A 510,268-nucleotide genomic window follows, 5' to 3' on the forward strand; every position below is an offset into this window, starting at 1 on the left:
ACACACATGTAAAAAAAAAAACCTGCGGCGCAGCATCTTCTCTGTCTGCAGCCTCCCCTGTGCCCCTGGCCCCTGGCGCAGTCAGCCTGTGCCACAGCAAAACCCACAGCAAACCCACGCTCCACTCACCAAAAACCCCCGTCAGAATCCGCGAAATCCAGCCGGGCTTTGGGAACAAAAGCGAGATCAATACACCGCTAGTGAACCATCTGTCCCGAACGAGCGCAGCAGGCTAATTGCATCGACCGAAGCTGTTGCTACATCACAACAATGAATGCAACACCAAACCCCCCCTCCCTCACCTTACCCACATGCGGGTTATAAATACGCGCACTGGTGCATTTTATGAGCATTTCGCCCAGTGGAAATGCGTGAAAACAAAAGATCCGCTGCGCCCCTGCCCTGCCCGAGCTGCTGCAGTGATGCCCACCTGCAAAAACAAGCTGGCACAGACAACGGGGTAAATAAAAGATTGAGTGGGCTAGCATGAAGCAATCACAGCCGCAGCGATTGAATGAGAAAGGCTAGCGTTATAAGCTACGCAAACCACGTAAAGCTAGATCCGAGTGCAGTGATTCACCGACGCGTAATGCTACACAGATATGGCCCGTTTAAATTACGCATCCACGCGTAATGGAGACACATGAGTACGCAGAAACATCGCCATTTAAAGATATTGAGGAGTGTGTGTGTTTAGAGGAGGGATATGACTTACATGCGGCGTGGAGATTTAAAAAAGAGGAGCGAGGGCTGTCAGCAAAGTGAGGCGCAGAGGAGAAAGCGACCCATTGTCGGGGCGAGGATCCTCCGCCAGCGAAGAAGAAGAAGGAGGAGAAGGAGTCCCCCCCCACACCAAAACACACGCTGAATCCTGGCTGAGGGAGCGGGACAAGGGCAGGGTCTGTCTGGATCTGGGCCGCCTGTGCCCGGGGAGGAGGAGGAGGAGGAGAGGAGAGAGGAGTCGGGAAAGCAGACACAAGGGAAAGGAGGAGGAGAGAGAGAGCTCACGGTGCTAGGCTAGGTGGTTCAACCGTTGCCGCGGCGAGAGTGGCGGCCATCTTGTGCTGGTCCGGTTAGCCAAGTACTAACTGAAGCTAGCTTAATGTTGACAGAGGGGCAGACATTTACACAAATTAAGATTAAAAAATGAATTAATAAATGAATAGTCCTGCTCACAAGTAAAAAGAAAAATCATATATTTCTCAATGACTTTTCGAAAAATGTAAATATTAAAGTAGAGCTAAGTAACTTGTTTACCTTAATAAATCCTTTCTGTGGTCCCTCTGGGGGTAATGCAAGTGTTGTCCAGATGATTGGGGGGTCTTTCATCTCCCCTGGTGTCTCTGTCCAGGAAACCCCCCTTGCAACTTTCCTGACTCCGGGTCAGAGTCACCAATACACACTAATAGAATCATAAAGAAGAAGCTAACAGGCTAACGGACAAAACTAGCTGCGGGCTAGCGCCACTTTAGCAGTGTTTACATCCAAGTTTGAGTGAAAAAATATTTCCATTGTGTAATTGGAGGAACAATATCCCTCTCTCCCTTTGTCTTTTCTGTCAGCGTAGTATTTACTCTCACGGACAATTAATGAGTAAAAAAAACACAACATGCTACGACACCTGCAGTGGCACTTGTGGCCTCTAGGGGCACGAGCTACTTAGTTTAAATGTACGGCCCAGGCTAATCAGCTATGTGCTAAGTTAACTAGTGATCAATGTGCAGATATTTTACTAGAAAGAAAACACTAAAATACTTTAAAGAAAATATGACGATTTTATACTTTTTCCGTTTACACATTTTTAGTCACATCTCTAATTTATTTACTTCTGGCAACCAGCACTGTGCGTCAATGCACTGTTTGGATATTTTAAGATATTTTTCATTCATTCAATCTTCATTAAGGACACAAGTGAGAACACATGATCCATATTTATGTAAAAAAAAAAAAAAAAGATGATAGAAAAATATTAAAATACTGCAAATAATAGCAGCAACAAAACAAGGTACCAGCAACTCTCTAGCTGCCACTCACATAAAGACACGAGCGCCAATGATTCCACATATTCCACATACATTGAACCATTGGATGTTTAACTAGTTAATTAGACAGATAAATGTCAAATCACTTAGAGAATTTTTATCATTTTATTGGTTTTATCTGTTCTTTACAAGTTTTATTGGTTATGTATCAACTTGCTTTTTATAGCATGTATTTCTTTTTGTTTCATATAAATTGATGCACTGCATATATTTATCTTTCAAAAAGTCTCCTATTAGTTTTGCATGAGTTCTTGAGTAAAGACAGTCACAATATGGCCGCCAGAGCTGGACATTACTTCCCATGGATCACTATAGCAACGTGCTATCTAGAGTCATATCTATGTGAGCGAGAGCGCGGGTCAGGTGGTCCGCCCAGGAGCCAATGAGCGCGCAGAGATCGCAGGGCGAGCCCGATTTCTCAACAAATGTCTCCTCAACAAGCGAGAAAATTAAAGCTTTATAATCAGAATATAATCAGTTTGCGTCAGTAAAATAGTACTTGTCAAGTTTTGTATTTAATTGTGTAGCTTGAGCTTCAAATGGCAAATATAAATACAAACAAATAGGAAAATCACTTTAGAAATATACAGTACTCCAAAGCATTCAACATTTATGAAGAAAAGTTTGGGAGGGGCGGAATAGAATTTTTAATGTTATTGTAAGCCACTTAACAGGTGCGCATTATCTTAATAAAACATTTATGACAGAAACAACCTCGCCCAAGGATTGTTGTTAAAAGTCTCCCTCATCTATCGTTTTGGAACCATAGGCTTTATTTAAAAAGGCCAGTTCATTATTGTTTTTTAATGATTGTGTTTTCATGCTTTAAATAATTTCCCCAGTGCTTTACGCAGCAGAGTAATCGAGGAAATCCCTTCTCAGGAGAGGAATGGGATGCACCCGGAGAGCGCGAGCTGTCAACTGTGGTGCAAAGGGGTGTGGCTTCGTCTCCACGGCCCCGCCCCCCGTCCCCAATGAGGACAAAGGATGCGGCTCATTTGAGTAAATGTTGGTTTGAGGGAGTGGCTTATGCAAAAATGGATATGGGTTTATTACGAGGGTGTTTGTTGATGATATTATTAGTTTTAAAGAAACATCTGTAAAAATTTAAATTTCACCTTTGTTGGGGGTTTCAAAGCAGGAACCCCAAACAGTAAATCAAGCAGGAATTAGGCTAGATACAGTATTAACCTCTTAACCCCCACCTGAACCAAGAACATTCTCTCCAATTCAGCTTTATCCAAATCTAAAAGCTTTCTGACTGGAGAGCAACAGTGTAAATTTGAAAGCTGAGACCTACAAAAGTGATCATAACTTTGTGGTCACATTGTTGCCATGTCTGTTTTGTCACTTTTTTCTTGCATTTTTGCGGCGTTTTCATCACTTTTTCATCACTCTTTTGTTACTTTTTCACCGCTATCTTCACATTTTTTCCAAGAAGCTTTTAGATTTGGGTAAAGCCAAACTGGATAACATGTGCTCGGTTCAGGTGGGGGTTAAGAGGTTAAAAAAATGCCACTGGAAATTTATTTAGGTATAAAAGACTGGAAAGTTTGGAGTTTGTGAAGCTACTACAGATGTCAGAAATTGCCCATATATGGTCACTTTTGAAAACAGTTCAGGGGGAAAACAATTTGGAGAAAAAATCGAAACTTTCTCTAATTATTCAAAACTACTTTAACAAATGCTGAATTATGAATATAGTTTCTACTAAATAAAGATACAAAGACATGGGGAGGAGCAAAGTGGTTCAACCACCCATAAATGCATAAATAATGGAGAATGCTAACACAATGCTTCATGTTGGCATCATGCTAATGCTAACGGCTAGCTAGCACTAGCTACGACTGCCGTTTTTTCACTTCTACTGAACAATCTGCGGTGAGAAGTTATACATATGGACCCGATTTACACTTGACTTTATTTGAGTGTGATAAATAAGTTCATATTCCACCAGAAAATGGCAAAAACGAGTGGAAAATTGTATTTCCCGGAAGGTCATAATATAAAAGTTAAAAGTTAGTAGTTTTTAACCAAAAGTCCAAATGAATGAGCTTCAAACTTGAATTTATTTGTTTCGTATACTAGATGTTCAAGGCTGTATTTACAAGTAGTCTAAATAAGGCCTTAAAAGATATTCAAAATTCTGGTATCTTGTTCACCTTTTGTATGTGGGGTTGCTATGGTGACGCCGTTGTGGAGCCAAGATGGCCGCCGATGGAGTGTTTGCAGCAGCAGCGACGGCAGAGCCTCCCTTTCAAAATGAGTTTCAGCTTACAAAAAACACTTTATTTTCTGTTTTAAACATTGTGCAAAAACAGTACAGTACATCTTATAATAAATGCCACGCAAAAAAACAATACGCAAACGTCTGGAATATTATTAAATAACGCAATTATAAATATAAAGACTTTATGCAATTATAGAAAACGGCACCAAAGAATTGTCAGTCTGGGTTAGGACTTAAGTTAACTATGTAAACTTAGTAAAACTATGGCCAGAATAATGAAAACAGGTGTGATTTCTGGAAGTAGTTTTACCAGTATTACAAGTAGTATTGAAAAGTAGTGTCACATGTAGAAGTAGCAGGAGCAAACTGTGTTACTCATAAACCAGAGTAACCTTTTGTGTAAATTCCTACAAGAGTTTTCTATCATACAAAGGCTTTCGAGTCGTGTTGAATGAGAGACAAAACATCTTCAATTTACAAACAGACCAGTACAGATGTGGACTTGTTGGGAGTTGAAAACCTTTCTCTGATAGACCGAGCGTCATAGTGAGCCCTCTACTGCCATCTGGTGGGAAACGATTGTAAAGTGACATTTCCAGCTCAATATTTTACACTTTTCCATCTACACCATAATACATTGATAAGTACAGTAAGTTAAGAAGCATTTGATTTTACTTTGTTTTGTACAGGTGGCAGCAACTCAAATGTAAGGCTTTTCAAAACTTAATAATACATTTTCAATAGGGCCCGACTGACACCGATATGAAGGGGTTGGCATGGCCGATATTTTAAGTAATAGTTGAGGTTGTTTTCTTTTTAAATCTCTCAAATAGCCTAAAGTGAAGGATTTATTACTATAGTAAAGGTTTCAAGCATAAAAATATATATAAATATTGGTCGACTGATGTGGGGATTACAGATTAGGGCTGCACGATTTTGAAGTGACTTGCGATATGCGATACTGCTGTGCAATATCGCGATAACGGTATAATTGCGATATTTCACTAAACACGATATGTTCCATTTTTTCAGCAAATTGTGTCAAAAGAAGACTTAAAAAACACCCCATCAGGACCAAAACAAGGGTAGAATTTAACAAAGCTAGTAAATGTTAAACTAAAACTGAACTTTTACACATGACTTGCAAAAAAAATGGGTCAATCTCAGTCAGATGAAGGCTATGGTGATGTTGCGATATATTGTGGCTTCTCGCGATACGGATATTGCATCAGCTAATATCGCGATACGATATTTTTCGCGATATATTGTGCAGCCCTATTACAGATGTAAATTAGCATAGCGCTAAATCTGGTGCAGGATCTTTTTAATGTAACTGCACACTGTCCTTTCATTAAACTAAACTAAACTAAACTAAACTAAATGATTCTGGGGTATTTTGATTGGCCGATGCCGGTTTGCATCACTGATATTTTTGGCCAAATTTTAGAACTGTCTATAATCCTGTGCATGAAGCTTCTAATTATGTTTAGTAGTGACTTCAGAGGGAGCTTGTTTGAAAGACAAAAATCAGTAGATTCCAAAACAAAAAAGGTAAGTCTCGATCGCTCATGGTTCTGAAATTACACACAAAAGTTTATAAACTAAAATATGCAAAATAGGTGTAGAAATGTTTCTCTGCCCGGAGGCCTAGGAAGTTGTGGGAGGGTTCATTTTAAAGCTCTGACTGAGCTCTTTCCACTGTTGAAGTTAAGTCTCTTTCACTTTCGGGCCCTTTTAATCGATATCGGCCTTTTAATCGTCCGATAGCCGTTATCGAAAATATCCTAATATTGGCACAAATGTAAAAACTTGCCATATTTTATTTCGCAAGATTTGTAAACATTCAATCAAACAGGGGAATGAGGGAAATGTGGGTATTTAAAACCAAATCGGACACAGTGTGCTACTTATGAGCAAAAGATTGTGTTAAATTTCTGTCAAAACTTCAGCTGAATTTGATTTAGACCAGAGTTTTTGTATTTCTTGATTAAAAATAGTTGAGCAATGTGTTGGTTCTGTCTCCAAGAAATTTAGATTTAAAGGAACAGGCCACCGTTTATCCATACTGAAATATGTTCTTACCTGAGCTTAGACGAGTTGATGTGTACCTGTCTGGTCTTTGTGTGTCCTCAGTCACGCAAAACAACTAAAGATGTTGTTAGCATTTGGCCTCTCCCAATGTATTCCTATGGCTCCAAACGGGGGTGAAGTTTGAAGCGACCAAGCTCTTCCACGGGCACCGGTAAGAACATATCTCAGTATGGCCTGTTCCTTTAATCCCAGTGTAAATCCAGTTTAATGCTTTTTAATGACTTTCAAGGCCTTGATGTTGACATAATTCATAAAACGACTTCGCGGAAACCCTGCACATTATTGAATAAAGTGTCAAAACTGTTCCACCTCCTCTGCCTCTTTCAGCACATACTAAAATCTCCCTTTGCACCTCCTGCCTGCAAACTCCACATTCAACATCCTTCCACCAACATACTCTCCCCTCTGTACCTTCATCCTTCCTGCGCAGTTAAAGTTCAATCGTCAGCTGCCAAAGATAAGCAAGATGAGCTTCGTAATGGAGGCAACTTTATGTTCTTGAGGGATCAGAAAGAGTCCGGTTTCCTACACACTCGAGTCACTGCTTTTCCGAGCCGTCTCCTTCGCGGTCGGAAATTGAAACCGTTTTAAAAAGTTAAACAAGAGTCCGGTGGGTTCCGTTTTCATTTTGCCGCTTTTAGGAGGAACGTTCTCGTCCTGCTCCACGGCCTTGGACTCCTGGTTCTCATCGTGTAGCGCGTCCTCCGTCAAAGTCAAAGGTTTCGATTTGCTTTCCTCTTCGCCCGTTCCATTCTGAGGCGAATCCGAATCGTCCGTCTTTGGCGTTCGAGGCGGCGACGTGAAGGCATCCTCGCTCTCTTCCGTTTTTGGGACCTTGCTGGGCAGAGTGTGGCGTCTCCCGAGGTTCCTCTTCGTTGGCGATGACGGAGGATCGGCGAGAAACGCCTCTAAGTCCTCGCCGCTGGGGTTGCCCGTGTCGCTCTGAAGGTCCTCGTCGATGGTGCGTTGGCGGTGAAGGGATCTGGGTCTCTCCGGGTCGCTGTCCATGGACGACATGCTGCCCCGGCTGTTCTGGAATCTCAAAACCTTTTTCGACGCCTCGCGGAGCTTCTGCGCTTCTTCCGCGGAGTTGTCCTTGAAATCCTCACTTTCAACCGTCGATGGCGGTCGGGACGCTGAAGGTTTTTTCGAAAAATCTGCTTTTACGTCCTCTTTGAATGGAAAACTGTCTTTGTCATTGTCTAAAGTCATCGGTTGACCGTGACTTCGAAGATCCGCCGCTGAATTCCACTCCTTCTTGCTCATTTGCTTGACTTTGAGGCATGGACTCCTGTTGGGGCTGGTGTTGGGGACGTTGTTTCTCGAGCTGATCTCCACCAGGCTGCCGGTTAAGGGGCTGCCGTTGGGGGGGGTGCCGTGAGTGGAGAACGGTCGCCCCGTTTTCCTCCGGGAGCCCCGTCGACCGACGAAGCTCTGCAGGACGGACTCCAGCGAGACCCCGTCCAGTTCCTTGTCCCGGGTGGAGCAGGAGGCGATGGACTTGCGCTTCAGGGCGGTCTGCAGCCTCTCCGCGTGGCGCCGCTTCACCTCGGACACCTCCCGCGCTTTGTTCTCCTGAAAAAGACGAGCTGGTGTTGACGATTTTTTGCACAACTGCTGCCCACTGCTTCTATGTAAAGTATATACACTACCACTCACAAGTCTGGGGTCACTTAACCTCTTAACTCCCGCCTGAACCGAGAGGAGCTTTTTCCTCACGTCATCAGATTTTTTTTCCATCATTTTTTTGTTGGGTATTCAACTCATTTTTGTCACATTTTGGTCATTTTTTGTAAGATTTTTATCACATTTTTGTCACATTTTTTGGTATTTTTTGGGTATTTTTTTTGGTAATTTTTGGTAATTTTTTGTCAGATTTTTTCCATTTTTTTGTCAAATTTTTTTTTAAATCATTTTTTTGCTACATTTTGGTCATTTTTTTTTAAATCATTTTTTTTCATTTTTTCATCAATTTTTAGTCATTTTTTTGGTCCGATTTTTTTCATTTTTTTTGGTCAATTTTTAATCCATTTTTTGTTACATTTTTGTAATTTTTTTGTCACAGTTTTGTCATTTTTTCGTAAATTTTTTGTCAATTTCTTGTGACATTTTTGCCACATTTTCATCAATTTTTCCTCACTTATTTGTCAATGTTTTCTCACTTTTTTGTCACATTTCCATCATTGTTTTCGCCTCAGTTTTGTTGCTATTTTCACAGCTTTTTTCCAGAAGCTTTTGGACTGGGGTAAAGCCAAACTGGAGAAAATGTGCTCGATTCAGGTGGGAGTTAAGGGGTTAAAATGTCCTTATTTTTGAAAGAAAAGCACAGATAATTTAATGAGTACAATATTGAATTAATCAGAAATACAGTCTAGACCAGGGGTGCCCAAACTTTCTGTGTCCAAGGTCCAAAATGAAAAAGTGCTAGTGGGTCACGGGCCAAACACGGCGATGTCAAGCGTGAAACACATATAAGTGCAAATAATAATAGTTACGTTATTTTATTTTTCGGTATACAATTGCATATGACTGTCTATGCAAACAAGATGCTACATTAAAACAAATGTTAATTATAGAAAATGCCATATAAGATCATTTAGAAAGTGTCAGCTCAGCATCAAATCTTTTATATTTCCATTTTTTACACATTCCTTTGTTCATGTCAACAACCTTTGCAATAAAAGTTGGGAAACTGGGAGTTGATGCAACAACGCTCTGTGATTAATAAACACCAAGACCAGTGTTTCCTTAACTTTGCTAAAGGAGTGAAACAGCGCCCCCAATTTGACGCTGGTGGCCAAACAGTGTACTGCATCCATATTTACCATTGAGAATGAATGGGAGAGAGTTGGTATTAATCATATGCGCTGTAAAAGTAGGTCACTCTATGGCGGGCCAATGAAATTGTTCTGGCCCGCGGGCCCCACTTTGGGCATCCCTGGTCTAAACATTGTTAATGTTGTGAATACCTATTTTAGCTGGAAACGGGTGATTTTTTTTTTTGAACTTCAAGTTTATTTAAATGAAGTATCAATGTTATGTCTAAATACAACTTTGACAGAGGGTTTTGCATTCACATTTTCAAATAGTGTGTCACTGGGGTCCATCTTTGTGAAAACAACTCCATTTCAACTGGAGTTTTGCAGTCAGCTGTTCCATTATGCAGACTTGTTTAAGTCTCTGTGTTCATTCTGTCTTTGTTGGAGGAGAAGGTTTCCTCCAATTAACAGTGATCATCTCCCACACGATCAGCAAAAGGATGCGGAGTATGTACTGTTGGTCTTTATCATGGATATTTTCAGGTATAACTCCAAGGACCCAATGTTCTTTCTTCTTGGAATTATACCTCAAACGGGTGATTTTTAATGGAATACCTACAGAGATGTGCAGAGGCGCATTTCTATCAACCATCACCACCATAGTACATTGTGTTAAATAATTGTAACTGACGATTAGAAAACCTTCATGCAATTATGCTAGAATTACTGAAAACTGTTGAGAAAAGCTTTAGAAGTGGATTGGATGACCCCAAAGTTTTGAGCGGCATTGTGTATATATATATTTTCCTCACCAAATTGCACTTCCCTCAGTGCATTATTAAAGCCAACCCTAAGCTCTGTGACTGAATTCTTGGAGCTTTAAAATGTGGTACAGCGAGTCCACATAACCCAGGCTGAGACTCACCTGTATGGCTCGCATGAACCTCTCACAGAAGGAGTGGAATATGGCGCAGCACTCCTCCAGTTTGAAGGAGCTGGGATCCTCGCAGAAGTACTCGGCCACAGAGTCACTGAGAGAGTTCAGCTCCTGGAGATCTGCCTCCGTGTCCCGCAGGCTCACCTCGGCCTCCTGCACGCACAAATACACACGGTCACTTTCACTCAAGTACAGTCAAAATGAGTTCATGCAGAAATTTGGACCACATTTAAATTAACCTCTGTTTACCTTTTGATCCACTTCCCACCTGATACTAAATGCAGTAATAAAATGAACAAAATACTAATAGGCCTAAATCAATATGCCCCTATCGCTATGGCTACAAAAGCAGAAAGTCCAGTCACCTCCAGGAAATCCTCCATCTGCTCCTTCAGATCCTGCCGCTTCACTGCGTCCTTTTTCGCAGTATCGACTTTTTTAACCTGCCGGGTGAACTCCGCTTCGACGTCCGCTTTGCTCATCCTGCAAATCAAACAGTGTGAATGTCTGTTATCCTGACGTAAAAGCAGAAGAGTGTGAGAAGAGTGTAATGATGAAGACGTCCCGAACCATCACTAACTAACGACTCAGAACCCAAAGCTCATCCCACTCTCATCTACTCTTGTGGGCCTGATCTAGAGTAGAGGTTAGATTTTAGGCCCGAGCCCGAGCCCGGCCCGAGCCCGACCCGACATTCGGGCCGGGCCGGGCCGAGATTTCCCGCATGAGAGTCGGGTTCGGGTCGGGTCGGGCTCAAGTTTTTTTTTTTTTTTTCCTTTTTTTTTTTTATTAATGTCATTATAATTATAATCTCTAATAAAAATCTATGCAATAGGCGGAGTCTATTGGATACTAAATGTGGCAATACGCAATATAAAATAGAGGAGTCCGGGAGGGAGGTGGTGCAGGTGCGGGGGGCGGGCGCACGTGCTGCTGTTTTGTCACGTTTAAGCAGCATGGTCAGGCTGTGATACCGGCGCCACACAGAGAACATCACTCTTCACTCTTTCTCTCAGGACAGCGTTTCAGTAACAGTGGATAAATAAGCAGTTTGGTTCCTGTTACTGCGTAAAAAGTAGCTTTTAGAGCGCGATGTTTATGAAACATGAAGGAGGAGAGAGAGATACGGAAAAGAGGAGACAGACACATTGAGCTGCGGCGCTGGCTGCTCCGCGCCGCGTGCTGCGTGCACGTGTGCCGTGCGCGTAGCCGCGTACCTCGCAAACATGGTGCTGCTGTGCAGATGCACCTATCTGAGCCTTAAATAAATCATTATTTATGTCGGGTTTGTTTCGGGTTCGGGCTGACAATTCACGTTAATTGCTCGGGTCGGGTCGGGTCGGGCTTTATAACCGCGGGCTCGGGTCGGGTCGGGCTTGATTTTTTGGGCCCGATCTAATCTCTAATCTAGAGTCACCCAAACTCCTGCTCAGAGCTGTCGTTTACCTCGATGCTGCCTCGATGTGCTGGAGCTGCTCGGGGAATTTGAGGAGCGCTGCGTCGACCTTCTGCGCTTGCTGCGGAGAAGAGATGAATGTTAATGAGTTAAATCCTCAATGTGTTCAATGTGGCTAAAGGGACTATCTCACCGGCCTGGAGACTAGATGGAGGCTCGAGTTGGAAATGTTTCTGAGACATTCCCTGGAGATCAGCCGAGTCTCCAGGGAGTCTCAGTGAAAACAAACAGGTTCGATTCAACGGAGAATCAATGGAGACTTGGGAAAGTCTTCATGTGGAGTCTCCACGTGGTCTCCATGTGGTCTCTACATGGTCTCCAAAAGGTCTACGTGGACTCGAGCAGTTGTCTTGCGAATACTATTTGTTGTCCTCAACCTGTGAGACGTTCCTGCGATGTCCCTGCAATGTTTTCAAGATGTATCGAATACCAAAAGATTCTCCATATGACTCTTCGAGAGCTCCTTGGTGTCCGACAGGTCTCTGAGACATCACAGGGACGTCACAGGTTGAGGACAACAAATAGTGTCTGCAACGTTGCCACAGAGACCGCATAGACCTCTCAGAGACTCCGCTGAAATCAAACCTGTTCATTTTTTACAACTACCAGGAGACTCGCCTTATTGTCAGGGGATGGATCAGAGACATCTCCGTGACCAGCGGTGACTCTGGTCTCCAGTCTCCAGGCCAGTGAGATAGGCCCTTTATTGCTGGGTCTCAGGCGATATCACAGCGTTCTAATAGCCTGGCTAACACCAGACTAAAAATCACAAGTGATATTTAGTCTGGGAACACCAATTAATTTTCTCGTAGGAGAGGTGTGGTTTACGATCGCCCATAGTCGTTCACTGGGCGATATGAAAAGGGAAAAAAAAAGTGTATCATGCGTCTGCACGTGGCCACAGCCAATCGTATCATCGTATCAGATGACGTATGACGTACCCGCTGTAAACTTTTGAGCTAAACTATTTAGAAACAGGGTCTAAAGCTTGATCGAAAAATACCATCGTGTCTGCTGCTGTCATGTTGGATCCGTAAATAAACATTTATTTTTAAATCCGTAAATAAACTACAAGCTTCCGTATATCGAATAGCTCGTCATCATCTTGCCGTCCCTCCTCGCTCTGTGATTGGTTCCCAAATCCATGCGAAAATTTCAGCCATGGTCCCCAGGCTGCTGTGCAGTTCGAAATGAGCGCACACAGCAGCATGGCGTTAGCCAGGTTAGCGTTCTAAAGGCCTATATTATTATATAGAGGTAAAATAATTTTGTTTTTGAGGACATTTTTGGTCTTGAACAGAGAGATCATGGACCCAGTGGCTGATATTAATGATCATTTTTGTAATTCAGAATTTTTCTTTTTAGATATGACTTGTGAAAGTGTAATGCTGTTAATAAAATCTGGAAAATCTGGCTCCTGCCCAAACTGGTCCTGTGACATCATCATATTCTAGAACCTGCAACCCAGCAATAAATTATCCATGCAATCAGTCTCCGCAACTCTCTTTGGTGAGATAGGCCCTTTAGTCGTGGGTAATTTGAGCGCTGTTCATAACAAGTCTGTGCTTCATCTTCATAGAGATCTTATGTCATATGTGGTAACATGGTTAAAACGTCCAAAAAGTCTAGTTAATGATGAATGTTTAAAGCCAAGCTGTGAAAACCGGATATTCATTTGAAGGGAAACGTGACACTTACAATGACGACATAATGCATGAGATTCATCCCCGGTTTGTTGGCCTTTGTGTCCACGAGCTTCAGCAGCGACCTCATCCTGAAGCCGACTGCGCTGCCAGCATAGCCTCCCTGTGTCACAACAATCACAGTTACAGGAAAACGCTTAATCTTGAATGTCAAACCCTTGTAGATGTATTTTGAAGACACTCACTGCGTTCATGTAATTCCCCGTCTTCAGCACCAGCCGGATGACCGAGTGGAGCTGGTCAGACTCCAACAGCTCTGTGAAAAGAAGAAAACTTTGAAACTCTCCTCTGTGAAAAACAAGTGTCACGTTTTCATTATCGGAGTAAAAACAACACCTTTTCCCGCAGTTATTAAAGTTCTAATGAATCCTTTCTGTTCATCCATGAGTGGGAAAAACTCCTCTTTTAGCACCAGGTTGTTGAGACGATCCTCGTAGCTGCAAAAAGAGAGAGTTATTTCAAGTCTGACAAAGGCGGTAGTTGAACTTTGACCCTCAAAACATGTCAGGTAATCGGCTAACAGCTAACGTAAATAATATAATCTATACTGCTTTATATACTCTATACTATATTTTCTAGCATTTACACATTTACTGCAAACACCAAAGCTGAGATTGATAAATTCGCTCACCTCGGGATCTTGATGAGCATCAGCATGAACAGATCTGCCTCAGGAAGAACGAGACGATCTCCTTTGAAGTTCTTCAAATTTTTCAACTGCAAAAAAGCATATTTAATCAATTGGTCCATTCACTCCTTGCAGAAACAAATGGCTTCAAATTAGGGATGTGCCGATCCGATATTCAGCATCGTTATCGGTAGCCTATCCGGGCATTTTGAGAGTATCAAAAGTATTTGATGACTGGGAAGGTCCGCTACTAGATGGCCGTGAATCTGCAGGTTTGCCACACCACAGGTTTATCGCAGAATAGGGTTGTGCCACGCCCCCTCCTGTCAGAAACACGCACTTGGTCTTCTGTGGGCCTTGTAAACCTTCAAACTGTGCAGGGATTGCACTGTAAATTCAATCACGGATATAACTAATATGCGCACTAGTTTCAGTATCCTGCCAGCAGCCATGATGTGTTAGCCGTAATTATTAAAGTAAAGACGCAGCTGCTGACGTGCGGAGCTCTCTCTCTCTCTCTCTCTCTCTCTCTGCAGCTCAAAGTTTAACAGCGCGTGGTTTTGCTTTGCTTTGCTTCGTACAGAAACTTAAACTGTTTTAAAATGACGAGATGGCGCTCACATCGGAGCTAGCTGAGCGCGCATGGGTTTAGATTATTCTCACGAAGGACCAAGAGAGGAGAGAAAGAGGCGGTGCAGGAGGTACGAAGTTACGAGCTCACGGACCGGGCGGCGCGTGGAGCGGCTTCAAAAACGTAGCTACGACGCAAACATGTAAATATTGTCCCGTTCACCCACTGTTTGTTAAACATTACGTTAAAATTGAGCAAATGCAAATAATAAGCTCCGATTTACATTTATATTAGTGTGATAAGAGCCTTGGTATTGAGGAGTTCACGCTCTGAATAAGTCGTTCTCCTTTCAGACTTTACGCACGAGTTTTAACACATTTCTTTTGCTAAAGTCGTGTTCCATGACTCTGTTCAGATCATGTTTAGTTTAGATCCATTTATCCTGCAATCTCACATTTTCCTAACATACATAGTAATATGCAGCATAAATATAGGCTTTGTAAATGTCTTTGAAAAATGCTTATAATGAGAAATGGACGATATCATCGTCCATCACGATGGTTCACTGTAAACATCGTCAACGGCCAATTAAGGGAACATCGCCCAACCCTATCGCAGAACCGTGGTAAACCTGCAGACTGGAGCCGCTGCAGATTCACCTTCATGCTATCGCTAAGCCAGGATACTGATTTGATTTATTTGATTTGATTTAATCTCATTATTGTGTCTTCAGAGGCTGCCAAAATAAAATCACAGAAACTATAAATCATAACAGAACAAGGAGAGTATAAATTAATTTGTCTACTATCGTTAACCTGCCGCTAACACCTGCTTCTGAAAAACGTTCTTATTCAAAGTTCAAAGGTAAAGCCAAAACCACTTACTTACATGTTTATAAAAAATATATATTATATAAAATACAATAATAGAAAAAGACTGTATTGGATCGGATCAGTATCGGCCAGATGAAGTGTCAAAATATCGGATCGGATCAGGAGCTCAAAAAAGCGGATCGGTACATCCCTACTTCAAAACGGTCTGTAAAAGTCTGAAATCGTTGTTGTTTTAAGTCATTTTAAAAACTGAAGTACAAACATACCACACAGTCACGTACCTCATCTTTATCTGGCAGCAGTTTGCAGAGCTCTCTCAGTTTCCCGGTTCCAAAACTGAGGTAATTGCCCACTTTAATGTCCTGGATCATCTCTGCAACAGGCCTGCATGTGAAGAACACGGGTTACCATGTGTTTGTTTGTTTGCATGAGCTGACGGTACATAATGATCTGCTCCAGTTAAAGAAGGTGTTCCTGAATGTTTGGAGAACTCTCGCCGCACGTCTGCAAGTCCACACGTGCTCACATAGCAGCCAGAGACCTTCCCTTACTCACGTTTGTTTTTGGGGAGGGTGGAATCCCAGGTGACTGTGCAGTGTGGACGTTTCATTTTCAGATATGGTCAAAACTCAGGATTCAGATAAGTGGAGGAATAACCCAGAAAACCCCAGAGGTGATTTACATGATCACGCAGGTGCACACGCTGTAAACATGAGGTAAACATGTGCCAGCTCATCACGTGTGGAGGAACTGTTTTGAGGAACTGTTTGCTCGGTCCTTCCTTCAAACAGAGAAACCTGCAGCGCTGAGTGGAACTGACTGATGTTGATTATATGTGTGGGAAAAGTATATTTGTCCATGTGTTTTGTTGATTTTAAAAGTCTTATAATGAACACACACACACAATTGTACTTTCTACTTTCAAATACATACTTTCTATATCAAATACTTAATAATAATTTACCTGAGACGTTTGTATTGGAGTAATATCTTACCAATAGGAGCATAGACTGTAGAATAACGATGGACTAAGTGAGTGTCCAGCGCGGGCTAACTGAAGCCCGTTCATGCTAGCACTTTGGCTGGGTTTTTGAGGCCAGTATAGGATTAAAATGCAAATAAGACAGAGCTGTGCCTGTGGAGGTAAGAATCACAATCCTGTTTGTAATGATGACCTAAGGAGGAACAAAAAGGTTTAAACGGAAGTCTATTACAGCCACACCAGCTCCGGAACAAACTGACTGAGGGAGTATTTGTTTCAAAAGGTGCAACTATTCTCTGTCACGATAATTACTATATCGACTTGTCTTTCAATAAATGACTCATAAACGTTAAATTTTTGGGCTCGATATTTATCGTCTGTACATTTATTAGCATTTCCCCCTATTTTTTCTTTGTAAAACTTTGATTTCTCACTGAAGCAAATTGAGTTTCATTATATTTCATGTTTTTGTGGTATTTTAGGATATGATTAAAGGAGCTATCCTTGATTTTTTCTACTTTCTGTATTGGAATAAAATTGGTTTTGTCCTTTAGTATATGGTAAAAACAGACATTCATCCAAAAAACACTGGTTTTAAAGCCTTTTTAACATTTTAACAAGTCATAAAATGTCAGGCCAGTCGGCATTTTTCACAGTGAAGTGACAGTTTTCCTCCTGAAAGTTGTGAAACCTGGTTTAAACTCAGTCCCTGTGACGAATGTTGATGTTGTAAATGCATTAAGAAAGTTTGAGATGAGTTTGGACCAGAAAATAGCATTTTGAAATTTGAGTGACCCCGTTTCTTTGTACAGTCAGGTATATCTCCTTTAAGGGTTAAGGTATACTTTATTAATCCCAGTAGGGAAATTAATTCTCTGCATTTTACCCATCCTCAATGCTGCTGGGGCAACCTGCAGGAGCAGTGACCTCCTGATGATGCACTTTTAGAACAAAGTCCTACAGTCATTTTTATGCCTGAGCGTTGACTGTATCTAGTATCATTAGAGTCAATAATATTGTTTATCGCGATACTTTCCTACCTCAATATATCGAACTTCAAATTTGTTATCCTGACAGGCCTAATTCTCGCTTTTAAAATACATTGTGATGCCACTAAAACGGAGGGTGCAAACATTTCAAAATGAGGTTGCAATGCACCCCTGTAGATCCGGGCCTGCATTACAGCAATGACCTTCTGGAGCCTGCCCTTGTTTCCTTTTAGGCTTCAGCAGCTAACTCAACAGCAACATCCATGTTTTCACAGTCTATGGTCTATACACTGCGTTCCAAATTATTATGCAAATTGGATTTTTGTGTCAAAAAGGTAAAAAAAAAAAAAATAATAATGAAACCCATGGATGGTATTGTGTTTTGGGGCTCTATGAATCACTGACATTAATCTCAGAGACCTGGGATGATTAGTTTTCAGGTTAAGCTCAGTTAAGGGAAAAACTACTGAAAAAGGGTGTTCCACTTTATTATGCAGATCATCATTTTCAAGCAATATGGTAAAGAAAAAGGGTCTTTCTGCTGATGAAAAGCCTGACCTCCCCTGACTTTAACCCTATTGAGAACCTTTGGAGCCTCAACAAAAAAACTTCTATGAGGGTGGGAGGCAGTTTTCATCCAAACGGCAGCTCTGGGAGGTTATTCTGACATCCTGCAAAGAAATCCAAGCAGAAACTCTACAAAAACTCACAAGTTTAATGGATTTAAGAATTTTGAAGCTGCGATCACACAAGGGCTCCTTTGGTAAAATATAACTTGACCTGTTAACATTTTTTTGATTGAAATATCTTTTGATTTCAGTAAGTATGACCTCCTAATGCTACAAATACAACAAATGACCATTTTCAGTTTACAAGCTTTAAAATGTATTGAAACGATGAGTTGCATAATAATTTGGAAGAGCGGATTTTGAGGTTTTTACTGTGTTTATTTTTGAAAAAAATACTGTTATCACTAGGACATTTTTTCCACCACATTTAATTGATCCTCCACCAGTTAAAGACTTGAAAATTATGCTGACTCTCATTTGAGTTGACAATTTAGAAAATCTTAGAAAAATGTCATTTGCATAATAATTTGGAACGCAGTGTAGAAGCACATCCACATTCTGAGCCAGCTTGAAGATTAGCCAACAGTGCATGTTCTCAGTGGCCGTTTTTCATATGGGTCACATGATGATGGCAGCATTTTGACTCATTTTTGACTCATTTTGAACGGTTTAACTTGGAAACAGACGTAAAGAGTCGCCTATAAGCTCTTTACGTGAAATAGATGACACATTTTCCTGGGACCTTACTGCTATATTTTGAAAATTTCCACCTTATTCATCAGCTGCGTCAGAGTATTTCTAAGACTCGCACTTGTGAACCGGGCGGACGGCGAGCGCCCCGGGGCGACACATTCACTGTACGAAGCATTCCACTGTTTCCTAAGAGAAGTGTAAGCGCTGTAGCTGCCAGCAGTTTTACGAGGCCTGTCTGGACACGTCGCTGTGATCGGGAGCGTGTCGTAAACTCGTCGGGCCGCCTCAGCGTTTGTTGTAAATCATTGAGTAAACCAGAACAGGAACCGCAGGAGGTAATCAGCCAAACCCAGCGCCAGAGTTCAATTCCATGACTATTTCTTTTCAGTTCATTTTGGAAGAGTTTAGACAATATTTAGTCCCATTTGCTCTTGAATATAATTTTTTTATGCTGACATCCAAAAGCATTAACCTCTTACCACCCGCCTAAACCAAATGCATTCTGTCCTCTTTTGGCTGTGTAACACCTCATTTGAAAGCTAAGACCCACAAAACTGACCTTTTTCCTCGCGTTGTTGCTGTGTTGTGTTTTGTATGTTCTTTTTTTCCCTTTTTTTCCCCTTTTTTGTGGCATTTTTGTTGAATTTTGTCACTTTTTGTTGAATTTTTGTTGAATTTTTGTTGAATGTTTGTTGAATTTTTGTCACATTTTTGTTGAATTTTTGTCGCATTTTTGTCGCATTTTTCACATTTTGTTGAATTTTTGTCACATTTTTGTTGAATTTTTGTCACATTTTTGTCGCATTTTTGTTGAATTTTTGTCACATTTTTGTTGAATTTTTGTCACATTTTTGTTGAATTTTTGTCACATTTTTGTCACATTTTTGTTGATTTTTTGTTGATTTTTTGTTGAATTTTTATCACATTTTTGTTGAATTTTTGTCACATTTTTGTTGAATTTTTGTCACATTTTTGTTGAATTTTTGTCACATTTTTGTTGAATTTTTGTCAAATTTTTGTCACACTTTTGTTGAATTTTTGTCACATTTTTGTTGAATTTTTGTTGAATTTTTGTTGATTTTTTGTTGAATTTTTGTCACATTTTTGTTGAATTTTTGTCACATTTTTGTTGAATTTTTTCACATTTTTGTTGAATTTTTGTCACATTTTTGTTGAATTTTTGTCACATTTTTGTTGAATTTTTGTCACATTTTTGTCACATTTTTGTCGCATTTTTGTTACATTTTTATCACATTTTGTTGAATTTTTGTCACATTTTTGTCACAATTTGTCACATTTTTGTCACATTTTTGTACATTTTTATCACATTTTGTTGAATTTTTGTCACATTTTTGTCACAATTTGTCACATTTTTGTCACATTTTTGTACATTTTTGTTGAATTTTTGTCGCATTTTTGTCACATTTTTGTAGAATTTTTGTCACATTTTTGTGGAGTTTTTGTGACATTTTTGTTGAATTTTTGTCGCATTTTTATCACATTCTGTTGAATTTTTGTTGAATTTTTGTTACATTTTTGTTGAGTTTTTTTACATTTTTGTTGAGTTTTTGTCACATTTTTTGGTGCTTTTTCCCCAAGAATCCTTTTGATTAGGGTAAAGCCAAACTGGAGAAAATGGGATCCGTTCAGGTGGGAGTTAAGAGGTTAAACATGACACGCCTGTACAAACCCTGGCTTAAATCTCTGCTCATTCAGCTTCACATGGTGGATTTCGTGGCCTCGTGTTTCGTTGTTTTCTGTGCGTAGGTCGAGTTTAGGAAAAGCAGGAGATTATCCGCCAAACCCAGATCGCTCTGACTCACCGCTTGAACTGCTTCAGGAAGATCCCGACGTTCATGCTTCTCTTCGAGTTCAGGACGGAAACCTGTGGAGGAAGAACATTCAAATCTGGATTGGAGCTGCACAATTAGGACTGGTTTTCTTAGATAATATTTTATGCAAACCAGTGTTACTTTTATAGCAAGACATTTTAATTTCCTCTTTAGTTCAAGGTCAAATAATCACTTTCAGTTTTAGTCTGACATCATGAAATGGCACCGTTTCATGGACTTTATCCCACATGAATAAAGCAATAAACGTGTTCCTTCGGCTTCTCTTTCGAACTGAGTCAATGGAAGTTTTGATGCATTTACTGTTTAGTCCCTGAATGAAAAGATCTGATGTCGGTCATAGTTTTAGTCTCATGAAGTACTTTTGAATTAGTGGTCTTGTTTTAGGCAAAAATATGACTTTTACTCAAATCTGGAGGAAATACTATAGTCAACAAAATGAACACGGCTGCGAACAACAAGAAAACATCCTATGACAGAAATTTTGTCACATTTTTGTCGCATTTTTGTCACATTTTTGTTGATTTTTTGTCACATTTTTGTTGAATTTTTGTCACATTTTTGTTGCATTTTTGTCACATTTTTGTCGCATTTTTGTCACATTTTTGTCGCATTTTTGTCACATTTTTGTCACATTTTTGTCGCATTTTTGTCACATTTTTGTCACATTTTTGTTGAAATTTTGTCACATTTTTGTTGAAATTTTGTCACATTTTTGTCGCATTTTTGTCACATTTTTGTTGAAATTTTGTACATTTTTGTTGATTTTTTGTCACATTTTTGTTGAATTTTTGTACATTTTTGTTGCATTTTTGTCACATTTTTGTCACAGTTTTGTCACATTTTTGTCACAGTTTTGTTGATTTTTTGTCACATTTTTGTTGCATTTTTGTTGAATTTTTGTCACATTTTTGTCACATTTTTGTCGCATTTTTGTCACATTATTGTTGAATTTTTGTACATTTTTGTTGAATTTTTGTACATTTTTGTTGATTTTTTGTCACATTTTTGTTGCATTTTTGTCACATTTTTGTCACATTTTTGTTGAATTTTTGTCACATTTTTGTCACATTTTTGTCACATTTTTGTTGAAATTTTGTCACATTTTTGTTGAATTTTTGTTGATTTTTTGTACATTTTTGTCACATTTTTGTTGATTTTTTGTCACATTTGTGTTGCATTTTTGTCACATTTTTGTTGAATTTTTGACACATTTTTGTTGCATTTTTGTCACATTTTTGTCGCATTTTTATCGCATTTTTGTCACATTTTCAGTTCAAGAAAACATCCTCTGACACTGTTAGTACATCGAGAAAGGCTTGAAAGGGAATCCCGTGCTTCCATCCACAACTCCACAGGTCTCTCTGTGAGCGTGATTCATGAATGAGGCAATAACACCGAGCCTTACGCAAACAGAGTGCGGTCGATACGGCGGCTCCACCCGTGACCCGTGTATTGATTCGAGACATTACATAGTGACTTTGATATTTACAGTACAAGTACAAACAATAATATTTTCATGCTCCCACATGCACAGTAAAGCAGCGTCCTCCGCATTCTGCCCGAGTGCTTCTCGTCATCGAAATGAAACTATAGCCCAGGTCATATCGAGGACAGTTCAGTTTGGAGGGCGTGGAAGGAGAAATGATACTTCCAACACCAACACTACGAGGCCTGCTTCAAAGGATAGGCTTGCAGATTTGGTAGGAAACTTAATTGCAGTGAAAAAGTGAGTGGTCTTTGCAAAATAAGTGGGAAAACAAGGATTATAAGCTGAAAAATGCCTCCCCTGGTTATTTGAAGGGTAAGGGGACGACTGAGAGCTGGGTGATGTGATCTAAACCTGTTGACAGTCTTGTTTTTGCTTTTCCATATCATGATTCAGTGGTTCTTCTGTGTTTACTGAATCTCTATCTGTTGAATTTTTGTACATTTTTGTCGCATTTATGTCACATTTTTGTAGAATTTTTTTACATTTTTGTTAAATTTTTTGTCACATTTTTGTTGAAATTTTGTCACATTTTAGTCACATTTTTGTCAAAGTTTTGTTGACTTTTTGTCACATTTTTGTCGCATTTTTGTCACATTTTTGTTGAAATTTTGTCACAATTGTTGCATTTTTGTACATTTTTGTTGAATTTTTGTACATTTTTGTTGAATTTTTGTACATTTTTGTTGAATTTTTGTCACAATTTAGTCACATTTTTGTCAAGGTTTTGTTGATTTTTTGTCACATTTTTGTTGAATTTTTGTACATTTTTTTTCCATATCATGATTCAGTGGTTCTTCTGTGTTTAGTGAATCTCTATGCTCAAACGCAGACAGTTTTCCCCACTCCTGGGTCTAATCGCACTTTCAGAACAAGCAGGCGGCTTTAGTTCCCCCAAAAAAGGCAATGTAGAATTATTTATTCTCCAAAAGCCTTGGTCGACCCGCTGAGAAATGCATCCCCCTGGGCAATTCACTAAACTTAAATGGAAAAACATTCAACAACAGATCACTGGACTCTCTTGAGGCTATAGGTTACATGCTGTCCGTAAAAAATGTTGAGCAACGTCATCACTTTCCAATAAATCTAGATTTAATGCCAGTTTAAATCTAATTTAATGCTTTTTAATGACTTTTAAGGCCTTATTTTTGGCATTATTCATTTAAACCTCTAAACCCCCGCCTGATGCAGTTCAGCTTTACCCAGATCTAAAAGGTTACAGTCCAGTGTAACGCCTCATTTGAACGCTAAGACTTACAAAACTGATTTAGAAGGATCTTGTTCCTCGCCTTGTCACTTTTTCGTCATGTTTTTGTCACTTTTTGTCACAATTTTGTCACTTTTTCATCATGTTTTTGTCACATTTTCAACACTTTTTTTTTTCTTTTACAATTTTTTGTCATTTTTTCATCACTTTTTCATTACTTTTTCTTGTCACTTTTTGTTCAGGCGGGGGTTAAGAGGCTAAGGACTTTTAAAGGTGCATTATGCAACTTTTCATGTGGGAAAAAAAAAGTAATTATTTGTGCGTGTATGACTTTTCAGTGACTCGGCTGCCTTTATATCACTTTTACTTTCCATCACAGTTGCCTCTATGATGCTCCAGGATCAATTGCTTTTCGAGTTTTTGGTAGGTTTTCATGTGGACGGACCCTCCCACCGGAAAACCTGCAACACAATTGATCCTGGAGCCTCTGTGATGAAAAGTGAAGGCGCCATGATGCATATTGCACCTTTAATGCGTATTAAAGGAGCAACACCTGACTATCTTTTTCTTTATGGAGGGTAAAACATTTTTTTGCCTTATAAAAGTACAGGTGCTCACAATGTAATTAGAATATCATGAAAGAGTTTATTTATTTCTGTAATTCAACTTAAAATGTGAAACTAATATATGATATAGACCAATGACATGCAAAGTGTCAAGCCTTTATTTGTTATAATTTTGATGATTACGTCTTTTAGTCCATTTTATATTATTCTATTTTTATAAGATTTATGATTTAGGGTTTTTACAAGCTGAGCCATAATAATAAAAATTATAACAAATAATGGCTGTACATACTGTGTGTCACTTTGCATGTAATGAGTCTATGTTTCACAGATTAAGTTGTGAAACTAAAGGACGGCCGTGACGGTAAAAACACCCATTTTGTCACATTTTGGCTAAAAAGGTTCAAAATTAGGTATAGTCCCTTTAATGCCCTGTGGAAACCATAAACCAGGGGTAGGCAACGTCAGGCCCGGGGGCCAAATCCGGCCCTTCTGCTAAGAACCTGTGGCCCTCAGGGTGTTTTTAATGATTTTGAAGATGATATTATGACACAAATGAGAGATCAAATGCCTGTGAATACTATAAAAATGAGTAGAATACAGTCAATTCTTTATAAAATCTTCAAACAGAACCTGAATGATACTTCATTTCGATACCTATAGATACAGACGGCATCTCGTCATAGAAGGGGGCGTGGCCTCGCTAAGGGGGAAAATAGAATCTTTAGAGAAACAACATTTTTCACTCTTTTTTGCCATTTTCTGGCGAAATATACACTTATTTATCACATACAAATAAAGTCAAGCATAAATCGGGTCCATATGGATAGTTTCTCACAGCAGATTGTTCAGTAGAAGTGAAAAACGGCAGTTGTAGCTAGCACTAGCTAACCGTTAGCATTAGCCCGATGCAAACATGTAGCATCATGTTAGCATTCTCCGTTTTTTTTATGTATTTATGGGCTGTTGAACCACTTTGCTCCTCTCCATGTCTTTGTATCTTTATTTAGTAGAAACTATATTCATAATTCAACGTTTGTTACAGTAGTTTTTGAATAATTAGAGAAAATTTACATTTTTTCAATATTGTTTTCCCCCTTAACTGTTTAAAAAAATGACCATATATGGGCGACTCCAGAGATGCCGCCTGTGTCTATATCTGTCGTTTAGAAACAGAAAACGGAACAGTAATGTTTGGAAGATTTGCAAATTTACAATATCGGGTTCATCTCCAATGGCAAGAAATGTGTGAAAAATTCGGAATAATTTGGGGGAAAATGTGGCTCAAAAAAGGAAAAATTGTGTGAAGAAATGGGACAAAAATAAATGGGGAATAAAACATATTGTAATAAAAAATTGGGGAAACAACCAAATCACTTCCTTTAATGCTGTCCCTTGACCAACAACATCAAAACAGTATTTTTTGAGGAAAATCGTCCCTCCACCAAGCAAACTTGCCTACCCCTGCCATAAACAAACAAAACACTACCCACTACGTTTTTCCTTTTGACGAGGACAAACGTAGTTAAAAGCTCAAAAAAGAGGATTCTACAGGACGCGTCTGGTTTTCCGGTTCCTACTCACCACCTCGGCCCCGGAGTTGGGCAGCCCCCTGACGCTCTGGCGGCTGAAGCTCTTGACCTGCTCCTGCTTCTTACTGAACAGCTCCTCCATGTGCTCCGTGTCCAGCTCGTACTCCCCGGAGTCCGGACGGTCCGCGGTCCAGATGTTGTGTTTGCCCAGGACTGAGTGCTTCGGCAGCGTGTCCCAGTTGAAGTTCCTCATCTTGGAGCGCCGCAGGGTGGAGCCCAGGTGGGGACCCAGGCCGGGGGGAGGCGGTGGGGGAGGGATGCCCGGAGGAGGAGGAGGGGGAGGGGGAGGAGGAGGAGGGGGAGGAGGAGGCGGTGGTGGGGGTGGCGGCGGAGGAGGAGGGGCAGGGGGACCTTCTGGCTGCATCTCAGGACACAAAGTTTCAGCAAACTCCCAGAACACCCATTTTGGGAGAAAGGCTGAAATACATGAGAAAAAAAAACATGAATCATAAAGCAGATATACTTTCTGAGGTCACTGTACTTAGTGAAGTAGTTTTATCATACAGTACTTACAGCTTGAGTAATTATAATGCAATATCTGTACTAGGGCTGAATGATATGGACACAATTTAATTTCTTGATATTTATGCCAGATATCTCAATATCAATGCAATATGATATAACAACAGGTTCAATCAATCAATCAAATTTTATTTATAGAGCCCTTTACAACACTCAAGGCGACCAAAGTGCTTTACAATAAAACCACATAAAATCCATTAAAAACATTCATACAACCAAACAATAAAACAGATCAAATGTACTAAAAGTGTCGCCGTGCTACTTAGTGTTAAAAGCCAGTCTAAATAAATGCGTCTTGAGCCTGGATTTAAAAAGGCCAAAATCAGCGATGGTGCATATCAGGGGGCGGCTTATTCCAGAGTCTGGGTCCAGCTGCTGAAAAGGACCGATCACCCCAGTGCTTGTACTCGGTCCTGGGCACTTCCAGCAAGAGCTGGTTTGACGACCTCAAGAATCTGCACGAACAGTTAAAAGTTCAGACAAGTATGAAGGGGCAAGACCATTGGGGGCTTTAAAAACAAAAACAAGGATTTTAAAATCAACTCTAAAAGAAACTGGAAGCCAATGCAGCGAAAAAAGGACTGGGGTGATGTGCTGATGTGAAAACCAAGCGTTTTTCAGAAAAATAAAACATCATATACAAAAGAGTGCAGTTTTACTGATGAGAATCCATATCTTTCATATCTTTCTTTTTCAATATGAATATCTTGAATGTTCATATCTCGATATCGATACGATAACAGTATATCTTTCAGCCCTAATCTGAACTATACTTGAGTAAAGAAAATAGTTAATCGCTCCACTGTGAGTAAATCTTTTAAAAGCAGAAGTTTCATGTGAGATAAAATAGAGGTAGTTTGTGCTACATGTACTTTATTCTACACAATAATTACTGCTTAAATATTTGTTATGAAACATCAAGACGTTTTGTCGCTTTCATGTTTTAACTCTTACTTGAGTAATTATTTGGGTCACTACTTCAACTAAAGGAGCATGAATCTTACTTGATTACATATTTTGGAAACTCCACCCACCGCTAGTTAAGTACTTTGCAGTCTTGACAAACTTCTGAAATGTTACACATGGTGATTTCGCTTCCGTCAGTCTATCCCAGGGCAGCTGTGGCTACAATAGTAGCTTACCATCACCAAGTATGGAGTGAATGAATAGTGCAAGCGTCTTTGAGTGCCAAACCAAAGCATTATTAGTATTAGTATTAGTATTAGTATTATGGCCACAGCTGCCCTGGAGTATCCTGACAGACCAACAGAAGGGAGGCTTCCTTTCTCTGCCATCGGCCACTACGACCACCAACAACTACTCACACACCAGATACTTTTGTAACACATTGCGAGACGAGATAAGACTGGCCGTGATCCAAATAGTCCGATGAAAAGGTCAGACTGAAGTGTGAGGGTTTACAAGTATAACTGATGACACACATTAATGACTGTGCAGTAAATTCATTCAGAGTTCTTGATAAGTTCTGACCCCTGGCACGAGATTTCAGTTCATGTGAGTCATGCAAATTAGAGTAGTTTAAATCAAAGGTGCAGCCAGAGAGATATTCGGAGATATTTAGCCTGTAGCTAAATTTTAAAGCAGACTACACATCTACAGCCAAAGTAATGACATGTGCACAGAAGCAAATATTATATCTTATTCATGTTTATTTGACAGGGACAGAACAGGAAGCATTGTACAGGTAACTGATGCCATGTTGTTCATAGGCCATAAAGCTAACAGCTAATTCGCAGACCTGGTCCCTGTTCAGGCCTCCTAAAGCTTACTGAACTAATGTCTAATGATGATGATTATTATTTGAAACTTTTATTGTAATTAATCACATTTATATAAGGCCTTTCTACCTGCTTTAGGCACTCAAAGCGCTTTACACCAAGGAACCAGTCGCCCATTCACTCTCTCATTCACTCGCCAATGTACAGAGACACTGGAGGTAAAGGTGAAGTGTCTTGCCCAAGGACACAACAACAACGGTGTGCACCTGCGGGATTCGAACCACCAAACCTTCACAAGACGACTCGCTCTACTCTCTGCGCCACTGCCGCAGCAAATAATAATAATAATAATAATAATAACATGTTTTGTCCATAGCTGCCTGATTTGTGAAAGCAGACATTTGGGGGTGAAATAGACGCTGTTATAAAGCTCTGTAAAGCACTTTTTAACCTCTTAACCCCCGCCTGAACCGAGAAGATCTTTTTCCTCACGTCATCAGATTTTTTGTCACATTTTTGTCATTTCTTCGTCAATTTTTTTAATCACATTTTTGTCTTTTTTTTGTAATTTGATGTCAATTTTTTGTCTTTTTTTGCCACATTTTTGTCTTTTTTGTCATTTTTTGTCATTGTCACATTTTTGTCATTTTTTTGTCCATTTTTTATCACTTTTTGCCACATTTTTGTCAATTTTTTTTGTCATTTTTTGTCCATTTTTTATTACATTTTGTCATTTTTTGTCTATTTTTTGGTCACATTTTTTGTCCATTTTTTGTCATTTTTTATCAATTTTTTCTCTATTTTTTTGGTCATTTTTTGTCCATTTTTTATTACATTTTTGTCATTTTTTGTCAATTTTTTGTCAATTTTTTGTCATTTTTTGTCACATTTTTGTCAATTTTTTATCACATTTTTGTCATTTTTTTATCACATTTTTGTCAATTTTTTTGGTCATTTTTTGTCCATTTTTATCACATTTTTGTCATTTTTTATCACATTTTTGTCATTTTTTTGGGTCATTTTTTGTCCATTTTTTATTACATTTTGTCATTTTTTGGTCACATTTTTGTCATTTTTTTTGTAAAATTTTCATCAAATTTTGTTTCACATTTTTGTCAATTTCTTGTGACATTTTTGCCACTTTTTCATCAATTTTTCGTCTCTTTTTCATCAATGTTTTCTCACTTTTTTGTCACATTTCCATCATTGTTTTCGTCTCAGTTTTGTTGCTATTTTCACAGCTTGTTTCCAGAAGCTTTTGGACTGGGGTAAAGCCAAACTGGAGAAAATGTGCTCGGTTCAGGTGGGAGTTAAGGGGTTAAGTGAACTTCAGGAAAAGTCACTGTTACCATGGAGACCTGCCATGTTTGCTGGTGCTAGCATGCATTTCCCATAAACTAATACTAGCTAAAAACAGAATAAAAATGGAGAAACAGCCGTGGAACAACTCCGTTAGCTGTTGAGTCACTACTGTTAAATCCGTCTAACTCACTGTAGTATTTTGAAGGCAAGAAAGTACATTTTTTGGCCAAGACTACATTTTGTTTAGAGCTACTATTGCACCTAAAACTATATGACTTACATTAGATTCAATTGTAGTTTCTCAGTAGTTTCAAAGTGTGATGCTGAGACATTTCCCCTGCTAATCTCAAACCATTATGCTAATACAGCGAAACAATGGCTGACAGGGGTGAAACTTTCTTGATTTTAATACTTTTACAGAATGCCAAGGCAGTGGAAAAGAAAGACTGACAGAGGAGTGCCTTCAAATGTTTTTAAAATGTATCTGATGAGGTCACAAATAAGGGCAAGTCAGTCAGATCAGTTGCAAAGGCACATGGGATCTGCTGTAACACTGAGCAGATACTGTGAAACTCTGCAGAAGCTCAGAGAACATGGGCCCAGTGATCTTGTAGGTTATTGGAGCATCAATAAATCATTGAGTTTTCTCTGAGGTGCAGGAGGAAGTGTTGGCTGACTATTTGACTTAGGCAGCAGGACCTGGATTATGGACTGACTCCACCTGAGGCTAAGCATAGAGAGGAGAGGAGGGTGAGCAGATCTTCCAACTTAACCTCTTAACTCCCGCCTGAACCGAGAGGATCTTTTTACTCACGTCATCAGATTTTTTTTCCATAATTTTTTGGGGGGGTATTGAACTCATTTTTGTAACTTTTTTGTCATTTTTTGTCACATTTTTGTCATTTTTTGGTCAATTTTTTTGTCACATTTTTGTGATTTTTTGGTCAAATTGGTCAATTTTTTATCAATTTTTTGTCGTTTTTTTGTCAAATTTTTTACACATTTTTGTCATTTTTTGGTCAAATTTTTGTCATTTTTTGGTCAAATTTTTGTCAAATTTTTGTCATTTTTTGGTCAATTTTTATGTCACATTTTTGTCATTTTTTGGTCATTTTTTGTCAAATTTTTGTCATTTTTTGGTCAAATTTTTGTCAAATTTTTGTCATTTTTTGGTCAATTTTTTTGTCACATTTTTGTCATTTTTTTATCAAATTTTTGTCAAATTTTTGTCATTTTTTGGTCAATTTTTTTATCAATTTTTTGTCGTTTTTTTGTCCAATTTTTTACACATTTTTGTCATTTTTTTGTCACATTTTTGTCATTTTTTCGTCATTTTTTGTCACATTTTTGTTATTTTTTGGTCAAATTTTGGTCAAATTTTTGTCATTTGTTTGTCTATTTTTCATCAAATATTTGTCATTTTTTGTCACATTTTGTCACATTTTTGTCATTTTTTTTGTCAAATTTTAGTCTTTTTTTGTCACATTTTTGTCATTTTTTTGTCACATTTCTGTCATTTTTTCGTCCATTTTTTTTTATCAAAGATTTGTCATTTTTTTGGTCACATTTTGTCACATTTTTGTCATTTTTTTGTCACATTTTTGTCACATTTTTTGTCATTTTTTCGACAATTTTTGTCAATTTGTTGTCACATTTCCATCATTGTTTTTGTCTCAGCTTTGTTGCCATTTTCACAGCTTTTTTCCAGAAGCTTTTGGACTGGGGTAAAGCCAAACTGGAAAAGCTGTGCTCGGTTCAGGTGGGAGTTAAGGGGTAAAAACTGAGACACAATTGGGGACTCCTGAACGTCTTTTCCCACACTTAATGGTAAAACTATATGTCATAACATGCACCGATTCACATTGAGAAGATGCAAGAATTATTTGTTATTTTTATGGATTTATTCTTAGTAACTGATACTCACGTGGACCAAAAACATTCATTTTCAAGTGAAGTTTGTTTCTTCGGAGACTGTATTGGCCAGAAACCAGGACAAGTGGGACGGAGACTGAGTAAAACAGGGTCAAATCAAGGGTTTTTGGAGAAATCTACTGGGACGTGGGACTCAAAAGTGGGACTGTCCTGGGTAAACTGGGACATCTGGTCGCCCTAAGAGAGAGACATTGTTCTGCATTGTGTTTTAATTTCAATAAACCTCTTTTGGAAGCGTATCACATGGCGTTGCCTCTGTTTTTTGCTTCTTTTGTTGAACTGTTACCCCATCATGTGTTACAACCAAACATATGACCACCATGTGTTTCCCATCACCTCATGAGGTCTGTGATTTTCTATCTGTGGTTAACAAACGCGGGTCCTTTTGTATCCAAATCTGAGAACTCTAGCTAAAAAAAAATCAGTGCTGAAGCAAAAAGTGTCACAACGATACCCGGTCTCCCCTACTTGTACTGCCCACCTACGTTGCTCCCGGAAAGTTGCGCAATGTGAAGGGGTTTAGTTCTGACTCACAGTACTCAAGCAGCGAGTACTTTTTTATATTTTAGTAATTATTTGGGTCACTACTTTTTTACTGCTACTTGAGTAAAACTATTTTAAAGTAGCCTATTGTCTAAAAAAATAATTAAAAAAAAAAAAAGAACTGGGGTGTTGAGTTCAGGAAAAATTAAACATTACGCACTCCCTCTTTCACTACTACATACAAGACAAATTACGATAGCCTTTAACCTACATTTTATTGCCCAAATATTCACAGTCTTTCTATTCTTTATTAGCTTAATTAACTTCGTCCAAAGGAAAACCTTATCCTATTATTAAAACATTAATCTCATCAAGTCCCGTGATTTGGTGAAATAAACGTTGGGCTAACGACATTTGAACTGACAATGAGCGCGTGATCCAGTTACAGTTAGCGTCAACGTTCGCGCCTCGCCCATGGGAAACAAAGACAAACTCACCTTTTTAAAATGATATTTCCTCTGGTAAAAGTTCCTTTCGCGGATGTCGTGTCGTTTCCCCTCCGTCTCCCAGGCAGGCCGGAGCTGTACTGACCGGGATGAGCGAGAAGGAAAAGTGTCGAAACCTTTTTTTCGAAACCCGCCCATACATGCCCACTGTAGTGTTTACCTCATGCACCTCCGCATCCCGCGCCTCCAGCCGCACGCGCACGGGAAAACAAGTTATTTTAGTCATAAACTTATTTAGTAGTTTAAATAATTTGTGCTGTGTTTGGTTTGCAAGCGCTAAAAGTCCCAAGTCCTACTTCCATGGACAATATTTTACTAGATAAGGACACGAGCGATAAAGGAATTGATCAGCTCAAACGTTGGAAAGACTACAAAGATGGCGGACGGGTCTTGATCACGTGATGTTGATCAATATAGAATACATGTTCGAGTCTATGGTACTGACGCCGCAAAGACTTTAACTTCTTAACCAAGTGCTTTTTCTCCAGTTCAGCTTTACCCAAATCTAAAACGTTGCAGACTATAGGCCAGAGTAGCACCTCATTTGAAAGCTAAGACCTACAAAGCTGATATAAAAGGATATTTTTCCTTGCGTTGTTGCTGTGTTGTCGTTCATTTTTTGACTGTTTTTTTTGTACATTTTTTGCCACGTTTTTTATGCGTTTTTGTCACATTTTCATAATATTTTTGTTGCATTTTCGTGGCTTTTTCATCCTCGTTTTCATCTCTATATTGACGTCATTGAAGTCATTTGACATTTTAGATTAAGGTAAAGCCAAACTGGAGAAAAGAATAGTTTTATCACACTTTTCACACATTTGCGTCATTTTTAAGTAGGTCCTAACAGTTTTGAGTAACACTCTCTCCACTGTGAATGACAAAAGCTTCATTTGACATATGAAAATAGAATCGAAGTATGGATAATATAAACCTTAATTCATTTTCTTTCTTCTATTCTATTCTCTTGTCTTTTCGACTTGACTCTTAATACGTATTCTTTAAAGTATCAGGATTTTTTGCATTATTTTACATTTGTCACATTACAACTATTGGCCTAAGTAAAAACATATTTTAGACTTCTACACTCTTAAAAGAACTATACTGAACTGATACCTGACACTATTACATCCAGCAAACTTTATTGTAAATGCAGAACAAGACGAGAACAGAAAACTTAAAACATGTCCTGGAAAAAAATGTCATGATAAAGTTATGGAAACTCATGATGTTACTGACATTCTCTGGAAAAACTAAAACAAATATATCACATGTCGTCGATCGATCATTTAAGTTAAAAACAGAGGTGGGTAGAAATCAATTTACTGGATTACTTTGTGCTGAAAAATGAGAGAAATCTATGCATTTATCATTTCAGAAGATTTGTATCCATTCCAGTAATCAGAGGAATGTATTTTAAGAGATATTTAAACACACAATTCAACTCAAATGTTACTCAGTGTGGCTTTAATTCTACTTCAACTGAAAAATATAATTTCATGGTGATGCCGCTCCTGCTTGAGTAAATACTTTGTCAAATGATCTACCCACCTCCTGAAAAAAAAGTGCCCGCTCAATGTCCTGATTAATGTTGCACACTGCTGCCCCCTACTGGACTTCATGCTCCGTCAAAAAAGCCCCACAGTTTGTTTCCACACAACAAATCTCCAAATATCTCCACAACTTAAAGGGATGTTTCAGGATTTTTGACATAGGGGCTCATTTCCTTGTTGTTGTTGATATATGGAGAATTTTTTTATTTTTTTTTATTCATGCAATCCTTTTAGTTGAAGAGTTTAGTGCTAGGCTAGTGCTAGGCTAGTGGATGTCTATGGTAACTAGTAGCCTGCAATAAAAACAGTCTGACCCAAGCACAGTGCACCTGAGGCAAATCACTTATAACACCAGACTAACCATATAAATGTCTGTGTCAACTGAATAATGTTTGAAATATAACTATTTTGCATTTAAAAGAACTTATATATGAGCAGCATCAGCTTCCTGGTTGTAGCTACGCAGCAGCGGAGTGATATGCTAGCTTACCGGATCTACATTAGTTTGTTTATCTGCGGCCGGTAGCTATTACTTTATACAAATCAGATATGGCGACGTTTGGAGGACGACCCCATGATTTTGAAGAGGTTTTGAATGCAGGCTATTGCGTACCATAGACATGCACTAGCCTAGCACTAGCCTAGCATCGCTAAATGCTTCAAATATAAGGACAGCATGAATTCAAATTAAAAAAAATCTCCAGAAATCAACAACACTCTGGATAACAAGAAAAGGTGGCCCTATGTCAAAAATTCTGAAATATCCCTTTAAGTGTCAAATCATTTCTTTCTTTAGTTTCTATTGCTACCACTGGGCACGCGTCTCTAAGCGTGACAACATGGGCGTTTATAAAATACAAATAAATAAAGTAATTTAAGAAAGTAATAGAGCCATGACGCTGAAGGACAAGTGCATTTGACAGGTTTGAATGGAACTTATAGAACCTTAGATTATGTTTGTTTTAATTAGAGATTGGAAGCAGAGGTGAGGTCAAAGTACTGGATTTCATTTGAGTAAACACTTCATATTACTCCCCCCAAAAAAGTCAAATTACTAAGTGAAAGTACTGAAGTATTTGCTGGAGAAAATACTTCAGTAGTGGAAGTGCAAATGATCTAAGTGTGAAGAATAATAGCTTTGAACATGAAGATTGTGCCCAAGTCAATTAAAGAAAACTGACTATATTCTCGAGTCGTTGGCATTGACAGCACATGGGCACAGCGCCAACTACTGTTCAGAAGCGTGCATTACAAGGCTTCGAATGGGATACAATATATAGCATGTATGTGGCCTACTGTAATGTTTTACTTAATGTCATGAACGCAAAACTCTCGGTATATTTAATTTCTTAAGCCTCAAACAGAGGAATGAAGGGAAATATCCGTGCAAGTAACTTTTGCGCAAAGTTGAACGTGTCATGGAGCAACATTTTTTGTAATTCCGAGAAACTTATGCGGTAAAAACGTTGAGCAACGTCATTACTTTCAAAGAAATGTATCTACATATAATGCCTGAGGGATATACTAAGCCTCTGTATTCATCTACATATATCTGCGTCAGCCACATGTGTAGTAGAAGTTACAACACGATGAGGCTACTTTGTCAAATCCTTCCCTCCGCAGAGTTTGGGTGACAAAGCGGAGGATTCCAATTGAATGCTTTTTAATGTAGTAGAAATACAGCGGAGTAAAAAGTAATAAGTTCTAGGGGTGCAACGGATCAGAAAACTCACAGTTCGGATCGTTCCTCGGATCAGAGTCACGGATCGGATCATTTTTCGGATCAGCAAAAGGCATATCATCTCCTTCATTTAAACATGGACCAATGGCCATTAATAAAAATAAACTCTACTATTAATAATATTAAATGTATCACAGACTATTTAACAGATTATAAACCTAAACTGTGTAGTCAGTGTTATTTCAATAACAAGCAATATGCCTTTAGGATTGTACCTGTATTCTCAGGTTGATGCTTAATGTGGCTGTGGGACAGAAGCCAAAGTGAAAATGAATTTTGTTAAATGAATAAAGCCCAACCGCACACACTCTGATCAAGCTGCCAGCACACCCCCACATTCACACCCCCACATACACACCCCCATGCCCGCTGCTTCGTGGTGAAGGACTTGTTTTTAGAAAATGTTTTGAACAAAGGGGAGCGCGTCCATCCACACAGTCTCTTTCAATCCTTCAGCTCCAGTGTCTGAGAGTAAAACGCACATTTCCAACAGTCGACGCGACGTCTTTCCCACGGACTTCGCTGCTTTGTTGTAAAATACAGACTAGCTCACACCTGTCACTGCCTTTGCTCCATCCCGCGCATAGATGGCCCGACATGGAGGACTCTCAGAGCGGGGATGAACAGGGACGGTGGCGTTGACCGGAGACGCTGAGCTGATGAGGACCGTTAATAAGCCTCTATCATTATCAGCTTTTCTCAGGGTTTTGTTTTGTGCCCAAACACTGGAGCCAAAATGTTCCCATTTAACCTCTTAACTCCCGCCTGAACCGAGAGGATCTTTTTCCTCACGTTATCAGATTTTTTTCCATCATTTTTTTGTTGGGTATTCAACTCATTTTTCTCACATTTTTGTCTTTTTTTTGGTCGAATTTTTGTAATTTTTTTTGTCAGATTTTAATCACATTTTTTTTGTTAAATTTTAGTAATTTTTTTTGTCAGATTTTAATCACATTTTTGTCAATTTTTTATCAAATTTTTGACTTTTTTTTGGGTCACATTTTTGTCATTTTTCTGGTCAAATTTGTATCAAATTTTTGTGACATTTTTGTATTTTTTGTCATATTTTGTCATATTTTCGTAAATTTTTTGTCAATTTCTTGTGACATTTTTGCCACTTTTTCATCCATTTTTCGTCACATTTTTTGTCAATGTTTTCTCACTATTTTGTCACATTTCCATCATTGTTTTCATCTCAGTTTTGTTGCTTTTTTCCAGCTTTTTTCCAGAAGCTTTTGGACCGGGGTAAAGCCAAACTGGAGAAAATGTGCGGTTCAGGCGGGAGGTAAGGGGTTAAATGCCTCGGGGTGTCCAAGCTCCTCCATGACTGCGCTGTGTGTGGACTGACCAAACATTGATCCGTTGCACCACCAAGAAGTTCTCAACAAGTCTCAAATAAAGTACAGATCCACAAAAATGCTACTTAAGAGCTAGCATTTGACCAGATCTGCTTCGAAGGTTTCACGAGATGGTATTTTGTTGTGAAAACCACCGGTACTTGCCATTATGTCATTGTCCCTGTCATATGCACTTAAAATATCCAGAGAATAGTCACTGACTGCATTATAAAAAGCAAAAACAAAACAGATATGTGAGCTCTATGTCTGCAAACTGTCGTAGCAATTATGTCCTGGAAACAGTGGAGCTCGGCCCGTTAGGAAAATAGATTCCCTTTGTAGATTTGTGATATACATGATTAAGCAGAGATGCCTTGAACGCAAAACGACAGCGACAAAGGAAAAAAAAGTATGTACAAACTTGTCAAAGATATATTCACAACAGCGGCTAAGGAGTGGCGACTGTACATGGGGGGAAAAGGTGATAGAAATGACGATTGTGCCGCCTGTAGGTGAAGGAAAGAAGGTTCTAATAATTGACGGGAAACGTAAAAACAAATAAAAGTGTTGTCCACTGCGTCCTTTACAGCAGGTGATAGATAAGACTTATCCAAACGTGACACATGTGGATTCAGGAAGTTTTCATATCTCCGTTCGTTACTATGTTGAAGTCTGATGCTAAAACCCATTCTTTTAAAATATGACCTTTCTGTGTCGTGGAGAATAAGAGGAATTTATCTTTATGTATATGTTCAAAAACAGCACGACTGTGACTGTGAGCAATGGACTGGAGGTGATGTAACTGCTCGTAATGCTTTAGTCACACGGACATACGATTTTGGAAGTATTTTCCTCGATTCCTGAGAGCCACTGCTCTGATGATGCAAAACGACCTCTTTCCCCTGTGTCGCTGGAAGAGTAGCTCTGATTGCCCTGGGTTTGATGGTTTATTATTCAAAATAGGGCTTTTTGTAAAGGAAGAAGCTGCTTTACAAGGACAAAGAGCACGGTTAGAACCAGGAGAGAGATTTTTTCATCCACAAATAAACTTAAAAAGCCGTTAATGTTAAGTAAATGTTAAGAATAAAAATGCTGTAAGTGCAGACTAAGAATAACTTTATACTGTATAATTTCAGCATCAGACAGCTACATAATAAAATCCAATAATGAACTGAGGTTTGAAAACTTTCTGGCCCCTGTGTGTTCTCGGTCACTCTCCTATGATGCTCCTCAGCGTATCTGCCTCCTCCTCGTCCTCCTCCTCCTCTTCGTCCTACTGCTCCTCCAGCCAGGACGGCTTGTCGGAGCCCGGCGGCTTTAGTTTCACGTTGAACTGTATAAGAGTTTGTTCCAGCTGCTGCTGGTTTCCAGCAAAGTACGCGGAGATGGCGTTGTGGAAGAGGAGCAGCTGCTTGTGCATCACCTTCACCTGTGGGGGTGAGAAGAGAGAGATGATCAAACAGGCCTCTCTCTGACAAAAACCAACTGCCCATCTGGACTGCGCATGCGTGGGTCAATCAGGCTCTTAATACAAGATTTAAACTGTAAAGACTGAAAGATGTAAATTGTGAGAAAGTATGGAATTAATCTGAGTGAAAATTACCAATAAGAAAAAATACCTTTTGTGTTTAAAATAGGGAAAAAAAACACTTCTCGTTCTAGTAACTATCTCATTTCATTTCACTAACGAAGTTCAAGATAAACTTTCTTAATTCAATCAATTTCTCCTATTGATCTGATAAAAGGTAGTTCTGTGTCGTGGTTGGCTCATGAACATGATGTAATTAATCAATCACAGAGGCAGGCAGTTCGTCTGGTCAGTGAAAGGACTTTGAGACATTAAAGACACAACACCTGATTTGTCCTCCTTCAGTATCCTGTACTAAACTCAGGCATTTGTGGGAAAAACACTGCATCTAATTTTGAAGCGTTTTTATCAATTACACAAACTTGCAGTCGAGTTTTCATGCATTTCTGTGAAACTGACCCTGGAAAGAGACTCTGCAAGGTATGAAATGTGCTGATAAATTCATCCCAGTGAAGAATTCAGGCGTTCTCCTCTCCCAAAATTTCATCCTTCCTTCCAACTTCCTATTGCTGCATACTGCATTCAGACCAAACGCGATGGAGACTTTTCTGTTCTGTTTTATTGCCTTAATGTTCGGTGCAGCCCTGTGAGGCGACTCCTGTTGTGATATTGGGCTTTACAAAACCACTGATTGAGACGTCAGTGATTTTAAATGTGTTCTGAAGGGTAGGAAGGAGCTCTGGGCTGAGAAATAACGGATGTTTTAGTTCTAACTAGTCCCTTTTTGTTACTGCCATGTCCTACAGATCTTTAACTATAGCTATACACACGATCTACGCCAGGATCTCCCCTGTATTTAAGCACATATCCAGCCCATATGTCCGAATAAAGGACTATTATTTGTGCCAGTGGACAATGGTTACTCCAGGTTAGCTTGTTACAATCGTCTACAGCTCATTGTTCATGAAAAGTCCACAATAAAACCACAAATGCATCAAGCCCGGCTCAGTGTGTGATCATCTCAAAGCCTGCTTTATATAGTTACCGACTTTATTGACGTTATTAGTTTCACCGGATGTATATGTGCTCGCCTAGAGCTCGGCTACGGACTTATTTGACATGGCTGATGTTCTCCCGTTGAAAACACAGACATGATAAAGTTGTATTGGGCAGAGAGAGATAATCAGAGGCTGTCAGTGCTTATGAAATGGCAGATTTTTACTATAGTCTCCCAGGGACAGCTCAGACACCGGGGGCAGCGGTTAGCTATAACCCAACACCAAACAAAAACGAAGCCAAACCTTGTTTTCCTCGAGGAACTTGAGTTTGATGGTGACGTCGCTGCGCAGACGCTCGTACTTGTCCCTGTAGAACTGATATTCCTGCTGCGCCATCTCGATGCGGACCATGGAGGCGGCGTCCCGAGGGCCCATACTCAGCTCCTCCAGGTCCGAGCGGTACGCGTCGAACTCCAGCCTGAGAGGAAACAACAGAAGGACCTTCATGAGGCTGCTTTTAAACAGAGCAGGTGTTTAGATGGACGGGGCCATTCAAGGGGAAATCAAATCCTTCAGTGAATCAGGGCCAAAAGGACTGATGCGACTCGGTTTGAAGCATCGCCGCCGCTCGCTCACCTGGCGTTCTCGTACAGCTTGATGGTCAGGAGCGTGTCCTCCATCGTCTTGTTGACCAAAGTGTCCACGCTCGACACGAAGAAGCTGATGGCTCCGAGCAGCGACTCTCCGTTCTTACACAAAAGCTTCTGCGTCTCTGCGTTGTACCCAAATTCATCCTGACAATAACAGATAGACATAGACCCTGAAATTCTGTCTGTGTGCGGGAAATGGAGTGAGAGAATGGACTTGTCAGGATTACTAACTGGCCTGGAGCGCTCTCTGCAGGCAGCAGTGGAAACGACACCAGATAAAACCATGAATACAAGCTTTCATTTCACATAGTTTATACAAAGAGCACCAAGTCAAATTGAATAGTGTTTGATGCTCAACTTCTATATTTTTAATTTCACAAACATTAATTTGCAAACATCACAACTGAAGAGGAAATAAATGTACATTCTGATATTCAAAAGCAAAACAGTGAGTACAATTTCAGACAAAGCTGCAGTTTTGGACCACATTTTATGTTTTTATAAACTTGCACAGTAAATATAGTTGAGCATTTACATTATTTTCAGTTTACGGTTCATTTCCAATTTAATACATTTTTTTTATTACAAATATTTGGCCTTTAAATGGCTCAGTTGACTGGATGACGTTTAATGCTGTTTAGTGCCTTGCAGAGGTTACATTAACCAAAAATTCTCATTTACGGAATATTGTTAGCTTTTTCAGATATTTTTGATGGCCATCTTTTTTTTTTTTGACGGATTGAAAATCAAGGCGTAATTAAAGCTCTCTGATCTCTGAGCCTCTGGGCTCTCACTAAAGTGCAGTTACATCACTGTGGAACAACACATGATTTTGCATTTTGCATTTTCCTGCCGCGTGATGCACCAGGAAGGTAAGACCAAGCGCGTGGAGCGCAGGCTTCAAAGGTGAACCGCTAAATATTTTCCGGCGAATAGTTCGTCCGATGTGTGTCTTAAACACTAAACTGAAATTGAGGACATGCAAATACTAAGCTCTAATTTGCATTTGTAATAGTGATGAGCTGATGCTCTGAATAAGTCGTCCTCTTTTGAGACTTTAAGACATTTTTGTTGCAAAATTTGAAATCATATTCTGTTCAGATCATGTTTAGTTTATCCTACAATATTTCCAAACAAATATTAGGTACTTATCTCATCAAACACCTAAAAATGCATATAATGAGAGATAAATCAATGACGGATAAAAAAAAAAGCTCATGATGGTTTTTTTACGACCCTGTCCGTCAAAATGCCGGAGTGAAATTATTCCGAGCGCTTTAACATTAAAAGAAGGAGTGACAGGTGGGAAGCTGTGTTTTTGATCCACGTCATATGATTGTGTTTCCACGGTCTGCAGTTCTCGATCGTTGCTCACCTGCAGCTCGGGCGACTTCTGGCTGAGGTCTGTGAAGGTGTCGCCGAGCGCCTGCTGGGTCTCCACCATGCTCTGGAAGTGTGTGGTGAGCGCCGTGGCTAATCTCAGGATGTTCTCGTACTTCAGCTTCGTGTCCCGTAACAAGTCGATCTGCGCCTCCAGCTCCAGGTCCACCGTCCGCGAGCCCCGGCCGAACCGCTCCGAGAACATCTGTTTGGTGCACTGTGTCCACGGCAAAAACAGAAAACACACTGCATGATGATGATGAAGCATAAAGTCGCACGTTACTAAGAACATTCAACACTCCCAAAGCTACACCTTACTCACAAGTCTCATGTGTTTCACCAACGGTAAAAGACTAGGATTATACAATTATAAACCGTTATGGAGAGATTTGCAGTCTTTGTGATTTGCTAATTGTGATTAATTGTGCAGCTCGAAACAAGCTGTACTAGATATATTAAGACTTATTCATTTATTTGTTAGACTGTGGTTTTACTGCAGCTCATTCACAGAACGGAGCAGATCTAGCCCATTGTTATAGATGCTATTTTATAAAATCATTTTCTGCTCAGCATTTGCTTCAAACTCTGCCTGATTGTTGCCGATCAACCCAATAGTAAGTGAGAGAAGTTCTTTAGTGTATCATTAGTAGTTTCTGAAATCTTTAGGTTTCAAAAAGTGGTTGTGACAAAATTGGATCTCAAGTAACCTTTTCCAACTTAAATTGAGGTATGAGACCATCTACTAGAAAAAACACTTTATTGGTTGGTTGGTTGGTTGGTTGGTGGGATGGATGGATGGATGGATGGATGGATGGATGGATGGATGGATGGATGGATGGATGGATGGATGGATGGATGGATGGATGGATGGATGGATGGATGGATGGATGGATGGATGGATGGATGGATGGATGGATGGAATGGATGGAATGGATGGAATGGATGGAATGGATGGATGGATGGATGGATTAATGGATGGATGGATGGATGGATGGATGGAATGTGTGGATGGATGGATGACTGGATGTTTGGAAGGATGGATGGATGGAATGGATGGAATGGATGGAATGGATGGAATGGATGGAATGGATGGATGTTTGGAAGGATGTTTGAAAGGATGGATGGACGGATGGATGCATATTTGGATGGATGGATGGATGGAATGTGTGGATGGATGGATGGATGGATGGATGACTGGATGTTTGGAAGGATGGATGGGTGGAATGGATGGATGGATGTTTGAAAGGATGGATGGACGGATGGATGGATGGATGGATGGACGGATGGATGGATGGATGGATGGATGGATGGATGGATGGATGGATGGATGGATGGATGGATGGATGGATGGATGGATGGATGGATGGATGGATGGATGGATGGATGTTTGGATGGATGGATGGATGGATGGATGGATGTTTGGATGGATGGATGCATATTTGGATGGATGTTTGGAAGGAATGATGGATGGATGGATGGATGGATGGATGTTTGGAAAGATGGATGGATGGATGGATGGATGGATGGATGGATGGATGGATGGATGGATGCATATTTGGATGGATGTTTGGAAGGAATGATGGATGGATGGATGGATGGATGGATGGATGTTTGGAAAGATGGATGGATGGATGGATGGATGGATGGATGGATGGATGGATGTTTGGAAAGATGGATGGATGGATGGATGGATGGATGGATGGATGGATGTTTGGATGGATGTATGTATGTTTGGATGGATGGATGGATGGATGGATGGATGGATGGATGGATGTTTGGATGGATGGATGGATGGATGGATGGATGGATGTTTGGATGGATGGATGCATATTTGGATGGATGTTTGGAAGGAATGATGGATGGATGGATGGATGGATGGATGGATGGATGGATGGATGGATGGATGGATGGATGTTTGGAAAGATGGATGGATGGATGGATGGATGGTTGGATAGTTATATGGATGGTTGGATGGGCTTTGTTACACTAAGCTTGATACCTTGTATGTGTTTATGCCCCATTTCTTCACACTGTCCAGCTTCTCCACCGCGACCCCTCTGGTCAACTCCTCTTGGGAATTGCCCGAGTTATGGTTCGAAGATCCTGAAAAGAAAGACCAAACTGTTTTCATTTGCAAAAGACCAGACCGCGCTCCACAGAAAATAGCACGATCAGCTCCTCAGACAGTTTAATGAGCGTGAAAAAGATGTGGCGTAGCGTGAGGAGATGAGATGAAAATGGCGGTACCTGGATGGGGCTCTGTGTGGTGAGCTATCCGACCTGCAGACTGGCTGTTGGGAATGCTAGCCCCCCTGGACTTCATGCGGATGTCTGGAATGAGGATGACCGTGACAAAAAGCAATAGAAAATATATGGCAGTGAGAATTAAACAAAAGCTTTAGATGGAAAACAAAATAAATCAAATATCTGACAATGCTTTGAGTATAAAATAAAATGAGTGCATGTTAATCCAGCATGCAGCCTGGTCATGCGGAGTGAGATGAAGGTCAATATGAAATAGTTACTGAAATGGTAGATGGGAATATTGAGAATCAAAGAGCCGTGAGTGACATTTTGAATATTTTACAGGAGAAGCTTGAAATCGTTGCGATGTGTATCAGTGTGTCAAAGCGGCTCATTGGCTCAGAGCGTTTCAGTGTGTCGCCTTGACAGCTTTGAGCAGCGAGGCGCTAAACCACGGATGGTTTCTAGTCAATGTAAACCTTAAGTGATATGTAAATGTGCACATTTCCCCTGTTTCTAATTTAACTGCGATTTAAAGCAAATAGTTAAATTAGCTAAGTTAGCTCTGGTTGAGTGAATTAACCTCTTACCACCCGCCTGAACCAAATGCATTCTGTCCTCTTTGGCTATTATATAGGTCTGTGTAACACCTCATTTGAAAGCTAAGATCCACAAAACTGATCTGTTTCCTCGCATTGTTGCTGTGTTCTGTCACCTTTTGTATGTTTTTTTTTTTATTTCTTTTTTTTTTTCATTTTTGTCACTTTTTGGTTGAGTTTTTGTCACTTTTTGTTGAATTTTTGTCACTTTTGGTTGAATTTTTGTCACATTTTTGTTGAATTTTTGTCACTTTTTGGTTGAGTTTTTTGTCACTTTTTGTTGAATTTTTGTCACTTTTTGGTTGAGTTTTTGTCACATTTTTGTTGAATTTTTGTCACATTTTTGTTGAATTTTTGTCACTTTTTGGTTGAGTTTTTTGTCACTTTTTGTTGATTTTTTGTCATTTTTTGGTTGAATTTTTGTCACATTTTTGTTGAATTTTTGTCACATTTTTGTTGAATTTTTGTCACTTTTTGGTTGAGTTTTTTGTCACTTTTTGTTGAATTTTTGTCACATTTTTGTTGAATTTTTGTCACTTTTTGGTTGAGTTTTTGTCACATTTTTGTTGAATTTTTGTCACATTTTTGTTGAATTTTTGTCACTTTTTGGTTGAGTTTTTTGTCACTTTTTGTTGATTTTTTGTCATTTTTTTGTTGAATTTTTGTCACATTTTTGTTGAATTTTTGTCACATTTTTGTTGAATTTTTGTCACTTTTTGTTGAATTTTTGTCTTTTTTTTGTTGAATTTTTGTCCCATTTTTGTTGAATTTTTGTCACTTTTTGATGAATTATTGTCACATTTTTGTTGATTTTTTGTCACATTTTTGTTGAATTTTTGTCACATTTTTGTTGAATTTTTGTCACATTTTTTGTTGCGTTTACATCCTTGTTTTCTTCTCATTTTTTGTGGCTATTTTGGTGCTTTTTTCCCCAAGAAGCTTTTTGATTAGGGTAAAGCCAAACTGGAGAAAATGGGATCCGTTCCGGTGGGAGTTAAGAGGTTAAGAAGATCTCGCATTGATGTCCTGACTCGGAGCTGCAGAGCGACAGGTGACTGAGGCGGCCCCGCCCACTAAAAAGAAAAAAATACTCTTATTTATTGGCCTGAATGGTCTGTTCATTCAAGCTTTAATATGAGGTTGTTTGGGAAACTATGAAAACACCTCACGCCTGGTTTACAGTTTGACACAGCTCAGACCACCACTTTCTTTCTTTTTTGCATGTTTACTTTGGCTTTGTCTATTTTTCTTTAAACCTCTTAACTCCCGAGAGCATTTTCTCCAGTTCAGCTTCTCCCCAAATCCTGTAGGCCAGTGTAACGCCTCATTTGAAAGCTAAGATCTACAAAACTCATCTAAATCCATCTTTTTCCTCAAATCATCATTTTTTTCTCCATCATTTTTTTGGTATTCAAGTCATTTTTGTAACTTTTTTGTAATTTTTTTCTTCATTTTTTTTCACTTTTTGTCATTTTTTTGTCATTTTTTTGTCATTTTTGTCAAATTTCTGTCAAATTTCTTTCAAATTTTTTCTTCATTTTTTGTCCTTTTTTGTCAATTTTTTAATCAAATTGTTATCATTTTTTCATAATTTTTTCATAATTTTTTCATCAATTTTTTTGTCATTTTTATCATTTTTTGTCACATTTTTGTCATTTTTTGTCACATTTTTGTCATTTTTTGTCATTTTTTGTCAAATTTCTGTCAAATTTCTTTCAAATTTCTGTCCATTTTTTTCTTAATTATTTTGTCATTTTTTGTCAATTTTTTTGATCAATTTTTTGTCATTTTTTCATCGTTTTTTTTTTGTCATTTTTTTGTCCATTTTTGTCATTTTTTGTCATTTTTTGTCAAATTTCTGTCAAATTTCTGTCAAATTTCTGTCCATTTTTTTCTTAATTATTTTGTCATTTTTTGTCAATTTTTTTGATCAATTTTTTGTCATTTTTTCATCGGTTTTTTTTGGTCATTTTTTTGTCCATTTTTGTCATTTTTTGTCACATTTTTGTCATTTTTTGTCACATTTTTGTCATTTTTTGTCACATTTTTGTCATTTTTTGTCACATTTTTTGTCAAATTTCTGTCAATTTTTTGTCAATTTTTTGTCAATTTTATTCTTAATTATTTGTCAGTTTTTGTCATTTTTTAATCAATTTTTTGTCATTTTTTCATCGTTTTTTTTTTGTCCATTTTTTGTCAAATTTCTGTCAAATTTTTTCTTAATTTTTTCTTCATTATTTGTCAATTTTTTATCAATTTTTTTGTAATTTTTTTGGTCATTTTTTCGTCAATTTTTTGTCATTTTTATCATTTTTTGTCACATTTTTATCATTTTTTCATAAATTTTTCGTCACTTTTTTGTCAATGTTTTCTCACTTCTTTGTCACATTTCCATCATTGTTTTCGTCTCAGTTCGGTCGCTATTTTCACACTTTTTCACATTTTTAGTAGAATTCACCTAAACATATGCTAAAAGCCCCTCAGCTGAAACATAAATAACCATCCAGGCTTCCCAAAATGTCACTTTTGTCCTTTTGATTCTCCGTATCAAAACAGCGATGTGCATTTCAAACACAGAAAAGTGTTAGGGACATGTTTAACTGTACAGTCAAAGTGCAGAATATCCAGATTAGTGCATTCCTCCTCTATCTGAGCCAAACAGTTTGGTCAAAAGCTAGAACTTCCAAAAGTATTACGAGCCAAACGCATCCATCGTTGAAGCCAAAGCAAAAGAGCCTTTTTTACCAAAGCCGTTACATTAGTCACATCTGTCATAATCCACCTGGTCCAGGAGCAGGGCCCCGCCTCCTGTCAAAATACTCGGGATTGTAGTGAACTGCAGGCCCTAGAAATACGGAGGTTTGGGATGTGAAATTAAAACTTGGAGAGCACTTTATTTCCAATGTGAAACACTCTCAGAGGAACACTGTCAGAGCAGACGGCGGCGAACAGATGGACAGATGGAGTTTTGGAAAAGAGCAGGGGAAACTAAATTCAAATGTTGTTTCTATTTTTTGCTTGCATGTACGTTTAAGACCTGAAGTTCTTCCATTACGCCTTATGTTTGATGTCATACGTATCTATTAGTGTCGCATTGTTCCAGTCTTGCTTCTATTTTTATGACTCTAGCCTCTGCTGTCCACTACGATGTCGTCTGCTGAGCCCCGGGCAGGACGAGAAGAGACTGAGCAGGCGGGTCAGGAGGGTCAGCGTTGTCCTGGGCTGATCCCTGGAGCAGGAGGATGTTAGCCAAGCTCTCATCCAGAATCAGGGTTTATATACAGGCAGAAGCAAGTCAAATGTTATGCTTTTTAATGACCCAATACGATCATTTAATGCCACGAATGCAGATTAAAAATGCCACACGATTCGTTTCTTAAGATTTGCAAACATTTCATCAAACAGAGGAAAGGGAAGTGGACAAAACAGGAAACTTCGGAGCAACAAAGTAAAGTGGTCATCATGTTGGTATTTTCGATAAACCCCTTAACTCCCACCTGAACCGAGCACAGTTTCTATCCAAAAGCTTCTGGAAAAAAAGGTGTGAAAATAGCAACAAAACTGAGACGAAAACGAGGATGAAAATGTGAAAAAAGTGAGAAAAATTTGACGAAAAAGTGACAAAAAATGTACAAAAATTTGACAAAAAAGTGAGAAAAATTTGACAAAAAATAGAGAAAAAATTGAAGAAAAAGTGATAACAATTTGACCAAAAAAATGCTAATAATGTGACGAAAAAGTGACCAAAAAATGGACCAAAAAAAATCAAAAGAATTGATGAAAAAAAATCTGATGATGTGAGGAAAAAGATCAATTTAGTTTTGTAGGTCTTAGCTTTCAAATGAGGCGTTACACTGGCCTACAGGATTTGGGGTAAAGCTGAACTGGAGAAAATGCTCTCGGTTCAGGCGGGAGTTAAGAGGTTAACTTAAAGAGTAAAAAAACACAGCAACAGGGCAGGGCGATATGGCCTCAAATGTATATCACGTCATAAAAAAACAAATATCACGATAGCGATATATTTGACGATATAATTAACAGCGGACAAATTACTTGAATACTATTTTTGCTAACGGCATACTAATTTCCTCGCAAATATGATCTTAGGGCTGCTCGATTATTGAAAAAATAATAATCACGATTATTTTTGTCATAATTGAAATCACGATTATTCAAACGATTATTTGTTGCCTTTAAAAAAAAGTCTATCTTTAGTTTATTTATTTATTAATCAAAACACTATGATGATGTTTTATGTTTTCTGGACAGTCATAAAAGTACAAATGATTTCAAGTACGCCTTGATTAAAGAGAGGTCCCTGTTTCACACCTGCCCCCTGCTGGCCAGCCCTCACACCTGCGCAAGCAAACTGAGCAGCGAGGCCTGATGACATCATCACACAGCGCCGTTTGTTATTATGTCAGACAAAAGCATGAGCCATGGCACGTGAAAAGCGAAGGGAAAATAATCCCAGCGCCGTGAAATAAGGCAAGTCTGCTTTGCAAAAAAAAAAAAGATTTAAAAAAAAAAATTGAGAAAAAAAAAAAAAGTGAAAAAGAATTGAAAAAAAATTATAATCGATTTTTTGCGATTATGCTAATTTTGTAATTGTTAACTGTTGTAATCGAAATCGTAATCGAATTTCGATTAATTGCACAGCCCTATATGATCTACCAGAGTTTACATCCTTCATTTCATTTCACTTCTTTAGCAGTGTTTATGTTGCTGTGATGGAGCCGAGCGTGACACAAATTATATCGTGTCCACAGCGATAACAAACCGATATCAAAAAATGATATCGCGATAACAATATGCGATACAATATGGCCCACCCCCATAGAGCGATGTCACAATCTTCCAAGAAATGTAGATTTAATGCCAGCTTGAGTCCAATTTAATGCTTTTAAACCCTGATAATGGACAACACGTCTCAGCAGCTCCTTCAGTGGAAGACTGAGACAAAGCGCTGCCTTCATCCCCACTGCTCTCAGACTGTGCAACACTACAATAAAGTAACTCATGTACAATCATTTCTATGCAAAACTCTGTGCAACAACCTTTGTATTTGCAAGTGTCGCTTTATCAATCACCTGCACCATTTTCATATTTTGTTCTTATTTGATTATTAGACACGTTCTTTAATTATAACTCATAGTAATATCTTTGCATCCCTGTCCACACACAGCCCCGTGTGGCCAGTGGAGCCTGTGGCCCCCGTAGAGGCTGTACCTTTGATGCTGCTGGTGGGCATGATGCCCCCTGCTGGTCCTCCGTAGCCTCCCGACACGATGCTGGTTTCGTTCAGGTTGGGCCCTGACACCATCACCTGCTGCAGGTCCTGGGAACAGGACACAGCACTTTAGAGATGTCCATGCAGACGCTTTACTAAAATGATGAGGGATGTGAAGATGTTCCCAAACTGCATGAATGTTTCTCACAAAGAGGAGCACAAAAGCAAATCCAAGGGAAGGTTTGGGTCTGGGTTTCCCACGGTTACGATACGATGCGATAGCTGATACATTGTACAAAAATAACCTCCATCTCAATGATAAAATACTATATGTGGTCAATTCCAGCCAAAACTGCTACTGAAAATGTTTTAGACCATCATTTTGGTATTTATGATGAATTTATGAGGTATAATGTTGAGCAATGTCATAATTTTCCAATAAAGTCAGATTGAATCCCAGTTTGGATCCAATTTGATGCTTTGTAATGACATTTAAAGGAACAGGTCACCGTTTTTCCATACTGAGATATGTTTTTACCTGCGCTTAGACGAGTTGATACGTACCTGTCTGGTCTTTGTGTGTCACGCAAAACGCCCAAAGATGTTTTTAGCATTTGGCCTCTTTAAATGTATTCCTATGGCTCCAAACAGGGGTGAAGTTAGATGCGACCACGCTCTTCCACGGGCACAAAGACCAGACAGGTACGTATCAACTCGTCTAAGCTCAGGTAAGAATATATCTCAGTCTGGAAAAACGGTGGCCTGTTCCTTTAACCCCTTAACTCCCATCTGAACCGAGCACATTTTCTCCAGTTTGGCTTTACCCCAGTCCAAAAGCTTCTGGAAAAAAGCTGTGAAAAAGCAACAAAACTGAGACAAAAACAATGATGGAAATGTGACAAAAAAGTGAGAAAACATTGACAAAAAAGTGACGAAAAATTGATGAAAAAAGTGGCAAAAATGTCACAAAATTGTCACAAGAAATTGACAAAAAATTTAAGAAAAAATGACGAAAATGTGACTAAAAAAATGACCAAAAAAGACAAAAATGTGACAAAAAAAAAAAAATGTGACAAAAAAATTACAAAAATGTGACAAAAAAATTACAAACATGTGACAAAGAAAGCACAAAAATGTGATTAAAATTTGACAAAAAAATGACAAAAATGTGATTAAAAAAAATGACAAAAATGTGACAAAAAATGTGACCAAAAAATGACAAAAATGTGACAAAATGTGACAAAAACATGACAAAAAATTGCTTAAAAAATTACGAAAAAATGACAAAAATGTGACAAAAAAGGACAAAAATGTGATTAAAATTTGACCAAAAAAATGACAAAAATTTGACAAAAAAAAATAAAAAATAAAAAATATGAAAAAAATGTGAGAAAAAATGACAAAAAGAAAAGAAAAAAAAGATACAAAAATGAGTCTAATACCCAACCAAAAAATGGGAAAAAAAATCTGATAACGTGTCAGGAAAAACATCCTCTCGGTTCAGGCGGGAGTTAAGAGGTTAAGTCCTTGATTTTGGCACATTTCTTTGTTTTTGAATATCCCACAGAAACCCTGTATGAAAAATACATTTGTGTGACAGTGTTTGCTCCTATTACTTCAAATTGTAGCGCTGCCCTTATGTTCTGACTAGATTCTTGATCATTATTGGCCTCTAGTGAAAGCATTAGAGCACTGCTACCTCATTAATATGCATGACATCATCTAAAGTCAAATCGATTACAGAATAACTGCCACACTCATTTCTTATCATGCTATTTTGTGTTTTATGACTTTACAAGATTCAAACTGGAAGATCAAATTGACTTAAAGATGGCTGCTTTATTTTATAGCATTATTTTATACAGATTCCTTCTAAAAGCTGCCTGAGCGAGGCCATATGAACTTATATAATCTTTAATCGCATTCTATCGAATCACGAAGTCCTGGTGTGTGGAGAAATGTCAGTACTTTCGTATTTAATGCAGCTCTATTCTCAAAAAACAGACCCGTAACGTCTATTCTCGCTCCCATTCGTCACAATTAACCAATAAACTTGTGGTTTTGTTTCTTTTAACATATCACGAACACCTACACAGACTCAAACATCGTAAGACTAAAGGTTTAAAGTGCTAATTTTATCATTGGTTCTCATAAGTTTAGGCTGAGCGCATGCACACACACACTCTTTCCAAACGCAGACACACCCTTGTTAATTTAGTCATGGCCTCAGGGAGTTTAAAACCGACTCCTCCTAACAGTTTATTTGCTTTTTTCACTTCTGTGGTGAACTAACGTTGTAATATAATGCAGTCATAATCACTGGTGCCTGGGTAAATAGAAAAAGTGGCTTCATTAAAACATTCCGGTGGCTAAACTGGATTGCGCCGGCGTCTTGGTGCCACATTTGTGCAAAAGTAATAGAATTTTTGAAGGAGATATCGCGTATCCGCTTGATTCCCATCCCCCTTGTGAGTTTTGAATTACATCTGCTGCAGTATGAGACAATCGGAGCTTTCCAAACGGATCTCATGTGAATTTCTTTCCTCTTCGGGTTTTCTGCACTGAATGAAGACATGAGAAAGGGCTGAAACAACTAATCGATTACTGGAGTAGTTGGTGTTAGAGAATTAACAATGGTGTTCGAGAGGATAGATGTCTCCGGGTCCCGCACCGATGGTAAATAAACATCTCCTGTATAAGACATCCAGACTTGCTGCCTATTTATCCTCTTGAACAACAATGTTAAAGGCACTTAATGGAGTTAAAATTACATATTTTCCTCCCCCTACATGTTCTAGCCACGTCCTAATATTAGGACATAAGCTCAGACCTGTAAAATCCTGCACTGTCACTCAAAAAGGTGTTACTTCGTGTCCGAATTGCCATCATGGACGAGCTTAAAATAGAAGGTGCAGTTACACGCAAGACCTGAGGTGGCAGTAGTGAGTATAAAATGGCCAACTTGCATCTAGCCCCTTTAATTCTCCAACAGTTGGCAACTATTTCAGTAATTGATTTATCGTTTTAAGGTTCACACAGACTCAAACAGAACAAAAAATGACATGGAACTTGAGTATTTTTGATGGAAAACTCCTTTTGTTTTAAAAGGTAGACACTTGGGCTGAACGATATGAAAATTTCATATCTCGATATCGATACGATATAACTATGGATTAGATGAAAACCAAGCATTTTTCAGAAAAATAAAAACATAATACAAAAGAGTAGAGCAGTTTTATTGATGAAAATCTATATCGTTTATATCTTGCTGTTTCAATTTTAATGTTTTGAATGTTCATTTAGAGGTTTTTATTGTATGTTTTTTGTCTGTGTTGATCTGGACCACGAGTCTGTAATAAATCTATCTATCTATCTATCTATCTATCTATCTATCTATCTATCTATCTATCTATCTACAGTATCTATCTACAGTATCTATCTACAGTATCTATCTACAGTATCTATCTATCTATCTATCTGATAACGATATATCTTTCAGCCCTACCATCACCAGCTGCAGGTCCTGGGACTAGAATACAGCTCTTAAATAGTGTGTGCTTTGTACTTTGTAAATTTCATAAATATCTATTTGTGTTTCAGGACACAAATCCCATTAGCACCAAGAGAATCCTACAAACATTCACTTTAAATTTACTCCATCAACATGTCCTCAAGGGTGTCACTTAATCCACAGTTTTTCCATCCTGAGATATGTTCTTACCTGAGCTTAGACGAGTTGATGCGTAACTGTCTGGTCTTTGTGTGTGCGCTCAGTCACGGAAAAAGACCAAAGATGTTGATAGCATTTGGCCTCTCCCAGTGTATTCCTATAGCTCCAAACGGGGATGAAGTTAGAAGCGACCAAGCTCAAACTTCTTCGTCTAAGCTCAGGTAAGAACATATCTCAGTATGGAAAAACCCAGCTTAACAGCAGAACAAAAGACAATGCGTTTCTCACTAAAAATCATTTAGCTTTGAAGTTTGCAGCCTATTTTCACAACACTATAGGCACTTATTCCCAAAGTAAGTGGCCTGCTGATGGATTTTAATGAAAATGCTTCCATTGCTTTGAAAATTCCTTAGGTAAAAGTCATCACTCTGGCTTCCAACAATATAAAACTTATCTCTTGAGCGGCTATTTTGTATGAGCCGGTGACAAAGATTCAGCTTTCACAAAAGAGCCGTGAATCCCATCACTCTTTTCTGCAGGTAGTTGCTTTGTGCCTGCCTTTAAACGCAGGCCTGGGCTTGTCACTTGACAGCTGGCATCCACGAGTCAACCACGTATCAGATTAAACACCACAAAACCTCGATAACTCCTCACTTTACAACGCAATGCAGTGACAAAAAGGTGTAACAACGACCAGCCACTGACCTGCTCCAAGCTGTCATCCTCTGGCAGGCTCCCAGTGTCTCCATTGCTGTTAATGGGGATCTCCATAGTGGCAGCTTTGCTCATGATGCTGTCTGCCATGATGGAGAGTCTGAAACAAGGCATATGTTAGCACACACGTAAAACAAAAGCATGTAACTGCCATCTGTCATGAAAAACGCTGAAATGTGTGTTACGTGAAGATACGGCGCTAACCTGGCTTTGCTAATGTGGTCCTTGCTGATGTGGCCGCCGCTCGGTGACAGCTAGCCCCGTATCCCCCCGGTCCGTTAAGACAATCAAACCGCTTCTGTCAACGTGAAAACGGACAAGGATAACGGCTAGTGCACCGGTTCTGCTGATTCAACGCGCTCCAGGGCTCGGTCCATGGTTAGGAAAGCGAAAAGCATCCACGTTTTGTGTTTTTCTTCCATAGAAAAGAAAAAAAAATCGCTCTGAAAATCCCTGCATCCATCCAGCCTAGAGCTTAGAGTATCCCTTCAAAATAAGAGCGCGCGTTGCGTTTTAAAGCGGTTGAAATGAAATACAGCCAACAACATGTGTGGGAAATGATTTGTAGTGAGATTTAAATATAATATTTTTGGATTCCGATGGATAAAAAGCGGTGGTGTCGGATTTTGTGTTTGGTGATTCTTTTATTGTGAAGCGTAATGCTCCGCTCAGTCCTCCACGTCGTGCAGTGGTGACGTAGACACTACATAAACAATAAAGCCGCTCTCCCGCGGCTGTCCGCAAGATGGCGCCATCTGCTCATGTATTCAAACAAAAACAGAGCTCTACGATGCTCCATCAGTCAAAAAGTTTATTGATTTAATTTGTTCCGTATTATGAGCTATTCAGTATTATGAGCTGTTAGTGTGTTTTATTATTATTTTAGTTCAGACGGCATTTTACATGTTATTATCCGCATAATGACATGGCAATAGGATAATGTCACACTTTTTAAACTCTTAACCCCTCATTCAAGTGCATTTTCTCCTGTTCAGCTTTACCCAAATCTAAAAGCTCACAGCCTATAAAAGGCCAATGTTATGCCTTATTTGAAAGCTAAGGCCTACAAACTCATCTATATTAATGTTGTCCTTGCATTGTTGCCGCGTTGTTGTCACTTTTTTGTCACTTTTTCATCACTATTTCATCACTATTTCATCGCTTTGTTGTCACTTTTTCATAATTTTTTGTCACTTTTTCAGTGATTTTTTCGTCACTTTTTCATTGTTTTTTTTGTAACTTTTTTCGTAACTTTTTCATTGTTTATTGTCACTTTTTCATCATTTTTTCATGGCTATTTCAATGCTATTTTTGTCACTTTTTCGTACATTTTTTGTCATGTTTTCATTGCTTTTTTATCACTTTTTCGTCACTTTTTCATCACTTTTTAAACTTTTTTTGCACTTTTTTGTTACTTTTTCATAATTTTTTGTCACTTTTTCATTGATTTTCTTGTAACTTTTTCATAACTTTTTCATTGTTTTTTCATCACTATTTCAATGCTTTTTTGTCACTTTTTCATACATTTTTTGTCACGTTTTCATTGCTTTTTTAACACTTTTTTATCACTTTTTTGTCACTTTTTCATCGCTTTTTTCATCACTATTTCAATGCTTTTTTGGCACTTTTTCATACATTTTTTGTCACGTTTTCATTGCTTTTTTATCACTTTTTCATCACTTTTTTATCACTTTTTCGTCACTTTTTCATCACTTTTGAAACTTTTTTTGCACTTTTTTGTTACTTTTTCATAATTTTTTGTCACTTTTTCATTGATTTTCTTGTAACTTTTTCATAACTTTTTCATTGTTTTTTCATCACTATTTCAATGCTTTTTTGTCACTTTTTCATACATTTTTTGTCACGTTTTCATTGCTTTTTTATCACTTTTTCATCACTTTTTTGTCACTTTTTCATCGCTTTTTTCATCACTATTTCAATGCTTTTTTGGCACTTTTTCATACATTTTTTGTCACGTTTTCATTGCTTTTTTATCACTTTTTCATCACTTTTTCATCACTTTTTTGTCACTTTTTCATCGCTTTTTGCACTTTTTTAATTGTTTTTTTGTCACTTTTTCATACATTTTATTTCTCAAATTTTCATCACTCTTTTGATGGATTTTTCCAATAAGCTTTTCAATTTGGGTAAAGCCAAACAGGAGAAAATGTGCTCGGTTCAGACGGGGCTTAAGAGGTTAATGCCATTTTACACCCATATACAACCTATTTAATGCCACAAAAATTCTCACATTCGCTCAAACAAAGCTATGAGTGCAAAACGTGGATGTTCCAAAGCAAATGGGAAACAACAAGCAACTTTTTTTAGAGCAAATCTGACAGCAAAATCCGCAGTTGGATCATATTTTTTGGTATTTTTGGATAAAATTATGGAGTATGTGGCGGCAGATAAAAAGAGACAAGAAACTGCACATTTGAGTCTCTCCACGTCACAGCAAACTCAACGGCCCGGGTTATAATGATGACGGCTTACATTTGTGAGAGAGATCACATGAGGAGCGTCGCCGCAGGGTAATGAAAATGCTTTCACTAAATGAGATTTATGCTAATTAATTGGGCTGTTTGTACATTTCAGTTGGGTGAAAACCTGCATTCTCTATTTCCACGGCAACAGAATTAAGCAAACAGATGGTAAAACTGGCTGTGTTAGAAATCTAATCATGGACTCAGACCTGAAGATCAGAGGAGCAGTGTCGAAACCAGACTTAGAGAGAATTATCCTGCGTTTGTCTCCAGCAGGTCAGACTGTAACGGCTGCAGAACATCCAGAACCAGGAAATACGACCATATTAGTCCAGTGCTCAGGTCTCTGCACTGGCTTCCTGTCACTCAGAGAATTGAATTTAAAGGACCTATATCATGGAAGTGCCCGACTGCCCCTGCCGAGAAAAACAAACGCACCCCTGAGCGTCTGAACAGATGTTTGCACTGAAAGCTGTGAAGAAGGAGGTCTTTCTAACCTACTCTGGACACGCCTGTTCTTTTTTCCTCCCTAACGATAATGTCACGGAGAACAGCGCTTCTGGCTGCGAGAGGTTCAGGACTTTATTCAACCTTCCTAAAGAAGAGGCCACTCGCCAGGAGTTGGAATGTTTGGTGAACTTTGCCACAATCACAGTGGATTAACTTTAATAACCAACGTGAGTCCCATAATGTAAACACCCGATGGAACGGCCTGGACAGAGCGGTGAGTCAATCAAAACGTGTGTTAGCTTGTGTGTTAGCATGTGTGTTAGCGTGTGTGTGTTAGCGTGTGTGTTAGCATGTGTGTGTTAGCTTGTGTGTTAGCGTGTGTGTTAGCGTGTGTGTGCTAGCTTGTGTGTTAGCGTGTGTGTTAGCTTGTGTGTTGGCGTGTGTGTGTGTGTGTGTGTGTGTTAGCATGTGTTAGCGTGTGTGTTAGCGTGTGTGTGTTAGCATGTGTTAGCATGTGTGCTAGCGTGTGTTATTGTGTGTGTTAGCGTGTGTGTTAGCCATTTATGAAGCTGTGTTGCAGATGTCAACTCCTTTTAATTGCATTATGAAGTAACTTCACCTATTGCTGTGATATATATATATTTATTTTACTGCTATTGTTGCATCGGCAGATTAGAGAGAGGGGGCGGTGTTAACTGAATTGAAGTCTTCCGAGTTTGCAAAATGCCCCCAGAAAATACTTGTATTCCTCACAAAAAATAATACTCCATAGTGGTAGAGGTACAATATATCATATAAATGCCTATAGTTTACTTTGGGATGTCTAAAATAGCAGGATACAGATCCTTCAAAAAAGTTAGAAGTCTTGGCATGGCCTAGCGCCAAAGTCCATCTCTTACAGCCGTATGAACCATCTCGGGCCCTGAGAACTTCAGGGAGGAGGTCCCAGAGTCAGGACTAAACACAGCGAGGCTGCACTCTTTGCTTTCACTTTTATGTTGTTGTTTTATGGATTGATTTGATTTGTTTTCTTGTAATGTGATGCAACAGTGAAGCACTTAGAATTGCCTTGTGCTCATTGTTGTGAAGCGGAGAGAAACCTTATTCATATGGACCTGTGTGCGAGCAGAAGTAGAGAAATATCGTTAAAAAAAAGGCTGTGTATTCTGTAGGTTTAAGGTTTTCATGAGCATTAGGCAAAATGTATGGAATATTCTAGTGCCTTTAATAATCAAGCAAAAAGAAAGCTACAATACTTCTAATAAAATCTCAATAATTTATCCCAGCGTTCGCACATTTTGTCTTTTCGTTCGATTTTTAATCAAACGCACCAATTTGCTCGGGAAACGGGAATCTGTGAGCGCTCGTCCCATTATTGGGCTCATTTGTTTCAATCAGAGCCGCTCGCCCGGCGCACATGTTCGCCAAATGGTCACTTTCTTTCTGTAATTACTCAATAAAACGTTCGCCTGCGGTCACTGCGCTAAAGACCGTCCGTCTGGAGCTACAGGCAGCTGCCACTGGAGGATTGTAGCGCAAATGCTACGACATTGTTCGGTGTCGTTTCCCGAATAAGTGTTTGTTTAAATGTTACATGTTATATATTAGTTACTAAGGCTGGGATGATGCACTTTTGTCACGATCTGATATTTATCACGATACTCAGGGGCCCATCTGATATGTACTGCCATATATTAAGTCTTTATAAAAAGCACCGGTATTATGTTTACCATAACCTCTTATCTCCCACCTGAACATGTTTTCTCCAAATTCTCCAAATCTAAAAGCTTCCTCAAAACAGAGGCAAAAAACGAGAAGAAAATGAGGATGTAAATGCAACAAAAAAAGCTAAAAAATGACCAAAAGAAGCGACAAAAATGACAAAAACTCAACAAATACGTGACAAAAATCCAGCAAAAGAAGACAAAAATCCAGCAGAAAAAATGACAAATCCAGCAGAAAAAGACAAAAATCCAACAAAAAATGACAAAAATCCAGCAAAAAAAGACAAAAATCCAGCAAAAAAAAAGACAAAAATCCAGCAAAAAAATGAAAAAATCCAGCAGAAAAAAGACAAAAATCCAGCAAAAAAATGAAAAAAATCCAGCAGAAAAAAAGACAAAAATCCAGCAAAAAAAAGACAAAAATCCAGCAGAAAAAGTGAAAATAATCCAGCAAAAAAGACTAAAATCCAGCAAAAAAAAGACTAAAATCCAGCAAAAAAATGACAAAAATCCAGCAAAAAAAATGACAAAAATCCAGCAAAAAAAAAGTGACAATAATCCAGCAAAAAAGTGACAGAAGAGCAGCAAAAAAGTAATAAAAAAGTGACAAAAACACATAAGGGAAATAAAAAGTGACGACAATGGCATAGAGGAGAGAATGGATTTGGTTTTGGCGGGTGGTAAGAGGTTAAAATGTGTAAAAAGTGTTAAAGCAGTACTAAGTAACTCATGCCCCCTGTCTAAAAAACAGAAAAAACAGGTAAAAAATAAATAAAAACTGACAAAAAATTGTCCAAAAAAGCAACTAAAACCCAACAGAAAAGCTGCAAAAATGTGAAATAAATAGAGCAAAAAAAGTGACACCATGGGGAAAGCTGAACATGGAGAAAATGTGCTCGGTTAAAGCGGGAGTTCCGAGGTTAAGTGGCGCTAGCCCGCAGTCAGCTTTGCCCGTTAGCCTGTTAGCTTCTTCTTCGTGATTCCATTAGTGTGTGTTGGTGACTCCGACCCGGTGGCAGTCAAGTTGAAATTGTAGTTTTCTGACCAGAAACACCAGGGGGAGATGAAAGACCCCCCAGTCATCCCATTAACACTTGTATTACCCCCAGAGGGACTACGGAGAGGATTTATTAAGGTAAACACGTTACTTACTTTAAGATTGTAAAGTAAAGAACAACACAAAATGTCAATTGCTGTTACTGGAAAACAAAGGAGTGCATGTCCTGTACGACTGAGAGCCAGCACAGACAAAGGAGTGGGTGATAAAAATGCCTCCAATCGAAAGTACAAGGTCAGTTATATTCCAAAAATGATTCTTTGGACACAGACATTTATATGGTTAGTCTGGTGTTATAAGTGATTTGCCTCAGGTGCTCTGTGGAGCGGGTCAGACTGTTTTTAATGCAGGCTAGCTGATACCATAGAAATGCCAGAAATCAGCAACACTCTGGATTACTAGGAAATGAGGCCCTATGTCAAAAATCCTGAAATATCCCTTTAAGTTTTGCATGTTGAAAAGGAATTGCCATATTTGGATTATAGAATCATCTCAATCGCCTTTTGTGCTACACATAGACACCAAACATGTCAATAGTTGAATGGATTAACACGGGAAAGACAAGCCCATTTTAAAATCAATGCAGAGGCAAACAAATGAATGTGTTCAAGCCTCGATTAAGCATAAAATGTCACCTTGAAATAGAACTTAAACATAATCTCCAAATGGGATCCTGTGCGCTAAATCCTTTTGAAATGACGATGTTTTCTTACCTCACATGAATACCTTTGGATCCTGTCATTCCGCGCAACACGGAATAAACAGGCCACATGTTGAAATTGGCTGCAGTTTCTCAGCGAAAGGTTGAGGGGGAAAAGCGGGCTGACAGGTCAATGAGGCAAAGCTAATGCGTGTGAGGAAACGTCAGCGAGGAATTGCGTGTTTTGACGCTTGATGCTAAAGGCGAACACGGAAATAAAAAAGGAGGTCGTTGCAGTTAGCGTGATGTAAGCCCAAAATGAATCAAAATACATCACAGTGTTTTTTTAAATTATAAATAAAGATGTAGCTGTGAAGAACATTTTCTCTGCAGTTTGCCCGTCCTTAAGGGGGGCAGGAGCAGGGCCCCGTCTCCAGATGTTCAACAAGGAGGACCCAGCTGGAGCATAAAGAGCTGTCAAAGTTATATATGACACATTACACACAAGTATACACGTTATATTTAAGATTTTGCTAAATTTTTACCTAGTTACTTTTAGTTTGGTAACTTTTGTGATGTTTATAGTTTCACTTCCTTATTGGACACCTACAGGAAGTGACATAGAAGGTAAACGACTTTAAACTGTTGCCATGCCGACCATGTTAAGTCAATGGGAAATGAATGAGTCAAACTGCAATAGATACTGTAGATAGATAGATGTCAATGAGATAGATATATATATAGATAGATAGATAGATAGACAGACAGACAGACAGACAGACACTAGCAACTAACTCCTAAACCTTTCATGGGGTCGACTGTTAGATCTCTATGCAGTCATTGAACTAGAGCTTCAGCAGCATTTTGAACAATCCGTCCATCCTTAAACAGGGGAAAGGGAAGTGACATCACCAACAGCTGTTTTTCTTCTTCTTTAAAGTTATTCTTGGAGTGCAGGCCAAACAAAAGTGCATGTCGCCCCCTAGTGTCCAACAACAATATAGTGTCCAAACAAAGACATTTAAGGAGAAAAAAAATCCAATGATCCATACATTTCCCTTTAGTGTTATTTTATCTCAACAGCTGTTTCATAAAGCTACTGTGGCAAATGATCCATGTGGCTTAAGTTTCTACTAAATGAAAACAAAAGCACAAACTGCCTTCATTTAATCAGTTTCCTGAGGCGGCTCTTTAACATTGACATGTGACTGAGCTGTGGTGACGACAACATGGATTTTGTCACTTTTATAAAGTTTGGCTTGGGCAGAATCTTATTTTTTATTATTAAATGTGCACCTGTCAATCAGCAGTGGTTGCGCATGAATCACTGGAGGGTGGGGGCGAGGAGGGGGGATGGGGGGATTGGTGCAGTGGTTTATAGCTCCTAATCACTGGTTAGTTAGCACCAATCCCTATGCTAAAGTAGCTATGATAGTTAGCATCGAGGCTCCTTTTCCTAACTACTTCCTAACTGACAGCCCAATTCGGAAGCATCTTGTCATGGCGGACGCAGCATGTGTTGCAGATGTCAACTCCTTATAACTGCATTGATTGCTGTGCTAATGTTGCATGGGCGGATTAGGATTAGGAGAGAGGGGGCGGAGTTAGCTGAATCGGAGCGTCGTGTCTTCCGGGTTTGCAAAATACCCCAAGAAAATACTTCATACATATATATCTCACAAAAATGAGTGCTCCATAGAGGTAGAGGTACAATATATCATATAAATGCCTATACTTTACTGCTATGGGATGGCTAAAATAGCATGATACAGATCCTTTAATGATCATAATTATACTAAAACTGTGTGGGCAATGGAGGCACAAAAACTCAATCTCAATCCGGCCCTGGGAGTGGGGACGATGAAGGAGACACATTTCCTGCTTTGAGACAACAAAGTGTAAATACAAGTCTGAACAAAAACCCTTTTGCGTCTGCACGAGATGCTCCACAGCGTTTGTTTCGACGGCTGACTCGGCGCTCACTTGCGGCCGAAGAGTTCCCACAAATGTGACGCCGCCGCCCGTAAATTTCAGAACGGAGTGGAAATAAAGTTTAACAGTTCCAGGCAGCGGGGCATATCCTCCGCCGGGTGCAACATGCGTGTCACCGAACGGTCGCACGCACGTGAAGGAGGGAGCGTGAGACCCGAGCCGCCGCGCCTTCATAAGACAATACTTGATCCTCTTTAATCGGCGCCGAGCAGGCTTCCAGATGCGCCGGAGAGGAACGACCAGCCGAAACACAAGCAGACGCGTGTTCTCCGCAAAATCTCAACAACCGAGCCAAATAACACGGTCATTACATTAGAATCACTCACTCACACACACACTCGTTTAAAGACGGGAGACGTCAGGGATGTGATGCTCGTGAATCGGCTCTGATGTCATGATGAGTTTTTTTCTTTTTTTAAAGTAACAAAAGAAACAGCACAAAAGCACAATGTTCTGGTAAAGACAGTTTCAGCCTCTTTTCTTTAATAGGTTGGGCTCACGTGAAGTCGCAAAATTGTAAACAGCTGATAATGTGAAATGGAGTCGGTGCAGCGAGATGTCTCTTACGGTAACTATGGCAACTGTCAAAATGCAGAATTTTCCACTTGGTTTATGGTTTATATCAGAGAAATAAAAAGTCGTTTTCAGCTGTTGTCAACCATCAAGGTCCAGCCTCATTAGAAATCATTCATAAATGCACAGACCTTTTGAGATTTTACTTTGGAGGCGAAATTAGCGTCTAACACACACGATCAGATACCTCTCGCTTTAACCGAGTGAATCTTCTTCCCGTTCAATTTTTTCGACTGGAGGTCACAGCTCAAAGGCCAGAGTGACGCCTCATTTGAAAGCTAAGACACAACTAACTTTTTTTTGTTGTGTTGTCGCCGCTCTTTTGTCGTGTTTTTATAGTTTTTTTTCACGCATTTTGGTCACATGTGCATTGCAGTTTTGTTACTTTTTTGTGCTTGTTCATCACTCCTGAGTCGTGGTTTTGTCATATTTTGGAAGTGTTTTTGTTGTGTTTTCGACTGCCAGACTGCCTTAGACTTAACTTTATTTTAGTGTGATAAAAAAGCTCATATTCCACCAGTAAATGGCTAAAAAGGGTGGGAAATTGTGTTTCCCAAAAGATTCTCTTTTCCCCCTTGGCGAAGCCATGACCCCTTCTATGACGAGCTGCCGTCTGTATCCATCCATCCATCCATCCATCCATCCATCCATCCATCCATCCATCCATCCATCCATCCATCCATCCAATTTCTTCCACTTGTCCGTTGCCAGGTCATGGGGGCAACCGATCGAGTTGCCCAAATCACACTGCACCAGCCCCTTATGGCTCAACCTGCAGGTGGCGGGTCCACAGAAGGACGGCCTCATGGTTCTAACCGGGCCTGTTGGTCTCTCATAATGGGCTTCTGAACCACTCTTTGTCTGACCCGTCACCTAGGACCAGTTTGCCCTGGGAGACCCTATTAGGGGCATGATGCCCCCGACAACAGAGCTCCTAGGATCATTCGGGCACTCAAACTCCTCCACCACGTTAAGGTGGCAGTTCCAGGAGGGGGGTGGCAGTTATTTCCCCCTTTAACATCAATAACAGCTTGGAGTCTTTTGTGGTTGTTGTGGGGGAGGTTCTGTTTATAATCTAAAGCGGCCCATTCTTCATGTTCCTGTAGATTCCTGGGCTGTTTTCCACATGAAACAAAAACTGTGACAAAGTCCAGCATCTAAAGTCTAAAGTCACATGACTGTATTGTAAAGGCGTCCAAAAGTGGATGCAATATTCTAAAATTCTGCGCTTGAGATAAGATAAACTTTATGGTCAGCTACAGGCCAACATCTATTTCAGTTCCCAGGTATTTGAAGGACTGCACCTGATCCACCGCCTGACCTTGGAGACAGAGCGGTTGGTTGGGGGCAGGTGGGAGCTTTCCTCTCAGCCCACAGCACAGCTCTGTGTGATGTTCAGCTCCAGTGAGCTTTCAGCAAACACCTGGACTCAGGTGCTCACCTCCTGCTGATACTGGGACAGAGCTTCAGCATCCACCACACGCGGGACAGGGAAGTCCTGTTTTTAAAACTAGTGTGCTTGATTTAAAGCCAATAAAAAACACCTGTTGTGGTCTGTCCAATAATAACTGTCTAGTCCAGGGGTGTCCAAACTTTTTGTCTCCGTGGGCCAAAATTAAAAAGTGCCTGTGGGTCGCGGGCCAAACACGGCGATGCCAAGCGTGAAACACATATAACCGCAAATAATCATAGTTACTTTATTACATTTTTTGGTAGCCTTTACATTTGCATTTGATTCTATCTATGCAAAATAACATGCTACATTAAAGCAAGCGTTAACTGTTGCAAAAGCCTAGTTTTAGTAAAACAAAATCAACTATTGTAGCAAAATAGAGCAAAATGTAAGCAACTGTATCTACAGAACCTACAGTGACTTTACCTCATTCATTTGTTAACTCAAAGAAAAAGCAACTTTAGATCAAAGTGTCAGTTCAGCATCAATTCTTTTATGCGTCAATTTTTAACAAGACTTTGCGATAAAAGTTGGAAAACTTGGAAATTTGATGCTACAATGGTCTGATAAACACCAAGACACCACAAGTGTTTCCTTAAATTTGCGAAAGGAGCGAAACAGCGGCCCCAATTTGAAGCTGGTGGCAAAAAAGTGTACTGCATCCATATTTACCATTGAGAATGAATGGGAGAGTTAGTATTAAAGAGGGGGTGTTATGCTTTTTTCACTCACACAGCACCAGTCTATATCACACTACAATGATGACGAAACCTTCTGTTGGTCTGTCAATGCAGTAAATTAGAATAACTGCCTTGTATAAAATTGCTCTCTCAAAATGGCTGTAGTGAATGTCTTGAAATAGGCCTCTGTCTCTTTAAGAACCCCTGACCCTTTCGGACACGCCCCCTCCACACGCTGTCTGTGGCATCAGTGGGGAGGGGGTTCTGCTGAGGAGCAGTGGTTGGTTACTCGGCTGGTGATGAAAGCTCGGAGGCGTCTCCAGGAGGTGGGGGCGTTCCTAGGAGGACTCAGGCAAACCTATCCCTAAAATGGCCGCCATCAGAGTTTTTACAGATTACTCAAAAATACGTGAATGTGCCGAGGCAACACTTCAGGCATGTTTTTAATGAGGGAATGACATAATAACACAATGTAAAGCTTGAAAAAGTCGATTTTGCATAATACCCCCCTTTAACCACACAGAGCGCAGAAGTAGGTCACTCTCTGGCGGGCCAACAGAATTGTTTTGGGCACCCCTGGTCTAATCCATGATGGAAGGACTTTCCACCATTAAATGAACACGGCAGGTTTGTTTATCCCGTCACTTCCAAATAACGATCAGAGAAAACATTTGGACATTTCTTTCCCAAACTGTGTCTCGTTGAGTTGTATCGACCTTCAACTGAAATTATGACATGACAATCAAGAATGTTGCGAATGCACAGCGCACTCCTTGAAAAATCTCCTTAAAAATGAGTCAGCCTTTTCATAAAATTCGACTCATAAGATCACATTATATATTTAGACCAAAGCTGTAGTTTCTATCACTTTCCGTTCCAAAGATAAAACCAAAAGTCTGCGCTGAGTGACTTCAGTATCTACAGTATCCTGATAACACAGTTTGAAACTCTCCTGCACCTGTATATTGTTTTGATGATAACCCACTCCTAAACTCAGATATTGCGTTGACATTTTTCATAATAATAATAACATTTCGTGAGTGACGGATTTTGAAATGCCTCACTCGGGGCATAAACACGGCTGCACTCTCTCACTGCCAGGGCTGCTTTAGACGTAAACACAGGAATTCTCAGGAGGATGTGTTTGAAAGTCCAAAACAAGTCCGGAGAAGGTAAACACGCTGCGGGTGTGATTGAGCTAAGTGTGTCAGCGCAGTTACAGAGAGAGTGGCGTGAGACGGGGAAGCCTCTAATCAAACGCCACTGGTCCAAAACGAGCCAAACCAGAGCTTTTATCCAAGAGAAGAACATCAGTGAATACAAATCAGAACGCATTTCCTTTTAAACATGCTCAGACATTCCCTATAAGTAATATTCATGCATTTAACTTTTATTTAATATTCAAAGATACAAATTATGACAATAATAAGCCAAAATGTCTGAGTGTATAAAGCAGGGGTGTCCAAAGTGCGGTCCGGGGGCCAAATGCGGCCTTCGACCAATTTTTGGTGGCCCTCTGCCTTCTTGCTGAATCGGTACATCATCAGAGATGGTCTTTTTTATTTTAAATGTAATAATTCTACACAATTCTAAACAAATTAGAATTGTGTAGAATTACATTTTATTGTGAGACAGAGCTGGCATGAAGGTTTAAAGGGACTATAAGGAGTTAAAAAATGTTAAAATTAAGTATTTTCCAACAATGTCATGATGTGTAGAATGAGCTCAGACCTGTTCACCACAACTGCCTCTAAAATCCTGCACTGTCACTCAGAAAGGTGTTATTTCGGGTCTGAGGTGCCGTCATGCACGAGCTTAATATAGAAGCTGCAGTTTCGAGTATGGCCTGAGGTGGCAGTTGTGAGTATAAAATGACCAACTTGCATCTAGTAGGGTTGTGCCGATCGTCCATCATGATGGCTGAGCAACATCCCGATGTAGAGCCACCATCGTGATGCCACGCCCCCTCCTGTCAGAAACACACACTGGTCTTCTGTTTGCCTTGTAAATCTGCAAACTTTGCAGGGATTGCACTGTAAATTAAATCACGGATATAACTAATATGCGCACTAGTTTCAGTATCCTGCCAGCAGCCATGATGTGTTAGCTGTAATTATGATGTGTGGAGCTCTCTCTCTCTCTGCAGCTCAGAGTTTAACAGCGCACGGTTTTGTTTTGCTTTGCTTCGTACGGAAACTTAAACCATTTTAAAATGACGAGATGGCGCTCACATCGGAGCGAGCTGAGCGCGCATGGGTTTGGATTTTCTCACAAAGGACCGAGAGAGGAAAGAGAGAGGAGAGAAAAAGGCAGTTCAGGAGGTACGAGGTTACAAGCGGCTTCAAAAACGTAGCTATGACGCAAACTTCTAAATATTGTCCCATTCACCCACTGTTTCTTAAACATTACGTTAAAATTGAGCAAATGCAAATAATAAGCTCCGATTTACATTTGTATTAGTGTGATAAGAGCCTTGGTATTGAGGAGTTCACGCTCTGAATAAGTCGTTCTCCTCTCAGACTTTACGCACGAGTTTTAACACATTTCTGTTGCAAAATTCGTGTTCCATGACTCTGTTCAGATCATGTTTAGTTTAGATCCATTTATCCTGCAATCTCACATTTTCCTAAAAAATAGTAATATGCAGCATATATATCCATCCATCCAACCATCCATTTTCTTCCACTTGTCCGTTTCCGGGTCGTGGGGGCAGCTGGTGGAGCTGCCCAAATCACATTGCACCAGCCCCTTATGGCTCCTCCTGCAGGTGGTGGGTCCACAGAAGGACGGCCTCATGGTTCTAACCGGGCCTGTTGGTCTCTCATAAGGGGCTTCTGAACCACTCTTTTTCTGACCCGTCACCTAGGACCAGTTTGTCATGGGAGACCCTACCAGGGGCACCAAGCCCCCGACAATATAGCTCCGAGGATCATTCGGGTGCTCAAACCCCTCCACCACGTTAAGGTGGCGGTTCCAGGAGGGGTACAGCATATATATAGGCTATGTAAAGGTCTTTAAAAAAAAATGCTTATAATGAGAGATGGACGATATCATTGTGTATCACGATGGTTCACTGTAAACATCGTCAACGACCGATTAAGGGGACATCGCCCAACCCTAATCTAGTCTCTTTAAGGTAAACATATAACAAAAAGGTGTTATTATCATTATTACTTACTACTATACCAATACGTGTTGGATCGAAGTCACTGCTACGTCTCTTAAACATCTCCTTTGTATCCGACAGGTCTCAGAGACAATACACGGACGTCACAGAAGTGTCTCACAGGTTGCAGACGACATATAGTGTCGCGGAGACTGGTCACCAACCAACTAGTCTCCAGGCTGGTGAGTTAGGCCTTAAACGAGAGATCGAGAGGTGAGGAAAACATTTGCTTGATACGAAGGACGTCAGGAGGAGCTTTTTGTGCTCAGCCACTGAGGAAGATTCAAAGATGTCTGAAAGATTGGAGAGATTAGAGAACGACACTGTGACATCTCTCTTCTAAAAATGTGATAATAAATCTCATTTCACTTCAGTCTTCGTGAGGCTGTGAGACAAGAAACATCAACATCTTTTGTTGATGTTTTATGGACTGATTTTATCTGCTTTCTAGTCATTTTATGTAACTGTAAAGGCTTTAACCCCTTACCCCCCACCTGAACCGAGGGCATTTTCTCCAGTTATACTACCTTCTCGACTGGAGAGCAATTTGAAAGCTAAGACCTACAAAAGTCACTTTTGTCGCTGAGTCACTTTAGTCACATTTTTCAAGCGTTTTTTTTTGTCATGCTTTCGTCTCTTTTTATTGCTTTTTCTTTGTTTTTTTTGTTGCCTTTTGTCATGTTTTCACTTTTTGTTGCTTTTCCACCGTGTTTTTGTCTCTATTTGATGCTTTTTTGTTGTTGTTGAAGCTTTTAGATTTGGGCAAAGCCAAACAGGAGAAAATGTGCTTGGTTCAGGTAGGGGCTAAGATGTTGCCTTGTGTATGAATCGTGCTCTACAAATAAACTTGCCTTCACATAAGGAAAGAAAACTTTCCTTAACAGATTTCTTCAAATTCCGGTAAAATATTCTTAATTGCAGAAGCCTCATTTGAATCAGGTTCTGTTTTGTTTTGCGTTCTCCCATAAGGACGCACAGATTGCAGCTGAACCCAGTGAGTTATTTCCTCCCGCTCCGGTCTCGGGTGTTTGGCTGTTTTGGTGGATGTTTTTATGAGCGCGCTGGTTCTCATGCGCTGCCCGTCGATGCTGCGGTGGAGATCGGCACGCCACGTTTGTTTCTTAATCCGGTCGACAAGAGCTTCTCATGCCATCCGTGCGCCGCCGACATTCTCAGTTGCACTTGTTTAGAAGTTGGCTGAATGTGTTGCTGCGCTTTATCGCCTTAAGAGGTAACTTTGTCTGATCTGCCGCAGAAAAAATGGTCGAACGGGCCTCGGCAAGATGATTGTTGTTAGAGGGAAAGGTGCATTTAGTTGAGCACAAATTGAACACAAGGCTCCCAGTGCTTCCCAGTTACAGAGAATTACAAAAAGGCAGACAAATCGATCCATAAAACATAAATATTATCATTCAATAAAACATAAACATGGCTAAAAATAACTGTTTTCAATCTGGATTTCAATATTGTTAGGGTTGAAAAGCCTGTTGCAGATTTTAACGACGTGAAACTGAAACACAGCTTCACCGTGTTTAGTCCTGACTCTGGGAAAGAGCAGGAGGCCCATCCCTCAGGTTCTCAGTAGAACAGTGATGTGACATTTTGCACTTCTGTGACATGAAAAGGGTCAAAACAGCTCTCAAACATGAAAAGAAGCCGATTTGTTTTGTCTCTTTTCCATCCATCCATCCATCCATCCATCCATCCGTCAATCCATCCATCCATCCATCCATCCATCCATCCATCCATCCATCCATCCATCCATCCATCGAATCCATCCATCCATCAATCAAATCCATCAATCAAATCCATCAATCAAATCCATCAATCAAATCCATCCATCCATCCGTCCATCCATCCATCCATCCATCAAATCCATCCATCCATCCATCCATCCATCCATCCATCAATCAAATCCATCCATCCATCCATCCATCCATCCATCCATCAATCAAATCCATCAATCAAATCCATCCATCCATCCATCCATCCATCCATCCATCCATCAAATCCATCCATCCATCCATCCATCCATCCATCCATCCATCCATCCATCCATCAATCAAATCCATCAATCAAATCCATCAATCAAATCCATCCATCCATCAAATCCATCCATCCATCCATCCATCCATCCATCCATCCATCCATCTATCCATCCATCCATCAATCAAATCCATCCATCAAATCCATCCATCCATCCGTCCATCCATCCATCCATCAAATCCATCCATCCATCAATCAAATCCATCCATCCATCCATCCATCCATCCATCCATCCATCCATCCATCCATCCATCCATCAAATCCATCCATCCATCCATCCATCCATCCAATCCATCCATCCATCCATCCATCCATCCATCCATCCATCCATCCATCAAATCCATCCATCCATCCAATCCATCCGTCCATCCATCCGTCCATCCATCCATCCATCCATCCATCCATCAAATCCATCCATCCGTCCATCCATCCATCAAATCCATCCGTCCATCCATCCATCCATCCATCCATCAATCAAATCCATCTATCCGTCCGTCCGTCCGTCCATTCATCCATCCATCCATCCATCCGTCAATCCATCCGTCCATCCATCCATCCATCAAATCCATCCGTCCGTCCATCCATCCATCCATCCATCCATCGAATCCATCCATCCATCAAATCCATCCATCCATCCATTTTCTTCCGCTTAATCCGGGGAGTCTCAGCAGAGATGCCCAAACTTCCCGATCCACACACACCTCCTCCAGCTGTTCTGACCCCGAGGCGACACCAGGCCAGCTCGGAGACATAGTCCCACCAGCGTGTCCTGGGTCTTCCACGAGGCCTTGTCCCACTAGGACATGCCTGGAACACCAGGAGGCATCGGAAACAGATGCCCGAGCCACCTCAGCTGCTCCTTTCGACGTGAAGGAGCAGCGACTCTACTCCGAGCTCCTCCCGGGTAAATGAGCTCCTCACTCGATCTCGAAGGGTGCGCCCAGCCACCCTGCGAAGGAAACTAATTTCGGCTGCTTGTATTCAGCCATTCATCGCCCAGGATCCTCTCTTTAAGCTTCCTCGTCCATCGTTTCCCATCTGTGCTGCGACCCTCCTCCGCCCCTCCCCAGCCTGGCCTCTTTTTCTTGGTCAAAACTCTCTTCTCCGTGAGTCTTTTCAGATTGAAATAACGTTTGGTATGAGTTGCCTCCCTTTTTTACCAAGCCGCTATAGTTTACCCGTGTTGTCACTTTTCCGAAGTCGGACATGACGACGATGCTCACCCATGTTCTCACCTATCAAATCAAACAATCCAGCAAAATGGTGAATTATTGTTGCGTTCTCGGCTGTCACAATAGATCAGACAGAGAAACTACTTTGCAGTGTCACCGTTTACCCAGAGTTGAGCAAAATAAGGGAGAGCAGAACAATTATCTACATAAAGGAGATGATCATGGGTTTCAAGCCTCAATCCGAATGGGAAAAGTCTGGATAACATCAGAATTTGCGCAGCTCATTTTGTAGCCGGTACGTGGGTCTTGCAAAAAACTATAACATTGTTTTACAATGAATTAACAGGGTTAGGCCTATGTGTAAAAAGTTAACACAACATTTTCAATTAGCAAGGTTAAAGCCGTACTAAGTGACGTGTTTACCTTAATAAATCCTTTTCGTAGTCCCTGTGGGGGTAATACAAGTGTTTATGGGATGATTGGGGGTCTTTCATCTCCCCCGGTGTCTCTAGCCAGAAAACCCTGTTTGCAACTTGACTGAAACCGGTCCGGAGCAAGCAACACACACTACCCAGGTAGCAGTCGTGTCTGAGCCAGTTCTGGCTTTCTTGTGGCACAGCTGGCTGACGGACGACCCGACAGTTATTATCTGGCCCAGTAACGAGCCATACGCAATAAATCGAATGTCAGTTATCAGGCAGTTAAACCACTTGTGGGCCACAAGTGGACACGCTGTGTATGCCCCATAACAATCAAAGCGGATGCAGGCCATAGCATTCGGACATGCCCTGGCGCATACATGCTGTGCCGACTGCTGGCCCAGTAACACACAAACAATGAGTGAGCCAATAGATACTTGGTTTGTCTTGCCTTGACAAACAAGAGGGGCGGGGATTACCCTCGACGAAACCTGTTGCTCGAAATAAAATAAAAAATTCGGTATTATTATCAACGCTGTCATCCTAACATTTGTGAATGTCAATTGGGATACCTTCAGATAAGTCAAAATGGAGAATTAATTTGCTGGTTGAAAATGACCCCGCCCGCCCGGTCAACTCTGATGTTTATCAACAAATATACCATAAACATCAGACGTCAGCAGTTTACGTCGTTCAACACCAGCTGAGTCGTTCAACACCAGAGACGCGTAGTGGAGACGAGCGCCCCAGCTGATGGAAGCGATGATCTAAACTGAGCTGTAAGTGGAAAATTCTTTTTATTTTCTCTGTTTGGTTGTCATTAGTATCTTAAACTAAAGGCCTATTTAGTGTCGACGACATATTTAAACGTGCTTTGCTTAAGACTTATCTACAGTTAACGTTAACGGTTCTGTCACCGTGCAACAGTTGGTCTTAGGTTTTTAACGTCTATGTAACTTGCGTGGTTAGTTAAATTGGTCGCTTACAAAACAAAACGCAATTTAGTTTGAAGCATGTAATTAAGCCTGTACATTTTGTTACATTCCGTGTGCTTTTTCTGCGTTTTGTAAGTAGGTATTGTTACGTATTCAGGGGGAAAATGCAATGGGCACGAGCCAGCCGTTACAACAACCGTCAGGCTCGTGAAGCTCCAAGATCTCTGAGGCTAAGCAGGGAAAGGCCTGGCTGGTTCTTGGGTGGGATACCGTTTTGGTAACACCATGGACGTCTGAGTGAATTTAGTGATTGAGTGACTGGTGAGGGGCCAATGGCGTAGCCTCGCTTCCGTCAGTCTACTCCAGGGCAGCTGTGGCTTTATGTTTCCGTTACAGAGGAGCCTATGTATGGCGCGAATGAATAGTACTTTGAGAATCTCTAACATGTCCTCCAAATCCATACGACACAAGTGTCCCAGATAGCAGTCCCAGGTCTTCAGCCCTGCCACACCTGTGGAGGAACTGAACGTCTAGCGGTGCCAAAGGCTCTCCAAGCGCGCTCTGCGCCATTGCGCTTCACACCTCCCCAACCGCACCGTCACAGTTCACCGCTCTTATCATATTATATGGATAGGCTCGGTTATCACCATTTTACACACACAACAGCGATACCAAAGCATTACATACCATTGATGCCTTCGTGAGTCCATCTTGGAGAAGAAGGACTCACGAAGACATCAATTGTTGTGTTGTTGTGAGTAAAATGGCGTTAACCGAGCCTACATACCCTAATATAATATGAGAGCGGTGGATTGTGGCTGCTGCTGCGGTTGGTCCTTTAGTGGTTTACAATGTCTTAATCTTTTTCTCCTCTCTGTTTGTAGAGCAAGCAGTTTTGTGCAACGCCACACACTTATTTGGTGAGTCTACATTTTCTTACATATTGCTTGGATAAAAAGGATATATGTGTTATTCAAAATCATGATGAACCACACAGTATGGGTTGCCAAATCATTAATTAAAACCCAGTTTTGTGGGTTGTGATTATATATGATATTACATTACATTCTATTTACACACATACGTTTAGTGTTTTCAATGCTATTATTGTGTTGTCCTGTTTTGCAGGTGCAGTGAATTCCACTCTTCAGTCAATAGTCTACATTTAGCTGAGGTATAACAAAAACAAAAAATGGATAGAAAAAATGTAAGACAGCGTGCGGTAAAACGAGTAGGAGAGATGATGGCTTCTTTTATTGAGAAAAGGAGTTGTCAAGCTTTGGGAGACGCCCCTATAATCCTTGATAATCACAACCAAAGTCAGGGCCCAATTGTGTCAGATTTGATTGGGGGTGAGGATGAAGGTGAAGGTGAAGATGAAGATGAAGAGTTAGACTCTGATGAACAGCTAGAACCAGATCTGAACTCAGATTATTGTGAAAACAGTGATATGAATTTAGAGTCCTCCTTGGCTGAATGGGCTGCGAGATTTAATATTTCATTGAGTGCAACAAGTAGTCTTCTTACGCTGTTAAAACACTACCACCCATCTTTGCCCAGAGATGCACGCACATTGCTCAAAACAGCAACAACCTACAGCGTGCAACCTCTTGGCGGAGGAAAATATATCTATTTTGGTGTGTTAAACTCACTTAGGAATACAATAGAAAAGGCATCTGCAAAACTCCCAGACAGTTTCAAATTTTCACTGCAGTTGAATATTGACGGTTTGCCCCTTTTTAAGAGCTCCAATCTGCAGTTTTGGCCTGTGTTAGGACTTTTGCAGTCACATACAAAAGAACCAGTCATCCTTGCCCTTTTCTGTGGCAACTCAAAGCCCTCCTCTCTACAGGAGTTCTTAAAAGATTTAACATCTGAACTCAAAGATCTTGGCAGAGGATTCAATATTCAGGGGAAGCAGTTTTTTTTGTATGTTTCATCTGTTATTTGTGATGCTCCCGCCAGAGCTTTTGTTAAAGCCATAAAATCACACACAGGATACTCTGGATGTGACAAATGCATTCAGACTGGGGTTTGGAACAGTCATAGAATGACTTTTCCAGAGATCAACAGCCCTAGAAGAACTGATGCATCTTTTAAGAGTTTATCTGATGAGGACCACCATTTAGCAGTATCCCCCTTCAGCAGTCTTGAGATGGGAATGGTGTCGTGTTTTCCCCATGATTACATGCATTTGGTTTGCCTTGGTGTCATGAGGAAACTGTTAGATCTTTGGCACCATTCTGGACCTGTGCGCTGCAGAATATCCTCTGCTCAAAGTGAAACCATTTCAAAGGCATTATTGGCCTTGAAACCATTTGTTCCATCAGATTTTGCTCGTAAGCCTAGGACACTATCAGAGAGACACAGGTGGAAGGCAACAGAGTTCAGACAGTTTTTATTGTACACTGGCCCTGTTGTTTTGCGTGATACTCTTCCAAGTCCCATCTACCAGAATTTCATGCTGCTCTCTGCGTCTGTGTTCATTTTGTCAAGTCCTAATCTGTGTCAAGTGCTGAATGACTTTGCTCAAGAACTATTAGAGTCATTTGTCCAACATTTTAGTAAACTGTATGGAGCTGAGCATGTTGTTTACAATGTGCATGGGTTGTTGCATCTGTGTGACGATGTGAGGCTTCATGGAAACTTGGACCTATTTTCAGCCTTCCCATTTGAGAATTTTTTGGGCCAGATTAAGAAAATGGTAAGAACAGCCAATAACCCTTTAGCCCAAGTAATCCGCAGGGTCTCAGAACAAAAATGTACAGCAATAGACAAAAGTAATGACAAAATGGCTTTACACAAAGAACACAATGATGGACCTCTCCCACAGGATTTTTGTTTGAAGAAAGTTAGTCAGTTTCAACGGGCACTTGTTGGGAATGCAGAAATAAATATCTCATCTGCACGGGACAGCTGTGTTAAAATAGTAGATAAAATAGCTGTTGTGGTTAACATCATTTTGTGTGAAGGTAAATCCTATGTAGTTTATCGTGAATATACAAACCATCAATCATTTTTTGAATATCCAATCATGTCATCCCAAATGGGAATTTTTGTAGTCAGTGATTTGTCTGATATTAAAGCAACTCCTTTAGAAGATTGTAGGATTGTTAAATGTGTTAGATTTCCATTTAAAGGAAAACATGTAGTTTTTCCTTTTTCCCATTGTTGCTAAATCAGTATGGCATATTTGAGAAGTTTGACCTTTTAATGTTTTTGTTTTTTGACTGTTCTTTTTAATTATGTAATTCTTACTGCTGTGTTCAGCAGGACTTAGGTCGATGTAGTTGTTTTTAAAGTTGGATTGGATCAATTTCAACTTTTGTGGTTTTATTAGTCTGCACTATAGGTTGGGTTCAAGTGACATCAGAACAATATGTGGTATTTTGGACCAGTTCTAGCATGACAGGAATGTTCAATTATTTGACTATGTGGAAAGTCCTAATTTGTCCACTTCTTCTAATGAGCAGCTAAAAAGTCTCTAATTTGCCTTTAATGCAATGCCAAAAGTGCATTTCATGTTCTAAATGTCATGAACACAACCTATTTACCCTGTTCATCCACAGTATGTACAATATAGTGGAATTCACTGATACCCATGAAGTGGAGTTGGTCCCAGCTTCATGGGTAATTGAGGATGAGTGTTTCTGGCCCCCGTTGAAGGGAAAACATCTTAAGGTATCCATTATAAAAAAGGAAACACCCAGCATGGACTGGGAATCATGGAGGATCCGTGTTTTGTACACAGCTGGTATGTATTTAAAATGTAATGTTTTAACATATATTTGTATTTATAGTTTTTTTATATCTTGTGCTTAACAGATTCCTATGAGAAGGCCCGGCAGAAGCTTTCTGAAGCTGAGGAGTTTTCAGATCTTCAATCAGATGCTGAAAACATGAAGCAGAGGAGAAGAATGTGAGTAAAATTTGTAGATATACACATGAAAAATATTGTACGTAGCCAGGGCTGGACTGGCAGAAAAAATCGGCCCAGGACTTTTGGGTCAAGACCGGCCCTCTAAAAAAAAAAAAGTAATATTCAATGCAATAGCTGAGGTGATGAGCAAAACAATAAGCCCTGGGCTTGAACTAAAACAGTATAAGCTACGAATCAAAGACAATAGCAACAGGTTGTTTCTGCCAAATTCCAGCTAACACCTCATAGCACTCAACACTTTAATCTTGTCATTTATAACTTGAAAGAACTTTTGTAAAATTACTTAACAACCTTAAAATGTGCGTTCCGTTAATGAAGTTCCACTCACGACTGCAACACACATAAACTCATCAAACCAACCAAATGATCCCACTGTAGATTGAAGAGGTGTGTAGTGAAAATAGAAGTCCTAAAAAAGGCCAAACATTGTAAATCCTTTTAATGGAAACTTGAAGATTCACAAACTGTGCACACTGACGACGAGGAGCAAGACAGAGTCACCTGACAACTCCCAGCATGCACTTCTTTGCAAACATTTGTCTAAAATGTATAAAAATAGAGGTCTAAGGTTCTCTGGGTCCTGGAGGGAGTTACAATAAACGATTTCCTCTTATATTCGCAATGTGAGGGGCATGCGTGTTATGTCCCAGAGGCCCATCGCTCATTATATGAGATTATCTGTGAACCATAACTCAAGAAAGCGTGCCACCAGAAGGGTATTTAAGGCGTCACATCCCTCTAATGGAGCAGTTGTGTAATTACATCAGTGTAATGATAGAGATTCTAATGGCTTTTCCCACTAATTGTGGGCTTGTGAAAGGTATTAATTAATATATATGCTGTTCTTTTACGCCTTTATTTGTTTTAATTTTTTTCAGACCAAGTAGTCGCCTGCAGGACTTGCCTTCCGACAGTGATGAGACCACCATTGATGAAAGCCTGTTGCCTCCAGCTCCAGACATTAGCCCGCCACTTTTTACAGATGACCTTCCAAGTTCTCAATGGCGTAGGTTTTTGGGATGTAAGTGGTTTAAGTTTCTTTTTCCTCATCTGTGTCATGATTAATTAAAAAAATCTTACTAATGAAATTATAATAGCTTTCTTTATCGTAGTTGAATTTGCATTTTACCTGTAAAATCCTGACCAATGGTAATGTCCGTCTCTGTAGCTACCTACTCCCTTTAAACAAGAAACTGGCTTGAAGTTTAATGTCTTCATTGCCTGCACAATTTTGTGTTCACGTGACAGCACAATATTCTAAAGAGCTGATGGATCTGTCTTAAACTTACTCACTTATTATGTGAGGTGACAGTATTCAAATGAATGTGTGTGATGTTGGTCAGCAGAAAGGCCCTGTAGCCATAGAATAATTTGCCGGGTTTGTGAATCCAATCACAACAAAATAATGATCATTAACAACATTTGTCTATTTTCCATTTAGAAAATTATTTTGAAACTGTATCTTTCCAATAGAGTTGTATTGGGCCCTGCCCTCCATCTGAGATTATGACGTCATAAAATTTTAGAACATGCTATGGAGCCAGTGCGAAATATTTTCCTCACTATTTCAGTGGAAAATTATGACATTATTAAATCCACACAATAGTCAAAATCAGCCTTCTCCTCCTTGCTCTTGAAGAAAAAGCATCAGTTCGTGTATGTCTTCATTCAGAAATTACCATCTTTTTTAGATTTTAAATATTTTACGGACTGTTTTTGTGAGGCGTTAAAACAATTCACCTATTATTGATTCTTAGATCCTGCCAGTCAATCAGTTCAACATGCTTCAAACAGTGCAGGGCCCAGTGTTACAACTCAGCATGCTGCAGGCAGAGAAGGGTCTCTTCATTCAGCTCATCCACCTTCAATCGGCCCAGGGTCTCTTCATTCAGCTCATCCACCTTCAATCAGGGCAGGGTCTCTTCATTCAGCTCATCCACCTTCAATCAGGGCAGGGTCTCTTCATTCAGCTCATCCACCTTCAATCGGCGCAGGGTCTCTTCATTCAGCTCATCCACCTTCAATCGGCGCAGGGTCTCTTCATTCAGCTCATCCACCTTCAATCGGCGCAGGGTCCCTTCATTCAGCTCATCTAGCTCATTTTATGCAGCATTCACTCAACACGGCCTCCAATCAATTTACACAACATTTGGTCAACACAGCATTCAACACTGAGCCCAGTTCTACAGTTCAAAAATCAGGTGAGTTATTTTTGCTTTTCAATAATCTCACATTATTAATGGTAGAGCCAATATCTTAAATTTTTCTTCCAGTATCTCCACCGACACCCTCCGAGTCAAGTGACTGTCTAATGTGTATGTTTGTTTATGCTTAAAAAAAGTGTTACATTTCATTATATATGTCTTGATTTGCTGTTTTTGTTTGTTTGTATTTTAGCACTAATGCAGGAAATGCTCACAAAACAAGAAATGATTCTGGACCTACAGTCAAGACTACTGAACACCTTCATGTCACATCAAATGCGTCCAGAGTCATCTCTTGACATTGACCTGCACCTCCCACTTCAAGACAGAGAAGCACTCGTTAAATTTGAAGAAGAGCTTCAGAATGCGGAATTCAAAAATAAAGTTGTAGGTTTATTTTATGATTTATTTTAGTAAATGTTTATATGTTGTGTGTACATTGATTAATTGATTGGATTAATTATTTAATTTGTTTGACTGTTTTCCAGATTACCCAACTTGGAATGATTGGGGGTAGCGACGCAAGGGACACAGTGTGGAGAATTTTAAAAAAAACCCTCTCCCATTCTCTGGCCACCCAAACTAACTGGAGGGGTTTGAATGGGAAAAATAGATTTTCCACCCTGCAGCTCCGAGATGTCGTCATTCGTAATTATACACACTTTCACTCACAACAACAAGAATTTATGGTATTTGAAAAAAGTAAAAAGCTTCAACTGTTAGACATTACAGAGAGTTTGCAAATACATTCTACTCAGAAAACTCAATGTCAGTGTTCTGTTAAGTATCAAAAGCAAATAACGTAGGACTACGTTAAAATGGTGTTAAAACAATCTTGTTCAAAATCTATCTTTTTATTTTAATGTTCTAAATATTGGTTTCACAGTTCAAGTTGAATAACAGCAGTAAACGCACTTTTTCATGATATTCTAATTATGTGACGAGCACCTGTAATTTATGTTACAGTGTCACTTTTTGATGTGTCCCATAAAAAGTCCACATCAAACAATATGCTGTAATAGATTTTAATTGATCCCCAGTTTTGTTTTGTTTGTATCTTAACAGGCGCTGTTCGAAAGAACCCACTATGTCCAACTGCCTCTTCATTTGAGATCGAGAATTCTATTAAGAAGTGGCTAAATTTAGCCAATGACCGGGAAGGAGGGAGAAGAAGGCGAGCGAGGAACACCGAGACACACATTTAGTGTCTTTGCAGGGTTAGGGTTAGGGTAGATAGATAAATTGACAGAGAAAAACTGACACATGAACAAACAAAAGAAAAAAGAAAACGAAAAAAAAAAAAATATATATATATATATATATATTCTTTTTGGCTGCAGTGAGGCCTTTGTTCTAGGTAGTACACCACTTTCCCCCAGAGCTCCTAAACTCCTGGGCATTAACATAAAGAAGCAAAATAGAGCATTTGATTCATTTATTGTCCATCATATTTATTGAAATTATTTATTTATCGTAAATACTTTTTGTAACACAGTGTGAAAAATAAAAATGCACTGAGGACTGTTAAAGTCCACAGCTGTTTGATTTAGTAATTTCAGTATCTTTTGTTATTTTGCTTGCTGTTTAATGAATTAACAGTATATTGATTGCCAGTGTTTGGTGCAAAACCTATTTCTTTAGCTATATGAGTACAGGTTGAGGCCAATACTTGTGTGAGACCGTCATTGGTTTTGCACACCTGATGACCAAGTGACCACTGCATTGTACAGGTTTAGACATCTGCAGAAGAGTCACATGCGGTGAGTTAACGCCAGGCAAAGGGTGGGTACAATTGCAGAATCAGTTATTCCTCCCATTGGCAGACTGTTTTCTTATTGCAGGATCAATGTAGATGGCAAACAAGTAGAGGAACTGGGCCTATCCATCACAACGTCAAGTGAAACATTTTAGCGGAATGCTGCTATGGTCCAGAGTTGGTAAGTGAGGAATTTCGCTGATGGTCAATTTTTCTAGTGCTTTACGTAGGGCTGGGCGATTTCGATTCGATTTTTTTTTTTAATAATACATTAAATACATCTTGCTGATTCATAACATTTAGATACATCTTTTATTCAAACCTCAGCTCTAACAGATACTTTCCTCCAGTTTCATTTAACACACAAAAGTCTTCCATTGTCTCTTCCAAACTCCCAAACTAAGTATTATTTGCGCCACAGAAATGTAAACCTGTCGATTATTAAGTTCTATGACGATAATTGAGAGTTTGCGATTTCGATTAAATTCTGATTAATTGCAGAGCCCTAACTTTACGTACTTAACATCAACACCGAACCACTTACCCATTCACACTCTCATTCATACGCCAATGTACACCGACAATTAGAGGCAGACACCGGTGTCTTGCCCAAGGACACAACAATATCTGCATCTGATTCTGCGGGAGATGCAATTCGAACCGCCGACCTTCCGATTATGAGACGACCTGCTCTGTCTGTCGCTGTAATTGTTGACAGTGTCACACTATTCTATAATTCTATATATTTCTGTTGACTTATAAAAATGACGAATCATATCACCAGATTTGAGTTAAACATATTCAAATGCCTCTACTTGGAACAATTTCAATATAGATTTAAAGGCTAAGTAATAGCCTACTTTTACAGACATTTGGCCCCGTCTGCAGAGAGACGTAAAGTTCAGGTAAACAATGTCCAACAAAGGTGATGTCCAAATAAGCATTAGCAGCAGGTGGTGATGAGCCACATGGGTGTCCCCAGTCCTTCCACTGCAAGGAAAAAACTCAAAAACCCAGTGAGAGAAAAGAGACACTTCGGGGGGAAACCAGTAAAGGGGCTGATGGGAGTTGTCTTGTTGACTGTTTTGTTTCATTGTCTTAATGTTTGTGTGGTCCTGTGAGACAACTCTTGTGATATTAGGCAATAGTTTATTGGTTTATTTGGTAGTGACAGTGCATGTTAATGAACAAGCCACACTGGAGCCTTGGACTAATTTCCATCCGTTGTCCCCCATGCGTACTCTCAAACACTCTCATTCATCTTGGCCTAACGTACATGTTTTTCACCGCTGTACTACCGTGCCGCAATACAGAATGATTTACAATGATTTACGTTTCACCACAGGTACAGCTCCCCTGCTCTTGATTAGGGTAGCTCCTGTTTTTTAAAGCCCTGTCAAATACTGAGTCAATGTAAAGTTTTGAGCTTTGTGTATTCCAGTTGTCTGCATCCAACATTTTCTAAATAACATACACTACTAACAGTTCTTTTATGATTCAATCAATACAGGTGCTGTCAGAAAAAAAGTACACCATCTGCAAGGATATTTGAAAGGTTAATCAAACAATGGACACATGTCGCCAATGACCAGAGTGAATGTAGCAGACAAGCCAGCAAGAGCACCGTCTGATTTGTAATTACCCAGGAGCAGTTTGTTAATCTATAGTTTCTTGAGAGCCTCTGGACTGGACTGGAACATGGACATTTCAGTGTAACAAATGTTGCCTCTTACTGTACTGAGTGGTATGTATGTGAAATTACAGAATCAGCACATTCAATGCGTTGTAAATTCTAAATGTTGATGCTGCTTTTCTATTTAAAATAGCATTTTGTAGATAATAAATTTCGTTCTGAGAGCTTGAAGCCTTGTTTTATTCTGTTATGTAGATGTTAAGATGGATAATGTGTTAGTGATTGCAACTTGTGCTCTTTTGTGCTAATCCTTTGTAGCCACTTGCAGCCTTGTTTGTTTCTCTTATACATAGAGTTTGCAGATATCACCATATGCATTTAGAAACAGCTCTGTTGACATTTTGATAACTGGGCCAGAACACATTCTAAACTTCATTAGATTTGAAGTGTATGAACCAGTACTGGGCCAGAACACATTCTAAACTTCATTAGATTTGAAGTGTATGAACCAGTACTGGGCCAGAACACATTCTAAACTTCATTAGATTTGAAGTGTATGAACCAGTACTGGGCCAGAACACATTCTAAACTTCATTAGATTTGAAGTGTATGAACCAGTACTGGGCCAGAACACATTCTAAACTTCATTAGATTTGAAACGTATGAACCAGTAACGGGCCAGAAGAGAACTCTCGCTAGTTATGCCTTTACGGAGCGTGTGGCCCACTAGTGCGCCGGCAGCTGTGAATCGATAAGACACGCAGCCTATGGCCCAGCAAAGGGCCGCGGAAAAAGCCAACTGTCAGCCAGAAGAAACGTAAGGTTGTAGGCCAGTTCTGGCCCAAGAGAAATTTGCTAGCTGGGTAATGGAATCACGAAGAAGCTAACATGCTAGCGGGCAAAGCTAACTGCGGGCTAACGTCACTTTAAACAGTATTTACAGCCAAGTTTGAGTGAAAAAAATGATTCCCATTGTATAATTGGATGTACAATATCCCTCTGTCCCTTTGCCTTTTCTGTCAGCGTAGGATTTACTCTCCAAGACAATTAATAAGTAAAAAAAATCGTAACTTGCTACGACACCTGCAGTTGCGCTTGTTACTTAGTACTACTTTAAAGGAACAGGCCACCGTTTTTACATACTGAGACATGTGCGTTCAGCCATGCACAACTCCCAGTATATTCCTATAGCTCCAAATGGGGGTGAAGCTACCACGCTCTTCCACAGGCACAAAGACCAGACAGGTACGTATCAACTCGTCTAAGCTCAGGTAAGAGCATATCTCAGTATGGAAAAACGGTGGCCTGTTCCTTTAAGTCCAACATCATCTCTAGTTGGAGGTGGGAAATGTACCCCCAAAAATGATTACACACATTCCTAAGACTTTCGTGTATTGAGCAGGATATCAAATATTCATGAGAAAATGGATTCACTATGCAAGATTGCGAGATCACCACTGAACAAACTGGCATTCGTTTTTGTACTTTTGCATTCAGTCTTTCCTTGTACAACTGGTCATCTGTGTGAGAAGTTTTGGGGTCCGATCTCGAAAAAAGAAATGTATAATCTGAAATCATTGGTGTGAAGAACGACTCGAGACCCTTAACGTGGAGAATATTTACTGGGTGAAGAGTATAGGACAAGTTCACAACGAACAACGATAGACATGGGGTTTTTATCCTAGTATGCAAAGATGATAGGCTGGCCCAAATTCTAAGTAAAAGTTGTTATTCTCGGTGAGGTTAGTTGAGACGGACCGTCTGTCTGTGAGGCCCCGTATCAGTCACTGTCATGGTGACTGGACAGCTATACATGTGAGGCCTTAAGATAGAAAAACACATTCCTTGTCCTATAGGTTACCATTACTTTCCACTAGTGTAGGTATAATACACGTTGCACACTCATAACTCAAGACACTGCTTATTCATTTATAATATAATTTGAACATAGTAATATTAAAATTTTGATTTCATAATCCGTCTCGTTCATTGCTGTGAGCTGCATCTCCAACTAGGGCTGCTCGATTATTGAAAAAATAATAATCACGATTATTTTTGTCATAATTGAAATCACGATTATTCAAACGATTATTTGTTGCCTTTAAAAAAATCCATCAAAAAAAATGACAAAAAAACATCAAAAAAATGACAAAAATCCATCAAAAAAGTGACAAAAATCCATCAAAAAAGTGACAAAAATCCAGCAAAAAATGACAAAAATCCATCAAAAAGTGACAAAAATCCAGCAAAAAATGACAAAAAAACATCAAAAAAATGACCAAAAAAATGACAAAAATCCATCAAAAAAAGACAAAAATCCAGCAAAAAATTGACAAAAATCCCCAAATTAAGAAAAAAAAATTGAAAATAAAAAAAATTGAAAAAAATAAATAAAAATTTGAAAAAAAAAATTATAATCGTTTTTTTGCGATTATGCTAATTTTGTAATCGTTTATTGTTGTAATCGAAATCGTTATCGAATTTCGATTAATTGCACAGCCCTATCTCCAACATAGCGGCACTTCCACTTCTGGACCAGATTTGTGACAGACTGACTGACTGATGGAAACAAGGCCCCTCCGATCACCACAAACCAGCCACTCATAAACTAAAGATGGGTAAAAGTCTGACCCACTGTTCATTTACATTTATCTTGTGTGACCAGAGCTGGGACCTGAGTGCTGGACTGAAGAGCTCCAAACACGACGCACAACGGCCTCCATGAGCAGCCAGACTCCGACGTCTCTGCTGTTTTCTGCCATACCACTCGTATCTGATGAAATGTCTGAACCATCCCGGTCTGAAGGATCTGAAGCACTTTGTTTACTTGAAACCAAACTAAGTGCTTGAGAGTTTCATCAAGCACTTTGTTTATGTTAAAACATGTAGGTAACTCGGATTTAGCAAAATCGAAACAGCACAAAATACATGGCAGAAGCTTCCAGTCGCACAAAACCACACGAGCGAAGTCTGTAACAATGCAGATCAGGTAAAAGTGAGGTGAAAAAGTGAACATGTCCAACAGCTCAGGCCTTCAGAAGTCCAGACCGGAGCTGTGTCTTTAAAAAGTCATGAGGCACGTTGTACTGGTGAATACTAACTCTCTCTTTGAAGTTTCTCATCAGCGCGAGCCTCTCCGGAGTGAAAGGAGCTGCTTCAGAAGGTTCAGCCCCGGCACTTTCTCATAACTCACAGAGAGAGAGCGTTTGGGCCTCGTCGTTTGGTCACAAAGGCGTCGCTGCTACGCCGGGGTCAGGGCAGTTACAGTCGCACGATTAAAGTGATGATTTTAACCGGCCCGCCAGGCGACCCCGGGAGGTTTAGCTCACCTCGTGCAGCGTCAGCGTCCATCATTAGAGGTCGTAGGATCGGTTCCAAAACGTTCTTTTCACAAGTGTCCAGATTACACATACATAATCTGGACCTGACATTACTCCACTGTCAGCTTTGAGTTATGAGAAAAATGTTTCCTGTTGTTAATGCACTTTTTCTTTACATTGGTCACTGTCTCTTTCTTTCTTTCTTTCTTTCTTTCTTTCTTTCTTTCTTTCTTTCTTTCTCACTTACTTTCTTTCTTTCGTTCTTTCTTTCTCTCTCTCTCTTTCTTTCTCTCCTCTCTCTCCTCACTTTCTTTCTTTCTCTCTCTCTCTCTTTCTTTCTCTCCTCACTTTCTTTCTCCTTTCTCTCCTTCTTTCTCTCACTTTCTCTTTCTTTCTTTCTCTCCTCTCCTCTCTCTCCTTCTCACTTTCTTTCCTTCTCTCTTTCTCTCCCATTCTCTCTTTTCTCCTTCTTTCTCTCTCTCATTCTTTCTCTCTCATTTTGCTCTTTCTCTCTCTTATTTTTCTTTCTCCTTCTTTCTCTCTCTCTCCTTTCCTTCTCTTTTTTCTTGCCTCTCTTTCTCCTTTCTCTCCTTCTTTCTTGCCTTTTCTCTCTCTCTCCTCTCCTTCTTTCTCTTTTACAAAACTGTATGTGCACTCTATTTGTTGTAATTTGTTGTAATTAGCACGAGGTGTGAACGTGAACATGGAAGCCATTTTTTTTCTGACAGACTAAATAAAGATTTGGTTAAAAATCAATCTCTCTCTTTCTCTCCTTTCTTACTTTCCCTCTCCTTTTCTTTCTCCTTCTTTCACCTTTTTGTCTCTTCCTTTCTCTCTTATTTCGCTTGATGTTCAGCTCCGGCACTTTCTCATAACTCACAGAGAGAGAGCGTTTGGGCCTCGTCGTTTGGTCACAAAGGCTTCGCTGCAACGCCGGCGTCATAGGATCGGTTCCAAAACGTTCTTTTCACAAGTGTCCAGATTACACAGATAATCTGGACCTGACATTACTCCACTGTCAGCTTTGAGTTATGAGAAAAATGTTGCCTGTTATTAATGCACTTTTTCTTTATATTGGTCACTGTCCCTTTCTTTCTTTCTTTCTTTCTTTCTTTCTTTCTTTCTTTCTTTCTTTCTTTCTTTCTTTCTTTCTTTCTTTCTTTCTTTCTTTCTATCTCTTTCTCTTTTTCTTTCTTTCTTTCTTTCTTTCTTTTTCTTTCTCTTTTTCTTTCTTTTTCTTTCTCTTTTTCTTTCTTTCTTTCTTTCTTTTTCTTTCTTTTTCTTTCTTTTTCTTTCTCTTTTTCTTTCTTTCTTTCTTTCTCTCTTTCTTTCTCTTTCTTTCTTTCTTTCTTTCTTTCTTTCTCTCCTCACTTTCTCACTTTCTTTCTCCTTTCTCTCCTTCTTTCTTGCCTTTCTTTCTCCTTTCTCTCTTTTCTCATTCTTTCTCTCTTTCTCTCTCTCCATTTTGCTCTCCTTTCTCTCTCCTCTTTCTCTCTCCTTTTTTCTCTTTTTTCTTGCCTTTCTTTCTCCTTTCTCTCTTTCTCTCCTTCTTTCTTGCCTTTTTCTCTCTCTCCTCTCCTTCTTTCTCTTTTACAAAACTGTATGTTCACTCTCTATTTGTTGTAATTTGTTGTAATTAGCACGAGGTGTGAATGTGAAAATGGAAGCCTTTTTTTTTCTGACAGACTAAATAAAGATTTGGTTAAAAATCAATCTCTCTCTTTCTCTCCTTTCTTACTTTCCCTCTCCTTTTCTTTCTCCTTCTTTCACCTTTTTGTCTCTTCCTTTCTCTCTTATTTCGCTTGATGAAGTCTCTCTTCTCTCTTTCTCTCTCACCTTCTTTCTTTCTTTCTTTCTTTCTTTCTCACCTGCAAAGGTTTTCAAAAGGTAGTCATCTGTAATTAGTTGCTTTGATTTGACTCTTCAGCTCGCCATGAGTCCTTTCCAACTTTTTTTTTACACTTTTTGCTTTTGTCAGAACAAGCTTTAACATAACAATTTCAAAAGGGGGAAAAAATTCAAATTGATTGAAAAGTTGCCACAGACTCGAACAGTGATCCTGAGACACAAACGACTCTCACTCCCGGGTTCTGGGTCGAGCGAATGTTATGCCTGTTATTTATGCACTTTTTTTTTTACATTGGTCACTGTACCTTACCTTACCTTACCTTACTTTACTTTCTCTCTGTTTCTTTCTCTCCCTTTCTCTCTTTTCTCCTTCTTTTTCTCTCTCCATTTTACTCTCCTTTCTCTCTTCTTTCTCTCCTTTTCTCTCTTTCTCTCCTTCTTTCTCTCTCTTTCTTTCTCTTTTTTTCTTGCCTGTCTTTCTCCTTTCTCTCCTTCTTTCTCTCTCTTTCTCTCCTTCTTTCTCTCTCTCCATTTTAGTCTCCTTTCTCTCCTTTTCTCTCTTTCTCTCCTTTCTCTTTTTTCTTGCCTTTCTTTCTCCTTTCTCTCTTTCTTTCTCTCCTTCTTTCTCTGTCTCCATCGTTTTTCTCCCTTTCTCTCCTTTCTCTCTTTCTTTCTCTTTTTCTCTCCTTTCTTGCCTCTCTTTCTCCTTCTTTCTCTCTCTCCTTTCTCTCCTTTTTTGTCTTTTACAAAAAGACTGTGTATGTACTCTCTATTTGTTGTATTTTTTTGAAAGACTAAATACAGATTTGGTTACTTTCCCTCTCCTTTTCTTTCTCTTTTCACCTTTTTGTCTCTTTCTTTCTCTCTTATTTCGCTTGATGAAGTCTCTCTTCTCTGTTTCTCTCTCACCTCTTTCTTTCTTTCTTTCTTTCTTTCTTTCTTTCTTTCTTTCTTTCTTTCTTTCTTTCTTTCTTTCCTGCAAAGGTTTTCAAAAGGTAGTCAACTCGCCATGAGTCCTTTCCAACTTATTATTTTTTTTTTTTACACTTTTTGCTTTTGGCAGAACAATCTTTATCAACGAATCTCTAGGATTTTTTGAAAACAATTTCAAAAGGGGGAAAAAACTCAAATTGATTGAAAAGTTGCCACAGACTCGAACAGTGATCCTGAGACACAAACGGCTCTCACTCCCGGGTTCTGGATCGGGCGAATGTTATGCCTGTTATTTATGCACTTTTTTTTACAATGGTCACTGTACCTTACCTTACCTTACTTTACTTTCTCTCTCTTTCTTTCTCTCCCTTTCTCTCTTTTCTCCTTCTTTTTCTCTCTCCATTTTACTCTCCTTTCTCTCTCTTCTCTCTCTCCTTTTCTCTCTTTCTCTCCTTCTTTCTCTCTCCTTTCTTTCTCTTTTTTTCTTGCCTTTCTTTCTCCTTTCTCTCTTTCTTTCTCTCTCCTTTCTTTCTCTTTTTTTCTTGCCTGTCTTTCTCCTTTCTCTCCTTCTTTCTCTCTCTTTCTCTCCTTCTTTCTCTCTCTCCATTTTACTCTCTTTTCTCTCCTTTTGTCTCTTTCTCTCCTTTCTCTCTCCTTTCTTTCTCCTTTCTCTCTTTCTTTCTCTCTCTCCATCATTTTTCTCCCTTTCTCTCCTTCTTTCTCTCTCTCCTCTCTCTCCTTTTTTCTCTTTTACAAAACTGTGTATGTACTCTGTTGTATGTTTTTGAAAGACTAAATAAAGATTTGGTTAAAAATCAATCCCTCTCTTTCTCTCCTTTCTTACTTTCACCTTTTTGTCTCTTTCTTTCTCTCTTGTTTCGCTTGATGAAGTATCTCTTCTCTCTTTCTCTCTCACCTTCTTTCTTTCTTTCTTTCTCACCTGCAAAGGTTTTCAAAAGGTAGTCATCTGTAATTAGTTGCTTTGATTTGACTCTTCACTTTCAACTCGCCATGAGTCCTTTCCAACTTTTTTTAATTTTTTTTTTACACTTTTTGCTTTTGTCAGAACAATCTTTATCAATGAATCTCTAGGATTTTTCTTGACAATTTCAAAAGGGGAAAAAAATTCAAATTGATTGAAAAGTTGCCACAGACTCGAACAGTGATCCTGAGACACAAACGGCTCTCACTCCCGGGTTCTGGGTCGAGCGAATGTTATGCCTGTTATTTATGCACTTTTTTTTTTACATTGGTCACTGTACCTTACCTTACTTTACTTTCTCTCTCTTTCTCTCTTTTCTCCTTCTTTTTATCTCTCCATTTTACTCTCCTTTTCTCTCTTTCTCTCCTTCTTTCTCTCTCCTTTCTTTCTCTTTTTTCTTGCCTTTCTTTTTCCTTTCTCTCCTTCTTTCTCTCTCTCCATTTTACTCTCCTTTCTCTCCTTTTCTCTCTTTCTCTCCTTCTTTCTCTTTTTTCTTGCCTTTCTTTCGCTCTTTCTTTCTTACTCTCCATTGTTTTTCTCCCTTTCTCTCTTTCTTTCTCTCTTTCTTTCTCTCTTTCTCTCCTTTCTTGCCTCTCTGTCTCCTTCTTTCTCTCTCTCCTTTCTCTCCTTTTTTGTCTTTTACAAAACTGTGTATGTACTCTCTATTTGTTGTATTTTTTTGAAAGACTAAATAAAGATTTGGTTAAAAATCAATCCCTCTCTTTCTCTCCTTTCTTACTTTCACCTTTTTGTCTCTTTCTTTCTCTCTTGTTTCGCTTGATGAAGTCTCTCTTCTCTCTTTCTCTCTCACCTTCCTTCTTTCTTTCTTTCTCACCTGCAAAGGTTTTCAGAAGGTAGTCATCTGTAATTAGTTGCTTTGATTTCTTGCCACAGACTCGAACAGTGATCCTGAGACACAAGCGGCTCTCACTCCTGGACTCTGGGTCGAGCGCCTCGGTCCGTCTGTTCTCTGGGTGCGCCCTTGACTGGAGCGGGACGGTGTAAATCAGCGCGTTCCCAGGGACGGCGATGATTGCGCTGAAGAGCCAAATCCATGTGAACTCCACGTCTTGGACCGCGCCCAGCTACCGACGGCTACACTTCACATGGAAACTATTCAGGACTACAATGCTTTCTCATCTGCTTTCACTTCAGCCACAGGGAGAAACGTCCGCCAGGTTTAAACCATTTTCTGCGATTGGAGCAGACACAAAATCATACAAAACGTGTCGAGTAAAAGATTGAAAACTGTGGCGTCTGTAGGTGCTACTGTAAGTCCTACACAGTGTGAGTTTGGTTACAATTTCCCAGTGTGATGCTCAAAGTACTTGATTTTGTTACTTGAGAAAAAGTAACGCCACTATTTTCTCCAATAAAAGAAAAAGTAGCTCAGTCGAGACTTTTCTTCAGTGAAAGTAAAAATCCATTTAAATAAGGTTTAGGAAAAAATATTTTGCAGCAAACTTTTCAGGCCATGACCCCCAAATCACTCGACTAACCACTCAGGACCCCCCAAGGTAAAAGGCTTTTGTCCCAGATCCAGAATTTTGTCCAGACTGTCCCGAAAATGACCCTTTAGTCTTGGATCAGCAGCCGTAACTGTCAGATTAAAGACCAATATGGACTAAACGCCCCTAAAGGCCATGAGCGCCACTGCAGGTGTTGTAGCATGTTAAGTTTTTTACTCATTAATTGTCTGTGTGAGTAAATACTACGCTGACAGAAAAGACAAAGGGACAGAGGGATATTGTTCATCCAATTACACAATGGAGATCATTTTTTTCACTCAAACTTGGCTGTAAATACTGTTTAAGTGGCACTAGCCTGCAGCTAGCTTTGCCCGTTAGCCTATTAGCTTCTTCTTCATGATTCCATTAGTGTGTATTGGTGACTCCGATCCGGTGGCAGCGAAGTTGCAAATGTGGTTTTCTGGCCAGAGACACCAGGGGGAGATGAAAGACCCTCCAATCATCCCATAAACACTTGTATTACCCCCAGAGGGAGGATTTATTAAGGTAAACAAGTTACTTAGTACTGCTTTAAAGCCTTAAAAAGAACCGTGACACATATAGACACCAGTGATGCACGGGTCAATGTATAAACAACCCACACCCAAGTGACGTTTTTAACTAACCCGCCCGCAGCTCGGACCGCAAATAGTTTCCAAAAGTTTGCGTGTTGCTTGGCAACTTCACGAGCGACTCCCCCAACTTCTCTCGCAGGGAGTGATATGAAAGACCTGTATTACAAGCACAGACTCCGTTGCCATTGACATTGGTCATTATTTTTTTCAGAGGTCCTCTATAGATACAGACGGCATCTCTGGAGTCACCCATATATGGTCATGTTTGAAAACAGTTTAGGGGGAAAACAATTTTGAGAAAAATCTAAACTTTCTCTAATTATTCAAAAACTGCTTTACCAAATGCTGAATTATGAATACAGTTTTCTACTAAATAATGCTATAAAGACATGGGGAGAAGCAAAGTGGTTCATCAGCCCATATACATAAAAAAACAAACAGAGAATGCTAACATGATGCTACATGTTAGCACCGTGCTAATGCTATCACTAGCTAGCGCTTGCTACGACTGCCGCTTTTTTACTTCTACTGAACAATCTGCTGTGAATAAATATCCATATGGGCCCGATTTACACTTGACTTTACTTGTATGTGATAAATAAGTTCATATTCCACCAGAAAATGGCTAAAAAGAGTGAAAAATTGTGTTTCCCAAAAGATTCTACGCCCCCTTCTATGACGAGATGCCGTCTGTATCTATCAGAAAAAAATGACCGGTAGAACGTTGGAAAATCCCATTCAAGTCAATGGAGTGTTATACTTGCGTTGTGAAAAGCCGTATAAAAAGTGAAGGTAATTATCACCACTGATTTTCACAAAATGGCCCTTGAAGTTATATAAATAAATCTATGGAGAAACATTGAATGAGTGCAAAAATGAAACACTTTACTGTGAAAAGTTTGTATGTTGAGAGAGTGAAACTAGAAAATTAAATATCGAGCTCGGTCTGCAGCGCCTCCCCTTAAGAGGTATTGATCCTTCATCCCGTTACACAAATGTAGCTGACAGTAATTAGTTTTGCTTTGAAAAGTCTCCCCCGGCTCCGGAGCGGGTGATTCAGCGAAGGGAAACCCGTCCAGTCCAGTCCCACCACAGCGCCTTCCTCCTGCCCCCGGCTCCGGCAACAAGCGGCTGCACCATCTCCCCGTGAAGCCACATAATTACAGCCGCGAAGATTAGCTGTCAGACGCCGGACTTAAAAGTCTCTCATCCGCCATTACCTCATCACCTCACGGAGAGAATCGCGGAGTTTCCCCGCGATTAGAGTCAGACATCAAACGGCGGCGCGAAGGGGAGACGCTTGGAAAAGGATCTCGGTTTGTGCAAAGCTAAAATAAAACACTGACTTGAAGGTAATAAATGGTCTGTATTAGTAAAGTGCAGAGGATCGTGAACATGAGCTGGAGGATCACGGCCTATAAGAGGAGCTCCTGGGAAAAGAACGCCGTGCACCTCATAAATGACCCTTCCCGTCCGCTAAACAGTGAGTTTAACCTCTTAGCTCCCGCCTGAACCAAGAGCATTTTCTCCAGTTCAGCTTTACCCAAATCCTGTAGGCCAGTGTAACGCCTCATTTGAAAGCTAAGATGTACAAAACTCATCTAAATGGATCTTTTTCCTCATGTCATCAGATTTTTTTCCCATCATTTTTTGGGGGGGTTTTCAACAAATTTTTGTAACTTTTTGGTAATTTTTTTGTCAAATAGTAAATTTTTTGTCACTTTTTGTCACATGTTCATAATTTTTTCATTTTTTTGTGTCTATTTTTTGTCATTTCTTGTCAATTGTTTGTGACATTTTTGCCACTTTTTCATCATTTTTTCGTCAATTTTTTGTAAATTTTTCATCATTTTTTTGTCAATTTTTTGTGACATTTTTGCCACTTTTTCATCATTTTTTGGTCAATATTTTGTAATTTTTTAGTTATTTTTTTGTCAATTTTTTTGTCACATTTTTGTCACATTTCTGTCATTTTTTTGTCATTTTTTGTGACATTTTTGTCAATTTTTAGTCAGTTTTTGTCTAAGTTTTCTCACTTTTTTGTCACATTTTTGTCATTTTTTGTGACATTTTTGCCACTTTTTCATCATTATTTTGTCATTTTTTTTTACATTTTTCGTCATTTTTTCGTCATTTTTCGTCATTTTTTTTGTCATTTTTTGGGTCATTTTTTGTAAAAAAAAAGTGTCCTTTTTTGTCAATTGTTTGTGACATTTTTGCCACTTTTTCATCATTTTTTTTGTCAATATTTTGTAATTTTTTAGTTATTTTTTTGTCATTTTTTGTCAATTTTTTTGTCACATTTTTGTCACATTTCTGTCATGTTTTAGTCATATTTTGTGACATTTTTGTCACACTGTAAGAAATTGCTGTAAATTTACAGCCAATTTTCAACACTAAAATACCGTTTTCATGTTTAACAGGGTAGTACTGTAGTTTGCAATGCATTGTGGGTTGCTTAACTTAAAGAAACAGGACAGATGCCATTAACAGTATGATGATGCTAAAATTACGGGACACTACAGTATTTTTTGAAAAAATGCGTGCTGACGTGGGTATTTGGAGCATGGACAGAACAGAAGCCAGACGTCGTTCAAACTGAAGCTAGCCTACTGCTTTTGGTCAAAAATATAGGTACAACACAGAAATAATTTGCCATCAACATCTGGAGGGATCATCATTCATGAACCATCATTTGGATCAGAATTTCCAGGAGGACTTTGTATGCCATGTGCTACACATCAGCGTGTGTTCTTCAACAACATCCATTGGGTCTTGCATCTACAAATTAAACGGTAATTAAACTCTTAATGATATTAATGTTTGATATGAAACTGGTGGTCAGGAGTTTGCTTTCTAGTGATTTAAATATGCCATATCAGTGAGGCTTGGATTTAAATTAGGATTGGATTTTCATATTTTTTGTTTAATTCCACTAACATTAGCCTGTGCATCGGAGGAACAGCACTTGTTAGCGAGGTACTTTTACCAGGGTATTTGTTTTACTCTAGTGTCAGTACTTAAATGAAGTCATGTCAAAATTTGATATCTCTGCATGAAATGGACCTACTATCAGGTAGTAACAAAATGTTCCTGTCAGATCTGTTGTTATAACTGTGCAACCATAGTGGCATATGTTATTCACATGAGAATACATACAAAATATGCCTGACTTGACTTGTAAGTGTGTTTTACCAGATTGCAGTTGGACTTTTCAAAAGTTTTTAACATTTAAGCGTCACACTCACAGACATGACAATCGTATAGTTTAGCCCTACTTTGCCTTAAAAATAGACTGGTTGCACTTTCAATTTTGCATGCCAAATCTGTTTAGCAGTTTGACTCATATGCTCTATCTGTTGACTAATTTTGACCTTTTCATATTTTTTTCTTGTTAAAAACATTGTAATGTATTTGTACTCTGCAGGTGTTCACCGCTGCATTTGACGTTGAGACAACTCTCAGTCTTGCTCCAAGTCCTCGTCTATTACTGCCAGGTAAAGTATATATTTCATTTAGATTAATTGATAGACACATTATTTATCATATTGGCCATTCGTTGTCAGGTAACATACATTCCCTTGTTGCCATGACTTGAAGTCTCAGGTGCAACAGGACAAGTTACATTTAGAGGTTAGATGATCACCCTGGAGGCCTGCGTAATCTGTGAGGATCACACCAACATTTGCAACTGGACTTGCTGCTGTGTTCGCAATCCACTACATATTCAACCTGCAGCATCAGGAAGAGGCAGCCTGCACGCTGGAATTCATTCAGAGGTAAAACACCTTCTTTGGATATACAATTAAATTAGTTTGGAGTGTACATTGAGCATTGCTGATTGAATAGTGTATTTATTGTAATGATTATGATTGTTGTTGTTTGACAGTGGAAACACTGGAATAACGCTGCAGAGAGGAACAGCGGCTACCAAAGTGAGTGAACAAGAAGACGTGAAAGTACAAGTCTACCTCACTGGACTATTTTTCAGAAGTAAAACACATGCCAGTACCTCACAGGACATTATAAGAGGTAAGCTGCAAGTCTAGCTCGCAGTGGCACACCTTACAGTTTCATCTATACATGTTTTATGCTTATTGATGCATAGAGTCAAAATGTTCTACTCTACTACCATAGTTTCAAAGTAGTCTTGTTGCACAACACATGTTGAACATTTTGTGCTGTTAGCTGTTCTTAAGGCTTCTCCCTCAACATCTTCATGTCTGTATAAAAATTACAAAATTTACCCTGCAAGATGCCTATTTTATGATGTCTTGTCCGAGAGGGAGCTTGAGGTAATTGGAAGTAATGTGTCCTGCACAAGGGGCTCAAGATGATGCTACATATAATCCAAATATGATATTTTCTCTGGGAGACATTTGCTACAAAAGATTGGGGAAAAGACTTTCAATATTTTAATTTTTTTCAGAGGGATTTTTTAATATCTAAATCCCAGTCTTATTTATTGAGTTTTGAATCCCCAAAACAAGATTTTGTCACTGAAAATAAAGACAATTGTGACCATTTTATTAATAAAATATATAATATAAGAACACTTTCAAAACCTTTTTTCCTCATATTTATGTCAGTAATGTTCAGCAATTTTTTTTTTCCTATTCACATATAGCGTCTCGCCTTAAGTTTGTTTTTCAAATTTTGACAATATTTTAACTAATGTTCAAAACGTAATAATGAATGCATATCTTCATGTACAGCAGAGAAAGAGAATACCTTGCAGATTACATTATATGAATCTTAAATGTTTATTTTTTAAGTTAACTCTTTAAGAGGACATTTTAATCAGAGTGTTCTAAGACAAAACCACTGAGCCTGTGGGCATTTTTTTTTTAAAATCATTTCATCAGTTTATTGCCATGGTCTAAAGCAGTGGTTCTCAACTGGGATGCTGTCAGGACCCACCATAATCCTAGTGACCCAAATAATAATACAACATTTTGAATATATAATGAGTGGTGAATAAACGTTAAATAAAACAAAACAACAGATTCAGATGTTTCTACACCCACTAAAAATGTTTTTTGGGTCCCGACACACCAAGTGAGAACCACTGTCTAAAGCAGACGTTTGAAGGTTGTTTCTGTGCGACTAGAAAGTCAGTCTAATCAGCATCACCCAACAGGGTTTACTTTCTGTTTTTTCTTTTCTTTTGTTCTTTTTTTCCCTAAAAAAGCAATATTGTTAAAAACTCAACATTGTACTTTGAAATAAAGGATTCTATTTTTTATTGATGTTTTTGTTGCTTATTTTGCTTGATTAGACTGTGATCGATCAGTGATTTACAGAATACTACTGTAAAGTAACTTTACCGATGAATACCGTAAAATAACGGTATACTGCTGGCGTCCGAGCTGCCAGCTCTTTACTGTAAATTGTAGTAATACAGAAATATACCGTTTTTGTTGTTAACAGACTACTACCGTAAAGTCATTGTACGTTCCAATACCGTAAAAATAACAATAAAGAGCTGGCAACCCTGCTGCCAGCTCTTTACTGTTATTTTACAGGAAAATTATTTACAGTGCAATTTTTAGTCAGTTTTTTGTCTAAGTTTTCTCACTTTTTTGTCACATCTTCGTCATTGTTTTCGTCTCAGTTCTGTCGCTATTTTCTCACCTTTTTTCCAGAAGCTTTTGGATTGGAGTAAAGCCAAACTAGAGAAAATGTGCTTCGTTCAGGTGGGAGTTAAGGGGTTAAACGTCTGCCCTCGGGAAGGAGATACGGAGTCCAAAAAATATCTGCAAGAACTCCTTCCCAGAGCACTGAAAGCTGCTTTCTTTTAATCTGCCAGAGAAGTTGTTGTAGCTTAGGGGGTCGTTTATCGAGACAGGTGCCAAAGAGTGAGCTGCTGTAAAATATATAGCAGTTTGTGGGCATGTTGCACTTAATTTACCGCAGCATTAGGGCCCCCAAAACTGATATGTAAATGAGATAATGCTGCGTGAATAAAAAGTGCATAAATGACTCTGCTGCTGACATGAACAAACCCCCACAGTGCACAATCTATTCTACACGGACTAAACAAGAATGAAGTGACCACCTGGATTTAACTAACTGATCTGAGTTTGTGGTGTTTAATTTGTAAATGAGTGGTCTCAGGAACAAGGAGGAGGAGAGGCCATGAAGGTTCGTAAGGTAAAAGCAGTTCTGAAAGATAAAAGGACCAAGACCATCTATATCACACTACAATGATGACGAAACCTTCTCTTCGTCTGTAAATGCAGTAAATTAGAATAACTGCCTTGTATAAAATTGCTCTCTCAAAATGGCTGTAGTGAATGTCTTGAAATAGGCCTCTGTCTCTTTAAGAACCTCTGACTCTTTCCGACACGCCCCCTCCACACGCTGTCTGTGGCATCAGGGGGGAGGGGGTTCTGCTGAGGAGCAGTGGTTGGTTACTCGGCTGGTGACGAAAGCTCGGAGGCGTCTCCAGGAGGTGGGGGCGTTCCTAGGAGGACTCAGGCAAACCTATCCCTAAAATGGCTGCCATCAGAGTTTTTACAGATTACTCAAAAATACGTGAATGTGCCAAGGCAACACTTCAGGCATGTCTTTAATGAGGGAATGACATAATAACATGATGTAAAGCTTGAAAAAATCTATTTTGCATAACACCCCCCCATTAAAAGAACTTTAAAGTTGATGAAACACGGGGAGCCAATGCAGCGATTCTAAAACTGGTGTAATGTGGTCCCGCCTCCTGGTCTTCGTCAGGACACGAGCTGCTGAATTTTGTAAAAGTTGTATAGGAAGACCAGAAAGCAGGGCATTACAGTAGTCGATACGATACAGTAGTGGATTCCCTACTTTGCACAGTGGTCACACTCTCCCGTCAAGTCCCGACACTGGATCTTTTGTCATTGAAAAAGCGAAACAATGCTGCCCCAAACCTGATCTGTAAATGAGAGAATTCTGCGACAATTAGTCTCAAAGTTTCCGACAAATCACATCCAATACTTCTCATTTGCAAGAAGTGTACTCGTAAAATGGTCACCGTGTATTTGTTTGTGTGAGAGACAATCCAAGGGCCTGAAAGAGTCACACGTCGTTTTTGTGCACGGAGCCCATTAACTGCGAGGATCATTTGCAGTCGTCGCTGATGCCGCTGTGTGTTTTGGTCACTGAACATATTTCTGTGTTTTCCAGCGTTCGCGTCGTCACGGCTTTGTTTTGAACGCTTTAATGCTACGGATAAAAGCGTGTGTTGTGTAAATGTTGTGTTGAATTTACTGCTGGAGCGTAAGTAAAACCAGCGGAGGACACGCAGTATTCCCACGCGCCCCACACATCATCTGTTACGATTCACAACCACCAAACCCATTCAGCCGAAAAAATACCACTCTTTGTGATCTGTTCTAGCTCCGGAATGTGGATCATTTGCTTAAGAATCGCTGCATTTCAATGAGAGAAAATGAAGCTCCAAGAACGACATCTCTGCTTACAATAGATACAAGGATTTCTAAGACAGATGGATCTTCTTGAGTGTTTGGTTACGGAGAGAAATGAAGGCCTTTACATGACATTACAAATAATTCAATTAAATCTATACATCCATTTCCTTCGGCTTTATCCGGGTTGATCAGATGAACCCGCCTACAGGGATTGGACAAGAAGATCTGAAGCTGAGGGACTCCCATCAGCCCTGGGTCGATCTACAGCCTGTCCGTCCATGGGAGTGGATCTCTCTTTTCTCCCACTGGGCTCTTGAGTGTTTTTCTTCGCCGTGTGGGAGAGTCTAAGGACATGGGGACGGATGGATCGACAAAGCTCTTGGGCTGGGCGACACAAAGCTCAATAATTTGGGGGATTTTTTTCAATAACAATAGAATGGAATGGAATTATTATTTTCTGTATAAAGCGCTTTTCACGCAAAGAGCTTCTGTCAACAATGATGGAGTGATATGTTTGCAAACCATCAGAAAAATGTGCTGAACACTCGACTACAAAACAACAGAACAAAACGATTTCCCTCGTTTTTTTCCCCAAAATTTGCCCCGAGGGAGAAATTCGACTTGGAGGAGTCAGTTGCAAACATAAACACATTACAAAAAGACAGACGCCCACAGTGGCCCGGCTTAACACAGTCACATAGTATTAGTTGTTCTCATTAAAGGGACTATACAGAGTTTATAAATGTTAAAACTAAGTATTTTCCTCCCCCAACATGTTCCAGCCATGTCCTAATGTGTAGAATGAGCTCAGACCTGTTCACCACAACTGCCTCTAAAATCCTGCGCTGCCACTCAAAAGTTGTTACTTCGGGTCTGAAGTGCCGTCATGCACGAGCTTAAAGGAACAGGTCACTGTTTTTCCATACTGAGATATGTCCCAGTATATCCCTGTGGCTCCAAAGGGGATGAAGTTGGAAGCGACCAAGCTCTTCCATGGGCACAAAGACCAGACAGGTACGCATCAACTCGTCTAAGCTCAGGTAAGAACAAATCTCAGTATGGAAAAACGGTGGCCTGTTCCTTTATATAGAGACTGCAGTTACGCGTAAGACCTGAGGTGGCAGTAGTGAGCAAAAAATGACCAACTTGCATCTCGTCTCTTTAATGACTTTGATGCCGTGTGGTACAAAGGTTTACAAAAGTTTAAATAGCGGTTGTGTGAACAATTGGTTTGCTAATTTTTTATGCACTTTTATTTCCTCTTCCTTTTCCCCAAATTTTACCCTCATTCTTTCCCCCAATTTATCCAAAATTTCTTGACATTGGAGATGATCTCGACATTGTAAATTTGCATATCTTCCAAACAGCATTTTCGATATTGTAGACCAGTGGTTTCCCCAGGGGGCCCCAGAGGCACTGCAGGGGGGCCCTCAAAGCTCGTCTACATTGTCTTCCATTGTGATTGGAAAAACACATTTATTTGGACGAATGTACCAGTTTAAACCAGTATTTAGCCTACTGTCATTGCTAGATGTTACTTTACATGCCCTTTTAGCTGTGAAATAATAAGAAATTCCTTTGAATGAGTAAATTATTATGATTTGTGGGGCCCCGAGATTTTTTTTATCAATAAGGGGGGCGTGATGTCCCGGCCTTTGGGAATTACTGTTGTAGACGATACATTGGCCACCTTCCCTGAGCTTCTCACCCTGTCTCTAAATACAGATTTGTATGTATTTTAAAAACAAATTTACCATAAATTGCACAAGAAATGGGTGTTAATTGACAGTAATAAACCGCATAAAAACAGCTGGAATTATTTTCTACTGTAATTGTCCTGTATTTTTTATGGTAAAAAACTGGCAGCTGTGGTCGCCAGTTTTTTGCTGTAAAATTTAGAGATTTATTTTTTCTAAAATACAGATTTTTATGTATTTTAAAAGTTTTTACCGTAAATTGCACAAGAAATGGGTGTTAAATTGACAGCAGTAAACTGTAGTAAAAACAAATGAGACAGTGCTTAACTGTAAATTGAATAACAAGGATCCTGTATTTTTTACAGTAAAAAAATGGCAACCACAGCTGCCAGGTTTTCACCGTACAATGTACAGATTTTTTTTTACAGTGATAGGGTGAGGGGCTAATATCAGCCGCCTGTATCCATGACCTCGTCCTTTCGGTCGCTACCCAGATCTCATGACCATAGGTGAGGGTAAGAACATAGATCGACCGGTTATATATCGAGAGCTTTGCCCCCGACTCACCTCCCTCTTCACAACAGTCCGATACGGCGACCACATCACAGCCACCGCCCCGATCAAAAAAAAATACAGTATCTGGGCATTAAAAAGCAATATTAGACTTGCTGCTTCCCATGCAAACCCAATTTTTGTATTCAAAGCTCAATAAATCAGGCTGTGAGGAACTAGATATCAACAAATGGTGAGAGAGAAATGCATTTTGAGGAAATCACTTCTCCAGTGCAACAATAAAACCCCTTCTTGTGTTTTGAAGAGGCAGCATCTTATTCTCCATGACCCCAAAAATCTGAAAAGTTGAAGTGAAAGGGAGAGTTTTTCCCTGCGGCGTGTCCCCGGTGATCACGCCACGAGCGGGAGGGAGACGAAAAGTTTTAAAACGGCTCCGAACAAATGAAAACACAGTAACGCGAGCAGATGGCCCCGTAATGGGAAGCAGCTTGCAACGGTTGCTAAGTGACAACAGCGAGGTCCGGAGTTTTTTGGGCTGAAGGATTACAGGGGGGAAAAAAAGGAAAAAAAAAGGAAAAACACTTTGTAATCTTTTTTGTTTTTTTCCCCCTCCTTCAAAAGATCCTGTGGTAGTAGCAGTGACGCTGGCGGGGCAGAGCAGGGAGGCCGGCCTTTAACCCAAATGAGAAACAGACCTCCTTCACCCCGTGGCTCCCCTTTTTCTCTTCGGTGACACACACACACAAAAAAGGGCCGCTCTTAAAATAGATCGAGGGCTCGCGTGCCAGTGAGTTTGCGAAGCGCTTTTTCTTTTTTCCGCGCGGCGCTAGTCACGCAAAGTAAGCCTGGCAGGACCTTGAAGAGACGGAGAGGAGGAAAACAAGAGGCCGGGAGAAGAGACGTCGGAGGGAGGAGCGAGAGGTTTCCAGGATCTTTTCTGATGACACATCGCAAAGCTGCTCGTTTGGCAGATTCTGACACATTTCTCAAGACAGAAACATTCGCAGAACAGGCTCACGCAAATCCTGGATCCGGTTTCATCTCCTCAAAACCAGATATCATTCTTCCAGCCCTCAAACTGTTCACAAGTGCTTTATTCTGACGGGATTAGTTTTACCTATACGTGTGTTTCCAGTGACATCACACGTAGTTCCGGCGGCCATTTTGAATACCGAAGTAGCAACACTACAATCATTGCTCAAGAAGATAACAGTTTAAAAAAGGACCCAGAGACGCACGTTTATGTGACACAGCTCTGTCTGTGGAGCTACAGAAGGATTTACTAAGGATCCGCTTCAGTCTGAGTCAGTGTTTAAGCTGCTCAAGACGTTAGCATGCTACCGGTTAGCAACTGTCAATGTTGCCAGTTTTTTACTGTAAAATGTAGAGATTTATTTTTTCAAAAATACAGATTTTTATGTATTTTAAAAGTTTTTACCGTAAAATGCACAAGAAATGTGCGTTAAATTGACAGCAGTAAACTGAAATAAAAACAAATGAGACAGTGCTTAACTGTAAATTGAATAATAAGGATCCTGTATTTTTTACAGTAAAAAAATGGCAACCACAGCTGCCAGTTTTTTACCGTAAAATTTACAGATTTTTTTTTACAGTCATAGGGTGAGGGGCTAATTTCAGCCGCCTGTATCCACGACCTCGTCCTTTCGGTCATTACCCAGATCTCATGACCATAGGTGAGGGTAAGAACATAGATCGACCGGTTATATATCGAGAGCTTTGCCCCCGACTGACACATTGCTCAAGACAGAAACATTCGCAGAACAGGCTCACGCAAATCCTGGATCCGGTTTCATCTCCTCAAAACCAGATATCAACCAGCCCTCAAACTGTTCTCAAGTGCTTCAGTCTGAGTCAGTGTTTAAGCTGCTCAAGACGTTAGCATGCTACCGGTTAGCAACTGTCAGTGGCTTCAACGCAATAAACACATGTGTGGCTCAGCTCTGACCCCTGTCACATGTTTCATCCAAGGCTAGATGTTTGGAGTTTGGTTCAGGGCTTTCTCTTGGAGAGGTCAGAGCTGAGCTGTTCGTTATATGTACGCTATATGCTAACCGGTAGCATGCTAACATCTCGAGCAGCTTCTCAAAACCAGATATCATTCTTCCATCCCTCAACTGTTCTCAAGTGCTTTATTCTGACGGGATTAGTTTTACCTATACGTGTGTTTCCAGTGACATCACACATAGTTCCGGCGGCCATTTTGAATACCGAAGTAGCATTTGGCAGTACCACAACCATTGCTCAAGAAGATAACAGTTTAAAAAAAGAACCCAGAGACGCACGTTTATGTGATATAACCAGCAAATGAGACACAGCTCTGTCTGTGGAGCTACAGCAGGATTTACCAAGGATCTGCTTCAGTCTGAGTCAGTGTTTAACCTGCTCAAGACGTTAGCATGCTACCGGTTAGCAACTGTCAGTGGCTTCAACGCAATAAACACATGTGTGGCTCAGCTCTGACCTCTGTCACATGTTGTATCCAAGGCTAGATGTTTGGAGTTTGGTTCAGGGCTTTCTCTTGGAGAGGTCAGAGCTGAGCTGTACGCTATATGCTAACCGGTAGCATGCTGACATCTCGCGCAGCTTAAACACTGACTTACTTCACATAAACGTGTGTCTCTGGGGCAGCGTTTTTACTGTTTTCTTCATGAGCAATGATTACAAGCCACTGTCAATCAGTTTTCATCCTGTGTAGAGATATTGTTACATGTTGTAGTACTGCATAATTCTACTTCGGTATTCAAAATGGCCGCCATAACGACAAAAGTCACATGACTGAAAAGCATGTATAAGGACATCATGCGATTTGCAGGTTTCCGCGGGGCATTAAAAGCCAGGAATTTGCCCAAAAGGCCTTAAATGTCATTAAAAATCATTCAATTGGATTCGGACTGGCATTAAATCTAAATTTCTTGGAAAATTATGACATTGCTCAATCATTTTTACTGCATAAGTTCATTCAGTTTCAGTTTGGGCTGAAATTCACCATATTTTTTTCTCTCAAAAGTTTCCCATTTGGTCCAATTCTCTTTCCTTTGTTGCAAATGTTAAGAAATGAATGCTGCGCGAATGTCTTCTCCGTCTGAAGCGTCAACATGTAGTGTTTGAGCATAAAAAAGCATAGAATTTGACTTTTTGTCTGTTTGTAGCCTAAGGTTAGCGCTGACACCGAGCCGTAACCTGAAAAGCAGTGGCGTGGGGTAAGAGCTGGATTAATTGACAAAAATAACAGCCTTTAGTTGCTATTTGCCGCCACACAGAGCCCAGTGACAGCAGGACTGAAAGCTGCTTCATGCCGGTTTCGTGTTTTATGAAATGACTAAAACACGTTGCAGTGATGCGGTGATGAGCAGGGCGAGTGTGACACAAGGTTTATTTTTAGATCAAGCAAAACTGTCGGCATGTTCACCTCGTTAGTCCGTGACTATGAGGCCGATTGACAAGAAACGAAGAACGTTTTGAAGCATAAGATACAGAGATCGATGTTCTGTAAGAGCTGCCTCCCACTCCCTTTGAGCGCCATGCTGGGCATAGAAAACACACGATGGACTAACGAGGGACATGCTCATTTCGGCTGATAGGGCTTATAACAGCAGAACCATAAGGACCAAGGGAAAGCTTTGGATTCACAAATTATGATACAAATAAATAATAAAAAGTATGGAGAGATGAGTGCACTTGGGGGAATGGAGCAAAAGGGCGGTACTGGTTCAAGTCCTACCTCGAGGACAGGACGTACTTTGTCGAAATTGGCAACTGACACAATTGCCATGACCTGTGGAGTCCCCCAGGGGTCAATCTTGGGACCTCTCTTAATCAACATGTACATGCTTCTGTCACTCTCTGTCACTGATACAGGTGAACATGGGCCTGTAGATACTCTCTGTCACTGATACAGGTGAACATGGGTCTGTAGATACTCTCTGTCAATGATACAGGTGAACATGGGTCTGTAGATACTCTCTGTCAATGATACAGGTGAACATGGGCCTGTAGATACTCTCTGTCACTGCTGCCAACAGATCAGTTTGTGGATGCAAAACAACTTTCTCCAACTAACTGTTTTTGGCCCACTGACACAAAGACAAAGTGTTATCAGTCACCTTGAGTCTCTCTCTCTAAAACCAAAAAATCAGGTTTGAAATCTAGGAGTAATCATGGACTCAGACCTGAACTTAAACAGCCACATCAGAGCAATAACAACAGCAGCATAGGATCAGAGGAATAGTGTCAAAACCAGACTTAGAGAGACTCATCCATGCATTTGTCTAGGGCTGGGTACCATTAAACGGTACCTACTTGGTACCGACCGAAAAGCTCCGGTAGGGGGCGGTATCAAAAAACTTTTTTTTTTCGGTGCTAATTTTCTGTACTTTTTCTCTCCAAACGTCAATAAATGATTCACAGTGAGTCTAGAAAAGCCTGAACTCATGAGCAGCTTCAGCGCAAATGCAGAAGCTATAACTTACTCACACTTCAGTCATTATCAGAGATGGCAGAGCCGCGGACTGAGCCAGGACTAAACCAGGACTTACAAAAAACTGGTTAAAAACCAGGACTGAATAAGAAACTAGACTCTTAGACAAAGTGAAAAGCAGTGACAACAAGAAACACATGGGCTTTAGCTTTAGCTTTAGCCCCAGAGCCTGAAGTTACTGCTGTTGTTTACAACTCCAGCTGCACCGGAGCATTTGGGATCAAAGATTGTCTCTGGAAAAGGTGAGCGCTCACTCTGCATTAGTCATGTTTGGAACAGTTATGGTGCATTGTTAGTGACAGAGTGAGCGCTCTCACTATGTAACAGATCTGTGACGGTTGAGGTGCTTTCACTGTCGAACAGCGCAGTGAGTTTAGAAAAGTTTATCTGAAAGAAAACAGTACCTGATGTGGATCTGTCTCTGCAGGTCAGAAGGTAATAATGTCCTTTCTCTCTTTTTATCACGGCTTTAGTGGGAATTCTGCTCAAAAAATGAAGTTACAGGTGACGCTGCTGCTCCTGTTTTCTGATGTGCCGTGTTTGTGCCGCTGTGCTGTTTGTTCCCCTGAACGATACTTTTTATACACATTATTTTAACTCAATTAAAATAACAAAGGTATCGGAAAAAGCACAGTTAAGGCACCGGTACCGAAAAGCAGGTATCGTTAAAGTAGTGGTATCGGGGGGAAAAACGGTGCCCTGCCCTACATTTGTCTCCAGCAGGTTAGACGACTGTAATGGCTGCAGAACATCCAGAACCAGGAAATACGACCATGTTAGTCCAGTGCTCCAGTCTCTGCACTGGCTTCCTGTCACTCAGAGAATAGACTTTAAAACAGCTCTGCTTGTTACAAGTCTTTTCATGGTTTATCACCAAAGTCCATCTCTGACATGTTACAGCCGTATGAACCATCTCAGGGAGGGGTCTCCTGGTGGTTCCCAGAGTCAATAATAAACACGGTGAGGCTGCGTTTCAGTTTCATGCAGCTAAAATCTGGAACCGTCTTCATGAGGATGTGAGACAGGCCTAAACTCTGACAAGGTTCAAATCCAGGCTGAAAACAGTTCTTTTTGCCCGTGAATATGACACTGAAAGTATTTGATCTGCACTCTTTGCTTTCACTTTTATGTTGTTGTTTGATGGATTGATTTGATCTGCTTTTCTTGTCATTTTATGCAACTGTGAAGCACTTTGAATTGCCTTGTGTGTGAATTGTGCTCTACAAATAAACTTGCCTTGCCCTCTGCACATGCCCGCTCTTGGCAAATGGCAAGACACACTCAGTCCTGAAGGTCCACGAGCAGCAGCAGCAGCAGCAGCAGCAGTGATGAGAGGGTTAGGCCTAATCCGAGCGCGGAGAATGTGGCTTTGGCCTGGACACGTTTCTGTGGACAGATCATCCACAAGAAAGACTCTTCAAACAGAGAAGAGGCTCACTCTTTTTGTCAACAACAGAAATGACGTGTGTCCGAACATCCGCACTATAGAAACATTTTGTAGCGATGTCTGAAAGTCTGTCCTCAATTTCCAAAACCGTGCTTCTCTATTTACCCAAAAGGACATTAAATCATTTGTTGCACAAGAGAGAATACATAGATACAGAGGAGTTGTTTTCACCGAATCTAAGCTTCTGTAGAAATGTAAAAAAAAAACGACTAAAATGGTGGTTCATGAGACTAAAACGACTAAATAACAATGAAAAGAAGAGACTAAAAGCATCAAAATTTCCAATGAGTTTGAAAGAGCCTCACATTTAAATTCACGGCCAAAGGACCTTCATTAATCATGATTAATGCAAAAAATGAACTCTGTGTCAGTGTATTTGATTCAAAAGGTCCCAACGTTCAATTTTCCAAACCAGACCTTTGGTTCGGACTGAGACCACTTTTATGATCAAATCCGGGACTTCAGATCAAATCAAATGGAAAGACTGGAGGGTGAAACAAAGAGGAACTACTCTTTCACCTTTACGCCTTACAATACAGTTCCCCTTTTGTCCTACTTAGAAAATCGACGTGTTTAATTTTGTGTAACTAGACTTGGATCGTGTAACTTTTCACTGTATTTAAATAGGAAAACATGGAACAGCTTGGTAGCTTCTAACTTCACCCCCGTTTGGAGCTGATACCGATGCTGGGAGAGGCTGAACGCTAACAACACAAAGACCAGACAGGTACGCATCAACTCGTCTAAGCTCAGGTAAGAACATATCTCAGTGTGGAAAAACGGTGGCCTGTTCCTTTAAAAGTCCAACAGTGAAAATTAGGCTTGAAGGAATAGACCACTGTTTTTCCATACTGAGATATGTTCATACCTGAGCTTAGACGAGTTCACTTGTACCTGTCTGGTCTTCATGAGGCCCTCAGTCACGTAAACACAGCACAGACGGCGTTAGCATTTAGCCTCTCCTCCTCTACACCAGTGGTTCTCAACCTTTTGGAGTCACGACCCCCATTATAACAGTTAAAGGGGTTCGTGACCCCTGCTCGCGTCACACAGTGAGAAATAGGGACATTAGCCTATATAAATCTTAAAACACAAAGACAAAAATAAAATGGCTAAAATAAAATGAATCAAATTAAGAACAAATAATGGCTCTCTGGTGAAATAGGACACACATCATACAGTGAAATATTATTTTATATGTTAATAAAATATACATTTTTTATCTGCAAGATCTGGCGACCCCCCAAATTTGTCTCGTGACCCCCTTGGGGAACCACTGCTCTACACTATAGCTTCAAACGAGGTGAAGATAGAAGCTACCGAGCTCTTCCATGTTTTCCTATTTAAATATGGTTACGGCATCCGCACAGTAAAGTGAAGATATTACTGTGCGAATGTCAAAGTACTCCTGGTATTATTACGCTGTACAATATAGTTCCCCTTTTTATCCGCAAAGAAAATCCACATTGTTTACTTTTGTGTGACTATACTTGGATCCTGTAATACTTCACGTAACCATATTTAAATAAAGAAAACGTGGAAGAGCTTGGTAGCTTCTATCTTCACCTCGTTTGGAGCTATACCGATGCCGGCAGATGCTAAGCGCTAGCAACATTAGCGTGACTGAGCGCGCGCACAAAGACCAGACAGGTACAAGTGAACTCGTCGAAGCTAAGGTGAGAACACATCTATGGAAAACGTGGAAGAGCTCGGTAGCTTCTATCTTCACCTCGTTTGGAGCTATAGAGGAGGAGAGGCTAAATGCTAACGCCGTCTGTGCTGTGTTTACGTGACTGAGGGCAAGCGTGAATACCAGACAGGTACAAGTGAACTCGTCTAAGCTCAGGTAAGAACATATCTCATCTCATCTTCCTTTAACACTGACGTTTAAGACTTGAGGTGACTTGTGGCTAAAGCAAGACTCGACTTGACAAAAGCTATGACTTGGACTTGACTGGAGACTTGCATTTAGCGACTCATTAAACAGAGTGAGAAAACAATGATCTCCATAATGTTCTCCCCGTATGACATCTGTTGCAAAGGTCTGTAATATGAATAATAGCCTATGACCTTGAGGAAAATGGAAAGACACCGTGTCCCCAGAGGAGACTCAGTGTGAGATTTGAGCATAAAATTCGTTCCGGGGGAGCTCTCGAACCGCCGCAGTCCACACACAAATGTGAAACATGGCGTCCCATCAGAACACAGCTCGTTGTGGCTTTGAATAAAACTATAAACATTTGCTGTCGGCATTTCTCTGGCAAACTCCGAGAACGACAACACGAGAAACATCTCCCGAAACTCGTGCTCCCGAGGCACTTCACGCCGCACGAACAAAACATTTCCCTTCTCCCATTGTGCAGCAAGAAAATGACAATATTGCCCCCGAAAATCCGCAGAGCTGCTCCGGGTTACGAAAGGAAATCCCGCCAACAACGCATGAAACGAGGTGATTAACCCGCCTTTGATCAGGGAGCTGTCGATGGGAATAACACCTTTTGTTCTTCGGGTTCTTGAACGAAACGCTTCCTTTGTCAGGCATTTCCGTGAAGAATGAACAATGTCGTGACTTTCCCCGAATTCTGCGGTTTGCCAAAAAAAAAAAAAGAAGCAGGCTCTTGTTCTTGAGGAGCTAATGGCAGGCTCGACGTGAGTGCTGAACAACTGGACGCACATTAAAGATGGCCGAGGCGGATTTCGATGTTACTTGTTTGTGGTCAGCCGGGTCAGGTGTCAGGGACAATAAAGCAGTCTTAAAGGTGCATTATGCAATATTTTAATGCGGGAAAAAAAGTTGATTTGTAGTAAGTGGCTTAGAATGGAGTGAATGCAAAATTCCTTCCTTCCTTCCTTCCTTCCATCTTTCCTTCCATCCATCCTTCCTTCCATCCATCCCTCTTTCCTTCCTTCCTTCCTTCCTTCCTATCCATCCCTCTTTCCTTCCTTCCATCTTTCCTTCCATCCTTCCTTCCTTCCTTCCTTCCTTCCATCCATCCTCTTTCCATCCTTCCTTCCCTCCATTCATCCATCCCTCTTTCTTTCCTTCCTTCTTTCCTTCCTTCCTTCCTTCCATCCATCCCTCTTTCCTTCCTTCCTTCCTTCCTTCCTTCCTTCCTATCCATCCCTCTTTCCTTCCTTCCATCTTTCCTTCCATCTTTCCTTCCATCCATCCCTCTTTCCATCCCTCTTTCCTTCTTTCCTTCCTTCCTTCCTTCCATCCATCCTCTTTCCATCCTTCCTTCCCTCCATTCATCCATCCCTCTTTCCTTCCTTCTTTCCTTCCTTCCTTCCTTCCATCCATCCCTCTTTCCTTTCTCCCTTCCTTCCATCTTTCCTTCCATCCATCCCTCTTTCCATCCATCCTTCCTTCCCTCCATTCATCCTTCTTTCCTTCCATCCATTCTTCCTTCCTTCCTTCCTTCCATCCATCCATTCTTCCTTCCTTCCTTCCTTCCTTCCTTCCTTCCTTCCTTCCTTCCTTCCTTCCTTCCTTCCTTCCTTCCTTCCTTCCTTCCTTCCTTCCTTCCTTCCTTCCTCCCTGTGCCTTTTATCGATAAAGTCTTAATAACTGGTGCAAATAAAGAGTAATATCCACAAATTTGTGTCAGGTGTCAGCGCCGTGAGGGAGATTTCATAAGAGCTGGTTAATTGGGGATGAAATCTGTGGACAAAGTGCTGCTTTAAGACAAAAACAGGATTTCCAGATGAGCTGCAGTATTAAAGCGACGCACAAATCGACTGTTTAAACTTTCGACCTGGTTAGATAATGTGTTTCGCACGGTAGATTAATCCTCCAGCCAGGTGATTCTGACCATCAGCCTCATCAGCTCCACATCTGGAGAGGGGCCCCCTGGAGCTGCTGGACTGTGGTCGCTCACTGCTGCAAAGGACAAATATTCCTACAGGGACAATAAAGTACACCTTAGTCTTAAAGGTGCGTTATGCAACATTTTATACAGGAAAAAAAGTTGATATTTGTGTGAGTAAGTGGGTTAGAATGGAGTGAATGTAAAATTGTCACTTTGTGACCATGTCAGTAAAAGGCTCTATATCAAGGGTGTCCAAACCTTTTTCATGGGGGGCCGCATACTGAAGCGTACACAGGGTGAAGGGCCATAGATCGGTAGTTAGTGCCGCAAAACCTTTGACTAGCAGAGGTTTAAATTGCGCCTCACACCTTTTTTTATGCTTAAAACCTTCATGCCAGCTCTGTCTCACAGTAAAAGGTTAGTTGTTAGGTTAGAATTGTGTAGAATTATTACATTTCAAATAAAAAGGACTATCTCTGATGATGTGTCCCGATTCAGCAAGAAGGCAGAGGGCCACCAAAAATTGGTCTGAGGGCCACATTTGGCCCCCGGGCCGCACTTTGGACACCCCTGCTCTATACAAATAAAGTCCTTCCTTTCTTCCATCCATCCAAGGCAAGGCAAGGCAAGTTTATTTATATGGCACATTTCATGTACATGACAACTCAATGTGCCTCACAGTAACACCACACATAGTAAAAATAGAATAAAAAGCATTAAAAACACAATGAAAATCAAGAAAAAAATTAGTTACAATTACATTTAAAAAAAAGTTTCAATCTCCATAGGCTGCAGTAAAAAGGTGTCCTTTCAGCCTGGACTTAAAAATGCTCAGGGTTGAGGCCTGTCTCAGATCCTCATTGAGGCTGTTCCAGACTTTTGCTGCATAAACCTGAAATGCAGCCTGACCATGTTTATTATTGACTCTGGGAACCACCAGGAGGCCCCTCCCTGACGATCTCAGGGCCCGAGGAGGTTCATCCAGTTGTAACATGTCAGAGATGTACTTTGGTGCTTGACAATGAAGGGACTTATACACAAGCAGGGCTGTTTTAAACTCTATACTCTGAGCAACAGGAAGCCAGTGCAGAGACCGGAGCACTGGACTAATGTGGTCGTATTTCCTGCTTTTGGTCAAGACTCGAGCCGCAGCATTTTGGATGTACTGCAGTTGTCTAACAGCTCGTTTAGAGAGGCCAGTGAACAGGCCATTACAATAGTCTAACCGGCTAGAGACAAAAGCATGAATTAGTCTCTCCAAGTCTGGTTTGGACACTATGTTTTTTATTTTGGCAAAGTTTTTCAGGTGGTACTAGGCCGCTGATGTAATGGACTTAATATGACTGTTCAAATCCATCCATCTTTTGTTTCTTCCTTCCTTCCTTCCTTCCTTCCTTCCTTCCTTCCTTCCTTCCTTCCTTCTTTCCTTCTTTCCTTCCTTCTTTCTTTCCTTCCTTCTTTCCTTCCTTCCTTCCTTCTTTTCTTTCCTTCCTTCCTTCCTTCTTTCTTTCCTTCCTTCTTTCCTTCCTTCCTTCCTTCTTTTCTTTCCTTCCTTCCTTCCTTCTTTCCTTCCTTCCTTCCTTCCTTCCTTCCTTCCTTCTTTCCTTCCTTCTTTCCTTCCTTCCTTCTTTCTTTCCTTCCTTCTTTCCTTCCTTCCTTCCTTCTTTTCTTTCCTTCCTTCCTTCCTTCCTTCTTTCCTTCTTTCCTTCCTTCTTTCCTTCCTTCTTTCCTTCTTTCCTTCCTTCTTTCTTTCCTTCCTTCCTTCCTTCTTTTCTTTCCTTCCTTCCTTCTTTTCTTTCCTTCCTTCCTTCCTTCCTTCCTTCTTTCCTTCCTTCCTAGACTTCTTTCCTTCTTTCCTTCCTTCTTTCCTTCCTTCTTTCCTTCCTTCCTTCCTTCTTTCCTTCTTTCCTTCCTTCCTTCTTTCCTTCCTTCCTTCCTTCTTTCCTTCCTTCTTTCCTTCCTTCCTTCCTTCCTTCCTTCTTTCCTTCTTTCCTTCCTTCTTTCCTTCCTTCCTTCTTTCCTTCCTTCTTTCCTTCCTTCTTTCCTTCCTTCCTTCTTTCCTTCTTTCCTTCCTTCTTTCCTTCCTTCCTTCTTTCCTTCCTTCCTTCCTTCCTTCCTTCCTTCCTTCCTTCCTTCCTTCCTTCTTTCCTTCTTTCCTTCCTTCTTTCCTTCTTTCCTTCTTTCCTTCCTTCTTTCCTTCCTTCCTTCTTTCCTTCCTTCTTTCCTTCCTTCCTTCTTTCCTTCCTTCCTTCCTTCCTTCTTTCCTTCCTTCTCTCCTTTCTTCTTTCCTTCCTTCCTTCCTTCTTTCCTTCCTTCCTTCTTTCCTTCCTTCCTTCCTTCCTTCTTTCCTTCCTTCCTCCCTTCTTCCTTCCTTCCTTCCTTCCTTCCGTCCTTCCTTCCTTCCTTCCTTCCTTCCTTCCTTCCGTCCTTCCTTCGCCTTTATCAATGAAGTCTTAGTTTTCTGCTTGGCATTAATAACTGGTGCCAATTTAGTGCAAATACAGTCATAATTGTAGAAGCTATTAAAGAGTAATATCCACAAATGTGCATATATTGACATACATTTCAAAATAAAGGCTGTAGTAAGTTGCTAGTATGATAATTGGTAGCTGGTCTAAATTTGGTGCTACTACAGTAAAAAATGTAGAAGCTATTGAAGATTATACATACATTGTCATATCTGAAATGTATATAAATATATGATATATATGATTTTCAAAATAAAGGTCCAGATCCAAAAAATAAAGGTTGTAGTAATAGTGTAATAGCTAATGTGATAATTGGTAACTGGTGTACATTTAGTGTCACTACCTTGAAAACTGTAGAAGCTATTGAAGAGTAATATCCATAAATTGTTAAATTTTGGCATGGATTTCAAAATAAAGGCTCAGACCTGGAAAACAAAGGTTGTAGTAAGTTGCTAGTCTGATAATTGGTAACTAACTAGTGTAAATTTTGCCACTACAGTAAAAAAAAAAGTAGAACCTATTAAAGAGTAATATCCATTAATTGTTAGATTTTCTTTGTATGGATTTCAAAATAAAAGCTCAGACCTGGAAAAGGAAGGTTGTAGTAAGTTTCTGTTATAATAATTAAAAAGAGCCAGTCTTTTTCAAACGCCCCGTTGAAAGACTTCCAGTAAAGAACCGTAAATCCCATCACTCCACGGAAACTCGGAGGATGTAATTTCCACTTTTACCTGAAGTCTCCGGGTAATTCTAATCCTGTGCGAATAGGGCTTAAACTGCTCCTCTCTCATCCCCCAAAGCCTTTGATTTTTGACGTGGCAGGTACCACCTCGAGGTCTGCGGCTTCGCTCCGGGGTAATTCCCTGCTTCAGAGTGAATCGGTGACCTCATGCGGCGGCGGGACGGGAGCAGGTCAGCGACTGAAGTGGACTGAAGGTACAGACAGAGCAGCCTCCTGTCTCCAAAATCACCGCTCTGTCGTGGTTTCAGACGCAGGCCTCTAATTTCGCCTGAGTAATGACTTCTGAGCTCGCGCCGCGGCTCGGCTGTTGTGTACACACGAGCGGCAGATACCAAATTGGCGGTTTCGGCGGCAGCGCTCGTCTCATGGTCGCGGCGTAATAGGGATAATTGGCACGGGCTCTGTTGTGATTTTGGAGTTCTCCTTTGAAATTTGTTATCGGCGGCGGAAAATAGAGAAAAGGATTCCGTCCCCTTTTTTTGCATCAAGTGCCATCTCGGAAAATATCTGCCTCGGAGCCCCACGTGGAACGAACCGCGGTGACGGGACGGGGCCACGGCCGGACCAAATGAGGTCAATGCCGATCTGTCGTACTCAGACTCTTCTCTTTGTGTCACTGCCTCAATGCCATTTTACTACTCGCAAAACAAGAAAATGAAAGTCAATTAACCTTTTGCAAAACCATGGCAACCCCTTAACTCCCACATGAACCGAGCACATTTTCTCCAGTTTGGCTTTACCCCAGTCCAAAAGCTTCTGGAAAAAAGGTGTGAAAATAGCAACAAAACTGAGACGAAAACAATGATGAAAATGTCACAAAAATGTCACAAGAAATTGACAAAAATGTGACGAAAAAATGACAAAAATGTGACAAAATGTGACAAAAAAGTGAGAAAACATTGACAAAAAAGTGATGAAAAATGTATGAAAAAGTGGCAAAAATGTCACAAAAATGTCACAAGAAATTGACGAAAAAATGACAAAATGTGACAAAAAAATTACAAAAATATGAAAAAAAATTGATAAAAATTTAACAAAAAAATTACAAAAATATGAAAAAAATAATAATAAAAAATTAACAAGAAATGGACAAAAATGTGACAAAATGTGACAAAAATGTGATAAAAAATTGACGAAAAAAATGACAAAAAAGTAAAAAAAAAATTAGTTGAATAACCAACAAAAAAATGATCCAAAAAAAATCTGATGGCGTAAGGAAAAAGATCTTCTCACTTCAGGCGGGAGTTAAGAGGTTAAACTTTCTGATGCTGGAGTGACTCGTGTTAGTGACTTCCAGATCGAGGCACATGGATTGTTATTATTATTATTATGGGTTATCTGCAGCAGGGGGATATATTTAAAGCAGGGATCTCCAACCAGTAGCTCGCCAAAGACTTTCTACATCTCTACACGCTTGATAACTCAGATTTTAGATGTATTTTCTGATTGTTCTGAACATGCTGAACGCAATGTGTGAACATTTTGGTCAATATTGTAAAGTATGAGGACTAAACGCAAGTCATTTTCTTTGAAATACCAATTCTCCAGGGTGAAGTCCATCTGTTGCATTTTATACAAGTGTTTTTGAAGCAAAAGTAGCTCTCCGACGTTCTTGTTGTTTAAAAGCAGCTCGCCGGGTAAAAAAGGTTGGAGACCCCCGATTTAAAGTATTAAACTATCTAACGAAGGGGTGAGTACAGAGGGATATATTCAGGATATCAAACTATCTAACAAAGGGTAAAGAACATCTATTGAGAAACCTCATGATCTGTTCCTGAAATGCAACAGCACAGCTTTGTGGACCAGTCGTGCTGATGTTGTGTTTTGCAAACGTCGTCAAAACAAATCAAAGAGAGAATGGGGAGAGCGAAGGAAAAGAAAATTATCACCATTTTCAGTTTATCAGTATCACTTTATTTTACAGTACTTTGATACATTGTACCTAAACTACATTTAGTTCAATGTAATGTGCTCTGTCTGTAATTACTTGTACCTGTGGGTCACATACACAATGGAATAACTCGTAATCGTACTTTGTAGGTGCATAATGTAATACGACACAAAACCCTTAGGGTTAGGGCTTAAGGTTGGAGTTATGCCGTATTACATTATGTCTCTACAAACTACAAATAGATATATTCCATTCCATTCCATCGCGGGGTCTCGAGTGACTCGAGCCACTGTGAGAGGTGACTGTGAATTGGCATTTAAGCGGACTGCCTTTTCACAGGACGTCCTGTCATATCAGGGAGTGAGCTTCTGGAAGAGTATTCCACTGTCAGTGAGGGAAAGCACAAGTCTCCCTAAATGTTGTCCACTCTTGTTATTGTTATTTGTTTTAACATGATGTGATCACTGTTCTCATCCCTGTCTCTCTGTACATAGTCTGTATATAGTGTCTCTGTATGTTTTTACTAACTCGTGTGTAACATCAACCTGCCAGGGGTCTGCAGATGGAAATTAGCCAAAGGCTATAATCTGGCATATTTACATTTGTAAAAATGTTCATTAATATGTATTGTCCCTCCTTTTCAAATAAATAAATAAATTGTGTGTCTAACCCATAGGCCGGACACCGCCACCTTAACGTGGTGGAGGGGTTTGAGCACCCGAATGATCCTGGAGAGAGACCTACAGGCTCGGTTAATCGTGAGGCCTTCCTCCCGTGAGGCCGGAGGCCGTCCTCCGCGAGGCCGTCCTCCCGCGAGGCCGTCCTCCCGTGGACCCACCACCTGCAGGGTGGCATAAGGGGCTGGTGCAGCGTGATTTGGGCAACTTCAACAGCTGCCCCACGACCTGGCAACGGACAAGTGGAGGAAAATGGATGGATGGATGGATGTAACCCATACGTACAAGTTATTACAGACGGAGCACATTACATTGACAATGTATCAAGGGTAAATGGTCTCAACTTATATAGTGCTTTTCCACCTACATTAGGCACTCAAAGCGCTTTACAGCAAGGATCCACTCACCCATTCATACTCTCATTCATACACCAATGTAATGTCAAAGTAATGTAAGACAGCTACATCTCTGAAACAGTAACTACTAATTTTGTGAAAGAAAACCAGACTCGGACCTGCTGTGTGTGTGTGTGAGCGTGCGTGCGTGTGTGTGCGTGTGTGTGTGCGTGGGTGTTTTGATCAATTTCCTTAAAAGTATGTTTTTAAAATCCAAGCTTTTTATTGTGTACAGCACTTTGGTCAACTTTGGTTGCTGTTTGGTTGCTTTAGAAATACATTTTAAATAAATTAGTGAGTCTAAATTAAGTGCAGTGGTTAGTGCTGAAACATCTAATGAACAAATTAACTTGAACAATGGGAATGGAAACGAGGGCCATGTTTGGGCAGCAGCTCAAAGATTTAACACAACAGTTATTTAAAGTGTATCTTTACCCTCCTCAAATCCCTCTGCTCAGGCCGTATGAACCACACATCAGTGAGAGAAGTTACAACAGATCAGCAAAGAGCGTACTGCTGATGTTTAAGAATATTATTTCATGTGTTTGTCATTAACATCCATGTCCTCGCTTAATAAAGCCATTCAAAGTTACACGAGTTGAAATTAAAGCGACCGAAAGTGTAATGAGTGAAACTGATTGGTTTCCAGTTTTCTCGCTGGTGGAAATGCTGTGTCTGCTGAGAGTTTAGTTTGACAAATTGGGGTCGCAGCGTAATTTATTTAATGGACGAACTTAAAATGAAAAGTGCTTTGACCCTGGCAGCTGATGCGAGTGATGCTGCCGATGCCAGGGATGGAGAAGATGATGGATTTGTTAGAGACACTGGTGATGAGGGGGAGGTCGTGGAGGCTGCTGGTTCTGCTGCTGTTATTAGAGATCGCCTGTAAACCCACGGCTCGAGACTTTCTCACAGCAACAGAAGTTAGAAACAAGGTCGGGATCACTCTGGATGCTTCATTTTATGATCTTAACTAAATTCAGCTCTCACAAAATATAGCAATGTTAGCTTTGAACTGCTCCACGAGAGATCAAGTGATGAAGACTGCCCTGGCTGACAGTGGAGCAGAGAATGGCCTGTGAACTGGCTCAGGTTATTAAAAAGCTCTCATTGATTTAAGACCCCGTGTGCCTTTATAATCAGGTTATTCTGGATCTAATAGAATAGAATGGGTACAAGACAAGCAGTTCTGATGCATTACTCACTACTACCACTGTACCAAAAGCTAATGTCAGCCAGTGATGAATAGAGCTGTATCAGTGCTGGACTCTGTGTCCGATCCATGTATGAAAATTTCACAATGCGTTTACAAGGGCTTGAAATTCCCGGTTATCAGAAATATTCCAGTTATGGCAGTTTTCCGGTTATGGTGTTTATATGACACTGAGAAATCTGGAAACTCAAATCCCCAAATCAAAGTTATATCCTCGTTACTGACGGAAAATCCCAGCTAGAAAATCCGGGTTTCTCAAAATTGGGAAACTGTGTTTATTTGATCAAAGACAAAACTAGAATATTAAAAACTCCCGCAAGTAGAGCTCCACAGTCCCGCCTCCTCTCCGGTCCGGAAGTAAAATCCCCCTTGCTTTGAGACCGTATGGATTTGGAATAAAGTCTTTAACTCCGTAACTACGTCAGCTTGGGCTGAATCCAGCTCTGTGGTTATAAAGCGACCGCAAAGTCAGACGCAGGTGAAAAAAGCACGTGTGAGATCCATCTAGTTTACAAAAAAATACAGTTTAACTGCGCGCCTTCGTCCTAGAACTACATTACCCAGGATGCTCGGGAGTCCCATGATCTACTACGAGGCTTTTGATTGGTGGAGCTTCACGTTCCCTTAGTATTTATTTATTGTAATGTAGAAAACATATTATAAACAATGTATTCAAACATAATGCAGGCAGATAGTGGACGTTTTATCCATATCTAACACTGATAGTAAGAAAAACGTCAGATGGATCAAAAAATGTTCCCAACGATCCAATTAAACAAACCACTGATCATTTTTATTCAAATGAGTAGGATTCAGATTGTTTAATCTATAATAGAAAACGCAATCTCAATGGCCACCGCCTGGGCGCCGCCATGTTTATTTCCCATACCGACTTTGAAGCTAAGCAGGGACGGGCCTGGTTAGGACTGGGATGGGAGACCGTTTGGGAACACCAGGAAGCCTGGCGACAGTACTGAGTGTGTGCGTGGTTGGTGTTGGGGGCTGATGTGCGCAGACTGGTTGCCTGTCCATGAATAATGCACCAAATTGTTAGGCAACTTTGAGCGTCTGGAAACGCGCTATTATTACTCTTATTATTATTATTACATCCGCGGCCGGCCCCCACGTGACGGTCCCACCGGCCGCGTGCATTGGCCACGGGTCCATATGGACCGCGGTGCTGCTGTCCGAGGACAACCCGCTGTCACACAAACGCGAGTGCACGAGATCTGACTGCCGTGCGTGCGCGCGCATCCAAACAGGGCGATGTGTGTGTGCGTGTGCGTGTGCGTGTGCGTGCGTGCCCAAAACCTGCTCAAACACGAGCCTCTAATCAAACGCGCTGCTCCGACTGATTTCTCCTCCGTGTGAGTAAAAGCGAAAATGAAACGACCACTTAACGAGCGCATGGCCTGCACTGCGTAGTTTTTTTCTTTTTTTTTTACCTTGCTGCTGCACCATTTGTTTTCTATTTTGCTTTCACGTATTGTGAGCCCAGAGGTACATTTGATTCTAAAGCAGCTTTGAACGCATTGCCAATTTTATTGTAAGGTTATAAATACTGTCTAAAACGATCATTAGGCTATTTCAGTTCAAAACCTACTCATTATTTTTTTGATTGTACACTACCGTGATGGACCAAACCACGGGTCCTGCACCGTGAACCAAACCGTTAGAGCTGAACCCCTAATATTTATCCATAATTATTCCACTATCTCTTGAATCCTGTTCCCCGAGTTTAGCGAAAATATTGTCGTTGTAGTTTATAAGAAAGGAGTGCGGGTGCATCAAACACTCCAATTGCAGTTTGTTTGAAATTATTTTTAGCCTTCATTCTTTTACACATTTGTAATGGCCATAGTTTTTGGAATGGGTTGGGAACCACTGGTCTACAGCTGAACTGTGTGACGGGTTGGACATTTCTTTGTAATCACTCACAATCTCAGAATATCAAATGTGGAGACTAGCGAGGCTAGTAGTGAAATAATGTAGAACTTTTGTCTGCAAAGTAAAAGAAACTCGCCGTGTTTGCTGAAAACCTCGTTGCCTTGACCAGCGGGCGCGATGTCGCAATGGTTCTTGGGATACGGAGTTTCTATAGTCAGGAAGTGAATTATGTCACAGCCTTTTACCTTTGCCTTTTCTTCAACATTATGTCTTCTTTTTGGATTGAAATGAAACATTTCATGGTCACGAATTGCTACATAGCTGAACTCTTAATATTTGAATTTTTGGAAAATCGACGGTCGTGTAGATGGGGATTTTTTGCTTCCGGACCGGAGCAACAAGACCGCAAGGGGCGGGACTGTGGAGCTCTATAACCGGGAAATTCGAGACTTTGTAATCGCACTCGAATATGCTCGTGTCATCAGGGAAGAAGAAATGTTCAGGTGATCTTATTATGTTGCTGAACCTAAGCCTGACCAACTGCAGCGACACCAGATCAGCTGCGGTAAAAGCTAATCTGTAAAAAAGATAAAAAGTAAATATTGGTAAAGAAATGCCAAACCTTCTCTTAAAGCTGCTTGTGTCTCCGTGAGAGCAGCCTGTTCTCTCCACAGGCTGTGGCCACAGACGGGGCATGACCTTCGCAGACACAGACGACTTTCCCGTCGTTTCATCAGGCTGTCCTCATCCCGTCCTGGAGCAGTTCGGACCCCAGAGGCCGACGCGAGCACTTCCCTGTTCCTGAACACAGATGAGGTAATCCCATTTGTGTTCGTGTGAGCGACGGCCGTGCCTTTGTGAAGAAACATGATATATAGAAGAGAGAGGAGAACCAAAACTTTTCAGGCTGTGACTCCCAAAGTTAAACAATCCACCTGATACCTTTGCCTTACCTTAACCTCTTAACTCCCGCCTGAACCGAGAGCGTTTTCTCCAGTTCAGCTTTACCCAAATCCTGTAGGCCAGTGTAACGCCTCATTTGAAAGACCTACAAAACTAAATTGATCTTTTTCCTCACATCAGATTTTTTTGTTAGGCAGTCATCTCATTTTTGTCAAATTTTCGTGACTTTTTTGTCACTTTTTCGTTAAATTCTTATCACTTTTTCGTCCATTTTTTCTAAATTTTTCGTCAAATTTTTTCTCACTTTTTTTGTCCATTTTTGTCATTTTTTTGTACATTTTTTGTCACTTTTTCGTCCATTTTTTCTCCATTTTTCATAAATTTTTTATCAATGTTTTGTCACTTTTTGGTCATTTTTGTGTCAATTTTTTTGTCAATTATTTGGTCAATTTATTTGTCATTTTTTGTCAATTTCTTGTGACATTTTTGCCACTTTTTCATCCATTTTTCGTCACTTTTTTGTCAATGTTTTCTCACTTTTTTGTCACATTCCCATCATTGTTTTCGTCCCAGTTTTGTTGCTGTTTTCACACCTTTTTTTCCTGAAGCTTTTGGATTGGGGTAAAGCTGGAGAAAATGTGCTCGGTTCAGGAGGGAGTTAAGGGGTTAATATTGCCTGCAGTTCACAAACTATCCACCAGGGGGGTGCTGCAGCGCCCTCAGCACCCTGGGTTCCCACGGCCTTGGTTGCTCGGCCTGTCACGATAACAAATTTGAATTCCAATATATTGAGGCAGGAAAGTATCGCTATAAACGAGATTATTGACTCTATTGCTAGATACGGTCAACTCTCAGGCATAAAAATGACAGTAAAACTTTGTTCTAAAAGTGCAACATCATATCCTAAAATCCCACACAAGCTGAAAGATAATGAAATATAATGAAACTTAATTCACTTCAGTTAGAAATCAAAGTCCAATAGGGGTGGAATGCTAATAAATTTACAGGCGAAAAATATCGAGCCCAAAAATGCATCGTTTATCTGTTCTCTATTGAACGATAAGTCGATCGTGACAGCTCTATGTGTCGCGAATACTATTTGTTGTCCTCAACCTGTGAGACGTTTCTGTGACGTCCCCGCAATGTCGGATTCCAAGGAGATCTCAAAGAGTCGTGTGGAGTCTCTTTGAGATCTCGGAGACCTCTCATGTCATGCCAAGACTCGGCAGAAACTATGACTATTTAAACAGAGATCGAGGGAAAATATTCTCCGCTCAAATCTGATGTTCAGAAAATGTCCAATGCTCATTTGCACCGACATGTCAACTCTGCACCGTTTCCCTGCGCGGCTTTGTTTTCATGTAGTGACTGATTTTATGTGGACTCCTCCAGTCCCATGTGAACAGATAGGAGAAAAGGGGCGGGCACAATTAATGGCGTCCAGCTCGTCTCCATGGAGATGTAACTAAAGGCAGCAGAATTTGAGATTTAGGCAAGGCAAGTTTATTTGTGGAGCACAATTCATACACAAGGCAATTCAAAGTGCTTCACAGTTAAGGCAGCACAACATAGATACAGACGGCATCTCTGGAATCGCCCATATATGGTCATTTTTGAAAACAGTTAAGGGGGAAAACAATTTTGAAAAAATGTAAATTTTCTCCAATTATTCAAAAACTACTGTAACAAATGCTGAAATATGAACATAGTTTCTACTAAATAATGATACGAAGACATGGGGAGGAGCAAAGTGGTTCAACAGCCCATAAATACATGAATAACGGGGAATGCTAACTTGATACTACATGTTAGCATCGGGCTAATGCTAACGGTTAGCTAGCGCTTGCTACAACTGCCGTTTTTCCACTTCTACTGAACAATCTGCTGTGAGAAAATATCCACATGGACCTGATTTAGACTTGACTTTATTTATGTGTGATAAATAAGTTCATATTCCACCAGAAAATGGCAAAAAAGAGTGAAAAATTGTGTTTCTCCAAAGATTCTATTTTCCCCCTGGGAGGGAAACGACGCCCTTCAATGACGAGATGCCTTCTGTATCTATAGGAAAAACAAATACAATCAATAAAAACATCAACATAAAGAGCGTAGATAAAATACTTTCAGTTATATGCATTTTTAAGTCTTGTTTTGACTCGCTCTGTCTTGAGCACGGTGTATTCCGACCACAAAAAGTCCTTTGCTCCGCTTGTCTGTTCCGGATCAGAAGCGGACTTTTTTCATTTGGTGCGGTTTGTATTCAGACTGTACTTTTTGCAAGAGAACTATATTTTGTAAACACATACACATGTGCGTGACGATCGATGCTCCCATTGGACAGCAATGACCACAACAAATGAAATAGATGCTTACTATAATAATAAAAGAAACGTGAGAGACTAAACCACTTTGACCTTTAACCTCAGCTTCACCGGAGCAGCTGGAGGAGGAGGAGTTTAGTGCGGATGAAGGGTCGTCTGCTGAGCTGTTTGTTTCGATTATGTCCACGGGAAAAACTGTTGGTCTTGTTCCTCCACTCGTCTTTCGTCGTCTTACGTCTGGTACTTTCATTCAAGTTTGAAGTTTTCTCCACTTTGACGACGCGGCTGTTTAGGAAACCGCTCGAAGTCCCTCTGCTTCATTTTCTCGCTAAACCTGCTGAATTTCTGTTTGTCTCTTCTAGCAGTTGTGTTAGTGCATCGAGGCTCAGTGTCTCCTCGAGGCTTCAGGTCTGTCCACGGCTCATTGTTCGTAGCATCAATCCAGTATTAGCATTAGCAGCAGCGAGGGGCTAATTTTTCCCACGATGCCTTGCTACGGTGGCTTAAAGGGACTATACGGAGTTTAAAAATGTTAAAACTAAGTATTTTCATGCACGAGCTTAACCTCTTAACTCCCGCCTGAACCGAGAGGAACTTTTTCCTCACGTCATCAGATTTTTTTTCCCATCATTTTTTTGTTGGGTATTCAACTCATTTTTGTAACTTTATTTGTCATTTTTTTTGGTCATTTTTTGTCACATTTTTGTCATTTTTTCGCCAATTTTTTATCACATTTTGGTCACATTTTTTTGGTCAAATTTTTGTAGTTTTTTCGTCAATTTTTCATCAATTTTTTGTCATTTTTTGGTCACATTTTTGTAATTTTTTTGTCAATTTTTTATCACATTTTTGTCATATTTTTGTAATTTTTTTGTCATTTTTTTGGGTCATTTTTTGTCAATTTCTTGTGACATTTTTGTGACATTTTTGCCTCTTTTTCATCAATTTTTCATCACTTTTTTATCAATGTTTTCTCCCTTTTTTGTCACATTTCCGTCATTGTTTTCGTCTCAGTTTTGTTGCTATTCTTCCAGAAGCTTTTGGACTGGGGTAAAGCCAAACTGGAGAAAAAGGTGCTCGGTTCAGGTGGGAGTTAAGTGGTTAATATAGAAGGTGCAGTTACACATACGACCTGATGTGGCAGTAGTGAGCATAAAATGACTAACTTGCATCTAGCCCCTTTAAGCCCAAAAAGGCGCATGTATCCCGCAGTTGTTTCGGATCAGCAGTGGTTTATATTCACACCTGAAGCGAACTGGACCAGAGTCCGTTTGGAAGTGGACCGAGACCATCTGACAAAAGTGGGTCTTGGTCCAGTTCTTTGATCCGCACCAGGATATGTTTGTTGTATTCACACTTGTATAAAAGATCCGGGACCAGTGATAGAAACGAGCCCCTGGTCCGTTTAAAGTGGACCAAACAGTGCAGGTCTGATGCACTCCATGAGACTTGCCTTATCTCCAGGGGACGTCTCAGAGACATCTCCATGACCATCCACGACTTGAGTCTCCGACTAGTCTCCAGGCTGGTGAGATAGTCCCTTTTTATGCACGCAATCCATCCGAGTCTCTCTCCTCTGGTGTCTTAGGCCCTGTATTAACAAGCATTTAGATTGTTTACAACAGCTCACACACATATGCTTTTCAGGCCACACTCTTCAAATCTTCAAGGCGTGTTTCCTCCGGCCCTGCGCTGGGGTTGGTTCAGTTCACTTTGGTGCGGCGCTTCAATGGAGGAGAATATTTCAGAGACTTCAGACCCTGGAGACCAGAATCGCCTTCTACACAGACATCACAAGCACAAGCATTCATATAAACAATACACAAAAAATCCCCTTAAAACTGTGATTTTCCACCATAACGGCAAAGTCAGTCATGAACAAAAAGGACGTTTGGTCATTCCTGGTTCGTAGCGCCGAGAGGCAGGGGTCAAGCTGTGGTAAACTTTCATTATTTTGACCCCTTTGAGCTTACTTTTCAGCGTCTCTGCTTCACCGTGCTCCATTTTAACAACTCCTAGTGCCGGGAAAGATGGTTTCTAAACTAAACATAAATGAATAAAAGCTTTGACAGATGAAAGTTCCTCGTAGCTCTGCAACTTTTCCTAAAACGAGGACATCACAGGGCCAGACCGTGGTTGTTGTTTACAGTATTTTTTACATTTCTGACTGTGAAATTAAGCCAAATATCAAGACACAGTATCCAAACTAACATCAGATTTGAAATGTTTTGCATCTTAAATTATGAAAAATGCTCATTATATTTGACAGAATGGTAGTTGTTGGGGGTCATGGACTGAAAATCATCCATAGAAACCCGGCATTTTCGGGGTCTGTAAACGAACATTTTCCAAACCAGGTCTCAGAGTGGAGAGATCTCAAAACGCCGTTTACGTGGCTCCGTTGTTAAAGTCTCCACAACTGTTACTGAATTATGACATCACAGTTCAATCCGTTATCCATTATCTACCGACCTTCAGTGATTTGCCGTCAGGGCCAGTGTAACAGTAAAATTATTGTATTCCACTTGATACTGGTGTTAATCGTGGGGCAGCGCCCTCTAGTGGCGGCAAACTCTATAAATAGTGGGGGCGACGTGAGCTCGGCACCATTCTGTCAATGCGCAGCCGAGGTAAGGTCACGGTTGTTGGGGTGTCTGTTTAAGTTGTATTTCTACATTTAATTATCATTTGTATGAGTGTCGTATGATAGTAGAATTATTAAGGACATGTTTTAGTTATATAATTTCTACATTTTTATTTGATTATTTGTTAAACCACCACTAACGGTTTATAACGTGTACCCCCCCCCCACTAGCTGCTATGAGTGTTGGTGTTCCAGGTTCAAGGCTGACCAGCCGTTTTTGTCTGTTGCACAGGTACATTTATTTATTTTTACATTTATTGTATTTATTTTAACCATTCTGTCAATGCGCAGCCGAGCTGCTATGAGTGTTGGTGTTCCAGGTTCAAGGCTGACCAGCCGTTTTTGTCTGTTGCACAGATAAAGAACCCTTGTAAAACAACCCCGTCTCCTGGCCGTTACTAAATAACACAACGCAGAGTCATCCACGTTACACTGGTGCCGTGACCGTTTTCTGTGACAACATCGAGCGGAGGTTAGCCTGTGGACACCGCGACGCAAAAGCCGCCCGGCAGTTACATCCAGGATCCAGCGGGACTTGCCAGCGCCAACTGCCCGCCCTCCAAGCATCAACTCGGGGCCGCTCGGGCTGCTCGCTTCGGCCAACGTCTGGATCGTGCGTCAACTGGAGCGCGCGCCCTCGGAGCTACGCAGTACGCACCCGCCCTCTACGCATCAACCCGGTGCCGCTCGCGCTGCTCGCTTCGGCCAACGTCTGGGCCGCGCGTCAACTGGAGCCAACTGGAGCGCGCGCCCACGGAGCTACGCAGTACGCACGGACTCGTTGCAGCTCAGAGGAGGTGTCAGTGATCTGCATCGGTCCTTGATGCTCTCAGGTTTTACCATTGATGAGGTTAAATGGTATTTGCGCTAATACTGAATGAGTTTATTTTATATGTGGCTTTGATGCAATGAACTTTTTTTTCCCTTCTCCCCTACAATTCTGAGTGTGATTTGGGACAATTTTGACAACTATTTTAGTTTCACCTCAAGTTTTGTTTTGTGAAGTTTTATATTGAATCATGGAGAGTACTCCTGTTGGAAGAGGGAGGGGCCTTCCAGTCTTCACCTCTAAGCCTTTAGCTAGTCTAGGCAGAGGTGCTCTTTTATTTTATCCAGAAGCATCCACACCAAAGCTGAGATATGGTTTAAAACAACCTGGCAATGTTTCTTCTGTGAACCCAAACTGTAATGTGCGCCCTGATGCACAAGGAAATGAGGGTGTAAGTGAAAAGCTGCTAACTGATATAGCATCACACATTGGGCTTTCAATTGGTGAGAGTATTGCATCCTGCATTGAGTCACGTCTGAGCACTGCGCCTAGTGCAGTTGGGGCATCGTTAAATGACCCTTCCCTATTGAATGTCATTGTGCGCCAGGACGTTAAAGAGCCTGTGAGTTTTAAAGGGGATGGTAATGACACATGTTCTGTTCAGGAGTGGGAGGTTATGATGCTGTCATATATGAAGAAAAGGGGCATCCCTGTGTCAGATCAAGCGGATGAGGTGCTGTTGAAGCTCACGGGGAGGGCGCGTGAAGTGGTTAAAGTGGGCATACGTTGTAAGCGTGTGTTGACCCTGACTGACGGCCCAGAGCCCATTTTTGAGATGTTAAAGCAGCACTTCAGTGACACACTGACCTCTAGTTTACCACTAGCTGACTTTTATGCGACAAAACCCCACTCTGGTGAACAACCCCTTGACTACTGGCTAAGACTAAACAGAGCCCTAGAGGTGACTGAGGACTCTTTGAAAAGACAGAATAAAACATTGGACTATCTCTCACGTGATTTGGCAGCCATGTTCATTCAGAACTGTCCTGATACTGAACTGTCACTCATTTTCAAGTGCAGACCACTGCAAGAATGGACTGTCGCTGATATTCATGATAAGTTGGTTGAGCACTGCAGAGACCATAAGCAGGCATCTAAGCAGAAAATAAACACTGTCTTGTGTTCGCAGCGCCAGGAGGTTGCTGCTCCTGCCCAGAGTGCAAATCCCACTAATGCAAAACCATCACAAGCTGCTGTTGTGTCGCCGCCGTCTGCACAGCAGGCAGAGGGTTCACCTGACCGCCTGGACAGAGTACTTGCCCTGCTCGAACGTGTACTTGCTCAACAATCACAGCAGCCCAGATATGTCAGTAAGTACAATGCACGCGGCCAGCCCTCCAAAGTCAAGCCCCTAGCGCCCTGTGCCGTGTGCAGTGATAATGGCCACACTACTCAGTATCACTGCAGGTCCGAACGTCTGTGCTTCACCTGTTTTGCACCTGACCACACGCGCGCGGAGTGCCCAAATGCTGTCAGTAAGCCCGGTGTTGTTAAGTCCACAGCGCAGCAACAGGAAAACTAGCTGGCCTGCATGTGGGAGGGGCAAGTGTTAGGCCTAAAAATGATTCCCCTAATGTTAATGTGAGTGATGAAGAGGAGTTTATCTATCAAAGTATTTGCAAAGAAAGAGAAATGGGACGCACACCCATAGTTCAAAATGTTCAGAGACTTCAGCAGCATGATCAACTATTCTATGAGAATGTAACACTGAGCGGGAAAGTAAAAGTCTCTGCTTTACTAGACAGCGGTTCGATGGCCTGTACTCTAAGTGCTAGTCTAGTCCCCCAGTTGCTGCAGCAAGGTGTTATAGACCCCACCCTTGGTGAAACGGACGCTGTATTAATTGGATGTGGCGGGTCCAGAACTCTACCTGTGGGTGTGTGTGATCTCACAATGGAAATCTATGGCTGCAGTGTAATTGTCCCGACTCTTGTTGTCAATGGCCAGAGCGAAGATCTGATTGTTGGCAGTAACCTGTTACGGTACGTGATCAGTAGACTGAAAAGGGATTTCCAGAGCCAATGCCCTTCAGTGCTCACCTGCGGGAGTGATGTAGAACGGAGACTGTTGAGTTTAATGGCAGGAGTGGAAACTGAGAATGTCTCGGATGTGATCGGAACTCTCAAACTCAGGAAAGCTGTTACTCTGGAACCTATGACAGAGCACCTAGTGTGGGCAAAGCTGCAGTACGTGGACAAACAGTTGGCTGGTAGTGAAGTTATTGTTGAGCCAACAAGTGCTAAATCCAGTCCGAGAACAGTCATAGTCGGTAGAGCTGTTGCACTTTTAAGAGCTGATGGCTGGCTGCCTCTCAAAGTAATAAACCCGTCCCACAAATATGTCACTCTCAAACGTAATGCTAAGATAGCTGACGTCTCTTTGTGTGAATCAGTGGAGAAGTTTGGTGCTCAGTCTGTTCAGCAACAGGTACAGATTCAAAGTGCTAGATCAAATGTGCCCAGTCTTGTTTCAGATACCTCCACTTTACCGGACTGTCCCCAATTTAAGTCGCCGTGTCCTGACTCTAGTTCTCTCCAGTCTAAGTTAAGTGAGCTGGGTCTGTCAGACATTGATGTTGAGTCATGTCAAGTTTCCCCTGAGTACAAAGCTAAGCTTGCTGAGCTCATTGTGGAGTACGAGTCAATTTTCTCCAGAGACAAACTAGACTGTGGCAAGGCTACTGGTTATCTGCATCGTATCAGAGTCCTAGATGAAAAGCCTTTTCGGCTCCCATGCAGGCGCATACCACCAACGCAGTATGAAAAACTACGGCAGGCCTTGGATGAAATGGAGGAGCGTGAGATTATAAGAAAGTCCAGCAGTGAATTCGCGTCACCCCTCGTGCTAGTCTCAAAGAGATCAGGAGACTTGAGAATATGCAATGATTTCCGCTGGCTCAATGCGCGCACAGTAAAGGATGCGCATCCGCTCCCTCACCCCGCCGATGCCCTAGCCGCTCTAGGTGGTAATGCCTTCTTCTCAACTATGGACTTGACCTCAGGATACTACAATGTGGAAGTGCATGAGGAGGACAAGAAATATACAGCTTTTTCATCACCATTCGGATTGTACGAGTACAATAGGATGCCGCAGGGCCTTTGCAATAGTCCGGCAACGTTCATGAGGATGATGTTGAGCATCTTTGGCGACCAGAACTTTATGAGTCTTTTATGCTATCTGGATGATGTTTTAGTGTTCGCCCCAAATGAAGATCTGGCCCTCGAACGTTTGCAAATGGTGTTTGATAGGCTCCAGTCCCACAACCTTAAACTCGCACCAAAGAAATGCAACTTCCTGCGACGCTCAGTTAAGTTCCTTGGTCATATCATTAGTGCCAATGGTATCCAGTCTGACCATGATAAAGTTGCTGCCATAACCTCCTTAAAAGAGTCACACCTTATGGAGGATGGCACTTCAGTCCCCTCACAGCGTAAAGTCCGCTCCTTTCTTGGTATGGTTGTATATTACCAGCAGTTTATTGAGAATTGTTCAGCCATAGCCAAGCCGCTGTTCCGACTCACGTCAGGGTCCAAAGGTCCACGTGGAGCTGGTAGAAAACGCCACCGGACTCGTCAAAAGTTACGAACTGACGACTGGACTGATGAATGTAAGCTGGCTTTTCACAAACTGAAACAGGCCTTATTAGACCAAGTAGTTCTGGCCCATCCGAACTTTAACGACCACTTTTTGCTCTCAGTTGACGCCTCCACAGATGGGTTAGGTGCTGTCTTGTCGCAAGTTCCTCCTGGTGGCACAACAGCAAGGCCAATCGCATTCGCAAGTAAATCCCTCACTTACGCCCAGTCAAAGTATCCTGCGCACAGATTGGAGTTTTTCGCATTAAAGTGGGCAGTGTGCGATAAATTCCACCACTGGCTGAGAGGTCATAAGTTTACCGTGTGGACGGACAATAATCCATTGACATACATTTTGTCCAAAGCTCGTCTAGATGCGTGTGAGCAGCGGTGGATTGCTAAACTTGCGCCTTTCCAGTTCGATATAAAATACATCCCTGGCCCCCGAAATGTAGTAGCTGACGCCTTAAGCAGAGAGCCGTTCGTACAGTCCAGTGCATCCCACCGTTTAACAAGGGTACCGTATAATGAGTTACTTGCTGAGGCTGCTGCTGTCGGTGCTAATGGCGTTCAAGATGCTTTTCGGTGGTCTGCTAACCCACCTGACATGACATCCGAGTGTGGCCAACCTGTTGTTCAAGGTGTGGCAGTTGCTAGGTCTGGCTCGTTATCATCGCTAGAGGTCGCTGCTGTGCTTAATGAACTTAAAAGCCGCGATTCAGACTTGTGCCCACACGCGTTGCTCCTGCCCCAGTTCACGCAGTCAGTCCTGTTGCCCCCACAAATTGACTCTCAGGTTCTCTCCCACAATGAATTAAAGGACAAACAGAGAAATGATACAGATCTGAGCAAAGTCATTTTCTATGTGGAAAGAGGAAGGAGACCATCAAGGAGGGAACGTGCAAAGGAATCTGCTGGTGCAAACAAAATATTGCGGGACTGGGAGAAACTAACTATGAGAGATGGAGTACTATACCGTGTGACAAAGGATCCAGTCAATAAAAGAAAAACATACCTGTTTGTTGTCCCCCTCTCATTACGCCACAAAGTGCTAAAAGGTGTTCATGATGAGGCTGGCCACCAGGGGCAGCAAAGGACTTTGTACTTAACAAGACAGAGGTTTCACTGGCTAGGGCTCTCTCGGGATGTTATGGACTATGTTAAACACTGCAGGCGCTGTGTAGTAAGCAAAACCCCTGAGCCTGAAGCCAGAGCGCCTTTAGAAAATATTAGAACCTCTGAGCCTCTTGAACTTGTCAGTATTGATTTCTGGACAGCTGAAGATTCTGCTAATAGGTCCCTTGATGTGCTTGTTGCAACAGACCATTTCACTAAAATGGCGCACGCCTTCTTGTGTCCTAACCAGTCAGCCAAAGCAGTCGCCCATCAGCTGTGGAACAACTACTTCAGTGTCTATGGATTTCCAAAACGTTTGCATTCTGATCAGGGAGCCAATTTCGAGAGTGCTCTGATAGCGGAATTACTACATGTTGCAGGCGTGCAAAAATCGCACACTACTCCCTATCACCCAATGGGTAACGGCTCGTGTGAAAGGATGAACCGTACTATTGGCAACATGATTCGAGCACTTCCACCAAGAGCAAAACATCGTTGGCCCCAAGCTCTAAAATCACTGACGTTTGCATACAACTGTACTATACACGAGACAACTGGCTATGCCCCATTCCTGCTCATGTTTGGGAGAGTACCGCGCCTTCCAGTGGACGTTATGTTTGGCTCAGTGCTCAATGATCCGGAGGTTGTGGACTATGACCGCTATGTTGAATCCTTGCGTCAAAACATGAGAGAGGCTATGGCAGTAGCACAGTCCACAGCAACAAAACAACTTCAGCGCCACACTGAACTGTACAATAAGAAAGTGCGCGGTGCTCCTGTTGAAGTGGATGATCGTGTGTTATTGGCCAACAAAGGTGAACGTGGCAAAAGAAAGCTCGCTGATCGCTGGGAGAATAAAATCTATGTGGTGGTGGAGAAAAATGATGAGAGCCACACATTTAAGATTCAAAACCCAACAAATGGACAGATGAAAGTCGTACATCGCAACCTGATAATGCCAGTGAACTTTTTGCCCTTACCCGAAACCGAACTAAATAACCAAGAGGAACAAATATTGTCCCCCGTGTCGAGTTCAGTGGACCTCAGTAGGTCTACAGTCACTGATGCATCCTCAGAATCGGCAGAGTTTAGAACCAGAGCATGGGTGTCGGAGTTACCATCAAATACGGGCAGTGTGACAAATGTGGAGGATGCTGTCCCGGACAATGTCCCTTTGAATGAGCCAGAGAGTGGTTCTGTGGACTCTAGCCTTGCACAAACCCCTGTCCCACACCCTGACCCAGAGACTACTGTGACCCCTGACTCTGACATGCCAATCGTCCCCACTGTGACTTCAGCTAACGCAGTAACTGACCATAGATCTAGAGCTGGACGTTTACTGAGACCAGTGACTCGACTTATTCAGATGATGCACCAAAAATCTGTTTCAGTCCTGTAAAAAAAATTTCCGGACTCCAGTACCCATTTTTTGGGGGAGAGTTTTGCAACATTTTGGTGATGTTGGCATTTTGAGTTTGTACTGTTTGTTGTACAAGCGTGATTTTTGTTTTATGTACTTTGAGGTGTACCTGCAGTTACATTTACAGAATATGTAAGTGGGCATATTCTATTTACCCTATGTGTGTAGATGGGTTTTGGCCATTCCGGTCTCGCACTGATCCCTCGGGGATAGTTTTTCGCTGGGTTTTGTAGCTGTGTCAGGTGCTCGACATAACCTCGCTAGTATAGTTGGGAACTAGAGTGCTTTATATGTTTCCTGTACACATAAGTATGGATGTTACACGCTGTATTTTTTTTGTACCCTGTGCAGTGCTGGTCTATTTTGTTTTTTTTTGTTATGGGTCAAGTGGAATTCAGCAGAGGGGAATGTAACAGTAAAATTATTGTATTCCACTTGATACTGGTGTTAATCGTGGGGCAGCGCCCTCTAGTGGCGGCAAACTCTATAAATAGTGGGGGCGACGTGAGCTCGGCACCATTCTGTCAATGCGCAGCCGAGGTAAGGTCACGGTTGTTGGGGTGTCTGTTTAAGTTGTATTTCTACATTTAATTATCATTTGTATGAGTGTCGTATGATAGTAGAATTATTAAGGACATGTTTTAGTTATATAATTTCTACATTTTTATTTGATTATTTGTTAAACCACCACTAACGGTTTATAACGTGTACCCCCCCCCCCACTAGCTGCTATGAGTGTTGGTGTTCCAGGTTCAAGGCTGACCAGCCGTTTTTGTCTGTTGCACAGGTACATTTATTTATTTTTACATTTATTGTATTTATTTTAACCATTCTGTCAATGCGCAGCCGAGCTGCTATGAGTGTTGGTGTTCCAGGTTCAAGGCTGACCAGCCGTTTTTGTCTGTTGCACAGATAAAGAACCCTTGTAAAACAACCCCGTCTCCTGGCCGTTACTAAATAACACAACGCAGAGTCATCCACGTTACACCAGCAGGGCCTTCTCTGCTAGCCCTGACCAAATGAAGAAAAAAAAAGTGTAAAATGTCTCATTAGTATATTTGATTCAATATATTTTTTAAATTTGTTGATGTGTAACTGTAATTTCCAACTCAAAAGGTGCCATAAACAGCTCCTCCTCAGAGCTGCTCCACAGATTCTGCTGGCCCTGTGTTGTCAGGCCACAAAGAGGAGCAGAGTAAAACCATCATAGATCCATGAGTAAAACTCATTATAAGGTCAGTAGATTATGGATCACAGACTCCACTCTGGAGCTGTGATGTCATCGTTTTAGTAAAAGCTGCAGAAACGTCGTAACAACGGAGCCACGTAAACGGTGTTTTGAGATCTTTCCTCTGGGAGCTAGTTTGGAAAATGTTCATTCACAGACCCCCAAAATGCCGGCTTGTATGGACGATACACTGGACTGATAAAATATCTTTACGCTTGGTCCTCAGCTTGACTTCGTGTGGACAGGGCATTAGAGACAAGCTACGACTGTCATTGATGTGTGTCCACATGGAAAATGTAACAAAATGCATCACACCATTGAAAACCAAAATGAGAAATGGGTGTAGCTATACAAAAAAAATCTGATGTTTGTAAAGTTGTTCAATGTCTTTGTAGCATCCAAGTGGGATGAAAAGCAGTGGTTGTGCCGATTAAAAAGTAACCAATTTGTAAATGAAAGCAGAGATTTAAATTGTCTGTGGTTATCAGAGTTGTACAACATTTTCTGACAGCGAAGATTGTTGAGAATGAGCTTTAATTCGGGCAGTCTGGGGAGTTGATTTTGAAAAAGGGGACTGGCCGGCAAAGAGTTAAGGCCGTTCTTTCTCATCGATTACATTTGTACTCTTGCTTTAGTAATTATCTGGGTCATTACTCTTCACTTCTTCTATGTAAGAGATTTTCTCTTACATGACAAAACAACCCACCTTTGTTAATCCCCCATTAGAGGCCGGGACCCATCGAGAAACTCAAGCTCAGTCTGCGGCCGCCACTTTAGGACATTAGCGCTTTTATTCTGATCAAAACCATTACTCTCCCAGACTGTTTCATAACTCTCAGATTTTCGGTGTTTTCAGTCTCTCCGAGCCTCCCGTTGCATCAGCCACAGACGTCAGAGCTGAAAGGCTGTCGTTTGTGGATGTTTCCTTGAGATGATGAATGGTCACCGTGCACTCTTTCATTGTGGCGCCGGTAAAAGCACCACTTCAGGGAGAGGGACGGATTCAAAGGCTGCAGTGGATTAGTAAAGAGTTAAATATTGTCTTCTTATAGATCGTTTTTACACTGGTGGTGAATGTACTTGATGTCATTCCAGCAGTATCCAAAGTAGAAAGTACAAACCAGAGTAAGTAAGTTCTGTAGATAATAACAGGGTTTCCACAGGTGGTCAAATTTAATGACATTTAGCGACATCTAAAAAAATTATGTTTTTTGGCACAATACAGCGGAAACAGTAAAAATATAAACATTATTTTAACGCGGTGGCTTATTTCGGGGGTTATTCTGTTTTGTTTTGTTCAGTTTTGTTTATTTGAGCTGTTCACATTCATGTTAAAATGACAGTAATGGAAGCTCAGTAATGTGCCTCTCAGTATTCGTGCATTTCACATTTGTATTCCCATTAGGAACTCAACTAACAACAACTGCATCTAACAAAGGTTACCATAAAATATACAAAATTCAAATAGGGGAGACCGGGTAAGGTTGTAACATATAAACCTATATTATCCCACTCATGGGTAAGATAGGAGTCAAGAGTTTACTCACTTCCTCCCTGATCCCACATGGTGATTGTCAAGGTTATAAACAGGTTCATGCAGATTCTATATATATTAAAAAAAAATGGAGGTAAGAAAGTACTTTTTTTGACCAAGACTATATTTTGTTTAGAGCTTATACTATTGCCCCTAAAACTATATGACTTACCTTAGATTAAATTGTAGTTTCTCAGGCAAAATGTGATGCACTTTTCCCCTGCTAATCTCAACCCATTATGCTAATACAGCTAAAAAATGGCTGACAGGGGTGGGGTGGGTTGTAAAGTTGAAAATAATCAACTTGCAAAAATAGTGGGCTGATATAAAGGTATTGACAGAAAATTTCGATACTAATACCTTTAATTAGTAAAGCACTTTACATGGAAATCTCAAAGTGCTACAATCACTGCAATCAGAGCAATGATAATGTTGTTGGTGATGAATTTCCTTTGCTCTCGTAAACTGAGATATGAGTTTTCTGGTTTCACGGACGTTTGTAAACATCATGTCCAGAACACTGTCATAACCAGGATATGCTGGAATAACCAGGTTACTCAAGCGCATGTGAACACAATCACATTGGGAAAGTTCATTTATACGACCAAAGACAAAACCGCAATATTAAAAAACTCCTGATCATAACAAGGAAACTCGAGTTCATGTAAACACACTCAGTGTTTCTTACGTTTTCAGAATAAATGTTGTTTTTGTGTCGATATGTCCATTACGTTCCTGTTAGCTTTTATTGTCTACAGTGAGTATTTAAGAGTTATTTAGTATTTCTCTTTGTCTGAAAGAAAGGCCAATCTGCTCAAACTTAAAGGGATATTTCAGGAATTTTGACATAGGGCCTCATTTCCTAGTTATCCAGAGTGTTGCTGATTTCTGGAGGTATTTTTTTTGTAATTCATGCAGTTCTTATATTTGAAGAGCTTCGTGGCGCTATGCTAATGCAAGGCTAGCGCATTTCTATGGTATCAGCTAGCCTGCATTAAAAACAGTCTGACCCGCTCCACAGAGCACCTGAGGCAAATCACTTATAACACCTGACTAACCATATAAATGTCTGTGTCCATAGAATCATAGAATATATCATGGAATATAACTGACCTTGCACCACATGAATGATTGCATTTTGAGGGACTATTTTCTAGCAGATCACTCCGCCGCTGCGTAGCTTATACAGCCACGAAGCTGATGCTGCTCAAATATAACTTATTTTAAATGCAACATGGTTAAAATTATTCAACACAGACATTTATATGGTTAGTCTGGTGTTATAAGTGATTTTTCTCAGGTGTTCTGTGGAGCGGGTCAGACTGTTTTTAATGCAGGCTAGCTGATACCATAGCAATACGCTAGCCTTGAACTAGCCTAGCACCACGAAACTCTTCAAATATAAGAACTGCATGAATTACAAAGAAATATCTCCAAAAATCAGCAACACTCTGGATTACTAGGAAATGAGGCCCTATGTCAAAAATCCTGAAATATCCCTTTAATGCACAAATCCCAAAGTGGATTAACACTGAGACAAACAAAGCACACGTTGTCGACATGAGTACTTTATTTAGGCACTTTGCTCCAAAAACAAATTTACAATGAATGGCATTTCTCAAACAGCACCTTTAAATGCTCTTTTCAGACAAACGTAAAACATTAAGACACAAGGTAAAAGTACATACAGAACCAAACAGCGACACCCGGTAAATAATTTAGCGGTTATCCATAGCTTATAAATTAGCACGGGGGGGAAGGAGATTAGTGTTACGCAACGATCCTCCGCGATAAATGAGGGGGAAAAAAACAACAATGTGGGAACATATTACGGGCTTGGCGAGGTGGCTGCATTTGCAAACTGATTAATTATTCAACTTAGAAACGGCTGCCAAAATGAAATTATGATCAAGAGAGTCAGCGAGGCAAGGAGCCCGGAATAACGTTATGTAAATTATGAACGGCGCGATTTCCATTCAAGCCGCGTGGAACAATTGACGGAGCTTTTTTTGTTCCCGCTCGATACAGGTGTAAACTTTGTGGAGCTTTTTCGCTGCAAATTCTTGTGCTGGAACGCTTGTTATGTAGTTAATGCGTTTTCGCTGCCAATGTCTATTGTAATGTTCAAAGCGGCGTAAAGAACACCAGCTGTGGGCAGGGTTACAAAATATTGCAATTGAAGCATCTGTGAGTGAAACAAGGCACAAAATGAAAATATAGTCAATCAAGTTTTAATCTTAAAGGGATATTTCAGGATTTTTGGCATAGGGCCTCATTTCCTAGTTATCCAGAGTGTTGCTGATTTCTGGAGATATTTTTTTTTGTAATTCATGCAGTTCTTATATTTGAAAAGTTTCGTGGCGCTAGGCTAGTGCAAGGCTAGTACATTTCTATGGTATCAGCTAGCCTGCATTAAAAACAGTGTGACCCGCTCCACAGAGCACCTGATGCTAATCACTTATAACACCAGACTAACCATAGATACAGACGGCATCTCTGGAATTGCCCATATATTATATATATATGGTCATGTTTGACAACAGTTATGGGGGAAAACAATTTGGAGAAAAATCTAAACTTTCTCTAATTATTCAAAAACTACTTTTACAAATGCTGAATTATGAATATAGTTTTATACTAAATAAAGATACAAAGACATGAGGAGGAGCAAAGTGGTTCAACAGCCCATAAATACATAAATAACAGAGAATGCTAACATGATGCTACATGTTAGCATCGGGCTAATGCTAACGGTTGGCTAGCACTAGCTACAACTGCCGTTTTTTCACTTCTACTGAACAATTTGCTGTGAGAAAATATCCATATGGACCTGATTTAAACGTGACTTTATTTATGTGATAAAGAAGTTCATATTTTACCAGAAAATGACTAAAAAGAGTGAAAAAATGTGTTTCTCTAAAGATTCTATTTTCCCCCTTGGCAAAGCCACGCCCCCTTCTATGACAAGTTGCCGTCTGTATCTATATAAACGTCTGTGTCAATAGAATCATTTTTGGAATATAACTGACCTGCATCACATGAATGATCGCATTTTGAGGGACTATTTTCTAGCCGATCACTCCGCCGCTGTGTAGCTTATACAACCACGAAGCTGATGCTGCTCAAATATAAGTTTTCTTTAAAATGCAAAATGGTTAAAATTATTCTATGGACACAGACATTTATATGGTTAGTCTGGTGTTATAAGTGATTTGCCTCATGTGCACTGTGGAGCGGGTCAGACTGTTTTTAATGCAGGCTAGCTGATACCATAGAAATGCACTAGCCTTGCATTAGCCTAGCGCCACGAAACTCTTCAAATATAAGAACTGCATGAAGTACAAAAAAAAATATCTCCAGAAATCAGCAACACTGGAAAACTAGGAAATGAGGCCCTATGTCAAAAATCCTGAAATATCCCTTTAATCTCATATACAGTATTCTTCAGGTTTCATATTATGGGCCAGTTTTTAGGTCGTGATTCACTGTAAAAGCAGGTGCTAAATTGCGGCAATTTTAAACACACCTGATTTGCCATTTGGAACTGAGAAGTTTAGATTAAATCTACCTGGAGACTCATTGCCAGGGGACGTATCTGAGACGTCTCCATGACCAGCGTGGACTCGACTCTCCAACTAGTCTCTACAGGCCGGTGCAATAGGCCTTTTGTATGAGCGCAATCAGTCTGATTGCGTCTCCGACACTCTCTCCGGTGATATAGGCTCTTAACGGACTGAAAAGCTGCGAGCCGACTTGCGAACTGACCGCATATGTTATAGGATTGAAAGCTGCTTCTTCTTTTTATGACTATGGTAAACAGCCACATGTGTTTCCAATGACATCATGCATAGTTCCGGCAGCCATTTTGAATACCTAAGTAGAATTATGCAGTACTACAACATGTAACAATATCTCTACTCAGGATGAAAATGAAAGACGACTAATTGACAGTGACATTTTTACGTATTCATAATCATTATTCAAGAGTAAAAGTAAAAACACGACCCCAGAGACGCACGTTAATGTGATATAACCAGCAAAAGTGGCACAGACGTAGTAGCTCTGTCTGTGGAGCTACAGCAGGATTTATTAAAGATCCAGTTCACTCTACTAAACACATCAAAGAGGAAGCAGAAAACCTTCCTGTGATTTTTACAGTTTGTCATTTCAACAGAGTCTCAGTCTGAGTCAGTGTTTAAGCTGCTCAAGACGTTAGCATGCTACCGGTTAGCAACTGTCAACCGTTGACAGTCAACCTGTCAACACGATAAACACATATCTGACTCACATCTATGAACTCTGAGGAAATACTTCAGTAACAGCTCTGACCTCTGTCACATGTTGTATCCAAGGCTAGCTGTTTGGAGTGTGTTCAGGTCTTTCTCTTGGAGAGGTCAGACCTGAACTGTTTAAGCAAAATGCTAACCGGTAGCATGCTAACGTCTTGAGCAGTTTAAACACTTGTCTTTCATTTTCATCCTGAGTAGAGATGTTGCTACATGTTGTAGTACTGCGTAATTCTACTTTCAAAATGGCCACCCTAGCAACAAAAGTCACATGACTGAAAGGCATGTATAATACGTTTGTTCAGTGATGACATCATCGCTCCACTTCCGCCCTTTTCACAATCCTGGGATTTTGCTGATTTTAACCAGCTGACTACTAGGCTTGTTCGATACCAGGGGTGTCCAAAGTGCGGCCCGCTGCTTGCTGAATCGGTTCACATCATCAGAGATGGTCCTTTTTATTTAATATGTAATAATTCTACACAATTCTAACCTAACAACTAGCATTTTATTGTGAGACAGAGCTGGCATTAAGGTTTTAACCATAAATAAAGGCATGAGGCCCAATTTAAACCTCTGCTACTCGAAGGTTTCGTGGAACTAACCACCGACCCATGGCCCTTTACCCCGTGTACGTTCCAATATGTGGCCCCCCATGAAAAAAGTTTGGACACCCCTGTTCTATACACAATGATGGCTTTTTTTAAATACAAAAACATCTTTTTTTGCCTGGAGAAATGGTGACATATATTATTCTAATTAGGTGCAGAACATTTTCTGGCCTTTTATCTTGAGATTCAGATAAATAAAGTTTGGACTCAGAAATAGCTTATCACTGTGTGTGTGATGTCACACTTAACATATAATTAAAGCAGAACTAAGTAACTCATGCCCCTAGAGGCCATAAGCGCCACTGCAGGTGTCGTAGCATGTTGCGTTTTTTTACTCATTAATTGTCCGTGAGAGTAAATACTACGCAGACAGAGAAGACAAAGGGGATATTTTACATTGTGCCACAACTCAATAACACAATGGAGATACATTTTTCCACTCATACATGGCTGTAAATACTGTTTAAGTGGCACTAGCCCGCAGTTAGCTTTGGCCGTTAGCCTGTTAGCTTCTTCGTGATTCCATTAGTGTGTATTGGTGACTCCGACTCCGAAAAGTTGCACTTGTGGTTTTCTGGCCAGAGACACCAGGGGGAGATGAAAGACCCCCCAATCATTCCATTAACACTTGTTTAGAAACAGACGGCATCTCGTCAAAGAAGGGGGCGTGGCCTCGCCGAGGGAGAAAATAGAGTTTGGGAAATTCCACAGTCACCGCGTAGAGCCGCCATCTTTGTAGCTGTTAGCATTGCATTTCCATGACTAACATTAGCTAAAAACAGCATAATGTTTAAAATGTTTAAATGTTTAAAATCTCCATTAGTTTACAACTGCTGCTTATCCCATAATGCTTAGCGATATGACGTCACATTCCTGAACTCTATAGAATCTTTTACTAAACACAGTTTTTCACTCTTTTTAGCCTTTATTTTCTGGTGAAATATAAACTTATTTATCACATACAAATAAAGTCAAGTCTAAATGGGGTCCATATGGATGTTTATTCACAGCAGATTGTTCAGTAGAAGCAAAAAAAACGACCGTCATAGCAAGCACTAGGTAGCGTTAGCATTCACACAATGCTAACACGTAGCATCATGTTAGCATTCTACTTTTTTTTAAATGTATTTATGGGCTGTTGAACCACTTTGCTCCTCTCCATGTCTTTGTATCTTTATTTAGTAGAAAACTATATTCATAATTCAGCGTTTGTTAAAGTTGTTTTTGAATAACTGGAGAAAGTTTAGATTTTTCTAGAAATTGTTTTCCCCCTTAAATGTTTTGAAACATGACCATATATGGGTGACTCCAGAGATGCCGTCTGTATCTATAACCCCCACAAGGACTATGAAAATGTAAACAAGTTACTTCTTTCAAAGTGGAGTTGGAGCAGTTGAGAAATCTACTGTGGTAACTATGGCAACGTTCAAAAAGCTGAATTTTGGGCATGCTTTATTATTGATATCTCTGTATCTCTCTCCCATTGAGTTCAATTGAGTTCAAATTCGATAGAAATATAGTGTCCAGAGCCCACACAACTTTCAGGTTTCTCCCTATTTTACAAAGGCATGATCCGCAGAAGCTGAATTAGTTTTGCCGGTTTTTATTTAAGAACAAAGTAGAAACCAAACAATGCAGTGGATTCCAAAAGCAGCAGCCCGACGCATGACAAGCGCGTTATGTGGGAACTCTAAGGTCGGGGCGCCTGAAGGACGGATCCGCGGATGCCTCCCCTCATTTTCTCCGCGTCTGAAAATGAATCCGTGAGAACTAAGACGGGATTTCACATTCACGACGATCTTTTTGAAGTCAGATCAAACAGCGCCCAGATAGAGCCCCGTCGCACAATACGTGAGTCCTCCCGCCGCTCCATTTGCTCGAATAAAAGTGTGTCTCCTACTATAAATATTTACAACCGTCCCGCAAGAAAATCCCACTTCATGAAGCGTTAATGCAACAACCTTCATTTCGAAAAAAAAACTGAATGAAATACAACCAGCGTATGGCACAGAACAAGCTACAAATATACAGACATAAAAATATCTCATGACAAGTTAATGCCATTTTGTGTCATTAAACATAAGTAAGTATAAAAATATAGACAATGATTTTGTACAAAATATTGACATCATGACCGAGTCCCCGTCTGAATGTGCAAATAAACTCAACAGGAGAAAAGTCCCACAGGAAACATGAAGGTCCGGTCTGTGGTCTCGCAGGTGTGGAGGCTTCTCAAACGCACACGTTAAGTTAACAATGAGAAACAGCTGGATATTTATAACAAAAAAACCTTTCGAAAATGTGTCATGGCTCGACTTTTTGAGCTCAATCCTAATCTTGATTGGAAAAAGGAATTTGGGGGGATTTCTAATTAAGTTTTTTGTCTGTTCTGACTTGTTTTAAAAAAAAATCCAAGTGTATGTGAATTAACAAATGACTTATTTTAGGTTTGGTCTAATCAAGTGGTTCTCAACGGGTGCAGCTTCAGGACGCACCATCCATTTATCATGTCTTACTTTACAATTGAAGAATATAGAATGTCATTAATATGAAAATGCATTATTCATTTACTAAGTTCTGTTGGTTCAAACCTCGATAATAAGACGATATTGAAATAATTAATCAACAAACATTTTTGGCCAAGGCTCACAATCCACTTAGCCTCTTTACCTCCGCCGTAACTGAGCACATTTTCTCCAATTCAGCGTTACCCAAATGTAAAAGCTTCTCGACGGGAGCTTACAGACTATATTCCTCATTTGAAAGCCTAGAAAGACCTAACCTGGCACACGGCAGACTGATCCTCCATTTTCAGAGATACAGTCTGGAATTGTGCCATTTGAATGGTGACTACGGCAAAACCAGGCAGAGCCAATCACAGCACAGGAGGCGGGAGTTAACGGTGCGTCATCTTCACCCAAAACAGTGAAGATGGCGGCCGCGACATAACGATCTATTACCAGTGCCCTTTATTCTGTTTTAAATGGGCTGGACTTGTCCTTAAAGCCACAGCAAGAAACAAACAATCATGGCGATCGTTAGCCCCGCCTCCAGTCTCGATTTAGAATTTGCGTCCTATTACCACAATTCCAGACTGTCTTTATATGTATTTATAAATACATATATAAAGACCTACAAAAGTGATCCAACATTTTTACTCACATAGTCGCCACTTTTTTGTTGCTTTTTTGTCATGTTTTTGATGACGCCTGTTTTCTAACCGTTTGGTTGCGTTTTCAGTCTTTTTTTCCACCCATTTTGATGCGTGTTTGTTGCTATTTCTATGCTTTTTTAAACTGGTGATAATATGGTTGTTTAAGAGGTTACAGCTGAGATACCTGACTTTTTGTTTTAAAGTACATTTTGTTGCAAACTCAGCCAAACACAGACCTTGCTGCATTGTCTTCACCTAAAGTTCCATTGAGTGATGGATGATAGACGTAGAACTGAAATTGAAATGGTCCCACCTGCGTCACTTTGCCACCGCTCAATCATTCTTAGTGGGATTGGGAACAATATTTATCCACTGAGAAAGTTTAGAAACACCACATGAGTTTGGTAAAATTATAGTAATCAGGTTGATTTCCATGATTTCTGCTTTTTAGGTGAATGTAATATTTATTCAACAATAATTTGCGTTGAAAATACTGTATTTTACATTATATCTACATTCAATTCTTTGGGTCACTGCTTGTTATGGTGCCTTGGAGCAGTGTTTCCCAACCAGGGGTACTTAAGCACTGGGCAGGGTACTAGATTAAAAAAGAAGAGTAAACTTTCATTTTTAATTGCAAATGAAAGATAGTTTTAATTATGTTTTTTCAGTAAAAAGTTAGATTTTGAGAGTATGCAGTAATATTGGCAAGATCCTCAAGGTAGGGGGTACTCGGAGTATAAATGAACAAGTCAAGGGGAATGTGAGGAACTAGTGCCTTAGAGTAACAAAGTACAAAAAGACTACCTGGATTGGTTAGAACTCTTGCTGAGTGCTTTTGATGACGATTATTCAGCTTTATAGGCTCATAAGCTTTATTTAACTATAAATGTGTGGAACAGTACTGTCTTTAACATCATACATAAGAAATTGTTTTATTTTTATGGTCATTGCTTGTCATTTTAAGGTGATGGTGGTGAGTTCCGACACAGCACCAGTTGAGAACCACTGCCTTGGAAAGTATTTACTTTCATACTTTTTTCCTAAAGAGATCCATCAGCGTTTCGGATTGAGCATCAAAAACAAATGTGCATCTGCGTACCCTCTATGATAAGAAAGTTCCTCAAAATGTCACTTGATAGTTTCCGTAACACATGAGTAGAAGAGTGCTTCCATTTTGGACTGAACAACTACGGGGCAAGAGAGTTCAAGTTCCTTCAAATCCTCAGCTCCACTTCCTCACCGTGCTGCTCAAGATGGTGGTCGTTTGTGCTTATGATGGACGCGGTGGGGCCTTGCGAGACGTTGAATGGCGTCACGGCGGGAGAGCGCGCCCCCAGCGGAGACAGCGACGGGGAGAAGCTTGGCGACATCGCGGCTGACGAGATCGATCCCTGGTCGCTTAAGGGGGACCTCCGGAAGGACCCCAGGTGCGGGTAAGTCCTTCCGACGGCGGGCTTGGGTGGCACCGTTTTAGCCCCCGGGTGGGCCACGGAGGTTATGAGCGGCGGCGGGTCGATGCGGGACTCCGTGACCTTCGCCTTGTGGTGAAAGTGCCGTCGCGAATGATGCGGGGTGGTTTCGTCCTTCAACCGCGCGATTTCGGTGAAGACGCTGGCGAGCGGCTGGAACTGCGGACACCAGTTCAGAAGGTAGTCCCAGTTGTAGCTTCCTCTTAGCTCCTCGTCGGTGGCCACGATGGCTGTCAGTGACCCGTCGACTGCCGGCTTTCCATCCGCGGGGAAGGTGTAGTCTTTTGGGTGTGAGATGTTAAGCCCTCTCCCGACGCTGACATAGCTACTGCCGTCGTCTCTGTACGTCTGGCCCGACATGATTGACCCATTCAGACTGCCGTTTTTCTTCCTCTTGAACCACGAGCTCGCGTCTATGGACGGTTCGCAGGACACGTCGGACAGCTGGTCGGCGTCTTGCTGTATTCCGGAATCGGGACCTCTTGCCGATATCCGTTCCTGCATCGACGAAGATATGCTGGAAACCCTCGGGTATTCGTTGATCATTCGGATTTCGTCGTCCTCCGCCGCTTCCGCCTCGGCCGATCCGCGCCCGCTCGAATGGGAAGGGTCCAAAGATCCCCCGCGGGTGAACGGACCCGCGTTAGTGCTACTTTCAGTGGTGTATCCCGGCAGGGCTTGGTGGTAGATGATTTCATTTGCGGCGATTTTTGTCTCCTCAAACCTGTGCATCATCGTGCTAGATCCCGATTTACGCCCGTGCCCCTTGTGGTACTTCCTTTGCCGCCGTAGTTTGACGAAACATAAAGCTACGGCGATTAATATTAGGATGACTATAGTGCCAAGAGATACCGCGATGACACTAACAAGCACCGTGTTCATGTCCGTCGGAATGCCAAAAGCTGTATGGGTCACATCTATCGTGACTTTGGCCATTCCTACCCGGGATGTCTCCAAAGGGCTGTGCGCCGTCACCTCGAGAGCCATTTGGCGAAGCTCTCTTTTAGAACGACTGACTTGTCTATTGTAGCTGTCCATCTTCAGCGAAATCTCCCCTGTGGACTTGTTGACTTCGAAATACGGGGATGTGTCCAGCAAGGAATAGAGGACAACACCGTCAACACCTCCGTCCTCATCTTTGGCTTGGACTTTGCCAATGACCTGGCCTTTCCTCGCCCCGTCAGGCACTTCGAACAAAAACTCAGGAGAAGAGAAAACGGGGTCGTATTCGTCCAATCCAGTGACGTAAACCTGGACCGTCACGGTTGCCGAGTAGTTCCCGGCGTCCACCGCGGCAACGGCGAAACTAAAAGTGCTGACCTTTTCGAAATCAAAACTCGAGCGGGTGCGTATTTCTCCTGTGGTTTGGTTGATCAGAAAAGCGTTCTTGCCCTCCATCGCATTGTCCAGCATGAGATATTTCAGCTGTCCGTACACTCCTCTGTCATGGTCGATGGCGTGCAAAATAGTAACTAAGGCATTCTTGGGTTGGTTCTCCCTGATGCTCGCCGTAACTTGCTTGAGCGGGAAGAACGGGCGGTTATCGTTGATGTCTTTGACCTCGATCGTCACTGGGGCGAACGCGTAGTGGCCGTGCCCGTCCGTGGCTTGGACTACAATCATGTGCGACGATTGGCTTTCGGTGTTCAGGGCTTTCCGGAGTTTCAGCGCTCCTGTCCACGTGTCCATCTGAAAGAGTTCGCTTTCGTCTCCCGAGCTTATGGAGTACTGCACCTCTCCGTTGGGCGCCGAATCCGGATCGATGGCAGAAAGGTGTAAGATTTCCGTCCCGGCCGACGCACTTTCGCTCAAGACGATGTTATACTCCGCTCGGCTGAAGGCTGGGGGATTGTCGTTGGCGTCGGTAATGCTTATAACTATAGGCACGCTGGAGCTGCGTTGAGGTATCCCCCGATCGGACACCACTACGGTCAGGTTATACTTAGGCACGGCTTCGAAATCCAACTCCTCCACCAGAATGACGCTGCCGACTGTCTGGAACCCCTTCCCCTCCAAGAAACGCACGCTGCTTTCGATTTGGAAGGCGTTTCCCGAGTTGCCGCTGGCGATGGCGAAGTCGAACCCGCAGTTTTCCCGGGACAGGTCCCCGTCCATGGCTTCCAGGGTGAGGACGGTGGACCCCGGGAGGTTGTCTTCGGACAGGGTGGCCCGGTACTCCGACTGGTGGAAGATGGGCGCGTTGTCGTTGACGTCGGACACTTGCACTTGGACAGTCGCCACGGAGGAAAGAGGCGGCGTCCCGTGGTCTCGGGCCTCGACCAGGACCAGGACGGAGGGGTTTTCGAAGTCAAACTCGGTCTTTTGTTTGACAAAGAGAGTACCTGGAAGGAAAGGACAGTAACAGTCAAAGAGAGGCACTTAAATATGAGACAATCAATCTATCCATCAGTCCATCAGTCCATCAGTCCATCCATCCATCCATCCATCCGTCAATCAATCCACCCACCCACCCATCCACCCATCCATTCACCCAACCATCCATCCATCCATCCATCCATCCATCCATCCATCCATCCATCCATCCATCCATCCATCCATCCATCCATCCATCCATCCATCCATCCATCCATCCATCCATCCATCCATCCATCCATCGTTCATGTCCAAATGCTCTTATAAAAAGGCATATTTAATTTCTTAAATGACCAATACCTGACTTTTTTTTTACTTTTTCGTTTTGTAGGGTTACATCCTTTTTACCTCATTAAAGTATGTTGTAAAAGTAGTCATTTGAATGAGGGGAATGTCTATATTCAAAAGCCAACTGGATGCTCCATCTGTGTTGTATTTTTGATTAACTTATGCAGTGAAATATGTCAGAAAATGTCAGTATTATTAAGAAATTTGGGCACCAATGGAGATATGGTTCAAGTTAGGGCTAGGAACAGGGTCAGGTGACGTCTATCAGCCAATCAGCAATAAGCTGTGCTTCGGCTGTGTTTTTGAATGATCGTCCCAAGCCCACTTTCGAGACCAGATTTCCCTCACCATTGTTGGGGTCGACGTAGAAGGCGCCTCTCGACGAAGACATGACGCGGTAGGTGATCTGCGCGTTGTCCCCGGAGTCTCTATCCGTGGCAGTTACCGTGACAACCGCGCTGCCCGCCAGGAGATGCTCAGAGACTGTCACCTGTAGGCGGACAACATGTAATTAACGACTATAATCAACAACAATAGGCAACAGTGGGGATGTAGTGAGGTCCTACAGCTGTGTGGTTTGGAAAGTCAGGAATAACAGGACTGTGGAAACATAACGAAAGGAGTTTGAGGCAGGATTGAAAGCTTAAACCACTGGCTCATTTTTTGTTTTGCCTAAAAACTGTATCATGGACTCTCACCTACAGCTGTGGACTCTTCCAGTCCCACACAGAGAGTATTGCCCTGTCATGTGCAACGGCCAACCTGTGCAATGCCAGATGGGACGTTGCCTGCAGCTGGAGTGATGCAAAGGTCATGTCTCTTTCTGGCTGCACAGGCACTCAACTCCCTGGACAATTCCTGTCAGTCTGGGTGAATTTAAGGGGTGTCTGGCTACATGGCTCGATGATGAGCTGTTTCAAACTTGACTTTTAAATACCGCTTTTTTATTTTATTCCTTCCAACTAAGCATATTAACCACCACCTGCCTAAACCAAATGCATCCTGTCCTCTTTTGGCTGTGTAAAACCTCATTTGAAAGCTAAGACCCACAAAACTGACCTTTTTCCTCGCGGTGTTGCTGTGTTGTGTCACCTTTTGCATGTTTTTTTTTTGAGTTTTTGGCACATTTTTGTCACATTTTTGTTGATTTATTGTTGAATTTTTGTTGCATTTTTGTCACATTTTTGTTGAATTCTGTCACTTTTTGTTGAATTTTTGCAACTTTTTGGTTGAGCTTTTTGTCACATTTTGTCACATTTTTGTCAATTTTTTGTCACATTTTTGTCGCATTTTTGCTGAATTTTTGTCACATTTTTGTTGAGTTTTTGTCACATTTTTCTCACATTTTTGTTGAGTTTTTGTCACATTTTTGTTGCATTTTTGTTGCATTTTTGTCACATTTCGTTGCATTTTTGTCGCATTTTTGTCACATTTTTGTCACTCTTGGGTTGAGTTTTTGTCACATTTCTGTTGAATTTTTGTCACATTTTTGCCCTTTTTCCCCAAGAATCTTTTTGATTAGGGTAAAGCCAAACTGGAGAAAATGGGATCCGTTCAGGTGGGAGTTAAGAGGTTAAAGGGGATCCATTGTTTTGTAGGTTTTCTGGTGGGAAAACCTACAAAAAAACGACTCAGGAGTCTTCACCTGATACAGCTCCTGCGTGAACACGGGGCAGTTGTCGTTGACGTCCTCCACCAGCACCGTCAGGTTGGCCTCGCTGTGGTGTTTGGAGTCGGAGGCGTGGATGGTCAGGGTGTACCAGGACCTCTTCTCGTAGTCCAGGGGCGCGGTCAGAGCCACCCCGCCCCCGAAGCGGTGGATCCCGAACAGGCCCTCGCTGTCCGGGCCCAGGTGCAGGGTGTAGGACAGGGCCGGGCCGGAGTCCACGTCGTTCCCCGTCACCTGGGTGATGATGGTCCCGATCATGGTGTCTGCGTGAGGGGGAGGGGGGGAGATGTTGAAATTTATGATAAAAATCTCTATATCTCGGAACTTAAGGCAGCGTATTGAGTCATTGAATGAATTTTGCTAAAATCAAGGCCTAAATCGTTATCAAAAAGCTTTACATTTTAAAAATACTGGCATTGATGAACTTTTATTTTATTCTATTTTAGCTCCACTTTCAGATGGATGTAAAAAATGCCCAAAAAAATGGTCCAAAATGCTTTCATCTGCTGAGAATTTCCATAAAAAGTCACTGTCAGTTCACAACACCATAACTGAGCACGCACTACACGATTTCTTGAGTCTTAAGAGATTGTGTCCGCACTACACGACTCAATTTAGCTGCAGTACAAGTTCTGTCAAACGGCTGATGCAGCGGCTGTGTCTCTGTCCTCACTCCAGCTCGATTTCTCTCTTTGGAGAAAAAAAAACTGACCCCAGATCAGCAAAGACACGCGACTGTTTGCAAATGAGAGAAACACATCAACAAAGTCCTGTGATCGCTGTCGGCAGAACACAGTTCAGCGCTGCAGGGATGAGTCTTCCTGAACTTGATTAAAGATCTCTCAAATGGAAATTAACAGTCGGCGACACAAATAAGCGGGACGTATTTCCTGTGGATTTAATAAGTAGAGGAGGCGGACAGACATCAGCCCCGTGAAGGAGGAGAGAAGCAGCTGCAGTGTCCGAACACAGCATGGAAGTGAGTGATGCTAATCTCTGTTTGTGGTTGAAATGTGGCTGGAAAAAAAATGGTCCTTGTGAACTATTGGTGATATAATGTTATATATACAATGATATAATGTTGTCCTGTTTAACGTGCTCTGCATGAGTCTTACTGTGGCCATTGCTTTGTTATTTGTGCCACTGATATGATAGAAAAACTTGCGACTGCTTATTGCTGGTGGTGGGATTGTTGTTTTTTTGTGACCGATGTGTTGTTACATCAGACCATCTTGTAAATGTTTCTTTTTTTTTTTGGAGAAAGGGGCACATAATATAAGTTTGTCTTCTTTGTGTTCCTTTTCAATTGTCTGAGGATTATCAGCATTATTTATTTTTTGTAAAAATGAAAATATTCAGAACAATTGAAATAAATAAAAAATGAAATGAAATTAAATGAAATGAAAAATGAAAAGGAAGGTAGCTACGGTTTTATACTGGCTTAAAATTCAAACATGTTTAATTTCTTGTGACTGGGGTTAAAGGGCTTATCTCACAGGCCTGGAGACTAGTTGGAGACTTACTGATTCATTCGGAGTACCAGGGTTACTGTAAGTAACTGTGCTCATGAAAACCCTGTGGATTCGACTCCTCTTTGAGACAAAAAGACCACGGACAACAGCTTTACTCTCATCTATTCGCCAAACTACTGTACTGATTCTCCGCTAGAGACAATAAGAAGAGAGTTTAAATGAGTGTGTGGCCGATGTCCCGAGTCCGAGCAGAGAAACATGAGAGCAGCGCCCGGGACTCGAGTGACAAGCAGCCGGGCATGAGGCGAAACAAGCCCTGGGAGCCAGACAGCCGAGCGGGGACACGAGCGGAGAAGCACCTTGGAAGTGACGGGGGGAAGGCGGTCGGTCTCTCCTGCTCATTCACTTCAGCAGACTGTGTGATATGTGGCAAAGTAGGCGGAAAGTGAGTGCGCGCTGTCATTGATAAATCAGTGAAACAACACCATAGTTTGACTGAGATGCGGCTGCAGGGGCCCTTCACTTTTTAAAGTCTCCATGTGGGCCCCGAGAGGTCTATGCGGTCTCAAGCAGTGGTATCACCTCATCTCCAGCGGATGTCTCTGAGACATCTCCGTGACCAGAGGCAACATGAGTCTCCAACTAGTCTGAAGGTCGTGATATAGACCCTTTGTGTGCGTGCAATGATGTAAGAGCTGCGGAGATGTTGCGGAGACTGGCAGTCACGGCAGTCTTGAATCCCCCCACCCTACGAGACACGACTCTCTGCGACTCGTCACGACTCGAGAAAACTCACTGCGACTGAGAATTATTGCAAAATCGGGCAAAACAATCATGTAGTGATTACTCAGCTAAAACATCCCAGTACAGATGACAGCTTTGAGAAACTTTGTCTACAATATGATCAGGCAAATGCCCTGTGGGTCCAAAAGTTTATGACTCTTTGTCAAGAACAAATCATAGACAGAAATGTTTTTTGTCGTTATGTGTAAAGCTGTTACTTTACAACTTTGAACTTAAAAGCGCTTTAGGACATTAAGGCTTGAAAATGGTTTAAGAATCGTGTGCCTGAAGTCATGTTGAAATAAGGAAAGGTTTAAGACATGACAGAGTTTTGAGTGAGTCTGGATTGTGGACAGTTCCTTTGAAAGTGTCTGACAGGAAAAGCGCAGAGGAACTTGGCAGTGGTCTGGTAATGGGGTCAGGCCGCCCGCTGCGCCGCCGCGAGCCGTCTCCTACAGAATAAAAGCTCCTTCAAAGTAAGAGCGTCTCACCCTCGGGCACCCGGAGCTCCCGCGGCACCGGGATCATGGGGCTGTTGTCGTTCAGGTCCACGATGATCACAGTCAGAGTGGCGGATCCGGCCAGCCGCGGCGTGCCCCGGTCGGTCGCCGTCACCACCAGTCTGTGCAGAAATAACGACCATGAGATCCTGCTCAGTAAAAGAGTTAAAAACCTTTTCCTTTATTGTTCGATGAAGGGCTCGAGTCTGAACTTGTGGTGCAGTAAGAATAAAACATCACTGAGCCAATGCAGTTGTGCAGATTCTACTTTTGGATCCTTTGTGAGAAACACTGTAACAAAAACTGTGTGTAATAATAATATCATGTACACCAGCGTTTACACTTTTGAAAAGGTTGAGGCTGTCTGGTGTTGAGGAAAAGGTCAAACTAACTTTATGCAGAGCCTGCATTGCATCAATTATTCAGTACAGTTTGCAGAGGTGGTCAGTAACTGTAAATTTAAGGAAATGTATGACTTTTACTCCACTTCATTTGGAAGACAAATATAATACTTTCTGCTCCACTACATTTCTATAAAGGTTCCAAAGTAAAAACTACATTTGTCCATGTGTTTTGGTCATTTTAACACATTGAGGCTGAGCTGTTTTGGGGATTTAGCTGTAGATGCCAACAATCCAGACCATTTTTCATCATATATGTAGCACCACAGTGTGTTCTATGTTATAGCTATGGACACATGCTATGGCTCGTTTGAAAGGGGAGACTCTAAGCTCTCTATAGGTTCTAGATTCTGAGATAATGTGTGTTTTATGAAACTCTCTCCTTCTGATTAACTCCTCCTCTCCTCTTCCATCCTCTCTGAACAGACACTAAAGTTATGGCAAATGCCTAAATATCTGTTTCAAGTCAATTTTCAAGGACAACATTGTTGACACGTATTGAACCACCGCGTGTTATCGATCGCTTTTTATGGCGTGTGCATTTAAACAGCCTGGTTCTCGGATTGAACAACAAGAAAAGAAACACAATAATATGTATGAAATGTCCAGATGTGACTTTTCATAAGTTCTTGATCGTCGTTTTTTTCACTTCTGTTCACCACAGAGCTACCAAAATCACACATAAGGTGTATTAGATCAGCTTTGGACACATCAGGACACATCGATACCCTGGGATGAGCAGGTCGTTAGAGACACTCTACTTCAAAGGTGTTTACTCACAGGTGAGAGTACCGGTAGTTTCTGGGGAAGGAGCCGGGCCTACCCCAACCCCTCCCCCTTTTGGTCTTTATCTAGGCTGCGGACTGAACGGAACCTTAGTTCGCTGACGAAGCCTTTTGGATGAGAGGCGAAACGTTCGAGACTCCAACCACTGAGTACAGAAGACGACTCAATGGCACTCACTGTGTTAAAAGCCTTAAAATGCACATGTTTTTGAAGCTGCAAAGTTATTTTTCTGAGTCATACTTGACCAGAAGTATCTGTACTTTTGCTCTGAGCACCACTGCTGGGTTGTTTATTTGAAAGTTGAGCTAAAATCACTGCTCCTAAACTTGATATGGAGAACAGGGAAACCATTGGGTCGCCTCTACTCTGTTCTCTGCAGGAGATGTTGGAGGAGACAGTTACGAAACAGAAAACAGCAGCTGACACCAGTCACATCCTGCATGGTAAACCTCTATTGCAGTAGTTTTATATGTAGCAGGTCTTTCTGCTGTCTACATAAGGAGACAATATATTGTATATAATCTAATCTTGGCTCGGTTTATCGTATTCAAAGGTTGAGCAGCTCTCAGGGGGTAAAAGGTTGTTGGCTTAAAATAACAGATTATCACTAATACAAGAGTCCAGGACTCACTTGGTCTGCGTCCAGATCTCGCGGTCCATGATGGCGGCCGTGCTGATGCTGCCGGTCACGGGGTCGATCTTGAACAGGGCGCTCATGGAGGACGAGCGCAGGGAGTAGGTCAGCTGAGCGTTCTGCCCCTGGTCCGAGTCCTCTGCAGAAACCTGGAGGAAAACACACGACGGCGTCTTTTAGAGCAGTGTTTCTCTCAACAACAGGACTCTCAACACACCAGATTGAAAACAGCCCGAGGACAGGACGGTAACAGAACTAAACTAGAGCTAAAGGAATGCTCACAGGTGCTTGTTCACTTGTCCAATTGGTTCATCCGGATCAGTGAATGTTCTGAATCGCTTCACAGGGACAGAAACATAACCTGTCAAAAGCTGAATTCATTAGCATAGCAAAATCAAACGAGAAAAGCTCCAGTTTAAATCGGTGTTTTCACGGCAACACCGCCACTCCATTGGTCTGAAACACCCGGGGATTCGAGACGATCGTTGTGGGTGTTCAACAGAAACAGCCCAAGCAAAAAGAGGACAGTTTTATATAGTTGATAGAAAGATGGAAACACAGATGACGTTGTTGATCTATGTCAAAGGCTGGTGAAACATTATTTTAGGTGCTTATCATTGGCATTTTACAATTTATAATGTGAAATAATAACACACAGGTGCCAAGGCTGGTGAAGATTCCGCCTGTAGCTCCCTCTGCAGGCAGCCGAGGGAATAAAAATACTAAATTTCAACATAAAATGTGGTTAGGGTGGCGTGATGAACACACTTTGAGCACAGAACTGTTCAGACCCGATTGGATTATGGGCTTTAAAGCAGCACTAAGTAACTTGTTTACCTTAAATAAATAAATAAATCCTTTCCGTCGTCCCTCTGGGAGTAATACAAGTGTTCATGGGATGACTGGGGGGTCTTTCATCTCCCCCTGGTGTCTTTGGCCAGAAAACCACAATTGCAACTTGACTGCCACCGGGTCGGAGACACCAATACACACTAATGGAATCACGAAGAAGAAGCTAACAGGCTAACGGGCGAAGCTAACTGTGGGCTAGCGCCACTTAAACAGTATTTATAGCCAAGTTTGAGCAAAAATGTATTTCCATTGTGTATTTGGATGTACAGTATTTATAGTATAGTATTTACTCTCACGGACAATTAATAAGTTAAAAAATCGCAACATGCTGCGACACCTGCAGTTGCGCTTATGGCCTCTAGGGGAAAGAGTTACTTAGTACTGCTTTAAAAATGTGTGTGACGCAATGTAACCCAAGTACAGATGGGAGTGTCAGCAGTAGAAGAAGAAACTGAACTGGAAGGACACTGAAAACTGGGTGAATTAAGTTCTGTTTTTGACACACACAAAAAAAACAATACAACTAGAGGTCGACCAATATGGGTTTTTCTTTGGCCAATGCCGATATGCACGGTCGATATTTTTGGCCGATTTTTCCAAACGTCTCGTCTATAATGCTGTGTATGTTGAAATGTGACAGCAGGGGGCGCTTTATTCAGGACATTCATGTTTAGTAGAAACTTCAGAGAGCTCGATTCCAAAACTAAAAACTGGTAAGTCTCTACCTCTTGTGATTCCGATAACTATAAGCGAAAGTCAGCAGCATGAAATATATGAAATTCCGAGGCTGAGGAAGTTGTGGGAGGCTCATTTCTCTATCACTTTCGGCTCCATTAGACCGGCTGATATTGTAAAATACCCAAACATCAACACAATATATTGGCGAAACCTTTAACCCCTTAACTCCCACCTGAACCGAGCACATTTTCTCCAGTTTGGCTTTACCCCAGTCCAAAAGCTTCTGGAAGAAAGCTGTGAAAATAGCAACAAAACTGAGACGAAAACAGTGATGGAAACGTGACAAAAAAAGTGAGAAAACATTGACAAAAAAGTGACAAAAAATTGATGAAAAAGTGGCAAAAATGTCACAAGAAATTGACAAAAAAAATGACCAAAATGTGACAAAAAAATGACACAAATTTGATAAAAAATGGACAAAAAAATGACAAAAAATGACAAAAAATTGACAAAAAAAATTGACGAAAAATTAGAAAAATTGAAAAAAAAAAAAGACAAAAATGTGACAAAAATATGATTAAAAAAGTTACAAAAATGAGTTGAATACCCAACAAAAAAAATGATGGATAAAAAATCTGATGACGTGAGGAAAAAAGATCCTCTTGGTTCAGGCGGGGGTTAGGAGGTTAATTACAACACGGTTTAAAGCTCCAGAAAGTTGATTCTATATTGATGGATGTATTGGCAGCTCTGATACACGTGTTGCACCTGTCGCCGTTACATAATACAGGCCCTTTAAACCATTGCACCATCTCCCTGTAATGATCACATTATTATTCTTATGGCTCGATGATAATGAGGATTGTCCTGTGCATCTGAACTACTTTAGGTTACGGTGCACAGCATTTTAATAAGCCACAGTTTTTTATATGATAATGCTGTGTCAGGGGTGAGATGTAAACCACAAATCAATAAAACTGTGGGAATAAAGCCAAAGCATGTACATATTTATTCAGTATTCAGGACACTCCGCTCTGCCAGTATGTAAATGGTGTGTGAGAGAACAGAGCCGAGGGGAGCAGCCAAAGGGAAAGAAGCACATGGGCGATTAGATTTGGCTGCACACGTGGAGTTGACAGTTTTGCAGGTGCATTTCGCTGCCAAAGAAAAACGGATCCGCTCTTTGAGTTCATCGAGCTTGCGTCAGCGCGAAGACGTAAAGGACGAAGGGGAAACCGGTCATTGTTTCGGTGTGACGCCTTTGCACATTGAAGACACTGAAAATGTGCATATGAGTGAGTTTACAGGCACTTGAGTTTTTAATAATCCGGTTTTGTCTTTGGTCGTATAAGTGCAGTTTCCAGATTATAGAAACCTGAAAACACCGGTTTCCCGGTAATGAGAAACAAGGAATATCCAGCTGGGATTCTCCAACTGCCCCTCCTGGAACCGCCACCTTAACGTGCACTGAATATCAAGCATCGGCTTAAATGTCTTGAATTGAGGAAATGTTTCTTGTTTAAAGCAGTTTTATCTCATTTAGCCTTTTTTCCTGATCTGACCAAGTTTTTTTTTTGCTCTTTTGAGGACGTTTGTGACCAGTTCTAAGGTAAATCTCACTTGAAATAAGAAAGTAAAACTGCCAATGAGATAAGATCAATGTTCTTGCCCCATTGGCGAAGAAAATTACTTGAAATAAGGACAAAATGTATTGAAACGAGTCAGAAACGTCTCAAAACAAGTGAAATAATCTGGGTTCAGGAGCCCACCTACACCTTTCATTGTCGAAACATCTCAAATTCGGATTATTATGCTCAAATTGAGACTTTTATACTAATCTACTTCATTACTTTTTGCAGTGTGGTGGAGGGGTTTGAGCGCCCCAATGATCCCAGGAGCTCTGCTGTCGGGGCTTCGTGCCCCCAATAGGGTCTCCCAGGGCAAACAGGTCCTAAGTGACGGGTCAGACAAAGAGCGGTTCAGAAGCCCCTTATGAGAGACCAACAGGCCCGGTTTATCGTGAGGCCGTCCTTCTGTGGACCCACCACCTGCAGGGGGAGCCATAAGGGGCTGGTGCAGTGTGATTTGGGCAGCTCGGACCCGGAAACGGACAAGTGGAAGAAAATGGATGGATTCTCCAACAGTAACCGGGACATAGCGGCATGTACACGTTATTTCCCGGTTATACAGAACTTCCCACTTCTTGCGTGTGTGCAGTTAATCGTAAGAATGTGCCTTTAATCAAACTAACATGGCGGTAGTGAGTCCGAAGAGCTCCTGTTTCTGAAGTAACTAAAGATATTGAATATTTTAGATCAGGTGTGCCATCTCATTTTGGGTCGCGGGCCGAAATTCAGCTCCCACGGCGGGTCGCGGGCCGCATATAGTAGAGATTTTGTTTAATATGTATCTATATAAATGAAAAATATAAATATTATCATAAACGAATAATAATAAGACGTGATTTGGCGGCTTACAGTTGTACTGCCCTTTACAAGCCTGTATCACAAGTTTCTTCATAGTCATTATTCATTCACTCCACACTCGGTGGTGGTGGTGGTGGTAATCGAATTTGCACAGCCCTACATTACAAGTCAAAGATTGCAGATGACTCTGAGCACCACATGAAGAAGCCAAAGAACCGCTGGTATCGCACGTAATAAAAACAGATCTGGAGGTGTAGATGGGCACCTGGATGATGGGGGAGTCGTGTCCCTGGGCCTCGCGGATATAAGCCACGTAGTTCTGCAGGTGGAAGCGCGGCAGGTTGTCGTTGACGTCTTGCAGTATCAGGTTCACCGCCATGTACGAGCTGGAGGACGCGGTCTCGGCTTTCACCACCAGGCGGAGTCTGGGGCTCTCCTCGAAGTCCAGGCCCTCGGATCTCTGCACCCAGATCTCTCCTGGGAAGAAAGTCGACGGGTCAGCACAACAGGGACTGACCTCAAACGAACGGCAAACTAAGAATACTAAGAAGAGAGATTTGATCCAATCCTCTTGAGTGAAGGATGACGAAAAGGATCAGGTTTTCAAACGTTACCCGTGATGGTGTTGATCCCGAACGAGCTCAGTCTGTTGCCGCTGAAGATGCTGTAGCTGATGCCGTTTTGGGAGCCGTCGGGATACTGGGCCTGAGTCTGGGTCACGACTGTGCCTAGAATAAACAAAACATTATGATGAAGCTGTGTTTAAGGCGAAACACTGGAGACAATACATTTATTTTTCTTTATTTTCAACATTATTTCCATTGTGTGATTCTCATGGAAGACACTGAACAATGAAAGACCACATGGGATTATAGAGGAAACAAAAAAGGGGTGAAATAACTCAAAATATGTTTTATATTTATAGCTTTTCAAAATTTGCCGCCCTTTATTCTTGGTATTTTCTCAGTGAGCTTCATAAGTCGTCCCTGAAATGGTTTGAACAGTCGGTGAAGTCAAAACCATTTCTGTGCCGACATCGTGAAGCTCATGGAGAAAATGTCAGAAATGTAAAGCAGAAATTAAAACAAAAGGCAGCTATTTTGAAGGATTGATTTACTTTTTCTTTTCTTTACATGATTCCATGTGTTTATTCATAAACAAACACCTTCAGTGAAAATCTAAAATGTAAATGGTCTTGAAATAAAAGAAAAACAAAAACACTTCCAAACATTTGACTTTAAATGTGCAGCATCAAAATCTAAATAGTGGAAAGAGCCAGGTTTACATTTATGAGATTATTTTGTTGACATATTAGATACACAGATTTGTTGTTTGTTTTGGATTTGTTTAGTTTTCAAATAATAATAATAATAGCATAATATTTTTTGTTGGTGAAAAAAGGTGTCTTGTCTAAGGGCTTTTAAACTCAACAAATCATGCTAGGCGTAATTTATGTTATTTTGAAGATCAGCTAAATCAATTGTTCCCAGGAGAGAGTTCATATGTTAAAGCAGTGTTTCCCAACCAGGGGTACGTGGACCCCAGGGTGTCCTTGGAATGAATTGAGGTCAAAAAGAAGACAAAACTGAATTGCATTTTAAAGAAAAGTGAATTTCACTGATATTTTGAAGTCAAGACACGACTAAATACTACAAAATCTCAGTTTAATTTGTCTTTCTATAAATAATTGGAGGTACAGTAAGTAAAAATGAGAGACTCGCGGGGTACGCAAGACAAAAAAGGTTGGGAACCACTGTGTTAAAGGAACAGGCCACCATTTTTCCACACTGAGATATGTTCTTGCCTGAGTTTAAACCAGTGTTAATTTCGTCGACTAAAATATTTAGTCTTAATTTTAATCAAAGTGATATTTTTGACGACTAAAATTGGACTAAAACTAAATTAAAAGTTTCTCATGAGACTAAAACTATGACTAAAATGTCCAGATATTTTAGTCGACTAAAATAAGACTAAATAAAAATAAAAATGAGAGAGTAAAATCATCCAAACTTCAATTGACAGTTTGAAAGAACCTCAGATCATGTAAATCCTCTGCCAAAGGATCAGCTCTGAGCTTTGTTCATGTGGAAACAGCTCCATGAAGCAGAGGAACAAGATTAAATATGATTATAATGAATATTACAAATGCATAGTCGACTAAATTAGTCTTAAGTTTAGTCGACTAAATTTACATGCAATTTTAGTCAACTCAAACTAGACTAAAATTGAGACGATTTATTTGACTAAATCTCGACTAAAATTAAATTCCATTTCAGTCAAAAGACTAAGACTAAAACTAAATTAAAATATGTTGTCAAAATTAACACTGGTTCAGACGAGTTAATGAGTACCTGTCTGTTTTTTGTGCGTGCCCTCATTCATGCAAAACGACCAAAGATGTTGCTAGCATTTTGCCTCTCCCAGTATATTCCAATAGCTCCAAACGGGCACAAAGACCAGACAGGTACAACTCGTCTAAGCTCAGGTAAGAACATATGTCATAATGGAAAAACGGTGGCCTGTTCCTTTAAGTGCAACCTGGAACAAAATCTGGAAACGGACCTACAAATGCAACATTTTCAACCGAAATTAAACTGAAAAAACCCTCTTTGGTGATTCTTAGAAAGAAGAAGTCCAAACCTTGCGCCGCGTTCTCCTGCAGACTCACATCCCGGGCGTTCCTGGAGAACTTTATCCCCTGGTACTCCTGCTCCCGGACGTAGACGACCACCACCCCCAAAGACGACTGCGCCGGGTTCCCCTGATCCATGGCCTGCACGATCAGCGTCCTCTGGCTCTGCGTCAGCCCCTGCAGCTTCTCCGTCGCCTGGATGTCCCCGGTCAGCGAGTTGATGGTGAACCCTCTCACCGGATGGGCGAAGCGGTAAAACACCGACCCGTTGGCGCCGAAATCCTTATCCTCCGCCTTCATCGTGGCCAGGACTCTCCGGCTGGACACGCTGCTCACCGAGATGTTCAGAACGAGCGGGTCCTGGATGAAGTGCGGCGCGTTGTCGTTCACGTCCTGGATGTAAACCGTGACCCGCGCGGTGGAGTTGCGCGGGTCGTCCGGCGAAGAGTCGACGGCGAAGACATCGAAGGTGTAGGAGGCGACTTTCTCTCGGTCCAGGGGCGCGGCGGTGATGATGCGACCCGCGCTCTGGTCGATGATGAACATGCTTTTGGACCCTTGGCTCAGGAAGTACACGATCTGCCCGTTGGCGCCTTGGTCCAGGTCGTTGGCCTTGACGTCCACGACCAAGGAGCCGATGGGCACGTCTTCGGAGATGTCGGCCGTGTAGGACGGGCTCTCGAACTGGGGGCGGTGGTCGTTGATGTCCAGGACGGTGATTTCGACGGAGACGGTGGAGCTGAGGGGGGGGGAGCCCTGGTCGGTGGCCCGCACGGTGAGGGTGTAGCCGGCCCTGCGCTCGCGGTCCAAGGGGCGAGAGGTGGACAGGACGCCGGAGTGGAGGTCCAGGTGGAAGTCTCCGGACGGGTCGCCAGCTAATGGAGGAATCAGAAGAGAAACAAACAAGTTAAGACTATGGATTTCCTTGGTAGCAGGGAAACACTTCGTCCATGGTACTTACAGTGATAATTACTAGTAATGACAGTGGTACTTATTGTGGTACTTACAGTGGATAATTACAGTGGTAATTCTAGGTACTTATTGTGGTACTAAAAGTGGTATTTACCAATAATTAGGGTTAGGGGTTAGGATTAGGGTCAGTTAGACACAGAGTTATCACTGTATCTCTCATTACTAAGAGATACAGTCGTAACTCTTAGTAATGAAGGTTATACTTCTATTTACTTTGGTACTTTGAGTGATAGTTTCTAATACTTACAGTGATACATCTATGGTACTTATTGGTAATTCAAGGATACTACAGCAGCAATTCATTGGTAATAAATGTGGTACTTCTACAAACAGAAGTAATTTCTAGGATTGGGTGACTATAAAACAATATAAAGCGGCATTAGGGAAAACAAGAAGTACAACCTTCATTACTAAGAGTTACCACTGTATCTAGAAGTATCACAGTACATACCTTGTAATTCTCACTATAGTATCCGTTAAGTACCACAATAAGTATCTAGAATTACCACTGTAAGTACCATGCACTTACCGGCCCGTAATGGAAAGTGTTACCGGTAGCAGTAGATGGAAAAAGAAAAGACCTTCCAGGTAATAGAGATCAAATGGATAATTGATCAGATTAATATGACAGTGAAATAAACATTAAAATAGTTTGCTTGTATCAAGGCCACCTTATTTTAGCCAATCACAACAGTTTCAAAATGTAAAACCAAACAAGTAAAGATAATTGTGTTTGCAAATCTGAAGCATCACTTTCCCCCCATCGTCGCGGTGTTGTTATTATCAGTAAGAGGCTAAACTTTAACCTGTTACTTGCCGTCCCTGATCCTGATGTAGGGATAGTTATAGGGTCAGGTCTATGGTTTTGATTAGGGTTAGGAACGACAAATGTGATGTAAGTTGTGTTTCACTCACACAGATCTTACACATAGAAACTAGAAGGTCTTGGCTTTATATATATAATATTCTCTTCCGTCAATACACTTTGATATTTGGATATTCATAATTGCTAAACCTAACCCTAAACTGGCAGATAACAGTTGAACCTATTACCTGTCATCTTAGTGTTAGAGGTAGGGTTAGAAATTGTGCATATCCAAATCTCAAAGCGTATTGCCATGAGAAAGTGCAGCCTATATGCCAGTGTCACACCTCATTTTGAAAGCCAAGACCTTCTAGTTTCTAAAACTATGTGTAAGATCTGTGTGAGTGAAACACAACTTACATCACATTAGCCGTTCCTAACCCTTACCCGAGCCCCCAGATACGGCAAGTAACAGTTTAACACCGCTCTGCTTGAGTACAAGTCTCTTCATGGTTTAGCATCAGTCCATCTCTGACATGTAAGAGCACGTGTGTCAAGGCCCTTAATGTGGCCCTTAGAGGAGCATGAAATCCTGAGCATGTAAAAAAAAACGCAAGTCTCTAGTTCACTTCACAGTTGCATAAAATTACAATAAAACAGACAAAATCAATAAAACATCAACATAAAAATGAATCAATTGCAGTAAAAGGCAAGAGTGCTTTCAGTCTCACATGCACGGGTAAAAATAACTGTTTTCAGCCTGGATTTGAACATTGTCAGAGTCGAGGCCTGTCTCACATCCTCGTGAAGACTGCTCCAGATTTTAGCTGCATGGAACTCTGACTCTGGGAACCACCAGGAGACCCCTCCCTGAAGTTCTCAGGGCCCGAGATGGTTCATACGGCTGTAACATGTCAGAGATGGACTTTGGTGCTAAACCATTAAAAGACTTGTATAAAATTGCTCTCTCAAAATGGCTGTAGTGAATGTCTTGAAATAGGCCTCTGTCTCTTTAAGAACCTCTGACCCTTTCCGACACGCCCCCTCCACACGCTGTCTCTGGCATCAGTGGGGAGGGGGTTCTGCTGAGGAGCAGTGGTTGGTTACTCGGCTGGTGACGAAAGCTCGGAGGCGTCTCCAGGAGGTGGGGGCGTTTCTAGGAGGACTCAGGCAAACCTATCCCTAAAATGGCCGCCATCAGAGTTTTTACAGATTACTCAAAAATACGTGAATGTGGCAAGGCAACACTTCAGGCATGTTTTTAATGAGGGAATGACTTAATAACATGAAAAAAGCTTGAAAAAGTCAATTTTGCATAATACCCCCCTTTAAATTCTATTCTCTGAGTGACAGGAAGCCAGTGCAGAGACCGGAGCACTGGACTAATATGGTCGTATTTCCTGGTTCTTGTCAGGACTGGATGTACTGCAGCTCTGACAGCTCGTTTCGAGAGGCCAGTGAGCAGCCGTTACAGTCGTCTAACCTGCTGGAGACACCGTGCGGCTGAGTTTCCTTTTTACGGATCTAAAATCTACATAGAACAGTTATGAAGATGTGAGACAGGCCTCAACTCTGACAATGTTCAAATCCAGGCTGAAAACTGTTCTTTTGGTCCGAAACACTAGTGGATTGAACAATTATGATGATGAATTTAAAACATTCCACACCAAAACAAGAATAATTACACTCGAATTGAGCCTGCTGGGTTTCCTTGACATAAATCCCAGCGCTTCACCCAAAACATTCCCCTGCAAAGGCTGAGTTCGAGACACATGAACGTGCCCAGGTGTTTGAAAATCTCCTCAGTCACAAAAGCAATCGCTGCCGTCAAGTTAGAAACTGCTTTGTTACGAGATTCAAACACCTGAGCACGGCCGCTGGCATTATACGGTTGGACGCTCTGCCCCGGCTGAGTGAGCTTTATTTCTGATGGATGAAATGTCAATCTGATGAGCTCGTAAACCGAAATGTCAAACGACGGGGACAATTTTCTCAATCAAACTAAGATTGTTAAAGGTCGCAATTAGCAGATCGCCAAAAAATGTCACCTGGAAATGACAAAATGATCCACCTGCTTTGGAAAAACCCCGTAGTTTCGACTCGGGCGTGATTCCTGGGGACCCTCACCTATGACGCGGCAGCTGACGTCCCCGCTCGGGCCGGCGTCCTGGTCCGTGGCCCTGAGGGTGAACAGCGGCTGCGGCTCCATGTTCTCCGGGACCTCGATGCTGTAGAAGAGACGGCCGAACACGGGGGCGTGGTCGTTCTCGTCCAGCACGCGGATCTTCACCGTGGTCTTGGCGGAGTTCGGGGGCAGGCCGCCGTCTTTGGCATAAACTGTGGGGACAAAGACAGTTTCCGGTCAATCGCAGGGTAAATTTGTCGACATCTACTTAATATTTGATGATGGAAGAAGCTTTGTGTTGAAGTTTCTGATCACAAGACCTAAATAAGATAAGATGAGCCTTTATTGATCTCACAATGGAGGAATTTACTTGTTACTTTACAGTCTTGTTGTTCAGTCTGACAGCAGTGGGGATGAAGGACCTGCTTCTTCTTGCACTGAGGGTGTCTCAGTCTGCCACTGAAAGAGCTGCTCAGCTCCTCTGCAGACCCGTGCAGTGGGTGGGAGGTGTTGTCCATGATGGAGGTGAGCTTGGTTAACACCCTCCTGTCCCTCACCTCCTCCACAGAGTCAAGGGGGCCCAGGACGGAGCTCCTGACCAGCTTGTTCAGCCTGTTCTTGTCCCGCTCTGTGCTGCCCGGGGCCCAGCACACGGCAGGTAGTGGAGAGCAGAGGCTAGTAGGGCTGCAACTAACTTATTTTATTTATTTTGTAATCGATTAATGTATCGATTATTTTTACAGTTAATCGATTAATTGCTTGGCTGTGAATGGTGTAGGAAAATTGCATTTTTTTCAATTTTTTGTTATCACATATAGCTTAAAGGGGCTAGATGCAAGTTTGCCATTTAATGCTCACTACTGCCACCTCAGGCCATACGTGTAACTGCACCTTCTGTATTAAGCTCGTGCATGACGGCACTTGAATTAACACCTTTCTGAGTGACAGTGCAGGATTTTAGAGGCAGTTGTGGTGAACAGGTCTGGGCTCATTCTACACATTAGGACATGGCTGGAACATGCAGGGGGAGGAAAATACAGAATTTTAACATTTTTAAACTCTGTATAGTCTCCTTAAGTGGCACTGCTTGATGATGTGTTGATGGAGTAAACTAAAGGGACATGTCAAGTACAAAATGTACACAGACCCGAACTATATAAACAAAGTAGGTTTTCATCAAAAATACTAAATTTGTAATGTAATTTTTGCTCCGATTAATCGGCGATTAATCGATTAGTCGTTTCAGCCCTAGAGGCTTCTACAGAGTCATAAAAGGTCCTGGGCAGAGGCCTGCTCACTCCGAAGGACCTCAGTCTCCTCAGGAGGTGGAGGCGACTTTGGCCCTTCTTGGTGTTGTGGGACCAGTCCAGTTTACAGATAAAACTTGCACTAATGTCTTCTCTTCGAAACAATTAAATCACTTTGCTCAGTTTTGGGTCTGTGGCCGTACCGGTCAGGGTATGGACTTCCTGCTTCTCTCTGTCCAGCGTCTTGGTGGTGCTGATGGCTCCGGTCGCTGCGTTGATGCTGAAGAAGTCCTCAGAAATGAGCCCATACGTCACGTCTGCGTTGGTGCCTTCAGAAGAACAAAACAAGGCATGAACTTCAACTCAGTCCCACAGTTTTTACTGCTTTCATTGACTCTAAACACTTTGTAATTTGCCTTTCACAAATAAACAGGAGTTTCTGCTCTTTTAAAGCCACAACATTTCAGCCTGAGGCAATGGAACGTGCTGGATTTTTCCTCCATTTTTTAACATAACTTTTAATGATTCATGTTTCAAATTCAAGTGATTTTATTGCTTTCAAGTGAAATTAGTTCTGTAGAGCACTTTGAACTGCTCTGTGCATGAAGTGTGCACAAGCTACAACTGTTTCCCAACCGGGGGGTACAAGAGCACTGGCGTAGCAGGGGGTCCTTATGGAAATATGGCAGATCTAAAGAGAAGATGAAACTCAACAGGACTTTACCCAAGACTGAAAGCTCAAATAAAAGGGCCATAATAGCAACAAAAGAGCATTGAAAACATAAGGAAAAAAAGCAATGAAAAAGTGACAAAAAGGCCTGAAAAGAGCAACAGAAAACTGATGAAAAAGTGACAAAAACGAGCAAAAAGTGAGAGCTGGAGAAAATGCATTTGGTTAAGGCAGGGGTTTGAACACAAAACACAACTAAATACCAATAAAAATGGGGTTTCGTGGATAATTTGCTAAATAATTGGCTGCACATTAGAGTTTACGGGAGCTTTGAGTAGAAATGGACTCAAAGGTTCCGCCAGACACTTTTCTGTTGCTCTTTTGTGGTGTTTTCGTCACACATGTTGTCACTTTCTCATCACTTTCTTTATGTTAAGTTTTTGTCACTCTTTTGTTGCATTTTCATCCCCGTTTTCGTCTCATCTTTGACACTATATTTCAACACTTTTTGAGAAGCTTTCAGGCCTGGGTGAAGCCAAACTGGAGAGAATGTGCTCGGTTCAGGTGTGGGTTAAGAGTTTAAGCCTTGCCACGGGTGAAAAAATCTGTCTGTGTCTTTGCCGCTCTGTTTTCTGTAGCGATGGCCAAAAAACTCGGCAGATGCTGCGAAACACTGGAGCCTCTTTCAGTAACATCTGGTCACGTGACTGTCTCGAAAACGGCTTCATTCTGTGAGTTGTGTGTCGTGTTTTAAAGCGCCATCGGTTCAGAGCGTCTCACTGAGCTGAGGCGCTAAACAACGGATGTTTCCTCGTCCATATAGTGATGTAAATCATTAGCCATAGATAAATAAATGTGCTGTATTTGCCCCATTTCCCATTTCCCAAGTGTCTGTGAGCCAGAATACATTTTGTATTTTCTTATTCTTTACAAAGTCTTGAACAGATACTAAAGCAGGCATGGAGCTGATCAGGCGAGGGAAAAGTAAGGAGCTCCATCTACAGCAGGGGTGTCAAAGTCATTTTGGGTCCCGGGCTGAATTTCAGCTCCCACGGCGGGTCGTGGGCCGCATATACTGTAATTGAGAACAATTTTCCAATACATATAATAATAAGCCGTGATTTGGTCAAAGCCCCAACTTGACTGTAGCTTCATAAAAAACAACGGCTTATACTTGTAATACACTTTACAAGCCTGTGTCCTACATAGTACTACATAGTCATTATTCATTCACTCCACACTCAGTGGTGGTAAGCTGTTATTGAAGCCACAGCCGCCCTGGGACAGACTGTTCCTTTACCACGTGGCTATATAATGTGTTGTTCATATCCTGAGCTCTTATTATGTCAGTGCCCTCTGCTGGACACGTGTGGAACTCTTTCCTTTTTTTTTAAAATTTAATGCCCCCTAGTGGCTAGACTGAGCATTTTGGTTATTCTGTAAAAATGCATAACTCCGCACAGGAATGGGGAGACTTATTTTTTTTTTCCTACTCACTCTGGAACTTATGCTCTACAGGGCAGGGGCCGGATTAAATCATCTCGCGGGCCGGATAAGCCCCGCGGGCCGTATGTTTGACACCCCTGATCTACAGCAAATAGTGCCAAAATGACCTCTGACTGAATGAAGTTAAAAGATCCCGCATTGCTGCCGCAGGTGACTGAGCTCCGCCCACTGGAGCTCCGCCCACAGACCCACGTTACAAATAAAATGACTCTAATTCATCGGCCTGTGATTGATTTGATCAAACCTCAATATCAGGTTGCAAATAATAAAACTGCCACACGTCTGTTTGAAACTTCTCTTCCACATGATCGTGTCGGTGCTTCAGTCGTGTGTATGAGAAGTCGCGATAATAAAGTTTGTCCACAAGAGGTCAGTGTTCAGACAGAATGAAACGGCTCAGAGACTTCGAAGCTACAACACTTCTTTTCTGGGAAAGCCTCAAAGTGTTACAAGGCTTGTATCACTAATTTTCTGTGTAAAATAAGCCACTTTTTTGGCTTATTCTTGATTTCGAATGACAGTAGGAGAGGGGGGAAGGGGAGCACATGGGCTTTGTAAACAAGTGTCGGATTTTGGGGCAGTTTTTTTTAGACATATTGGGGCGGGTTCCGCTGATGAGACCTGGCAAACCCTGACTGTGACTGGAGAAGTTGTTGAACGTGGATCCAAAAGTGGGTGACAGAATCTTTTTCTGTGGGTCGCGATCCTTCTCCAGGGAACACTTCTTTCAATATTGATCAGAAAAAGTATCAAAGCACTTCCTGTTCCTGCTAAAGTGGCCGGTGCTGAGCTTCAAGTGGGGAAATTGCAGTATTTTAAATTTAGTTGAAAAGATTCGAACTCCAAAGTGTTTTCTGGTTTGGGATAAATAATCCTCCATCTCTTTTAAATAATATCAAGCACGAACATTCCCTAATCATAATTCCTTTCACCTTTTCCATCTCGCCCCTGATCCAACGACGCGCACGTTTAACTGTCTCGAAATCCCCTAATCCCGTCGTTTAATGTGGAAATACTCAGATAGCTCCGGGTCCTGTTGTATCACGGCGGTCTGAGTTTCCTTCCCGGGGGCGAGGGGTACGTAGGCAGGTCTCCCGTGGAGAAACCGCCGTGGCTTTGGCAGAGCCGGGGACGTTCCTGTGCCAAAGTGCGCGCCGCTAATACGAAACACAACGCGGCCTGGCAGCCTCACCTGTTTACTGCGCTAATTGTCTTTGAAGGGAAAAGAGGAAAAAACTCAAATCCTTGGGTTTTATTTGGTGCTTAGTGAGATCTGTGGAATGTGGGGTTAGTGTGCCATCGCAGGAGCTCTCGTTTCCGTGATGCAGCACCAAGAACCCACACATGAATGGACGTGCGATATGTCTTTAACCCTAAGTGACTCCTTCCAAAGTTAAGACCTTTCTCTTTTTTCGTCAGAAGGGCTAAAAGAGGAAAGCATTAGCGCGCCGTGCCAAGGGTTGGATGTGATTATAGAATTAGCATAAAAAGATCAAATGAAGGTCAATGACAGCAGGTCTAAGATTGAATATGCTAAATATGCACCGTTTAGGAGGATTATGTTAGGCCCCTCACAAAAACGTCGACTTATGGTACAATAAATGAATGAAGAACAATATATTTTGGGCTCTTTTGTTCAACAATAAACAGGTCTAGCCCACTATGGGAGTGACCAACGAGGCAATGTGGAAGGAAAGCATCTTTGGTCCAGGGCGACCCCAAAAGACCCTTTGGAAACTGGATTCAAATGAAGACTTTACACCTCCCCAGCATTGCATAACAGCCTGGCTCCAAAAAGTGCATTTTTTGCTAAAGATCGCTACGACCCACGTGACAACGCTGGGCTGGGAATCATATTTGTAACAACAATGCTTTTTTTTTTTTAAAAGCCTGAGTCTTTGATTGACAAGCTCTGGAGCTCTGTGGAGGCTGGGAGCTGGTCTGCCCACCTTTTTGCCATTTTAAAGAGACTAGATGCAAGTTGGTCATTTTTAAACTCACTACTGTCACCTTAGGTCTTATGTGTAACTGCAGATTCTATATTAAGCTCGTGCATGACGGCACTTCTGACCCAAAGTAACAGCTTTTTGAGTGACAGTGCAGGATTTTAGAGGCAATTGTGGTGAACAGGTCTGAGCTCATTCTACACATTAGGACATGGCTGGAACATGAAGGGGGAGGAAAATACTTAGTTTTAACATTTTTAAACTCCGTGTAGTCCCTTTAAGGAACAGGCTCTGTAGGAGGAGAGTCATCATGTTATTTTCACAGACAACATCGCCTCATTACCACGAAGGGGCTGCATTGCTAACCATCCATCTCTTCTATATCTATTGTCAAAGTTGATAGGGAAGTGCTCCCTGTTTATCGCCAACTCTTCATATTAATTTCACCTTTGTGCCCCACTGTACCACAGTTTAACAACCCACCATACAATGGAATGGCTCTATAAATGTTTACCAAACAAGAGATTCATCGTTTGCATCCTTGCTAATGTGCTAGCTTTGTTTTAGTTAGATGGATGGGTCTGGATAGATAGACTCAGGCTTTTAAGTTGTTTTTGACACGTGTAAAGTCCACACAGGCTTCCATATTACAGTGAGCTTTCTGGAGTCGCCATTGGCCACTAGGGGGTGGTATCGCAGCAATATCAGCACCACACCATGAGGATCAAAAAGGAGAGGCGCCTCGACCCTCGTTTGACCATTGAGTGTTTCAGTTTAAACATTCGATACACCTGCAAAACAATCCAAACAAATATGACTACTATTCACATCAATGTCACTGCAGGTTTCTGTTTCGTTTTTACCGCCGACCGGATTATTTGTTGTCATCTTGTGTAAAGGCGAGTTTAGACGGAGCGTTTGTGTTTGTGATCGATCATGAGACTGACCCGAGAGAAGACGAGACGCTCGCGCTGATCGGAGGAGTTATTTTGAGGCGTGGGACTGACCTGCACACGGAGCAGCTGGACGTGCTTTGAAGACGCGATGGTGACTTTATTAAAACCCTCGAGGGTCACACAACATTTGTTGCGTACCCAGTTTCCAAATATAGTCACAGGAGGTTTGAAAAGTGGCTAAATCTGTGTCAAAGTTACGCTCGGATCAGCTCCTCCGCAGCGTCCCCATCGGCCCGGGTTCCCGTTTGTTACTTCCTGCACGTGAGTTTTCATTTACACCAGTATGAGACAAATTCCTAACATGGGGAATATTTCTACCGCTATAGTTTCTAATAAAAGCCCCGGCCTGTTTTAGAGACCGGCTTTAATTTGCCTCCACCAGCCGCGAACCCGGCCTCTGTTAGAGACCCGGCCGCTAATGGAATACAGGCCAGTATTAGAGAATTTACGGTATACTTGATCCTTACAAATCCAAGAGCCCGGCTTCGACGTGCTCTTACCCAGGTCGAGGTCTGCGGCGGACACGGTCAGAACGCTGGTGCCCGGCCGCCGGTTTTCCGAGACCTCAGCTTCGTAGAGATTGTCTTCGAACCAGGGCGCCTCGTCGTTTACATCGATCACGTGCACACACAGCGTCTGCGAGGAGCGGCGTGGAGGCGTCCCATGATCCTCCGCCGTCACGGTCAGGTTAAACACGTCCTGCTCCTCCCGGTCCAGGGGTTTGGAGATGGACAGGGAACCTACGAACACACGGGGGAAGAAGAACGATTATTTAAGGGGATTTAAAATGAAGGGAGAGATGTTTTCTTTGCAGAGCCCTATATCACAACAGCAGCCGCCTTGCATTTCTATCTATTTATTCATCTGAAATGGTAAAGTCCGAGTTTAAATTTTTAGGAAACATTCACAGTCACGCACACACGAACACCACTGACCCCAGAGTCGATGGCCATGGGGTTATTTACAATCACAACCTCACTATATTCTCACCAAATCTCACAGTCTAATGCAGTGAAACTCCCACGCTCATCTCTGCAGTAAACGAAAATAAGGATTAATTTGAGCTGGTTCGAGCTGATACTTTCAAGGGCAAATCCACTGTGTGTCAGTGTTGTCGCGAGGTTTTAGATCAACTGATACTAATTTACAGCTTGGAAATGGCCTTTTGACATAGGGCCTCATTTCCTAGTTTTCCAGAGTGTTGTTGATTTTTGGAGAGTTTTATTTCTTTTAATTCATGTAAACAAACAACTGTAGATCCGGTAACTGAGCAGATCACTCCGCCGCTGCGTAGCTACAACCAGGAAGCTGATGCTTAAATGCAAAATGTTTTTATTCCTATGTCAAAAATCCTGAAATATCCCTTTAAAAGAACACTCTATGAACAGTAGGAGGCGCTGTAGAGGTGTTCTGTCAATGTCACTGACTCACAATGAGTTATTTTCCCTCACACTTATTTTACTTTCACTTAACCTCCACATGAACGAGGATAAACAAGGATGAAAATTCAACAAAAGAGCGACAAAACCTGACAAAAAATATGAAAGACTGACAAAAATGTGTGACAAAACGCAACAAAAAAGCCAAAAAAGAGCAACAGACAAGTGACGACAAGGCAACAACAACGTGAGGAAAAAGATCCCTTTAGATGAGCTTCGTAGGTCTTAGCTTTCAAATGAGACGTTACACTGGCCTATGACTGGGAGCTCTGTTGTCGGGGCTTCATCTCCCATGGCAAACAGGTCCAATGGTGATGGGTCTGACAAAGAGCGGTTCAGAAGCTCCTTATGAGAGACCAACAGGCCTGGTTAGAACCATAGAGCTTCTGTGGACCCACCACCTGCAGGAGGAGCCATAGGGGGCTGGTGCAATGTGGGAAGGAAGGAAGGAAAGGGAAGGAAGGAAGGAAGGAAGGAAGGAAGGAAGGAAGGAAGGAAGGAAGGAAGGAAGGAAGGAAGGAAGGAAGTATGGATGGAAGTATGGATGGATGGATGGATGGATGGATGGAAGGAAAGGGAAGGAAGGAAGGAAGGAAGGAAGGAAGGAAGGAAGGAAGTATGGATGGAAGTATGGATGGAAGGAAAGGGAAGGAAGGAAGGAAGGAAGGAAGGAAGGAAGTATGGATGGAAGTATGGATGGATGGATGGATGGATGGATGGAAGGAAAGGGAAGGAAGGAAGGAAGGAAGGAAGGAAGGAAGGAAGTATGGATGGAAGTATGGATGGATGGATGGATGGATGGATGGATGGAAGGAAGGAAGGAAGGAAGGAAGGAAAGAAGGAAGGAAGGAAAGAAGGAAGGAAGGAAGGAAGGAAGGAAGTATGGATGGATGGATGGATGGAAGGAAAGGGAAGGAAGGAAGGAAGGAAGGAAGGAAGGAAGTATGGATGGAAGTATGGATGGATGGATGGATGGATGGATGGAAGGAAGGAAGGAAGGAAGGAAGGAAAGAAGGAAGGAAGGAAAGAAGGAAGGAAGGAAGGAAGGAAGGAAGGAAGGAAGTATGGATGGATGGATGGATGGACTTTCCATCACAGTGGTCTCTACAACGCTCCAGGATCAATGTTTTGTAGATTTTCCGTTGAGAGGCTCCGTCAGCAGAGAAAACCTTCCAAACTATTGATCCAGAGAGTAATGTGATGGAAAGTAAAGGCGCCTTACATCCGCTGGGCCACTACAAGGTCAAATATGCACAAATATCAACGTTTTTCCCCCACATAAAAAGACCAGTAGTATCTGAACTCTTTCTCAAGTGATGAAAGCAAGTAATTTACCACTGATTATTTCAACCAGCAGCAAACAATTCGAACTGGAGCCTTTCCAGTATGATTTCACTGAGCTATCATTTGTGCTGCCATGTTAATCTGGCTGATGGCTTGTTTTGCCTTTCTCCAGTGGTGTTTTTTTTATGTCAAAATGTGTTCTTTTCCCCCGTCTTTTCTCATTCCTTAGTTTCAAATTGCCGTCTTACAGTTCTGGCCAAATCAGGGCTTCCCCAAAGGCTTCCAAAAAGCTGGCATCAAGTCTAAGCTTCTTGGAAAACGATGGCATTGCTCAACTATTTTACTGCGCGAGTTTGTGAAACGTTCGAAAAATGATGGTCCAAAATATGTTCAACAACGGCCAGAAAAATCATTCTCGTGCCATTGGCAATAAGTCCAAAACGTACTTAAAAAACAAGCACGAAATCAAAAGCACTTTTTAAGCCACTTTTGAAACTCCCACGCTCATCACCCAAACGCTACAAGTGCTACCTGCCTCTCTGCTGCTGCAAAACCCGCCACGGTTTACGAGACTTTCCACAAACTCTTTCACCGAAGGAAAGAAAAAAAGAAAAAAAAAGGATCCCTAAACACAAGCTGGAGACACGCAACCTTCCGTGCGCCCTCCAAATGAAAGCCGCCTTGGCCTTTTCATTATCCCGCGCCGCGTTCGCCCTGTTCCAATTTCATGCTTTTTTCAAACGAGATGCAACCGGGGAAACAGGGAGGCGGTCAGTCGGTTTTGAACTCTGAGAGAAGGAGAGTGAGTTTGGAGAATTAAGAGAAGAACTTGCCTCAAAGCTTTTAATCTGCGCAGAGTTATGGGCTCCTGTGTGATTCCGACCAGGGACAAGTTACCAACAACATGTGGGCAGAGAGGGACAGAAGGATAGAGATATTTAGGCGACGGCGGTGGAAGACGTGCTTTACTTCTTCTCTTCATTGAGACTTTTTCCAATAGTTTGATGACAGTTCAGGCGAGTTCTCAGGTAATCTTGCTTGAAATAAGAAAGTAAAACTGCCAATGAGATAAAACCAATTTTTTTCTTAACCCGTCGGCAAAGAAAATTACCTGAAATAAAGACAAATTGTATTGAAACAAGTCAAAAACTTTGCAGAACAAGTGAAATGCCCAACTAAATTGAGACATTCAAATTAAACTAGTTAATTACTTTTTGATGCAGAGGTAATTATTCACTTGACACATTGATGCTGCGCTGTTTTGGGGATTTAGCTGTAGAGTGCCAACAACCCAGACCATTTTCAGGATATTTGTAGCACCACAGTGTATTCCGTGTTATAGTTATGGACACATGTCTGTGGCTTGATTGAAAGACAAGACTCTAAGCTCTCCGTAGGTGAAAACAGTTTAATTCTATGTGCCCCAGTTCCTGAGAAATCCAAAGCTAAACAGAGGCTACTTTTGATCAAAATCACAGATTTTTTTCTAGATTCGGAGATAATGCGTCTTTTATGAAACTCTCTCCTTCCTGATTAACTCCTCTCTGGACGGACACTAACGTTTTGTAAAGAGGCCTAAATATAGCCTAAATATATTTGTTTCAAGTCAACTTTCAAGAACAACATTATTGACATGTTTTGAAACACCGCGTGTTCTCGATCTCTTTTTAAGTCGTGTGCCTTTAAACAGACTGGTTCTCGGATTGAAGACTTTAACAGGATGTTTCTCAGCCGTCCTTGGACCGATTTTAACCATTTACTCAGAGAAAAGTTAAAATCTCAACTGTTCCGATCTTTCCGTGGGAAGCCGCTCTGCTTTGTCAAACGCTCCAGAGAGCGATAAAATGGGGCCGGCTTTACAGCTTCGCTACTCAACACCACGCCCCCTCAGACTAAAAAAGAAAGAAAAGAAACACAATGATATATATAAAATGTCCAGATGTGACTTTTCACAAGTTTTTCATCGTCATTTATTTCACTTTTGTTCATCACAGAGCTCCCAAAATCACACATAAGGTGCATTAGTGTCTAGTAATTTAAGTACTTCAGACTAACTGACAGCCCAATTCGGAGACTTCTTATCATGGCGGACACTGACGCACATCCGGTTTGGTGTGAGACCTCTCACCAGGGCCCGAGGGCTGTGGCAGCAGCTCGTTGCACATCCCACACACTACTGAATGGGAACGGCCCCGACCACGAGCACCGCGAGTGCTACTGCCACGCGATTGGTTGGCCGTGGTCATGTGATAGGCGTAAGGTCATGACCTAAGTGACGCATAGACGCTCATACAGACAAGATATTATGTATTTATTAATAAACATCTGATTTTTACCCCGGTTAAAATCTGCAATCTCATCCTTTCGGTCATGACCCAGGTCTCATGCCCGAAGGTGAGGGGGGGATCGATCGACCGGTCACTGAGAGCTTCGCCCCCTGACTCAGCTCCTTTTTCACCACAACAGTCCGACACAGCGACCGCATCACTGCAGATATATTATGTTTCTATTGGCACAAAACAGATATAGTAAATGGGTTTGCTCCGTGACCTTTTAGCGTTTATGAAAAACAAGAATCTTTACAGCCGCTGCCTTTTGCACCACTTAAGCCCAAACTCTCGCGCTCTGAGGTGCTCGTGTTTTCCTCTCATTATTCTGATGTTTCTGATCAGAACGACTTTGTGAAGAAGCTGTAGATACGTTTCTAGCAGTGCCAGCCCTGCCATATCAAAGGCCACCGATCTTCAAAAAGCAAGTCCTCACGCCATTATGATGCAATGGTTTGTATCCATGTGTTTCTGGGTACGGTGCCCTGAGAGGGACAAACAGGAGGTGAGCCGAGTCGGGCCGCGGGGACAACACCATCGTCCATCAACATTTGTTTTCAACTTCCAACGCTTTGCTTTTCATCAACAAACCGGGTTAAGCAGCTAAGCCCAAACGACACTCCAGATGTGGATCAAAACAAAACAGATTTTACAACATGCGAGTGGTGGACGGTCACGTAAGGCAGCGCCACGTCCAGCCACGGGCAAAACCAGGGCTCATCACGCAGGACTGTGGAATGTTAGCATCGTTCTGGGGCTGGGGAAAGTTATATTTGTTTACTTCAACCATGCTTTGGTTTTCAGTATCGATACCTGAACGATACCTTTACCTTTGAAATATGTATCATCTAGAAACATAAAACTGTTAATGTCTTCCTTTCCCCTCCATTTAATGTGTTTTACATTTGTATCATTTATTTGAGGTGAAACAACCAAGAAACTTATTGTAGTTACTAAAGGGCAAAACATGTTTCCTTTGTATTTCTATTTGTAACTTTGTGTAGCACTTTGTGATCTTTTTTGCTTTTCCCAAAAATGGCCTCCAATTTTTCCACTTTCCCCCATTCTTCTCTATAATTTTTCCCAATTTTACCCCCAAATGTTTCCACTTTTTCACAATTTTCTGCCATGTTTTTCTCCATTCCCCCATGTCTGTTTTTCCCCAATTTTTTCTCCAAAATGTCCTTTTTTTTTTTTTACTTTTCCCTCATATTTTTCCCCAAATTACCCCAATTTTACCACTTCTTTCTCCCAGGTTTTCCACTTTTCCTCCCAATCTTGTCTGGTTTTTTTTTTCAATTTTTTCCCAAATGTGCTCCCACATTTTCCTAATTTCCCCCAAAATTTCCCATCACATTTTTCCACCTTTTCCTCATTTTTTGACCAACCGCATCAAAACATGATTCTAAATATCTATATATTTTTTTCTGTACCTGTTTTTGATACTTTTATTTCTTCCATACATTTTTCGTACCTAAACCTTTTTCCGATAACGGCACTTAAAGCCTGTATTAATCAGGTTTGATGCCTTTTAAAGGGGCTAGATGCAAGTTTGCCATTTTATACTCACTACTGCCACCTCAGGCCATACGTGTAGCTGCACCTTCTATATTAAGCTCGTGCATGACGGCACTTCGGACCCGAATTAAAACCTTTTTGAGTGACAGTGCAGGATTTTAGAGGCATTTGTGGTGAACAGGTCTGAGCTCATTCTACACATTAGGACATGGACACTGGAACAAGTAGGGGGAGGAAAATACTTTTTTTTTTTACATTTTTAAACTCCATATAGTCCATTTAAGCTCTTACCCATGCCTTAACAGATTCTCCAGTTTGGCTTTACCTGCAAGAGTGTAATGCCTCATTTAAAAGCTAAGGCCTACAAGAGTTATCTTTACTTTGTCACATTTTTGTCGTGTTCTTGTAGTTTTTTTGTGTGTTTTTGTTGCCTTTTCATCATTTTTGGTTTTGTCACGTTTTTAGTCACTTTTTTGCATTTTCATCCTCGATTTCGACACTATTTTGATGCTTTTTTCAAGAAGCTTTTAGTTTCGGGCAAAGCCAAACTAGAGGAAACAGCTGGGCTCAGGTGGGGGTTAAGAGGCTAAAGAACTGCAGCCTTTGTGATTCTCAATCAATCACAATGAATTTCGCAGACCTTCTGTGGCACATTCATTATAAGTCTCGGCGTGACACTTGAGTCGACTTTGAGCCATAAAACCAAAGCTAAACATTTCTTGCTGCAGGACATTGATCTTTAACTCTATAACCTGGCAGTTCGGAGGCAGTGCTGGTGCTGGGGGTTAAGCACTCGCCCACTCGCCATTTTTCCTTCTTTCTTTAACCTTAGCTCACGACCGAGTGCATCATTTTGACCCATTGACAAAAACTTCCAGGTCAGGAATCACCTCTGACCTTTGGCTCTGCGGTTAAACTTTTCACTGTGGAGAAACTTGAGCTGTTTTGAGAAAACGTAAAACTTTTACAAAATGTATTTTGTTAGAAGGTTAGAGGTGCACAGTGGAGTCCAACAGTCTGACTTTGAAAAACATTCTGTTTCTGGGTAAGAGTGCATTTTATTCCTTTATTAATAGATTAGTGGCAAATTTAGAAAAAAATAATAAAATGCGAGGATGTAAGTGATGTGGAAGTGAATGAAAGTAAACACTGAAGTCTTGCCGAAACAGCTGTCGTCTCCTCATAAACAGGACACAAACCATTAACGAACAGCCTGACAGTCAGCAGCAGCTCACATGGTTTCAAACTAAAGATTCTTGTGATTTTTCCTGTTTAAGTGAACTTTTTTTTAATCACAATGTCTTGCAGAACAAGATCAAATTGGTCAGCCACACAAGACATCATTTTCACACATGGATCGGCCGCTGAGAGAATCTTTGGGATGTGCTGGTGGAAACAAAACACTTTTGATATTGCAGAAGCTGATTGAAAACCCCACAGCGAGCCAGACTGATCCTTCATGTTCATCAGTCCATGTAGATACAGTCTGAAATTGTGTGATTTGAATCTCGCTGACACCGGCAAAACCAAGAAGAGCCAATCAGAGTACAGGAGGCGGGAGTTAACGGTGCGTCATCTTCAAGCTAGGATTTCCCACAAAACACACCAGCGCTCTTCTCGTAACCAAAAGAGTGAAGCTGACGGCGGCGACACAGTGATCTTTTACCAGTGCCCTTTCTTCTGTTTTAAATGAGCTGGACTTGTCCTTAAAGCCACAGCAGAAGCTGCTCTGAGGACTTTCACCGGCACATTTACTCGGCTGCACGTGTGGATACAAACAATCATGGCGGAGGATGTGAACGTGAAGCGTAGGTCGCTATAGCTGTCGTTCCACATAGCACGACCTGACCGCATCGACCCTGCACACCTTTCTGTTTCCACCACACACACCCGCATCTGTTGTGGGCACCGCCCCCACAGAGGAGCACGCTGTACAGATCGTCATTTAAGGTTTTGCAACCCGCGAGGAATGTGGACAAATGCTGCCCTCTGGTGGGAGTTATGGAATCATTCAGAGGAGCCAAGCTGTATTAAAACAGAAAAGAAACCGCTACACACACAACACAACTATGAAGGTAAGCTACATGCAAATATTATGCTAACATCAGCTAAAGCAGCGCTAACCGCAGCTAAATGCTAATATCAGCAAAATCAACAGCTGTGTCAATAGTGAGGGCTGTTCACTCTCTCGCTGCCAATCAGAGGCCAGAGTCTGTTCATGGGTCAGCGCTTCGGCCACAGCGAGAGTTCGGTCCCTAAACCTATACCTGGTCAGACCAGTTTGGCCCTGGCCTTTGTTATGGAAAAGATCGACAAAGCGGGTGAAACAACCATTCGACTGACAAGCGCCTGCATGTGGAAAACCACCTTTTGTGTTTGATTGGTTCGCTCTCTCTAAAGCTGCGATCGTTAGCCCCGCCTCGATTTGGAAATCGCGTCCTATTACCACAATTCCAGACAAAAGAGCACTTTTTATTATTTTTTGGGGGAAAATTGCTACTTTTTATTTTGTTCGGACAGTGTATCATAGAGCCGGGCAATTATTTGAAATTTTATCTAAATCACAATCTTAGTAATCGTCATGGGACTTTATAATCGACAGGTTCTTTGGCAGAAACAGCTCCTAGTTTGGACGAGACAATGGAAGATTCATGTGTGTTTAATGACACTGGAGGAGAGTTTTCGTTTTGTTTGAGCTGAGGTTTGTGGAAAAGATGTCTAAGTTCATGAATAGTCAAAAATGGAGATTGCCCCTCCTTTAAAAATCTCGACCCCCACGTTGCCCCCCCCCCCCCCCCCCTCACTGGTCTCTGTAGCTTCTGCCCAAAACTCGCATGGAGAAACTTTCTTACCCGGCGCCGACACGTGTCTCCCACACCACAACAAAGCCCAGTGGACCCAACACACACACGGAGCAGGGAGGCGTAACCGATCCCGTGCTAATGGTTCCCAGAAGGCCGAGCGAGCGGGAGGTTCTTTCACGGGGAGTACGGTCCACAATAACAGATGCGACCCACGGCGTGTGCGTGTCGGGGATCTGGCAGGCGCTCCGTCTGTCTGCCCGGCGAGGGAGGAGGAAAAAGTCAGGAAAGGTGAAGCTCCAAGTTTGTTTATTCCGTCTGTATTCAGAGTTTTTCAGTTCCAGGCGAGACACGACAGGTGAAGAGGAGGAAAGCTGAAATTTCTAACTTTCAAATGGATTATGAACAAAAGTATGAGTTTACTTTCATGTTTGACTTGGACTAACACTTCAGAAAACTGCCTCCCGCCCTCATAGATGTTTTGCTTGAGGCTCCAAAGGTTCTCAATAGGGTTGAGGTCAGGGGAGGAGGGGGTCCACATCATGAGTTTCTCTCCTTTTATGCCCATAGCAGCCAGTGATGCAGAGGTATTCTTTACAGCAGGACATGGGGCGTTGTCATGCATGAAGAGGATCTTGTTAGGGAAAGCACGGCTCTTCTTTTTGTAGCATAGAAGTCAGTGGTCAGTCAGAAACTCCACATATTTTTCAAAGGTCACTTTCACACGTTCATGGATCCTAAAGGGGCCGACCAGCTCTCTCTTCATGATTCTGGCCCAAAACATGACTCCGCCCCCTCCTAACTGACACCACAGCCTTGTTGGGACATGGTGGCCATTCACCAACCATCCACTACTCCATTGATTTGACCATCCAGGGTTACACGGCCTCATCAGTGAACAAGACTGTTTGAAAATGAGTCTTCATGTATTTCTGAGCCACTGCAGTCGTTTCTGTTCTTCAGCTTCAATGAACAGTTTAGGGGAGGCCCGGATATAAGGTTTATGCACAACTGCAGCCTCTGGAGGGTCCTACACCTTGATGTTCGAGAGACAGCTTCTAATACCTGTTTTGTAGCAGCTGTTCTCTTAATCTGATGTGATTGTCTGGCAGAAACCGTCCTCATTCTGCCTTTATCTGCACAAACCCGTGTGTGCTCTGAATCATCCACAAATCTCTTAACAGTACGATTATTACGCTTTCGTGAAATATCGAAGGTTTTCATACCTAGACCAAGGCATTCAACTATTTCACGCTTTTCATCAGCAGAGAGATCCTTTTTCTTTCCCATTTTGCTTGAAAATGATGATCTGCTTAATAATGTGGAACGTCCTTTTTCAGTAGTTTTTCCCTTAACTGGGCTTAACCTGACAACAGTGATTCAAAGGTCCCTGAGACACAATACAATCAATGAGATTCACTGAAAAACTTTTTTGTTTTTTCCTTTTTGACACTGAAATACAATTTGCATAGTAATTCAGAACGCGGTGTACAGCGATGTCAGAGGACTTTTCTTTTCTTGTGACCTTGTTTTCCCCCCCAATTAAACACTGTAGCTGCATGAACACAGGAAACATGTTGACATAAAAAAAAACATCTCGAAGCGATGATCAGAGGAAGAGGAGAGCGGCCGCTGTCGGAGAAGGCACATTCATAATGATAATTCTGCCTATTATGTCATCTCTCTGTCAAAGGCTTGATACGATCTGTCAAGCTTCATCTCAGTTCAACATCAGCCTAAATTAATATGTTGAAATGCTGAAAAATACATCAGAAATTACATCTGCGCTGTTTCTCGTCGATTTTTGAGCGTTATTTCCAGATATCTTTGGGCAAACCTTAACTTAATCCAGGCTCTTAATAAGGCGTAATGTAGGAGGACCCCCGAGGAGCAGAAAACCGAAGCTGGCACAGAACAACATCCCGGTAAATAACTGTTTCACGCGCGCCGTTAGCTGGAAGCGTCAGATACGTCGATGTCAGTGCATCACCCGCTCAGATTAAAAACTCAAGTGGGTCGTGTTCGGTCCAAATCCATAAAAAGGCTCATAAGTGGGAGCGTAATTGGTCTCGGAGAAAACTGAGCATCGATTGGAGGATCTGAATGGAGACGGAACATGACGAGGTTTATGAACTGCAGAGGCGTCGGTGGCACATGAGACTTTTCGGATTTGATTTAGTGTGGGAGGAAAAATAAGAAAATACACAAGGGGGCCCTGAATGGAAATGTATCTTTATTTATCATATCGCAATATTAGGTGAAAGAAAGAGTCCTTGAGTCCTTGCCTCAAGTGGAGGAGTTCAAGTATCTCGGGGTCTTGTTCACGAGTGAGGGTCGGATGAAGCGTGAGACTGTTGCAGTGAAGAGGGAGCTGAGTCGGGGGCAAAGCTCTCGATTTACCGATCGATCTAAGTTCCCACCTTCACCAATGGTCATGGGATTTGGGGAATGACCGAAATGACGAGATCACGGATCCAAGCAGCCCAAATGAGTTTCTTTCGCAGGGTGGCTGGGCGCACCCTTCGAGATCGGGTGAGGAGCTCAGTTATCCGGGAGGAGCTCGGAGTAGAAAGGAGCCAGCTGAGGTGACTAGGGCATCTGTTTCGGAGCCTCCTGGCTGCTGTTCCAGGCAAGACCCAGGAAGACCCAGGGCACACTGGTGGGACTATGTCTCCGAGCTGGCCTGGTGTCGCCTCGGGGTCCCCCCAGACCAGCTGGAGGAGGTGAGCGTGGATCGGGAAGTCTGGGCATCTCTGCTGAGACTGCTGCCCCCGCGACTTGGTTCTACCTGGGAGGAGTTCGGAGTAGAGTCGCTGCTCCTTCACGTCAAAAGTAGCAGCTGAGGTGGCTAGGGCATCTGTTTCGGATGCCTCCTGTTCCAGGCATGTCCTAGTGGGAAGAGGCCTTGTGGAAGACCCAGGACACGCTGGTGGGACTATGTCTCTATGGCCTGGTGTCGCCTCGGGGTCAGAACAGCTGGAGGAGGTGTGTGTGGATCGGGAAGTCTGGGCATCTCTGCTGAGACTGCTGCCCCCGCGACCCGGTTCATTTGCATATTGTAACTGTAAATTCCTCAGGTGCACATGAACGCAGCATAACACCGTGTAAAAACAGTGTAAAAAGTGTAGAAAAAACGCTGTGGAATAACTCTGTTTGCTGCTGAGTCACAACCGGTAATGATCTAACACACTGTGGTGTCCAAAAGTTTTGAGGCAAACAATAACTCTGGTATTGTACATTTCAAAAAGTCCATTAGTTTATTATTGCTGTAAATCCCATGATGCTTAGCGATGTGACATCATGATCCTGAACTCTATTCCCAACATCATATATTTTCCCAGTATCGGATCGATGCATCCCTAGTTATCGCAATATTGCACACATTGCATGCCGGGTGTTTTTTCCATATCGTGCAGCTCTAGAGTCACTGAATCCTTCACCAAAATCACACAATCTCCACATCACGAAGGCCTCGCTCGGTCCCAGCCGGTCTCAGCGCCTCTGAATTCAAAATCCCGGCCTGCCTTCCTGATTTACATGATGAGATTAGGTGCTCTCGGTGCTTCACTTCTTATTATGTTGCCACTGCTCTTGCGTTGCCAGATTGCGAGTTGGAGCCAGGAACATATTGGCTGCTCATATGGGGCATGTTTTCACAGGGAGCGGATTGTTGTCTGCATGATTGTGAGTCTGAAAATAACTCCATGGTGCAACTTTTTACCAAATGATGCTGATCTAGGCGGGAGGGAGTTTAGCTGTTTATGTTTACGGCCAGAAGATTGAGCTTGCAGCGTGAAAACAGATTTGACTCGGCTGAAAAACAAAAAGGCTTGGCAACGGGAACAGTAAGTTATCTTCTTTTGACAGATTGGAGTCAGGGGTGGGGCCGAGACACAAATGCCACAAGCTTAGACAAGATTAAGTAAACATATATATATATATACAGCATCTTGTTCTTATGTTGCCATTATACAAGGCCGTTTTCACACATGTTGGAGCCTTGTGGGTCGACCCGAGTCCGCCCTAGTACATTTAGTCCGTGTTCACAGTCGAGGAGCTTTTAGATTTAGGTAAAGCCGCACTAAAGTGGGGGTAAAGAGAGGTTGATTCAGAGGTTAAGTGACTACTTTGGCAACATATTTTTATTGGACAAAAACGCTGCAACCCAACAAAAAGAAAAACAAAGTCGGGCATTGGGGCTTTAACTAAACATTCTTTCAAGCACCTGCGTCAGAAGTAAAAACATATAACCGAACAAAAAAAATCCAAATCCAAGGTTAGAAATGTTGAAGTCCGTGCAATTTATGTGGTGATATTGCTGCACCAACGTGAGGAAATTCACTTTGAGATCACAATATTTGATAAATCTATGGAGAAACAGTGAATCAATGCAATAATTAAACATGTTGTTGTGAGGATTAGCTATTTTTTTGGCTTCCAGGTGAAAGTTGATACGTTGAGAGACCCATGTGCCTGTAGGGGGAGAGCCCTATGACACTCAAACAATGAGTATTAAAGGACATCCACCAACCATTATTGACCTTTATTTAATCAGATAGTCCCACTGAGATTACACAGACACGGGGAGAACATGCAAACTACACACTGGAAGGCCTCGTCCTGGTGGGAATCAAACCCGGACCTTCGAGCTGTGAAGCACGAGCGCTAACCACTGTGCCACCGTGCCGCCCTGCAGGTTTCAGCGCGTCTCTGTGTGGATGGACTCACCGGTGCTGGGGTTGAGGCTGAACGTCCCTCCAGCGTTGCCGTCCTGGATGCTGTAGCTCACCCGGCCGTTCTCCCCCTGGTCCGGGTCCCTCGCCATCACGTAGAGCGCCACGAAGCCCACGGGCTGGTCCTCCATCACGCTGACCGCGGTCGGGGAGCTAAACCTCGGCGCGTTGTCGTTCTCGTCCGTAACGTAGATCCTCACGGTCGCCGAGCCCCACCTTTAAATGAAGGGAAAGAAATGTAATCGAATCGTAAATCGTAAAACCCTAGAGACCATAAGCACCACTGCAGGTGTCGTAGCATGTAGCATTTTTTACTCATTATTTGTCCGTGAGAGTAAATACTACGCTGACAGAAAAGACAAAGGGACAGAGGGATATTGTTCATCCAATTACCCAATGGAGATCATTTTTTTCACTCAAACTTGGCTGTAAATACTGATAAAGTGGCGCTAGCCCGTAGTTAGCTTTGCCCGTTAGCCTGCTAGATTCTTCTTCGTGATTCCATTAGTGTGTATTGGTGACTCAGACCCGGTGGCAGTCAAGTTGCAATTGTGGTTTTCTGGCCAGAGACACCAGGGGGAGATGAAAGACCCCCCCAGTCATCCCATTAACACTTGTATTACCCCCACAGGGACTACGGAAAAGATTTATTAAGGTAAAGTTATTTAGTTCTGCTTTAAAGTTGATGACTTTGAGACATTTGCGGCTCTACTCACCTCCTTTGCGTGACGTCCGTGGCCTGGTCCGTCGCTTTGACCACCAACACCAAATTGGAAGTGGCTTCTCGGTCGAGCTCCTGCCCGAGGCGGAGAACGCCCGTGTCCGGCTCCAGCTCGAGTAAACCGGGAGTGTTCGGCCACTGCTGAACGATGGAGTAGCTGAGCTCGCTGTTCGGGCCGCTCCCGTCTTTGTCAACCGCCTGGAACGTAAACACCGACGCTCCCGCTTTGGCGTTCTCCGACACCACGATGGTGATGGGGTCTTCGGGAAACTTGGGCGCGTGGTCGTTGCTGTCCTGAACCTCGATGTCCAGGTGGACCATGGCGCTGGAGGGGGGGCTCTGGGAGAAGTCGTCCACCTCGATCTGCAGGCTGTAGCGCGGGTCCTGTTCGTAGTCCAGGGGCCGAGCCAGGTAGACGTCTCCCGTGAGGCGGTCCAGCACGAAGGTCCCGCGCTGGTCCGTGCCCCCCACCAGGGTGTAGGTGACCTCGCCCTGCAGCGGAGCGTCCCGGTCGGGCAGGCGGACCGTGCCGATGACCGAGCCCGGTTTGGTCTCCTCCACGGAGTTGAAGGTTAAGGAGAAGGAGTTGGTTCTCAGCGAAGGGCGGTTGGCGCTCAGGACCTGAAGAGACAAGGAAAAGAACAGTTTGTCAAAGACTAAGTTGAGACATTAGAGGTGATTAGGGAAGAAAGAAATATTTCGAGCAGGGGTGCCCAACGTGCTGCCTGGGGACCAAATGCAGCCCTCAGAATGATTTTGTTGAATTTGCGCAGACCTGGGCAAAATAGATGATTCAGTCCAGCCCAGAACTTGTAGAGCATAAATTCATAAGTACCGTAAATGCTCTAATATAGGCAGGGGCCTTTATTTACTCAAGGGCATCTAGGACCAGGCCTTTATTGGAACCAGGCCACAATTATGGACAGGCCTTTATTTCTATTTGAGCAAAACGGACGACCAGGAAAACAAAGAAAAAATAGATTTGTGTCCATTTGCACCTAAAATATTAGGTTCATTTATTAATTAACATTGCAAACCCTCTCCCAGCGGCTGGAACATTGACGCCTTTTATTTTGTCGGGACAGGAAGTGTTTCGTTGCTGTTAGCGGAACATTGACTTCAATTACACTGCAGGTTTCTGTTTAGTTTTTACCGCAGACCGGATTATTTGTTGTTATCTTGTGTAAAAGGCAGGTTTAGACGGAGCGTTTGTGTTTGTGATCGATCATGAGACTGACCCGAGAGAAGACGAGACGCTCGCGCTGATCGGAGGAGTTCTTTTGAGGCGTGGGACTGACCTGCACACGGAGCAGCTGGACGTGCTTTGAAGACGCGATGGAGACTTTATTAAAACCCTGGAGGGTCACTCTGCAGCGCCCCCATCGGCCCGGGTTCCCGTTTGTTTACTTCCTGCACGTGAGTTTTCATTTACACGAGTATGAGACAAATTCCTAACATGGGGAATATTTCTACCGCTATAGTTTCTAATAAAAGCCCCGGCCTGTTTTAGAGACCGGCTTTAATTTGCCTCCGCCAGCCGCGAACCCGGCCACTGTTAGACCCGGCCACTAATGGAATACAGGCCAGTGTTAGAGAATTTACGGTAAGTCTCTAGCCCATTCCTGTGCGGAGTTATGATTTTTTTTTAATTACCAGAATGCTCACTCCAGCCACTAGGGGGCAGATTAAATAAAAGTTTAAAAAAAAGAACCTGCTCTGGTCTGTGTCCACAAACTCCTTCTGCCTGATGATTTAGCTCCTGTTATTCTCTCACTGCCCTTTTCACCCAGCCCACGCTTTATGCAACGTTCTGTCGGGTAATTACAATGATTATCAAAAACAATGGACAAAGGAAAAGCCTCCAAAACTAATAAGACAGAAATGAAAAGTAAATTACCGTTGTGTGTGAGTGTGTAATGACTAATAGTGATTGGTCTTTCAGTGTAGGCCTAGAAAACACGATGTCCAGTAACTAAGGGCAAAGTTATGGAGGAAGTTTGTCGTTTGCGTTATGTCGTAGAGCAGTGGTTCTCAACTGGTGCTCTAAACCCACTGAAACCCACTGTTGTGGAGGAAATGCTGCCCTTAAACACGGTCGACTCGCTTTCGATTCGTGCCATAATAAACGAGATCCACACTATGCTATCACCGCCTCACAGAGCGTCCTTTTCTTCTTACCTGAAGACGGAGAATACGGAGGTTGAGAGAAATCTGAATGCCACGCTGAATGAGGTCGACTTTGTGTCAACTGCGGCGGATATTAGAACTGAACAACACGCGCTGTACAGGAGAAAGTGGATCAGCAGGTCCACATTAGAGCACGTAAAGGCTGTGTTTGCTTTTAGGAGACTTCGGGTCTACGAGCTACTTTAACACAATAAAAAATGTCGAAGAACTACTCACAGTATGCTACAAAGACACTTGAGTAAAATGTGGCAATGGAAGAGTTCACCCAGGAGAATTAGTAGACAAGATGATATTTCAAAGAAAACCAAATGACTTTTATACTTAAACTTGACTATGTTGGTTCAAATTGTAAGGATTGTAACGAAACCTGAACTAGCAACTGTCAACGGAGGCTTGGACTTCACTCCTTCTCTTTTTCTGATGTCACTTAGACTGCTTTGTAACTAGGAACAACGGCAATAGAAGCCTTTTCTTTGAGACAACTTCTATCTCCAGTGTCTGCTTTGGCTATTTCCAAATATCTGTTCTCACGTGATACAAAAGAGCCATGTCCTAACAAAAACATAAGCAAATTCTTTTTTTTACATTCATTATGTCTTCCTGAATAACACATTTTAGTTTTTGGGTTCTTGTTGAAAGGCACTAGGTAAAAACAAACAAAGCTGTTCAAATACCTTTTGTTCAAATACCTTAGCAAATTCTGTTGAGCAGAAAATGCATCCGAATGTGAGTCATGAAGCGTATGTAGAAATGTAGAAAGTCTTTGGTGAGAGATCTAAAACGAGCGACTGATGACTGGTTGGAGATCCCTGTTGTTGGAATCTTGCGTACAAACAGCTACGTGTTTGCCGGTCGCCTGAGGGCATCATTTCGAGACAAAAAGGGTCCGGCTGAGGCGTGGTGTGCTACGAACAGCATCTTCTTTACATTAGCATCGTGAACAGCCTCGTGCATCTTATCAAGCGCTCGCAGGACAAGCTACAAACGATCTCTCTCACTGTGAGTTAAACACTGGCCATGTCCCAAATATATCGATGGTTCCAGACAAAACGGAGCCAAGATTTTTCCTTGCGTTGTTGACATTTTTTCATCGTGTTTTTGTTGCTTTTTCCTCTCTTTTTTGTCACTTGTTTATTGCATTTTTGTTGCGTTTGTCGTCACTCTTTTGCTGCTTATGTTTGCTGCATTTTCATCCTCATTTACAGCACGTTTTTGTCGCTATTTTGACACTTTTCTCAAGAAGCCTTTAGGTTTGGTTAAAGTCAAACTGATCAGTAATCAGATTGTTTTTTTCAAGGTAACTGCTCGGGATCGGCACCGAACCCCGGTATCAGTCGGTAACGGTCTTGTTAACGAGGCTGTTGCGTTTGCTCAAATAATCAGACTAAAGGGCTCTCTTCGCTCTCACTGACGCATTCCCTGCCTATTTGCGTGTTTCTAAGAGCTGAATGTAACAAGTCTACATTGTGAGATCAGTAAAGGCGACCTTATCTTATCTTATCTTATCTTATCTTCCTCCTTCTGCAGCTGTGTTCAGTAAAGACACGCGGTGCTAGACTTTCAAAACTTGCTTATTATACTCAGAAGCCCCTTGAGCTGCTGCCGCTAACCCGCTGTGAAAAGCAAAACAAAACAACCTTGTAGACGAGCCTCGCAAACTTTTCTTCAGTCACAAACACCTGAACTAAAGAGTGTGTTGAGTATGACTTTCCGCATACGGCGGCACGAACGCACCCACGCATGCACACGGGGGTCAGCGCGAGCCGGCGTTAACCCACTGGACACAAGCTGAGGGTGACAACGAGGATATAAGGGACATATCTGAGCTCAGTTACAGCCAAATCTAACAAACAGCCTGTGTTTAGCAAAACACTCATGAGACTTAAAGGATTATGGCTACGTAAAGCTTCAACGAATCAGGACCTTGAGCTGCTCTGGGGCGGTTTGCAGCCGAGTGTGTAGCAGCCGGGATGAGGATCAGCACCTCCGAATCTGAGGCCATGGTTCTCCACCGGAAAATGGTGCTTCCCTTCTACAGGTCGGTTGGGAGTCCTTGCCTCAAGTGGAGTTTAAGTATTTCGGGGTCTTGTTCACGAGTGAGTGACGGATGGAGCGTGAGATCGATAGACGGATCGATATCGGACTGTTGTGAAGAGGGAGCTGAGTCGGGGCAAAGCTCTCGATTTACCGATCGATCTACGTTCCCACCCTCACCTATGGTCATGAGATTTGGGTAATGACCGAAAGGACAAGATCGCGAATACAAGCGGCCGAAATGAGTTTCCTTCGCAGGGTGTCTGGGCGCACCCTCCGAGATCGGGTGAGGAGCTCAGAGTAGAGTCGCTGCTCCTTCACGTCGAAAGGAGCAGCTGAGGTGGCTCGGGCATCTGTTCCGGATGCCTCCTGGTCGCCTCCCGCGGGAGGTGTTCCAGGCATGTCCTAGTGGGACAAGGCCTCGTGGAAGACCCAGGACACGCTGGTGGACTATGTCTCCGAGCTGGCCTGGTGTCGCCTCTTCTTCTCCTTTTTTTTTTAACTCTTCTAAAGTACTGCTGCCACCTCAGGTCATACATGTAACTGCAGTCTCTATATTAAGCTCGTGCATGACGGAAAATTCAGACCCGAATTAACACCTTTCTGAGTGACAGGATTTTAGAGGCAGTTGTGGTGAACAGGTCTGAGCTCATTCTACACATTAGGACATGGCTGGAACATGTAGGGGGAGGAAATACTTAGTTTGAACATTTTTAAACTCTGTATAGTCCCTTTAAAGTACTGGATTGATAAGGAGTAGCAGTATCGATAAATCTGCGTGATGCCTAATGCTTTTTTTAAAAATTAAATTTCCATTTATTTTTAAGCATTTTTCCCCAAAGTTTTTCACCGGGAAAACAGAAAACAAAGTCGCATTTTTCATTGCAGGAATCCTCGACACATCCTTAACTCATCTTCTATTTAATCTATGGCTTTACATTTGCAGCTTGTCACTCATTAACCGCGCCTTCCTGCGCAGGGGAGTAATCACTTTCTGAAAAAAAAAAAAGACGCCGCGATTGTTGCCGAAAATCAAACTCAACAAGCTCTAAATTGGTTCCACATTAGCGGAAAATGAAGTGTTCCAGAAATACATCGATACAGCCTCATCCTATCACTGATGGCTTTGGTAAATGGGCCGGAAAGGATGATTATGAAAACGCGTCGGCTGCAGTTACACAGCCCACAACCCGAGACGCTCAACACTGTTTATGTGCGAGCTTTACGTGACAGCAAACCTCCGATTATGCCATATATATATAGTATATATACACATATATACTGAACAGCAATACACTGGTCTCGTGTTGCAGATTAAGAAGCCCATGTGGCGAAGAAAGTCTGCAAAGAGTTGTCAAGTAAAGCTCACAATCAAAATAAACCTAATTGCAGTGTTTGTTTATCAGTTCTTGGGTACGAGAGTGAATGGAAAGTTTGGCAATTTTGTGTTTAAACGGAAAAGAAATCTGTTTTTGCGAAGTTAACACAAAAGGAGCAGCTTTTCCATTTGCGCTGTTGTGAAATTGTCACTTCGCGCCAGTAAAAGACAATGGCGGCGCTTAAAATGCCTCTTGTCTTGTGAGAATTTGCATAAAAAGTACGATTTTGTAACTTTCTGCAACCCATCCGAACATCCCATTCGCTAAAATCATTCAAATGTGGTGATTATAAAAAACAAATGAATGTTTTTGATGAGGAAACTCACTGCGATATGGTTTTGCATGATAGAAAGTTAAGCTAGTCCATGTTATGAATTAAAAAGAACGAATGAACTTAAAGGGATATTTCAGGATTTTCAGACATTTATATGGTTAGTCTGGTGTTTTAACTGATTTGCCTCAGGTGCACTGTGCTTGGGTCAGGCTGTTTTTAATGCAGGCTACTAGTTACCATAGACATGCGCTAGCCTAACACTAGCCTAGCACCACTAAACTCTTCAGATATAGGGACCGCATGAGTAAAAATATATATCTCCAGAAATTAACAACACTCGGGATAACTAGGAAATGAGGCCCTAAAAATCTGAAAGAAAAGACAAATATAAAGAGAGGGATATTGTTCATCCAATTACACAATGGAGATCATTTTTTTCACTCAAACTTGGCTGTAAATACTGTTTAAGTGGTGCTAGACCGCAGTTAGCTTTGCCCGTTAGCCTGTTAGCTTCTTCTTTGTGATTCCATTAGTGTGTATTGGGGCCTCCGACCCGTAGGCAGCGAAGTTGCAATTGTGGTTTTCTGGCCAGAGACACCAGGGGGAGATGAAAGACCCTCCAATCATCCCATTAACACTTGTATTACTCCCACAGGGACTACTAAAGGTAAACAAGTTACTTAGTACTGCTTTAGCCGCAGTGAGAATCTTTTTGATGTGCTGGAGGAGGCTTTGCGCGGTGGTCACACTCTCCCATCATCAATACAAGATCTTAGTGAAAAATGAACGCTGGATCTGTTGACATTGCAGAAGCTTTTTGAAACAACGTCACAGCGAATGTGCTGGAACCAAAGTATTAGAGCGTGTGACCTTTCTTGTTGTTGTTGAAACTTTATTTTGTTTGGCCAGGCAGTGCATCTTAACACAGTGATTTGGAGTAGATGCTCTCTTCATTGCGAGCATTTATTAGCCTGACTTGTTTTTGAAAGAGCAGCAACAACTGGCCGCTCTCCAAGCTTCTGTCCACAATAACAAAAGCTGTTTATTCTCTGAAAAATGCGTTTGGGATGGATTTGCCAGTAATCTACTTCTTCTCCACTCTCTCTACGGAAACAAATACACACCTCACTTTTCTTACCTGGCGTGAACATTTTCAACTCGAGGGACATTTACTTTAACATTTACAGTTCATTTCTCTGATCGTTTGTATCGCCTTTTGGCAGCAGTTTCCTTTTTTTTGACTCTCAGCCCACGTCCTCGGGGCTGCAGGGACTCACGGATCATTAGTTGTTTGTTCGTCACCGTCGTCCCTAATGTGTAAACAACTCTGGGCAAACACTGCTGTCAGACAGAGCCGTGGGGCGTGAGGTTTCAATGTTTCGGTCGTTATTAGTTACTTCTCGACGGGTTTTAGCCACTGAAATGTGTGACCCATCACTAGAACCAGGGACACAAGTCGGCAGCCCAAGTTTAGAATAAAAAACACATTTATTTTTGCAGAATCGTTCAGTTGAAGCCACGAAGAAGCTAGTAGAATTGGTATATTTAAAAGCGTAAACTTCTAGGTTCAAACCGGCTTGTTTAGGGAGATTTGGGAGCGTGTAATCGGGGCGTGACTTTGTCTGTGTGTATTTACATACTGGGTAAACACCGGGCTGTGTTTAGCCTGGTCCATACCAGACCCTGCCGTGCAGGAGAGTCTAAGGACGGGGGACGCCCGCGCCGCTCGTCGCCACCTGCTGCCGACGCTTATTGGACATTATATTTGCCTGGATACTTCATTCACTTGAACTTTAAATTGTTGTGAATCTGTTGTGATATCGGGCAGTACAAAACCATTAAACTTCAACTTCAACTTCAACTTAAACTCATACTCATTTAGTTTCGTACAGAGGGTCTGGATCTTCACAATTGAGCTCCGTTATCAGGTGGGAGGGGTGAACTCCTTTGAAACGATTGGATCTGATGTTCGCTAGCGTTTGGTCGTGACGTATATAATGTGCCTGAATGAGTGAAGTAAACTATCATAACTCTATTATAACTCTTGGGGACATTCCTTGCACATTCCAAGGCTTCAATTTCTGGATATTTAGAGCCGAGCCAGGACGGATTGAAGAGCTTCCATTACTTTCGTATCCGCCGCCATTGCCAAACTACAACCAGCAAATGAAACGCAGTCACTGAGATCAGACCCAGACGTACATGTAAGAAAATGATAATTGACCGGCTTTATGTAAATGAGATGTAAATGAGCCCTATTGTCACTCCCAGAGAGGTGAGAACAGCCCAAAAGTTTAGAGGCCGATTCCTCTCTTTGACATATTTCCAGTTCCTAAATTCAACTTGCGACAAATATGATCAGATTTCCATGTGCTACATATTGCTGGAACCTTTGGAGACGACACTTTCACAAGCTCCGTCCCGCTCACAATGCCCCAAAACTGAGATGTGGTCCCTCATGATGGGTCACATGACAACACATTGGTCTAAAAGCTTCTACAACACTGCGTTTGTTTCAGACGAGCAGCTCTTGGACGTGTCTGTGTCCCGGTGCCCCCGCTGGGACGTCCCGCGTGAGGGACTCCACAGAGAACCCCCTTGTGCGTCTGTGTCTGATGCGCTCGAGAAGAACCGCTACTGTTTACGAAAGCGTTGAAGTCGTGGAGTCTGCAGCTGGCCCTCATCACAGAACAGCTGGGAGTATTTGAATCGGCCCCACTTTTTCCATCGCACTCTTTTTTTTTTTTTGTTGAAAAGGCACCGGGGGAAAGTGAAAGGGGAGTGCGTCTTGTCAGGACGTGTGTGTGCGCGAGTCTTTGATTTGAGTCTGAACGAGGCGAGAGGCGCGGGGTGTTTATGCTGGCAGCGCGAGAGTGATCTGTCATTCACGGCCGAACTGGGTTTTTTGGACTGTTCTTTAAAGCGAATGGGGGGGGGGGGGGGGGTATGTTGGGGGGGGATTGTGCTTCATTTCACGCACATCTTGATCTTACATTGTGTTGATTAGAAATGGCTACACAGAACAGTTTGAACAGATACCGCTTAAATGTCTATAAAAAGCATTAAATTCAACATCAATTCCCAAATATTGACATCGTTCAAGTGTTTTTTACTGCATAAGTTCAGCAAATAAAAAAAAAATAGTTCGAGCATGTCTAATTGCAGTTTTGGGTTTTACACCTTTATTTGCTCAAATGTTTCTAATTGTTTCCAATTTTTCACTTGAATATTGAAATTCTCCCTCATTTCTCAGTTTTAGACCCCGATTAGTACTTTCATATTATGTTTAGTTAAGTCTGATGAGTATGAGTACCTTGAATCTTAAATGTCCTTTAATGTTTCAGTATTTTTGACATAGGGCCTCATTTCCTAGTTATCCAGAGTGTTGCTGATTTCCGCTGATATTTTTGTAATTCATGCAGTTCTTATATTTGAAGAGTTTCGTGGCGCTAGGCTAGTGCCAGGCTAGCGCATTTCTATGGTATCAGCTAGCCTGCATTAAAAACAGTCTGACCCGCTTCACAGAGCACCTGAGGCAAATCACTTATAACACCAGACTAACCATATAAATGTCTGTGTCCATAGAATAATTTTAACCATTTTGTATTTAAAATAACTTATATTTGAGCAGCATCAGCTTCGTGGCTGTATAAGCTACACTGCGGCGGAGTGATCTGCGAGAAAATAGTCCCTCAAAATGCAATTGTTCATGTGATGCAAGGTCAGTTATATTCCAAAAATTACTCTTACTCTACTATTTATATGGTTAGTCTGGTGTTATAAGTGATTTGCTTCAGGTGCACTGTGGAGCGGGTCAGACTGTTTTTAATGCAGGCTAGCTGATACCATAGAAATGCGCTAGCCTTGCATTAGCCTAGCGCCACGTAGCTCTTCAAACATAAGAACTGCATGAATTACAACAACAAAAAATATTTCCAGAAATCAGCAACACTCTAGATAACTAGGAAATGAGGCCCTATGTCAAAAATCCTGAAATATCCCTTTAAATGTCTATAAAAAGCATTAAATTCAACATCAATTCCCAAATATTGACATTGTTCAAGTATTTTTTTACTGCATAAGTTCGGCAAACTCAAAAAATATAGTTACAAACATATCTAATTGCAGTTTTGGGTAGGGCGACAGTAACAGTAAACGATTACAAAATTAGCATAATCGCAAGAAATCGATTATAATTATTTTTTTTCATTTATTTTTTTTCCAATTTTTTTTTTTTTCTAATTTTTAATTTAGGGATTTTGGTCTTTTTCTGCTGGATTTTTGTAATTTTTTTTGATGGATTTTTGTCACTTTTTTCCTGGATTTTTGTCTTTTTCTGATGGATTTTTGTCACTTTTTTGATGGATTTTTGTCTTTTTCTGATGGATTTTTGTCACTTTTTTGATGGATTTTTTTAAAGGCATAATAATCATTTGAATAATCGTGATTTCAATTATGACAAAAATAATCGTGATTATTATTTTTTCAATAATCGAGCAGCCCTAGTTTTGGGTGAAGTTTTACACCTTTTTTTGCTCAAAAGTTTCCTGTTGTTTCCAATTTTTCACTTGAATATTGAAACTCTCCCTCGTTTCTCAGTTTTAGACCCCGATTAGTGATTGTTGATGTACGGGGATGAAAATACTGAATTTTAACACTTTTAAACTCTGTATAGTCCCTTTAATGAAGATTTTTTTTAAGCTGCTGACAGGACGTGACATAGATAGAGATAAAGTTCAACAGCAGTTTGACTCATGGTGTCCAATAAGGAAGGGAAACTAGAGGGTTTTTTAGTCACTGGGTTAGTTTTACAGATGCAGTAAGTCCCTGAGCATAAACCCATAAGAATCGCCAGAGCCGTTAGCATAGTTAGCATAGTTAGCATCATTAGCGGCTGGCCTTGTAAACACTGCAGACCCATTTGATTTGATTGTGAGCGACAGTTTTGTTGTTGCTGACCTGGATGAGGAGGGGGCAGGAGGAGCTCAGGGCCGGGTTCCCTCGGTCTGTGACGGTGACGGTCAGGCTGTACTCGGGACGGTCCGAGTGGAGCAGCGGAGACGAGGAACGCAGCTCGCCCGAGGACGGGTGCAGAGAGAAACGCTCCGCTCGGGGACCTAAAACAGACAACGGTGCACAAGGGAAAAGGTTTAAACACAGAGCCGCGGGAAGATATTTTAGTTAGAGGGCGCTGAGGGAAAAAAATGGACCCCCAAAATACTTTTTCTGTGCATAAATCCTATTTATTAACCTCTTAACTCCCGCCTGAACCGAGAGCATTTTCTCCAGTTCAGCTTTACCCAAATCCTGTAGGCCAGTGTAACGCCTCATTTGAAACACCTGCAAAACTAAATTGATCTTTTTCCTCACATCAGATTTTTTTTCAGCACTTTTTTGTTGGGCAGTCATCTCATTTTTGTCAAATTTTCGTGACTTTTTTGTCACTTTTTTGTCAAATTATTCACATTTTTTTGGCAAATTCTTATCACTTTTTTGGCATTTTTTTCTAAATTTTTTGTCAAAAATTTCTCACTTTTTTGTAAATTTTTTGTCAATTTTTGTCATTTTTTGTAAATTTTTTGTCACTTTTTCGTCAATGTTTTCTCACTTTTGTCACATTTTCATCGTTTTCGTCTCAGTTTTGTTGCTATTTTCACACCTTTTTTCCAGAAGCTTTTGGATTGGGGTAAAGCTGGAGAAAATGTGCTCGGTTCGGGTGGGAGTTAAGAGGTTAATTCTTCGTAGCGAATGTCTTGAAATAGGCCTCTGTCTCTTTAAGAACCTATGAGCCTTTCCGACACGCCCCCTCCACACGCTGTCTGTGGCATCAGTGGGGAGGGGGTTCTGCTGAGGAGCAGTGGTTGGTTACTCGGCTGGTGACGAAAGCTCGGAGGCGTCTCCAGGAGGTGGGGGCGTTCCTAGGAGGACTCAGGCAAACCTATCCCTAAAATGGCCGCCATCAGAGTTTTTACAGATTACTCAAAAATACGTGAATGTGCCAAGGCAACACTTCAGGCATGTTTTTAATGAGGAAATGACATAATAACATGATGTAAAGCTTGAAAAAGTCAATTTGGCATATCACCCCCACTTTAATTAAATCAGTAGTGTAGGCATAGGAGCCTGTCCATGTACGGCTCAACATAAGCACCAACGTTCTAAACTGAACCCGATACACAACAGGTGTAATGTGAGCTGAGACGGATGAGGAGGCTGTTGCAGTGAGTCTAATCACGAGGACACAAACACATTAATCATCATTTCGAGCTTGTTGCTAGACACCATTGGCCTGAACATAGCAATGCAGTGCAGCTGGAAGAAGCAGTTTTTAACCAGCTGCCTGGAGTCGTGTTCGGAAAGACATGGCTTCGTCTTCCGATCACTCCACGACTCGTACGTTTGGTTTTAGCTGCGAGGCTTACTTTTTAAACCACATTGTGTAATAAAACCACATTTTGGAAAGAACTCTCCCCGTAACTACACACTATTAAGCCAGGACCCGGTCGGCGCCTTTACCACAGGGCCAGAGCATTACCTGACAGGGAGTAGAAGACGGTGCCGTTCTCTCCTTCATCGGGGTCTTTGGCCTGGAGCGTGCTCAGCAAACTTCCAGACGCTTGTCCCTCCAGAACCTGCACGACGAGGCTCTTCCCTGACGGGCCGTGAGTGAAGGACGGGGCGTTGTCGTTCTCGTCCAGGACGGTGATGAAGACGGTCCCGGTGGCGCTGCGGGACGGGGAGCCGCCATCTTGGACCAGAACCATGAGCTGGAAACTGGACTGCAGCTCCCTGTCCAGGCTGCTGCGGGTGCTCAGCTCACCTGAGGAGAGAGGAGAGTCTACGTGAAGGAAACTGGACAAGCCACACAACAACAGGCACTAACACAGAATCTTTACACTTAATGCAGAACTAAACACCAACTCTGCTTGCATTTGCAGTTCCGAAAAGCTGCTGATGTTTGCACCGAAGACCCCAAGGGAAAGAGAATGGGGGCAAGAAAGGGCAGAGTCAGTGCCGAGAGAAACAGATAAACACTGAGAGCCTGATCTTGTGTTTCTAAACACAAAGTGTAGACTATAGACTTTGGTGCTGACGAGGTGCACTCACTGAAATCTAACTTGGCTGGACCTGGGTTTCAATATGTTGGGGGGGACTACTCAATGTAGCGACGTGTTAATTTAAAGATGAGGAGAAGCTGCGAAGGAGAAGCAGCAGCTTTAGTGTTCGCTGCACACCACAGTCGACACCTTTTTCTAATTGACGCCCTCAGGCCACTGGCCACAGGCGCCGACGCAGCATTTGTTTAACACGACACAAGTCTCTCGCCGGGACCAACACTGTTGTTATGCCATGAGGCAGATCGGGCCCACAAAGATCTCGGTACACGGCAGTCTGTGGAGGTCGGTGAAGGCAGTTTTGGCTGATTGTCAAATAGTCGTCTCCCATAGTCTCCCTGTCACCGCAGGAGGAGGGCTGTGATTGGCTGAGTGTTACGGGCTGGTCGGCAAATCAGCTGGAATTCACTTTTAGTCTGATGTGATGGATTCGGGGAACAGGCCAAAACATTTTCAAGAACACTCTCATTAAACACCATTAATGGCGGGCGACAGGGGCGCAGATGGCAGAGCAGGTCGTCTCATCGGAAGCTGCAGGAACCAGGATTCGGTTCTGCGTTGGGTCCTTGGGCAAGACACTTCACTCAATGCCTATGTGTGACTGGTTGGTGGTGGTCGGAGGAACCGTTGGCGCTGTAATGTATCTTACCAGCAGCATAGAGTGAATGAACCCCCTCCTTTCATGTGTGAATCGCTTTGGGTGTGACTTGTGTCATATGAAAAGCGCTTTACAAATAAGCCCTTCCCTTCAAATCTTTGCCGGATCCTCCTAAATATTTCCCGGATCCTTTACCCTGGCAATCTGAAAATTGGGGTAATGCGTTCCCCCAAACGGGAGATCAAATGAAGCACTGGTGTTTTGTAGCTCCTGTTGACACAAAATCAAGATCTCTACAAACTTAAACTAATCCATGAATGTCGTCAGTGCATCCCGAGCTTTCAGCCGCTTCTTATTTAAGACAGATCCGCTTCATATGTTTGGTTTTATGGTTTGGTTGCGCCGGGTTTGTGGAGGGAAAACAATGCGATAACGCGTGGAGCGGCGATACGACGCAATGTCGACCTTTTCCTCTCATGTGTATGTGCGCATTACAAGCGTAGTACAGGAGTCCTGGCTTAAGCTATAACTTCAGTAATCTCTCTCTCTCACGGAGACGGAGCCGACACTGGCATTTATTCAGTCGTTTGCTTACATTGTAACAAGACACAACGTTGCAAAGGCTATGTTGAGAAAGTTGATGTATTGCGCAACAATTCGGAGATGGGGAGAACCCAGGATATTGACGGGTATTTCGCACACTGGTGTAAATCCTCAGTTCGTGAAGCCAAATTCGACTACAATTTCGATCATTACACTAAACGATTACAAAATTAGCATAATCGGGGGGAAAAAGGGTTGTTGTTTTTTTCTTTCGAATTTTTTTTCCATTTTTTTTCCCATTTTATTTCTTTTTGCAAAGCAGACGTTAATTATTTCTTGGCGCTGGGATTATTTTCCCTTCACATTTCACGTGCCATGGCTCATGCTTTTGCCTCACATAAAAGCAACCGGCGCTGTGTGATGATGTCATCAGGCCGCGCTGCTCAGTTTGCTTGCGCAGGTGTGAGGGCTGGCCAGCAGGGGGCAGGTGTGAAACAGAGACCTCTCCTTAATCGAGGCAAACTTGAAATTGTTTGTACTTCTATGACCGTTCAGAAAACAGAAAATATTCAGCATAGTTTTTTTTTAATGAATATACATAGAAATAAAAGATCATGATTTCAATTATTACTAAAATAATCGTGATTTTTATTTTTCCAATAATCGAGCAGCCCTATTTAGACCACAAAGGAGCCAATTACTATAGTTTGCACAATGGCCACAGCCTGAGAACAGTTGACAATACTCTAGCTCTAAATAAATGGGCCTCATGACACCGGGGCCGGCATATCATCCTGACTCCTGAAACTCTTCTCCTTTTCCTTTTTTTTGGATCTATTCCCAGCCCTGTCTCAGTCCGGTGATGGTAACCGGCGGCGACTCACGCTCCGCCGGGGGAGATGTACCTGGCGCCCGTGGCCTTTGATCAGCGCCTCCGCTCGCCGTCGCACAGTCAATCACACGTTATCAAAGTCACATCACAGCCGACGAGCAGACGCCGCGGGGGCCGAGGACTGATCAGCCTGATACACGAGCGAAGCCCCGCCCACCGCTCTGATCTCCGGCGGGGCCATTAGAGCGTGACGCCGAGCTCGCACGTCTTTATCTTTTGATTAGTACACGAACACGAGACGAGATCTGGGGCAATTCAGCACTAATTACTGATCGGGAGTGACACTGACGGACAAATTCATCTGAAAACTGTGAGATCTTTGTCGTATTTGTCGTTGATTATGAAGAATCCGTGTACTGGGTCAGATGTGAGTGAATTGGTTCCACAGGGAGGGACGTTTGTGGAACGCGGCGTCGCTCGGTCGCCGATCCTTTCTCCTCGTCTCAGACAAACACTCTCTTCAAATAATATTTTTCCTTTAGATGCTCAGGACGCGGCACACATTACTGTCACTGTTCCATCTGAATCCAAAGGCGTATGAAAAATGTGATTTATTTTGGAGAATACGGCATGTGGTCTATATATTGCGTTGCCCTTGTGGTTTAACATATGTGGGAAAAACCATAAGAAAATTACAACAAAGAATAAGCGAGCATAAAAGCTTGTTTTGAATGTTTTTTTAATAGAGATTCCAGTGTCATGCCATGTTCATAGGCTGCGTCTACTTCCTTGTCCATTATGTCCATATGTCCATTTCCCATATGTATTGCATGTGCCACTAAAAAGTTATTACTGTATATATATTTTTACTGTATATATGTATATTTTTGACTGCTTTATTCACTATATCCTGGCTTTGTGATTGGATGTATGTTGTATAAATATGCTGCCTATGTTTAGCCATAGGCCGTTATGACAGCTTCCTGTGATGCAGCAGGCCACGCCCTATTTAAGGTTGGCTTCTCATTCACAAAAAAAGATTTTGCCTGACGAAGGCCACTGGCCGAAACGTTGCATTAATAAAAGAACACTGGTGTTGCAAGTATACAGTGTGCGAGAGATTTTTCCTTTTCTACGTTTGGAGAATATAATAATGCAATACAAAAAAAAAAAAAAAACTTTAATTACCCGAAATGAATACTGAGCTTTCAGGGGGAAAAACATCATAGCTCTATTATCATTATGTTTTATTCATGAAATCTGGCCTTGAGAAGTGGTTTTATATTGGGGACCTCTCGTCCCTGGCTCCAGTTTTGAATCTTCAGTCCACCAGAACATTAAATTTAATGACTGTGACCATAATTTTATCACATACACCAAAAGAAATAGTTATTTTTGTTTAAATATATAAATTGTTGGTAAAAAAAAAAAAAATATATATATATATATCAGGGTCATTTCCATCACATGCTAGAAACTGTAACTTTATGAGTTTGTTTAACACGTAAAGGGGCAATATGCAAGTTGGCCATTGTATACTCACTACTGCCACCTCAGGCCATACGTGCAACTGCATGACGGCAAATCTGACCTGAAGCAACACCTTTTTGAGAGACGGTGCAGGATTTTAGAGGCATTTGTGGTGAACAGGTCTGAGCTCATTCTACACATTAGGACATGGCTGGAACATGAAGGGTGAGGAAAATACTTAATTTTAACATTTTTAAACTCTAAATAGTCAGTTTAAATTGGCAATATGCAACTTTCTGTGTGAAAAAAAAAGGTTATATTGTGTGTATTTGACCTCGTAGTGGCCCAGCGGCTGTGTGAGTGGTCAGCATGGCCTCTATTTTCCATCACATTGGTCTTTATGACGCTCCGGGATCAATTGTGTGGAAGGTTTTCATGCTGACGGAGCCTCTCACCAGAAAAACCTACAAAACAAGTGATCCTGGAGCGTTGTAGAGACCACTGTGATGGAAATAAAAGCGCCATGCAGACCACTCACTACAGCCGCTGGGTCACTACACCTTTGAAGTGCCTTTTCTTTTTTTGTTCATGTGAGTCGTGAGAGAAAACAAGGGGTCGACTCACACGGACAAAAAAAGAAAAGGGCAGAACAGGAGAATTTGAAATCAGCTATTCCAGACCTCTGCGAGAGAAATAATCACATCATGGACTGGGACGAGGCTCGGGTCATTGTGATATTTCTCATGATGGCCTGCAGTTGGCGGCTGAAACATGTAAACTTTAAAGGGGCTAGATGCAAGTTAGCCATTTTATACTCACTACTGCCACCTCAGGTCATACGTGTAACTGCAGCTTCTATATTAAGCTTGTGCATGACGGCAATTCGGTCTGAGCTCATTCTACACATTAGGACATGACTGGAACATGTAGGGGGAGGAAAATACACAATTTTAACATTTTTAAACTCTGTATAGTCGCTTTAAGGTAAAGATTTCAGCCTCTCTAGCCCTAGTGTCTGACAAAATGAACCCTGAAAGTGATGTGTTGCCATGGAGCAGAAACAAAACCAAGAAAAAAGTTCTGGCTCTTCATTTCCAAATGGCTTTTGAGTACACAGATAATTGGTGTATTGTGAGTACAGATGTTTAAAGCTACAGCTCAGCTCAGCTTGTCAACACATTGGGAGATTTTCAAATAAATGTGATGTTTGTAATGACAGTAACTCATGATAATATTACTCAAGCAGAAAGTTCCATATGATAAAACTACTCTACAGTTAAGAAAGTAAAATGTAAACTTGATAAACTTATGTGAACATTTGGATAAGTTTCTTTGCAACATAATATAAAAGTTTGTTTTATTGGCAGCAGCAGCAATGAAACTGTTGCTGAAGCGGCGTCCGAACAAAAGCGTCTGTTTGTTTGACTGTAACGATATGTCATCTGCACAAGGATGTTTCCTTTGAACGGAATGAAGTTTTAGAGCTAAAAAGGTGATTATTCTATTCAGCGTCAGGTAATTAACAGAATTAACAGATCACCTCAGTCTGTGTGATGAAAGGCTGTGTGTGGCGAGGCTTTCAGTAACTGCTGATGTGACGTCCGTACAAGTTCTTCTGCTTTGGGATTGAATTGATTCTTTGAAATCCATTCACTGCAGCCCAAGACTAAAACCAGGAAGTGCGACCATATTAGTCCAGCGCTCAGGTCTTTCAGCCAATTTGGTCTCTAAACATTCACTTGGAGACAAAAAATCCTTAATCTTAAAAATAACATGTTTAATTATTGCACTGATTCAATGTTTCTCCGTAGATTTATATGGAATATTGTCATTTCATGGGCCATTTTGGGTCACGGGCCACATAAAATGTAAACAGGAAAATACTATAGTGAACATTTTTCCAATAAATGAATAACAATAATGAGCTGTGATTTGGTCAAAGCCCCAACTTGACTCTTGCCTAATCCAATGGTTCCCAAAGTGGGGGTCGGGACCCCTCTGGGGGCCGCGAGGCCTTGGGTGGGCGTCCCCAGATGATTTCAAGATGTAATGAAGTGAAAATTGCTCCTGTTTAGTATATTTATGAGTGTATAACAGCATATCATTTGTGAAAACCATTCAAATGCTTAAACAAACGGTTTAAATACATATTAACTTGATATTAAAATGTGTTTTCTGCCTTTAAAGGAGCTAGGCCATTTTATACTCACTACTGCCACCTCAGGCCATACGTGTAACTGCAGTTTCTATATTAAGCTCGTGCATGACGGCACTTCAGACCCAAAGTAACACCTTTTTGAGTGACATTGCAGGATTTTAGAGGCATTGAGTTGCCTTGTGTACGAAATGCGCGGTATAAATAAAGTTGCCTTGCCTTGCCTTGCCTAGAGGCAGTTGTGGTGAACAGGTCTGAGCTCATTCTACACATTAGGACATGGCTGGAACATATAGGGGGAGGAAAATACATAATTTTAACATTTTTAAACTCCGTATAGTCCCTTTAAGTAGCATACAACGCAATAACTTTATACTATGGCGCCCCGAGGTCCCAGCCAAAAAAGTTTGGGAACCCCTGACCTTCAATAACAACGACTTACACTTGTATTGCATTTTACAAGCTTCTGTCACAATTATTCATTGACTCCACTCTCGGTGGTGGTGATAAACTGTTATTGTTATTAGGGCAGACTGTCCTTTCACCACGTGGCTGGAATGTGTTGTTCTTATCAGCGCCCTCTGCTGGACACGTGTGAAAATCATTCTGTTTTATCAATTTCAGATGCCCCCTTGTGGCTGGAATGAGCTTTCTGGATATTCTTTAAAAAATCATAACTGTGCACAGGAATGTTTTTTTTTAATTTACATACTCTGGAATTCATGCTCTACAAGGCAGGGGCCAGATTAAATCATCTCACGGGCCGGATCTGGCCCGCGGGCCGCATGACACTCCTGATCTACAAGCGTCCAATTTTCCAGCCTTGAACTTAAGAAGAGGTATTTTTGAGGTTTAACTCCTAGTCAGAATTATTGAGTTTGAATTTCATTTTTTTTTTTTTTTTTTTTTTTACAGATTTCTCCACTAAAAAAAAGCTTATTCAAAAGATATAATAGATATCCAAAATCCCCTCTGAAAAGTCTGTAACTAATACATCAACGAAATAAAACTGTACATTTAAACCTGGCTCGATCCATTATTCAGATTCAAAACAGAAAACCTGCCATATACATTTAGTTTTTCATTTATCCCAGTAATCTACAGCAAAAGTTTCACATTGATATTCCAACATTTAAAAAGTTTTCCCTGTTTAAAGCTTGGATGGTTTTCTGTATTTGTGCTTCTGACTGCGATCTGGCAACGGAGAAGAGGAAGATGATGGATGGAAAGACGGTTTTGGCCTCTTCTAATAAATCAATACAGAGAATGAGCCAGTGATTTCAGAGGCTCGTTGAACTGAACAGATACTAAAGGTTTGGTGATTTGCCAAAACACTGTGAAAATCAAGTCGAAGTGAAAAAACAGCGCTTGAGGCTAGCCTGAAGCTATCCATTAGCATGAAGCAAAGACAACAGTATTATGGTTCACTCTCTGTGTTTATGGGCTGTTAGAAAATACGTGTAATAATTCAGGATTTGTTAAAGTAGTGGAGGAGCGGTCAGTGAAAGAGTCGTACTTTTTTTTTTTTCCATCTCAAGCAGCTTCGAATGTGACTATTTATTTGCTTGTCCTGTTCTAAACCAGGACCTTTGCAAACAGCCAATCACATCCCGAAGAGTTTTATACCCATCCAATCACAGACCAAGGTGTCACGACAGGAACCAAATAAACCACAAGTAAAATATTTTCTTTAATGTACTTAATAAGAATATACCTGTTCATCTGGTGCCGTCTAGGAAAAGTTTTTTCATCCCACTCCAAATGTACAATAATAAAATTCTCCTACATTTAACCTCTTAACCACCATGAACAGAGCACTTTATCTCCGGCATGGCTCTACCTAAATTTAAAATATTTTTGGGAAAAAAGCAACAAAAACGAAGTAAACAAGGATGAAAACGCAGTATTCAAAAGTATCAACACTGCAGCAAAAATGTGACAAATATTCAACTAGAAAAGTGGCAAAAGTGAGATGAAAAATTATGTGAAAAAGCTGACGACAACATGGAAAAAGATTAGTTTAGATCAGTTTTGTAGGTCTTAGCTTTCGGTAAAGGCGGGTGGTAACAGGTTAATATCTGAACCGAGTTGCACAATTTGAAGAAATGACGCCTGATCCCAGATACATGTCTTTGTAAAGCACACGTGTCAAACACAAGATGCGGCCCACGAGATGATTTAATGTGGCCCTTTGTGGAGCAGGAATTTCTGTCTCCAGCCCATTTCTGTGCTGAGTTAAAGGGATATTTCAGGATTTTTGACATAGGGCCTCATTTCCTAGTTATCCAGAGTGTTGCTGATTTCTGGAGATGTTTTTTTTTGTAATTTATGCAGTTCTTCTATTTGAAGAATTTCGTGGTGCTAGGCCAATGCAAGGCTAGCGCATTTCTATGGTATCAGCTAGCCTGCATTAAAAACAGTCTGACCCGCTCCACAGAGCACCTGAGACAAATCACTTATAACGCCAGAGTAACTTGCATTTAAATGAACTTATATTTCAGCAGCATCAGCTCCGTGGTTGTTTAAGCTACGCAGCGGCGGAGTGATCTGCGAGAAAATAGTCCATCAAAATGCGATCATTCATGTGATGCAAGGTCAGTTATATTCCCAAAATTATTATATGGACACAGACATTTTTATGGTTAGTCTGGTGTTATAAGTGATTTGCCTCAGGTGCTCTGTGGAGCGGGTCACACTGTTGTTAATGCAGGCTAACTGATACCATAGAAATGCGCTAGCCTTGCACTAGCCTAGCGCCACGAAACTCTTCAAATATAAGAACTGGATGAAGTACAAAAAAAAATATCTCCAGAAATCAGCAACACTCTGGATAACTAGGAAATTAGGCCCTATGTCAAAAATCCTAAAATATCCCTTTAAGATTTTTTAAAGAAATAGCCAGAATGCTCACTTCAGCCACTAGGGGGCAGCTTAAATTATAAACAAAAAGCAAAGAATTCCACACGTGTCCGGCAGAGGGAATTGACATACTAAGAGATCAGGATATAAACAGCACATTATAGCCATGTGGTAAATGGTCAGTCTGCCCCAGGGCGTTTGTGGCTACAATAGTAACTCACTGTACTAAAATAACGCTGCACTGACCTGTGTGTGGGTTGATCTGGAAGTGCCGGTCCGGGTGCACGAGGCGGTAACTCAGGCGCCCGTTGGCCCCGCTGTCCCGGTCCGCCGCAGTCACGTGACCGAACCCGGTCCCCGGCGGCAGATTCTCCCTCACCGCCATGAAAGCCCTCTCCTCCGTGAACTTGGGCGAGTTATCGTTCTCGTCCACCACCGCGATCCTCACCGTGGCGCTGCCCGTCTTCTTCATCTGCCCGTGCCCCGCGCTCGCCAGCACCGTCAGCAGGTACATGTCCTTCACCTCCCTGTCCACCGCGCTCTTCACGAACAGCCACCCGCTGTCCGCCGCGATCCCGAACCCGGCCGCGTCCCCGTCGGGCCGCAGGTGGTACGACAGCGGGCCGTAGAACCCGGAGCCAGGACTTTCCCGGTTCAGCGCCCGGACTTGTAAGAACCGGGTGTTGATCGGCGTTCCCTCTTTCAGCTCGACGCGGTAAGTCAGCGTATCGAAAACCGGGCCGTTGTCGTTTTCCGCCTGCACGTGGACCATCAGCGTGAAGGTGGCGCTGAGCTGGGGCACGCCGCTGTCCCTGGCGACCACTTGAAGATCGTACCGCGGGACGTTCTCGAAGCTCAGGCTCCCGACCAAACGGATGTCGCCGCTTCCTCGGTCCAAGGTGAACGTCCTCTGTATCCCGGCGGGCGACGCCAGCTCGAACGTGACGTGCCCGTTCGCCCCGGAGTCCGAGTCCTCGGCCTGGACGCGGTACACCACCGACCCCACCTCGGCGTGCTCGGGCAGGAGCAAGGACTCGGAGGAGGACGGGTGGAAGGCGGGGGGGTTGTCGTTGACGTCGGAGATGGTGACGTGGACCCGCGTCTGTCCGAAGGCCGGGGGGTTCCCGCTGCGCGCCTGAACCTCCAGGTCCAGGGACGGCTGCGCCTCGTGGTCCAGGGAGCGGTTGGTCCTCAAGGCGCCGGTGTCGGGGTCCACCGTGAAGTAACCGGATGGGTCTCCGCTGCTGATGGTGTAGGACACGTCTCTGGAGGCGCCTGCAAAGACAGCAAAGCCTTATGATGCGTTCAAAGGGAAAGGAAATCTCATTATTCCTTTGAGACACACACATTTATCAGCAGGATAAGTAAAATATGTAGCAGAGTAAACATTTTGTGATTTACATTTTTTTTGCTACATTGCAACTTCCATGTAAGTCTGTGTTTTTTGGCCTTTAGATCATAATTGTTCCATTTAGAGCCAACTTTAAAGTGCAGAGGTTTTTTTTCCCACAACCCACGAACGCCTCCCTCCACTTCCCAATAGTGCCTGCTTTATAAAGACATTGGATTATAAACCTCTTAACCCCCACCTGAACTGAGCACATTTTCTCCAGTTTGGCATCACCCAAATCTAAAAGCTTAAAGGGACTGTTAAAATGAAAACATTTCCTCCCCCTACATGTTCCAGCCATGTCCTAAGGTTTAGAATGAGCTGCATTCACCACAACTGCCTCTATAGTCCTGCACTGTCACTCAAAAAGTTGTTACTTTGGATTCGAAGTGCCGTCATGCACAAGCTTAATATAGAACCTGCAGTTACATGTATGACCTGAGGTGGCAGTAGTGAGTGTAAAATGACCAACTAGCATCTGGACCCTTTAAGAAAAAAAAGCATTAAAGGAATATTTCTGGATTTTTGACATAGGGCCTCATTTCCTAGTTATCCAGAGTGTTGCTGATTTCTGGAGATATTTTTTTTTGTAATTCATGCAGTTCTTATATTTAAAGAGTTACGTGGCGCTAGGCTAACGATATAAATGTCTGTGTCAATAGAATAATCTTTGGAATATAACTGACCTTGCATCACATGAATGATAGCATTTTCTAGCAGATCACTCCGCTGCTGCGTAGCTTATACAACCACGAAGCTGATGCTGCTCAAATATAAGTTATTTCAAATGCAAATTGGTTCAAATTACTCTATCAACACAGACATTTATATGGTTAGTCTGGTGTTATAAGTGATTTGCCTCAGGTGCTCTGTGGAGCGGGTCAGACTATTTTTAATGCAGGCTAGCTGATACCATAGAAATGCGCTAGCCTTGTATTAGCCTAGCGTCACGAAACTCTTCAAATATAAGAACTGCATGAATTACAAAAAAAAAATCTCTGAATAACTAGGAAATGAGGCCCTATATCAAAAATCCTGAAATATCCCTTGGAATGGTGAAACTCAGCCCAGGACAGATCATGAGGCAGATCTGAGAGTGCTGTTTTTTGTTTTCTTTTTAAATATTATATTGTATTGCATTTTACTAGATTGTGTTATGTTTATAATTGTACTTTTATTCCCTTAAGGAGGACACATAACAACTGTCCAGGGACTGCAGATGAAAAACAGCCCTTAGGCTAATTCTGGCATATTTACATGTATAATGTATATTAAAGGGACTATAAGGAGTTTAAACATGTTAAAACTAAGTATTTTCCTCCCCCTACATGTTCCAGCCATGTCCTAATGTGTAGAATGAGCTCAGACCTGTTCACCACAACTGCCTCTAAAATCCTGCACTGTTACTTCGGGTCTGAAGTACAAGCTTAATATTGAAGCTGCAGTTACACATAAGACCTGCGGTGGCAGTAGTAAGTATAAAATGGCTAACTTGCGTCTCGCCCCTTTAATATGCACTGTCCCTAAAATAAATAAAAACAAAAAGAAGGTAATTAGCACTGATCAGCTGAGAGTAGGGTCGTTCAGACTGGACTTATAACTACAAAGATGTTTGCCGACAGGTGAGAGTCGGGGGAGACTTAGCCAAGCTAAACTCCTCCCTGTAGTCTTTCTTTATCTGGGCTGCGGGCTGAGCTGAAACTTTAGTGTCGCTGATGAAGCCTTTTGGATGAAGAGGCGAAACGTTCTACACTTCAACTACAGAGTACAGAAGATGATTCAAGAACCTTCATTGAAGCTTTGCATAAAAAGTTGCTTAATGCACCTTTAAAGAAAACAAAAACTGATGAATATCTGTCTGTAAAAGGTTGAAATTCCGTAACTAAACCAAACTGCCCTAACTGTTGGTAGCGACGATTATCCTCTAAAGATTCTGCCGTGGATCCATTGTCTTCGTACACTCGGGCATGAGTTGGTGAGAGAACAGGGAAAAATACTTTGAGCACCCGGAAGACGTACAAAGACAGTCTCTTCCTACATCTGCACACTCCGTTTCATTCCAAAAACCACTAAAAGCCCGTCTCCTTATTTCAACTCGTGAAAACTGCTTTGAGACCAATATTTGAAAGTAAAATACAGCGCACTCCGGCTTTAAACATATCAGGAGGACGAGAAACCGCAATATAAGCTGTTACCAAGTCGTGACCATAATTTATATTTCAATAAAAGTCAAATTTGAGAATGTAAACATGGCCGCGGAGTGGAATGGAGTTTGTAATGGCAGCGTTTGAGAGCGATCTGTGTATAGTGGCGCGCTGCCTATTTGTACAAGTGCTGCTACGAGGAGAAGAAATCCGCGTTTTACTACGATCCGGTGTGACTGATTAATGCACTCTCAGCTATTTGGCGCGGGCAGGTTTCCAGCGCCGGCGCTCGGAGGATCAGGCTCTTACAGAAAAACCGAGATGGGATTTTGTCTCTTCATTTTGAGCAATCTGCTTTTCGATTCCTATTAGTTTGTGCGAGTTTTCTGGCGACCGCGAGCGGAGCGGGATATTAATAATGTGGTCGTGTTTCGACGTCTGGCTCCGACGGAGAATGAATCAAAACGCTAAAGAGGGAAGGCTAACGGAATCGTTTCTGTGGGGAATCACGGTATTAGCCGCGAAGTATGACTTATTTACGATATTTGGGGCATATAAAAACTATTTTCCAAGCTTTTTATTCTCATTTTCAAACAGTCTATGTCTGCTGTTGTATACGGTATCGTGTAAGATAAAGTACTTTTACTAACAAAGCTCAACATTCCTCCTCTAAACCCCATTCCTTTTCCTCTCAGACTAAAGGCCATAAGCGCCACTGCAGGTGTTCTGTTTTCTTACTCATTAATTGTCCGTGAGAGTAAATACTACGCTGACAGAAAAGACAAAGGGAGAGAAGGATATTGTACTAACAATTACACTGCGTTCCAAATTATTATGCAAATTGGATTTTTGTGTCAAAAAGGTAAAAAAAAAAAGCAATAATAATGAAACTCATGGATGGTATCGTGTCTTGGGGCTTTATGAATCACTGACATAAATCTCAGAGACCTGGGATGATTAGTTGTCGGGTTAAGCCCAGTTAAGGGAAAAACTACTGAAAAAGGGTGTTCCACTTTATTATGCAGATCATCATTTTCAAGCATTATGGGAAAGAAAAAGGGACTTTATGCTGATGAAAAGTGTGAAATAGTTGAATGCCTTGGTCTAGGTATGAAAACCTTCGATATTTTATGAAAGATTAAGTGTAATCATCGTACTGATAAGAGATTTGTGGATGATTCAGAGCACACTCCGTTTTGTGCCGATAAAGGCACAATATGGACGGTTTCTGCCAGACAAACACATCAGGTTAGGAGAACAGATGCTACAAAGCAGCATACAGGTATTTGAAGCTGCTGGTGCCTCTGGAGTCCCCCAAACATCAAGGTGTAGGACCCTCCAGAGGCTGCAGTTGTGCATAAACCTTCTATCCGGGCCTCCCCTAAAGGGTTAATTGAATGCTGATGAACAGAAACGGCTGCAGTGGCTCAGAAATACATGAGGACTCATTTTCAAACAGTCTTGTTCACTGATGAGCGCCGTGTAACCCTGGATGGTCAACTCAATGGAGTAGTGAATGGTTGGTGAATGACCACAATGTCCCAACAAGGCTGTGACGTCAGTAAGGAGGTGGTGGAGTCATGTTTTGGGCCAGAATCATGGTGAGAGAGCTGGTCGGCCCCTTTAGGCCCTTTTAGGCTCCCTGAAGGTGTGAAAATGACCTTTGAAAAATATGTGGAGTTTCTGACTGACCACTGTCTTCTATGCTACAAAAAGAAGAGCCGTGCTTTCCCGAACAAAATCCTCTTCATGCATGACAACGCACCATGTCCTGCTGTAAAGAAAACCTCTGCATCACTGGCTACTATGGGCATAAAAGGAGAGAAACTCATGATGTGGACCCCCTCCTTTCCTGACCTCAACCCTATTGAGAACCTTTGGAGCCTCAACAAAAAAAACTTCTATGAGGGTGAGAGGCAGTTTTCATCCAAACAGCAGCTCTGGGAGGCTATTCTAACATCCTGCAAAGAAATCCAAGCAGAAACTGTCCAAAAACGTACAATTTTAATGGATATAAGAATTTTGAAGCTGCTATCACACAAGGGCTCCTATGGTCAAATATAACTTGACCTGTTAATATTTTTTTGATTGAAATAGCTTTTGATTTCAGTAAATATGACCTCCTAATGCTACAAATACAACAAAAGACCATTTTCAGTTAATTACAAGCTTTAAAATGTATTGAAACGATGAGTTGCATAATAACTTGGAACAGTGGATTTTGAGGTTTATTATTATTTTTGAAAAAAATACTGTTATCACTAGGAAATTTTTTCCACCACATTTAAATGATCTCCTACCAGTTAAAGACTTAAAAATTATGCTGACTCTCATTTGAGTTGACAATTTAGAAAATCTTAGAAAAATGTCATTTGCATAATAATTTGGAACGCAGTGTACACAATGGAGACCATTTTATTCACTCAAACTTGGCTGTAAATACTGTTTAAGTGGCGCTAGCCCGCACTTAGCTTTGCCAGCTAGCTGTTAGCATCTTCTTCATGATTCTATTAGTGTGTATTGGTGGCCTGACCCGGTGGAAGGAAAGTTGCAATTGTGGTTTTCTGGCCAGAGACACCAGAGGGAGATGAAAGACCCCTCCCATCATCCCATTAACACTTGTATTACCCCCAGAGGGACTTTATTGAGGTAGAGAAGTTGCTTAGTACGGCTTTAAGACAAAATGAAAGTCTTTTATTAGCCGCCAGCATGAGAATCAATCAATGGCAGCCTGAGTGAGTGCAGAATTGTTGAAAGTAAAGTCCAAATGATTTAAATTGTGACACTTCCGCATTTATCTGTCCAGGAAATACAAATTTTCGAAACAGCTTTTTTTTTTTAAACAATTATGTCATATAATAATCAATAATAATCCTTCTCTCTCTGCACTTTGCTGTGTTTTTGTGAGGTTCGGGTGAATAATTTACTACAGAGAGTCCATACTAACTATGAAGGGCCCAACTTTTAAAAAGTAAACAAACAGCTAGCTAGTATGAGCTAAAGACATTTCAGACCGAAACATTTCCTCTGCTGAAACACTGAAGAGGCACCAAGAACCCCCACACCTGCAGCACAGTGGAGGAGTCACAAGAGGAGCTACAGGAAACAAAAAACGGACAAACGAGGAGGTTTCTGGGCAAGACTCACAGCTAAGCCACACAAGCCTAATCCCTATACTATTGTTCTGACAAATGGACGTTCACTGGAGAATAAAATGGATTATATCACGCTTTTCCCAGATGATGGTGATTTTCTGTTGTGGAGCAGAGGGAGTGGAGGGAGCTGGAGAAGGAGGAAGAGCTGAGCAGTGCAGGACACCACGCTCTGAAACAGGGACCATCCCAGGAGGCGCCGCACTGTTTCAGAGGAGACGGAAGGCTGTACTCCGGTTTCCCCGTTGCTGCCCAGGTTGACCTAAAGCGGCTCAGGACTAACTCAACCTGAACGACTTGACCAGCCTGCTGCTAAAAGAGCACGTGTAGCTGACGAAGCCTGCAGAGGAAGTACGGCTCAAATGCTTTTGTCAAGAGAGTAAACAGGGCTTCTCCAAACATGGTGCAGGTGTGATTTGGGCGAGTGTGTGCAGCTGTGAGGATGAGTGACACTCGAAAAGGCTGCGAGTGACGGCAGTTTACTTTCATTAATGGCATCACAGTAAACCTGCAGGCAAACCGACAGGCAATTATTCTATTCATGAACTCATATTAGTTATTGTTTAGTTACTTTTTGAACATTTATGTGGCTGTTTCTTCCGAATCTGTGAGGTGTGTTTGCCGGGACTGGCAATTTTAAGATTTGGCATTCTCAAATCTGAAAGGTGCGGTTTAATTACGCAATTTTTTTGTGTGTTTCTCTTTGGACGGGATTTTTGTTTTCCCTGCAGCTCTGAGCTCATGGATTTAGTTTGAAGTTTTTCAAATGTCATGGATAAAAAAAAAGGACTGACAGACGGATATAGATGACATGTGATTATGAGCTGCAGAAAATTGTACATTAATACACACAACCTAAAATGAAAATGTATAGTAACTTACACAAGTTTTTGTCATGGTTTTCCTATTATACTGTAGTTCAGTTTCAGCCTCGTTTCTGTCGGAAATCAAACTTGTTTTCACACAATTTATGCAAAAAAGTAACTTTCTTCAGCTTTATTGTACCAAATTGTGCTGAAATGGCTTTGTATTCGCTTTCCTCTTTATCTTGTATAGTGGATAGGAGTGTTTAGTGGTTTAGCTGCAGTTGTAGTATCGTCATGTCCGCTGTTTCAAAGGTTTAAACAGGAAAAAGAAAGTACAATACAATACAATATCTTTTGTGACGCCTCCGCTGTGCTGCAGCTGCGGTTCTTAGAACCTCTTCAGTGTTTCAGAAGAAGACATCTGTAGGTCTCTAATGAAATCTATAGTGTTACACGATAAATATAGTTACACAATATTAAACAATGTTGATTTTCTAGGCAGATAAAAAGGGGAGCTATATTTTAAGGTGTAAAAATACCAGGAATACTTCGGCGTCCATACAGTAAAGTGAAGATATTACTACGCAGATGTCGAGCTACTCCTGGTATTATTGCGCCTTATAATTATATTTATTATATAATAATAATAATAACCTGTGCCGTGTTTACGAGACTGAGGGCACGCGTGAAGACCAGACAGGTACAAGTGAACTCGTCTAAGCTCAGGTAAGAACATATCTCAGTATGTAAAAACGGTGGCCTGTTCCTTTAACCCTGACCCTGCCCGAGACACTAACTAGTGGGCTTAAAACATCAATGTTCCCCCACTTCTATTACCCCCTCATAAGCAGTGTTGGAGGTAATATAACATGTTACTTAAACAAAATGCGGGAATATATTAGTCATTACATTTCATGTAACTCGAGTTACAAGAGCCATTTAAATGTATGAACGAAAAAATGCCATAAAAACTCCCTCCATATAAAACGCAGCACCAAATCAAGTTGGACTTGGTGTGTAAGTTCTGCAGTCTGTCGCTAACGTCCTCAAAACGAAACACAGGAGAATGGGCAACGGGAAGTAAAAGGAAATATCTGACTGCACCTTTTGCCCGGTGGCTTTATTACTCCTCAGTTTGCCAAAAGTAATTAAAAGTAGTGTAAATCAGCTACATTTTTCAAACAGGAATATGTAATGCAAAGATACTGCATTAGAGTTGTGATCACTAATATAGAATATATTACAATGTTTAACCCTTATGTCATCCTGTGTACATTTTTGTACACTAGGGTGGCAAATGTAAGAAAATTTAAAGATGACACAAGTGTTAAGAAACTTGCCCAACACTGCTCATAAGCCGCTGTTTGTTTACTTTTTTAAGCCTCCTTCTTCAAGACCTTTATGGACTCTCTGCAGTAAAAACAAATCCACTGAATCCCACAAAAACACAGCAAGACGTACAAAACCATCCAGTAAAACAGTGTGGAGCACAGAAACCACAAATGCAGTTCACAGAAAAGGTAAAAAACGCAGCTGTACCAAGAAAGAGGGAAGCTGGTTCTAAAATATCTTACTTTACTACACGAAATGACAAAATAAACTTGCAATGCATTTTTGTCTCATATTTATGTCAGTAAGCTACAGTAAATGTTTCAAATTGCTATCTCTAAATGTAAAAAGATTTCCTATTCAGAGTTTCCTTGTGATTCAGGGCGAGATTTTAACACCTTATTGCCATGATTGAGACATTTCTTCTTCTACACACCTGTCTTGGCGCTGGCCTGCACCGTCCCGACCGCCGTCCCACGCAGCACGTCCTCGGACACGCTGAAGTAGTACTGCGCCTGCTCGAAGACAGGGGGCGCCACCAGGCCGGCCACCACGCTGATGTTGACCCGCGCGTGCACGGGGGCCAGCAGACCCCCTCCGTCCTGGGCGGAGACGACCATGGGGATGACGGTGTTGGCCTTCCCGTAGACGGAGCGCGACAGCGAGATGACGCCTGCAAACATAAAACACGAGCGAGAGGGGGGTTTTACCTTGGCCTGTCCATAAAGGCGGGGTTCGGGACAGGCGAGGAGAGGCCAGGACAACTATGGAAGGATTGTTTTTATTTCCTACCTTGATCTACAAAGTTAGTCTCTGCACGGTCAGGGTTTACACAGGCAGCAGTCAGTCAAAATGTGTGCTTTATATTCCCATTTTACTATCATATAATTGTAGCAAAACTCCAGCTGAATGTGTTTTTGGACAGTAATATTCATATTTTAATGAGCCTATGTAGTAAAATGAGCAGCTACATTTAAAATCTTAACTTTTTGCTGTGGGCGTTCATCCCACTGAAACAACACCCTTCTTTGAACAACACATTAATGGGAAAAAAAATGGTTGTTCAGTTCATGGAGGACATTATATCACAGAAATCACAGAAATGCCTTCACCTATCTGAGCCTGTTCCTGCAAATGCGCACATTTTGTTACCCGTCGGATCCCGGACCCGACTGAACGCTCCATCATCCATACAAATGAATGAACTAACGTTTTGCCCTTTTCATGGCGTTTATAACATTTCTGTGGTTCCTTTATCATTAACATATTATAAGATGATGTTTAGTGGTCACTGGATGTGAATCTGACCCACAAAAAGCAGAAATTTAACTGAATTTGAGTGAACATTTAGCTCAGAGGACACTTTTATATGCTAATTTGTATCTAAAAGCAGGCGTGTGGAACTCGTTTGGGACGAGGGCCGAAATTCAGCCCCCACGTCAGGTATTATATTTTGGTAAAGAGACTATACAGAGTTTAAAAATGTTAAAATTATGTATTTTCCTCCCCCTACATGTTGCAGCCATGTCCTAATGTGTAGAATGAGCTCAGACCTGTTCACCACAACTGCCTCTAAAATCCTGCACTGTCACTCAAAAAGGAGTGCTGTCATGCATGAGCTTAATATAGAAGCTGCAGTTACACATATGACCTGGGGTGGCAGTAGTGAGTATAAAATGACGAACTTGCACCTAGCCCCTTTAAGGACTGTGGCCTCATAAATAACAACATCTTACACTTATTGTGCTTCATGAACCTGTGTCAAATGTTTCTCAAAAGATGAAGTCATTATTCATTCACTACACACTCGATGGCAGTAAGTTACTATTGTAGGCACAGCCGCCCTGGGGCAGACTGACCATTTACCACGTGACTGTAATATGCTGTATAAGATACAGACGGCATATCTGGATTCACCCATATATGGTCATGTTAAGGGGGGAAACAATTTGGAGACAATTTTAAACTTTCTCTAATTATTCAAAAACTACTTTAAAGGGGCTGGACACAAGTTCGCCGTTTTATACTCACTACTGCCACCTCAGGTCATATGTGTAACTGCACCTTCTATATCAAGCTTGTGCATGACGGCACTTCAGACCCGAATTAACACCGTTTTTAGTGACAGTGCAGGATTTTAGAGGCAGTTGTGGTGAACAGTCATTCTACACATGAGGACATTGTTGGGACATGAGGGGGAGGAAAATACATAATCTTAATCTTTAAACTCTGTATAGTCCCTTTAACAAACCTTGAATTATGAATATAGTTTCCTACTAAATAAAGACATGGGGAGGAGCAAAGAGGTAAAACAGCCCATAAATACATAAAAAACCGAGAATGCTAACAGGATGCTACATGGTAGCATCGTGCTAATGCTAACGGCTAGATAGTACTGGCTACGACTGCCGTTTTTTCACTTCTACTGAACAATCTGCTGTGAGAAATTATCCATATGGGCCCGATTTACACTTGACTTTACTTATGTGAGAAATAAGTTCATGTTTCACCAGAAAATGGCTAAAAAGAGTGAAAAATTGTGTTTCCCCAAAGATTCTATTTTCCCCCTTGGCGAAGCCACGCCCCCTTCTATGACACGATGCCGTCTGTTTATATCCTGATCTCTTATCATGTCAGTGCCCTCTGCTGGACACATGTGGAATTCTTTCCTTTTTTCATTTAAGCTGGCCCCCTAGTGGCTGGAGTGAGCAAACTGGTTATTTAGTTAAAAATCCATAACTCTGTACAGGAATGGGCCAGAGACTTACTTTTTTGTTGACATGCTCAGGAATTCATGCTCGATGGGTTGACAACAGCTGAAAACTCCTGGGTCATTCAGAAATAGCTTGTTTGAAGCTAATGCTAACGGACTCTGCGTACTAGCCTACTTGCTAACTCTCTGCACACATTATGATCAAACACCGCTTCTCTTTTTTATTTCTAGGCATTTTATAAAATACAAAAGAGCCAAGAACTAAGCCTGAAAACTGCATATCATTTGGGAATGAAGTCTTTACTTTTGACAGAAATTTGTATTTTGGTCACGATTCGGCCAAATTTTTAGCTTTGGTGTCGTTTTAGTTGGCATAAATGTTTTTTAAATTTAGTCGACTAACAAAGCACAGACCTGTTCCTCTGACAGCCTTTTCATTTCCATCCAGTATTTATTCCTCGACAAAAATATCTGGATATTCTAGTCCAAGTTTCAGTCATTATCGACGACTTCTTATTTCGTTTTTGTCTAGTTTTCGTCACCAAGGATATTACTTTGCATGAATCTGACAACGTATATCTCCTTTAGTCTTTGAGTGAATTATTAGATACTACTGAAGAAAATGCCTTGCTTCTCGGGGGATTTAAAGCTGAATAGATCAAGCAAGGAATTTCTCACTTTACCCGCTAAACTAAGACAGAATAAAACCAATTTGAAGAACATTCTGGCATGATTTGAAAGTTTTAAACAGACGCTTTCAGACAGAGGCACTTTAAGTTATCTCCCATGGCATTACCTAAACACAAATGGCTTCTGAGATTACTTTTGAGAATAGATTTGACTTTTGAGCACCTATAACTAGACTAGAAACATTATAGCCATTCAACATCGTCGGTGTAATGTAAGGCAATCAGAGAAGAAGCGAGAGGCGTTTAAAGGCACTGCTCGAAAAAGGAAAATTACTCTTTTTCTAAACCATTTTCTCAGTTCAGGCTCCCCGCTGCAGAATCACTGTAAGTAATTAAACATTTGTTCAGATTTTGTTTTTGAAGTTATAATTGGGAGCGTTTTTCTTTCGGAGAGGCGTGCACTCTGCTAATCAAAGTGCACAGACCAAACTGAATGATGTGGAGGAAAGTAGAAAACAAATATCTAAACTCTCGAGCTGGATGACTGTATAAAAGGGACAGTTTTACATTGACCGCTCTGCTCTTTATAATCCGTCATTCCATTCAAAAAGTAAACATTAGTGGAGTTTTAAAGAGCTTTCAACTCAGTCATGATCAGTCTGACATTGAGACTGAAATAAAAGCGTTCATTTTGACTTCATATCATTAAATATCTAACAGGGTATAAACGATCATGGTTGTCAAATTGCTTTATTTCATTAGTTGAACATAAGCACAGATGCCCTTGATCAGATATTTCAAGTGAAAGACAAATCATTTTAATAGAGCTCAACAGTCGAGGTGTCTTTGAGCCAGAAGGAAAAATCCCTTTCAAATGTCTATAGATCTTTTTTGAATGACTTTATTCGGACCTTGAAAAACATCATTTTACATCCATTATGCCAATGCACAAAAAGAAATGAAGAGGAAATACAAATGGAAGTGGGAAGAAGTAGGTACTTGTATAATCCCACAAAACTAGCTCTCGTGAGCCTTCAATGTTTAGCTCTCATCTTTATCGCTTGATCGGCTTTCTAATGACCACAGCGCAGGTGAATACAACATACTTCAAAATGCGTTTCTTTTTGGTTTGTAAAGTTTTAGGTAAATCTTAAATTGTGTGTTTTATGTCCGTGAGATACCTCAGGCTATAGCTGCGATCGTTTCATCAAACCCGTCATATTATTTATTAACTCCTGGCTTGGCCTTTGTCATTTTTTCGTCATTTTTTTGCCACTTTTTCCGTCATTTTTTGTCACTTTCTGTCATTTTTTTGTATTGCGATAAACAATATGTCACTCTATTCAGCCCTTCTTTTGTTCCTTCCTTCCTGTTCTCTCATCAAACTGCCCTGGAGCTGTGATTGGAGCCACTCGTTGAGCTTTGAGCAATCTTTGAATCTTCGATCTGGCCCACCAAACAATCTGGTCTGGCCCAGTGGCGATATCCCATAACAAATAAATAATTCACCTTATTCTGCCCCACCCACTTTGCCTCTTTTTGCTTTGTCTCTGCACTTCTTCTTGACACTTCCGGTAGAGCACGAAGCCCGTTCATTTAAAAGAGGAACGAGGGAAAATGTTCGCCACTAAAATCTAATGTTCATTTGCACCAACAAGTCATCCCTGCACCGTTTCTCTGTGCGGCCCAAAAACGGCTTTGTTTTTGTGTAGAAACTGATTTTATCTGGACTTCTATGTCCTATGTAAACAGATAGGAGAAAAGGGGCGGCACAATTCATGGCGAACTTCCGGAATAAGGTGATAAGCTACTGAGGCTACCGCTGCTACCTGATACCGCTGCTACCTGCTACCACTGCTACCTGCTACCGCTGCTACCGCTGCTACCGCTGCTACCGCTGCTACCGCTGCTACCTGCTGCTACCTGCTGCTACCTGCTGCTACCGCTGCTACCGCTGATACCTGCTGCTACCGTTGCTACCTGCTGCTACCGCTGCTACCGCTGATACCTCTGCTACCACCACCACGACGTCTACAACCATAGAAATATAAAGGAGAAGCGGAATTTGATCCTAATCTATACGGACAGTTAGCAAGTCGGCTAGTCCAGGAGACTTTTCAGAGTCCGTTAGCTTTAGCTTGATCAATGTATCATCTCCATTATGAAAGATTCAGACGTTTTCAGCTATTGTCATCAGTCGACCACATTTAGGTCAAAGCCTGGTTAGAAATCATTTATGAATGTACAGACCTTTTTGAGATTTTACTCTGGATACAAATTAGCGTATAAGAGTGTCCTCCGAGCTAAATGCTAACTCAAATTCAGTTTTTGCTTTTTGTGGAGTCGAATACACATCCAATATGAAGTTTTCTGTTCTTTAAAGCACCTTACCTACATTATCAGAAAATATTACATAAAACATAGCTCAGATTTACCTGTGTCCTTATTTAGGGTGAAGTAGGGCGACGCCCCTCCAGGAGCCGTTTTGTAGGTGACGCGCCCGTTCTCTCCCGAGTCGGGGTCGTGCGCCGTCACCCGGACGACCGAGGTCCCCGGGGCGCTCTGGGTGCTCAGGCTGACCGCGTACGTCAGCGGGTAGAAGCTGGGCGCGTTGTCGTTGACGTCGACCACGTCTATCCGCACGTACGCCGCCGAACTCAGGCCGCCCTGCAACCACGGAGAGAGACGTCGTTAGGTCAGCGGATATAAAACATGTTACTGCCGAAATACAGGCATGACGGGGCAGCGGGGCGAGGGTTTATAGACAAAGGAAAACCCGTCAGCCAGGATTTTATATTAAAAAAAACACTCACAGACGGTTTATAATTTGGAACAGGTGGCCAAAGCAGTGATGTGGGACGCAGAATGTTAAAGAGACAGATGTTTTCGCACTTTTTATTGGAGTTCTATGAGGTTTTTGGATAATACAATATTACTTTTGTCAGATAACTGGTTTGGAGTCATAGGTCTTCATCTCACTCTCGCATGGCAGCTTTACTTTCCCTCACAGTGGATGGAGAATCAATTGTTTTGAGAGTTTCTGGTGGGTTTTCACTCCTGACGGGTCCTCTCACCACAAAATCCTCAAAAACATTGATTCTGGAGAGGTGTTTGGAGGAGCTAGAAGGTCCCAGGTTCGATTCCCAACTGGACGATGGTCTTTCTGTGTGGAGTTTGCATGTTCTCCCTGTGTCTGTGTAGGTTTCCTCCGTGTACTACCCCAGGGGAAACTGAAACACCACCGAGTCTGGGGGGAAATTGTTTCATGTAAAGTGTTTGTGACTATGTTTGTGAAAGGCGCCATATGAATAAAGTTCTTCTTCTTCTTTTAGAGTACTTTAACACATATCTCTGATGGGGTCGCCCCATTAGTCCGACATCTCGTTAGTCCGAAAATGTCCCATTGAGTAGGGGTTAAAAAACAAACAAAAAAAGGTTCAGGCAAGAGTCCACTGACCTTAAGGTTGGTTGTATGTGGCTCTTTAATCCACAACACCACTGGGTTAGAGAGATGTGGGATTAATGGCACCTCTGCTCAGTGGGACATTTTCCGGACTAATGACACGTCGCACTAACGGCATGGCATCGTCTCTGATTTGTGAAATAATATTACTCAAAATCATCTTTCGTTGCTGGAGGGAATATCGAAGTATTTTAAATACGACGCTGACAGGAAAGGCGAAGGGAGAGAGGGTTACTGTGCACCCAATTATACAATGGAAATATTTTTTTTCTCTCAAATTTGGCTGTAAATACTGTTTAAAGTGACGTTAGCCCGCAGTTAGCTTTGCCCGTTAGCCTGTTAGCTTCTTCTTCGTGATTACATTAGTGTGTATTGCTTTCTCCGGACCGGTGGCAGTCAAGTTGCAAACATGGTTTTCTGTCCAGAGACACCAGGGGGAGATGAAAGACCCTCCAATCATCCCATAAACACTTGTATTACACCCACAGGGGCTACGAAAAGGATTTATTAAGGTAGACACGTTACTTAGTACTGCTTTAAAGTGACGTCAGCTTGTTTCATGACTATGGACAAAACACAATGTTAAATGTTCATGGATTACATATATTTATACTGTAAGGATGTGTATGTCACTTTTTTTATTCCTTTTCCTCAATCTTAAAGAGACTAGATTCAAGTTGGCCATTTTATACTCACTACTGCCATCTCAGGTCATACGTGTAACTGCACCTTCTATATTAAGCTCGTGCATGACGCAAATTCGGACCCGAAGTAACAACTTTCTGAGTGACAGTGCAGGATTTTAGAGGCAGTTGTGGTGAACAGGTCTGAGCTCATTCTACACATTAGGACATGGCTGGAACATGTATAGGGGGAGGAAAATACTTACTTTATATTGCATTGTTGTGTAGGACTATAGGCAGATACTTTCTATTTCTATATGGTTACACAGAGCTTGTACATATGGCTATATTTGGTTTAGCAGGGCTGATTGAAGTGTGTATATTTTTGTTTGATCAGAATGAAAGAGAGATGTGCCTTGGTTTATGTCTTAAGTACCATATGGTGTATTTATTTTGTACGACTGTAAATGATAAAACCCTTTATGACATTTCTACGATCATAAATATATTAATACCTAAGCACAGACTCATGCATCGGTTTCTTGCATGACCTTACACTGCAAAAAGTAAATATCAAGCATTGGCTTAAATGACTTGAATTGAGGAAATGCCTCCAGTTTTTGTCGGTTTTCACTCATTTAGACACTTTTCCTGATCGGACCAAGTTTACTTTGCTTGTTTGAGGACATTTCAGACCAGTTCTAAGGTAAATCTCGCTTGAAATAAGAAAGTAAAATTGCCAATGAGATGAGACCAATTTTCTTACCCCATTGGCAAAGAAAATGACCTGAAATACGGATGAAATGTATCGAAACGAGTCAGAAACATCTCAGAACAAGTGAAATAATCTAGGACAAATGCCCAAGAACTTCTTAACTAGTCAAAACAACTAAAATTTGGATTATTGTGCTCAAATTGAGATGTTTATACTGATCTAGTTCATTACTTTTTGCAGTGTAGCTGAAGGTTTATGTGATGATTACTTGAATGAGAGAAAAGGGTTAGGTTTATTATTCTTCCTCCTTCTTTTGAGCCCAAACTCTTTTTCTTTGCTCTTCTTCTGTAAAAATGTTTGAAATACTTTTCTGCTCAAATGAATAAATAAATGAATGAAATGAAACGGAAAATGAGAGATTGAGGTTGCGATAACAACCTTTGGGCTATTTTTGTCCCAAACTTAATCAACTTTTTAAAAAGGGTTAATTTGGTTGAGCCCAAGCTTTTCTTGACTCAGCTTTAAGACTCAGAAAGACCAGGAGCTAAAGGATGAGCAGCAGGAGGGGGTTGATGTTTTGATGTTAAAACTGCCTGGAGGGAGAATTCTTTTGTGGAAAACACTTTTAAAAGCTTGAATAAAATGTGATATAGTTCCTTAAAGGTTTTTCTCCCACACGAGCGTTTATTCTATTCTTGTGTCCTTGGCACAAACAGCTTTGCCTTCGCATGACTGAGGGTGCGGGGAAAGTGTTTTGCAGAATGTTCTGTTACAAATAAAGCCAAACACACGTGAATAAAGCAGAAAAAAAATTGGCAACAACATTCTGAAGACCGAGCAGGCCCCGCAGGATTTCACAGTCCATCTCTTACTGCTGTCAGTTTCTTCATTTTCTAACTCGTGGAATTATTGAAGAAACTGAATATTTGGAGGCACAAAGTGAACAAACCTTGCAGCTAGTCTTTGGCTGGTGTTCAAGCCGCCATGTGAAGGGCACGGGTCAATATCGCTCTGTGTGAAGCAGAAATATCCAAAAGGAAAACCTGCAATTACTGAACTTGACCCTTTATTATTCCTATGTAATTGTCCAGCCACAAATAAAATGAAACCTGTAATAAAGTCCATTTAAACTGTGTTATTTAAGATAACGCTCGTTAATCACATCATTCTTTACATGTGACACAAATGATTTTTCTCTCTTAAAAATGAATCATAATAGAAAGTTCATGATCATTTTACAAAAGCATTTCAGCCAGGAGAGAAATAAAGCGAACTGAACTGAAATACACCGCCTGGACCTGGATTTAACTGTTCTGTCAGGTTTAGGTTCAGCAACACTATGAGATCAGCTGACATTTTCGGACTAATGACACGTCGCACTAATGGCATGGCACCATCTCTGATTTGTGAAATAATATTACTCAAAATCATCTTTCGTTGCTGGAGGGAATATCGAAGTATTATAAAGAAAGTTAAATAAAGCGAACTGAACTGAAATACACCGCCTGAACAGACAAAGTGCCACCTGGATTGAACTGTTCTGATCTGGAGTTGCTGCAGTTTGTCAGGTTTAGGTTCAGCAACACTATGAGATCAGCTGAACATCCTGAATAACCAGGTTATTCCTTCCTCCCTCACGGCACAGACAAATTCCAAAACATCAGTGCCAGGATTCGTGGGGCTCACATTGTCAAAGAGGTTCAGGGAGCTCTGAACCCACTGAGAGTCGTGGGATGGGCTGGAGGAGGCTTCGTGCAGTGGGGGAAAATGAAAGCAGCACTGGATCTTTCGACAGAAGCTTGTTGAAACAAAGCCACCGTGAATGGTGCTGTAATCAAAGATAAAGGTGGAACAACCACATATTAGAGCCCTCGTTCTGAACTGGTCCACCGTCGGGACCTTTCATTACACTGGGATAACGAGCCCGGCCCAAATAAGACTAAATACTACAATACATTATGTTCCTCACAAACTATTGTTAATACGCATGAACCGGTCACTTGCTCGCTGAGGTTAGGGTTAGGTTAAGGGTCAGAGTTAGGGTTATCTCAAAGAGTATTAACAGTTTACAGCCAATATACCAGTGTGGTATCTCATTTGAAAGCCAAGGCCTTCCAGTTTCTAAAACTATGAGTGCGTTTATAAGGGCTCGAATCTTCCGGTGTTTATCGGGAGTTTTTAATATCCTGGTTTTGTCACATATTTTCCTGATTATAAAACCCCGAAAATAGCAGTTTCCTGGTTTTGAGAAGCCTGGATTTTCTAGCTGGGATTTTCCGTCAGTAACTGAGATATAACTTCATGTTTACGCTATTTTCCGCAGTTAATCGTAAACAAACATGGCGGCGTCATGTCCGAAGAGCTCCTGTTTCTGAAGTGAAGAGGAGACGGAGTTTTTTATTGTAACCATGAAAGAACTAAAAGCAGTGAATATTTAAGATGGAGAGAAGCTTCGTAATATCATATAAACCATAATGTCATATAAACCATAACCAGAAAACTGCCAAAACCGGAATACTTCTGATAACCGGGAATTTCGAGCCCTTGGAAACGCACTCTATGAAATCATGAACAAAACAACCTGGTAACTGGAATTTTTAGACTCAGAATCTCAAGTAATTGTTTTCTGGGAACGGCTCATGACTTGGGCTTCACGACACGCTACGTTTCCCGATACAGAGTTCACGATATGTTACGTATCGCGATTCCAGTGTATCACGATAGAGTGTCCATAATTCTAGATATAATCCAAATTTAAGACATAAAGATGATGTAGGTGCACAAAGCGTGTAATTTAAGCCTTTCTTAAGTTCGAGAAGACGTTGTTAAACTTTCTAAATAAAGATTACTATTAGAGAAACATATTTAGAAATAGAAAGAGGTAAAACTTTCTTGTCGACCATGCACAATGATGGCAGAAATGTGCCTTGGACTCGCTCACACATACAATACATTTGCCCAGCAATTCAACAAAAATACATAATACATTAAAGTCCATTATAAAATCAGTTTGTTGCAGACGCAGCAGCAGCAGATTCACTACATCGAAAGAAAAGGAAAAAGGAACAGACTCACTGAACGACATTAACAGTTACAACTTATTCAGCTCCTTGATGGCAAAGGGAACAAAAGAATTCCTGTCCACGTTTCTCTTGGCACAAGGAAGTCTGTATCTCTGCTGTGATGGAAGGAGCTCAAAGTAATGGGACAGTGGATGGATATCGTCATCTGTGATCTTATAACAGACACCACTGCTTTATTGTAATGCGATATGCGTATCACGATACAGAGGCCTCGATATTGTCATTTGTTTGTTTGTTTGTATACTTTATTGTCCCCGTAGGGAAATTTGTCCTCTGCACCACATATGGATGTACTTTTGGGTCCCCTGTATTAGAGCATGTGACCTTCCTTTTCTTGGGGTCAGATAGTGATATTTATTAACTTAATGACTTGCTAAAAACCTTCGCCATTGTACAAGTCATGTCGGTAACGCTTTAGAACACAGCCGGCGTTCCAGCTGTAAGTACAGAGTAACAAGAAAGTAATTACACATGTAAGTACAGGTACATGTGTAACAAGGGAGAACGATGTGTAACAAGGCAGTACAAAGTGTAACAACGTGTCAAGATGTAGTATTATTCAAAGAGAAATTAATGGTGCTGAGCTATCACATAGTTGTGGCAAAAGGGAATGTGGTTTTATAAATTGTGCATTAATTTTAATGTTGCAGGACAACAGTATTACTGTTGTGAAAGTGAAGACATGACTCCAGGCATTTTTATTGATTGTTATTTATTTTCTATAGTGAGACACTGTTGATTGTAACAAGCAGAAACAAGAGTGATCAGAGAAAAAATAAGCAGAGCAAGTCTTCAAAAATGATCACACTATCAAAGTGCATGTACACCATAAGTACATGTGATATGATTATGCCGTGGTTCGCGCTTTTGCTTCACAGCTAGAAGGTCCGGGGTTCAATTCCTAAGTCAGACGGAGCCTTTCTGTGCAGATGTGCATGTTTTTCCCGTGCCAACATAAGTTTCCTCCCGTTTCCCAGACAACTACAAACAACAACTACAACTACAAACTGACTTAGAAATGATGATTAAGCGTGATCATTTTTGGACAATTTTTCTCTGTTCACTCTTGCTTCTGCTTGTTACAGTCACATGTAAGAGTACCTGTACTTACATGTGAAACTACTTTCACTATAAAAAATAAATAAACAACAATCAATAAACATGCCTGGGGTCATGTCTTCATTTTGTCCTGCAACATTAAAATGTATGCACATAATACCACACCTTGACACGAAGTTACACGTTGTTACATGCATGTACTACCTTGTTACACATCGTTCCCCCTTGTTACACATGTAAGAGTACCTGTACCTACATGTGGAATTACTTTCTTGTTAGCCGTACTTACACCTGGAACGCGGGCTGTATTCTAAAGCGTTACCGTCATATCCAGTGAGGGAGATACTGCACGTACTGTAGTAGTGGTTGTAATAGTGATGGTGAGAAAAGCAGCAGCGACATCATCAGTCATTCTGAGGCCTTACCCCGTCCAGCGCGGTGACGGTCAGGTCGTAGCTGCCGGGCCCCTGGTCTCGGTCCAGCGGCGCCGTCGTGCAGATCTGACCACTCTGCTTGTGGATGCTGAAGAGGGCGGGGCCGGAGCCGCTGATCCCGGAGCCCAGAGAGTAGGAGAGGGCGCCGAAGGACCCGGCGTCGGCGTCTGTGGCCGTCACCTGCACAGACACCAGATGGAAGAAGAACGTTAAGTAACAGCTCAAAGTCATGCACTGGTCACACAATCCTGAAGTTCAGCAGGTACAAGGTTATAAACGCAGGTCGATGCTGGATACTCTCTGACAGAAGGGGTTTGATGTCAGACTAGAACAGCGATGGGGAAATGGAGGTTCAGGCTCCTTCAATCCTGCTCACAAAACATGTATGTGACGTTCAGGATCTGCTCTTTTGTTCAACTTATCAATCAATGTTTATTTCTGTAGCACTTTACACCAGGACGACCAAAGTGCTTCACAGAAAGATAAAACTGTCTAAAAACACAAACTTAGTGCATCCTAGTCATAATTTAGAGCATTCAAGGTGTTATTAGCCAATTTGAAGAGATGAGTCTTTAATCATGAGCTTTTAATGTCTGGAAGAGGGGATTTTTATGTGATCAAATAAAAACGGTCTTTTATCACTGATTAGCGCTTAACTGAGCTAACCTTAGAATTTGGCGTTAGCATCTCAAAAGCTAAACGTGTCAAGGTCACATGCGGCCCACGAGATGATTTAATGTGATTCTTTGAGGAGCATTAATTCCTGAGCATGTCAAAAGTCAGTCTCTCGCCCATTCCTGTGCGGAGTTATGGATTTTTGACTAAATAACCAGTTTGGTCGCTCCAGCCACTAGGGGGCAGCTTAAATTTATGAGGATATAAACAGCACATTATAGCCATGTGGTAAATGGTCAGTTTGCCCCAGGGCGGCTGTTGCTACGGTAGTGAAATACTGCCATCAAGTGTGGAGTGAACAATGGGCGAGGGCCGCTCTTCTCTATGGTCCTTATGGTGGGGAGCTGACATTGCTGTAATACCACCCCCTTGTGGCCAGGAGCGAGTCCAAGAAACACTTTGGAGCATTGATATAATGGGCCTTCAAGTGTCCCAAGACCGGATTAAAAGCCTGGCTCCAAAGAGCTTTTCTTTTTCCAAAAAAACGCTATGACCCATGTGACCGCGCTGGGGGGGCTAACCAGGCTAGTTTTTGTTAATCAGCCCGAAATTTGGAAGCATTTTCAGTGCATTGCCTGGATCCAGAGCCTGTCAATCAAGCTCTGGAGCTCTGTGGAGGCTCCGCCCACTCCACAACTGCAGAGCTTCCCGCCTTTTTGCCCTTTTAAGGAACCGGCTGCGTAGGAGGAGATAGAGCGGCCATTACGGTTCACACAGGAAACCTTTTTCAATGAATGGGGCTTAACGGGACCCACTCATCTTTATTATATTATATCTATGGGGGTGAATGAATCATGACTTTATGTAGCACTTTGAGAAACACGTGACAACTTTGGTTTGTTAATTTCATAAAATATCACGTGAATTTTCTTTTTGCTGGCATTAATGTCAGGCCTTTCTCTCTTATGTTACTCCAAGGACGACGGTTCACACTAAACTCAAGAACGCTGCCCCGGGTTTCCCAGTTGTTTCCCTGTTGAGCGAGCATTCATGTGCATTTTGAAACCAGATGAACCCCAAACAAACTGTAGTCACGGATCTGCACAACGTCACAGCTGAAAAGTGCCATGTAATCTTAGACAAATGACTCGATATGTGCTCTGATTTTGAGGAGGTTTGTACTGTCTTCAAATAAGAGTGTCAATGAAACACAAAAGTCAAAGGCAAGAAAAATCACTCTTGTTCCATTGGTGATAATAAAGTCCAAACTCACTCAAAATCTGGCACAAATACCAATAATTCAGGCACTTTTCAGTCATTTTTCCCGAAGATAAGATAGCATTTTTCCCATTGAGGCAACACAAAAGAACTCTCTTTGCTAAGCCGAAGCCTCTTCTCACTAATCGTGGCACATCATTTCATTCACTTTCTCGCTTTTCAAAGAGTTTAAATCAGTCCCAGTGAACCGGTCTCAGATCTTTGGAGCGATCTGGCTGGTGTCAAGTCTTTTGAAATGAAAAGAAATGGTCGGATCCCAGTAAAGAGCCATGAATAAAAACACAAGCAAACTCTGACTAAATGGTCAACAACAACAATGTTTCCACTGGCATGAAGAAAGGTAATGCCACTAACGGCTGCTATTTATGAGAGGAATCCACTTTACAAGACTTGGAATGAGACAAATGAGTCAAAGGCAAGAAACAAGCCGGCAATCTATTTAAAGATGGTTCAAATCTCCTCACAATCAGCATAAATTCACACACTTTAATTAATTTCTCTTCCAAGACAATTCTTCCATTGCTACTTGTTAAACCTTAGTCTTGCAGTAAAAAGCTCTTTCCTCAAACGCTCATAGTATGAAATCCAACGAATCCAAACAGGATGGCTCAAAACTATGTGAATGACTTGTAAAATACTCCTCCAGACGTGTTTTGGACGAGGGAACAATGTTAAGGCCTGGTTAAAAGCTGAAAAGGGTCGGTTTTGCATGATATATCTCCGCTAAATCAATAGAAAAGCCAGAAACAAATAATGTCTGACACAGGGCACTGTCAGTGAGGGGATGAAACTCACACAGCTGGTTCTGAAAGCTTCTCTGGACCAGGCCGGTGTTTATCAGACAGTATCAGTCTCCTGGCACTGCACACGAGGCCAAGGGGAAGACTGAGGGAAGGTGAGGTCCAGCCTGAAGAGTGGCGTCCATATGTATCAGGCCTGGCCCACAAACTTGACTTTTTAGCCCTTTGTTGTGTGTCTGTTTCGTGATACTGAATAAAAGAGCAGATGCTGCATGTCTGAGCAGAGACACCGGCAATAAATAATCTTTGTGAAGCCCTTTGTGACTTCTGTCTGTGAAAGTTGCTACTGTATATGAAGAAATGTTACTTATTTATAATCCTGAAGCTACACAGTGAATGTCAATACTCATTTTACATGGATTGATATGGATTGTGTACAAACTTTACACACCCAATACGACCACCAAGAAAAAACTGATTGTCTGAGTGTAATAGCTCGGATTATGCCAGATTTTAGCCAGGACTAAACCGGTGGTTCTCAACTGGGGGGTCGGGACCCAAAAGTGGATGGCTTGAACCATTTTCAATGGGTGGCGAGAAGGGCTACGTGCAGGTACTTTTTTTTTTCCTGATACAGGCACTTAAACGATACTTGCCAGTCCGATACCTGAACAATACTTTTTTCGATACCTATACGAAAATATTTGTTACAGAGAATCAGAAAATAGAACAATAATGCTCATTCATTCCGTAAAAAGACCATTTCTTTTAAATTTGTAGATTTTCTTTCAATACACATCTTCTATAAAAGTGTCTACATCTGAATCTGTAACTAATACTGTTGTTTTGATCATAGTTTCAGCTTTATTTTATGTTTATTCAACATGATATATGGGACCACCAATCTCTCGTAGGAGAGGTGTGGTTTACGATCGTCCATAGCCGTTTATTGGGCTGAAGGTCTATCATATGTGTCTGAACGTAGCCACAGCCAATCATATCAGATGATGCATGACATACCTGTAAACTTTTGAGTTAAACTATTTAGAACATGGTCTAAAGCTTGATCTAAAGATGGCGTTGCGTCTGCTGCTGCTGTCATGTTGGATCCGTAAATAAACTTTTTCTTTATTTTTTTATCCATAACAAACTACCTGTGGGAAAGCTGGCCACAGGTGGTTGAAATGGGCCGGCAGACTGAGCAAAGTTCTTACCCGGCATTTATCTTTCACACAAAGGACCTTCTCAGTGACAAACATCACATGCATGAACAAAATGGCCTCCTGTGACTACAGCTTTATACCTCTCCTCATGGGAAAGGACCTCCCACCGGTAAGTCCCATTAGCGTGATGGATAAGTTCCAAATACAAGTTTAGCAAGTTTTCACATTGTACATAAAATGAATAAGTTGGGAGTCCAAAATGACAAGTGTTCAAATCGAATGAATAAAGACAAGATACAAACCAAAAAACAAATACAAAAAGGAAACTCAAAGCTTTCCCCCCGGCCACATGGTTCAGCCTGAGATTTTAAAATGGCCGACAAAGACCACGCCTCCCCTTTGCTCCCACCATGTGGTACAGGTAAGTTTGTAAACTAAAAGTAATTATTATAATTACAAACCATTCGACTTCTTTACTTGTTTATGAAGTTTCTCGTCTGTCTGGTTGTTTGCTGAGACCTGGATTGAATGTTCTTCTTCAACAGGTGCTGATTCTTGTGATTCATTTTGTAATTCCGAACCTCTTTCCTCCTCAAGTTTATTTTTCCCTCATTTAATTTGCCCAAATAACATCTCTCAAGACTTGAAACTCTGACCAGACAAGGCTCCAGGGCCCCCTTGCAGTCCTGCCTCTGCTTTAGTGGATCAGGATGTAAAGTCAAAGCTCTCCATAGTTTTTATTTCATCAAAGTGGCTTCAGGCTGTGACCCGTGCTGTAAACACCATCATAAATATCTGTGAGTCCCGCTTGTCATTTACATTTGTTCATCCCGTTCATTCATTTAAAGCAGCTGAACCTCGCTGAACTCTCTCTACATCGCCGCGAGCTAGAGCGCCATCCGTTTCCATGGAGACCGAACGCCATGGTGCCCTGACACTTTCTAATAACAACCTCAGTTCCAAGCGTCGTTTTCCCTCCGATTACTTCTGTCTTACAACACAGTCAGGACAGGAACGTTCTCACCCGCTTGCGAGGTTCACCCGGCGTTAATCGTCCCGGGGCCCGCGGGGGCTCGGCGTGATTGGTGGGACGGGAGCGCTGTGATTGGTGGCTGCGTCCGGGGAGATGTTGTAGTAATTGAGTGCGGTCCCAGCTGAAGGAGCCGCTTCGTATTAAACGCAGGTCGGATAAAGGAGCACTGGGGTAAACTGTCCAGCAGGAGGCAGAGACTGAAATCATATTCTGCCAAACAGACGTGTGTCATATTCTATTATCAGGGTGTTTAATACAAAACTAAGTGGTGGATGATTAAGACTAAATCCATTATCCAATCCATTTAGTTTCATAATTTAGTGATTTGGCTGTTTCTCAGCTTAGATATTCTTAAAAAAAAAAAAAAAATCCAATCACAATCAAGGAGATTTGGGGAAGCTAATGGTTAATCGTTTGCCAAGATTTGAAACACTGAGGCCAGCCCTAAAGAAGACAACGGCCAGCTTTTTACCCACACATGAGTAATGGTGGCTCAGTGGTTAGAGAATTTGGTCTGCGGTTCGTGTGTTCGTGTGTCGGTATCGTTGTGTCTTTGGGCAGAACACTTTGCTGTACAAACTGTATTACGTTTGCTAAATAGTGTCTGAATGAGGAAGTGCTTGATGAAAAAGAGATTGCAGATTGGCAGCCATGCTTCAGTCAGAAGTAAATTTACTTAACGGGACTATATGGAGTTTAAAAATGTTAAAGCTGTGTATTTCCCAGACCTGTTCACCACAACTGCCTCTAAAATCCCGCACTGTCACTCAGAAACGTGTTACTTATGTCTGAAGTGCCGTCATGCACGAGCTTAATATAGAAGCTGCAGTTACAAGTATGACCTGAGGTGGCAGTCGTGAGTATAACATGGTGAACTTGCATCTAGCCCCCTTAAAGGCACTATACATTATTTTGTTTTTTTTCTAGTGGTGGAACGAAATAAGTTTTGTCCTCCTTTATTTAACTCAGGCATACATGGGGAAAAGCACTATGCCTTTATTTTTTAAAGCATTTGTATCAGTTTCATAAACTCGTTTTCTAGCTCTGTCCCTATAAGAATTGGGATTTTACAATTATGTTCAGAAAGTTAGCAATGAGTTTGGAGCATAACTAATATTTTATTTCATTTCATTGTTTGCTATAAAAAATTAAAAAAAATCTAGATGCATAGGTATAGTTTTAGGACATCTATACTTCATTTTTTCCTTTTTTTTCCATTTCATTTTATTTATTTATTTCATTCAAAAGTGATGTTATGCAATCACAATAAAACCGCCAAGCCAACACAGTATGAATGAAGTAGTATGAATACTTTACTTGAGTACTGTTTCTGTTGAGAACTCAAGAGGCTACGACACTTGCACTGAAGAGGCACCAAGAGCCCCCCCACACCTGCAGCACAGTGGAGGCGTCACAAGAGGAGCTACAGGAAACAAGGGAGGGACAAACGAGGAGGTATCCGGGCGAGACCCACAGCTAAGCCACACATGCCTAATGGATGTTCACTGGAGAACAAAACTGATGAACTGCTAAGCTCTTCCCAGGAGACGGTGAAAGACTATTGTGGAGCGGAGGGAGCTGTGCAGGAGGAAGAGGAAGGAGGAGGAGCTGGCCAGTGCAGGACACCACGCTCTGAAATAGGGACAAACCCAGAATGTGGTGCACTCTTTCAGAGAAGGCTAAAGGCAGCGGCTCAGGACTAACACCTGAACACTATTGTACAATGACAAATAAAGCACTTACTTAGTTTACTTTGAGGCGCATTGAGTTGCCTTGTGTACAAAATGGCGGGAATAAATAAACATGCCTTGCCTTGCTTGAATATTCTAATATTTTCTACTGCAAATACTCCAATACTTTCAATTAAGCAAAGATGTTGACTGGACTAACATGTGACCAGTACAGAATATCTGTGGCTCTCAACAAACCAAGTGCAAGTGAGTGAATACAAGCTTGTAAAGAGACATGTTGATACCTATGTGCTTTAAATAAAGTTTAAATAAGATGTTCCCTTAGGTAGAAATGTTGCTTTTAATCATAAGTTTTAACAAGTTTTGAATCGTCATTCAAATTTTCCAAGAAACTTTTCTTTTTTTTTTTTTTAGAAGCCATTAATTCCAAAGTTACATTAAGTTGAACTCATTAGCATTTCCCTTCATGCATAAGCTCCTCTTTCATGCTAACGCTAAATGAGCTCGAACAGCAGCCGGGGCCGCGCTGAGCTGCGGGGGGGCCCTCGTGGTTCCCGGAGTGTGACGCACAAATGATTACAGCCGAGTCAAATGAGGCGACCCGTGTTTATCATCATCAGCCGCTGGTTCTCCTCCGCTGAGATGGAATCAGTCACTTGGCGTGGCGCTGAAAGCTAAGCTAACGCGAGCGAGTAAACAGAAGGTGGCAGGCGGCAATTCATTCAGACAAGGAGGACGGAGAAAAAACAGGAGCAAATTTGACCAGGCTACGATCAAATCACTGAACTAGATTGATGTTTAATGTGTGATGGGCTAAAATGAAGCGCTATTGATCCAATCAGCAGCATAGGTCATGGCAAAAGTTTGTCCTCTCCTCAAATAATAAAAGCTGGAGCAACGTCAGAGCCAATTTTCGTAATCAATCTGATTCTGAAATCCACCAAAATTGAAAAACATAATGTTTAAACTGGGTGTAAACCATGTCCAAACTAGAAGAATGCCAAACTTAAATGCAGAACTTTGATATTATATCGGATAGAGTTCGGGAATGTGATGTCATATTGCTAAGCATCATGGGATTAGCAGCAATTGTAAACTAATGAGATTTTAAAACACTGGTGTTATTGTTCACATTAAAGCACTTGGACACCACAGTGAGTTAAATGTATTTACCAGCAGTAACTCAGCAGCTAGCGGAGCTGTTCCACGGCTTTTTTCTCCACTTTTTATACTGTTTTTTAGCTAATGTTAGTCAATGGAAATGTATGCTAACAGCTGCAAAGATGGCAGATCTCGTTTGTTATGTGGTGACGTCACAGCTCTACTTCCGGGTCCCGAGATGTGCGAGAAACTACAAAAAAACTCTTTATTCCACAATCAATGTTTCTGAAGCTGAACGGAGAGTTACTGAACATACTTATTTATCAGACCCATTAGCCAAAAATACTGTACCTACTCCTATAAAAGTAATAATCGGCACTCGGATCGATGCTAACGGCGCAGCAGCTATGCTAACCCAGGAAGTAATGACTTTAGTAAATATTATTTTTTTAGCAGTTGGTTCGGCATTTTTGGCTAATGAGTCTGAGAAATAAGTATGTTCAGTAACTCTCTGTTGAGTTTCAGAAACATTGATTGCTGTATTAAAGAGTTTTTAATGGTTTTTTTCTCGCATATTTGCCGGTGTACAATCAAAACAGAAGGCTTGTCGAGTTGTACTACTTCTCGTTGTAGTGCATGATTTCCTAAATTTTACTGTCGAATTAGGCAGTCTATTCTACATGTAGATGTTTTCAGCTGTCAACCATCGACCACTTTTAGGTCAAAGAAATCATTAATGAATGTACAGACCTTTAGAGATTTTACTTAAGATACAAATTAGTGTATAAAAGCATAATAAGCTAAATGCTAACTCAAATACAGTTAAGTTTCTGCTTTTTCTGGTATCGGATACACATCCAATGGCCATTAAACATAATTTTATAATATGTTAATGATAAAGGTTCAGATAGCTAAAGGCATTTCTGTGATTTCTATGTGTTACACTTTTTATGTATTTCCTATAACTGTTAGCATTTAGCTATCAAACAGCAAATTATCAAAGATCCAGCTAGCTTCATCCACAATAAGGTCACATTCTAGCGGGGAAACAAGGAGCAAAAAGAAAAAACACACGCTGAATTATGGATGCGCTTTCTAGTAAAAAAAAATTCAGAGACACGGAAAAGGAACAATGCAGTTCACAGCCCAAATATTGCTACGCTTAGCTTCATGCTAATGCTAGCTGCTTGTGTCGAGCGCCAGTTTATTCACTTCTATCGGACAAATTGCTGTAAAAAAAAAACACTCATAATGCCCCGATTTTGACTTGACTTTATTTGTGTGTGCTAAATATGCTTATAGTCCGCCAGAAATTGTCTAAAAAGAGTGAAAATTAGTCATACGTTGCCGTCTTAGCTGTGGAGCTAAGACTGTTACTGCGGTAACTATGGCAACCATCAAAACGCTGAATTTTCGACTTGTTTAATGGGTAATATCTCTTTAACGGCTGGACCTATCCACGTGAAACAAAAACTGTCATGAAGTTCAACGTCTTGTCTTTCAGCACGTGTGAACTAAGGTTATATTCTTATGTGATAAAGGTGTCCAAAAGTGGAGACAAAGATGAATGTGGCAGGTTTGTGAATCCTTCCAAATAAAGCTCAGGGAAAACATTAGGAGATTTTCTGTTTGGACATTTCTTTCCAAAACTAATGTCTCAACATATATTTAATTCCCCTCCGGACTTAGTGAAGGTTGTCCTTGGCCCTCAGCTCTGGCCTCTCTGTGCTTGTTTTACCCAGAGCCCAGTCGACCATTGGCTCCCCCCCCCCTCTTGAAGAGCCGGCTCCCGTCAGGCCTCACTCATCCCCTGAGTGTGGGGCGAGCGCTGCTGGCTGCCGCTCCGCCGAGATTACCCCCGCCTCAAGTTTGAACTGCGAAATCCTCCAGACATGCGAGGTTTGTGTAAGGCCCGGCGTGACAGCGGGGGCGCTCCAGATCCAACCGAGATACAACAAAGCGAACCCCCCGCGGACGCTAATCTTAACACGTACGTCTGGACTGGGTTAGATCACTTAGCTGGGTAAGCGCGCTTGTTTTGCCTGACGATTGGAGGTATGCTCATGCGGCGGCTAAAGTAAACGGGGACCTCTTTCCCACGTGTCCTCGAGAGTGAGTGAATTCAAGAGGAAAAACACTAAGGGGAGACGCGACATGTACAGGCAAAACTCTTTTTTTTTAAGTTTTGGGCCAAATCTCTATGAACTTTCACCTGGAAACAAAACAGAAACACCTAATCTTCACTGTTTAATTATTGCACTGATTCAATGTTTTGGGAAATTGTCAATTTAAGGGCCATTTTTTACTCAAAATGCATTTTTCTCACATTGTTGGGACAGTCTCTCCATGAAATTCAGTAGCATCTAAAGACTTCAAACTTTCCAGCCTTTGGAAAGTGTATTTTTGAACGTTTTTCAGAGGGTTTCATTGAGTTTCAAATGTCAAAAAACAAGGTGAAATTTCCATTTTTACACTAACAAGAAATCCAAAATCCCCCTGAAAAAGTCTTTGATACTTGAAACTTGTCAACAAAATAAAACCATAAATTTAAACCTGGCTCGATCCATTCTTTAAAAAAACCCAACTTGTTTACCATAATACTGTAAATCCTTTTTGTCATCCCTCTGGGGGTCTTTCATCTCCCCCTGGTGTTTCTGGCCAGAAACCGGGTCGGAGCCACCAATACACACTAATGTAATCATGAAGAAGAAGCAGGCTAACGGGCAAAGCTAACTGCGGGCTAGCACCACTTAAACAGTATTTACAGCCAAGTTTGAGTGAAAAATATGATTGTGTAATTGGATGTACAATATCCCTCTGTCCCTTGGTCTTTTCTGTCAGTGCAGTATTTACTCTCACGGACAATTAATGAGTCAAAAATCATATCAGAGCATCGTATCGTGCTATGACACCCGCAGTGGCGCTTATGGCCTTTAGGGGCATGAGTTACTTAGTACTGCTTTAAGGGTTTGTGGCCAAAAACAGAAAATTTGGGGCATATGAAAACATAAAATGAGAAAAAACTTGCAATGCAGCTTCTCATATTTATGTCTGTAATCTACAACAAAAGTTTCAAAATGATATCTCTAAATGTAAAAGTTTCCCTATTCACCTGCCTTAATGTCAAAGTAAAAAAAAAAAGTCCTTTAGATCAACAATGCAGAAAGTTAAAAAGCCGCTCGTATACTTTTACTCCACAACATTTGAAAGAAATAATACTTTCTAAGGGTCCAAAGTAAAACGTATATGTTTGTTTTGTTCATTTTAAAAGCCTATAGCCTCCAGAACAGTAGGTGGCGCTGCAGGAGGTGGATTTTCATGTTTTTGAAGCCTTAAAGTTACTTTTCACACCACTAATTTAAGCTGATTTGTACTTTCTACCTTGAATACTTAACTTGAGTAATAATTTGATGGAGTAACGTAAACTTTTATTGGACTTGAGAACTGACTGTTGTTTTCAGATGAAGTGAATATGTCTTTCTATGAGCTGGTGTTAATGAAGAAAACGTTTGTCTCTACATCGGAGCGTTTCCAGATTGTGCAAGTCGCCGCCTCACGGTGACACGATTTGGCACGAGGGGGGGGTGGATCATGAAAATATTCCGTCGCGCCCATGAAATATGAATTGGACTCACTCCGGGTTATGGATTGTTCTTATTCTGTGTGAGAAACAACGAGGAGAAGCTTCAGAATCACATCCACATGTCTCTGAAAGATTGATTTATTAGATTAACTGTCAGATGTTGATACTTTTAGTGACGGACTGTGGTTGGAAAGCCACTTTTCCAATCTGGCCTTTAAGTTCTATAGACTCCAGCTCAGCCTCAGCTTTGACTTCTTCTAACCGCTATAGCTGCCGGGCGACCGCGCTTTCCATAGATTGATCATAGTGGGTGAGAAATGTGCGGCAAAACGCTGAGGCCAATGACAGGTTCAGCTTCAGTTCTTATTCTTTCCATGTCTTTCACTGGCAGGTCACATTACTGCAGTTTCTCAATGGCAAAGGTCTTGGGCACTGCAGGTGAAAAAGGGAAAGATGAAAAGGAAATGTACTGCAAGATTTCTGTCATTTTTGAGAAAAAAATATATCTAATCTAAGATGAAAATGACTGAAAAGTGCTTGAATTTGTGCTCATTTTGAGTTGGTTTGGACCCTAATGGAAATGGAACAGGGCTGATTTTTCTTGCCTTGGACTTTTTATCTTATTTCAAGGGTAAAGTAAATTTCTCTTATTTTAAGCAAATGAATGCCTGTTCCATTGGCTCTCATTTCAGGACAGTCCAAACCTTTTATTGTCCTAATTCAAGCACATTTCAAGACATTTACCCAAGAAGATGCCGTTTTTTGCATAAAAATGGCCGGTACGGTGGCACAGTGGTTAGCGCCTGCATCACAGGTCCCAGGTTCGATTCCCACCTGGACGGGGCATTTCTGTGTGGAGTTTGCCTGTTCTCCCTGTGTCTGCGTAGGTTTCCTCCAGGTACTCCGGTTTCCCCTCTAGAAACATGTACAATAGGTTCCCCTCTGGGGCCAGGACTCCCCTGGAAATGAGATTCCTAATCTCAATGAGACTTTCCTGGTCAAACAAAGATTAAAGGGACTAGATGCAAGTTGGTTATTTCATGCTCACTACTGCCATCTCAGGTGTTATGCGTAACTGCAGGTTCTATATTAATCAATCAATCAATCAATCAATCAATGGTTTTGTATAGCCCAATATCACAATAGGAGTCTCACAGGGCGGCACCGAACATTAAAGCAATAAAACAGAGCAATAAAAATATAACCCACAGGGAAAAAAAGAGAAACCTCGAGGAGAACCACAGAAGGAGAGATTCAGGCTATAGATCCAGGGCCGATGGGAGCAGTGTTAATTTCGTCGACTAAAATATTTAGTCTTAATTTTAGTCAAAGTGATATTTTTGACGACTAAAATTGGACTAAAACTAAATGAAAAGTTTCTCATGAGACTAAAACTATGACTAAAATGTCCAGATATTTCAGTCGACTAAAATAAGACTAAATAAAAATGAAAGGGAGAGACTAAAATCATCCAAACTTCTATTGACCGTCTGAAAGAGCCTCAGATCATGGAAATTCACTGCCAAAGGAGCAGCTCTGAGCTTTGTTCATGTGGAAGCAGCTCCATGAAGCAGAAGAGCTTTATTAAATATGATTATAATGAATATTATCAATGCAAAGTAAACAAAATTAGACTAAAATCGAATTACATTTTCGTCAAAAGACTAAGACTAAAACTAAATTAAAATATGTTGTCAAAATTAACACTGGATGGGAGTGCCTGAGCAGATGGGCCAAGATCTAAAAGTGACAGTCTGTAAGTTTAAATGTTTTGCAAATTTAATATATTGTGAATAATTGACCATCTGGGTCTGTAATTTGAGGAAACATAAGTAAAATCAAAAAATAAAGTCCCTAATCAGAAACCCCGGGACACCACTTTGACCAATGAGACGAGCTTTTCCTGTGAAGCAGCCTGTCAGGTCCAATCAGGAGAGAGGGGGAGGAGCTTGATCCTTTACATTTGAAAATTCTGTCCTGCCTCATTTTTCAAACTAGGAGTTGCTTTCTGGTCCAAGAGGGAAAGAATTTGATCGTTTGCTTTCACTCTTTCTCTCCTCACTTTGCAAACTTACAGACTATCACTTTAAGCTCGTGCATGGCGGCACTTCAGACCCGAATTAACACCTTTTTGAGTGACCGCAGGATTTTAGGGGCAGTTGTGGTGAACAGGTCTGAGCTCATTCTACACATTAGGACATGGCTGGAACATGTAGGGAGAGGAAAATACTTAGTTTAAACATTCTTAAACTCTGTATAGTCCAGTTTTCCATGTTTTGCAATCAGCACTGAACGCTATTATATTGAAATACCAATACCACGCACCTAAAAGTACTTTCAATTGCAAATAGAGCGTTAAATACAGTAGAAACTCTGAACTCGGGCCACTTTTGTGCGGTTGGAAGATGACACTGATATGCTGTAATTAACCTCTGAATGAGCTCGGTTTGATTGCTGGAGTCGTCTTCCTTTACTTCTCCTCACATATGGACGCCGTTCACGTAAATGCCAGGGAGGCGGGACATCGTGCGAGCGGCGGCGGCGGCGGCTTCTCGAGCTGAGGGAGAAGAGCTGTAATTATTCGGCGCATGGATCCTGCTCATGGAAATTAAAAGCACAGACCAAATCCGCGGTCCCAGGACGGAGAGTCGGCGCCGGTATCTCCTCCGACACATGTCCCGCCGCTTTTTAAGCTCTCGTGAAACTCGACGTGTAATGTGTTCAGCGCAGGTTTGATAGAATGAAGAGACTTTCGCCGCAAAGAGCTTCACTTTAAACGCGGCATCAAAACGGTTTATTTTGATATCTTGTTTTAATGTCAGAGTAAAAAATAGACCTGACTCACCCTAATGCTTATTCTTTCATAATTACTGACATGTTTGGTATCCACCTGACGCACAGAATCCCCCTGACAACAATCTGTAATCCAAATATGGTCATTTCCTTAGTGAAAGACGCCACCCGCAATAATCTGTAATAATCTTACAAGAACATCTCCACCTCTGCAGCTCCTTCAGACTCCAGGGGTACGGGAACCCCTTGGGGCACTCGAGGACTTCTCAGGGGGTACTTGGAACTATTTCAGATTTAAAAAGAAAGTGAAACTGGACATTATTTTGAAAGGATATGCTGTATAGATACAGACGGCATCTCTGGAATCGCCCATATATGGTCATTTTTGAAAACAGTTAAGGGGGAAAACAATGTTGAAAAAAAACTAAACTTTCTCTAATTATTCAAAAACTACTTTAACAAATGCTGAAATATGAATATAGTTTCTACTAAATAAAGATACAAAGACATGGGGAGGAGCAAAGTGGTTCAACAGCCCATAAATACATGAATAACGGAGAATGCTAACTTCATGCTACATGTTAGCATCGGGCTAATGCTAACGGTTAGCTAGCGCTTGCTACAACTGCCGTTTTTTCACTTCTACTGAACAATCTGCTGTGAGAAAATATCCATATGGGCCCGATTTACACTTGACTTTATTTATGTGATAAATAAGTTGATATTCCACCAGAAAATGGCTAAAAAGAGGGAAAATTGTGTTTCTCTAAAGATTCTATTTTCCCCCTCGGCGAAGCCACGCCCTCTTCTATGACGAGATGCCGTCTGTATCTATTTTTGCAGTAAATTGGACACTGACAGGAAGTGACATAGATAGAGGCATTTGTAAACTGTTGCCATGCCAACCATGTTATGTTAATGGCAAATGAGTCAAACTGCTATGACCTTTACCTCTATCTATGTCACTTCCTGTCAGTAGCTTAAACATTTCAGTAAGGGATAATGTGTAGAACGCTGGTCATTATCGGGAGAATAATAAAGTACCGACAGGGCGAAGGTTTTGTTTTGCCCTGAAGGTTATTTATTATACGGCCATTAGTCAACTGAACACACACAAAATACACTTCATGCACTTTTATGAAGACCGAAAGGCTACTGGCCTATACGTAGTTGAAGGTGCAGTTGGAGGAATGGTGGTGGGTCTCGGGGTAAATTGAAACTTGGGACTCCTGTTAACCCCTTAACTCCCACCTGAACCGAGCACATTTTCTCCAGTTTGGCTTTACCCCAGTCCAAAAGCTTCTGGAAAAAAGCTGTGAAAATAGCAACAAAACTGAGACGAAGACCATGATGGAAATGTGACAAAAAAGTGAGAAGACATTGACAAAAAAGAGACGAAAAATTTATGGAAAAGTGGCAAAAATGTCACAAAAATGTCACAAGAAATTGACGAAAAAAAGACAAAAATGTGGCAAAAAAATGACCAAAAAATTGATAAAAATTGACGGAAAAAAATGACAGAAAAGTGATAAAAATTTGACCAACAAATGACCAAAAAAATGACCAAAGAGTTACAAAAATGAGTTGAATACCCAACAAAAAATTGATGGAAAAGTGGCAAAAATGTCACAAAAATGTCACAAAAATGTCACAAGAAATTGACAAAAAATGGACAAAAAAAGACAAAAATGTGGCAAATAAATGACAAAAAAAAAATGACAAAAATTTGATAAAAATTTACGAAAAAAATGACAGAAAAGTGATACAAATTTGACCAAAAAATGACCCAAAAAATGACCAAAAAGTTACAAAAATGAGTTGAACACCCAACAAAAAAATGATGGAAAAAAAATCTGATGACGTGAGGAAAAAGATCCTCTCGGTTCAGGCGGGAGTTAAGAGGTTAACTTCACGAGCGATTCACACGACTTCTCTCACAGGGACGGAGACAGAGACAGTGTCCTCGACGACTGGAGTGATATGAAAGACCTGTATTACAAGCACGAAATCTGTTGCCATTGGCAGCGGTCATGATTTTCTGAAAAAGGACCTCTGAAAAAAATAAACTACCAATGGGAGAACGTTAATGTACCCATTGGCCCCGGGGCTTAAACAGAATTGTAGGCCCCCACCCCTGCTCGGCACAAACCCTAGCCCTAAATCCCACAAAAACCCTACCCCTGCTACTCCTACATGTATCCCTCTGGGCCAGGCAGGGCGGGCCTACTCCAGGTACACACAGGAGCTTAGCACAATCATCTCAGACGGTCACTCAGTCATCACCTTTTCCTTTTTTTCCCTTAACTCTGATAGGCCCTTGATTATGGTCGGCCCCTGAGCTCCAGCCCCTGCCGGCCCGTTGGCAAAGGCGGCTCTGCATTCGAGTCAGTGGAGCGTTCGACTTGCGTTGTGAAGAGCCGTATAATAAATAAAACTTTTCTGCCCAACTTCTCTACATCAGATTTGTTGCTTCACTGAAATAAAATGATGATAATTATTACTTACGACAGATGGATCCATCTCGCTGGCAGCTTCTTAGCCTGATCTACTGAGCTTTGAACCCCAAAAAACAAGGTGGAACTTTTATTTCCTTTCACTATTAATTAAAAAAACAAGAATCCCTTCACAAAACATCTTTGTAACAAATATATCGACAAAATAAACCATAACGTTAAACCTGCAGCCGCAATATCCATCATTAATGCGTGATCGTCGATTCTGGCATGTTCTCCAAATAACCTTATTTTTTATATGAAAACATAAAAAGACTCGTTCTTTTCCACTAGTGTTTCCGGATTCACCCTGCACTTCTGTAACTCATCCCGCTGACCTCGCTCGACTCCTGGACGTCTAAACGCGCTCCGACCCGGGACGTTCCGAGTGCACCGTCGCCCCTCGGGCCAAACAGTTGTAGACGATTAACTACTGCGGTTTCCTATTCCCTTGTTTTCCTCATAATTTCTCTGACTCGATGAAACCCTAATTGCCGATTCCGCTGCTGCTTTTTCCATTGCGTCTCCGTGAAGCGGCGCGTGAGTGAGCGAGGGGTGCGTCGTATCGGTTTGATCCGTGTTCTGGGGCGGATCGACCGGTGCCCAGTCAAACAAATGAGTCTCACGTACAGTAGGGGCAGGAGCCAATCTCCGGAGCCACGATTCTGCCAATACAAATGATGGATACCCGGGGGGAGAGCGTGCCAGCCCACAGGTCGGCCTGGAAAAATCAGTCCAGCTCCACTGTTTATAGAAGCAACAGCATTGAGAGAATTACTATGGGTCAAATTAGTGCAAGCGAGACAGCCGTAGTGGAACATTTTAACCAAGCGTTCGATCATTAGGTTACATTTCTCTGACAAAGACAAGGGGCCAGATGGTCTTGGTCGAAGGCGAAGCGGCCATCTTACAAACACAACCTCGTGCTAGTGCTTTTGCTGGTCGCCTGAGGGCATCGTGAGGAAAGGTACCTCACCTTGCCTTGGTCTGAAGTGGGTGTTAAGGTTGCTTATGGTTAAGGTTACTTTATTAATCCCCGTAGGGAAATTCATTCTCTGCATTTGACCCATCCTCAAAGCCGCTGGGGTGACCTGTAGGAGCAGTGGCTGCCAGCTTTGGCCGGCGCTCGGGGACCCATCTCCATGATGTGTAACCAGGCTGGTGGTCAGAAACACCTGGCTGGAGGATTCACCTATTGTACATGTTTTTTAGTGGTAGGGGAAACCAGAGTACCCAGAGGAAACCTACGCAGACACGGGGAGAACATGCACAAAGAAAGGCCCCGTGCAGGTGGGAATTGAACCCGGACCTTCTAGCTGTGAAGCACGAGCGCTATCCACTGCCGTGTTGTTAAAGCACTTAAATTTGACTTTTGAGGAAAAAATACAAACTTTAATGCTCTGCGGCCAGTGTTCATTTCAGTTGCAAAAAAAGCAAGTCTGTTTTTAGTCAATAACAGAAAAGTCCCCTCCATGAATCGCCACCTTAACGTGGTGAAGGGTTTGAGCACCTGAACGATCCTGGAGCTCTGCTGTTGGGGCTTCGTGCCCCTGGCAGGGTCTCCCAGGGCAAACAGGTCCTCAGTGACGGGTCAGACTAAGAGTGGTTCAGAAGCCCCTTATGAGAGACCAACAGGTTAGAACCATGAGGCCGTCCTTCTGTGGACCCACCACCTGCAGGAGGAGCCATAGGGGCTGGTGCAGTGTGATTTAGGCAGCTCCAGCTCTGACATTCTTCAAACATAAAATTATTTTGTTTGGCCGCAGAATCTGTTTACATGTTCATCCAGGGAAGACCACAGTTATTGTTTTTTTCTTCTTCTTTTGAACAAAAAAATCGAATCCAAATTCCAAACTCGCCCAGCCCTACTAATGTGTCAATAAAATAAAACCATACATTTAAATCAGGATCCATCCTATTTCGCTTTTGTTGCTGAAAATATAGGCAATTTTGGCCTTTTTCATGCACAAAATGCCTTATTTTTACATGAAAACATAAAATGACAGAAAAATTGCAATATTTTTCTCTACATTTATTGCCACCCCCCCTCCCCCAGCTCACCTCCAGTGTCTTGCCTTAACCCCCACTTTAACAGAGCACATTTTCTCCATTTCGACTTGGCCCAAATCTAAAAGCTCCATGAAAAAAAGCACCCAAATAGCGACATGTGACAAAAACAAGACACAAGTGAGGATGAAAACGCCACAAAAAAGCATCAAAAACACGACAAAAGCAGATCCTCAGAAACTCTATGTAAATGCAGTACTGAAGTAAATGTAGAGAGACATTTCATCACTGAACCGCTCTTTAAAGGTAATGTATCCAGAATATTTCCCCTGTCTCTGCGCCGTGAGCGAAACCACAGTAAACAATTACATGATTCATGACAAACCGCGTGAACTTATACGACCGCGAGTGTGAAGGAAAAGCAGCAAAACCTCAGCGTAAACATTTGGACCGAAAAACTCTCAGCGCTCCCCCTTATAGGTGCGAACGTAAACAAACCCGCAGCAGCGTCTGACGGATCGTCCAGCCGCGGCCTCGGCTCAACCCCCGACACATTCCCCTCGCGGCGGCAGGAACGGTGCTGGATGTCCACCGTGTCCAAGCCGCTCCTCGCTCGTGACCAATGCCCGGCTGGACTCAGAACTGAGGGATTTGGAGGAGGCTTTGGCTTCAGGGATGAGAGCGTGGAGGGAGAGCAGGCCGGTCAGGTGGAAATACCTCGAAAAGTGATTGTTAGTTTAGTTTTACATTACACTGTAGGGATGTGGCGTTCATGAGCGAGCGGCTTCAAGGTGAACTCAATTGTTAAACGAGACAGAAATCCCCTGAACGAACACAAGAATCAGCTCAATGATGGAGCAAGCCTCACAAGTGAAAGCTTTTTGCACTGAAGTCAAAGCTAAATGCACTAGAAATGATTTGTCAGACAGTTACAGCCTCTTTTAAAGGGACTATACGGAGTTTAAAAATGTTAAAAGTAAGTATTTTCCTCCCCCTACATGTTCCAGCCATGTCGTGTAGAATGAGCTCAGACCTGTTCACCACAACTGCCTCTAAAATCCTGCACTGTCACTCAAAAAGCTGCTAATCTGAAGCTTAATATAAAAGCTGCAGTTACGCGAAAGACCTGAGGTGGCAGTAGTGAGTATAAAATGACCAACTTGCATGCAAATTAGCGTCACTGGACTATATTTTGTAAATTTCCCCCCAGTATATGTTAAAATTTCAAATTGGTGAAGTTTATTGTGTAAGCCCCAGTTAGAACGTCAGCCTGACGGCCGCTTTCTGCCCCACTCAGTCACGGAGCTTTAAAGGGATATTTCAGGATTTTTGACATAGGGCCTCATTTCCTAGTTATCCAGAGTGTTGCTGATTTCTGGAGATATTTCTTTTTTGTAATTCAAGCAGTTCTTATGTTTGAAGAGTTTCGTGGCGCTAGGCTAGTGCAAGGCTAGTGCATGTCTATGGTATCAGCTAGCCTGCATTAAAAACAGTGTGACCCGCTCCACAGAGCACCTGAGGCAAATCACTTATAACACCAGACTAACCATATAAATGTCTGTGTCGATAAAATAATTTTAACCATTTTGCATTTAAAATAACTTATATTTGAGCAGCATCAGCTTCGTGGTTGAATAAGCTACGCAGCGGCGGAGTGATCTGCTAGAAAATGGTCCCTCAAAATGTGATCATTCATGTGATGCAGGTCAGTTATATTCCAGAAACTATTCTATGGACACAGACATTTATATGGTTAGTCTGGTGTTATAAGTGATTTGCCTCAGGTGCTCTGTGGAGCGGGTCAGTCTGTTTTTAGTGCAGGCTAGCTGATACCATAGACATGCGCTAGCCTTGCATTAGCCTAGCACCACGAAACTCTTCAAATATAAGAACTGCGTGAAATACAAAAAAATCTCCAGAAATCAGCAACTCTCTGGATAACAAGGAAATGAAATATCCCTTTAAGTGTTTTTTATTTATTCTTTGTCCTGTACAGACCCTTGATTGCAGTTGTCCCCTCCTTGATGGACCTTTGTAAAAAAAAATTGTGTTTAAGATCCCAGTAAAGAAACCATGGTAACCAGTCCTGAGTCCGTGGCCTCTCACTACCCTCCTCTGATCCTCTGAAACGGTGCAGCGCCTCCTGGGTTTTGTCCCTGTTTCAGAGCGTTTTTCTCGTCTTTTTTCCCGCCTGTTTTGCTGCGTTTTCATCCTCTTTTATGTCTCGCTTTTGTCGCTATTTCAACGTTTTTTCCCCAAGAAGCTTTTAAACTTGAACTGGCGGTTCAGAACTGGGGGTTACGAGGTTAAAACATGGCTCACGACTTGCTTTGTTGAGCCAATACTCACGTTTTTATGCTTTCACCATGAGTTTGATTTACTGAAGGATATTAGTACCAAACATAAATGGAGGTAATAATGTCCTTTCTGTCTTTTTATCGCCGCTAAAGTGGAAATTCTGGCCTGTGTTGCTTTCTATTGTGCTGTTTCAGGACGTCCTGAATGATACTTTTTATACTCATGTTATTTTAGCTTAATTAAAATAACATAGGTATCGAAAAAAAGTCTTGTTAAGTAACTTTAAACTCCGAGGGTTAATCTCTCCAGCTTCTTAAATCTTCTGCCCTTCTACAATCTCTTGTCCCGGGACAGCGCGGCCCCTGACAGTTCGCGGCAGTGACGGCTGGATCAAACGCAGAGCGCGGTCGTCGTCTCTGCCTGGACTCATGTGAGAAGTGAAGTGAAGTTTAGAGGAAGTTTCCAAAGCTGAATTAAACATCGACAGCGCTCTCTGTAACCTCATTTCTCGCGCACATCTGTTGCCGTCGACTCGAACTGGCACCGACGCACTTATTATTTATGCGAGCGACTCCACAAGCTGCTGCAGGACGCGGCTCCTCCCAAACAATCAGATCCACTCTTCAAGTCCCTCCGCAGAACAGATGACCGAGAAACCACGTCGTGCTCACGGTCCTTCAAACCTTCATATACGCGAGCATGTGCAGACTTCAGGTCAGTTTATCAAGTGAGGTTTTCTTTCTTCAGGAGCTCCCACACACGCCACGCACTCCTGTCTTGTACAAAACAATATTTTCAAGGTGTTTAAAGCTCATTTCTACCTGATTTTCTGCCTGATTTACTGAGCTTTGAATCGCAAAAAAGGCAGAATCACCGTCTTGGAATCATTTTGATTTACAAAAAGGTGAAATTGATACTTTTCTGTAAAAGGTTTGAATTTGAGACCATTTGAGCAAGAATGTAGATTTATTTTGAACACATCACTCTATAATCATTAATAAATGAGTTCAATTGTGGACATTTTGGCAGGATCCTGGAGGCAGGGGGTACATAGAGTATAGTCTCCTCCTTCTGAGGGGACTGAGGTCCTTCGGAGTGAGCAGGACGGCAAATGGTCTCAACTTATATAACACTTCTCCACCTACATTAGGCACTCAAAGCGCTTTACAGCAAGGATCCACTCACCCATTCACATGCTCATTCACACTGCAGACACTGGAGGCAAGGTGGGTGAAGTGCCCAAGGACACAACGACAGTGTGCACCATCAGGAGGCGGGATTCAAACCCCTGACCTTCCGATCATGAGACGACCCGCCCTACCAATGATTCTGTGGTGACTTTGCTCTCCACTACGCTGCCGTGTGCTGGGCCCCGGGACAATAACAGGCTTAACAAGCTGGTCAGGAGGGCCAGCGCTGGACTCTGTGGAGGAGGTGAGGGACAGGAGGGTATTAGCCAAGCTCACCTCCATCATGGACAACACCTCCCCACCCACTGCACGGGACTGCAGAGGAGCTGAGCAGCTCTTTCAGTGGCAGACTGAGACACCCTCAGTGCAAGAAGGAGCAGGTCCTTCATCCCCACTGCTGTCAGACCGAACAACAAGACTGTAAAGTAACATGTGCAGTAACCCCTTTGCAGAAATACGTGCAGTAATCCCTGTATTTACATCACTTTATCAACCACTTGCTCTATGATGTAAACCTGCACTAACACTGTTATAGTCTGTTTAGTTATTATTTACTGTTTGTACTTTTTGTCCCCACAAAGTCCTTGGAAGTCATTGTATATAAGATACTACTATTTACTCACATTTCTTGCCTATTTGCTCACCCTGAGTGTTCCTAAGAGCTGAATGTACCAAGTAAATTTCTCCATTGTGAGATCAATAAAGGCTTATCTTATCTTAAATGACTGACTCAAAGGGTAAGTGAGACAAAGAAAATTAATAACAGACTAAACAAGATCCCAAAAAAAAAATCTGAAAAAAATCAACAACAAAACAAACCCATAAATATAAACCCAGTTTGTTCCATAATTTAGATTTCGCTGCTGAAAGTCTCAGTGACTTTGGACATTTCCATTTTATATAGAAACATAAAATGACAGAATTTTTTTTTTTTCCTGCGGCAAACGTTTCAAATTGATTTCTCTGAATGTATTTTCTCTATTCACCTGCAGCCTCTCGCTTTAACAAAAATCTGACCGACTCTTTTGTGTCAAACTCTGCACGTTTTGACCTCGCGTCCCTGCACCGAGTCCCGTTTCCACAGCGGCTCTTTTGTTGCTCGTCGCACACGTTTTGTTCAAAGCGTCTCGTATGAACCTGCCTCTTCTCACGCCTCCAAGCACGTTCTCCAAACACGTTCTCCAAACACGTTCTCCAAACACGTTCTCCAAACACGTTCTCCAAACACGTTCTCCAAACACGTTCTCCGGGAGTTTCTCTGCTGAAATCATTAACGCCGCCGCCACATTTGCAACTCGTTTTCGTGTCGTAAGATGAGAAAGTGTTAAACCAATATGTGCTCCCTGCCAAAGACGAGCCGTAAATCAATGATTATATTTACTGAGGACATGATATTACGGGAGAAATGACAGCTTTCAGAGCAGCAGTCGTGTGAATATCGTCGTGTCAGAACTGACTCTACTCAGAGAGGAACCGAGTCATTACCCAAACATGAGGAAAAGAATGATTCAGTCTCACTTATGTTCATCGACAGACAACATGACACAGAACAGGATTTCATCACAAGACTTGAGATGTTAGGAATGGAAGAAGTTTAAACCATCATAACCATCATTTGTGAGGAACATCACACTGGAAAAATGACCGTCATAAAGGAGATGTTGTTTGAATCGAGGCACTTTGTGTTGAATTTGAGTCGTGAACTAATCTAAGATCCTGGTCGCCTCCAATATGTCCTATTGGGACGAGGCCTCGTGGAAGGCCCAGGACACGCTGGTGGGACTATGTATCCGAGCTGGCCTGGTGTCGCCTCGGGGACCCCCCAGAACAGCTGGAGGAGGTACGTCTGGGAATCTCTGCTGAGACTGCTGCCCCCGCGACCCGGCCCCAGATAAAGTGGAAGAAAATGGATGGATGGATGGATGGATGGAAGGATGGAAGGATGGAAGGATGGATGGATGGATGGATGGATGGATGGATGGATGGATGGATGGATGGAAGGATGGAAGGATGGATGGATGGATGGATGGATGGATGGATGGATGGAAGGAAGGATGGAAGGATGGATGGATGGATGGATGGATGGAAGGATGGATGGATGGAAGGATGGATGGATGGATGGATGGATGGATGGAAGGATGGAAGGATGGATGGATGGATGGAAGGATGGAAGGATGGATGGATGGATGGATGGATGGATGGAAGGATGGATGGATGGAAGGATGGAAGGATGGATGGATGGATGGATGGATGGATGGATGGATGGATGGATGGATGGATGGAAATAAGACAAAAATGCTAATGCCAATCTGGAACAAGCATGAATCCCACTTGAAATCAGGCAAATTAATATATATTTGGATAGGGCTGGGATGATCTCAATTAATGATAATTTTTTTTAAGTTTACAACAAAAAAACGTTCAACGTGGTCTTTCCTGGACGAGCATGTAAACAGATGCTGCGGCCAAACTGAAAACTGCAGCAAAGTCATCAGCAAAAATAAACTCTACACTTCTCGCCTCACAGTACAACATCCCCTCACAACAACACACAAACATCTGCAAAGGAGACACACAAAAGTGTAATGTTTGAAGAATGTCAGAAGCACAAAACGAGCTCATAAAGACATGAGTAAACCGCGTATTTATTAGTAAAAAAAGTCGATCAAACTTACAATTCACTGTTAGTCCAGCTAATCCACGGCTGCAGCTTCAAAACAAACCCACATGGTCCAAATAGAGATCGTTTTTCCTCTTCGAAGGTAAACTCTTCATCCCTGTGAGCGTCCTGGTCTCTGAGGCTCCTCACGTGCTTCTTTGAAGCTGATTTTACACTTAAAGTCACCAGGTCCTCTCCTCTTTGTGCCGCATGTATCGTCCGGTACTTCCTGTTTGTTTGGGCCGAGTGTTTCCCTGGGATTGACCTGACAGGCGTTGCAGCATTACGCCGCCCATGTTCTTTTCCAGACTGAGACAGGACTGGCCAATTTTCCTCGATTAAAATGCACCACGCGATATCAAGATCGACCTTTATCAAAATCACGATTAGAGTAGAATTCAAATCATTGCCCAGCCTTTTATATTGGAAAATGGCGTCATCTCGGTCGCCTTTCGTGCTACAAGTGGATAAAAAACTTAAAATTAAACTTAAAACTAGGATGTTATGGAGAAGACTTTTAAAAACTGTCATGTTTTCACTGCTGTGTCTGTGAGTGAAGGCCATTCAGCAAGGGAGGAAAAGGCGACTCAACAAATCAGAATTCTGGCTAAAAAGCTGCTCATGAATGGCTCGAAACACATTTGGCGGGTTAAAAGTATCAACAGCTTGAAGCGAATCTCCAATGTCGGGAGTTTTTCTGACACGACACAAAGACGTATGCATTTCTAAACCAACAGCGGTTCCCAGAAGAGAGTCTTTTCATCTCCACAGGCCTGACAGCCGCCTCACCCACTGACCCAGAGTCGGCCCGACGCTCACCCGGACTCGAGCCGAGAGAGAGTCCCGCTGCGGGGAAGGAGGGTGGGGTGGGTGGGGGTGCTCAGACACTGGAGGTCGCTCATGAAGGAGGAAAACACAAAAACGGCCACTGCTGCTCTCAGGCACGAACACAGAGCGAGGCTGAGTCTGGCTCTCGATCACGCTCCGCAGGTCAGAGAGAACCAGACTCGAGTTTTCAGCCCGTCGGAGCCCACAAGTAAGTCACAACGAGGGTCACACGATTTCATGTTTTGTACAACAGCCTTTAGCTTTGATTACAGAACATTCACTGTGGTGTTGTTTTGAAAAACTTCTGCAAAAGATCCAGTGTTGAATTCACTTTTCACCGAGATCTTGCATTAATGATGGAACTGTGGAAATGATCTCCCTGACCAGACCGTCTGAATCCTAATGAAGGAACCTGGAAGTGTTGATGACTATTAGCCCATTTCCACCAAGCTGCTGCCGGTGCTGGTTCTGGGCCAGTTCCAGTTTCAGAACCGTTTTTTTTTTTCGTTTTCCACTGAAAAAACGCTGGCTCTTGGTTCCAAAATCTGGTGCCGGTTGGGAACCAATTAAAAGCTGGATCAAGAAACGAGCACCAGTGATGTCAGCAGCTGGGGGCGTGGCTCTCTCCTCCAACAAACAATCAACATTAGTTAGTTTGTGCTTAGAACTTCCTGGAGAAGCCAAAACAGTCTCTGTGGAGGAAACTGTTGTTTTGCTTTATGCTCTTTAGCTAAAACAAGAGTTAGAAAGAAGAAATCAAAATGCTAACGGCTGCTGTGACAGAAACATATTACTTACAACGTATTTTTCTGTATTTTATAACCAGAAGTGGCTGTAGTAAGATGTTACTATCCATTTTTGGTGTTGACTTCCCAAAGCGTTGCTATGACAATAGGCACAGCTCTCATTTTGGTGGAAAACCAAGTCAGTATGGAACCAACCCGGCACCAGAACCAGCCCAAAACCAGCCCAGAACCAACACCTTGGTGGAAAAGCCCTATTAGAAACCAATAGTTTGAAAATTTGAATTACCATTAAAGGAACAGGCCACTGTTTCGTACCTGTCTGGTCTTCACGCGTGCCCTCAGTCACACGAACACTTATCTTCACTTTACTGTGCGGAACTGCTCCTTGTATTATTACGCCTTACAATATAGTTCCCCTTTTTATCCGCTTAGAAAATCCACATTTTTTTAATTTTGTCTAATTGTACTTTTGTTCATGTAACCATATTTAAATCGGGAAAACGTGGAAGAGCTTGGTAGCTTCTATCTTGACCTCGTTTGGAGATATAGAGGAGGAGAGGCTAAATGCTAACGCCGTCTGTGCTGCGTTTACGTGACTGAGGACACGCGTGAAGACCAGACAGGTACAAGTGAACTCGTCTAAGCTAAGGTAAGAACAGATCTCCGTATGGAAAAACGGTGGCCTATTCCTTTAACCGAGCACATTTTCTCCAGTTTGGCTTTACCCAAATCTCTTGACCTGAGAGCTCACAGCCTATAGGCCAGTGTAACGGCTCATTCGAAATCTAAGACCTACAAAACTGATCGTACGTTGTTTTTGGATTGTTGCCACCGTTTTGTCACATTTTTGAAGCTGTTTGTTGTTGTTTCCTCTCTGTTTTCCTTATGTTTTTTTTTTTTTATGACAAATGCCCAACAACAACTTAACTAGTCAAAACAACTAAAATTTGGATTATTATGCTCAAATTGAGATGTTTATACTGATCTAGTGCCACGATCTGCCTGACTGTTGTTTAACCTACATCCCGCTTTTGAGACACAAAAACATTTTAATTCATCTTCATCTTCCATTAGTGTCAGTTAGCAACAAAAAACATTGTTTATCGCAATTTTTTCGTGACTGAAAATATTGCACTTTGATGTTCACTCCTTCATCAGTCGCTCCACTGTTGGGTTCCACAGCTGTGAATGTTTGTGCGCGGCTCCTCCCTCACACGTCCGTCACCGGAGCAGGAAAAACACAGTCACAACAGCGGGCTGATGCACACAGACAGAGGGCAAAGGTCGGACGGGAAGGAGCCCCCCTCGCCTCTCCCCCCCTCCCTCGGTATAACGTGCTTCAAAGACTCAGGGATAGACGCCCCATTGTAGCTGGATACGGGACGGTGAGGGCTGAGAGTGACACTGGGCTCACAACACTCTGACATCCCTTCACTTTTTTCACTTCTAGTCTCTCATGTGTCAGCCTGTTTCTAAAATCAAGTTTAATTGCACTCAGAGTATTGATTATTCATTGATAAACTTTAGATCTGATACAGAAAGTTGCCTCCATAGTTTCAGAGTCAGGCCTTAACATGATTTGGAATAAATAAGTGTCAATTTCATCATTATTTTAGTCAAAGTAACATCTCTGCTGACACAAAATGAGACTAAAACTAGCTTAAAAGTAGTTCATGAGCAAAACTACTGTGTCTAAAATCTCAGGTAAGTTCACGGAAGAAGCTCCACGAAGCTCTGTGAAATAATATAAATGTAGAGTGGGCAAAAGGTGTTTTTATTTGGCCAAATGTTGACTAAAACTAAATGACATTTTCACTCAAATACTAGGACTAAGCTGATATTAAAGGGTGGAATTATGCTAAACTAACTTTTTCCTGAACTTTGTCGCCGTGTTTCGATGTTCTCTCATCAAAAGCAGACCTGGAGCATGTGTTTTGAGCCACTAGCGCCTCTTTGAGTAATCTTTGAAATCTTCCTCTGTGGCTATTATTACCCAGCTCCTCCTGTGGTCCTGGAAATGCTTTCCTCACCTCTCGATCTCTTGCTGAGTTTAAAGTGATATTCTCAAAGATTGCAAAATGAGGGTAAAATTTGAAAGTTAACAATCTTTTTGGAAGTTCCTCTCCTCCCAGACTGTTTTTAATGCAGGCTAGCTGATACCATAGAAATGCGCTAGCCTAGCACAAGCCTAGCGCCACGAAACTCTTCAAACATATGAACTGCATATCCCTTTAAAGTGAAGGTATACTCTGCATTTGACCCATCCTTCAAGGCTGCCTTTGTTAGATCAGTGTGGACTTTTTTAACCTATACAAAGTCTACGTTAGTGATAAAAATGTGTTTGGCATCATTACCAAATACCTACAAAGCTCCTAAAACCAAAGATCAAATTATATTCACTTTTATGTAAAGCGTGGGGTCATAAGAGATGAGCTGGAAGAGCAAACAGCAGGTGGTGAATGTATTGTTTGCTTTCGTAGCATTTTTTATTTCCAATAACATCGTCCGAAACTCTGGAATCCTCCTAAACCAGCCTCATTTTAGAAGGGTGGTTTATTTGGGACGGTTCTAAAGTTTTAATGAAGCTCTAGGAGACCAACATCCTGTCGGGCGCGTTAAAGCAGGGCATCAAAACATGGAACGGTGTGGAAATTTCAGAATCAAATTATCTTTTCACGACTGCCCCGAGCCGCTTCCAAAAGCAGCCCACGCTTTTTAACTTTTCAACAAACTTGTCAGAAAAGAGGCCAAGGTTTTTCCTCAATGTGGGGGAAAGATTATCGTCATGACGGAGAAATGGCAGATTTTTGGATTGGTTTTAGACTTTTGGTCCAAAATATCTGTCACTCCCCATTTAAAATCATTTACCTGATCTGGCAATCCATCAGCCTTACTATATTTTCATTACTTTACTTTGAAAGGGTTAAATAAGTTGGTAAAGCGCATTAAAGCAAAGCAAGAAGCACGTCAAGGGTGTAGATTGTCCCTTCATGTGTTACCGTAGCAATGCTGGAAACGACGGAAATATCTAAAATATATATATATAAAATTACAGTCACAGTTTTAGTCTCATACACAACTTTTAATTTAGTTTTAGTCTAATTTTAGTCAGGGAAAAACAAGACTGACTGAAATTATGACAAAATATTTAATGCCGACACTGTTGGGGAGCGACAAGGTCCATTTTAGACTGTTTTTAGAAACAGAAAAGGCCCCTCACAGTTCAGGAACCAAACTGTGGCCTTCTCAATGGAAGTGCAAATCACTCTCACCGTTTCTGCCTTAACCGAGAGCTTTTTTTTTTTTTTTCCAGTTTGGCTTTACCCAAATCTAAAAGCTCCTTGAGTGGAGCTTACAGCCTCTGGGCCAGTTTACGTCTCATGTTATTGTTGCTTTTCCAGCACGTTTTCTTCCTTGTTTTTGTTGCCATTTTGCCATTTTTTTCAAGAAGCTTTTAGATTTGGGTAATGCCAAATTTGGTTCAGGTGGAGGTTAAAGGCCTCATGGAAGACCCAGGACACGGTGGTGGGACTATATCTCCGAGCTGGCCTGGTGTCGCCTCGGGGTCCCCCCAGAACAGCTGGAGGAGGTGTGTGTGGATCGGGAAGTCTGGGCATCTCTGCTGAGACTGCTGCCCCCGCGACCCGGCCCTGGATAAAGCGGAAGAAAATGGATGGATGGATGGATGGATGGAGGTTAAAGCAAATACAAGACCAAACTCACTCTTTATGATGCTTATTTTATGAAGTTTTCTCCACTCGCCTGCCATAGTTTTTCAGGTAACATGTCTCTCGTCTTTCCCGCACGTCTTCACTCACAAATACTGTCCTGTTTGGCATCTACGTGTAGCAAGAAAGGCGACAGAGATGACGCTGTAATCCAGATATCCTTTCTGTGAGACCGAAGTAGCAAAGGATGGCAGAAACTAGACAATCTAATACACCTTATGTGTGATTTTGGCAGCTCTGTGATAAACAGAAGTGAAATAAATGACAATCAAAAACTTGTGAAGAGTCACATCTGGACATTTTCTATATATTATTGCGTTTCTTTTCTCATTTTTTTTTTTTGTCTGAGCGTATCGAACAGCTGTAAACCCTCTCTCTTTCTGGAATACGTTTGACAAAGCAGAGCAGCTTCCCAAAGACCGACACTTTTGAGATTTTAACGTTTACGTTAAAATCGGTCCGGGGGCGACTGAGAAACATCCTGTTAAAGTCTTCAATCCGAGAACCAGGCTGTTTAAATGCACACGCAATCGATAACACACAGTGTTTCAAAACATGTCAACAATGTTAATGAGATATTTAGGCATTTGCCTCTTACCATAACATTAGTGTCTGTCCAGAGAGGAGAGAGGAGGAGAGAGGAGTTAATCAGAAAGGAGAGAGTTTCATAAAACTCTTGTTTTCTCCGTTTCTAGAAAAAAATCTGTGATTTTGATCAAAACTAGCCTCTGTTTAGCTTAGATTTCTCAGGAATCGAGGCATGTAGATTCAAACTGTTTTCACCTACGGAGAGCTTAGAGTCTCACCTTTCAAACGAGCCACAGCATGTGTCCATAGCTATAACATATAATATGCTGTGGTGCTACAAACATCATGAAAAATGGTCTGGATTGTTGGCACTCAATGTATTAAAATACATTGTGGTGTTACTAAAACTTAAGGTGCAAACATCTTCTAATGAGGTTGCAATGCACCCTTTTGCACCCCTGTAGATCCGGACCTGGATAAACAGGCCACATGCTACAAAACTTTAGGACCTGTTTTCTCAAAATAGGTTTTCCTTACACGATATCTCCAAACTTTCCCATCTTGTGCTGAAGAATATAATGGGTTTTCTCCCAAAAAACAAGGCAATTTCACTGTATAGTAGCTTATTTTGGATATCTAAAGAAGAGTACAAGAAGAAAACATAAATCATACATTCAAACCGGCTCGATCCATTATATAGATTTTGTCGCTGAAAATATTGGCAATTTTCATGCTTACTTGAAAACCTAAAATGACAGAAAACATCAGTAACCTACAACAAAAGTTTCATCTGTATCTGATGTTCAGCAAAGAAAACGCCACAAACTTTTAATGGTATATACGCCAGCTCGAAGTCAGAGGAACCTCCATTACTTTCTCACTTTCCCATGTTTTATCTTTTCCTTTTTCTGCCGTGGAAGCCGGTTCTTCTTTCATCTCGGCGTGTGCATCTGGAAGTGATTAGGCCCGAGACTGTGAGAGCGGCGGAGGCCAAACGAGAAGAGGGAGAGCTATTTTTTACGGCCGAAGTTAAAAGCTGCAGAGGCGCGGGGAGCGGAGAGGGCGTTAAAGAACATGTGTCGCCTCGGACCCGGGCAAGACGACACCGATGTGACGCCTTTGTGCGTACGGGAGAGCGGCTAACGGGAGCAGGGCGGGGGAAGTCGGAGGATTAAGGACCAGGAATAGAGCACTGCAGAGGCAAGGCAGCCCGGATCAAAATGTCTATTAATGTGAACAATACAGCAAGGGGAAGATGAAACAGCCCCAAATATCGCAGCTTTCAATGCTTTTCTCGGCAGCCACAGAGCTTCAATCATGTGTGGCAGAGAGGGGTGATACTTTATAGTTTGTTAAAATAAATTGGATGTTGCCACAACGCCACCGAGTATAACTGGGAAAATAACTGTAGCAATGGTTCTAAGGCACACAGGTACGTTAAAAGGACCGGGCAGAGGCAAACGATTTGCAAAAAGATGCTTTGTTTAATTCTAAGTTAAGTGTGGTTTCTTAAAAGTTCATTTCATGTTTTGCTAGGTTTAAAAGTTCAGTCCAGCGGATACAGTAAACAAGAGCATACATGTACAGGGTAGGGATGGGCGATACCACATTTTTTGGAATCGATACGGTACCGATACTTTTGGGGTCTTTTTTGTCGATACCGATGCCGATACCGATACTGGTCATTTCATATGGGTGAATGTATTTCAATCAATATACATTTCTAAAACTGGTTGTTTTATATAATTAATTGGTCAATTAAAATTATATTACTTTAACTGGTTAATTAAACAATGTTAATGTGTAAATAAATTAAATACATAAACAACATTTTAAATTAATACTTAAATGACAAACAGAACCTAAACCAGAATGATATGACTTGCTCAGTTCAATCCTTTGCTGTTGTGACTGTTTCGGCTCTGAACAAAGAAATAAATCATCCTTTTGTGTTCATAATTGCTGCCCCGCCATCCTTTTACATATGTAAATTAGTATCGATGCTTTTTGCCCAATATCGATACTTAAAAAGTAGCCGTTTGGTATCGATATATCGATACTTTGGTATCGATCCGCCCATCCCTAGTACAGGGCGCAAAACAACACAACAAGAGCCTACCAGGTGGGCAAAATGAGCCCGCAGACCCCGGACCTTGGACCAGGTCTAACTATACGTCACCACTCGGACCGGCATCAGCGCTATGTGAACAGTACACTGCAGAAAGTGGATTCTAGTAAGAAGTAAAAAATGTCTTACTTTAAGAAATAAGTTTGTACTAAAAAGTAATAATGTCTTGCCAAGCAAATCTTGCTTGAGAAAAAGATTCTTATTTTAGGAAATTAATCTAGCTATTTCTTGTTCAGATATATTACCGAAAAAACATGCACATTTTTCTTGTAACAAGAAAGAAAAACCTTTTGAATCTTCTTCAGCTTTAGACAAAGAATATTTTTCTTATTTTAAGAAAAAATAAGATCACAACAACTCTTAATTTAAGAGCTGATTCTCACAGATAGATAATACATTCCATTCTTTAAAGTGGGCAGCACGGTAGCACAGCAGTTAGAGCCTCAGCTTCGAAGCCTCAGCTTGAAGGTACTGGGTTTGATTCCCACCAGCCTTTCTGTGTGGAGTTTACATGTTCTCCCCGTGTCTGCATACACTTCCTCAACCACTAAAAACATGTGCAATAGGTGAATCCTTCCGCCAGGTGATTCTGACCATCAGCCTGGCTCCACATCATGGAGACGGGTCCCCGGGCGAGGGCAATATTTTCCTTAAATATTAGTATTTATTAACAACATTTTGCTCAAAAATGTGTGTAATTTAGAAGATTTTACTTAAATCAAGCAACATTTTAAGTAAAATACCCCACCATTTTTCACTAAATAAGAATGTTTTCCTTAAATTATTCCATTTTCTGAGGACATTTTGCTTAATTCTAGCTATTTATTTGCTTTAATTTAGTGTTTCTTTCTTGTTTTATGATGAGAAAAATATTCTTCCTAATATACTTTTGCATCTCACTGCAGAACATCATGGCCTAAATTAGCAACGGTCAAAGTCAAGAGTCAAATTTTGCCAAACTGCTGTTTTCTGGGACATGCTGTACTTTTATTGACTGGAGTTTTTCTATAACCTCAGATTTTTGGTTTGTGAAGTAAATTCTTGGCCCATAACATCAATTTTGTTCATAAAATCTGGCATCTATATCTCTCATTGTGATTAAAATCAACCTCCAACAGCAGAATCAATCACATGATCATTTTTATTAACATTTTCGAACCAGGATCCCTAGAAACTAATGTGATTCCTGACCCGACCCTGATGCGTTTGCCCCAAAGAGTCGTGAATTCTTCTTCCTTAATGTTCAGGTCGTCCCGCAGCCCCAAGAGCAGGACAAACCGAGCTGCTGGATCCGATTTATTCACAGCAGGAATGAGCTAAATCAAATCTTCCACTCTCTGCAGTTTGGTTCCAGCAGTGCACTGGGCGAAGGTGAAGCACCGTCCACAGACACACCTTGACCTGCAGGTCTTTCAAAAGGACAACATGAAGCTGCAGCAAAACATTTTGCTCCCGCCTTTTGCCACTCAGGAGAAGAGTGTGAAAGGAAAAACAATCTTCTCTTCTCTTCTCTTTCTCTCCTCTCGCCTCTCTCCTCTTCTCTACTCCCCTCTTCTTTTCCCCTCTCCTCTCCTCTATTCTCCTCTCTTCCTCTCCTCCCCTCTTCTCTTCTCTTCCCCTCTCCTCCCCTCCTCTCTTCTCCTCCCCTCCTCTCTTCTCCTCTCTTCTCCTCCTCTCCTCCCCTCCCCTCTCCTCCCCTCTCCTCCCCTCCCCTCCTCTCTTCCTCTCCTCCCCTCTTCTCTTCTCTTCCCCTCTCCTCCCCTCCTCTCTTCTCCTCTCTTCTCCTCTCCCCTCCCCTCCTCTCCTCCTCTCCTCCTCTCCTCCTCTCCTCCCCTCCCCTCTCCTCCCCTCTCCTCTCCTCCCCTCCCCTCTCCCCTCTCCTCCCCTCCCCTCCTCTCCTCCTCTCCTCCCCTTCCCTCCCCTCTCCTCCCCTCTCCTCTCCTCCCCTCTCCCCTCCCCTCCCCTCTCCTCCCCTCTCCCCTCTCCTCCTCTCTCCTCCCCTCCTCTCTTCTCCTCCCCTCCTCTCTTCTCCTCTCTTCTCCTCTCCCCTCCCCTCCTCTCCTCCTCTCCTCTCCTCCCCTCCTCTCCTCCCCTCTCCCCTCTCCTCCCCTCCCCTCCTCTCCTCCTCTCCTCCCCTCCCCTCTCCTCCCCTCTCCTCTCTTCTCCTCCCCTCCTCTCTTCTCCTCTCTTCTCCTCTCCCCTCCCCTCCTCTCCTCCCCTCCCCTCCTCCCCTCCTCTCCTCCCCTCTCCCCTCTCCTCCCCTCCCCTCCTCTCCTCCTCTCCTCCCCTCCCCTCTCCTCCCCTCTCCTCTCCTCTCCTCCCCTCTCCCCTCCCCTCCCCTCTCCTCCCCTCTCCCCTCTCCTCCTCTCTCCTCCCCTCCTCTCCCCTCCTCCCCTCCTCTCTTCTCCTCTCTTCTCTTCTCCCCTCCCCTCCTCTCCTCCTCTCCTCCCCTCCCCTCTCCTCCCCTCTCCTCCCCTCCCCTCCTCTCCTCCTCTCCTCCCCTCCCCTCTCCTCCCCTCCCCTCTCCTCCCCTCCCCTCTCCTCCCCTCTCCTCCCCTCCTCCCCTCTCCTCCTCTCTCCTCCCCTCTCCCCTCTCCTCCCCTCTCCTCCCCTCCTCCCCTCTCCTCCCCTCCCCTCCCCTCCTCTCCTCCTCTCCTCCCCTCCTCTCCTCCTCTCCTCCCCTCCCCTCTCCTCCCCTCTCCTCCCCTCCCCTCCTCTCCTCCTCTCCTCCCCTCCCCTCTCCTCCCCTCCCCTCTCCTCCCCTCTCCTCCCCTCCTCCCCTCTCCTCCTCTCTCCTCCCCTCTCCTCTCCTCCCCTCTCCCCTCTCCTCCCCTCCTCCCCTCTCCTCCCCTCTCCTCTCCTCTCCTCCCCTCTCCTCTCCCCTCCCCTCTCCTCTCCTCTCCTCCCCTCTCCTCTCCTCCTCTCCTCCCCTCTCCTCTCTTCTCCTCCCCTCTCCTCTCCTCCTCTCTCCTCCCCTCTCCTCCTAATCGTCTACTCATGTTTCAATAAAGTTAGTTCGTAGTTAGTTACTTTTACCATTTTAGCATCAAATTAACGTTAGCCTGTCGCTGCAAGGCTGAGCCACTTAAGTGTCCTCCAGTGAAGTGTTTACACCTCCAGTAAAAGGTTTAACTTGTAAGTAATTATCCCACTGCTGCATGTTTTCAGGCTCGATGTTTATTTATTTCAGCGAGACGAGGCTAACTCCCGAATAAAATAAAAACAACAGGCAGGAAACGGCCGTAACCCGAGGAAGTTTGCATCATGTTACTATATACAATATTCTGTGCACAGAGCCTATTGCAGCCATTTAAATATATTTTGTATTTTTCATAAACTTGCTGTAGCTGCTGTTTTTATTGTGTCGTGTCAAGTTTTCCCCTCATTTGTCTCTTTGATTGAATGAAATAGCAAGAAATTCAATATACTGATTTGTGTTTGTATCACTGGAAAAGGCGCCGCTGTTTTATTAACGCAGTTGTCAAAAAACAGCCTCATATTGAGTGAGAACAATGAGGACGAGGAGTAAAAAGAAGCCTACAACAAGAACCTACAACAATCATCTGCAAGCAGAAGTTCAGAAGCTCCTGACGGCGCTCACAGGTCAGTGAAAGATCTCAGATGGAGGCCACCGCGGGTTCTGGAGGACCTCCAAACTCAATTGTGAATTATGATTTCATTTCTACAGTTCATTTTGGTGTAGTTCAGCTTTACCTAAATCTAAAAGTTTACAGCTGGAGGACGCGGGAGTGGATGAACATCTCACTGCATGGACCATCGACTACCTCACTGACCGACCCCAGTACGTAGCTGTGAGTCTGAGGTGGTCGTCTGCAGCACCGGGGCCCCTCAGGGCACCGTCCTCTCACCGCTTCTCTTCACCATCAACACATCAGACTTCACATACAACAGCTGTATCTGCAGAAGTTCTCTGACGACTCCACCATCGTGTCTGAGGGGAACGACCTGGAGAACCGGTCAGTCATCATGGACTTTGTGGACTGGTGTGAGCAGCAACCACCTGTGCTTGAACATCAGTAAGACGAATGAGATGGTGATCGACTTCACGAGGAAGCCACTACGGCACACACCGCTGAACATCCAGGGGGAGGACATTGAGGAGGTGGACAGTTTCAAGTACCTGGGTGTTCACCTCAACAATATACTGGACTGGTCCCACAACACCAACGCCCTGTACAAGAAGGGCCAAAGTCGCCTCCACCTTCTGAGGAGACTGAGGTCCTTCAGAGTGAGCAGGCCTCTGCTCAGGACTCTTTATGACTCTGTGGTCGCTTCTGCTCTCCTACACTGCCCTGACAAGAACAGATTGAACAAGCTGGTCAGGAGGGCCAGCTATATGTCCTGGGCTGCCCCCTGGACTCTGTGGAGGAGGTGAGGTTCTAATTTTTATTCTATTTTTATTTTATTCGTATTTCCTTATTGCTATAATTCCGCCCCTTAAGATTTTTTCTTTTACTTTTACAAAAGATACCTCTTTTTTTACTATTTAACTGATGCTGATTGTAACAAGTGAATTTCTCCGTTGTGAGATCAATAAAGGATTATCTTATCTTTATGTGCCAGTGTAACGCCTTTGTGATATTTCTTTACATCAGCTGTCAAGTGTCCCGTTTTGGCCGGCAAACTACCGTATTTTGCCCCTCATCCGTCTCACCCGCAAAGCCACACTGCAAAAAGTATTTAACTAGATCAGTATAAACATCTCAATTTGAGCATAATAATCCAAATTTGAGTTGTTTTGACTAGTTAAGAAGTTGTTGGGCATTTGTCCGAGATTATTTCACTTGTTCTGAGATGTTTCTGACTCGTTTCAATACATTTCGTCCTCATTTCAGGTCATTTTCTTTGCCAATGGGGTAAGAAAATTGGTCTTATCTCATTGGCAATTTTACTTTCTTATTTCAAGCGAGATTTACCCTAGAACTGGTCACAAACATCAACATCGTCAAGGACCCTTCGCACCCATCACACACTCGTTCTCGTCTCATATTTGTCGCTATGTTGACACTTTTTTCCAGAAGCTTTTCGATTTGTGTAATGCCAAACTGGAGGGTTAAGAGATCAATAAGCTATACCCTCTTGCGCCGCTCTTTTTTCCTATGGGGGGTGGGGTGGGGGCACTGCCAAACACTTCTGCTTAGGGCAGCTGGCAGCGGCCCCGGTTTGGAACATTAAAACCGCATTAAAAGGTTCTGTCATGTGACCGGCTGCTGCTGCATAAACCCTGGAGTGAGTTTTATCTCCTCTTTCAGTCTCTCCAGGTCAAAACAACACGACTGACTCTGACTCACCTCGAGCTCCGGCCTCCGCTTTCGGCCCTAATTCTGCAGGAAGGCTTCACTTTGCAAAAACAAACGCGCTCAGGCTCCCCCGGGGGGCGACTAAGTGCCCCCCCCCCCCCCCTCCTGAGCACCTGGAAACCCCGCGCCACACTTCTCCGCTTGTTTGTTTTTCCAAAGGCGATAGCGAGCGCCTCCTGTTTCCCCACGCGCGCCTGATTGTTGACGACGCTAAAGAAGGTAAAGCGGGATAATAAGGATCTTTAATTTAGCGCGCCGCGGCACCCGGGTCGCCGATTCAAAGAGGCGGAGGAGCGGCTGGTGGAGGAGCGGCGTGTAAGTGGGAGCTGTCAGTCACGGAGCGGAGACGGCGGTGGGAGCAGAAGACCTGCAAGAAGAAGAAGGAGAAGAAGAAGAAGGAGGAGAAGAAGAAGAAGAAGAAGAAGAAGGAGAAGAAGAAGAGGAAGAAGAGGAAGAAGAAGAAGGGGAAGAAGAAGAGGAAAAAGAGGAAGAAGAAGAAGGAGGAGAAGAAGAAGAAGAAGAAGAAGAACAAGGAGGAGGAGAAGAAGAAGGAGAAGAAGAAGGAGGAGAAGGACGAGGAGGTGGAGGAAAAGGAGGAGTAGAAGAAGAACAACAACAACAAGGAGGAGAAGAAGGAGAAGAAGAAGGAGGAGGAGAAGAAGAAGGAGAAGAAGAAGGAGAAGAAGAAGAAGAAGGAGTAGGAGAAGAAGAAGAAGGACGAGGAGGTGGAGGAAAAGGAGGAGTAGAAGAAGAAGAACAAGGAGGAGAAGAAGGAGGAGAAGGAGAAGAAGGAGGAGGAGGAGAAGGAAGAGAAGGAGGAGGAGAAGAAGAGGAAGAAGAAGAAGAAGAAGAAGAAGGAGGAGGAGGTGGAGGAAAAGGAGGAGGAGTAGAAGAAGAAGAACAAGGAGGAGAAGGAGGAGAAGAAGGAGAAGAAGGAGTAGAAGAACAAGGAGGAGAAGGACGAGAAGGAGGAGGAAAAGAAGGAGAAGGAGGAGAAGAAGGGCCCCGGGCCGCACAGAGCGGGACAAGAACAGATTGAACAAGCTGGTCAGGAGGGCCAGCTATACGTCCAGGACTACCCCCTGGACTCTGTGGAGGAGGTGAGGAGGTCTAATTTTTAGAAGGTAAAGCGGGATAATAAGGATCTTTAATTTAGCGCGCAGCAGCACCCGGTCGTCGATTCAAAGAGGCGGAGGAGCGGCTGGTGGAGGAGCGGCGTGTAACTGGGAGCTGTCAGTCACGGAGCGGAGACGGCGGTGGGTTCGGTTTATTGGAGGCGGCAGAGTTAGTGAATCTGATGGTGAAGACAATCGTTTCAATAAATAAAACGAGGCAAAGTCACAGGTTGTGCAAACTTGCATTATTTTGTTTCAAATTGGTTCAAATGAGATAATGCTAGACTATGTTAAAGCGAGAAATGAAGCTTTAAAATGGTGATACTGTGGTGCTAGTGGAGGGGAATATATTGGCAGACTGTGAGACTTGAGAAACTTGTTAACGCATGTATTTGAGACGTACAAATCCACAGATTCCTCTTCTGAAGCACTGAAGAGGCACCAAGAGCCCCCCACACAGGAGGAGGAGGAGAAGAAGAAGAAGAAGAAGAAGAAAGAGAAGAAGAGGAGGAGGAGGAGGAGGAGGAGAAGAGGAAGAAGAGGAAGAGGAAGAAGGAGAAGAAGAAGGAGGAGGAGAAGAAGGATGAGGAGATGGAGGAAAAGGAGGAGTAGAAGAAGAAGAAGAACAAGGTGGAGAAGAAGAAGGAGAAGGACGAGGAGGTGGAGGAAAAGGAGGAGTAGAAGAAGAAGAACAAGGAGGAGAAGGAGGAGAAGGAGAAGGAAGAGAAGGAGGAGGAGAAGAGGAAGACGAGGAAGAGGAAGAAGAAGCAGAAGGAGAAGAAGAAGGAGGAGGAGGTGGAGGAAAAGGAGGAGGAGTAGAAGAAGAAGGAGAAGAAGAAGGAGGAGACGGAAGAGAAGGAGGAGAAGGAAGAGACGGAGGAGAGGAAGAGGAAGAAGAAGAAGAGGAAGAAGAAGAAGAAGAAGAAGAAGAAGAAGAAGAAGAAGAAGAAGAAGAAGAAGAAGAAGAAGAAGAAGAAGAAGAAGAAGAAGAAGAAGAAGAAGAAGAAGACAAGGAGTAGTTTTGAGAGTTTTGGAACCGCTGATTTAAAACTGACTGAAACCTGCACCTGACAGAAAGCCAGAGAGAAGTAAACATATTTATACTTGTAAAAAGAGGGGTCGGGAGGGCTTCACTGGGTCAACAAACAGGTGCTCCTCCAGGATGAAGCAAAAACATGGAGTTATAACAGACCTGCCTTGGGTTGTGGAGTGAGTGTGGCAAAAGGAAGATTAATGTCCTTTATTGACTGATGGGACGCGCCTAACCATATGTACATTTATATATTAACACTGAGAATTAGCCTGACGGTAATTCGTTTTAGACTGTGCACATTCGGAGAACTAGAGTTACTAAAGGTAACTTGCGGCGCCCATGAGAGCCAGTGGATTTATCTCACCTTTGAAGGAATTGCAGTTTGCAAAGTAATCATGAGTCGAATAATGTTCTCGTTTTTGCTTGATGAAACTCACTTACTCACCTAATAAAAATAAAATCAAGCCTAAAATCTAACGTTATTTGACAGATATTCGAAAACCCGCTTAATGCATTAGAAGGTCGCGTTTCGAGGAAAACCTTTGCGATCAGAAAACACGGCGTTATTAGCATTCGCCGCCTCGAGCGCATCGGTTAAAGTGGGCTACATTATTAACGCTGGACTGTTGTTAATAATGCATGTGTGTCTAAAATACAAGCAGAAAAACTGACAGGAGCTTTAAATGGGTGATAATGAAATGCTAATGGGGCAAACTATACCGACCTATGGCGGGCGGAGAAGGGGATCGACCACTTTCGGAGGTCCGCTTCACAAACAGCCACGAGCCTCAGGGGTGTTTGGAGAATGAATTATTTATGCATTGACAAGTATGTGCTGACCTTCTAGTTTGGCCAGGAGGCAAGTGCCTGGGTTTAGTGAGAAAACATCGCAAAAGTGAACGGCGTTTTTATGTGTTGTTTAGTTTTGAGTCACCGGGGTCAAATAATGGAAACGCGCTCGGTGGTGTTTAACAAGAAAGTGCCGAAAAATCCCTGAGTTTGAGTGATGTTATTAGACTGGTTATTAGAGGGAGGGAGGACGTCCAGATGCATGGCACCGGCCCGGCCAGCTCGTCCTCCACAGCGGTGCAGGGGAAGAGAAGCACACCCTGACCGCGATAACCGAGGAGAGAACTGAAAATAAGACTGAAAATAAGACCTCCTCTGGACTGGGGTCGGAGCAACTCTCTCGCTTTAGCTGCAAATCTAATCACTGACTCACTATGACGCCGGACACGACTTGGGGAGGGTTATGCCAAATTGACACTCTAGATCAGGGGTGCCCAAACTTTGTGTCTCCGAGGGGCCAAAATGAAAAAGTGCCTGTGGGTCAAACACGGCGATGTCAAGCATGAAACACATATAACTGCAAATAATAATAGTTACTTTATTTTAGTTTCCGGTTAACATTTGCTGTTCATTCTATCTATCAAATAACAAATGCTACATTTAAACAAATGTTAACTATGGCAAAAGCCTAGTTTTAGTAGAACAAAATCAACAATTGTTGCAATATAGCGCAAATCTACAGGACCTATAGTGACTTTACCTCATTCATTTGTTAACTCAAAGAAAATGCCACATTAGATCATTTCGAAACCATTTTGAAAGACTTTTGTTGAGGTCAACAACCTTTGCAATAAAAGTTGGAAAAGTGGGAAATTTGATGCTACAACGTTCTGAGATGAACACCAAGACACAACAGTGTTTCGTTAACTTTGCGAAAGGAGTGAAACAGCGCCCCCCATTTGACGATGATGGCCAAACAGTGTACTGCATCCAATTTTACCATTGAGAATGAATGGGAGAGTTAGTATTAACCACACTCAGCGCAAAAGTAGGTCACTCTTTTGCGGGCCAACAGAATTCTTTCGGTGGGCCAAATTTGGGCACCCCTGCTCTAGATTTTTCTATGTTAGTCCCTCATCATTAAAACTCTTAAATCTCTTTTTCACTATCATCTCTTACAAAAAAAAAACTTACAAAACTATACCCATCTGCACTTATCCCCAGGCCAAGGTGTCCTGAAACCATTACTAAGTGTTATATTTGTCATTATACAAATCTGTCCTCTGCGCTTGATCCATCCTTCAACGCCATTGGGGCATCCTGCCAGAAGCAGTGGGCGACTTAGAATCCAGATGTAGAGCCAGGCTAATGGTCAGAATCTTTGTTGTGCATTTTGGAGTGATGGAGGAAACCAGACCCAGCGGCATTGAAGGGACAATAAAGTATACAAACAAACAAACAAACAAACAAACAAACAAACAAACAAACAAACAAACAAACAAACAAACAAACAAACAAACCCAGACACGGGGAGAACATGCTCATGGAAATTGACCTTCAAGACCAGGGGTTTCCAAATGTACCTTGCAATATCAATGTGAACAACTGGAGGAGGTGGTGGAGGAAAAAGAGAAGCAGGAGGAGGAGGAGGAGGGGAAGAAGAAGGAGAAGAAGAAGAAGGAGAAGAAGGAGAAGGAGAAGGAAGAGAAGGAGGAGGAGGAGAAGGAGGAGAAGAAGGACGAGGAGGAGGTGGTGGAGGAAAAGGAGAAGGAGGAGAAGGAGGGGAAGAAGAAGAAGAAGAAGAAGAAGAAGAAGAAGAAGAAGAAGAAGAAGAAGAAGAAGAAGGAAGAGAAGAAGGAGGAGAAGAAGGAGGAGGAGGAGGAGGAGGAGGAGGAGGAGGAGGAGGAGGAGGAGGAGGAGAAGAAGAAGAAGAAGAAGAAGAAGAAGAAGAAGAAGAAGGAACAAGAACAAGAAGAAGGAACAAGAACAAGAACAAGAACAAGAACAAGAACAAGAACAAGAACAAGAACAAGAACAAGACAAGGAGTAGTTTTGAGAGTTTGGGAACCGCTGATTTAAAACTGACCTGACAGAAAGAAGAGAGAAGTAACCATATTTATACTTGCAAAAATATGGTTACTTCTAAGTATACAAACAAACAAACACACCCAGACACGGGGAGAACATGCTCATGGAAATTGACCTTCAAGACCAGGGGTTTCCAAATGTACCTTGCAATATCAATGTGAACAACTGGGGTAAAACGCTCAAAACATTTGGAATCGTATATGGTCTGGTGGTTTGAGTTGTTACTTGATGTAATGCACTTAGGCAGACTGTATAAAACAACAAAAAACACTTAGTTTTAAAACACAAGTTTTATGATGGTTGAAAATTATACCCTGACCCTCAATTTTAAGAACCACTGTTACAGCTGTGGGTCCAGAGCTCCAACCACCCGGTCACAGGGTGAAACTGAGTGAAAAGGAGTTAGGAAAAGTATCTCCAATAAACTAGACACTGATATAACCATTATAAATGAGCAAAAGATGAATCACATTCAATTCAACAAATTTGATTAAAGGAACAGGCCACCGTTTTTCCATACTGAGATATGTTCTTACCTGAGCTTAGACGAGTTGATGTGTAACTCTCTTGTCTTTACGCATGCCCTCAGTCACACACAACGACCAAAGATGTTGTTAGCATTTAGCCTCTCCTCTATGGAGGGTGAAGTTAGAAGCGACTAAAGCTCTTCCACGTTTTCCCTATTTAGATGTGGTTACATAAGGAGTTACACGATCCAACTATAGTCAAACATGCCCCTGTATGAAGACTTCTCTTACGGTGATAAAATAGTTATGAAACGAACAGACAGACAGAAGAAACACACAACAAAAAAACAAAGCAAAAACATGAAGCATGAAGACTTGTCTAAGCTCAGGTAAGAACATATCTCAGTATGGAAAAACGGTGGCCTGTTCCTTTTAAACAAACAACAAAACAAATGAATATACCAGTATTCAGGCACAGAGACCGACACTGGCTCCAGGATGAAAAGCTGATATTTTGGCAGCAATCCGCCATCACTAATGTAGAGCGAGGACAGAGTGTCTGAACACGGATGTAACAATCTGTTCTGATCTGGGGCTGTTGCAGATGATCAGGTCGAGGTTCAGCAACACTATGAGCCCGAAGAAGGACATCAGCTGAAAGATCACATTATTCCATCAATTGGATTTCTTCTTCCCTAATGGTACGAGTATATTCAAAGATCACATTGTGAAAGAGAAGTTCAGGAGCGTGAGATATCGTTTTCACGAGCCCAGATCTGAACCCCATTGAGACTCTTTGGGATGTGCTGGAGAAGGCTTTGCACAGTGGTGACGCTCTTCCATCGCCAATACCAGAACGTACACTTTGGACGGCGAAGAAGCTTTTTGAAACAATGCACTGATCTTTTCCTCTGGGTCAGGCCGTGTATTTACAATACAAAAAAGTCGAGTGGCCCTTTGTATGAGCCGTTATGTATCAGCAACACACTTTCCCACCGACAAAATGAACAAGACATGTTTGAATTGATCTCCAGACACCCTACCTATTCCACTTAAAGTTACATAAGGTGCGCACTCAGACAATGACAGGTCGGTCTTGAGCTTGAGTGGAGCGTGTTTATGGCGGCGGCCTGTAATTTCGCCGAGACGCTGATTAAAATGGACGTGAGAGACAACAGTGCGAAGCCGTCTGGTGTTGCGCGATTTTATAGAAATAAACACGAAAAAAACATTGTGGAAAGTTTGACAAATCCACTCGGGCCGTGATGGATGAGGTGTTTAAACCCGTGCTTACGTTATTGGAGTGCACGACAGCTGCAGTAAATACGGCTTATAAAGGTTCAGGGTGACAGTTAGCGCAGTCGTGGAGCGTGGATGAATATTTCATTCTGTTTTCTTGGCTTCGTGCCCTGAGCAAATTAGCGCCCCGTGATATGATGGTGTTAATGATGTGACCCTGAGTTCATCAATTTAGACAGATGATGGTATTTCAACCCACAGCAGGCCAAAGGGAAAGACGAGTCATACTGGATGTCCAGACCAGGAAGTGTTGTCTTAATTCTGTCATTTTCGGAAGACGACCTACTAGGCTTTCATCCATCCATCCATCCATTGTGTTCACCATAACTGCCTCTAAAATCCAGCACTGTCACTGAACAAGTTGTTAATTCGGGTCCGAAGTGCCGTCATGCACGAGCTTAATATAGAAGCTGCAGTTACACGTATGACCTGAGGTGGCAGTAGTGAGTATAAAATGGCCAACTTGCATCCAGCCAAGTAACCAGTTTTAGAACAGGTCTGAGCTCATTCTACACATTAGGACATGGCTGGAACATGTAGGGGGAGGAAAATACATAATTTTAACATTTTTAAACTCTGTATTGTCCCTTTAATGCTTTAATTGTCACAAAAGCTATTCTGATTCTGAAACAGACTCAAGCAATGGTTCGATACTTTTTCTATACATTAATATTTAAAGAAATGTTTTCTGGGAAAGGCTCCCGACCCACCTTTGGGTCCTGACCCACCAGTTGGGAACCACTGGTCTAGGGCAGTGTTTCCCAACCAGGGGTACGGGGACCCTTGGGGGTACTCGAGGACCTAGCAGGGGGTACTTGGAACTATTTCAGATTGAAAAAAGGGGAAAATGTAACATCATTTTTTATAGGAAAAGCTATATTTTTCAGTCAAATGTGTTGAATGTGTTGCTTTGGGAGGTTTATTTGGACTGCAACATTGTCCTTTTTCTTACAAATACACTTTTAAGTAACTACTTTTTAAAGAAACTAACACCCTTGAGGTAGGGGGTACACGGATGACCAATGAAAGGCCAAAGGGGTACGAAAGACAAAAAACGTTGGGAACCAGTGGTCTAGGGTATAGTGGCTCCGCAGGGAGAGTCTTTGAACTAAACACAACACAAATTAATGAACGAGGAGGGACGGCAAAACGATGACGAGCTATTCGATATACGAAAGCTTGTAGTTTATTTACTGATTAAAAAAAAAAAAAAAAGTGTATTTACGGATCCAACATGACAGGAGCAGACGCGACGCTATTTTTCGATCAAGCTGTAGACCGTGTTCTAGATAGTTTAGCTCGAAAGTTTACAGCGGGTACGTCATGCGTCATCTCATACAAGGATACGATTGGCTGTGGCTACGTTCAGACGCATGATAGACATTCAGCCCAATAAACGACTATGGATGATCGTAAACCACACCAATATCACTTGTGATTTTAGTCTGGCGTTAGCCCGGCTACATCAATAATGCACTTAAACCTAAATCGTTACGGTGAAAAGCCGCTAACGTTGGGCGGCTGACCTTTAGCTTGACCTGTTAAAGGATCGATAGCTTCCGCTCTCGGACAAAAAGGCAATAATCCAAGCAGCTTTCATGTCAAATCCATGTGAAATAAAACGTATCCGACTAATATTGATCCACAGATATTAAACTGTCTCTTGCCTTTTGTTGTATTTTGTTCTTTTCTTTTGCAAAAATAGACTATTTCCCAAGTTTAGCGAGCATTATAGTGCATAGATGTAATCACGACCTTCTCCACGTCGCCGTACATGAACCTGAACGTGACCTGCTGTGAGGAGAAACCAGTGTCCAAGTATAAAGCCCTGATGTATTTAAACCTTTCTCTACAACACTTAACGTGATGTTCACAGTGCGGCTGAATCTGCTGGACTTTGTGAAAGGAATCTCTAATTAGAATGCTTTTGCAGTACCTGCCCAGAGAAAAATTTAATCAATTTTGTTTAATGAAGTCATATTGTGAAGACCTAATCAATCCTGCCTTTGTAATTCACTAATTCCAACGTTTTAATTTGCAATTTCTCTTGACTATTATCATCCAGCACCGTGCGACAGGTTCACTGCGGCGGCCGACCCTTAATGAATAAGCGACACGTTTTCTCTCTTTTGACACTGTGCTAATGTCATTATTTTCCGTTAAATGTTTTCAGTTTCGGGGTCAGCACAAGCTCACGCTCCATTGTGCCGGCCTGAGGTTATGTTTTAATCACTTTGATTTCGCTGCCAACCAAATAAAGTTCAAAATATAAGTATGATTCAGTCCTCACTGTGCTTAAAGTTCTCACAATATGAAGTAAATGTTTGCAAGTAGAAATGGCTGGTTTCATAATTTAGAATCAGTCTTGAAGCTGCTCCAGACCATAAGACGAATGTTCAATGACTATGTCCGGTCGTTCCAGTCACTGTGGGTGAATACGGTTCTATCCACACAAAGACAAAATGAATATAATGTCTGAAACTTTCTTTGTAAACAAGGAGCCTGCTCAGTAAATGGGGCCTGGATCTGACATGGGTCGACTCAGGTCTGTGAAAACGGCGCAGTTCCTCTTCCAGGCCTGTGTGAGGCGCTGTGACGCTAACACAGACAATAGAACAGTGAAAATGAAACTGATTGAAGGATTTAGGATCTACAGAAGAGACGAGGAGGAGAGTTTATTCTTCAGACATAACGGGACTAAAGCAGAAAAACCTGTCAGTGACTTTTACTGTCAGTCCAAAAACACAGACTGACTCGTGTTTTTCTACTTGTCACCTGTGGCTTGTGGACTGCAGTGGAGCAAAGAGGAGCGGAGTCAAACCATCATCGATCCATGAGGAAATCTCATTAGAAGGTCAGTAGATTATGGATCACAGACTCTGGACCTGTGATGTCATTGTTGCGGAGACGTCACGTAAACGGCGTTTTGAGATCTTTCCACTCTGGGACCTGGTTTGGAAAATGTTTATTCACAGACCCCCAAAACGCCGGGCTCGTATGGACGATACACTGGATTGATGAAATATCTTTGTGTTTGGTCCTCAGTTTGACTTTGTATGGACAGGGCCTAATATTAATCTTCAAATACCATTAAAAAAAAAAAATCCAATTCCACTAAATCAAACCTTAAAGGGGCTAGATGCAAGTTTGTCATTTTATACTCACTACTGCCACCTCAGGTCTTTTGCGTAACTGCACCTCCTATATTAAGCTTGTGCATGACGGCACTTCAGACCCGAATTAACACCTTTTTGAGTGACAGTGCAGGATTTTAGTGGCAGTTGTGGTGAACAGGTCTGAGCTCATTCTACACATTAGGACATTGTTGGAACATGTAGAAGAAGAAGAAGAAGAAGAGGAAAGGAAGGGGAGGAAAATACTTACTACTACATTTTTAAACTCCGTATAGTCCCTTTAAGGAACTTGTTTCCCCCTACATGTTCCAACAATGTCCTAATGTGTAGAATGAGCTCAGACCTGTTCACCACAACTGCCTCTAAAATCCTGCACTGTCACTCAGAAAGGTGTGAATTCGGGTCTGAAGTGCCGTCATGCACGAGCTTAATATAGAAGGTGCAGTTACACGTAAGACCTGAGGTGGCAGTAGTGAGTATAAAATGGCTAACTGGCATCTAGCCCCTCTAAGAAAATCTGTACCTTTTTATCTATTGATTTTGAAAAGTCAATCAGGAAAACAGCTCTCGTTAACCTCGTGTGCAGAGCTTTGTAGTTCAGGATTACGTTTTATTACGATTGTTGGAGCAATTACGAGCACAGCCGAAGTTGTTTTTCATCATTGTTTGGCTGGAGCTTCACTCACACTCAAAGGCCTCCAGGTCGTAGCCACCCCCTCCAAGGCGCCAAGCATCATGTGCAAGTACTGAATTGATAAAATATCTTTGCATTCCAGTCCTGAGCTTCGTGTGGGGCCTGAATGAATGAAAACATGACGCAGAGGAAACAAATCACCTCCGCAGGTTTGTTCTGGATGAGGATTTAACACGTTTAAAACCTTCTCCTGAACGTTCGCCCCACATGGAGACGTCTAACGAACCCCGGCCTCAGTTTACATCACAATCAAGCGCTCTTAACACACACACACACACACACACACAAACAGGCCCTTCACATCCATCACACCAGCATTAATACAGCTACAGTGCAGAGCGGGGACGGAGGAGACGGATGTGGGCCACCCCTGAGGACAGCAGTGCGCCCCGTCCCGTACGCAGACAGGTATAATCAGGGCTGGGAGCTGGAAACAGGGACGTAAACATCGCAGTGTCAGGGAGCGGTAAATAGTGGGGACGGATGAAGAGTTTGGCTACAGGAAGTCTGCGTATCCAAAGAGCGGGACAGTCCGGACGGTCATCCTTCAGGGCCTGGTGAAAAATGCATGAGGGAGAGAGAGAGAGGGGGGGGGAGAACACTGAGGCTTTTTGGAATAAATCTGAGCTGGGTGCAAATCCAAACACAAAAGTCTCCTCTAACTTTGTCAGACGTTCTTGTATAACTTTGAGCTCGAGTGACATCAGGTTAATCGATCTGGAATGGCTCCCGTTGAAGTAGTTCGTGAAGAGGACAGACTTTCAGAGGGATAATTTGTTTGTGTGCACCTGTTTGAGCGAATCGCAGCCAAACCTTCAAACTCAGCCAAACCGACGGCTCATTAAATCAATTAAATGTCACTTAAAAGCGTATAATCTGATTTTAGCAGGCTTCAGATCTACATTCACTTGAAAGTAATGACATTTCTCTAGTTTTACACCAGAAGTTCCTCAAAAATAATAGAATATTGGTGTCAAATAAAACTTTATATCCAATAGTCTTTCATTCCTCAATTAATCTATAGAGGTACCGCATAGAAAGAAGGTCCTGAGTTCGATTCCCACCTAGACAGGGCCTTTCTGATTGGAGTTTGCATGTTCTCCCCGTGTAGGTTTCCTCTGTGTACTCTGGTTTCCCTAACAAAAAACATGTACAATTGGCCTGGGTGAGGGAGAATGTATTTGAGAGTGTGATTGTGAGACAATGGATGGAATGTAGCCCTACGATCACTAACTAAAAAAAACAAAAAATAACTATTTATGTATGAATTTGTGGCATAAAGAATGTATGCTGCATTCATGTGGACTGAGGAGCTCGTTTTGTGTTTTTTATGTGGGAAAGTGGAGATTTTGATGTCATCAGATAAAAACAGTCTTTTGTCACTGATCAGCTAACATGGATCCCTCAGAGGATCACGAATGATGCTGGAACTCTGTTGTCGGGGGCTTCGTGCCCCTGGTAGGGTCTCCCATGGCAAACAGGTCCTTGGTGATGGGTCAGACAAAGAGCGGCTCAGAAGCCCCTCATGAGAGGATGGATGGATGGATGGATGGATGGATGGATGGATGGATGGATGGATGGATGGATGGATGGATGGATGGATGGATGGATGGATGGATTTGATGGATGGCTTTGATGGATGGATGGATGGATGAATTTGATGGATGGATGGATGGATGGATGGATGGATGGATGGATGGATGGATTTGATGGATGGATGGATGGATGGATGGATTTGATGGATGGATGGATGGATGGATGGATTTGATGGATGGATGGATGGATGGATGGATGGATGGATGGATGGATGGATGGATGGATGGATGGAAGGTTGGAAGGATGGAAGGATGGATGGAAGGACGGACAGATGGATGGATGGATGGATGGATGGATGGATTTGATGGATGGATGGATGGATGGATGGATGGATGGATTTGATGGATGGATGGATGGATGGATGGATGGATTTGATGGATGGATGGATTTGATGGATGGCTTTGATGGATGGATGGATGAATTTGATGGATGGATGGATGGATGGATGGATGGATTAGCTAATCATTTAAATGTGTTGTTAGCGTCCCAAAAGTTTGTGAGTGTACTAAATTTACTTTTTGCCAGCATTGATGTCGGGCATTTCACTCGCAATTTCGTTTCTCCGAGGATGACGACAGCTCTCACTAAACTCAAAAAAGTAGCAGTGTTTAACTAAAAAGCTCACATAGTCAGGTGCAGAAGTCAGGAAGTTCGTTTTGACCTGAGCCCCAGTTGTTTTCCCCAGTTGAGCAAGCGTTCACGTGCATTTCCCAGCACTTCCAGATGACCACATGAACACAGTAACAGTATATGGGCCATAGACTGTAAATTAAAGGAACAGGCCACCGTTTTTAGTGAGATATGTTCTTACCTGAGCTACTGTAAGATGTTGCTAGCATTTGGCCTCTCCCTGTGTATTCCTAAAGCTCCAAATGGGGGTGAAGTTAGAAGCGACCACACTCTTTCACGGGCACAAAGACCAGACAGGTAAGTATCAACTCGTCTAAGCTCAGGAAAGAACATATAACAATATGGAAAAACGGTGGCCTGTTCCTTTAAGAATGGACTGAGTGAGAGTGTATTCCACAAGAGCTAAAGTGTGAAAAAGTGAATGAATACTTCCTGGATGATAGAAATGCTTAATTGTCTTTGTCGGGAATGAGATTTTTGTAAAAGGGAGCAGAAATAATATGAATATATGGTGATTTTAAGGCTCTTTTTTGGAGTGTACACTGTGTGATAGATTAGGGTCTTCAAAGGGTGCAAGATTGAAGGATCACACCATCACTCACAGACACTAGGGCAAGATCTAAATCACCTTGATGGAGGATTAACCCAGAGGTTTCGAAACCTTTGCACCTTGAAGCCCCCCCTGCAAACGCTGTCGCCATCTCCGCTGTCAGCTCCAAGTTATGGAGATGAAAAACATATTATCAACCACCATTATCAAAGCTTGAGGGATGTTCTACTTCTGAGTTAGTCGTTTGACAGATTTACATGACGAAAACTTTATTTATGTCTAAAACAGCGGCCCAGTTAAAGCCTTTTGGCCTGTAATAGCACAATTGTGGGGAGTCTGTTATTAATAGTTTTCTTTTCTTCCCGACTGCCCAAAAGCACCGGATTGTCTTACAAAAATCCGCGGAGCAAGTCGGGCAAAAAAAACCCCATTGTTTTTCAACTCCACTCCCCCCCAAAAACGCAGCTGTTTACGTCTCCTCCCTTTGTCTCTCAGTTTTACGTCACTAAATTTCCATATTTAATTCTCTGCGGTCAAAGCGAAACGCACTGAGCGTAACGTAACCCCGCACGCCGTCCCTTTAAGACAGATCTCCGCTCCTTTTATCTCCGTGGAAAAGTTTCACAAAGCAGTCGATTTCATTCTCACATTCCCACACGGCGCTCGGCCATGCGGGGTTTACAGTTTTTCGAAGCCCGACCCCGGATTCATTTCCTCGCCAGAGTATTTATTTGGTTTTGGGCATAATATTTACGCGGCGGGATAATTATATTGTATCTTGTGTACATGTCGGCGGCCCTCCTCCCGGTGACTCACTCCAAACAGTCCCGGCGGAGTGTACATAAGGTAGTCGGCCGACGCTGGAGGTTGTTCCTTTCGGGGGTTGGAAGCGTTTTGGACGAGGTTTTTTTCTTTTTCCCCGGCGGTAAACACGGCTCCGCACTCACGCGAGATCTTTGGAAGTGTGGATTAAACACGTCTGATCTGTGGGGGAGACATGTTTGGGTTACGCGGCCGCGGTCTGGGCCGAGGTGAACTCTTGCTCGGCCGTTCAGGGCGAGACGCAGAGGTCACGTCGGAGTCGGGACAGCGTGTGACGTGATGTCGGAGTAAACATGTTGGCGGACAATGTGTTTTGTTGTTTTCAAGTCCAGGCCTGTAAACAAGGCGCAGTAGAACCCCCACACACACGCCGTCAGGCAGGAGATACTGTGCCCAGGACAGGACAGGTGTCAAAGTATGGAAATTCTAGGCTGCTGCTCTCTATTTTGATGTATGGGAGAGTGAGGTAAAGTAAGTCAAATTCAACCCTCCTAAATATATTGGAAATGTACATTTTCACTGTCTGTGGGGTGGGTCTCCATAATATTTGCCTTTATACTGTATATACAAGGGGTGTCAAACATCCGGCCCGCGAGATGATTTAATCCGGCCCCTGCCCTGTAGAGCATAAATTTCAGAGTATGTAAAAAAAAAAGTAAGCCCATTCCTGTGCAGAGTTATGAATTTTTAAAGAATAACCAGAATGCTCATTCTAGCCACTAGGGGGGAATTAAATAAAAAAAAAGGATAGAGTTCCACACGTGTCCAGCAGAGGGCACTGACATAATAAGAGCTCAGGATATGAACAACACATTATATAGTCATGTGGTAAATGGACAGTCTGCCCCGGGGCGGCTGTGGCTTCAATAACAGTTTACCACCACCAAGTGAATGAATAATGACTACTGCACTTTCAGGAACTTGTGACACAGGCTTGTAAAGTGCAATACAAGTGTAAGCCGTTGTCATTGATGAAGCTACAGTCAAGTTGGGGCTTTGATCAAATCACAGCTTATTATTATTCATTTAATGGAAACATTTTCTCTATTATATGTGGCCCGCGACCCGCCGTGGGAGTTGAATTTCGGCCCGCAATCCAAAATGAGTTTGACACCCCTGGTATATACAGTTGTGCTCAAAAGTTTACATACCCTCGCAGAATGTTTGATTTGTTGGCCATTTTTCAGAGAGATATGAATGATAACACAAAAACCTTTTTTTTCTCCACTCATAGTTAGTGGTTGTATGAAGCCATTTATGATCAGTGGCAGTGCATTCCACAAGCCACAGGTGACAAGTAGAAAAAAACGAGTCAGTCTGTGTTTTTGGACTGACAGTAAAAGTCACCGACAGGTTTTTCTGCTTTAGTCCCGTTTCGTCTGAAGAATAAACTCTCCTCCTCGTCTCTTCTGTAGATCCTAACCCTTGAATCAGTTTCATTTTCACTGTTTACATTCCACTAAAGTTTACTTAGCGTCACAGCGCCTCACACAGGCCTGGAAGATGAATCGCACCGTTTTTCACAGACCTGAGTCGACCCATGTGGACGCACACATTTACTAAACTGACTTCGGGCTTATAAAGAAAGTTTCTGAAAACATAAGCGTTTTGTCTTCGTGTGGATATAGTCTATATGTAGATAAGTTTGTCATCTTAAGGGAGCAGGATACGCCCTTTTTTGGTCTCGTCATATGCGTCTATGCTACTATATACTATATACTATATAGTAGCATAGCATGGAGGAGAGACTGAGGAGAGGGACTCCCAGTGCCTCTCCTCAGTCTCTCCTCCATCAAACCTGTGAAGCATGACACTAACAAAAACATACATTACCCTTTCCGGTAATACTTTACATTACGGGCCGATAAGTCCTTGGTACTTACAGTGGTAATTCTAGGTGCTTATGGTGGTACTTAAAGTGGAAATTCTAGGTACTTATTGTGGTACTTATTGTGGTAAGTACACTGATAAATACTAGTAATAATAGTGGTGCTTCTAGGTACTTATCGTAGTTCTTAAAGGATACTGTAGTGAGAATTACAAGGTATGTACTTCTAGACAGTGGTAACTCTTAAAGTAGTGAAGGTTGTACTTTCCCTAATGCTGTTTTATGTTGTTTGTAGAAGTACCTCATTTACTACCTATGAAGTGCTGCTGTAGCATCCTTGAATTACCAATAAGTACCTTAGATATATCATTGTAACTACTAGAAACTATCACTTAAAATACCAAAGTAAATAGAAGTACTTCATTACTAAGAGTTACAACTGTATCTCTTGAGAGATACGGTGGTAGCTCTGTGACTCCCTAACCTTAACCCCAATTAACCACTTTTAGTACCACAATAAGTACCACTGTCATTACTAGTAATTAACACTGTAAGTACCACGGACTTACCGGCCCGTAATGTAAAGTGTTACCCATTTTCCATTTCCTCCTTTTATGAAATCGCTGATTTGAATTGTTGTCAGCTAAACCTGGTTCAATGTTTGAGCAATGGGACAACTTTCTCTACCACCATGTTCCAGAATATTATCACAGACGCAAACAGAAAATATCCTAAACATAAGTACTCTATGCTGTTTTTGCATAATGAAGCAAGTGTGTAGATTGTAGTATACGTTTCCACCTTTTCCTCGGACCTCGATGTGAAAACCAGCTGTGGGGCTTCCTTCATTCTTCACATGCAGTAAAACTCCTGGACTCGTCTGCCTGAGCGTTTTTCACACCGTCGCCGTATCTGGCCACGAGGAGCACGTTTTTACAGCCGTATTTTGTTAATTCCATCAGACACGGCGTCGCGAACACGGCTGTAGTTCTTCACGTCGCTTCTGCAGCTGCGGGGCCGCTTTGGACGCACTTTTGTGGCTGAAAAACACTGAGCGCTTTCGCAGCCGGGATCCATAAACGTTTTATGATATGCGTATATTATTTTAATGTCGATGCGTCGAACACCTCGGGGCTGAGCGTCCGCCCACTCACAAACACACGGCCTGTTCAGAAGACACAACCATCTATAGGTCAGAAGTTTTTCATACAGTAACTTCGATAACAGCTTTTTATCATGTTCAAAATGTTCACAAACAGACCTGAAGCTGAGTCTGAGCCACCTCTTAAGCTTAATCCTTTCTTTCTTTTTAAACCCCGTATAGTCCCTTTAACTGAGTACATCTTCACCCAAATCTAAAAACTTCTTAACTGGAGCTCGTAGAGTACAGGCCAGAGCGATGCCTCAATTGAAAGCTTCAAAATTGATCATAATTCATTTCATCACTGCGTTTTTCTCACATTATGAAGCTGCTTTGTTGCTTTTTCATCACTGTCTGGTCGTATTTTTGTCACTTTATTCATTATGTTTTTGTTGCTTTTCCAGCACACTTTTGTTGCGTTTTTTTCCTTGTTTTTTGTCTCTATTTTGACACTTTTTTCAGGAAGCTTTTAGATTTGGGTAATGTCAAACTGGAGACTGGTTAAAGCAGAACTAAGTAACTTGTTTACCCGTAGTCCCTGTGGGGGTAATACAAGTGTTAAAGGGATGATTGGAGGGTCTTTCATCTGACTGCCACCGGGTCGGAGTCACCAATACACACTAATGGAATCATGAAGAAGAAGCTAACAGGCTAACGGGCACAGCTAACTGCGGGCTAGCACCACTTTAAACAGTATTTGCAGCCAAGTTTCATCTCCATAGTGTAGTTGGATTTACAATATCTCTCTGTCCCTTTGTCTTTTGTGTCAGTGTAGTATTTACTCTCACGGACAATTAATAAGTAAAAAAAATTGCAACATGCTCCGACACCTGCAGTGGCGCTTATGGCCTCTAGGGGCATGAGTCGCTTAGTACTGCTTTAAATAAGTTACAGATATTTTTGCAATGGATTAAAATGTACTCTGAGTTTCACAGGTGACCCTCAGGTGAAGAATGGAATCAGAGCAGAGGAGGAAGAGGAAGGAGGAGGAGGAGCTGCCCAGTGCAGGACACCACGCTCTGAAACAGGGACAACCCCAGGAGGCGGGTTTCCTTTCAGGTGCTCTGTTGTCACCCACTCGCACTCTCACTCAACCTGGCCTATTGTACATGTTTTTAATGGACACCAGAGCTGAGCCGCCTTACAGAAACTATTGGATATTGCGTTTCAGCAGATCAATTTCACATTTTCTAACCAACACAGAGTAAGATAGTGATGTGCTTGAGATTAAGGCCAAATACCTGCAAAAAAAACAACATAAAACCAACTCTGTACAAAAGAAATAACTTCTTTAAGTCACGATGTTTTTCACTCAAGGCTGTTGCGTCTCAGATAAAAGACACGTTCTCCTGTTCTATACATCAAAGTGCCAGAGAGTGGGACTGACAAACTTAGCAACAAGAAAAACTTTTGTCCTTGGAGGCTTTTCGTAAACAGCAAATCGTTTTCCAACACATTCAACTTCACCTTCTACCTTAAGTTTGCAGAAGTTTGGCGAAGACAAAACCTTGGCCTCTTCCTTTTATCAGTCCTTCTTTACTGTACACAAGCTTTTCTCCATTGGTCAGCCATTAAACTCTCTATATGAGTTTTATTGTGATAGTCCAGTGTTCGGGGGGCGAGCCGCTCGTCTAATTAAAGTCACTCACCCACGGGTCAGTGCAGTGAAAGCTCAGGGGTCAGAGTGAGGTCCGGATGGCCCCGCGACCCCAGACCCCCTGACCCCTGGGCCGGGTCTTTCATGTGGCAGCAGCAGCCTCCTGTTTGTCAGCGCACCGTCAGGAACGACACCGCCCCCGGATGAGATACATCACCCGCAATGACAGGCGACATGAAAATACCACGTTCTGACTTCCTGGGTCCTGAAGTAAACTTATTTATTTATTACAATTGTTCAAATGAAGGGGAAATAGAGAAAAAAGTGACATCATTTAAATATGGGGAAAAACGTTGGCTATACTGCAAGTTTTCTTTCTTTATTTGACCAGGACAGTCCCACAGAGATTAAAAATCTCTTTAACAGGTCCCAGAGGGAAACTTATTGTACATGTTTTTAGTGGTAGGGGAAACAGGAGTACCCGGAGGAAACCTACGCACGAGGAGAACATGCAAACTCCACACAGAAATGCCCTGTCCAGGTGGGAATCGAACCCATGACCTTCTTGCTGTGAAGCACGAGCTCCAACCACCCAACACAAATAACACCAACAATACACCAACACAAAAAAAAAAAAAAGTTAAATAATGGATTGAGCCAGGTTTCATTTCATGGTTTTATATACATTTTTAAATGAGCAAATGATAAAGTAAAAATCTCTAAAAATGTAAATGTCACCTTGTTTTGGGGGGTTTAAAGCTCAATAAATCAGGCAGGAATTAGAAATTCAAAAAAATCCACCTGAAAAAACTTCAAAATAAAATATTGTTCAATGCAAGATTGTAAAGAAGAGGAAGGAGGAGGTGGAGCTGACCAGTGCAGGACACCATGCTCTGAAACTGGGACAAACCCAGGAGATGCACCGTTTCAGAGGAGACTGAAGGCAGTACTCTGGTTTCCTGGGTCAGGACTAACACCTGAACGCAATTTTGTTGAAGAATTGTACAATGACTTAAAGGGACTATACAGAGTTTAAAGGGATTATGTGCAAGTTAGTCATTTTTATACTCACTACTGCCACCTCAGGTCTTACGCGTCACAGCAACAGCAGTTGTGGTGAACAGAGCTCATTCTACACATTAGGACATGGCTGGAACATGTAGGGGGAGGAAAATACTTAATTTTAACATTTTTAAACTCTGTAAAGTCCCTTTAAAAATGTTAAAAATTAAGTATTTTCCTCCCCCTACATGTTCCAGCCATGTCCTAATGTGTAGAATGAGCTCAGACCTGTTCACCACAACTGCCTCTAAAATCCTGCACTGTCACTCAGAAAGTTGTTATTTCGGATCCGAAGTGCCGTCATGCACGAGCTTATTATAGAAGCTGCAGTTACACGTATGACCTGAGGTGGCAGTAGTGAGTATAAAATGGCCAACTTGCATCTAGTCTCTTAAAGGTTTGGAGTCACTTTGGCATGACTCTTTCAGTAGAGCGGGAAGTCCGCCCATTAAGCGGAGAACGAGGGAAAATGAGATGATATTTAGATGACACTGTCTCCCAGAAAGGAAATTACAACATGAATTAGTCGCCTTACTACTCCGAATATGTAATATCTATCTAGTATTTGTGAATGAATACAGAAGTACTTGATAGCATCGTGGGTGGCATTGAAGCACAGCGTTGTTGTTCGTATTGAGATCGTCGTCCCTCAGAGCCGAAATAGACTCTTGGACTCACCGAACGCAGCCGCAACGCCGCTGTGACAGAAAATGACAGAGCGAGCTTTGACCTGCACCTTTAAGAGCACGAGCGCATTAGCCAAAAGCCTGTCTCACGACGACCTCTTTAATACCCGGCCTATACTCTGTGGCCTATTTGAAGTTCATCAATGTCTGGGAGAAGCCTGTAATACACTTCCAGACTCTCCAATTAGTTCTCTCCAGGACGCGCACTTGGAACAACACAAAAGTCTTCTCCGATATATTTTTAATGCATTGTAATTGACTTGTCAGCGTGACGGAGCCAGGACGATGACTTTAAAGTTATGATTAAGTATTACGGAAAGGGAAACTGTTTGGCTTTTGTGAAACGAAGTCAGAGAATGAATACAGCGTCGCAAATGAGCAAGAGTGTTTAGACTGGACGGGGGATTTTGGAATAAACTTTGCATAATATTATGGCTTTTGTCAAGTTTCGAAGGTAGAATACTTGAATGGGACGGAGAACAGTTTATATGATGGATAAACGGCTGAGGAGGAAATTATTTTGTTCAATGACTCTTGTGCATATATAGGGATAATGTGCGAGTAAACAATGAAATGACCCTGTGGGTGGTTTGGGAATTATGTTTTTGTGCGGGTAATGGTCATGTGAATGACTTTTGGCTGTGGCGTCGCCGAGGGGAAGAAAACTCTCATGGGAATCACAATTTTTCACCGTTTTCTGGCAGACCGTAGACATATTCATCTCACACAAATAAAGTCAAGCTAAAATCCAGTCCATGTGGATGTTTTTTCACAGCAAATTGTTCAGTAGAAGCAAAAAACGGCACTTGTTTCTAACGTTAGAGTATGTAGCATTTAATAAAACTCACATAAAAAGCACATGTTCACCCCACACAACCACTCTCCTGGACGCAGAGTCGATCTGGTTGGAGGAAAATTTGTGTCTCCACCCACTTAAATGCGCTAAGTCTGGAGTGGCAAGATCACAAAGTGCGCTCCTACTGAGCGCAAAATGTCACGCTATCGTCTCCGTTTTGATGCACAAGATCGGGCCCATAGTCCCACCAGCGTGTCCTGGGTCTTCCACGAGGCCTGGTCCCAATAGGACATGCCTGGAACACCTCCCGAGGGGGGCGGCCAGGAGGCATCCCATAACAGATGCTGTAGCCACCTCAGCTGTCTCCTTTTGACGTGAAGGAGCAGCGACTCCATTCCGAACTCCTCCCCGGATAATGTCCATATATAATGTCCTCCTGTCCATAGTAATAAGTTAAAACGAATGGCAATTCTGGCGGCCATCTTGTAACTCGCCCTTCTAACCCCTTTCTATTTATATTAGATATAACACTAGTTTCTTATTTCAAAACCGTATTTCTCTACTTTTTAACGCGACATGATCCAAATTTGAGTGCAGTGAATGCAAACCGAACGAATGGAGAAAACAATGATAATACGGCAAAACAACACAACACAAAAACAAGACATTTCCAAATACATTACATCCTGACTGAGATACCTCGACTCAGAAGTAATAAACCAAAAACAAACAATGAGTGTGTCTCACATTCTTCCATTGGATCAATAAAAATGTTGCTCCTGGTTTTGCATTGGTTGAAATAGGGTTAGCCTCGGTGGCCAGTCGCAAGATGGCCGCCACATTTGCCACGTCAACGAGTGTCATGTCCTATCTTTCACTTCGACTGAACAATGTGCTGTGAAAATTAGTAAAGTAAAGTGAAAATGTGTAATTCGTGATAACATCTGTATCTATGAATCCATTCCGGTCCTTCAGGGTAAAGATCAAGCACGTCCAAAGCACTCGCTATGACGCTCCTCTGGCCAGGAAAACATATCCATTGAGGTCAGTCTATATTAAAATTTCATATTCCAGCCGTGATGTCATCTATTATGAATCTCGAGTCCGATCTTTCATGCTTATCTCCAGCCTTCAACAAGTGCGCTGCGAATCCTGGCTGGAAATCGTTATCCGCAACAGGAAAAATAATCAAAAAAAAAAAAAAAAGGGCCCGTGTTTCATTTCAAACCCTCATGCCAGCTCAGAGCGTTTGCTTCGCGGACTCGGACGTACCTCCAGACCTGAGCCGAAGCCGCTGAGGTCAGAGCCGCTCTCCACCCCCCCCACACGCAGCGTTTCATCTGAAATCTGTAAGATCTCCCAGAACGAGTTTCAAAGTGAGTGTTTTTTCTTTTCAACATGCAGGGCCTTAAAGTCAGCAGATATTGTTCAAATAACTGACAGGCGAAGTGAGCTGCCGTTGAGTCCGCTTCGAGCAAAAACCTCTCCCCCGCACCAGTCTTTTAATTCATCTCTTTACTGATGATTGATGGGAACACCGCATTAAGGAATCTAACATCTCCCGACATGGGCTTACGATGTGTGAGCTCGGGCTTTATTAAAAATTATAGCGAGCTGAAAAACTGCACCGACGCCTTACCACTTAAGGTAAGGTTGTTTATGTTGACAAAATATGTTTTCCTTGTTTCTGTGAGAGTAGACGAACAACTGATTCGATGAAATAAGTAAATGGTTTGAGTGAGTTCAAGAAATCTGTCCACGAGGCAAGTTTTTTTTACACTTAAAATAAGATGACGTACTTTTTTTCTTAATAATGCAACTTATTTCTCGATTGCTTTTTGCAGAGAATTCCGCGGAGCTCTTGCAAAGGAATCATTGGTGCAAGAACAGCGTTGAAGAAGAGAGATCGACTGAAGTACTTCTTTTCCTCCTTTACATTGCACTGCCTCGTGTACTTCATTCAGCTACATTCTTTTTAAAGCAGAACTAAGTAACTTGTTCATCTTAATAAATCATTTCCGTAGTCCCTCTGGGGGTAATACAAGTGTTAATGTGGTGATTGGAGGGTCTTTCATCTCCCCCTGGTGTCTCTGGCCAGAAAACTACACTTGCAAATTCCCTGCCTCCTGAATCACGAAGAAGAAGCTAACAGGCTAACGGGCAAAGCTAACTGCGGGCTAGCACCTCTTAAACAGTATTTACAGCCAAGTTTGAGTGAAAAAAATGATCTCCATTGTGTTACTGGATGTACAATATCCCTCTGTCCCTTTGTCTTTTCTGTCAGCGTAGTATTTACTCTCACGGACAGTTAATGAGTAAAAAAACGTAACATGCTACGACACCTGCAGTGGCGCTTATGGCATCTAGGGGCATGAGTTACTTAGTTCTGCTTTAAGGCTCGTTCAAACTTCACAAGACACAAGAACTTCTGCTTCTTGCACCCTGAGCTGCAAAACAAAATGAAGTCAATTTTGCCTTGTAGCCATGGAACTGTCGTCAGTTACAAAATGTTTCCAGTTCTTGCTTGTGAAGCATGAATGAGCCTTTAAGCTCTCACAGGATAGATCGCAAACTTTATTTATCCCCGTCTAAACTCGCCTTTTACACAAGATAACAACAAATAATCCAGTCCGTGGTAAAAACGAAACAGAACCTGCAGTGACATTGATGTCAATGTTCCGCTAACAGCAATGAAACACTTCCTGTTGTCCCGACAAAATAAAAGGCATCAATGTTCCAGTGTTTGCAATGCTAATTAATAACTAAACCTAATATTTTAGGTGCAAATGGACACAAATCTATTTTTTCTTCGTTTTCCTGGTCGTCCGTTTTGCTCAAATAGAAATAAAGGCCTGTCTCTAATTGTGGCCTGGTTCCAATAAAGGCCTGGTCCTGGATGCCCTTGAGTAAATAAAGGCCCCGGCCTATATTAGAGCATTTACGCTATTTTCCAATACAAAATAGTTCCCTTCTCTGATCACTGGCTTATATCGTATCCCCAGATCGAGAAATGACCTCCTGATTTCCTATACCTGCCTCCATATTTATTCTCCTTTTGCTCTACCTGTACAGTAACAGAAAAAAGAGGGTAAAGAATCCCCTTAGTTACCGAAAGGTCACTAACCATTATCGCCCTGAATATAGGAGCCCTTTTAGCAGGTGCACAATGGTCCCTCTGACGGGTAAAAGGCCGATCCGTCTGAGTTAACGCTGCTCTACGGCACTTTGCTTTGTACGGCTTTAGCACCCGACGTATCCGTCTTTCACCCCGAGACATTACGGGTAAACAAAGTGCCTCATTACAAGCGGTGCTGGGACCGTGAATGGGTTAATGCATCACAGCCTGCTGGGACGCCCCCCCCACCTCCCTCCCGCTCACCTCTTTCTCTCAGCGGGGGACAATGGCGCAGATAAATCAGCCGCAAGTTTGTTCTGCGAGATTTACGGGACAGTGGAATGCGAGGTCCTTTCGGGCGACCAGACGTTTGCGGTCAGAGGTCGGCGTTCGTCTTCATCACAACAAACCAGCAGTTTAAAGGTGGGGCGGAGGATGTTTTCCGTGACTTAACCAAGATCAAACTGGTCCTTCTAATTACGATCGTTCCTTTAAACAGAGAAATTACTGGAGTTTCGGACCATATTTTTGTACTTTTGGCCTTTGGGGTTGCTACGTAATAAGTATAAAAGGTCAAGCCTGTCTTCGCTCTGCCTCTGGTCTTTGTTCCCCCGGGGGGTCCTCCTGTGTTTCGTGTCTCTAGCCTATCCGAAGCCACTGTGCGTTGGGTGTTGAGGTCCCGAAGGTCTGGTGCCAGACCCAATGTTGGCGGAAACACCTCTGAGAGCGGTCCTGCTGTTATCATGAGCTGACCAGCGCATTAGATCAACTGCCATCTTGTCTGCATTGAAACGTTTGCTCAATCAAAAGGTCTATTTATTGGTTTATTTGTCGGGACAGTGCGTGTTAATGGACATACATGGGATCAGCCCTTCTTCATGTCTGACGGCCAGAACGTCACTTCATGGACCAGATAAGGTGTGTGGATCTCTTTGCCTTTTTTGTCCTACTGTATCTGCTTCACTTTTGCATTGAACGCACATGGGACTCATGCATGTAAACACGCAACGCCGGATGGTTTCCATGATGGTTTCCATGCTCTAATTTCCATCCAATGTCCCACACTCACTCTCTCTCTCTCATCGCGGTCTATTGCACATGATTTTCGTGGTTGGGGAAACCAGAGTACGCGGAGGGAATCTGTGGAGAACATGCAAACTCCACACAGAAAGGCCCCGTCAAGAGATTGTGAACCCAGGACTTTCTAACAGTGAAGCAGGAGAACCAACCCCCGGCTCACATTAACTCTGGTCCAAGTTCGGTCCTGATCCAGTCCAGGTTTGCTCCAAACTACCACTCACAGTGAGTCCGGCTGACGCTGTGGCTCCGCCGGACGAACAGAAGTGCACTTGGGTTTCCCTCTTGGTGCGAGTTCACGTGATAAGCAGCTCCCATATATAGGTCCATCCATCCATCCATTTTCTTCCACTTGTCCATTTCCGGGTAGTGGGGCCATCTGTTGGAGCTGCCCAAATCTCATTGGACCAGCTCCTATGGCTCCTCCTGCAGGTGGTGGGTCCATAGGAGGACGGCCTCACGATTCTCAGGCCTGTTGGTCTCTCATAAGGGGCTTCTGAACCGCTCTTTGTCCGACCCGTCACCTAGGACCTGCTTGCCCTGGGAGACCCTACCAGGGGCATGAAGCAGAGCTCCAGGATCATTTGGGCACTCAAACCCTCCACCATGTTAAGGTAGCGGTTCCAGTTGAGGCCATATATAGGTAGTTTTTGTAAACAAAAGCCGTATTTGCCAGTATAACGACTCTCCCCAGTGAAGTGGATGCTTTAACGCACTAGTGCCCCTGTGTCACTGGTAATGGAGGATTGTTTACATTTCTGTCGTTATGCCAGTGTACAGGTGGTAAACGAGACCAGATAAGTAGCGAGCAGACTGATTTCCTGTTTGGCTCGCTTGACCCGCGAGGCTCCGAAATAGACTTCTTGCGGATTCTTTCCGATTTTGCGGAGCAGTGTGGTTGGTTTGAATGACTTCCTACATTCGCGGAGGCCGTACCGGACCTTAAGCGGATTCATCGTGTGAAAATGCTGTTCCACCTAAAACGTCTTGTTCCTGCTAATCTAAGATAATCCTTTATTGATCTCTCAGTGGAGCGCCGTCCCGCACCGTTTGGCACAAGTGGGGTTGCTTTTGGACTGACGCAAGTTCTGTTTTACAACAACTGCAACAAACGATGGACTTAACATCTATTGCAAACCACACTGAAACCACAGAAAGAGAAAATAAAAAGAAGAGACAAAGAAAGGAACCTGCCTCTGTGAGCTTGCAGGGTTAACAGGGAAAGGTTAAAGCTAAAAATGAAAACCACCCCAGGCTAAGTAATGACGTTTCTCCAGAAGATAAAAGTTAAAAGGGATATTTCAGAATTTTTTGACATAGGGCCTCATTTCCTAGTTATCCAGACTGTTGCTGGTACCTGGAGATATTTTTTTGTAATTCATGCAGTTCTTACTTCAGACATTTATATGGTGAGTCTGGTGTTATAAGTGATTTGCCTCAGGTGCTCTGTGGAGCGGGTCACACTGTTTTTTAGGCTAGCTGATACCATAGAAATGCGCTAGCCTTGCATTAGCCTAGCGCCACGAAACTCTTCAAACAAAAGAACTGCATGAATTACAAAAAAAAATATCTCCAGAAATCAGCAACACTCTGGATAACTAGGAAATGAGGCCCTATGTCAAAAATCCTGAAACATCCCTTTAAGGCTAGTTTGAATCCAAATCTCATTCTTTTCAACAACATTTAAGGCTCTATGTTTGGCACAGTGTAAAGTAGTTATAGTGTGTTTATTTCACTTCACGCCTTAGTCTGAGTCTTGACTGAAATGGGCGTCAAATTAACTCACGAGAACGATCAGGGCGAGCTGGAGGAGCTAGAAATCACATGTTGTAGCACCTTTTATAAAACCACTGAGTCATATTTCCAATTCTTCACCCGCTGCTTCCCGTCTCTCCCTTTCGGCTTCCAATTCTGATAAAACCTTCATTCCCACAACAGCTCCTTTAAGTAATTAACCGTCCCCCGTTTGGACGTGTCATTTTAATTGTCGGAGTCTTAAACACCTTCAGTCTCTTTTTCTCTTTTCACTCGCAGGTGTCTCGTTTTCCGAAGGAGACAAACTTTTAATTGCATCAGAAACATGTCTTTAGTTGCCATGACGACTGACAGAAGGAAAAAAAAGAAAAAAGCCACATTTTGACTGGAGGATGTCAAGAGCTGTCTTCAAACGTTTAGACCGGCTTTGATTCACAAAACGCGTCTGGAGTTTGAGGGTTTTATTTAAAGGGGATGTTTGCGCAGCTCCCATTGTGCACTTGATCATTTCCGATAACATCTCGGCGCGATGTTGCTTGTTTGTTGCTCCGAATTCGTTCACCCGGACTCGACCCCGTCCCCGGACTCCGCGGTGACCCCGGCCCGACCTTTGTGTTCATCGGAGCGTTTCTTTCTCTCTCCAGGACCTTCTGACATCAACACCAACAGCCCGACAACTTCACGAGAAATGCTGATTCGATCAAACGAGAAACAGCTCGGGAAGAAACAAAGAAACAGATGCACTGATTGAGCTCATGACCTTTTTTATGGCAACTTTTATTTTGGTCCGGCAGTTTATCAAAAAGTGAAGCCCAAGAAGAACACAACATGTTCACAGTATATAGGACATGGACAGCAGGTAACATTAAAGGGACTATACGGAGTTTAAAAATGTTAAAACTAAGTATTTTCCTCTCCCTACATCAGGGGTAGGCAACGTCAGGCCCGGGAGCCAAATCCGGCCCTTCAGCACAGAACCTCTGGCCCTTAAGATGATTTTGAGAAACATTATTACACAAATCAGAGAGTACTTTAAACATTATTTGAGTTAAACGGGAGAAAAAAAGGAAAGAAATACTGTCAATGGCATTTGAAAGAAGTGCACTGGACAAACAATAATGGTTTTAAGGAAGAAATGACATAAATCTACTTGAATTAAGAGATTAAATCTAAGGTTTGAGTAGATTTGGTTTGGTCTTAGACGAGATTAAACCTCTAGTAGTAGTTATTCTCTTAATTCAGATAATTTTGTGTCATTTCATGTGAAAAACAATTATTTGTCTTATTTCAAGTGGGTTTTATTCTTGTTCCATTGGCGCTATAGCGTTTGTATCTTGGATTAGTTCAAACAGACTCAAATTCAACATGGAAGAACTTTAATTCAAGCAATTTTAAGTCATTTATCTCATTTAAGATGGTAATTTTTCCAGTGTTGTGCTTTACTTTGGGCAAATAATCAGCGGCTTCGCCCTCGGTGTATTTTCAATAAAGAAAATTGGCCCCCCACCAAGACCTGCCCTACATGTTCCAACCATGTCCTAATGAAGCATGAGCTCAGACCTGTTCACCACAACTGCCTCTAAAATCCTGCACTGTCACTCAAAAAGGTGTTAATTCGGGTCCGAAGTGCCGTCATGCACGAGCTTAATATAGAAGCTGCAGTTACACGTATGACCTGAGGTGGCAGTAGTGAGTTCAAAATGACTAACTCGCATCTAGCCCCTTTAAATTAATTTTAGTTCATATTTTAGAAACAAAGACGTTGAACCCCTTACCACCCCGTGCCCAAAAAAGCATGACTAAACTGAAAGATGGACCAGGTGAGTCAGACCAAACTCAAACTAAACACGAGGTCTCAGGTTGAACTGCTGTGAGGCCGAGACACACGTCCAAACTGAGCAAAAACACCCAGAACTGAACAAAACAAAAACAGCCGGTCTCACCCGGCCAAAGCTGACTCTTACCCACAAGAGTCAGAGTGAGCAAGAGGCTATTTAACTACAACACTGAGGATAAAAAAACAAAATCCATAAACAGGGGCGATTTTAGAGTTTCAGCTTTAGACGAGGGGGTTCTCGCTCAGAAAACTTGTAATTTGATGCATTTTAGATGAACTAATCTCATTGCAACATAATTGTAAAATAATATTCTCAATGAGACATTTTGATTTAGAACAATTTATAAGATCCCCTCCAAGAACCACAGGGGTTTGAGCGCCCGAATGATCCTGGAGCTCTGTTGTCGGGGGCTTCGTGCCCCTGGTAGGGTCTCCCCGGATAAACAGGTCCTATAGGTGACGGATCAGACGAAGAGCGGTTCAGAAGCCCCTTATGAGAGACCAACAGGCCCGGTTAGAACCATGAGGCCGTCCTTCTGTGGACCCACCACCTGCAGGAGGAGTCATTAGGGGCTGGAGCAATGACCCAGGAACGGAAAAGTGGAAGAAAATGGATGGATGGATGGACAATTTACAAGATGCTAATCAGATTGTGACATAATTCTATTTCTAGAGCATGTGACAGTTATACTATTTATTTTTGTTTTCCTCTTGTGCAGAAGTGTCATGAGTGAGTTGGAGCTGTATGAATTTCTCCCTATCCTTGTGTCACAGATGAAACAAATGAAATCAGCTTTTGTTTCATACAAATATAATATGATCAAATCAATCATTAGGAATAATAGAAACCTGTCATATGCACTTTAGGCTCATGTGTTAGTGGTTCTCAGTGGAGGCCCCGCCCCTGGTCCTCTGTCCTCTCACTGACACAGGGCTGTGACTAAAGTCTGAAACCTCTATCAGGACTCGGAGCCCGGATTCTCAAAAATGATGGATGTGGAGAGCCTCTCTATAACATCTACAGTCACTATTTACTCCTTATGTGCTGTTGAAGACCAGCCCCAAAGTTTAAACTGCTTGAGCAGCCCTAAAATAGGCCTTAGCCTCACACCTGCTCATAAATAATGCAAAACTGAAAGAGACGATTATATAAAAACAAGGGAAGAAAAGGGAAAAAGCTAAAATGTGCCAGGGGGATGACAGACAATGAAGGAGACAAATCTTCCAAATAGCAATTTCATATCATCTTGTAGACTGTATATTGGATAGTTGTTCTCGGGCATCTTCAGCACTTAGACCCTCTAACCCAGGGGTGGGCAGGTTTGCTCGGTCGGGGGCCAATTTTCTTCATTGGAAAAAGACCAAGGGCCGAACCTGACAGTTTTAGCCAAAAGTAAAGCTCACAAATGCAAGTGCTGTGCATATGACCTCATTTGGTGTTCTGTTTGGAATTTTTAAAGTAATTGACAGTATTTTTCATATTTTTCTAATAGTTAACCCCTTAAGCGAACACATTTTCTCCAGTTCGATCTTTCCCAAATCTTAAAAGCTTCTTGGAAAAAAATGAATCAAAAGATCGACAAAAACCTAGCAACAAACGCAACAAAAAAAGTGAAGACAACGCAGCGGCAACCTGAGGAAAAATCGTAGGCTTTTTAGATTTGGATGAAGGAAAACTGGAGAAAATGTGCTCGGTTAAGGCAGGGGTTAAGAAGTTAAACTCTACAACGGGAAAAGTACCTCTGATTTGTATGAAGTTATTTCTCAAAATCATCTTGAGGGCCAAAGGTTCCATGCTGGAGGGCCGGATTTGGCCCCCGGGCCTAACGTTGCCCACCCCTGCTCTAGTAGAACCACCAAAGGAGAAAACCATAGATATAATAATGAGAGATGGATGATAACCTACTCAGCCCCGTTCATAGTAAAGATCCGGAGTCGTCTGTTCCTTAAAAGGGCAATAGTTTTCATAGCATAGTTTTTGTTTTCAAATGGTTCAGAGATTTTTTGGGAGATTAGAATCCTGTTTACCAGGTGTCTTTTGGAGTCGCCCCTGACCACAAGGGGGTGGTATTACTCGCCTATTGGAGAAAACCAACAACGGAGGAAAGCTGAAATGTTTGGCACCTCCCAAACTGCTGCAAAAGGTTCAACAATAAGTCGTGATAAAGTATCCAGTGGTTGGCCCAGTTAGCCGCTGAATACAGCTAAATATAACTGAACAGAAAATTAAATGCTGAAAACATTACATTAACCTGAAAAAGTGGAGAATCAGGACGTTAGGGATTCTGAAAGGAAAGTTCGGCATCTTTTGTTGGTTTGAAAATGGTGCCTTTGACGTAAGGATCCAGACATGAGTTTGTGAGTTCCTCTGACTTCCTTGTTTAAACCGGGGAGTCGGGTCTGTTTTCACAGCCGGAGTGTGACATCACCTCATCTGAAGCACCTCATAAACACAGTGTGGTCAGCTCAGTCTGGACCCGCTCTGCTCCTCTGTCAGCTCAGGGAATCCTCCATAAGATAACTCCGAATGCACCTCCACTGAGTCCTGCCTGTGACAGACGCCCATAATGCACTGGAGGTTTGTGGGACCAGGCTGGAGCTCTGCTAATAACACCATACCTGCTCGGTGTCTGGATTGAAGATAAAAAACAAAAAGACTGATCTTTATCGTCGATCCCAGCGGAGACAAGTCTTTAACACGGCATCGCTCATACATTAAAACACACATTTTCAGATTTTAGGCCAGTTTGCTTGTTTCACCTAGATACAAACTGATGACCAACTTTCCACCAAAAATGTTTCATTCTCAGTGTTATGCATCACAAAAAAGCAACAAGTGACAAAAATATATGACTTTTTTCAGTAACTATAAGAAACTATAGCACTAACAAAGAAATATTACATATTACTTAAAGGGGCAAGATGCAAGTTGGCCATTTTATGCTCACTACTGCCACCTCAGGTCATACATGTAACTGCGGGCTCTATATTAAGCTCGTGCATGATGGCACTTCGGACCCAAAGTACTAACTTTCTGAGTGACTTGGGGCTCATTCTACACCTTAGGACATGGCTGGAACATGTAAGGGGAGGAAAATATATAATTTTAACAATTTTAAACTCTGTATCGTCCCTTTAAGGAAAATACAGGAATATAATATTGTTACTACAATTTAAGTAACTGGAGTCACAAGTGCATTTAAATGGTTTGTATACATGTATGAAAGAAAAAATGGCATTAAAGCAGAACTATGTAACTCATGCCCCTAGAGGCCATAAGCGCCACTGCAGGTGTCGTAGCAAGTTACGTTTTTTTACTCATTAATTGTCCGTGAGAGTAAATACTACGCTGACAGAAAAGGCAAAGGGACAGAGGGATATTGTACAAACAATTACTCAATGGAGATCATTTTTTTCACTCAAACTTGTCTGTAAATACTGTTTAAGCAGCACTAGCCCGCAGCTAGCTTTGCCCGTTAGCCTGTTAGCCTCTTCTTCGGGATTCCACTAGTGTGTATTGGGGCCTCCTACCCGGTGGCAATTGTGGTTTTCTGGCCAGAGATGCCAGGGGGAGATGAAAGACCCCCCAATCATCCCACACTTGTATTACCCCCAGGGAGACTACGGAAAGGATTTATTAAGGCAAACAAGTTACTTAGTTCTGCTTTAAATCTCAATTTCTTGGAAAATGTTGACGTTGTTCAACAATATTTACTGCATCTGTTCATCAAAAATACCAAAATTATGGCCTGTTACGTTCCATTTACTTTCCTCTGTTTTGATTTAGCTTCTTCCTGTATAAACCCTGATATATTTTCCTTATTCACCTGCAGTTTCTCAAGTCAACCCCACAGCTTCAAGCGGTGTATTTCCCGCCACATTACTGTCGATTGCGAGTCCGGCTTCGTTGCCTTGGTGGAAGTCTGTACTTAATTCTTACATCAGATCACAGAGTCTTTAGTGGTGGCTGCACAAACATTCTAAAAAAGTAAAGTAATGAGCTGACTGGGAGTTGATGCAGTGTCATATCTTGTTCTCAGTGTCCATTCCAACACTTCCACGTCTTGGCGCGTTTCAGCTCAGGCCACACAGCTCGCACGACAACTCGCGTCTGCCCGTGTCTGTGCCGCTTTGATCTGCCAGGCGAAGGTTTTGGCGAAGGCAGCGTCTCACCACAAAGGCAGCCTAATAGGTCTGAAAAAAGGCGCTTTATTGGCACGGCGCTTATTGTGCGCACATGTTGCCGTTTGTTTGCAGGAGTCCGGGGCAGATACGAGGCCGGGGGAGGAATAACATGCGTCACTGCCGAGCTATGAGGCGCGAGTGAGTCAAGTTCGGGACTTTAGTTACATCGCGTTTTTGGTTCGGGAGACGTTGAATTGAACGGATTTCAATATTAGGTGAATCGAGTGAAGAAAAGGGTATTAGAAAGTTAGTGATAGAGTTGAGAGGTGCAGAGAGCTGAATACTGAGCGGACTTTGGCGCTTTGATCCCAGCAGGTAGAAGCTCAGCGAGGCAGTAATGGGAGAATTTTATTTGTTAGGTTGAGAGGGAGAGGCTTTGGAGGCTGGAGGATGTGCTGCTGCGGAGGGAGAGGGTGTGGAGATCTGTAGATGTTTGTGCACGGCTTCTTTTGTAAATATTCTTCATCTTGAACCACAGTGCATGTGTTCAAAGATGAAAAAAATGATCTGATGAAGGCTAATGCCGAAATGAAAATAAAAAAATAAAAAAAGGACATGCGCTACATGAGTGTGCAAGGCTGTTTTTTTTATTTATGAAAAATTTCCTCAACATCTGCAACGCTGAGACGACTTCTGGTGTGCGCTGCTTCTCTTTTCTCATGTGGGAATACAACCATTCCGGTCCAGCAAAACGGAGCAGCTAAAAACATGTACAATAGGCCAGACAGAGTGTGTGTGTTTGTTCTTGTAATTACGAGGACCACAGAGGGTTAGGGGCTTAGGGTTTAGGGTTAGGGTCTGGGTAATACATTATGTCTTTGAGTGTCCTCACTAAGATAGCATTACAAACGTTTGTGTGTGTGTGTTTTCTTGTAATTACGACATTGTGAGGACCACAGAGGATTAGGGGCTTAGGGTTCAGGGTTAGGGTCTGGGTAATACATTATGTCTTTGAGTGTCCTCACTAAGAAAGCATTACAATAGTGCGCGTGTGTGTGTGTGTTCTTGTAATTGGGACATTGCGAGGACCAGTTTGAGTTTTTAACCAACAGATTGAGGAATTTTTTTGGAAAATGGGGACATTTTGGGTGGTTTTAGGGTTAGGGTTAGAATTGGGTCATGGTTTGGATTAAGGTTAGAGTCTGGGTAATACATTTTGTCTATGAGTGTCCTCACTAAGATAGCATTACAGTGCTAGTGTGTGAGTGAGTGGTTGGTAGTGGTCGGAGGGGGCGAAGGTGCAGACTGGCAGCCTACCTAGTCTACCCCAGGGGACAGCTGTGACTACAACATGCGCTTACCACCACCAAGTGTGAAGTGAATGGATAATGACTACATCATGTAAGCCATTATTATTATTATTATTAACTACTTACAGCAGGGCAGCTTCAAGCCCTAACCCTGAGGGTCTTGTATCTTATTGCATCATGTATCTCCAAAGAATTAATGCACATTATTCCATTGTGTATAACATGGGTACAAGTTATTACAGATTGATACAAAGCACATTACATTGTACTAAATTTAGTTCAGGTTACTGTTTCAAGGTAGTGTAAAAATAAAGTGTATTTTATTTATGTTTTGTGTGAAAAGGCCTAATTCCACAGGATTTCCACTGACCTGGCAACTGTGAAGTACTTTTCCTCCTGATATTTGGGTTTCCCCATCAAACTAAAACTGATCCGCTACATTTCCCTGACCATGACCAAGTATCCCCCAGCACTTCGACCGTCCCAGTTACATAGAGGTCAAAAAGTCTCATTTGTCACGGTTTCCTAACTTGACTTGGATTTGCCGACATCGTCCACATCCGCACTTTTCTCACATTTTATTCTATTCGAGATCTGGTGGTTTGAATTCTGCTGAAGATGTTATTGCACATTTATGAGTTTTGTCCCTGAAAGGTGATCCATCTCCGAGGACATTTCTAATATAATCTTCCATTGTGCACCTGGCCTCGCTGCACCCTGGGGTTCCCTGTGTAGTAATCTGCTTATCAATGGGTTACGCTCTTTTCCTCCCCCTTCCATCATGTGACAGCTGAATCTTAAACTCCGCAAATGAGCTTAAGTTCCGCCGCTGCAGCAAACTCGCCGCCATCCCATGACCGGCCGCTAATCTCGACCTATTTTCCTGAACTACAATGTGTTTTCTTTGTGCCGTCCGGTCTTTCCGTGCCGTTGTCGAAGAGCGAGCTCAGGCTTTGGGTTCGCGCGAGTCGCTCTGATCCGTTTTTAGCCCGTATCGAGTTGTTTTTCAAGCTTGCGATGAGTTCCACGCAATTAGAAGTGTGAGAAGTTCCCGAACTGACAGGGAAGTGCTGCTGATATAATTGAACTGAAACAACATAGGTGTTATGCCAGATGCCTTTCCCAAATCAAAGGGCACTGTAGTGTGGAGGAAATAATGATAATTGCTACACAGATCGGCTTGTGGAATGATGTGTCTGCAAACCTGAAGTTAGTGAAGGCCAGAGTTTTACTTCCTGTTCCTTTATGGAGATGAGCTTACAGGACAAGAAATATTAAAACTATAGACAAGACGATTAGTTCTTATCTGGCAACATAGTCTGACACACATGTGGCCTAAAGGGTCCTCACCTACAGCTGTGTATGTAAGACCAGTGCTCATTCAAATGGATGAATGTTGACAACATCACATAAAATGGGTTCGAATCCCTGCACACTGTGTCCTTGGGCAAGACACTTCACCCTCCTTGCCTCCAGTGTCTGCGCACACTGGTGTATGAAGAGAGAGAATGGGTGAGTGGTTCCTTACTGCAAAGCACTTTGGCCCTGATAAAGGTAGAAAAGCACGATGTAAGTTGAGTCCAATCGCCATGACTTGAGTTTCGTCCTCGTAAATGACTTGAGGCAAGGTGGGTGAAGTGTCTTGCCCAAGGACGCAACAACAGTGTGAACACGGAGGAGCCGGGATTCAAACCTCTGCCCAACCGATCTACCATCTGCGCCACTATTGCTCCATATGTACTTTCTAATCATTCCTAGCCTGAACTATTGAGCTTTGAACTGCAAAAACAAGGCAAAGTCTGAATGTTAAGAGAATTTTTCATTTATAATAAGTGTTTTCTCCTCCTCCAGACAAAATATCACAAGTTATATTTATTTGATCAAACTACAAGCTTCCGTATGTGGAACAGCGCGTCATCATCGTACCGTCCCTCCTCATTCTGTGATTGGTCCCAAATCCATGTGAAAATTTCGGCCATGTTCCCCAGGCTGTTTGTGAAGTTCGAAATGATTCGAGCGCACACAGGAGCACGGGGATTCCCAGGCTAGAAAGTAAAGGCAATTTCGGCCATTTTTTAGCATTTTCTCATATTTATGTCAGTGATCTACAGCAAATGTTTCAAATATCTCTACATTTCTTCTCTTCCCTGTTCATCTGCAGCGTCTCACCTTAAAAGGAACAGGCTACCGTTTTTACACACTGAGATATGTTCACACCTGAGCTTAGACGAGTTGATGCGTACCTGTCTGGTCTTTGTGGATGCGCTCAGTCACGCTAATGTTGTTAGCATTTAGCCTCTCTCGGCAAAGGTATAGCTCCAAACTGGGGTGAAGTTAGAAGCGACCAAGCTCTTCCACGTTTTCGTTTTCCCCACTTAAGCACATTTACGTGAAAAGTTACACGATCCAAGTCTAGTAAAGGCTATATTGTGACTATATTGTGAGGCGTAAAAATACCTGAGGAGCACTTCCATGTCCGCACAGTAACATCGAAGTGCTCCTAAGGTAAGAACATATCTCAGTATGTAAAAACGCTGGCCTGTTCCTTTAAGGCCCACTCTCATCCGCATGTTCCGTATTGTTTCCCACTTTTGAATTGGAGGTGGCCTGAAATAAAGCATGAAAGCCCCGTCTCCGCCGCTCTCTCCGCTCTTTGTGATCCTCAAATGCACGAGAAGCAGCGCCTCGTCGTCCTCAATGACACTCAGATTCCTCCGGCTCGAGGCTTTTAGCGGCTCTCATAAACATGGACGTGTCGGGTCGATTCAAAAGCTGTTTTTTTTTTCACCCGAACGTGCTAATGTAAATCGGATGCACGTGTTTCCCCTTGGTTTCCATTCTGAAGTGTTATCGACAGACAGCGGTAAATGTTTACTTTGAGCTATTGATTCAGAAAGCTCAAAGTAAACATTTACAGAAACGTGACAAAAATGTCAGTTGCGAGGCTTTTAGATTTGGGAAAAGCCAAACTGGAGAAAATGCAGTTTAGGCAGGGGTTAAGCGGTTAAAGGTGCATTATTTGCCATCACGGTGATCTGGATGACGATTGTGTGTGCCCTCAGTCACACGAAAAGACCAAAGATGTTGCTAGCATTTGGCCTCTCCCAGTATATTCCTATAGCTCCAAAAGGGGTGAAGTTAGAAGCGACCACGCTCTTCCACGGGCACAAAGACTAGACAGGTGCAACTCGTCTAAGCTGAGGTAAGAACATATCTCAGTTTGGAAAAAGGCTGGCCTGTTCCTTCAAGGTGGGGGTTAAAGCAGCACTAAGCAACTTGTTTACCATAATAAATCCTTTCCGTAGTCCCTCTGGAGAAATACTAGTGTTAATGGGATGATTGGAGGATCTTTCATCTCCCCTCTGGTGTCTCTGGCCAGAAAACCACAATTGCAAATTCGCTGCCTCCGGGTCGGAGTCACCAATACACACTAATGGAATCACAAAGAAGAAGCTAACGGGCTAACGGGCAACGCTAACTCAATGGGCGCTGGCTGCTCTGCTTTATGACCACGACACTGGGGGCCGCCATTGCTGTAGTACCTCCATATCGCCACTAGCCCCCCATTGAAAAGCATTGGAGTTTAGACACCTTAAAAACAACTTTAACGCCTGGTTTCAATTTTTTCAACACTAGACTAGGCTAGATATTCCTCCTGAGGTAACGCAGGGTTAATCACAATATACGAAACCAGGCTGGTTTTCGTAAAAAGAATTTTTGAAATCTCGTACTTAATGAGGCTCGGACTGTTAGCATTGGAGCAGCGCGAGCTACACGTCACGCAAGGGCCGAGTCTACAGTGAAAATCCCGCCCTTATGCCCTTTTTAGGAACATGCTTCGTCAGAGCTGGGGAGGAGGAGTCTGCAAATCCGCCATGAATTCCCCCACGACCGTGGTCATTATGGTAAACGGGGAGAAGTGAGCATAAGACGTCCATTATTTTTTACAGTCTATGCGCTAACTGTGGGCTAGCGCAACTTAAACAGTATTTACAGCCAAGTTTGAGTGAAAAAAAAAGATCTCCATTGTGTAATTGGATGCATAATATCCCTCTGTCCCTTTGTCTTTTCTGTCGGCGTAGTATTTACTCTCACGGACAATTAATGAGTAAAAAACACAACATGCTACGACACCTGCAGTTGCGCCTATGGCCTCTAGGGGCAAGAGTCACTTAGTTCAGCTTTAAAAAGATGTATTTTCCTCTTCTGAATCAGTGTAAAAGAAAAACGGCAACACGAAGGGGACAAATCTTCTTACTTGTTGTGATGGATTGGCTTTGGCAGCACATCTGCACAGCGCCACCAGCTGATTAAGGATTCAAATTAGATTAAAAATATGCCAGACTTTTTACTTTCGGCATTGGGGCCTTTTTAGAAATGTAGTGTTATATTCATCTGTCAAATGTAAAATCACTGAGATCTAAAACAAAATGTATGTTCATGTTTTGTCATGATTCACCTCATTCAGCTCAATTATAGTCTGGTTTGGATATAGTCTTAGTCTTAATATCTCCATAAATGTTTTCTTGCAGTAGTTAAGACAGTCATCGAATGCTGTGGCTCGTTTATTATTCATTACCGATGTGTCCACTTCCATCTCCATCCACTTCCCTGAACTTTCCCATCCCACTTTTCTAACGCCGTTTCATTTTCCCACCAAAGCTCCCGCGGCTCCCCCGGCAGCAGGAGCCGCGCTCTGCTATCGCGGCCCGGACATCTTGCTTCCATCATCCTCCCTCTTTCTGCCGTAAGTCCACATGAAACACGGTTAGTCTTTCATTTCCTCCCCCGATTAGATTTGGCCAGAAGCGCTTTTCCCCTTTTTCGGTTTCGCCTGCAGCAGGTGAGCAGATTCCCGGCTTCTAATCCCGCACCAAAGTCCAGGGAAATGTGCAGAGAAAACTCGAAATCCCGCGCAGGTTTTTTTTATGTGTGAGGCGGCGGCGTGAGGAGGAGGAGGAGAGTGTGGAGGGGCCGTTTGAGGCGCTACAATCTTCGGGAAAAAAGTTCAATGTCTTATTTCACATTTATGGATCTTATAAATAATCCACTTGAGGGGAGCACCTTGTTATTTGCTTCACTCGATGCAGCTTTGAGTAATAGTTGTTTCATTTTTTTTGTTTATTCTACTGCTGAAGCAATCCCATCTGCATTCCATGGATGTCCTAAACATTTTAAATCTTTATAATACATCTTATAATACTGGACTTGTTCTGTGCTCAAAGTATGTTCACTGAGAGCACTGAATGAGCGAGAAGCCATTAACAGAACACAATGTTTTACCCACAGCAACAAATAGGGAGATAGTTATGTTTTTTTAATAAGAAAAAGTCTAAGATGATGTTTAGTGACCATTTGATGTGAATCCAACCCATGTTGTTAGCATTTAGCCAGACAGAGGCCTATTTCAAGACATTCACTACGGCCATTTTGAGAGAGCAATTTTATACAAGGCAGTTATGCCTAATTTACTGCATTTACAGACCAACAGAAGGTTTCGTCATCATGTGCTATAGACTGGTGCTATGTGATTGAAAAAAGCATAATACCCCCTCTTTAAGCAAAATTTCAAAAGGTCTGTAATTCAGGATTTCTAACTCAGCTTTGACCTAAATGTGGTCGATGGTTGACAACGGCTGAAAACATCAGAGGCTCACGGACTCTGAAAAGTCTCCCGGACTCGCCAGCCCAGGATAGGATCGAACACCGCTTCTCCTTTTCATTTCTATAGGTTAGACACAGCCAGTTTCTTAATCAATACTGGTCTTTAAGTACTATTTCTACTTGACACAAAACGCTTTACATGGGACAATTTTACATTCTCTCCATTCTCGGTGGTGCAACTTCCGTTTACCCTGGGGTAGACTGACACTGTACATGTTTTTAGTGGTTGGGGAAACCGGAGTACCTGGAGGAAACCTACACAGACACGAGGAGAACAACAATATCAATGCTGAGGTGCCCAAAATAATGATGCAAGTCTCAATTATGCCTGGTGTCCATTATTATGAGCAGAAGTGGTCAGAAACAATGTGAAATGACTGAAGTACTTTCACTTAAGTAGCAACATTTACTATTATGGGAATAATATTTGACTTTTACTAATGAAATCTAGTACCAGTGGTTCTAGTGAAGTGAAAAGCTGAGGGCCTTTCTTCGGGGGGGGGTTATATAACGTGTCTGCCCGGCCTGTTTCTGCCCAGAGCCGGCCCTGTGAGTGGAGGAGCACATGCTAACCTCATCAGGGCTGGAGCTGCCGCGAGTTGGACACTGACTACACGCTGCCGTAAGTTCCTCTTATGAGATCCAGGTGCTGACGCCGGGAGAGCGAGCGGCGCGTGTCCAATTCTGTCAAGATGGAGGCGGTGAACAGGTCCAGTCCTCAGAGGGAAACAGTCAGAACGGCGACGTGCGAGAACTTTGATGTGACCATTTGTAAAGCTAAGCTGGTATTCACGAAGCATCTACAATAACAGAACATTAACAAAAAAGTTGCCCATCCAGAAAATCAGCTTTAATTACTTTCTTTTTCAGGCACTGAAGTTACATCAGCTTGGTTTTCCTGATTACTGTTTGTTTTTTGCAACATTGTGTATTTTCAGAACACGGATTGTCAGAGGTTCAATATGCATCAAAAGTTTGGAAACACTTTTTATGTGTCGGCTTTTCTTTATTTTCAGCACTTTAACCTTGTGTGATTCTCATTGAAGACATTAAATGGCCTCTCTCACGGGCCTGGAGACCGCTGGTCACGGAGATGTCTCTAATACGTCCCCTGGTCATACCTCTGGAGACTTGAAAATGTCTGCATGGAGATGTTTTCAAGTCTCCATGCTGAAATCGAACAGATGTGGTCTCCTCATGATCCCAAGCAGTTGTGTTGCAAACATTCTTTGTTGTCCTCAACCTGCGAGACGTTTCTGTGACGTCCCTGCAAAGTCTCAGAGATCTGTCGGATACCAAGGAGATTTCAAAGAGTCGTCTGGAGTCTCTTTGAAATCTCTTTGAAATCTCCTTGGTATCCAACAGGTCTCGGAGACTTTGCGGGGACATCATGGAAACGTCTCACAGGTGAAGGACAACAAAGAATGTTCGCGACACAACTGCTTGAGATCGCGTAGACCAATCAGAGACAATGCGGAGACCTCTCGGAGACGCCACTGAAATCGAATCCGTTCGTTTTAATCTGCCAAGAGATTCGCTTTATTGCAAGGGGAACGTCTTGGAGACATCTCCGTGACAACACTGCAAAAAGTAATTTACTAGATTAGTTTAGATGTCTCAGTTTGAGCAGAATAATCCACATTTCAGTTGTTTTGACAAGTTAATGTTTAGTTGGGCATTTGACCGATATTATTTCACTTGTTCTGAGAGGTTTCTGACTCGTTTCAATACATTTCGCCTTTATTTTAAGTAAGTTTCTCTGTCAATGGGGAAAGAAAAATGGTCTTCTCCCATTGGCAGTTTTACTTTCTTATTTTAAGAGAGATTTACCATAGAACCATCTGAAATCTCCTCAAACTAGCAAAATAATCTTGGTCAGATCAGGAAAAAGGTCTAAATGAGTGAAAACCCCTCAAAACAAGACACATTTCCTCAATTCAAGTCATTTAAGCCTCCAACTAATCCAACTGGTATTCTAAAAAAGAAAAATGTGTCCCAATTTTCTAGATTTTATTACTTGTTCTGAGATGTTTGTTTCAATACATTTATTTCCTTATTTCAGGTAATTTCTTTGCCAATAGATACAGACGGCATCTCGTCATAGAAGGGGGCGTGGCCTCGCCAAGGGGGAAAATAGAATCTTTTGGGAAACACAATCTTTCACTCTTTTTAGCCATTTTCTGGTGGAATATGAACTTATTTATCACATACAAATAAAGTCAAGTGTAAATCGGGCCCATATGGATATTTTCTCACGGCAGATTGTTCTGTAGAAGTGAAAAAACGGCAGTCATAGCAAGCGCTAGCTAGCGTTAACATTAGCACGATGCTAACATGTAGCATCATGTTAGCGTTCTCCGTTTTTTTAAATGTATTTATGGGTTGTTGACCCACTTTGCTCCTCTCCATGTCTTTGTATTTTTATTTAGTAGGAAACTATATTCATAAATCAGCATTTGTTGAAGTAGTTTTTGGATAATTAGAGAAAGTTTAGATTTTTTCTCAAAATAGTTTTCTCCCTTGACTGTTTTAAAAAATGACCATATATGGGCAATTCCAGAGATGCCGTCTGTATCTATGGGGTAAGAAAATTGGTCTTATCCCATTGGCAGCTTTAATTTCTTATTTCAGGCGAGATTTGCCTTATAACCAGTCTGAAATGTCCTCAAACTAGCAAAAAACAACAACTTCAGATCAGTAAAAAAAAAAAAAACGCTCAAAACAAGATACAATTCCACAACTCATGAAACCAATGCTTGATATTTATTTTTTGCAGGTTCGATATAACCTGGCAGACGATATATTGCCCCCCTCCAGACACTACGAATGACTCCACCCACAATCTCTTCAGAGTCCTTCAGTCCACCCGGCTGACAGAGCAGAGCCGTGTGGGCCGGTCCTGACGAGGCCCGGTCCGTGGGGAAGGTCTGCGCTGTCAGAGGACGTTAGCCGTGATTGAGACGTGAGCGGAGCGTGTGTGGCCGAGTCCGTCCGGCCGTGGATCTCCGAGCGGGAGGTGAAATACTGAGCGCGTCGAGAGCGGCTCAGAAAGTTTAATTCCGCGCGCGTAAATCAGACGGCAAAAGGAAATATGTGCGGCGCGAGGGAGAATTTATGTCTCCTTCGTGGGTGGGAAAAGGGGTTTCGCTGAGGTTTTAACTCAAGAGGGTCGAGATAAAGTGTGGCTTCCACATATTTCAACGTTGATTAAGAATTGACTCCGATATTTTTTATTTCTGCCTTGGTTTTTATTTATATTGTCATCATTTCTAAGACCAGTGCAATAAAACTGAGTTGCATCTGAGAGGAATTACAATTTTAACTTGACGGGTTAGCCAAATGAAGAAGGACAAAGTCAGAATTTCAAGCATGATTGTGGCTTTCAATCTTATTCCTGTGTTTAGAAACTGCACTACTTATCAGCAAGGACTGTGTTGAGTGCCCTCTACAGGTGGCAGTGGGAATGGCAAGCGTTTAAAAGTGAATAAGCATTTACTTTTAGCTAAAGGCTTCCAGAGAGATGCTGTTGAGCTTTGAAAATGAGAAGATTTCCTTGTTCCATCTAATATGGAAATACAAATAAAGGGATGAAGGATTTTCTGCAGTAGAAGAAGAAATGACCAAAGTAACCATGATAAATGAAACCTGTGAATGAAGCGAAATACGACAATGCGTGACCAAAGTAAAAGTGTCCACCTGGATGGAACAAACTGCTGTGATCTGGGGTTGCTGTAGTTGGTCTATTTATTTAAAGAACGAGATCAGCCGACGACCTGAACAGCCACAATGACCAATATCGGTCAATATAATCAATGGGTTTCTCCTTCCCAGGGATAATCCAAGATGACAACGCCAGGATTCATGGGACTGACATTGTGAAAGAGTGGTTCAGCATGAGCATGAGATGCCCACCAGAGTCCAAATCTCAACACAGGGGTCCCCAAAGTTCAGCCCGGGGGCAATATGCGGTCCACAGAGGCTTGCTGCTCCTCCACGAGCAGGAGGAGGTGTGAGTGAATGGGGAAGACCGGGCATCTCTGCTCTGACCGCTGCCTCTGAGACCTGACCCCGAGACCTGACCCCGAGAGAAGTGGAAATAAATGGATCGATCGCTCTGATGGATTTTGCACTGTGGTGGCAGGTTCAAGGTTTCTTTATTGGCAGAAGTAGAAAAACTCATCCTTATTTACCGAAATTTCCAGACTACAACCTTGCAGCTTTTAAAACAATGTGGCCAATTGATAGATTTTAATGGTCATACAGAAAATGTGTCAGAAACACGCAATAACAGCTCCAAATCCAAACATAAAGTTATGGAGATGACGGAGAGCTCACGAGGCTCCTTGCCCCCCTCAGCAGAGCCCAAAAACACTTTTCTGTGCATGTTTCCTATTTACTCATTTTACCATTCATTCATTCATTCTATTCATTTTGATGCAGCGCCCTCAGCACCCTGGGTTCCCCACGACCTTGGCCCTCAGGCTTCTTGTTGAATTGGCACACATTGCAAGAGATGGTACTTTTCTTTTACGAGAAGTTTCAAATAGTTATAACCTCATAAACGAACACGAGCTGTTTTTAAGGTTCCAAGTCTAAATAAAGGTGTGGGGTCAGTTGAAACTTTCACTGCACTGACCTCTGATCTGTGACCCTCCCCACCATATACACTTCAATATCCAGCCCTCAATGAAAAGAGTTTGCACACGCCGGTCTGAACCCCATTGAGAACCTTTGGGATGTGCTGGAGGAGGCTTTGTGCAGTGGTCACAATCTCCTATCATCAATACAAGATATTGCTGAAAAATGAATGCAACACTGGATCTTTGGACGCCACATCGAATGCAGCTGTAATCAAAGCTAAAGGCGTTCAAAGAAATATTAGAGAGTGTGACTTTCTTCTGGTCAGGCATGACGGGAAAACGACAAAAAATGTCAATGGATCATAACAAAAAAAGACCGTTTCACATCAGAACCCTTGAGCGTTTATCATCGCCTTTGAACTTACATTTAATTTGCAACTCATCAAAGATGCAACATGGCGAAACTCTCGGGAGCTTCGGCGGCGGCGGGACTAATTGTGAGGAAAAACAGTGCGCGCGGTCGCCATGGGAACAGGAGAAGGCGGGAGTCGTGTGACGGACCCTTCGCGGAGAACGGCAGCGAGGCTTTGATTCGGGATGATTCCAGGTAATTGTTTCCAGAGGCTGTTCGGGCTGCGCGGAATGTGGAGCGAACGGACGACCGTGTGTGAAGATCTGCAGAGGTCACAGCGCCCCGAAACGTCCCGTAACATCCCGTAACATCCCATAACCCGTCATTTACTTGTGGAAAAGATGCCCTGGGTCTCCGTCTCCGTCAGTCATCCCCGGAGCGACTGAAATAAAGACGTCTAAACTAGATAGATCGAAGTTTTCAGCTCATATAGTTTTATTGTAGAAGTTTGGAGGATGTAACAGTGAAGCACATTGGGTTTATGTTGATGAGAGATGGGGGTGGCATTAAATAAGTTCACCTTCCCACTCCATTTAGACAGAATTGATGCTCTATTTGAGTTCCTGCATGTTAAAAAATCGACTTTTTCAAGCTTTACATCATGCTGTTATGTCATTCCCTCATTAAAAACATGCCTGAAGTGTTGCCTTGGCACATTCACATATTTTTAAGTAATCTGTAGAAACTCTGATGGCGGCCATTTTAGGGATAGGTTTGCCTGAGTCCTCCTAGGAACGCCCCCACCTCCTGGAGACGCCTCCGAGCTTTCGTCACCAGCCGAGTAACCAACCACTGCTCCTCAGCAGAACCCCCTCCCCACTGATGCCACAGACAGCGTGTGGAGGGGGCGTGTCGGAAAGGCTCAGAGGTTCTTAAAGAGACAGAGGCCTATTTCAAGACATTCACTACAGCCATTTTGAGAGAGCAATGTTATACAAGGCAGTTATTCTAATTTACTGCATTTACAGACCAACAGAAGGTTTGGTCATCATTGTAGTGTGATATAGACTGGTGCTATGTGTTTGAAAAAAGCATAATACCCCCTCTTTAAGTAGTTACTGCTGTTGGTACAACATGACACAAACCGTGTAATTGCTTTGTCTCACTTGTGCTCCATTATCAAGTGCTATTTAAAGGAACAGGCCTCCTCCTCGCTCCTCTGGACGGCTGTGTTCCACCTCGGCTCCACACGGACTCATCATTCTTTAGTTAACTTTTCCTATGTTAGCCTTTGCCTTGGTTTGTTAAGTTATTTGACCTTTTCTGTTTTCTTCTACCCGGTCTCGTCTCCACCGCTAGTAGTACTAAATCTGCTGTCTGTAATGTTGCATGGTTTGACTATCTGTATGTGACTGACAGCATAATGTGCTGTGGCCATTAATAAGTGATTCTGATCTCTGCTCTGAGACCTGACCCCGGATAAAGTCGAAATAAACGGATCGATCGCTCTAATGTATTTTGCATTGTGGTGCAGCAATTTGCATTCAGCTCAGTGGCAGGTTCAAGGTTCAAGGTTTGTTTATTGATAGAAGCACAAAAAGTGAAAAAATTAACCTTAGGGCGGCTCTAAACACGGCCATGAGGAGGAGGAGTCGCTGTGCGGGCAATGTTTATTTATTTATTTTGTATAAACTTAGTTGATGCGGCTTTCATTCAGGTGCAATCAATAGTCCGACGGTGCTTTAGCAGCAACGGCTCATTGTTTGGGGAGGATTCTGGATTTAATGTTGTGCTAAACTGTGCTGCAGTGCTATTCATTTGTTTTCTAAGCCTGTGGTTCTCGACAGTGAGGGCGAGCCTTATCCCTGAGAACATTTAATTTAATGTTTATCTCCTGAAAAAGTTTGGTAACACCATCTGAGTGTGTTTAAATAAGTGGTATCAGCCTGTTTTCATCATTATCTTAAAGGTCCTATATCATGAAAAATTTTGGAGCTTTTAGCCATGTTGTTATGCTATTTCCTTATCAAACACCCCCAGAGTGGTTTTTGGCTTCATTCACACAGTTCTCAGTAATCCTCCTGAATCCTGCTCTCTGAGCAGCTGCTCCGCCCTCTGCTGGAAGAATTGTGACACTCTGAAGTTTGAACAGATGTCATGTTTGCACTGAAAGTTGTGAAGGAGGAGCTCTTTCTAACCTACTCTGGACACACCTCTTTTTTCTTACCTAACGCTAATGTCATGGAGAAAAGCGCTTTTGGCTACGAGGACAGGACTTTATTCAACCTCCCTAAAGAAGAAGACACTCGCCAGAAGTTGGAATTTCTTTCCAGGATTCAGCGACTATCACCAAAACGCAATCACCCGATGGAGCGGCCAGGACAGAGTGGTGAGTCAATCAAAACACATGTTAGCGTGTGTGTTAGCGTGTGTGTTAGCCATTTATAAAGCTGTGTTGCAAATGTCAACTCCCTATTGTGAAATAACTTCACTTATTGCTGAGATATTTATATTTCTTTTACTGCTAATGCTGCATGGGCGGATTAGCTCAGAGAGAGGGGGCGGGGTTAACTGAATTGAAGGATCGTGTCTTCCGGGTTTGCAAAATCCCCCAGACAATACTTCTCACAAAAAATAGTACTCCATAGCGGTAGAGGTACAATATATCATATAAATGCCTATACTTTACTTTGGGATGGCTAAAATAGCATGATGCATCCTTTAACTTATATAATAATCATTAACTACAATTTGTGGGGAAAATACAATATTTTGCGTTATAAAACATAAATCCATTCTCTGCTTGGAGCCATATCAGTTGAGAACCACTGGTCTGAGCTGAAGTTTACTTTGAAACATCTATCTCCTGAACCGCATTAGTAAAAGCCGAAGCAACGTGAAAGGGACAGAGAAATATTTTTGGCCACATCACTCAGACCTGTCCAATTTGTCCTTTTTTAGGACCTGCTGCAGACCTATCCATCCCCAAACCAAGTGCTCCCCCCTTTTCAATCAGGCTCCGGAGCTGCGGCCAACATCCCAATCACTCGGCTTCTATTGAAATTACGGCGACTGTTGACACTGCGCTGACAATGGCCTCGCTCTCAGCTCCCTGGCTCTGTCCCATTAACCGGCCATCGCGCTGCACAGGACCTATTGCAATCGCCGCCACGAGAACAAGAAACGCTCCGGAGGAAGGAAGAAGAAATTGCCCGCCGCTGGAACAGAAACCGAGAAGCACAGACGCAAAATAAAACTCGAGATGTGGTCAGTAATGGCAAGTTCTCATTGGCTGGATTTTGATTGGAAGTAAAGCACAAAGAGGGATACAAAACATTACAAGGAAGATATAAATATGACATTTCCTGTTTTCATATAAAGATAAGAGATGACCAATTCCCTATATTTTCAGTGACAACAACTGAAATAATGGATGGACTCAGATTTACATGCATGGTTTAAATATGTTTTCAGAGGAGATTTCTGAGCTTATTAACTTTTTGAATACAATAAAATTTGTAAACATGAAGATTTCACCTTGTTTTGGAGTTCAAAGCTCAATAACTCAGGCAGGAATTAGATTCAGTGCCAAGAAAAAGTGAGTACACCATCTGAAATTTCTCACATTTCTGCCTAAATTGGTCGCTAAATGTGGTCAGATCTTCATCAAAACCACAGGAATGATTAAACAGCATCTGTCTGTGAACTAATACCACCCAAACATTTACATTTGATCATGTTTTTATGGGTCATAACATGTAAACATTCACAGGAGAGCGTGGAATGGTCCAAGATTCATCCTGGTTTTAACTGTGTCTCACAACTTCAGTTAGAATTGGAAGCTTAATGCAGCTCTGTCTCTCAGAAAAAATATGTTTTGGAGGCTGTTAAAGCAGTACTAAGTAACTCATGCCCCTAGAGGCCATAAGCACAACTGCAGGTGTCGTAGCAAGTTGCGATTTTTTTTATTTATTAATGTGAGCCTATGAGAGTAAATACTACGCTAACAGAAAAGACAAAGGGACAGAGGGATATTGTTCATCCAATTACACAATGGAAATATTTTTTTTCACTAAAACTTGGCTGTAAATACTATTTAAAGTGATAGTCTGGAAGTCTAAATGTATCACAAATTTTATAAAAGGTGCACAACTGATCACCTGGTCTTTTTGATGATAAGTGACAATATATACATGTTATTTTTTGTAAAGCCCCTCCTTCCCGGATCTCAGCAACTAATCAGAGTCTAGTATCCTCCCGTGTTGACCAATGAGACGAGCTTTTCCTGTGAACCAGCCTGTCAGGTCCAATCAGAAGAGGTGGGGGAGGAGCTTGATAGTATACTTTTGAAAATTCTGTTCCTGCTCTCCACATGAAGAAGAGCTTTCTGGTTGATTGTTGTTGTCATACAGACTATCACTTTAAGTGGCACTAGCCCACAGCTAGCTTTGCCCATTAGCATGTTAGCTCCAGGGACCCTCCAATCATCCCATTAACACTTGTATTACCCCCAGAGGGACTACGGAAAGGATTTATTTAAAGGTAAACAAGTTACTTAGTACTGCTTTAAGTTTGCAATAAAAAAATACCGTCAAATTCAACCAAAGATTGGTCCGAGGGCCGTATTTGGACCCTAGGCCGCACTTTGGGCACCACTGTGTTAAAAGAAAATGTATCTTTTCACCGTCAGTCTGGATTTGTCTGATGTAGTTAAATTTTCACCTTGTTTTTGAGGATGATTTCATAATTCTCTGCCTTTTTCTTTGATAGTATTTGATGATAAAACAGATTTAATGGATTGCTCTGTGTTGAAACGTTTTTAAAAATGTCACAATAATAGTCTGACTCTACTGCAATGTTCAAAACAGTTCTGCGAGTTTCTCCCATGCAGTGCAGCTCCACCGCATCCGCTGCTTTATCCATCAGCCGAAACCATCGCTCTTCCCTTTGTTTTCCCGCGTGCTTCATTTAGCCGCGCACGAACGGTCCCGACTTTAACTTTAAACCGTTCAAACCGCCGGAGCTTTGGGTCCGCGCCGGGGCCCAAATCCAGCGGATCCACAAACGCAGGTGCCATCGAGCTTCGCATGTGAACGCTTTACGCCCCAGAACCTCCCCCCGGTCCAGGCTACAAAGAGGCAGAGGCCGTAAACTATAAGCACGTCTCGTTTTTTTAAAAATAAGCTTCTGGAGCGGGCGACCGAGGAGGAAGCAGTGAAGGCGAAAGCTGGCAAAGGCATTGACGGCGTCTCGAGGGACGGAAAACACGTCCAGATGATTCTAGCAGGAAGGACGGACAGGCACGGGGCACCGGAGGGCGGGGAAACAAGGAAAACAGTCAATTCACATGGAAATCATATTAGTTTATTATGTAATCGAGGTGCAATGAATGATAATGGTCGCCAGGGAGGGAACAAAGCGGCTGAATTTGGGTAAAACGGTTTCAAAAGAGTCTTGAGAGAATGAGTTGTGATGCAACGTTTTATTTTGAAGTGAGATTTACTTTAAAGGGCTTACATTAACTTTTGAAATACTTTTGGGCTTTTGTTGCGTTAGTATTTCGCATTTAAGGAGGTCCCAAAGTCAGATAAATGTGCTTTTTGAGCTTTTAAACAAGTCGTTTCCTCATAATAGCTTTTAAAACATACCTGGAGTAGAGTTTCATGCAAAGACTGTAAATTAACACATTGAGCGCTGTTTTGGGGATTTAGCTGTAGAGTGCCAACAATCCAGACCATTTTTCATGATATTTGTAGCACCACAGTGTATTCTATGTTATAGCTATGGACACATGCTATGGCTCGTTTGAAAGGTGAGACTCTAAGCTCTCTGTAGGTGAAAACAGTTTAATTCTACGTGCCTTGCTTCCTGAGAAATCTAATCAAAATCACAGATTTTGCATGTTTTATGAAACACTCTCCTTTCCGATTAACTCTCCTCCTCTCTGGACGGACACTAACATTATGTGAAGAGGCAAATGCCTAAATATTTTTCAAGTCCATTTTCAACGACAACATTGTTGACACGTTTTGAAACACTGCGTGTTCTCGAGCTTTTTGTATCACGTGTGCATTTAAACAGCCTGATTCTCGAATTGAAGACTTTAACAGGATGTTTCTCAGTCATCCTTGGGACGATTTTAACCATTTAAAAACTCAGATATACAGTATGCTCAAATCTCAACTGTTTTGATCAGTCTATGGGAAGCCGCTCTGCTTTGTCAAACGCTAAGGTTAAAGGGACACTGCGTAACATTTTGGACTATACTATACAGTATAAAACATACTCCTATGACCAGCTCAACACAGTGGGTAATCAAAGAATGGATGTGGATGAGGACCGAACTTGTTTAAATCTTCAATTCTGCTGACTTTAGTCGACATCTCCATGGCAACGAGCTGGAGACGAACCCACCCCCAGGAAAGTTACAGTCATGTCTTTGGAGAGGTGAGCCGCTCACAGCAAAAGCACAGGTTTGTTTGTTCATTTTTGAAGTGTATTATGAAAATATCTGTCATGAAATAAATGTGTGTATTGCAATGTTATTTATTGGGTAAAATTCTACGCGGTGTGGCTTTAAATACTAAGGTTAAAGTACTTTGAAGAGCCAGGATAATGCTTAATGTTAGACATGTAGTCACCTTATTCCAGAAGTTTGCGTGGTCGCTGCAATGAATTGTGCCCGCCCCTTTTCTCCTATCTGTTAACATGGGACTGGAGAAGTCCAGATACTACACGAAAACAAAGCCGTTTTTTTGTGGCCGCGCTGAGAAAACGGTGCAGTGTTGACTTGTTGGTGCAAATGAACATTGGCCATTTTACACAAATCAATCGACTAAACATCAGATTTGAGCGGAGACAAAGCAAAAAGTGGCAAAGTGGGCGGGGCAGAATAAGATGAATAGTGTGTCCACATAGTAAGTGGAGATATCCTGCACGATCAAGGCTGAAAATCATTGTTATATGAACCCCTAGCTTTAATATCTTATGTTTTATCATTTGAAACAATGTTAATATGAGGATATGTGTCTATGAAACACAGAAGCCAGAGCTGGGGAGGAGTTTGCCTGGAGCTCCCTCTTCAGGCTGCAGTGGAAATGACTTAAATAAAACAAAAGTATGTAATAGCTCACGTTGAGGTTAACAACTTCAACTGCTGAGAACCGATCCAGTGTTGGATTATGGGCTTTAGAAATGTGGAGGTAAGTTTGGTGCTTCAACACACGATTACAATCCAAGAAGTACAGATCGGAGCTTCAGCAGCAGAAGACGAAACAACCAAAGTGAAGAGGAGTTAACAAAACCATGTTAAGAAAGTTTATGATGAAAGTTGAAACCGTGGGAGTGAAGGTTATTTTGCATTTATCCATTTGAAAATAGTGCACATTAATAAACATCTCAAACTATGGAAATGTGCCAGAGTTCAGAGCAAAGTTCATATAGGAACATTAATATTTATTGCTTATTTTTTCCGGCCTTTACTCTTGTCGTAACTGTATTTTTTTGTCGTTGTTCGGTCTTTCACTGATGCGTTCACCTCGCCTCATGCAGATGTCACCCCCGCCGCTCCCTGCCCCACTTGTAATCCCTTTTTGCTCGACATTTTTTCTTCTTTTGCAAACCACTTTCCGGGAAGTTCTCCAAGTCTGCACAAAACTTTCGGCGAGTCTCTCATATCTTTTCTCTCGCTTTTTTTTCCTCCCCACTCCTGCCAAGGTTCACTGGCTACATCCGAGGGCCCGTTCTCTTCCCGCGATGCCTTTGTCCAGGGCGGCTGCAACAAAACTACGAAAACACGGCAAAAAAGGTACGAGCGGTTTTGTAGCTTTCAAATGAGGCGTGGCGCTGGTCTACAGGCGTCCAGCTCCAGTCCAGAAGCTTTTAGATTTGGGTAAAGCAGGACTGGACAAAATGTGCTCGGCTGGGGCGGGGTTTAAGAGGTTAAAGCAGGTCTACATAAAGTGCAGAATTATTATGCAGCCATGTTCCCTCATCAAAATGGGAAGGGAAAACATCAGAAAAAGTCAAGGGGAAAAAAACCCTCCTATAATACAGTATATAAAAATATTGGGATGTATAAAGCTGATAAATGCCACTATTTACAAACACATTTAGATTTAATTCCTGCTTTACGATCCCTGTAGTTCACCAAAAGCTCCAAATCCTTCGTCAAAGAACTTGATTTTGTTGCTGGAGTAAAAGTACAGACACTACTGGCCAAATATTACTCCAAAAAAAGTAGCTGTAGAAATAACTTAAGTGTTTTAAAGGGACTACATAGAGTTTAAAAATGGTAAAGTTATCTTATTTCCTCCCCCTAAATGTTCCAACAATGTCCTAATGTGTAGAATGAGCTCAGACCCGCCTCTAAAATCCTGCACTGTCACTCAAAAAGGTGTCACTTCGGGTCCGAATTGCCGTCATGCACCAGCTTAATATAAAAGGTGCAGTTACACGTATGACCTGAGGTGGCAGTAGTGAGTATAAAATGGTTAACTTGCATCTAGCCCCTTTAAGTAGAAAGCACAAATCAGTTCACAGAAGGAATATGACTTTGTAGCTTCAAAAACACACAAAAAAAGCACCTGAATTCACCCTCTGCACAAAAACAGGACGGGGACAAAGCTTGTTCCTTGTGGTAAATCAGTGGCATTTGACGGTACATCTGCACGGCGCCACCTACTGTTCTGGAGTGTGCTTCGTTTGGCTTTTAACATCAATACACACATGGACAAATGTGCTTTTTACGAGCCTTTATAGAAATGCAGTGTCAAAAGTATTATATTGGTCTTTTAAATGTAGAGGAGTAAAAGTACTAAGTTGTCAACAAGAAGCACAGATCCTCAGAACTCTACTTCAGTACTAAAGTAAATGTACTTCATTACCGACCACCTCCGCTCAGAACACTTGAGTCTCCTCTGCCCCGGTCTTAACCCGACAGTTGTCCAAACACAGGCTTCTCCCTCCCCTTAAACCCGAGCGTGTATTGTCCGGGGTTTTTTTTGAGGGGGGGGGGGGGGAGTTCGGGGGGGTCGGGGGGTCCTGCAGTTGTCTGTGCGGCTGATTGGAAACGAGCGCACGCCTCATCACCGCTGTCGCCCCGAATAACATTCCTGGGATATGACGGGCTCGGAGCTCGCGGACGCTGCTGCAGATGTGGCCCGTTTGACCGGAGCGTTCCTGACACGGCGCCGCCGTCCAAACACGGACCGAGCAGAGGATACAAGCCAGAGGAGGGCAGTACTTTTACTTTATACAGTCTATGAGGATCTGTACTTTTACTACATCTACTCCACTTCACTTCTCAAGGCTCCGAAGTAAAAAGTGAATTTGTCAATGTGTTTTGCCCATTTTAAAAAGCCTAATTATACATGTTCCAGAACAGTAGGGGGCGCTTTGCATTTTTCATACATTTTTCTACTTTGAAAACTTACTTTCACTGAAGTAATATTTGACTGAGCAACTTCAGACTCACTCTGATCTCATCAGTACATAAAACCTTTGAAAGATCTGTCTTTGGATCATTTCTGACCCAGTCTTGACATGTTAGCCTGTGTGTCTTGATTAGAAAACTGGGAAAATTTGGGGTGAAATTGAGAAAAAAAAAAAAAAAGAAAAAAATTGAAAAATGGGGGGGGGGGGGGATGGAAGAATTGAGGTAAATTTAGGATCATTATATATTTTTTTATTTTTATTTTTTTTATGGGGGGGGGAGGGATAAAGGGGGAAAACGTGATAAAAATGATTAAAAATTGGGGAAATAAGAAAAAAGTGTTTTTTCTGCCCTTTTGTTGTTAAAGAGATTAGATTCAAGTTTGCCATTTTTTACTCACAACTGCCACCTCAGGTCATACGCCCAACTGCAGGTTCTAAATTAAGTTTGTGCATGACGGCACTTCGGACCCGAAGTAACAACTTTTTTAGTGACAGTGCAGGATTTTAGAGGCAGTTGTGGTGAACAGGTCTGAGCTCATTCTACACATTAGGACATGGCTGGAACATGTAAACAGTATTTACAGCCAAGTTTGAGTGAAAAAAAGTATTTCCATTGAGTTATTGGATGTAAAATATCCCCCTGTCCCTTCGCCTCAGCGTAGTATTTACTCTCACGGACAATTAATGAGTAAAAACACGTAACATGCTACGACACCTGCAGTGGCGCTTATGGCCTCTAGGGGCAAGAGTTACTTAGTACTGCTTTAACCTTTAACCAAGCACATCCAGTTTGAATTTAACCAAATCCAAAAAGGGGTGACAACGTGAGGAAAAATCTTAAATGAGTTTTGTAGGTCATAGCTTTCAAATGAGGCACCTAGAGTCTGTCTGTGAGCTCCAGCCGAGAAAGTTTAAATTTGGATGAAGCTGAGAAAATGTGCTCAGTTAAGACGAGGTTTAAGCCCGACTGAAACCCTGTTAATACACGACAAGCTTAATGAAAATACATAAATATGATCCAAAACACATTCAGTTTCAGGTCTTTTTGTGTCAGTTTTCCACACATATTTGCTTTATAATCATAAAAACCTTTAGAAATGACAAATGCAGGGATTATTTGGCTTTGTAGGATTAGAGATACTTTGTTTAGGCTTTAAAATGACATTGAAAAGAGATGAGACTTTAATGATCTCGACGGAGAAATCCACCGCTGCGAAATACAACCCTGGCTCAAATCCCAGGGGGGAGAAAGCGGGTTTTAGCTCTGGCTTCATTCTGGTCGGAGGTTTTTGCACCTGAGCCGTTTTGGAAATGCTGACTCCTCTCCGCTCACGTGCCCACATTTCAGCGCAGAGCCCAGACGTGACAAATGGCGCTCATTCGATTTCAGCCCGGCCTGGTGGAGCTGACGTTATGACTTCTGATATCCTCCCAGGCTCGAACAGACGAGGCCAGAGTCTGGGAATAAAACGTGAGACGCCTGTTGTTTGGTATACGCTCCAGTGCGGTGGCTGTCAGCTGAAAAAAAACTGTTTGATGGATCGTTTTGTGAGGAGTTTTCAGACTTGTGATCAATGCTTGAATCGATACGACTGTGTGAGGAAGTGTTTCTGTATTCGTGTAGGGCAGACGCTGCAGGGGAACTGCACATACAGATATCAGTTTGAATTATTCATGGTTTTCTTTTGTTGATGTATTTAGTTACTGTTTTCAGAGGGGATTTTCAATCTATTAGAGGAAAAAATCTGTAAAAATTCAAATTTTGCCTCGTGCTTCAAAGATCAACAAATCAGGCTTGGAATGAGATGTTAGAAAATGGCTGAGAAAACCTTCAAATATTTGTGAAGTAAATTTAAATCTGGGTCTATCCTTTAGTTCAGTTTCGTCAATTTTGCCCATTTTTCTGCACAGAATGCCTTATTTTTTAGATAAAAACATAAATTGACAGAAAACTTATAATACGTTTTTTTCTCGTGTTTATATTTGTAATGTTCATATCTTTTTTTTCCCTATTCACCTGCAGTGTCTCGCCTTAAAGGGATATTTCAGGATTTTTGACATAGGGCCTCATTTCCTAGTTATCCAGAGTGTTGCTGATTTCTGGAGATATTTCATGTGATTCATGCACTTCTTATATTTGAAGAGTTTCGTGGCGCTAGGCTAATACAAGGCTAGTGCATTTCTATGGTATCAGCTAGCCTGCATTAAAAACAGTCTGACCCGCTCCACAGTGCACCTGAGGCAAATCACTCACAACACCAGACTAACCATATAAATATCTGTGTCGATAGAATAATTTTAACCATTTTGCATTTAAATTAACTTATATTTGAGCGGCATCAGCTTCGTGGTTGTATAAGCTACACGGCGGCGGAGTGATCTGCTGGAAAATAGTCCCTCAAAATGCGATCATTCATGTGATGCAAGGTCAGTTATATTCCAAAAATTGATATGGTTAGTCTGGTGTTATAAGTGATTTGCCTCAGGTGCTCTGTGGAGCGGGTCAGACTGTTTTTAATGCAGGCTAGCTGATACCATAGAAATGCGCTAGCCTTGTATTAGCCTAGCGCCACAAAACTCTTCAAATATAAGAACTGCACAAAAAAATATCTCCAGAAATCAGCAACACTCTGAATAACTAGGAAATGAGGCCCTATGTCAAAAATCCTTAAATATCCCTTTAAAGCTACTCTAAGTGACAGGTCCAGCATCGTTGCATTCCCGTCAAGCGTCGCTGGATGAACAAGAGATCGCAAATGTTTGAAGCAGAAGACGCTGCAACAGTTAGCGGCTAACAGTTTAGCATCATGACAGAAGTTTACAAAAAGACGGTGAACTGACAAACGTCTGAACGACCTGCTCTGATAACAAAATAATAAACTTTACTTATATTACATTTCAAGGAAACCTCAAAGTACTACAACATGTCCTTCACAAATTGAAAAGATTTGTAAAAAAAAAAAAACCTTTACTCACTGCGTATCTAATCCTAAAGCCTTTTCATTGATCGTGACCTACCAACGAGTTGTTAGCGTGACACCATTGCTGTTCATGAACTCATCTCTGTGAAGAAATGGGAAAGTTCGGAATGAAAATCCATCCTTTTTCATTGACCGTAACCCAAAAAAACTAGACTATGGGGCCTTTAATCACCTCAAAATGATTATTTATGTGGCGAAAGTGTCATAATACATTTAAATTCAGTCAACCTTTCGTCTTCCCTTTGAGAGAGGAGCGATAATATCTGGCTCTAATCCTCCCACCAGTGAACTCTGTTACCCGCGCAGCAGCCTCTAATGCAGCACTTTTTTAGTAATAGCCGGTCTGGCAGTCCGACGCAGCGCCGACTGTAGTGAATTGTATCTAAAAATGTCAAGACTCTGCCAATAGAAATGCCTGCGCGGGAGAGTGCTGAGTCCGCTGCCCACGCGCCCTCAGCCGTGATCAGAAGAGACAGGCCCTCGGTGGGTTATACCGAAGAAATGACAAATGGGGCTTATTGGGTTTCACGGTGGGCATTGTGGAGCTGGGCTGCGCCTCCGAGAAGCCCGTTCTGACCGAGGAAAAGTGCAGCGGTAAGAAGATTGGCGAGGCCTTTGCAGATGTTAAAGAGCTGCTTGTTACGCAACTTTTGGAGATGATTGAGACGTATCGGGCGAACCTCGACTTTTCTGAGTTTGAAACCGTGCTAGAACATTGTTTCTTTGTCAAAGACAGGCTGTTGTGTTCTGTCTAGTTTAATTTAGCTGTTTCTTCTTCTTTGCTGTTGGTACTTCGATCCTGGGTGCTGCTAAAGAAAGAACTATTTACTGCAAGTTTCATAAATCCAAACCCACGACCTTCCGAACATGAGACGACCTGCTTTTCCAACTGTTGCCCACTGTCGGTGGTAAGTTATACTGTAGAAGCTCTCCTGGACCATGAACTCTGCATCACTGGTCAAGAAAAGTAATCAGAGTCTCTACTTTCTCAGCAAGTTGAGAAGAGCCAGAGTCCCAGCCTCTGTTAGGAGCAACTTCTACAGAGGAACTATAGAGAGCATCCTGACCATCACTGTGGTTCTTCTACAGAGGGACTATAGAGAGCATCCTGACCATCACTGTGGTTCTTCTACAGAGGGACTATAGAGAGCATCCTGACCATCACTGTGGTTCTTCTACAGAGGGACTATAGAGAGCATCCTGACCAGCTCCATCACTGTGTGGTTCTTCTACAGAGGGACTATAGAGAGCATCCTGACCATCACTGTGGTTCTTCTACAGAGGGACTATAGAGAGCATCCTGACCATCATTGTGTGGTTCTTCTACAGAGGGACTATAGAGAGCATCCTGACCATCACTGTGTGGTTCTTCTACAGAGGGACTATAGAGAGCATCCTGACCATCACTGTGTGGTTCTTCTACAGAGGGACTATAGAGAGCATCCTGACCATCACTGTGTGGTTCTTCTACAGAGGGACTATAGAGAGCATCCTGACCATCACTGTGTGGTTCTTCTACAGAGGGACTAACCAGCTCCATCACTGTGTCCTCCGTGGCATCGTGAGAGCAGCGGAGAAGATCTGTGGAGCCCCTCTCCCCTCTATTAAGGACATGTACTCCACCCGTCTCACCCGCAAAGGGACCCTACACAGTCTCTTCAAGGTAATGCCTTCAGGGAGGAGACTGCGGAATCCACGGGCCAGTTCCAGTCGACTGAAGAACAGTTTCAACTCCCTCCCTTCCCTGCCCACCCTGTGCTCCCACCACTCATCCCCCTGCTCCAAAACAAGGACGAGAGAATGAACTATTTCGATTCATTGTGAAATGATCGATCTCTTGATAGCCGCTCCTGCCCTTGGGGTAGACTGACGGAGGCGAGGCAACCACTCTGTGCCATCGGCCCCTCTGACCAACCACTCACTCACACTACATTCATCCTGGCTTACAAACATGTCCATATGGATGTTTATTCACAGCAGATTGTTCAGTAGAAGCGAAAAAAAACGGCAGTTGTAGCTAGCATTAGCATTAGCACGATGCTAACATGTAGCATCATGTCAGCATTCTCCATTATTTATGAATTTATGGGCTGTTGAACCACTTCGCTCCTCTCCATGTCTTTGTATCTTTATTTAGTAGAAAACTATATTCATAATTCAGCATTTGTTAAAGTAGTTTTTGAATAATTAGAGAAAGTTTAGATTTTTTGCCAAATTGTTTTCCCCTTAACTGTTTTCAAACATGACCAAATACATGGGCGATTCCAGAGACGCCGTCTGCATCTATTGTACATGTTTTTAGTGGTCGGGGAAACCTGGGGATCGATCCTGGACCTTCTGGCTGTGAAATCTGGAACAACAATAAGGTTCTGACAAGGGCCGGGACTTTTTTTTTCCGATTAATTCCGATTAATCACACTTTACTTCAGTGGCTCAGACACTTTTTCAGATTCCTTTTTCCTGTAAGACGTTGCTTAGAGACGAACACCGCGAAAAGCCCAACTTATTTTTTTTACTGTTAAACTTATTTATTCACACAGTTAAGCTACATGAACTTATTCAAAAAGATCATTCTCCGAAATATATCAAACTGCGTCTGTCTTTGAAGTGTTAGAAACGATCACACAGGCCTCACATCTCCACGAAAATAAGCTAGAACGGAGGAAAATACAAAGAAGCATCTAGAATAACCAGCACCTCAGAAAATAAAAAAAATGTGATAAATTAATTACAAAGGCCATAATCCCACCACTAGTTTTAAGTATTTGAACTTCTGTGCTTAATGAATCACGGATGCTTGTAGTTCATGTGTTTTATCATTAATGTGGTTTAAATAAGGCCTATGGAGTTTGGAGGCCATTAAAATACTTTAGTGGAACTTTGCGCCGTGTGAATCGGGCTCCGCTGTCAGAGAAATACGATATTGGACACATCTTTATATGTACCTGTCAGAGCATTCAGGAATAGCAAGGACACGTCACGGCGTGAACTGATCCATGAACCGAAATGCTTCCAAGAAATGTCTCGAAGTGCTCAATGGAAGCAGCCGAGCGAACGCCGTCTGTGTTCGGCTCTCGACTGTCAGGGCAGAGGGAGAGGCGGGTTTAATTGTGGAGAACAATTCAAGCGGAGGAATGTAAAGTGTGTACAGAGCGAGATGATATGTTAAAGGGACTATACAGTTTAAAAATGTTACAATTAATTATTTTCCTCCCCCTACGTGTTTCAACAATGTCCTAATGTGTAGAATGAGCTCAGACCTGTTCACCACAACTGCCTCTAAAATCCTGCACTGTCACTCAAAAAGGTGTCGGGTCCGAAGTGCCGTCATGCACGAGCTTAATATAGAAGCTGCAGTTACTCGTATGACCTGAGGTGGCAGCAGTGAGTATAAAATAGACTGAGGCGTTTCCACGTGCTTTAGTAAATCTTCCACAGCGTTTATTCATAGAGCCACAAAAGCAGGACAATGCTCCACCTGCAACCATAGGTAACCAGGAACAAACAGGCAGTAATGTTCACCATAGCTTCACTACACTGAAATTCTTAAAGGGACAATACAGAGTTTAAAAACGGGAAAATGATCTAATTTCCTCCCCCTAAATGTTCCAACAATGTCCGATGGTGTAGAATGAGCCCAGACATATTCACCACAACGGCCTCTAAAATCCTACACTGTCACCATAGACTGTAAATATAAATGGACAACTCCTCCTCACTCCTCCCCGTTTACCATAATGACCACGGTCGAGGGGGAAATCATGGCTGATTTACAGACTCCCACTGCCCAGCTGTGACGAAGCATGTTCCTAAAAAGGGCATCAGGGCGGGATCTTCACTGTAGACTCGGCCCCTGCGTGACGTGTAGCTCGCGCTGCTCCAATGCTAACAGTCCGACCCTCATCAAGTACGAGATTTCAAAAATTATTCTTACGAAAACCCGCCTGGTCCCTTTAATTGTAACTAACCCGGAGGAATATCTAGCCTAGTCTAGTGTTGAACAAATAGAAACCAGGCGTTGAAGTTGTTTTTAACGTGTCTAAAGTCCAATGCTTTTCAATGGGAGATTAGCGGCGATATGGAGGTACTACAGCAATGGCGGCCTCTAGTGTTGTGGCCAAAAAGCAGAGCAGCCAGCGGCCATTGCCTGTCACTCAAAAAGGAGCCATTTCGGGTCCGAATTGCCGTCATGCACGAGCTTAATATAGAAGCTGCAGTTACACGTATGACCTGAGGTGGCAGTAATGAGTATAAAATGGCTAACTTGCATCTAGCCCCTTTAACTGCTTTCGAAATCGTTTTGAACAGTCTACGAAGTCAAACCATTTCCTGATGATTTATGTCAAGCCTAACTCCATATGTGTTGGGAATCTACAACGTAAAGAGTCTTGAAATAACAGAAAAACCAATACATACAATATAAACGCTTCCAAACTTTTGACGGGTGCAACGACTAGAGAAGACTAATTTCCCTCTGGTCATGATAAAATGCACCGTTCTCCCTCCATCTCTCCACCAAAACGCTCCGTTCCAACGCTGTGCTTTGCTAATCCACTCAGACGGTCCCTGATCTCATCTACTCTAAACAAATCACCGCCTCTCGCTCTCGTCCTCTTCACTCGTCGTCCAAGAAAGCGCTTCGTTTATTGTTACAAATGGACTTCTTTTTTCCCCCCCCTCCCCCCGAACTTCTGCTTCTTTGTCTGATGAGCGCCAATAAAAATAGCTTCTCGAGCGTCCAGCGGGTGTAATATGAGAGAGTGCACCGAGCGACTGCAAACAATTAGGGACGATACGGGAGAGAGCGGTGAGATACTGCAGGAAACGGTGCAGCGAGATGATCAAAGTAACAGGGAACTTTGCTAATAAAGAAATAAAAGAGTGGGCGGCATGAATAAAATACGCTGCCTGACCAAAAATAAAAGTGCCCACCTGGATTGAACGAACTCTTGATCTGTTTTTGCTGCAGTTCAGCCCAAAGAATGAGATCTGAACATCCTGAATGACCAGGTTATTCCATCAGTGGATTTCTTCTTCCCTGAAGGCCTGGCATTGTGAAAGAGAGGTTCAGGGAGCACAATTCAGATTCATTCATTCATTCATTCATTCATTCATTCATTCATTCCTTCATTCCTTCCTTCCTTCCTTCCTTCCTTCCTTCCTTCCTTCCTTCCTTCCCGGGGGCAGCAGTCTCCGCATTGATGTCCAGACTTCCTGATCCTCACACACCTCCTCCTTCTGGGGGGCCCTGAGACGACACCAGGCCAGCTCGGAGACATAGTCCCACCACCGTGTCCTGGGCCTTCCACGAGGCCTTGTCCCAATAGGACATGCCTGGAACACCTCCCGAGGGAGGCGACCAGGAGGCATCCGGAACAGATGCCCTAGCCACCTCAGCTGCTCCTTTCAACTTGAAGGAGCAGCGACTCTACTCCGAGCTCCTCCCGGGTAACTGAGCTCCTCACCCGATCTCGGAGGGTGCGCCCAGCCACCCTGCGAAGGAAACTCATTTCGGCCGCTTGTATTCACGATCTTGTCCTTTCGGTCATTACCCAAATCTCATGACCATCATCATTTGCAGCAATCCTCAAAACAGAACGTTGCACAAACACATCACAAACAGTCTCTGTGTCACTTGCAACAGTACAGACAATAGCAGAGGCTCAAGAGAGCAATAGAACAATAGAAAATGGGTACATTTCAGAAGGTCTGTGTTACTTGATAAACACACTCCCTTTTCAGAATTCAACGGTTCAGTGACAGAGGGGACAAAAGAGTTGGAGGAATTGTTTTTCGTCCAGACGGCATAAGCGAAAACTCTGAGGACAGAGCATGGAGAGGCCGACTCAAGATACATTTAGCTTCTTTAGCGCCTGCTCCTCCCATAGAGACGTAGATCTCTTTGTTTAACTCCAATGATTTCAGAACACCCCTTCTGGAACCGCCACCTTAACGTGGTGGAGGGGTTTGAGTGCCCGAATGATCCTGGTAGGGTCTCTCAGGGCAAACAGGTCCTATAGGTGACGGGTCAGACAAATAGCAGTTTAGAAGCTCCTTATGAGAGACCAACAGGCCCGGTTAATCATGAGAAGAGGGTCCACCTTCTGCGGACCCACCACCTGCAGGAGGAGCCATACGGGGCTGGTGCAATGTGATCAATCTGCCCCCACGACCCGGAAATGGAAAAGTTGAAGAAAATGGATGGATAGATTTCAGAGAAGATCTTTACAATGTTCTGCAGTTTGTTTTTATCTTTTACAGACAGACCCTTGAACCAGCAAACAAATGAACGAGTTAAGAGGCTCTCCATGAAACAGCAGTTGTAAACGTTGTAGAGAATCCTTTTATTTACATTTTCCTTAACAGATAGATTATCCACTGACCGTAAGATGGGCCATATTCCCCTTCTTCCTCACACTCATTCATACACCAGTGAACGCAGACGCTGGAGGCAAGAAGGGCGTCTCACCCAAGAACAGAGCGACAGTTTACACCTGCAGGATCTGGGCTTTGAACCCCCGACCCTCCGATCACGAGACATCTACCATCTGCACCGCTGATATGGGAAACCAAAGGAAGGCTATGCTAACACGGCATAACACGACAGGGCCCTTCTGATCCAGGGTTAGCACCTGGGACCTTATAGCTGTGAAGCAATGTGAAGCTACAACCAAATATTAGAGTGTTTGACCTTTTTATTGTGGCGACTTCAGGGGTTGTATTTGTCGACACAAGTATGTGGAGATATTAGTCATAGTTTTAGTCTTAGAAACTACTTTTAATCAAGTTTTAGTCAACAAAAATGTTACTTTTGCCATTTTTGTTTTATAGTCGACAAAGTTAACACTGGTCGTATTCTATATTACATGGAAATCTATTACAGTTCATTATTAAAATGTCCTTTTCTTTGGTTTCCGGAACAGTACATTTTATATCTATAGTCTATGGTCCACGATGTACGTCTCAAACACTTGCAGCGTCTTTTTTTTTTGGCCCAATCGGACAAAGCTTGAGAAAAAGAATAAACAGTGTCTTAACAGAATAAACGCACGTTCATTTAGAGATGGAAGTTTACAGAGAAGCTTGATTGGCGTTCGATTACCAACTTATTATAGCACTGTATGTGGAAAAAAAACCTTGTGATTGACAGGTTTAATCACACTTAATGAATAATGGATGGAAACAATTATTAATATCACATGGATTTAATGCAGTGAGGTCTTTGGTGGCATGAGGGAAAAATAAATTAATGAAAATGGCATTAAGAAAACCTGAGAAAATAGATGATATAGCTGTGAAGTGAGGTCCCCTGACCCGACGAGGAGGCGTGTAGGCAGCGCCGCATCGCTCCGCTACTTATTAGTTTGTCAAAATCCCTGTTCTTCCCACTCCTTTTTTGAGCCGTCTCGTACGGATCGAACAAAATGCAAACAACAAAACAAACAAGAATACATACGGCTTGCAGTGTTTGATCATTTATGTCTGGAAATCTGGAAAACGAATGCATGAGTTAGGGCTAGAATGAGCTCGAAGTAAACCAAACCAGAGCAACACGATGTCAAAAAAACGGAGGAATCCGAGCAATTTGTCCTGAGATTATTTGCCAATGCCATTTTGGATGAAGACGGGGACGCACCTGCTGCCACAGAGAAGCATCGCAAGACATCGGAAGGGACATAATGCAAAACTTTGATGCTTTGTCCAACATCTCCAGAGAATACGGGTACAAGGCATTTTCTTTCACACACTTTTTGAAGTGAATAGACGGTTTATAGACATTTGAACAGATGCCATTTTATTTCAATATTATTTTTCATTTTTATTGCACTGTCCATCATAGACAGAACAGCTCATGTCCAAAAGCTCCTCAATGCCTGTGCTTTATTCATGTATCTTGTCTCATGCAGCTAAATGGTCTCTTTTCACCTTCACTTCAGCTCCGTGTGGATTTTCTCGCGTGTTTATAGCAACTTAGCGAGTAGCTACAGCTCTTGATTGTTTTGTTGCAGCTCATTTTCGATCAACATGGACATGCTGTATGTCTTTATTTTGGATTTTCTGAGGACTTTTTAGTCACTGGGTTATTTTTTTTCAGATGAATGAGCCCCTGGGCCGCGAGTTAGCCGCTAGTTAGCAACATTAGCCTGTATCTTGTAAACTCTGCAGACTCCACGCTGCAGCACAAACAACATTGAGCTCTGGTTTAAATCCAGCACAGACTCTGATTTAGGGAGTGTCGTCTGTAATAAAGTCAGCTCTATGTGGAATATTGGATTTCCACTAAAATTTTCTCCAGTTTGTTGCTATTTTCTCTCCTCAGCCGAGAGGAGCGTCCTGTAGGTGCGCCGACCACACGTCAAGTGGCATCGGTTTCTGGTATCGGGACCTCATGAATGAGTACGAGTATGAGTACAAGCATGTGGTATCCCAAACAGCAACGATGACCGGATTAAACAAAGCCAAACTAACCCACTGACCACAAAAGAAGAGATTACGCTGCTACGCCATAAACTGGAAGTTGGATCCAGACGCAACGATGTCAGGTTTATTGGGGATTCCAGAGAATACGAATTCACGCCGAGAAATGCCTGATTTCATCCCACAGCTGCACAGAATTGAGAAAACTCGTGAAGTTGAGGGAATTCACCGGGGGCGCCCGCACAACAACCACCTCAAGACCCATCGTCGTACGTTTCTTACAGTCATCGAACTTGGACCTGGTTCTGTGCGATCGAGGGAGACGGACGAGATGGTTCAGGTTTGCTTTATTAGATTTGTCTTATCTTGACAGTAGCAACAGATGTCTTAGTTTTCTTTCTTAAGTCAATGGCCATGTCTTTAGTTTAGTTGAATGCAGTAGAAATAGTTGGGAACTGTCATTGCTGTGGGTTCTGTCTCTAAAACAATACAGTTTGATTTAATGCCAGAATTGAATCCAATTGAATGCTTTTTAATGACTTTTAAGTCCTTGATTTTGTCTTTTTAATGCCCCATGGAAACCCTTTTGTGCATATTTTGGGGGGAGGGAACCTTGACCGTGCAATATTGGGAAATTAGTTCTTTGCATTTGACTCTTTAGGGGTACGGGGACCCCTGGGGGTACTCGGAACTATTTCAGATTGAAAAAAAGGGGAAAATGCAACATAATATGTATAGGAAAAGCTATATTTTTCAGTAAAATGTGTTGCTTTGGTAGAATTTAAGGTTTATTTTGAGTGCAACACTGTCCTTTTTCTTACAAATACCACTTTTAAGTAATTACTTTCTAAATAAACTGTAACACCCTTGAGGTAGGGGTTACATTGACCACTGAAAGGCCAAAGGGGTTTGAAACGTTGGGAACCACCGCTTTAGAGCACTGGGCGACGGCAGCGGGACCCGTATCTCCATATCTCAAAGTTCAGTGGAGTTTTTTCAGGAACACTAGGGCTTGAACTTATTACGCAAAAGCCCGGGACAGTAGATCTGATACGGCCTGTGCAGAAGCTCCCAGCCTCCGACCAGCTCCGCTCCTCAATCTTAGCATAATATTGTTCTTTCGTCTCGCCGCTCCTCTGTAGCCCGCTGTCGTAACTCAACGTGACACCGACTTCTAATGCAACAGAGTCCGTCCTGCAGGACCTTCCCAGAGCTCAGGAGTGTGTGCCCGGTGTGTGTTGGGGGGGCTGGGGGCAGGAGGGGGGGGAAGAGAAATGAACCTGGAGGTGACCTAGCCCCCTTCTCCTTTACGTCCCACCGGGGGCCGCGGACCGCTTGGGTTTCACAAACAAAGCCACGAGTGTGCGGCAGGATGGGGAAGTGGAGGAGACGGGCTTTCCAAAACACAAGAAAAACACGTCTGGCACAAGAGGGCGGACACATGTGGGACAGGGGGGTGGACGGGGGTGGAGAGGGTTTATTGGGTAACGTTGATGAGGCACTAAACGCCTTCACACCAAGCCAACAATTGACCCATTTCTCATGTTTGGTCATGTTTGGTTTGCCGACTGAGCACTGGTCACACTTTCACTCTTTAGACCAAATTAATCTCTTACCCCGTCTAAACAGAGTTCTCCAGTTCAGCTTTATCCAAATCTAAAAGGTTACAGCCTATAGGCCAGTGTAAGACCTCATTGGAAATATAGACCTAAAAAACTGATCTGATCTTTTTCCTTGCGTTGTTCCTGTGTTTTTCATCTCATTTTTGCAACTTTTTGGTTGAGTTTTTGTCACTTTTTTAATTGAGTTTTTGTCACTTTTTGGTTGAGTTTTTGTCACTTTTTGAGTTTTTGTCACTTTTTTGTTCAGTTTTTGTCATTTTTTGAGTTTTTGTCACTTTTTGGGTCAGTTTTTGTCACTTTTTTGTTGAGTTTTTGTCACTTTTTTAATTGAGTTATTGTCACTTTTTGGTTGAGTTTTTGTCACTTTTTTAGTTGAGTTTTTGTCACTTTTTTGAGTTTTTGTCACTTTTTGGTTGAGTTTTTGTCACTTTTGTTGAGTTTCTGTCACTTTTTGGGTCAGTTTTTGTCACTTTTTTGTTGAGTTTTTGTCACTTTTTTGTTGAGTTTTTGTCACTTTTTTTGTTGAGTTTTTGTTGAGTTTTTGTCACTTTTTTGTTGAGTTTTTGTCACTTTTTGGTTGAGTTTTTGTCACTTTTTTGTTGAGTTTTTGTCACTTTTTTGTTGAGTTTTTGTCACTTTTTTGTTGAGTTTTTGTCACTTTTTTTGTTGAGTTTTTGTCACTTTTTTGTTGAGTTTTTGTCACTTTTTTGAGTTTTTGTCACTTTTTGGTTGAGTTTTTGTCACTTTTTTGTTGAGTTTTTGTCACTTTTTGGTTGAGTTTCTGTCACTTTTTGGGTCAGTTTTTGTCACTTTTTTGTTGAGTTTTTGTCACTTTTTTGTTGAGTTTTTGTCACTTTTTTGTTGAGTTTTTGTCACTTTTTTTGTTCAGTTTTTGTCACTTTCATCGCCTCATTGCAACATTTTTTGTTGCTTTTGGTTGTTCTTTTGTCACTTTCGGACTCTTTTTTTTCAACCCGTTTGACCCTTTTTTTCCAAGAAGCTTTTAGATTTTGGTAAAGCCAAATAGGTTCACGTGGAGGTTATGAGGTTATGAGGTTAAAGGGGGGATAATATGCAACTTTTTAGTCCTTTTTAACACATTACAATGTTGCTCCTCATCTAAAACCCTCCTGGAGCTGTGTTATGATACTCGCGCATCTTTGAGTAATCTTTGAACCTTCACCTGTGGCAATTCTCAGCACCTTAATCCACATGAGCCGCACAGACCTTCCTATTGAATCACTTCGTCCAAATGATGTGTTTGAATTATTATCAAATGCCTGGAAAAAGCTTCACACCGGCTCATTAAAACACATTTATCATTATCGGCTCAGTGTGTTTAAACTTAATGGCACAAATCATTTCAAGACATTAAAACATCCTCCTGACACAGTGTTTAAGATGATTTACAAAATAAAGCATATAAATAAACACACATTTTCATTGTTTTGATGCTTAAAACTTAATACAGTGGACGTCTTTTGGTTGTTTATGTGGCCATTTCACAGCTTTAAAAGTTTGGGACGCAGTTATAACTTCATACAGCAACAAGATACAAATCTGCGAGAAGCAAAGAGGCATTTTATGGAGTTGTCAAAAACATCTTCGTTTTCATCTTCTCTAATAAACCTCTCGCTCTCACACTCTCCCTATTCAGCGACCTAAAAGCCGTATCTGCATCACAAGCTGCAAAACTACGTGGAGTTTGTTTATAGCGACTGTAGAACATACTCGATTCGATAACAAAGACATGAGGAATTTACACTTAATTCATCATCATTAGTTAAGTGTGACTAACACTTAATAACTGCTTGATTCTTCTGCAGCCTCTTTTGATTGGCCAAAGGAAGAGGCTCGATTATTCTGAGGCACAAGGCAGGAAAGAAAAAAAAACTCAGCCCCTTGAGGTTCGGTTACCGCAGTAGCTAAAACCTCAATTCCGTTAAAGCAGGGGTGTCAAACTCATTTTGGGTCGTGGGCCGAAATTCAGCTCCCACGGCGGGTCGCGGGCCGCATATAAACAGGAAAACACTATTGAGAACATTTTTTCCAATAAATGAATAATAATAATGAGCTCAAAGCCTCAACTTGAACGGTTGGGAACACCAGGAAGCCTGGGGCGAATGTAGTGAGTGAGTGGTTGGTGGTGGTCGGAGGGGCCGATGGTGCAGACTGGCCGCCTCGCTTCTGTCAGTCTACCCCAGGGCAGCTGTGGCTTACCACCACCGAGTATGGACGGAATGAATAATGCAATGTAAAGTGTCTTTGAGTGTCCAGAAAAGCGCTATATAATGTATTATAGACCTGTCAAAGGACTAAGAAAATACTTGGTAGATTTTTTTGTATCCCTTCAACTTTCCAACATATAAAATTTCTACGTTCAAACACGAGTACAAATGTATGCCACCATCTATTTGTGAATTTGTCATTCGCTCTGCATTTGTGGTGGTAAGCTGTTATTGAAGCCACAGCCGCCCTTGGGCAGACTTTCCATTTACGTGGCTAATGATCTCTTATATCAGTGCCTTGGGACGACGATGGCGCAGTTGGTCGTCTCGTGGGTTAGAATCCCAGCTCCTGCAAATGCACACTGTTGTTACGTCCTTGGGCAAGACACTTCACCCTGTCATGATTCGTCTTTTGTTCATATGTTTTCTTGTGTTTGGTCTTGTCCTGTGTTTTATTTTGACATGTGTTCTGTCCTTGTGATTTTGCTTTACTTCCCTCGTTACCTGCCTGCCCCGCCCTGATGTGTTTCACCTGTGCCCCGTTTCCTCATGTATTTATACCCCTGTGTTTCCCTTGTCCTTTGTCGCGTCATTGTCTATGTCAGCCCCGGTCTGTTTTAGTTTTGTCTCTGGATTTTGTTATTTTGGTTTTCGTTCATTAAACATCGCCAGTTTTGTTGCAGTCCTGCATTTTGGGTTTTACTTTCTTCTCTCCACCACCATCCATGACACACCCGACTTGCCTCAAGTGTCTGCACTGGTGCATGAATGAGAGTGTGAATGGGTGACCTTACTGTAAAGCGCTTTGGGCCTGATAAAAGGTAGAAAAGCAAGTCAATTTTAAAGCTGCCCCCTAGTGGCTGGAATGAGCATTCTTTAAAAATTCACAACTCCGCACAGGAATGGGCCAGAGACTTCCTTACAGGGGCCGGATCAGGCTGTTTCACACCCCTGCGTTAAAGGTTAATCGTGCAGCCCCATCACAAACCGTATTAGACAGTCCAGATGGATCACTATGAGGAATACTGGAGCCTGATGTTGTCCATGGGTGAGGCTACTGTGTATATAAATGTAAGGATGATTAGACGCCGCTGCTGCCGTTATAAAAAAGGTAGAACAAACAAAGCAGACTTTTTCCACAGCCCCAAACAAACACTCGACAACTCTTTTTAATGACAGTCACCGAACTCGTCCACTTCAGTCGACATCGCCTCTGTGCTAACTCAAAAACCCGCTTCCTCGGCCGCTTTATCGTGAGAATCTGTCCTCGGCCTTCAGAGTTTTTTGGTTGTTTTGTTCACAGACACCATTAAAGTTGTGAAGATCCCTACGACGAACTTCTGAAACTCCTCTTGAGTCGGGCCCCGGCGTCGTGGCTGGATTTTCTGCTGATTCTATCACACTGATGAAGACGCTTGTTTTTCTCAGAGCTTCAGCCGCAGCAGTGTCCGTTCACTTGTTTGGGAGAAAAGCTCTCAGCGAGGCTTCAGTGGCGCACGCTGTTCCCTTCCCAGGCCACCGATTTTGGCGAGGATTTCGGCGAGGATTTCCACGCTGCGCGGCCAGTAGGCGAGCTTTATAACTACCTCAATCCAGAGTTACGGCGATACGTCCAGACTCTCCCTGTAGCGGTCGTGGACACGCTGAGTGGGAAATGTTTCTGGTTGCTTTTTCTTTGCAAAATTTAGAGTCAGAATTGAACAAAAGCCCAACAATAATGAGCAAAAAGAGAAGAGAAAATTCAGGCTTTTCCTTTGAACTTGTTGCCTTGATAAAAATGTGCTGCAAAGTGTGATGGATGCAAGGAATCAATGACCAGATGTTGTTAGCATTTGGCCTCTCCCGATGTATTCCTATAGCTCCAAACGGGGGTGAAGTTGGAAGCCACTACGCTCTTCCACAGGCACAAAGACCAGACAGGTATGTATCAACTCGTCTAAGCTCAGGTAAGAACATATCTCAGTGTGGAAAAACGGTGAACTATTCCTTTAAAGGGGGGTATTGTGTTTCAGGCACATAGTACCATTCTATAGCATAGATACGGACTGCATGAAAGGGGAAAACAGATTGTTCAGTAGAAGTGCTAGCATTAGGACGGTGCTAACATGAAGCATCATGTTAGCATTCTCCGTTATTATGTATTTATGGGCTGCTGAACCACTTTGCTCCTCTCCATGTCTTTGTATCTTTATTTAGTCGAAAAGTATATAATAACTATATAATTCAGTGTTTGTCAAATAACTTTTGAACAATTTGAGAGAGTTTTCCCCCTTAACTGTTTTCAAACATGACCATATACGGGAGAATCCACAGCCACTGGGTCACTGAAAGGTCAAATCACACTTTTTTGCTTAAAAAGTTGCATAATGCACCTTTGACCTGAATCTAAATACTTCTTACATCCCATAGGCCAGGGCCTCATTTGAAAGCTAAGACCCACAAAACTGATGTAGATAGATCTTTTTCCTCTGCGTTTTCACCATGTTTTCGTCACTTGTTTGTTGCTCTTTTGTGGCTTTTTTGTTGCGTTTTCATTGCTTTTGTTGTCATGTTTTTGTTGGTTTTTGTGATGCTTTCATCTTTGTCGCTATTTTGACACTTTTTTAAAGACGTTTTTATTCGGGTAATGCCAAACCGGAGAAAATCTGCTCGGTTTAGACGGGGGTTAAGGAAGAGAAGGTGGTACAAGCGCTCGTGCTTCACAGCTAGAAGGTCCTGGGTTCGATCCCGGACTGGACGGGGCCTTTCTGGAGTTGTGTTCTCTCCATGTCTGCGTAGGTTTCCTCTGGGTACTCGGGTTTCCCCTACCACTAAAAACATGTACAATAGGCCAGAATGAATGTAGTGAGTGAGTGAGTGAGTGGTGGTCGGACTGGCCCCCTCACTTCCATCAGTCCTACCCCAAGGGGAATCTGTGGCTACAATAGAAGCTAATAACCAAAGAGTGTGGAGTGAATGAATAATGACTACACAAGCAAATTTAAGAACCAGGAACTTCCGGCCCTGGGTGAGAAATGAGGCCCTCAACTACAGATAATCTGGCCACGAGGGAACGTTTGAGGAAAACACTGCCCGACCGAAGACAATTCACCACAAAAAAACAACTCTTACTTGATTGTTGCGCCTTTAGCTTTCATTACTGTGCAACATTTCCCGTGGCTTTGTTTTAATGAGCTTCCGCAATGTCAAAAGATCAAGTGCTGCATTGATTTTCACCAAACATCTTGCATTGATGATGGGAGAGCGTGCGCAAAGTCTTCTCCAGCACATCCCGAACATTCCCAATCTACCGAGCGTCCAACACAGGCAGATGAAAACCAGCTGGAGAAGAAGGCTACTGCCCCCGGGGGAAGTGGGGTAAAGGCGAGAGGCGGGGGAGAAGGAGCGGGCCGTTTGTTTACGGCGCACGGCCCGGAACTGAAGTGACCGTGTGGATGTTTTTGACGAGAACCAGGCCGGTGCACGAGGTTCTCCTGAACGGGACAAATGAGGAGGTGGAGGAGGGAAATCCAAGACAGGAGAGGGGCAAAAGTGACCGAACCTGGAACCACCGTTAATGGTACATGTAAGTAATGATTTAAGTGTGTTTTAGGCGAGACTCTGCAGGTGGATATATTCAGAGATAGCGATTTTAGAACTTTTCCTATGGATTACCGACTTAAACATGAGTAAAAATGTGTTCAGGGTTTATTTTGGTATTTCGATGCATGGAAATTCAGAGAGGATTCTGGATATCTTGGATTTTTCAGGTTCAAAGCTCAATACGTTCGCCAAGTGTGACATCACGACTTCCGCTTCCGGGTACAAGCATACCGGCTAACATGCGAGAAAAAAAACATTAAAAACAATCAATATTTCTGAAACTCAACAGGGAGTTACTGAACCTACTTTTGTTTCAGACTCATTAGCCAAAAATGCCGCACCTACTACTGAAAAAGTATTATTTACTAAAGTTGCTACTTCCGTGGTTAGCGTAGCTGCTGCGCCGTTAGCATTTATCGGCGCTAAACCCGGATGTAGCGATTTGACTAAATAATACTTTTTTAGCAGTAGCATTTTTGGCTAATGAGTCTGAGTAATAAGTATGTTCAGTAACTCTCTGTTGAGTTTCAGAAATATTGATTGTTGTATTAAAGCAGTACTAAGTAACTTGTTTACCTTAATAAATCCTTTCCGTAGTCCCTGTGGGGGTAATACAAGTGTTAACGGGATGATTGGGCTGGTCTTTAATCTCCCCCTGGTGTCTCTGGCCAGAAAACCATGTTTGCAACTTGACTGCCACCAGACCGGAGTCACCAATACACACTAATAGAATCACGAAGAAGAAGCTAACAGGCTAACGGGCAAAGCTAACTGCGGGCTAACGTCACTTTAAACAGTATTTACAGCCATGTTTGAGTGAAAAAAAATATTTCCATTGTATAATCGGATGTACAATATCCCTCTGTCCCTTTGTCTTTTCTGTCAGTGCAGTATTTACTCTCCAAGACAATTACTAAGTTAAAAAATCGCAACTTGCTACGACACCTGCAGTTGCGCTTATGGCCTCTAGGGGCAAGAGTTACTTAGTTCTGCTTTAAAGAGTTTTTTTGCAGTTTCTCGCACATCTATTTTTATTGACCTTTATTTATGTATGTATGTATGTATATCTATGACCCCGGAAGTAGAGCTGTGACGTCACCACTTATAACAAACATATAAATCAGGCTGGGAATGAGCAAATGTTGTCGCCACAATATGAGAAAAATGCCTTTTGAGCATCAACAATTTCCAATAAAAACCTATGGAGAAAATCAGAGTAAATCAGCATTGTATTGTATCTGTGAGAGCAAGCAACGACTTTCATGGTAGTAATTCAGGTAGTTCAGCTTTAAGGAACCACTTCACACTGTCCTAAATTACTTATAAACGGACACTGACTCACAGAAGTAAAGAAAAGAGATTCTCAGTGCGTTTTCGAACAGAACTTGTCCCTTGGCCTCGTACAGAATCCTGCACTGTCCCCGCAGTCATTTCTCCTTAATGTTCCGGTAGAAAGTTTCCAGCCGCCTCTAGGTGTGAGAGTGACCTCACATCAACACCTCCACCACTCCTCTTCGGTTCACACAGTCTCTCCCCCTCAGAGCGCTTCTTCTACAGTTCCTCTCCACCCACACACCACCTACTCCGACCAGGCCAGTAAACTAATTGGATACTTTTGCAACTCTTTTTTTTTTCTTTTTTTTTTCGAAACAATGCAGGAGAGAAACGCACAGTTTTACCTTTTCAACAGGTTTCAGGTCATTGATTTACCGTGTACTGTATATATCTCAAAACTCTGTATCTCTATATCAGTGTGTTTACTTCTTATTAATCTTGTGTGTAACTAGGGCTGGGTGCCGTTACATTTTTTTCGATACCGGTACTTTAATGGTGCTTTTTCTTCGATACCGATACATTTTCCGATACCTGTACTAAATTATTTGTCATTTAGAACCAGAAAACAGATGGATGATGTTCATTTATTCCTCTTCCAACCATCTCATTTCTTTTACATTTGTATCATGTGAAACTTCATTTAACTACAAAAGGGCGGGGGAAAAAATTGTACATATTTTTTTCACCCCATTTGAAAAATATATGTATTTTCCCCTAAATTTCCCATTTTTTCACTCAAATTTTCCCCAATTTTTGCGACGTGTTTTTTCCAAAATGTTCCCCAAAAAATTACACATTTTCCCAACTTCCCCCTGATTTTTTTCCACTTATTTTTTTTAATTCCCCAAATTTCCCCCCATTTTTTTTTCTTTCCAACTTGTTCTTCGCTGTTTTTTTCTTTTAGATTTGGATGACCAACAGCATCAAAACTTGAATATTTTATATTTCTTTACAGTATCTGCTTTTAATACTTTTATTTTTTTTGGGGAACTATATTGTAAGGCGTAGTAATACCAGGAGTAGTTCGACGTCCGCACAGTAAAGTGAAGATACTTTTACTGTGCGGATGTCGAACTACTCCTGGTATTACTACGCCTTACAATATAGCTCCTCCTTTTATCCGCCTAGAAAATCCACATTGTTTAATTTTGTGTAATTATACTTTATCGTGAAGAGCTTGGTAGCTTCTATCTTCACCTCGTTTGGAGCTATAGTGGAAAGGAGGAGAGGCTAAATGCTAACGCTAATGCTAGGTAGACATGAAGCTCAGGTAAGAACATATCTCAGTATGTAAAAAGGGTGGCCTGTTCCTTTAAGGTTTGCCCACAATAAAACCATTAATATTGACAAAATGCTCGTATTTTCTTCTATTTCCTGCGTGAAACATATGGAAATGTCTGGGAATTGGGCATTTTTGTCTTTGTTTATATATATTTAAGCCGATGTCACATTTTGTCACTACGGCGATACACAAACAAACTGCCTTATTAGCGCTAAAGCTAGCAACATGAAAACAGTAGCCTTTTTCTTTTGTGCCGTTCTCTGTGATGCAGCCTCTTTAATCTAAACTTTTCCAAATTTATCCACAGAGCCTTGCTGTTTCTTGGCATAACGTTTGTTGTCTCTTTTATGCTTTTTAAATGGATAAAAACTTTATGCTTTGGTGGCGAAACAGCACAGCATGTAAACGTAAAAGGTCCGTGAATGTTTTGAATCCGTCAGGTTATACAACAAGACAAACAATTAAACAAAGACCTTGTCGTCCACCTGCAAAGCAAAGCTGCAGCATCTCCATGGCGACCAACCGGAGATGTCACGCTAACTTTTGATTTGTGAGCTTATTTCTCGGGTTTAAAAGCTCAAACAACTCAATTTAGCACAACGTCTACAAAGACCCATCGAATTTTACACAAAAACCGTATTCAATTATCCTGAATGCCGCAGTTTCCCCATTCACTTCTCGCTCTCTTTCTCATTTTAACCGGCTTTGCTTGGACACCTCTCATTTCCTCCCTTTAGCCTGTGGAGGGCAGCCATCTCCTTACCCATAATCCCCTGCTGCAGCGTATCCCAGACCTTCATAAGTGGCTCTGGCCCGGGGCGGCGTGACAGAGAGGAGCATCCCCGTGTACGCTCAGACAGACGTTAGCGCGGGCCTGATCCGCAGACTTACGCCGGGACGGGAGCGGATATGATTTGTTTTAGGAAGAAGAAAGGTTTGTCCCTCTGTGACCCTCTGGAGAGGAGGGGGTGAGGAGGGGGTGAGGAGGGTCAGAGCGTGTGGGTCGAGAGAAGGTTGGTTCAGACTCTTCAAAACAGCTTTCTCTTTGCACTTTTGGCATTTCTTCAATGAGCTTCACGATGTCGTCACCGGATTTCACTTCACAGACGGTTCAGAACCAGCGCAGAGACGGCCTTGTGGAGCTTTATCAGGGCCACATATTGAAGAGTAGGTGCTACTGGTATGGAGATAATAAAAGTATTGAAAGCAGGTATATAGCATCTGTATATGCAAGTTTTGTTGCTGCTGGTCATCAAAATTTAACAGAAAAAAAAGTGAAACACAAGTTGAAAAAATTGTGGGGGAAATGGGATAAATTTGGGGGGAAAACATGAAAAAAAATGTGGGGAAAATTGAATTAATTTGGGGTAAAACATGGGGGAAGAAATGGGGGAAAAAATGTTAAATTTGAGGGGGGGAAATTGGGGGGGAAATTAGATTAATTTTGGGGAAAAATTGGAAAAAAATTGAAAAAAAAAGTGGAAAAAAAATTGGAGAAAAAAATGGGGGGAAAAATGGGGGAAAAAAATATATATAAAAAAAAAAATTACAATTCGGGGCAAAAATGTAAATATTTGGGGCATAATTGGGGGTGGGGGGTGGGGGTGGGGGAATGGAGGGGAAAAAAATGAACGAATTTGGCAGAAAAAATTAAATTTGGGAAAAATCCGTAGAAAAATTGGGAAACATTTTGGGATGGAACATTTGGGGGGGAAAACTTGATCAAAGGTGTTAAAAATGGGGGGAAATGAGATTTTTCTTCCCTTTGGTAGTTAGAGGCAGTTTCTTAGTTGTTTCACGTCAAACAAATGATAAAAATGCAAAAGAAATGAAATAAATTAACATGATTCATCTGTTTTATGGTTCTATATGTCAAATAATTTAGCATAGGCATCATAAGTGCCCAGGACACGCTGGTGGGACTATGTCTCCGAGCTGGCTGTGCATCCGGCTTTTTCCGGATGGTTTGACACTTCCAAGCCAAGGTAGAAGTAGTTTCAGACATCCAGAAGAAAGCAGAATACAAGAAGCTTTACTCATCACCACTTTCATCTTTGAATATATCGAACTTCACAAAGACACTTTCAAAGATATTAAACAATGAGCAGCTTTCTATATATTAAAAACATGACCTCAGTTCTCCATTAAAGCTCGGATCACTAATTCCCTTTGAGTTTCTGTAATCTCGTTTCTACTTAAAGCCTCAGGAAACGCTCAAATCTTACATATCCAATCTCAGTAAACAACATCCTCATGCAGACTGCTCTCTATAATGTTATATTGGGTTTAGTCATGAAAGAACAGCAGTATAACATGTTTGAAAGCTTAAAAATAGCCAAAAAAAGTTGATTCAAGCTCAGTAACCAAACGGTAAAATGCGTGTCTTTCTCAAAATAAACAGTGTAAACCTGAGCCGCGATCCGCTTGTTTTTCTTGCCTCCCTCGCGCAATTACGCATCAATTAACTGCGTGGAAGTGGTGCACTTTCGGCGTTGAGGCGGTCCCGAGCTGCGCCGTCCGCGTCCCGTGACAGCGCGTGATGGATTGGGGCTTCTCGCCGGCTGCCAGGCGGCTCCGAGCGATTGCTACCAGATGAAAAGGTCCGGGAGTTTGTGTCGTCTGCGGTTCGGATCCAGCCGTACGTTAAGTCTACCCCCCTCCCCGTCCTCCTCCCACCGCCCGCTCGCTCCCACGGGGGGTTATCAAGAGGCGCGCTAAAAAAAGAAACGGTGGCGCGGCGCGAAATGGGTCAAAGACTGGGGCGACGAGGTTCTGTAGGTGGTGAACAGTGAAGCGGGAGACGAAAGTGCGGCTTCCACCCTATAATAGGAAAATGCCAGGCCAAATATTGCAATGATCAGCAGTTTTTGAGGTACTGTCTGCACTTTACTTGAGTAGTATTTCTGTTGAGAACTTACTACTTTTACCCCACTACATTTCAAAGATGAATATACATATAATACTCTACGGTATTTCTATGAAGACTCCATTGTAAAAAGTAAATGTATCCATGTGTTTTGTTTATTTTAACCTCTTAACCCCCACCTTAACCAAGCACATTTTCTCCATTTTTACCCAAATCTAAAAGCTTGTCGACTGGAGCTTATAGCCAGGGGCGGATCTAAGATAAGATAGATAAGATAAACTTTGTTATCTGTCCTCGAAGGCGACAGAAATTCGTCTTTGACAGGCTCAAAACATGCACACACACATAAAAGCACAAGGCACATTTAAAATCAACATAACAATAATGAACAATAGGACTATTGTTTGTACTGCTGGGGTTGGACGCCGATTAAAGGTCTTGCCACCCCGTTGATGTCTCATATCAGCTCTAGAAGCTACTTGGGTGCTAAAACAGTGCAATTCATCTTCCAGGCCTGTGTGAGGCGCTGTGATGCTAACACAGACAATAGAACAAGATGTAGAGGGCGCATGTGCAGTAAACTTTTGTGGAATGTAAACAGTGAAAATGAAAATGATTCGTAACGGGACGAAAGCAGAAAAACCTGTCAGTGACTTTTACTGTCAGTCCAAAAACACAGACTGACTCGTGTTTTTCTACTTGTCACCTGTGGCTTGTGGACTGCAGTGGAGCAAAGAGGAGCGGAGTCAAACCATCATAGATCCATGAGGAAAACTCATTATCAGGTCAGTAGATTATGGATCACAGACTCTGGAGCTGTGATGTCATCGATTTAGTAAAAGTTGCGGAGACGTCACGTGAACGGCGTTTTGAGATCGTTCCACTCTGGGACCTAGCTTGGAAAATGTTCGTTTACAGACGCCCAAAACGCCGGGCTCGTATGGACGATACACTGGATTGATGAAATATCTTTGCGTTTGGTCCTCAGCTTGACTTCGTATGGACAGGACCTAAAATTCTAACAACTTCATTCACCTTATTCCACTTTTGCCTCTTTTTGCCTTGTCTCTGCACCTCATTGTCTTGACTCTTCCAGTCGAGCCTGAAGCCCGTTCATTTAAACGGAGAACGAGGGAAAATGTTGGTCCGCTACAATCTTATGTTTAGTCGATTGATTTGTGTAAAATATCCAATGTTCATTTGCCCCAACAAGTCCAACCGTTTCTCTGCTCGGCCTAAAATCCGCGTTGTTTTCGTGTATTTTATCCGGACTTCTCGAATTCTGGTAACGGTTCCACGACAAAAACCCCAATACTCCTGAATCACTGACATCACTGATCCCTTACGAATGCCTATGAAAAGTTACAGACGTTCAGGTAATTCCAATCCCTTGAAAAAAGGGTTTTCAAAGAGTAAAGAGTCTGTCAGATACTGCATGTACGGATGAGCTCATGTACTTGTGTAAATCTCAGCTGTCGGATTTCTCCTCACTCACGAACGCAGCTGAATATATGATTATCCAGATCTAGAGCTATATTTTTCCTGCCCTCAAAAGGTCTCTCGGTTCTTCTTGTATCAGTGATTTCGCGTCCTGCTCGTGTTACCAGCGGAATGCGTGATTACAGGCCGATCTCCTGAGGTTTTCTCTCGTTTTGGACGCGGCGCGGGTCCAAATTGCAGGTTGCGCTCGTTGCATTGTGTCGTCGGAACATCCGGAACACGCTTTGACATCGGATTCTTCTGCCTGGAGAAGACGATCAGGTCGGAGACTCGCGGATCACTCTGTCCCTGTATTAAAATCGTAATGTTTATTCCGTTTGTCTGAAAGGAGGACATTTCGTACAGTGCTGCTGATAGTGCGGACAACAGAACACATTTTATGCAGCATTGGAACTTTCATTTCACATTTTATAACTACATTGCGTTCAAAATTATTATGCAAATTGTATCAATCAATGAAACTCATGGATGGGGTCGTGTCTCAGGGCTCTTTGAATCACTGACATTAATCTCAGAGACCTGGGATGATTAGATTTCAGGTTAAGCTCAGTCAAGGGAAAAACTACGAAAAAGGGTGTTCCACATTATTAAGCAGATCATCATTTTCAAGCAATATGGGAAAGAAAAAGGGTCTCTCTGCTGATGAAAAGCGTAAAATAGTTGAATGCCTTGGTCTAGGTATGAAAACCTTTGATATTTCATGAAAGATTAAGCGTAATCATCATACTGATAAGAGATTTGTGGATGATTCCCCTTTAGGCTCCCTGAAAGTGTGAAAATGACCTCTGAAAAATATGTGGAGTTTCTGACTGACCACTGTCTTCTATGCTACAAAATGAAGAGCTGTGCTTTCCCCAACAAAATCCTCTGACAACGCAACATGTCATGCTGTAAAGAATACCTCGGCATCACTGGCTGCTATGGGCATAAAATGAGATAAACTCATGATGTGGACCCCCTCCTCCCCTGACCTCAACCCTATTGAGAACCTTTGGAGCCTCAAGCAAAACGTCTATGAGGGTGGGAGGCAGTTTTCATCCAAACAGCAGCTCTGGGAGGCTATTCTGACATCCAAGCAGAAACTCTCCCAAAACTCACAAGTTTAATGGATTTAAGAATTTTGAAGCTGCTATCAAAGTGCTACAATGCTACAAATTCAACAAATGACTGGAGGTTTATAAGCCTGCCACCAAAAAACAAGATAATTAATGTTGCTGACAAAGCTTCTGGGATGAGAGTCGACGTAGAGGACAGACGACGGCTCAAGAAAAAAAAAAAGTCTCCTCAGTGCTTAAAATGCAACACACTCGTTTTGATCGTTAACCACAAAATGCTCCGTGCCATATCATGTATAATTTATGAAAAAGTATGTTTTTTTTTCCCCGGTTGCCCCTGCAGCGTGTCGGGCCGTCTCCTCCTCTTCCTCGCTCTCTCCATCTCTCAGAATCTCCCTCATGACCGCTGCCTTCCTGAGAGATGAGATTCCTCCCATTTCATATGCGGCACTGAGTCCATTCCGCTTTCAAAGAGCGAAAACATCGGCCCACGAAGCCCTGCTCTGGACCAGCGTCCGTGCTCTCACAGAATATCCCAAATCTGCAAAGTTTGGAGGATTCAACGATCGGAGCTGATCGTTGAATCCTGAATTCCTGATGCTCTTTATGCAGCACTTTGAGCGAAAAGTAATCAGTTGACCTTTGAACCCTCGCCTGAACCAGCACGTGTTCTACAGTTTGGCTGAACTCAGATCTGAAAGAGTCTTGAAAACAGCGTCAAAATACAAACCGAGAAGAAAATGATGAAAATGACAAGAAAAAAGCAAGACAAATGTGATGAAAAAGAGACAAACATTTTTGGAAATTGAGACAAAAGTGTGTCAAAAAAAGAGGGAAAAAAAAGATAAAATTGAGACAAAAATGTGACGAAAAAGAGACAAAAATGTGATGAAAAAGAGAGAAAAAAATGTTGAAACAGACAAAAATGTAATGAAAAAGAGACAAAAATGTGATGAAAAAAAGACAAAAATGTGATGAAAAATAACATCCATAAAGTGACGACTACACGGCAACGCAAGGAATAACATCCATTTACATCAGTCTTGTAGATCTTAGCTTTCAAATGATCTGTTTCTCTGGCCATAGGCTGAAAGCTCCAGTAAAAACACTTTTAGAAAAGAACAACACTGCAGGACTTTTGTGTTTGCATATTTATAATTTTGCGTTTTTGGTGATAATTTCAAACATTCAGTTCCTTTGAAAATTCCATATTGATCTAAAACGGCTTATTCAAGTTCGCCCTTGCTTGCTTTCCAGTTCCATTACCATTTGAAGCAGAATGGAAGGCCTCACGTTGTGCTTTGTTGAATATTTGACCTTTATTTATCCTCTGAAAAGCTGAATCAATCTGGGGAGTCCTTGCCTCGGAGCAACCAAGGGAAACCGGCAGAAAGGGTTTGAATATGCAAACTCCACAAAGGAATGATTTGCAAACAGCTTTGATATTATTGTGATGTTTTTTGCCAAACCATTTCAACGCGTTAGGTTCCGTCAATGTGAAAGGAAATATTAAAATACTGTGTCGCATCAAAACATGTGGAAATACAAAAGCAGGACCAAAACAGGACTAAAAGGGGAATAAATTAGAATAAAAAGTCTCAGTAGGATAGAAGTGATCTCGATGTAAGCCCCTCCCATCCCTCCGCCTCTTGCTCCCCTTCACTGTGCAGCTGTTTCAATAAAGAGAAAAAAGGTGACATAAAGGTAACAAACATACACCATACTGCCTGTGTGATTGTGAAGCTATGGCGAGTGTTTTTACTCTGCGATGAAAGGATTAAGCTTAGCCAGAGATCGAGGGGTGAGGAAAACATTGCTTGGATACGTAGGACCTGAGGAAGTGCTGCTACGAACAGCCACTAGTGAAGATACAAAGTTACCACACACAAATCCAGGTCTAAAACTTCTATGTGACCTATGCCCCAAGAGGTGGGTAGAGGAGCCACAATATGTACTCAAGTAAGAGTAACCTTACTTTGAAATTACTCGAGTAGAAGTAAAAAGTAGTGGCCCAAATGTTTACTGAAGTAAGATTGAGAAAATTGAGTTACTGCTTGAGTGTAAAAAGTCTGATTCATGTTTCAGTAGTAACATAAATTATAAGAAAGAAAACAAAACATCCTAAAAACATATGAAAAGAAATCATTATGAAGAATAAAGTGAAAAGGAAGATTTGTCAGTTAATTTACTCACAGTGGCATGATGAGTTACTATGTTTTACTCAAGTAAGAAACAGATACTATGAATATTACTCAAGTAGAAGTAAAAAAGTACTGTATGAAAAAACTACTAGTATAATTACTTCAAAAAGTTACTTAAAGAGCAGATGACAGGTTTTATTGCTTTTGAAAATATGACTTATAAGTTGGGTAGAAAAGTTTTTGTTTTTTTAAATAAAGATACAAAGACATGGAGAGGAGCAAAGTGGTTCAACAGCCCATAAATACATAAATAACAGGGAATGCTAACATGATGCTACATGTTAGCACCGTGCTAATGCTAACGCTAGCTACGACTGCTGTTTTTTCCACTTCTACTGAACAATGTGCTGTGAATAAACACCCATATGGAACCGATTTAGATTTTACTTTATTTGTATGTGATAAATAAGTTTATATTTCACCAAATGCCATCTGTATCTAAAGAGGTAACTCATTACACATTGACATAACACGGTCGGCACGGCAACAGTTTAAAATGGTTTGCCTCCAGTAAGGAAGTGAAACTATAAACATCACAAAAATGGCCAAACTAAAGAAAACTGGGTACAACTTTTAGCAAAATCTGAAATATAATCGTGTTAACTTTGTTGTGTCTAAAGTATCGAATGCACTTTAAGTAACTGTAACTAAGTACTACCCACCTCTGTTTGATTCATCTTCCAGGATTATTCCCAATAGTTACTTCCAGAGCTGCACGTCAGAGCCTTACATGTGACAAACTTTCTGACTCCTATACCTGCTTAGGACAGCATTTTCCACCATGACTCCTCTTATATTTGTGGTCGAATGATTCCACAGTTGATGACGGTGAGGGCAGACAGCGTGCTTTATCAAATCCCGCCACACAGACTTTTACACGGACTCTACAATTACACACTCCAACGACCGAGTCCCTCCGTATCCATAACTTACTGCATGGAAACATTAGCCGTGATCCGATATCTCATCACCAGTGACCCAGAGGCCCATTAGGGACCCCCCTCCCCCCCCGTCCTCCTCCCAGGCGCTCGGAGGCGGGGCGGTGCCTCCGCTCGGGGCCCCCGGCTGTGGAAGCCTTTGGTGGGGCGAGTCCTTAGCGCAGGCCTGGATCAGATCTGGAAGTGCGGTCGTTCTGAGGTTAGAGCAGCCGACCTCATCCAGACACACGTTCCATCAAGGCACTATTTTTACTCCCTGCTCTTTTTCCAATCTTACCGAGCTAGACTTTTAAAAGGTTTGTGAGCTGCAATCTGACTTTTTCTCTCTTTTATACCATGTTATACAGTAATGGTACTCAGTCTGTCTCAGTCACAACAAGTCGTTTCCCACCTTCTGATGTCAAAAAGTGGTCCAGACGGTCGACGAGTTTGGATCATTTCAGCAAAATACATATTTGTTTTGGTTCTCAAGACGAATATCCAATCAGAAAGCAGACTGAGCCCCACACTTCGGCCCTGTCTACACAAACTCAAGCTAAGGATTTAACGCAAAAATATTTTATCAATCCAGCGTATCACGGGATCTGTAAATGAACACTTTCCAAACTAGGTTCCAGAGTAGAAAGATCTCAAAATATACGTGGTGCCATTTTCTCTAAAACGATGACATCACAGCTCCAGTGTTGTGTTTATTATACATAATCTACTGACCTTGTAATGGGTTTCTCTGCTTCTCTGCTCCACCGTGAGCCACAGGTGACACAGAGAAAAGACACTGCAGAGTTTGCCTCCATTCAGGCCACACAAAGACGAAACGCTTATGTTTTCAGAAACTTCGGGTCGAACTCAGGTCTGTGAAAACGGCGCAATTCATCTTCCAGGCCTGTGTGAGGCGCTGTGACGCTAACACAGACAATAGAACAAGATGTAGAGCATGTGCAGTAAACTTTTGTGGAATGTAAACAGTGAAAATGAAACTGATTCAAGGATTTAGGATCTACAGAAGAGACGAGGAGGAGAGTTTATTGATCAGACGTTCAGTGACTTTTACTGTCAGTCCAAAAACACAGACTTACTCGCCACCTGTGGCTTGTGGACTGCAGTGGAGCAAAGAGGAGCGGAGTCAAACCATCATAGATCCATGAGGAAAACTCATCATTATGTCAGTAAATTATGGATCACAGACACCACTCTGGAGCTGTGATGTCATCGTTTAGTAAAAGTTGCGGAGACGTCGTAACAACAGTGCCACGTAAACGGCGTTTTGAGATCTTTCCACTCTGGGAACATTTATAAACGGGCTCGTATGGACGATACACTGGACTGATAAAGTGTCTTTGCTTTTGGTCTTGACTTCGTATGGACACGGCCTATGTCTGTGTTTTTGGTCTGACAGTGAAAGTCTGGTCACTGACAGTGCAGCTTTAGTCCCGTGATTTTCGGAATCATAAATTCCCCTGCACATCTTAAATCCATTGTTTACTTTTCAAAAAGTTTACTGGACAAGGTTTTCTACAGTCTTGTTTCATTATCTATGGTAGCGCCACACACAGGCCTGGCAGATGAACCGCAGCGCTTTTACAAACATGACTGGCTTCATGTGGACACACACATTTACTGAGTCGCCTCCGTATTTATAGAGAACGTTGTCGAACCTTCATTTTGCCTTCGTGTAGCCTCAGGGTGGCCAGATCCTATGGCTGAAATCAGCTTGGGAAACATAAATGAACTCTCTCCTACTTCCACAATCCCTGCACATGTCACCAGTCAGGTCCAGTTAGTGCTAGTGCAGCCTCCAGTAGTTAAGGCTCAGTTACTGGAACTAAGAATGGCGCGTGCCTGTGTCATTGTGCTTCTTAAAATAATAATATAAACAAAAAGCCAGTGCAACCAACTGCCAGTGACTTTGATACCAATGCTATGCTGCTGCCTGGGAGTCTTTAAAGCAGTCTGGAAATAAAAACAAAAGAACTTTAACTTTGGCTGCTTTTGAATCCATTTGCATGACTACGAGATACAACTACTATCACATCACACACAACTGCTGGTATTACTTGGCTTGAATTGTCATTATTTTGTACAAGCTTTGATCAAGTTCTCAGTTACATTAAAAAGTCAAGCTCCATATCAGGCCAGTTTTCCCTCCCTTCACTCCCTTCTTTTCACTCTGTGCCTCGTCCGATCTTCCATGGCTTCACCGCGACTCTCGACTTGACTTTGCACGACACAGAGAAAATGAAAAAGTCCACATGATTTTGGTTTCTGGTTTTGGATGTTTTGATTATAGCAGGAGGGGGGGGAGATCGTTTTCTTTTTCTGCTTACGAAACGGAGCCAACACGGAGAGATTTCCCCGTCACTGGTTTGGCAACGTGTACAGAGAAAAGATTATTTTGACCATTGGTCCCAGAAAACCACAGCTATATTTATGCTTCGAAGCATCGTCTTTTGTATTTACCCTCGGAATGGTACTGATACTACACTGTTTTGGATTGTACTGTAATATATTAAGACATACAGGCCAAAGTATGGAGACATTTATAAGATGAATCTGGCCATACAGCGTTTCCTCATCAATACCTGGAGTCATTTTCCCGCTATTTAGACGAATCCTGTTTAATTTGGTTGTTTCTTCTTCTTCTACTGTTGGGCACCCTTATAAGCAGAGCTGGTTCTTCATACACGCAGACATCATAGGGCCTCAGTTAAAAATGTCTGCTTGTTAATGGATGTGTTGTTGGCGTTCATCTCTCCAAGGACCTGACATGGAGGACAAACACCAAGGAGCTGGTGAAGAAGGGTCAACAGAGGTTCTTCTTCCCTGTGGTCCCTCAGGAAGAAGAACGTCCTCACCAACTTCTACTGTAGCATATCGAGAGCGTGCTTACACATTGGTGAACCGGGTGGTTCTCTAGTTGCTCCTTGGAGGATAAGAAAGACCTGCAATGAGTCATGAAGTCTGCAGAGAGGATTGTTACCGTATTTTCCGAGGGCACTGCAGGCTAATCGAGCAGCAGAAAGAAAGTTTGGAGTGAGCGAGAAGCGGAGGTTATTCGTAGAGAAGAAAACAAAGCAAAGCTAATCACGGCTACATGACGATGGCTACATTTAGAGGAACGAGTTCGCAAATGAGAGCTTGAAAAACCTGCTGCCGGGAGAGGCTTGTCAACGGTGCAGCTACGCCTCCGTGTCCAGGTCGTTGCCAAGGCGACGGTTCAGAAGTGACACCGAGGATGAAGATTTCAATGGTGAGTTAAAGTGATTTGGAGTGAGATGGAGAGTTTGATATGTTCTTTATGCTATAGATACAGACGGCATCTCTGGGATCACCCATATATGGCAATGCTTGAAAACAGCTAAGGGGGAAAACAATTATCTAAGCTTTCTCTCATTATTCAAAAACTTCTTTAACAAATGCTGAATTATTTTGGTCTAAGATCATTTTGGTCTAAGGTAAGATTTCATTTCATTTTTTCCAACCTCTTTTACGCAAATCCAGAAGCTTCGAGAAAACTGTGTCAAAATAGCGACAAAAATGGGACGAAAACAAGGATGAAAAAGCCACAAAAACGCAGAAAAACAACAGAAGCGAGGAAAAAGATCCTTCTTGATCAGTTTTGTAGGTCTTAGCTTTCAAATGAGGCATTTGTCTGGCCTATAGGCAGTAACATTTTAGATTTGGGTTTCTGAACTGGAGAAAATGCACTTGGTTATGGTGGGGGTTTAGAGGTTAAATCTTCTCAAACATGTGGGTCCGGGACCAGAGGTGAGAGAACGTGACCATTTTTCATTTAAAAAAAGTCCTAAACACCAGTCCAGTCTGGAAAATGAGCTTCCTGTAGCCAACTCGGAATTTAAACCAGTCAACCCAGAGAAATAATCGTGTCCATTGTTTGTTTTGAAGTTGAACCCAGTAAACAGACCCAACGCTCGCGCTTCCTCGCCAACATGTGCAAAACAGTCCACTTTGAGACGGGCCGCTCTTTGTGATCGTCCTTCGCCGCTAAAGGATGACTGATTCTGTCAAACCAAACACGCCGAGTCCATTCAGAAACGCCGGTCCCGCCCTGCGTTACCATCAGAAAGCAGACCAAAAAAACACAAAAACAACATTGTGGCGACTCCTCCGCCATTTTCTCACCTCCTGGCAACAGTCGCAGGGGTCCGGACCGGGCTCCCGGAGCGGCTCCCCGGCGGCATTGTGGGCCGGATTAATGCGGCTTATTGAACGGACAAAGAGCAGAATGCAATTTGAACAGCGCTAATAACATTGTCTCGAGCACTTTCAAGAAATAAAGATGAGAACAATGAGAAAGCAATTATCAAGGTCACGAATTGTTCCGCGCCGGGGGAGGAGGGATTACGAGCTGGGTCCGCAAAAGTAAATGGGTTTCGTGGTTAAATTAGTTTGCTAAATTGAAATTATTTTGGAATTGCAGTTATTCAATAGAGGAACAACTAGTTTGAAGGGTGTTTTTTGCAGCAAATTGCCGTATCTTGTGCAGGGAAGAGATTTTGGTATTTGTGCAATTGACTTTACTACAATGATTTCCCATTAAGAAAAGCAATCTTCTCTTGCAGCACATTTAGGAATCTGTTCTGACCAAATCCAGTGAAACAATGTTCATTTTGACACCATTTTAATTACATTATGTATTGCTTCAGTCTTGAAAATGGCATTTAGTTTCAGTCAAGATAAATTTACATGCAATTTTAATCGACCAAAACTTACCATTGAAGAATAAAACTAGATTAAAATATGTTGTCCAAATGAACACGGGTTCCAGTGGTTAGCATTAATTGCATCACTGTCCCATGATGTTGCGTTAAAAAGGTCAACCACGAGTATCAAAGAGTCGTGAAATAACTGAAAAATAGATGGAAACACCAATTATTTCTTAGATTTTGTTTCTATTTGTTTACTTTGCACTGGGTTAGAAGGGCCAGTCACAAGATGGCCGCCAGAAGTGCCATTCGTTCAACTCGCGCTCTGGGGTAGACTGACTTAAGCGAGGCTGCCAGCCCTCCATTACCCCATTGTACATGTTTTAGCAGTGGGGAAACTGGAGTATTCAGAGGAAACCTGAGAAAGAAACCCATCTCAAACTCCACATAGAAAAGCCTGGGAAGTACAAGCGAACTATTTACTGTTATTCTAGTCACCAAAAACAGGACTTTTACTAAAATTATGTAAATGATTATGACTTTAGTCAGAAATATTAACACTGCGCTGAAATAAGTAGCAGCTTTTAGTAAAACCACATAGAGATGAGGATCAAGGACAAGTCGCTCGGGAACTACCAGCTCTTGGTCGCTCTCCAAAGGCTTTCTCCATTTACACGCTCTTGGAAAGTCACTTAGAGGCTTTTTCTGTTTGTTTTTTTACAGAATCCGCAAACATTTGGGTACATGAAGTAAAGTGTAAGGACAAGATTCAGTGTGTTTTCTTTATATTGGTTAAAATATCATCTTCTCCAGGGTGAACTCCAACAAAGTCACATAGTTACACAGGTATCTTCGAAACAGGAGTAGCTCCATGATGGGTTTGTTATCCCGGGCCTCGGAGATCACATTAACCTGATAATCACAATATTGGCTATTTTTTTCGGTCTCATTTGAAAGCAATTGGACCACTTTACACGACGGCACAAACCTGACTTCATCTTAACACAGCCCATCAAAATACCCCAAAAGCCACAGGAGATTTTTGTAAAAAAGAAGCAGAAAAAACAGGAATGTATGGTGATTTTTGGGCTCTGTTTTTGACATTTGAGTATTGAAATGGTGGCAAATTGACGGAGCACAGTTTACAATAGGGCCACAATGCATATGAATACTGTCTTTTACCAGTAGTACCTCATGGTTTAGTCCTAGTTCAGGTAAGAAATCTAGGAGTAATCATGGACTCAGACCTGAACTTAAAAGGACCACAAGGAGTTTAAAAATGTTAAAATTATGTATTTTCCTCTCCCTAAATGTTCCAGCCATGTCTAGAATGAGCTCAGACATATTCAGAACTGACTCTAAAATCCTGCACTGTCACTCATTCGGGCCCGAAGTGCCGTCATGCACAAGCTTAATATAGAAGGTGCAGTTACACTTATGACCTGAGATGGCAGTAGTGAGTACAAAATGGCCAACTTGCATCTAGTCCCTTTAAACAGCAAAATCAAAGAAATAACCTAAGATCACATCAGTCGAATAGTCTCAAAACCAGACTGAGAGAGACTTATCCATGTGTTTGTCTCCAGCAAGTTAGACTCCGGTCTCTGCACTGGCTTTAGTCGCTCAGAGACTTTAAAACAGTTAGAAGTCTTGGCACGGTCTAGCACCGAAGTCCATCTCTGACATGTTAGAGCCGTATGAACCATCTCAGGCCCTGAGAACTTCAGGGAGGGCTCTCCTGGTGGTTCCTGGAGTCAGGACTAAACACGTTGAAGCTAAAATCTGGAACAGTCTTCATGAGGATGTGAGACAGGCTTTAACTCTGACAAACAGCTCTTTTTACAATAGAAGTATTTTATCTGCACTCTTGCCTTTTACTATAATGAATTCATTCTTATGTTGATGTTTTATGGATTGATTTGATCTGTTTTCTTGTAATTTGATGCAACTGTGAAGCCCTTGGAATCGCCTTGGGTATGAATCGTGCTCTACAAATAAACTTGCCTTGCCTTTAATCCTGGTTCAGTCTGTGATATTGTCCAGGTTTTGACCCAGCTCTTGTTTTCTTTCTGATCGAGTCCTTGAGTTTAGTCCTGGGTAATCCGTGTTTCGTTCTGTCCCTGGTTTAGTCCTTTTTATAGATGGATTTCTCTGCTTTAGTCTCGGTTTAATCCAGATTCAGTCCGTGATATTGACCGATTCAAGACCTGGTTTAGACCTAGTTGTCTCCTGGTTTAGTTCTGGTTTAACTGTAGAAGCATCTGGAGGAAAACTGAATGACGATGTTGCAAAAAAAGCAGATTGTCATGGAGATCAGATCCCGATTTTCATCATCAAATTGCCCTGCCCTTGTTTTAACCACAGTTTCCCGTCCCTCCTCTTCCCATCAGCGGAAGTCCTTACAGCGGACGTTTTGAAATGGCACAGTATCACGCTGCCTGCCATTATCCCGTCCATTCAGATCTGCATTAGCCTTTAACCAGCGCTAAGTGAGGCCCGTTCTCTCCAAAAGCCACTTCCAAACAAAGTCTCCAGTGTGCGCCCCCCCATCCATTTGAATAATTCATTCGGCCACAATATAAGCAAATAGTTGATCCATCAATCCTGGCTGACAGCCTTATACAAAAACACGGTTCCCCTCGTCACTGGTGCCGAGGCGGGAAGCAAAACCACGCCGAGCGACAGAAAAGAGTCCCGAGGTTTGACTGCATCGATGAAGGAATTGAATGTTAAAGCAGCAGATTTAGACGAGAGCAGAGTCGGGAGAAGCTACGAAGTGATAAAACTGACAAAACGACCCGATAACAGCTATTTTAGCAGAGTCAAGAAGGTTCTATCCTTTTTCTGTACATAAATATTAAAATAAATGTTTTCCTGGGAAAGGCTCGAGAGCTAAAGTGAGACGCTTCGTCCACCTTTGGATGCCTTTGTTACACGTACACCTTCAGGCCTTCTCAAACTCAGACCTCAAGGTTATTATAGACCCCGGGGGCGTCTCTGTGCTGCAGCGTATAAAGAGGCCTTGTTATTAAACCTTGCACTTTAAATTAGTTTGCTCAACCATTTATGGACTAGTTTAGACCATGTTTGGACTGGTTCGTACTGGTTTAGAGTAGGTTTGGACCAGTTTAGACTGGTTCGTACTGGTTTACACCTGGTTTGGACCAGTTTAGACCTGGTTTGGATTGGTTTAGACCTGGTTTGGAGTGGTTTGAACTGGTTTGGACTGGTTCGTACTGGTATAGACTTGGTTTGGACTGGTTTAGACCTGGTTTGGACTGGGTCGTACTGGTATAGAGTAAGTTTGGACCAGTTTAGACCTGGTTTGGATTGGTTTAGACCTGGTGTGGACCGGTTTAGACCTGGTTTGGACTGGTTTAGGCCTAGTTTGTAGTGGTTTGAACTGGTTTGGACTGGTTCGTACTGGTATAGACTTGGTTTAGACCTAGTTTGGACTGGTTTAGACCTGGTTTGGACCGGTTTAGGCCTGGTCTGGACTGGTTTAGAGCAGGTTTGGACTGGTTAGTACTGGTTTGGGCTGGTTTAGACCTGGTTTGGACTGGTTTAGACCAGATTTGGACCAGTTTAGACCTGGTTTGGACTGGTTTAGACCTGGTTTGGACTGGTTTAGACCTAGTTTGGACTGGTATAGACCTGGTTTGGACTGGTTTAGGCCTGGTCTGGACTGGTTTAGACCAGGTTTGGACTGGTTCTGACTGGTGTAGACCTGGTTTATACTGGTTTAGAGCAGGTTTGGACTGGTTCGTACTGGTTTGCACTTGGTTTGGGCCGGTTTAGACCTGGTTTGGACCAGTATGAGACCAGGTTTGGACTGGTTGAGACCTGGTTTGGACTGGTTTAGACCTGATTTGGACTGGTTCTGACTGGCGCAGACCTGGTTTATACTGGTTTAGAGGAGGTTTAGCTTGGTTTTGATTAAAGTTTAGATCAGATTTGGACTGGTTTAGAGCAGATAACTAAGAGGTCGATCAAAAAAAAGTAAAACATAATCACATTGAAGCTTGTCCGCCAAATGGTTACAACATTATCAACAACAAAAAAGCGTGTAGGGAGTAACATCAAAGAGTTAATGTGTAATTTACCTGTGAGCTGAAAGCAGTGTTTCCCAACCCAGGGCACGGGGACCCCAGGGGGTACTTGAGCAGCAGTTTATTTCAGATTAAATTGAGTAGAATTTCATATATTAATCATCATTAATTTCAAAGGAAAGTTCATTTTAATCATGTTTTTAAGTAAAAGGTTTCATTTCGAGAGTAATTTAGCTTCAACATTATCAAATACTTAATGATCTTAGTTCAACTGGTCACTTTGTAATAACATTGGCAAGATCCTCGAGGTAAGGTGTACTCGGACTATAAATAAACTCAAGAGGTACACGAGACAAAAAAAGACTGTGAACATTATTTGTGATGTTAGTGTTCGCTGTTCGAGACAGTAAGGTCATATTCAAGACACGACTCAATGAAAAATGTTCTGCTGTTTTAGACATTGATCAAAAAGAAAAGAGAGGGACGTCCAGAGACTTGTTAAGCCCATTTATCTTCTATATAACCGCCGTTCTCAATGTGACCCAAAAATTAAATACTGCGTTTCCTCTGACAGATAAAACCATAAAATCTATCACGACTATGACCTCTGACCCGCTGAAAATGGGAGCTACATTTCGAGTTTTGCACAGAATTTCAATGTCCAGCATTTAAGACGATAAAACCTTCTATTCAGGAGGAAATGGACACCTTCGGTCTCTCGAGTTGCCCTTCATATGAGATATAGAGGGTGTATTATGCGTCTTGCAGGTATTTGATAATCATCTCATCTTTACCACTATATTACACTTTTTTGGTTAGAAAATGCAATATTCCCCATCGCTTTCCAATAAAGAGGGGGCTGTTTCAATAAGAAGAGAGATAATAATAGTCCCTGGGAGGTTCGTGTGGCTGCAGTGGAGATATGGTGTTTTTTACTGTATCTACTTCAGAGGTCGAGAGGCAAGAAGAGCCTCTGGAGGAGATTCAAAGTTTACTCGAAGATTGATTTGATTTTGTAAAAGCAAATACAGATGATTAATGCATTTTTTACTCAAACCTCAGCTCAAACAAAAACAAATGCTTTCCTTCAGTATCGCTTTACACACAAAAATCTTCCACTGTCTCAAACCAAACTCCAAAACAAGATGATGTTTCTCCAAAACCTGATGATTATGAAGTCCCAGCACGACTGACATTGACTAAAAAAGAATGCACGATTTCGACAGAATTTCAATTGAATTTTGATTCGATTTAATGGGTGCAGATAAAAGGGGTGTGAGGGACACTCAGCTAACTTTAGACAAAAAGAACTGGATTTTGTTTTTCCTTAAAGGAACTAGATGTATTTTCCTCCCCCTACATGTTCCACTGCCACTCAAAAAGTTGCTAATTCTGGTCTGAAGTGCCGTCATTCACGAGCTTAATATAGAAGCTGCAGTTACAAGATAGACCTGCGGTGGCAGTAGTGAGTATAAAAATGTCAACTTCCATCTAGTCCCTTTAAATACAGTAAAACAATAGAATTTCTTATGGGACTCTCAGGATTGGATTACATTATATTAAAAATAGACCTGGTAATGAACAGTAAACAATACCAGTCTGGTATCGGAAAAAAGGTTTGGTACTACTGGTGTCGAAAAAATGAAAGTATCAAAAGGTGGTGATAAAAAATCGTAAATCTTCAAAGTTTTGATGCTGTTGGTCCAGAGACCGTGTCAAAGGAAGAGACGCACGTTTATGTGAAGAAACCAGTGAGTCAGTGTTTAAGCCACTCAAAACGTTGGCATGCTACCGGTTAGCATTTAGCTTCAACAGCTCAGCTCTGACCTCTCCAAACCTTGGCTTCAACATGTGACAGAGGTCAGAGCTGAGCTGTTACTGTAGTATTTCCTCAGTGTTCATAGATGTGAGCCACACATGTGTTTATCGTGTTGAAGCCATTGACAGTTGCAAACCAGTAGCATGCTAACGTCTTGAGCAGCTCAAACGCTGACTCAGACTGAGACTCTGTTGACATGACAAACTGTAAAAATTACATAAAAATGCCACTGTTGTCTTTCATTTTCATCCTGAGTAGAGATATTGTTACATGTTGTAGTACTGCTTAATTCTACTTCGGTATTCAAAATGGCCGCTGGAACTGTGCGTAATGTCATTGGAAACGCATGTATAGGCTGCAACCTTTTAGACTTGGGCAAAGTTCAACAGGAGAAAATGCACCTAGGTAAGGCTGGTGTTAAGAAGTTAATGCTCCGACTATGGACTATGAGTCCACGTTCTTCTACATGATCTGCAAAAGCGCTACTACAGAAGCTTCTCTTTCCATTCACGAGCCTCGCAAAGCTAATCCGAGCCGTACCAGACCACACGGCTCTCCCGCCCCCCTCAAACACCAGCTCTGATGAACTTTACAGAAGGTGATGCCGTAAAACCTGCAAGAAATCCACTAAAACCGCTACTTTACCATATTCCTTACCCTTTAGGAGCGCTCATGAGAAGTGTGTTTTTGGAAAAGCCCGTGATGGTTTTAGCAGGCCCTGAGCGCTGTGAAAGGCTGTACGCGCCTGTAAAGTTCTCATATAAAGTTCCGATGTTTAAAGTTGAGTCAGAACAAAGAAGAACATCTTGAATGACTTTTTTCCCCGACGCTCTCAAACCCTTGAAGGTCTGAAGGGCATCAGGTGAAAATAGCATTCTTTTAGCGAGTCTAGTGTTTTGACGGCTGAACGCAATAGACGTTATTAAAAGAGAAATGAATGATTCAAATGCTTCTGTGCTGCCTTCGCTGGCGAATATAATCGAAAACCTTGACAACGTAGAAGCAGCAAAACAACAAACAAACTGTGAGGGCGGCCATGACCATTTTTACCCAAAGTAACTTTTATTCCATGTTCATTGTGGTTAAGCTAGATTCTGTGGTGTTATATTGTTTATCTTGATGTAGATCCTCTATCGCTGCAAAACAACTTTCTCCCACTAAACTCAGACAACACTTACAGACGCGAAGAGAAAGTGTTATCAGTCTCCTTGAGTCTCTCTCTCTAAAAGCAAAAAAAAATCAAGTTAGAAATCTATGAGTAATCATGGACTCAGACCTGAACTTAAACAGCCACATCAAAGCAATAACATCAGCAGCTTTTTACCATCTGAAAAACATGAGATCAGAGGAATAGTGTCAAAACCAGACTTAGAGAGACTTATCCATGTGTTTGTCTCCAGCAGGTTAGACGACTGTAACGGCCTCACTGTTAGAGCTGCAGAACAACCAGAACCAGGAAATACGACCATATTAGTCCAGTGCTCTGGTCTCTGTACTGGCTTCTCAGAGAACAGAATTTAAAACAGCTCTGCTTGTGTATAAATAAGTCTTTTCATGGTTTAGCACCAAAGTCCATCTCTGACATGTTACAGCCGTATGAACCATCTCAGGCCCTGAGAGGGAGGGGTCTCCTGGTGGTTCCCAGAGTCAGGACTAAACACGGTCGAGGCTGCGTTTCAGTTTTATGCATCAAAAATCTGGAACAGTCTTCATGAGGATGTGAGACAGGCCTCAACTCTGACAATGCTCAAATCCAGGCTGAAAACAGTTATTTTTACCCATGAATATGAGACTGAAAGTATTTGATCTGCACTCTTTCATTTTTATGTCGTTGTTTTATGGATTGATTTGATCTGTTTTCTTGCATGCATCTGTGAAACACTTTGAATTGCCTTGAATTGTGCACTGCAAATAAACTCCCCTTGCCTATATATTGAACTTTAGATTCTGGTATCGAGGCTTACAAAACATTTTCAGGAGAGACACGGCAGGTGCAAATATTGTCAATGTGGAGATTTTTAGGATAAAACAGACTAAAGTTACTCCGTACGATGCTTATTTTATGACGTTTTGTCGCTAGCAAGTCGGACATAACCCAGAAGTAGCTACTTCATTTGTTGGCAAAGCCGGCTTTCCGCATTCATTCACAAACATTGAGATATTCTACATCCACGTGTCCTGCGAACGGGCACCAAGATGACCGCCCAAATATGGTCATTTCCTTTCTGGGAGAACCCCAAAATACAGCAGGACGTTTTTTTCTTCTTTAAAACTTTTGCTCCACTCATGCAATGACTTCACCACGTTAGCCGCTCCAACAGACTCCAAACATTCCAGTCTTGGACCAAAGAGTTAAGGTTTTTTTTAACTCCCAGCCTTATTTATTCAGCTTTGAACCCAAAAAAGCCAAGGCAAAATTGGACTTTTCACTAAACAAGATCCAAAATCCCCTCTGAAAACGTCTTAGTAACTATATATAAACTAACTAAAACTATACATTTAAACCTGGGTCTGTCCATTATTTAGAGTTCAAAGTTTTGGCCATTTTTATGTATAAAATATCCTAATTTTATATGAAAACATAAGATTACAGAAAACTTGCAATACATTTTTTCCTCATATTTATGTCAGTAATCGGCGGCAGAAGTTTCAAATTGATTTCCCTAAATTATTTATTTTCCCCCTATTCGCCTGCAGTGTCTCGCCTTTGACTGGGCTATTTCACACAGTTAGACTAATGTTATTCAATGGACGTTTCACTGAAAACATTACATTTTACAACACTCAATCCCAGACCAAAACCATCGACTCATCTGGAGCGAGGTTCCCCCGTCGCCGCTCCTGGCACGCGACCCCAAAAGCGTCGGACAGTGGGTCAAATACAGACAACGGATCTTCCTTCAGGGACAATAAAGCACAAACTAAACCTGGAAAAAAAACACGCGTGTGCTCGAGGCAGCTGTAAAAACAAGTGGAGAGTTATTGCGATGTGTTTTCAATGAGCTGCACGAACGCATCGATCTAATCACTGCTCATTCAACTCAAAGGCCCTGTCACAAAGCTGAGCACTCGTCCTGGAGGCTTAAAGAGTCCCAATTCTCCTGAAAGTTTAGATCACCGCACACTTCGAGCAGCACAGAGGAAGAAAATGATGCAAAGTCTACCTCTTTAGCGTGATATGAAACTGCTCCCTCATCAAAAACACACCTGAGTGGTATTTCAACTTCATTTACGTGGTTTTAGCCGTTTCATTTCCTCTCCTAATCTCGCTTGTTACTGTCTTTTCCTCATACGCACTATTTCAAAATTCAAAACATGAATTATCAATGCCGAGTTTCCCCCACGGGTTTAAGCCTCAATTATTAAGATATGTATGTCCACTTTAAGTACATCCAATACTATACGTGTTGTATCTTTGCAGCCTCAGCGAACAGCTCCTGGAGGGAAATTAGAAGGAATGAACTAAAAGTATATGTTGTACAATTTGTGGCCAGCTCGACAAATCGACTTTCTAGTATAACTTTCAAGGTTCAAGAAGTCAGACACTAGCGATGTTTAAATCTTCACCTTTAAATGTTTCAGCTGAGGCGTGGCCAGTCTGGTCTCTGCTGCCTTCATGTGCTCTCATAATCACAGTAAAGACCCTTTGCCGAGTAGAAAATTGCACATGAACGCCTCCTCATCTGGTATTTTCCAGTGGGAAACTGAACGAGAGAATGAAGTATTTCGATTCGTTGTGAAATGAATCGACATAATGACATCTTTGGCTCTCTGGAGAAGAGTTTTCCAGGTGTGGGACAGGAGAAACGCTCCTTCATCACGATCGATGTTGTCGGTGCTCCGTTTCCTAATTTCGATGGCTGACGAAGGGGCGGTTCTCTTGTCCGACACCTGGGGCCCTGAGACTCCGGGTGGCAGGGGGCGTGGCCTGTCAGGACCGTCAGATTGGCCACGCCTTGGAAGAAAGAACAGCTGATAAGTGACACTTCACCACACGCCAGTGATACTTCTGATCACCGCCTGCACGTTGTGTCTGAAACATGTAAAGGTAAAAGGTTTCAACATCCTGGTGTCTGAAGTGAACCTTGAACTTTATACTGGTCACACAAGCAGACACAATGAACGTTACTAAGCTTAAAGGTGCACTATGTAACTTTTAATGTGAAATAAAAAAAAGACTTGATATTCACGTGTGTTTGACTTTTTAATGACTCGGTGGCGTTATGAGTGCACCATGGCAACTTTGCTTTCCTTCACAGTGGCCTTTATCCTGCTCCAGAATCAATTATTTTTAGGTTTCTGGACAGTTTCTGGTACGAACCCCTAAACACAATTGATCCTGGAGCGTCATAGAGGCCACTGTGAGGGAAAACAAAGGTGCAAATTGCAAGGAACGTGTTTCTCTATGGTCTCAATGGTCCTCCAGAGCCTGTCAATCAAGTTCTGGAGCTCTGTGGAGGCTCCGCCCGCCCCACGAGCACAGGGCTTCCCGCCTTTTTGCCCTTTTAAGGAACAGTCAACGTAGGAGGAGTCAAGGCGGCCATTAAGGTTCACACAAGACTCGGGACCTTTTCTATGAATGGAGCTGAATAGGTATTAATCTATCTCTAATTATTATATCTATGTGCATAACACAATAAAGTGTGCAATGTCCAATCCCTTCAAAGAACTCTGTACTAATCTAACAAAAGCAAACCTTTAAACATCTTTTTATTCCAAAAAGTAAACGTGGGGACATTTGTTTTTTATCACTTCAGTCAAATAAATGAGCGAAGTGTAAAAACCTGCTGTAGTTTTTTCGGGAAGGACACTCCGGGTATGCTAATGTTATGGCACTCACTAAAATTGCTGAGAATACTTAATAGGAGAGGCTGGTGCACTTACAGGTGCTCAGACTGACAGCGCTGAGCTCTGTTTACCGTGTAAGACTGCCGCAGTAATAAAAGATGTTACTTCGGGGCATCACTTCTCATTTACATTGAGACGGCTCTTAAGTCGCGGCGCAGACAACTCCGGCAAGACTCGCGACGTCACTCAACAAAGTGAAAACAACAACAGCTTGAGAGCGGATAATGGAAAAGTTCAGATTTTAAAGTGAATTTGCGGAGAGTTTGTTATAATTGTTAAGTTTCTCGAAATGTTAAAAGTCGATTTGTGGCGAAAGTGAAAAGTCTGCGTGATGGCTTTGGGTCACAGCTCGCTCTCAGGTCACGCCTGCATCGACACAGTGAATATGTCTCCCACACTTTCTGCCGTATCATTACAAAACCTATAAAAGAACCTTCAGGAAAGTAAATCAAAAGTATTGGAGGATTAGTCAGAAGTTACAAGTGTCAGGTCCAATAGCAACTCATTATTTGTTTTAATGGTTATTGCGTATGACAGCTAGAATAATGGGAATTTTTTAAATCACTGTAGCTGCACTGATTTCTCATTTAGAGCGATGTTAAGCCAATTAATACTCAATTTAGTCACATTTGAAAACCCTATTCCTATTTTTCTAGTCTAGCAGTCTGTTAAAATCGTTTTGTCCTTCAGTATATTGCAAAAGCAGACATTTGTGGGGGGAAAAAAGACCTTTGTGTGATGTACATCAGTGTTTCCCAACCAATGGTACAGAACCACAGGCAGTACAGGAGGACCTATAGGGTACATGGAACTATATCAGATTGGGAAAAAAAAGGGGGAAACTGAACATTAGCTAAATTTTTGTGGTAAAATTTGTAGTTTTGAGAGAATTATTTTTGCATTTTCTCCATGAGCTTCATAAGGTCGTCCCTGAAATGGTTTTACAGTTGATGAAGTCAGGGGCGGATGTAGAAGAGAAATCACGGGGTGGCAAGAAGGGTCAGGGACAATTCCTGGGGTGACATCAGGGCTGCTCGATTATTGAAAAAATAACAATCACGATTATTTTAGTCATAATTGAAATCACGATTATTCAAACGATTATTTGTTGCCTTTAAAAAAAAGTCTATATTTCATTTATATATTTATTAATTAAAAAACTATATTTTCTGAACAGTCATAAAAGTACAAATGATTTCAAGCTTGCCTCGATTAAGGAGAGGTCTCTGTTTCACACCTGCCCCCTGCTGGCCGGCCCTCACACCTGCGCAAGCAAACTGAGCAGCGCGGCCTGATGACATCATCACACAGCGCTGTTTGTTTTAATGTCAGGCAAAAGCATGAGCCATGGCACGTGAAATGCGAAGGGAAAATAATCCCAGCGCTATGAAGTAATGAAAGTCTGCTTTGCAAAAAAAAGATTATGGTAATTTTGTAATCGTCTAGTGTAATAATCTAAATTGCAATAATCGAATTTCGATAAATTGCACAAGGTGACAACACAATTTATAATGTCAAATGTTTCTAGCCGGGGTACATAAGTTTTGTTTGGTTGCAAGACAATTTCTCCGCTTAGATGCAGCTGAGCCTCCCAAAATTATATACAATTAGTAGCATTGTCCATAATATAAGTAGGGGGTTTCTAAGACTTTAGCTTCTAGAGCAGATATGAGACATAACATGACATCAGTGCCACCCCTCTAGATCCGCCTCTGGGTGAAGTCAATACTATTCATTTGACGAGATTGAGAAAATGTCAAAAATGCAAAGCTATAATCAAAGCAAAAATGATTATTTTGAAGAACTTTTTTAGTTTAAAACATAATTCCATATATGTTCATTTATAAATGTACTCCTTCAGTGAGAATCTGCAATGTGAATAGTCTTGAAATATAAGAAAAAACAATACATGGAAGTTGTTTGAACTCATCCATGTGAAGAACTGGGCTGTTTGAAAGGCATTAAGTTTTGAATGAGTTTGGCCCTAATTCAAAAAACAATCATGTACAGGGATGTGTGTTTGAAGTAATTACCGGTAGTGACACAGAAAGTTCCATGGCTCTTTAATTTAGTTTCTTATACTGTTTTAGCTAATGCAACTTTATGGACATAATGATATAAGCTATTTTCAGCAGGTTTGGACCATAACATTGATCCCTATCTCTTTGAAGCAACAAAAAGACTTTGTAACACTCTATTGTACTTTTCCCAATAACCAAGACATGCATGTGCAGAAAAAAGTAATGGAACTAAATTGCATTAGTAAATACGTATTAAATTTAACCATGGACCGGTTAAACTCCCAGTCACCAGTGAACCCTAACGACATATAAACTTCCATAGATTTTGACCAAACTGAATAAGTAAGAGTGTTTCAAAGCTGCTTTTCTGCTCGTCAGCTCCCTACGACCTTTCCCACAAGTATTAGCATATATGCATAATCACTTGCAACAGTTTCCTCACCCTTACGTAACCAGCTCCCAGCATGCTCCCACCTTTCGCATCTAAAACCACATCATTTGCCCGGATCCTTCCGACTGGAGACACACACTTCAGAATTAGGTCGATCCCTTCCTCCCCTCACACTCCCCCCCCCCCCTCTCTCCGGGTCTCTGTCTGTTCCTATCCCTCATCTGGACAAACCTCTCCAGGCTTTGTGTGCCTTGGCTCGGGCCGTGATGTTCCATGTTGCCCCGCTCATGTACTGGACGTGCTGAGGCCAAGAAGCACCGAGTTTACAGACCGGGAGGCACACAGGCCAGAAGCAAAATGCAAATGACTCATCACGGCACTAGAACAAGCAGTTAACACCGTTTTACATATGGTTTTAACATTAAATGATAAGCTACAAGACTGTTGGGGCTATTTTTGAAACAGGAAGGCTCAAACGCAGAAGTACTTGGGAAATATTTCAATTCAGCATTAAGGCAAAAGACAATGTATTTAGAGATGCAAGTTTAATGATTTGTATAAAATCTAATCAAACTTGCCAACATTTTTAGAGAAAAAAATCTAAACGGTTAAAGCAAGGTTTACATTTATGGTTTTATTATGGTTTTGTTTTGTTGACACGTTATCTACAAATTTTGAAAACATATTAGTTACAAAGGTTGCACAATATGTCACATTTTAATTAATAGACACGCCGCAATGTGGAACTTTCCTGACAAAATATGAAGAAGTAAGTCGACAAGTAAGTCATTAAATAAAAACATTGTTGGTCTATTTCATTTAGAAAATTGACTAGAAAGTCTGTTTTCGCCTGTCGTGCCTCGGCTTGATTAATTACTTCCTAAACTGCTAGTGCATGTGCATCAATGTAATAATAAATATTGTCTGAATTTGAATTTTTATCAACATTAAAACACAAAAACAACAAAAAAACAAGAGGGGTGCTGTAGCGTGACAATTCACTCACTAACTGGGATATAGCCACATCAAACCTCATTCTGCTGTTGCTGTTCATTGTTTCCCATAACGCTGCTTAGCTCCTGAAATCCAAGTGAATCTATCTTTTTTTCAGCTGCCAAACAACATGCAATAAATATTTTAACATTCTGGAACACAACTTGTCAACGAGCAAATTAAAAAAGACAAAAAACATTAATACAATTTAAAGTGATCATTTGGTTACAGACAGGGGTGCCCATTCTCCCCTCAACTCTTCGCACAAAGACGGCCCTCTTGGGATTTTCAATCTTGTGAACTGATACGGTTTTCTGTTTTTGTCAGCTTGAAAATCTTTGCTGACTACAAACAAAATGAGATAGAAAGTAATATATGAAGAACAATATTATGACCAAATCTCCAGATACTACATTTGTTGACAAAAAAGTACAACCAATATTAAAAGAAGGGACAATGGAAACAAAATCATACTTCTTACTTTTGTTTCACAGAGCCCAAATCAACAGCATGGAGTGAGAGACTGGGCTATGATTTCGTCCAGAGCGCCCTCCAATACATGTATTAAAATACTGATAACAAGCTTTCACTTTTAGCTAATGGCTGGTTAAAAAGTCAATGGCACAGTGATGAACATAACATGAGGGTAGAACTGCTTAGTACAGGTCCAGTGATGCATAATGAGATTTAAAATGTGTTCAATCTAATATACACAAGAAAGTACAGATTGTAGTGAAGAAAGAAATAACTTAATTAATTAAAGCTTTATTGATGGAGTTGAATGCTTTTTCAATTACATTTTGAAGAGGCAACATTATAATACATTTAGAGGCCGAACAGAAGTTGATTTACTTGATATGTCCCCTTTAATACTATCCGGCCGTGCCCACCAGGCCGGCTCTCAGATAACGTTTGTTTATGTTCCTGGACACTGCTGAGCTCGCAGATATGAGCTGGTCACATGGAGTCTGTGTTAGTTTGAGAACCGTGAGTGGGCGTGGGACAGGGAAGTGTTGCACCGACTGATAGGCCGGCCTTCACAGTGGAAAACACACGGCTGATAGCATCTAACGGGCTGGTTCTGATCAGGATGGACCTCGTGTTTTATCAGAGTCAACAAAGACCCGGGACAATGGGGAAGTCCAAACGGCAGAGACACAAACCAGGGACATATACGCTAATTTTGGTGCGGTTAAACAATACCAGTACTGTATCGGAAAAAAGGTTTAGGGGAAGGGAATTTCATATAACATAAGGGAGGGGGGGTCATTCACTCCATGCTGATGGTGGTAAGCTACATTTGTAACCACAGTTCCCCCTGGGGCAGACTGACAGCTGCGCCAACGGTCCCTACGACCACCACCAACCACTCACACATAGGCATTGGGTGAAGTGTCTTGCCCAAGAACTCGCCCCCAGTGGTTTAGGTACTACTGGTATAGAAAAAATACATGTATTGACAGCAGGTTACTGGAAAAATGTTTTGATGCTATTGGTCATCTAAAATTGAGGACAAAATGGGGGGAAATAGGTGAAGGGAAAAAAGGAAGAAAAAAGGTGAACATTTTGGGAAATTGGGAAAAAAAACTTTTGGAAAGTGTTTTTTCTAAACTTTGGTAGTCAAAGGGAGTTTCTTGGTTGTTTCACCTCAAATAAATGATACAACTGTAAAAGGAATGTGTTTTATGTTTCAATACGGCAAATATATTAGTATAGGTATCGAAAAAAGTATTGTTCAGGTATCGGTATCGAAAACCAAGTATCGGTAAAACATCGATATCAGAAAAAAATGTAGCGGTACCCAGTCCTAATTAAGAACATTAATGTGTAGGGCATTTTATCTAATGTAATGACCACAAAGAAAGCCTTTCAGTGTGAAGTTCGCATGCTCTCCCCGTGTATGGGTACATTCTCCGGATTCCCTCATCAACCAAAACATGCACAATAGAGTAATCCTGCTCAAACACAAGTCTGGAAATGGGTCCCATTAAACTTAAAAAATGATTTGTTTGTCAGCTTTTCATCAGAGAACTTCTTAAGCTTCAAGGGAAAAAGATTGATTTGTGCTGACAGATAAATAAATTGGAAATGCTAAGTACTGTATAATGTGACATATTTCTGGGATTATACGTTTTCACTCTTTCTCTTTTCTCAAACGATTATTATTATTAACTCAAAGCAAACAAGCTCCCTTTTTGGCTGTTTGGAAGCATTGGTTTTGCCATTTATGTTTGAAAGTCAGACACAGTTTACTGGATTTTTGTTGCAGAGCGTTAGCATTTGAAAGGAACGTATGAACTTTGCTGGTCTCTACGCTACAGGGTGAGGATGTTTTATACATGAAAATATCCCGTCGAGACGAGATACTTTGTTCTGTGCAGAGGACAATGCATTCCCTGAATAAATAAAGTCTTTGTGATTTTGCTTTCTGCAACCTTTCACGATGCGATTAGGATTTCATCGCCGTTAATCCCGCGGCGCCGTTGTTAAATGTACACCACTTTCTGAACCTCGGATAGACTTTTTGGCCGACCGCGCTGGAGGGAGCTGTGTGGGGTTGTTGGCTTTGATGGTTTTTCACTCCTCCCAGTCGTCTGTGCTCCGTGACGGATGCAGGGGCCCGGCCAGTGACAGCATGCGGCTCCGGAGGGGGGGCAGGGCTGGACCGGGTGCATGGGGCCGGGTTGAATAAACAGATCCGGTTCCCCTAAAAAGCAGCCCTCCCCAAATTCAAAACCTCGCTCACGCACCACGGATCCGTCTGACAGCAGCGTTTGTCCAAAGTTGTTTACACATTAGGGAAGACGGTGACGGTCTGGTCTCCAAACAAACAACTAATGATCCATGAGTCCCCGCGGCCCCGAGGGTGTGGGCTGAGAGTCAAAAGAGGGACTGCGGCCAAAAGACATTAACGATCAGACCAAAAATGAACTGTAAATGGTGAAGTAAATGTCTCTAGAGTTGAAGAAAAGTGAGGTGTGTATTTGTTCACTTTCTATAGAGAGAGCGGAGAAGAAGTACATCATTTGCAAATCCAGAAGCATTTGTTTGCGTGTGTACTTTATTGTCCCTATAGGGAAATCTTCAAAAGAATAAGATTTTTGTTTGCAGCATTTGTTTTTGTCGAGAAGCTTGGAGAGCAGCCAGCTGTTGGTTTTTTTTCAAAAACACAAGTCAGGCTCATAAATGATTGCAGTGAAGAGAACAGAAACCAAAAAGTTGCAACAATAAAAGGCTTTAGCGCCTTTAGCTTTTATTACAGCACACATTCGCTGTGGCATTTTGATAATGGGAGATTGTGACCACTGAGCAAATGCCTTCTCCAGCACATCCAAAAGATTCTCACTGTGGTTAAGAATCTGGGTTTTGGGGCGGCCGATCCATGCCTTGATCCCTGAACCTATTGTTGTCTTGGAATACGCCCGTGCCATCAGGGAAGAAGGAATCCATTGATGGAATAACCTGGTCATTCAGGATGTTTAGGTCGTCAGCTGATCTTGTTCTTTAGGCACAAAGTGTTGCTGAGCCTAGACCTGACCAACTCCAACAACCCCACATTAAAACGGCTAGTCAAATCCAAGTGGCAACTTTTTTGGGGGGTCAGACCATGTATATTTCATTAGGGCTGGATACCGTAATTTTTTTTCTATACCAGTATTTCAACCTGAAAAGACTCACAGAGTGGCATTAGGAGAGTTTTATCGGACATGCATCAGAATTGGGGCTCAGACCCCGGCGGAAGACTGAATTAACGATATGAAATGCACAGCGACTTCCCCCGGACTCTGGACACTGGTGGTGGGAGAGGATGAAACCCGTGGCAGCCAGTCGAGCAGAGCCGAGGAGAGGCCAGGCGGAAGAGGGGCGGAGGAGGGTCACAGCACAGTTGGGTAACGGGCAAGTGATGCACGAGGAAGCTTAAGAAGAGGAGCAGCTGCGGTGATCGGCTGACGTGAAGGTGCAGTTTGAGATGGGGCCGTGATTGGATGATTGTGACGAGCTACCGGCGATGAAGCAATGAGTGAATACTGCAGGCAGGTCGTCCAGGTTGAATTTGCGCTGAAGCTTGATCTTAACGATACTCTTAATGATACCAAAGCCTAAAATATTTGTCATCTAGATCTTGAAAACTGAACAATAATCTTAATTATTGCATAAAAAACTGTCCCTGGACCAACAGGCATCAAAACTTAGCAGGTCATTCATCAAGGCAGGTGCTAAATAGCAGGTGTCAATTGAAAAAAATAAAATATTCCATTTTGTTGCCATGTTGCACTTAATTTACCTTATTTGATTTAGCCTGTATTACATTTTTAGTGCCCCAAATCTGATCTGTAAACGAGAGAATGCTGCGTGAGTAAAAAAAAAATCATAAATGACTGCTGATGCACTTTTGCACATGAGCAAACACTTGGTAAATAACTCCCTGGTCTCATTGCAGAAATGTTAAGCAAAGCATAAGAATCATAGCCCTCATTATTCATTCTTCACTTTTCAGATATTCATCTTTCAACTTGAAGAGTATGTATATTTATGGAAGCAGAGAATACTTGAATTAACTTTCTCCAGGCAACGGCAGTGAGTGACACACGGGCGTTCAGCTAATTCTAGCAACACGACGATAACTCATAAATTCGGGATACTAAAACATTAATTTGTAAATGAAACCAAACACAGCCATTAAAATGTTTCAAACTAAAGGTCAGTTTTGCATAATTTGTCTCCTCTAAATTTTACAAACCCATTCGCAGGAAAGAAGCTTGATTTGCGGCTTCTATTTCATAAAGTCCATATTGGAGTAAACTCGGTGAGCAGATGGCGTCCTTGTGAAAACCTCTGTTACATCTGGACGAGCCGCACCGGGCCATAAATCCTCATCCAGTCCACACAAACGCCAGAGTCCACACGTGTAATCGCACTCGCTCAGCTTCCGCCTGCTGGAGGTGCTCAACAACATGGAGCATCATTCAACTGGGAAATACTGTGAGCAGAGACGCAATATCAGCCCGTGTGAAAGGGTTTTAAATGATGTAAATGAGGGTCGGTTTCCAGTCGTGCCATTGTTTAAAGGGGGGGTATCATGCAAAATCGACTTGCAAAAGCTTTACATCATGTTATTATGTCATTCCCTCATTAAAAACATGCCTGAAGTGTTGCCTTGGCACATTCACGTATCTTTGAGTAATCTGTAAAAACTCTGATGGCGGCCATTTTAGGGATAGGTTTGCCTGAGTCCTCCTAGGAACGCCCCCACCTCCTGGAGACGCCTCCGAGCTTTCGTCACCAGCCGAGTAACCAACCACTGCCCCGCAGCAGAACCCCCTCCCGACAGGGGGCGTGTCGGAAAGGGTCAGAGGTTCTTAAAGAGACAGAGGCCTATTTCAAGACATTCACTACAGCCATTTTGAGAGAGCAATTTTATGCAAGGCAGTTATTCTAATTTACCGAATTTACAGACCAACAGAAGGTTTGGTCATCATTGTAGTGTGATATAGACTGATGCTATGTGATTGAAAAAAGCATAATACCCCCTCTTTAAGCCAATTATGATTTAGCAACTTTTTATTGTTTGCTATAATATACCTTAAAATAGACTGTACATTAACTCTCTGCACATTTTTAAGCGTCTTCTTAAGCATTTTGTTTCAGGGCATCAATGAATGATTTTTCAAGAGTCAGGTTTACTTTCTGTCTGTTAGCCTATTTAGAAACAAATGCAAAACGTACAAATGTTATTTTAATGTAGTGTAGCAAGGCCCTACCAGGGACCGGAGTTAAAAATGAGCAAAAGCTACAAACTTGGGTTGTACTGTGTTCATTTACAATTACCCAAATAAAATGAATATGTAAATGCCATTCTACAGACTCTATGGAGCTGATCTCAGCTAATTACGATGTCTTCACTTTGCAATGTCTTAAAGGTATAGATGGTGAAGGTGCTTATTGTCATGCTCCTGTAACTTTTCCAGCACGTTTAGATGAACAACTAAAGTTTCTCCCTCACGTTCTGACAGTCTCCCACCTGATTCAGAAGCTCCTCTCCCACAGTCCACTGCTTTTAGTCTGTTTCTTTGTTGAATAAAGTTGATAAGTCGTCTGCAGAAGCGCCGCATCTCCTTTCCACTGATGTTGTCATTCTCGTGTCCACACGGTCCGCTATGCTAGTCTATGGAGTGAAGAGCGGCATTGGCGCTACTGTGTACTGTGTGTGGGAAATGAGTTCAATGCAATTTACCGGTGGGCCGCTTATAATATAAATAAGAAATCATCTCCTTGTTTAAATGGACAAAATGAAAGGTGTCACAATACAAAGAGAAATATGTGGATGAAGCTCATGAATATTAGGCATAAACAAACATGGAGGGATCCTGCATATTTACGGTAGCTCGTCTCTCTCTCCCTCTTTTAAACCAGGATGTCGTAGTCACTAAATAAATGCGCCGACATCAGACTTGTCCTAATCACAGCAGCTCAAATTAACTGCGCTATGACTTCTACACACCCGCAGCCTTTGTTACTTGTTCCCAATAGGTTTCACTTTTCTTTTCTTTTTTACAGAGAGAGAGAGAGACGAGGACATGGCGACAGCGTTACATAATAACAAAGTTTGTTTTTGTTTTCCCATAAGAAACACCACGGTTAAGTTTCAAAGTAGTTAAACATGTCGGAATAAAGCAGTGATTCCCAACTGGTGTAGTTTTCAGGGCTTCTGTCACCGGAGACATTGCGGTGACTGCCGTGACTAGCTTGGAAACTAGTTAGAGACTAGAGTTGTTGCTTGTCATGGAGATGTCTCCGATACGGAAATAGTAAATGGACTCAACTGACATAGTGCTTTTCTACCTTTATCAGGCCCAAAGCGCTTTACAGTAAGGAACCAGTCACCCATTCATACTCTCATTCATACACCACAGACACTGGAGGCAACGACAGTGTGCATTTGCGGGAGCTGGGATTTGAACCCACGACCTTCCGAACACAAGAACCGCTCTACCAGCTGCGCCACTGTTGCCTTGGCAATAAGGCAAGTCTCCAGGTAGTCTCGGTGAAAATGAACAGGCAGAGTCTTTGCATGGTCTCCAATCAGTCTCCTAGAGGTCTACGTGGTCTCTGGCAGTTGTGTCACAAATACTATTTATAGTCCTCAACTTGTGAGTTGCTTCTGTGACGTCTCTGCCATGTCTTCAAGACCTGTCAGACCACCAAGGAGATCTAAAAGCACATGTGTCGAGGTCAAGAGATGATTTAATGAGGCCCTTTGAGGAGCATGAATTCTTGAGCATGTCAAAAAAAGTTAGTCTGTAGCCCATTCCTGTGCAGAGGTATGGATTTTTAAATAAATAACCCGTTTGCTCACTCCAGCCACTAGGGGGCAGCTTAAATAGAAAAAAGGAAAGAAATCCACACATGTCCAGCAGAGGACGCTGACATAATAAGAGATCAGGATATAAACAGCATATTACAGCCACGTGGTAAATGGTCAGTCTGCCCCAGGGCGGCTGTGGCTATAATAGTAACTTACTGCCATCGAATGTGGAGTGAATGAATAATGACTTTATGTAGCACTTTGAGAAACATGTGACACAGGCTGATGAAGCACAATAAGTTTAAGCCGTTATTCATGAGGCCACAGTCCTCGCGACCCGCCTAGGGGGCTGAATATCAGCCCAGGACCCAAATGACCTCGACGCCCCTGTCTCAACCCTGTCTCAAAGAGCCTCCATACGACTCTTTGAGATCTCTTTAGTATCCGACAGGTCTTAGAGACACTGCTGCTTAAAGGAATAGGCCACCGTTTTTATATACTAAGATATGTTCTTACCTCACTTTAGTCGAGTTAATATATCCCCGTCTGGTCATTGTCCGCGCGCTCTGTCACGCAAACGGAGCACATACGCAGCCTCTCCCATATGTGACATAGCTCCGAAAAAGCTCACGATAGAAGCTACCAAGCTCTTCCACGTGTTCCCTATTTAAATAAAGTTACGTGAAGTGTTTTCATGCGAAGTATATTTACACAGAAATGTAACGTGTCGATTTTATAAGCAAATAAAAAGGGGGACTATATTGTGAGGCGTAATTATACGAGGAGCACAGCGTCCGCGTAGTAACTCCTAAAGACTTCCCCCGCTCACTTCCGTCAATAACCTTTAGGAGTTACTGCGCGGACGTTTTACTCCTCGTATCATTACGCCTCACAATATAGTCCCCCTTTTTATTTGCTTATAAAATCGACACGTTACATTTCTGTGTAAATATACTTCGCATGAAAACACTTCACGTAACTTTATTTAAATAGGGAACACGTGGAAGAGCTTGGTAGCTTCTATCGTGAGCTTTTTCGGAGCTATGTCACATATGGGAGAGGCTGCGTATGTGCTCCGTTTGCGTGACAGAGCGCGCGGACAATGACCAGACGGGGATATATTAACTCGACTAAAGTGAGGTAAGAACATATCTTAGTATATAAAAACGGTGGCCTATTCCTTTAAGACCATGGAGACCTCTCGGCGACCATGCCCAGACTTTACTGAAATCCAACCTGTTTGTTTTCAAACTAAAGACTATCTGGAGACTCGCTTTATCTCCAGGGGACGTCTCGGAGACATCTTTGCGACCAGTGGCCACTCGAGTCTCCAACTAGTCTCCAGGCCGTCGAGATAGGCCCTTTAGGACCCACTTTCAGCCCATTTTGACAAGCCTCGACCCAAATAAAAATATGTATCTAAACTAAAATGAGAGTTAGACCCACTTTTGTGATTTTCATTCTGTAAGTCTTTTCTCCCAAAGTTCTGTTGAAGCACTGGCAGTGAAAACAACAATCACTTCTGGCCTTAAGACACACTGAAGACAATCCAGCGACCTTCTTTGGGGTCCCGGCCCACCCGTTGAGACCCACTGGGATAAAGTACAGCCCTGTATCTTCAAACACACATTACTGTCTCATGCCAGTGTGACGGGCCCTCGCTCAGAGCAGTCGCCGGGGCCTCTTGTTTACTCTCCGGACCGCCCCGTTGGTTTTCCTCCGCGTTGCCACGGTTACCGACAAACCAACCCCGGCTTCATCCGCGGCACTTTAACACGCGCGGCATGAGGCGAATCGCTTCATATCCTGCAGCACATCTGCTTAAGTCCTCGCAGCAAAAACCCAAACTGATGCCATCTCTGTCGAAAATGTCAATTCAAAACTGCTTCTGACGAAATGCTATAAATTTCGGAAGTCGATCCTTTCGTCTGTTTACGCCTTTCATCTTAAAAGTCCAGTGTTTTGCTTTATCTATAGGCTTTGTAAAGTTCTTTTGGACATCTTCCTTAGTGGTGCTTCAGCCAAAACTTTTACCGTGTCCTCTTTCACCAGGAAACAGCCAAATCTCCTTCATCGTCTCCATAGAAGTACATGGGAAATTGCAAATTCATTATTTTTTCAGAAGCATTTATTGATAACTGATTCCTGGCTTATTACTATTAAGCTTTCAATCAAAACAATTATGAATTTCTTCCCCAGTAATTACTAGTTTACTCTAATTCAACATACAATTGCTTTTTCTTTTAATTCAACATTATTTACATCGTAGATTCTCACTGAAGGCGTTTATGAATGAATCATTTATGAATGTACACATGGAAAAGGTGAAATAGATTCAGAACAGCCGCTATTTTGAAGATTTCAACTTTTTTGTTTGCTTAACCCCCACCTGAACCGAGCACATTTTCTCCAATTTGACATTACCCAAATCTAAAAGCTTCGTCAAAATCGAAAACGAAAGGAACATGAGGATGAAAACAGAGCAACAAAGAAATGAAAAAGCCACAAAAATGCAATAAGAAAGAGGAAAAAAAATATGAAAAAGTGGCAATAATCCAATGAAAAAGTGACAAAAATGGGTCAACAATGCAATTAAAAAAAGCAACAAAAGAGTAACAAAAATGGAATGAGAAAGTAGCAAAAATCCGATGACAACACGGCAACAACACAAGGAAAAAGACCCATTTAGATCCGTTTTGTAGGTCTTAGCTTTCAAATGAGGCGTTAGACTGGCCGATAGGCTGTAAGCTTTTAGATTTGGGTATCTGGTATATCTGACGCACATCCACCCACAACAGTAATGGACGGAGATGCTTGGGGTTTTAAACTAAACTGAGTTGGGGACTCAGTTTTGTTTAAAACCATCCTGATGGGACGATAGACGCTGTCCTGCTGTGTGCAGGTGTGTAAAAAAGGGTTCTCCTTCCACCGTAGTTACTCAAGTTTAAAACACAATCTCAATGCAAAACATGTTGGACAAACACAGAGACGTCCTCGATGCTAATGTTAGCGCTAGCCTCAAACACAGAGACATCCTCGATGCTAATGTTAGCGCTAGCCTCAAACACAGAGACGTCCTCGATGCTAATGTTAGCGTTAGCCTCAAACACAGAGACGTCCTCAATGCTAATGTTAGCGTTAGCCTCAAACACAGAGACGTCCTCGATGCTAATGTTAGCGTTAGCCTCAAACACAAAGACGTCCTCGATGCTAATGTTAGCGTTAGCTTCAAACAAACGCTCCAGCCAGCCCACTCTGAGCCACAATAACCCTAACCCTTGTCAGTATGAGAAATGGCACTTTGATTTCTGTTTACCGCAATTGTTAAACTCGTAAATGTACTGTTTTATGGCCCTTTTGCTTTATTTTTTACTTTCATATAAATGTGTCATTATTATTACTGTTTAATGAACTCTCCAAGTTATAAATGCATTTTGCCTCTGTTACTTGAATAACTAAACAAATTAACAATAATAAATACATTTGTTGTTGAACTCATGTTTCTGTCTATTTATAGTGCCACTAATTTGCAATTAATTGAGTAAAAAAAATGTAATCGAGTCCCACCACTATGCATTACACAACAGAAATACTTTTTTCTCTACATGTCAGTGATCAACAAGAAAACAATCTTTTTTTTCTTTCTCATTTGCAGTGTCTCGGCTTAGAATAACTACATCATCACGGAAAATATGTCAGAGTAAATGAGCGCACAAAACGTCTGAAATCATCTGCAGCCGTTACACAAAAGCCAGGGTAAAACAATAGCTGCTAACTACGAGCAAGTCCGGCCTCTTTCCGTCTGTTTTGTGAATTATATTCCCTTTATGTTTTTATCTTTGCCACTTCTCCTAAGTTCCCCCCCACCCTCCCCACTCTCAGCTCCCGGCCCCACGCGGCTCCAGATTGTACGAAGTGCGATGAATACAGCGGAAGCCCGGGCCACGGGGGCGACTTCACACTCCAACCTGCAGCGGAGAAAGTCGGAGGCCCACCATCCCGAAAACCATTCAAGTCAAATACACAAGAATGAGGCTCCTGCTGAGGCCGAAGTGCTCGGGGAGTTTTTACAACGCCACCGGTGAGGAACTGTCTTCAACCGAACCAGAATAGAAAGGTCCATTCACAAACTGGGAATTAGTGGAGACGACTACTCTTGGGGAAACTTTTACCACAATGGAACACTCCTGGTCGTTTGAGAGCTTACACTAACAAGGGAAGAAGCTTGTTACATGTGTTCTGTGTTTGCAAGAAGGGAACGACGGCACGACAAAGCAGAAAAAGTCTCAGAAAAATTCCTTTTTTTGTACATTATTATGCAGATTGTATCAAAAAGGTTGTCAGGTTAGGCCCAGTTAAGGGAAAAACTACTGAAAAAGGACGTAGACCACCATTTTCAAGCAATAAAGGAAAGAAAAAGGATCTCTCTGCTGATGAAAAGCGTGAAATAGTTGAATGACTTGGTCTACGTATGAAAACCTTTGATATTTCAACAAAGATTAAGCATAATCATCGTACCGTTAAGAGATTTGTGGCTGATTCAGAGCACACATGGGTTTGAGCAGATAACGGCACAATGAAGACGGACAAATACATCAGATTAAGAGAACAGCTGCTACAAAGACAGGTATTTGAAGCTGCTGGTGCCTCTGGAGTCTCCTGAACATCAAGGTGTAGGACCCTCCAGAGGCTGCAGTTGTGCATAAACCTTCTATCCGGCCTCCCCTAAACTGTTAATTGAAGCTGATGAACAGAAACGGCTGCAGTGGCTCAGAAATACATGAAGACTCATTTTCAAACAGTCTTGTTCACTGATGAGGCCGTGTAACCCTGGATGGTCAGATGGATGGAGTAGTGGATGGTTGTTGAATGACCACCATGTTCCAACAAGGCTGTGACGTCAGTAAGGAGGGGGCGGAGTCACGTTTTGGGCCAGAATCATGGGGAGAGAGCTGGTCAGCCCCTTTAGGATCCCTGAAGGTGTGAAAATGACCTCTTTCTGACTGACCACTTTCTTCTATGCTACAAAAAGAAGAGCCGTGCTTTCCCTAACAAGATCATCTTCATGCATGACAACGCACCATGTCCTGCTGTAAAGAATACCTCTGCATCACTGGCTGCTATGGGCATAAAGGGAGAGAAACTCATGATGTGGACCCCCTCCTCCCCTGACCTCAACCCTATTGAGAACCTTTGGAGCCTCAAGTAAAACATCTATGAGGGTGGGAGGCAGTTTTCATCCAAACAGCAGCTCTGGGAGGCTATTCTGACATCCTAGAAACAAACCCAAGCAGAAACTCTCCAAAAACTCACAAGTTTAATGGATTTAAGAATTTTGAAGCTGCTATCACACAAGGGCTCCTATGGTAAAATATAACTTGACCTGTTAACATGTTTTTGATAGAAATAGCTTTTGATTCCAGAAAATATGACCTCCTAATGCTACAAATTCAACAAATGACCATTTTCAGTTTAATTACAAGCTTGAAAATGTATTGAAACGATGAGTTGCATAATAATGTGGAATGCAGTGTAAAAAAAAGCTAAACTAATCAACAAGCCACACTTTTCTGCTAACCTCACCTGTAAAGTTATCATGCCCGAGGCGCCGCAGAGAGAAGTTCATAAATAAAAAATGACCCTGTTACAGTGATAAAAAGAAAAAGCCGCCATAACACGCGGCTTCATTTATTAGGCTCTTCGTGAAGCTTTGCGATACGCCGCGCATCCCATTATCCAATATATGACGCGCAGTCGTGCATATGATTGAAACTGAACATTAACGATTCAGAGTCTGTCGCTGAGAACACGGCGAGCGAACACCGTGTCCCTCTCCCGCGCTGAGGTGAAGGACTGTACGCACTGATTGCGCTTTCGAGCTAAATTTAGAGCGGCGTTGTCTCTGAGTGGATCGTGGCGTGTTCTTCTCTGTACCTGCGGCTCATGTGCAACGTACAATAGACAATGGGAGACCGGCAGAGGATTTGAAAAGCAGCCACGCATATGTATTTCTGGAGAAGCAGCTGTTTGCAGAGCGACCCGGGGTCCCGTCCAAGGGTTCACCTGGAAATCTGGACGTCTCTCTGTCGGATTACAGCTTGTTTCTCTCTTTCGAAGTCTTGCATAAGCTTTGTGTGTGAGAGCGCAGACTATGAAAGAACTACCAGAATGAATACATCTGGACCCCTTAACCCCCGCCTTAAAGGAACAGACCACCGTTTTTCCATACTGAGATATGTTCTTACCTGAGCTTAGACGAGTTGATGCGTACCTGCCTCAGTCGCTAAAGATGTTGTTAGCATTTGGCCTCTCCCAGCATATTCCTATAGCTCCAAAAGTGGGTGAAGTTAGAAGCGACGAGCTCTTCCATGGGCACAAAGACCAGACAGGTACAACTCGTCTAAGCTCAGGTAAGAACATATCTCAGTATGGAAAAACGGTGGCCTGTTCCTTTAACTGAGCATGTTTTCTCCAGTTTTACTCAAATAGCTCGACTGGAGCTTACAGCCTGTCAACCAGGGTAACGCCTCATTTGAAAGCTAAGACCTACAAAAGTCATCTATGCTTCTTCCTTGTTTTTGTTATCACATTTTATTTGTTTTTGTCTCGTTTTTGTTGCTTTCTAGTCACGCTTTTGACGAAATTATTTTGCGGGGATATGGATGGTGCTCTCAACAACACAAGGAGACTATCCTTTAAACATGAGGACAAATATGCCTCAGTAATCAGGCAGAAAACATACATTTTGTGTGTAATAGATCACTAATATAGAGATGGGAGATAAAGCTTATAACAAAATGTTTTCAGAAGGATGACAGTGGACACTTGCCTCCAGCTCAGTGTAGATCTGCCTCTGAAGGAAAGGTATTGTTGACCTGTCAATATCTTCACAGAGGAAGGTATTTTAACTGATTTTGTTGCAGACTGTCCACATCTTCCTAGACATTTGAGACAGTGTGGGAAAGGGCCTCTTGTAACACCTTTTTGAAATCGTAACTGAGGGACAGTGGTTGTGGTAAATAGTTTGAGATATTTAGACATGGGTCTTATTCACACAGACTACACCGGGTCTCACTGATATAAAACTTCTGCTGAAACTGGGACTGGGGCTCATGGAACAAAACTCACTTTTGCTGTCTGATATTTGATCCTAGTTAGATATAAACTCAGACCAGTTCACTATGAAGACTGAAGTCACTAGTAAGGCTATTTTATGGATATATCCGGATTCAAGCAATGTCACTCTTTCATTTGTGTAAAAGACTGATTGAAGATGTGACTAAAATTGCGTAATTTTGTCTCTTTCAACGACTGACTATAACCTTAACTTTCACCTTACTAAAAAAGATACAAATCCCTCTGTCAAGTCCTGATTGTGCAGTCTGACCCAACCTTCTAATATGATATTTAAGAGCTTTCTGCTGGGTAATTGTCCCTTTGTCTGTGTGAGTTTCCTCTGAGTGCTCCGGTTTCCTCCGCCTCCAAACATACCAGTCAGGTCGAGCCGTTTTGGCGCAAGTTGCTGCAGCTCATGACCATCAGATCTATGTGATTTTGTTGTACAATGTTATACTGACAATAAACATGACTTCACCTTTAAAGTTTGCACCTGGTTATTTCCTCGCTCAAATCGAAAAAGTGACCCACACCAAAGCCCAGCTGTGCAAACACCTTCGAAAAGCCTAAAAGCAGCGTAATGTGGTTTGAACGTCCATCCCTCAGGACAGTGTTTGGGAAGTGTGTCTTCAGTGACTGCTGCTGAAGCGTGGAGGCATACGCTCAGCTCTTCAGACCTCCGTGCGTCTGCATTCGCTTCTCCAACCTGCTCTCAAAATAAACTCTTTATACGGGCACTTAACCATGAATTGCATTTTGCCTGGCTGCTCCTCGAGGGCTGATCCGTCCTGGATGAGAGGCAGAATCACAGCCAGGATACAGGGATTGAACGGCTCCAGAACAGGATTACAAGGATCTACCAGTCAATATCAGCTTTTTACCCTTTGATACATTTCGATTGGATGCAGGTCCCTCCGCTCATGCGACGACTTAAGCTCTGTTTTTACAGTCGTATGCTTTTATTTTGCCGTAAAAGTACTTGTTTACAGAGAATACGGGAGCGTCATTTCAGTGTGTCACCTGTTTGTTTGATTCAATGGCATTTTGATTGCGTTCTTTAAGTCTATCTTTCCACAGGGACATTTGAGGACGGACTAAATGTTGCTTTTTGGGAGTGCATTATTGATATTTGCGTTGTTTTTGGCTACGTAGCTCAGGAGAAGTAAAATCTCATTTAGATTTCCTATAGACTTTTTGATAAATACAAATCTTACAAGTTCAAAGGCCTATCAGAGAATAATCTGGTGGTACATATTGGCCATAGCGTGAACATAAGTGTAAGAAAGTACACTTAAAGGGATATTTCAGGATTTTTCACATAGGGTCTAATTTCCTAGTTATCCAGATTTTTTTAATTCATGCAGTCCTTACTGTATATTTGAAGAGGTTAGTAGTGCTAGGCTAGTGCATGTCTATGGTAACTAGTAGCCTGCATTCAAAACCTCTTCAAAATCACGGGCTCGTCCTCCAAACGTTGCCATATCTGATTTGTAGAAAGCTCCTTTGTGAATTCCATCTGTAGTAACGCCGACCGCAGGTAAACAAACTACTGTAGATCCAGTAACCGAGCAGATCATTCCGCCGCAGCGTAGCTACAACCAGGAAGCTGATGCTTACAGACATTTATATGGTTAGTCTGGTGTTATAAGTGATTTGCCTCAGGTACACTGTGCTTAGACTGTTTTTAATGCAGGCTAATAGTTACCATAGACATGCGCTAGCCTAGCACTAGGCTAGCACCACTAAACTCTTACAAAATACATATAGCTCCAGAAATCAACAACACTCTGGTTAACTAGGAAATGAGGCCCTATGTCAAAAATCCTGAAATATCCCTTCAAGTTGTGTGTTTTGTCGGAATGAGTTGCTACATATGCCCTGTTTCCACTGGCAGGCCCGACCCAGCCCAGTGCCTGGTTTAACCCGTGAGGCGAGCGGATCAGTCGGGGCTGACCTGGTACAGGTTTTAGGATCCTAACGTGACGTGAACAGACACTGGCCTCTGATTGGCTGGAGGAGAGAGGACAGCCCTCTGCAAAACAGCACTTCATATTTTGTATCACACCGCTGCTGAAAAAGGTGATTTTGCCGATGATAGCATTTAGCCGCTGTTAGCACAACTTTACCCGATGTTAGCATGTAGCTTACCTTCATAATCCGTCTTTTAGCTGCTTCTTTCCTCTAGTACTTGCATTGGCACCTTTGAGTAATTCCATAAACCCGACCAAAAGGCATTATTTGTCCACACTGTCCTCATTGCGGCTCACAAAAGTTTTCATCCCTGTTATGTTTTTATGTGAGAAAAGCAGCATAAGAGGGAGAGAAACAATCAATGCAACGCAGCGTTTTGCTGTTTCATCCAGAAGAATCATCGTGTGTCAGAGAAATATGTGTCTCCTGCTCCTCTGAAATTAACTCTCAAGCCTTAAATCCTGTTGACTTCTGACGTACTGTGTCGCATACTGCAACCAAACAGTGCTGGGTAGAAGCCAGCGACATGGAAAAGCCAGAATAGTTCATGAGCTTCTATCTTTCTTTGAAGCTTGTATAACTGTATCATTATTATTATTATTATTTTTTTAAGTCAGTCAGAAAGAAACAATAATGGAAAATGTGGACTGAGCTCAATTCGTAACAAATTGCGATTTACATATTGTCAGCCCCTTACATTATGCTGTACCTGTGTATAAAACAGAGGATATCATTCTTGCTATAGGAAATAATGCTGTAGGACGTATAGCACGTCATTTTCTTGGCCGAATTGAGATCCTTGTTTTATTATACTCCGAACTCTGCTGCATTGAAAACTTTCAAAACAATCAATCGGGAAAGATTTTGTCTCCCGTTTTGCCACAAACTTTAAAACACGACCTTGGCGATTACAGTCTATGCCGGGGGGATTACGATTAGTTTCACATTAATTGTTCAGCCCAAGTAAAGGTGCATTCAGGACCTTTGAGAAACTTTTCTTTGCAAAACTGTGGTGAACCTGGAGTAAACTTCCTGGTCCCACGTGAACTCTGCTGGGATGAAACCCACACAAACGCATTGTTGACTCATGAAGCTAAACAAGAAGAGCCCCAATTTAAACCTGGCAGCACAAGGCGAAACACAACAGATACGGCCCGAGGAGAGTGGGGGATTATGGGTGAAGGGCCGAGACTGTCTTACGAGCGTGCGGATCCACGGTGGTCCTCCCGCTCTCTCTCCGACCACATCAATGGCCACAGCCTGCTGGCATTTGCGGCGCTTGTCTGTCAGAGGGAAATGCATCGACTGGTGGGATTAGCGCGGTCGTCCTCTGAGAAAATCAAGATTACTGTCAAGGCAGTAGACTGAAAGGTTCAGCTGAGGGGAAAAAGTGCAGGAATTATAGACTGTTAGTGTAAGACAGTGTTCAACTGTTTCCAGCGAAGGAACGTCAGCTTCTGGACAGAAACTCTCACTGATCAGGTGTAGCTCTGGGGCAAAGCTTCAGTCCAAAAGGTTCTGTCTTACACAATGACTTCTTAATCGCAGTTTGACGAGACTGAGGGACAAACTGCTGGTCAAAACACTTACATTAATTACTAAAAGTACAGACACTATTAGTCAAATGTTTGTCCAATAAAAGGTTGCACGATCAAACTATTCTTTAAGATAACATTTGCAGGCATTTGCTATGGACATTACTTAAATATATATCGTCAGGTTTGTAAATCGTCGACGCTTCAAAAGCAGTTCGGGAAAATCCACTGTTACCATGGCGATCGGCCATGTTTGTGCCTGTTATGCTGCGTTCATGTGGACTGGGGAGCTCGTTTTCCCGAGATGTGACATCATTGCCCCCAGTTGGTTTGTGTTCATGTGGTTTTTATGTGGAGAAACTGGGGATTTCGATGTCATTTGTCACTGATTAGCGCTTAGCTCAGCTAATCATTTAAATGTGTTGTTAGCATCTCAAAAGCTAAACAGTAGTTTATGAGTTTTAAAAAATATCACGTAAATGTACTTAAATTTCACTCGCAATTTTGTTTTTCCAAGGATGACGACAGCAACGCTAAACTTAAAAAACTGGTAGTGTTTAAAGTGATAGTCTGTAAGTTTGCAAAGTGAGGAGAGAGAGTGAAACTAAAGCCCTTCTTAATTTCCAAAAATTAGGAAAACAGAAGCAGAATACTCAAAACGATCAAGCTCCTCCCCCTCCCTCTTGATTGGACCAGACAGGAAGACACTGATTAGCTGCTGAGATCCGGGAAGGAGGGACTTTACAAAAAATAACATGTACTGTCTATATTATTACTAACTTAAGATCAAAATGCAGGACCAGGTGGAGGATTTTGCACAGTCATTTTATAACATTTGTAGAACATTTGGACTTCCAGACTATCACTTTAAAGGGACTAAACAGAGTTTAAAAATGTTCCAGCCATGTCCTAATGTGTAGAATGAGCCCAGACCTGTTCACCACAACTGCCTCTAAAATCCTGCACTGTCACTCAGAAAGGTGTTAATTCGGGTCTGAAGTGCCGTCATGCACAAGCTTAATATAGAAGCTGCAGTTACGTGTAGGACCTGAGGTGGCAGTAGTGAGTATAAAATGACCAACTTGCATCTAGTCCATTTAACAAAAAAGCTCACATTGCAATAAAAGAAAAAATCGGAAGCCGTGAAGCTCGACTTGAGTTTCCCGGTCGTTTTCCCAGTTGAACGAGCGTTTCTGTGCATTTTCCAACTGGGGCAAACGTTTCCCCCAGTTCCAGAGGAGCACATGAAGGCAGCACTAAACTGTGGAACATCCTGCCCCTCCGTCTGCATGTTCTCACAGATCAGCCTCTTTTTAAGTCCAGATTAAAGACACATCTCTTCAAACTGGCTTTTCACACATACAACGCACTGCTTTATGTCGAGGGTGTTTTTAAATTGTTTTATCTTTCTGTGAAGCACTTTGGTCATCCTGGTGTTGTTGTAAAGTGCTGTAGAAATAAACTTTGATTGACTGATTGATCTTATCTGAGCGGTTTTCACTCATTTACACTTTTTTAATGATCGGGACAAGTTTTCTTCGCTAGTTTGAGGACTTTTCCCACTGGTTCCGATGTCGTCTCGCATGAAAAGTGCAATTTTCTTCCCCCATTGGCAGATGGGAGATACGAGTCAGAAACATCTCCGAACAAGCGGAAAAATCTAGGTCAAAGGCCCAACAAAATCTTAACTACAGCAACTCAAATTTAAATCATTGAGAGGGGTATCACACTTTTACACACGCTCTGTAGATTTTAAAGTTTATGTTGAGGGTTTTTTCCAGTATCTGCGGAGGCTCGTAGCCGTGGCTAATGTGAAGTTAACAACATGATATTTAATTAGGGCTGGGCGATATGGACCAAAACTCACATCCCGATATATTTAGGTTAAATATCGATATACGATATACATCTCGATATTTTCTCGATCTCGATATTTTTTCCGCAAAGTGAGAGCTAACATAAACACTGTATAACAAAGCTCCATAGATACAGACGGAATCTCGTCATAGAAGGGGGCGTGGCTTCACCGAGGGGAAAATAGAAACAATTTTTCACTCTTTTTAGCCATTTTCTGGTGGAATATGATTTATCACATACAAATAAAGTAAATCGGGCCCATATGGATACTTTCTCACAGCAGATTGTTCAGTAGAAGTGAAAAAACGGCAGTCATAGCAGGCGCTAGCAAGTGTTAGCACTAGCACGCTGCTAACATGTAGCATCACGTTAGCATTCTCCATTTTTTAATGTATTTCTGGGCTGTTGAACCACTTTGCTCCTCTCCATGTCTTTGTATCTTTATTTAGTAGAAAACTATATTCATAATTCAGGATTTGTTAAAGCAGTTTTTGAATAACTAGAGAAAGTTTAGATTTTTCAAGAAATTGTTTCCCCCTTAACTGTTTTTAAACATGACCATATATGGGCGATTCCAGAGATGCCGTCTGTATCTATAAGGTGCACATTTTTTTTTTATTTAGCCTATAAAATAAAATAGGTATATCTTTTTCTGGGGGCAGAAAACTAAATAAAGTGCTAAACTTGAGATTACCTGTTTCCTTTTGTTAACTTAAAGAGATATTTCAGGATTTTTGACATAGGGCCTCATTTCCTAGTTATCCAGAGTGTTGCTAATTTCTGGAGATATTTTTTTTGTAATTCATTCAGTTCTTATGTTTGAAGAGTTTCGTGGCGTTAGGCTAGTGCAAGGCTAGCGCATTTCTATGGTATCAGCTAGCCTGCATTAAAAACAGTCTGACCCGCTCCACAGAGCACCTGAGGCAAATCACTTATAACACCAAACTAACCATATAAATGTCTGTGTCCATAGAGTAATTTTAACTATTTTGCATTTAAAATAACTTATATTTGAGCAGCATCAGCTTCGTGTATAAGCTACGCAGCGGCGGAGTGATCTGCTAGAAAATAGACCCTCAAAATTGGATCACTCATGTGATGCAGGTCAGTTATATTCTATGGACACAGACATTTATATGGTTAGTCTGGCGTTGTAAGTGATTTGCCTCAGGTGCTCTGTGGAGCGGGTCACACTGTTTTTAATGCAGGCTAGCTGATACCATAGAAATGCACTAGCCTTGCCCTAGCCTAGCACCATGAAACTCTTCAAATATAAGAACTGCTGGAAATACAAAAAAAATATCTCCAGAAATCAGCAACACTCTGGATAACTAGGAAATGAGGCCCTATGTCAAAAATCCTGAAATATCCCTTTAAATATCTATATATCGCCCAGCCCTATATCTAACATGATATTGTTGTTTCCAAAGTGCTCACCCCTCACTGCCGCGTCCCTGTGAAGTGAACATGAAGAGAGAGCCTCACTCGTGTCCAAACTTCGGTCCGTCTGATTACGGGCACCGTGAGCCCCGTTCTCCCGCACATGGGCCACAGCTGGGGAGTTTCTGTGACAGCTGGAGAATAGTAGTGTGAGTTAGCGCCGGCGCTCTGTAGCCCTCCTCTCCTCTGACAGCACTTCTGAGGCGCTGTTGTTGATAAAAGCCTCCTCCAGCGGCGGGAGAACGTGTCTGCCTTTCTGGGGAACAAGCTTTATCCTGCCCAGTGCCTTGTTGTTTGTGCTGAGCAGAAGCTATTGACGGGATTCAGAGCTCAGTAACGAGAACGAATCTTTGTGATCCATTTAAAATAGCTATTCATTTTTACATGCGTTTTATAAGAATCCAACCAGATGCTGCCTGAGAGTTTCAGTTTTGCAATTTATACCTGAGCAAAGGTACCAACACTTCAAAGAGCCATTCAAAAGAGCCAATTTGGTCACTAACTTCACTCGCTATTGTGTTTGCAGAGTCGGTTTCTGATCTGGGCGAAAGGGACCGTTGCCCAGGGCGGCATCGTACGAGGGGCGGCACGACAGGGAGAGAAACAATGCACCACAGCGTTTTACTCAGTGGTTTCATCAAGGAGAATTGTCATGTGGCAGAGAAATCTTATTCAGAGAAATATGCATCTCCTGCTCCGCTGAGATTGTGTTTTACTCACACAGATCTTACACATATTTTCAGAATGGATTTATCTTTCAAATGAGGCCTTGTAGATTGCAAACAGCGACGAAAACACCACAAAACCTCATGAAAAAAGTGTAAAAAAAACCGATAAAAATAGATGAATAAGTGACAAAAATGCAATCAAAATATGAGATGAACGCGGTGACGTTCAAAAGGATCTGTTTTGTGGTGCTCAACTTTCAAATGAGGCTGACCTATAGGCTGTAAGCTGTCCAATCAAGCTTTTAGATTTGGGTAATGCCGAACTGGAGAAAATGCGCTTGGTTAATGTGGGGGTAACTCTTAGGGCCAGATCTTGTGGCTGGCGCAAAGAGAGACGTCGCCTACGGGTCGGCGCTCGCTCGGCCATAATTGCGTTAAAGCAGAACTAAGTAACTCTTGCCCCTAGAGGCCATAAGCGCAACTGCAGGTGTCGTAGCATGTTGCGATTTTTTAACTTACTAATTGTCTTGGAGAGTAAATACTACACTGACAGGAAAGGCGAAGGGACAGAGGGATATTGTACATCCAATTATACAATGGAAATATTTTTTTTCACTCAAACTTGGCTGTAAATACTGTTTAAAGTGGTGCTAGCCCGCAGTTAGCTTTGCCCGTTAGCCTGTTAGCTTCTTGTTCGTTATTCCATTAGTGTGTATTGGGCACTCCGGTCCGGTGGCAGTCAAGCTGCAAACATGGTTTTCTGGCCAGAGACACCAGGGGGAGATGAAAGACCCTCCAATCATCCCATTAACACTTGTATTACCCCCACAGGGACTACGGAGAGGATTTATTAAGGTAAACACGTTACTTAGTACTGCTTTAACGTGACCAAAAACAAAAGCACATGTTCACCCCCACTCCCCCACAACTCCTCTCCCTCCCCCTTCCCGGCCATGGAGTCTGGTTGGAGGAAAAAGCTGTTAACATCACCCTCGTCCATGGGTGTTTGTCCACCCCACTTCCCACTTAAAAATGCTAAGTCTGGAGTGGCAAGATTTGAAAGTGTGCTCCTACAAAGCACAACATGTTACACTATAGTCTGCGTTTAGAAACACAAGATCGAGCTCTTAGGCTTTAACCTGTTATCTGCCAGCTGAGGGTAAGGGTTCGGTTTAGGGTCAGGGGTTAGGGTTATGATTAGGGTTAGGGATTGACTATACCATACCACCTTTGCTATGCCCAATCCCCCCCCCAGACCTTGGAAGCCAAGCAGGGAAGGGCCTGGACTTTTTTTGGACTATACTGTTTCCTGGACTTGGATGGGAGACCATTTGGGAACACCAGGAAGCCTAGTGAATGTAGTGCGTGAGTGAGTGGTGGTGGTCGGAGGGGCCGATGGCGCAGTCTACCCCAGGGGCACCTGTGGCTACGATAGAAGCTTACCACCACCGAGAATGGAGTGAACGAATAGTGCAATGTAATGCGTCTTTGAGCGTCCAGAAAAGCGCTATATAAAAACGATGCACTAGATATTACAAATAGTTTGAGGAACTAGATGGTCTTGGCTTTCAAATGAGGCATCACACTGGCATATAGGCTGTAAGCTCTCCAGCCAATACGCTTTGAGATTTGTATATGAATAATTGTTAACCTTTTTAAACGCTTGAAATGTTTGATGTATTTAGGCCTATTAAATGCTGCATGTAGCCTATATATTATGAAGCCAATGATTACAGGTTAAGTGGGTTAAGTGAATATGGCGATAAAAAAGAAACCAGTCTGATTAACACTCATCCAAGTGGCTTTTCGAGTGACGGGTGCCAGAGAGACTGTTCACCCAGGGCCCAAGTCCAAAGAGAAAAAAACACACCTACAATTTTCAGAAGTTGGGATAAGATAAAGTTGAAGTAAGACTCCATTACAAGTTTGTTAATTTTCTTCCAAGCCCAAGCAAAATCACAAAATTGTTCTCCACAGGGATGGGAAACCTTGTGGAATGTGTTCACGTGTGTTCTCTTAGCACAGCATCTGCTCCCGATCCCCAAAAGAAACTTCATTAACCTCAAGCCAACACCGCAGCCATGCCCGAGCGAAGAGTTAACAAACTCGCGGCCCCGCACACTCGCCCTGTATTTCTCCCAATTAAGTGATTGCTGCGAAAGGTTCAAAGATTCTGCCATTCAATCTTTTCTCGACCCACTTCAGCAAATTGGCCCGGGATGTTTGGCGCCCTGGTTTATTCCGCGCTTTGAGGTGCCAGGAATGAACCCAAAGTTACATCACTCGCTCACTACCGCCACGTGCGAGCTTGAAATGTGTGCCAGTGGATTGTGCGGCTCTTACACGCCGTTACGATGCACATCAAACCCGGGCCAGACGCTTTGGCTCGGACCCGCCGCGGCTTGACGTCTACAGCTTTTGAGTCTTCTCTGTCACTGCCTTGTAAACACGAGCGGAGATGTTAAACGCACAGGACGGGAGCGGAGTTTGGAGAAGAGACTCGGAAGTGATTAGCGCTAACGGGTAGCGGCGGCGGCGGCGGCGGTGGCAGGCCCCAGAGAGGAGACGCTCCGGTTTAGCCCTCAGAATGGATGTCGGGCGTGTTGTTTGCATCGATCAGAGACACAGGAGGACTGTTGAACCTGTGTTTTTATTACACACCAGCTTTTTATCTGAAGCCTGGCTGACATTTTTGTAGGACATTGCTGATATCGACTTTGAAGAGGCTGTAAGGGGAATGTTTTGACTATTTCAAGATGAAAACTTCAGTTTAAACTGTTAAAGAGGGGGTGTTATGCTTTTTTCAATCACATAGCACCAGTCTATATCACACTACAATGATGACGAAACCTTCTGTTGGTCTGTAAATGCAGTAAATTAGAATAACTGCCTTGTATAAAATTGCTCTCTCAAAATGGCTGTAGTGAATGTCTTGAAATAGGCCTCTGTCTCTTTAAGAACCTCTGACCCTTTCAGACACGCCCCCTCCACACGCTGTCTGTGGCGTCAGTGGGGGGGGGGTCTGCTGAGGAGCAGTGGTTGGTTACTCGGCTGGTGACGAAAGCTCGGAGGCGTCTCCAGGAGGTGGGGGCGTTCCTTGGAGGACTCAGGCAAACCTATCCCTAAAATGGCTGCCATCAGAGTTTTTAGACTCAAAAATATGTGAATGTGCCAAGGCAACACTTCAGGCATGTTTTTAATGAGGGAATGACATAATAACATGATGTAAAGCTTGAAAAAGTCTATTTTGCATAATACCCCCCCTTTAATTGTGGTCAAAACACATGAACAACTTCCCTTAAAGGAACAGGCCACCTTTTTTACATACTGAGATGTGTTCTTCCCTGAGCTTAGACGAGTTGATACATACCTGTCTGGTCTTTGTGTGTGCCCTCAGTCATGTAAAACGACCAAAGATGCTGTTAGCATTTGGCCTCTCCCAGCATATTCCTATAGCTCCAAACGGTGTGAAGAGACCAAGCTCTTCCACGGGCACAAAGACCAGACAGGTACGTATCAACTCGTCTAAGCTCAGGTAAGAACATATCTCAGTATGGAAGAACGGTGGCCTGTTGCTTTAAAGGAGCTATCCTTGATTCTTTAACTTTCTGTTATTGGAATGAAATTTGTTTTGTCCTTTAGTATAAGCAAGTGCAAACACAAGAATGTAATGAACTAATTACTTTACTGTTTGGGATTTGCTAAGAGGAGCCGTTTGTTGATTTAATTTGCTACTAAGGCAATTCCTCAGACTGGAATTGCCGCATAGATCTCATGGTTAAAGCCTAAATATACATTAAAAATGATTGTGCTGTGAACAGTAGTTTAAGTTGTTTAAGTCTGAAAGGAGGGGTAGGGCCTTATAAGTTATAACTAACTTCTTCCTACTCCCTTTGAGCAGCACTAATACCTCTTATGTTGTGAAAAATTCTTTATGTTATGTGTATACTATATCTGTATGCATCTGTTGCTCAAATAAACTAAACTAAACATGGTAAAAGCAGACATTTATCCCAAAAAACACTGGTTTTAAAGCCTTTTAAACCGTCATAAAATTTCAGGCTAGTAGGCATTTTTTACAGTGAAGTGACAGTTTTCTCCCTGAAAGTCGTGAAAGCTGGTTTAAACTCAGTCCCAGAGACGAATTTTGATGTTGTTTGGACCAGAAAATAGCAATTTGAAATCTGAGTGACCCTGTTTCTTTGTATAATCAGGTATAGCTCCTTTAAGGCTTCCCAAACATCCTGATTGTTTGTGGGGATGAGTTCATACTTTAGCACAGATGTACTGTACTCTATACAGTATATTAATGATATGCCAGATGCCTGCCATCTGCAACTGTCAAATGTAGATGATATGGTCATCTGCCTACGTGCCAATATGAAGAGCCAAAAGCAAACCAGCAGCTTGAAGGACATCTGTTCACAGGTGTATAGACAATTTAGGTCTTTTTCTAAACTTGGATATTGGATGTTTGTATGTATTCTACTAAGCCACTCAACAAAGAACTGGACCCACCTGTTCATGTTGCAGAATGTGCATTAAAGGTTAAAAAAAGTTTAAAAATGTTGAAACTAAGTATTTTCCTCCCCCTCCATGCTCCATGTGTAGAATGAGCTCAGACCTGTTCACCACAACTGCTCCTGCACTGTCACTCAAAAAGTTTTACTTCGGGTCTGAAGTGCCGTCATGCACAAGCTTAATATAGAACCTGCAGCTACACGTATGACCTGAGGTGGCAGTAGTGAGTATAAAAATGCCCAACTTGCCTCTAGCTTCTTTAACAGTGGTTCAAGAATATATATATATATATATATATATATATATATATATATATATATATATATATATATATAGGGGTCATTGATTCTAAACTCACATTCAAAGCCCAATACAAAATAATCTAACTGTGCCATGATTATGTCACACATTCGCTACTGTTTGACAACCTGGGGTCAAACAAGTGAAGAAACAGTGCAGTCAGTGGAAAGAGTTCATAAACAGTGACTCAAGGTTTTGGATGGAAAGCATAACTCCTGCCATTGCCATGTTCTCTCAAAGTATAATGTTTTCAGCAGAGAGAACGTCATCAGATTTCATGACATTGTGCTTGTTTATATAATACTGCACGGTCTGGCTCCGCCCCCTCTGCAGGAGTTCATCTACCAAAAAGACGGTGTAGGCTCACGAGCCCAGAGCAGAGACTGGGCCGTTCCTTTCAGAAAAAACATCTTTTGGTGAGTTTTTCAGTGAGAGTAGCTCACACCTAGAACACCCCAGGAACATTACAACACTGAGAACCTTCACGAGAGAATAGTAATAGTAAAACTCTGGCTCCTGGATAGTCAAACCTGCAGGAACAGCGTGGACATGTTGGTTTTTAACAATAGTGTTTACAATTTCCTGTTTTGCACTGTCTTAATTGTCTGCGTTTGTTTGTTTACTACAAATTTCATATCTGTTGTTTGTTGTTTGGCCTTCGTGAACAGCATCCTGCCCTGGGACGACAGATGAAAATTAGCCATTGTGGCTAACTCTGGCATTTTTACGGACTTAAAGCCACACCGCGTAAGATTTCACCCAATAAAGAAAATTGGGTAGCACTTCAATTCACGGGCCGGTAAGTCCGTGGTACTTACAGTGGTAATTACTAGTAATGACAGTGGTACTTATTGTAGTACTTACACTGGTAATTACAGTGGTACTTCTTGGTACTTATTGTGGTACTAAAAATGGTAATTCCTAGTAATTGGGGTTAAGGTTAGGGAGTCACAGAGTTACCCTTGTATCTCTCATTACTAAGAGATACAGGTGTAACACTTAGTAATGAAGTACTTCTATTTACTTTGGTATTTTAAGTGATAGTTTCTAGTACTTACAATGATATATCTATGGTACTTATTGGTAATTCAAGGATGCTACAGCAGCAATTCATAGGTAGTAAATGAGGTACTTTCTAGGATTGTGTGGCTACAAAACAACATAAAACAGAATTAGGGAAAACAAGAAGTACAACCTTCATTTCTAAGAGTTACCACTGTTTCTAGAAGTACTTGTAATTCTCACTATAGTATCCTTTTAGTACCTAGAAGTACCACTACTATTACTAGTATTTATCACTGTAAGTACCACAATAAGTACATAGAATTACCACTGTAAGTACCAAGGACTTACCGGCCCGTAATGTAAAGTGTTACCATACCTCATACTTGAACAAACAAACATGAGACACCTCTCCTACGAGTATTGGCCTAAATGTTACGCAGTGTGTCTTTAAACAAGTAAATAAAACAACTATAAAACTATACATTCATTATGATTTCCAGGCTTTGATCTCAACTACATTTTGTCGATGGGTTTACAGCAGCTTAAAACATCTGGATCTTTCATAATTTGCGATGTTTGATGGCTAAATGCTAACGGCTATAGGAAAAGTACATTGAACAGGCTAACAGACTCCAACCAACAAAGTGCAAGACGTGTTTGACATTATTACCAAGTACCTGGAAAGAGGACAATGCTTTAATGACTTCTAATGCCCGGTGGAAACTCAGGTCAGATACAAATTGAACCTTGTGGAAGCTTTTGGACACACACATGCAGCCCCAGAGCGACTGTCGCCACTGTTTTCTCTTTTCCTCCGTTTATCCATCAGTCCATTGTTTTCTTTTTCTCCCACTTTTCTCTCCTCCGCTGTCACATTCCCGCGGTGGTTCTTTGCCCGGCAGTGAGAGGGGCTGAGGTTTCTGGCACTGTGCGCTCGGGCATTCTTCTGGACAGGGAGACAATTTGCTCAGTGGTCACCATATTTCAGGAGCGGGTATATATAGTGCTCCGAGCGGGACAGACTTTTTTTTTTTTTTTTTTTCTTCTTCCGTGAATGCGTTACACTGGTCCATTAAAGATCGGCTCTGGTAAACGCATTTGCAGACACAGAAATGCTTCTACAATGGGGTTAGATTTTGGTCCAGGCTATTTTTGATGAATGTTAAATGACCATATCCAGCATAGTTCGACTGGCGGGTCAGGACTGAAGTGGGTCATGAAGAGACTCTACAGCGCCTCAAAAAGTTCGGAAACACTTTTTATGTTTTGGCTGCGGGATTCTCATTGAGGACATTAAACGATGACAGAAAAAAGCACAAAAGAGTTTCAGTAAATGCTAATCCTCAGTAGTTGCTGCTCTTCCTTGTCTCCGTTATTTCCTTGTCTAAAAAGAAATTGCTCAAGATTACATGGCAGGCAGTGAGTTACTGGTGGACAGTCACAGCATCATGTTAAACACATTGCGTCAGGAGGAAAGAATTCACCAGAGGAAACAAAAGAAAGTGTTTTTGACTTAAAGGGATATTTCAGGATTTTTGACATAGGGCGTCATTTCCTAGTTATCCAGAGTGTTGTTGATTTCTGGAGATTTTTAAATTTTCTCTCATGCAGTTCTTATAGTCGAAGAGTTTAGTGGTGCTAGGCTAGTGCTAGGCTAGTGCTAGGCTAGTGCATGTCTATGGTAGCTAGTAGCCTGCATTCAAAACAAACGTTGCCATATGTGATTTGTAGAAAGCTCCTTTGTGAATTCCACATGTAGTTATACGGCCGCAGGTAAACAAACTACTGTAGATCCGGTAACCGAGCAGATCACTCCGCCGCTGAGTAGCTACAACCAGGAAGCTGTTTTTATTGCAGTCCTTATATGTGAAGAGTTTAGTGGTGCTAGGCTAGTGTTAAGCTAGTGCATGTCTATGGTAGCTAGTAGCCTGCATTAAAAACAGTCTGACCTGAGGCAAATTACTTATAACACCAGACTACCCATATACATGTCTGTGTCGATAGAATAAATATAACCATTTTGCATTTAAAAGAACTTGTATATGAGCAGCATCAGCTTCCTGGTTGTAAGCTACGCAGCGGCGGAGTGATCTGCTCGGTTACCGGATCTACAGCAGTTTGTTTACCTGCGGCCGGCATTACTACATGTGGAATTCACAAAGGAGCTTTCTACAAATCAGATATGGCAACATTTGGAGGACGACCCCATGATTTTGAAGAGGTTTTTAATGCAGGCTACTAGTTACCATAGACATGCACTAGCCTAGCACTAGCCTAGCACCACTAAACTCTTCAAATATAAGGACTGCATGAATAAAAAATTTTTTAAAAACTCCATAAATCAACAACACTCTGGACAACTAGGAAATGACGCCCTATGTCAAAAATCCTGAAATATCCCTTTAAAGCTAACTTCAAAGCAGCAACAAGATAATGGGCCTGTCTGCAGTATACACATGTTTTAGTTGTTTCATTTTTGTGCCATTAGCCCTAAACAAATCTTCACTAGACGAATCTTCTTCCTTGTTTTGAGTTGTTAATATTGACAGAACAACGTACTGCCACCTACTGTTCTGGAGTGGTATTTTAAGGCTTAAAATGGGATAAAAATGACCAAGTTTGAACTTTTATTGTGGAGCTTCTGTAGAAATGCAGTCCTTCGAATGTAGGGGAGTAAAAGTAAAGGTTGGACGGTTAAAGGACACTAAAACAAACACCTCGCAGCAGCTCATGAAGAACACGCGCACGTTTATTCCTATAAGACCTCAAAAACACTATTATCACCTCCATAATTGCGACTCCAAAGGTCAGGCCCGCATCCACACATGCCGCTCGCCGGTTGGAGCCGTAGTTACCTGGCAGCCCGTCACTCCCGGCACCAGCAGGGCCCTCCACGCATGATTTATCGCACATTTACTTTGGAGCGCGGTGAATGCGAGGAGCAGATGAAGCTGGTGGGTGCCCGGGCTGTTCGGTTAAAGCCCAGTCTAGTGGCACATGTGCAGGGGCAGGGGGAGCAGACGGGCTGGCAGACCCCCCCCCCCAGAGCCGGGGCACTGGGCTGTGTTTGAGCAAATGCATCAGTGTGAGCGGAGTCATTGTTACTTTGTGATATAATCAATATTGCACACTCTGGAATCCATGTTGGAATTAAAAAGGGCAAATATTAGTTTTACCACAACATCAGTCCCTCGTCTAAATCATACCTGAAGTTGTATTTCTCTTCATTTCCCAGAAAATTGAGGAATTTTATTGATTTAGACCAGGGGTAGGGCTGTTTTTCTTCACCGTCCAAAGACAAGGGCCACATTTCTAGAGCATTTTAACCTCTCATGACCCCCACCTGAACCAAGCACATGGCGAGGGTGAAATGCAACCATAAAAATTAGAAAAAAGCGGCAAAACTAAACAGTAATGAAAATGCAATGAAAATGCGACAAAAAAAAACACAGAAAAGGGACAAAAAGTGAAGAAAATGCAGCCAAACCGACACAAAACGTTCTTTGGGTAAAGCCGAAACGGAGATAATGCGCTTGGTTGAAGTGGGGGTAAAGAGGTTTATAACAGGCTGATTTGGGTCATATTCCTTTAAATCATCTTGAGGGCCAGAGGCTTCATGATGGAGGGCCAGATTTGGCCCCTGGGCCTGACGTTGCCTACCGCTGATTTAGACTGTCTCTTCTTTGACAGTATAGAGTGCTCTGTTTTGGTCTTGCTTTGTTGTAAAACAGCTTGAACCGAGAACTAGAAGTCGACCCATATGGATTTTTCTAAAGCCGAAGCAGATCATTTTGGATTATTATGTTTCTCCCCCTTCATGTTCCAGCCATGTCCTAATGTGTAGAATGAGCTCAGACCTGTTCACCACAACTGCCTCTAAAATCACTCAAAAAGTTGTTACTCCAGGCCGAAGTGCCGTCATGCACGAGCTTAATATAGAAGCTGCAGCTATTCCATTTTGCCGGCCTGGGATTGTTGCATTCCCACATTGCATCGCTACATTCGCCACCTTCGAAACAGCGAACTTTGCCCCACAGAAGCAGCTCACGGTGCGCCCCCAACACCCCCCTCACCTGCCCCTGCACCAGGTCAACACAAACACGAGCGGGAATGGCAAGTATCAAAATGTTTTCTTTGCTACGTACAGTATTGTGTTTATTCTGCTGATTAACGGGTGTTGCACATAAGATTAATGAGATTTCCGTTTCTCATTAATCCATCATCAGTGCAGCGTGTGACACATTATGAAACTGTCAAAGCAAGTGTCCGTGCCGTGATGAACACATTATACAAACACATACAGAGTGAAAACACCAGGTATGTTTCTGACAAGGAAACAACACGGTCAAAAACTCAGAAAAACTGTCGACTTTGCTGAATTCGCAGAGCGTAAACCAAAATCCCAAAATGTCGAATTTCGTCTCAATCTTCCCCCTCATTAACGTCGTACATTTCTGAAGGGAGAAGTGCGTTCTAATCTCCACATAAGCCGGGACTTAATTATTTGCCAAGGTGAAGATGTAGCAAGTAAGGGATTAGCCGTATTTGTACTTTGTTATCCACGCGCACCGTGTAAACACAAAAACACAGACGGGATCGGGGAAACATCCTCATTAGCCGAAAGACAGGACACAGTGAAATTGTTTTGCAAGAAGCAGCAGCAAACTTCAAAACAAAATGGCCGAATGACAAAGGCTGGAAGTTGCATGTAGTTTAGACTTTAGTAGTTATTTTGGCTGACAAACTCTCCAGTCCGGTCCCAGAGCTGCTTTGTCACTGACACAGGGAGAAAGAGGCGTAAAATACACTGGAAATCTCCGCCGCGCCGTTTGTCCGCGGGTTTTGGGGCGGTTTTTCAATTATTTTTGGGCAGGTTTGAGCGCTGATACCTGGCAACCCTGAGCACGACTTTCTCTTTGCTCCTTTTCCTACAAATCTGCTTCTGTAAGGGGTAAGATAATCACTTTAGGGCTCCAAAAACACACTCATTGTGAATGTATTGACTGTACATCAGCACAGCGCCACCTACTGTTCACAGAGCAAGTATTATTAGGCTTTTAAAAGGATCAAAACAGACAAAATCATTTTTTACTAGAGGTCGACCAAAATATGGGTATTGCACAATGTCAGCTATCGGCCGATCTAGCGCCGAAAGAACGATATCTCCGTAACCGACAGTGATAGAGACTTTTTTGCATTGGAAAGGAGTCCACAAGTTTGCACACCTCGGATCATATTTTATATTACTTATGTTGCAGACTTTTGGGCTGGGCGATATGGACCAAAAGTCATATCCCGATATATTTAGGTTGAATATCGATATACGATATATATCCCAATATTTTTTCCGCAAAATGAGAGCTGTGAAATGAAATGTTAGGTCAAAGTCAAAGCCAAATACGAGTAGTTTTACTGAAAACTCACAATAAAATGTAAACATAAACACTGTATAACAAAGGTCCGTGTGGTGAAAATAGCCAATAAAATAAATATTACAGCACAAATTTGAACTATATCAAAATATGCAATATGGTCTAATTCCATATCTCATTTAAAAGTATATCGATATATCTTAAATATCGATATATCGCCCGGATTGAGACTCGGTTCTGTAATTTGCTGATTTTTCATTTTCAAACGAGCTCCCTCTGAAGTACCAAATGTTCTGAATAGATCAGCTCTATACCCTTAATAAAGCGCCATCTGCTGTCACAGTTACACACTGACACATCTTACAGTTTAGAAGCTTCATGCACAAGATTATAGACGAGACCTTTTAAAAAATCGGCCAATCAAAATCTCCAAAAACATCAGCATCGGCCTTAGAAAAAAACATTTTGGTTTTACTTTGGAGGATTTTTAGAAATGGAGCGGAGTAGAAAGTAACAAGTTGTCAACAAAAGTACAACTTAAGTTAAAGCAGTACTAAGTAACGTGTTTACCTTAATAAATCCTTTCCGTAGTCCCTCTGGGGGTAATACAAGTGTTTAACAGGCTAACGGGCAAAGCTAACTGCGGGCTAACGTCACTTTAAATAGTATTTACAGCCAAGTTTGAGTGAAAAAAATGATTTCCATTGTATAATTGGATGTACAATATCCCTCTGTCCCTTCGTCTTTTCTTATTAATTGTCTCTAAGACAATTAATAAGTTAAAAATCGTAACTTGCTACGACATCTGCAGTTGCGCTTATGGCCTCTAGGGGCAAGAGTTACTTATTTCTGCTTTAAGCACCGATCCTCAAAAACTCTACAGTATTTAAGTACTTTTTTACTGGCGACCTCTGTTCTCCTCATTCTTTTAAAGTACCAATACTTCCTTGATGCCTCAATATTTCCATTAAAGCACAACCATAAATCATCAAGTCATTTATCTCTTCATCTTCTTCCAGACTTCAAACTGTGAAAAGTCCGAGCTTCCAAAAAATCAATCACACTTTATTTCTACTGCTCTTGACGACATCCACGGTTGTTTTAGGGATTCTGCAATAATCGAAACATAACAATTATATACAGACGCCACATCCGCCTCCAGAGCCAAGTGTCAGAGGCCGCTCTGAACCAAGTCCAATTAACCCAGTCTTACTCTGAGTCCATTTCCCGTCTCTATTTCCGCGATCCGTCCTGGCAAATACTGAGAAATAGCTAATAAGTGTCTGCACGAGTCAGCAATTACCGAACTCGGAAGAACAGGGAAGAACGACGCACTCAAACTTCACCTCAAAAAAAAATCTCAAAAACATTTTAATTAAAGTCAAAAGTGACAGTAAAAACCTGCTTCCTTCCCAGCTAATTTCATTCAATGTTAATACGAACTAATTCAGAAGTGATGGCTTTTCCTAATTACTCCTGTGTTTTATTAAGTGCGGCCTAATCTCTTCAAACGGGACACTGCACCGGCGAGCGCTCGGGCCTAATTATTTGCCAAGGTGAAGCGATAGCAAAAGCAAAGAAGGGATTAGTCTCCTGTTTGTGAGCCGCTATCTAAAATGTAAACACGCGGGGAAAAAAGTTTGGAGACTTTCTCATTAGGTTTAATGGAACGGCACAACCGGAGCCGTAAACAAAGAACTCCTGCAGAAGTGTTTCTCATAACTTTACCGTAGAGTTTCAATGGGGACGGGGAGCGAGAGTGAGGATTGTCGAGTCACTTCCGCGTCGGCGCTAATGCAGTCGTCTTTTGTCGGGGGCGCCATTAGCGGACGACCTCCAGCTACGGTTTATGCTAATAAATGAATGAGCGTTTTAATACAGACAAAAATCACTGCATAATCACCCGAATTAAATGTGTCCTAAACTGTTGTTAAAGTGAGACGCTGCAGGTGAATGAGGACAAAAATGTAATTCAGAGAAATCAATTCGAAACTTTTGCTGGAGGTTATCAATGTAAACTTAACCTCTGACCATCCGCCTTAAAGCAGCACTAAGTAACGTGTTTACCTTCAGAAATCCTTTCCTAGTCCCTGTGGGGGTAATACAAGTGTTAATGGGATGATTGGGGGGTCTTTCATCTCCCCCGGTGTCTCTGGCCAGAAAACTACAATTGCAACTTGACTGCCACCGGGTCGGAGGCACCAATACACACTAATGGAATCATGAAGAAGAAGCTAACAGGCTAGCGGGCAAAGCTAACTGCGGGCTAGCACCACTTTAAACAGTATTTACAGCCAGGTTTGAGTCTTTTCTGTCAGTGTAGTATTTACTCTCAAAGACAATTGAATGAAGCGTAACATGCTACGACACCTGCAGTGGCGCTTATGGCCTCTAGGGGCATGAGTTACTTAGTTCTGCTTTAACCGAGCGCATTTTCTCAGTTTGGCTTTATCCAAATCAAAAAGCCACTCGCCTGGAGCTTATAAATTGTAGATCTGTGTGACGCCTCATTTGAAAGCTAGGACCTACAAAACTGATTGCAACTATTTTGTTGCGTTGTCGCCCCTTTTTTGTCAGTCTTATATAAGTGGCCCTGCTGGACACGTGTGGAATTCTTTTAATTTATTTAAGTTGCCCCCTTGTGGCTGGAATGAGTATACTATATTATATATATATTGTTATTTAGTTAAAGAAAATGATAACTCCGCACAGGAATCAAAGTAAATCAAATCAAATCAAAACAACTTTACTCATCCCAATGGGCAATTCTGTTCACTGCTCTCTGGTCATAAAAAACAGTAAATGGAGACACATACAACCATATAGATACAGACGGCGTCTCTGGAATCGCCCATATATGGTCATGTTTGAAAACAGTTAAGGGGGAAAACAATTTGGAGAAAGATCAAACTTTCTCTTATTATTCAAAAACTACTTTAACAAATGCTGAAATACGAATATAATGTTGTACTAAATAAAGAAACAAAGACATGGAGAGGAGCAAAATGGTTCAACAGCCTATAAATACATAAATAGCGGAAAATGCTAACATGATGCTATATGTTAGCATCGGGCTAATGGGGTTAGCTAGCACTAGCTACAGCTGCCGTTTTTTCACTACTACTGAACAATCTGCTGTGAGAAAATATCCATATGGACCCGATTTAGACTTGACTTTATTTATGTGTGAAAAATAAGTTCATATTCTACCAGAAAATGGCTAAAAAGAGTGAAAATTGTGTTTCTCTAAGGATTCTATTTTCCCCCTCAGCAAAGTCACGCCCCCTTCTATGACGAGATGCCGTCTGTATCTCTACAGACGTCATGAACTGTAAGTGCATCAGGACACAAGGGGACCAGTAAAAATGAGGGGGGGAAAAGAGAACAAGATAAACACTGCCTTCCTAGTTATTGTCATTTAAATTTCTGACAGCAGTCGGAATGAAGGATTTTGAATAGCGATTTCTTTTCTGTTGGGGGACGACATATCGCCTCCCGGAGGGCATCAGAGTAAAGTGCGACCGCAAGACATGATTTTGTTTGTCCCAAAATCGATCGAGTCTTTTGGAGGACTCTTTTCTTACAGAGTGAATGGGCAAGAGACTTCCTTTTTTTTTGACATCCTCAGGGATTTGTAGTTTGAGGACCCCTGCTGTAGAGCCTCTTGTGACGCCTCCACTGTGCTGCAGGTGTGGGGGGGGCTCGAGGTGCCTTTTCAATGTTTCAGAAGAAGAAATGTGTAGGTCTCAAATGTCTTTAGCGCATAAGCTAGCTGTTTGTTTACTTTAAAAAACCTGGGTCCTTCAAGGCCAGTGCTAAGTCTCTGCAGTAAAAATCCAGTCTCACCTTAAACTCTTTTGGTCTTCATCTTTTGTGCATTTTGTTTGGCAATAAGAAAGCTTTAATGAGAAGAGAAATTACGTTGTGTTATGAGACATGGCAGTCCCACATGCTTATTTACTCACTTCACCACCTTCAAATCCACTCACATTAGTCTCTAGTCCCATAAAACCGCTGTAAAAAACTAAATTCCGATCCAAAGCCACCTGCGCTGACCTAAACTCTAACTCATTCACGGCTCGCTCTGTCACGCATCGTATAATCAGATCGTCCCGGGGCTGTTTTGGGATCTCGGTTTGGGACGTCCCGACAGATGCGCCCCCTTCACCTGCTCCACCGCACACGTCACCACCACAGGAGACAAGGGGGGGAGAGGAAATTGAACGGTGCAGGAAGTGGATATGGCACACGGGGAGATGATGAAAACCCAAACAAAGTCCACATCTGCAGAAGCGTCACAGCCGAGCCCATGAGCTCACAGTGATATTTTATTATGTAGGAGCTAAAAAGCAAAATAAATCCTTGCATGTCACCCTACAAGGATACATTAGAATCAAAATGTAAAGCTGGCATATCAGACATGACCCACGAGGTAATTATTGTTGGCCCGTGAGATGATTTCTTACATTATATCAACAAAGAAATGAGAAAAAAGAGCAGGTTGGAGACTCTCAGAACGCAAAGATAATCACGTGCTGGAAAAGTTACCGTCACATGACAATGCAAAGGTCTCTTAGTTAGGGACCTTGACTCTGAAGAGCAGAAATAGCTTGGATCAGATTGTAAAATGGGCGAGCAAATTGATTGGGAAGCCTCTGCTCTAACCTTCTGAGAATGCTTACGTGCATGAGACCCATGTATGTTCATTAACATGTATGCTTCACAACAATGTCAGGATCGTTGTTTACTTCAGTCTAAAAATAGTGGCTGGTGCTTTAAGCAAACTATATCTACCTGCCTGGATGTTGTAAGATTGATTCCTCATTCCTAATTTACTGAATGTCATGACACTGCTCTCCCGCTCCTTTTTCACTCGGAAAAAGTCTTCGGGCCAATACAAACTATAGTAGCTTGCAACAGAAAACAAAGTGAAACATACCAGAATCACATGCATTATAGAACTACTGCAGGCCGATTTTTTTTACATAAAATGGAGATGGGATAGTCAGTTGTTTGCAGAATATATCGCAGGATTTCCGCTGGGCCTTGAAAAGTTAACTTCTTGACATGGCTCGACTATTTCTGTTGCATACGTTCGTCAGAGATTTGAGATTGAGATTTGGGTGTGCAAAGCCAACTTTTTGCAAAAGCCACGCCCCCTTAGCCAATGTTAGCTAGCCCCGTCAAAAAGTGGAGTTTATCATGTATCATAATGGGGTGGAAGTGCGAGGAAATGACTCTTTTTTGGTGCAATACCAGCGCGACATCAGTGGAGGAAAATCGGACACTCTCCCGGAGCTCCCTTGAAAGTCATTTTCTTGGTAAGTTGATCTCTTCTTATGTTGTTCATCCAGCACTGATGAAAATATGGCCAACATGGTGTGCCTCTGCTGTGGAGGAGAGAGGAGCTGCAGTGGCTTTGTCTCCCCCGCACGGGTAACATAAAAGTCATTATTCTCCAGCATAGACATAACGGGCCCGATCTTGTTCTTGTGTCTTGTGAAGTATGAATGAGCCTTAAGGCTCTCAGGAAGAACACAAGGCAGTGCGATGTAAACGAGGAAATGAATGTCAGCGGTCGAATCAGTGCAGTCACCTCCTTTCGTGATGCCCTCTCACAAGTAGTGAAGGCGCAAAGCATAAAGCTCCGCCACTCGGAAAACAACTCACCAAGAGCCTGCAACCCTCCGTGCACCAGCACAAGACACAAGATCTAGCCCAATATATTTAAGCGACCATATCCCGAAACACTTCCTGTAGCACTTAGAAAGTAGCCAAATATTCCCTCTCATGAAAACACTTGGCAAACGACACAATGGACAGTAAACGAGTACTAGCTTGGCTCAAAAGTTAGCAGACGGTGTTTTTTCAGCTCGTTTATCGACATTGAACAGCAAGAAACTGGTTCCAGTAGTTTCTATGAGAGGAAATCTAGGGAATGTCTCGTAGCAACGGTGGCTATGAGGTATCATTGGACAATGACCGTTTTGGGGCGGGATTTTGCATAAGGTCAGATGGAGAAAATAGCTCTAATCCTTACCCTAAAGTGGCAGTTAAAATGTTAAAAAGCAAAACAACAACATTAAATCAGACTTGTTGCTACCTGTAACTCCTGCTTTCGAGATTTTGTGACGAGTAAATTTGCGATTCAGCTTGAATTGCGATGGCCATATGGCAAAGGTTTTAGAGTTCTGGGTTGTTTTGAGCACCTGGTGTGCAGTTCTGTGGCCCACCCATCATCCAAACCCTTCATCTCCACACGGCTGGTATTTACGAGCGTGACCGAGCGCTCCGGATGTTTCTCTCCTCTCTCCAGCTCTGCCCACACCCAGACGCTTCTTCCACTGTAAAGAGCCGCCGAAACCTCTGCCCCGCCTGCCCCGCACGGCCGGCCGACAGACGGCTCGGAGGCGGAGAGAGAGGGAAAGCTTCCGCGGCAGATGTGAAGCCGGAGTGTAGCTGCAGCAAACTCCTGTCCATCAGCTGCACACAAACACATCCTGTATTTCTATAACAATGAGAAAAACAGAAAATTACCACGGGTTTTGGCAGGTTCTGAAGTGAAAACAAAACCCGAAATCCAAGGCAATCAGAGCTGCTCTTTCTGTGTGAGGAGGAGGAACTCTGTGGTTCTATCGTCGAGGAAAATACATCACGGTCACCCCTTAGGTCTGCGGGCAGTTTTTTGAGACGCTTTTGGGCAGGTTTGGCGGCAGATATCTGGCAACCCTGTCACCAACGGACCATGTGCTGCACAACATGTCGGGCTGGATCCAAACGAAGAAGAAAAAAAAGGGTTGAGCGACATGGCAATGAATTAATATAAATCAGGAGTGTTTCCCTCATTTTGAGCCTCATTTTTTTGTTTTTTATTATTATTACAAATGGGCATGACTTTCACTAATATGGATAATGTCCTGTTTACTTACTTAATGAGTGTAAAAATTGGTGCACAAAAACAGCCAAGTTTCAGTTTTCTTACTGTTGTTTGCACTACTGTGTTCAGACCTGCACTGTTTGGTCCACTTTAAACGGACCAGGGTTCGTTTTGAACGCTGGTCCAGATCTTTTATGCCGGTGTGAAAACAACCAACGAATCTGGTGCGGATCAAAGAACCAAGACCCACTTTTTCAGGTGGTCTCGGTCGCTTCCAAACGGACTCTGGTCCAGTTCGCTTCAGGTGTGAATATAAACCACTGCTGATCCGAAACAACTCCAGGACACATGCGCCTTTTTGGGCTTAACAAGCCACCATAGCAAGGCATAGTGGGAAAAATTAGCCCTTCGCTGCTGCTAACGCTAACACTGGTTGGATGCTACAAACAATGAGCTGTGGACAGACCTGGAGCAACAAGGAGAAACTGAGCCTCCCGGATATTTGGGCAGATGCACTAACCCAACCGCTAGAAAAGACAAACAGAAATGTGTTTGTGTTCAGCATGTTTAGCGAGAAAATGTTGGACAGCTCAGCAGATGGTTCTTCAGCTGCACAAAACACCTCTTCCTCCGACTGCTCCGGTGAAGCTGAGGTTATTGGTAAGTGGTTTAGTCTTACGTTTCCTTTATTTTCATAGTAAGCATCAAATATTCATTACTGAGTTTGGAGACGAACTGTTCAGCTTCACCTCGGAGCTAGCGGCTCGCCTCTCTCCGCTGTCTCCATCTCGGGGCTGAGGCCCGTCTCCTTTTCTTAATAAATCCACTGAAATACGTCCCTCTTCTTCGTGTCGCCAACTTCTATCTCCATTTGACAGAACTACAGCCAAGTGTAAGGCTTCGTAGTAGCAGTAGCCTGGCACTGCGGTGTTGTGACATTGTTGACACCGTTGACCAATCGGGACACGCACACGTTTTCCCACGCTCACAAACACAAGCCTGTCTAAAATGACCAACTTGCATCAAGTCCCTTTAAAAGGATATTTCAGACATAGGTGATACTGTAGAAATGCGCTAGACTTGCATTAGCCTAGCGCAACGAAACTCTTCAAATACAAGAACTGCATGAATTACAAAAAAAATATCTCCAGAAATCAGCAACACTCTGGATAACTAGGAAATGAGGCCCTATGTAAAAAATCCTGAAATATCCCTTTAAACAGTAGTTAGCATCACAATTTACGTTGAAGCAACAAAAGAACAAAGATCGTAGCGTCTTCCATTTTGTCGAGCATTAAAAAACTCCACAAAGACCGGCCATAGTTTGCTATTTAAATCCAAGAAAACAGAGTTGCAGCGAGCCCTGAAGGCAAAAGACAAGACGTCGAGCTCACGGGTTCACAGATGTAAAGTTTTAATTCGAAACATGTTCCCATCAGCGTAAAGCAAAACTATCTCAAAGTGCAAAAGGACCCCGCATTGATCGGCCGCACTTCCAGACTCTCTACACCGACCAACAAAATCCATTCATTTACATCGCGAAACGTGTGCATTTGACCTTACGCTTGACCTGGCATTTCCATTTCAATTCAATTACCGGCTATAGTCTCCAAAGGTTAGGGCGCTTGGCACGTTTCTCTGATGCCCCGCTGCTTTCATAAACACCATCCCTCCCACTTGTTTGACTTTTTAATTACAACTTTCCATTGTCGATGCGGCTATAGGGAGACAAACAAGCTGCCGCATAATAAAGCATTCTCTCTCAACGCCCACACACGCACAGACTCTAATGTATAGTTATTTAAGTTCACTTCAGAAGCAGCAGAGTCCCCACTTTTTCCTGCAAAATCGAGCATAGTTTCGAAGACCACGCGCGGCCGGAAAAAGGGCCCAGTCAGCTCCCTTCTGGGCTAAACCCGGAGACGAAACCAGGCTGCCATTAGAAGAGACAGGGCAACATTTTGTTTGTCAGAAGCGTCGACCAGCAAAAATGCAACGGTTAGCATTGATTGCATAGCTTGTAAAGAGCGGAAAACATGTCGGGACGGCGGTAATTTCACTCATCGCTGACTGCAAAAGGCAACAAGTCGAATTCTGGATGTAGGAACTGTGTACTTTTGAGTGCGACAAGTGGTGCGGTGCAGAAAAGTGGTGCTGCAGTAGCGGGAAATGCTGTCTGCGAATATGGGAAGGCAAAAAATGTTTGGAAGGTCTTAAAGGTGGGAGAGCATCTGCACTGGTGAGATTACATTTGGTTTCTCGGAGAAGATGATACTTTAGTAAAGGAATCGTCTGGTAGATTGTAAAAAGTGAAAAGTATGATACATTTTTGTATGATTGTACAATGTGACAGGTCATAAATGTGAACTTGCACAATGGTAAAGTCGCGACTTCCTCCTCAACAAACGTCACTTTATGATGCTGTGGTTGCCAATAGTGATGGGCGTACCATAGTAACGATATAACGACACCAAACCGCTACTTTTTAAGCATCAACACCGGTAAAAAGTATTGACTAATTTGCATATAGATGTGTAAAAAGATTATTAACACATAAGGATGATTTACTTCATTGTTCTGCGCCAAAACCCTCCACAGCAAAAAAAAACCTATGTATTTCAATTGACATTAAAGCAGAAGTCACTCTTGCCCCTAGAGGCCATAAGCGCCACTGCAGGTGTCGTAGCATGTTGCGTTTTTTTTACTCATTAAATGTCTGTGAGAGTAAATACTACACTGACAGAAAAGACAAAGGGACAGAGGGATATTGTACATCTAATTACAAAATGGAGATAATTTTTTTCACTTAAACATGGCTGTAAATACTGTTTAAGTGGTGCTAGCCCGCAGTTAGCTTTGCCTGTTAGCCTGTTAGCTTCTTCTTCGCGATTCCATTAGTGTGTATTGGTGACTCAGACCCAGTGGCAGCGAAGATGTAAATGTGTTTTTCTGGCCAGAGACACCAGGGGGAGATGAAAGACCCCCCAATCACCCCATTAACACACGTGTCACCCCCAGAGGGACAACGGAAAGGATTCATTAAGGTAAACAAGTTACTTAGTACTGCTTTAACATTGCTAAACTTACCACTTTAAGTAACTACATCTTAATTTACATGATAACATATAAAATAACCAGTTATAGAAATGTGTATTGATTGAAATGCATTCACCCATCACGCCAGTATCGTCATCAATATCAGCAAAAAAACATCAACCTGTCCGGGGACTGGCACACGATATTTCTTCTGTTTCTAATGTTGTTTGTGCATTGTCCCTGATCAAATAAAGAAAAAATAAAAATAAAAAAATAACTTGGCGCCGCTCCAGGCCACTCATTCTGTCCTTTTGCCCTGATGTTGAGGGCCATTCTCATCCTCCTTACCCTCCAAGTTTGCTTGTTTTCTCAAGCCAAAGGTGGCGGCTCCTCAGGCTGCTCGTTGAATCGTCCTAAATCCCCAAAGAAGATTTACTGCAAGTTTAAAAACCAATATCCAAACATGTTAGTGTAGACAGGACTGTCATTAAAGGGACTATACGTAGTTTAAAAATGGTAAAATTAAAGTATTTTCATCTCCTTACATTCCAGCCATGTCCTAATGTGTAGAATAAGCCCAGACCTCAATATAGAAGCTGTAGTTACACACAAGACCTGAGGTGACAGAAGTGAGCATAAAATGAGCAACTCGCATCGAGTCTCTTTAAGGTTCCAGAACAAATTAAAGATGTGAGGTAAGGTTTAAACCTCTACTATGAATCCGGTTGACTCACAATGAAAAAGTCTTAGTTTACTCTTCCTCAACATTATTCCAGGTGTTTGTCTTTCTTTTACCCTAAGAAATCTTCTATTACAATGATTCCTTTAGATTTAATTTGTGTTATTTCTTCAATCAACTCCTTTGTCTTTCAAAAACAGATCAAAGCACAAGAAACCCCTGCTTTCATTCAGTGCCACAGACATAATAAAGATCAGAGGCTGCAGTGATGGGGAATGTGTGCAATACGGCAGGAACAGTGTCGTATCAAATGAGAAGAACAGTAAAACACACAGTACGGCGCTCTTTTACAAGTGGTTACAAGAAAAACTGTTAGAGGATGATGTGAGGCGGCGGTTTGGGACTTTCTCTCCGGGGCAATTACGCACGTCGGCTGTTCCCAGCGGGACGGGGCTTTCATGTCGCCCCAGTGGACAAGTTATTCTGAGAGGCACTTTATTAAAGCACCTCTTTCAACTCGCTCTGCGTCGAAATAATGAAAGAGTTTTCATTCATACCACCTTTGGAGGCAGCTGCAGCCTTTCACTCTTATGATGTTGCATGTTAGTCAATGGCACTGATGTGCTAAGAAAGAACGCTTTTGGCAACATTTCTACTTGCGACCGTTGTGATTTTTTGCTTGACAATTAAGATTCAGTTCACCGGGTCAGGGTCTATATCAGGAAAAATGAACCTTTTTGAGCCATTAACACATTGAGGCTGCGCTGTTTTGGGGATTTAGCTGTAGAGTGCTAACAACCCAGACCATTTTTCATGATATTTGTAGCACTACAGCGTATTCTATATTATAGCTACATATGCTATGGCTCGTTTGAAAGGTGAGACTCTAAGCTCTCTGTAGGTGGAAACAGTTTAATTCTACGTGTTTCGGTTCCTGAGAAATCCTAAGTGAAACAGAGGATAGTTTTGATCAAAATCACTGATTTATTAACTGAGATATTGCATGTTTTATGAAACTCTCCTTTCTTATTAACTCCTCTCTCTTCTCTGGAGGCATGAACGTTATGTGAAGAGGCAAATGCCTAAATATCTGTTTCAAGTCAATTTTCTTCTTTCTTTTTTTTATGGCATGTGCGTTTAAACAGCCTGGTTCTCGGATGAAAGACTTTAACAGGATGCTTCTCAGTCGTCCTCGGACCGATTTTAACCACTTAAAAACTCCGAGAAACGTTAAAATCTCAACTGTTTAGATCTTTCCATGGGAAGCCGCTCTGCTTTGTCAAATGCACTCCAGAGAGCGAGAGAGAAGTGTCGGGTTTACAACTGTTCGCTACACAACACCACGCCCCCTACGCAATAATATCTATGATCTATGATATGAGTCCAGATCTTGACTTTCACAAGTTTTTGATGGTCATTTATTTCACTTCTGTTCATCACAGAGCTGCCAAAATCACACATAAGGTGTATTAGAGTGTCTAGTTTCGTAATAATAATTTTTAAAAAGCACAAAAACAAGTTTTTACGTTTTTGGCACGTTTTATTTCATTCAGGGATGTGTCAGTAGCCCTTATTGCGATTTTTCTGACCGATATTGTGATTCGATTTGCAATATTCTTTACATAGCTATTGCAACTGAGGACTGAGCTGCAAATCTACTTCTAAAACTGCTGTAAACCTCCTAACCCCCACCTGAACCAAGAACATTTCCTCCAGACTGACTTTACTCAAATCTGACAGCTCCTTAGACAAAAGGTCAAAAAAGTGACAAAAATGAGGACGAAAATACAACAAAAACAACAACAAATGAGCGATAAGAAACACAATGAAATAGTGAGGAAAAAGAGCCACAAAAGAAGCTACAAATACGTCCCGGAAAAACAATACCACAATAAAAAAAGCGACAAAAACACGACTAAAAGGGACTCAAACGTGACGGAAACATGACAAAAAGCGATGAAAATAGCAACAAAACAAGTTCCCGCAGTAGCTAAAACCTGCATGAAGCTCCTTTGAGATAAAAGTCCAAACATCTTCCCCCAAACTCGTGGTCAAACTCTCTGAACAATCGACTATTCAACCACTTACTGAGCGATATTTCCAAATCAACAGTTTCATCAGTCAGTCATTACACATATACATAATCCTCTCTGAGCGATTACTGAGCGACAGGATTTCCATTGAATATCGCAGCGCTGGAGTTCTTTACAAACCCCATGTGAGCAACTCGATCCGTCTTCAGCGGCGACGTGTAGGAAGCACTTTGCGTAGTCTGGAGTGTCGAGTGTCCGCGCTCCCGCCGTCCCCATGTTTGCTTGTGCGTAATCGGCTTCAGGGGCGACGGCGGCGATGACAGCGGCCCACGCTCCGTCACCGGGCGCTGGGGTGTCGAGTTGGAAAAGTAAGCTAACGCCGGGGCTAATGAGAAACGAAGAGAGATCTGATAAGCGTCCAGGCCGAGGGACGGGAAGCGGTTCGTGAGCATCGCACACTTTCTCACATGGATGTCGACCGACTGAGGTTCAGAAATGAGCTAGACTTGAATCAGAATCAAAAACTGAAGCGCCATGTTTACTATAGCCACAGGGGTTAAAGTGAGTCTGACAGACAATCACCAGATAAATAAAGAAGAAGAAGCGTGCATGCGAGTCCAGTTTAAAGAGAGACTGAAGGAATAATCATATACATATCACACACATAACGTCTAAAAAACAAAAGAGCGACAAAAACACAAGGACAAAGCAAAACAAAAGAGTCACAAAAGCTTGACAAAAAGTGTCAAAAAGGCGACAAAGAAGCTACAAGTACATCCCGGGAAAAAAAAAAAAAAAAAACTACAACAAACAAACAACAAAACAGACAAAAAAAAATTCTAAATGTGACAAAATCGTGGCAACATTGTCTTAGTTCTCAAACGAGGCTTTACTCTGGCCTATAGGCTGTAAGCTATAGATACAGACGGCATCTCTGGATTCGCCCATATTTGGTCATGTTTGAAAACAGTTAAGGGGAAAAACAATTTTGAAAAAAATCTAAACTCTAATTATTCAAAAACTAGTGTAACAAATGAATTATGAATATAGTTTTCTACTAAATAAAGATACAGAGACATGGAGAGGAGCAAAGTGGTTCAACAGCCGAGAAATACATAAATAACGGAGAATGCTAACATGATGCTACATTGGGCTAATGCTAACGCTAGCTAGCGCTAGATATGACTGCCGATTTTTCGCTTCCACTGAACAATCTGCTGTGAATAAACATCCATATGGACCCGATGTAGATTTGACTTTATTAATATAAGATAAATAAGTTCATATTTCACCAGAAAATGGCTAAAAAGAAGAGGACGGAGGAGGTGGAGGTGGAGGAGCTGACCAGTGCAGGACACCACGCTCTGAAACAGGGACAAACCCAGGAGGCGATGCACCGAGGATCAGAGGAGACTGGAGGCAGAACTTCAGTTTCCTAAACCTCCACAAACATGCAGGTCAGGTCGCCCACAGTGGACTCAGGACTAAAACCTGAACACAAACTCGGTTTGTACAATGACCAATAAAGCACTTACTTATAAGAGCGGCAGCAGTCCGCTCCTCGTGCACACATTGGAAGGAGCAGGATTAATGTGCCTCAATATAACTGCATCGTGCAAAACACGACTGAGTGTGGCCAGGAGAGCTGGACTTCCCTCTGATGTCCTCAAAATGGTCTATCTGACTTTCATCAGAGCTGTGCTGGACTATGCCAGTCCTGTGTGGGGCGGCCTCTCTGAGAGCCTGTCAGTGGAACTGGAGCAGGTGCAGAAAAGGTGCTGCAGGATTATTGGTCTCCCACCATCCTCCATCCAATCTCTGAGTGAGAGGCGGGACATGGCCACACTGCAGACCCTCCAGAATATCCTGAAGGACAGTTCCTCTCCTCTGCACACCTTCATAACTCAGACCCTCCATTGGAGACCAGTTCAGGCACCCAAAACTGTATGCAGCCAAGAAGGGCCGCACAAAAACATCACATGTCTTTTATCCCTCCAGCTTTAACATTGTTTTATAAATCTGATTTATTGCTGGGTTGCAGGTTCGAGAATGTGATGATGTCACCGGACCCAGCGGGAGGCAGCAGCCAGTTTTTCCTATTAAAAGCGTTATACTTTCACAGGTCGTAGCTAAAAAGAAAATATATGAATAAAAAAAGTATCATTAATATCAGTCACTGGGTCCATGCTGTACAAGACCAAAAATTTCCTCAAAAAACAAATAATTTTTCCTCTATATAATAGTATAGGCCTTTAGAATGCTGTGATGTCACCTGAAACCCAGCAATATACATATATTATACATTATATATACATATATATATATTGCTGTTTGTATTCTATTGTAAATGACACATTTCAGGTTCAACATTTTGTTCTTTCCTGCTATGTTAAAGTTTAATAAGCCTAAAGCTTATCATGAAATCTATGGACATAAACTAATCCATAAACGGGGATTTCTCTTCCCAAGCTTTTGCCCACTTTTCATTTCACAATAATCAGCCTTATACGGTTTTAGGGATTCATTTAGAAAGTTCACTGAATCTCATCATGAATCTAATCACAACCAAAACGGTCAAAAACAACGTATTTCTTTTCCCTGATTCTCTTTTACTGAAATCGAGTTTGAACACACGACGGTTTTGACGGCAGAAGTCGTCGAGCCCGGGAGATCTAAGTCCGACAGAAAACCCGCTCAGATGTGAGGTGTAAATTATTCCCTCGTGGCACATTCGGCCGACGCCAGCGCGGATTCATTACGCCGTAAGTGGAATAACATACCGGCGAGTGAATGAGGGAGTGTTAAGGCACAGACAGGACCGTAAAAAGAGAGCGCGTTGATGTGGCGGCTCCAAAATTGGGAGCGACGATAATGATTTTAAGTCTTTCACGACAGCTATAAACCGATTTTACTGTCGTGTTATTAAACTCTCACTTTCATCGTGCAGTGACTTAAGGCTCAGAGAGAAGAAGCAATTAGGGAGGTGATGTACAAAAATAAAGCTTCAAAGGGAACGGTTTCTGATTCATGGACTTTTTTTGAGGTTTAAACCAACAACGATCAAATTGCCTGCACTACAAAAGCATGAGTTGCCAGATATCAGGAGCCAAACTTGCATCCAAAAACCTACTGTATCATTTCTAGTGGGCATATTTAAATGGCCAGATTCACACTGAGTTTCTTTCCAGATGCCGTGACTGTAAATAATGCGTTTAATTTTCTGTATGGACTTTTTATCGTACTGTATTTCAACCCTTAAGCATTTTATGTGGCATTTGTTTGGTTTCCTGTCAAATGTTGACTATCCTTGCCTTGCACTTTTTTTCCAATGTACTTCAAATGGCTAATATACTGAACTGAAGTTTCATTAAGAAATATGCTGTGACTGATATATCTTATGGCCATAATTGGTGGGAAAATATAGACTATGCAGAACCTGTCAGAAGCTTGGAAGCACTTTTACTGTGTCGGCTTTTCTTTATTTTCAACACTATTCCCATCGTGTGATTCTCATTCAAAACATTAAACTATGAATGAACACGAGTGAAAGAAAAAAGGATGAAATGACTCGAAATATATGTTTTAAATTCTTCAAAACTGACATTATTTTTTTCTTTGCCTTTTCTCAGTTCGTCCCTGAAATGGTTGAACAGTTTGTGAAACGAAAGCCATTTCTGTGGCGACATCGTGAAGCTCATTGAGAAAAATGTCAAAAGTGCAAAGCTGTAATCAAAGCAAAAATGTTCATTCATAAATGGATGTAAGAATCTACAAAGTAAACAGTCATGAAAAAGTGCTTCCAAACTTTTGACCGGTACTGATATCATTTATTCAGATAGCAGCCCAGCTCCAGACCTGGCAACCCAAAGGCAGGTTGTAAAAAGGAGTTAAGTTGTGAAGACTAAGCTCATAACTCATCGATACATTATTTTTATTATCCATCCCTTTTTATCTGCGCTCTTTGCTTTTAATGTCATTAATTAGGGATTATTTTCATGTGATTTTATCTGCCTTCTTGCAGTGAAGCACTTTTAATTGCCTTATCATCCTCTACAAATAAACATGTCTTGCCAAGTATGAAAAATGCTGTTTGGTTAATGGGCATATTCTTTAATCTCCTGCTTATCGATCTGGAGGAGCAATGCCAAGCTCCTTTACGTGAATGAGCTTTAGGTATATTGAAGACTGGTTCACATGGTCGGATAATTAGGCCGATTTTAGCTCAGATTCTTTAATGCGCGTCATAGAAGGGGGCGTGGCCTCACCAAGGGGGAAAATGTTTCACTCTTTTTAGCCATTTTCTGGCGAAATATAAACATATTTATCACATACAAACAAAGTCAAGTCTAAATCGGGTTCATATGGATGTTTATTCACAGCAGATTGTTCTGTAGAAGTGAAAAAACGGCAGTCGTAGCATGCGCTAGCTAGCGTTAACATTAGCACGATGCTAACAAGCAGCATCATGTTAACATTCTCCGTTATTCATGTATTTCTGGGCTGTTGAACCACTTTGCTCCTCCCCATGTATCTTAATTTAGTAGAAAACTATGTTCATAATTCAGCATTTGGTAAGTAGTTTTGAATAATTAGAGAAAGTTTATAGCTATTTTTCTTAAAATTGTTTATCCCCTTAACTGTTTTCCAACATTTCCATATATGGGCGAATCCAGAGATGCCATTAGTATAGATTAGTGGTTTGGGGGATCGCCAGATCATTTAGATAAAATATACATATTTACATTAGCATATTATCTAGTGTTTTATGGTAGCATGTGTTTGCTATTTTGCCAGAGTGCCATTATTTGTTCGTAGTTTTGATGAATTTTATTTCAGCCATTTGTTGTTTTTTTTCTTTGTTTTGGGGGTCACAAACCTCTTTACCTGTTTTAATGGGGGTCGTGGCTCCAAAAAATTGAGAACCACTGGTATAGATATTGGGGCTAACATGAAGCATCATGCTAGCATAATCCTAATGCTAACGGCTAGCTAGTGCTAGCTACGACTGCTGTTTTTTCACTTCTACCGAACAATCTGCTGTGAGAAAATATCCACATGGGCCTGATTTACACTTGACTTTATTTATGTGTGATAAATAAATTCATATTCCACCAGAAAATGTCTAAAAAGAGTGGAAAATTGTGTTTCCCAAAAGATTCTACTTTACCCTTCTGCGATGGCTGTACTATTGACTTAACATGGTTGGCACGGCAACAGTTTAAAACTGTTTACCTTCTTCTATGTCACTTCCTGTCCAATAAGGAAGTGTAACTATAAACATCACAAAAATGCAGCTTAAGCTGCAATAAAATAAGTGTAAAAAGATGTGACTGTCAATTTTCGACGGATCTGAGGCACATTTTCAAAAATACACTTCATGCCCACCAGGTTCTTTCTCAGTTCACGAGATGAAGAAAAACAAGATTTGAATCCAAAGATGAATTACACCCCGAAAAAACCCCGGCAATAACCTTTTGTCGTTCAACAATGCCGGAAAAATTTTAATTGCTGCACCTTTCAACTTCGAATCACTGTTTTCTCGAAGTCCATTCATTTCCACCGCCGCAAAACAAATCAAATCTCATAATTATACAGTTTATTAATCTTAGATCTGCCGTATTAAATTACCAGACTGATTGCCGCTAATAGGCTTAAGTTATTTCGGGGGGGTGCTCGTTTTTTCCACACAGGTCTAATTAGAAAGACGTTCGAAAAGTCGTATGAAGCGATTTATGAATATTGTGGAAAGGACAAAGAAATACGGCTGTCGTGGCATTTTCGGAGCCAGACGAAAAAAAGAAAAAACCCACAAAAGAGCCGATGACCCACGGGAACCACTTCAAATGCTGGAATTGATGGGTTGTGGTGTGGGGGCTGCTGGTGGTTTGCAGACTTCAGTGAGGGGGTTTGGATTTGTAATTGTTGGAGCCAGTTTTAGTTCAGTTTTATCGTTGTCCCTGAATTCATCGACTGGTCTGGTCCTGCGTTGGAGGAACTTATTGGTTTAGTCGTCGTTTTTAGGGTTTGTTTTATTGCTTGCCGGAAAAAAGTAGCCACAAAGAGGTCACACGCTAATATTTGGTTGTGGCGCCTGCATTTACTGTGGTATTGTTTTAAAGGGGCTAGATGCAAGTTCGTCATTTTATGCTCACTACTGCCACCTCAGGTCTCATGCGTAACTGCAGCTTCTATATGAAAGGGATATTTCAGGATTTTTGACAAAGGGCCTCATTTCCTAGTTATCCAGTGTTGCTGATTTCTGGAGATGTTTTTTTTTTGTAATTCATTCAGTTCTTATTTTTGAAGAGTTTTGCGGCGCTAGGCTAATACTAGGCTAGTGCATGTCTATGGTATCAGCTAGCCTGCATTAAAAACAGTGTGACCCGCTCCACAGAGCACCTGAGGCAAATCACGTATAACACCAGACTAACCATATACTGTAAATGTCTGTGTCCATAGAATAATTTTTGGAATATAACTGACCTTGCATCACATGAATGATCGCATTTTGAGGGACTATTTTCTAGCAGATCACTCCGCCATTGAGTAGCTTATACAACCACGAAGCTGATGCTGCTCAAATATAAGTTATTTTAAATGCAAAATGGTTAAAATTATGTGTGTATATGTATATTTCATCTCATTTCATCTCCCCCTTGTGTCTCCGTCCAGAAAACCACAATTGCAACTTCGCTGCCTCCAGGTCGGAGCCACCAATACACACTAATGGAATCCCGGAGGAGAAGCTAACAGGCTAACAGGCAAAGCTAACTGCGGGCTAGCCCCACATACACAGTGTTTACAGACAAGTTTGAGTGAAAAAAATGATCTCCATTGTGTAATTGTCCCTTTGTCTTTTCTGTCAGCGTAGTATTTACTCTCACGGACATTTAATGAGTAAAAAAACGCAACATGCTACAACACCTGCAGTAGCGCTTATGGCCTTTAGGGGCATGAGTTACTTAGTACTGCTTTAAAGGGACTATACAGAGTTTAAAAATGTTAATATTAAGTATTTTCCTCTCCCTACATGTTCCAACCATGTCCTAATGTGTAGAATGAGCTCAGACCTGTTCACCACAACTTAATATAGAAGCTGCAGTTACACATGTGACCTGAGGTGGCAGTAGTGAGTTTAAAATGGCTAACTTGCATTGAGCCCCTTTAAACCAGCAGTTCCCAAACTTCTCAGGCCACAACCCTCAAAATGACTATGCAACCATTTGAAAAAAGTTTTTGATGTTTTATAATAAAATCCAGCGGCAAAACTTTAAAAATATGGTTTAATAATGCAATTTTAACTTTATCCACAAATATATTATTAAATTAAGAATACAATGTTAGTGTTCTTGGACTTTGTAGCTTAGTCTTTAGAGATCTTGGTTGAGTCCTGGTGAAAACAATAGAAGCCACTGTCAAACATGCTAAACTGCTGTGTAATATGTTACCAAAACCAACGTTCACACACTTAAACCAGGAGACAACAACACGAACCTCTGCGTCGCCACTGACTGTCTGCAGTTTCATGTTTCCACCTCCGATGTTGAAATGTTTACTTGTCTGTAATCAGTTCCTAAAGGGGTGTTGACAGAGGCCCACACGCCGTCGCCGGGGCCGCGGTGTCGGGTTTGGAAAGCGCGCTGACACCGGGGCTAATGAGAAACGAAGTGAGATCTGATAAAGAGTTGGGAGTCGTGGACAGACAGACGAGGAAGCCGCTCCTTATCGTGTCGATGCTGCTCCGAAAACTTTATTCCTTATCGTGTCGATGCTCCTGCGGAGTTAGAGGGTATTTCCAAACACAGTTGCACGAAAGAGAAAATGTATTTGATTTTTTTCTTGAAAGGTTGTAAAATTAAAAAGGCTCTGCCAAAGTAAGTTAGATACTTCACTGCAAGAAGGTCAAAGGTTCAATGTCTGGGCTTTGGCTGTTCTGTTGTAAAGTTGGCTTTACTTTAAAAACAAATGTGCATAATGTACCTTTTGAGGGCCATGTTACACTGGCTTATACAGCACCGGTGGTTTTTGGATTCTTCATTGGTTTTCTTTTATTTCAAGACTATTTCCATTGTAGATTCTCACTGAAAGCATTTATTTATGAATGAACACTTGGCTTTTTTGTCAATGATCTTCATAAGTCATATGTTTGTGCACCGGTGCTTTAACTATGTCGCTACTTGGTTTACAACACTGATGCCTGAACAATACTTTATTTTTCCATACCTATACTATATACCCTACACCCACATACCCCGTGAGGCTTTGAAGAGACTAGATGCAAGTTGGTCATTTTATACTCACTACTGCCACCTCAGGTCTTACGTGTAACTGCAGCTTCTATATTAAGCTTGTGCATGACGGCACTTCGGACCCGAATTAACATGATTTTAGAGGCAGTTGTGGTGAACAGGTCTGAGCTCATTCTACACATTAGGACATGGCTGGAACATGTAGGGGGAGGAAAATACTTAGTTTTAACATTTTTAAACTCAGTATAGTCCCTTTAATCTATGCTCCGAGTACACCTACTGAGAATCTTGCAAACATTTTAACAAAATGAGCAAGTGAACATAAACTAGTCTGTATTTAGTAGAGTGATGTTCAAAATTAACATCACACTCTACTAAATACTGGGCGGCACCGTAGCACTTATGCTTCACAGCTAGAAGGTCCCGGGTTCGATTCCCACCTGGACAGAGCCTTTCTGTGTAGAGTTTGCAAGTTCTCCCCGTGTCTGTGTAGGCTTCCTCCAGGTACTCCGGTTTCCCCTACCACTAAAAACATGTGCAATAGGCCAGGATGCCAGTGTGAGTGTGTTTGAGAGTGCACATGGGGGACGACGGATGGAAATTAGCCCATGACTACAATCTGGTGTTATGTGTTTACATGCATCCCCCCATGAGTCCCATGTATGTATGTTATTTTGGGGCAACGGTGGCACAGTTGGCAGAGCGGGTCGTCTCGTGATTGGAAGGTCTTGGGTTCGAATCCCAGCTCTCCTTGGGTGAGGCACTTCACTGTCTGAGTACACTGGTGTATATATGAGAGAGTCAGTGGGGACTGGTTCCTTCCTGTAAGCGCTTTGGGCCTGATAAAGGTAGAAAACTACATAAATCCATTTACCAAATACATAAAAAACTCTCAAAGTCAAACCTTTTACTGAAAAACATCTATTCAGTTTCACCTTTTTTAATCCGAGGTCATTCCAAGTACCCCCAGGGGTCCCTGATTGGGAACCCCTGCCATAAAAGACTATTCCTTTGAAATGTGTATCATTTATTTGAGCTGAAACAACCAAGTCACTTCTTTTAATGCTGTCCCTGAACCAACAGGATCAAAGCTTGGTCTCTAGGGATTTACTTCCTTTTCGGTACCTGCTTTTGATACTTTTATTTTATCAATACCAGTAATACCTAAACTTTTCTTTTGATAAAAGCATAAAGTATAGTTAAACAGTACCCAGTCTTCAGTGTAGTAAAGAAAAGCCGATACATAAAAAGTGTTTCCAAACCTTTGACCCTTTTTTATATTTGGTTTCTATGGCTCTAAAACGCCAGAGATGTGAGATCGGAGCAGATCTGACCGACTATAACCTGTACAAACCCATATCTGCGTGAAATGAAACTGAATTTGCTGCAAAACTTCACTGTTTCTACACATTCAGTGAAACGCCAATGTCAAAGCTGCCCAAGCAAACTGATAAACCAGAATAAAGCACAACACTGCGTCTGTAGCTGCTTCTGCCAGTCTTGTGCCAGTCTTGCTGTTTGACGGATGTGTGTGTCGGGGTGAGGAGCGAGATCCAAACCCCCCTGCACCCGTCCCCCCCCTCTCCGGAGCCCTGGCTGGACGCGACAGACATTTGCTTGGCGGCCCATGTGAGAACAGACTGCTCCAAGTCGAGGGCGCCAACTCAGTGTCCCAACATCGCAGCAAGACATTTCCCCACATATTCAACACCGCCCCGTGTCTCTTTACTGAAAAATGTCACGTTATCGAAGTCCAGCATTATCTGGCGTCATAAATGTGAGCTTCTTGGGCAAAATGAGGGAAAACTGGGCTTAAGAAGTGATAAAATAAGGTCAGGACTAAACCAGGATCTCTTAACCCTCAGAGCCCCAACAGCCATTTTAGGTGATTTTGGCCTGGAGTAGTTGCCATTAGTAGTACCATTAAAAACATCCCCTTTTAATGCACCCTTCAAGTGTTACACTTTTTTTTTTTTTTCAGGACAACCTGGACTTTCATAATAAACAAGTTTTTGTTGGTTTTAAAGGATGTAAAAAACGTTGTTAGAGAAATACTAAAGAAATATTTAGGCAGACTTTTTTTTTACAAATTTTGATTGCTAAAAAAGGTCAAAAACATGTAGAATACATATAATATACATATATAATATGTTTCCAGGGCCCCTGTGGACCAAGGCGCACAATTATTTCACCCAGCTCAATATTTTTATATTTTTACAGTGAAAAGTGTGTCATGAAATAGCGTTTGTTTACTTACAAACTAATTCTCTTCCGCCGTAAACCAAACAAATGCGCCTCAAGATGAATCATTTCCACAACACAGGAAGTTGTATGTGACGGCTTTTCCCGGTTGCATCCATGCACAAAATGGAGAAGAACTATCTTTGCAGAACATGTAATCTTTGAGGGAAAATCCCCGCGCACCGCGCCGTGCGCTAGCTGCGGCTAGCACCATGTGACAGAAGGGGGCGCTACTATTGGAGAACTTCACAACATCATCACGCTGTGTCGGAGTGACGTACTGGGGATTTCCTGGATATCATCGTGTAGCTTGGACTCTCGTCTTTGCGGAAAAAAACAGCTCGATTCTATTATTTATGGATCGGAAGATATCCGTGGGTATCTCTGACGGTTAAGCAGGACTGCATTACAAAGTGTCTATTGGAAAGCTGATGTTCAATTCTGAAGATGAAGCTCGTTGTCTCCGAATGTTCCAGACATATTACTTTGATTTACTTTGACTTGCACTATGAGAAGACAAATTCCTAAAAATGACTGAAGAAATGTCTTTTATTGCTAATAGCGTCGGAGCTTTGGCACACAGGGGCACAAATCTGCGCTAAATCAAATGTTGAATGGCTTTGGCGCCCAGAGTTTAATCACATCGAGCCATTTCTTATGTCAATTGAGTGAACGTGTCTCGAAATAAAACAAATTCATGTGTTGAGACAATAAGCTTCATCTCCCGAATGGAACACCAGCTTTCCAATAAACACACCTCTTAAAAATTATGTTCTGCTCCTCCTCGTACTTTGTTACGTAATCAATTTCTCCTGTTTCTCATTCCTCCAATCCGTGCGGTTTCGGTGATTTATAATTCGGGACCTCCCACTCCAAACCCTCACGGCTTCTATTTCTGCTCTGGGGCCAGACGCGGCGGTGAAGCCTCGACTCTCCCCGAGGACGAACCCCGGGCCAACATCCCGTCTGGTCCCACCAGCAGCTTAGACCCGTGAATGCTCCTGCTGCTGCTGAAGTGGAGCTTTAATACAATGGACTGGCAAAGACGAAGAGTGAAAGGAGACGTAATGGATGCTTTAAGTCGAGTTAGGGGGAAAGCGAGAGTACAATTTTCTCATCAAGGGGAAATGTTGGTTAGGAGTATGTAGCCTTCTGTGTTATTAATATGTCTTCAGATAATAATAAATAGGTCATAAAAACATATTACAGAAAAATATATGTATTATGAAAGCACACAACCGATACAGACCTGAATGTTTTCCACTCCAGGGACATAAAATCTGACGTCTGATCCAAACAACACGCTTTTTCTGCCAATGATTTGGTTTAAAGTCCATTATTAAACGGATCTTCACAATGTAAGCAGGACGCTCCATTGACTTGAATGGGATTTTCCAACTTTCATTATTACTACCGGTCATTATTTTCTGAAAGAAGACCTCTGAAAAAAATAATGACCGCTGCCAATGGCGACAGAGTTCATGCTTGTAATACGATTGTTAAGTGGTGCGAGTAACTACAAAAAAAACCTCTTCAATACCACAATCAATATTTCTGAAACTCAACAGAGAGTTACTGAACATACTTATTTCTCAGGCCCATTAGCAAAAAATGCTGAACCTCCTGCTATAAAAGTAATATTTACCAAACAAATCGCTACATCCGGGTTTAGCGGAGAGAAATGCTAACGTCCGAGTCGGCGCAGAAGCTACGCTAACACCAGAAGTAGCGACTTTAGTAAATATTACTTTTTTTAGCAGTAGGTGCGGCATTTCTGGCTAATGAGTCTGAGAAATAAGTATGTTCAGTAACTCTGTTGAGTTCCAGAAATATTGATTGTGGTACTGAAGAGTTTTTTGTAGTTTCTCGCACATCTGCCGGTCTATGCAAACCCGGAAGTAGAGCAGTGACGTCAACACTTAACAAACGTGTACAGGTCTTTCATATCACCCTGCAACTAGTAGCAGAGGACACTATCTCTGTCCCCGTCCCTGCGAGAGAAGTTGGGAGAATCTCTCATGAAGTTAACAGGAGCCCGACTATCAATTTTCCCCCGAGATTCACCACCATTCCTCCTCTCCAACTTCCACTAAGTAGCTAGGCTAGCAATAAGTAGCTAGCCTTGCTGCTACTAGCCTAGCCACACTGCCTGAAATCATATCAAACGTTGCCAAGCAAAGCACACAACTTTTGGGAACTATTTGCCGCGGAAATCATGAAATAAACCTTTCGGTCTTCATAAAAGTGTATGAAGTTTATGTTGTGTGTGTTCAGTTGGGAAATAGCCAAATAATGAGCCGGATAATGTATAGAACGCTGGTCATTATCAGGAAAATAAGTACCTTCAGGGCAAAACAAACCGGTTCGCTCTGTCTGGTACTTATTTTCCCGTTCTATACATTATCCCTTACTTAATCGTGCAGGCTATGAGTCTTATTGCCTGGTCTGGGAATCAAACCCCAAAACTCAGTGTAAGGTGACTGCGCTAAACTTTGAACCGCTGGGCAGCAGAATGGAGGAGGAAAGGAATAATAACCTAGATTAGTGACCCAAAAGTGGGTCGCGGAGCCATTTTCAGTGGGTCACGAGCCTATTCCAGGAACATTTAAAAAAAATATTTTCCATCTGAAACCGCATGGAAAGGAGTCTGTTAAATGAATGTTATTGGGTTGTTTTGATGATTGGGTTGATTTTGATGATTAATTTCAGGCTTAAAGGCAAATCTACTGCTTGTCCAATAAAACATGTGTAGAAAATACGATATTTCGATAAATGACTAATTCGATTTTTTGGGGGGTAGTGGCTTGTCATACGACTTGAGAGCCAAAGATCTACATCATTGGATAATAGTGGTTCAGTCGACTGAAGAACAGTTTTATCCACCAGGCTATCAGGAAGCTGAACTCCCTCCCTTCCTTGCCCTCCCTTTGCTTCCATATGAATTGACAATAACATGTTTTGAATCTTATGGAAAGAAATCGCTGTAATGAGACAGAGACAGGGCCGTTCAGGGTTTAGAGTTGGCTTGGAGCTCCCTATGCAGGAAGTATAGGGAATTACACAGGATAGAAGCGCTTTCACTTTCAGCTAACAGCTAACAGCAAGCTAACAAACCGTTGGTGCCTTGATTTCAACACTTTGAGCACAGAACTGGTCCCATGGTGGATAAGCGGCTTAAATGTGGACGGTTTTGTGTTCCCTCCATGTGATACAATAGAATAATACAGATCGGAGCAACCATAGGGAGCAGGAGAACTGAATAAAGTGAAAAGGAACAACCTTTCAACATGGATAAAAGCTTAAAACAAATGATTCTTTAAATATTGTGACTTTTTTGTGACTATTTGGAGCTACCTCACATTGTCCATTTGCGTTTTTTTTTTTCCCTCTCTTTGTCAATGCAAACAGAAACAGTTACTGGCCAAAAACAATGTATATCCTGTCAGTGGGTTGCCATGCCCGGAGCCTGCCGTAATTTGTCTCGACTTGTATTCACGTTGTTGTCCGGGGCCATTTTTTCTCACGCTCAACTAGCCTCATTTACTCTTGCCTTTTCAGACTGAAGTGACATCTATTTCTTTGGATAAAGCCCTGAATTTGTCCGCGGCGGTGAATGTGCGGAAAAAAAAGGCCCTTTTGTACAATGGCCTGTCAGGGAGCTGCGTTACCACGGAAACCTTTGGAGAGGTGAAGGGGAGGACAGCCAAGGAGGCAATCGTCTTGGCCCGAAAACCTCAGGTAAATCCCCAATAAGGCGCCGCAATTTAAACAGCCTGAGCCTTTGAAAAATAACTCTTCCGCTGGAATGAAAAGAATCGCTGTTGCCACTTTTGCCTTGCCACTTTATCTAATGCGTTTCAATTTGTTCGGGTCATCTCCGCCTCGCCGAGATAAGTTGAGGCTACAGCGTCGCTTCGGTGTCAAAGTCGAGCTAATGCGTTTGCCAAATCTGCTCCTTCGAAAAGTGTTAAAGAGACAGTGAGGGTTATGTTGGAGGCACGCTGGTGGGAAATAGATATCCTCGATTCAGGCCACTGTGGACAAAGATATGTGGAAACTTTTGTAAAGGGTGAACGCTCTTTCACCTTGTATAAAGACCAAAGTTGTGAAAGCAAAAGTGTGAACTGTCAACCAAAGTGTAGATTGGAAAAATCAAATCAAACAAAGGCGAACTGACAAAGAGAAATATAGCAATTTACATTTACTCCGTGAATAGTGAGCCAAATAAAGAAGATAATGTAATGGATGGTGAAATTACCCTCATAACAAAACAATAATGAAGCCGTTGTTAATTAAAAGAAGCAAATACGCTCTTTATATACGCAGGGTTGTCATTAAAGTCTAGCATGATATCAGGGTCGACACAAATCACCGTGCTGAAAATAACTATGGAAGACGCAAATCAATGCAGACGCAAGTTATGAAAACAAACGCGTGACTCATCGGGCATATTTCAGCTCAATTAAGTGCTAAACAACGATATAATAATAATGCATTAGTTCAAATTAGCACTCAAAGTTGCTTTATGATGTGATGGATTACTTGTTTATGCCGTTCGCTGGAGTAGACGAAGCAAGTCCAAGAAGTTTTATTCAGTCTTTTTTAAACTAGCTAAACATCTGAACAACAATTCAAATCCATCATCTCCCACCATTGGAAAAAGGAAAACCACATAATGGATTAAAAACAGTCACTGGATAAAGGAGGCAATATCGTAAATGGGATGAAGAGGCTATTTTGCTTCTGTACACCTTGGATGCCGTATTGAAGAAGTCAGACTGCAAAGGTCATTCTAACCAAAACATGTGCATCCAGATGCCTAGACACATTACATGACTATTCCTCAGACCTTCAAGTTGTAGCACTCATTCATTTTGGCCCAGGAGTTTTATCATTTGGAAAGTTGACCTTCTAAGTCCGATGTTGTAAGATCGGTCCCACCTGATGACAATCTCTTTTCGCATGGGCTGCCACATACATTATCTACGTCTACTTCATCTCCACAGTCAGCAAATCTGTCTAATTTATCTGCATTTTCACACATATCCACTAGATTTTTGACTCTACAAACCTGAACTCATAGGGTTGTTCAACGTCAAACAGTATCTCTCTGTTACACACTCAGCAATGAATGGAAAGCACAAAAGTTCTTTCCTATTTCCATTCTTCTGATAATATTTAGTATATTTTCAAGGGATTGGACTTTTGTTTCGATGAATTCTGATGAATTAATTACATGATCACACTTTACTTTAGCAAAACCTTTTCCTGCAAGTTGTTGCCAAGGGACAAACACGGCGTAAAGAAAAGATCATTCTCTAGTGTCTTGAGGCAGCACAAAATAATCAAACTGCTATTGTCTTGGAAGTGTTTGAAATGATCACACATCTCTTAAAGTAAGTCAAATGTACGCAATACAAAGAAGCATCGGAAATATACCTCTAAAAGATTAATACAACCCCTAAATAAATGATACTAGGCCATAAAAACAATAATATTTTCATGACAATACATCTCAAACAGCCGCCCAGACTCCCAGTGCACAACTGTGAGAGTCTGCTATTAATCAATATTATTTTCTGATGGTCCAAATGCCCACCCGATTACCAACCAAGCCACTGCCTTCAAGCACAACTTTGAGACAACTATAAATGCATTTTACAGAAACAGAAAGCCGACTTCACAGACCAAGACCACAGCGAACAACCAACACAGCAGCGAACATCACATAAATATCAAAAACAAGTCCTACCTCCATGATGCACGTCCCAGGCGGCGCGCTCTCCTTGACGGACGCGTTGTAGAAGTTCTTGTCAAAAGCCGGTTCGTTGTCGTTAATATCCTGCAGGACGATGTTGACGACAGCGGAGGACGAAAGCGCCGGTTTGCCTCCGTCCGTTGCCATGACCGTCACGCTCGGATTGGGATTCTTTTCGTAATCCAACTGCGTGAGCGTGGTTATAATCCCGGTTACGGAGTCTATGCTGAACCAGCTGGAGTAGCCGTCCGGGTCTCGCACGATGCTGTAGGCGATGTCTCCGTTCGAACCTTGGTCTTTGTCCCGCGCCGTTACTTGCAAAACAAAGCTGCCCGGGAAGACGACTTCGGGTATGACTTGGCGATAGACGGGCTGGTCGAACAAGGGAGGGTTATCGTTGACGTCTACGACCTGGATGGTGAAGGAGGATTCGGCTCGGAGGGGTGGGGTTCCCGCATCGGTCGCCGTAACCCGAAGTTCATACACGTCTCGCTCTTCTCTATCCAGAATCTGATCAACGCAAATCAGGTAGATGATGCTATCCTTGGTCGTCAACGCGAACTTGCCATCCCCGCCTTCGAGGGAGACGTTGACGTTGGCGTACTCCCCGTAATCTGGGTCGGTGACGGAAATCCTGGCGACGTACTGGCCCGGTTGAGCGCCTTCCGATATCCGCGGGGAGCCGTCCTCGCTAAGGAAGATGATGGTCATGGTGGGCTGGTTGTCGTTGTAGTCGCGGACGTGTATGGTCACGAAGGCGTTCGTCACCTCCGGGTGGGTCGAGTTGTCTTGCGCCTGCACCACCAGCTCGTGGACTCTTCTCATTTCGAAATCGAGCGCTTTGTTCAGAGTGATGATGCCGGTTTGCGGGTTCACGACGAAATACCGGTCCGGGTCGCTTTGGCGTCTGTTGATTTCGTACAACACCACGCCGTTGCTTCCTTCGTCGGCGTCTGTTGCAAACACCTGTAAGATGTTGCTTCCCGGTTGGAGGTTCTCCGATATGATCGCGTGGTACCGGCTTTGGTTGAAAACGGGGGCGTTGTCGTTGATGTCTTGAACCGTGATATCCAAAAACATCTGATCAGTCCTTTTCGGGAAACCGCCATCGAACGCTTCCAAGGATAGAGTGTACGTGGAGCGTTTTTCTCTGTCCAGAATTGCGTTGACAACCAAGTCCAGATAGAGAACCTCGTTGCTTCCCCTTCTTGTTTCTAAGGTGAACGCTTGCGCCACGTTGCCATCTTTGACGAGGTAACCTTGCGTCGTGAGCTGGCCCTGATCCGCGTCAAGCGCCGGCTCGATTGGAAACCTCGTCCCGATCGCCGTCTGTTCCGGGATCGTAAAGCTCGCGCGTTTCTTCTGGAACGTCGGCGCGTGATCGTTTATGTCATTCACTTTGATCGTGACCTCCACCGTCACGCCCGTCATCGTCACTGCGATGAAATTGTACCGATCTCTGAGCTCCCGATCGAGGACTTTGGCGGTTTTGATAATCCCGGTGCTCTCATCGATGTCCAAGTCCGCGCTGACGCCTGTGCCCTCGTGGTCCGAAATGAAGTACAAGGAGGCGGTGACTCCCGTCGGCAGTCCCGCGCTGATGTCGCCCACGATCGTACCCGCCGGCTGCTCCTCGTCCAGCTGCAGCTCGAGGGTTGCCGAGGCGACTGGTGCGTTGAGCGTTAACATCTCCAGAACCGCGTAGACCAGCAGGATCCGACATCTTCTCCACAAGCATCGATGCGAGGGAGCCATCATCCCACACGCCTTGGCAGCTCTCTTCAAATCAGGTGCTTTATTTTCACAACCTGGAACAACAGGAAAAAGGAAATCTGTGTTAGATATAAGCAACTTTTTATGTATTTTTGTACTTTATTCCTGTGCAAGTCATACTATTTTGAAGTGTGCATGTAAGCTAAATCCTTTGACAGGTTGTATTTTGTTATATCGACTAATTTACATGTTCTTAAGTAAGTCTTGGAAGTAATGGACTCTGTGCTTAACTTCAAATCATAACAAGAAGTGACTTCCTGTTTCAATCCAGCACGCCAAAATAAAAGCACACAGCTCGGCTCATTGATTAGTTCACCAAGTACTTACAACATTACAAGAGTATAATTAAATACACACATTTTAAGTGTTTTGTCTGTTAATAGTTAGGCAGAAAGAAAGTTGAACTAATGAACTGCTGACGGTGCTTTTATATTTGAAGTTATGCACAAAGTCAATTGCACACAGTACTTTTTACTTCTAGATGAGCAGTACTTTTTTCCAGTAAATCAGTCGGATGCTGTTTTGGTAAAACCTAAAAACACATAAAAATTCTCGCATCAGAGATTTCCATATTGAGTATGGCTTTGTATCCAACAAAAGCTTCAATGTTGGGAAATACAATGTAAAAGTTTCCGTTTCTTCAGCTATATCCTAAAACTATTTACATGATCTGTTCTTACATAAATCAAATTTTTACAACTATTTGGATACTTTTACTTCTGCTTGTGTAAAAGCAGTTCAAAAGTTTGTGGGATGTGAAGCTACTATCTGAACCTGGGTTGCCTTAAACTGTATATGAGGAGGACATTACTTTCACGTGGCCTTTCCTCATTGACATTTACATTCTATTCAATTAAAGCACTGAACTTTCCTTGGGACTAAAAAGGACTTGATTGTGAGCAGGTTCTGTGATTGTGGAAAGAGCGAGACCCTACAAATGTCTTCTTCTGAAAAAATGAAGAGGCAACAAGAGCCCAAAACCTGCAGCACAGTGGAGGCGTCACTAGAGGCACTACAGGAAACAAAAGTAAACTCTAACGATGCTAAATACTGTCAACTCTCTGGCATAAAAGTGACAGTAAACCTTTGTTCTAAGGCCCCTGTACAAAGTCAAGCTGAGGACCAAACGATATTTTATCAATCCAGAGAATCTTCTATATGAGCCCAGCGTTTTGGGGGTCTGTAAACGAAGATTTTCCAAACTAGGTCCCAGAGTGGAAAGATCTCAAAACGCTGTTTACGTCTCCGCAACTTTCACTAAAACGATGACATCACAGCTCCAGAGTCTGTGATCCATAATCTACTGACCTTATAATGAGTTTGTCATGGATCTATGATGGTTTTACTCCGCTCCTCTTTGCTCCACTGCAGTCCACAAGCCACAGGTGACAAGTAGAAAAACACGAGTCAGTCTGTGTTTTTGGACTGACAGTAAAAGTCACTGACAGGTTTTTCTGCTTTAGTCCCGTTACTTCTGAAGAATAAACTCTCCTCCTTGTCTCTTCTGTAGATCCTAAATCCTTGTATCAGTTTCATTTACATTCCACAATAGTTTAGTGCGCATGCACCTCATCTCATCTTGTTCTATTATCTGTGTTAGCGTCACAGCGCCTCACACAGGTCTGGAAGATGAACTGCCCCGTTTTCACAGACCTGAGTCGACCGATGTGGACGCACACATTTACTGAGCTGCTTCAGGCTTACAAAGAAAGTTTCTGAAAACACAAGTGTTTTGTCTTAGTGTGGATATAGCCTAAAAGTGCATAATCACATCCTAAAATACCACACAAGCTGCAATAAACGTGAAATATAATGTAAGTTTTACAAAGAAAAGGGGGGGGGGGGGGGGCTCTAAAATCCTGCACTGTCACTCAAAAAGCTGTTAATTCATGTCAGATTTGCCGTCATGCACGAGCTTAATATAGAGACTGTAGTTACACATAAGACCTGAGGTGGCAGTAGTGAGTATAAAAAATGACCGACTTTAACCCCTTTAAACATAATGTATTATTTATTTAGTAATTGTGAATAAATCAATATTACATTCAGTCAAATGGATACACACTACTACAAATGTTGCCAGTGCGATTCCAAGTCATTCGAGGGCGATTTTTCGACACGCACGATTGATACGTCCCATTGCGAGCCTCAGCAGCGCCGCGTCTCCAGTTCCCGAACGTGACGTCACAAACATTTCACCGATTAAAACAAGCATTTATGAAACATGCACAAAAACACCGAACCATTAAGCAAATATTTAACAACTCTACAGGTCCACGTCTTCTTATATCGAGAATCTGACAGCAGCACATTTGTAAAAGGAGCTATTATTCACGAAAAGGTGGGTAGTTCCCTAAAGAAAAACATCAAACTGCCTCAAAGACTTTCGCATATGTATCACAGGCCGTGGCCCAAACCGCGGCACGGACTCCACTCCTGCTCATTTTCTCCTTCACGTCTAAGTTCAGCTAATAAGTCAACACCTTGTTCCACCTACATACCTCGGCTAAAGAAACAAGACGACCGCACGGCACGGCTCAACAGCTCAACACAGCGCGTCCATAGCTGTCACTATTCAACCTTAATTAAAAAGGGGGGCTGCCAATGTAACCAATGTGTTAACCGCAGCTCTGCGCCGGGGCGGCTGGAAGTCAGTCAAACTCAAGCCGAGCTGCGCGGTCTGGCCGGGCTGTAACTAAATATATGATTGTGGTCGCTGTTATTGAAAGTAATGCAGCTAATAGCATGAGTGTAACAGCGCCGCTTTAGTGCGTGTGTGGAAATCAGCAACTTTTACATGTCCTTTGTCTAGTAGTGATACGATTTTAGAAAAAAATATCTAACTAAGATGTCCGTGGAAGCTCTCAGTCGTACAGGGGTTGTCCATCTTCAATCCAGCACAAACTAGGGGTCATTAGGACGCTCAGACATAGGGCTAAAGAGGTGCCCACCGGTGCAGAGGGTAAGAACAAAGAGGAGCATCACGTCCAGAGAGCTCTCTCTGCCTGTGGATATCCTAACTGGTCTTTCACTAAAGCACAAAGGGCAAGAAGACCCAAAGAACAAGACAGACAAACCACAGAGCCCAGAAGAAAGGGAGTAGCGGTGCCGTATGTAGCTGGGGTCTCAGAGAAACTCCACTGAATCTTCAGGCAGCACAGGATTCCAGTGTACCACAAACACAGACAAAAATCAGTTAATCCCAAAGACAAAACGCAGAGCCACAAACAAAGCAATTTGGTTTATTCTATTAGATCCAGAGAGTGCAAAGAACATTATATTGGAGAAACGCAACAAGTATTGCAGAAGAGACTTTATCAACACCGAAGAGAAAGCACTGGCGGCCCCCAGTCGGCTGTGCATCTCCACCAACCACTCCTTTGAGGACAGAGAGGTCAAGATCTTAGCAAAAGAAGCACGTTTGTTTGAACGAGGAGTAAAAGAAGCTATTTCTGTCAAGAAAGAAAATCCCTCCATGAACCGGAATGGTGGACTCAGATTTCATCTTTCTCCACTTTACTCTAATCTCCTTCACCAACAGCCGGTCACTGCCAGTCCAATGAGACGGCACATCAACCAGCAACAGCCGGGCCTACACCAAGTCCTCCCTTTTGGTCTTTATCCAGGCTGCGGGCTGAACGGAACCTTAGTTTTCGCTGACAAAGCCTTTTGGATGAGAGGCGAAACGTTCGAGACTCCAACCACTGAGTACAGAAGACAACTAGAATACCTTCATTGAAGATCTAACTAAGATGTTTTTCCCCCTCCTAGTAGGATTTGTAATTTATGAGGTTTTCGAACTAGGATTCGGTCCACAGCGCTCATTTCAAACACATCCAAGAGCAACACGTTTTTTTGAGAAGACTGAAAAATGAAATGACAAACTATTACGAGAATCTCATGCATTTTAAAACATGTTTGTCCAGGTCTAAACAACAGGGTAAGGTCCACGGAGAATGATTTTTCAGAGTTTGGGCAGCGTCTGTGACTCGCTGATGCGACCCTCACCAGAAATTTCATTTCTCTTGATTTCGACTTGATAGTCTATTTTTTTTTAAATACGATGCCACAGGTTTCCAACTGTTTTCCATTTACTTTTACAAACTAGAAACAGCAGAAGCCTTGGACTACGGTTAGCAAAGATGGTGTTTCAACACAAAAAAACAAAAGAGTGGTGTGCATTACTTGAGCACAGATATAATGATGGGGAAACTTTTTTCTCATAGAATATGAATGAAAACACAAACTTTGTTTTCACTCATGGTCACTGATGCTGTGAAGCAATTTTTTGAATAAAAAAAAAGAACTTATTTCAAATCACCAAAACAAAATAAAATACAAAAATGACCCTAAAGTTTACACACCCCAGTTCCTAATACCGTGTATTTCCCCTTTTAGCATCCATGACAGCTTGGAGTCTTTTGTGGTAGTGGTGGAGAAGGTTCTGTTTATAATCTAAGTCAGGGGTGTCAAACATACGGCCCACGGGTGTCATCCTACTCGCAAGAGTATGATAAAAAAAAAAAAAGGAAGTCTATAGCCCATTCCTGTGCAGAGTTATGAGTTTTTAAAGAATAACCAGAATGCTCATTCCAGCCACTAGGGGGCATTACATTTAAAAAAAGGAAAAAGTTCCACACGTGTCCAGCAGAGGGCACTGACATAATAAGAGCTCAGGATATGAACAACACATTATATAGCCACGTGGTAAACAGACAGGGCAGTGTTGGCTTTAATAACAGCTATACAAGTGTAAGCCGTTCTTATTAATGAAGTTACAGTCAAGTTTATTACTCATTTATTGGAAAAATGTTCTTTAATATATGTGGCCCGTGACCCAACATCAGTTTGACACCTCTGATCTAATGGCAAAGTGGCCCATTCTTCTCGGTAAAAAGCCTCCAGTTCCTCCATTTCTGGGCTGTCTTGCATGAACAGCGTGTTTGAGCTTTCCCCACAGAGGTTCAATGAGGTCAGAAGACTGAGATGGTCACTCCAGAACCTTCACTTTACTCGTCCAGAGCCACTGGTATCAGCCAAACACCTCCATATTTCACACTACGTATAGTTTACTTTTCATCAAAGGCCTATGATGACAAGTGCACCTTTAAGTGAGTGTTTGCTGTAGAAAATACTTTCAAAGGCCCAAATCTAACCCTCCAGAACGGAACCTCTGGCTCAGATAATATTGACACAAATAAGCGATCTAATACCTATTAGTACTCGAAAACGCTGGTAATACTGTCACTATTTTGTACATTTCCAGGCAGAACATTCCACTTGGTCATACATGACATAAAACTTTGGCATTTGCATAAAATTGTTCTTTACTTTGGGCAACAATAGTGAGGTCTGGCCCTTGCAGTTGTTTGGTAACCATTGAATATTGTCCGCAAACTTTTGCACCTTATTTTTCTTCTTCGTTGTGACTCAATAGATACAGACGGCATCTCTGGAATTGCCCATATATGGTCATGTTTGAAAACAGTTAAGGGGGAAAACAATTTTGAAAAAATATAAACTTTCTCTAATTATTCAAAAACTACTTTAACAAACGCTGAATTATGAATATAAGTTTCTACTAAATAATGATACAAAGACAAGGAGAGGAGCAAAGTGGTTCAACAGCCCATAAATACATGAATAACGGAGAATGCTAACATGATGCTACATGTTAGCATAGGGCTAATGCTAACAGTTATCTAGTGCTAGCTAGAACTGCCGTTTTTTCACTTCTACAGAACAATCTGCTGTGAGAAAATATCCATATGGACCCGATTTACACTTGACTTTATTTGTATGTGATAAATAAGTTCATATTGAGAAATTGTGTTTCCAAAAGAATCTATTTTCCTCCTCTGCAATGGCTGTACTATTGACTTAACATGGTTGGCACGGCAACAGTTTAAAATTGTTTACCTTTTTCTATGTCACTTCCTGTACAATAAGGGAGTTTAACTATAAAGATTCGGTTTTCCCCCTCGGCGAGGCCACGGCCCTTCTATGACGAGATGCCGTCTGTATCTATGGCATCTGCTGTCTGCGTTATAAGGCTTTTAAAATGAACAAAACACATGGATTTTGTTCAGTTGTTTTATTTAAGTACTGACCACTTTTGCGTAAGTGTTTGTCAATTGTGTTCGACGTGTTCATTAACTTGATGCTCAAAGAGGAAATGCCTCCTCTTTTGTGCAGTGACAGCATCACATGGACAAAGTGGTCGCCTATAGAGCTGGAATTAGAACTGGAGAAGTATAAAGCGTCAGGAACCGTATGTACAGATGCAAAGAAAAACAGCAAACACTCAAAGCTGCACAGTGCCAAGAGAGTTATGTAAATCCTTTTTAAAAATCAGTGGCACATTTGATGAACCGGTGTCTCTCTCATGGCAGCCTCTGGGTCTCCATCAGAACCAGGCCGGCGCTGCTTGTTTCACATCTTGGGAATGAGCCAGTTCTTACGTTGAATATTTATTCCTGTTACATTTAGTTATGCGTACTTCCAAGCACTCTTTTAAAATCATTTAAAAGATTGATCCATCCCGCTTGCGAGCCCATCTATTTTTTAACACGGGGGGAGAATTCGAGAACAGCAATGAAAGGCGAAGAAAATGTTTAAATATGAAAGCATTAACATTTAAAGTATATGCAAAATTGTGGCTTATTAACCTGCTTCAGGGCGTTCATATTTAATAATCACGTTAATAATGGTTCACACTTGTATTGTGCGTTACAAACTTTACAGGAGCGAGAACTCTGAAGTATATTGGGTCATAACCGTAAACTGTAAGACTTACGGGCCTTGGATTAAAGAGCAGGAGCGGACCATAGTGGACCATAGTGGATCATAATGGATCATAGTGGATCATAGTGGACCATAGTGGATCATAGTGGATCATAGTGGATCATAGTGGATCATAGTGGACCATAGTGGATCATAGTGGATCATAGTGGATCATAGTGGATCATAGTGGATCATAATGGATCATAGTGGATCATAGTGGACCATAGTGGATCATAGTGGATCATAATGGATCATAGTGGATCATAGTGGACCATAGTGGATCATAGTGGATCATAGTGGATCATAGTGGATCATAGTGGACCATAGTGGATCATAGTGGATCATAGTGGATCATAGTGGATCATAGTGGACCATAGTGGATCATAGTGGATCATAGTGGATCATAGTGCATCATAGTGGACCATAGTGGATCATAGTGGACCATAGTGGACCATAGTGGATCATAGTGGACCATAGTGGATCATAGTGGATCATAGTGGACCATAGTGGATCATAGTGGATCATAGTGGATCATAGTGGACCATAGTGGATCACAGTGGATCACAGTGGACCATAGTGGATCATAGTGGACCATAGTGGACCATAGTGGATCATAGTGGACCATAGTGGATCATAGTGGATCATAGTGGATCATAGTGGACCATAGTGGATCATAGTGGATAATAGTGGATCATAGTGGATCATAGTGGATCATAGTGGATCATAGTGGATCATAGTGGATCATAGTGGACCATAGTGGACCACAGTGGATCACAGTGGACCACAGTGGATCATAGTGGACCATAGTGGATCATAGTGGACCATAGTGGACCATAGTGGACCATAGTGGACCATAGTGGATCATAGTGGATCATAGTGGACCATAGTGGACCATAGTGGATCATAGTGGATCATAGTGGATCATAGTGGATCATAGTGGACCATAGTGGATCATAGTGGACCATAGTGGATCATAGTGGATCATAGTGGATCATAGTGGATCATAGTGGACCATAGTGGATCATAGTGGATCATAGTTGATAATAGTGGATCATAGTGGATCATAGTGGACCATAGTGGATCATAGTGGATCATAGTGGATCATAGTGGATCATAGTGCATCATAGTGGACCATAGTGGACCACAGTGGATCACAGTGGACCACAGTGGATCACAGTGGACCATAGTGGATCATAGTGGACCATAGTGGACCATAGTGGACCATAGTGGATCATAGTGGACCATAGTGGACCATAGTGGATCATAGTGGACCATAGTGGATCATAGTGGATCATAGTGGATCATAGTGGATCAAAGTGCATCATAGTGGATCATAGTGGACCATAGTGGATCATAGTGGACCATAGTGGACCATAGTGGACCATAGTGGACCATAGTGGACCATAGTGGACCATAGTGGATCATAGTGGACCATAGTGGATCATAGTGGATCATAGTGGACCATAGTGGACCATAGTGGATCATAGTGGATCATAGTGGATCATAGTGGACCATAGTGGATCATAGCGGATCATAGTGGACCATAGTGAATCATAGTGGATCATAGTGGATCATAGTGGATCATAGTGGACCATAGTGGATCATAGTGGACCATAGTGGATCATAGTGGATCATAGTGGATCATAGTGGATCATAGTGGATCATAGTGGATCATAGTGGACCATAGTGGACCATAGTGGACCATAGTGGATCATAGTGGATCATAGTGGACCATAGTGGATCATAGCGGATCATAGTGGACCATAGTGGATCATAGTGGACCATAGTGGATCATAGTGGACCATAGTGGACCATAGTGGATCATAGTGGATCATAGTGGATCATAGTGGACCATAGTGGATCATAGCGGATCATAGTGGACCATAGTGAATCATAGTGGATCATAGTGGATCATAGTGGACCATAGTGGACCATAGTGGACCATAGTGGATCATAGTGGATCATAGTGAATCATAGTGGACCATAGTGGATCATAGTGGATCATAGTGGATCACAGTGGATCATTTTATTCCTCTTCTTTGAAGCACAGCAAAGGGGAGCAAGAGGAGGAGGGCGGGAGAGTTAGTTTGCTTGAATAACCAGGAAGTGGATTGTGGAACCGTCTTCGATCAATATTTTATTATCTAACCAACAAAGTGTATAATAGTAATAAAGTTTGATATTTTAACAAATTCTCGCAAAAGCACAAATACTCCCTCTTTAAGTGATTAAAAAAAAACATCTAAAACCAATATAAATCCAGGCCAAATAAATGTATTCTAATCCGCAAATCATTTTCTCAAAGCAGAAACAGGTTATTCTCCAGGCTCGCAAACTTCTCATGAATCTAATTGAGGACATTAGCATTTTTAGATTTGCCAGACTGTGTTTGATCGATGTCTTCCAGCAAATTCCAATTACAGCGCTCCAGTGCCAGAAAAGGAGAGATAGAGGCGAATAAACTGCAATGTGACGACGTGTCTCACCTATAGGGCAGGAGATCCACTTTACCGTTCACTGAAGCTCAGACACTGCTCATTTTCTAGTGCAAATATTGGCATTAAAGAGGATGAATGCAAAATGGACTTTCAAAAACTTTTAACCATTTTATAACAATCCCTGATCAGAGCCAGGCATGGAGGATAATGAGCTGCTTTAATCAGGGTTTGAGTCATCATTCAGTCACTTCCTCGTCAGTTACTCCTCTAACTGTTTTTATTACAGCACCATTGATTTGCTAGCATGACTGTAAAGCTATAGCTACACATCTGGAATTTACTTTTGTCAGTAGGTGTCAGTAGTGAACCCTGCTCTGCCTCTCACTCCCCTCCACAAGCTGCCCTTGTTATGTACGTTCAAAGACTGAAGGGAAATCTCAACAATCTTGTTTGCAACACACATTATCAGCAGAATAAATAACACATGTAGCAAAGGGCGACACGGTGGCACAGCGGTTAACACTCGTGCTTCACAGCTAAGGTCCCGGGTTCGATCCCCACCTGGACGGGGTCTTTCTGTGTTGTTCTCCCCGTGTCTGCGTAGGTTTCCCCTACCACTAAAAACATGTGCAAAAGGTCAGGATGTATGAGAGCCCCAGGCTGTTAGAGGATAACATTAAATTGCTATTTATCATACTGGGTCAGGCTGTACAGTCTCTGTCATAGCCAAGGCCGGATTTATGCAGGGGCTTACAGGGGCGAAGCCCAGGGGCCCAGTAGGTTGAAGGGCCCCTGGGCATAAGGAGAAAAGGAGAGAGCTCCAGTGTTGTTTTTGGCAGCCCTTTTAGTTTTAGTCTTAGTCTTAGTCCTTTGGACGAAAATGCATTTAGGTTTAGTCACATTTTAGTCATTTCAAAATGTGATCGTTTTAGTCACGTTTTAGTCAGACGAAAATTAAAAAGGTTTTTGTCAAGTTTTTGTCAGTTTCATTATAAGAAGTGATAATTAATTTCGCTAAGTCTTGGAAATTGGGATACATAATAGCTTCTATTGGCTTTTGACAAACAGATGACACCACGATAGGCACTGGCAGAAGTGGTCGGCCAACTGTGAACAGGACTTTTCCCAAAAGCGCCCGCTCTCCTCGTCCTCTGATCGTCGCTTCGAGATTTTTTTTTTTTTTTTGACCAACAGCGCTGTCTGCACATACGTAGCCTACATCAACATGCTTTCTGGGTTCAGACGCCACGGTATTGAAAACTGTCCTGAGAAACGACAAAGTCCCTGTGACCTGGATGTCAGACGCTCTGAGGAGGATGTACGCGAGCAGTGACCGCACGCCACGCGGAGAGAGAGAGAGAAAGAGGCGCCGCTGCCGCATCATGAGCAGCACGGCGCCGCTCCTGGTCACGTTTATTCACGTGTGTTCTCTCACTCTGCGCACAAACTCTGTTTGTGAACGATCTGACGAAAAACCTTCTCCCATTTTTGTCTCGTCTCGTCTCATTGACGTAAACTGGTAAACGTCTCGTCATGTTCTCGTCCCCAAAGAGCTAATTTTAGCTCGTCAACGTTACGTTATCGTCATTAAAAAAGGGGGCGTCAACGAAAAGATATCGTTATCGTCTTCGTTGACGAAAACAACACTGGAGAGCTCCCTCTCTCTTTGCAGACGCCCTCACATGTAAGGCTTAATCAGGTGACTTTGTACCCGAGACTAAACCAGGTCTAAACAAGGTCTGAGCCATTTTCATAGAGTTGACGCTGGGGAAAAAAATGTGCCTATTGGTCTGATAAAATGCACGAGAATGCACCAAACTGCGCCATTAAAATAAAAAAATGAAAGAGAGAGAGAAATCCTACAGACAGACATACAGTATAAGGGGGCCCCTGAAAAAACTTAAGCCCTGGGGGGGGCCATTTTACTTAAATCCGGTCCTGGTCATAGCTTTGACTGTGGTGCTCAGACTCTCAGCCTCTGAACGTTTGCTTGCGTATCAGTATGACACTTGACAGGTTATTTATCCCTTTTCTGTGGAAGCATAGACAGAATTGAATGGTAGTACTAGCGCAATGTCTCGAGTTCATGTCTCCGGGTCCCAAACCGATGGTAAACTTCTCCTGTATAAGACATAAGAACATATCTCAGTATGTAAAAATGTGAGGTAGAGCTTGTCTTTACTTCTGCAGGACAAAGTCAGCTCGTTGTTTCGAAGGTGGCACATCTGTGCGATGCAATGTAGGAATGCAACAATTCTATAGGTCAGCAAAATGGAGTATCTGAGGGCAGTTGTAAGAACAAGGTGCTTACAGACTCTGTTCTTGTGTATCTTTCTCTTAAAGGAGGATACAATAATGTTATCTCATCACAACAGACCTGGAATTGTGTGTGTTTTGAGTCATAAGCACATCTTTGAATAATCTTTGAACCTTTGTTTAAGCTGTTTTCCATCAATATTTCATTTTCCAACCAACAAATTGCAAGAACGTGATAAAGATGTGTCAGATTTATTACCAAACACCTTCTAAAAGTGTCTTTTCCCCACTTCCTTTTCAGTGATTAAACCTGAAAAGTCGCTGCAGAGGAGCCTAAGAGCCACATTTACACTCACGTCCATCCACTTTAAGGTTATTTAAAGAATCCTGTCATACATTTATTTATCTTTTTCTGCTTGAAGCCAGTAATTCAATCCAGACGCCTTACAAATTTCTCGACTGATTGAATTTCTATTTGTGTTTTGCCTCTTGCCAAACACTGACTCAACTTGTAATAAACCGGCTCATTGGAATCGTATTTTAATTAAAACCATTAGCAGTTCTTAACCTCACCATCTTTCAATCTCGCTGAGGTTAAAAGGCGGACTCAATTAGAATATTGATTTGAGGTCTTGTTGCCGGGATTTTCCGTTTACATTTCCTTAACTCGATTTACGTTGGCCGCATAATGAGCTGCGATGGATACGGATTACACGGGAAGCGACAGAAGCGCAGACAATCGGAGGCCGTAATGAAAAAGGGCCCTGGTGGTTTTGGATTAGGCCGCGCTTGGTGAAAACCTGAACTCAATCCAGGTTTCTTCACAGTTCCTCCTTTGCAGATCGATTCCACACTTGGAGACGGTTCGAGGAGAGCCGTTTTCCTCCTCGATTGATGGGACACATAGCAGACATTTCTCCAAACGCATGAGCTCTGCTTTATTTACGGAAATTGAGTTCACAAAGACTCTCCGGGTCAAAAGGGAGTTTTCTTATTAAACCATGAACTTTGTCGTGAAAACCTTCAAACACAGAGCAGATATAACACACCACAGCCAAACAGGAAACCTCACAAGTTTAAGAAAATAGAAACAGGCTGTGTCCGAATGTCCACCCTGTCCCTCACCCGTCAATCACTATATAGTAGACTATATAGTGCACTGATTATACAACATACTGTCAATTCGCTAATCTCCGGGAATTATGTATTTTTGCGATAAACTACCGGCAAAATTCAAAAGTCAGTGAAGGAGCCTCCACGGATCTTCTGAGAGCAGCAGAGAAGATCTGTGGAGCCCTCTCCCCTCCATTAAGGACATCTCCACCTGTCTCACCCATAAAGGGGACCCTACGCACCAATCACACACTCTTCAAGGTAATGCCTTCAGAGAGGAGACTGCGGAATGTACGGGCCAGGTCCCGTCGACTGAAGAACAGTTTCATACACCAGGCCATTGGGAAGCTGAACTCCCTGTAAAAATCTTCTGCAATGTCAAAAGATCCAGAGTTGGATTGATTTTTCACCAAAATCTTGTATTGATGATGGGAGAGTGTGACCACTGCGAAAAAGCCTTCTCCAGCACATCCCAAAAAACCTCAATGGGGTTAAGATCTCAATACAATCAATTTTTATTTATAAAGCGCTTTTCATACATATCATGTAAACACAAAGTGCTTTACAGATTTAAAAAGATTCTCTCACACAGACGTCCTCCCACAAATACAAACGCATTGTCGCAATCACACTCCCCCCACCCACCTCGCCAGAGACACACCACACAAGCACCACACACACTCAAGGTAAAATAATGGACGCAAAGGACACAAGGCTGAGATAAGGCTGAGATAAGGCTGAGATAAGGCTGAGATAAGGCTGAGATAAGGCTGAGGTGAGGCTGAGGTAAGGCTGAGATAAGGCTGAGGTGAGGCTGAGATAAGGCTGAGATAAGGCTGAGATAAGGCTGAGATAAGGCTGAGATAAGGCTGAGGTAAGGCTGAGATAAGGCTGAGATAAGGCTGAGATAAGGCTGAGATAAGGCTGAGGTAAGGCTGAGATAAGGCTGAGATAAGGCTGAGGTAAGGCTGAGATGAGGCTGAGGTGAGGCTGAGGTAAGGCTGAGGTAAGGCTGAGATAAGGCTGAGATAAGGCTGAGGTAAGGCTGAGATAAGGCTGAGATAAGGCTGAGATGAGGCTGAGTTGAGGCTGAGGTGAGGCTGAGGTGAGGCTGAGGTAAGGCTGAGATAAGGCTGAGATAAGGCTGAGGTAAGGCTGAGATAAGGCTGAGATAAGGCTGAGGTAAGGCTGAGATAAGGCTGAGATAAGGCTGAGATAAGGCTGAGATAAGGCTGAGATGAGGCTGAGGTGAGGCTGAGGTGAGGCTGAGGTAAGGCTGAGATAAGGCTGAGATAAGGCTGAGGTAAGGCTGAGGTAAGGCTGAGATAAGGCTGAGATAAGGCTGAGGTAAGGCTGAGCTAAGGCTGAGATGAGGCTGAGGTGAGGCTGAGATAAGGCTGAGATAAGGCTGAGATAAGGCTGAGGTAAGGCTGAGATAAGGCTGAGGTAAGGCTGAGCTAAGGCTGAGATAAGGCTGAGGTAAGGCTGAGATAAGGCTGAGGTAAGGCTGAGGTAAGGCTGAGATAAGGCTGAGGTAAGGCTGAGGTAAGGCTGAGCTAAGGCTGAGATAAGGCTGAGGTAAGGTTGAGATAAGGCTGAGGTAAGGCTGAGGTAAGGCTGAGGTAAGGCTGAGATAAGGCTGAGGTAAGGCTGAGGTAAGGCTGAGGTAAGGCTGAGATAAGGCTGAGGTAAGGCTGAGATAAGGCTGAGGTATGGCTGAGATAAGGCTGAGGTAAGGCTGAGGTAAGGCTGAGGTAAGGCTGAGATAAGGCTGAGGTAAGGCTGAGATAAGGCTGAGGTAAGGCTGAGCTAAGGCTGAGATAAGGCTGAGGTAAGGCTGAGATAAGGCTGAGGTAAGGCTGAGGTAAGGCTGAGGTAAGGCTGAGGTAAGGCTGAGGTAAGGCTGAGTACAGATAAACCAGGTAAGGAAACACCATCCAAGGAGCCGTCTGCATCAGGAGCAGCACCTCGGCTGCAGCCACAGGGCACAGACGCAGGGGGCCCGGACAAGGCGCGGCAGAAACACCACACCTCCATCCAGACACCCACAGGACAGCCCCCCGGCAGCCACAGCCAATCACCACTCCCGAGGCAGAGGGCTCCTCCAGAGGAAACGTTCACACTGGCATTGTTTTAAAAATCTTCTGTAAAGTGAAAAGATCCAGAGTTTGATTCATTTTTTACACTTATTGTGCTTCATCAGTCTGTGTCACATGTTTCTCAAAGTGTTACATGAAGTCATTATTCATTCACTCCACACTCGATGACAGTAAGTTACGATTGTAGCCACAGACGCCCTGGAGCAGACTGACCATTTACCACGTGGCAATAATATGTTGTTTATATCCTGATCCCTAAGTCAGTGCCCTCTGCTGGACACGTGTGGAATTATTTGCTTTTTTTAAATTTAACCTGCCCCCTTGTGGCCGGAGTGAGCAAACAGGTTATTTCTTTAAAAATCCATAACTCCGCACAGGAATGGGCTAAAGACTTACTTTTCTCGCGGGCCGCATGTGGCCTGTGGGCCTTGACCTTGACGCATGTGTCTTAGAATATGCCCGTGCTTCAGGGAAGAAGAAATCCACAATTCCAGATGTTTAGCTAATCTCATTCTTTGAGCACTGTTGCTGAACGTAGACCTGCACTAAAAAGAAAGAAAACTTGAAGAGGTTAAATCTAAAGTTTGAGTTGGTTTGTTCTGGTTTTAGATCAGATAAAACATCCTATTGCCAATGGAACAAGTCATATTTTTTTTTTTATTTAGATGGATTTGTATCATTTCAAGTGAAAAATAATATTTTTTAAAAGTGAACTTGTCTGATTTGAAGTGGGACTTCTGCTTATTCCACTGGCGTTAGCAAATTTATCTGATCTTAGATTTATTCAAACCGACACAAATCTTTCCAGTGTGACCAACTCTAAGTGTTTGCTCCATTGTTGTGCTCACTTTACTTTAACATATTTCTTTTAACTGCATTCCCTCAAGTAGCCAAGCTCCCTTTTGGCTAAACTATTTTGCATGAAACTGTAAGAAAACATCCTACGCTTCAGCACGATGTTTTTATTTTCACATGACAGCTGTTATATTTCCTCTTGGAAGATAACGCTTTACTTTCACCATCTTTGCTTTTCATTGCTAAACAACTTAAGACTTCCTTACGACTTTTACAGAACTTTTAAACCCTCAATAAATTCCCATCGCTTTTTACGGTTCCACTTTCTTTTCCCGAACTCCTCTCCAAAGCACAAACGAGTGTTTCCAACAGCCGAAAGGGTCGCGAGCGGCACTGGAGGAACCTGATGGATGCAGCAGACGGGCCCCTGAGCTAATTGCACAATACCAGGGTTCCCGAAAAGCCTGGGAGACGTGTGTTTAAAAAGACATTCTTCTGGGGCGTTTTAGGAAGACGTACTTTTCGCGCGACGAAGCCAAGAAGCAAATATATGGGCTAAAGGAACCCTGTCGCCCGCACACGGAGGTCTGGTCCGTATAGCGCGGGCCTGCTTTCGCTCAAACCTCGGGGTATAAATGGGAAGAATGTATTTACGTTCGCTTTGCCTTTTTGGAGGGGGGAAAAAGCAATTTGGAGGAAAATAGCTACTTGTGATGGTTTTGTGAGCCAGGTCCGCTGTGGCTTTGGATTCCAGTGTTTTTTTTTTACCCCGTGCACTATTGGCCTAGATCTCACCGCCTCTCACCGGTAAAGCCCTGTTATAAAGTTTAGGCACATTATACAACAAAACAGGCTTTTATTTGAAGGATTATCAGCCCCCACTGTACCCGCTGACCCTGTTGATCACTGTAAACACGAGCAGCATGTGGTTATGCTGATTACACACCTTTAAGGGGCCTGCGTTTGGTTTAATTCACTTTTACCACAAATATTCAGTTGGTCTCCATTTCAAGACCTCAGCATGATATATTTGTCTGTTTGTTTCCTCAACTTGATGACACTTTTACCTACTCAGGCATAATAATAGATCCTGATGGAGTCACACTCGGGGCGAGGCGTGGGCCGTGACACTAATGCCACGAGACAAGACACAAGATTAAAGATAAACAAACATTAAATATTTCCTTTGACTGAACAGTTTAAAAGGACAAGATGGAAGTTGCCCTTCTGTGGACCCACCACCTGCAGGAGCTCCAACAGCTGCTCCCATGATCCGACAACGGACAAGTGGAAGAAAATGGATGGATGGAAGATGGAAGTTGCATTTTTTATACTCGCTACTGCCACCGCAGGTCTTATGTGTAACTGCAGTCTATATTATGAGTGCCAAAAACGAAACAAGACACTCTAATATATGATTTTGGGAGCTCTGTGATGAACAGGACTGAAATAGATGATGATCAAAAACTTGTAAAAAGCCACATCTGAACATTTTATTATGTATTATTGTGTTTTTCTTTTTTTAGTCCGAGGGGGCGTGGTGTTGCGTAGCTGTAAACCCGACACTTCTCTCTGGAGCACGTTTGACAAAGCAGAGCGGTTTCCCAAGGGAGAGATCAAAACAGATTTAAACAGAGTTTTTAAATGGTCAATATCAGTCCAAGGACGACTGAGAAACATCCTGTTAAAGTCTTCAATCCGAGAACCAGGCTGTTTAAAGCAGTACTAAGTAACTTGTTTACCTTAATAAATCCTTTCCGTAGTCCTTCTGGGGGTAATACAAGTGTTAATGGGATGATTGGAGGGTCTTTCATCTCCCCCTGGTGTCTCTGGCCAGAAAACCACACTTGCAACTTGACTGCCACCGGACCGGAGGCCCCAAAACACACTAGTGGAATCACAAAGAAGAAGCTAACAGGCTAACGGACAAAGCTAACTGCAGGCTAGCGCCGCTTAAACAGTATTTACAGCCAAGTTTGAGTGAAAAAAATTATCTCCATTGTGTAATTGGACGTACAATATCCCTCTGTCCCTTTTTCTTTTCTGTCGGCGTAGTATTTACTCTCACGGACAATTAATAAGTAGAAAAAAATTGCAACTTGCTACGACACCTGCAGCAGCGCTTACGGCCTCCAGGGGCAGTGCTGCTTGAAAATTGACTTGAAATTGAGATCTTTAGGCATTTGCGCACCCTTCGAGATCGGGTGAGGAGCTCAGTTACCCGGGAGGAGCTCGGAGTAGAGTCGCTTCTCCTTCACGTTGAAAGGAGCCAGCTGAGGTGGCTCGGGCATCTGTTCCGGATGCCTCCTGGTCGCCTCCCGCGGGAGGTGTTCCAGGCATGTCCTAGTGGGAGGAGGCCTCGTGGAAGACCCAGGACACGGTGGTGGGACTAAGTCTCCGAGCTGGTCTGGTGTCGCCTTGGGGTCCCCCCAGAACAGCTGGAGGAGGTGTGTGTGGATCGGGAAGTTTGGGCATCTCTGCTGAGAAAAGCTGCCCCCGCGACCCGGCCCCGGATAAAGCGGCAGAAAATGGATGGATGGATGGATGGATGGGCATTTGCCTCTTCCCATAACGTTAGTGTCTGTCCACAGAGGAGTTAATCAGAAAGGAGAGAGTTTCATAAAACAGCATTATCTCCATTTCTAGAAAAAAATCTGTCATTTTGATCAAAACTAGCATCTATTTTCCCCACGGCGAAATATCAGGAAATTGCGCACTCTCTGATCACTTGATGCCTGTTGTGATGAGAATAAGTAAACACGGTGTGAAAATCCCCGAACATGCATCACTAAAGAAGGAAGAATAAAGTCTAATATTGCAGCCTTAGACATTCACTTTCCCTTTAAAATATAATTGTCTTGCGCCGCTTTCCTGTCACGACAAATTCTGTTTTCAATATCTCATCCTCATCAACAGTTTCACACTTTCCAAACAAATTAAATTAGGAGTTTGCAATAATAACTTAATAACTGAGCATTGTTTTTTCCAGCTAATATGAAACCTTTTTGGGCAACTAAAAGCAAAGAGATGAAAGCCATCCTCGAGCTGGTGGAGCTTTTCTTTCCTCAACAAGATTCATGTTCTTTCTTCTTTTTTTTTTTTTTGGATAAACTGTCTCCTGTGCGCAGAATAATTAGGCGTGTTTTTGTGATTCTGTATTCGCGAGGGGGCCGTCATTATGATTATACACAGCATGGATTATCAATTAGAGCGAGTGAAAGGACTTCTGAAGCGCATCAAGGAGTAAAAGACACCGACAAAGAAGGATATTAAGTATAATTTCTCCAGATTGTCTTTACTTGAGCTTGTTGAGCGACTTCAGAAACTCTCAAAATGTCCATCATCGTTTGCAAGTGAATCCAAATCGTGGCAAAGGCAGTTATTATTCAGCAAAAATATCCACCAAAATATCCTGTATCCAAGGGGTTTCGTGATGTTTCAAACCAGCTAAGACTGAGACCACGAATGTCACAGCGTTCCCGGCCTGTTTAAAATGAGCATCCATAATAACACCCTTGTAATACATGTCAGGGAGAGGAAAATCACAGATAGCTTGACTTTTGTATTACCAAAGACAGAGCTGCCCTTCTCCACAGTTATTATTGAAATCGGGTGTAAAAATATGCAGCGAGAACTCGACGTCGGTGTCAGTTGTAGGTGTGAGATTTGCATCGCGCCCTGTGACTAATTAGGAGAGACGTTTTCAGTGCTTTTTCTCGGGCTTTCACGGCTGCAGGAGGTAATTATTTCTTATGAAGTATCAGTATAAGTCAGCGTTTGATACAGTGGAGTGTTTTCAAGGCGAGATGCTGCATGTGGATAGGGAAAAAAAGTATTGAGAGATAGAGCAATTTGAAGCTTTTGTTGTAGATGACTGACAAATCTGATCAGTTTGTTTTCATAAAGCACTTTAGAATAGAATAGAATAGAATAGAATAGAATAGAATAGAATAGAATAGAATAGAATAGAACCGACACAAGACTGTGGACAATACAAACATGCCCAATAGGAAAAGAATAAAACAAAAACACATACAGTATATAAGAACAGTGGCAATTGACTCTGTGCATTAAGCTAACGGTTAACTCGCCGCCCCAAAAAACGACTTCCGGCTTCAAAATAAAAGCAGTCTCATAGTTCACCAGGTACTTGCTACTGTAACGCAATAGAGACACATGTCCGCTCTGACTTTATCCAGTGACAATAATAAAAAGAGGTGAAGCTCAGCAGCATGTTTACGATAAGGACCAGTCTTTTCAGAGCCAGGTTTGCACTTGTTGCAGCGTGAGCAGATGAACAGTGGATTTTAAAGGATAACTCGCCTGATAAGCACTTTTATAATTAGAAAGACGCACAAATAAACCAGCAGCAACCGCTTAAAGTTTAGACATAGCTAGCAGCAGAGCTAACGTTAGCATTTGACCTGTTGTACAAAAACAACAACATACCTTAGAAAGTTCCCTGCTATCACTGATCCACGGGGCAAAGGGGCAAAAAATTAACATCCTTTATCATTGTAGTAACTTTTGGGCGGCGAGGTTGCCGTTAGCTTAATGCACAGAGTCAATTGTATTCAGGTCGCTGCTTCATTCAGAATTCCCACAACACAGGGGACAAAAGAGTTCTTAAACACAGCCTTTTTAGCCAGTGGGACTCTGTATCGCCTCCTAGAGTTCAGAAGCTCAGGGTTCAGAGGGTTCAGAAGCTGAGGGTTCAGCGGGTGAGCAGAGTCAGAGGCAATCGCTCGGGCCTTTGTCAGTGTCCTTGCCCTCGCCTTTATGTATACAAAATGCAACAAAATGTAATTAATGGATGGAGCCAGGTTTAAGTCCATGTATTTTTACACAGTGAGCTACTTTTCCCAAATCCAGGGGAGCTACTTATGCTACGAAGACACTTGTGTGACTTTGAGACTTTGGAGGAGTTCAGACCGAAGAGTTAAGGGCGCATCTCACCGGAGAGAGTCGTGGAGACGTTATCACAGCTGTCTCCGCAACTGGGACTGATGGCGCGTTTGCAAAGGGCCTTGCTGAGTCCGAAACGAGCAGATTGGTGAGATTGGTGCGTCAGTGTCCGCCATGACAAGAAGCCTCCGAATTGGTCTGTCAGTTAGGAAGTAGTTAGGAAAAGGAGCCTCAATGCTAACTATCATATTAGCATAGGGACCTCTGGTGCTAACTAGCCGGTGATAAGGAGCTATGTGCCATCCCATAAGCCACTGCACCACCAATCCCCCTACCCCCCTTCGCCCCCACCCTCGAGTGATTCATGCGCAACCACTGTTGATTGACAGGTGCACATTTAATAATAAAAAATAATAATAAAAAATTAAAAAAGATTCTGCACAAGTCAATCTTTATAAAAGTGACAAAATCCATGTTCACCACAGCTCAGTCATGTGACCTAAAGTTTTGCAACGTCTGTGTGTGAATATAGGAAATTATATATTATAGGGTTGGATCATAGCATCCTCTAGGTCGCCTTTCTTGCTACACTTGGACACCAAACATGTCAGTATAAGTGAAAGAATAAGCGTGGGAAAGACTGAGGGTGTGCTTTGATGCTGCACTGATTTCCTGAAAAACTGTGGCACGGGAGTTGAGAAAAAGTCATAAATAAACATCGTAATGAGTGAGTTTGGTCTATTTATTGTTATGATAGTTTGATTCTGTGGTAGAGTCTTTTCTGTGTATAACTGAGAGCTTCAGAGAGGGGCTTTAGTGTCTGAGAGCTTTGTTGAGCAATAGAAATAATGAAAAGGGGTCGGAAAACTTCCTTGTATTCCAAAAAAAGGTTAAATGATGTGGGAAACAGCACTGACTCAGCCATCCAGATAACTCTCATGAACTTCTACCACATTCACTTCACTGTCTCTCGTGTCATTGTCCAAAGTATTCTCACACCATTATTGCAATTTCCTATTTTTATCTGACATCTCCGAGAGCGCAGCCAAAACACTCTTGCACAACTGTCTCGGCGGCGTCCCCGGCGTCTGAGCGACACCGCCGCAGCTGTCCAAATTTAATTAAGAGACCTAAACACTGGTGTCCTCCTTAAAGCCGCGGGGGACAGCTGCACCGGTTTGGCATGTGGAAGCGCTCTGAAAGTCCGTGTCATGACCGCAGGTGGGAGGACCGCGAAGACCCAATCGGAAAGCAATTAAGCGCAAAAGCCACACATGATGATGCACGTTTTAGGATCTGGACTTTACTTGAGTAGCGTTTTGGTTGGAAACTTTCTACATCTATAAAGGCTCCACAGTCCCAATGATGGAAGCGTTTTGTCCCATGAACAGGCTTTTCATCACATACTGACAGCGAAAGACGGCCATGACAGCAACAAAAAGATCTATTTCATCACATTTTTACTTTCAATGTGCTCAGCTCAGGCGGGGGGTAAGAGGTTAAAGCCTTAGCATCTCATAATAAAGCATTTGTATCCATTTCTTAAGCTTGGAGGGTAGTTTGAGCATTTCTGTGACCATGACCACGAAAAATGACCCTTTCAATATGTGAAATGTGCTCATAAACTCATCCCTGTTAAGAACTGGGATGTTAAAAATGAGTTTGTAACAGGTATAGGGCCTTTATGTTCAAGTTAAAGGGATAGTTCAGGATTTTTGACATAGGGCCTCATTTCCTAGTTATCCAGAGTGTTGCTGATTTCTGGAGATATTTTTTTTGTAATTCAAGCAGTATATGAAGAGTTTCGTGGCGCTAGGCTAGTGCTAGGCTAGCGCATTTCTATGGTATCAGCTACCCTGCATTAAAAACAGTCTGACCCGCTCCACAGTGCACCTTTAATGCAGGCTAGCTGATACCATAGAAATGCGCTAGCGTAGCACAAGCCTTGCACCACTAAACTCTTCAAACATAAGAACTGCATGAACTACAAAAAAAAATATCTCCAGAAATCAGCAACACTCTGGATAACTAGGAAATGAGGCCCTATGTCAAAAATCCTGAAATATCCCTTTAAAGTTCAAGGAAACTTATGTCTATAAACTTATTTTTGCAGTGGCCATGTTATAACTGTATCCCCTCATCAAAAACCTGCCCGGAGTGTTATGTTTGAGAAGGGTCTCATTCACCCAGGCAGTATCCAATCTATCCATAGTAGAAAAGGTTAAACCTGAAGACGTTTCACTTCTCACATTGGTGTATTTAGTAGGGACAGTGCATGTTAATGAATATGCCACAGCGGATTGTAGCCTTGAGCGAACTTCCATCCGTCGTCCCCCACACACATAAGCCTTTATTGATCTCACAATGGAGAAAATTACTTGTTACATTCGGTTCTTAGGAACACTCAGGGTGGGCAAATAGGCAGGAAATGCGAAAAGAAAAAAAGTAAATAGTGGTATCTTATATACAATGACTACCAAGGACTTTGAGTATACAAAAAGTATAAGCAGTAAATCATAGAGCAAGTGGTTGATAAAGTGATGCAGATAAAGTGATGTAAATACAGGGATTATTGCATGTTTTCTGCAAAGTGGTTACTTCACATGTTACTTTACAGTCTTGTTGTTCAGTCTGACAGCAGTGGGGATGAAGGACCTGCTCCTTCTTGCACTGAGGGTGTCTCAGTCTGCCACTGAAAGAGCTGCTCAGCTTCTCTACAGTCCCGTGCAGTGGGTGGGAGGTGTTGTCCATGATGGAGGTGAGCTTGGCTAACACCCTCCTGTCCCTCACCTCCTCCACAGAGTCCAGGGGGCAGCCCAGAACGGAGCTGGCCCTCCTGACCAGCTTGTTCAGTCTGTTCTTATCCCGGGGTCCAGCACACGGCAGCGTAGTGGAGAGCAGAGGCTACCACAGAGTCATAAAAAGTCCTGAGGAGGCCTGCTCACTCTGAAGGACCTCAGTCTCCTCAGACGGTGGAGGTGACTTTGGCCCTTCTTGTACACGGCGTTGGTGTTGTGGGACCAGTCCAGTTTATTGTTGAGGTGAACATCGAGGTACCACCGCCCTCTTAGGTCTTACGTCATAAAAGACTTTTATGACCTAAGACCTAAGAAGAAGCTTCTGTGACTAGAAGCGAAACGTCCTCAACTTTACCATAAACTCAGTCCAGTTGATCTTCTTTCTACAACCCGGAGTATAGTATCTTCTTTAAAACTTCATTCATGCAGTTTGACTAATCCTCTCACTTTTTGCCATTTCATATTCTGTTCCAGTCTGTAACACTTTATTTTCTTGCATAACAACTCATTCTTCAAGCTGTTCCGCACTCACTGTGTCCATTCCGCCGGCATCGATTCGTTTGTAAACTTTTAAATATCAACTTCACAACCGCAAAAACACCAAATCCATGCAGATGAAGCAAAACACAGACATTATGTTCAGTCAGAAAAAGCGAAATGTTTTGGAATATGACCAAAGTGAATGCAACTTCTGACTCCGGGTACAGACAAACGCTGCGGTTTTCAGAACGCGTCGGGCTCGGGGGGATCTCGCCGGGGCCGTAAATCGAAACCGCGGCGCTGAGTGGACTTCGGGATGACAGGCGTAACTCCGCTCCGCTCTGAATAGTTGCCAGATCGTCTTCTCTTCAAGCGCCGCGCTGCTGTGCCCCGCGTCAGGCTTTGAACACGTCCCGGTGGACACGTGAGCGGGGCCCGGGAAAGCCATCAGAGCCACGGCCCGGTTTGATGTGACTCGTCGGTGCTTTGCTGCGGCCATATTGGTGCGATTTGTTAGAGTAAAGGGGGAAGGAAACATGTGGCGTTTAAATGAATTGGGATGGGAAGACACGGCAGGTGAACTGGAATAAATAAATACATTTGGGGATATTAATTTGAAACTTTTGCCGGATGAGTTGGGAAAAGTTTGTTGAATTTGCAGCATATTTACTGAAATCAAAAGCTATTTCACATTTTAACATGGTGCCCTTCTTTGATAGTGGCTTCAGAATTCGTAAATCCATTAAACTTGTGAGTTTTTTGAGTTTCTGCTTGGATTTTTGCAGGATGTCAGAATAGCCTCCCAGAGCTGCTGTTTGGATGAAAACTGCCTCCCACCCTCATAGAAGTTTTTTTTTTTGTTGAGGCTCCAAAGGTTCTCAATAGGGTTGAGGTCAGGGGAGGAGGGGGTCCACATCATGAGTTTATCTCCTTTTATGCCCATAGCAGCCACTGATGCAGAGGTATTCTTTACAGCAGGACATGGTGCGTTGTCATGCATGAAGAGGATTTTGTTCGGGAAAGCACGGCTATTCTTTTTGTAGCATTGTAGAAAGTGGTCAGTCAGAAACCTGACCTGGAGCCTAAAGGGGCCGACCAGCTCTCTCCCCATGATTCTGGCCCCTTCTTACTGACGTCACAGCCTTGTTGGGACATGGTGGTCATTCACCAACTACTCCATCAATCTGACCATCCAGGGTCACACGGCCTCATCAGTGAACAAGACGGTTTGAAAATGAGTCTTTATGTATTCCTGAGCCCGTTGCAGCCGTTTCTGTTCATGAGCTTCAATTAACAGTTTAGGGGAGGCCGGATAGAAGGTTTATGCACAACTGCAGCCTCTGGAGGGTCCTACATCTTGATGTTCGGGAGACTCCAGAGGCACCAGCAGCTTCAAATACCTGTTTTGTAGCAGCTGTTCTCTTAATCTGATGTGTTTGTCTGGCAGAAACTGTCCTTATTGTGCCTTTATCTGCACAAACCCGTGTGTACAGTACGATTATTACGCTTAATCTTTCATGAAATATCGAAGGTTTTCACACCTAGACCAAGGCATTCAACTATTTCACACTTTTCATCAGCAGAGAGATTTCTTTCCCATATTGCTTGAAAATGATGATCTGCTTAATAAAGTGGAACGTCCTTTTTCAGTAGTTTTTCCCTTAACTGGGCTCAACCTGACAACTACTCATCCCAGGCGTCCGAGATTCATGTCACTGATTCAAAGAGCCCTGAGACACAACACCATCCATGAGTTTCATTGAAAAGCCTTTTTTTTTCTTTTTTTTTTACCTTTTTGACACTGAAATACAATTTGGATAATCATTTGGAACGCAGTGTAATTAGCCGTTCAAAAGACTGGCTCTTTTTCATGTTAAATTTAATTGCGCTAGCCAGATAGCTCATAATATCTAAGACAGGATTGATTAAAGCCACCCTTTATTATTTAAATAATGTAAAATCCCAATGGGACTGATATTCACGCTTTGAAAAATGTGTTTGTAAATAAAATCTTATGCCACAACTAAGAAAAGAGGCTATGACTGTCTAATAAATCATCTCCAGTGCATTAAACTTTCACTTGTGTCGCCTGCTCCATTGTTGGGCTGATTCTTGAGTTCGTGCGCGGGGAGTTCTGAGTAGGTTCAAACCGTTTACCATAAAGAGCCGTTCATAATCACAGGCCTTAGTGAGACGGGGACAAAGATTTCAAACAGAATCGTAGTACGACCAAAGACGAGCTGCGACAAACCAGGCAGTCTCTGATATTTTGGAAAAGCAGAGTGATTTTCCTCTCGCTGCAGCTCGGCTCTCTGTCGAGCGTCTTGTCAACAAAATACAACATCAGCACCGTCGCCAGAGTCAAAACCAACAAAGGCCTGAATGGGTCCGACTCTGCATTTTTCCTCACGCTTATCCACGGAAATAAACACTGCGAGCATGTGGCCCTGAGATAAACACACGCCGAAAGTTACTACAAGAAACTCTGCTCATAGCTCGGGCTTGATACTGTTACATTTGTTCCGATACCAGTACTTTAACGATACTTGGTTTTCGATACCGATACCTGACCGATATTTTTTGCTACCCGTACTGAAGTATTTGTCGTCGAGAACCAGAAAACCGAACAATAATGTGTGGAATATCTGCAAATTTACAATATCGGGTTCATCTCCAATGTGTGTGAAAAATGGGGAATAATTTGGGGGGAAATGGGAGAAAATTGGGAGAAATTGTGGCAGAAACAGTGGAAAAATTGGAATAAAATGGGTAAAAAATGAGGGGAAATCGGGAACATTTTAGTAAAAAAAAAAAAAAGAAACAATTGGGGCAAAGATGGGGGGAAAAAATGGAAAAAAACATTGGGAGACAATAATGTTGTTATTTTTGTTTTTTTATTTGAGCTGAAACCAAGTCACTTCCTTTAATGCTGACCCTGGACCAATGGCATCAAAACTCAGATCTTAAAGGGGCTATACGGAGTTTAAAACTTTTTCCTCCCCCTACATGTTCCAGCCATGTCCTAATGTGTAGAATGAGCTCAGACCGGTTCACCACAACTGCCTCTAAAATCCTGCACTGTCACTCAAAAGTTGTTATTTCGGGTCCGAAGTGCCGTCATGCACGAACTTTATATAGAAGCTGGAGTTACACGTATGACCTGAGGTGGCAGTAGTGAGTATAAAATGGCCAACTTGCATCTAGTCTCTTTAAAGAGGTGAACAGGTCTGGGCTCATTCTACACATTAGGACATGGCTGGGACATGTAGAGGGATGAAAATACTTAATTTTAACATTTTTAAACTCTGTATAGTCCCTCTAAAGATACTGCATAAAAAAAATGTTGTACCTGCTTTTGATACTTTCCTTTTATCAATACCAGTAGCACCTAAACTATTTGGTGCTCGGGAGACTCCAGAGGCACCAGCAGCTTCAAATACCTGTTTTGTAGCAGCTGTTCTCTTAATCTGATGTGTTTGTCTGGCAGAAACTGTCCTTATTGTGCCTTTATCTGCACAAACCCGTATGTACAGTACGATTATTACGCTTAATCTTTCATGAAATATCGAAGGTTTTCACACCTAGACCAAGGCATTCAACTATTTCACACTTTTCATCAGCAGAGAGATTTCTTTCCCATATTGCTTGGAAATGATGATCTGCTTAATAAAGTGGAACGTCCTTTTTCAGTAGTTTTTCCCTTAATGATTTTTCCGATACCATACTTTGAACAATCGCACAGTGGAGACGAGACCAGGCCAGGTGCATCTGCTCCCCGCCTCCTCTCACACGTCTCTCCCTGACTTCACCTCCCGCCCTCAGTCCGGGTCTCATTTCTCTGCTCCTGGATCCTTTTTTGGCGATAGTCTTTTATCTGACAGATAAATGCTGCGTGTGCATTTAGATCGCTTCCTTCTCCCCGCGTGATGCAGCGGTGTTGGTGTGAGGTGCTTTCTTTGCTGCAGATTTTAAAGCATTTTCCTTTTCCCCTGGAGTCTCTTTGGCTAAAACTGCTGGAGAAAAGTTTGATTCTGACGTAACTTTTGGATAAACACTTATTGGGGTTCAAAACTCAATAAATCAGGCTGGAATTAAATATTAGCGAATCCCTCTGGAAACAAACGTGTTAAGTAAATGTTTTTTAAGTGCAAAGCCTGGAAAGTTTGGAGTCTGTAGGAGCTGCACTTACCCCTCCATCGTTGATGTCAGGAGGTGTTGTTCCTATCCTTGTAATCTTTTTGAAGCTACAATTCTCCCCACTACAAAGCCGATGTTAATGGTTGACAACTGTTGTTTTGAGCTTGGAGCGATTTGAGAGAATTAGCTACATTCCTTTCATCTGAATATAAATCTAAGTTCTTCATCCCACAATGCAAAACAACACGCACTGGCAGCAGATGTTGTTTATCCGCCACATCTCTCTCTTTTTTTTCTTTCTTTGACGACACTGATTATGTATCGCGCAGCAGCATATGAATCATAATGTATGTACTTTACCAAACACTCTTTCAGACAGGCATTTTAGACGGGCTCCCTTTGCTCCCACATCCTTTCATTGGGCTCTCCGTGCATTAGCCGAGCCCTGTTGTAAACTCTCTCTTTTCAAAGCCTCCCATCTCGGCGCCGTCTTTTGAAATCGTCAAGGTGAAAGTCCGGAGCAGGAGGGAAACTCATCGGGCCGGCTTCAAACTCGCTGGTTCTTCCTGATCGCGGTGGATTGGGAAAACTCGTTCCCCCCTGTGTTACCCCGCTCTCTCTCTCTCTCTGTGTGTTAAAGCCTTGTGAAGTCCACGACAGGACGAGTGATGAGTTGGTTCAGCTGTTTGGGTAAGATCTCTCCCTTGATCACTTCACTGACCTCTATCTGCCAAGGTCTAAGCGCCAAAGTTTATCCACTTATTCAGCTTTTCATCGCTAAGTTATGCAAACATCGTTGACTGGACTCGACTCGTACTGGAACTGCTGCTGCAACTTGAGAACTGTGAATCGTTTGGAAATGCAATGTACTTTGAAAACAACAATTCTCTCTCTTCTCCATCGTGCAGGACACTGGCGGCTTGTGGTCTTTCAACGGAGGATTTATTTAGACTTTTGACTCACAGTTAAAATAAAAATGTTGCAATTCAACAATTGAATTAGGCCTAATATTTTGGGGAAAATGCAGTATTCCTACATCAGCAACAAAACCCGCTCATGGTCAGTATCACCCGGCTGGAGGATTAACCTCTTGTACATGTTTTTAGTGGTGGGGGAAACCAGAGGAAACCTACGCAGACACGGGGAGAACATGCAAACTCCACACACACTGCAAAAAGTAAATATCAGAGGAAATATATCACGTTTTGAGGGGTTTTCACTCATTTAGACTTTTTTTTCCCTTTTTTTGCTAGTTTGAGGACATTTCATACTGGCTCTATGGTAAATCTCACTTGAAATAAGAAAGTAAAACTGCCAATAGGACGCCATCATTTTCTTACCCCATTGGCAGAGAAATTTACTTGAAATGACGGCGAAATATATTGAAACACATCCGAAACATCCCAGAACAAGTGAAATAATCTAGGTCAAATGCCCAACTACATCTTAACTAGTGAAAACAACAAATATTTGGGTTATTATGCTCAAATTGAGACATCTAAACTAATCTAGTAAATTACTTTTTGCAGTGCAGAAAGGTATCTCTCAGGCGGGAATCAAATATTTGGACCTTCTAGCTGTGAAGCACGAGCCATCACTGACCTGACACTGTTTAAAGCTAGGCTGAAAACATACTTGTTTAAAGCCGCTTTTGACTGTTAATTGCACATGTGTAATGTATATGTATTTTCTTTCATATTTTGTGCTAAAATTTGTTTTTATTATATTGCACCTATGGAAAGAACTTTGGTTCAGCGGGTGCTGTTGTAAAGCGCTATACAAATAATGGTTGATTGATTGATTGATTGATTGATTGATTGATTGATTGATTGATTGATTGATTGATTGATTGATTGAATTGATTGAATTGATTGATTGATTGATTGAATAAAGGGAAAATAATCCTGACTTTTTTTTTGCAAAATCTCCCAACCCGACAAAGACTTAGGACTTATATATACAAACAAACAAACATCGATCATCTGCATTGCCTCTTATGTATCGCATCGCTCCTCAAACGTCTATATCGGTCTCCCCTCTGTCCCCCCCCCCCTCCTCTCTCCCATGGTCTTCAGGTGATTTAAAGCCTCCGTGAAGCCCGTGACAGAGCGCTGACCGGTCCCCCCCCCGTCCCCCCGTCTCCCGGCCGTGTGAGTTGGTTCAGCTGTTTGGGGTAAGACGGAGGGGATAAGATACAACACCTGACGCCTTTGAAGATGACACCGGTTTGATATTGCGTTTTCAGGAGCGCGGTTGCATCATTTAAAACACATGTGCTTCGGATTACAGTAGCCCCCGCGCTCTGTTTGGACAGCGTTACGGCGGCCCGGGGCAGAGACGGTCATGTTTGGGAACTTTTACAGGAGGAGGAGGAGAAAGAAAGAAAGAAAGAAAGAAAGAAAAGGGGCGACCGCGGACTCAGAAAACACGGCGTGCGCGGTTCGGTCATTACTTACCTAAACAGTTCATTAGTTCACAAAGCACAGCGCTCTTGGGTTGAAGAATGTTGTAAAAATGTTAACTTTGAAGTCAAAACTTTTACGTACAGAGCAGATGAGCAAAACCAGGCAGCAGCGGGTCAAATGTTGTACTTTTAGACAACATTTTAATGGCCAAATATATTTTTTATTTACAGAAACGTAAAAACTGATCTGATATGATATGGACACTGTGGCATTTTCAGGTGAAAACTCGGAAAATTAGAACATAGGGGAAAAGAACATATGATATAGACTCATGGCATGTAAAGTAACATATGCCAAGTCATTGTTAATTATTATTTTAAGAATTTTGGCTTAAAGCTTGTAAAAAACCCAAATTCAGAATCTCAGAATATTACATGAAATCAATAAAAAAATGATTTAAACAGAGAAATGTGGTCCTTCTGAAAACTATAATCATGCAAAATGTACTTACATAATGTAGTACTTGGTTTGGGCCCCTTTTACTTGAATTACTGCCTTAATGCGGCGTGTCATGGATGTAGGGCTGCAACAAACGATTATTTTGTAATCGACTAATCGATTATTTTTACGATTAAACGATTAATTGCTTGGCTGTGAATGGTGTAGGAAATGTCTTTTTGTTTGTTTTTTACACATAGCTTAAGTGGCGCTGCTTGAGGATGTGTTGATGGAGTAAACTAAAGGAACATTTACAATGTACAAAACATTACAGACCCTAACTATAAAAACAAAGTAAGTTTTCATCAAAAATACTACATTTTTTATGTCATTTTTGCGATTCAACTATTTCAACTATTTCATTAATCGATTATTCATCGATCAGTCATTTCAGCCCTACATGGATGCTCTCAGCCTGTGGCACTGCTGAGGTGTTTTGGAAGACCAGGATGTTTCAACATTTGAAGCCCATGTCCAGGATCCGTGTGTGTGTGGAGGCTCTTGATGCTCTGACTCAGCCTCAGTCACTCCTTGTGAAAGTCCCTCACAATTTTGAATGGCCTTTTCCTGACAGTCCTCTCCAGACTGGGCTCATCCCTGCGGCTTGTGCAACTTTTTCCTCCACACACTTTTCCTTCCATTTAACTTTCTATTAATGTGTTTTGATACGGCACTTGGAGAACATCCAACTTCTTTTGCTCTGACCTTTTGAGGCTTTTGTCAATGATGGTTTTCTGCACAACTGTCAGGTCAGCAGATGAATTCTACTGAACCACTGAGAGTCCATTTAAAGTCTCAGGGACCCTTTGCAGGTGTTGGTGGATGAATTTGCTGATGAAAGGGTGACATTGTGAGCCAACTATATAGCCCTTTTCACGATATTCTAATCTTCTGAGACTTTGAATTTGGGTTTTTAACAAGCTGTGAGCCAAAATCATCGTGCAAAGTGAGATATATCAAGCCTTTATTTGTTATAATTTGGGTAATTATGGCTCACAGCTTCTAAAAATCCCAAGTAAAACATCTCAGAAATGTTTAAAGGGGCAAGACGCAAGTTCGCCATTTTATACTCACTGCTGCCACCTCAGGATTTTAGAGGCAGTTGTGGTGAACAGGTCTGGGCTCATTCTACACATTAGGACATTGTTGGAACATGTAGGGGGAGGAAAATACTTAACTTGAACATTTTTAAACTCTTGTGATAATGGACTGTAAGTCATAATCGTCGACATATGCCACTTTGCATGTAATGAGTCTATATCATATTAGTTTCACATTACATTAAGTTGTATTACAGAAATAAATTAACTTTTTCACGATATTCTAATTTTCAGAGTTTCACCTTCACAACATGAGCCTGAAAAATTCCTTGATGGAATAACCAGGTAATTCAGGATGTTCATTATTTCATTACATTCCTCTCATATATTCCCTTTTCCCACTGTGCGTCTCTGCCGTTTCAAACATGGGCTCTCGCAACATTTTCAAACAGAAGGAAATCAATTACATAGTCTTACATTCAACCTCTAATGCAGTTTGGTTAAGAAATGCATGACAGGTGCACTAACAATGCAGGCTGATGAAATGGGAGCCTGGCGGGCGACCAACGTTACACAGAACAGAAACTGGCAACGACAGAGCCGCAATTTTCTCCTCCAAAAAAAAAAAAATCAGTATTAAGAAAAAAGTCACGTAATAAAAAGCTGCTCAAGGAGATCGCTTTTTGGATGGCAGGTCTCCAAAACCGCGTGGAGTCCTTGCACGTCGCACGCGGCTTTTGAATCCGACAGTGCCGCGACGTCTGAATGACTTTTATCAGAATTGGTAAAGGCGGTTTATGGGTTTATTGCCAAAGCTTCCCCTCGAGGCAGAAACGAAAAGTTTCAAAATGAGTAATTTGTAAGCACTAAAGTCAATTGTATGGTTTTCAATATGTGGAACCATTAAGAATATCTAAACAAGACGAAGAGTTATATTTTAAGACAGATTTCACGTCATCATTTGAGCACTGAAGTCAGGGTTTGAGCCATAGACATATTATCAATAGACCGTCATTACTCACTCCTCCCCGTTTGACAAAATAACTACGTTCGAGGGGGAAATCATGGTGGATTTACAGACTCCTCCTCCCCAGCTCCGAAGCCTGTTCATAAAAAGGGCATAAGGGCGGGATCTTCACTGTAGACTCGGCCCTTGCGTTACGTATAGTTCGGTCATAGCCGTGCAGCTCCGATGCTAACAGTCCGGCCTTCATTAGTATATGAGAGTTCTAAAATTTTTCTTACAAAAACCAGCCTGGTCCATTTTATTGTGCCTAACCCAGCGTTAACACAGGAGCAATATCTAGCTGTAGAAAGTCTTTAAAAATAGGCTTTACAGTTGTTTAGAGCGTGTCTAAAGTCCATATAAAGCTCGACTACTGAATCGAGCTTTACAACTTGCCAATGATGCCTCAGGCCGCCCTTTTGAGACGCTTCCTTCAGGGAGAAGGCATCGCTCCATCATATGTTCTACAGATCGCCATATTAACAGTTTCGTTCCTCAAGCTGTGATCACTTTAAACAAGGCACCTCTTCCATTTATTTATCTGTATGGACTTTTCTTGTACAGTATTTTGCCCTTAGGCTTTTAACACTGCAAAAAGTAACTAACTAGATCAGTATAAACATCTCAATTTGAGCATAATAATCCAAATTTTAGTTGTTTTGACTAGTTAAGTTGTTGTTGGGCATTTGTCCTAGATTATTTCACATGTTCTGAGATGTTTCTGACTCGTTTCGATACATTTCGTCCTTATTTCAGGTCATTTTCTTTGCCAGTGGGGTGAGAAAATTGGTCTTATCTCATTGGCAATTTTACTTTCTTATTTCAAGCGAGATTTACCTTAGAACTGGTCTGAAATGTCCTCAAACAAGCAAAGTAAACTTGGTCCGATCAGGAAAAGTGTCTAAATGAGTGAAAACCGCTCAAAACAAGATACATTTCCTCAATTCAAGTCATTTAAGCCAATGCTTGATATTCACTTTTTGCAGTGAATGTGGCATTGTTTGTTTGTTCTGTTTTTATATTGTGTCTTTTTATGTGTTTTACATATCGCACTTTGAGCTCTTTGCACATTTTCTTCCAATGTGTTTTCTTAAACTGCAAATGGCCAATACAATAAATCTGAATCTGAATCTGAATGCAATGTAAAACGACCTTGTTCTGCCGCCACTACATGGAGGTATTGAAGCAATGGCGGCCATTGTCGGCCCCTTGCGTCGTCTCTTTTACAAGTGGCCATTGGTTTAAGCGCCAACTCTAGGACAGGGGAACGTCAGGCCCGAGGTAATAAATAGGAAGCTAAACACTTGCTAATTATTCAAAAGAAGAACTCCTAGACTCTCCTTTTAGATCAATTGAAGGGCCTATGTCACCGGGATGGAGACAAGTTGAAGACTCAAGTTGACGCTGGTCACAGAGATGTCTCTGAAACGTCCCCTGGAGGTAAGGCGAGTCTCCAGGTACAGTCTCGGTGAAAATGAACAGGTTTGATTTCAGGTCTGTAAGACATTGCAGAGCGGTCTCACAGGTTTAGGACAACAAATAGTGTTCAGACGTTGCAACATATCACGTTGCCTTATCTCCAGGGGGACGTTTCAGAGACATCTCCGTAACCAGCGGCAACTTGAGTCTCCAAAGTCTCCAGGTGGTTAAGATAGGCCCTTTGTATGCGCGCAGTCAATCCGAGTTGTGGAGATGTTGCAGAGGCTGCCGTGACAGTCAGTGCCTGCCAGTCTCTCTCCGGAGAGAGAGGCCCTTTAATGCACAATCGTGTTTGTAAATGTGGTCTGCATGGGGAGAATTGGCCTCCACTGTTTGACAATTAACGGGGGAAAAAACAAACCGCCGTCTTGCAAACTTGCCGACCTTTGCAGGAAAAATGCCAGCTTTGGCTTGAAATGTGCTTGAATTAAAACAATTAATGCTGATTCTGAGCAGGACTGTCTTGAAGTGAGATTGCCACTGGAACAAGCATTCAATTGTATAAAATGAGAATTTTACTTCTCTTAAAGGGACTATACAGAGTTTAAAAATGTTAAAACTAAGCATTTTCCTCCTCTTACATGTTCCAGCAATGTCCTATAGTGTTGAATGAGCTCAGACCTGTTCACCACAACTGCCTCTAAAATCCTGTCACTCAAAAAGGTGTTACTTCGGGTCTGAACTGCCGTCATGCACGAGCTTAATATAGAACCTGCAGTTACACGTATGACCTGAGGTGGCAGTATTGAGTATAAAATGGCCAACTTGCATCTAGTTTCTTTAACTTAAAACAAGACCAAAAAAACTTGACAACTTAACAATTAAATCCAAACCTGCACAAAATCAGCAAAAACTACGATAATTCAAGCACTTTTAAGTAATTTCTGCCTAAGATGAGATATTTTTTCCAGTGTGCTTCAGAGACTGGCACAGTTTTTGAGCTTTAGCGTAGCCCAAACATGAGCAACATTTTGTTTTCAATGGGTTCAGCACGCACTCACTCAGATATGAGATCAATGGGAACTCATACCATGCAACACAGGCCAGTAAAATAAGGCTGGAGGTGTAGGGGAACTGATGTACTCAGAGCCTGGTAATGGGATCTATTTATAAAAAGGCTCCAAGCAATAAAAGCCGGCTCGTTGTTTCTGCAAGTCATTAAAGAAACTGTGCTCAACTACTTTACGGCATACGTTCACTGAAAGTACAAAAGTTAGGGTCTAAAACTCGTTTAGCTGCAGTTTTGGCTGAAACTTCACACACTTTTCCACCCAAAGCTCCACATTGTGCCCACATTTGAATATTGAAATTCCAACGGGATAGTTTACACTTCAGTGACGTCAACAGCAAGAGCGTCCCGCAGCAGCTTTTAACTCTAAACTCCTCTGTAAACTGTGTCGTGCGAGGAGGACCGAAGCTTTGTGTGTTTGTGATCTCATTTGTGCGTCTAGACCGGGCTGTTGTTGGTCTGCCCGTGAGGAGTGGCGAGCGGATGACTTCATGCGGCGCACTGGGGCTTTCTGACGTCCGCGCTGGCCCAGGTTTAAAAGAGCTGCGGTTTGATCAGTCACCGATGCCCTTTTCTGTTTGTTTACCGCGAGATTTTCTTTTTTTCCCCCCTTGCGTCCAGAATGCATGAACGAGTGGGCGGTTCATATTGTGTGAATTAGATGGATGTTTTGTTTTTCTCTCTGTCTGGTTCTCGGAGTAACGGAGCGGCACGAGTGGGCTGCAGAAGCTACTGGAGGTGCATCAGATTAAAGGGTTTGATTCATTGTCTAGCGCCAGAGAGGGTTTTTATATCGACAGCTTAGCCTTCAATATGTCGTGTGGACGATCAAAGACAACGCCTCGAGGTGTGTTTTCTATTCAGATTACACATTCAGCTCCTTGTGTTGATGTTATTCTAATCATGTATTAACATATGACTCAAAATTCTTCTAATAATGGACTTCTCTTAAGGGCCTATCTCACCGGCCTGGAGACTAGTTGGAGACTCACGGTCACGGAGATAAGGCTAGTCGGGTAGTCATGGTTGACCGGTTTAGAAAAGGTGAATACATGTCTCCATGGTTACTGCAAGTAAACAGATGTTAGATGACGGCGGTCTCTCCTATATCTGGAGATCTCAGAAAATCACCAATGTTAACTGGCTGAAACTCACAGTGGAACGAACCCTAAAGAACCAGTTCATTCAGAAATTAGAAAAGCATCTTTTGTGTGAGAATGTCTCCCACAGATATGCCATTTGTAATTTAAGAACTGGAAATAACTGACTTGCACAAGTAGTGGGCCGATATAAAGGCATTGACAGAAAATGTCGTTATTGTAATCTCTGCAATGATGATGTTGTTGGAGATGAGTTTCATTTACTGTTTGAATGTTCAAATGCTGAAGCTGTCATTTATATTATAGAGAAAATTATATGACTCAATTTTATGCAAGACACCCTTCTATGTTTAAACGTATTTCACTGATGTACAATGAAAATCAAAAAGTAAGAGAGAAAGAAAGAGAGAGAGAAAGAAAGAAAGAGAGAAAGAGAAAGAAAGGAAGGAAGGAAGGAAGGAAGGAAGGAAGGAAGGAAGGAAGGAAGGAAGGAAGGAAGGAAGGAAGGAAGGAAGGAAGGAAGGAAGGAAGGAAGGAAGGAAGGAAAGAAAGAAAGAAAGAAAGAAAGAAAGAAAGAAAGAAAGAAAGAAAGAAAGAAAGAAAGATTTCAGCGGAGACTGTATGAAGACTTGAAAAAGTCTCCATGCCTGGTCCACATGGTCTCCAAGAAATGTCAAGCAGTTCCGTCGCAAATACTATTTGTTGTCCTCAACCGGGGAAATGTTTCTGTGACGTGATGGTACCAAGGAGAGCTCAAAGAGACTACAAACAACTCCTTCACCAAGTTAGCGCCATTAATCGTGATATTTTCCTGCCTTATCGAACTTCAAATTTTGCTATCATGACAGACCTTACAGCACGTTATGCTAATTGTCAACACTTTTCCAAAAGGACTTTTCAACTTCTAACAGATAAACAACATTTTATGACATTTCATGCACATTTTATGCATGAGAACAACTTTGACCTGACACCACGTTTGAGCGCTCTGCATCAGATGTTAAGGTTAGTCTGCAGGTTTAGTCCAATTGAGAAAGAGATCACAGTCTAGCTCCTTTGAAGGAGAAGCTGCACTGTCCACAAAACAGCTACATACAGTTCTTTAAACGATGATAAATAGTAAACCTATTGCACCCAAAGAGAAGACCAAACCTCTCCATGAATAGTTGCCAAAACAATGAACTGAACTGCACTTTTTATTTTTACTCTCATGCATTCGTGGCCCACAGTCCCAAAGCCTGTAAGATATAGACAAAACTGTGCCAAAAACAGAAGGAGGCGCCTGCGGTTCGTATTCAAAGCGGAAAAAACTCTGCATAATGGACCGGGCTCTCCATGGCAACCCTCGCGCACCCGGAGCCGCGCGCGCTGATGGAGCCCAGCCGAGCCTTAATGAATTTATTAATTGAGTAAAAGAAACACCTATTCACGGTCAGCGCGCAGGAGCCGGGCCCGACACAAAGCCCAATAACTCCGCGGGTCCGGGCGCTGGAGCTGGAATGTCCCACAGGGGGCGGGAAGTAAGAGAGTGCCACATGACGGAGAGGAGAGGGACTTCAAATAGTTCGCTCCGAGGGGGGGAATGTGCAACAAGGTGGTAAAAACATAACGGTGCCGCCAGCCAGGACCAACCTCCGAGACGAGCGAGGGGGTCCTGGCGCGTAAAAGTCAGGCTTTAAAGTGTTGCAGTGCGCAGCAACACACTAAGACACAGCAGGGATTTATCCAAGTGGTGCAGCGATGATTTTTGTACGTAACTCCCAAATCTTTGCGTAAAATGTGTGCCGAAATGCAGCGATCTCACACAAACCTCTCTACAAACGTGTTGAAAATTGTTTGTACGACACTTTTGAATCGGAAGTTGCAAGAAATTCGCTTCTTTACAAACTGTGCCGAAGAAGACGAGCTTTGAACCAGTGCGTAAACCCATCATAGCATCACTTAACACCTTTCCTTTCGTGGTTTTACGCATCGGGTATGTGTTCTTGGATCTTGTGCCAAACTGAAATGCCCATGAGCCATGAAAATCAAGCACGAGTTTGAAGAATAATCAACATGAGTCAAGCGCATCAAACTTTGCTCCCAACTTTAAGCTGTTTTCAAGTGCGTAAAAAGCCAGCGATCATGAATTCGCCTTTAAATGTCGCCTTCAATACTGTGGGCAGTAAACGTGAACGCGACTCAACTGTCAAAATGATGAATGAAATGACGCCGTTGCAACTTCCACAGAGAGAGAAAAAAAAAAAGACCTTCAAAGTCCATCAAAAAGCATTAAACCACACACTTACATTCATGCGATCCGCGCGCTTGCAGAAGAAAACAACACTCCGCGTTCATCAAAGTTGTCCAAAACCCTCTTCTCAGTATTCCCACGCGAAGTTCAAAGTGGATGCGTAAATTCCATGTCGGGACAAACTCTGTCTATGTCCTGGGATCCTCGCTCCAACTCCTGCAGCAGTGAAAAAGTGATTCAAAAGTTGTCCTCCGCGTAGACTTCCCCCCTGACCGCTGTCGTAGAAGAAGCCGATACTCCAGTCTCTGCTGCTGCTGCTGCTGCTGCGGTTCTGGCTGCGCGCACTGAAACAGGCGAAAAGAGTGAGCAGCCCGCACGAGGGGCCGTCCTTTCTGCGAATGTGATTACGGGACACGTGACGACGAGCGAGGGCTCCGGCTACATCACCCGGGCGGGCTTCTCTCTCCTCCTCTGCTGCACCGCTGCCTGCTCCGCCGCCGCTGCTGCTGCTGTTGGTTCTGCAGCTGGTGGAGGTGGAGAGGGGCTGGAGTTGCCACATGGAGCCGGGGGAGAGCGCGCGGAGCAAAGGCAGCGTGCGTAAAAAAGTGAACTCTGGTGCCACCGTGCTCGCAGACTGGGAAGTGTCAGCCAGGATTGAGCGGGTTTACGCAGAAAAGGTTTGGTATTTGGACACAAAAAACTGTGTAAACTTAATGGTAATGTGTATTTTATTTAAAGGATCTGTATCCTGCTATTTTAGCCATTCCAAAGTAAACTACAGGCATTTATATGATATATTGTACCACTATGGAGTACTCATTTGTGTGAGAAATATAAGTATTTTCTGGGGGTATTTTGCAAACCCGGAAGACAGGACGCTTCGATTCAGTTAACTCTGCCCCTCTCTCCGAACTAATCCGCCAAAGCAACACTAGCAGTAAAATAAATGTAAATATCACAGCAACAAGTGAAGTCACTTCACGATGCAGTTATAAGGAGTTGACATCTGCAACACAGCTTCGTAAATGGCTAATACACACGCTAACACACAAGCTAACACGCGTTTTGATGGACTCACCTCTCTGTCCTGGCCGCTTCATCACATTATCATTGCGTTGGTTATAAAAGTGAATCCACTTTGATTCTGGTGAAGGTTCACCAAACATCCATCAAGAGACAGTCACAGAAAAACACTATTTTGGCTGAGAGTCGCCAAATCCCGGAAAGACATTCCAACTTCTGGCGAGTGGCCTCTTATTTAGGAAGTTTGAATAAAGTCTGTCCTCGTAGCGAAATGCGCCCTTTTTTTCTCTCCGTGACATTATCGTTAGTAAGAAAAAAGAACAGGCGTGTCCAGAGTAGGTTCGAAAGAGCTCCATCTTCACAACCTTCAGTGCAAACATGACATCTGTTCAGAAATAATGAAAAAGCTATTTTATAAATCAAAATCAGTCCGTAAGGCATTACATTACAGACGTCAGGCTCTTCCTGTTTGACACTATGACGTGAAAAACGTCAGAGTGTCACAAGTTAGTCGTTTTCTAGGAGAGGGCGGAGCAGCTGGATTCAGGAGGATTGCTTAGAACTGCGTGAATGAAGCCAAAAACCACTCTGGAGGTGTTTTTGATAAGGATATGGCATAACAACATGGCTAAAAGCTCCTAAAAGTCGATTTTGCATGACATAGGTCTTTAAACACATAAAACAAGACTTGTGTGATGTTCAAAAGCAAAGAGGGTTTCTGCTCCACATTATGCTCCATCACAGTCCTTTCATCGATGAAGATCCTCTCGTCTCCTCCAGCTATTGTTCACCAACAAAGACTTTAATTATTCCATTGTCTTTCAGAAGGATAATTCCATCTGCAAAACAATCAGTGTGTTCTGAGTTCTTGTTATTTCACTCATTATGTCGATGTACGTCACACTGAGCAGTCACTTTTACTGTCTTTAAAGTCTAGAAACCTTCATCAAGCTGATTTTTTTCCCTCAGATTTGACCTGCACTGCTCATCACATGTTGTCTTTTATAATATTCCTGACGATGAACATACATAAAGCATTACATAAAGCATCAAATATTCATGAAAACTCTACAGCACGTTGCTATGATTGGAGCAGTGTATCCTCTGACTGCTTAACCATCCCGGCTTTCAGCTCTTATTGATAAGAGCCTAATTAATAAAAGATAAAACACCACAATGTCTACAATTCAAAACATGCCAAAATGAAAATGGTAAAAAAATAAATAATAATAAATAATAAAAATGATTAGCATGCGGTGTATGAGAAACTAGATGAAACAGGTTCACATTTACTTTGAAAAGACACTTGAGGCCTCGAGGATGGGCTGTCCAAACCTTTTCATCGAGAGCTGCATATTGAAGTGCGTACAAGGGTCAAAGACTGGGGGAGTTAAAAGAGGTTTTAAAACATACCCTACACTTTTATTTACAGTATAGGCTCTCTCTGAACATTAAAGACTTTGAGAAACATGAGGCAAAAAGTACAATTTGGCAAAAAGAAGCCAGAGGGCCAAACATTTGTCTGAAGGTGCATTTGTGTCCTTTAGGCCTCACTATTGTAGACCACAAAGCTTCAATATCAAATCAGTTTTCTAAATCTGTCAGAGAACGTCTAAGAAACAAGTCCTGATGTCCTGGAGCCTCCGCAAGAACCAGGATTATCTGGCAGCGGTTGAGCTTCACAGTATGAAGGTGGAGTTTGCATGTTCTCCTTGTGTCTGCGTAGGTTTTATATGGGCACTTAAAAGCACTTTACAGCAAGGATCCAGTCACCCATTCACTCATTCATACACCAGTGTACGCAGACACTGGAGGCAAGGTGGGTGAAGAGTCTTGCCAAAGGACACAATGACAGTGTGCACCTGCGGGATTCGAACTGCCGACCCTCTGATCACAAGACGACCCGCTCTACTCTCTGTGCCACCGTCACCAGGACTCCCCTGGAAATGAGATTCTTCATCTCTGTGGGACTTTCCTGGTTAAATAAAAAACTTCAAATCTATTATTGAGTTTTACAGCAGTTATTATTATTAGTGATTTATTTGATGTCACATTTACCTTAATAAATACTTTCCGTAGTCCCTCTGGGGGTAATACAAGTGTTAATGGGATGATTGGGGGGGGGTCTTTCATCTTCCCCTGGTGTCTCTGGCCAGAAAACCACAATTGCAACTTTCCCTGCACTGGGTCGGAGGCACAATACAGACAAATGGAATCATGATGAAGAAGCTAACAGGCTAATGGGCAAAGCTAACTGCGAGCTAGCGCCACTTAAACAGTATTTACAGCCAAGTTTGAGTGACAAAAATTATTTCCATTGTGTAATTGGACGTACAATATTCCTCTGTCCCTTTGTCTTTTCTGTCGATGTAGTATTTACTCTCACGGACATTTAATAAGTGTAAATAACAAACTTTTTATATACACTGCTCACAAAAACTTAGGGCACACTCAAAAAACACAATGTAACTCCAAGTCAATCAAATTTCTGGGATATCAGACTGTCCAGTTAGGAAGCCACGCTTATTGTGAATCAATTTCACTTGGTGTTGTGGAAATTAAACAGAGGAACAGGTGGAAATGAGAGGCAATTAGCAAGATCACTCCAAAAGAGGAATGGTTTTGCAGGTGGTGACCACAGACCATTTCCCTGTCTTCATCCTTTGTACCGTATTGTTGGAACACTTTTGCCTTCGTCCAGTGTTCTCACCACTAGAGGCATCATGAGGAGCATCTACAACCCACAGAAGTCGCTCAGGGAGTGATGCTCATCCAAAATGGCACGTCCATTCGTGCTGTGGCAAGAAGGTTTGCTGTGTCTCCCAGCGCAGTGTCCAGAGCATGGAGGAGATACCAGGAGACAGGCCACGTCGCACCACAGACTGTCCAGGAGCTGACTGATGCTCTAATCCAGGTCTGGGAGGAGATCCCTCAGGAGGACATCCGTGGTCTCATCAGGAGCATGCCCAGGCGTTGTAGGGAGTGCATTCAGGCACGTGGAGGCCACACACACGACTGAGGATGATACAGACTCGTTTGGAGGAATTTCTACAGAATTTGGATCAACCAGTGACCTGAGTTGTCACTTTGATTTTGACTATAATTTTGGATCCAGACATCCAGGGGCTGAGAATTTGATTTCCATTTATCATTCTTATGTTATTTTGTTCTCAACACATTGCCCTACACTATGAATAAAGATTTTCATCCGAAAAATCGAATTGATTGACAACTAGGATGTGTTTTTTGAGTGTGCCCTAAGTTTTTGTGAGCAGTGTATATAAAATGTGTTGGGTAACACTGTATAATAACTACATCTCATTTAGCCTTAATAAATGATGGATTAACACTTAATTCTTCATACTTGGCTCATTCATTGTTAAATAGTTATTAAGTGTAATGAATTGTTCATGGTAAATTAATTTTTAACTCATCATTTAAGGCTAAAAAGGTGAACAGTTTTTCTCCCAAAAAGTTGTGCATAAACTTGTAATGATGTCACAGGAAATATAGGTGCGAGTTTTGACCCCAACTAATTCATCCATCCTTCCTTTTCAATGTATTCAAATGTACTGCCTATTTATCTTTACCATAACTTCATAACCGAGTGCATCTAAGCTGAATATGTAAGCAACGGCAGTATGGAAGAAGTCCTTCAGGAAATGCCAAGGTTCAGGAAAAAATGTGCTGGACAAAAGAACAGTTTCAAAGCGGAAAGACGAAGAGGAGTGAAGTGCAATTAAAGCTTTAATGAACAGAAGGATAAGTGGAAAGATATGACTTTACTGAAGTTGAGAGAAGTTCAGTCGGAGAAGTTCACTTGTTACAGCTGCTCTTCAAACTAAGGCGCAGATAGTTGGAAAATATGCATCAAAGTAAGCAAGGTTTATGTGTAAATGAGTCACGTAAAAGCATTTTATATACAAGAAGTAACTTAAGAGGGAAGCAAAAAGGTAGAAATTAGTCCAACTGATATAATGTCTGGTATACATCACACTGAATAATCCGAGGCTCCTTCCGAAACGAGCAGATTGGTAAGAGGTCAGCGTCCGCCATGATAAGAAGCGTTCGAATTGGTCTGTCAGTTAGGAAGGAGTTAGGAAAAGAAGCCTCAATGCTAACTATCATAGCCACTTTAGCATAGGGACCTCTGATGCTAACTAACCTGTGATTAGGAGCTATGTGCCATCCCATAAGCCACTGCGCCAATCCCTCCAATCTCCTTAAATGTCTTTATTTGGACACTATGTATACAGTAGGTGGCGACATGCGCTTTGGTTTGCCTGCCAAAGAAGAAGAACAGCAGCTGTTGGAGATGAAAGCTATAATTTGATGGTTTCGGACGCAGCCCAAGCCCAAGAAACCTCCACCACCCTGATCCTGTCATTGCGCCCTCTGCTGGTGTATCATATTAACTACGTTTTACCATATTCCAAGTTCTAGGTTTTCTTGACACATTATTTTTAAATGAATTCTACAAAAATATCAAGAAAATTGTCATTTGAAAATTTTTAGCATGTTAATGACAAGACAGTGATTGGTGCTTTTTACAGCCACACTAAGGGGCGCTGTGACTTGATACTGTTACTGAACATCAAGTTTGACATCCTGATCTTCCTGCTGTAATATCGTTCCATTCACTCAAAAAAAACATTGAAATAATGATTTGTCCGCTCTCACCAAGCACATTTTTTCCAGTTCAGACTCTACCCAAATCTACAAGCTTCTTGAAAAAAATAAGTCAAAATAGCGACAGAAATGAGACGTAAATGGGGATAAAAACGCAGTAAGGAAAGCGTCAAAAGGGCGACATTAACGCAACAAAACAGGCATCAAGAAACTGTTGGTAAAGCAACAAAAAAGTGACAAAACGTGACAAACCAGGCGACAAAAAAGTAGCGACAATGCAAGGAAAAATGTGATGTTTTGTAGGTCTTAGCTTTCAAATAGGGATGCACCGATACCGATACCAGCATCGGGTATCGGGCCGATACCAATATACTGTCAATGGCTTGTACTCATACTCGTACTCATTCATGAGGTCCCGATACCAGAAACCGATACCATTTGACGTGCGGCCAGCGCAGCTACGAGGCGCACCTCTCAGCTGAAGAGAGAAAATAGCAACAAACTGGAGAATTCTTTAGTGTAAATACAATAATCCACATAGAGCTGACTTTATTACAGACTGGGCTCTCTAAATCAGAGTCTGTGCTGGATTTAAACCAGAGCTTAATGTTGTTAGCGCTGCAGCGTCTGCAGTGTTTAAACATACAGGCTAATGTTGCTAACTCGCGGCTAGCAGTTTTGGCCATTCTGACGCCATTCTGACGCCGTTCATTTATTCATTTGAAAAACTAACCCAGCGACTAAAAAGTCCTCAGAAAATCCAAATTAAAGAAATACAGCATGTTTATATTGAGCGAAAATGAGCTGCAGCAGAACAATGAAAACGCTGTAGCTTCTCGCTAAGTTGCTACAAAACACACGAGAAAATCCACGGAGCTGAAGTAAAGATGAAAAGAGACCATTTAAGTAACATCTCAATATTATTGTTAAATAAAAATACATAAATGAATAAAGCACAGGCATTGAGGAGCTTTTGGACATGGGCTTTTCTGTCTATGATGGACAGAGCAATAAAAATAAAAAAATATATTGAATGAAAATAAAATAAAACAATATATGGCATCAGCACAATTCTAATATAACTGCTGTTAAATGTGTCGCCTACTTTACTTAAGGAAATGTAAATGAGTAAATTTACTAATTACAAACCAATCTGCTGTGAAAAAAGTAAGTATGTTGAAGAAAATGCCTTGTACTCGTATCGGTATTTGGTATCGGCGAGTACTTAAATCCAAGTACTCGTACTCGTATCGGTTTTAGAAAAAGTGGTATCGGTGCATCCCTACTTTCAAATGAGGCAAATGAAGCGTTCCTCTGGCCTATAGGGTGTGAGCCCCAGGTGAGAAGCTTTTAGATTTGAGTAAAGCCGAGTTGGAGAAAATGTGCTTGGTTGAGGCAGGGGGCCAGAGGTTTAAATTTACGACAAAAAGTATATCAAGCAAAAAGCTAAAGACGAGTGTTTTCAACTGAACTGTTATTGAGCTTGTTTTTGATGGTTTATAACAATTTATTCATTTAATTCAGAAGTGAGATTAAAATATCAAAGCAGCTGGAATAAATGGCGCAGAGAGGAAAAAGTAATTTCATGATATCTGCCTCTTTGATAACTCACTTTTCATTTACAAATATTCAAAATGCAAAACCATGATATTTGATCAACTCTAACTTTCAATCTTTGACACTGTTGCTTATTCTCAGGATAGTTCTTTTGTTTCTCTGTGAAGTTCATTACGTCAATGAATCCCTCTTACTGTCACTAATGCTTTAGCCATTGTGGCTTTAACCCCTGACCTTTGTTTGACCTACACACTTCCAGCTCTCAGTAATTTAACGTCAGTCTATCGTGAAAGGAATTGGATTTTCTGCAGCCCTTTTGAAAAAGTCCACGTCCGCTGGAGCTGTGTTGTTCTGAACGGGTTGAAATGGGTTGATTTGTTCTTTCCATTGTGAAAGGGGTAAAAATGCCCCAAATAGCGGCACCCTACCGTAAAGTTTGTGAAAGCGCACCGCAGGGGTTGGAAAAACGTTGTGCGGGAAGTGAAAGGTGTGCGAGAGCTTCAGACAAAAGAGCTCCAAAATAACAAGTCCAGCCTTTTAGCAAAGCTGGAGTTATCGACTGAGGCGCTGTGGTTTTAATGTTGTTTCCTCGCGAAAAACACACCTGCGCTTTTGAATTTTCATCCTGTCCTCCTCTTACAGGCTCCTAACACTCTGTCCCCCCGGTGATGTCACGAGGTGGTGCAACACATCTCCTGGAATGTCCTTTAACACATTCACTCTGTCATATCAGCTCTCAAATGATCTGTACAACAAAGTATACAGCAGCTCTTATTATTAGCCCATTTCTAACTTTTTCCATGTGGTTAAAAAAAATAAGCTTTTAACTCAGACTGCCAGTCATTTTCAAATCAGAGAGCTCCCCAAAATTTAGGTCTATGTCTATGTCAACAGGAAACCCACCAAAAGAAAGATTAGACTCTCATCTTTCATCTAAATAAAAGTTTGTTTGTACCTCTTTCCATTCTTCAGTTATCGTCCGTAGAAAATAGGTGAAATCATCCAAAATGCTGTTTTCTGACCAAAAGCTGAGAAAATGAAAGGGCAATGCTGCCACCTAGTGACTCAATAAAAGAACTTGTAGTTATTTTATTGAGTCACTAGGTGGCAGCATTAAGCAGCAAAGCTCAGATTTTAACACCAGACATGCTCAAGGCTCTGCTGCAGCTGTTCCCATTGAAAAACCTAATTGACGTCAATAGATGTCATTGGCAGTCAACGTTCAGATTCCATTGGCAGTCAATGTGTTAAATGAGGAAAGGTGTCTCGACCAAGACCATATACATGTCTTTGACTTGCAAATTAAATTAATGGGAGCTGTGACATAAAACACTTTTGAATCCACTTTGGACAATACAAACTCATTAATAAACTCGGGGCATGAAGGCGTGAGCATAATTCGTCGGGCGAGGTCCACAGGTCTCAACGTCAGCTATGTTTGTGGTGCATTCAGGAGCCACGAACACAGAATAGGATCACCCTGTGCTGCTATAACAAGGCCCAGCCCAAACTAAAGTGGAGAAGACAACAGGTAGCGTTCACGTGACATCACAACATTCTAAAGAGCCTATAGTTTAACATTGAGGTGGAGGTCAACTGACGGTAACTATGGTAACTGTGGTAACTGACAAAGTGCATATTTTTAAGTCTTTGTTTTTTGGCTCATATCTCAGTCGTGACTGGAGGAATCCACATGAAACAAAAACTGTCACAAAGTACATTATCTCCTCTGTCGGCACATATGAGCTAATGTCCAATTATTGGTCCAATTAAGTGGTGACAATATGAGAAAACATGACCATGATGTTGTCCAATAGAAAGGACTTTCAGACAAAAAAATAATATCACAGGTTTGTGAATCCAATCACGATCAAATACTAAAGAGGAAAAACATTTCTCAATTTTCGTTTTGGAGATTTCTTCCAAAAACTGCATTTCTCCCATAGAGTTGTATTGGCCCTGCCCTCCATCTGACATTATGACATCATCACATTCGAAATCGTGAACGCTACCTATAGGCAGTGTTAGCCTCTCCCCGCATTTCTTTACATGAATAAATCAAAACATCGGTCGGAGCTCACCTTGCTTACAAGTAAAATACAGTATGTGTACAGATGTGAATAAATGCAATATATTAACACGGGACTATTAAAACATTGGGTGACTGACCTCTTCCCAGCTTCGGATTTGCAAAGGGAAGAGGCCGCGGTCAAACCCAGAGTTTATACCAGAGGCCAGACAACAAAGGTCACACGAAGAAGAAACAAAATCATAGAAGAAGCAGCTGGAGTCTGCACAGTGAAAAAAACACCAGGTGTGAACAATCCATTTATTTTCTTCCACTTTATCCTTGGCCGTGTCGTAGAGGCAGCAGACTTCCCTCACCCCAGACACTTCCTCCAGCTGTTCTGGGGGAGCCCGAGGTCACACCAGGCCAGCTCAGAGACATCGTCCCTCCAGCGAGTCCTGGGTCTTCGCGGGGGCCTCCTCCGAGTGGGACATGCCCGGAACACCTCCCAATGGAGGCGACCATGAGGCATCCAAAATGGAGGAGCAGCGGCTCAACTCCGAGCTCCTCCAGGGTCACTGAGCTCCTCATTCGAAGCACATACGGAGAGTCTGTGATTCTTTTCGTCACTTTGTTTATCCAGAGTCATAGCAACGGAGCAGTCAATGAGCTAACCGCTGGAGACACTACAATACACAGCTCAACAGGTGAAGCAGAACAAACGGCTAACCCTCTAAAAAGTGATGAAAACAATTAGCAAACAAACCATCACTGCTTTACCTCATTTTCTTGTCTATTTGTCTCATATTGTTTACTCTTCTTCTGTTTTGTATTTTCTTACGCACATTCAGCACCCTCTTGTGGTAGCTTTCAATAACACATGCTGGACATACGTTTGTTAAGTGTGACGTCACGACTTCCGCTTCCGGGTCCCAGCAGACCGGCAAATAATGCGAGAAAAAGACATTAAAAACTCTTAAAAACAACCATCAATATTTCTGAAACTCAACGGAGAGTTACTAAACCTACTTATTTCTCAGACTCATTAGCCAAAAATGCTGCACCTACTGCTAAAAGAGTCATATTTACTAAAGTCGGTACTTCCGGGGTTAGCGTAGCTGCTGCGCCGTTAGCATTCATCCCCGCTAACCTGGATGTACGGATTTTGGTAAATATTACTTTTATTGCAGTAGGTTCAGCATTTTTGGCTAATGGGCCTGATAAATAAGTATGTTCAGGAACTCTCAGTTGAGTTTCAGAAAAAATTGATTGTGGTATTAAAGAGTTTTTTGTAGTTTCTCGCACATCTGTGGAAGAGAAGTAGAGCTGTGACGTCACCACTTAACAATCGTATAAGGACTGTGTGGAAGCATAAATACAGTGACAGTAACTACGCTTGGAATCTACAGATCTACAGTATTTACGTATGAAAAGGGAGCACAAATGAAGGAACGAAGGAAACTCATTTCGACCACCAGTATCCGCAATCTTGTCCTTTCAGTTATCACCCAGCTCTCATGATCATGGGTGAGGGTGGGAGCGTCAATCGATCGGTAAATCAAGAGCTTTGCCATTGCACTCAGCTCCCTCTTCGCCAAAACAGTCCGATACAGCAACCGCATCACTGCAGACGCCGCACCGATCCGTCTGTCGATCTCACACTCCCTCCATCCCTCAGTCGTGAACACCATCCAGAGATACTCCACTTGAGGCAGGGACTCTTTTTCCAGTCGAGAACCGTGGCTTCGGATTTGGAGGTGCTGATTTTCTGAGCACAACTTTGAAGGTGAAAAGTAAGAAACCTACTGAGGTGACAGTATTAGTTCAACATCATCCCACTTTCCATGTTTGAACTCCGGAGAGATCGTGCACAGCAGCTTCAGACTTCGCCTCGGTTTCTCCGCTGATGCTGCCAGCAGGGCCATTTTCAGATATATTTAGCAGTCGTCCTATCGGGCATATTTGAAGCGAAGGCAAGTTAAGCATAAACTTTTGATGCGCCGAGAGACCAGCGCATGAGCACGCAGCGATACGCACTTCAGAAATTGAAAGACATATCAACAGCGAAAGAAGCACCATCAAAAGTGAAGTCCCCCGACAGTGAACGAGGCTTATGTAAAGAAAAACAGGAGAAAGCAGAGGATTGATGTGTTGTGCGTGAGAGATATGGACAAACACCGACTGATGAGACATAAAACACTTTGAGAGGCGAAACTGATAATAAAATGTTCAACAGCTGCAGCGGCACAGCTACAAAATGGAAAGTGCTCTGGGGTCACAGCGAGCGGCCTCTCTGTGTGGGGGCTGCATGTTCTCTTTGTGTCTGGGTGGCGTTCCTTCTAACCTAAAACGAGCACAGTAAGATGTTCCCTGTTCCCCTGTGAGGTTATTGATAAATAAACAGTGTCATAGTGAAATAATGTGGGGAGAGATGTTTTCAGCTGAACTACAGGTTTTTACATGACAACAAAACTGCGGAATGTTGAAGGGTCAGGTCATAAATGATATTATTTCAGCAAATTATATCATCAAATATGACTGAGAAAAGACTAAATTAAACACTGCAATTTCAGTTTATTTGTTTGAAATAAATACTTATGGGCTTTATGCACGATGTCCCCACGTGACTTCTTCCTGAACTGTAAGATCGGTGCTGTACTTCCTGTCCTGTATATTTTACATAAAAAACTAGCACAACAAATAAAGAGATAGCTCAGGGAAAAAGGACAAGTTACTGATGGACAGTCACTACTACGTCTTAAAACCATCATGTTCACTGTGAATCCTGCCCCAAAGGAAACGCCAGTGTTCAAAAGGGCGGAGCTTTTATCTTAGAGCTAAAGGCTGATGTTAAAAATTATAATATAACATGTCAACACCTAAATATAATGTAAACTACTTACACAGGCTCGTTCAGAACTTTGCGCTAGTTTTAATTTTTATTTCACTAGCCGCGTTAGCCTCAAGACAAAAAAATCACGGAGGTTTCCTCCAGTGAAGTCGTTACGTCTCACGAAATGTTTGCGAAATCCTGAGCTATTGTTTCATTTCTGTAGCCTGGCTAACGTCAGACTAAAATCACAAGAGTTATTTGGTCTGGGGACCATCAACTCATTTTCTCGGTGTGGTTTACGATCGTCCAGAGCCGTTTATTGGGCTGAATGTCTATCATGCGTCTGCACGTAGCCACAGCCTATCGTATCATCATATGCGCTGACGTATGACGTACCCGCTGTAAACTTTAGAGCTAAACTATTCAGAACACGGTCTGAAGCTTGATCGAAAGATGGCGTTGCGTCTGCTGCTGTCATTTTGGATCCACCTAAATAAACCTTTTTATTTTTATCCGTAAAAAAACTACAAGCTTCCGTATATCGAATAGCCCGTCATCATCTTGCCATCCCTCCTCGTTCTGTGATTGGTTCCCAAATCCATGCGAAAATTTCGCCCATGGTCCCCAGGCTGCTGTGCAGTTCGAAATGATTCGAGCGCACACAGTCTGGTGTCAGCCAGGCTATCATTTCTGTGGGACCTGCAAATTTTCTAATGGGAAGAGACAGCGGACAGGAAGGACAGCGTCAGGTTTGCTGTCTAGGCGGAAACCACGTGGGGTCACTGTGCATATAGCCCATAGGCAATTATTTTCATGTTTTGATACATTTGTAAGGGCCCCCGTTTTGGACTGGGGGGGCGGCCTAAACTCACAATCTCATAATATCGTGTTGTGAAGCTTCTTACGTCTATATTTAGTCAAATAGCGGCTTGAAAATACTTTTACTTTCGCCTCAAAAAGCCACAACATCCGAGTTAGTACAAACAAATTTCCTCTGTGCACTTACGGCATGTTTAAAAGCATGTGTTAGGAACACAGCGCAGTCTGCTGGACAAAGTGCACTGCCGTTTCAGTGAAGATCGAGAGAAGACGTGCATTTTTCTGACGTGTAAGCAGCGCCTGAGTTGAGACTAGCACAAAATAACCTCACCTTAAACATCCCAGTTCCGTAGACACCTTTGAAAACCTCACCTGATGTTGGAAGTGAAGCAGGGTTGGGCCTGGTTAGTACTGGATTGTGGACAATGGGTCAGTAGTGTGTGAGTGGGCCATGGTCAGCAGCACTTCTGTCAGTCTACCCCAGGTCACATGACTTACACCGAAACTGAGTGACTGCCAAAAGGTAATATAACTGTCGCAAGCTCTTTTGTTTTCACCAAACTCTGTCAAAACAAGGCATACCAAATCAGGGCCACAGCAAGATTAAAGTGGAGCTAATGCATTGTGTCACCGAATATTACAATAACGATAATTTGGTTGAGCTTTTTAGACATCCAGGCAGGAGAAAACTGACATAAAATTACTGTGAGCCTTTTCTGGCATAAGATAAAGCCACAATATACTGTTCCATCTCTGCACGGGCAACCGCTCGCTCTCATTTTCATCCACCGAGATGGAAACGCCTGTGTACAAAGAGAATGGGTGAGTGTGCTCCTGCAGCAGCTGATTGCCCCCTCTATTCCTATCCGTACATCGTTCCTAACCTCATGTGCTCCACTCTACAGCGCAGAACCTCAGCTTTGAACTCCACGTCCTCCCCACGGCTCCGTCAGTCATGCACGGTGAAACAAAACGGTCCGTGCGCGTCTTGTGACATTGTGCGAGTCGGTCTGCTCTGCGCCCCGCTGAGGAAACCTATTACTGTTTCCGCACTTGTTGGGGGGGGGGGGGGGGGGGGGGGGGTGGAACGAGCTTTTGAAATGTGTCGCTAAAGCCGCATTCAAAGTGACAGATTGTGTTTTGTGATTTCAGTGCGAGTATTATGCAATTGATGGCAGATTCTCTCCCATCTATCCTTGCTTTCTAGAACTTTTACTGTCTTTGTCTCGTTCTTTTTCTATTGATTAAGATGTATGACGTATCCCCCTAGTTACGACGTCTGCCATATTCACCTTGTTGTGTTTTCTTTTCTCCTATCAGTTAACATGGGACTGGAGAAGTCACGATAAAATCAGGCTATATCCACACGAAGACAAAACACTTATATTTTCAGAGACTTTCTTTGTAAGCCTGAAGCCAGCTTAGTAAACGTGAGCGTCCACATGGGTCGACTCAGGTCTGTGAAAACGGTGCAATTCATCTTCCAGGCCTGTGTGAGGCGCTGTGACGCTAACACAGATAATAGAACAAGACAGAGCCGTGGGAAGATGTTTTAGTAAGGAGGTGCTGAGGGACAAAATTTACCCCAAAACACATTTTCTGCGCATATTTCCTATTTCTTAATATTGCCTGCTGTTCCCAAACTATCCACCAGGGGATGGTGCAGCCCCCTCAGCACCCTGGGTTCCCACGGCCTTGGAACAAGATGTAGAGGGCGCATGCGCAGCAAACTATTGTGGAATGTAAACAATGAAAATTAAACTGATTGAAGGATTTAGGATCTACAGAAGAGACGAGCAGGAGAGTTTATTCTTCAGACGTAACGGGACTAAAGCAGAAAAACCTGTCAGTGACTTTTACTGTCAGTCCAAAAACACAGACTGACTCATGTTTTTCTACTTGTCACCTGTGGCTTGTAGACTGCAGTGGAGCAAAGAGGGAGCGGAGTCAAACCATCATCGATCCATGAGGAAAACTCATTATAAGGTCAGTAGATTATGGATCACAGACACCACTCTGGAGCTGTGATGTCATCGTTTCAATAAAAGCTGCACGTAAACGGCGTCTTGAGATCTTTCCACTCTGGGAGCTAGTTTGGAAAATGTTCGTTTACAGACGCCCAAAACGCCGGGTTTGTATGGACGATACACTGGACTGATAAAATATCTCTGTGTTTGGTCCTCAGCTTGACTTCGTATGGACAGGGTCACAGTTACTACATGAAAACAAATCCGTTTTTAGGCCGCACAGAGATACGGTGCAGTGTTGACATGTTGGTGCAAATGAACATTGGACATTTTACACATATTAATCTACTAAACTAAATTTTAACAACGTACATTTTCCCTCGTTCTCCGTTTGAATGAACGGGCTTCACGCTCGACCGGAAGTGTCAGGAAAACGGAAGTGCTGAGACAAAGCAAAAAGAGGCAAAAGTGGGCGGGGCGGAATAAGGTGAATTGGTGTCGTAGAAGCTGTTCAGTTAATTCTATGCAGCAAACGCAAGAAAACTTGAATTTAGCGGCAGGTTGCAAAAAAACACATAAACTGTGGTAGTTTCTGTGTGTTCCTACAAATGTGCACTTATGATGTAATTATATGGCAAGGTAAGAATGTCCATTTCATGGCATTTATATCATTTCTGAAATTTCTTCATAATAAACAAATTATTAGATGATGTTTGTAGGTTGGGTTCACGTCTAACGGCCACTAATTACCTGAAAAAAATAAAAATGTTTAAACATTTGGATCAGACGCCACGTTTGTTAATTTTATTATTAACTATTTCATTAATGACTTCTAACTAGGCTTTGACTTCATCTAAATGAGGTCGATGGGTTGAACACAGCTGAAAACATCTGCATTGTCCACAATGTGCGATGTTTGAGGGCTAAATGCTAATACTACAAAGGAAAAATAAACTGATCAAAATACAGAGTTCTCAACGTTTCCCAGAGTAGCCGCTTAACAACTGTTTAAGGAGGTAGTTACGCCATCTGTTCTTTCTATTTTTAGTTGTATAAAGCGTAAAATGTAAATCTACAAAGCTTCAAAGCTGCATTATAGTCAACGGGGAACTGTCTTACTAACCCCTTGTTCCGGATTGTCTCGTGGTTCATCACGTTGTGCCGTCATCAATCCAACATTTAGCCTTTCATCTGGCTCTTAATCTCACATGATGCTTTAATCCACTGTTCTTGTTTGGTAAATAAATTAATAAACTTACAACAACTGTTAAGGAGAGTAGCTGAAATGACGGACATGAAGTTAAAACTGATGACACCAGATCGGCTCGTGGAGAGTGTTGAAGGGACATTTCAGGATTTTTGACCTAGGGCCTCATTGCCTAGTTATCCAGAGTTGTCCCTAGTTATCCCTAGTTATCCATGTTGCTGATTTCTGGAGATATTTTGTTTTGAAATTCATGCAGTTCTTATATTTTAAGAGTTACGTGGCGCTAGGCTAGTGCAAGGCTAGTGCATTTCTATGGTATCAGCTAGCCTGCATTAAAAACAGTCTGACCCGCTCCACAGAGCACCTGAGGCAAATCACTTATAACACCAGACTAACCATATAAATGTCTGTGTCGATAGAATGATGTTTTTACTGATCCTGTCCAGTTGCTTCCATGGGATGTCCACTTTGAGCTGGACTGCTCAATAGCCAATGTACAAGCCTCCCCAAGTAATGTCCCGGTGGCTCTCAGAAGCGCGGTCAAGGCCCGTAACAGGTAGTACTCTAAAATAATCAGATATACAGTTTATATGGTCTCTTGTTCCACTAAAGCTGAGATAAATGACTTACAATTTCTTGAATAAAGGTTCTTTAGGTTTTGAATCTGAGTTGATTTGAACTAACTATTAAAGATGTTTCTTTTGGTTCAGAACAAGCAGAAATTTTCCATCCATCCATTTTCTTCCGCTTTATCCGGGCCGGGTCGCGGGGGCAGCAGTCTCAGCAGAGATGCCCTGACTTCCACGCACACCTCCTCCAGCTGTTCTGGGGGGACTCCGAGGCGACACCAGGCCAGCTCGGAGACATAGTCCCACCAGCATGTCCTGGGCCTTCCACGAGGCCTTGTCCCACTAGGACATGCCTGGAACACCTCCCGCGGGAGGCGACCAGGAGGCATCCGAAACAGATGCCCGAGCCACCTCAGCTGCTCCTTTCAACGTGAAGGAGCAGCGACTCTACTCCGAGCTTCTCCCGGGTAACTGAGCTCCTCACCCGATCACGCGATCTTGTCCTTTCGGTCATGACCCTGTAGAGGGGAAGCCACCTTTTCCCGTGGAGAACCATGGCCTCAGATTTGGAGGTGCTGATCCTCATCCCGGCCGCTACACACTCGGCTGCAAACCGCCCCAGAGTGCGCTGAAGGTCCTGGTTTGTTGAAGCCAACAGAACAACATCATCTGCAAACAGCAGAGATCCTGAGGCTCCCAAACCGAACACCCTCCGGCCCCTGGCTGCGCCTAGAAATTCTGTCCATAAAAGTAATGAACAGAACCGGTGACAAAGGGCAGCCCTGGCGGAGACCAACACGCACTGGGAACAGGTCTGACTTACTGCCAGCAATGCGAACCAAGCTCCTGCTGCGGTCATACAGGGAACGGACAGCCCTTAGCAGAGGGCCCCGGACCCCATACTCCCGGAGCACCCCCCACAGGGCACCACGAGGGACGAGGTCGAACGCCGAAAACCGCATTGTTCCTCCTGGATCCAAGGTTCGACTATCGGCCGGATCCTCCTCTCCAGCAGAAATTTTAATAATACAAAATAATCTGACCAAAGCAACACACTCAAACTTTAGATTTAAAGTAGATTTAGGAAATTTCTAACTTTAATTATGATTTTTATCAGTAAGAAAGCCATAAAAATGTAGCAGAGTGGGAGAGATCTGAAATTAATATACAAAGGAAGTAATTGCTCCATCACCATCCAACAGCATGAACTTAGCCTCACAGTGTCACCGTCAGTCACTTTCACAGCGGTTTGGACAGGTTTTCTTTATGTTTTCTCACATGTATTGCAGTCTATTATTTCGCTGTCTGTCAACTTGATATTCATGATTAGCCGTTTTGAATCCAGATACTTTGCATCAGAGGTGTGCTGTGGGTGGCATTAACGATCAACTTTTGTTTATAGTTGTGTCTAATCTCCAATCTCCCTCCCATGTTCCCATCTGTCCATCAGCAACGCTTCTCATAAACAAGGCCTTATCGAGGAGCATGTCGGAGCAGCATGTTCCGTTTTTTACTTAGTGCCTGCGTTTGACAACACAATATCCGCCCGCTTTACGCTTATCGCTAATCACTCGGCTGCAGAGTCCGCCACGACTTCAATGACAGTGATTTATGCTCTTAAACAAGATTAGACTATGCTAATTCTGGCTTTTTTTCCATGTAAAACCCAATTTATTGCTTTTAACGATTAAAACAACACATAAATGCCTTAATTGCATTTTTTCAACCATGTTATGACGTTATAGTCTCATCAAACGTTTATCGAGATTTGAGATTTGCTTAATTTGCGCATGTTTCAGTAATCCAGCAGTGCTTTACTCATGCCTTTACAACGACTTCACTGGTGTCTTGTTATTTTGTATGGACTATAGCTTACTTTGTGTCTATAGGAACTGCATCTGGTTGTACAAAACAATATGTAGGGTTGGCAACAATATGCAGCAATGCAAATAGGAAACTTTAGAAATCGTTAGCTACCTGCGAACATGCCAATAACGGTGGTTTGAAAGAGGAGTCAAAGAAGCATTTTTTGTGAAGAACAAAACCCCTCCACAAACAGGAATGGAGGACTGAGATTTCACCTGTCCGCAGTGTACAGCAGGACTGGAGTGCTCTGTCATGCTAACGCTAATGCTAATGCTAATGTGGCTGAAACTCAGTGAGTTGGGTCATTAAAGGAATAGGCCACCGTTTTTAAAGCAAAGTAGCTTTGCCCGTTAGCCTGTTAGCTTCTTCTTCGTGATTCCATTAGTGTGTATTGGTGGCCCCGGTCCGGTGGCAGTCAAGTTGCAAACATGGTTTTCAGGCCAGAGACACCAGGGAGAGATGAAAGACCCTCCAATCATCCCATAAACACTTGTATTACCCCCACAGGGACTACGGAAAGGATTTATCAAGGTAAAGACGTTACTTAGTACTGCTTTAAATACTGAGATATATCAGAGTTTAGACGAGTTCATTTGTAGCCGTCTGGTCTTCACGCGTGCCCTCAGTCACGTAAACACAGCAGACGGCGTTAGCATTTAGCCTCTCCTCCTCTTCTCTATAGCTTCAAACAAGGTGAAGGTTTCCCATTTAAATACGGTTACGTAGAGTCTTACACGATCCAAGTATAGTCACACAAAATAAAAAAATGTCTATTTTCTAAGCGGATAAAAAGGGGAACTATATTATAAGACGTAATAATATCAGGAGTACTACAACATCCGCTCAGTAATATCTTCACTTTCCTGTCCAGACCAGACAGGTACAAATGAACTCATCTAAGCTAAGGTAAGAACATATCTCAGTATGCAAAAACGGTGGCCTGTTCCTTTAAGACTAGTGTTAGCTACTCCCACAGGTGAGAGTAGCTTTGAAAAGAGGGACGGGACTGAGCCAAGCTAAATTCCTCCCAGTGGTCTTTGTCTAGTCTGCGATCTGAGCTGGAAACCTTAGTGTTGCTGATGAAGCCGTTTGGATGAGAGGTGAAACATCCTACACTTTAACTACAGAATACAAATAATGACTCAAGAACTTTTTTTGAAGATGCCAATCTACAGGAAAAAGGAAGAGAGTTTGACTTATGTGAAGGTCAGGGTTGCCAGGTCCACGAATTGAGCAACTTTTTGAGCATTTCCAGGGATGGAAATAAAATGCTGTCTGTGGGTTTTGGTTGAGCTGTAAAACGGGGCTGATTTTTTTATTTGTCAATAAGGAGCTCAAGATTACAAGACAGGCTGTGAGTTACTGGGTGACGGTCACAATGTTTAAAACATCGCGTCAAGAAAGAATTCACTGGAGGAAACTTCCTGCTCATCACAAGGTGTTTTTGCCTGGAAGCTAACGGCAAACTCAAAACAATAATTAAAAAAGCAGCAAGATTTTGAACAAGCTTTGGCTCAGAAAATAATCTGTCTGTCTTAAGAAGAAATACTTTTTAGTCGTTTCATTTTGTGGTGTTGTCTTTTTTTACCATTAACTCTGAGATTTAAAAAAAAGTCCATGAACACAAAAGTTTCCTGCGTGTTGTTTACATGTGATGTTACAGTGATTTCCCATCAGCAACTCAGTGTCCCTGATGTTTTCTTGAACTATTTGTTGATTTGTTAAAGACATTGTTCATCCTTTTTGGGAAAATAGCGAGAGAAAGGACGGCAACCTCCGGAGATCGTTCTCAGAGTCACATGACACGTGTACAGAGTCTATTGATGAAGGACTGGACCTGCTACAAGGCGGTTTTTGGGTTCTCCTTGTGCATATCTCAGTACTTTAGGAGCTTTTTAACCAACATTAATTCTTATGTAAACCTCCAACTCCTCAAATATAAGGCTTTTCGAGCTGCCTATTCTGTGCGAGAGAGACTAGAGGGCAGGTCCCTATCCTGTTTTCTGATTTAACAAGGTTAAAACCTCAAAAACGTCAAGTGATCTTCAATAATCAGCAGCTTCAGAGGGCTCCAGGCTGCTTTAAGTAGAGCCCATGCAGAGGAATATAGAAAAACCCTGCATTTTGTGATTAAAAATGGTCTTCTGCATTATTTCATTGTGCACATGCAGCAGTAACGGTCTGAATCATCCACAGTGTGACTTCTAAATCGTCTGCAGTGGCACATTGGCCCTTAGCGATAGCCCGTTGCGGTTTCTGGACGCTCCGGCAGCGTTGGTGAGTCAGGCGGTGACGTAATACCGCACAGATCTGCAGTTCTCCTCAGCCGTCCACATCAGAGGCGCTGGGCTGGGCCACTCTCTCACATAATGATAGTTATTGGATATTAAGGAGAGATGCTGCAGGCGAATGAGGGAAAATGGTCCAGTTGAGACGGCTGTGAATATGGCCAAAATTGCCTATATTTTCTGCGACCAATTATAAATAATGGATAGAGCCAGGTTTGAATTCATGGTCTTATTTTGTTGACATGTTATTTGCAAATATTAGGTGAAAGACTGGAAACTTTGGCATCTGTGGGTGTTTTTTGAACGGCTCTATGAGATGAACAGATCCCAAAGACTCGGCTCCCAGAAAAGGGTCATGAATACCACTAGAAAACAGTGCGATATTCAAACCGTATTGTGAAGTTATTTATTAGTATCCTGTGACAACGTTTATATGTTAAGAGCACAAATTGTTCCAAAACTTGAAAACTGAAAGAACAAAAAGCTTTGCCTTCAGTATTTCATAGCAGAGAAGGCAACTTGAGAAGTGAAATGATTAAAGTCCCGACCAAATCAACTCAAACTTTAGATTAAATCTTTTATTTCAAGTAGATTTATGTCATTTCCTTTTCCTTCAATTTTCAAGTTTTATGTGGAAAAAAAATTAGTTAATATTAGTGCATATCTGACCTTTAGTCATCCAGCGGCTGTATTGGTCATACAAGGCGTCCATCACAGTAGCCTCGAGGTCGCTCCAGGATGAATTTAATTTCAGGAATGTAGGGTTTCTGGTAGGTTTTCTAGCAGCTTTTTAAAGGTGAACAAAATGCGAGCTTATCAGCTGAACCCATTTGAGACCTGCAAATGTCTTCTTCTGAGACACTAAAGAGGCACCAAATGAGGAGATGGCTGAAGACTTTTTGTGGAGCGGAGGGAGCTGCAGGAGGAAGAGGAAGGAGGAGGTGGGGAAGCTGACCAGTGCAGGACACCATGCTCTGAAACAGGGACAAACCCAGGAGGCGGTGCACCGATGGTGGCAACCGCGCTAATAACTATTACTCTTGCGTGGCCATAATTTATTCATACCATTTGTTTTTAAAGCAGTACTAAGTAACTTGTTTACCATAATAAACCCTTTCCGTAGTCCCTGTGGGGGTAATACAAGTGTTTATGGGATGATTGGAGGGTCTTTCATCTCCCCCTGGTGTCTCTGGCCAGAAAACCATGCTTGCAACTTTCCTGCCACCGGACCGGAGCAACCAATACACACTAATGGAATCACGAAGAAGAAGCTAGCAGGCTAACGGGCAAAGCTAACTCCGGGCTAGCGTCACTTTAAACAGTATTTACAGCCAAGTTTGAGTAAAAAAAAAAAAATTCTATTGTATAATTGGATGTACATTATCCCTCTCTCCCTTCACCTTTCCTGTCAGCGCAGTATTTACTCTCAAAGACAATTAACAAGTTAAAAAAATCTTAACTTGCTACGACACCTGCAGTTGCACTTATGGCCTCTAGGGGCAAGAGTTACTTAGTACTGCTTTAATTTTGAATGATTATCCTTTTTTATTGCTGTTTTGCTAATTTATTACAATATATTTGTGTTGTTTTGAGGCACAGTGAGTTGCTCTAAGTTTTCATGAGTCAAAGTATTTCGATATGGTCAAAGGCTCAACAGTTCCAACTAACTTCATGGTCATTTTCAGACTTGAGCCAAAAGATACAGGACATTTGAGGTCGCCGGAGTGTTATTGAGTTTTGTTTAGTTTGTGTCCGTGGGATGTGAGGCCAGTGCGCCTCCCTGGTGTGGCCTCTCTCTCCTGCTCTGCCGCCGCGGGCCTGATTACTGTGGAGATGTCCAAAACACCGCGGTCTGTTCTCCCTGCGGACCGCACCGCCTGAAGCGAGCGCCGGCCTTTACGCAGCCGGGGACGCGAGCTCGCACTGATGGGATTCAAATGAGCAGGACACAATATTACTGTGTGCTCACAATAAACCTATTTAAAGTCTGCTGAGCCATAATAACCCATGGTACGACTATGGATATACCGCTGGGGGGGCAACAGTTTGTATTTATGTCTCACAGAAACAGGGTCTTGGTTTGATTCTGTGTCGAGTTGCATGTCTGTTTTTTCCTTTGGGTGCTCCAATTTCCACTACCACTAAAAATATGTACATTAGGGTCCCCTCTAGGGCCAGGACTCGCATGCAAATGAGATTCTAACGTGTCAGTGGAATGAAGCTCCACTGTCCCGCCTACCGAATGGACGCTGAAGTCAAAATCGCATTAAAACTCTCTATAGACTTTCAGAAAGAAAATTTATTACAAGGTAGTGACTAATTAGCCTGTGGTAGCGCATGGATAAAACTGCCAAGATCTTGTATTGATGATGGGAGGGTGTGACCACTGCGCAAAGCCTTTTCCAGCACATTCTAGAGATTCTCAATGGGGTCAGAATTAGGTGGGTACCGTTAAACGTACCTACTTGGTACCGATTGAAAAGCTCCGGTCGGGCCGCTATCGAAAACCTTTTTGCTTTTTGGTGCTAATTTTCTGTACTTTTTCTCTCCAGACGTCAGTAAATGATCCTCAGTGAGTCTAAAAAAAGCCTGAACTCATGAGCAGCTTCAGCTCAAATGCAGATGTTTTCGCAAAGCAAAGCTAGGACTGAGCGGTCTGAGCCAGGACTAAACCAGGATTTACAGTAAAAAGGTTAAAAACCAGGACTAAATAAGAAACTAGACTCTTAGACAAAGAGAAAAGCAGTGACAACAAGAAGCACATGGGCTTTAGCTTTAGCTTTAGCCTCACAGAGCCTGAAGTTACTGCTGCTGTTACTAAACTCAGCGCAGTGTGTTTAGAAAACTTTATCTGAAATAAACAGTGCCTGAAGTGGATCAGATCTGTCCTTTCTCTCTTTTTATTGCTGCTTAAGTGTGCATTCTGCTCAAAAAATGAAGTTACAGGTGACGCTGCTGCGGCCTGTTTTCTTTCTGTTGTGCCCCTTTTGGACTTTCTCCTGAACAATACTTTTCATACACATTATTTCAACTCAATTAAAAGAGACAATACAGAGTTTAAAAATGTTGAAATTATGTATTTTCCTCCCCCTTCATGAGCCCAGACCTGTTCACCACAACTGCCTCTAAAATCCTTCACTGTCACTCAAAACGGTGTTACTTCGGGTCTGAAGTGCCGTCAAGCACGAGCTTAATATAGGAGGTGCAGTTACACTAATGACCTGAGGTGGCAGTAGTGAACACAAAATGGCTAACTTGTATCTAGCCCCTTTAAAACAACATAGGAATCGGGAAAAAGTACCGTTAAGGCACCGGTACCGAAAAGCAGGTATCGTTAAAGTAGTGGTATCGGAAAAAAAAAATCTGAATACTAAATTGGTCATATTTATGTTAGCATCTTTCTACCTGCTTTAGGCTCTCAAAGCGCTTTCCATCAAGGAACCACTCAACCATTTACTCTGGCATTCCTACACCAGTGTAAGCAGACACTGGAGGCAAGGTGGATGGAACCTCGTCTGGGGTGAAGAAGGCCTGACATCTGTAGGTTATGAATCCAGAGAAGACGTCAAGGCACTAATCTCCTGAAGAAGTCTGATGGCGTTTCCACTTAAATTGGCCCTTGGAGTCCCAATTAGGTTTGCAGAAAACACCGCATGTGCAGTTAATTAAAAGTATTATAAACAGCAGGTCAGCCGCTGCAGAAGAGGCGAATCAGGAGAACGGGAGGAAGCATAAATAAAAATAACTGCTGTTAGGTTTAGAACGCAGATGTTCAGCAAACTATAGACCATATACATTTATATACTAACCATATGTTGTTTAAAAAGTGAGAAGTAAAGAAATTAAATCAGCTGACTCAAATGGTCATGCTGTTGCAAAGGATCAAAGACTTTAAATACACAAAACAAATCGAGTTCTGTGAGTATTTGAATTATAAAGATACTGCATCTGTTTTATATAGTGTCGTTTTGTTTGTAATAGTTGCTCTGTCAAATTAATAAGTGAAAGTACTGAAGTATTTGCTGTATAGGAAATAAAGTCTTCAAAGTGGAAAGCACAAATTCAGCCTCTTCCTTTGACCGTGTATCTCCACAGCGCCACCTGCTGTTCTGGGCGGCACAGTGGCACAGCAGTTAGCGCTCGTTCTTCACATAAGGTCCCAAGTTCAATCCCCAGACGGGGCCTTTCTGTGTGGGGTTTGCAGGTTTTCTTCAGTTTCGGTTTCCCCTACCACTAAAAACATGTACAATAGGCCAGGATGAATGAGAGTTTGAGAGTGCGAGTGTGGGGCAACCGTGTTTACATGTATGAGTCTAATGTGTGTTCATTTCCCTCTTACCCCCCCACCTGAACTGAGCACATTTTCTCCACTTTGGCGTCAACCAAATCTAAAAGCTTCTTGAAAAAAAGTGTCAAAATTGTGAAACCAGATGAGTTTTGTCGGTTTTAGCTTTCAAAGGAGGCGTCACACTGGCCTTTAGGCTGTGACCTTTAAGAATTGGGTAAAGCTGAACTGAAGAAAATGCACTTGGTTAAAGGAACAGGACCCTGTTTTTCCATACTGACATATGTTCTCACCTGAGCTTTGACGAGTTGTACCTGCATGGTCTTTGTGCCCGTGGAAGAGCTTGGTCGCTTCTAACTTCACCCCCGTTTGGAGCTATAGGTATATATACTGGGAGAGGCCAAATGCTAACAACATCTTTGGTCTTTTTGTGTGACTGAGCGCACTCACAAAGACCAGCTTGTGTTAGCGTGTGTTTCAGCGTGTGTGTTAGCATGTGTGTTAGCGTGTGTGTTCGCCATTTATTTACAAAGACCAGACAAGTACGCATCAACTTGTCTAAGCTCAGGTAAGAACATATCTCAGTATGGAAAAACGGTGGCCTGTTCTTTTAAAGCAGAACTAAGTACCTCATGCCCCTAGAGGCCGCAAGCACCACTGCAGGCGTCGTAGCATGTTGCGTTTTTTTACTCATTAATTGTCCGTGAGAGTAAATACTACGCTGACAGAAAAGACAAAGGGACAGAGGGATATTGTACATCCAATTACACAATGGAGATTATTTTTTTCACTTAAACTTGGCTGTAAATACTGTTGAAGTGGCGTTAGCCCGCAGTTAGCTTTGCCCGCTAGCCTGTTAGCTTCTGCTTCGTCACTCCATTAGTGTGTATTGGTGGGTCCAACCCGGAGGCAGGAAAGTTGCAATTGTTGTTTTCTGGTCAGAGACACCAGGGGGAGATGAAAGACCCTCCAATCATCCCTTTAACACTTGTATTACCCCCAGAGGGACTACGGAAAGGATTTATTAATGTAAACAAGTTACTCAGTACTGCTTTAAGGCGGGGGTTAAGAGGTTAACCATATAAAGTGAGACAAAATATGCCTTTTTAGAAATGTAGAGGAGTTGAAAGTAGGCCTATTCAGCTTTCAAATGTAGTGGAGTAAAAGTAATACGTTCTCAACAAAATCCCTACTCAAGTAAAGTACAGATCCTCAAAAGCTCAAAGGTTTATCTGTAATGAGAATCCTTGAGCTCCTTTTGACGACGGGAATGTTGTTCAAGTCCCTGACATTGATCCCCTGAGCGAAGAAGGTCTTTTCACTCCCCCTTCACCCCCCGCCCCCTCGTCCTCCTCCCACCGGTGTCTCCTGGAACAATGTCCTCCCACGTCAGCGCTCCCGGCTCCTCAGCCCCGTGCGCTCCACTGCCCCGTGATTAATACTCCATCAATCACGCATTCCTCACACATTCTACACTTATTCTGATGGAGATCTCCTCCTGGAAGCCCCCCATTATCCCGTTATCTCGGTGCAGGGAAAAAAAGGGAATGCTCGGAATTCCAACGCGCGCAAACAATTCCCCAGATATGTCTTTGAGGGAATTGTGTGGCAAAGGCGTCTAATCGCGTTACGCCGTTACGTTACTGTGAGAAACGGTGTTCAGTCTGAAAGCAGGGGCAGGTTAATGTGTTGGCGGAATTTGCCGTGTCACAGGTTGCAGATGTTTTGACCTGGTTTATGTTGAATTTCTACTTATTATTGCATCTGTCCACGTGAAACAAAAACTGGCACAAAGTTAATCATATTCTCCTTTACTTTTGTTTTTTATATTTACTTCAATTTAGAGCATAAAAGTGGGGATGTTTTGACAAATTCTCTGGAGATTCCGATACTGGGGGGTTTGAATATTTGCCGATATCCCATATAAACCGATACCGAAAAACTTTCTTAAAGGACCTATATCATGCAAAATCGACTTTTTAGAGCTTTTAGCCATGTTGTTTTGCTATTTCCTTATCAAAAACACCCCCAGTGTTTTTTGGCTTCATCCACCTGAACTCTGATGTTTTTTACGTCATAGTGTCAAACAGGAAGAGCCCGACGTCTGTAATGTAATGCCTTACGGGCTGATTTTACTTTATAAAACTTTTTTTTTCCATTATTTCTGTTGTAAGAAAGAAATAAAGAGTAAAAAAAAAAAAAGGAAGTGCCTGACGCTTCTGTGCTGCCCCTGCGGGGAAAACAAACGCACCCCCTGAGCGTCTGAACAGATGTCATGTTTGCAATGAAAGCTGTGAAGAAGGAGCTCTTTCTAACCCTACTCTGGACACGCCTGTTCTTTTATCTTACTTAACGATAATCCATCCATCCATTTTCTTCCACTTGTCCGTTGCCGGGTCGTGGGGGCAGCTGTTGGAGTTGCCCACCAGCCCCTTATGTCTCCTCCTACAGGTGGTGGGTCCACAGAAGGACGGCCTCACGATTTAAAGGGCCTCTCATAAGGGGCTTCTGAAACGCTCTTTGTCTGACCCGTCACCTAGGACCTGTTTGCCCTGGGAGACCCTACCAGGGGCACGAAGCCCCCGACAACAGAGCTCCAGGATCATTCAGGTGCTCAAACCCCTCCACCACGTTAAGGTGGCGGTTCCAGGTGGGGACCTAACGATAATGTCATAGAGAAAAGTGTGTTTGAGAGGACATGACTTTATTCAACCTTCCTAAAGAAGAGGCCACTCGCCAGAAGTTGGAATTTCTTTCCGGGATTCGGCGACTTTCACCAAAATAGTGTTTTTCTGTGACTGTCTCTGATGGATGTTTGGTGAACCTTCACCAGAATCAAAGTGGATTAACTTTTATAACCAACGCGAGTCCCATAATGTAAACACACGATTTCATCAGAGCGGTGAGTCAATCCAAACACATGTTAGCTTGTGTTAGCGTGTGTGTCACAGTGTGTGTTAGCGTGTGTTCGCCATTTATAAAGCTGTGTTGCAAATGTCAACTCCTTATGAATGCATTGTTAAAGGAATAGGCCACCGTTTTTACATACTGAGATATGTTCTTACCTTAGCTTAGTCGAGTTAATATATCCCCGTCTGGTCTTTGTCCGTGCGCTCTGCCAGGCAAACGGAGCACATACGCAGCCTCTCCCACATGTCACATAGCTCCAAAAAAGCTCACGATAGAAGCTACCAAGCTCTTCCACGTGTTCCCTATTTAAATAAAGTTACGTGAAAGTGTTTTCATGCGAAGTTTATTTACACAGAAATGTAACATGTCAACTTTATAAGCAGATAAAAAGGGGCACTATATTGTGAGGCGTAATGATACGAGGAGCACAACGTCCGCGCAGTAACTCCTAAAGACTTCCCCCGCTCACTTGCGTCAATAGCCTTTAGGAGTTACTGCGCGGAACACGTGGAAGAGCTTGGTAGCTTCTATCGTGAGCTTTTTTGGAGCTATATGACATGTGGGAGAGGCTGCGTATGTGCTCCGTTTGCGTGACAGAGCGCACGGACAAAGACCAGACGGGTATATATTAACTCGTCTAAGGCTAGGTAAGAACACATCTCAGTATGTAAAAACGGTGGCCTATTCCTTTAAGTAACTTCACTTATTGCTGTGATATTTATATTTCCTTTACTGCTAATGTTGCATGGGCGGATTAGCTCGGAGAGTGGAGTTAACTGAGTCGAAGCGTCTTGTCTTCCGGGTTTGCAAAACACCCCCAGAAAACACTTTTTATTGATCACAAAAGTGAGTGCTCCATAGTGGTAGAAGTACAATATATCATATAAATGCCTATATTTTACATTGGTTGTGTGGCTGAGTGAAAAAATTATTAGTCCACTTTTCTCCAGTTCTTGCAAATGAGATGTTACAAACAGCAGGTATCAATTATAGGCCATTAATAACCTGTAATGGAATGAAACAAGATTTACTGGACTTTTCTGACACTTTTTCAGTGGCCAAGTGCACTTCATACACATTATCTTTCCGTTTTATGGTTCAAGATAAAAAATGACATTGTAAGTGCCAAAACATGTGTCATAAAAGCTATCGTTAAAGGAATTACTTTGCTTAATAACATTTTTGATTACACTGTTGCCAGAAATACTAAACATTCGCCAAATGACCATCTAGACACAGAAAATGCAATTTATGCAGTTGGATGAGAACCGAACCTGTTTAAATCTTACAATTAGAGCCAAATATATGGAAAAGTCGGCCTCTCACTGTTGTTGGTCTTTTTTTAAAGGTATTTTCCAAGAATAACAATAGCTGTAATCGTATTGTATTTCTTTCTATTGCAAGAGCTATCACATCTCTAAATATAAGGTAAGTTGCACTTTATTGAGTGTGTTTCCAAGGGCTCGAAATTCACGGTTATGGTGTTTATATGACACTGAGAAATCTGAAAACTCAAATCCCTTGTTTACATGATCATACATGATAAGTAAACCCGGCTTCTTGTATTTTAGCTCCGTCCGCACAGGCGCAAACATTATATTTTTGAGCACAACACAGTGAAAATATTAAAAGCATTAATGTGTGGCTTATTGCGGAGCTTGTTCTTTTCACTTTGGGCTCAATGTTTTGCTCATCCTCTACATCCTGAGCTTCGGCAAACGACAACAACGGCAGATTGTGTATAATTCCTTACCTTTACCCGTCCTGGGCCTGTCTTTATCACCGACGTGGACCAGGCAGCTCTGGGAGAAGGTCTGAAGCCGGGGCCGGTGTGAGAGAGCGGAGCTGATGGAGTTCACCGATAGTTAGTGGAGGAAAAACTTAATCCGTCTCTGTGTTGTGGTCGACTCCTCTGTGTCTGGAGGAAAACCAGCCGCCTTCATACTGTCACTGACAGATTCACATAAATCCACATTACGAAGCTTCTTTCCATCTTAAATATTCACGACATTTAGTTATGTCATGGTTAAAATAAAAAACTCCGTCTCCTCTTCACTCCAGAAACAGGAGCTCTTCGGACATGACGCCGCCATGTTTGTTTACGATTAACACCGCAAGAAATGGGAAGTTTCTTAAAAATGGAACATAGCGTAAACATGCTGTTATATCCCAGTTACTGACGGAAAATCCCAGCCAGAAAATTGTGTTTCTCAAAAACCAGGAAACCTCTATTTTTTTTCCTGGGTTTTTATCGTCGGGAAACTGCGTTTATATGATCAAAAACAAACCCGGATTATTAAAAACTCCTGATAATAACCGGGAAACGCAAGCCCTTGATAACACACTCATTGTCCCCGTAGGGAAATTCGTCCTCTGGATTTGACCCATAAGGAACATTGGGCGACCGCAGAGCAGTGACTAGGGACCCATCTCCAGATGTGGAGACGGGCTGAAGGCCAGTATCACCTGGCTGCAAGATTCACCTATTGTACATGTTTTTAGTGGTTGGGGAATCCGGAGGAAAACTACGCAGACACGAGGAGAACCTGCAAACCTCACACACTTAGCAGCACCTGGAGCAAATTATTGGGGAAACCACTTGTGTCATTTAATTCTAAACCCGTTTGTTCCCAGACTGAATCTAAAAAACAAATAAAACATTTCAGAATCTTAAGTGCCACTGACATCACGTGCATTCTCTCTGTAATGATCACAGTGCAGCTCTTTGAGAAGCCAAATCCAAATCAAAGGCTTATATTTTGATCAGAGCCTTTAATTAAAGTTTTGTTTAGTTATTTGGTAAAGAATATTTCTCTGTGGTAAATGTCCTTGTGCGTTTTTGCTGCTTTTGTGATTTGCCTCAGTTTGAAGCTCTGGAGTCGTCCTTGTGCAGGAGCCGTGCTGTAAATAAGCTTAAACTTCTTATTGTTCATATTAATCAAGTTTTAGTTTAATAACATTTAGAAACGTGACTTATGATTATGTTTAATAATTGATTAACCCGAACCCAGGATGAAAAGTGAATCAGTGAAGAATAGTTTTCTTGGAAACTATTTTCCGCACATTCCCCGTTTTTTAAAAGGTAAAGTTCAGCTGATTCATAGTTTTTGAAGTCATTTACGAAACAAAAAATAACCAGAAAACCAAATCCAAAAAAAGCATCAAAAGGGGTCACAAAAACACAACAAAGAGTGATGAAAAAGCAACAAAAAACGTAAACAACGCAACAAAGCAGATGATAAAATAATGATGAAAAGAAAGAAAAACAGGTCACAAAAAGCAACAAAACAGGCCAAAAAAAAGTGATGAAAAAGCAACAAAATCGTTACAAAAAAGCAACAAAATAGGCCATAAAAAAGACAAAAACAGGCAACAAAAAGTAATGAAAAAGTAACAAAAGACGTAAACAACACGCCAAAGCAGATGATAAAATAATGATGAAAAAGAAAGAAAAACAGGCCACAAAAAAGTGATGATGAAAGAGCAGCAAAACAGGCCACAAAAAAGTGATGAAAAAGCAAGAAAATAGGCCACAAAAAAGTGATGAAAAAGTAACAAAATCGTTACAAAAAAGCAACAAAATAGGCCATAAAAAAGAGACAAAAACAGGCAACAAAAAGTAATGAAAAAGTAACAGAAGACGTAAACAACACGCCAAAGCAGATGATAAAATAATGATGAAAAAGAAAGAAAAACAGGCCACAAAAAAGTGATGATGAAAGAGCAGCAAAACAGGCCACAAAAAAGTGATGAAAAAGCAAGAAAATAGGCCACAAAAAAGTGATGAAAAAGTAACAAAATCGTTACAAAAAAGCAACAAAATAGGCCATAAAAAAGAGACAAAAACAGGCAACAAAAAGTAATGAAAAAGTAACAGAAGACGTAAACAACACGCCAAAGCAGATGATAAAATAATGATGAAAAAGAAAGAAAAACAGGCCACAAAAAAGCAACAAAACAGGCCACAAAAAAGTGATGATGAAAGAGCAGCAAAACAGGCCACAAGAAAGCAACAAAAAAGCACAAACTACGCAACAAAAAGTGATGAAAAAGCAACAAAATAGGCCACAAAAAAGTGATGAAAAAGCAACACAACAGGCCACAAAAAAGTGATGAAAAAGCAACACAACAGGCCACAAAAAAGTGATGAAAAAGCAAGAAAATAGGCCACAAGAAAGCAACAAAAAAGCACAAACTACGCAACAAAAAGTGATGAAAAAGCAACAAAAAGCAACAAAAAGCGTAATCAACGCAACAAAGTAGATGATAAAATAGTGATGAAAAAAAGAAAACAGGCCACAAAAAAGCAACAAAAAAGCACAAACTACACAACAAAAAGTGATGAAAAAGCAAGAAAACAGGCTACAAAAAAGTGATGAAAAAGCAACACAACAGGCCACAAAAAAGTGATGAAAAAGCAACACAACAGGCCACAAAAAAGTGATGAAAAAGCAAGAAAATAGGCCACAAGAAAGCAACAAAAAAGCACAAACTACGCAACAAAAAGTGATGAAAAAGCAACAAAAAGCAACAAAAAGCGTAATCAACGCAACAAAGTAGATGATAAAATAGTGATGAAAAAAAGAAAACAGGCCACAAAAAAGCAACAAAAAAGCACAAACTACACAACAAAAAGTGATGAAAAAGCAAGAAAACAGGCTACAAAAAAATGATGAAAAAGCAACATAACAGGCCACAAGAAAGCAACAAAAAAGCACAAACTACGCAACAAAAAGTGATGAAAAAGCAACAAAATAGGCCACAAAAAAGTGATGAAAAAGCAACACAACAGGCCACAAAAAAGTGATGAAAAAGCAACACAACAGGCCACAAAAAAGTGATGAAAAAGCAAGAAAATAGGCCACAAAAAAGTGATGAAAAAGAAAGAAAACAGGCCACAAGAAAGCAACAAAAAAGCACAAACTACGCAACAAAAAGTGATGAAAAAGCAAGAAAACAGGCCACAAAGAAGTGATGAAAAAGCAACATAACAGGCCACAAGAAAGCAACAAAAAAGCACAAACTACGCAACAAAAAGTGATGAAAAAGCAACAAAATAGGCCACAAAAAAGTGATGAAAAAGCAACACAACAGGCCACAAAAAAGTGATGAAAAAGCAACACAACAGGCCACAAAAAAGTGATGAAAAAGCAAGAAAATAGGCCACAAAAAAGTGATGAAAAAGCAAGAAAACAGGCCACAAGAAAGCAACAAAAAAGCACAAACTACGCAACAAAAAGTGATGAAAAAGCAAGAAAACAGGCCACAAAAAAGTGATGAAAAAGCAACATAACAGGCCACAAGAAAGCAACAAAAAAGCACAAACTACGCAACAAAGTAGATGATAATATAGTGATGAAAAAAGCAAGAAAACAGGCCACAAAAAAGCAAGAAAACAGGCCACAAAAAAGCAACAAAAAAGCGCAAACTATGCAACAAAATATTGCATAGTAAACAACGCAACAAAAACAAAACAGGTGACAGAAAAGCCACAGAAAAGCAACAAAAAAGCACTAAAAATACAACAAAAAAGTGACGACAGCACCAGGGAAAATGTTAGAAGTTTTGCAGGTCTTGTCTTCCAAATTTCACTTGGTTACGGTGGTGGTTTTTGCCGTAAGATTTTGATCATTGAGTTCAGGAACACAAACACACTTTGTTTCCGAACAATAACCTGGAGTGTCTTTGAGTGAGCGGCACAAAGGGGATAGTAATTGTGTAATTGTGTCCGGATCCGTAACAATGGCGGGGCTGGAGAAGGTGAGCGCCTCGAGTCCGTCAGTCTAAAGAGTCCTGGCAGTGGAATGGGGAGTTGAAGAGCAGGGTCAAAACTTGAGAGAATTCCTCCGCGTTCGCCGTAGCAGCGAACTCGAGGAGAGCTCATTAGCGCAGACGTCGCGTCGCGTGGAGACAATTCAAATGGAAAGTGCCAATTACGCCCCCGAAAGATGGATTGGATTCCGAGCCGAGGAGGGAGGTAAAGAAAATGCGAGATGGAGAGGAGCGTTGGGAAAGAACAAGATGATTATCCACAGCAGCAACTCAATGAAAATATAGATGATTATAGAAATATTCGGTTACACGTGTATGATTTCATTATAATACATAGTTGTTAAATAATGTTCTGTGAAGAATAAATTGTGACTTGATTTGCCTCTTGACTCAAAATTGATGTCATTTTCAGATTCTGTGTTGTAAAAATGAGTATGAATGAGTAAAAATGTAAATGAGTTAAAAAATGTCACACCTCACCTTGTTTTTTATGTAACTTGGGACACTTTTGAAACAGGTAACACATTTAAGAATGAAATGGTTAAATATTACATTTGAAAGCATAGATAGATAGATACTGTAGATAGATAGATACTGTAGATAGATAGATAGATAGATAGATAGATAGATAGATAGATAGATAGATAGATAGATAGATAGATAGATAGATAGATAGATAGATAGATAGATAGATAGATACTGTAGATAGATAGATACTGTAGATAGATAGATAGATAGATAGATAGATAGATAGATAGATAGATAGATAGATAGATAGATAGATAGATAGATACTGTAGATAGATAGATAGATAGATAGATAGATAGATAGATAGATAGATAGATAGATAGATAGATAGATAGATAGATAGATAGATAGATAGATAGATAGATAGATAGATAGATAGATAGATAGATAGATAGATAGACCAAAACAGTTAAGATGGCGGCCGCGACACAATGATCTTTTAGCAGTGCCCTTTCTTCTGTTTTAAATGAGCTGGACTTGTCCTTAAAGCCACAGCAGAAGCTGCTCTGAGGACTTTCGCCGGAACATTTACTCGACTGCACGTGTGGATACAAACAATCATGGCACTCGAGTCTCGATTTGGAAATTGCGTCCTATTACCACAATTCCAGACTGGTCTTTAACACTATAGACCTTTTCCGTGTCTGTCTATAAATGAACCCTGACTGACACACTGAAAATGGCATCCGTCAGTGACTTCATTTACATTTAAACAAACAAGAAACCACAGTCCTATTTAAAAAGGAATAAATCAACCCCAAATTAATCTTATGTCATTAAAAGTAAATTATTTGTGTGACAGTGTTTGGTCCAAGTGCTGAAAACTGCTGCCCTGACTGAAGTCTTGATCATTGTTGGCCTCTATTGACTGTGAAAACAGTGGAGCACTGCTGCCTCATTAATATGCATGATGTCGCTCAATAATATGCAAGACATCATCGAAAGTATCGATATCGGAATGAAAAAAATCGTGTCGTATCGTCCTGTAAAACATTGCGATATATTGGAAAATCGATATATTGTCACACTCCTAGTAAGGACTACAGGTGCAGTTGACCATGTTATACTCACTACTGCCACCTCAGGTCTTATGCGTAACTGCAGGTTCTATATTATATCATCCACAGTGTCGTTTTAAATACATAAATAAAGTCAGTCTAGCTTTATGCCATGCTCGTATTATGTGGACCCCAGAGTAGATATTGTTGCTACATTTAAGGTTTGCAAACACAGACACACGGCGCACAATTCCTTTAAAGTGTAAAGTGTTAAATCTGTAAAACATATAAACTTACAGACTATCACTTCAACACTTTAACTCACAAATTAAGCGGGCCTGGAGAAAATGGAAGTTGATGATGTGGATAAACTTGCCCCAGAACTAAGGTTGGGCTCAATCGCAGACCACGCTTTTCCGAGAGGCTCGACTTAACCAAATCTATTTCACAAGTTTCCAACCCCCAAACTTTTAAAGTCCAGCTGCACATAATTGTCTGTATCGCAATCCCGCATGAAGGATTTACTCTGTAATTCTCACATTATCATAAACAGATCGTGGGAGGAGCAGAAATTGAGGTCTTCAGAATTAATCAGACCCACCAGGCCTCGTTTCGCTTTTCCATATTCTGCAGGATGTTCGGTCGTAACATTATTAACTCTGCGAGGGAGCGACGTGGTGGACGATTCTCTTTGGTTTGAAGCAGAGAGCAGAGACGAGCACCTGCGGTTTGTCCAAATATATAAAGAAGCTGATTGAAAAAGCGGCTCCATTTCTCAACCAACTCTCGCCAGAGGGGATTTGTATATTTTTTTTAGTTTTGAATGAGCTTGTCAGGATTAGAAAAGAACAATTTAAATGTCACCTTGTTTTTCCTAGCATTTCTCCTGGCTCGTCGTAATTACCCGAGTTAATTCCTAACGATCCCTCTCTGTGCGTCTCAGTGGGAGAATGGAAACAGACGAAGGCGCTGTATCCGTTACTTAATATTCCTTTCACACGCCGTTTGTTTCACACCTTCCATTAACCGTTATCAAGAGCAAAAGGATCATAATTAAAAAGACAAACGCTCACACGGCGCCGACGACGAACTGAACTCTGAGAAAAGCCGAGAGAGACTTTTTGGCTCAACAACGATGATCTGGAAAGGGCCCGTTCGACTGGTTAGGAGACAAACCCATCTCACAGCCTCTTCGGGCCTGGGAGAAGCCTGTGGAGTCTCAAGGTGTGCCAGGTCCAACTGACTGGAGATGGAAAAGGACTGTTTAATGCAGGAAGCTGAGGCTGTGACCTACACTGGGTTAAGAATTATTATGCAAATTGTATTTCAGTGTCAAAAAGGTAAAATGTCTATACCAGTGGTTGGCGCTGGGATTGCAGGGGGGGGCCCACAGCTTTGCCTGGTCAGATGGTCAGGTCAAAAATGATATGATTTGAGCAAAATAAATGATCTCAAATCATCAAATATGCCTGAGTAAGGACTACAGGTGAATTTTACACTACAATTTTCAAATTTTGTTCGAAATAAACACTTAAATGTTATTAAAATCAAAAACAATGTCCATAAACAGGGCATTGCTTCTCTTGCGCTGTAACAGATCTATCATTTTATAAAACCGAGTTAGAGCCCTGCATCAGCTGTTGCCGACCATTCACCAAAACATCCGGCAAAAATTGCGGAAGCAAACAATAACAGCGATCGCTCGTATACATATTTTTATTAGCGTATATTGTAATATTTTATTGTCACATGTGTGTGCTATTTTACCAGAGTGCCATTATATGATCGGAATGTGATGAATTTTATTTTAGCCATTTGTTTTATTCTTTGTTTTTTAAGAATTATGTAGGCTAATGTTCCGATTTCTCACGGTGTGTCTCGAACCCCTTTAAAGAGGGGGTATTATGCTTTTTTCAATCACATATCACCAGTCTATATCACACTACAATGATGACCAAACCTTCTGTTGGTCTGTAAATGCAGTAAATTAGAATAACTGCCTTGTATAAAATTGCTCTCTCAAAATGGCTGTAGTGAATGTCTTGAAATAGGCCTCTGTCTCTTTAAGAACCTCTGACCCTTTCTGACACGCCCCCTCCACACGCTGTCTGTGGCATCAGTGGGGAGGGGGTTCTGCTGAGGGGCAGTGGTTGGTTACTCGGCTGGTGACGAAAGCTCGGAGGCGTCTCCAGGAGGTGGGGGCGTTCCTAGGAGGACTCAGGCAAAGCTATCCCTAAAATGGCCGCCATCAGAGTTTTTACAGATTACTCAAAAATGCGTGAATGTGCCAAGGCAACACTTCAGGCATGTTTTTAATGAGGGAATGACATAATAACATGATGTAAAGCTTGAAAAAATAGATTTTGCATAATACCCCCCCTTTAACTGTTATAATGTGGGTCACGGCTCTAAAAGGTTGAGAACCACCGCAATATTTTATGGAGAATATTATGAAAAGACACAAATAAAACAATAAAGAAGCATGAAATGAATTTGTGCAATGTAATAAAAGATAATCACTCACTAGACATATTTTAGTTTTGCACCACTAAGTACAAGATGATTTGTGTTTTGTACCAACAGAACCAGAACAAAGGCACGAGATGCGTCACTTTGATTTCATGCACAGTGATAGAGCCAGACCTGCTATAGTCGCATTACGAGCCTCAGAGCCACAGATCAAAGGTCCGGTCAGAAATAAGAGTGTATACCTTACCTTTGGATGATGAGAGACCTCTCTGTAGCACCTGAGCTCCTCCTCAGTGAATGAATGAATGACAGAAGTTCCCCTCACATCTGCTGTCGTCCTCACGGTCCTGGATCTCCTCTCATTCAAACGTCCACGTCCTGAGACATAACTGTCCAAGTCAGCGAGGGTTGTCCCAAAGTTTTAAATAAACAAGCAGTGGCTAAAGCAGACGAGCTAGTTAGCATCGTATTGCTACCTCCAGCACACGTGACCTCTGACTGAAGAAAGTTGTCAAAAGTCGATGAGTTTGACAAAATCCTTTCACCTCCTCTCAGGAAACAAGAGGAGCTTCTCCGTCTCTCAAGTGCGCACGTGGCTCTGCGCTGCTGTTGATGTTGTTCACAGTAGAGCAGCTCTGTCACTCACTATTTATTGGCTGCTAATCTAAGTGAGAGTGTCCACAGGAGGAAAGTTCAGGGCCTTGTGTTTAGTTACATGGCGCTCTTCCTTGAGACAATGCATTATTTCACACACAGTAAAAAAAATAAAATTAAAAGTTTTCAATGAATCTCCAAAAGGTTTTTCTGCAAAATATAATGTAATATTTTTTTATTACTGATATATGATAATGATGATATTTTTGGACA

The 510,268-nt window shown here is 42.2% G+C and overlaps 4 protein-coding genes across 5 annotated transcripts in view; all 4 read right to left on the minus strand.

Annotated features, from left to right (window-relative positions):
- LOC306976170 (tripartite motif-containing protein 3-like) overlaps positions 1–925 on the minus strand; it is a 49,083-nt gene extending 48,158 nt beyond the window's left edge. For both annotated transcript variants that reach the window (XM_079574059.1, XM_079574058.1), the window contains exon 1: positions 716–925. The gene's annotated coding sequence lies outside the window, so the exon portion shown is untranslated. The remainder of the gene's footprint in view (positions 1–715) is intronic.
- A 5,914-nt stretch (positions 926–6,839) lies between these two features.
- On the minus strand, positions 6,840–25,434 carry fhdc4 (FH2 domain containing 4; the record flags this gene model as incomplete). Its single annotated transcript, XM_079565230.1, has 11 exons — positions 6,840–7,938; positions 10,048–10,212; positions 10,425–10,542; positions 11,506–11,576; positions 13,214–13,321; positions 13,404–13,474; positions 13,555–13,655; positions 13,850–13,935; positions 15,532–15,634; positions 20,307–20,368; positions 25,180–25,434. Coding segments are annotated over 11 exons (2,190 nt in total), but the record flags the coding sequence as incomplete, so codon positions are not given.
- A 12,109-nt stretch (positions 25,435–37,543) lies between these two features.
- Positions 37,544–53,785, minus strand: LOC306976716 (arfaptin-2-like). Its single transcript, XM_079574765.1, has 8 exons — positions 53,517–53,785; positions 53,304–53,412; positions 48,928–49,036; positions 42,855–42,958; positions 40,851–41,072; positions 39,462–39,619; positions 39,129–39,303; positions 37,544–37,728 (listed from the first exon to the last, which is right to left on the minus strand). Exons 2-8 carry the CDS (start codon positions 53,400–53,402, stop codon positions 37,573–37,575), a joined length of 1,023 nt encoding a protein of 340 aa, XP_079430891.1. The 5' UTR covers positions 53,403–53,412; positions 53,517–53,785; the 3' UTR covers positions 37,544–37,572.
- Positions 53,786–144,168: 90,383 nt separating this feature from the next.
- LOC306975537 (protocadherin-16-like) lies at positions 144,169–472,167 on the minus strand. Its single transcript, XM_079573110.1, has 21 exons — positions 471,729–472,167; positions 431,321–433,134; positions 228,062–228,250; positions 221,129–221,360; positions 215,788–216,024; positions 206,777–207,805; positions 197,494–197,778; positions 195,918–196,075; positions 185,080–185,705; positions 184,359–184,579; positions 170,762–171,001; positions 165,387–165,512; positions 163,939–164,148; positions 160,043–160,909; positions 158,017–158,130; positions 157,668–157,879; positions 153,444–153,595; positions 151,617–151,747; positions 148,847–149,133; positions 147,550–147,691; positions 144,169–146,882 (listed from the first exon to the last, which is right to left on the minus strand). Exons 1-21 carry the CDS (start codon positions 471,775–471,777, stop codon positions 144,286–144,288), a joined length of 9,918 nt encoding a protein of 3,305 aa, XP_079429236.1. The 5' UTR covers positions 471,778–472,167; the 3' UTR covers positions 144,169–144,285.
- Between the last annotated feature and the right edge of the window lie 38,101 nt (positions 472,168–510,268).

This window comes from Gobius niger (genome assembly GCF_951799975.1).
Source record: "Gobius niger genome assembly, chromosome: 1".
NCBI classification, from domain to species: Eukaryota; Metazoa; Chordata; class Actinopteri; order Gobiiformes; family Gobiidae; genus Gobius; species Gobius niger.

Excerpts from the sequence above, each read along its gene's own strand:
- LOC306976716 (XM_079574765.1), bottom strand. The coding sequence starts at position 53,402 with ATGGCAGACAGCATCATGAGCAAAGCTGCCACTATGGAGATCCCCATT. Across the intron at positions 42,959-48,927 it reads GCCCACCAGCAGCATCAAAG|GATCTTCGAACCATAACTCG; the intron begins GTACAGCCTCTA and ends CTTTCTTTTCAG. Across the intron at positions 39,304-39,461 it reads AAGCTGTACGAGAACGCCAG|GCTGGAGTTCGACGCGTACC; the intron begins GTGAGCGAGCGG and ends GTTTCCTCTCAG.
- LOC306975537 (XM_079573110.1), bottom strand. The coding sequence starts at position 471,777 with ATGAACGCGGAGTGTTGTTTTCTTCTGCAAGCGCGCGGATCGCATGAA. Across the intron at positions 185,706-195,917 it reads CCTGCCCCCTCCTCATCCAG|GTCCTGAGCGCCAACCGCCC; the intron begins GTCAGCAACAAC and ends TTGTCTCTTCAG. Across the intron at positions 171,002-184,358 it reads CAGCCTCAACCCCAGCACCG|GTTCCCTGTCCATCTCCAAA; the intron begins GTGAGTCCATCC and ends GTGTGTTCGTAG.